This window comes from Sturnus vulgaris, chromosome 3, assembly GCF_052056855.1.
Source record: "Sturnus vulgaris isolate bStuVul1 chromosome 3, bStuVul1.hap1, whole genome shotgun sequence".
Lineage (NCBI taxonomy): Eukaryota > Metazoa > Chordata > Aves > Passeriformes > Sturnidae > Sturnus > Sturnus vulgaris.
The window spans coordinates 71,080,236-71,506,715 of NC_142245.1; the positions used below are offsets into that span (position 1 = coordinate 71,080,236).

Here is a 426,480-nt window from a genome sequence, read left to right on the forward strand (position 1 = left end):
GAAGAGGGTCCAGCAGAGATTATGAGGGGTTTGGAGCATCTCTCTTATGAGGAGAGACTGAGTGAGCTGGGCCTGTTTAGCCTGGAGAAGACTGAGAGTGGATCTCATCCATGCATATACGTTTCTCAATGGCATTTGTCAAGAGGATGGTGCGAGACTCTTTTCCGTGGTGCCCTGTGACGGACAGAGGATAGCCCTACTAAAACACAAGAAGTTCTACCTCATCATGAGGAATAACTTAACACGGAGGGTCGCAGAGCACTGGAACAGGCTCTGGTCGTGGATTCTCCCGCTCTGGAGACATTCTAAACCCGCGCGCGCAGGTTCCGGTGTCACCTGCTCCTTGGCAGGGGGGTTTGGACGAGATCCAGAAATCTCCCCCAACCTTAAGGAACCTGTGATTCTGTGGCACGTGCCCTGAGACAACCCTGCTTTAGCAGGGAAATCAGACCACGTAGCCAAAGCCTCCCATACCAGCCCGGCGCACGCTGCGATCCGGCGGATCCGCGGTCCCGGGATTTAGTGATTCCTGAGGGGCGGGGCTTTGGGCCGAGCCAATCGGCGGCCGGGCGGGCCCGTGACGCCACACGGGCTATGGTGGCTGAACAGTGACACGTCTTGCGAGGCCTGGGAAGGGGCGGGCGGCCGAGCGAGCCTGCGATCTCGCGGGATCCCGGGGCGGCGACACCGGGGGGCCGCCGGCGGCAGCGGCGGCGGGGACGGGCGGTCGGCTCGGCCATGGCGGGGCAGCAGTTCCAGTACGACGACAGCGGCAACACGTTCTTCTACTTCCTCACCAGCTTCGTGGGGCTCATCGTCATCCCCGCCACCTACTACCTGTGGCCGCGGGACCAGCACGCCGGTGAGCGGCCCAACCCTGGGCACGGCCGGCTCCTGCGCCGCGGCACAGCGGGGCCAGGCCGGGCCCGCCGCGGTCGGAGCGCCCGTCCGGCCCTGCCCGCTCCCCCGGGGGCCGCCTGGAGGGGCGGCGGCCCCGCGCTGCGCTCGCCGGCGGCCATTTAGCGGTACCTGGGCCGGAGGAAGGGTCCCGGGGCCGCCGCCCCCGGAGCGCGCCCGGCTCCGCGCCGCGGCTCCTGCAGAGTCATCGCTGCGCCGGGCTCCGGGGCTTTGTTTGGGGTTCGGGTTTTCCCTTGTCTTCTCGGAGTGTTTGGGGGTGGATGACCTAAATTTTGTTCGTGAAGAAAGAACAAGCTATTGAGTTGGGGGCAAAGAGGAAAAGTTACCGGGCTCAGCTTTCATGTGCCATAAGGTCACGGCGAGTGCGAAAATGGGGAATTATTTTTTTCCCACTGCGAATCACAGTTAAATGTCCAAAGGGCTACATTTCTGTTTCACCCTTCGGGGTGATGCTTTGTATCCCTGAACAGTGTTATAAAGTTTCTTTGACTAGTTCAGACTCTCATTTCCAAAGTAATTTTCCCTTTGTCTTTCCTGCATCCCTCTATTCTTGGAAAGAGAAGGCGTTTTGGTATACAGGCTGCACAGGAACACATTTTTAACAGCGGTTCTGAGATTAAAAAGGCTGTAGAAATTGTGTTCAACGGCTGGGTGGTAAGTGCTGAGTAAAACAGGGATGCTTGTTACTGGTTCCCATTGCAGAAACCTACTGACCTCTTAAGAACGCTTGTGCTTTGCAATCTGAGAAGAATCCCTTTTGTTCCTTGCATCTTTTTACATTCCGTGTCTGGTGGTTACTTAGTGGCTTTGATGCCATTTTAAAGGCTTGCCGGGTTCTGCTTACACTTAGTTTTATATGTAGAAGAAATACCTAGCAATGAAATCTCAATTCTGTACCTTCTAGTGAGGAGTAGGATAGAACAAATGTTGTTTTGGTGCTAAATCATGGCTGTTCACAGTCTTGGCTGCTGCCAGACATGCCTATGGCTTCTGGCCAGGGCCTTGGCTGGAGAACCTCCTTGGAGGATTGGTCTCTGCCCTCCAGGTAGTTCCTACCTGTTGTACAGCTGAGGACTTAGTTCTCTCTGCTGAAAGGAAAGGTTTCTCTGCCTCCTCTTTCTGCCTCCTGACTGTTGCAAGAGGGAGGCGTCACTTGTTGAAGATGATTTGTAATCTTTGGGTTGTTCTTGAGGAGCGGGGGATCAGAGAGAGACTATTACTTCTGTAACCTTTTTCCAAACCTCAGGATCTTTGTTTTATTTTTGTTCTGGTGAAGGGTGGGAGGCAGTGGGGAAGAAAATCTGTTTTTCTCTTGAAAAATGCTTTACTTCCTCCGTAGTTCTTAGAAGCTGCTTCTTGGGAAAATGATTGTGACTTGCCTGAGATGCTGTGCAGAACGGTATGGCCAGAAGGACACTCTGTGATGTTAACATCAGTTTCAGGGGGCTGACATAAGCAGGAAAAGCTGTAGAAATGCTGTCAAACTTGAAAGCACTTTACTAGCCTTACATAGTTGATCCTTAGCTATCCTTACAGAATGACAGAAAATGAAAACCTGACTTTGGAGTATGCTGTATGGATTTCTGAAGAGGCCTGCCATTAAATATATTACCAATTTCTTTTTGTCTTTCTTTCTGTCCACCAGCGCTGTCCAGTATATGGAGGGCCTGCTGCATATTATTCTGCATTCAGTGCTAGATTCTTAAAAAACTGTGTTAATCCACATTTTCCAAAGCAAAAGGTAGATTTTGTTATGCTGGTGGTGCAAATAAATGAGTCAACTAAGTGGAAATCACCAGTGGAAATGAAAGGAGATGGAAAATTGATTTCTGCCTCAGAATTGTCTTAATGTATTTTAAAATATGAATGTAGTCCAGTTTTTAGCATATGCCTACAGTCTCTTAATTGAGTTCTGTTCTGCAGGCTCTGTTTAAACAATGAGTTGAGGTGTCATGCAGATCATCATTTGGGACTAATGTTGATCTACTATGTAAGTTCTTATGAAGTAAATCTGCTAAGTAGTAGAACGTTGTGATGTTCAAGTTGTTTAAGTGTATGGCTCTTAGGCAAGTAATTTCCAGCAAAATCCTCTCAGTATTTTTCTCACACCTTTTTGTGTGTATTCAACCGTACCCGTTCCAGCATTTTCACAAGATTTCGGGAATAAATTAAAACCTTGTGATGATGAAAAATACTAATTGTTTAGCCACCACTTCTTGTTTTCAGAGTAATTCACTGGTTTAAAAAACCAGCAAAACCACTTATTTCAGAAGCTAAGAGAAAGCCTCTGTCTTCAGAAGAGAAATCTTCCAACACTAATAACTCCTGCTTCCTCTAATGAGCAGAAGTATCTGGATGTTGTTATGAGATGTTATTTTGATGCTAGTTTAGAGTGGAGTTTCCAGTACTGAGGCACAGTATTGGGCCAAAGAGAATAAGCTCTACCAAGACCTCTGCCCTCTTTGTGTAGGACCAAGTAACATTTTTGCTCTGGAATTGTATTTTGCTCTACCTGTGCTAGAGACCTCAGCCTTTGTCACCCGTAGTGGCCTTGGCGAGGTGTGGTTGTACTGGTGAGCTCTTTCAGCTCCAGCTACAGGGCTGAGGACCTAACCAGGGGGAGTTTTGAAGCAAATCAGGTGCTTGTCCTCCTCCCTTCAAGACCCCTTTGCAATGCAATGCAAACCAGAGCATCCAAAAGACACAGAGCAGACTCCTTTTTTGGTAAAAACTGGGTTGGAAGAACTTCAGCCACATTGTGTTGTAAGAGCAGACTAGAGTTAGTGTGACGCAAGGGTGAAATGCTCATTGCAGGAAGGTCATGCCATTGGTGCCTGCTGCTTCCATCTACAAATATGCTGCCATGGATTGCTGATATGTGATACAGTACAGAGTGCCAGCAGAGGGAGAAGTACAGCAAAAATCTGGGAATTGCTTGTAATATTTTAGGATTTGTTCTGTTCTGTAGTTTTGTAGTAAATGCTCATAGAATAAATAAAAGCCCCCAAAACTCAGTGTTTGTTTTTGCCATAGTGAAGATTGGAAAGTAAGACTGGATCTATATTGCTTTACTACTTCGAGGAAACTCAAAATGTGTTACCTAATGTCAGATTTGTAGTAGAAGAGATTTTGGCAAGCCATTAACATTTTGCTTTTAGTTCTTATAATAAACTTTTGGAAAGCCTTTCCAATACTACTGTCTGGAAGAACAGCATGAGGTAACTTATGTCTCTAAAGTGCTGAGAAAAAATTGAGCTGCTTTTTTTTTCCTGAGTGTTTTTTCCAGGCATTCTGAAACGTTGCTGCAGCCTGCAGTAGGTGTTGATGCTAATATTTGGGAGGGTTTTGCTGTGGTATGCTAGACACTCTGTGAACGATCCCATAATTTTATTACCTCAGCTTTGATAAACAAACAAGCAGGTAATTGACTTTGTAAACTGGATTTGTCCAAATGACTTCACCTCCTTGGTGTTCACTCTAGAGCTAATAAGGCCTTTATAAAAGATTAATTGTTTAGCTTTGTGTCCTGGACTGAAGTTTCATAATTGCATCAAGGTAGCAGTGCTCTAGCAGAGTTAAGTCTCGTATTTCTCCCCATCCCTTGTGCCAAGTAGAGCACCAGTGTATGGGAGTGGAAGAAAGTAATTTTAGCTAAAATTAGTTTTTGGCCTTTTTTTCTCTTTCTTCTGTCTAACTTTTAATGTGTATTCGTTTCTGTGTAAGACTTTGTGGATGCCTGGGGTGGTACAGGATGTGACTGAGGGAAAGAAGACTGATTCTTTCAGCGTTGGTGATGGCTTCAGGTGATGGTGAACATGGCTTCAGGCTATATTGTTTATTCTTGACTTGTCTCTTTAAAGCATGTATGTGTATATATATGTTTTATTACTTAAAAAAAGTCATACTTTTTCTCGATTACTTTTGTTTTGGGAAAATACTGGTATAAATTTAGCCTAATTACTGTGAGTAAAACTATTGCAAGGACTGCTCTTGGAACAGAAAATGTGGTTGCTAAAAAGTTACTCTGGTGCAGATTCATTCTTAACTAAAAGGTATTTTCTGCAATGGGAATTTAAGTCTTTTTTTCAAAATGTAAATTGTGAGAGTTGAAGAAAAATGTTTTTGTTTTTTTTTTTTTTCCTCTGCAGTTAGGGGTAGAGGAGTGTCCATCAAAGTATCTTCCTGTTGTTGGACTTGCTTTGAAGTTTCAGTGTAAGCTTGTGTAGATTAGATGTCACCCTCTAGAAAGGAAATGGAGAGCAAGGGCTGAATTAATTTAGTTGAATAATATGGCAGTTGTTGCACAATGCTGATGTGTTTGCTGAACTTTGTGTACTCTTTGACTTATACCTGTGCTGCTGGATTGAGACACATAATTATAAAGCTGTGCTGAAACAGGTGGTCATGGATTGTGATGTACTTTGTAGTTAAGTATGTATCTGGAAGCTTGCTGTTTCATCTTTTTTAGTCTATTTAGGTCTACATTAAAACAATTATCCTGTTTCAGGACATTGGGTATTCATAATTTGTTACAAAGTTGATGGACAGAATAGAAGTATCTATCCTGAACCTTTTACAGTAACTTGAACAAAACAAGATGTTAACAACATTTTGAAAAAAAATAACAGCTGTGAATGCAAGGATAATGCTAATAGAAGTTTGCAGTCTCTTCTCTGAGAGAAAAGAGGCTGTAGGAGTTATTCTGTTTGGAATGTAGATCTTTCTTCTTGAAGTTTAAGAACATAAAAACCTACTATAGGCAAGAGAAAAAAACCAGATGAATGGTTGCATTTTTGTATCTAGAAAAAAGTATTGATATGAAATGGATAAAAGCTATTTAATTTACTTTCATTATAGTAGAAATCCATACAAAGTCTATGGTGTTTTGTTGTTTTGTTTATTTTTAAATGTATTTGTTTGGCTTTTGTTTGTTGGTTGTTTTTGTTGCTGCTCCCCAGCCCTGCTGTATGTTGTCCTGGTGCTCACTACTAACGCTTTTCCTCTCAAATGTTTCTGTGTGAGATACAGCTAAAGTTTTCTTGAAGAACATTGAGCTAATACAAAAAAAACTTCTAAAAATCTGGTTAAAGAAGGCAATTTCCAGCTAATTGTTGAAGTTGCCATGCGTGTAGGAAGTAGCATAATCAATTAATACTATTCCAGCCTTTTTTGTATTGAGGCTGGGCAAAGTACAGAAATACTTAAAAAACACAGCTTACTTGGTGACTATTAGAAGAGAGAATATAATATCATGTTGATACCTAATATTATTTTGTTAATTTTCTGCTGTGTTCCTATTTTGAAGCAGTAGGGCTTTTTCTATGCTTCTGTAGATAGTAGTTGGCACATTCAAAACCTTGATCAGAAGTCCTGAGAAAGTTGTTCTGAAAAGGTTCGCTGTCTTAGGAACCATACTTCTCAGTATATCTGCCCACTATACTGGATATCTCTGTGTAGTAGTGTCAATAATGAAGGTTTCCCTGTAATTTTTTAGTGTATTTTTAATCTGTGTGTGTTAAGGCTGACCTCAGAGATTCTCTTATTAATCCCCTGCTTTAAGATTGCAGGTAGGGGAACTGAGGCTGGGAAGTTTATTTGGCTGAGGACAAACAGTGAGTGTGCAACTTGGATGTGACTCAAGCCATCATAGAGAATGCAGGCAGTACTTCTTTAGTTTTATCTGTAGTGGAGTGATGAGCACTTGTACCTCACAGCAACTAGGGGAGAAGAAGCAGCATTGCAGCTGCTCCCACTCTGGGTAAAATTCTTCTGTGATGCTTCTAATCATCTGGTGTGAGATAAGATTGGTTGGAGTGGGTTAACTGTGGTGCCTGTCCTTGGCCACAGCTCACTGAAATCTCATTAACCTTACTCCAAAGTATTTCACAGCATTTTGGTATTTGGTAATGCAGGATAAAGTACAGGATAAAGCTGCAGGATGCTATGCTCATTGCTAATGTGGTAGATAAGCATGGATGTGAAAACTTGATATCTGTGAATATAAGCATTTTGTGCCCATATGTTTGTGCTTATCCTTTCCTGTTAATATAACCTTTCATCATTGTGTCAGGAAGTAGGAGGAGAGTCAGGGAAACTCAGTTATGCATTTAAGGACTGTTGACTCAAACCATTTCAAGTTCAGAAACACACAGTTTATTAGGTGGCTGTTTAAAGGCAGACTATAATGTAATGGTGATACTTAACTTTTTTGTTAATTTTTTTCACTATATTGCTGTTTTGAAGCAGTAGGGGTTTTTTTAGAAACATTTGAAAAAGGGGCAAACATCATGAGATACCACTATAAATGCCTAGCAAATATCTCTAAATATATTTTTCAAAACAAAGCATTTGCACAGAATTATCCAGACTACTCTGTTATTTGGAAAAAAATGCCTATCTTTTGTTGGATTTTTAAAAAAATAATTGTAATCTTACTATAACCACTATAGCTTCCTAGCAGTAAAATAAAATTAATTGCCCTCTATTAGAGATTAGTTGAGTAGCTTCAAGACTGTCCAGAATACAAAATGCTGAAAAGCTTTTTTGTGGCAAGTTAAAGATCAAGCCATTACAAGAACTTTATCTTTCATTATGTGTACGTAAAAATAAAGTAGTTTCTATTTTTAAAAATTCATCCTATATTATGGAGGCTTATGAAAACAGTGTACTGAAGGTTTTATTACACAAATAATAGTTGTTCCTTTAGTAGTTGCTGTAAGGTTATCTTGACTACTCACAGACATGAGACCAAACTACCAGGATATACAGGCTATGTATTAGAGAATTAGATTCAGTTATGGTTTCATGGGCAGCTAAGCTGTTCCTGGAGAAGGAGCAGGTATTTCGAGAGAGAAGCAAAGTAAATGACAAGGAGTGGAATCAATAGTGATTCCATAGTTTGGAGTTTTTTTGGTTTGTTGGTTGTGGTTTCTTTTTGGTTTTAAAATTTAATTTGTGTTTCAAATTCATGCCTGTGAAGAAGGGTTCAGATCTGTAGCAATTTGAACACGTTTTAACTGGGGCTGATGCTGCATCCTTGCCCCCTGTTGCTGCTTTCTCCCATTGTGAGGTTTATAGGCCTTTCCCTCAGTTACTAGCCAGGACCTGACATGTATTTCCATTTCATGATGAGGAGGGTTGTGCTGGATAGAAATACCAAGAGCAGGGTACAGGTACAAGAGCACAAAGCAGGTACCTAATTTCTTTCCTGAGCAAAAAGATAAGTGTCTGCACCAGTTTTTAAATAAGTATACAGTTAAGAAGATTTCAGAGGTGTTTTCATGTTTTCACCTATTATTTATCTTTTACAGGGAATTGCTTACAGGCATTTTAAATTCAGAAGATTCCTTTATCGTGGTTGGCTGGATGAACTGTTTGCAACTAGGATATTTATAAGAATTGTGGCTTCTACAAAGGCTTACCTTACCAATAAAGTTTCAAATCCTTTTTTCTTTGGAAACAAAATAACGGACATACTGGGTCAGATCAGGTGGGGTTTTTTATGTAGTATTATAGAAGTGAATGCCTTAAGGAAGGAATAACAGGACAAGCATAAATTGTGCTTTCTTTGCATATTCTCTGTTTCCAGTGGTTTTGAGTTCAGTAACTTTTGGTATAGCATCTATACTATCCTGTGTGGGGGAGGTCACTGTATTTGCTATGCACGCCACAAATAATCACCTTTTGTTTTGCAGCTGCTTCTAATGTTGCTTAACAATCCTTATTTGCTCTGCTGGAAGAGGCAGTAAACGTTCAGTCCTGGCTGTCACTTATGTTTTTTACAGTCTTCCATTACCTATCCTTGCACTTATACTCTACAAATCTTCCAGCTGAGAAAGTAATTTTGGACATAAATCTCTGTATACATTTGATGGTCCTTGTTCATCTTAATTGTGTGTTTTTTGGTTGCACTTCTTTAAGAGGTGGGGACTAGGACTGTGCATCATACTTAAGGTATGTACAGCCTCAAGGTTGGACATACCTCCGGCTTATGTGGTAGAGTAATAATCCCTTCCTTTTCTTGTAGGAATGCTCTAAACACATGCTCTGATTTTTATTAGTAATAAGCATTCTGCTGAGGTTTACACAGAAAAGTTTCTCACAACACCAAGATTGCGTTTGTGAGAGGTAATGATCAGCCTTGAGCTCATCCTTGTATACGTAGAATTAGGACAACCCCCATTGTGCTTTACATTGTCATACTTTCAATTTCATGTGCCATGCAGGAGTGCACTTGATTTATCTTTACAATTCTTCAGGATGCCCTTGTCCTTGTTACCCAGAATAAGTTAATATCTAGAAGCTTTATTTTACTGCTGACCCTTTTTGTCAGGTTACTTATTAATGAAATGTGTTGTAGTTCCAACATAGATTCCTGCAGAGCTCCTGGAGATTTCCTTCTGCGGGGAGAATTGGCAATTCACTCTATCTTCAGTCACATTTTTTTTTTTTTTGCAGTAGTTAGATGGTTGTCCTGAAAGACTTATAAGAGGAACCTTTCAAAAGTCTTTTGGAAACCACAGACTGTATCAGCAGGATCTATTCCATATTTTTGCTTCCTAGAGAGGACTTAATGAAACACTCTACTGATGATAGATGGATGTATGGTGCTTATCCTTATGTCCACTAATTCTATCCTTTATTAGAGTTTCTTCAGGGAGTGCATCAGAATAATACTGACTACAAGCATTTTTAATTATTGGTGATATGCTAAGTGACTTTTGTTCACATTTGTTTTGGGTTGAATGTGTTCTGGTTTTCTCCCCACACCAAACTGATAAAATTAAGCTAATAGTTAAGAGTGTGTAATCTTGGAGCCCAGCATTGTTGTCAGCTTCATCTGAAATTGTTGACCTTGACTCGTGTGGGTGTTGTTCCATAGTAAAACGTCCAGTCTTCTGATTCCTCTCAGATTCTATGAAAGTTTTGCAATGCATCTATAGGTCCAGCCCTACTATAAATTTGATAGTGATAATTTAGGTGATAGAGCTTAAAGGTTATTATAGTTCGTTCCACTGACAATTTTGTCAGTGCAAATGAGACAGTACACTAATAGGAAGGACAAGGTTTGGAAGTGACTTGATTAGCAGTAGTGAAATGTGGCTCTGTGCCCAGCTGACTGTAAACAGAAAGCTTCAGTAAGTAAATTCTTAAAGAAGTTAACTTTCAAGGTACTGAATCATTTTGTACTGCTGTTTTTAAAGCTGTTAGTAGCAAATGCTATCTATTGGTCAGCAAATATGTGTGGAATGGAAATGGAATGTGTGAATGGAATGGAAATGGAAAGTTAGGTTACTTTTTGTTCCTTTTATGCTTTATCTAGTTGCTGCAAAACATGCTCTGGAAAAAAGTAGCCTTGCTGTTAAGTTTTTCATAGATCTCTTTGTAGTTAATGAAGTGCTCGGGGTTTTAATACTTAATGTGTTACTCAAAACACACGATTTTTTGGGCTTACTTCTATGAATATTTACTAGAGAGAAAAATCTCTTTGAAAGCAACTACGGTGAGATTATTCAGCTATAAATGTTTTAGTTAAGAGGCTAACCTGGACATGACCTCTTTATAGATGGGTAATGAGGACAATTATTATAATGATAGACATCAAAGTTAGAAAGCATCTATCAGATGGTTTAATTCTTTGTTGCTATGGTCCGTTCAAAATCCTGAAACTTTTTTTTTTTTTTTTTTTAAAAGTAATCCTATTGGGAACACTAGTGCTTCTTTGAAGGCTTTTGCATTTAAGCAACAGTGTTTTAGAACACTTTAAAATCAATTTAATTTGCTTCATGCCTCTTTATTTGGGGTTTTACAGTAGAAGTCAATCCTATTATAATAAAGTTGAAATTGCTCGGTACTTCAGAGAAGTTGCTGACTTTGTGGGTTTGCTGCAAGTTTCAATCCTGCCTCTTAGTTGCTGGCAAAGATGGGTTACTGCTTTTACAACATAGTTATAAGTGTTTGTCAGTGTCTTTTTTTGCAAGTAAGTGTGTGGGATTTTTCCTCATCCTGTGACTTTTTAAAGTATTCTCAGATAGCATACTATATCCATGTGGAGTCTTTTTTTTATAATAATTATCAAGGAAAATGTCAACAGAGTTAAGCATAGATGGCCTAGTGAAACAGTAGGGTAGCCTTTCCTACTTCATCTGTTATCTGAGAATTGGTTAGGTGCTTAAGAAAATAAATTTGTTCAGAGAGCCTCAGTTCAAGACCTCAGTAAATAAGTTGTTCATACAATTATTTAGTTTCTGTTTTTGTTGAAGTAGAAAAAAGGAGTTCAGGTTTTGCATGTGTGTGTGTGTGTATGTATGTATATATATATATATATATATATATATACACACACACACACACATAACTGCTGAAAGTAAATAGGAGCCTCCTTAAGTGTACAATTTAGAGGATTAAAACTGTAGTATCCTGAATAAAATCCAGCACGCACAGAAACTCTCGAGAGTATTTCGACTGAGCCTGTTGCCCTCAGTTTTAAGGGAACAGATGTAATGCTTAGAGCCATGGTATCCTTGGGCTGTAACCTTTACTCAAGACTTGCATGCTGTGTGTATTTACTTGCACCTCTTGATGCTTTCCACAGGTACAAGTTTTCTATTCACATTTGGAGAGAGGATGACACTACAAATGAGTTTTGTGAAGGTCTGATTTTAAAGTGATCTTGGCATTTCCTAGGGTTGCAGAACTGTGTTGCTCTGTGTTCCTTGCTGAAAGAAGCAATTTTCTTTCAAAATCATCTTCTTTGGTTGAATTGTCTGCAACTGGTAGGCAGAATATTTCATGTGCACCTCCTCCTATTTCTTTTTCTGACAAAGTCCACTGGAGCTGTATTTTAGACTATGTGACTTTGCTTTTCCTAGTAGCCTGAAGGTAGAAAGAACACAAGAGGCTGGGACGTTATTTCTCTTCTTTCCTGCAGTTTGAGGTAGAATAATGGAAAACTGGTGGCTTCCATGTGTTCTGGATATTAGCTTTTTGCTTGCTTTTGGCTGTTGTAAAAATTGACTATACTTTAAAACTTTTATGTGCCTTATATATAAATACTGATGCCAGTAGTCTTATTAGTGGTATTTTTTTTCCTAAAACTGACCTTTGTCTGTTGCAGCTGAAACAAGATTCTGGAGATGAAAACTTCTCAGTATAATTGCAGCTGTACCTCTTTCCGTTCTCTCTCTTCTAGAATTGCCTCTCTTCAATAACAATAAATATGTAATCTCTTTTTTCTCAAAAGGATGAAAAAGAATTGCCCCTTAGGGCTTTTTTTTTTTTTTTCAAAGCACTTTTCGGAACCTCCAGAACCAAAACGATTAAGTCTAGGTAGGGATCATTTGTCAAGCATTCCTGAGGACTGGATGTATCCTACTGTTTCTTTGGAAACAAGTATGTAAGATGGATGAACCTCAAAACCAAACTTCAACCAGGCATGGCTGAGTTGTAAACATAGGTTGAATGTAATCTCTGGAAATGGGAAATCCAGCCTGTAATTAGCTTCCTTCAGTGTCTGTATATCCTGTGTCCTCACACATTGTGAGATTGGTGAATTAGAACAGAGGTTGAGACAAACATGAGAAATCGTTGCTCCATGTGGATGGTTAAAATGTAGAATAGATTGTTCATAGGCACAGTGAGCTCTGTCTTTGAAACTACTCCAAAGGCTTACAGCCAGACCTTGAGCAGCTGCCTTTTTGACTCTCCTCTTAGCAGCAGGGTTGGATTAGGTGATCTCCTGGGGTCTCTTCCACCCTTTTCAGCCTGTTAGGTTGTTCTGTTTTACCCAAGAACTGTGTGGTCTGCCTTATCCACATGAAAAAAGCAGATGCCTCTGGCTTAAAGAATGGATATTCAAGAGGTTTGCATAAGTTCACGAGAAGTTGACTGTGTACTTAAACATTCTCTACTTATACCTATTTTGATGCCTGAAATACAAAAGAAGTGACTGCACCAGTCAACAAGGGACTCTAAGGTCTCTGACAAAGTCGTTGAAGAGATGGCACTCAGGTTTTCTCTTGTGTCGGTACTAGTTATATTTCTTAAACTTGAAAAGTATATTAAGATGTAGTTTTGGATGGATATTCACATACATTGTTTAACTTACTGTAATATATACTTGTGACAACCCTTGTGAGTAAGAATTGCATTGGGGAAGATCTGCTTGTGAATCTTGGATGCATCAAGAACAATATGGAGGGAAATAAAGCAAGCATGGGATGCTTCCCCAGATTATTTACAGGAGTAAAGTGGCAGTCTACATCCTCATGTGAGAGAGGTGCTTTAACAGTACCTTGATGCATGGGTTAGTGTTACTGAGATTAACTTAAAAAGCCCACAGGTGCATTATGCCTTTGCTTTCCAAGGCTCTTTAATACCTATTCCCAAAATCGTAGGAGAGATTCACGATTGGGAAGGATTTTGCCCATTGAACAAGAAGTGGTTTTGACTGGAGGAAAATCATTTCCTCCCACCCTACACACACTTGTTTCCCTATAATCCCATATCAAAGGATGTTGTCTGAAGTGCTCTTACACTGTAATGGTAAGCCATGATCTGGACTGAGAAGAAACAAGAGAACTCTACTTGTCTGCTTTTAAAACTCTGAACCTCTTTCCCTGACAGAATATGGATTCCAGAGCTAAGATCCAGAGAATGTACAATTCCTATTTCACGGCAGAGCTTTATCTTGAGGAATGTGTAAGGTATTCACTCCAGTGTGATCAGGGTCTGCAGGATATTGCAGGGCAGTGTGCCAGGTCCGTGGCATGGTAAATTCACTTGTGTAAGAAGGAAGCTCCTTTTGTCAAACAAAGGCAAAGCAAAAAAGATCTGATTTTTCCACAACTTGCTAATTAGTAATAAGTTGCTGCTTTTGTAAAGTACTGGAATTATCTGGTATTCTGGTCTTTGCAAGCCTTTTTGTTTTTCTGTTTGTCTTTTTAGTTTTTTAATTTTTTTCTCTTTATAATTTTCTTTAAATTTTCTTTTCTTATTTTCTTTAATTTTTTTTTTATTTTGCTGTCTCATTTTTCTCTTTCTCTTTTTTCTTTTTTCCACAACCATTGTGTTCCTACTATATGTATTTTCTCTGGTGCAGTTGCAGGCTTTATCTGTAAATAAACAGGAAGCCTGTTTTTCCTGGATACAGTAAGAATATAGGTTTCTTATTATGGTATTTTGCCAGTGGCTTTCTGTCTAAACTGGGAGTTATGCTCTCTGTATTGCTCCTTCTTTTTCCCAAGTAGGTGCCTGTTTTTGAATTCCATAAATTAACATGTGTTAATGATAACATGTGACAGAGGAAGTGCCTCAGGATAGCTCCAAATAATTTGAATAGTCTCAACTTCAGCCTCAATTTGGGTAGGATTTGATTATTTCTTATGTTCTGAACAGATAACTGTAAACAATCATCTTTTTAGTGCTCTGTTTCCTTTTTGGGGTTGTTAGTCAAATGAGACCACTGCCATCTCAAGATCAGAAAGAGATTAATAAGATGCTTTTGCTTTGATATTGTCTGATCAACTGTAATTAAATTTGGTCCAGAGTTGTTCAGATACATGTGTAAAAATGCAATGGCTACTTACATTGTGCCTTACTTTAGTGCTTGGCTGAAGAGGTCCCCTTGTGCAGCATAGCAGTTCCAGGGATCCATTTGCCAAGTATTCAAATGGCTTAATTTTTGCTCATACTGCATGGCTCAGGTTGCTTTTTTTTCTTTTGATGCCATTGTCAGACTGGTCACAAAATGTATCTTCTGCAGCTGTTACTGGAAAGCCATTTCAACACCTCAATTCAGTGATTATTGTAAACCACATTTAGTGTTCAATTTTTACTTGACTTTCTGCCAGCTCTTCAGTTTATCTTGTTCAAGTGTGTTTCATTTCTCCAAGGTGCCTTCCTCTAAAGTGTTTTTTGAAGGTTTTTGGCATGGTAAGGTAGAAGGTGCTGGCAATTCTTGCAGGGAGGATGCAGAGTAGGGAAAAGAGAGTGTCATCTAGTTTTTGGAAGGCGGGACATTTGGCAGGTTTGAGAAGTGGGGCATTGTGGCATAGGTCTTTGAAGTCAAGGCGCAGCAGCTTATTAAAACATCAAAATCCTAGCAAAAACACGAACAGGCTCAGGTGCTGATCTGGGTCCATGTGGTTGAACTGATGAACAGTTGTTTGCATCTTGCTTCAGCACCAAATAACTGAATTGATTGACAGTATTTGAAATAAATGATTTGCACATGCGTCTTCTGTGAGTCTTCTGATGCCTGATTTATTCAAGTATAACCAGTAACTTTTTCACAAATGCATCACAGTATGGCTGATAGCTGTCCAGTGACCATTTAAAACCTTCAGAGCACTTTCTTCCTTGTAGCTGTTGCAAAGCTTTTTTGTCCTCATGACTGTTGTCAGTGTAGTCTTTAATGGCATCAAGTTTGGTTGGTTTTGTTTTTTTTTTTTTCAGTTCTGTCTCTTTAGTTTTGCTTTAAGTTGGTAATTTAATTTTCAGTAACAATTAGCTTCTGGTTGCAGTGAATCCAGTTTCGAACCAAGAGAGATCTCCTACAATTGTTGTCTTAAAATAAAAAAAGCAAACACAAAATACCAAATTAAATAAAAAAAGCAAAGACAAAATGCCAAATTAATTTACATTCTCTACCGGTAGGGAGCAAGTGTTGCATTTTCAATGTTTCCATTGTCTGCTGAATTTTTCCCTCACAACGCTTTCTAAAGCCTTACATAAGTGAAACTAAGTGGGGGATTGATTAACCAAATTTTAGTCATGTTCTTTTTTGTTTAGAAAGTTTTGTGTTTTAGGTTTGGGAACAATCTTTGCAGATCAGGAGAGCTGCAAAATACTTGTGTGTTTTATCTGTTGCACAAACAGTGGGAGAAGTTTAGAAGCTTATTTTGAAGTATGGCAGGAGCTGAATGGCAGAGGATTGAATTATCTTTGATTATCTCTCTCTGTCTTTGGGGGTGATGGGACTACTAATATTATCTTCACAGGAATTGCATCAAACTGTTTAATGTCATATCCAGTTTTGGGGAAGCTATACTCTATAGAATTACATAGTTCAGAATAAGCTGATACACTTTTTTTTTTCTGGTTCTGGTACCTTGTCTGTACAGGCTTTCATAACTTGTCTGCTTTACTAGTTTGTGGGTGGCCACATGTCATCTATGCTCCCACTCTATCTCTGCCAAATCAGCCAGAGTTTGAAATACCATCCAGTGCTCACATCTAATCTGCCTTAAATCTGAACTCATGGGTTGATGTGGAGCACAGTGGTCACGTTTCTCTGGCCTCAGAGTTTGGTGAATACTAATTGAATTCTGCGTGTTTCATCTGAATTGTGTGCTTGCTTAGAAATTTGAGTAGATCAACACCATATCCCACCTTCCAACACCTTCAGAATAACTGAACAGAGGTTGTCACTGTCTTCCACTATTACCTTTTAGAAATCAGCCAAATAAAGATAGCTTCAGATAAAATATGTATCATAACTGTAATTTTTATTAAGATGAGTTCAACTCCAGGCTGGATGGGTCTCCGAGCAACCTGGTCTAGTGGGTGGCATCCCTGCTCATAGCTGGGTGGTTGGAGCTAGATGATATTTAAAATCCCTTCCAACCCAAACCATCCTGTGATTCCATGAGGGTATCACCTGGTTAAAAGTGCTAAGCTGAGATTTAAGACTTAGTAGGATATGACTGACATGTGCTTTGGATCAAAGTTGTTAATATAATCCCTGTATTTATGTAATTTATGATTGTATTTTAAATTTTATTCACCAGCAATATCGAAGTGTATTGACACAGGAAGAATTTTCTTTTGTCTTGATTCTTTTTCCTTTAGTCTGAAAAGGTGTGAGTGGTCTTATTCTTTTGCAAGTAAGGTAATTACAGTGGCATTCTAACTTCAAAAGTGTTGCAGGTCAGACTGCATAGTTTATGGATAGACAAGTTATTTAAACAGGAGTTTAATTATAACATGTAATTTCAGTATGTGGAGAAATTCTGTCCAAGTTATTTGCTTTCCACTGTACTTTTTGTAGTATAAAATAATTCCTTGGCCAAGACTAAATTGGTCCTGATTAGCTCTGCAATACAATTAAAACTCTTAACAGAGCTTTCATGCTTCATTGTGATGAGTTTGACAGTATAAGTGCAATTTCCTTCCAGCCCTATCCTGTCCTAAAAGGATCATGGGAGGAAATAGGCCCTTGCTAAAGGCATGTATTATTGAGATGCATGGCTTACAAGTCGCTGTTATCTAATCTTCCTTCCTTTTACCCTTCAGCGGAAAAACCTAAATGAAGGCAACTTACAAAAGCAGACGTCACAAAGAGGAAGAAAATGTATCATATTTTGCATTGAGGAAGGAGCTGTTGCTCCTGCTGTACTCTTTATTTGTATACAAACACCAGTTTGCCTGTAGGTTGCATTCTGTTTGTTTGTTTTTCCTGCATGCGGTAGCTGGCATACTGAAATGGGAAACTTTTGGAGTTGAGTGGCAGAAGCAAAGTTTACAGGTGCACCTTAGGCAAAGGCTGGGTTCACGTGTGATGGTTACTATGTGGCATATAAAAAATAGAATGGATTCCTTTTAGGTAGAGAGAGTAATCTGACCAGCTTCTTATGTTTATGCATGTACAGCATCACTTAAATGGATAAAAAGAATTCTTTCCTCTCGTAATGCTGGACCTTATGTTAGTCCTCCAACTTGCCTTGTACTTCCTGCTCGGGGTGAGGTGAGCATGTTTGTTGTTCTGTGTTTTGTCAGCTTGGTTAATCACAGTCTCTCTATTTTTATAGAACAAATTCGATTAAAGAATATAAGGAACGTATATGGAAGGTGTTTGTGGTACCGCTTGCGACTGCTAAAACCACAGCAGAACATAATTCCTACAGTGAAGTACGTACGTTTCATTTGCATGACTTTCATTAATGCAATTCTTACGTTTTTTAAATAGAAATACATTGGTTTGTAATCAAAGCAGCAGTTAGTTACTTTTGCATCACTAAAAAGACATTTGCAATCTGCTATATTTGAATAATTAATAGGTAATCATTATTGTCTGGTAGGACTTGAAATCAAGGTGCATGCTGTTTGTCCTGTATAAAATATCTGAGAAATGAGACCAGTGAGCCTCAGCTGTAAAAAAAGTAAACAATGCATTTATTTGTTAAAAAAAACTCTCTCTTACTGAAATTAGTAGCACTAGGGCAATCTTTTAATTTAAATATTTAGTATATAAATAAATATACTCAAATATAAAAGAATAATAACTTTGTATATTGGAAAGTGAAAGCTTTATATCCATAATTTCCTTTTTGCTCCCACCCTCAAAATATTTTGCTGTCTGTTATGCACCTGTGTCAGCTTTTTGTGGTTTGTTTTTTTTCTTTTTAACACATTGTCTAGGATCTAGTTAAAATCATCCTTTAAAAATAGAAATAATAATGTGTACCTGCTGAGGACAGACAATTAAAGAATAGAAAGAGACTTTGTGGTAGTGGATTGTCCTTGTTAAAAACTAGGAGGAAAAAGTGGTATTAAAATGAAGTACTAATACCTGCTTTAGTGTTTCTTGCTGTTTTAATACCGTTTCTTTAAGAGTGAAATAAGATGGCTTCTAATGTTATTAGAATAGTGCTAGAGCTAGTAGATTTGTGTATTTAAAAAAATTCTTTTCTTCCAAACAGGAAAATAGTCCTCCTTGCTGGATGGGCATTATTTTTGTTCCTTGCATACAAAGTTTCCAAAACAGACAGAGAGTATCAAGAATACAACCCTTATGAAGTGTTACACTTGGATCCTGTAAGTAATAACATCTTTCATAGTCTGTACTACTGTAACTGTGGATTTTGTGTGTAGACGTCCAGTCTTAGACTTGTTTTTTCAAAGAAAGTTTACCAAATCTATCTAGTGTTTTTGTTCTTTTTTGGCATGTGAAAGTTGCTGCTGCATGTTATGAAGTCAGTTGTTATGTGTTTCTTGCCTATATCTGTACCAATTTATAACTTTTCTATCCTTCAAAATTCTAGTAATATAGTGAAGTGGTTTTTTAAAAATCTTACTCTGATGTTTTCCTCTCTGTGTACAGGAAAACAAAAAAAAAGCTGCTTTGTATGCCCTGTGTAAATCTTTTCAATAGGCACTTTTAGGGATGCTGAAGAAACTGTATAAACAAGAATGTGAATTCATTTGATTTACAGTTTTTGTACAGAGCAATATTTATAAATTAAGTATTTCACTGAAGGGTGAAATTGGTGATGCACATTATGACGTAGGGCAGGCTAGCTTGAATCTTGGTTGTGTCTGTGAATTCAAACTACAAATTCTAAACAGTGATCCCAGCCAATAGGTTTATTAAACTGGGATAAAAAAAGATGTAATGCTTATCTAGAAAATAGATGCAGTGTTTATACTGAAGGACTGATACAAAATGGATGTAAAAAATTACATATCCCAAGGATAGACCTTCTGAACTTCTTTTAAAGTCTTCTCTTCATCTTAACCACAATACCTCAAGCAGATTCTCTGCTTAAGTTAATTACTTCCTGATCCAAGGCTCCTCTTGGATTAACAGTAGAGTCATCTTTCCAGTTCTGGAGTCTGAGGTATGTTTCACTCTCAAGTCTGAAGAAGTACGCTGTGGATCCAGCTCAGCACAAGAAGATGAATGAGCTTTGAATGCACATGTTTTGATTAAACATGATGTATATTGTTAGTGTGAGAGAGCTTAATACGTATGTGAACATTAGCAAATATATCTTGTGCCTTTAAATGATGTTGACTTGTCAGCAGAGAAAAGCAGCACCTTGTGCTAAGAAAGCCGTTTATAGCAGGTGAGCAGTCTGTAGCCTATTTCTAGCTAGACAGGTAGAACACCTGCCTGTCATGTCTAGAGCCAAGTTACTGCAATTCAGCCCCTGCTCAGCTCCTCTGTGGCTCACTGATTGCTGACTTGAGTTCTCTCACTGATGCACAGGAAGGAGCAATACAAGCTTTTTCTGTTGAGTGGTGTCTGTTGGACCCATGTAGTTTAAATATTCATATAACTGGGTTAACTTTGATTAAACAAATCAGGCTAGGGATTAGGTCATCAGAGTATTTTCCTTTGTCATCTTTGGGAAATTTCTACAAGTAACAACCGAGAGGGGAAGAAAGGAATGCATGTAGTGAATTATAGCTTTGTGTTTGTTGATGGAAACTTGTACACATGCTCAAGACACATGCAACTTACTCAGGCAAAGAAACCAATTCTGGGCTGACTCAAAAACTGAGGAATGGAGCTCGTCATAAGGACAAGCTGAATGAAAGCCAGAGATTTTAAAACGGGGATGAAAAGATGGTTGTGAAGATAGATAGCTGAAGTAGGGCTCAAGATAAGAGTTCAAAATCTCAGAGTGTGTTTCTTGCTAGCAGGCAATTTCTGTTAAATCTTTTGAAAGACTTTCTGTTCGTTCTATGTGAAAAATTAACAGATTTCTTCTGTTCAAGTGGAACCTTGAGAGTTGTAGCCAGTCCCGCTGATGAAGTGATACAGATACTGAAGTGTAGTTAGATAATGGAACTGTTGTTAAAAAAACCCCAGAATACCAGCCACCCCATCAAACTTTAAAAAATTAAAATGGTTGCGGATGTAAACATTTTAAAGTTTTGATGCACAGTAATTCACTTCTTTGCATTCATACTCTAGTCAAGATTATATTTTTTATTTTATGTTAGCATATCCGTTTATAGCAAGAGGCTTTTTTTCTCCAGAGAAGAGCCACAGCACTAACAAGTCCAGATAATGTACTTACACCAGATTTTATATGTAATATCAGCACTGTGTTTTGAACATAGAATAGCTCTTCTTGAAGCACACCACTTAATTCACTAACACATAAGATGCTCATATATTAATGATTTATTTAAGAAGTATCTGTACTGCATCTGTGCATAAGTATCTGTGTTTTAGGGATGGGATCCAAGTCATAAAGATTGACTCTAAAAAGGGATTATATATAGGCATGCTCTGTGTTCCAAGCAGACTGACACCAGCTGTCCAAGGCTACTAAGCATTTCTGTAAGTCAGGCCTAACCTCTGTAGCCTAGCTTTGGAAAATGAGGAGTAAGCAATTAATGTAGATGGAAGGCTTGTCAGGGATTTTGTGGACCCTCTCTGTTGGAGAGAAAAAAATTAGTTTTGTTTTTTACAGGCAACATTCATGTGAGCCATGAAAAGACATCTCTACTCAAACAGCTCGGGGTTTTTTCCTTCCCTTTGTTCTTTTCCCCCTACTTTCTAGCTTCTCCTCCATATCTGGCATTCTTCATCTAGTCTTGAAACATCTGCTTTTCGTTGAAGTCTCATTTATAATGGAGTAAATTCATCCTGTGCATTAAATGAGGCAGGCATGCTGTTGAAAAATAGTGTTGGAATATGGCAGAGTGTATAAAGTGAGATAAAGTAACAGCAAGTGAAGCCTCAGGGTAGTTTAATTTCTAGTTTAAATTTATTGAAACACTACCATAATCTGTAAATAAATTCTTGTGTGTTTATTATGCAGTTAAGGTCAGTGTGCTAGGCTTCTCTAGCACAAAATATTGAAAAGTCTTGTGGCAATTGTTGTGCGAGACATAGCAGATAACATACAGAAAAAAATTAGCTGAACTTACTATAAAGTTTTGTTGATTTTCTTGAGTAGTGAAGTTCACAGTCCAAGCTGGAAGTTAATGTGCAGGGGATTGTGTTGGTGGCATTTAACAACATGCTGGAGTAGAATAAAAATTGATCTTTCTCAGGTATATGTAATGTAGTCCCTTTGTTCAAGAAATCTAATTTATGGGTAGGATGATTCTAGTCAAAGGCATTTCTAAATGGCAGGGAAATCTGCTGTTCCCGGTGACTGACAGGTTTATTTCTGCATACAGACTGCAAGTGGATCATTGTACTTGATTTATGAACTACTCTTAAATAGAAAAATACTGCAAGTGAGAATTCCTTGTATTCATGAATATGTTTTAAGATTTGCCAAACAGATAAGAAATCCTTCCTTTTTTTTCATTCCTATGGATAGATAAGCAAAATAATCCAGAAAAACCCCAGTATTCAGTCATCTGAGTGTCTTTTAGTTAGACTGTGAGTTCTGTCTTCATTTAGAAACATAATGGTTGTAAGAATGTTGTCAGAAAAGTAATGTTTTCATGAAATATGTATATAGTTTCCTGATCCTATGTTAGAATATAATTCTTTAGTGAATGGTTCAGAAAAATACTGTGCAATGTGTGTTAGGATTATATATAAGAATGAATTTCATTTATTAATAAATGCAAACCTTTCCTTTTGAAGGGAGCAAGTATATCGGAAATAAAGAAACAGTACCGCGCACTATCCCTAAAATACCATCCAGATAAAGGAGGAGATGAGGTTATGTTCATGAGGATTGCTAAGGCCTATGCAGCGTAAGTTCCTTTTTTGCCTATGAAGAGGGAATCATAATCTTATGGGGAGGACAGCCTTTACAGTAAGAACAAGGATGGCCTAAGCAGGCATATCTGTGTTGAGACATGTTACAAAAGTCAAAACATGTCTTCCTGCAGTGTGTATTTGTTTTGTACAAGTTAGGAAGGATAATTTGTTTTGCACCTGTCAGAATACTGTAAGGTGTTAGTTCTTTGTGCTAACTTTCATGTAATTTAGGAAAAGTGTTTCCAGTATAATGTGTTAAATCTTAAAAATGACAAAGAGCAAAACGGGTGTTGTGGTTTTTAACCAACTGACTCTGTTACAGTTTTGAAGTGAGGCTTAGAAAATACATATACTGTTCATTTCACTTGGTGGTAAAGCCAAAGAGTAAAAGAGAGTACTTCAGCTGTTCTGTCCAGTGAAAAGGATGTTTCATTCTGGATCTGTTTTCTCTCAGCTTGCCCCCATTACTTTTCAGTTATGCTTGCCATGCAGTCCTGATTTTTTTACTTGGTGACTGTTTCATAGTACCTGTGTAGTTCTTAAAAGCTGAGTGCCTTAATCTGTTTTTCCTCTAGAGTATTTTTTGGTCTTACCTCTTACAGCATTTTTATATTTTTAGTATCTGAGAGATGTCTAATATGAGCATTTGGTGTAAAGGAAATCAAAACACAGGAATTCCAATACACAGTTCAGTCACAATACCAGTGGGATTCCCGTTACTGGTGTCTCTAATACACTTATTGTTGTGATGCTGATGGGAAGGCATATGTGGCTTGAAGCCAGCTGGAGCCTATTGTTCTGTACAGAATTCTAGTTGTCTGGTTTTTATACTCTGATAGACTGAGCCAGGTATTTACTCCCCCCACGCTGGTGTCTCAAACTTGAGATATTCATGCTTTTTTGATGCACTCGAAGAGAAATGTTTATACCACCAGTTGATCCTCTCAGCTGTTGATAGGTTTTTTTATGTAAAACAAAGGCCACCTTCATGTCTCCTTTGTGCTGAGGTGGAGTCAGCTTTTTTGCAGCAGCTGTGCTGAGTCACTGTGGTCACTCAGAGCTCCACAGCATGTCACTCTTGCCCATCACCTCTGAGACTTCTTCGGAGGGGTTATTGGGGTTTATTGGGTCAGTCACATCATGAGAGAACCTAGGAAACTGGTGATTTCTGCCTTGAATTCAGTTGACTGTGTGGTTAACCTTACTGATGAAGAGTCCTTCACTGTGCTCACTTGAACAATTTGGAAATAATACCTTTTGCTTAAATACATCTGTATCACTCTGAAATTCTCTCCAGTAGGAAATTCTGGTATACTTTTTTGAACTCCTGAAACATGCAAATCACTTGCTTTGCAAGCCGGTATTCAAACACTTGGTGGTACAGTTTGATCCTGCAAACACTAGTGCGTGGGCTGTGGTAGAGGTATATTGTGAGGTAAATGATAGTGAAGTTCCTTAGCCATGCTGTCTTGAAAGAATATAAAAGCTGCCCATTTAGTGAGTCTGCTTGTCAGCAAATGGGGGGAGACTTAGAAATGATCAGGAGAGGCTTGACTTCTTCACTGGGTTTCTTATGTGAGACAAAATCTTTCATACAGTGAAAGCCAGGTATTCTGTTTTCTAAAGCAGTATTCTTCCTTCTAGTAACGGATTCTGTTGAGGTGGCATACAGTTGCCAAAAAGCTGTCATTGCTGATCAGGCACAGAAGCTGTAAGATTTAGGAGGTGGTGTCTTATTTAATAAGAGAGTATTAAATTGTGAAACTTGGGAGTTCCATGGAAAAATCCCAACAACAACTGAACACAGGATGTCAAAAGCTAAAGGTCTAGAGCAACATAAACGTCCATATGGACTACTTCTGATCAATCAACTCATCTTCCATATATACTTTCCTTGCAAAAAAAAAAAAAATTTCAACCACTGTCTTTCAGAATTTACTGTGCTGTAACCTGGCATCAAAAAATATTGTGTACTGATGGATATGTAGTCACTGTCATGAAAGGGAGATGTGATTGTGCCATCTCCTGCTTGTGCATCTTCTGATTTCCTGTCAGAGTCCTTAAAGAATTTGCTCATGTATCAAGAAGGAATACACCAGTATTGTTTCCTATTAGATTTCATTCAAGAAAATACCAGAAGCTGTTTAGCTCTTCAAACCACCTCTAAAGGATAGTGTGACTGCCACATTTTAAAGTTTCTGTTTAATGATTTAGATAAATGTCTTCTGTATTAACTTAATATCTCTTCTTGTAACTAGCTTAACTGATGAAGAGTCACGAAAAAACTGGGAAGAATTTGGTAATCCAGATGGACCACAAGGTAACAATTATATGTGACAGAGGTCCTGTAATTGCTGTACAGTGAGATGTGTAATACCTGATCAATTAAGAAGCACTTAGAGCTTTATATAATAACCTTCTCCTGTGATTAAAGCAACACATCTGGCCAATTCTTTGCTTGTGGAACTGGCTCTGAGGGTGGTGGCAGGGAAAGGAAAGAAGGAGTTTGCTTTACACTTCTCAAACTTTTTATTATGGTAAAAAGAGAATTTTTTTTAAATTAGTCAGCTTCAGTAAGTATCTAGGGAGACTTGACAATATTAATGGAGGTATAAGCAAAAAACAGAATACTGCTTATCAGAAACTTGTCGATTTTAAACATTTCTTGGTATTTATCAAATACTAGAGATGTATATTGAAAATTAACAACTAGCCATAATGCAATAAACACACTTTGAAAGGATGTACATGGGGATATTGTTTCTGGTCAGGTTGCTACATGAAAATAGTCCTGGTGATGGTGTGTCAAAGTTTTACAGTAGGTGATCCAAACTAAATGAATTTAAGACAGAAAGTGAATAATTTTTTCCCTATTTGCAGCTGTGTGAATTGCTTGTAAAACACCTTTGTGATTGTTTAAGTGGCCTACTAAAGAAAAATGTGGCGTGTTTCTAGCTGATACTCATTACAGGAAAAATGGAAACCTGCCATTTGTTAAGGCAAATTATACAGCTTATCTGTGTGGAATGAGTTACAGCCAGCTTGGAAATAATAAATGGAATTTGTAACTTAATTCTGAAGTTACAGGATGATATGAGGGTATTCTGTGATCTGTGCTGTAAATTCTTCTTCTGAGTTATATCCACCCAACATAGGACATTAATTTTTAAAGTTAAAAAAAACCAACCCCGGCCCTTGAACTGGTGTTTCAAAGAAATAACAAAATCTTCCCTCTTCCTTCAAAAAAACAGCTTTGCCAACTGTGTCACAGTCTGACAGAGGCTTTTCTGATGGACTAAGGAGGTGCATCAGCTTCTTTAACGCTGTGTTTTGTAGCATAACAGGTTTCTATCAGCTCCTAGCTCCTAGTGCTTCTTTTGCTTGGCAAATAAGAGAAGCCTCTTGCTACAAAATACAGATAAAATCTTTCTTCAGAAATGCTGTCATAATATCAGCAAAATGGTACCATAAATTTTAATGGCTTTCCTAGGATCGTTCTGGATGCTAAATTGTTTTTCACATCCATAAGCTACTCACTTGGTGTTGACAAGGCATAGGATTTGAAGTTAGGCAGTTGAGTCACTGTCCTTGAATGGACCTGAAGCTGTGACTTCAAAAGAAAACTCGGCCAAAACTTGAGAAGACACAAAGATCCTTGGTTGGCTTAGTGATTGTTTTCATAAACCTAAGAGACTTTGGATTCCCAGAGGAGAAAATGAAATTATTTTTGACAGGCTAGCAGTTCATATTGTGAGCGTTAAGCCTCCTGCTCCTCTGAAAACTCTTCCTCGGACTCCAGTGGAATTAGAATTCTCTGGTTTATTTCTAGACCTCTCATTATTGTTTGAGACATCTGAAGGGTGGAAGAAGTCCATGAAATTTTCTCTCTTCTTTAGTCTCTAACCTTGTTCCACATTAAAATGTTCCACATTTTAATTTAGTGAAATTCATCTCTTTATTTATACATCTGTGGTGTAAAAACATGTACCCAAACTATGTACTCTAGTGTTCTAGTTCTGTATAGACAAAGGATGGATACAGTCCCTCATACAGGTATTTTCTGGACTGGGATGAAGCACATCTGGGGTTAGACATGCCCAACCGAGCTTGATGGGGTACATCCCACCCCCTGTGCCCAGCACAGAGGAACAGGGAGCAACATTTCTCTATCCAGCTGAGGCAATATGAGGCCAGAGGCAGGCAAACAAGGGGTTTTTGATTTGCATGACTTGCTCCTTTACTAAAAGTATATGCAAAATCATTCAAAGAGTGTTTGCAAGCAGGTGAGGAGGGTCTGAAGAGTATAAAGGTAGTCTACTAGAGTGCCTTATCATTAAAGCCTATTTCCCCTTGGTATTTGCTGGTGCTTCAGCTCAGTGAACATGAGTGGGGGCAAGGAAATGCTCAGACCAGAAGAAAAAGAGCTTTTTACTGAACTACTTCTGTTCTTCGAACAGTTTGAGACTGCAATACCAAAGGTCCAAAACATTGTAGTAAACTGAAATTTATTCCATCAGTAAAAGACAGATTTTTAGTAGATTCTTCTAAAAATCTGTAATCATTAACAGATTAGAGTCTGGAGATCTTCCTTCTCCAGAGAAATGCATTTCCTGTAATTTAATGTGGTAAATTCACTGTGTATCATCTGGTTGAACTCCTAAGGCTGAGGTGAGGTCAGGCTTGTCAGACGTTTGATTGGGGGCTCAAGGAATAGCAATTTTCAGCTTAGGGAAGTCACATTAGGCTTGTGCATAACAACTGTTTATCTGAATTGATGGCTGTCACAATCTGTTGGGGATGACATCAGTGCATAACTAAATAGGGATCCTAGCCCATCCTCATTTAAGGTTCCTTATGGATAACTGCTAGTATTAAGGAAAGCATGTTTTTCTTTTAAGCAGGTCCTAGAGATCTGTAAGGTCTTTATTTTCTTCCCTGTGTTGGCTTCATAGAACTCTTAGTATTGGAATAGATAGTGTTTGCAAAATTTAATTTATTACCACCTGTGTCTGAAAAGCTATTTTATGCTACTCTCTATTCAAATCTGTATGCTGGAGATATTAGAGAATCATATCTTCTATTTTCTGTAGCCTAATTTCTTTTGAATTTAAAAGTGTTCCTCTTTCTTTCTTGCCAATCACACAGAAATTTGAACTGACAGAGGGTTTTGTGTTTACAGTTTACAGCTTAGAATATTTTCTTAGCAGGATAAACCAATAGAACTTCCCATAGAAATAATTTGCTCAGACCATTTTTTTGCAGTTCATTTGCTTACTTAACTATATGTATTTAAACTGCTGAAAACTCTGCAATGCTAAAACTCATAAATCTTCCAATCAGTGAAATTTTAATAGGCAAGATTTTTATATTTATATATATGTACATATGTATATCTATTTCACTGCAATACATTAAGCTAAAATACTTGATATTTCAGGTGTTGGATTTAAGTCCTATTATTGCTACTTGGTGTATTTCTAATTTGTTGCTTGATTTTGCTATATTTGTTAAAATTTTGCTTATTGAAGTAACAAACACAAGTGGGTTTGTTGTGAGTTGGTGGTTTTTGGTGGGTTGGTTTCTTTGTTGGACATAATGTGACTTTAAAAACATTTCTCAATATTTTATAGTGAATTTCTTTTCTTTCATCCTACAGCTACAAGCTTTGGTATAGCTTTGCCAGCTTGGATCGTGGATCAGAAAAATTCAATTTTGGTGAGTCAGCTTACTTAGCTCAAAATTTTAAGGTGAACTTTCAAGTTTTTTGAAAACAAAAATTTTTTTTAATTCTGCACATTTTTAGTCAAAACACATGAATACTTTGGTCCAAGTGCACATCTTTGAAACAAATTTAAGGAGTCATAAGTGTTAGAGTAGCTTAAATCTAACCTTTGAAAGTAAAGTTGTGTTTGGATGGATCTCATTCCAATGACAATGAGGTTCTACTGTGGTCACTCTTGCTACAAAGTATGTGTTTGCTTTAGCACATTTAGAGCTGTGTGCTGGGTTTCTCTAGTTCCATTTGATTTGCTAGTGATGCTCTAATCATACAGTATCTAAATGCTCTTCCTGTTGTATTTGTTGCTGCAAGGTATTTTTCTTGACCACTTGGTTTCTTTTGATCATCTGTCCACTGCATCACAGTTTAGCTGACAACTTTTAGTTGTTAAAGAAACTGACCTGTGAGAGTGTGTGAATAATTTAAACTGATTAATATGTGAATCACACTAAACTGACACTCCTTATTTAAGCCATACCTAGTTACATTACTTCTAAGTTCCTCTTCAGAAATAATGTCAGATATTATGCAATAAGCTTGTGATAATTTTTACTGCCTGACTGTATTTTAGAATACAGATTAAACAGGAGTGATATTAAGTAGCCACAGTGTCTAATACAGTATGTTTTGTATTTTTTCTGTAGGTGTTGTTTGTATATGGATTAGCATTTATGGTTATTCTTCCAGTTGTTGTGGTAAGTAGTATCTGATATTCTACTCCTTGTAACCAAGTTGTAAACAAAGCTGTCTTACACAGAGAGTTCTCATTCTTGCCTTTCAGAGAGAGCACAAGTGAGCTGTTTTTTAAAAGGTGATGTTTTCTTTTATTGTGAAAAAAGTGCAGCCGCTGTAGAGTTTCCAGAAAAATGCGGTGCCATATTAGAGAGGGGACTCCAGGGAAAATACTTGATATCATAAGAATTATTAAGTTCTGTAATTTGTCTTGTAGCTTCTTTCTCAATAAAATTAATGAGGTGATGAGCTCAAGAGGATATTAAGTGGTGTTAAAGACTGAGATGTTTCTAGCTGGTGGTGCTAGAATGATAACTGCAGTTGGAGCAGGTGATTGGTTTGGTTTTTCCTAGCTGCCTTTGTTATCATAACTTCAGTTTTTATTGATCTTCTGTACACCATGAGTTGACATTGCTTTGTGTGAGGAATCAATTGGTAGGTATTATTTCAGGACGTGGGCTTGCCCTACACTATTGCTTTTGAACAATGTCCCTTACCCAGTGATTGTGCATTTGGGGCGTGGTATGAAGCAAAACTCAGAAAACTGACACCAGAAACTCCTCATGTTCTTGAGAAGAATTTCATTTGAAAAAGTGTCCCGAGGTATTGGCAGCTGCTTGCATCAGTGTGTGCAGAGACTCAGAGAGACATTACCTCTTCCCTTTGAATATTTCTGTGTAATTGAAAATATATTTTAGAAGATTAAATGTGCTGACTTCAACAAAGGGTTGAATAAAAAGTCTAAAATCTAGGATGCAAAAATTTTTCATGCCTTTCCTTTTAGGATTCAGTTGATGCTTTTTTGTATACACATATTTTTAGTGTTTTACACCGGGTTTATCATAGCTCGAGTGCAAGGAAAACAACCTTGCTGTTGGTACAAAGAAAAAATATTCTGCCTCTTCTTGCCCCATACCAGATGTAGACTTGTATGTTCAGACTTGTCACTGTAAATTTCTTTTATAAGTCAGTGAAGAGGAAGAGTAATTTTTTATGGAGCGAGTTATTTTATGATTTCGTTTTAAAGTAGACATACAAGATATTTCATGCCTCTAATGGGTCTTTCTCGTGAATCAATAAAGAAGGCGAATTTAAGAACAGTGTAGTCATCCTATGTTTGATGGGCATCTAAAATAAAGTAAGGCTACTTCTACCCTTTGAATCCAGATTAATGAAAAAGGACAATACTGATAAGTAGTTCTTTCCAGACTTCCACTGACCTAAATAATGTCCTGTACATGAGACAAGAGATGGGAGCTGTATCTGCAGCAGCAGTTAGGGCAGCCTTATTCATGTAGACTTGGACTGACTAGTTACATTTTTCTTCCAGTACATGTACTCTTACAAATATTTGATAACTGTGGGATTATAATCAGTGTTTTTCTGCATAAAAAATTATAGAAAGTTGTGTACTATTTTGTGTCAGTATTTATCTATTCATGGGGGAATCAAACCTAATTTATTAAAAAAGATTTTGGAGCCAGTCCTTGAGTATTTCCCAAATAATTAAGTAGATTGCAGAATTATTTCAATAGTGGAGAAATTCACTATTATTAAACTAATAGTAGTAAGCATCACATACTACTTTACTGTTTGTTGCTCTTCACTGATAGTAAATTTCACAGTAGATTGAGGAGTATCTTTGAAATGTTTTCTTCTGTTAAATGAGCTTTGCTTACAGGGAAGAGTTTAATGAACAGATTGCAGTTTATAACCCAGTACATCATTTTTCTGAAAATATATTAGAGAGCACAACCACTGTAGAGTGAGTTCTGTAATCTGAGTCGCTGGTGTAATGCTAATTAGGCGATTATCAGAGTCTTGGCTCTTCTTCTGTCAACCTGAAGGTGTATGGCTTAATTCTGAAAATTTATAGTGAGGGCCCCATGTCACCTCCAGATTCCCCTTCTGAAAAGCATTTTGTGGTCAGGTGACTTAAATAACAGTTTTTCAAATTTTCTTGTAGTGAAAGAAATCTTTCTTCTTAGGTCTTGGCCTAACTAAACTAGATTTGAATGCTGAGTTGCACTATAAGAAGTTACCACATCACATATAGAAAGTGGTAAATTAGGTGAATTTACTGTCTAGTGGATTTATTAGAACAACTCCAGAAATAAACCGAGCAGTGTATATGTGTACAGCTGTATGTGCAGGAGAAAATTTCTCAAGGCTAGAGGTCATTTTAAAAATGTTAGATTCTCTCAGATGAGTTTATCAGTGTGCTTTTAAAGTTTGTGTCAGCAAATATATGTTGTTTCCCTCTTCTTTCTGGAATTCAGTTCACCTTAACATAGATAATCTCAGTTGGGCTGAGTTATCTGGTTGACAGACATAAGGTCATGCAGTATGACTGTTTTGGTGCTTCCCTGTAGCTGACATTAGTTTGTTCTTGTTGAATATTTCAGGGTTCCTGGTGGTACCGATCAATACGATACAGTGGAGATCAGATTCTCATCCGAACAACTCAAATATATACATATTTTGTCTATAAAACCCGGAACATGGACATGAAACGTAAGTAAAAGGCATCTTGAACTGTAGACATGTTCATCGGGGGTGTCAGTCTGCTGACATTCAAACACTTCTATTTTATAGGCCTTAATTAGATTAAAGTAATGCTTCTGGATCCTTTAAAGTGTTTTTAAAAGTTAATTCTGTTGCAGGTGAAGAATACTCTGTAAGAAGACTTAAATGTTTGGGAGAGGGAATTGTATAGATCTATATTTATGTCTATCTATACATAAAAAAAAAAAAGAAAAAGGGGTGTATTGTATGTTGGGAAAAACATACCTACCTGTAGCCCTCAGTTGCCAGTAGGAGCCAACCTCTGTGTGTTTTCTTCTGTTAGTGTAAAAAAAACAGGCTTTGGAATTTTTTAAGAGGCTTCATAAAATTTTAATATGCATAAAGAATGAAATAGCATGTATTGTTTTTAGATGTTAGAATAGAAAGCAAAATTTCTGTTAAAAAATTGCTATCAATTTTATGTTATTTTGTAACTTGTTTGTACCTTTCAATATATTTAGTTTTCTTGTCTACTCCCTGATTTTAAAGGAATAAATCTCCCATTTATCTGGGAAAATTGTAGATGTATTTTGTTGGTGCAAAACTGTATCTTTCAGTTTGGGGGCTGGAATGAGCCTGAAGAATTAGCACAGTACTACTTAGTTCTAGATTGGATTTAACTACTTACTTATAGATTGTATGCTCAGAGCAACTGAAAAGCAGAACAGAAGAACTCCCTAAACCTTCTAAAAAAGGGGTTCACACGTATATTTCCTTACTCCTTGAATTGCACTGGTTTTTAGCTTTAAATTTGCTGGAAGATTGTTGAAATCTGCTCTTGATCCATCCTTTTCCTACAGAGCAGAAATGCTTTATAGATGATCCACGTGGTGTAGGGAATAAGAGTATGGAAAGATGCCATCCTTTTATTCACAAGACACATGGGTTTGTGTGTGGGATTAGTTCAGACTGGTTTATACTCTCTTTTGTCATACTCTTATGCTTTTTCCTATCTCCAGCTAGGTGAGAAAAGAGAGAGAAGGTGAGACTTTAGGGAAATCACTTCCTTCTTCAGACTTGTTCTTAATAGTAGTTTGTTTCATATTGAACCTTGCTCAGAACTTTGAGCAACATATCAACTTTGAGGCTTGCCTTGTCCCTCCTAAAGATTAAAAGTTAACTCTAGGCTTAAGTGGCCTTATTTAAGGACTTTACACGTTTAGGTAGTTCCATGATCAGAGGCTGGTCAGTTTGTTTATTTTACTGAGGTCTGTTGTGCAGTCTGAATGAAGACTGAGGTGCAGCTGAGGTAGCTTAGATAAACCACACGGTGATCAGGCAAGGCTTTTGCTTCGTTGTGAAATTCCACTGTAGTGTGATGTATCAGTGTACCAAATGTAATCAAACCAGGCTGGGGAAATGAGACAAATCTGCATAACTTGCCTTGTTTTAAGGTATTTTTTTCAAGCTTCAGGACAAATAAACTTTCAGAATCTCCTTTCCTGGAGATTTACAGTTGTTGATCTTAAATAATGGGAAGATATTTATAGTCAACTGAAAGTCTTCAATATGCTGTGCTGAGGAAGTGAATAGATAATCGAGCATGGAAATGAAAATTGATGCTCAGGGAACTTGACTCATTGTTAGTAGTTTGAATTCACTGCAGGTAGGCAAAAATAACTTTGACTTACTCATAAGAGCTCTTGCTCAAAATACAAGAAGGAAGCTTGAGTAACTACTGCTGGAGAAGTTATTTTAACTGGAGCAAATGATTCTGTGAGCTCTCTATGATTGTCTATGGCTGAGGGGGCTGGTATGTTCATGAGCAGGAAGCTCACAATGGGACTAAAATATCCAGTTGTCTAGGGCTTTCATTTCAATTATACTCACTACAGAATGTTTTGTGGTAATATGGATTTTCATAATCATATTAAGAAGAGAGCAATCCATCATTTTTGTGCAATTTATTTGCAGGGTTGTTTATTGAATGGCTTTTCTAATAATTACAAGAATTTTCTTGGTGACTTTTCAATGCTGATGGAGCAGAAAATGGAACTGAAATTTTGTGCTTCCTGCCTCCCTCTTCCATACACATTGTGGTGCTGCTGCAGGCACATGGGTTGCTGAGAGGAATAGTTCTGTGAGCATGCAGAAGTAGTCAAACTGCTATGCAGTGATGTCTGCTAGTCTTAATGAAGTCTAATTATATTTTTTCCAAGACATTAAGTGTCAAATGCTGGACTTGATACCATACAAAATTGAGCCTTGAATCATCTCTTCTGTTTTGTGCCAGACATTGATTCCTGCCTCTTTTGCCCTGTGGCAGTAGTAACTGATCCATTAAGTAGAAAACATGGATATTCATGGCTGTTGGGGAGGAATTGGGAGCAAGTTTTATAGCTGAAGGTTCTGAAGAAATCAGTTGGTGGCTTAAGATGTTGACATTTTCTTTGTCTGACTCCAATTATCTTTGCAGGGCTTATCATGGTTTTAGCAGGGGCATCTGAATTTGATCCTCAGTACAATAAAGACGCAACGAGCAGACCAGCAGACAACATCCAGATACCTCAGGTCAGTTGTGTCAAGAGATGTTTTAATCGACCCCAGGGAAGAGGGAGGTGGTGCTTCTGGGTGACCAACTGACAGAAATAAAATTCTTCAGGCATTAACTTTGTAGAGAGGCTACTGTATTCCTTCAGAAATAGGAGTTAGAAGCTAGACTTGATTTAAACTTCTGTGAAAGAAAAAATAGCATTAATAGTGCCAATGCTTATTTTAAATGGAATTGGTTTGGTATATAGGCTGCTGCATTGGGCTTTTGGGGAGGCATAAAGTAAATAGGAAATTAGACTGTTAATCCTTAAAAATGTTGAGTATTCACATAAGGAGGTGATCACTATTTCATTTTCTTTTAAATCATTAACACAAATCTGGTTGAGTGCATTAATAGTAAAATAAAATTATTACCTGATGCCTGAATTAGTAATGTCTTTAAATATCCTAAAGATTCCTCCTTTAATATCTATTCCCCTCTGACTGCCTTTTATATTCAATTCCATTCAGTGTTTCCAATGGCATCAGAGATGCCATAAATGCATACTGTGGAAAATAATTTTTACCAGCATAGTTTTAGAAACTCTTATTTATCAGAAACTAATACTTGGATTTAAGAAGTTTAAAGCACAATATACAAAATGCTCCAATGAAAATGTTTTGAGTTGGCGAAAAGAGGGGGAAATAATCTCACAGATTTAACCTTTGCATGCACACAATTGAATTTTCATATTTTAAATGTGACCTAATCATAGGAGGTATCTCAGTCTATTTTATTTTACTTAATTGTCTTTGTCTTCTTTTCAAATTCTTTATCATGTTGTGGACTTTGAGTAGAAAAAGGAATTCCAGTAAAGTAGGGTTTTTCAGCAATGGCAGCAAAAGGTTGGAAAAGATCACCCTGATCAATGGTTCTTCACCCATGCTGTTGCCAGTGCTGGCATTCTGCAAGGCCTTTTACATTTAATCATTTACATTCATTATTTAAAAGGCAGTCAAGCCTTCTGTAAGCATATCCTGCTGAGAAGCTGTTCCAGAACTAGCTGTTCTAGTGATTAGGAGTCTTGTTTGTGACCAATTTATATCCTTGGTTTTTATCATCATGATTCTGGAGTCTAAACAATTCTTGCTGTATATATTCTTATGCATCTGTAGACAGAAGCAATAGCCCATTAGTTATCTTTTTGTCTTTATTTTGCTAAATTAGAGAAGCTGCTGTCTTTCAATCTTCTCTTTTCCAAAAGGCTCATTTTGCTCCTCCTGCTGTGTGCTGAACAGAGTACTATTCCCAGTTGATAGATTTCTAAATTTTACATTTTTTTATCTGCTTAGAATTATCTACAGTATTCTGTGTTAAGTCTTAACAGTGCCTTAGTTGGTGGCCTTAGTTGGTTGTTCATATATTTCTGCAGGGAATTGCTTTCAGCATACTCTTTTCCACAGCTGTTTTATATGTTTAGTACCACTAGAGTGGGATCAGTAAGTTTTCAGAATTTCCCCATCTTAGGTATTTCTGTTTTCCAGCTACCGGTTTCCATCTTTGACCTGCAGTTCTTGTTAGTATGCAAGTGCATGACTTTGCCTTTCATGATAGATTTTGTTCTCTTTCTAAAGGTCCTGTACTCAGTGTCATCTGTGGTTTTATCTGACTATATGGCAGAACAATTCACTGAAGCATCAGTATAGAAGGATATTGCTTATAACTTCTGCTGCTGTATCCTGCTTTTGGGGCCATGATCAATGTTCCCATTTTTCACAAAATTCTCTTTTCTAAGTTTTACTGCTCTTCATCTGGCGTTACACCAGGATGTGCTTATAAGAAACTTCTTGTCAAAAGATCTTTTTTCAAGTGTAGGAAGAGATTGGTCAAAGGTTGGTGTAGCTTAGCTGTTGATATCCAAAGTTCTCTTTTTGTCTTGAGATTTTGAAATTTTTCTCTCTCTTCAGGTAACTTTCTGCACTAAAAAAGTGAAGCTTCTGGGCCATGTACTAGTGCTGCTTTATCTGAGCTACTGTTAGTCAGACCTGTTTGAACCATGGGGCTTGGTCTTGTGGGGATTGGGAAAGGTCATCCTGAGTAAAGAACGCCACGCTTTTTTCAATTGGTCTGATGTATAAAGTTAAAATACTTGATCTTCAGCCTACCAGGGATTTCAGGCTTGTAAACCTCCTTCCTGTTTTACCTGAAATTATTCCTAGGGAAGTTTTCTGTATCTTACATGGGTGAAAGGTCGTGAGGTGATGCTGTTGCTTGTGCATATTAAGTTCAATGTAAATGCCTTAGACATATGGTTGAATCTAATAAACCATGCCTATAAAATCAGATATTAAAAATATTTATCTGTCAATACAAATTTACTTAACACTACATAAGACAAGTTTCTTGCATGCAAATCTTTATGACCCCCTCATTCACACATTGAAGAAAGGCATATAAAGCACTTTTAAACTTTTTGGAGCCGAGTTTTGAATAAAACGGGCTAATGCTCATCTCTACAGAAATTTCCAAGGAAAAGTTATTTTTGTGAACATACTTTCTTTTTCCTTGTGAACTGTTTTCCTGTATTTGCTTGTCCTTAGCAATAAAATAGCTATTTGTGTTTAACTATTTTATTTTAGCTAATCAGAGAAATTGGTGGCATAAATTTAAAGAAGAATGAGCCTCCTCTCACCTACCCTTACAGTCTGAAAGCCAGAGTTCTGCTGTTGTCTCATCTTGCCCGGATGCAAGTTCCTGAGGTCCTTGAGGAAGGTAATGGCTTCTCCCCTAATTGGATACTACTGGAAACAGAGCAAGATGCTGCATGCTACAGTACTTTGGATTCTTGTGCTATAAAGAGTTGAATGGATCTCTGCTCAATAGTCTATATGCAGGCTGCTTAGTTTTTCAACTTTAATGACCCTTTAGAGCATTTACTTGCTCTCCTGACAGCCCTGCAATACTGACTGATATTTTACTTTTTAATGCTTTTGGCTGCAAATATGGCTTAGAGAAATTGTTTTTGATTTTTGTAATAGAATAAAAAGTTAAACGTGAAGTATATTTGCTTTTCAGAGCGAAGGAATCCAAGATCAGCATAATGTTGCTCTCAATAGCATTTCCCTGTATATTTCTTTCTGGAGGTTTTTAGCCCACTGTGAAATAAAGATGACAGGATTAGAACATTTAAATATCAGTTACCTGTGAGTTTCAGTTTTTGTTTTGAAATTTTTAATACTTGCAAATATTCAAACTGAAATGTTTCTAAATGCATTTCTTTATTTTCAGCCATGAAAGCCATAGTTTTAGGCTGGCTGGCAAAGTTGAGATGTGCTACATTTTAATGGAAATAAAAAAAACAAACCAGGGAAAATGCTTTCCTTAAAAGTTTTCAGTTCCTTTCAAAAGAAAAATAATCAGTTTTAAAAAGTAATGAAAAATCTCTCATCTTTCCTTTACTTAATTACTGTTTGTACTTAGAACTTCACAGAACTGCATTCAAAAGAAGTTGATACCGTGCAAATAATGTTTTTTTGCAAAATTGTATTTCACTCAAAATTAAAAATCCTGTTTTTAACCTGTGATTACCTAAAGAATTAATGTGATTTTAATATGACTGGTAAATTGTCTGTGCCATCTTGTTGCTTCTTTTTAGATGGATCTAATAAATATTATTTCATTTGGTATGGAAGCTCATATACAAAATTTGTTTCCTCTTAGCACTTGCATTTTCCTGGTTTTTTTTTTTTAAGGAATGTTACAGATGGATATGTCAGTGAGAATAAAGTGACATTTTTGGTAATACAAGAATGAATAGAAGTGAAGACCATGCCATGAAATGGTCCAGTTCATGTGAACCAATTGTTTTTCCTAAAACTAGTACAGCATAATTGCAGCCAGTTATATCTTGCAGATCAGCAGTTTATCCTTAAGAAGAGTCCTGCACTACTTCAAGAGATGATTAATGTGATCTGCCAGCTAATAATAATGGCTCGAAGCAGGGAAGGTAAGAAAAGAAACTGAATAATTAAACCTAGCAAATCTGTTTCTTCATTGTGATACTTCATAAAGTCTTTGGTTCCTGTGGGAAACTTAACCTGTGATATTTAGAAATGCCTAAAATGTGCTTTTACTCTTTTTACTGTAATGAGAGAGTTCTCTGTTTTGAGGATTGAAATGCTGCTGCTGCTGCCAAGCTCTGCTCTGAAATCCTGAGTATGTGTCCCCTGCTTGTAATTTTTGCAATTAAAGTTTCTCCTTAACTGCAATTGAAAACCTTTTCTTGAGGATGCAGTTCATTTTTAGTAGCAAAGCATTTAGTATGAGACTTGTGTTCTTTTCATTTGCACTTCTACAGTTTTTTCTCTCATTTAATGAGTGCCTCTTGTTTTTTTTATATAATTTCTTTGCCATTATGTCTTTGTATGTTGTTCATATTTCTTCATATCAGAATTCTATGCTCTTTAGCCTGCTATGTAGTTTCAGTCTGAACTTGTAGGGGCAGGTGCTTAGCTGTAATTGCCATAGAAATTGTAATATAATTGAAATAGAATGTTTAAGCATTTTTCTTTCCAAAAGAAAACTGTAAAAAGGCAGTTACTCAGAAGATGGTTCCTGGCAGTGTAAGGACTTGGATATCATTCCTTTATTGCACCAAACATAGTCAAGGCATTTTTAATGTCAAACTGGTGACCATTTTTTTGCTATCAAACAATACTTAATGGTTGATCTGGTTCAGTCAGATCTGATCAACACTTACTGGTTTTACTAGAGCAAAACTCCTTTAATAAGCATTGATAGCCTTCTAGTAAGAATAGTTGTGGGAAAGATATTTCTAGAACTATTGCAAGTGGTACTGGATATTTTGTTACGGAGCACAATTAAGTGTGAGGAGGGATGTGAGCAGATTAGGATGTTGTGTGCTGGCTTAGATTTTTTTTTTCTTTTGTAATTTGGATATTGTTTTATAAAAAACACTTGAACCTCCAAGATACTGTAAAATACTTCAAGGCTCTGAAAAATACCTTTCAAGATAGCCTATGTATACATTAGTCACCTAGCAAATAGTTGTTTTCTTTTGTGCAAAATGAAACCAAAATAACACAGGCAGAAGCTTTTTTTATGCAACAGAGCTAGAAGTCTTTGAAAACTGAGAAACACCTATAGTTGTTCTTGTAAAAGCTGAAATAAGATACTGAACAGAGTGCCTGATATACTTTGCAACTTAAATGACCTTCAGGTAGCTGTGTTCTTTTCCTCTAGTTCTGAATCTGACACAGAGATACTTTCTTAATTTGACAGTAAAAGAAATATTTATAGATGCATTTTTCTTAATAAATTGCTTTGAAGTTCCCAGAACTTAAGATTTTAACTTAAATTAAAATAAAAGGAGACAGTATTTTGAAATACAGTGGTGTAAACCAATTTTCTATTAGCATGTGAAATGGTTATCTATAAACCAAATCTTAACAACCTCTACCACTAAAAATTTCCAGATATTCATTATCTCTTCCAGCCTCAATAATTTTGTGAAAGCGGAAGAGAATTTATAGCTGTCATTATGTATGGTACAAATTACTTCCCTAGATTTGGAAAAAAAAAGGTATGTATCATAGGTATGGTTGAGGACTTGTCTGGTATTACTCTAACAGTTTTTCTCAAGTTATTTCCAATTCTTGGAAGTGGCAGTAGCCAGAAATTTGTAACAACAACCAGACATTCCTCTTGCTTTCATGCCAGTGCTCTCAGCACATGATGTTAAAGAGAAGGTGGTACCCAACAGTTGCCCATTAACAGCCAACAATAATGAAATTGGGAATTTCAAGGTAAACAGGTTCAGAATTTTGGTCTTTGGTCTAAAGTGAAGCCACTGCTTTTATTACTTACTATTTATTTAGCAAATGTAATGCATTGACCCTGTTTTTGATGACTGTGCATGTAGAGAGAACTGTGTTGCCCTCGGAACCAGCTGGAAATTGTAAAGGTGGCATTGGTTTGGTTTTGTGTGGTTTGTGTTTAAGATTAATAAAATTGAAGTTAGGTATTGAAATTTTTAAGAGACTGCTTTGCTTAAGTTTGTATTTGTCACCATAATTTTAAGTGTCTTAAAACTTAACTGCAGTTGGTTTTGGGGTTAGTTCTAATTTTCACCTAAATCAACCTTGACACAGTACATAAAAGATCTCATGCTACAATTAGTCATAGACTTTCAGCAGTTCTGGCTCTATGAAAGTATAAAGGTAATGGCATGTGTTAATACTATCTAAAGAAATATTTTGGGTACAAATCATACTTTGTGAAACCTAAATTGATAGTGGGATGAGAAGTCTTATTTTGTACTGCATTACTGTCTTTCAAGTATTCTGAAATGCTTTTCTTACTCTTAGAAGCTTAATAATGTCTGCAGCAATTTATGCTTACCAGGTCTTTTGAAGAAAGGCACTTGATATGAATCTTCTCTGTCTTGGCACTTAGCTTTGCTTTGTGGCTTCCCTTGCTTGCATCCATTGTTCTCTGGCAATTTAACAGATACCTGAGAACCAGCAGGTGTAAATTATTTTCATGGCTTCCTTGAGATCATCCTTAAGTAAATAGCTGCCTTGCCAAGTGAGGTGTTTGCTGCCAAAAACATGGGATGTGCTCCAGGAAGTTTCTGCAGAAGTTAGGCATCCATTCAGTGGTCCAGCCAAAGCACATTCCTTAATTCAGGTTGGAAGATGCAGCATAATGAAGAGGCTGTGGCTTGACCCAGGTTTAAGCCAGCCCTTGACAAGCAACTAAAATTTGTATTTAAATTTAAGATTGACTACTTTAATGCCATATGTTGGGTTTAGACTGAAAGAGAGTGGTTTTAGATAAGAAATTCTTTGTTGGTGAGGGTGGGGAGGCACTGGCATGGGTTACCAGAGAAACTGTGGATGCCCCATCCTTGGAAATGTTCAGGCTAGGTTGGATGAGACTTTAAGCAACTTGGTCTAGTGAAAGGTGTTCCTACCCAAGGCACGGGGTTGGAACTAGATGAGGTCTATGCAACCTATTCTATGATTCTGTATTTCTGATCAATTTAATAACCTTACATTAAAGGTCATCTTGTATTGTGCAATTTGACAATCAGAAGCTGTCAAAATAGGTAGAGCAATGACATTGATTTTATGGTAGGGGCATTTGGGGGATGTTAAAAGCTATGCTGTCCTCAGGTCCACTCTCAGGGAATATAAAGACCTGTGTTCTTTTTGGGAAACCTTGATAATACTTTCCAACTTTAAAATATTTTTCTACTGTTACATGGACGATGAGTCAATCCTTTAAGAAAGAGAATATTTTTTACTGACTAGTGCTCTGTGGTCTCAAAGCTCTAGGTGAATTTCCTGCAAAAGACAGTTTGTCAGAAATTATTTAGGATTCTTTTATTGACTTGGTTTGCAGTGTGTTTTTTTAACTTAAAAAAAAAAATCCTGTGACTTTCCTTAGCAGCAGCAGCCAAAAATATTATAGGAGAGGTGGAAGCTGAATAAGATGGGAAGTAAATGTAGTGTTACTTGGTTGGGACATTAATCTTTCTATTACTACTTTTTTTTTTTTTTTTTAAAGGTTGAAGTTACATTTTTCTTAGTTACCTGTGTGTCTAGCCAGGTAGTTGCATTTGTGTGTTACATTTCTCTTTGCATTGCATATAATTGTCACACGTCTTTCCATATAATTTGATTTTTATAGCTTGGTAATTAGTGAAGAAACAGACAATTTGAAGAAGAGAGGGGCAGCTGAAGCAGAGGCAGCAGTGATCTTTCATGTGCATGCCCTCATAGCTGCTTAGAAATTTGCAGCGAGATAATAAATGGTCTGAAATGAGTTCTCTAAACAGTTTTTATGAGAAGTTTTGTTTATGAATGAATGATTGTCAAAGTTATGTTGCAGTTTGTGTCTGCTTTGCTTTTTCATTTCTTTGCAGATGTGATGAGATTAATAATTGTTAAGTGGGTTTCTTTTGCTTTTTTTTTTTTCTTTTGCTCTGTTGTGGCTAAGACTTTCTCCTTGTCTACTTTATAATAATTTTAATTATGAGTGTAGGCCTTTTTGTAGAGTAAAATATGAAAAGTATTATAGGTAGTTTCTAAAAGAAAAGCCAAATAGATGTTTGTTCAGACACCCCTTTTAACCAATAAGTTTATTTATAAAAGTAATGCATTTGATATTTTACAGCTCTTCTTACTGCCTTCTCACATAATATGCTCTGCTTAACTTCAATTATAAATATATTTTTCTTCTTGTATGTGATAGGTTGCTACCTATATGTTCCTCAAGGTGAAAATATTATAAATAATGCATTTTATTGTAAAAGATTAATGTTTAATGATAAATTAAATTATTACTAAACACATTATACACACACGTACATAAAACATACAAATATAAAGTAAGTTTCTTTTGATGCTGCATTTTTTAATTGAATTGGTGAAATTTTAGTCTATAATAATTACATAGATACATTTGTTGCAGTTTTGATGCAGTTGTTCCGTGAGACAATGTTAGATGGAAGTCTTTTCCTTCCTTAGTGTTCAGCTGTAGCATCTTAAATAGAGGGAAGAAAATGTCTGCTGGTCTGCATGGCTGGAGTGAGAGTAAAAAGGCTGCCTAGTTAATTATACTGAACATTTAAAGATGTCTCTTACTTTTGCTTGGTGGACTGGAATTAAAGTTTTCTCCAATACAGTTATACATTGGAAAAGTATAAGAAGAAAAAAAATTAAAAATGTTGTCGTTTGTTTCATTCTCCCCAAGAAAGGGAGTTCCGTGCTCCATCTTTGGGATCTTTGGAAAATTGCATGAAGCTTTCCCAGATGACAGTCCAGGGACTTCAGCAGTTCAAGTCTCCCCTTTTACAGCTGCCTCACATTGAAGAGGACAATCTGAGGAGAGTTTCCAATCATAAAAAGGTATAAAAATACAAATGTTACTTGGTAAACTCTTAAAATGCTATCTGCTACTTCTTTTACCTATTTGTGGCTAAGGAAGCAAGGTCATGATTTAACTAAGAGAATGAAAATATATTTATATTTAGGGAACTCGATGTTCTTTCTGCTTTTGGTTTCTTTAAAGTCCATCTCAGTTAGGAGGTAGGAATTAGGATTGGAGATCTGTTAAATGTAAATAAGTGTAAAAAATTACTGTGTTGATGTAACAATTTATTTCTTATTAAAATGTACTATCTCCTATTTAATGTTATTCCAGAATGTGTCTGGAATATCCTACTGGCACTGTTTTTTTTTCTGGGGATGGGTGGGGGGAGGACTTGATTGGCTTTACTTTGGCTTTGGGGCATTGTTCTTACATAGTTCTATGTACTTCGATAGAAAATATATAGGGAAGTTTACACAGAGGAGTTAATAAAAGAAAAAAAATCAGTTTCTGTGGGAAGCATTTCAGGTTTTGTGATACTTTGTGTGAAAGAGTGTGTCTTATAAAGCTTTTGCTACATAACTGTAGTTGATTAAGTGCTGGTATTTATAGAATTTAAGGATGAAAAAGAACAGTCTTGTCTTAATACCTGCATATGTTTCTTCACTCTGTTTCACCAACTGTGTCTGCATTTAAACTTGTTTGTTTGAGTCTAGTGTATCTTCTGGGAATGCCTGGTTAGAAACAGCCCTTTGCTTCTACTAGAAGCTGTTGACTTTTCTGATAGTTTTATTGCAGTGGTTAATTTAAGTGAATCTTGAAAATATACTTTTTATCTGATGAAAATTTTATTTAGCTTTAACTGTAGCCTTAAGGGGTGTTTAAATGCTTCTGTGTCACTGTGAAGACTAAGAATTCTTAGGTACTGCATTTTTTTAATCCTCTCTGAAGATGCTTATTCATGAAATATGCAAATAGTCATATCCTTTGGATAAAGTAAAAGATTCTCTTACAGGTATCATTAAAGACTTTTAATCCAGTCTTAAACTACAGGGAACATATGAGAAAATAAGCAATTTTAGATGTATTCTTTGACATGTCTATTGTAACTAAGAAAAAATCCAAATAATTTGGCTATATTATAATCCCACCTCTGTTTGCCATGAAAGAGAGGAAAAAACTCAGTTTTTTAGGCTTGTTCGTACAGGATCACATGCATTGAGTTCTTCAGAAACAATGCCTAGTTAGGCAGTATGATGAGTCTACCTGGATGCATGAAATTGTTTTAAATAAAGTACATGCATTTATAGTGGTGAGGTAATCAAGTATTCAAATCTGTGTTTGTTTTCTCCTTTTAGCTCTGCTCTGCAAATCTTAGGAGGAGTGGATTTAGATTTGTTTGCAGTTCAGTACAAAAAAACCCTCTAAACTTGTATTTGGTTGTTTCTGCTAATGTAAATCTGAAAGCACTGAAGTATTCTATCTAAATAAAACCCCCTATTAGTAGGACTTCTTAGCCCAATTTTCTGAAAAACCTGGCTGAAGTAACAGTTTTATGAGAAACTATAAAGAGCCATTTCTAAGGGGTGGCATACTAAGGAACACACCAATGTTCAAAGCAGTTCTGTTTAGTAGATTTAAGTGCAACCTTTTTGGTTTATTGTTTCTCAAAGCATACACTTGCTAGTTTCCTAAAGTGTGAGGGTTTTTTATAGGAACAAATGTAATGCTCTGCATGTATTGGTAATGTGGGGACACCAGTGATGTATTTTCGAGAGTTTGTGTTCTGTGCTGCTATGGGTCTTCATTTCTTATTTTTCTATTTCAGTATAAAATCAAAAGTATTCAGGATTTGGTGAGTTTGAAAGGCTCAGATCGTCGCAATTTACTGCACTTCCTAGAAGATAAGAAATATGAAGAAGTTATGGCCGTCCTTGGCAGCTTTCCATATGTCACTATGGATATAAAACCACAGGGTGAGTGGGAGGTCCTTTTGTTCTGTGTATGTCACTCTTCTGACATTTTGATAGTCTGCTGGCAGTAAGCTTTTGGAGGATGCTGAAACACAACTCACTGCTATTTATGTGACCTGGAAATTACATACTTTTTTGCAGTGGTGGGTTCTTGTACATGAGAGTTACAGTCTGAGGAGATAAAGTACATTGAAATATTCCATGTGTTCCCAAGGCAGCAGTAGTTTCTCATACAGGAGCTTATCTGAAATTTTGCCTTTTGATTTTAATATATCATGAGCAATGTGGAATTCTGGTAGAAATACCACTTTTATTAGCTATCTTAAACAGTTACACTTACTCCAGAATTTATGCTCGGCTTTCTTCAGCATGCAGAGTCATTTGTGAAGTTTTTGAATTGGAGACTCTGACTAAATATTCATGGGTTCCTTTGTGGTAATTCTGGTATAGTTTTTGTATCTGGCAGAATTTGTCCAAGCTATGCTTTAGCTACGTTTTGTGTGCACTATTTCAGTGAATGTGTAATGCTCTTCCTTTCTGAAGATTAGGTATATTGTAAGCAGTTCCTGTTAGACAGCTTTGCAGTGGGAAGTGAATTGGTTCAGTGGTCTCCTTTTCTTTGTACAAGATCAGTGCTGGTATATTAGTGATATTTGAAAGGTTGTTCTAATTCTTGATTCTAGTTTATATTTTCATTGTGATATGCTTTGTTTGGGGAGCCTGATTGTAATTTGGCTTATGTGTAGTCCCCTGTGAGAAGCAAATGGTAGAAGTAATAACTGTTAAGGAAGCAAATGTCTGCTAATTTTGGTGTTTATGGATGTTATTTGTGTTGTTTTGTTGGGGTTTTTTTAAACAAATAAATAGAAAACTTAGTAGCATAGGATTGTATACAGTCTTATTAATCTGCTTAAAATTCAATCTGGAAGTACCTCCCCATCTTTTGATAGACAGAGTTTTCCTGCCTGTAGTCTTCGTTTGTCACATAGCTGCACTCAAGTGTGGTGTGGAGGATTAAACCATGCAGATGCTTTTCTGTTTAGCTGAGTATTGCCATTATATAAAATATATATGTAAGACTAGTGAACAGTAAAACTGCTTTCTCAGGGAGGGACTGGAGGGGAATAAATAAAATGTCTGCACTGGGATATAACTATTCCTCTCCTACCTGAGACATTCTCCAGTTTATAGGTTGGAGGTATAAATTCAGTGGCTCCCCTGTGGGGTTTGTTTGATGTTTTAGTTAAACTAATCATTGCTGTTCTTTTATTTTCCTTTGCCTTCTCCTTAAAAAATAATTAAATGCATGATTGTTAATGTGCCATTGAAATTGAGTTGTTAATCATATGAAAGTCAGGAAAATGAAAATTATGATTCCCACAACAAATATAACGGGGTCTCTCTGGTCATGTGTGATATTTCGTGTTTCTGAAGTTTTATGCTTTAATATATAATGCACAGTATTACAGGGTTATGGTTCCCACAGCAGCTATAACTTTGAATTTTCTAACTTCTATGCAATCAAAATTTCAAACTCATTACTGCAGTTTTATTGGTTGCTGAATTACCAGCTCTCATTCTGATAGTATATTCGAAGTTGTACGAGACTTATTAAATAATACTTTGAAATTATTTTTTGTTAAAAATTCTGGAATTGGAATGCTTACATTTAGAAGTAGCAGAAGCAATGTTTAATGGAGAAGCAGGCTTTAAAGAAGTCTAACAGATGTGTTGCTTTTCTTTTTGCACTAGTTTTGGATGATGAAGACAGCAACAACATCACAGTAGGTTCTCTTGTCACTGTTCTGGTCACACTAACAAGACAGACCATGGCAGTAAGTATTCAGAATTTTTATTCTTTCTTGGTAACTGTGCATGTATGGTAGTAAAAAGGCATTTCTGTTTGTTATGTAAACACAACTGTGAGGTTAAGATTTGAAATTGAGAACTTGTGCTCTTAATCTGTCCTTATGGTTTTGTTTCTGAATGAGAAAGTTTTCCTGGAATAAAATCAAAGTTCAGTCTGACCCATTGCAGTTGTCTAGGGAACGGTAAAAGAATATGGCAAGTGATACTGCTCTGAGGTTTGTAAACAACAAGAAAAGAGACGTTCAGAAACTTGGTTCTTGAACTGAAATAAAATATTCACTCAAGTCCTCAGGACAGTGTTTGATTTTGCTTTATGTGGACTCCTAATGTTACAAATCTCTTGGGTGTTTTAGACATTTTTATGAAAGAAACATAGTCCAGCAGAATGCTGAATATGCATTACTTATATATTCTTATATCTATTACTTATACGTAAGTTATATATATATATAATATATATATATTACTTAATATAAAGGAGGTACACGAGTGTCACATGAAAAAAGTGGACTGCTGTGTAGGAAACAGTGAGGCATAACCAAAACAGTAATATACCCTAGTAGTTAAACTTGTGACTTGTGCTTATTTTCTAGCTTAAAATGCAGTAATGGCTTTCTTTGAACAAAAATCTTTAATACACAGAACCTAAACAAACTTTGACATGTCAAGGACTACAATGTCAATTTTTGCATCTGTACTAATGACATAATTGTCTAAGTAAGCAGAAGGTCTGAGTTACAGCTCAAAGGTAAGGCACACAAGCCTGAGTATTACAGACTATTGAAGCCAGTTCAGCAGAAAGTATGTATATAAAAGCTCCAGGTCCTCATACTGTGGTAGCCAAGGGTGCAGTAGGTAGAAAGTGAAAGCACTGTATCACTGCTGGAATTGCACAATGAAGGAAACTGAAAATTATGAGGATATTGAACTGCACTTAGAAACTAAAATGTCTAACAGAATATAGAAAGTTCAGTTAAGATGTTTCCTATGTGACCTCCACTAGGCAATCTGGCATACAAACACAGCCTTTTGTATGATGCATGTTTTTTGTGGTGGCATATCCTATTTACCATCTTTATATATGACAGCTCCTTGTCACTATTTTGTTTGGGTGCATTTTTTTTAATGGCTTATACTTAATGTAGAGTATATTTTGAAGAAAGAAATGCATTAAAAAAAAAACCCTTTTACATAGAGGTGTCCCAGTCTACAGAATACTAACAATGTGTTGTCTTAACGTTTCTTGTTTGATTTGTTGTTCTGTGTCCCCAAGTAGCAGAGCAGCTGTTAAAGTTTTTAATGCTCTGACAACTGGAGCAGAATTAGCATTTTAGTACTGCTAGCTTTTGTGATATAGGATTTCTGTGCCTTATAAAACAAGTATATTCTTTGGAACAAGATGGCATGTTGCTATTAAATTTCTTTATAATATTAGTGATGGAAAAATCTGAAACCAAATGTTTGAAATAGTATTTAATTTTGATCTGTTAATCCCCTGTTGTGTCTGTCACTGATAAACGAATTTGCCATGAGTAAAATACTCAGACCAGATTAAGGTGATTTAGTTTAAGTTCAAATATGAAATAATAATTTGCTTTTGGTGCAGAGAGGCATTACTAGTTTTCACATCTTTCTCTCACTTTTCTCACACCAGGAAGTGTTTGAAAAGGAGCAGTCTATATGTGCAGCAGAAGAGCAACCAACAGAAGATGGGGTAAGTGAAGAGTGAATGTTCCTCTTGTTGATTAAAGAGAACTTTCTTCCAGATCTTGAATTGCTAATTGTGCACTTCTCAGGCATTTTTTTCAGAAATGCCTACTGAAGTGTCCTTTGAGCTGTGCTTTCTAATTTTGGTTCTCAGCTTAAAACGTTTAAAGTACAGTTGAATGACTGAAATTTTATGAACAGAATAAATATTTTAATACTGCTTTCCTGCAGCAAGGAGATGCCAGCAAAGTTAAGAGCAAAGGATGGCAACAAAAGAATAAAGGAACCAAGAAAGCTTCAAAATCAAAGAAAAAGAAGCCATTGAAAAAGAAACCTGTGCCACCTTCATTGCAACCACAGAAACAGCAGAAGCAAAAACAAGCTAATGGGGTAGCTCATAGATTCAATGATACTTATAATTTTATTCGTTTATCACATGTGATCTGATGGGGGGGGTTGTATGTGTCTCTTATGTTTCAGTTTATGCTTTTGTGAAGTGTGTTTTCTAAAATAGCATTTGTTTTCTCTACATTTAACAATTACTAGTGAAGTAATCGGGGAACCACTATGGTAATGTGTGCAGTGGCCTGCTGAAAGTTCTGCTCAACTATTTTAAAAATTTGGCTTCATAGTCCCTTCTTACTATTAGTTCTTGTTATGCTACCTTCTTGGAGGTGAATTGTTCTGTAAGTTCTCGTTTTCCTTTAAAGATAAAAACCAAATTGAGACTTGCTTCTGATAAATTAAGTTGTTTCAGTAATTTTATGCTCCCACTGCATGGTGTTTTCCTCACCTCATGGGCTATGTTGTAGGTACTTTCTTAAGTTCTCTGTAATAAGACTTTATGAAATGCAGTCCTGGAGTCATAGAATGATTTGGATTGAAAGAGTTCCAACCCCTCTGCCATGGGCAGGGGTACCACTCACTAGACAAGTTTGCCCCATCCAGTCTGGCCTTGAACACTTGCAGGGATGGGACATCCAATCTGGGAATCAAACACTGTTTTTTCCTACTCCTGTTGCGAGTCCCATATGGAGAAGGAAAATGGCTTCTGTCCTTCTCTTAGCAAATGAGGTGAAAAGGATTAATCTTCACTGTAGACATAACTATGACACAAGAAGAGCATAGATGATGTGACCCGACCTTAAGGCAGGTGATGTGAATTCTGTGGACTACAGTAATGCAGACAAACTAAGTTAGAGGTGTTGGGTTTTTGTTTTCTTTCCCATTAGGAAGTCGTTGTGAAGGAAGAGGAGGAGGAGGTCTCTGATAAAGGAAGTGAATCTGAAGAAGAAGAAACAAACAGAGACTCTCAAAGTGAAAAAGATGATGGAAGTGACAGAGACTCTGACAGAGAGCAAGATGAGAAGCAAAACAAAGATGATGAAGCTGTAAGCCTTACTTTTTCTTGAAGGGTAATGTTGCCTCTGGGTTGAGAGAAAATGCATTTTAATCCTCTAGCAACCCCTCAGGCTAGGCAACACTAGGATGAAGGAGTAATATTGGTTTTGCAGAGGTTTTCAGACCTCATTCTGGTAATTCTTTGTCATTACAAGTTTGTTTCAGAGTGAGTAGCGAGGAGTCTTTTCAGCATGGTCAGAAAACTTAGAAATGACATGAGAAAAATGGCTAAATTTTAGGAGAAAAAATATTTCTTCCAGCTTAATTTGATTACTTTCTGCTGCAGATTTGTGACTTTAAGTCTCTCCTTTGAAATGTGTTCTTTACAGGCAGTGGCTGTTGCATGTTGCAAAGTGCATACTAAACATGCAGTAGTTGAACAAACTTGTACAGATGCTCACTAAACTGTAGTAACTGTCAGGTTATTTGTTTGAAACTGTAACAGTGTAAAAGGGAGTGAAACATTGTGGTGGTAGATGATTTCTGCACCACTGGTCTTACAGTATAAGATTTGAGTGACAGCTGAATGTCCCATACAGGGTGAGATTAAGCTTCTGATGGGAAAGGAATCATCAAACTCATAATCAGGACTCTTATGGCTGAGGTAGAGAGTGTTTATAGATTGTGTTGTAGAATTGAGTTTTGAAGAATGTGTGCAAACCCTGCACATCTGCTTTTTCCTTTTATAACGTTTAGTGTTGCATGAGAACTAGTCACATGGACCATTTTCTGTCTTTTTAATGCAAAAGATTGTTAGTGCACAGTAATTCTTTAACCTTATCTTTGACAGGAATGGCAAGAATTACAGCAAAGTATACAGAGAAAGGAGAGAGCCCTTCTTGAAACGAAGTCAAAGATAACACATCCTGTTTACAGTCTTTTTTTTCCTGAGGTCAGTAATAAAAAACATTACAGTTGTGAAATGTGAAAATTAATAATCATATAAATTTATTGATCCTTTTATATTTTTACTGTGAATATTGGGCTTTTAAAAAAGTTTATTGCCTGGGAAAAAATTTAGTATTAATTTTATAAAGTCTTAACTTTTAAAATGGAACACTTTCAGTTACTTTTCTAAAACCTTTTGCTTCATTATTCTTTCTACCCAGTTCCCAGAGACTTGCAAACCTGTGTAAAACTTAAGGTGAAATTTTGGGGTGCCTGTGACTGGGAGAGGTTCTGACCCCGCCCCCCCCCCCCCCCCCGCCCATGTTATGAGGAATCACAGGAGAGTTTTGGAGTCATTTGGATCAGCAGATAGTTTTGGCTTACTGGTTGACTTCCAGTCTCAATGCAGCAATGTGGTGGCAGCACAGTGTGCAGCTGTGGAAGATGGGGTTGGTTGGCAAAGCTGTCTCTTTCCACCACAGCATAGTCTGGAAGTGGCATAAGCTGACTGTGGACCAGTCTTTCCTATAGAGCTCAAAAATACAAGTTCAAGAGTGGATGAGTGTCAGAGGAAATTAAATATTTGAGAGTGGTGACTCAGTATAGGCTGAGGTGTGTTTTCAGCAGCCTTTGGTGTTGAAAGTATATCTGATGTATCAGTTGTTACTTGCACTGACAGCTAGTCACTCAGTAGTTGTCTGAGAAACCCTTAACAGCAGTGGAACCTTGAAAAAGTTTTTCCACCTTTTTCCAACTGGAAGTTTTGTGTTCTGAGCAGATAAGTTAGGTCCTTGGAGTGACCTGATTGGAACCAGGAGGAAGGAGTATTTGGCCACATTTTCTTTCTGGCCAGTGGTTCAGAGTTTCCTTTGCTTCCTTGCAGTCTGACTAAGAAACTAGGATCTCTTCTCTGTTGTGCAGTCTCCAGTAATGGGGGTGGAAGGCAAGGCTTATGCTTCCTCTTATGGTTTAAAGAAGACAACCAAGAGGGGAAAGAAGACTAAAACATGAAATGAAGACACTGTATATTTGCTCCCTCTCCTCAGTCCCCAGGGCTCTTTATGTCTATACCCTGTACAGCTTGTTGCATGTGCAAACATATGCCGTTGTCCACATGATTATGATCACATTGTTCCTGCTGGTTTTACCTGCTAGCAGCATTAAAGAGCAAATCGTGGGAAGCAAGACTTGTTGCTAAAGACCCACAGAGGACATAAAGCGAATAAATTGTCTTCCTGAAGGCCTTAGCTGACATGGAGTTTTATCATGGCTAAACTTGAAGCTGTATTTTCCTGACAGTTGGGTGCACTCCCATCTCTCAGTACAGCTTCCACCAGTACACCAGCATAATGTAAAAAGGTGTACTGGCATTTTGTTCTTCTGGCTGCCTTATATCATGTCAAATGTGCTACAGTCTTAATACCTCCTTGCTGCCTTTGGTCATCAGTTGAAGCTCACAGACAGTAAGTGTCATGCCCAGTGCCTCAGGGGGGCTGAATATTTGTATTTCTTTTACTGAAGCGAGGGTCCTTTCAGAGACTTTCCTTATACTTTGTATAAAGCTGCATAAGCTTCAGCTGTGTGTAACCAAGTTACATATGGGTTTTGTGATAAAAAAACTAAATACAGCTTGCTGCTAAAATGAAATCTAGGGCTGATCTGAATGCTTGAACTTGAAAGATACACACGTATCCTCTCATGGTACTGCAGTTGTAAATTTTCCAACTTCACTGATTTCATGAAAGTTGAATGCAGCTGTACTTTGTGCTGTAGCTGCAGTTGGAGCATATTCAGATAGAGTTGATCTATAACTTCTGAAAAACAAAACCCATCATATTCTGGGTTTTTTTTTTTTTCGTCTATTATTTAGAGTATTATTTGTACTGTGGTCATGGCCAGTTCAGAGATAAAAAATTAAAGATAAAATGCTGTAGCTGAGCATAATAATACCTGTTCTCAGGAGGCACCCTTAATGCTGTTTCATCCAAGTTTTGGGGCAGTTGATTATTCTGCCAGAGATGTCTTTAATCTATGGAGGTTCCTAAATAATTATCTTCTGCTCCTGCATCCATGGGTCCAGAAACTGCACAGATTGTAGTTTTGACATTTTGTAGGTAGAAACTGGCCTTGGTGTTCCAATTTCATGAACATACTGGTTCCCTGGCATGCCAAACCTTGCACCCATCTGTTAAAGGGCTTTTTGCCCACTTGCCTGTTAGTTTGCCAGATTCTCACAGGCATAAATTTTAAATTCCACCCAATAAGCACAAGGAAAATCACAGTCCTGCACAGTTGTCCTTTCTGTAAAAAAGTGATGGCACTTCGAGGTCAGGAATTTTACTTCCAAGAAATTTACTCTATAGGAGTCCTTTGAGCTTTAGATCGGTGATTGTTGTTTGCACTGGTAATTTTTTCCTCTCTTGGCTTTGTGAAAAGTTTTTATGAAAAGCCATTTGATTATTTTGGTCTTTGTTTCCATCGCTCTCAAAGGCAAGGAGTTTTTTTTTTTTTTTAAGAACAATGTATATATACTAAGTCAGCACAGTGTTTTGGTAAAATCAAAAATGACATATTGTTGCAACTTGCAGGTCTTTTTTATTATGGTCATAGTTCTCATAGGCCCAAAATGGTGATTAGCCATTTCTGTAATGGATCTTGCTTCTGTAGCTCTTGTTCATCTGTACTATTTATACTGTTCATCTTTCTATTCCTAGAGGCCTCTTGGCTAGGAAATAAACACTTTGACTGCATAAGAGTCTTTCTTCTTTGCTACAGCTGTCAAGAAGATTGACAATATATTTACTGTTGAAACTTACAGATAAAATAACTTATGCCTTGTAATCACATGGGATGGTTTTTCTTAAAGAAAATCACTTGGAATAGTTGTAAGAAGGATTTAGAATTCTACACATTCTGGTCTTAAATAATATACGAATAGGTTTTTGTCATGTTCTCTGTGTGTGTTCCAAAAGCACGAGGGAATGCTGATGCTTCACTGTGATGCTTTTGCTTTTATGCACTTCAAAATGGGCATTTAACATACTGATTTAGTTTTATATTTCTCTGTTCTGGGACTCAGGAGTGCTAATCGGTGTGTTTGGTTGTTGTGAGCATCTTGCTGTTGTAAATTGTTGAATATTTCAATGAGATTGGGATAGTATAACAATTAGTCACTTCAGAACAAAAAAAGGAGTTAACTTGGCTTTTGTAATTTTTCAACATGCATGATTTAAATCTCAGATCCCCAAACACTGGCTTCTTAAAGTGTTAAAAAGTTCTAAAACTACAGAACTTTTAACTCTTCCAGTAGAGACAAAAATTCTTCAAATTCTACATACTAACAGCATTTGCTTCCCAAGTGTGGAATTCAGAAGTTGCTCACTAGTGGTGTTGAGAAGTCCACTGCATCCTTTCATTTGGTCCTTCTAATGCTGTTAGATTGAAAATGAAACAAAACAACCACTTTTTATGGGACACTGAAGCAACTGCCTCTTTTTTTGGGGGTAAACTTGTAAAAATTGGCTTCCTGATTTGGAGCTTTGACTTTGTAATAAGAACAGGAACTTGCTTTACAGTACTAAAGTATTGTTTTTTTACAATAAAATGGTTTCCACTTATATTAAAACAAAGTAAATTTTGCCTAAAATGAGTGCTGGAGGGTTAACCAGAAAGGTGTAGCATTTAAATGAAGAACAGTTGATGTTAAAGAACTGTATTTACCATTTGAGGAGGGTTGTGTCTGTGCTACTGAACTGTACCACAGTCTTAAAATTCCGACTTCAGTTGAAGGAATATTTTTTGTATAGTGTTGCTGTCTTGTGTGAAGGACCACACTAATTTAATTTAATTTAATTTAGGAACTCTGCTTTAGCATCTGCGATGGCAAAACCTTAAGACCTGCAGCTATTTAGAAACCTGTGTGTGATAGGGAGCAGTTATTTGTTGTTTTTGTTTGGGCATCCTTTACAAGTATACATCAATATTGACTGATACTGAGTTACTTCCTTGAAGTGACATCTCAGTATGTTCAAAAGTCATTTTGCTTTTTGGAGGGGGAAGCAGTGGGACAGAGCACAGTTGCCTGAAAAAGACTTTTCTGTGAAGAGTTCTTTATCTGTCTTTCCACTTTCCTTTCTTTATGTGCTCAGCTTTTTATCCAGGTTGGATTTCTGTTGGAGGACCTGAAGTTGTTTTGTATTGCATGAAGTTGCTCGTTAATCCTCAGTGGATACAATTCTTCAGGGTGGTTCCATGTCCCACATGGTAGCTGAAGTTGAATACATGGAATGAAGCCTTTGGAAACCAGCAGTTACTTGTGATAACCTGTTTGCTTTCAGTGTGCAGTGTACACCATGTATATTATTCATGCACATTCAAGAGTTTAAAAAAGCCATCAGACACAAACCTTTCCTTTCTGTCTGTATTACAAAGACCAGTGAATCCTAATTTCCTGTTAAAAAGTGTAGAGGCATCTTTTTCTATGACTTCAATAATCCTGGTAGTTTTTTACTTTGGTTTTCTTTCCTCTTTCTGAAAGGAAAAACAAGAATGGTGGTGGCTGTATATTGCAGATCGGAAGGAGCAGATGTTAATATGTATGCCATATCACGTTTGTACACTAAAAGATAAAGAAGAGGTAAAGTACTTGGAGAGTTTTCTTTCTGGGGTATTACAAAACTCTGTTGAAAGTGTCTGTGGTATGTAAATACATGTAGATTTTAATTTTTTTATACTTATCCTTTAAGATGGAAAACAAATTTTACTCTCTTGATAAAATGAGAGAAGTGCCTTTTAACTATGAAAATTGATAGTGGAGAAAGAAAAAGCAATTTAAGATGACTTTGAAGTTTCTTTATGGAATATGTTGGGTTTTTTTTCCCTGATATCAAAAGATGATGAAACGTAGTGTTCATACACAATGAAATTCCTAAATTTATTCAAATTGTTAGAAATATTAAGTGTTCTCTTTCTGTACAGCAGAGACTGTGACAAATTAATTAGCTTTGGCTCATATGAACTTTACTGAACCTGTAACCTTTGGCAGTGTTCTTCTTGCCACTTTTTTGAAAAATGAAGACCCTAATATGTTTGTTCTTCCAAATTAGATGTTATATTCAATTTCAAATAACAGCAGAGTTAAGATAAAACTTTCAGCAGACTAAATATTTTAACCCGTTTGGGTTTTTGAGGTTTATCATACAGCGGGGAGAAATTGTGTACTTAATGTAGTTACTTGGCCTAATTCAGAAAAAAAATCAATGATTGAGTGACTCAATGATTATTCAGCTTTTGTGGCGAGTATTGTGTTTGGGTATTATGACTCTTTTCTGCAGATATTTTATTAGAGATATTCAAAGAAGTGTCCCTAGTAAGAAACTAAAACTTTCTATTATTCTGTAGTAGTGCTCACTGTTCATTGGAGGACTCATGTACTTGTTTCATTTGATAGCAGTAAGAACTTAATGGTATTAAATCTCTTTTGTAGGTAGAGCTGAAGTTCCCAGCACCAGGCAAGCCTGGAAACTATCAATACACAGTTTATTTAAGATCAGACTCATATATGGGATTGGACCAGATTAAACCATTGAAGGTGATGTTTGACTGTGTTATATACTTGTATTACATCAAAAGCTGCTTCATATGGTCATTAAAACACCAGAAGTCCTATTAATAAGAATTCAACCTGTCCTAATTTTAAAACAAGTGGGGAGAATCAACTGGTTTCTGCCTAATGTACAGTAGTAGTTTTATCATGGATCAAACAGGACTAAAATTCAAGATGCTTTCCCATGCATGTGTATTTTAATTAATGTTTTTCTAATGTTTATGCTGTTTCTGCAGTGTAGGTTGACTGTGGCTTTTTATACCTTGAGGTTTGCCATTTCATTTCCCTGCCCTTCCTTAGTCCTGGATTCATCCAGTTAATGGGAAAAATCTGGCATGCCTTATTTCTGGAAGCAGTTCTTGGTTTTGTTATTTGTTTGGGGAGTTGGATGGGATTTGTTTTGTTATTCTGTTGGTTTTTTTAACTGTTCTTTTGTGGGTTGCTTGTTTGTTTTGTGTGTGTGGATTTGTTTGTTTTCCCAACTTGCTGTTTATTGTTTGTAACATTTTTTTTCCCCCTCTCTTCTCTTTCCTTATCCCATTACAGCTGGAAGTTCACGAAGCAAAACCAGTGCCAGAAAATCACCCACAATGGGATACAGCAATAGAAGGTGATGAGGACCAGGAAGACAGTGAGGGCTTTGAAGACAGTTTTGAGGAGGAAGAGGAAGAGGAGGAAGATGATGATTAAACACACTATTGATTGACTACAATATCTGCACACAGTGCAAACACTTGGTCTGACTGTGGAACTTGTACAATTAACCAAGAAACACAGTACAGAAGCTTTGAGAAGGCTGAGTTTAAATTTTCTTTACCAATTAAGAGTGCATTATGTAACTTCTCAGTGGAGGTGAAACAAATCTGTTGCCATTGATACACCTTGGAATATGCTTATGGCTCATTATAGCCTTCAAAGTGCAGGATGGTGCATTTGTTTCAATTGAAAATAAAAGCTTTTTTATTATAAATGTCCGAAAGTGTGGGCTATGTATTGTCTTATCAGTTTAGGGTCCAATTTAAATAAAAGGTACTATTAGCTAGGAGCAAACTTTCAATCAATTTTTCTGCATTAGGAATTTATTTTAGAAAATGTTTTGGTATATTTGACATTACAAATCTCTGTTGATTGAAGCAACATTTGCTCAACTTTCAAACTTGATTGGTTCTGTGGTATTCATTAACTATTTTGCTGTGATACTGCTCACATCATTCATAGCTTTAAGAATCTGTTTTACTTAACTTGATTGTTACAAATTGGCATCATATCCATTGCCACATTCCATATATTCCAGAGGGCTGCTTTTTTAGGACTGTTGCCTTTTTATGCCCGAGATTATAATGGAAATCATAAACTTTCTTGACTCTGCCATAGGATACTTACTAATGGCTTAAAACATTTTTAAGCCTTTATTTCATCAGATCAGCAGGAGATCTGAGTCTTTTGATAAACAGAATGTCTGTAAGTAATTTTGGGACCACATGTTATGTAAGTTAGTGGCTTTTGTGTAATACCTTTATAAAAGGTACATGCTGAAAGCCGAAGTATATTCTTAATTCTGAATCTACCTGACACCGTCAGAAACATTTTAAGGGTAAAATACAACATGCAGAGAAGGCATGTTTTGTATCAGTTTTGAATTCCCATCAATAAACTGGACAATTTGATGGCTGTTTGCATTTGTAATAGTGTGCATCTTTGTCTGAGGTTGTTGGTTTGTTGTTTTCATTTGGGTTTTTTTCCCTACCCTAGTTTTCTGCAAGGTTGTAAATAAGACAGCGATTCTGTTCCTACCTCTTTTAAAGAAAAAAAAATCAAGTCTAATTAGAGAATAAATTCAGAGAGGAGAGCATCAGGGCTATTAGTGTATTCTATGAGACTTGACAAAAGCCATGGATGGAGTCTTCCTTTTCTTCTTCTCAAAACAACAAATGAAATGTTGCATTTCTGTACTTCAGAAATACTTATGAGTGTTCTGCAAGTAGGAATAGCTGTATTTCTGTTCCTGTATATTAAACTATGAAAATACAATGCTGTAAAATGTGACAAATTCTCATGCAGGAAAATTTCCATCCTGTAAAAATTGCCCAAAGCCAGAATAGGTGCACACTAATTTGTGACCTTGTTTGTTAGAGAGGGTTGTCACTTTAAATGAAAATTTATATTGTTATATTCTTTGTTATTACAATAGATGCAAATAAAATTTGGAGGTGTTGTAATGAGATTATGGTATTTTTCGAAGTAGTTCTGAAGTGCACATTGTGCAGGAAAAACTTGAAAACCATAAGCAGTGTCAGGTGTTCAAACTCAAGAATGAAGGCTAGGTTTGAATTAAAAGGCTTGTACACGTGATGCCTTTTAACTCCAGTTCTAACTTGCGAAATGAAGCAGAGAAATAGCAGCACAAAAGCTCTAGTTGTATTCCATAGGCTTTTGAGCCAAATACTGCACTGGTGAGAGATAAGAAAGAGTCTGATGATTCTTCCTCAATCAAGTAGGCAAGGTGAATGCTAAGATGAATGACTCATAGTGAAAGTCTGCAGTTGTTAGAAGTAGGAGAGTGGTGAGTCAGGAGGTAGAGTTGATAATGAGAGCATTCTGGATGGGTTGGACATTCTGAACACTGATCCCTAAATTTTGCTGTTAACAGTCAAGGTATACAGTGACAAGATCTGAATACATTGAAATGATTTTAAAAACAGAAAAGAAAAAAGAATCATGTCCCTGGTCTGAATATTGAACTGGTTTCTTTTTGAAGATTGAAGGTTACAGCTGGGATAGCACTTTAAGTCTGCAAACTGGGGATAATTTTGTTGAGCCAACAAAAGCTAAATCTCATACTTCAAAGGTGTGTCTCTTGTATAGTCAGGATAACTTAGTAAAAAATGTGAGGAGAAAAATTGTGGTGTTATTGGAAATCTCACATTATCATGTGAGAAGGGCATGCTGATACTTTTTCCTCATGGAAATACCAGCTATATGTGCATGGTTTATATTTGTGCATGGTTTTACACCACCTTCCAAGAGAGATGCAGAAGGGGGCCAAGGAGATATTGAAGAGCTTCACACAATTAAAACCACCCAATTACAGCTGCCCAGCATTACTGAATTCTTGGTCTTCTGTTGTGTGGTGTGTCCATTAATTACTATTTTTTATTAACAATATGAATTGTCATTCAAACATTCATCAACTCCCTCCTGAATAGCAGTTACCAGGATGGGTAAAACTTTACAGGAAGAAGCAACATCTTGCATTCAAAATTGCACAAGCATCACTTTTTGATGGATTCCTAAATCCTATCTGGCCAATTTTCTACCTAAGTGTTTTGAAACTCTGGGCTAGTAACTGAAGAACAGAAAAAAAGTTCTAGAAATAAAATCTGCTTTCCTACTGCACTCCCTGGGCAATAGTGACTCAGGCATAACTGAGAAGCAGCTCCTGTTCTTTCAGCCTGAACAGATTTGTTTCTGTCCTTTCACTGTCGTGCTCCTTGTTTATTTAGCCCCTTGTTCTAGGCCAGAAGAGGCAACTGTGCAGAGCCTGACTGTCCTTCCAGCCACAGACACTGCAAATACCTTCAGGGCTTGTGGCACTTCCGAGGGGTAAACATGGGGCTTGGCTGGGCCAGCAGGAGGGTAATGCAGTGCGACTGGTCCTGCTCCTCTGATCCAGCTCCAGGATGGGTGCAGGGTGCTGTGACTGCAGTTAGGAGAGGGAGGCACCACGAGTTAGATTTAGGCTGCTAAATGCTGCTTGTTGAAGCAGGTAAGTGTAGCTAAAAGGAAGAAGTTATTGAAATGAGGTTTTCCTCTTGGGTATTTTATGTAATATGATTTAAACTTCTGCCTCCCCCTCCCACCAAGCGTTGACAATGTTTGATTAATATTAAATTAAGTAGTTTAATAACTGGCAAGTGTCTGTGAGTGGGAAAACCCTTGAGCTGTAATGGAAGAGAAGGTGCTTTTCTCAAGGAGCAGGCGCAGTTCCTGGCCGCGCTCAGCAGGGGGAGGCAGGGGCATGGATTTCTTCAGGAAACCTCAGGATTTTTCCAGGGGATACCTGTCATATTTGAGCTGTAGGTTTAGTTTTGTGCTCCCCCTTTCTGGAGGGGAAGAGGGCTTAGATGAAAAATTTCTTTGATCTATATTTTTTTCTTTTCAAGAAACTACTGATTTCTCTATGTTTTTCTGTGATTTGTTTTCCCCCAACCCCCTTGCTGACCATTTAAAAACTGCTGAAAGTAACCCATTTTAATATTGGGATAAGTGTATTATTGTTACTGATTTTTTTAAAATAAAAACCTGAGCAAGGCAGAGCTTCTTTTCTTAGCAGTAATTGGGGCGTTAATGAGTCCATTTTGAGCTTTAAACATTGCTTTGCATTAGTTTTTGGGAAAGTGTGTGCAGAGATGATCCTTGTGAAAGTATCTGCCCTTCGGCTGTGTTTTAAGCTCTGCAAAGGGAGGTACATGAGGTGGTTCCACCATGGGGGTGCCCCTCCCTTGAAGAGCTGATTTATGGGGTACACAGCACACCATGATCGCTCGAGTTTTAAATGACGTGCAGAGAAACACCTAAAAATGCCCCTGGCAACAGCATCTTTAAAATCTCTTTTCTTAGGGTTTGTTGAGGGCTTGGCTGAGCACCCAAGTGCTGCATAAAAGCAGGTGCTTGTTTGGAATGCCAAGAAGAGGGAACTGGGTGGTTTGTGTTCTGTATTGAATTCTAGCTGAGATATCGAATTTGTTCACACTACAGCTATTGATATTCATGGTTTCACCTAATTTCTTTTATGCAATGATATTTTGTTTTAAGATGTAGTTTGAGCCAGCAGACATTATTGAGTTAGTAGAAATAATTTTGTGCCAAAGTTGTTTATATTTTTCATTCAGTTCAATAATAGAACTATCATTGGCAATGAAACCTATTAATAAATCTAATTAGCACGATGGATTGTAAAGCTAATGATAATATTTTAAAGCCAAATTGTGTACATTCTACCTAGAATTTAATTTCTAATGTGTGCTGAATCAGGAAGCACTGAATAATTTTCAACCTTTCACTGTGTGTAAGCCTTCCACATACATACTCTAATCATTAAACAGGGAAGATGTTACATTTACATTGCATTTGTGGAATTTAGCAGCACAAAGGAAGCTGCATGGACCACCTTGAGCAGCTGTTTTTAGTTCGTCCAGCTTTACTTTAAAATAAGGTGTGAGTGCTTTTCTTCTTATGCAAGCAACATAGCTAGATGCTTCATGCCATGGAGGCATTCAGGGGAGAGCACCTGGAAGAGCTGGACATCTTGTACCTCCTGCAGGGTAGTCCCTGAGCTGGAAGAGCCCCAATCCTTCTGAGGCTTTCCTGGTCCCTCATGGGCCAGTGAGGATCACCCAGGCATTGCTTTTGGCTTTGCTGGGGTGTGGTTTGGGTGCTCCAAAGTCCAGGCTGATGTGAGGACACCTTTAACTTAAGGTACCTGAAAATGTAATGCTGCCTTTGCTGTGAAAGTTTGTATACTTTTTAGGCATGGTTTTCCTGCACTGTTCAGGTGTATGCCACAGACACAGCATTTTTTTGTGGCCTTTTATACCCTGTACCATTGAACTCCATCAACCCACTCTGCCCTCTCTGATGGAAGCACACCCAAACATAAGCAGGGAACAAAATGAGGCCATACTCACCAATATGCCAGGGTGATGCTTCCTGCAGCTGGGAAATGTGATAGCAGTGACAGTGAGACTTTGCCTTCCACCTCCAAGCATCCAAACTGAGATGTCCAGGTTTATTTGTGTGTCATGCTCCCATCGATGAGAGACTTGCAGAGCAGGAGGTATGAAAGGCCAGTGGTGAATTGTTTACTGGGTGTTTTATATTTTCCTTCCCAGCACACAACCCTTTCTCTGTGCCCACATCACAGCTATGGAATTTGTGCTTCCTAATGTATGCACACGCAGTAAATTAAACTCAAATTGAATGACCAATTTCCTCACCACTGAAGCTCCATTAATTACTATGTGTAAATCACACTGGCTGAGATTAGGTTATAATGGCTGTAAAATAGACACAGACCGTGACAGGGTGGTAAGATTTGGAGGCCCAAATGACAATCAGTTTGGTCCCTTGAAATGAGACAGCTCTTGCTTCATTTTGCAGCCAGCTGTTGATCCACCCATATGGCCCAGCTGTGCAGGTCCCTCTGGATCAATTCAGGCTCTGGAGAGCCTGTTGCTCTCTTGGTCTCATGTACAAGGCAATGGGTGTCAGCCTCCCATTGCAAGGCAGTTTGAGCAACCTCATTTACATCATTAGCTCTCCTCAACATCCTGGGGCAGAAGGGGCTGCTGCATACAGGTTCTTCTTCCTGAAGTTATGAGGATTTACTCTTCGCAGTTAACTTCCCCACATAAGGTTTTATCTTGGTTGTATCTTTTTATGGTTCCCTCCTGATGTAGATTTGTTAGGTGTATTTGATCTCTTTTTTATTTTTTTTTACCTCCTTCATTCAATCGAGACTGAGGAGTTCATTCAAAAGATGAAAAGCTGCCCCATTATATTTTACATTCAAATTCGTATTTCATCTATAGTATGTACACTAAGAGTTACTGGTTTTTTGAAATATGGAGATGACTGTACACGGGCCCTTCATTTTTCTTCTGTCCCACCCGTCAGCAAGCTTTAAGACTTGGAGGTGATCAGGCAGGGAGGCTGGGGCTGGACTTCACAGTGGGCTGCAAGTAATCTGTGTCACCTGCTTGTCCCCCAGCCCGTCCCCATCCTGAGAACCAGTCTCAGGAGGGGTCAGGCTCTTAGATGAGTGAAGAACCTCTTCTTCCCATTGTTGTTCTTGCCTGGTAGCCATGAAAGTCAGGATGGTGGCCCCCACCATGTGAAGGATTGTCTTTTGGAAAGGGGGTGTTGGACGGGGGTGCTGCTGCAATGATGTTGTGCTCCTTGCAGTGACACTGGAGCTGGCTCAGCCGGGCACCCAGCAACAGGCAGGGTGCTGCACTGAGCACTGTGGGAGCAATGAGACAAGCAGAGAGTGGAATGGGTGGCAAGGTCAGGGGGATCATCTTTGTTATGAGCTCGGAGAAGGAGAAGGCTTAAAAGAGAAATAATTGGGATGAAAGCAGCTTAGTTTGTCCAGTCCATTGCCTCCTTGCAACATCAGTGCTGACATTATCCCTGCATAGTGTGCCTCTAACCTCTTCTTCCAAGCCTGATGCCTTGAGTGGTGCCTATGGGATGTCACTGGGGTGTCAGTGCCTGGCAGCAGCTGTGGGTCAGCTCCAGCTGGCCACACACCCCCGGGAACCAGAGCCCAGTGCAGCATCTTCTGCACTCACTGCTAAAAGCCCATTAAAACAAAAAATAGAGCAATATTCTTCAAACCACACTGTGTCTTAAAAGGGAAGCATAGACCTCTTGGTCAAATGTGAGCCTGGGAGACTCGCAGGAGTGACAGCAATTAATCACCACCCTGCTTTGAATCTTTATGTTAGTGCTCAGTGTTAAACATTACAACGGCACTGATGTGGAAGCTGACACCAGCCTTTGTAAGCCAGGTCTCTGTAGATGCGAGGTTGCAGGCTAGGCAATAATAAAATAGTTCAGCTTGTTAGACACAGGCAAGGCTTTTTGGTATGCACATCATGCCAGCCTCAAAAATGATGTACGTGTCAAAATAGCAGAGGGAAAATAGGAGAAAAACCTTAAAATTAAGCCTTTTATTTGAAAGGTATCACTACTAAAATTAGATTAGTTTTATAATCACATTATGATTTCTGAAGTTTAGCATGCAAGCAATTAATCAGCTAGCTCAGAACACAACTGGGAAGTATGTTTCAGCTCTGAGAGGGTTTTCCCCCCTTTTTTTTCTATTCCACATTAGAAAAAAAGCCTTCTCTGGCATACAGCAGAGGTCACTTGAGAAGTTCAAATCACCTTTGCTAGTTCAGCTATCTGCTCACCTGTGACAGGATCCAGCAAGTCTTTGCAGAGGTAATGTGGATGGAGGACAATAGAGTCTGTCCTGGGATTCTGAATTTCATGCGATTTTGAGGTGATTTAGGGCTAAACTATACTAAGGTACTTCCCCACCACCCATTAAAATAAAGTCCAGACAGAGATTATCCTCTGAAGCTGAGTGCTGAAATTTGGTATATTTCTGATCTCTGCTAGTATTATTTTTTGTTAAAGGAAGTTAGTGTATGGCTAAGAGATGGTGTCGTTTTCCTTAGTGAGGCATCTGTGGGCACCAGAGCTGCCTGGGCAGCTGCACAGCTGCATTTCAGCCAGGCTGCAGGACAGCCCTGCTGCCTGGCTCTACTCACAGCTATCACACCCCTTGTTCTAGGGCACCCTGTGCCTCTCCCCACCACCACTGACCTGCAGTGTGTTTATGCAGAGGAACCTCTGTATTCCCTCCCGGGGACAGGCAGATATACCCTGAGCAGAAAATGGCCTTTGTGACTGGTGTCGGGGGCGGTGCTTTCACCTGTCCCGTGTGCCCATCTGTCAGGTTTTTGGCAATTGTAGCGCTGCATTTCTGTTGCTAAATCCATGCTCATCACTGATGTACCCTCTTCTACCGAGGCTCCCCTTCCCTCCTCCAAGAGCTGTGGAATTTGAGCCCTTGGTTGGACAGGCTCTAAGCTGTCCTGAGGTTTGGCTCCCGGGGAGGGTCTGCCCCTCCTCAGTTGTACAAGCAGATGCTGTGTGGGGAAGTTCCTCAACTGAGTTTGTATGCAAACAACATACAGCTCCTGACTGCTGATGGCTATCCAACTCCCTGGCAAATTAAAATCTATAAACTATGCTGGCATATGTAATTTAAAAAATAGCTATGCTATAGTATGGCTATGCATGAGTATTGACTAAAAATAGCACTTGCCAAGAGAAAAACAGAGATAATTACAGTGAATTTGGATTGCAACTGATTTTATTTTTTTATTGAATTAGGAAAAGGAGTATGCAAACATAGCTTAGATAGAGACATATATCTTTACTGCTCTTTTTGCTATGGAACAAAAGAAAACCTACTGGACTTGGACGTTTGATAAAATTTTATTATATGGAATTGCTACTAATGTCTTTCTCTGTGATGAGCTTTGCTGGAAGGTGGCAGCTGAGCCCATGCTGCTAATGAGATGCAGTGCTCCTCTGGCAGGAGGCAGGAGATGGCACCATCACACCTTGTCTTTCCCGTCTCTCTGGTGTGTGAGCAAGTGTTCAGTCTGGGGAAGAGCAGCTTTTCCTGGGACATGGCTGGGCAGTGGCTGCTGCAGAGGATTCTGGTGGAAGCATCGTTTCCTCCTTGCAGGAATCTTAATGACTACTAAACGACAGATTTTGGGACTGAATCCCTGGGTGACAATGGTTTTCTCGGCCTTCAATCCCCTCAGGTGTGACATGCATTGCCCATTAACATTACCTGCCTCTATCTTTGACACTATTGCTTTCAGAATATCTGTGCTAACTTGCTGCTCTCAGAAGTGTCTTTTTTTTTGGGGGGGGGGAGGAGGGCGGGGAATAACATCTGCTTTTCTAGTGCCAGACCAGTTTTCCAAGCCTAAAGGAAGGGAGGAGGCTGGAGGGGGTGTGATCCTGCCCTAAGAACTCACACAAGGGCATGGCATGCACTGTGGCAGCTGCCAGGGAGGGAGAAAACACCCCTCTCCCCCCACTCCTCTGCTGAACAACAGCCTGCCATTTCTTCTATTCTCATCCATGCAGCAAGGGCATCCCAGCATCTGGGGCTTTGCATGTGTAAGGCAGGGCCAGGCACACAGGGAAGCAGAGCACAGGTATCTGTGCTGCTCTGCTGCTGAAATGGGGCTGATAAAAGAAATCCAGTGGTACTTCACACAGGAATGCTCCTTGCTGGCCTGGGTCTCTCACTGCAGAGCAGGGAGCTGCCAGCAGCTGCCAGGCTGCAGGTGTTTAATTGGTTAAGTGCCTGGGGAGGCTCTGGGATGGAAATGACTGCAGAAACAGAAGAGTAATTCAAGGAACAAAACCCCTCACCTGGAGGTTGTTTTTTTTTAATTACTGCTCAGACCCAGTTATCTCTTCTGCAGAAACTGAGGCTGTTTGAGACAAATTATTTGAGAAAGATGCTCAAAGATGGGTCCATGAGGCGCCATCCCTCTGCCCCTTCTGCCCCTCCACAGAGGGGTTTGCTAGGTTGCCCATAGCACAGAGGGAAGCTGCGTCCAGGTGCTGGATGGCTGATCCCCCAGGGTGACATATATAAGGGGGAAAGTTGGTCTGAGGTTGGAGGGGAGAGCAGAGCTCCTAAATATTTGCAGATAAGCAAGTTAGTGTTTTACACGTAGCAAGCATTGATGGGAGCTCCTTGCTCTGGACCTAGAGGCTCACCTCTTGTAGCATCACTGCTGACACTGGCCCGAGAGAGGTGGTCCGTGGGAAGTCACCTCGGTTGTATAAACAAACATTTAACAAATGGCCACGTCTGTCAAGCACCTTACACTCGGGGATTAATAAGGTTTCTTTGTTTTTTTCCTGCAGCAGGTTGCTGTTTTGGCTACAGCTTATTTTACTTTGTTCTACCGACCCACTCTGGGTGCATGGGATTTTGCCCAGGCACTTGCCCTTTTGGTTGCAATTCCTCTCAGGGTTTTTTTTTTTGCTTTAAAGAGGCTCAGAAGGGAAGGAGAAGGCACCATTCTGGCAGCTCAAGGGATTATTTCTTTTATCACTAAGGATGCTGTGTGACTTTATTGCCTTTCTGAGCTCTTTAACACAGCAATAAACGAACCGTTAAAATATTTTAAAATCAATAAATGTAATAAAGAACCAAGCAAATTACAAAGCTGCTCCTGATGTTTAGCGATTTGGGAAATAATCATGTCCTCAAGTGAGCAGTGAGTTGGGGTAGGGAGGCAGCCGGGTGACCTTGCAGGGGCTGCTGCAAGGAGGAGGCAGAGGCTGCCCGGAGCCCGTCCCGGGGCAAAGGGGGCTGTGGGGTGGTCAGTGGGCACGGGCTGGGCTGGCTGGGGGTCTGAGCAGGATGGCACTCCTGTTCCCTGCCACCCCTTGCCCATCTCGGCTGCTGCCAGGCTTAAATCTGGTGTTTCTCTTGGCCTCAGGCATGTGCTTTATTTTCGGCTCATCCTCCCGAGCTGGCTGCTGGAGCGCATCTCGAGTCTCTGCGGCCTCACTCCCGTAGCAGCGAGCCCAAAGAAAAGGTGACCTGCCCGACCGGGCTGGGCAGGGCGTGACTGTGGCTGCTCCGGGGTCCTGGCAGCCTGGGGGTGTCTGCATTGCCCCAGCGCTGCCATCCCACAGCGCCTCCCTCGCTGGGCAGCTTGGAAAGAGCTGGGGTGGGAGCAGGGAGCGATTGCAGCCGAGGCCAGGAGTCGCAGCTCCTCTCACCGCTGTTCTCAAAGGTTCATGCGTCTAAATGACTTCTCAGCAGCTGTCCTCCCTGGAGACACTCTTTCTTGAAAGATGATACCGCTCTTGTAATTAAGGTAATTGTTTAAATTCATTCCCTTAAACCGGACTCCATCATAATTTAACCAACGGTGTCTGTGCAAGCGTGGCAGGGTTGAAGAGGGTCAGGGCGGGTGTCACGGGATTGATTCATCATCCGGAAAGATTTATAGGTAAAAACCTTGTTAAACTGAAATGCCTAATAAAGATGCAGGGAAAAAAATCACATACAGGGCATCACCTGGGCAGGCAGCTGCCCCAAAAGACCTGCTGATATCTTCTGTGCTGCAGTGACTGCCAGGGTGAATGTCACTCCTGCAGCCAGGTGGAAAGACATGCTCCAAGCCCTACACCCACCCCAATCATCTGCCCAACTAACAGGCTGCCCTGCACACATTTCTCTTGTTTTGAGATATTTAATTTCCTTTCTCACGTACTCTGAATGCTTTCCGATTTCATGGAAGTCTGAAGGTATTTGAATGTAATTGTTTAAAGAATCAAATTATTTAAATTATGGGGTAATGTTTGAAATACAATGACAATCTGTAGGAGTTTATTAATATTGGTGGTGGATGGAGAGCAGCAGAGTGATGTGTGCCACCATGCCCAGCACAGGGCTACTGGGCTGGCTGTGCCAGGGAGCCCCAGACTGGGAAGGGGCAATGGCTCAAGGCCAGGATCCAGCATGGTCCTGAGTGGGTGGCAATTCTCTGTGATACTCATCCCTCCCTGGCAGGAGCCAGACTGTTTGTCTTCCATCTGAAATGACTTGGGCAAGAGCTGGTGGCTCAGTCCCTGTTTCAAGGTAACAAGTGGCAGAGATTACCCTGGGGATAAGGGCTTTTCCTCATTGCCACATGGATTGCCTCGTGTCCAAACCCTGGATGTCAGCCTGCCTCCTGGCTGGTCATTAAAGCCCTGGTCCTTTGTCCCTCACCATTCCGTCATCTGCCCCAAAAGCTTCACTTCCACATCAGGGATCTCTTCCTCCTCAGAGGAGGCTGTGAAGACAAGCAGTGGAAGGAAGGGTTGAACTAGAATCAGTACAAAATAGGCAAAATACAAATATCAGGACACTGGTGAAAAGAGCATGAATAGGATTTGCATTAAAAATAATGATAATTTTGGAGATTGATGGTGGCCTGTGGCTCAAATAGCTGGGGAAGCAGTAACAGGAGACAGGAGGTTTCAGCTGTGCTCCTTGCTCTGCTACTGCTTGCCTCTCTGTACAGAGTTCTTTGATATTTCTCTGCAGTGCCATCTTCATCTGAAAACCTTATGCCTACAGAAGAAAGTGTTTCAATGGTTTATAGGCTGGGTGACAATCAGTGCCTCATATAAACACGACATTTTCTTTTCCCCACCACCACTTGATCATCTTATTCACTAATATTTGGAAACGAGGCAAGTGACTACACTGCCCAACCACCTTTCTGGTGTTTGGTAAGCAGATTTACTTGGGCAGCAATTTAAAGCTCCCCTGCCTCCTCCATCCACTCTTCCCCTCTCCTCACAGTCAGGTGTGTCCCTCTGCAGGTGGGAGGGTGGTGTGAGCCAGCTTTCTGTGGAAGGGCCAGCTTTGGGTTGAAGCCACCAGTGGGTGGCTGTGGCTACTCAGGTGGCCATGACATTTGTGTGAACATGCCACAGGAGCACAGACAGGGAGTTCCCCTGGACCACTTTCCCCTCAGCTCCATCTCTGGCTTATCTCTCTTTACCCCTCTTGGGGAGCCTGAGATCAGGGAATGAACCTTGCATTTGACTCCACAGCAGATGTAAACTCTTCAAAACATTCCCCCAACACTATCTCATCCACCCTTGCTTTTAGCTGTGATTTAAGCTTCTCTCCAGACCAGATGTATGTTTGAAAACAAAATTCAAGTCTCTAAATTAAACTTTAAATTCAAGGCTGTCAAACAAGCCCTGCAAAGAGCATATTCCAAGGAACACTGAAATCCTTCACCATGCAACATTTGCTCCTAAAGCAGTGGAGAATTGGCTGGTTTGAGGTCTGGTTTGGTTTTTGGCTGCAAAATTGTACACAGCATTAATAGCAGCAGTGATGAGAAAGCAAAATTCCCAATCGCCTGCCCAAAATTTTGCTCTTGTGTTGCATTGTATTAAGATTATATTTTTTGTGAGAGGCCACAGCTGATGCCTCCATGCTGTGAGGTTGTGCCAGCCTGCCCGTGCTAGATGACATTGGTAACGTGGTGTGACACAAACAACAGCACCGGGTGTGACAAGCCACAGCAGCAATGGATCTGCAGAGGCAATGTGAAATGACAGGGATGGCTAAGACTCATGCTCGAAATTTTAAATGGCTTACAGGAGAAGAGAGGCTTTTTAAAGGATTTTGTCACAATTTTTTGTAATTACTAGTACTTTTCCCCATTTATCCCATTAGAGGACTTAAAACAGGAATTTGCATGGTGGTTCAATTCCCTCCATTTTACTCTGGTAAGGGAATCCACGTGTACTGGCCCACCCTGATTTTGTCCAAAAAAAAAAAGGAAAAAAAAGAAAAGAGGGAAAACGAGGGATTTACAGGTCTTTACCAGGATGAAGGCTGGGATGAAAAACATTTGTGTGCTTTGTTATTAATGTGTTTGTGAGCACCAAGGTTTTCATACAACAGTTACAGAAGACAGAAAACAGTTGTTCCAATTCTGTGCTGATAAAATATTTTTCACACCTACAGTATCTGTCAAGCCTGTAGCAATGCAAGCAAAAAAAACCAAAAAAAACAAAAAAGAGACTTAATGCCACCTTGTTTCTCCTGGATCTACTAAACTTAATTTTTTTTCTTTAACTGCAGAGAGTTTTTCTCTAACCATGACTCCTAGAAACAAACCATACCACAGCCATCCTCCTGATCTGGTGCTTGCAAGGGACTGTTGGAATGAGCTTGAGCATCTCACTTTGCTCACAGTCACTAGTGGACAGGTGCTTGTTCTTCTCCCCACTGACAGGGAAGCGAACCAGCAAAGCCCTGGCTCTTATTGGTACAAATAGCCCAGGATCTCTGCTTTCCTGCTTTTCCTCTTTTCCCTTGATAAATAAAACAGGCTTAATGTTTATCTCATCTTTTGTGGTGGCAAGTCAGAAGTAACTCCCCTAAACCCCAGAAAGTACAACTATCACAAAACTAATGTGCAGGGCCCACAAAACCAGCAGAAACAAAGGCCACGACTGCAAGCCTGTCTGGTGAGGCATTCATGGGACTGGAAAGAAATAGAGGTGGGGAGCACATTTGGCTTGCCATGAATTCTGAGTAAAAATATGTGTAAGCATGTGAAGTAGGCAGTGGGGAGCTGTGCAATACTCACAAACAACTGTGACAAACCCCTTTACTGGGATAATTTCATCTGGCAAAGTCAATGGAGCATGGGAAGATTATTACGACCCTTATTTATCATATGTACTACAGAATTTTGTTGTTGGTGGGGCTTTTTTGTTGGCTTTTTTTTTCTTTCCTTTCTTTTTCTTTTTTTTTTTTTTTTTTTTAGGTGATAAGAGCTGCTAATGCTATGCTAAACAAGGGAAGAACTGGTACTTTCTGTGATGCGTTACTGGAAATTCAGTGAAAAGCCACTCCTGCATTTTGCCCAAGTGGCTTGGCATGGCAGCCATAACTGGTTATATCATTTCTAAATATTATGGGTATCTTTGCCTGGCCATATCTGCAAGATTCTCCACAGAGCTGAGTCTGCGAGTTTGTGTACAGGTGCATGTGTGTGTGTGTGAGCAACACTATGCACACACCCTCGGTGTTACTGCAGAAAGATGCCAGGCACTATTCCCCCAGTTTCCATGTAAATTATCACACCCAAAGTGCCTGGTCCTTCCCATCCGTGGCACATCACGTAAGCACAGCATCGGGCCAGGCTGCTGCAGGAGTGGGACAAAGGGCTGATGCTACAGTCCGGTTTCCATGGCAACAGAGGAGGGGTAGTGAGACCAGAAATATTGCAAACACCCCTTCTTCTCACTGCAGCCCAAAGCACTGTATTGCAAAAGACAGTGCTGTTTGGAGGGGGGGAGAGGGGGCAGGAAGGGTCCAAATGTCTTTACCTTTCAGGTTGCAGAGTTTCCAAAACAAAAAGAAATGGCAATTTTCCTTCTCGGTGTAGTTGCAAAGGGAAAGGAAACCCGCCACGCAGGCCTCGTTCTCTGCGTGTAAAACGCGTGTGTTCTTTAAAAGGCAGTGGTTGGCTGCTTATCCGGACATGATGTGGTTGAAGCTGTCATCGTAATGGAAATTCATTGCTGTAGCTATGGTAAATTGAGTTTTCTGCCTGTGCTGAATGCATTAGTCTAATGAGATGTTTGCAGCTGGAGAGCTGAGCTGCTGGAGACTTACACTACGCTAAAAGACAGGGAGAAGATGGCTTTTGCTGGGTCCTTGTGACTGTGCTGAAAGTCCTCTGTCCTTTGGGTCCTAATGCCCAGGCTCTCTAAAGACTCTGCTTAGAGTCTTAGCCTAAGCAATAGGTAAGGGGAAAGCATGCTTCTTCTTCTTCCTTCTTCCTCTTCTTCTTCTCTTCTTCTTCCTCCTCTTCTTCTTCTTCTTCTTCTTCTTCTTCTTCTTCTTCTTCTTCTTCTTCGCCCGGTGTTTGTCGCTGAGCCTTGTCAGAGCAGTTCTTGTTCTGCTTGTCTGTATGTGATAACTTTGCAGCTCCTCAGTTGCAGACTCTCTTCCCCAAAGCACATCTTTCCAGAGCCCTGGGAGCAGTTCCTGTGGGGAGAGAGGCAGAGATCAGCCGGTGCTGCCGGCGTGCACAGTGTGGCAGCGGCAGCGTGTCTCTGTGTCTGTGTCTGTGTCGGGGGGTGTGTGAGTTAGTGAAGACTTCTGACTACAGAGCACTCTGCATGCAGTGTGGCTTCGGGCTCTTCTAAACCTGAATCTAAGTGGACTTTTTTCTTTTTTTTTCTTTTTTTTTTTTTTTCCTTTTTCTGCCAAGGTAAATGTCTCTTCCATTTAAAAAGCAACTTCTATTGCAATACATGTAGCAGACAGTATATATGTCACGTGTTCTGGGGTTTTAGTATAGTTCATAGAGCAATGAGTTTAATTATAATCTGCTCATACCTTCAAACCAGATGTTAAGGTGAGTTTTTATGCCTAACTGAAAACTGGAGGGAGCAATGCTGTTTGCAGTGTGGGTTTTTCCTGCGAGACCAACAGGCTTCCAGCTTCTGAGAGGCACTGAGGAGCACTCTTGAGCAGAGTTGTTGGTGTTTGTCGTTTCAGGTGTTGTGAAGGTAACTTTGAGGGAGGACGGAGCGCGGGGATGCGATGCCTGCGGGCACCTGGCTAGCCCCGCTGGTCCCTCCCTAGCCCTCCAGCCCCCGCTGCCGCCCCAGCCCGCACCCACCGCTTGCTGACAGAGGGTGAAGCCCGGCGTGTTTCAGTGAGTAATTCCACCTTTCCATCGCTGCTGAATGGCTGTGGGGGTTGCTTGCTCTGCCTGGGGCTCGTCTGGCAGGAAGAAGTTGCTTTTGGGTTTGGTGCATGCGGGGCTCGTGGCAGGAATAAAGTTAACCCGGTGAGCTGCAGAAGGAAAGTTGCTCGAATGCTCTGCTTGGAGGGGGATTGCTGCTTAATCCTGGGTTTATTTCAAAGAGGCTTCTGAAGACGTTTTTCTCAAGGACAGACCAAGGGCTTTTCAAATTGAATAAAAGCACAATGGGAGAAGTAAAGCAAAGAAAGGGATGTTGTTTTTTGTGGGAGTAGGGCTTGAATCTAAAGAGTGTCTTTGTGCTACAGGGGTACTTAGAGCATCCTCCACCCCACTGTGCTGCCGGTCCCTGGTGCAGCTCAGCACACCAGGTTCAATCAGCTACTGGTGTAAAGCAGCATAACTTCCCTGGCTCCAGACTCACCCGACACCAGATGAGGACACGGCTTGGAGATTTGCAAGTTCAGGTTTTGTAATGTTATTTAGATGAGGTGCCTCCCAGTTCTCTCTGTCTGCAGGTGACTTTGTGTTTTAATTCCGATGTCACACTGATTTTCCCGGCCAGGCAGAGCCCCTCTGCCCCATCATAAAAGTTAGTTAGCTGATGCACCTGTTCTTTAGATTAGAAAGACTGCCAGGAGCACGAGTTTTTCAGTGGTTGAGTGTGAAAGAGGGACTGGGAAAAAAATCTACCAACAGGAAAAGTACATGTATTGAATTAAATCAGAACACTGCAGAAGGTATACCTTGAGAAACGCTTTGTTGGTGAGTACAGTAACTCTGTTGTTTCTGTTATTCTGTCTATTGGAAATGTTTGGGTAGAAAGCGGCAATTTTCTTTCTTGGGCATTCAGTGACTTGCCATGAGGTTTCTCACCTGCAGTGTTGAGCCATGACTGCACAGGTTCTTGACAGTGGCTATGGGACCTAGAAAGCAGAAATTGCAATAGGATGCTTTTCCATCAGATATTTCCTTAGTTCCATGCACAACACAAAGATTTGGGGTTTTGTTAAACATAAAATTTTTTTTTTTTAAAGAGGAACATGGTGTAGCACCTGATCATGGTACCAGAGGTTCAGTAGCCTGAGATGTGACCTTAGACAGATGTCTCCTCAACATCTTTCCCTCCCTCAAATTTAGGTAATATTAAAGAAAAGGAAAAAAGCAAGAGAGGTCAGGTTGTGGGGTGAACAAGGAAGTGGGGTGTGGGACAGTTGTCCATTCACATCCCAGTAACAGGAGACAGGCAAGGCCTGCCAGCTGGGCTCCTGCCCCCTCCCCCAGCCAGCCCTGCTGCAGGGAGGCACTTGGGCAAGGGCCTCTCTGCTGGCACATGGGCTGGCCTCGGTGGGGATGCATCCATCCTCCTCATCCTGGCTGTGCTGGTGCCTGTCAACATCCTTGGCTCTCCCAGTACCCAGCTCTGGTGGCAGCCAGCTCAAACCCAATAGTAAAATATGGGAAAATTTAACTCATTTAAGTTAAATCTGGACTTCAGTGATATTGTGGGTCCCTTCCAGCTCAGGTTATTGCATGATTCTATGATTCGAATTCCCCAGCAACACCACTTCTTGGTGGGCTCCTTCCCTGCTGTGAACTGAACTCACATCACTAAGGCTAGCCCATATTCCTGGCTCTACTTTGGAAACACCCAGGGCACTTCCAGCTGGAGGTGGAGGCATGCTCTCCTCCTGCAAATGTCAGGGACTCCACACACACCTGGCAAATAAAAATAAGGGATAAAAGCACATTTTGGTGTAAGGAAGACCTTCAGGAAATAGTTGATGAGAGCAAGACAGCAATGATTTCTGTAGAAAATTGAAAGAAATGAATTGTTTATATTTGGTAATACTGAAGTCAGCAAAGCCCTGTTTTCTTCAGGGTATTTAGTTCACTTCCAGAAACTATACTAAATGGCCACATGGCATCTCTAAAAAAAAAAAAAAAAAGATAAAATATACTCTAAAATCCTACCCTACTTCTTTCTCTACAGCTTTAAAATGGTGCAAAGGAGGAGTCAGCTTTATTTATATAAAACACTCCCAGCTGAGTTCTCCAGCTGACCATTAAAAGCAGGTACAGTGTTTAACAGGTGATGGCTCTCCACATTGAGAATGAACAGTAATTGCTTTCTTTATGCAAAGAAAAATATTTCAGGCTCACCTTAGAAGGAAGAATTAATTACATGTATTAATTCTGTCATAACAAGTTGCCTCTTGAGGAATTGGTTTCCTGTACAAAGGAAGCACAAATTTCTCTTTATTTTGCTGTATATTAGAAAAGAAACTTGATTCAAAATTGTGTGTCAGGAGATTACAACACTGCCCTGCTGAACACAATCATGATATATTGGTGCACTAAAGGTACTGGCTAATTTGCTATTAACTAATAAAATTGAAAAGAATTTATAAACTAAGTTAGCATCTTTGCACCAAGTTCTTCTATTGATGAGAATGAAGAAGCTAACAAAATAAAAGGTGATGTGAAGTGAAGGTAGAGTTAAAATTTATTAAACTTCTAAACTTCTGACGTTATTTTTTTAATAAAGCCTAATTAAAGATGATGGACCTGTAAGTCACTCATTAAGATTGACTGTTCCCTTTAGGAAATAGCGTAAATTTGGCTTGAATAAAGGATTGCCCAGAGAGAGTCTGGATGTGTAATTATATTCCACTGAAGGATGAATAATTCCTCTTGAACTGAACAGTTTGCTGTAGCCCTGCAGTTTATACTGACCTCATCTTTATGGGTGATTTTCATTGTGCAGAAGAAACGGTGCCATAAATTTCTAGGTGCTAGCCTTTCCCTTTCCCCCTGTAAGAGTTTGTTACTCTGCTCACTTTGGGTGTGAGACACAAAGGGTGGGGTTTCCTCTCCCACATCAGTTGGCAGTGCAGCCAGGAAGATGCATCTGGTTTCTGCTCCTCTTCCCTGGCATGTGCACTGATGCCGGTGTGCTCAGCATCCGAAATGTCAGACTGACAAAAGCTTTTGCAGGGCCAGCTGTTGCTCTCGTTTCTTCAAGTATTTTTATACATAGGGCTCCCAGGAGTATTCGCTGGCATTTTCTTTATTTACAACAGGTGTGACTGAACTGGAGCATTCAGAGCTGTGCCTTAAATTGCTCGGAGTGCTTTGGTTACCCTGCTCCTCACAGAGGGTAACCAAACCTGCCCACAGACGCTCTGGGTGCCCTCACAGCTCTGCAGCAGCAGGGAAGGGGCTGCACTTGGCACAGGAGGGGAGGCCCAAGGTTTCACTCCTCTGTCAACCCTGCCCTGGCACGCAGGCAGTGCCCACCTTCCTGCCACCACGCTGCAGCTCCGAGCTCCTGGCTCAGGACACGGGCAGCTGGCTAAGGCCACTTGCAGCTCTGCCCCAGACACATGCTGGTAAATATATACTTGCCTCGATAGCTGGCACTGGTGCTGCACCTGAAGCAGTGTCTGGCTCTGTACACTGCTCCCACCTCAGCACAGGGTGCCAGGGAGTAGCAGCTGCTCAATTGCTGGACTTCTGCTGGCACCTGTGCAAGTCTTGCTTTCTAGGGGAGAACTACAAAAAGTTAATCTCACATCATGTGCAATGATAGGCGATTCCTTGTGGCATTCCCTGTGATCTCAAGTAGTTTGAAAAACTCAGCTCTTTCTCTGTGACACTCCTTGGACATGAGCAGTATGTGTGCACATGCTGCCTTTTGCTGAAGGATGAGTCCCTGAGAGCTGCCCTGCCTCTCTGTTGTGTAAAAACCTTTTCATGGTGCTTGCCTCCATCTCTCCATGCTTCCACTTGTGTGTCAATAGCGTGAGGGGGGTACCACAAGAGATACTGTGTTTTACTTGGTGGCAGGGTGCAGGGAAGGTGTGAGATGCTTTCTTGTTTCAGCCCATCTTCCTGCAGGGGCCACACTCCTGAGGCTTCAATGAAAGAGCTAACTGTGAGTAACATGTAAACCACCATGTCCCCAAAATGCAGGATAAGTCCTTGTTGACTTGAAAGCCTGTAAGCAGCATTGGCCCCCTATGATTTCTTCCTGCCTGCCTGCCAGGAAAGACACCACAGACAGATAGGTTCTTAACCCAAGACCTTGTCTTGCATCACAGACAGATTTAATGAGAATTATGCTAGTTGTCATCCTGAGAGGATTTAGGCACTCTTATAAACTCACAGTCAGAGGGAATGTGTCACTCAAACACTCAGTTTGAGTGTTCAGCAAGAGACAAGAAAGATGGGAGTGAGTGATCACCTCTAGTCTTGTTTGCTGGGTGTCCTATAGCCACCTCCTGTCCCCTTGCCACAGTCATCTCTTGGGTACCTGCTGCTCCCTGGCCCCACAGAGCAGCCTGAATTTGGGGCAGACCTGAGCCATGAGACCAGCATTGCACCTTGCAAGCAGCTGTGGAGACTCTCCTGGGGAGGCAGCAGGGGGGCACAAGCTGCTTTCTGATGGAACCTCTGTTTTACAGCATCAGTGTGTAAAATTATCTGATTTCCAAAGTACACATTGGTGGTTTGCAGCCATTGAGACCTGTGGACACTCTGGCCACAGACTGAAGGCAGGAGTAAAGGTTTGAGAGAGGTCTTCAAACCTGGCCAGAGATGGTGCTCAGAAGAGATCTTGAAAGGAGAAACAGGCACTGAACAGGGCAAAAGAGAGCTCTGGGGTTTTAGCTAAGGACAAATCCAAAGGGCAACATTACAGTTATGGGTTCCATATTAAAGAACCTGAGAGACTGCAAGATTTTCTTTTGTCTCTGTAATTTCTGTTTGGGCTGAGCTGCCACTGTGCCTGGCTCTGGCTCTGCAGGGAAATGCCTGCACACACTCAATGTTGTGCTCTAAAGCCTGGACAGATGAACCAGCCCAGAGCCAGCACATGGATTCCAGGATCACTTCAGGAGTTTGTTGGTGTCTCCCATAAAAAAACCCACAGCATCAATAGCCCAGAAGATGCTGTGGAGTCTAATGGTAGATAAGGCCTTTTAGTAATGTTTCTGCATATTTCCATGAGCTTGTATGTGCACAGGAACTATCCTATTGAACTAGAGATAGAGAATTTTTCCTTGTTCTCCATCAGAAAGAATAAAGTTAATCAGTGTTACTTCATCCATTACCCCTACGAAGAATATCTTGTGGAGGACACATCCATTTGGCATGGCATCTTAAAAATCATGCAGAGGGAACTGAAGGAGGACTTCAGAAATACTGTATCTGATGCATTTTTAAGATCTGTTTCCCACAGAAGTTTTCCACCTCAGAAAAGCACAGACTTCGTGAGGGCTCTTGTTTTGCAAATACCCAGAGCAGATTCTTGAGAGAACATCTGTGAGAAGAAACGCACAAAAAGTCTCACCTCTCTTTCTGGCACCAGGTGCCGGTAAAGGAAGGGCTCACGCTTTGGTGCTGAGAAAAAGGGAGTTGTAGTGGGTGGCCCATCTTTTCAAGGTGAGAATGCTCCCTTCCTGCAGCTTGTGCAGCTGCCAAGGACGTGGTGAGTGAGTGAGCAGGGATGGGGCATGGCCCTCCCTTGAGGGACAGAAGGGACTCCAGTGCCACTGTCAGGCAACAGCAATGCAACAAATAGTGCTTCAGTGCAGATGTGTGGTAAAGACACTCACAGAGTAAAAACAAATAGAAGAGGGGATGTCTTCAAGAAACTGTTTATGATCATTATTTATGTATATGTGGAGACTCAGTACCCTGTTGCCTTAAAAAAATGTTCGCAGCATTTGTCTCCCGATTTAATCTGGCAGCCTCCATCTATTTCCCTGTAAACGATGAATGAGATGTGCCTAGTAACTACCTCTTATGGCTCAGTAAATACTTGAATTTATTTGCATATTAAGTTGGCCACGTTTACATGGCGCTCGCTAAATGCAGCAACACGAACTACCACACAGAGGAGGCACACGGGCCATTAATGTGCTGAGGATTTATGTGAATGACTCCCTTTAACATTAATGGAAGTTATCTGCACAAATCGCCTTCCACTGGGGGAATAGACCATAATGTATGTAAATACGTATTACTCACTGCTGTTTAGTTATTCAAGAGGACGCTTGGCAATCTGAAACACTGCTCGGGTGCTGATATATGAGCAGTATACCTTAAAATGTGGGAAGAAAGGGTGCTGCTTGGTGTGTAGCTTGTTGTGTCACCTCTGAGCTGGCACACATCTGGACGTGGTTGCAGTCCCTCAGGCTCCAGTGGGACACAGAGGAGGGAAGTTTTTCAGGGTTAAGTCCTGGCTGAACTGGTGTTTCACATGGAAGTGAGGGCAGTTCTGCTGGGTGGGATACTAGGAGAAGATGGGTTCCTCTGTCCCTGTTAAGCTCCCAGTGTGGCTGGGAGTGCTCCCTGTTTCCCAACCAAAGGTTCTGCTGTGTGTCTCAATGCTGCTACCTTTCAGGAGGGGCTGCAGTGACCCTTCTGGTTTTGTCAGGCTTGGCTCTCCTGCTTTCACTCCCTCACCTGGGAAGTCCCATTCGTGCAGGTGATTGAGCAGCACGGCTGGGTACAGTGTGTACCCACGTGTGTGGTGTAGTATGTCTCCCATCCCACAAAAATAGATGTCTCCCTGCACACTGGGAGCTTTCCTGCTGCCTGCCTGGAGACCCCAGGGCTACTGGACTGGTCCTGCCTCACTGTGGAGGCTGCAGGCATGGGCAGGGTGTGCTCTGGGAAAAAAACCTGTTGTTTTTCCCCCTCTGCGTGGCTTTTTTCTGCCTTTTCCATACGTGCGAAAGTGCCTGGGGGTGCAAGTCCTGCTGCGCCCTCAGCTGAGCTCAGCTCAGAAACCTTTGGACACACATTAACGTGTTGTGCTCCTCTTGGAGATTGCTGTTGTGGTATCAGGTCACTGAAGTTAAGACTGTGCAAATATCCTTGCCTCCTGAACTTGGGTTTCTTGGGTTATGCTAAAAAAACAGAAAATGTAGCTCCTCTCTTATTCACAGCTGGCTAGATGAAATTTGCTCTGGAACGAAAAAGAATCAAGTGATTAGATTGATGGAACTGCCCACGGTGTCACTATTTCAGCTTGCTCCTAACCCTCTATGACCACAGGTTTGTGTGCTTTCTACACCTGCACTTGTGAGCTTGGGTGTGTCAGGACACCCTGCAGAAGACATGAAAATGTGCTGGTGGCCCGTGCCAGTCCTCTGGGATTATTAGTTTGGGATGGAGCTGTGTGGTATGGGGACACCTGGGAGAAACCTGCAACTTCAGGGACATTATTCCTAACAAGATTATTAGAGATAGTGAAATTCCTTCAATCTCAGATGTTTTGGAATTTATATTAAATTTACCTGCCATTGTTGTTACCTCTGATTTCTAATTAAATGAGTTTATTAAACTGGGAGACAGTACTGCAAAAATCATGAGTGTTTTTTTTCCCTTACATATTATTTTTACACGTCTAGCAGTGGCAGACTCTACCGACAGCAGGGACTGACACTGAGATGGCAGAGAAACTCAAGGATCTGTCTTTGTCAAAAAGAAAGATCTGCTCAGGCGAGCTACCCTTAGCCTTGTGCCAGGGCTTTTGTCTCTCAGTGAACTTAGGGTCTGTCCAGGGAAGGGCTGATGTTCAGTGGTGGAGCTGGCAGTGCTGGGTTAGTGGCTGGATGAACGCTATGAAAGACCTCGATGATCTTTGAGGTCTTTTCCAGCATAAATGTTTCTATGATTCTATGCTGTAGCATTTATTCACCTGGATAGGCAGGAGGCTGCCATATGACAAGGAGACAATGGAGGGAGGTTGGGGTATGTGATGTGGAGGTAGGCATGCAGGAACATCCTCCTCTGTGAAATGGGAAGAGCAGGACTGATTGAGACTTCTGGTGGGTGATTTATTCTAATTAATTTGGAAGCTGGTGTGCTCTCTCGAGCTCATTAATATCTAGCTCCGCAGATATAGAGGTCTCATGCAGGGGGACATACGTGAGGGGATGAAGAGCACACAGAAGCCCATCCTCCTGCCTGGGTGAAAGCTTCAGAGCAGGCAGGGAGCTGGGAGAAGAAAGAAGTGAGGAGGCTCCAGCCCCTCTCAAATATACCTGGGGGAGATACAGAGCACGACTCTGAGAGCTGACAGTGATCCCTGAGGGAGGCTGTGCCAAGGGAAATGGTCCCTGAGGCCAACGAGGGAGAGAGCTTCCCAGAGCCTGCAAATATTGCCATGCATGCCCATCTGTGTGCTTTCAGACCTCACATGAGCTGGTTTCCCCCAAAATAATATGAAGTTATAGAAACACGGGATGTACAGGTCCAATGGCAAACGGGGCTGTGTGTGCCACTCAGTTATTTCTCCCATCAGTGCCAGCATGCAGGAGCATGTACAACCACAGGGACACTCGTGTCTGGCACTTTACCAGCTAAATGAAAGTGCAGAGCAACTGGAAATGCTAACGATGGTCTTGCTGTGTACTCAGCCTGTGTCCCAGGCTGTGACTGCAATCTTAATTACTGTTCAATGAAGAAGTGTTGCTAGTCAGAGGTATTTTAATTATTTATTGTTAGTAGGTCCAGGAGACAGTGCACTACCATCCCTGATTTTTTTTGTTTGGTTTTAACACAGAAATAAATGGCAGCAGAATAAATAAATAAAGTCAGCCTCTGAAAAGGTCACATTTGCCTACAGTCACAGTCCATATGCCAATTTCTAATGCTAATTTTGGGACAGTGAAAAATGTGACACTCTGGTCATGCTGCCTGTGATTGCTGGAGGGGCAGCTCAGGTTGGTTAACACAGATGCCTTTAAGCATCAGAAGAGAAAAGATAGGCTGGGAAGGCCAGAAGACTGCTTCATAAGGGAATGTAAAATTAGAGGAAAGTGAGAGGAAAATGAAACAAATAAAGTCTGAAATTTTTCCAGGTACTCAGGAGGCTTCAGTCATCATGTGCTATGGATGGCACTGTGCCACAGCCCCCTGATAAGGGAGAAGAGAAACTTGCAGGGAAAATAGGATAAACTCTGAGTAGAGAAAATGGCTTCTGCCAAATAATTTGAGGGATGATGGCACTGATTGTATTGGATCATGTGTGAGTTACATCACAAGAGAGTAAATCTGATTTTGGACTTTAAGGTGCAGAGGGAGGAGTTTGCAGTGGGCCACTTTGCCTGTTCTACTCTGGGCATGTGAACCACACACGATCCGCATTTAGAGACCGGTTTGGATTTTCAAGAGAGGGACAAGAAGCTTTTCAATCTGCTTTTCATTTTCTTTGCAATATCACAGAGATTTCATTAAGAGACACATACTAGTTGTCTCAAACACTGCCACAAAGAGCTTATAATCTGTGCATAAATGATGTGGTCACACACACAAATAATAAAACATGATGACTTACCTCCATCCAATGTGACCATCCCCTACAGAGAGGCAGGCAGAATGAACTGTGACCTGCAGATATTTTATGTGTCTCATAATCATTTGTGCTTTCTCACTGGCAGAAGAAAGAGGTTAAAAGCTGAAATGTTTTATTGAACAATTTTGAAATGACTTTGCAGGGAAGCAGTGTGCCTGGGGCATGGAGGGGCTTTATGAAAGCTTTGGATTAAGGGGATTCAGGTGATGGGGGAGAAGAACTGTCCACCCTTCTGGCCGGGGCTTGTGCAGGCACCCTGAGTCCTTCTCACCAAGTGCTCACTGTGCCTGGCAGGTGTTGGAGGGAGGTGTCCCTGGGGGAAGGCAGGTGCCACCAATCATTCTGTGTGCTGCTCCTCTGGTGATTCATACAGTGGGAGAGCCCTCAGACACTGAGCAGCTCCCAGAGCCCACTGAGCACAAAAACCTCAGTGGTACAGCAGAATATGCTGCCCTGGGTGGCTGCTGCCAGTCCTAGGCTGCTGTGTGCCTCAATGCCCGAAGGCATTTCTTTCTTGGCAGCCCCTGGTATCTCCATGGAGCTGTGAGGAGTTGTCTTTGCTTCCTGAGTTGTCCCAATTAGTTAGAAGAAACGTAGCCAGAAATGGAAGACATTGCAGTTCTCAAAATCTCTTGCCAATTCTGTGATACAGACACAGAAAATATGAAAACAGTGACACCTTGAGAACCAGTAAACAACTCAGTGCGTGGTGGGGAAAAATCCCTGTGTGCAAGGACTGAGTATGCAATGCAAGTTCTTCTCTGGTCCCACAGAGCCCTGTTGCAGAGGTTTAAGCTGTACTGCAAGAGCACACACGCCTTCTGCTAGTCCTCTGTGTTTGCTCTCACCAGCCACTGTCACAATTACACAGGGACCAAACTCTGCTTCCATAAAATGTCTGAAAGCTTTCTGTTAGTTGCCCTTGGACCAGGTTTGGAAGTGTGCCTTCTACTGACAGGCCCTTGTAAACACAAAGCAACTGAAAATTCATTCAGAGGGACCTTTCATCTGGCTTGTGTTTTTTAAAATAGCAGCGAAAACAGGCATTGAATCAGTGCAATTTTGGAGATTCTATTGCTGAAGGTATGCAGACTCTGACACACGAGCCAGCTGGAGAGGTTTTGCTCTGAATATTGAGTTTCTAGGTGATGAAAACAGGATTGTTGCCAAACACAATGTAAAAATCATTGAGAAAACAGAAAATGGTGGTTAGATGGAGGAGGAAATGGATCAAAACAGTTCTGAAAAGTGAAGGTTATATATTTATTTAGAAAATTAATTACAGATAGTCAAACAGGGGTGAACTTTACTCTAGAGTGCTGTGTCCTTTAATAATCAGCCCCAGTTAGCAAAGTTTTGCTCCCCAGTCACAGTGAGCTGCTCCTTGCTAACTTGCTATGTGTTATACCCATGTCTTAGATCCGGAACATTTTGCAGTTTCCCAGCACGCTTTTATTCCAGATGTATCTAATCTGCATTTTGAGAGGCACCTGCAGCCTTCCCCAAAGACAGATCCAGTGTTCAGGCAGACATCAAGCCTGTGAGAGGCCAGAACTCACCTTCCCAAGAGAGGTATGCCAGAAAAAGCCCTCAGTTGATGGTCTGAAACTTCCCCACTACCCTCTGCCAGCCTGCCTAGTGATCACTGGGGCACCAGAGTTTTTCTGCTGGAGTGGAAGCAGTAGCACTGGGATGACCATCTGGTTCCCAAACATCCCAGGTTAACCCAGCAGGCTTTAGTTAGTAATGCACATGCTTTTCTTATTCCTGAACTTAATTATTAAATTAATATCCTTTTATTCATGCTCTCCAATTAAAATGTTAAAGTGTGATTTGAATATAAATTTATCTCTCATGCGTGGAAGCGGAAGCTTTCAGCATCTTCAGAATCCATGGTCCCTGAAATCTCTAAAGACAGAAACATAAGAGCTACTCCAGTTTATGCCAGAAAAGGATGAATCTTTTATAAGTATTATTTCTCAAAATGTAATATAAAAGTGCACCAGATCCCTAAGGAATAAAGTTAACTTTATGTGAGAAATGTGTGAAATTTATGCCCTCTGTCCAAAAAAAGTTATTTCCCTACTGACTTTTGTAATATCAGTTCTTCAGATTTGGGGGGCTAATTCATTTCTTGGGACAGATATCTGTGGTAGGCACATCAGCTCTGGCATGCACGATCCAGTCAGGTGCACTGGTGAGAAATCCTCATGGAGTCAGAGGCTGGCTATTACTGGTGGGGAATGGGAGGCAGCACATGGGAGCACATGGGAGGCTGGTGCAGGAGCAGGGAGGCTGGACATGGCTGCCAAGCACCCCAGGGCTCCCCAGCACGCTGCTGGGATATCATTTGTGTGCAATTGGAGAAGCAGGGAACTGCTTCTGCAGTGCTCAGACTGCCTGCAAAGCACATTTCCATGGGAAAGCAGGGAGAGTTCCACATCTTTCTCCCAAAACAGGCACATTCGCCCTGGTGATTTCATGTAGCAGATATAATCTGGAAGGAAAGGAAAAATGGAAATTTTATCCCATATTATGGGTTCAAGAAAGGTGGGGAATGATGGCAACTGTACTCAGGACAGGGGCTGCCTCTGCAATAGAAACTAATTTACTTGGAAAGGAACTCAGGATGGCAGTGTGTAAGCCATAATGAAACACTGAGAGTGGCACAGGAGGCAATAAATACCAGCAAAAAACATCCAGACCACCTCGAGCTGTTCATCATGACAATTTTCTCTTTTACCATATAAAGTTTGCTTATATTTCTTATTAAACTGAATCTAGGGAAGACAGGGAGTTTTTCAACTTAACTCCAGTTTCTGTTCTAGGGATTCTTTCTGTTAATTACAGATGATTTCAGGGATCAGACCAATTTAAATTAAAATACTGGTTCAGAATCAGAGCCTCAGTGCCATATACTTAATAAATTAATTAATTAATGTCAGACTGTCAGACATACTGGAAATCTTTGTATCTCCAGCACTTGAGGTTTGAGTTGGGGAAACTGAAACCTGAGGATCTTGGTGTTGGAAATCACACTTGGTAGGTCAGGGAGAGAAGAATGATGTGCTCTGTGTTACAGTCCTCCCAGTCACTGGAAAATTCACTCAGTCCCAGACTGCAGATGGTCAAAGGCAGGGTGGCAGAGAAGAAAGTAGATTGCAGCCCGGAAAGGGAGCAGCCCTCCAGTACACATCCTTTTATCCAGAGGGATGCTGGGGAAGGATCAGGGTCTCATGAGCCTCCTAAGCTGGAGTATAATGGCTGTGGAGGCAGAGGGGGAGAGGACCTATTTCCTTTGGAGACTTTTCAGCGTATCAGCACCAAGGTGAAGATGCTCAGAAGAGGCAGGGGAGGTGAGGAAATGCAGTGGAGGTAGGCTGATAGTAAGGCCTGGCAAGCAGAGCTTGGAAGTCTGCAGGAGCATCTACTTGTATGATAAATACCAAACTTATAATATTCAGCCCTCAGCCTTAGCTCTCCATCCTGCCTCTCCAAGGTCCCAGAGGGAGTTTTGCACAGCACCTGGACAGGTCCCCCCCAGCAGTCCATTTTACCACCTGCAGGATTTCAGGACAGGGGATTTTAAGAGGGTCTTTTAAGCAAAACAAAATGGCACTGTGCATACACAGAAGCTGAGGCAGGAGGTCTCAGGACAGTGAGGGGAGGGATCCAAGTTTTTTTTCTGGGACCTTGTCTTGCAAATGGTAAACCACAGCCTGAGGCAAACATCTTCAAGTGGAACCCCACCCACGCCTGCAGCTCACCAAGGCTGCACACTAAATCCACTGTATTTCTTCTTGCTTCTCTGCAATATCAGAAGTGGGGCTACTAGCTCCATATGAGATGGAGAGAGAAGGAAGGAATTGCCTTTGCTTTGTCCCTTCTTTGTGCACATTTGCCTTGACCACCTCCACAGAGTGACCCTTGCCGCTCATGGCCTTGCTCATCCATTTTTCACATCTTTCCTTTGGTGCTCTGCCTGTGCTCACTCACTCTCCATAAAGTTTCATTCCCCCAACTCCCTGCTACAGGCAGCATATCTGCAACAAAAACGTCAGGCCAAATGAAGAAAGGTAAGATCAGGAGGCGAGGCTGGCCTCGGCTGTTCCTGGGGGTCCCATTCTCACCAGGGTTTTCAAGTTCTTCTGGTTCATTAAGCAAACCTGAGTGAGAAGGGGCAAGCAGCTACTGCTCTACCTGCTGTCACCAGGGTGCTATCCTTCAAAAGAACACCTCCTCAAGGACAGCACTGTCACTGCTGATGAATTTAACTTAAAAAAAATAATCGGGCTCTAAGAAGACACTGGGAACCATTTTTCCTTTCTTTTGCTCTTAGTAACAACAAAAGGTGCAAACACTGTCTGGATTTTGTCTGGATTTTGAAGAATCCTGTGATTTTTTCTACCACGTTCCTATCTCTTCATTAAGCCTCCCAGATGGTGAGAGGGAGAAGGGGGCAGGATACAGCACAGACACTGCTTGCATGATGCCCAGTCCTTTCCCACCCCAGTACAGCGACTGAAAATACCAGGATCTGCTCTCAGCACCTGAAGAGCAAGCCTGCTGCAGGACCCCTTCTGCCACTCCTGAGCCTGGAGCAGCCAGCAAAGCACCTGTGGCAGACACATTTATGGGTTTCTGCTGCACTGAGACACGTTTGCAAGTGTAAAAGGGTGTTTCCTTGCTTTAACTGTTTGATTTGGATCCTCTGGCAAATTATTTAATGAAGCGCTATACAATTGCTATTGCGGGGTAACCTTCAGCACAGGCTGGAGACATGCAGGTGGAAAGGTCTGAAACCACCTGCAAAGAGAAATGTGCCACTTTCCAAGATGTGAAAGCCACCCAGCAGAGTGCTACCCATGCCCAGACTGGCTGCTGCATCTCTTTCAGCTCCCATGGGGCAGGGCACGAAGTCAATCACAGAATTATAGGAGCAGCCTCAGGTATTTTCCTGAGAAGACAGGTGACATTGGTGACCTGTAACTGCCTGATTCTGGTGTCTGAGAGGGTGTCAGGTTTCACAAGATTTTTTCCAGCATCAAAACTTTTATATTGTGTATTGTGCTCTCATTTTCTCGTAAGAGCCCAACTGGGGTCTCACATCTCTGTCTTTTCCACATTTCCACTATACCTGCAAGCCTTTGCACCTCTTGCTCTTGTGCTCCATCAGGTGTGTTTGAAACAAATCAACAAGTTCAAAAGTCATATGAGAAGTGAAGGAGAGCATAAGTCTGTGAATACCTGAACTCTTACTCTGCCGGAAAGTAGACTAAATAAATGAAGCAACTTTTTTTGCCACACATATCTCAGGTACAAAGTGATGTCATTGAAGGAAAACTGTCGTCTCCCACAGTGTCCCTGGCTGACATGCTCCAGGGCAAGGTACACAAAGTCTATGCAGTGACAGGTGCCACTAAAAGTTATTTTGGATGCTGCAACTACTTTCAGTTCTATCAAGGAGAGTTAAATTTCTTCTGTGCTGCAAGGAGATGATGATATGGGGCTACCACCTCCGACAAGAGACTACAGCTCATTAGAAATCCATGAGTCCAGAACATAAACACATTCACCCCTCTTGTATCTGTGTACACTCTTCACTGTAGCACTGCTCCACGTAGGGAAAATTCACAAATGCCTCTTTGAATACCTCAGGATCAATCCTCTTGGGAGTGCCTTCAAGCAGAAAATGTGTTTGCATTTTCTTCAGCTTTTCCAAACTCCTTCTGAAAATGTCTAAAACATAAAATAGCTGGCAAAAGTAAACCACTCAAGGAGCTATGGGGGGGTAACATATTGATTTATTCAAATGAGAGGTACTGAAATATTTTGCTAACTTTTCCTTGAGAAACAAGATGTGGCAGTGGTTGGGTATGGGTAATGGGAGTGTGAGGAGCCTGGATCCCACCATCAGCTGGCCTCATCCCAGGAAAGTTGCTTTGCATTGTCTGGTTGTCTTCCGCCCCTGGAGGGGATGCTGTGGGACATGTGGGAGAAGTGAGACACTGAAAGGATAGTAAGTTCCTAACTTGGAACCTGACAAGGAGGCTGAAACAAGCCCAGGAATCTCATCTTCCTTACCCAGGAAGCTTGAGTTTTCACTTTCAAAAAGGCAATTCTTTCCTCTGCAATGTAATGTACCATTAACCAGGAACACAGGACAACACAGAACTGGCCACTGCACATAGGTATGAGCAACCAAGTGTGGGATTCACAAGGGCATTGTAGACATCTAGACATGAGTTTGTTTTTCTGGACTCATTTTATAATCAGAAGAAGCAAGTACACACAGGACATGATAAACTTTACCCTAGTGACAAGTCAAACCTAACTTTCAGAAACGAGATAAATTTTGGTTTAAGACACCTAAATGCACATGTCTACAATGAAGGGACAAACTGGACCTGATCAGTGGACCCTAGAGCCACTGAAGCCACCACAAACATTTATATCTGGACACCTTCAACCATTTATATCTGGACACATCTCCACACCTTCAACCATGCTGGCCACATCTCTCCTGACACCATGAGACATCAGACATCCAGCACCCACAGACACCTGTGTCTAAGTGTTTGAATGTAGACATTTAAGTGTCTTCATCTGTTACTGAATTACTCCCCACACTGGAGTTTGGTTGTTTAAAATAGTTATCTAGTGCCACCTTCGATGACCCAAAATGTGTGAGATATTTCAGTAGATGTGATGCAAGGTATCACATTAAAATGACCAGAAGCACCTACAATGAGGTGAAGATAAACTGTGGTTTGAAATTAGGTGGGATGGATCCTGCTTTTGGTTTCCACAGTTAGCACAGATGTTTCTGTTGGGGCTTTTTCTTGAAGGATTGATTTGGAAAAATAGGCCTGTCTATTCATACATACCCTGTTGGCTAGACAGTCTCAAGAGTTTCATATAGTAATACTCTTCCTGGGGTCAAAATGGGCAAAAGAGTCCCTCAGAGAAGCAGCTTCTCATTTCAATCCCCAAAGCAATAGGCAAAAAAAGAGAAGAAGTTTGCAAATCACTGTAAAAGAACTTTGTGCCACAGATAAAAATTATCCTGACCTTTCTTTGAGCAACGGTGAAATGGGCGTTCACCATGAGAGGTCATTAGGCAATCCCATACAGACATGCAGAGAATATTGGCTCAATGCTTTTATTAGCAAAAATTCCTACTGTCTGCTTCACTAAACTCTTACCTTTCATGTACTCTGCAGTGCTGCTTTGGTATTCACAATGAAGAGATGTGTCATGTCTCATGTCCCTGAATACTCCCCAGGAGGAGCAGGCAGGTTTAAAGCTTGGCTTCCAGATCTGACAGTGCTTTTCTTTTTGCTCACCTACTCCTCAGACCATCATCTCTGAGCGGTCACAGTCAAAGGGCTGCCCTGCTGTGCTCAGAGAAAGAGGGGGAAATAGTCATGTTACTGACTGAAAGGTATCCCCTCCCTCTTGTTTAACAATGTGATATCCCCCCACAAACGTGCTTTCCTGAACAACATCTGGAGAAAAGACAGGCAAGATCACAAGAAGTTTATCTGTTTTCCATATTCAGCTGTTGGGTATGTAGATCAGTGAGACACAAAGCTCTGCAGGAGTCAAGAGTTGGAGGCAGGGCTGCAAATGCTGACAGGTCAGAGTCTTTCTACAGCTGGGAGCAATGGATGTAGGGGAGGGAAGGGCAATCTCCTTCAGCTGCTGAGGAACGGGCACATTTTCTACTTGACTGCACCCCTGCACATTCCTTTGGCTTACAGCAGGAATTGTCTGTTCCTTCCCTATGTGTCATCCCTGTGCCTGTCCAGGCACAGGTTTGCATGAGACCTGGTATAAACCAAGTTTAAATGATCATCCTGTGGAATTACCGATATAAAATTTAATGTGGTATTTTTACCTTTGGTCCTTGCAGTTACTGAGTGCAGGTTAAAAGCTGCATTTATTGCAGACATTTATTTTTATTAAGAATGGATCTTTGCAGTCCATCAAAAACACTCAGCTTGGGAGGAAATGCACCGTAGCTCTCTCTGCTCTCAGCTGTAGCTTCCAGCATGGTAGTCTGTGTTGCTAATTGTACAGCATACACACTAACACATGGTGCAAGGCACGGATGGGGCAAACCATGGGCTGTTAGAAACATCCTAGAGCTCACCAGTGTTGGTCTAGGGAATGTTTTCTCCCCGCTCCTGGCATCCCACAGGGCAGACTGCTGTGCATAGGGTGCTCCTCAGGATCCTCTGAAGTCACAGCTAAACCTCTGCTGCCGGAGGGGATGAGACTTCACCCCTCCTGCAGTGCTTGCCCAGGTGTCAAGGTGGGGAGAGGGGTTTCCCTACTGCCTCCTCTCTGGGATCTGATGGGGCAATGTGGAAGGCAGTGTTAGAAATTGTATTTCCAAATGACAATGCTTGAGAATCAAGTCAGGAGAGGTTGCCCTGTGTCTAGCCCCGCATTAAATGATGAGAAGCCATAAATGTAGTTTCCTGCTGGTATTTTTAAACTAAGAATACAAAAGTGATCAGGTCAGACTGAAGCTGCACCATCCTTGGCCATCCAAAGCTAGTGCCTTTGGAAAAGTACAAGGACAGGGCAAACACATAGTGATTTCCCTGCTATAGCATTCTCCCGAGCTATTTGTACTACAGTGATTTCCTGAACTGAGGCAATGCCTTTGCTAGTAGCCTGTAATTTCCTTCCTTGAATTTGCCCTTAAATTTCATCAAACTCTCATAACTTGCCTTGAACCCACCAGGCTTTCCAGCACTGAGCTGTGGGTCAAGCCCAGGCTGTGGCAGCAGTCAGAGCTGCCCTAGGAAAGGCATTCCAAGGTAACACCCTGACTTTGTTGGGGGGCAGTCAGACAAGCCTCTATGTCCCTCTGACCTCTCTGGCCAACCTGCAATTTCACTGTGTGTTTTTCCAGCCTGCCCAAGAGCTCCCTGCTGGCTGTCAGGGAAGGTCGTGCTGTGACCCCTCACTGTCAGGCAGAAGCAGTTTTTGCCTGCCTGCTGCCCTCCCCTGCTGCTGGGGAGCACCTTTGCCTCGCAGGATCTGCAGCAGCCTGACAATAAATGCCACCAAAAGCACTCACATTTCCCTCAGCACACAAGAAAGGAGAATCAAGTCACGGCTGGGCTTGTAATAAAATGTAATTACAACAGCTTGTATACTGAAGCTGACAATGTCTTTGCTGTATCAAATCAAGTATGTTACACTGAGATCCTTTTGTGCACACTTCATCTGGGTCTTGTGTGTCAGCACATGCGGTGAGGAGCTCTAAGAGGTTTTGCCAAAGCACAATGTCACAAGTATTGGGAGTGCAGAAGCAGCACAAAAACTCTGGTTGTTAAAATTTAGTGTGTTTCCTGACCACCACGTGTTTAATACGTCACCAGCTGGAAAGAAAGCAACATTTCAGACAAAGAAGTGCTCTGGGTCAGTACCTTTGTTTTGGGAGTTGGTAACTCAGAGTTTCTGAGTTGCTGTCAGCTACTTTTATCAGATGAGAACATGATACAGACAATGCAGTGTGGTGTTCCATGCAGGTGCACAGCCTCTCTCCCACAGCCCCATGGTCAACATGGCCCTTTCTGTAGGAACCACTCCCTTCCTCAAGCAGAGAGCAAACCTGGGCTGGATTTGCCTTCCTCAGCCTCTGCCAAGCTCCTCTGCAAAGGCTGATCTTGCCAGGTTTTGTTTAAAGCAGACCAAAATGCAGAGCCTGCAGCACTGGGCTTTCAGTGTGTTTTGGAGCCAAATCCAGTGTAATTGTTGCATTTCCTTTCCCTGCTGAATTCCCTGCCGACACACAGCCTGTAATGTAAGATCCTGGGAATGTTTTGTTTTGGGAGGTGGAAGAGGCACCGAGGGTGTCCGTCAGAAAGCACTGCAGGGAGGAAAATAAACACTGCTGAAGACAGAAGGAAAGCAGTGATGCTCAGGAGAAGCTGGGCCTTTCCATTTAACTCCTGCTGTGGCAAGCCTGATGATTTTAACCCTGGAAGGACACTCTCTGCAGTCACTTGAGACTTTTCTTTGGTAAAAATCAGAGCCCCAGGGAGGTTTCCATGGGGTTCCCAAGCTGGCTGAGAGTGCCTGGAGAGTGAGCACAACTACAGTGGCTCTGGGCAATGCAGTAAATCAGGCACTGCAAGTTTGCTCTGCTCTGATGTTTGACATTCAGTATGAGAGTTTTAGGCATCATATATAGTAAGAGAGTTTTCCCATCATGTATAGTGGAACTATCTGAACAGAGCAGATACCCCAAGCGTTACTGAAAGCATGCAGGTTTTAACACATTGCAAATAAATGCATTTACTGGAGGGTAGGGCTCTATTTTTCTATCATACAGGAGATTGTGTAAACTACAGAGTGGATAATACCATAAAAGCAGGTTTCTTTTTGGTTAGTCACATTTGCAGAGCTTTAACTAGGCATAACATACTTGCCCTTGAAACAAAGAAGCCCCCAGCTGCAGATACTTGTCACCAGAGGCCCCTATCAAGTGATACCCTTCCCACTATGTGACTGAGCAATCCTGATTTCATTCCCAGCAACATCAGGCTCTGATCACACTGAGTTTTGAAACTGTGAAATTTGAAGTGCTCTGAAAAATGTGTAGATTTTATAGTTTATAGATTTTTTTAAATTGTAGTTGTTTGTAGTAATAAACAAACCTTAATTTGCTTTATATAGAGGATGCTCTTGAACCACATCTTTAGGTTTTCTCTGAAGCTGAGAGAGCTGTGAGCCTGCTCTGTGAAAAAACCCCAGAAAACAGGGAGTCTTCCATTATCACTGGCCTGAGGGAGCACAATTTTAACAACATTGGCTTATCATAAAAGTATGAGAATTGCTTAGACCTTTGTGTCTACCAATGTATGCAGGCAGGACTGGGACTACTATTCTGCCCATATGCAGGAAATAAAATGCCTGGACAAAACAACATTTGAAAACAAACATATTTCTACTGCAGGTTTTTTTTTAAATTAACCTTTGTTTGTAGGTGACCCTTACTAGAAGCTGTGAAGGATGCTATATATTCCCTTGGTATTGTGTGTATGGTTGTACATTTGTTTTCTTTATTAAAATCTGGGCAGAGGAAAAATGGACCAGATTCCACTCCATTACCCCTGCTCAACTTCAGCAGCTGCATGGAGTTGTGGTGAAGTAACTGCGTTCATGGAGTGCATCCAAAAGCTCACTACTAACATGCGTGGTAACAGATGTTATAAAATTGCAGAGAGGAAATGTTTGGCAATCACCCTCTATCATGGCTACCTTGTGCTGGCAGCCTCGTGGCCCAGCCCAGCCTCCTCACTCAGGACTGCTGTGGGTGAAGAGAAGTCCATTCCAGTACTGGTAGTACTTCTGAGGTGAAGCAGGATTTGCAGAACCAAATTTCTGGGAAAAAAACAGGTTGGCAGGAACTTTAGAAGATCATCTACTCCAAACCCCACCTCTGACCGATGGCTGCAAACTCGAGCTTTCATCACACTCATCTGCAAGATGCAGGGTTGAGGTGGTATTCCCAAGGCTGTGGAATTCACCTATTGGATATCTGCAACAGAAGCCTCACCAGCTGAGCAACTCCCTCTACTGTACTCATGGTCAGGAGAGAGAAACAGGAAGGATAAGGGTTTTGTGGTCAGGTGAAGATAAGGCTGTGGCCAGGTGAATCCCACCCAAGGTCATACATCCACTGTGTGTTTCTTGCTTCTTTGTGAGCAACAGTAAGGTGGAAAATGACAGCATTGAGAGAACTGCCTTCAGATTAAAAAGACCCTAAAATGAAAATTAAATAAAGAGCTGGTTTGCTTGGTTTTTTTGTCTCCTTAGGGCAGATGAGCCACCCACCGTGCCTGGACCCTAGCCTGGCTGCTGGGGAGATGCAGTCCCCCAGGATGGCAGGGAAGAAGCGAGGGAGACCCCCACTGCAGCCAGCCCCCATCAAAATGGCTGTTCACAACCTCTTCTCAGCACCAGCTGGTGCTCTGCCAGTCGTGAAGATCCCAAAGAAGAGAGGGAGAAAACCTGGGCACAAGGTAGATGCATGACTTTTACACCTCCTGTTGGTCTTCATACATTTTCTTCTAGAATTTCAGCTGAAATGCAGGAACAGAGGAAAAATTTTGCAAGTATGGGGCAGAGCAATGCAAAGCAAAAGAAAAAAAAACAAGAGGAGATGGTTTCTCTTCTACCTGAGTTGGTGAAAAAAAAAATCACGGAATCATAGAGTATTCTAAGTTGAAGGGGACCCATCAGGATCATTGAGTCCAGGTCAGGACACTTCAAGAACCACACCATGTATATTTTCCCAAAGGTTAAAGTTATTTTAATTTGGTCTGTTTGAAAATGTTTTCCACAATGTTGTGTGGGATGGCTGCACATCTTTTGTCACTTTCTTCTCTCTCACTAACAGTGATTAGAAATTGAACAAACTGAACAGAGAAGGAAAGGAATACAGGAGAGTGGAGATAAACAGAGGTGGGGGGAAAGCTGCTTTCCAAAGGAAAAAAGAAAAATGGGGCATTTGAGAAAAATAATTTGATTTCCCTTTATTTGCCTGCTCACTGCCCAGCTCTCTGTGCAACCCTGGGACAAAGGCAGAACTAAAGAAAGACAGGAACCCCCGGTGCCTCAAGCCCTTCCAATGCTGCTGCCAGGCTGGGTCTCTCCCACCACACCACTCCAGTGGGCTCAGCACCAGTGGGAGCAGTGCCACTGGAATGCCTCACACCTGGCAAAAAGGGGACTGTGGTCCTGAGGGAAGGAGAATTTGTTCTGGGGAGTGAAATCAGGCTACAGCTTAGTAAGGGGTCTTGTGTTCAGCAGATTGCTCTGTAAATGCCTCTGTCTCTGTCCCCAGCCAGCTCAGGGCACTGTGCATGTTTGCTATTCCTGTTCCTTGTTTTGAATGGGCACTGGTACAGCATGCAGGAGGGCAAATTGCTGACTGTTCAAAAATCAGAGATGCTTGAGTTCATGGTGTCAAGACAGAAAAGTGAATAAAACAATCAGGGTTTGCATAAGGCTGACCCAGCCTTCCCTGGAGAAGGTCTTGTCTGGGATGTTGCCTGGCTCTTCCATAGATCCCTCCTGGTTCATAGGAGACAGCAACATTCCATGCATGGCTGAGCTCTGGACACAGGGACCAGTTGTTTGATTCTTGTAATCCTTGGATTTGAGCTTAATCTAGGGCAGCCTACCCTCATCTTTACCTTTCTCTCCTTTTCACCTCCTGCCAGACCTTCTTCCTCCCTTCCCCTAACCTCTGTCTAACAGTAGTGCTAAATAGAGCTCCAATATTTTCAAGTGTTTTGTAAAATGTGGGATATGGAAATACTTTTAATTTTTTCACTTCCATATCAGGATAAAACTCCAGGACGGAAACATCTGAATTGCTTTACTTGAGGTATTTCTTATTTAAAGTTTATTATTTATTATATTTATTTATTTCAAGTAATTTAGTTCATCAGTAAGGCTGGGTGACTTGTAGACTCTTCAGATCAAAACCATCCAGTCTGGACAATAATACTTTGGAGATGTGCTGAATTTGGGTTTGAGGTTTGAGATCGAGTGATTTGCCAAATACCACAATGACCTTGTATGCAACGTTTTTCAGATCCCATCCCTTCTTGCCTTGGTGACCTCCATTTCTTGCCCATGCATTTACATTTGATTTGTAATTTGACCAAAAAAAAAAAAAAAAAAAAAAGGCTGGGGAATATGTTCTGTTCTGTCCCACATGCACCCATCCACCTGGAAAAAGTCTCTCACCAACCACCACATATAAATGGGAGAAGTGGTAGACAAATTCCTGGAAATGATGTAGTAAAACTGAGCTTTGGATCTGCGTGGCTAAGCATTTGATTGCTCTGTCCCCCTCCTTTTCCAAAGGGAAGATTTCTCCCTGACTGGGTACCACACACTCCTCCTTGCCCCAGGCACATAGCAAGGAAGCAACAGCGTCCCTCCTTCGGCAGTGGGTCTAAGATGAGGTTCTTGGTGAATGTGGCACATAAAAGGGCATTCTTTTATTGCCAGTGGCTTAGGTGGATGGAGCTGACACTCCTGAGCTGCAGCACCTGTGGCATCTGGCCTGGTGCTGTGGATTTGCACTGTAGGATTTGTACACCACAGCAACGTTTTCCATGAGGCGCCTCTGTACGCTCTGTGCTCAGCTGAAGTGAACCCCTCTCCACCCAAAGCACCTCCCCAGCGTGAGTCAAAGATTGCATTTTTTGATGGGGAACTCTAGCTTGATTTAATTAGCTCCATAATTGTATGACTTTCAGATACCACGAGACTTAAATGCATTTTAAAAAATGACTCCCTGCCCAAATGGCAGACGACCAAATTCTTTATAGCAACCAGAGAGCTGAATTATTACAGAACAGATGGAAAAATACTTCTGAATTTTTAAGAAACTAGGAATTTACGGCCTAGATTTAAATTTATTTTGACCGAGATGTGAATAACAGACATTTTCAATCACATGGTCTTTATAGACAGGTGACCCATTGCCTGTTTTCATTGATATTAAAGCAAATATCTGTGTCTTCCTGAAATGACATTTCATCACACTTCATCACCAAGAAAAGTCTTTTCCTTGCTATCCTGTTTATTTTTTCACAGCTTTGGCTATAAAATTTCATCAGCTGTTTTTCCAAAAACTGTTTTGTACCTTATGTAGAGCTATTTGCCATAAAACGTTACATTTCCCCAAAATCCAATATTCTCTCTGATTGTCTAAATCTCTGGGAAAAAGCCTATTCTGGCAGCCGGGGGGGAGGTTAGTAGATGGATGGGTTTTATTTCTCTGGCTGTGAGTGAGAGCAGCCCAGAAGAGCTGCCTAGAAAGCCTGTACAAGGGAAGGGTTTGTTAGCATCCTGCAGGGATTTGCCGTGTTAGAGGACATTGGAGGGACACGTGCCTGGGGCAGCTCTGCAGCAGGGACCATCCCAGACAGCAACAAAGCCATGGCCCCCTTTGAGCAGCTCGAGGGCCATTTGTCCCTCTGTGCACCCAGAGCAGCTCCCACCCGGGGAAGTGACCCCAGCCCAGATCAGCCAGGACCTTGCAAGTTCCTGCCAGGTGGGGTGGGCAGCCAGAGCCACCCGTGTGGAGTGACAGATTCCATTACGGGGTGTAGGTTCCCCTGCTGCCCTAGAAGTCAATACTAATGATGACAAATAAGCAGTCAGGATCTGTACACATTGGGAATGACATTGCACAGACAACCTTAAAGAGTCCTGTTTATTCACCTGTCCTATGATACAGCCTTGAATTTCAAGGTTGTATGCACTCCTGCCAAGGTTACCTGCCTCATTCACTGTGAAATGCTGATGGGGTGTAGGAGGCTGTGTGCAGACTCGTTTGCATCATTTGCTGTGCAGAAGAAAGCTATTGCATGACACAAGAAGAAAAGGTGGGAAAGACCTTGGGCTGTGTTTCCCTTTGCCATCTGACCTCCCCTCTCACCCTTAGTGACTGGGCTTGTGTTATTCTGAGTCTCCTCACTCACAGCCAAATGCATGGAGCCACGGACCCCAAAACCTGTGCTCAGAAGCTCTGTGCTTCCCTGGTGTAAGTTTAATGGCAACCATTTGTCCAGCCATCAGAAGTCCACAGGGCAGGACCAGGCTGGCTCAGACACCCACCTTACTGCACATTTGCAGGGGCTGGAGATGGTTCTCTCTCCAGCAGCAAAAGCTCTCATTGCCAGGAGGTGCCTCTGCCTTCCTCTCTGGAAGGACAAAGGCTCATGGGAATGGGGTGAATCCCAGCCTTTTTTAGCAATTGTTTTTTCAGGACAAGGGACAACTGGTACAGGGAAACAGGGAGCCATAAAAATGAGAGCCTGCATCTAAGTGGTTTGAGAAAACTGCAGGGAGAGATTATATTGTGGTTCATCGTGTTTCTTTCCCATGTATTTTATTATACAAGCTGGCAGAGATATTTTTCAGAAATGAAAAAAAAAAGTTGCCTGGCAAATGTTCTTCACCATCTTCCATTTTTTTGGTGGGAATGACATAAATACCAAATGAATCCTGACTTCTCTGGAGAGGTGTGCAAATTGTAATGAAAACTCCAGGACTCAGCAGAATCCTCCCCATCCCCAGCCACTGCATACTCAAACAAACTTGTAGCCAGCATGATGGCACAAAAGCCCACTCTTTCTGCATCTAATGCATGGTGACTTTGATGAAGTAGACACAGTTATTTCCTACCCAAAATCCCCGATCAGCTTTCTCTGATTTCAATTCCATGGTAGAAAGTCCATAAGAGTGGAGAGTTTTTTTTGTAGACCTTGTTTTAAAGCAACCACATTTACATCTCACACTGCACATATTAAAACTTATGACATTTGATAGTCAAAAGCTGATTCAAATGCCTTACCACAAGGATTTCCCAATGTGCTCTGACAGATTTCCTCTGTCTCCTTTTCTCTTTCTCCTTCCCTCTTCTTCACTGCTTTTTTTGTCTCTCACACATATGTGATTTCTACTGGCAAGCTCTCAGTCAGTCAGCTGGTTGTTGGGTTGGCTTTTCAATAGAGAAGATACAATCCAAGAAAAGATATCTTTAAATGGAATCCTTTGAGATTTACACTTCATTATATTCAGGGACTACTCAGGGTTTCAGTGGCCAGGAGGTAACTAAGCTGCTGTTTGCTTAGTGTACTGTCTCTTGCACTAATCAAGCATTGTTTTATTTTGATCTAACAAAGGCCAGTTCTCTATTACCCCTAATAAAATTTATCTGTATCCAGAGGCTGTAGAGCACATTTTGTTGCAATTAATTTTGCAGTAAATTGTTCACTAAAACGGGAAACTGCCAAGAAGGGGCTTCCACACTACAGAGTTTACACAAGCCTTGCCCTCTGTTTGCTCTTGAATGTAAGCCTGCCTGGGTCTCCAAGATCTAGGAGGAGAAAAAGGTCTAATGGTGCTGGTGAGGCAGTGCACAGTGTTGGTAGAGCAGCACACACTCAGGAGGCTCAGGGGCTGAAGAGGGGAATTTTGTGCCTCTGTTTGGGACACCAGGAATGTGAGCTAGTAAAGATATTAAGGAGCCAACACACAAGTGAAGCAGAATTTTTCAGGGGTACTGTCTGAAAAATAATATCTTTGTAGAGAAGTGTAAGTGTGACAACACGAGCTGCTAGAGCCTGTCCAGAGAAGGACAACAAAGCTAGTGAAGGGTCTGGACCATCAGTCTTAGGAGGAGCAGCTGAGGGGGCTGGGGCTGTTGAGCCTGGAGAAAAGGAGGCTCGGGGCTGACCTTATTGCTCTCTACAGCCACATGACAGGAGGGCATAGCCAGGTGGGGTCAGTTTCTTCTCCCAGACAACCAGCAACAGAGAAAAGGGAAATGGCCTCAAGGTGTGCTAGGAGGGGTTTAGATGGCATGTTTGGAAAAATTTCTTTACTAAAAGGATGTTCAAGCATTGGAACAAGAAAAGTAGTGGAAGCACTGTCCCTGGAAGTGTTCAAGTGCAGGTGTTTAGGGACATGGTGTAGTAGTGGTCCTGGCAATGTTAGGGAATGATTGGATTCGATGATCTTAGAGGTCTTTTCCAACCTGAATGATTTTGTGATTCTATACATACAAGTATATATGCACATCTCTCTCTCTTTATATATTTATTTTATATAAATGTAGAGTATGTAGAAATGCACATATGTATATATATATTCTTTGTATATTTATATATGTGTGTGTGATCAAAAAAGAGCCCAGAAGCCATAGGGGCTACCCAAAGTTTCACTTTGCCAGCTCACTTTGCAATGGAAAAGTGAATAATTTACATATTTCTACAGAACGTAGTAAATCATGCTGCTTCTTACCTTTGTACATGGAATAAATCCTGGACTGGATAGAGACCTTGATTTTTTAAACTCTGTTCTCTTCCCAGTCAGTAAAGCTTTCAATACTCTCTCTCACAGTATCCTTCTGGACAAAATGTCAGGCACACAGCTGGATAAACACATCATGCCATGGGTGAGCAACTGGCTCACCAGTCAGACACAAAGGGTTACAGGGAGTGGGGTGACATTGGCCTGGTGACCTGTCACTGATAGGTTTCTCCCAGGGCTCCATCCTCAGCCCTGTGCTCTTCAATATCTTCATAAATTACTTGGATGCAGGACTGGAAGGGATACTAAGCAAGGTCACAGATGACACAAAACTGGAAGGAGCTGTTGACACTCTCCAGGGCAGGGAGGCCCAGCAGAGAGACCTTGGCAAACGAGAGGACTGGGCAATCACCAACCATATGAGGTTAAATGAGGGAAAGTGCTGGAATCTGCATCTGGGATGGGACAACTCTGGATGTACAGACAGACTGGGGACTGAGAGGCTGGAAAGCAGCACCTTGGAAAGGGACCTGGGAATCCTGGTTGATGGCAAGTGGAACATGAGTCAGCAGTGCCCTGGCAGCCAGGAGGGCCAGTGGTGTCCTGGGGTGCATCAAACACAGCAACACCAGCCAGGCAAGGGAGGAGATTGTCCTGCTCTACTCTGCACTGGGGCAGCCTCACCTCGAGTGCTGGGGGCAGTTTTGGGGTGCCGCAGTATAGAGAGATATTAAACTATTGGAGAGCATCTAAAGGAGGACAACAAAGATGGTGAAGGGCCTTGAGGGGAAGCTGGATGAGGAATGCCTGAGGTCACTTGGTCTGTTCAGTCTGGTGGAGACTGAGGGAAGAGCTCATGGCAGTCTACAACTTCCTCATGATGGGAAAAGGAGGGGCAGACACTGATCTCTTCTCTCTGGTGAGCAGCAACAGAACCTAAGGGAATGGCAGGAAGTTGTGCCAGGGGAAGTTTAGGTTTGATATCAGGAAATGGTTCTCTCCCCAGAGGATGGCTGGGCACAGGAACAGTCTCCTCAGGGAAGTGGTCACAGCACCAAGCCTGACAGAGTTCAAAAGGATTTGGACAATGCTCTCAGGCACATGATGTGACTGTAGGGGATGGTCCTGTGCAGGGCCTTGATGATCCTTGTGGGTCCCTTCCAAGTCAGCATAGTCAGTGATTCTGTGAAAACAAACTGACAGCACTTTGTCACTGGTCATTCTTGATCCCAATCTGAAGGCAAAGCTCTACAAAAACAGGACAACACAGGCAAGTGAGAAATGGCACTAGCCAGGGGCCAGCTCAGGGTCCTCATACTCTACAACTGCCATATAGCAGGATGACAAATGCAAAGCTTGTCTCAGATACACCTATTGAATATTTTTTCCCTCTTTCAGACAGGAAATAAAAGAATTTGGCCTGCCCCAGGGGAGGTGGTGGTAAAAACTCTCTTAGAGGTCCCTAAATCCTACATACTTCCCTCTCCTTTCCCCAGGTATCTGGTTTTACCGTTATACTGAAACAGCGACCATTATTTTAGAAATTTGTAATTCATAGTCATAGAAAACAAAAATCTCCATCCAAAACAACTTCTACTCTCCACCAGGGATTGCTCACGGTTTGGTTTGCAGGCAGTGGTCTGACTTCATTTCTGCTTTATACTTTATATATTGTCCACTGAAAAACAACAACAGGAAAGAAATACCTGTCAGAAGAACACTTTGGTGTAGGACATGTAAATATAGAAACCAGCAAGCTGTGTGCTTGGCTCTCTGCTTTCCCCCTACTTCCCTTCCTAGCAAAAGGAAAAACAAGAGTGGTACCTTCAGGTCACATCCATCACATCAATCTTTTTAAAATATGGGGACTTGATCATCAGGTGAGATGTTGCCAGGTACTGGCAGCATAAAGACATAGTGATATTGTACCATAAATTCACATCATGTTTCTCTTCTCCAAGCTGGGCTGCAGGTCAGAAAGAACACTGGGTGCAACAGTGCAGCAGTTTGTATTTACTAGCGGGTAATAACACAATCTGGACCACAGTGTGAGCTTATTTACATGGGTGTCAGCCCAGAGTAGCCTCTTGGTGCCACTGGATTTATACAAGATTTACACCCCTGCAACTAAGAGCAGAATTTGGCCCTAAATTATTGCAGTTAAAGACCCCATGTTTCTGAGTTGTGGAGCATTGTTTACACCCACATGAAATGGGTCGTAAAATGCCATTGCGCTGATTTGTTGGAGTGTTAGGCTCAATTTGCTCAGGTGTAAATAACTACCCGGTGGGTGGCATAATATTTGCATCCTGTAGCTTAAGGCGTTGCTGCCTGCTGCAAATCAGTCAGGCTTCAGGCTGCAGCATCCTCCTGGGAGCAGGATGGGTCTTCTGGCCTGGAGAAAGTGATGCAATAGCAGATTGCTAATGAGTGCAAGTTCATGGGGCGTGACATACATAGAATAAAATTGGAATATCTTGTGTATACTTCCATTATTTTTTTTCAGCTGAAATCTCGTGTGCTGATGACTCCTTTAGCAATCTCTCCGCCGAGAAGCACGCCGGAGCCCGATATTAGTTCAATCCCCCAGGATGCAGCTACGGTTCCCGACTCGGACACCCCACAGGCTCTCACAGGTACTCAGCTTCAAGTGCTCCTTGACCACGGGGTGAGCAGGAGCCGCGGGCTGACAGCCAGATGTCACAGCCAGATGCTGGGCTTTCCAGAAGGGGGGAGCTCATGAAAATTGGGTGCTTGCAGATTAGTCTAGGGACCAGTGACAAGGAGCAGAGTTATCCTGCAACATTGTATTTTGACTGCCATGTGTTGAGTTTAGTGGAGATGTCAGTTCCATTCCTCTCGAAATGTGAACATCAAAAACCCATGAATGGTCCATTTTATACTTAACCTTCTTACCCCATCTAATATGCTGCAATGACCACCCTAAATCCCCGTGTGAACATGAAGCATCTGTTACAGCTGTGGTGAGAGGAACGGAGGAGCCATGGTCTGACTGTAGGCAGGGCTACCAGCACAAAAATCCCAGTGCCTTATCACAGCAGCAGGGGTGGTCATTTCCAAATGTAATCGGAAGACACAGCCTTACTCTTTATTTTTGTTTGTATTGTCAGAAGTGACATAGGTCAAGTCTTTTAAAGTGTTGTAAATGAGAAGAAAATCAACAAGACAGCTGATTTACCCTGAGATTTCAGCAGAGGAATGGATTAGATAACATTTGAATCTAAACACAACACATAAATCCCATTATTTCTTAGCTGGGATGCACAGAGGAGAAGTTTTCCATCTGCTCTGGTGGCAGAATGATACTAAACCTAGAGACAATGACAATAATATATTTTATTCTCATTTATCCCTTCACATGCAAAGTCTGCAAAGCACTTGGCAAACACCAGCTGAGTGGATGGAAGTGCCCTGAGAGGTGTGCCCAGGGCTGATTTTGGAGCAGGATAGGGGGGCATAGTCCACCAGCCCTGCCAGACCATTAGGGTGGCTGCAAAGGCAGGAGGTCCATGGGTCATTTCAGGCTCAGTGGTTTACTCAGGCAGTGCCCCATGCCTGTGCCCATCCTCATTCCACTGGCACCTTCCCTCCCAGCATCCTCCCAACAGTGCATGCAGGTCCCCATCAGAGCAGGGCTGGCAGGAGATGAAGGGAAGCTCAACTCAGCTTTTACCTCCCTCTCTGCTTTGCAAGGACTGTAGGGACCCTGGCTCCTCATTGGGGGACTCAGCACATTGCCTGCAAGCTGCAGAGTCCCTCCCACAGCTGAGCCCTGACAAAAGCAGTGGATTGTCACGCAAAAACTACATTCTGCAGATTTGTCAAGGTGTGGCAGTCTGGGAAAGCTGCGCTCTGACATCCCCCTGCAATTCCTGCATGCTGCTGCTGTATTTTCAGTGCACTATCCCTTTGTTTGTTTGGCATTTGGAAGGTGTGAAGTGGTATAATGATAAGTATGTTTGCTATTATCCTCCTGTTTACCCAGGATGTAGTGCTTGAGCCCCTTCTGCTGGTCCCTGCGAGATGGGGGAGCAGAGTGCACTGTGACAGTTGCACTAGATTTTCATTATGGTGATGCAAACTGTAAATTATTTCCAACTTTACACAGCTGTCATCATGTCCTCCACTCTGCTTGATGGCGTTTTTTTGTCACATATCTGATTTCTGTCAGAAGATAATGTTATATTGTTTGAGAGATGACAGCTCGAGCACACTCAGCCAGCTATTATAATATGTCTCACTTTAGCCTGACTTTAGGCTGTGTCTTAGTCGCCCTTAGTTACCACAGCGCTATCCCTGCTTCCCCTGAGATGCAGTTAGCCTCAGCCAAGCTTAGAATAAGTTCATGGTAGTGAGGAGAGCACTCATTTTTTTGGCTATTGCTTTGGCTGTTGTAGAAAAACTGCCTTTGCAGCTTATGAGAGTAGGCATGCAGGGCTTGGCTGTGGAGAGGCTGGGGCAGACTCGCTCACAGACCCCTGTGTGGCACAGTCATGTTGCTGCAGCCCCAAAATGCAGCACTGCACACCATGTACAGTTTCCCTCAACTTGATGCAGTTTGTAGAGTGTTAGGTTGGACGTGGAGGGTTAGGAAGCTCACAGAGGCCAGATTCTCTGCCATGGCACTGTGCAACACAACCCTCCAGAAATTACAGCTGCATCAGAGTCAGAAGAAGCAAGGATCCAAAGCCTTTCCAAAAGTCATCTTAGAGCAGTGCTTCTCACAGCAGGTCTCAATGAACCAGTCTAAAAACAGAGGAAAATAAATAAACAACCTGAAAACACACCTCAGGCTGGCATTCCCTCCTTGCTGCTTAAGTCACCACTGGTAGTCAGTGTTCTGAACTCTCACCACATTTTTCTGGTCACAAGTTGCACGGACAAGGTAGACTCAAGAGAGCAAACCCCAGGCACGACACTGAGCTAGACCTAAATTCAGTTTCCTTTGCACTGGCAGTGAGTCATTAGCACAAGAAAGCCTGGCTCTGCCATCACAAATGGCAACAATTCACCAGCGAAGGAAGAACTTGGGAAATTAATAGAAATGTAGAATGCTAGCATTTCCTAGGATGCTCTCAGGACCATTTTGTAATAACCTTGTTGGGATTTCATGTCTACAGTCTGCATTTATGTCAACAAACAAGCGAACCTGGGGCCGTACCTCGACAGAAAAAAGGTGCAGCAGCTGCCAGAGCACTTTGGCCCGGAGCGGCCGGCGGTGGCCCTGCAGCAAGCAGTGCAAGCCTGCATCGACTGTGCACTGCAGCAGAAGGTGGTCTTCTCCCTCATCAGGCAGGGCTATGGAGGCGAGATGGTGTCAGGTAAAGCACGTTTGTAAGGGGCTTGTGGCCAGTAGAGGAGTGCTTGAAGTCTTAACATGTTCCCCAATCCTGACTGCCCTGGATGTCCTGTTCCCATCAGTGGGATGGCAACCAGCTTTGAATATCACTTATGTCTTTAAAATGAGCTGCTGCAGGAATCACCTTGGTGTCAGATGAAAGAATTACCCACTGTAATGGGTATTGCAGTGGTGCTTCAGGTGAGGAACATGCACTGCAGAGTCTGCCTCTTGTCACTCTTTGGAGCAGTGCTGGGGCCAGGGCTGGGAGCTGCTTTCATGCAGCTGTTCAAGGATGGGCAGCAATGCCAGCCCACTTCATGGCACACATTGCACCACAAGTACACATGCATGCCTCGTGTGATGAGGGTGGCAAAACTGTGGAACAGGTTGCCTAGAGAGGTGGTGGATGCCCCAAACTCAGAGATATTCAAGGTCAGGTTGGATGGGTCTTGGAGCAGCCTGTGCTAGCTGAAGATGTCCCTGCTCATTGCAGGAGGGTTGGACGAAGTGACCTGTAAATGTCCCTTCCAGCCAAAATCTTTCTAATTCTATGATTTTGTGTTTCTTGAAAGGACAGCTTTTATGGAGTTTAGCTGCTGGTGCGTCCCCTGCCCGCAGTTCATGAGCCAAACCTGCTCTCCACTGCAGGAATTGCAGAAGTCCCCAGCAATTCCCCATGCAGCAGGACTGCACACAGTCTACACCAATATTTCAGAGAGAATCAAAGGGGAGCTTTCCAGCAGCTCCTCATCTTCCCGCAGTGGCACTTCTTGCTGTGTCCTGATGAAACTCCCGTGTCCCACGATGAATCCCCTGGCCTGGTTCTCAGCGTGAACATGAACTTTTCTTCTATCACAGCAAGAGTTTTGTGTCACAACATTCTTTTGGCATATGGGATGCAGTGGGAACGAAACAATGATGGGAATATGGGAACAGCACTCTCCAATGAGCTGCTGCAGATGAGTCAGGCACGAACACAAAGCCAAGGATTGCAAGTCCAATCAGTTTCGCAGGGACTGCAGATGCTCAGCTGTGCCACTGGGACCTTCTTGTGTGGGAGCCTAGGCTCTGGCCCTCTGTGCAGCATATAAATCATGCTGCTTCCCTCTCCTCGAGTTCTCTGTAATCACAGGTGTGCCTTCCCTAAGGGACATCAGAAATACTCTGAAAATGATCCAGACTTGTTCACAGAAACACAAGACTGAAGCAATTCAGTGCAAAGCTTCATTTTTGCCTAGTTCTGTGCTACATATATGATTTTCATTACAATCAGGAGAGTCATATTATGCACCAAGCCTGCCAAACTCCTTGGTCTCAGTTCCTCTGAGCTGGCTCAGCTTCAGCTTCAGCTTCACCTGAACTAAAAGCACCTGGTTAACATTTCTCCCAATTTCATGCTTCTTCTAGTCATCAAAGAGGGGTGAATGGCCTCCTAGTCGTGGTGTGGCTCTGCAATTGCACCTCACTCCCAGCAGCACAGATGAGTTTTGTCATTTTCCAGTCTTCCCATGGCTTGGCTCACAGATGCTCAACCAGCTGTGGAGCATGATCCCTCACAGCAGCTCAGGCCAACAGGAAATCTGGGAAGTTATCCCCAGAATTATAAGTTTAATGTTGCAATTTTTTCTTGTTAGTAGTGATAGGACACTGTAAGATTGGGAAAGAACCTTCCAGGTGGAAGTGTTCAGGCAGCCATATCATGTTGTCCTCCCTGCAAACCTGTAGAAATTGAATGTGTCTTGCTACAACTGATCCCGGTGGGTCTGTGTTGACCCCTTCCCCCCTCCCATGGCTGAGACTTTATGCCCTTTTTGATTCCTGGCTAAATATATCCCCTGATAGGTTTATGCAGGAATTTTAATTGCTCTGTTCTTACCCTTAGATGTGTTTCGAACAGAGCCAGCCTCATCCTGCTAGGCTGAAATACACAGTTCCTTTCAGGTGAGGAAGATCACTGGGTCAGTGAAAGGAGTGCAGGTGGTTTGCCATGGTCCCACATAGCAGGATGGTGATGGCTGCAGTGCCACAGGGAAAATTTCTGTTCCCCAAACATCAGTGCGGTCTGCCTCTGCAATTCTGCAAGTGTGAATTCACCCTTCTTCGGCCTTGGTGACCAAAATGATGCCCATCAATCCATCTCAGGTTTCTCCAGAACTTTGTTTAGTGCCTTTAACTGTCCATTTTCTCTCTTGGAAATGTTTTGTTCCACACCTTCTGGAAATACATCTGAGTTTTTCATGACTGTGTCACCTTGGTGTTTTATAGGCATCTAGTAAGCCTGCATTATCATTTCTTTTCCCATCAGTTTTTTTTTGAGCCTCTTCAATGAACTATGAATTTCTGTTTATTTTCCAGATTTGTTTTTTTAATCATTTTTACTATCACAGAAGTCAAAATCAGTCAATCTCCCAGTCCTTTTCTCCACTGATGATGTTTGCCAGCTTACAGCCTCCACAAAATTTTTTTGTGCCAGCACAGACTGTTGCTGGTTTCTCTCTGGGACTTGTGGTCTCCTGCCAGTAAACCCTCTTGTCATTTCTTGACCCACTTCTTGTATGCAATCATTTCCAATTTAATGAAAGATTTTTCATTCTTTACTGAATTCTGGATAGACCACAACTGCCAACATTCAACTGCCTATAAATGCAGTTAACTCAGTAAATAAAGATCAGTGATTCAGCTGTTACCTCTCTCTTCAGTACAATCCTGGTACTTTTCATTCATTCACAACCATGCCTTTAATTCTTATCTCCCCATTATCTTTTAAAACCTTGGGTACTGCTGAAGTCAGCCTAACAGCCCATCATTATTGGTGATCACTGCAGATCACTGTCTTTCTCCTTCCTTAGACCAAGGTATCATAATTGCCTCCTTCTTATCACACGATACAATTTTCAGATGGATGCATATATTAGAAAACCTTGTACTGCTGGCCATGCCAGTCAGCATCTTTCAGCTCTCCAGGGGGAAGGTGATCTAGATCACACAAACTCAGCTCCTTAAGCTCCTCTATTTTGATGTGTGCCTCAGGTAGGGTAATTTTCCAAAATATTTTAAGACATGCAAATACTTGAATAAAATTATTTCCCCTGCTCTCATTCTCCCTTGTGCCACGCATCCACAGGTATTGAATAGCTCCTGTTTTTCTTTCCAGTTTCAGCTTCTTTTGAGGGGAAGCAGCATTTCCAGAGCCTGCTGGTGGTGAACAGCATCGGGTATGTCCTGCGCTTCCTGAAGAAGCTGTGTCGCAGCCTGCTGTGTGACAATCTCTTCAGCAACCAGCCTTTCCAGCAGCACAGTGCTGTGACAGACAGCCCAGAGGGGTATGAAAACAGACAGATGGAGGCAGGTAGGCTGCTTGATCATCTCAGACTCAGAATCTAATACAGCTGAAGAAATTACTATCTGGTTTTTTTTGGTGCTCTGCTGTGTGTCACGGGGAACTGCAGGGCTCTGTGGGACCTTTCCAGAGGGAGGCAGTGAGCTTACTTGTGGGGTTTTCCCAGTGGCTGTAGAGGAGGTGCTCAGGTGAGAACCACCACGTTGAGAGAAGTTTTGGACCAGCATGTTATGTTAGCACAAACCTAAGGCACATATTAATATCTGTAGCACAGACAGCGTGGATCCCGATCTGCCACCTCCATCTGTGAGTATAAACCTAAATGAGCTGTAACTGCTAAGTGGTTTGCTTTGCTACTTGCAGGGATGTTTCTCCTAGCTTAAAACCTTCTGGGACCAGCAAGATCCCTGTCTTAGTGCTTGACCATGTGGGGCAAAGGCTGGAGGAGCTGTGGCATGAGGCAGATGCATCCAAGGATGGTGGTGGTCCTGAGGGGCACCTGGTCTCCCATATGGAAGCACTCCTGAGCTTCCTTCTTGCTCACGTTCTGGGACAGGGTGCTGGCCCCACACAGCCCCCATGGAGCTGGAACATGCCTGTAGCCCCATCTGCAATCAGAGGCTGGAAAGCTGCACTGGGGTCTTACCATGGCATTGCAAAACTAGTTTAGAAAAAAAGAAAGATGTAAATTATGGGCATGAGCCTTCATTTCACCTGCAGGCTTCCTCCTGACTTAAATTATTTTTCATTTTCTTTTATTAACAACACTGTAGGTGTTTGGGGAGAACACTATCTCTCATTCAGTTTAATGGCAGATCCATGCTGGCAGATGAGAGAAAAGAGTTTTAGTGTCCACAATCATGACTTTTGAATTACTTGTTCACCAAGAATACCCTCAGTGTGCGCTTTGCTCACTAAAGCAGGGAGAAGGCTGTGCACACGGTGCAGAAATCATCTTTTTGTACAAAGAAATCCAGCTGCCACTGTTACACATAGGGGAAGAAAGGCAGGAGCCTTTCTGGAAAGCAGTATTTTTCTTTCCTCTCTGCTAGGACATTTGCAGCCAGCTGAATGCTTCTGAGAGGTCAAGGGATTTCTGTAGCACCGAGCGAGTCCAGCCCAGGAGGCCTGGCATTTGCGTTTTCATTTGCATTTTAATTTGCATGTACATTTGCATTTACTTTCTCACGGCAGGGCTATGTGTGAGAGAAGGCAATTCCACAACCAGAGTTTTTACGGTTGCTGTGACACTAAGCATCTCCCTTCCCACAAAATTCCAATGCAGATGTCCCTGACACCATCCTCACTTGATGTCCCCAAACACTGATGAGCAAAACACTATTTTTCCCTCAAACTAGACAAGAGATGTGGGTGTAGGCAAGGCTTCTTTCCTGGGTCTCCCACTGTGGGGTGGGGGGTGTGTGTGTGCAGTCAATAGCCTCCCAGAAGCAGCATGGGCTGGGCAGCCTGGGCTAGTCAGGTAGGTTTAGATTAGCTATGAGGAAGAAATTCTTTACTGTAAGAGTGGTGAGGGACTGAAATAGGTTGCCAGGAGAAGCCGTGGGTGCTCCACCCCTGGAAGGCCAGGTTGGATTGAGGCACTGAGTCTGTGTTTAATGCTGCATTGCCTAAATCTCCTTCCAGCATCTCTCTGCAGCAAGGTCAGCACGAAGGCTCCTCTGCTACACAGAGCAGAGACAGTTTCCCACAGTGCAATGAAAAGGAGGAGCTGTGCTGCAGATGAGTCTGTGGGGGCACCTGTTGGGATAAAACTCACATGAAAGGAGCAGGACCATAAAAAAGAACGACAGGAAGCCATGCAAAGCAGCCACACTTTTCATTGCTTCTGTTCCCCATCTTATGATTGAGATGTCCTTTCTTTTAAAATCATGTGCTTTTCAGCCCCTTTGCACCGATGAATCTAATCCATGTATTGACTTTGGTGCAGTTACTCTTGATTTACACTGGCAGAAGGGAGAGGAGAAGCCAGCATCGTGTCCAGTCATATTAATCCACCTACCCCATACAGGAGCCACCTTTTAACCTTGCCCCAAAGCACATGCCCCTAAGCCATAATTCACCTGTGCTCACAGCAAGCTGCCAGATGCTAATGGCTGTGTACAGGCCAGGTGGGATTTGTTGACATATGCATCTATCACCTACAACTGTGTTTTACATGCCTAGGAAGTGCACACTCATCAGGCTGTGCCTAGAGCTGGCCTCTGCAAAGAGCCTTGCTGGCTGTGAATTACTCTCCCTGCACCTGAGCCCCATGCTCTGCCTGCCTTGCCAAGGCCTCTCACCTGTCTCATGGCTCACATGGGACATTCCCCAGGGCTCTTTATCAGCTGTGAAGGGACTTTCTGGCTCATGGGAGTGATCTGTGGGGAGCAGCTGTGGGACGACTCCCAAGCCTTCATCTGGGAAATGCCCAGCTTCTGGTCTGCATTACAGCAAATCCTGAGATGTTACCTGTCACCACAGCACCTGGGTTCAAAGCACCTCTGGACCTGCACCCCAAAATTTTACACGGGAACAGCAGAGCAACTGGAGCTAAGATGATGGCAAGACTTGGGGGACCTGTGCAGAAAACTCTGTGAAGTGAGGCAGGGGCACTTAGGCACTTCCCTAAGCGATGGGAAGCCAACAGAGATTCTGTGAAGTGCCTCCACTCTGCATTCAGATTTCATGATTTATCTCATGCTCAGCTAATGGAGGCTTGGATGGGAGCATATGAAAGGTACATTTCTAGGACACCTACATGCTGTTGACATTCACCTATGAGATACTAGATTATTCTTCAAAGGAAACTATGTTTGCTAAAAAACTTCTGGCAAATCTCGTGTTCAGTACAAGAAAGCAAGAAGTTTCTCTTATGTGGGAAGCATGAAGTTTGATAAACATCTACTTTCCCTTTCAGTCAATCCTTTTCTTGCTCTTTCTGTCCCAAACCTTGGGGTTTGGCTGTTTTGTGCTGTTAGACAATTGATGTCTCCGTATAGAGCATGGCTGCATGTGGCTGCAGCAAAACTTTATGCAAGAACTTCGGTGGTATTTTTATCATGGGGGAAGATAGGAAGGTTTGTGAATAAGGTCCCCAGCCTTGCTGATCTTCACATGGCCAAGACAAATTTGGAAACATATATACCATATGGAGTTCCCTACCACTATCCATGGGAGAACAGCTTCTCTTCTCGTGACACTGACTGGAAGTAGGGATCTATATGGAGCAGAAGCACAGCAGGACACCTAGTGCCTCTGTAGGAAGGTGGGCTCTTCCTATCCACAAGCCCTTGAAAAGCTGGTATGGCAAGCACAATAACAATGCACAATAGGAGTGTGACTAAGTAGGCAAGACACTGGCCTGGGAACTGCATTTTTATAAGACACTTTCCCACTGACTATGTGGGCGAGCCACTCTTCCCTGCTGTGCCTTTATTTATGTGTCGAAGGAGAGCAATAATTCTTCCCAACATGTGCAAAGCCCTTCAAAACCAGCTAGGAAAAAAAGAATAATATGATAGAAAACCACATATTATTACAATCAATATTTTCTGTTGCAAGCACCAAATAAACAGCAGCTCAGAAGTTTGAAGCCCTCAGAGGATAAGAAAAATGTTGTCTTTCCCCTTTCTAGTACTATGACTTGTTTAATCTTGTCTTGTTGCATGCTATGAGGAACAGTGCTCCTGGCTTCTCAGCACACTCAGAATAAATGGCTTTTATGGCTATCAATAGCTTCAGAGGTCCTCAGCATTTAATTACCTGCAAAGGCCATTTATTGCCTCATATATTCCTCTACCATGATCATTATCCTTTAAACAATAAATAAAACATTAAGGTCACTCTTAAAGAGGGAGCAGAGACATCCAGCCACAACAAAGTATAATATAAAAAGTTTATATTGTCTTTGAGGCTTTTGGATTGATGGCAGAGCCTGCAGTACAGTTGATAAAGGCTGGGATAATTTCCTTCCTTCCTTCCTTCCTTCCTTCCTTCCTTCCTTCCTTCCTTCCTTCCTTCCTTCCTTCCTTCCTTCCTTCCTTCCTTCCTTCCTTCCTTCCTTCCTTCCTTCCTTCCTTCCTTCCTTCCTTCCTTCCTTCCTTCCTTCCTTCCTTCCTTCCTTCCTTCCTTCCTTCCTTCCTTCCTTCCTTCCTTCCTTCCTTCCTTCCTTCCTTCCTTCTCTCCTTCCCACCATTCCAAGGACTGGCTTCCTGAAACGATGTTTTTGGGGTGGTAACTCTGTGGCAGAGCTGAAGGAGGGGCAGCTGGAGCTGGAGCTGCATGTTGCAACCCAGCAGAGGGACAGGAACAGTTCAGGATGGTCCAAAGGACAGGAAGTAAAGGCAGGGGGTTGAAAGAAAATAGTCAGCCTAGTGCTCCTGTGGGGGGGTTTCATAAGGGTGGTAGCAGAGACTTTACCATTCAGACCCTTTAAGGCTAGATCAGAAGAAACTAATAAAATGTACACTAATCCTGGCAGGAAGAAAAATAAGGGATGGATGGAAGAGAGAAAATTCAGCTGTGATGTATTTTGCCTGGACTATATAGAATTGGCAAAATTTATTAAATTGAACTTTCTGACCTTTAAGTTGTGAGATTACTGTTTGCTAACTCACAAATGAAGATTCTCTTTCTCTTCCTTTAAGTTTATGAAATCGTATCTCTTTGTGGATGCTAAGCAATGAAGCTGTAAGCAGACATCCCTTCAGCAGCCAGCCCAAGGGAAATCCTCCTTCCCACATTCTGCTGGGCTGTTTTACCTTCACTGACTTGAGGGGGTGCAAGAAAGTTCATCCCTTTTCAAAAGTTACCCCTGGAGGGGTAGGCACTCTGCTCTCAGCAGTGAATAAGGAAAAGCCAAAGGCTCTTTTGTCCTTCAGCCCAAGATGTGCTCAGTGCCACGGCACAGACACCAGCAGTGCTGGATATTGCCTGGGCTGCAGCCATGGACATTAGAAAAGAGCCAAGCTATGAAATAGAATTTAAGGATGCTTTATTTCTCCATATCAAAGAGTATGCATAAGGAAAGTGGATGAAATGATGGGCATAAATGCATAAAACATGATGGATGAGATCATATCCACTATAGAAAAGAATACCTCTGGGTATATGCATTTAATTCAAGCTTTACAAGCAGAGTTATGTGGATTAAGCATGGACGCTTTCAGGGCCCTACTCAGGTAAATCATGTGATTGTTACTCTGTTTTAGCTCCAGGTTTAGCTTTAACTTTGTTTCAGCTGGGTAAAACCTTTCCCTAGAGCTATAATATGGAGATATCTGAAGTTAGTAGTCTAGGCTTTTATTTTAAATAGCTTAAATTAAAGTTGAAAAAGGAATTTATATTCTTAAACTTTTAAAATATTGATCCAAATACCTGTGATCCAATATATCAGTATTTCAAGCAGTCAGATGAGCAGGCCACAAACCACAACTGGTGATGGGAAACCTATGCAAGTGCTGCAAGCATAAGCCAATAGGACTCACTTGGTTTTTCAAAGATGTGAGTGGGAAAAAAGGTGAACCTCAAGATCCAGCACTCATTAAGTAAAAGATAAAACAAGAGAGGTTTTGGAAGAAAGGGGAACTTCTGCTTGTGAATCTGGGTGAGAGGGCCCTTGCTTCTGGGAGTGCCTGGTACGTGGTGCCTATGGCCAGGCCTGGGCTTGCACCTCCATGGCAGAAAGCAGAGACAGCTGAGAGTGGGGAAAGGGAATCTGGTGTTTAGGTTGCTTCAATGTGACAGGCTTCAAACAAGATTCAGAATTTTTTTAATGAGAAATTATTGATTTTTGCTTGGATGTTCTTCAGTTTTCCATCTCAGTTTTTTACCTTCCTCATGTTGCTCTCTTTTTTAGCCTTTTATTGTCTTCCCTCCCTTATCTGTCTTTATCTACCTTCTGTTTCTTTCTATCCTTTCCCTGTTCACTACAAAACAAATGGAAACCCACACACAGTGGCATTTCCATTTCCATGGAAATAAAACATCCACTGTTTTTTCTTGAAAAGTCTTGGCCACTGTTTAATCAACAGCGCTCCCCAGTTCCTTAGGATTTATTTGTTTGCAGTAATTATACAGAATACATCAAAATGCCTTTCATAAAGTAGTAACACACAGCATCTGCCTGAAGAACATTAATCTGTTGGCAAAATGAGTGCAAAGCAGGGGATTAAAGCAATTAAGAGAGCACCAGAAGCAAATTGTTGGTGGTGACGTGCAGTTTGGTGTTTGTGCTGGCCATGGTTAGCAGTGGGCAAGGTAAGGGTGCAAGGCAAGGAGTTGCACCTCCAGCAGCTGGGCAAGTGATGTACATCCTCTGACTGAAAATAAGCTGCAAATTGTGACTTGGGAAATCAGGTGCTTTATGGTGGGTTCCTCCAGGAAGAGAAAAGGTTACAGAAGTGACTTAAACAAAATGGTGGCAGTGGCTTGATGGAGAAGACAGATGTAAGGAAAATGAAATGAGGCTGGGGATGAGTCCTAGGATGGGGTCCCAGGGTAAGCCCTGCTCCTCAGCAGCATGGCACAGTGCAGCACAATGATGTGGAGGGAAACTGGCTCTGTAGGATCATGGAAAGAGGAGGGGATAAAAAGGCTCAACAAAGGGGAATTGGTGAGTTCCTAGGTGCTGGGATTGAGGTCAGCCAGGGATGTCAGAAGTAGAAGCAGAGAAGACAGAAAAATAAAGGTTTTGTGAAGGGGAACTAAGACTTCAGGGCTCATACATGTTGTACTTATATAGCACAAGAAATATGAGAAAGTTCAGCAGAGCAGGAGCACTGGGCAGGGAGAAATGAAGCAAAGACTTTATAAAAGATCTTAAAGCTGCATGCAAACACATGCACAGGCTCATGCTTTATATGTACTATTCTACCTAATTTCTGGATGAGATTATTATATTTAATAATGAGCAAACAGCTTATTTTGCAGTCACTGCATTTTGCTGTAGACATCTCACTTCTTGTATCTCAAATTATTTGTTTTTCAAACAATAAAAAAATTACTGTTAAATATTTTAAGCCACTACTAAGCAGTATGATTCAGGGATATTCATCATGGTGGTAGCAAAACAGAAATGCACTAAGTACTTCACCTGCAGAGAATCACAGTACAGAATACCTTGAAATTTTCAAATAACACAGTAATTTTCATCTAGTCTATTCTGTATACAGCTTTTTTGTGACTTCTATCAATGCTGATTTATAGGGATGCAGAGTGCATTATGAACTACCTTGACAAAAAAACCCTCTAGCTACTGCTGGAAGCTGGAAACTGAAAAGATCGATCACAGCCTCTCCCATCTCCTTCTGCCATTGCAGAACCATTGCTGTGCTAAGACACAAAACTATACAACCCTGATAAATCTTCTTTTCATGATGTACACTTTGGTATAACATAAAGGCAAGGAAGAAGGGAAGAGAAAGGAGGAGCAGGTCTGAAATCAGGTGGAAGAAGTTTTCTACAACCTAGATCCCTGTGTCATTGAAATCCCTTTGCCTTCACTCGTGCATGTGCCTAAACAATTTCTCTGTGCTGTAACATAGGACTAAAGCCTCTCTATTGAAACAAAATACATTTACTCAATCCTCCCCAAGCACTTTAAAAATGGAAAAAATTCCTCAATGGGTTATTTATTCACACGATCACCTTTTATTATTAAATCTAATATATTTGTCAGCAGCTAGCTTTTGAATTTACTCTACCTTTTTATTCAGTTTGGACAATAAAACCATGTTGATCTGTTCCCAGCTGGTTTCATTCCCTGGTTCTACTGCATTAAACACAATGTGGCTGTTGTCTGGGCTGCAAACACTCAAGGGAAATTGTTTAAATAATGAAAAAAAATTGCTTATGCTGAAGACCTAATCAGGACAACATTGGATTTTGGAAAATTCTATAAAAAAAATTTAGATTCTTGATCTTAACTGACTGGCAGCTTCTCCTTGGGGGACTCAGCATTTCAGCTACTGCAAAATATTTTCTAGCAGCTAGGACACAGCTAGAAAATAGCTAGATGATACATGGTGCAGTAAAGCCTCAGACTAAACCCTGGAGAATTCATTTCAGGTTTTATCTCCACAGTGTGACCATAGTTTCAGTGTTCATAATATCTGCATTCACAAATGAATGAGGCATATTTACATTTTCCTGTTCTGACTGACTACTAAGCCCCCCTTTTTTTTCCCTGTGGATGCAACTGTGTGTTCCTATAAGCCATGCAAATGTTCTCCCATAGACTAAAAACCAGAGGCGTGACAGTCCTGGCGGCTGCCCTGGGCTGCCTGCTCGCTCGCTGCCTCAGGGATGCTGTGACTCCCTGGGGAGGTGTGTCCATGCCACTCCGCCACTCTCTGCTGCCACAAACCAGATGGCACGCCCCGGAATGTTTTCCGCGTCCAGCCAAACCGTGGCAGCCACACCACACGAGTTGTTGTGGAAAAGGACTGGTCCTTGCCCAGCTGTGTAGGGGGCAGATGCGTGCACCAGAGAGTGATGTTGACACGGTGCAGAACACATCTGCTAAGGGGTGACATCATATTTGCATTGTGCTGCCTGTCTGGATGGGCAGTGGAGCTAAAAGGAATGGGCTGGTGCTGTAATCCCAGAGTAAATCACAGCAGCCAGAGCTGGAAAGTCTTAATCTATCACAGGAGACTCTTATCTTTAGATAGCTGCATGCAGGCTCAAACTGCAGGGAAGATAAGGGCCGTGGTACATTCCTGACTGGACAGAAATGTGTGAGGCTGTTTGGAAGGAACAGAAAAAATTCTTTTTAAATCTTTTAAGAGTTGATGTTTAAAACAGAAGATGGCATTTCAGAGCCAAGGCATATCTTTCAAAATCTTAAATACTGTTTATACCTTTTTGCTCTCTCCCTCTCTGGCTTAAGCTAGACTGAACTGATGGTTAAATTCACTCATCTGAAGGATTTCCTCCTGCATTTCAGCATTTGTTTTTTTGTGTTTCCCCACTTTTATTTTTCCTTTTAGGAAGGCTGAGATGCAGGGTTTCTAAACTGCAGCTTAAAATTGTCCCCTCCCCTCTCACCTCCCGACAGGGCAAATGCCATCCTTGTGCAGGGAGCAGGAGCCAGGCTCAGGAGCTATGAAATACAGGCAAAGATGAAACCATACAAAGAAGGAGCCTCTCGATAGGATTTTGACACTGTGGCTGGCTCCTCTCAAAATGACTGGGAGATGAAAAAAGGCTGTCCCTGGCTGGGAGAAAGGAGAAGTCTGAGGAAGCTATGATATCATGCTGCTTAAAATATGGAGTTCACATCTGGTCAACCCATTATAGACAATATATGGTAGCACTTTAAAAGGTACAGGGAAGGGTCAGAGGGCAAAGCCCATCACTAAATGATATGAAGAATAGGAGATGACACAAAAAAGGAATAGTGGGGGCAGAGAAAAGAGAGACAGAAATAAATCTGTATTGACTGTGAGGAAAAGAAGTTAATGGGAAATTTAATTAAAGAAAATACAAATGATTGAGCATTGCAGGTGGTAAAGTAAAAGGTTATGAAATGGCATTAAAGTATTGTCCTAAAAGGAAGGGTAGTCGTCCTGGGAAGCTACTGGTGTGTAAAAAAGGAGCTCTCTGGCTTGGGGATCAGTGTCCAGCATGGTCAGAGCGGGGGCTGTGGGTTTCCTAGCAGTGCCCCATGCAGCCTTCAACCAGATGCAGCCACTTCATGGCTGCTCAGGATATGCCTGTTAGCTGGGAAAAGGGACTCTGGTCCCACCTCACTGCCCTGGCCTTGGGCTCTGCTGTCCAAGCAGCAGTCTGGGGATGAAGTCAGAAAAAGACATGGGGCTGGATCAATGAAAGTGTGAGATGGGTGGAAGGGGAACAGCCTGGGGAGAAAATGGCTGTGAAAATCGTATGTGTGGGAGGAGAGAAAATAAAAAAGAGAGATAGGGAAATAACTAACAAAATGGGAAAAGGGTGATGTTGTAGGTGCAGGAAAGCAGAACAAAGTCAAGATAGTGGTAATATGATGGAAGAAGAAGTAGGAAGAGGTGACAGGGAAGAACAAAGTGAGAGGCACGTAGAGGGTATAAGGGAAGAGAGCCTGAGAGAGGTAAAGGCAGACACAGATGTAACATGAGCAGTGATGTGGGAGCAGCAGCAGGTGAGGAAAGCGGTGCAAGAAATGTTTGGCCTGTGAGCAGAGAAGGCAGGATAGAGTGTCTCTGGAGTGTACAAAGAGATTTTGCCTATAGGAGAGATTCTAACAAACTAAGTTTGGGCTTTTTTTAAGATGTAGAAGAAAAAGTAAGAGATTAGATCTTCTCAGGAAAAGGTCAGCTAGGGATCATCTTTCCTGTGTATATACTATTCTTCATTTCCTGCTTGACTTAAAATTGATTTTCATTTGCTTTCCTGATGTACAATAAGAGTCAATTCTTTTGTCTTTCTGGAGTGTGTCTATTCCCAGATGCTACCAAAGGCCCAGTGTTTGTGTTCTGCATTCACGTGTGCAGTATGTATCCATGTGGCACTCTGCAATGGCAAATGAGCACTGCTGGGGCAAAGAACTCAACGTGTTGCAGGAGGGAGACCAAACAAGTGTTTTCCTTAATTCTAACATAGAACTGAGGTCCAGAGATGGCAGATAACCTGACCAAGGTCACTCCAGAGGTTTGCAGCAGAGCTGGGATGTTAGCTGCAGATTCTCAGACTCTTAACTTTCAGCTGACCTACTATCAGGAATTTGGCTAGGAATCTTACAGACTGCTACTTATAAGAAGTTCAGCTAAAGAAATGTGCATTTTTAAATTGGGAAGGCAACTGTGGCTTTTTTCTCTCCTTCTTTGTTGCATTTTAAGGTGTGCTGGATGTAACAGCCTTGGGCTTTTCAATCCTGCTACCTGTGGACCATTCATGAAAAGGAAAACTGTGCCAAAATGGCTTAAGCATCTCAGGGTGGTGAGCAGTTGTAATGGAGACTACTGTGCTCAGAGCAAAAGCTCGAAGCAGCTTTCTCATAAATCCTGCTTTAAAACATCGTGTACTACTTTCTCACTAATATGTGGAACTGACTACCTACAAAATAAAATATGAAAGTATGTCAGAATACAGAAGGGCTAAGCTACAGATTTATTAACTGTTGCATTTTCAACCCCAATAGAGACTTATATTTTCTTCTATTGTCTCAGGGAAAATGTGTTTTTTCCTAATTGGCCAAAGTGAGATTAGAAGCTGTGATGGCTGTACACTTCACAAAATCTTCTGGGAGCTTACAAAATGCAGATATTTTTGTGCACATAATCAGTGGAACCTCAACTCATGCAGATTCTCTGTGGTGCAAACTAATAGAGCTGGAAAAATAGGAAAACAAAGAGCTACCACAGGGTTTTTTAGTTTTTGGGCAGTGGGCTGCTTGAGCCCTGCTCCCCCTGGTCATGAAGACATACAATGAAGACATTAATATGACTTCAGATTCCCAGAGCACCTTCCACTGGGGAATGTTTCATACAGTAATGAACGGAGGCTCTGGCTTGTTCCATGGCAATAGGCATCATTACTCCCATTTTGCAGCCCAAAGCAGAGATGTGGAATAAATTGATCTAGATCAAGAAAAGAGTTTTAGGCAGGGCTAGGGACAGAACTGACAGAGGTTGGCTCCTTGTTGTAGTCTTGTACACAATTCATGGGTGTCCTTCCACAGGGAGATTATATCTGTACATGTCTTATTTCACACAGACTGTTGAGACAGTCTGACATCCATCAAAAAATCCCTGGTGTCTGCTCAAAAATTTTGGAGTAATTTACATCCATGGCAGTAAAAGCTGTATGCTGTTTATTTAGCAGGGCTCTTTTAATGTGCTGTTTGTTGTTTTCATAGTCTATGTCTTCTTCATATTGTAATCATATTAAAAGAGCATTCTTTTCCTGGAATAAAGAGGTAATGATTCACAAGAGGCATAATTATTCCATGCAGTGCAGGCAGGATGCTGCAGAAAGAGTCATCTTCTTTATGCATAAGAGGCTTTTATTGCAAGTGTTCTACACAGTAATTAAATTCCTTTGAATGAGGAGGCTTGATTGGATTTTCTTTGGTTTATTGGGAGGAGTTTGAAAAGCAAGGTATTTAGCTCAATCGCTATATAATTTTGGCATCTGTTAGAGGTTAGGTAGAAAGGTTCAGAATGTCTGATTCCCATTTCTCTTACATGTTACTTTACCTGAACTCCCTTGAATTCAATTGAATTGCACCCTATCTGTATTTGTATGAGAATCAAGCTCAGAAATTCCTGGCAGAAAGCAGCAGGACACCTGAATGTATGCTGTAAGAATCCAAATCATCTAAAGGAAAAAAGCCTTGCTAAAGAAAAGTTACTTGCAGTTGCAAAGGCAAATGCCCAAAAGTGAGGAAATTTCACATTTGCAGCTTTCCTTCAAATCTGATATTTGCCTTATGGTGAGTCCAGCCTTGATCCAGAATGCGACGAAATCTTAAAAGACAGAAACAATGAAATAGAACAATTTAACAAGAATCTGTGCTGTGGCCTGACACACAAGCCAAGATGAGGGCATGGCACAACTCCTGAGTATTTGAGTTGTCAAAATAAATCATGTTCATTTAACATCAACTACTGTACACAGCTGCCAAGTAATGTTTGCTTTTGGGTTTTTTTAAGGAAAAGAGTGAAAATGTAACTTAAAAGGAATACTCTGTTATATAGAGCCTCAACATCTATTAGCAATGGAGTTTGTATCTTATGGAATAAATTACAGTATAAATTCTTCTTGTAACTCAATAAGGCTGCACAATACATCAGGAGGAGAGTGTTGCTCTGGCCAGGAAGTTGATGTGTGACACCATGGGGGAAATTTCACCCTACTCAGATGTCTCTGGAGGGAGATACACATGATGAGGAAAGTGGCCTTTTCAACAGCTCAGAAAAATGTCATGGGGCAATGGAAGGCACTTCCCTAATCTAGGGGCTCTCTGTCTGCCGGGTGTTAACACCCAGTGGGAGTGGGAATCTCTAAAGTGCAGGTTGCCAGCAGGGTCCTGTGAAGGTTGGGATCTCATAGAGGTTTCCAAGGGCTCTGCTTGTATCCCAGTAGTGATACTGGGGCCGGGTGACAGGAGGGCTCGTTTTGCAGGGAGAAAGGCAGTGGGAAAAAGGAGGGGGAAGACCTATGGCCATCTTTTGTCAAGATAAAAAAAGGCAAATAAGAAAGATTTGGAGATGGGCAGACTGGAGGAGGAAGACAGTGACACAGGCATGGAAGTGCCAGTCCAGATAGTGACAAACTGGGGCCTAAGTCTCAGGGGGAAACGGCAGAACAAATCTGCATTCTGCAAACCTGGAGCTCTATCTGCCTCATGCCTGTGCATGAGACCCTCCCAAGCATAGGGGAGTGTAAGTCTCCAAAATAGGTCTTGAAGTGCAAAATTTGGTTTATTGCCAGGAACCTGAAAAGCAAGGTATTTAGCTCCTACGTAGTGTGAAAATTGCAGTGGAGAGGACAGGAACCATCACAGCAATGGTTTGCAGTTGTCTGTGATGTTGGCACGTTTGAACCTGGCTCAGGTCCAAGTTACACATAACTGTCCATGATAAACCTTGGGTGTGCTCATCAGTCATGATGAGCCTGTATCCTTGCGGGATACTGGGCCTGATGGATGTCTGCAGCTGAGGATGCTTCTGATTAATTTTGGTAATTGCAGCCAGAATGCTTTGGTTTATTACCTTCACTCCTTCCTACTGGCTGCCAGGCATTTTGAACCTAACAAACTGCCTGTCCTGTTGTCCTCCTCTGCCTCCTTCCTTTCAATCCTCTAGTCTCGGTGTATTTGAGGAGCACTATGAGTCCAATTGAACCTGGATCAAGTGGCCCAGGACCTTACAGAAGATAATCTTGTAAGCCAACATGGATGACTCATATCAAGCCATGGTTTCCCTCTTGTGACTCTACTGACTTTGAATGGTTGTGTTTCCCTTCACTGTTTATTAATTCTCAGCAAGGATCTCTCCTGAGGAAAGCTATCTGTACAGAAATTCGAAAACAGAGTGAAAACACTTTGTGACAAAAAAAAAAGGGAATTTTGGCCCCCAAAAAAATTTTTAAGGGTTGATTTTAAAAGTTTCTGTTTTGCTGATGTTTATTTTGTGTCTGGGCTTCCTGAGCAGAGACAGTTATACCTGAGGACTACCTGGCTGATGCTCCAAACAGGAAGCAGTACAGTGTGGATCCTGCCGACGCTGCCTTGGGCTCCATGGGCTCCGTGTGCACCGTGAGGCAGAGTCCTGCAGATGGACACCCTGCTGGAGGCTCCTCTTCCTCCTGCAGCCATCGTCCTGCCCAGGTGTCTTCAGGGGGGTCCTCATCTACTGCCCTGCGGCATCACACCTCCAGCCCAACAAGGAATGGGGCCTATCTTGAAGGAAACACAAGTGGTAATGTAACATCTTCCGTTCAGCAATGTGTGCTGCTATGCTGGTGCTGGGCTGGAGTCATTACTCATTCCCAAATTCCCAAAAAAATTAGTAAAGTGGTTCTGTGATGGAATGCATCCAGATCACTCCTGCTTCCACTTAGAAGGGGTAATAATAACCTGTGTAAACACAGAATCAGTCTGTTCACCATTAAGTAAAAAGGTGAAGGTTTTCTAATGCTGTTGTTATGTAAACATACGTATTATGTATAATTGTGTGACAATGACACCTGCTATAACCAGCTCAGACATACTGACATTAATATATAAGGCATTCCTCCCAAAGATTTATACTGCCTACAGGCAGGTACCTGTTATTTGTGTGACACCAGCTGTGTACAAGATGTGATGCAGAGCAAACCCAAATATTAGTGCCTACCTCAAAGCATTTTAGCCAAATGTTTAGCTTCCTAGCCATCCTGCCCCTTTAATTACATACCAAGCCAGATTTTACTTGAAAAAGACTCCCCAGCAAAACATATGTTTTTAAAAATCATCAGCTCACTGCTCAAGGTTCTTTTATTCTTCAGGAAGCCAAGTCACAAGAAGTTTATCTGCAAATTCAAGAAATGCCATGGGAACCACTGCGTTCAATGATTCTTCTTCCCTTTCTTTGTATTTTTTGTTCAGTTACCATTTGCTGGGGCAGTTGCTCTACACATCCTCTACAGTTCCTATTGGCCATGATTTTTTCCTCTAGAAATTCCCAAGTTCATCAGATGGGTTAGCTATTTCACTGAATTTCAGTTAACTTTGTTTGCATTTTCCAAATTCTCAGTCAACAGATCTTTATCAGTAGTGATGCCAATAGTGTTTTCACCCCTTACTAATTATTCAAACTTCATGTATGCATTTTTCATTCTGATGATAGATCTAACAAAGGAGTTGAATGTCTAAGCCATTGTAAAGTCATTAGTTTTTTTTCCTTCCTCATTTATTAATGGAATCTATTGCCACTCAAGTACTATTTTTTAAAAATCTTGATATATTTGCAGAAGATTACTGGTTCCCCTAGCCCCTTTGTCTACTATTAGCTCATTACACTGTCTTTTTGCCCTTGGAAACTTTAATTGATTCAGCGTATTCTTACTTGGAAGCCATTCCAGAGCTTCTTTCCAGTATCCTTTGCTTAATCTTTGCTTAATTTCTTCATATTCCTCGCCTCCCCAACACCTCTATTATTTCTTGTTCCTGAACTTTCAGTATTTAATATTTTAGAACATTATTCTTCTAAAATATATATTACAAGTATTTTTCTCTCTGTATTTATTTGTTTATCAAAGTTTGCCTTCTTAGATATTCAATACCAACCCAAAACTGTCACTGACTTTGCTATTATTTTCACACACTTGCTTCCCTGGTTTAGCCCCGTGTTACTCTATTATAGAGACCACCGATAAGTGTTTGGTTCTCATAATTCTCTCATTCTTTACTTGCAGAATCTTTTTCAGTGCCTCTCAAGCTGACATAATCAGGTGCTGGGAGGACAAGAGGCTCACTCTCTTCTCAGTCTGCAGAAGATTAATTTACCCCTCTCCCACCATTTCCCTAGAGCCTCCTAGCAGAACTGGGACCCCTTCATCAAGCTTGATAGTTGGCAGCTGTGAGGAGCCAAGATTTAACAATGTTGTTACTTACTTGCCTTAAAAATCTTGGTCGTTTTTCTTGGGATCTGTCATTGTCTCTTTGAAGCACATATGAAGAGCCAGGGCAGTTCAGAGCAAAGGTCTGTCTAGCCACACATCTTGTCTCCAGCATAAAACAGCAGCATGCCCCAAGGAAAAGGATAAATGCAGGGGTGGTGGTGCCTCCCCACTACTCTCTTTGCCTTCATAAATTTGTGGCTCAAAGACTTCCTCAACCAGAGGTGGCAGATTCATACTTAGTAACCCTTCACAGATTTTTCTTCTCTGAATCACTTAGTGGCTTACTGAATACTTTGTGCATTTTCAGATATACAAAACTTCCGTGCATAAGAATGTGTTGTGTGGAGAAAACCTTTGGTATCAGGGGACAGAAACTGTGTTCAAGGGACTGAAGCTTAAAATCAGAGCTCCTTAAGCTCGTTCAGCTGCATTGTTTTCCCTTTTTGTTTTTGACTTTGTATGTCACTGTTTCTCAGTCTTGGCCAATGTTTTGTGAAACCTCCATGTAATCCCAAGCGGGAAGCTAAGCTTCAGGAGACACCTCTATCTCTCTTTTCATGACTTCACACAAAATCTGCAGTCTTTACAAAATGAAAGGCTGAAATATGGCTCACGGTTTTTCCAGAACTGAATCAACAAAAAAAGTCATCGAGTGGTCATGCAATAGGCTTTACAGATTCCTCTATTTTTCTGGTTTAAAACCATTAAAAGCCCTTTGAGGAGTAAAGAGGTAGAGATTGCTTTTACACCAGGCATCCATGACATAGGCGCCTCTGAAGCAGTAACAAGTGACTTGAAACTGCTACATATAATACCTGGGGTTAACAGAACTCATCCCAGAACAGCTTAGTAATTTTTTATGTAACAATCGTTTGACACTTGCATAGCTTCTGAGTTCTTCTGAGGTCTCTGAGTCATTTGGCCAGCTCAACAGTAAAGGCTTCCTAAAACAGAAATGTATGTAGTGCCATCATTAAAATGGTCATGGATTCATTGGTATTGTTGGGCTTTTCCTAATTTTCAGGCATTTATTACTCCTGGTATCACCCATTGTAGATTAGTGTCTACCACAGAGGCACATGCAAACCCACACAGGGTTTGCTGCCAAGGTGCCTAACAATCAATCCCTTGTGCTCCACCAGTGTATGGCAGCACAGACAGCCAGTGCACCTTTGTGCCACCACCATCCATTACACTGCTCCTAATCCTCTCAGCTGCTTTCTGGAGACTCCAGCAGTCTCTCTCTCCCACAGTCCATAGCACAAGCTGGGTCCTTTGAGGCACAGGAGAGGCATTTGCTCTCAGACATGGCCAGGCAGTTTTCTGTGGCTGTGGTGGGTAATACAGTGACATCCATGAAGTCAAGGTGCCCACACATTCATTACAATATCACTTCAAGCATTAAGACACTGTGATGTTTCCAGTCACAGCCTGGTTTCATCTTTCACTATTTCCCATAGTATCAACTCTGTAACACTGGAATTCTCACCAGAGTCCTACAAAGCATTACCCCGTCCTCCTTAAAATTAGAGATTGTATTACTTCATAGAAAGAAATAATATTTTCACCCACCATGCTTCCACTTCTACTGGCAATCCCAGGCTTTTAGAATACATATTTCTGCAATTGCCCTAGGGCAGCCACACTGGAGTTTTAATGCTGTCTTCACAAATTCTCTCTTGCAAAGGTCTTTGGAATCTGTGCATGTGTTTTGCTCCTTTCTAGGCATAATTTATATGTTGCTGAATCATAAGTAAGCAAAGATGAGTAAGTGGTGCATGTCTCTGCTCTTATCCTCTTCAGTTTGTATACTTATGAGGCAGAGATGGGCTCATTAAAAAGAGGAAGAATTTATCGCTGAAAACTCAAACCAATCCTGTTTATTTATGGATAGTTTTGAAAAATAGCTTGCCTTATTTATCATGGTGGGCAAATATCATGGAAAAAGCCATAATCATAAAACATATCTCAGTGCATAGCAGAACATGTCTTTCAAGCGGAATGGATGAGATTAAACCTCAAAGCTCTCATTAATGCGATCGGAAGCTTGATGCCTAATTCTCCTTGATTATGCTAAAAAATTCTGAAAAAAAAAAAGAAGGATGTAAAAAAATCTCATTTCAGAAAGCCAGTTGGGGCTGCAAACAGATAAACATGCACTTTCCTGTCATCATTTGCCAAATTGAAGCTTTTAAATTAGGGAAGGAATAGTCAAGGACATCATAAACCTTTCCAAGCCTGCTTACATAACAGACAAAGCCTTTATCCCAAGTATGAAGAATTGTGTGTTCAGCCACAATATAATAACCTTAACCTTGCCCTGTAGCTTGTTATTTTTATGGAGATTTTATTATCTAGTATTAGCAGTTAATTATTATCACCTGAGGGTCTTTGTTAAAGAGGTAGTCCTGCTTATTAATACATGTATTTTCTGAAAACATTTGTGGGCATGGGGGTTGAAATTTCTCTTTTTCCAGAATAATGCTGCAAGCGGCTCATGGGGGGCAGATCCAGCACCTCCCCAAGGCAGAGGAGCTGCCGATGGCATTGTGAGCCTCAGCACTGTATTCAGCAAACACAGCCTGCCTGCTAATTTTTGAGGACATTTCAGTCTGAACGTTTCAGTGCTTCCAGCGAGCTGCCCTTTTGTTTCCCTTACAAAGGAGAGGCAAAGCAAGAAAAGCCCGGATAAACATTCAGTGTTTGGATGCTGGGCTGCTTCTGCAGCGGGTGGAGGAGCACCTGCGATGCTGCATCCCATCCCATCCCATCCCATCCCATCCCATCCCATCCCATCCCATCCCATCCCATCCCATCCCATCCCATCCCATCCCATCCCATCCCATCCCAGTGTGCCATGTTGCCAGCGGGAGCAGCTGCCACACTGGTAGGACAGGGACTCTCCTGTGATGCCTTGCAAGGCAGAGGACACCAGCCAGGTGTGCCCGACGTGTCCTGCCAGCGCCAGCCACTGCAAACAGATGTGCTAAGCCTGGTCTTCTTTGCAGAGCTCTCTGCTGATCACGGCCTGTCAACACCCTGCCCCACCCCAAACATCCTGTAATTGTGTTCTCCCAGACGCCTGCTTGTCTGATGCATCTCTTCTTCTCCTGCTTGGTGTGCCGTAGATTTTTAGAAAAATATCTTAAAGCCTTACTCCTTTCCTTGTTTATAGTGGGGGGTGGTTTGGTTTTTAAAATAATTCCAATTTCTGTGCACCTTTGAGGGTCTGCTACTTCTGCTTAGTTTCAGTAGATCTGCTGCTCCTTATTATCTGCTCCAGTGCAATCAGAGAGAACCTTTTAAAATTTCATTCCCACCCCCTTCCCCTGAGGCAAAGAAATCATTTAGGCCTGCAGCAATATTAAAGTTCATCTGTCACTCCCTTTCCACTCTTATCTATCAATGACTGTACTCCCTCTGGGCTCTGTTTGTTTGCCAAGAACATATTTAGGGAGTCTGTTATTTGTCTTTCCTTCTTTTGCAGGTTTAACTCCATTTTAGCATTTTATTTCCTTGTCATGCCTCTGCAGCCATTTGGCTGTTGGCTCTGTCTCCATTCTCCTTCTCAGGAAGGTCCAGAGGTTAGAGATGAGTGGCAGAGAAAAGTGTGGGGTGAAAACTCAGACTGAGCCAAACCACCTCTTTCCCTCATCTTCACTCATCTTTTACCACTGACCTGGCAATTCCAGCTGTTTCTGTGTGGAAAATGGTCTTGACCAGGATGCCTGGAGACATTCCCCTGCAGAGGAACCTCTTCACTGTCCTTCCCCAACATCGTTTGAGGCAGGAGGGGAAAGTGCTTCCCTCTGATTACCCAAACCTCCATATCTCATTCCATTAATTTGACAAATTTTTGCCACCTGTCAAAAACAGGAAATTGGATTTGACCTAGATTATGATCTCTAAAAATAATTATTGGTCGCAAGCACTCCCATCTCTTTGTAATCTGCGTATTCATTATCATTTGATTAATTCTGATGACAGGATGGCATAGGATACCCAGGAGACATGAGACTTCCTCATTTATCTAATTCTTAGGTTAAGTGTGAATACCTTCAGATATGAAAAAAATGTATAGTACTTGCCCTGCTGCCATCAAACACTTTTGTGCTTAATATAATCTTTCACCAAAGTGATGCTATTGAAAGAAACCCTATGTCTTTGTACAGACACAAAATGATCTATTTTCTTTTGTAAAATGAGAAATTACACTCAGATGGCTAAATGACAATGTTAAAAAGCCAAAGAAATTAATCAACAAAATAAATTATAAAATATATGAAAAAACAGCTTGTTTCCAGACTCATCAGCTAAAACCTGATATTTTGCTGCAAACTGGGGGTATCTCAGTTTTATTAATGACATTTAAAGGTAGCTTCTTTCACACAAGTAAATTAGCACACCTTAATTAATGAAAAGTGGCAAAGAATCCAAAACTTGATAATAATTGGGTCAATAAAGACAAAAAAAGTATTTGAAGAATTAGAATTGACACATAATTCTTGTTTATATATTATGCTATTACACTATCTCCCAGGCATGTATTTGAAAGGGTTGTCTTCACCTGCTAGGGTCTGGAAGAGTTCTAGCCATGCAGTCTCTTCAGAAAGGTCATTTATATATTTGTCTTTCAGAAATCACATTTATGCTATTGATTGCTAGATTGCAAAGGAGTGAATAGATTCCCCCTGTCATTTCAACCTTTTCTTCTCACCCCCCTTCCTTTTATTACAGATACTTCCAATACCTGTGAGGGCTCCCAGCTGCACTTGGGGATCTCTTCTCCCCTTTGCCCTTTCCTGGGAACGTTTCAGGCAGGAGTCAGTGGACTGCAGGCTGCCCTTTCTCTTCCAGGTGTAAATCCCAGGCTAAGTCCTCTGGACTTTCCTTACATTTATACAAATTTAAGGGAAAAAGCGTGCTCCTTGCTAGTGGCACATCTTCCCCTGACCACGTTATGGCAGTAGCAGAGAAACTTCTGCAGTCTTTTGGTCACAGCCAAACCTTTCTCTCCTCCCTCTATTTTCTGGTTATTTACAAAAGCCTGGTCTTTTTCCAGACCTTTGGTTTGAGGTGGTGTAGCACATCAACTCTCATCCAAACCATCGACAGACCATGAAGGGGAGAAATACCCCTCTGTCTCCAAGACAAGTCTCAGCTCTCCCACTTGTCCCTAACAGAGTTCCTCAATGCTACTGATGATCCAGGGGTTGGCCAAGATTACCCCGTTCGTTTTGAACTCTCTGTCTTCATTGTTTCATGCCAAAGGCTCCAGATGGTGCCTGTATAGTTGTGCATTGCATTTATTCTGTGAGCAGAGCCCAGGGTCACCTAAGTTCGTACGAACACCAGTCCTTGCTGTTTAATTAAAAGGACCTGCGGCTGTTCCTTGTCCTTTGTATCCAGAACAGTGACTTAGCAAATGAGAGTGCAATTATCATGATATTTACATCTCATCTCATTATGAAAACCATCGACCAGATTTGCACATTCATAGCACTGCTGCTTTCTGGAGCTCATTCTGAGTAACTGCAAATACACCTTGTTACATTATACTGTAAGATGAGCATGGTGGCAAGGAAAAAAGGACAAATATGCACATAAACCCATTATTGTGTGTATATGGACAGAGTGTCAGCTAGTATAAATCACCAGAGCTCTATTGAAGTCAACGGAATGACAACCTACATAAGCCCCAAACCTACCCAGCACATTTACTCATGTGCATTAGGATGGTGTTTTGAGCGATGCACGGGGATTCTCACACATCTCATCTGTCTTTATAAGCTCAATATTTCTCTGGAGAGCTCATCTCTTCTCTCCTCAGCAGTTCTGATTGCCTCTTGGCTACTTGGGGCATTTCCAGTCTCCAGTTTAGGTATCTGTGATCTCCCTCTATACACATTCTTCTGTTTGATTTCTGGTATTCTGTAGTGTATACTTGCTTTCCATTTCCACTTCTCTCATTAAAAACCGGGCCTTAACAGAAAGAGATGAGCAGATGTGAGCAAGTAACATTTAATGCATCTGTGTGCTGCTGCATGCTAATGCAAAGTTTGCTTGGTGTGGATATAAACAAATGGAAACAGCTTTCCTGTAACCTAGCATAATACAATTCTTGTCGTAAAGAAGCAGCATAAGTGGAGGTACAAATTATATTCAGGTGGAGATTGAGATTTATAATTCTGCAGAGACTAAGAATAAAAACATAAATGCACTTTCATTCCAATGTGCCTTTATTCATTTGATTTAAAGCTACAGCAAGCTGAAGTCACCTTAAATCATCGAGGGGTTATACCATTAAAAAGTCACATGTGCAATGTTCATCTTCACATGTTTTAGTAACTTTCCAAATTGTCATTCACTGGGGACCATCAGCTTTGTAAGAGACTAAGATTAGGAAGATACGGACTGAAAACCTTCTGCTAAGCTCTAAAACAAGTATGAATATCTGAATGCAAATTAAAAAAACCTATTTTTTAAATCTTGATTTTATCCCCTAGCCTTCACACTCAATGGAAAACTCCTTTGTTTAGTGCTGGAGAACTTTCTCTCCAGGTGTGAGGGCAGCGTCTTCTTGAGCCAAGATCCTTGCTGCTGTAGATCAGACAGCACGAGCAACTTGGTTTAAGAGCCTGGCAGGCGGCCCCCTTTTCCTTCCCCAGCAGGGACCAAAGGATTTCATGTTTTTTAACACAATTCACCAGCTGGGATCATGTCTTCCAATAAGCATTCTGATTGGAAACTTCTGCAAGTCCCCTTTTTTCCCTATGCTGCCATCTCATGCCAGTACTTTCATGCACAGATCCAATGTCCAGTGCTGCAGTGAGGCTGGCAAAGCCCTGCACACTCACAATCACAAACCAAGGAAACCTCTGCATGCCATTGTAATGCACTGTTGTGGGCTTTTTTGTACCAATAGCCTCAAGTCCTTCACCTGAACGACAAGATGCAGCTCGGCCATCAAGCAAGAATCCTTTGACCTGGACGGTGGATGATGTGGTTTGGTTTGTGAAGGATGCAGACCCTCAAGCTTTAGGCCCTCACGTGGAGCTCTTCAGAAAACATGTATGTAGAAGGTTACCCTTACCACCTCTAGGTAATTTAAGTCACAAGAGACAGCCAGCACATGTCACACATATCCCCTTAGCAGCCTTGGGCTTGCTCAACCAGGCTGAATGCAGAGCCTGGCAGGAGTTCAGCACCTCTGGATGGTTTGGGCTAAAGAAATTTCACTTATCCCTTGAGATGGAGGTTAAACACCAGGACAGGCTTTGTGAAAAGGTGGGAGATGCCCCAAGCTTGTCAGTGTTAAAGAGGCCTTTGGAAAGTGCCCCTAATAATAAGTGTAATTTGGTCAGCCCTGAATTGCTCTGGCAGTTGGACTAGATCATTGTAAATCCCTTCCAACTGAAACAGTTCTATTCTATTCTATTCTATTCTATTCTATTCTATTCTATTCTATTCTATTCTATTCTATTCTATTCTATTCTATTCTATTCTATTCTATTCCATTCCATTCCATTCCATTCCATTCCATTCCATTCCATTCCATTTTGTGCTATATTATGCTACTCTATTCATTTATACTTCAATGGGAAAACCGTAGTACTGTCTTTAGAAAACACTCACAGTTTGTTCCCAGCTACTCCAGCATAAATTGTTTCTATGCCAAGCTTAAGAGAAAGCACTGAGGATATGGTGCTCATTTTTCATTGTCAGATTGCCACAAAAAAATCCTCGTTTCAATGACTTTTTTTTCACAGGATGTATATGATTCTTCTCTGAAGAGCATTTTTTATGTGTCTCTAGATATTTAGCAGAAGAAACCCAAACCAGCCAATATGTTAATACTTTTCCCCTCAGTGTTATGTAACTACATGATGAAATTTAACAGACCTGCTGACTCTCTAGAGGATATGATAGTTGTTTTTGTGAGGATAACCTCCAGTGATGGAAATTATATTATCCTTAATTAGTAAAGGGGAAGACAGTAAACTTGTCTGATCTGAAGTTTCTTGCTCTGTTGCTTTATGTGGAGTTTGCACTAATCTATCTATTAGAATTTTTTGCCATCTCCATCTTTCCCTGATCAATTCAGTCTGGCTATGAAAAATGGATTTTACTCGAAAAGTGACTCATTTGTGTTCAGCTGGATGTCATAAGTTTTCATGTAAATGCCTGGACCTAGGTCTAAATGAGAATTGCTCCCCAGCCCTGAGTCCTGAGCAGCATTCCCAGTGCTGCAAAGACAGCCAGAGGGCTTGATCACTGCTTGCCCCTATGTCAGCAGAGACAAGTGGGGCTGTGGAGCTGCAGATGAGACCTGAGAGAGGTAAAAGGACTTCCAGCTACACTCTGCCTCCAGGGTTTCCAGATCCAGGAGAGGAGGGCTGAGAAGCAGCTGAAAATGAAGATGAACACAGGCCTTGGTGTCTGCTCACCCTAAGAAGGTATTGAGGCCATCTGCCATTCTGCAGACAGGTCTGTGGGATGAGAACAACAGCAGGCACAGCAGTGTAGGGCCAAATCTGTGAGTACAGGTCAGGTGCTGGCCTCCTTTTCCTGTCTTCTGCCTTATAAGCTGATAATGAAAGCATGGCCTGTACTGGTCATGTGGGCAACCAGGCAGATAAACAAGCCACCCTCAGGTTTGAAGGAACTTGCTTATAGAATGAGTTTATGACAATATCAGATGGGGCTGTGAATCAAGAAAAAAATCTTCATGCAAGGGAGTGAGAATTGACATGGTCTGAGGAATACAGGTATGTTACCCAAAGGGAAAAAAACCCTGCTTTTAAAGTTTATCTTGTAAATATGGAGAGTACAAAACTAACTTTGCCTAGTTTTCATTTGTAGCAAAGTATACTTTTATGCAGCAGCAGGGCCTGGGAACCCTCCAGGCAGTCATGGGCCAGCTGCACTGAAAATGCCATGATACTGCAGCTGCTCTGCGACCAAAGAGATCAAGCTAAATTGTCACTAAAGACTGTCCCTGTCATCCTTTGTTGCACACCCAGCACCCATGGGCTCTACTTATCATTGCTTTTCTTGTAAAATATGCCATAGGTGTGAGAACCTGGGTGTGATTGCCACACAACTCAATTCAATTGCACCTTTGAGTTATATATATCCTTGCAATTTTTCAGCCTTCAAACCTCATCTGGATTAGCACAAAGACCCCAGGGGTGAGAGACAAGTGATTAGTCCATTAACCTCAGCCATATCTTCCTGTATGTTCAATCTTTCTGCGGAGCAGGTGCATAATTTACTTAGAAGCACTTACTGTCATTGACAAGGCCCAGCTATCGCCTGAAATAGTTGCTTTGGCAATCGGCTCTTCTGAGCTGGAAGAGAGAGGATGTTGGGACCAGCAGGAAGAAAGCAGCTGGGGGATGTATCCTGGACGTGGGCAGTGTGCTTTCCTACTGATCTACCAGGCCATTTGGGTGTTGACCTCAGTCCCCAGAGCCAGCTCTTCCAGCCTGCAGCCCAAATCCTCTACTGCCCCAAAGGGCACTGCAGGATGTCCTGGCTCTGTCTGCTCTTCCCAGCAGCAGCAGAAGCTTTGCTTCTTGCCAAGATACCCAAGGAGCTCTCTCACAGGCAGCTCCTGAGGGGGTCCACCAAAGACTGAGAAAATTCCTACCAGCTCCCCTCAGCTGTTCCCTGCTCCCTCAGCATGCCTGTGTGCCAAGGACAGCTGAGCTCAGCACTGACAGAGCTTTTGGGCTCATAGAAAGGAGCCACTGCCCTGGCCAGGGACCTTGTAGCAGCACTGTGTGAGATCCCGTGGAGACTCCATTGGCAGGAAAGGCTTCTTAGAAAGAGAGGGGGAAGGGAAAATAGGAGGAGGGGAAAGGTGGCCCTGATGCCACTGAACATTTCCCATTCCAGACCTGGCTCAAAATCTTCTGCTGGGGCTAACGTACATGTGGGAACCACGTTATCAAAATCTTCTTTTTTAAAATATATTTTTAAAAGGGCTGACACAGTAATACTGTAAAGAAGTCAAGCCAAGAATCTGCACAGGGAAACGGCTAATCTGGGATATTTAATTGGATATGAATACTCCCTCTGGCATACTATTGTCATGGAGTTTAATCTTGACCCCTACACAGTAATAATAATGGAAATAATAAAATGCTGAACTCAACATTTAGAAACAGCTGCCTCCAAACCTGACCCTTGACAGTGTTTTTACCCTATGGCACCACAGTTAAAGGAGTTCTTATTTTATTTCTTAAGTAAATAGCAATTATATGTAACACGTATTTTTACTTTACATTAGCTTCCTTAAAATAATGGCAAGGAGAGCAGGGAGGTGGAGAGAGTTTCTATTATGGATAGAGTGGGGGTTGCAAAATGAGGAGCATTAATTGATTGAGTTAATCAGAAAGTGACCTTAACTGCTCAACAGATAAATCACCTAGTGAATGGAATAATAATGATCAGGGCAAATTAGGATCCATAGCGTTGCTTAATAAGTAGGCAATGGATCACAGTGGAAAGATCTGACCATCAAATCCACAGAAGCCGATGCAGACAGCATTGATGTGGGTGTATCTGTGTGCGTGTACACACACACACATAGCACTTGGGATGTTTTAGCTCTGACACTCCAAGTGTATAAAAGTGCTGGAAGCTGTGGGGATGGGTAGTATTTTTTGGTGGATACACTAATGCAATCAGATAAGCTTTTAGGTCCAAGGAAGGACAGTACAGCTGAAAGCTTCTGTGTTTTACAGCCCATAGTAAAGGAAAGTCTGTTTCTCTGTGGGCTTAAGCTATTTTCACAGTAGTACCTCGTAATTTTAAAAGGTTTTCAAGCCAACAGTTCTAGGATAAACAGCTGAGCTTGGTGGCAATTTCCTCCACTTATATGAGGGTTAAATTAAAATTTAGCAGATTTAATAATAAATGCAATTAAATAAGCAAGTTACTACTGTCTTCAATTTGAGAAAAAAACATATACATATATATATATATATATATACACATACACACACACACATATATACCATATACTTGCATCACTGGGTATAAGTGTACTGGAAATATGTGAAGCACACATAGCTGGGGACAAAGCTGAAACTGAGATCCAGAGGTGTTCTATTAGCAGTTTAATGTGACTACATCCTTTCCTGTCTCTCTCACTGATATCTTTCTCTCAAGGCTGTCTGGCTTTTCTCAGAATTGCACTTAGAGCAACCTTGATATTTAAAAAATTCTACTTTTAATTGCAAAATAAATTGAAAACCTAAACTAATCTTATAGTTCCTTGAAGAATAAAAAGGAGTATTTAATTAAACCTTCTTTTACAGCTTCCTTCTATCATACCTCAGATTTCAATTTTTTAAATTAAATTGCAAAATGCATGACATTTCAGGTAGCTCTACCCTAAATGACATGCTGCTTCTAATTCACCTTGTTTAATGTGTCAGGACATAGCACTTAAATGGGGGGTTAACGTATTTTGATTGTCTTCCTCTCTTTTGAAACCAGGAAATTGATGGCAATGCTTTGTTACTGCTGAAAAGCGACATGATCATGAAATACCTGGGGCTGAAGTTGGGACCGGCACTGAAACTGTGTTACCACATTGATAAGCTCAAGCAAGCCAAGTTCTAATAATTTCTTGAACCACAGAATCTGAGATGGAAGACTAAAGGTAACATGTTGCCTTACAGAAATGCATTCATTTGCAGATTGCTTTTTCTTCTTTTTTATCAAAGACTTTGTCTTTTTTAACATTTGTGCATTGTCACCTTTTTTTAATCCAATGGGATCTTTTGGGCTGCTTTGTGTTAATAATTTGCCAAGAGGTATATAATTACAATGATTATTTTGTATCATTAATATTATTATTATTATAGTAAGTCCTATTTTTGTAACCAGAAGTGGGAAATCAAAACCAAACACAGCTACAGCATATGCCTAGGACTGCTAGAAGACAAACCAAGAGTCCCTCACTTGCCACGGGTCCGCCTGGGAGGAGTAATCGCTGTCCTGCATTGCCTGGGCACCAGCTCCACTCTCCGTGCTCAGGGGCTGGAAAAGCGCAGCCTTTGGTCACCTTTGGCTGATGGAAACTGCACCGTGTCTTGCACTATCCGAAAACTTGAATTATTCACTTAAACAAATAAACAAAAAAAACCCAAAACAAAACAAAGCAAAAAAACCCCAAACCAAAACAAAAAACCCCACACACAAACAAAAAGAACAAAGGAAAGAAAAAATAATACTAAGAAGACATAATAATTTTAAAAAGAGGGAGGGGAAGGTTTTTTCCCCAGCTGAAGTACTTTTTCCCGCTAGAGGGAGCAGCCCTAGCAGACCCGCGGCGGGAGCTCTGGTGCTGCGGCGCTTTCAGCCTGATGAGCTTTGACCATCGCGACTCTCCGATGGAACACGTCCATAAATGCGGCCAAGGAATCGCAGGCTCCCAGCAGGATGCGCCCGTCAGCGCTCACAGCCAGTGAATCCAAGAAGAGCCCGAAGGCAGCGGGTGTTTGTGCCAGGATGTTTCCCGGCGCTCCCAGCAGGGCTGGATGGCTCCCACCGTGTGTGGCGCTCACAGCTGTCACCTCCAGCCCCCGGGGCGCAGCCTGGCGCACACTGCGTGGCGCTCCAAGGAAAACCTGAATTGCTGCGGTTGCTTTAAAAAACGAGGAAGCCGGCTGGGATTGTCCCTCACAAGGACCTGGGCAGGTCTCTGCGCTTTGCACAGGCCCAGGACAAATGCGGTAGGGTCGGTTCCTGATTGCGCTGTGGCTCTCAGTACGCAGACAGATGTGTTGGACTTTCTGTCTCGAGTGAATTAAAAATTCACTTCTGCCTCTTACACAAATCGAAAAGGTGCTTATTGACACTCCATGTAACTGAGGGGGACAAAACAGAAGTAATCTGTGAAATGAGTATGTCCTTGTCTTCATCCACAAAGGATGACTATGAAGGGACACATCCATATATTTCAAACCCCTAGTGCATGACAAGGAGAGGTAGCAAGTGTTTGTAAGTCATGCAGGTGATTTTAGAGCTAGTTATCTCAACTGGATTGAGAAACAGGGTCCTGATAATATGCAAGATTGTTTGACCCTGTTTATATAGAAAAGAATGTTACCAAAAATACCTCATGAAATAAAATTCAACTTGATGCATGTTGCTAGACTAGAACTCCTACAAAAAGACACCCATTCCTGGGCCTACTCCTGGAAATCCTTAAGAAATAGGAGAAACCATATCCTACAAGACTTTCCCTAAGCTCCTGGGGCTACTCTCCTAATTTAAAAAGCTTATCATAAATTTGCAGGATTGGATCTTTACAGGACTGATCAGCTTCCAGCAAATCCTGTCTGCATGCTGAAACACCCTAAATAGGAATAGCTGGACAACTGTATTAAACGAAAAGTCATATATGTCATTGAGTGACATAATACAGGGACCCCTAAATGTGCCAATGCTTGTAACACAACACTGACTCATATCACTTTGTGTCTGTGGTATAAAGAATGCAAATGTCTTTGGTCAGTTGTCTGGTTGAGGCAGAGGTGACTTTCAACAGCAAACCTGTGCAGTTAATTTTTCACTCTTACATTCCCAAAATGTGTAAAACTCTTGCTGTATTAGTAATACCTCCTTCAGAGAGTCCTCAAACGGACTTTTTTTCCCGCCTCATAATTACAAACGTAGTTAATCTCTCTTCCCTTTTCAAAGTGGGATTTTAATTCCTTCACTTAAATCCCCACCTTGCTGTAATAGATCAGTAATCAGAGCTGGTTAGACTTTATCAGATGGCTTCAATGCTGGAAAATCCCACTTTGTCAAAATCAAAACTCTTCATAAAAGCATGTCACTTTCTAACATTAAATTCTATTTAACTGAAACTACAGCTTTCAGTAGTGTCAAAACATCATTTTGACATTTTGGAAGTGGAACATTTTTGTTCCAAGAATATTTTTGCATTTTATTGTATTTTCCTGGAGGATCTGTAGCTTCACACTTTGTTCTGAGAGTGGGTGAAAAAAATCACGGCCCAGAACTAGACTTTCCTGACCAAGAAGCCTTCCAATTCTGTTCTATGTTTCACCCCTGTTCTGTGTCTCAATCCTTCCTTCCACTCCCTGCCCTTACTCTGGATGTTACAGCCAAGGGGGCTGATCATACCAACACAGTGTGAAGAGACTCCATGGTGGAAATGATGTTCATACACATGATTTAACATGCTGAAGTAGTTTCCATATATGTATCTGATGGACACAGATGGTGTGGTACCATCCATTTGATATCACCCTTGTAGGTAGATCAGGACCATCTAGGCCATGATATTTAATGTTCTGTTTTTCACAGGGGAGGCAGTCAGTGGAGTCCTTTTACATGTAAGTAATGCTTATGACAAAAATTCCTCATTGCACGGTATTGTTTTGTTTTATTTCACTTGAGAGGCAATTAGGAGACAAACATTATTGCGATTGCTGTACTATAGAAATTGTACCTAATTTTTATCTTTCAAGTCTGTCAGTGAAGGTAGTTAAGCAGCTCTGCTCTGCTGAGGGTGTCAGGTTGTTTCCTCAGAACAGGCACTAAAGAACCAGAGTATCCATGTCAGCTGCTTCTCCATTGGCTGCTGCTTTAAGCATCGCCTGTAGAAATTATTTCTCTTGCTGTTCCTTTCACAGCTCTCCCTTCAGACTGTAGCCAACCCAGTTGTATTTTTTAACTGTTCCCAGCAGGTGGGTGGATGTGTGATACCTTTAAAAGCAACACATGTGCCTCTTTTCTTCTTCTAAACACTTGTATTTGGATCAAAAGGCACTTTGGTTGCTCCAGGCAGTTTCAATTCCTAGTGAGTTTTACTATTTTCATTATTTAAAGCAAGCAAAATCCAAGGACTTGGGGACCATTCCTCTTTTGCCTGAGTGGTGTTGGGAGCGCAGAGCCAGTGCTCCCTGGCAGACCATCTTCTGGGATCTCACGTGGCTGACCAACTCAGCCTCAGCTGCCAGCACAGGCCAGCCTCGCTGCCTTCCCATCCACCTGCCATCACAGCCTCTTCTCTCGCACCAGCAAATGCCTCCTTCCCCAGCCAGACCAAATTGCATTTCAAGAAAAGCCTCTGGGAATGCCTCCACCTCTCTGAGCCCACTGTCTTGCTTGTCAGGCTGAGGAGTGCAGCAGCCTTTGCAGCGTCAGCAGCTTCACAGTGTGATTCATGCAGGCAGGCACCCTTGGGACCGGCACGTAAAGCATCACTCTGGGCTGTTATTGGCCTTAAACTGATGGCTGAATTGCCATAGGTTGTCAGCAGCAGAGTTACACTTCCTTTGTAGAGAACGGATGGCTGTGGGAGATTAAATGGACCATTATTAGCAAAACCAGCAATAATTAGTAAAACAACAAGAAAATGGCTGATAAAATTTTTGTGTGGAAAGAACGCTGCTGGATCAGCAGCAGGAGCACACACCATCCTTTGAAGCCTAGTCCTGACTGCAGCAACCCTGGGTGGCCACTCCTCTTGCCCTGGCACAGCCACCCTATGGTTCATTCCTGCCCATGGGATGCAGCACACCCTCATCATTGACTGCGCAGTTTGAGGGCTGTGCAATCTCAGGGAGGAATCTGTCAGCTCTTACTGCCCCAAAACCTATTCAAACCTCTCAGTTAATTAGTTAGTGCCTTCTTTATTTGCCTGCCTACTTTCTCTTTTCATTTAAGTATCTTCTGTTTGAAAGAAAGCCATCATGAGGGAGATCCCCCAGGTCCTTCAAGCAGCCTGTTAATGACCCCTCAGGTCACCCCACAGAGGAGCCTCTCCAGGGTCAGACATCTGCCTGGATACAACTGATCCTCCCTCAGCACCAGAAAGGCAATCAAGAATTAAATGCCCCCTTTTTATTAACTAACATTAAATGCTTTTCAGGCCCTTCCCCTCTCTGAGCTACAGCCTCCCTCCACAGGGCCAGTTACTCACTTCTTCCCAAAGCAGCAAGGAGGAAGAGAGAGGAGGTGCCCAAAAGGACTGCCTGCTGGCTGATCCAGCAGGGCAGCAGGTATGGAAGGACCGAAACCAGCTGCTCCCCTGGTTTGAAACTGGTTTGGCTGGAGAGAGGTGTCATGCCCAGGGATTTGGTCTGGGGGATTTTCCTGTCAAACACATGCAGGTTGCACCCCAGTGTTTCAGTCTGCACCTTCAGTTAGTTGCAGTTAGTTCAGTCTGTTGCGGTGTGGATCTTGTCTCCAAATCCACCTTCCTGAGCTTGTGTTATGGAACTGCTCTGCTGGCACAGGCTGCTTCCACATCAGCAGGCTTGGGGTTGCTAGGGAAGTAAGTCATAACAAGCATACTGAGGGTAAAAATTCAGGGAAAGAGCAGGTCAGCAAGATCCTCTCTCCCTTTCCAGGCACTTCTATGTTCAGAACTTTACTCAGCAGCTCCATAATGGGGCAGAATGTGCTGATTTTTGGCTGAGGTGGAGTTAGAATACACACCATTACACCTCGCCGCTGGCAACTGGGTCATATGGAGCCATAGGGATTTTCCTTCTCTCACTAAGAAATATGGTCCTAAATTCACACACCTTTACCACAGAAGACAAGCATGTAGCTGCACACATTGCCTCTGATGCCTTGAAGTAGTTGCATGCTGTTTTCCAATCCATACTCCTTTCATGGACAATTGGAATTCGATTCCCTTGGAAATCTAAAATTTTGCTTGAAAAAGAATTACTTTTATTCACTGCCATGAGTTAAGTATCATGGAAACATGACTGCTAACAATTTACTTCACGTAATTTGTACTAATGCTAATAAGCAACAGCTGCAACACTTCCTGTTGTAAATTCTTTTGTGGTTGCAGCGGAATTATCACATCTGTACTTCACAAATCTGATTGACTTGAGCACAGCTTGCTCATTCTGGCCCCGGCTCCAGCAAATCCCTGTGCCTCAGAAGTACAGCAACAGAAAGATGTATTTACAGTCTCTGTCTCCCTTCGTTCCCAAAGCCTCTGGTCCCCACCAGGTACCCGGAGTAAGAGAGACTGGGGCTGGGGGGGATGTGGCAACCTGGGGGTCAGCTGGTGCATGCAGGGTGTGATTGGAGCAGATTGCTTTCATCAAAGATATAATTGACCAGCCAGGTTTATTGCAATTCAAGCAGAGAGGTTTTGGTCAGAGGCTAAGTATAGGAGAAAAGTGATCTATTAAAGAAAAAGAAAGAAATATGAGTGTGCAATACACTGCCACCATAAGACTTAAGCTGAAACCCAAGAATCCTTCAACTGTAATCTAAAGAAAAATGTTTCCCTCACTCAAGACTCTAAATAAGGCATGTTAGGCCAAACCCAGGTCCCACTGAGGTCTGCATAAGTTTTTCTGTTGAATTCATATGACTGGGGCTTGGCTCATAAACCAGGTCAAGCTTCAGCCACGTCCCATAGTAACCAGAGCCTAATAAGCTATTCCATCCTCTCTTATAAAGAGTGGAGACAGCCGCTGCTGGCCAGCCCCCTCTCCCCTGCTCCCAGGAGAGCTGCTAGCTTACTGGAAGAGAGTTCTTCCAGCTGCACCTCTACCTGACCCCAACACCTTCTCCTGTTAGCTTTCTTTTAGCTATGAGTTTCATGGAAGGTGGTTTGGGTTTTCCACTTTGGAGCAAACCAAAGTCCATGCCCTGAGGATTTCAGCCGTGCTACCAGGCAGAAACTTACACTGATTTGAACATGACTGTGCTGGGAGATTTCCACATGTCCCTGAGGCGAAGGCTGAGGTGGAATTTAAAAATAAAACTTTTCAAAATTAGTCTCAGTGACCCACAACTTTTGGCTCCTTCAGCATTCACCACACTTCATCATACTTCAAATGGTCAAGTCTCTTGGTAGTGCCATAATCGGACAGGAATAGCTCACAGAACTTCAGATGAGACTACATCTCTGACTACAGAATCTTGCTCCTCTTGGTCTATGGGCAGCTGCCAAAAAGCAGCATTTAGGGAGAATGTGTGAGTGTATGTTGCTCAGAGAGGCTTGCCTGGCTGCACAGACATGCTGTGAAGTGAGTGAAATAATAGAAGGACAAAGCAGCTAGGAAGGAGGGGCTTTAAAAATGGGAAAGTCCCCAGCTTCACTGGAGTTCCCATGGAGTTTTTGCCCTGTCTCCAGGTCTGTATTGAATTTGCCCTGCATAGCACAGTATGTCTTTATTGCCTAGAGTCATCCCTTAGTGTTGTATAAAACTAGGATCATGCTGCCCTTTGTGGACGTGAAATATGTGCAACCAACTCCATTTTGTCAGACATCTCTAGAAGAGTGGGGAATAGCAAAAACCTGAAGTCCAAGTGGTACAGGAGTGAGGACATTTCAGAGTGGAGCAATTTCATAGGTTTCAGTGTTTTCCAGCTAAAACATAGAAAGAGAGAAAACTTCTGAATTGAAGTGAATGCAAGCCAGTGAAAGACTAGGGATTAATATTATCCCTCACTTTGATGGTTTCCTGATCTGTAGTGTGTTTTATGGCCCCGAGCATTTGCTGTAGTGGCAGTGCAGTGAATTGATCTGTGTCCGGGTTCCACTTAAACCAAATGTCTGTCTCTAAAAACTATCTGTCTTCTTCATGGCTTTTCTAATATACTGTAGCAACCAGAAAGCTTCTGATCAGCTTGGTAAGAGTCAGTACTTAAAGAAAAACTTCTCTTTTTTTCCTTTTACTTTTTTTTTAATCTTGTGGCATAAAATTCCAGAAAGCAGCTATAGTCACAGCTGTGTAGCAGGTCAACATACCCTGCATTGCATTTCATTCCTCTCAGAAATCTAGTAGTAAAAAATATTTTGTTTACCCGGTCTATGTGCATTCAAGAAGCCAACCTAGATTCCAGTCTTCCACTGACCCTGTAAATGGAAGTGTTAAATAGAATAGAGTTATTGACACTGTAAATTTAGGAGAGTTGTTACACCTTTTTACCAGTGTAAACAAAATCCGTATCTCATTTTATAGACTTGTCCTCTGACAATACTGAAATTTAAATGCAAGCTTGTTTGGCTGCTTTATCAAAACTCACTATCAGTATTTTTGTCCCAATGACATGTAAATATTGTGTCCAGTGCTGTGCAGGGATACTGTGAGATGCTCAGCCTGCCTTGAAGACTTGACAGCTTCATAAGGCAAAAAAGACAACCTAAGAAGGGTTTCCTAGAGACAGTTTTCCTTTCCTATTGTAGATAAATGCTGAAAACAAATAGAAGTAAATGGCGTGAATTTCCCACAGTGATGTGAGTGGAAAATAGCAGAACATTGAGAAAAATGAAGTAAAACTTCCATGAAGGTGAACAACATTGCCTCCTACCAATACTCTTAAACCTGGCCTTTGGTGAAGCCAGGGATCTGAACCCAAACCTCCTGGCTGAATCCAGTTGCCCTACCCACAAGACCCTTTACTCTCACTGTATTCTGGCTTTTCTCCCAGTGCTGTCTACATCTGTGTCCTCACACAGCCCTTAACTACATCCTTATGAACCTGAAAAATAGCACCCAAATGGGCCTTTAAAAGTCAGTTAGTCCTTTGCCCTGCACTCATTCTTCTTCACCTCATTGTCCTTCTTTTATCTAGTCTTTTCCCCTAGAACTTCCCCACCCCTTTCTGTTCCTCTCCTCCCACTGTAGTCTCATTTTTTCTCCCCAGTCCCATTCCTGCAGCATTGCTTCTTTTCCTTCCTTTCCCTCTCTCAGTTACCATGTATGTGCCTCCTTCACTCTTGCCACAACTCCTTCTCTAGCTTTAGGCTCCTCCCTGTTCTTCCATTTCCCCTCTCTCTTTGTCTAGTTTTCTGCAACCCTTTCTTTCTTTTCAATCAAGTGCCCTTTACAGGACAATCTTGTACCAGTTCTGCTGTGACAGAGACTACCATGCACTAGCATCTTTGAATTAGGTTGTCCGTATTTTTTGACACATTCTTTATCTCATACAAAATCTCTTCCACTGCTTTAATTCGCCTGCATGAAAGGCATTTTTTGAGAATGGTCTTTAACTAGTTGGCTGATGACTATCTGCAATAAATATCTCATTAAAGGCTCAGCAATTTTATGAAGGATAAATGCAGTTTCCCCCTCTAGCTTCCATCTTTTTCTGTGCTGCCTATTGATACTCAAGCTGCTAAAATTCTCCTTGTTCTGAAGTGTCCCTGTTACACTGCTCACTGGGATGAATCCTTGGCTCCCACCCTGTTGCTGGTGGCCACATGGACCAGGCTTGGACCTGTGAATGGTACACCATTAGGCAGGTGTGAGCACTGATGTGTATAGAGCCACCAGCATTGCTTCCTCAGGCTTGGAGAAAGCCCAGCTTGCTTTCAGCCAGCATCAGAAAGTTGGTTGGAAAGAAGAGGTGCCCATTGCCAATGATAAGGACAACAGAAGGCAGGAAAGAGCCATCCAGTTGGAGGAAGAAGAGAAGTGATGTTGGCCATCTGGAAGGTGGTGGTGGGATAGAAAAAATCAGCAGTGAGGAAAGGCCATGCTTGTAAGCCTATATTAAAGAATGGGAGAAAAATCTGTGTGGCAACTGGCATTTCAATATTTACAGCATCATCCTTCATACTGAAATACGTGCAATAATGCAAGGCAGAGTGTGCACAAGTGTGAGTTTAGAGTAATGACTGTAGCTTCTGTGGGGCTACTGCATACTTCTACCAGTAGGAATGAGATCAGGTCTTGGCTCTGGGTCTCTGTTTCCAAACAGTGTGAAGGGTGAGAGCAGAACAGTTTCTATCCAGCTGGAGAAGTAGCAGCCCTAAATCAGGCCACAAAATACAGCAACTCCTGCTCACACTTTTTAATTTTTGTCTTTAAATGCTGCACTGAGCTCTCTTCCAACTCCTCAGCATCAGCTTCCAGGGCTAGTGAAGCATGTACAGGGCTTTTTTGATGTATGTACAGCTATCAGTTTTTGTATTGCTAATTGGGCTCAAAGACTGTTAGCTTTGACTTTTAATGTTCTGATATTTGCTAGATAAGCTTCAGTTTCTGCAGCACCTATATAGGTAGGTTATCTTTCATCACATCTTGCAGATATTTTATAACACTGAAATTTTTTGTAAATCTAGGAACCTTGAAAGGTGAATGACAGCTCTTTCTTTCCTGGTACTATACAGCCTTAGGAGTAGATATTTTGCAACAGGCATCAGATATCAAGGGATGATACAGTTATTTTAATTTTTTTCAAACGTATATGATATCTGCTAGAGAGAGTAAAAGCTGACTAGACAAGCAATTTGGTTACAATCAAGAGTTCAAACTCCCAGTCTTGCATTCTGACACTCCCAAATTTATTACAACCTAGACCATTTATTGTTGATAGGCACAACATCTCCACATCTCATAATATTAGAAAAACGCATTTGTGACTGCTCTCAGCCAAATTCCATAGATAACAGGTGCTTGTCCAGCACACTGCACAGGTTTCTCCTCAGTGACTGCTCTCAAAACAGAGAAATCAGTTCATATACAGTAGTTCACCAGCCAGACTGTATTTTAAAAGCAGAATGTAGATAATTAGATTTCCTATTTACTAAAAATGTGCTGTCATGATAAGACTATGGGCATGAATGATGCTGACGACTCGATCAAACTATTCTATGATTCTGTTCTATGATTCTATGACCCGATGTGAGGCGTGTAGATGGCTGAGGACTTCTGAAAGTCCTTGGCTCAGATTGTCCCTCTCCTTTCACTGTCCTCTGTGGTTTTACTTGGCACTGCCACACTGGTGTCACCAGGCTCCTACTCTATTCCTGCTGGCAAAAGGCAGCAGGGTTTGTTTGTCTGTTTATTTATTTATTTATTTATTTGTCTGTACTGGCAGTGCAGCATTGCAAACAGCAGCCCCATGGGCTGTGATAGGAGTGATGCTGCCTGAGTACCCCCTTGGAAAGAAAAGACCACATTGACTCCTCTCAGTGCTCTCCCACCCCTGTCCCCAGTCAATAGCACCACACAGCTTTACAAGGTGTTTGAGCATGTCCTGCTTCTTTCCTGATGCTGGAATAAATCCAGATCATCCCCACCAGCATCAGTGTGAGGCTACCCATGGCACACTCACTGATGGGAGAACAGTCAGGGTTTCTGCATTCATCTTTTACACATCTTTGCCTCAGCACTGTTTTGTTTTGCTTTCTTCAATGAGGAACAAGAAAGCATCTTAGCCTGTGAGCAGTTTCAAGGCCCCCATGCAGCAATGCAGTTCTGTGCCAGTCAATGCCAAGCCTGAGCATTTGTATCATTGCCATAAGTCTTGAGCTTTGTCTCAAGCTGAATGCTCGACATGCTGAATATAAGTAATTTCTGATTCTGGAAAGCCTAATGTTCTCTCTGCTGTCCATTCATTTTACTTAGCACCGTATTTTAACATTATTTTTCTTTTATTGTCAAGAGATAATAAACAATTTGTGTTGCTTAGATGCCTACATAGATTTAGATGCCTACATAGATTTAGATGCCTACAACTCTTCTTAACACAAGCCTTCTCCATTTTTGACCAAGAAGTCTTTCTAAAGGTGATATACAGGATATATTGTTAATTATGCCAGGATTAGCATATGATGCTAATAATTGTCAAGTAAAAGACATCTGCCCCTTAGTTCCACTTATTGGAAAAACAGTGCAAACCCTTTCATACTTTACTGTTTCTCAGATATCAAACCCTCCCTCAGTAAATCATCTCTAACAGTGAACATTGCATTATATTGAATAGTTTTGTATTCACTTTGCCAATATGCAAACATGAGAGAGCTGAGGTAAAATGAATGTGAAACTTACAAGTGGGGATAACGTGAATAAAATGCCTGGAGTCCCAGGAGTGTCTCGATTATGACAAACAGTATATTAGTATTACTCTCACCCTGCCTCAAAGGGTTTCATTGAAATGATTTATCTTCAGCTGTGGAGGTGTGTGCCTTCCTATGTGTATGTACACACTGGTCTAATGTATGTACACAGATATGCACCTGCCTACCATATGTACACCTGGTACATATTCATGCACCTGAGCCAAATAATAACTCATTTTAGCACGTTCTGTATGAGTGGGTCCAATATATTAATTCTTCATATGTACAGTGTTTCAATACATGTGCAGCCATTTATCAAATACAGTGTCAAACTGTGATTCTTTTTTTATTTCTTCAGACATTGTTCTGTATTAACTGCAACTTATTCCTTCCAGTGGATTCTCTGTTACTATTTAGAGGCATGTTTTAATGTATAGCTGTATATTGCCTGTTCTGTGTGCTATATGATACTGTTTGCATCTTAAATAAGCTGAGTATTACTGGTCTAAATGTTCTTAATTTTGTACAGCAGACTTTTGCTTGGGTTTCACAATTTGATGGAGTATGTTTAAGGATGTAGTATGGAAGGGGACCAGCTGTGATAAAGTAAAAAGGTCCTCAAACTTCATATTTATGTTTCATAGAAAAAGCCAGTACTTTCTTTTACTATTGCAAAATTATTTCTGTATTTTTTAATAAAGAATTGGATTTACTTGGTTCTACGTATGTTTTCTCTAATAAACCTTATTTTTAAAATAAGGATCTGGGCTCAGTCTTTATGCATCTGCAGTGTTCATTGTGTCCAACACACAAAGCACTTTTACCTACCACACTCCCTGAGGCTGAGCCTGCAGCTCTCCTAACGCCAGAATTACCTTCTATCCTGCCCAGTGCAGAACTAATCTCATGTATTTATTCACCTTTCCCTGCTATGCAAATAAGAGATGGATACCGAGGTGCCAGCCTCTTGATAAATCCCCACTGCGATACATTAGCATCAATGCTCATTTGCAGGGCAAGCAGATTCTTTGGTTCTCCACTGAATTAAGGCTGGGGTGTCAATTTGAGGCAAGGGTACAACACACAGGCAGACGCCTAATCCCTCAGGCTGCCTCTGCATGGGCAGGCCCTGCTCTCATTTGTGTTGATATAAATCGGAGGTGGCTCAGCTGAAGTCATTACTGTTATTCTGGATTTACACTAGGGAGAAAACAAGAGCAAGAGTTGTCCCAAGACCATAATATTTCAAGGTTGATCTGCCCCTTTTGTACTCTGGCAGCTAGTGGAATACTCTAGCAATGTCTTAATAAAAAGCCTGAAAACAGCCCAAAAAATCTCAGCTCAAATACAGTTAAAAATCATCCCCTAGAAAATAAGAAATGCTTTCCTTGTTATATCATTTCTAGCTATCCAAGAAATACATTGATGATTCCCCTCTTTTCTGCCCTATAATTACACTTTCCTCCATGATGCTATCAAATCTACAGCCTGATGAAGTTTCTCTTGAAGTCAATTTGCCATCCATGTCAGTGAAAGTGAGTACAGACCCTGGATAATAGTCTTTGGGTCCTATCTTCTTATTGCTCTCCCTAATCAGATAGAAATCAGGTGCAAAATCTAATGTTACAGAAAAAGTAAATGCATCAGGACACCTCATGATTTCATTGATCCTGGACTTCCTTTATGAGTCCTGAATTTAAGGCAAACTTAAAAAAAACCCCACGTTTTAAAGCTTTTTCTTCTTTTGCTATGCCTTTGCACACTAAGATCAAAAATGAAGGCTTGTGAGACATACAGCAACCCAGCTGCTGCTCATCCTCAGCTGTGGCTTGTCACTGTGCCTCTATTACAGGGACAGGAGAAAAAGCAGGAAAGTGCATATCACAGTTCTGAGAGGTCAAAGGCCTTGGCAGAGTTGACAGGAGGCCCTGGGCCAGCTCCTGCTGATGGCTGGAGGTTCCTCTGCCTGGTATGGATGCTCATATTCTGAGTCACAGAAGAAGGTCCCAGTTCATGCAACAAGCCTGACTTAAGCCATACATTTCCCTTGTGCCCTTAAACAATCAAGTGCAGCATTTTGACTATTCTGACGAGGAGAAATTTGCCTTTTTTTTTCACCAGACAGTTGTTTTATCTCCAGGCTTTAAAGCCAGAAGAAAGTTTTCCTTCAGACTGAATATATTTAGAAGCTGTCTGAAGTCATTTAGAGACTGGTTTCTGAGGTGAAGCAATTCAACTTCATCGCTGGTTTATGTGTCTGCAAAGGGCTCTGTGGCCTCAGTTTGAAGCTAGACATTGTCTGTAATAAATAGTGAGGGGAGGGAGAAAGCTCCTTCCTTTGATTATATGAAGTGCATAGAGTAGACTGGACTTAAGAAAGCCAGCATTGATCTTGAAGATCACTGAATAACATGGGCCATGAGGCACTTTCATTTACTATTCTGTCTAAAGATCCCAGCTGGGCCTCACATCCCAGCTCCATAAGGAATCACACAAGGAAATAAGACATCAGCATTCCTGTCTTGCACAGCAAACAGACTATGATTTAGATTTTGGGCAATGGATGAATATGTGTGAGTGTGCGTGTGTGTGTGTGTCTATATACATATAGAGATGTGTTTATAAAAATATATGCATGCACTATATGGAGAGAGTAAAAGACCATTTAACAAAACCGGTAGTAAAAAGCAAACAGAAGATGCCTTCTAGAACTATTATGTAAATTTTTATTTTGTTTTTCTTCCCCTGATTAGCTGGTGCGATGGCAACAGGGGCTTGGCTGTCCTTCCCCATATAAGAACTGTCCCCATACAAGACCATATGAATCGCTTGCTCATGCAGCTGTCTGCCTCTTGCACATCTGTCAGGAACCTGTGGTCCAAGAGCTGTGGTATGGAAAGTGATGATGTTTTACACAGCCCTCTGCACAAACTGTTTATTTGGTAATACCAGACAAAAGGAGAATGTAATATGCCAGGGTGGTTCCAAGTTTTTCAGAGCTCTGGAAGGAAAGCCTGCTCACCTTTGCCGTGGTAATCTGCAATGAACACAACTGGAAAGATTCTCATATACTGCTATTTTGAGGAAAACTTCTGGTTAAAAATTATGTCCAGACAAGATGAGTTACTAAGCTGGAAAAACTGTCGGGAGATGGGGGCTGCTTCCCATGCCCTTGCCTCACTCTGCACATCCAGGAGAAGGATCAGAGAGCTCCAGTTCAGCAGAGATTTACTCTGGAGGCAATGTTGTGCACTTTTGCAACACTGTAAATAATTAACTCTCATACAGATCTGTCTATATGAGAGCTCTGGGAGGAAAAACCCCTGTTCATGCCCCAGCAACGAGACTCATTCTGATGAACACATTTATCTGCCAATGCCTTCTTGATTGCACTCATGCCACCGACAGCTGAGCAGGACTTCCCTTCCCAGCTGTGCCAGGCCACTTTGACATCTGGCACAGAAGCAAAGGGGAGCAAGAGCATACATGTCCTTTGAAGACTTGCTCAGTGCCCTGTTAATGCCTGGAGAGCATGAAGGAGAAAGAAGTGTCCTGATAAGGGTTGCAGAGCTGGGTCTGAGGGTCAGGCTAGTAGGAGAATGGACAAAAGCCTGAACATAAATGAGAGACTAAGAACTGGTGGTATTGCTTAGGACTGGGAGAAAATAGGAAAGACAAGAATTGTAAGTAAAATGGGAATATGCTGAAATATGTGAAGGAGCTATGGACAAAGAAGGAACTATGTCAAAGAAGACAGTGCAGGTTTCTAGGGTTGTCTGAACCTGGGAATCACTACAGGGACCTGGAGCACCCATGAAGAGCTGCAAACAGCAGCAGCTGAATCTACATAAGCTTGCCCCAGTAGCATTTCAGGAGTAGCTGCAGCAGGGATTGAAGCCTTGCCAGCCCACAAACACACACTCCCTGTGACACCATGCCAGCCACTGAGGAGCACAGGGTACCCTGGTGCACCTCCACCCCCCACCCAGTAGCCCTGGCATCCCTCTCCTGGTCCCACTCAGATCCCTGGCTTTTCCTCCCCAGTGCTGATTTTTCCATTTCTCTCTTGCATTCATTTTTATCTCTCTGGTTTTTATACTGATGGGAGCTCTTTGTTCAAAAATAATCCCTCTTCTGAAATAGTGTTACTTCTCTCCTTGAACTTTTCCCTGTGAATGACTTGACATTAAGCTGATAGTTGCTCTTAACCAATTGTTAACCTATTAGTGGAGACCATAAAAATCACCAAAAGGCCAAGGCTAAAGCTGTTTAAATGAGAAATATTTCTACAGAACTCCCCTGAGACGAAATAAAAAAGCTCCTGCCGACAGAGCGGCTGCTAGTTTGAGACTAACGGGTTTGAAGATGATGTTTTGCTAACAGCAGTTAATCAGTAAATTCCCATTACTAATAAGGCCATCACTCTTGGTTGAAGCCGCAAATTACACGTTATGTTTCTCGGCGCTGAAGATAAAGTGTTCTTTAAATTCTGCATCTGCAAATGTAATGTTTAGCACAAAACACCATCAGGAAAACAAGAGGAAAATTGAAAAAATGTCACACACATTCTGCATCAATTTGCTTCACTGTCACTAAAATTACATATCTTTTTTGTTTTGGTATTTATTGCCACCTTGAAATTTATATTTAGGAGGGGAATGGGAACCATAGATGCTTAGTTTTGATTTCAGGCATGCCGCTGCTGCATGAGAGGCATCCTAAAGTCAGACATAGCCTGATGTAAGTGAAATCAGAACTGGCTCCTGCCACAAGACAAAATTAAAAAGAAAACAACCTGAAAAGTTTCATTATAATGCTGCATCTTGATTGTCATCCAGATCTTTTGCTCGCTTACAGCATTGCAAGTCTGGCTTCCTTCCACTGATGCAATCATCATTCCAGATTTCAACTCTTACTAAGAGAGTAGGATTTTTGCCATCAGTGTCCAAAGAAGAGTACAAAAATTAGTTTTATTATGGTTAGAGAGCTGGAGGCACTCCTTGATTACCAGTCCCTTTTGTACTGCTTTCCCCATCCCAGACACAGGCAAATTTAGAATCCATCCAATTGCTTGGAAATGGAAGATGAAGAGTGCCAATAGCTAACTCGACAGCAGGGCTTTTTTCCAGCATGAAATGTTCTTTATCTACATTTCCAGAGACAGTCATGCAAAAGTCAGCTGCTTTAGGCAAAACTCCTCCCTCCAGTGCCAAATGAGGTTTGCAGGGACACAGCAGCCTCTCTTCTGCTGTCCACTTACTTCGTAAGAAAGTGTCTACAAGCCTGACACCCCTCCATAACTTTCAGCAGCAACTTCAGATTTACTGGGCTGTTGGTAAGAGTGGGATTTTGCCCTGCACTCTTAACTCTGCCTAGAACTGGGTGCACACATACAGACAGACCCATGCCAACCCCGCAGCTGTGACCATGGTCTCACGCAGGGTCGGTGGATGTTGGCTGGCCTGAGGAGCACATTGTTCAGCCTCTGCACTTGGGTGGCTGCAGGCAGGAGGCCCTCGATGTTGGTGCTGATGGGGGTGTTTCCCTATTCTCCTCTCTTTACCCATTAGTGTTATGTTTGGAACCAAACTCCTTTTTTTCCAATGCTGCTGGGCAGCCACTTTCTGGAGCATGCAAAAAGCCATGATCCCCTGAAGAAGGAGGGGTGGTGTAATGGTGTACAGGCAGCAGACAGGAAATATTGTGCTTTGATTCAAGGAAAGTTTTTCCTCCACAGGGAAAAAGCTGAAAGACAACAGTTGTTTTGGAGGAGAAGCATATGTGGCCCAGGAAAACATAAAATATGTTGTGCAGTCCATGATATCCTCACTGGAGCAAGCAGTGCCTGTCAGAAGTCAGGAAGGGCTCAAGACAAGAGGGTCAGACCCTGATACCAAAGTGCCTTTTGAATCCCTGGCTCTGTGTTTTCTTGGCACTGAAAAACTTGCCTGTGAATTTCTCAGTCAAGATGATGCTGGCTGGTGATGTCTGGTGTTTTCTTCTTCACTTTCATTTCTGTTAACACATCTTCTGCTTTCTCTCAGAGCTATGTACAGCTTCCTTTTGGGTGGAATTCTGTATTTTTTGTCTGTGCTCTACTTTCTGTATTTTCTGAACGTACTCTCCCACTTTTCCTTGCACCTCTGTATCCTTCCTTCACTTAGCAGGTAACCTTGTATTAATCATTGCTTCCTTGTCCCTTGCTCTCCTCACTTAGAACAGCTTGGTTCTTCTCTTACAACTCTGTATTTTCCACCAGAAAATTCACTTCAAAGTGAATCCCTCCTTCAAGATCACTGTCTAGGAAACAAAATGTCAGCTAGAAGTGTTCTGCCTTGAACCAGGAAATGATGAAATTCAAGTTCCAGGGAACAGGTCTAGAAAGCTGGGAAATCATTTTCTGTTGCAGCTGTACAATATGAAAGTTGTAAGTGGCCTCAGAGCAGGCCAGTGACCTCCACTGCAATTCCCAGTTTTTCTCTTCCTATTGCTAAGGATGCTCAATGTTAACTCTGTCAAGTTACCTCAGCTTTACCTCGGTCCAGCTACCTGCACATAGCACTTAATAACAATTCTTCTCTGAATGCATATTTTTAGACAGTATTTCTCAGGTGCTGGCATCCACCTGGACTTTTAGCTGCCACAAGCTTAAAATTAGGCACAGTGAAGTAGGATAAGTTGTCTTATACAGAGACACATATACATAATTTATACACTCATGCACACACACACACATATATGCATGAATGCAGTGATCACCACGTAGAGTAAACTGCACATCCCAGAGATAGGAGAGGAACCTGGTTTCTATTTGAAGTCTCTCCCAAGCACCCTGATTGACAAAGTGTTCAGCTTTCCCAAACTGCTGCCTCCATGTGTCACACTGAAAGAGCTGCAGTTGGACCCATGCCATTGAAATTCTTTCCAGCTTCTGAATATTTCCTGAATATTTCCCTATGTCCTTTTGACTTTCTACCTGCTAGCCCTTTGACCAGTTTGCACAGCTCAGCCAGAGGGTAAAGGCTCAGGGATGCTGAGATCCTTCAAGTTTTTTACTGATGAAGTCCCTACACTGACACAAAACCCTTTCTCTGTGAAGCAGCCAGCCTCACTGTTACTGTGACTGGTGTGTCCATTGCCATGAGCAGCTACTTCTACTTCAGGAACAAATATCCCAAACTGTGATCCTCAGGCCTATTTTTTAATGTCACTTCCACCAAAAGGTGCCAAAGGACCACATCCTTTGCCAGGGTAGGGTACTGGAGACCCTAAGAACTTGATTTTGAGCATGGGCAGTGGTTTCTAACCCCCCCACTAAAATAAGAATCTCCACCTTACTTGTACTTTCAAAGTACACAAAACAAACATCCTTCTGCCTTATGTCACCTGGCAGGGGTTTTTAAAGCTTTCTCCTGGGAGATGCAGATTCTAATCACCTCACTGGTTAGCATGCAAAACAGAGAAATCATAACACCCCTCACTGGGGCTGTAAATTTATGATGGTATATTCCACACCTCAATAAGCCATCTAGTCACCAAGTTGCCAAATAAAAGACATGTCACCAGGTTGTCTTTTGGAAGGACTGGGCACTTCTGAGTTTCTGAACAAAAATGCTTTGGCCTCTAGCTCCAGGAGGTTTAAGGCTATGAATCCTAATTGAAATAAAGTACCTCCTTCAGCAAATAGAGCACATCCACTCTGGGATGAGGGCATAAATTTGAAGATAAGCTGTTGTCTGTAATTCTTCTTCTCAGCAAGCTTCATGAAGATCTCAACCTTCGTACACTCACAAATGAAGGGACATCTTGTGCAGGGACAGAAACATAAGTCAGATAACAGAGTTTTGAGCACTGTTATGAAATGAATGGTTTACAAATCTCCTCCTGCATATTTAAGTGTCAGATAGTCCAGCTGAGTTGCAAGAAAACCTTCATCTGAAAACAACAAATTCAGAGTTGACTGCAGGAATGGGGGAGGCAGGAAAAGCGTGTTTTTTCTCTAAATTTCCAGGTTTTAATTTTCCATTTCCACATATGAAGCTGTCTCCTGTGTTTTATTTATCCAGTTTGAAGTATTTCGACTTGGTCTTGATTTTATTGACTTGGGTATTTTTGTTGGCTCTGCCATCCCTCATCAGCAGATGGGTCCTTCACAGCCAAACCCATGTCCTGTTACTGCCTGTGAACAAGAAGCATCAACAGTAGTCATGGGCAGCAGTGGTCTTCCACCTTCTCCAGAGAAAAACTACCCAAAAGAGTATGCAAACCTCCAAGGCACTCTGTTACATTAGAAGAAAAAGCTCTCCATTAGAACAAATGGAGCACTCTGGTTTTCTTTTGGTGGTTAATGAGGTGACTGATTGCTTCTTTCACAGAGAACTGTGAAGTAGGGGTTTTCAAATGTGAATGGTTCATTTGAAGCCAAATGTATAGTTCCACACACCAGCTGCAAGGACCTAGAACTGCAACTCTTGTTTAGCTCAGAACCAATTTCAAATGAGCAATCCAAGTAAGAGATTCCAGTTTAAGAAGTAAACAGAATTAGAAAGCATAATTAATTGCGACAGCTTCCTTAGCTTCAGATTTCTCTGCTTTGCACGCTTACCAGAGAAATCCCGGCACCTACATTTTCTGCAAATAAAAACACCATTCGTGTTAATTGAATTTTATATTGTAGATTTATTACCTAGAGTTTCATGCTACATGGCCATGTGGTTTAACAGTCTGCAGCCCACCTATGGCTCAGAGATGAACAGATGCTTGCATTAAAGCTCCACATGGAGAATTCTGCAAGTTCAAGACTCATCACAACACCGAGACCAGCACAACAGAGGTTTCCCAAATTCACCAGACCTATCCTCAGGCTAAAAGTAAATGTGCACAGAGGGAAGAGCCCTGCTGGTCACAGGAATCCTCCAGGATCCGACTCAGGGATTTGAGGGGGGCTTCAAGTCACAGAGCCTATGTCAAGCCTGGAACTGTGCACAGAGAGAAGAGGGAGCTGGAGGCTGAGCAACACAAGGCAGGCAGCACTGCTTAAAGATGCCTTGAGCTAAAAGGAAAGGATGCAGAAAAAAAGGAAAGTAAAAATTAGTTATGTCTTCTAATATTAAAAAAATTTGTGGAGATTCATCCAAAATTCACAGTGTCAGTAATTTCTGAAGGCACTGTTTGCTTTTATTAAATTTTGTTCTCTTAAATTATGACCTTTGCCTGGATGTTGCAGTTTCAGAAAGAGCAGAACCATTTTTTCCCTCTCTTTTTATTTTTTTCCAACTTTCCACAAAACCCTTCACCTCCAGCTAGAGAAGAGGCCTGGAAAATTTCAACCTTCTAGGTGAAACTTTTGGAGAGTTGCAAGAAAGTGAAAACAGAGAGATATAACATAATGGAAACACTTTGGCAGCCTTAGTTATAGCTGTCACCAACGTTCCAGCCTTAATGAAAACTTTCCTGAAGTGAGGCTGGGGTAGACGAATTAACCCAAAGAGGGCCTTTTCTGACCTCACTGTGGTTTTCAGGCAGGCAGAGCCCCCTGAGACACAGAGAGCTGCTCAAGCTGCCATGTTCCATATTGGAAGGGCTTGCATCTGTAAATCAGAATGTTATTTCTGCCCAGGATTTATTTCCCTTCACCTTGGGGTGAGAGGCCACAATGACTTGCCCAGGACAAGAGCTTTCTGCATTCCTGGTTTGCAAAAAATCCTGTCTGGTAATCCCTGAGCACCAGCAGTGCAGTTCTGGCCAGCTTCCCTGGACCTGCCATCCCACCACCCGCCAAGTTTCCATGGAAAGGACACTCAGCCTTGCCTGACAGGAGACAGAGATGTTGTGTGCTAAACTGCTGGACTCCCAGCAGACTCAAACAAACAGACCTTGGCTCCTGGCTCACCTTCCCTCACAGGGCACCCCTGACCCTGCAAGGTCAAGAGTGTGAGCTTCAGTGCAGCGCCCCAGCCAAGCGGGAAAGGGGGCACCAAGACTTCTCCCACCACAGCTCTGTCCACAGCAGTCCCAAACAAAGAAACAGAGCTCCTCCATGTCCAGCCAATCCAATTCAGAGAGTAGGCACCCCTGGCCCCCAAAAGCTTTGCTCTAGATAAACAACTGGCATTTCTGAGAAAGGTTCGTGGTGTGTTCTGCATTGTTGGCTGGTTTGCAACATACAGGAGTAAAACGTGCTATAACTTACAGAGACATAGAATATCCTGAGTTAGAAGGTTTGATGACCCACAAAGATCATCCAAGTCCAACTCCCATTATACCCCAATGGCAATCCACACAAACTGTATGGTCTTGAAACCCCACAGCACTATCCCAGTGGCTTCCAGAGACAGAAAAACCCAACCAGCCCTTTACTCATAAAAATTTGTAACTCTGTTACCTGAGAATTTCATTAAAATAAAACCTAGATATTGATTTAGTATTTGTCACTTAAAATAATTAATTTTTGGCCCAGACTTTTACAGTGCTGCTCAACTTCAAGAATTCAAATAAAAGAATTTTCCTCATTACTTTGCAAGGTCCTGCACCTGGGCTGGGAAAACTCCCAGTGTCAATACAGGCTGAAGGACGAAAGGACTGAGAGCAGTCCTGTGGTGAAGGACTTGGGGTTTCTGGTGGCTGAGAAGCTGTACATGAGCACTCACAGCCCAGAAACCCAGCTGTGTTCTGAGCTGCATCAAAGGAGTTGTGACCAGGAGGTTGGGGGAGAGGATTCTGCCCCTCTGCTATGTTCTTGTGAGACCCCACCTGGAGTAATGCATCCAGGTCTCCAAAGGAAAGACATAGAATTGTTGGAGCAAGTCCAGAGTAGGACCACAAAAACTATCAGAGTGCTGGAGCACCCTCCCTATGAAGACTAAGAGGATGGAGATAGTTGGGTTTGCTCAGCCAGAGAAGAAAAGGCTCCAGGGAGACCTTAGAGGACGTTCCAGTACCGAAAGGGCTTATAAGAAAGGTAGGGACAAACTTTGTTTAGCAGGATCTGTAGCAATAAGGCAAGGAGCAATGGTTTTTAACTAAATGGGACTAGATTTAGATGAGATATAAGGAAAAACTGTTTCAGTGGGACTGGTGAGACAGTCTGGTGAAATATTGGAACAGGTTGCCCAGAGAGGTAGTGAGTGCCCCACACCTGCAATCATACAAGGCCAGGCTGGCTGGTGACAGATGAGTATTGGTTTATATTGATATACACAGTGTCTGTCAGGAGTAAGTTGGACTTGTGTTGACAGCCGCCAATTTTGCTCTGTAAATGCAATTGACCATTGATTTGGAATAATACAGTAAAAAACAATGATCGCTTGTGTGTTGTTCCTCTTATCCCCTTAAAAAAGGGAAGTTTCTGGCTCTGCAGCTTGAGGATTGCCAGAAAAACAGTTGATTTTGCATCCAGCATAACTGAGGTATGGGAAAGAAAGGGTAAAGGATCTTCTAACAGCAAATCTACTACGGGTGGAAAAAGTTTCTGTTGTGTCAGAAGCTGCTTGAGACAAGGCTGCTGCCTCCCCTGCTTCACTGCTCATTTCTGTCCCCCCTCCCCTCCTCCTCCTCCTCCAAATCCCTTCCTCCCCCAGGATAAACCAAACAGCAACAGTGATTTTTGCAGAGCTAATCCAAGTCCGGGCTAAAAGCTTCCAGAGGAGGTTTGGAACAAACAGCTGGGGCTGCTGGCAGAGGTTAGAGGAAAATGTAAAATAATACTAAAAAGCAGTTATCATTTGTAAAAGGCAGACTGGCTACTGTTTAATAACCCTACCTGTGACCAGGATGATACTAATATTAAAACCAGGGATATCAGTGGTGCCAAGTGCTTAGAAAACATTACATTTAAGCACAAAGGCTCTTAGAGGATCAGTTCACATCTCGCTGACATACAGCAATCAGGCCACTCAGAGTCTCTAAGATATATGAAGCAATTGAAAGGACACATACTGTAATTACAGGGATATACAGATATGCGTGTTTCAACCTTAGCTTCAGAGCAATAAATCCTTGCGAGGTAGATAAATCTTTGGTTGGTAAGAGAGGACTCTTGCTGCTGGTTCCTGTAAAGTAAACGTGCTCTCACATTAATAAGCTTTTAAAGTGAATAGTTTCATTGATTTTGGTGGGGTTCCTTGCATAAGTGAGGATTGTAATGTTTCTTCCAAAGAAATCTGACTGGGACACATTTTTTGCAATGTATTTCAGGCACATCTGCAGTAAAATGTAGTAACTTTTCTAAACTGAGAGTCAATGTGTTTCTTTTTCATTATTCAGCCAGTGATCTACAACAGACAGCATTTTCCTACAGAGTAGTCCTTGATACATTTCCTGCAGCAGGTAAGAAGTGACAATTTCCCTACCACACAAGGGAATAACCATGCCAGTATTTTTCTATCTTGCACCCCGCATTTACTGCACCAATGGCTGAAAAATAAGGGCACAAGGCTCAAAAAATGCCAACAACTGAGTGTGTGTATCTTCAGGGTTTACCATTGAATCGTCAAAGGATTAACTTGGTCTGGTTTTTATGGGTGCAAGTGGTTGCCTGAGCCATGACAGAATTGCCTAGAAGCTCCAAGTACATTTAAGAGTGTAGCATCTCTCTGACTGGCACTCAACGGAAGCATCAGAAGAAGATGCAAAAACCACAGATATACCCAGGTGTTTTGCCAGTCCCTGTCAGCTAACAGCTGGCTTGTGCTCTGGAAAACCTAACTCTGTTTGTCTTTCTGTACACATGTTATCCTTTTAAAAGTTCCTCTGCCTCCAAAGTACTGTGGCAGTGGTATCCTCAGATTAATATGCAATGCTAAGAAATCCTCATACTGACTTGATTTCTTTCCAGGCTGTGAAAGGTAAGTCGCACTATTTAACCTACCCCTCCTTTGCCATTATTCTGTGATTCTCTCCTTGCAAGGATAGATGTATCCACTTACCTGTCCTTTGCATGTAAAACTTTTCACACTTCCAACTGTTTTTGCTGCCCATCCTCAGTGCCCATTTATTTTCCCCAGGAAAATGTTATGTCCAGATAAGCAGGTCCAGTTCAATCACAGTGTGGACTATTTCATAGTATTCCTGTGCCAGTCTGTATGTAGGGGCTGGCATTCATCTTATCTGTGCCAAAAAGGTCTTTGGATTGTTTTTTCTTATTTTCTAGATAGTCTGTGACCCTGAGGGGCTCAGTCACTGGCAAGGACTATTTAGACAACACAAATAATTAACTAGCTGAAACCTCCAAGTCTAGCCGAACCTTTAAGCAAGGTTTAAGTTAAGCTCAGTGAGATTCAGGAAACTCGGTGGCTTGCAGGATTGTCCCTTTTTTTTCTCTGAAGTACTTTCCAAATTAAGCAGTAGTTCAGAAGAGGCTGTGGAATTTGAATCGTTATAGGTGACAGTCCTTGGGAGCTCTGAGGAAAGGGCCGGAGGGAATAGTCCCCTCTTTCACTTGAGCAATGAGGTGACTGCCCTGGAAATCACTTCTTTTAGTGCCTTATTAGTATTCTGACACACTGCTCATCCTATTAAAAATTACCTTGTCACCAGTGCCTTTACTAACTGTCATAAGCATGGATAGAGGCATTAATAGGCAATTCATTAGCTGTGCTCTGTTCCAATGCTCTGAGGCTATCCACAGCTGCTGAGGAAGGGTTTCATCTGTAGGGGATGGAGCCTGCCCTAGGAGCCATAAAGATGCACACATCTGTAAGTAGGTGGTCTGGGGTCACAGCATTATTTTCCCCAGTGTTGCCTGCTGAACAAGATCAAGTCTCTTTCTCCTCTGAGTCAGAAAAAGCAGGGAAAGATATATAAATAAAAGGATTATCAAGGACATAGGCAGGACAGGGGCAGAAAAGTATTTCAAAGAAACAACATCAGTGCTCTTCACCCCAAATCTTTCTTGTACTTTTTCAAAAAGGATTTCTAGACAAAAAAAAGGTGCAGACAAGTATTCCATTTGGCTTGGGAATCCCATTTCAAGAATTAATTTTTCTTTTCTTTTAAAGATAGTGATTATTGGTATTTTGTTAATTAATTTTAATGATGGGGATTAGTAGTACAGCTAAAGATACAGAAAGTTTACAGAACTTTTTACAGATAAAACCCCAAAGGAGTATGTGGGAACTACTGTTTAAAGACCTACGCCTTTGTAATTTTATTAGAACTGTGGAAATAACTTTTTGTTCACATTTACAATAATAACACTTTGGACATGAAGAAATGCGAATGTTTTGTTTCTTTTTATCTTTGAATTTGCTTTCTGCATCCATTTTAGGTTAATTTTGATCCTCAAATGAAATTTCTTCTATTAGTTTCTCTTTTTAAGGTTGTGGTGCCTTGCACATCCCCCTGACTCAGGGCATCCTACAAGAAGGCGTATTTTTATGTATCTTATTTGTTTTTGTTTTTGTTTCTATGAAACATAATCTGCAGGAAATCTGCATGTGCCTTTTTATTTGAGAAGAAGAAACTCCTTCAGTGAGGTATTCTCTGTGCTTAAATACTTTAGAGAACAGAGTATAAAAGCAGTTACATGGAAGCACAATCCAGAGTTATCCTCTGCCAAAAACACCATCTCAGCGCTCTAGCTGTAACAGACCATGCATGGGGGAGCAGCCTTCAGCCTCTGCCCTACAAGCATAACTCAAAAGGAGAGCCATGGAGAAATCATCCTGACATCATGTGGGATTAACAGAGCTAATCCAAGAAATCGTCACGCGTAAAGGATTCTTTGGATCAGATACATTCACAGAATGGGACCGTTTCCTTTTGAATGTACTCTGCTTTCCCTTCCAGGGTTTGCATTTCCAGGTGCAGACAAAGCATTTTCTGAGACATCATTGAACTGCTCACAGTCCTGCAAAGGGGTAGCTGTAAGTTTATGCACAGTAAAGGCCAGTGTCAATCTGCAAGGAACTCTAGGGTTCATAATGAAGAACAGGTGAGAAATCAGTTTCCTGCTCTTTACCTGGGGGACAAGGAACACTGTTTTGGGACCTGGCTGCTTAGTAGACATCATAAATAACTACACACAAAGTAGAAAAAAAACAAAAAAGAGCTTCTCTGTTTCCATGAGTTAAGCACATACTTTAGGAATAAGTTAATCACTCTGTTGTGCCCTGTCTCCTCCCAATAAAAGGAGACTTATTTTATCAATTTTTACAAAGAACTGTTGGATCATGTTGGCAAAATCCACCAGCTCACTGACTCCAGGTTTATTGGAGCTGCCAGATCCTACGTGATGGCTTCCCAGCAGGGAATCAAGGCCTGAAGAAGGGAAGCCTGCAGGACTGCCTATAGGAATGAGAGGGATCCCATGCAGGGACCTTGGCAAAGTCATTTCTTTGTGGACCCAGTGTGCCATTAGAGCAGCCCTGCAGGAGATGCACCTGCCTGCAGTGGCTGTAAAACCCTGAAGCCCCACAGACCTTGGTGTGATGATGTTTCAGGGCCAGTGGAATTGCGCTGCCGAATCAAAACACGGCACTGCTGGTCCCAGAGATCTGCGGTGGTACTTCTGCCCCTGAACCACACACACACTATGACAACATTTGGGTCTCTAATTCCCGCTGAAGCGCTTAGATTCCTTGAAACCTCTCCGAGATCTCAGTGCCTTTGACGCAAGTAGCTTCTTCCGCAGCATCGATGGATCTACCTCGCCATCCATCACTCCACGGGGAGCGGCGGCGGAGGGGGTGCCGGTCCCGGACCGCCGGCCGTGTCCCCGCGGGGCCGCGCGCGGCGCAGCCAGCGGCGGGCCCAGCCCGGAGCGCGGCTGACACCTGGCGGCTGCCAGCCCGCACATCGGCCCCGCCGCGGCAGCACCGGCGGCTCCGCGGGTCCCTCGGCACCGGGAGGAGGCGGCGGCGGCGGGATGGGCGAGGGGGGATCCCGGTCCGCAGCCGCCTCCCGGCCCATCCCGCCGGGAGCCCGCGGAGCCCCGGGCGCGGCCGGCAGGTGGCGGTGGAGGCGGCGGGCGGGGCGGGCGGGGACGAGCCGCGCTCGCTTGGACACCGTCCATTCATTCATTCGCTCCTCGAGGAGCATCCCTGCCGCCGGCCGCCCCCTCAGCCCCGCTCCGTGCGGGCTCAGATCGTCAGAAGCGGGCTGTGGGGAGAGGCCTGCTGCGGCAGCAGGACACGGGCTCGGGTCTCTCTCTGCCTGGCAGGGCGTTCTCAATGCTGCTCTTCCCCTACCTTCTCTTTGATTCACACCTTCCCGGTGTTCCAGCGGCAATCTGCACCGCAAAGCACCTCCGAGAGCTAATATTTCGGGAGATAATATTAACCACAAAGATCGTTTGTGTCTGTCTTGTCAGAAAGCACAAGAATGTGCCGTGGCTTTTTCATCAGAGAAACAGCACGTGCTTTGCACAAAAGAGGCTGGTAGAACATGGGCTGTGCCATCCTCCATCTCTTTGGGGTCCTGCTGAGAGCTACTGGTCTTTCTTTTCCTCAGTAATTACCAGCAGAGTCTGTAACTTAAAAAAAATTTAAAAACCCCTCGACATACATGTTTTCTCGGAGGTGTCATAGTTCTGTGTCCCCACTTCGCATTTGGAGTACAGGAGCAGTGCAGACTGTGGTAATGAGGCTGGCTGGCCATCCCCAGCCCAGCTGGGGTGAGTGGCAGAGCCTGGCAGGGCTGGCTGGCACATTCTGGGGACATCATGAACTCAGGTGATTGCCAGACTCCGAGGTGAAGTTACAGAGGGGCCTCATCTGACTTCACTCATGTGGCATTTCATTAAAGGACTTTGTGCCGATCAGAATGATGGAGCATAGGCCAGCGTGTTGGCTCTGCAGGCTAATTAGTCTCTCAGACCTTCTGCTCCTCTGCAAGTCCCAGCCCGGCTGGGCAGGACTGAGCTTTGTGTTGGTCGTGTCGAGTGGCCAGGTTCCACATCTGTGGTGCTGGTATTTCACTGGTCTGCAGGGCTCTCATTTGGCCTATAAACCACAAACATCTGCTGAGGTTATGGTCGGCTTGTTGGCTGATTTCAGCAGGGGTGGTGACCTGCTGTACTAGTCAATCAGTTCTGGAAGAGCAAACTGGATGCAATGCAGAGGAGTTTGAGAGAGCAGGAAAAGCACTCAGGCAGTTAAAAACAAAAGCTAGGTTAAAAAAAGAGCTGTGAAAATGGTAAAATACTGCCGCTTAATAGCCTGGGCATAGCACATATTTGTGCCCCGGTGCCCTTGGTCTTTTCCACACATTCTCTCCCTCAACAGCGAGATATTATTTTTAATGCATGTTGACAACAGAGTATTGTCAACAATAAGACAATAAGATAAGCAAAAGTCTAGAGTCACTTAAGAGGAAGGAAATTACAAGAAGAAAATGTGCCTCACACCCACACTGATAAAGTACTCTTAATTTTATTTAGTAAGGGAATAGTTTATTTTAAAGTGATATAACAGGGATAAATTCACTGTAATAGCTCAGATTGCAATGATATCTTCAGCTGTTAATATGTCATGTGTGTCTCTGAGAAATGTCATCATAGTTTGGCAGTCTGGGGAATGACGTATAAGAGACTAACTCTGCTCTCCATCACAGCAGTGCTGCCCTGGAAGAATTTCACTGACCCTTCCCTCTGCTTTCTTTGGATTGACACAGATGGACACTAAAACTCTCAGTGTTCAGCCTCATTTCTTTAAAAAAGAAGTCCCTGCTGCTGGTCTAATTCACCTCTCTCCTGTGCCAGGATAGATCCAGACTGATTCTGGAGGATTTGTACTGGCAGACAACAGAGATGTCCTTTCTTAAGTGAAACACATAAGGTTCTTCCCATGTAAATTCAGTTTAGATGCAGGAGTTTGGGTGAAGGACTGTTGAAGCTACTTATCCCACCAGTTATTTTATAGTCTCACTGAGAATTTATTTCCAGGTCAAGCAGGGCAGTACATGCTGAGAAGGCAAGGATGGAGCACAACTCTGTGTAAATAATACATTAGGCCTGCAATGGACCAATTTCTACTGACAAAACAGACTCTTCTTTCAGGAAACTGGTCCAATTGAGACTTACAGCAAATGAAAATATTTTACAGTGCAACCTTGTAAACTACTTAGGGATTTTGAAAATAGACAAATAAAAGCAAAGATACTGTTCCTGTTCTTCAATGTCTGATAATTTCCCAGGAGCATGGATGGCTGAAAAAAGATCCCTTTTCTCGTGGTTACATACCCTGCTATTTTGGGGATGTCACTCACTGGACTGCATTATCAGAAATATTTGATGAATCTCTTGGGTTTGCATTCCCAAAGAAAGCCACAGCAGCCCAGATTGCAACTTGTGGCAGCCTAACTGCTCCTCGAGGCCATTTTTACCCTGCTGGGCAACCTCCTTATGTCTCCCCAAAAATGCACAGGGGTTCTTGATCTCCTTAGGAGTCTTTAAAAAGCCTGGTCAGGGTATCCACCAGCACGTATCCCTGTGGTCTAAAAGACCAGGGCTGGACAGGAGTAATGTGAGGTGACTTCTGTAAAAAGCAGTCTACAAACCTGTGAGCTTAATGGACAGTGAAATACAGGATACTTTTTTTTTAATCAACTGCTGTAAGTATTAGAGTAGGGAATAAAAATTTCCATTAGATTCTATATGGTGGGAAGATTATCTCTTTCTTTTGAATTCTCCTGGATTTTCCTGTGAGAGCAAATGTGTCTGACTGATAGTGTGTGGCTATCAGACACAAGGAAAATTATCTAATTTATAGCCTGTACCGAGAAAGCTACCAGCAGCAGAATAAAATAGTTCTCCATATGGCACCATAAAGGTTCCAAAAACTATAGTTAAAGAAAACAACAATGCTCATAGAGAAATTCTCCTTCCATGTATCAAGGAAGGGGTTACAGCAGCACGGCTGGTAAAGACTCACAAGAAGAAACAATGTCTTTGATCGTCTTAGATGAATTTATAGCTTTTATGTACAGGATTACAAGTATTAGATGCATCTTTGTGCTAACAGGGCTCATGTTTTGAAGTACAAGAAAACTCTACAGTTACATTCTGTGGAGGCTTCCACAGTTTGCCAAATGGAAAAACATTTGGAGGTTTGGAAAAATCTTGCACATAAATTACTAAAGGCACGAAGCGCCTGAAAGATGGATGAAATCAGAAGCCAAGGAAAAGCAGCGCGTGTGCCAAGGAACAAAAAAAAACATGTAATGATTTCTTTTAATGACTCTCCTGCAAAATGGAGAGCAAGCTTCCAGGGCATGTCATATTCTCATAAAAGCAGCTTGCCTGGGTGATGAGAAATACCCTGTAAGTGGTCAGACCGAGACCAAATTTTTCATCCTTTCTGCACGTAGCTCTCCATTGATTATGTTAAGTGCTACCCACTGGTTAAAAACACAGCAAGCTCATTGTCTCTGCCTGTGGCAAAGGGCAGCTACACACTTGCTAATTTCCTGATTTATGACACCCTATAGAAGGAATTGAAAATGGGCACAAGGCGGGGGGACACACACACGCACTATTAGAACAGAGGGAGATCAGGAAGTTTGTGATAAAGAAAAGGCAGGCTCTCGTCTGACATGTAATCTCTCTTCTGGCTTGAAGTAAACCTGCTCCTTCAAGGCTATGCCATCAACAGGGCCGGGCTCAAGTTTCACCACTAAATCTGAGTCAACAATCTCTAATCTGGACACTGGGCTCAGGATTCAGGCTCAGGTTGCAGTTGGAAGCAGACAACAGGGACACAGGGAGGTGGGGGTCAGGGGGAATGTGGAGAGGAGGAAAAAGACAATCTTTGTTTCTCACTTGACTCTCTGCATAAGGCTGAATTGAGGCAATTTTTTTTTCCCTGTCATCTCCGAGATAAAACTTTGCACCTCTCTGGCCTTGAAGTTGCCTTCCTGACACTTATATTAAGTACAGAAGATATATGTCCGAGAATGGGGGACATAAGTTTGCGGAGCAGCTCAGATTTGGAGTTCTTTTCATCTTTCTGACATGTGATACCGTGACATAAGCTGCCTGCAGTGGGGTTGCTATGCAGATATACAGTTTCTGAAAAGTTACACCAGGAAAACTAAAACCTACCGATGGATTTAGCATTTCACAAAGAAGCGGGATAAAATGTGTGGTAGTTAGACTCAAAAGCTAGAAAAGGTGAATTAAACTTTCATGAAAACAATCTCCCTAAAAAAACCAAAAAGGATCAATAAGTATAAAAGTATCTTGTTGCATTCCTAGCCTTTGGGCTTCTAACTTAATCCTGCTACTGTATATAATAAAGGACACCCTGTGTGTTTAATAGCGGGGACAGAAAGAAGTGGGAAATACTTGGGTCCTGTTCCTCCTAATTTCACTCTCTTCCCCCCTCTTTGTTGCTGCTTTGCCATAATTTTATTTTGAAAAATAAAGACTAGAATAAAAAATATGTTGTCTGAGGCTTCAAGCCAAAAATATGCCAGCACTTTCCCTTCCCACCGCCCCCCCAATCCTCCTCAAACTCCTTAGGCCAAAAGCCTTAACAAAAGCTGTTTTCTGTTTGGAAGATCTCTGAGTCCTGCGCTCTCTTTCCTAACCCCTAACACAGGAAATGATTTTATAATTCACGTTATTAAGGAATTTGACTCATGCTCCCCCCTCTTCCCACCTCGTTCCCTCGATGCCGACCAACAATAAGCCTGTGGGCTGGCACCCATCCTCTCTGACCCGTCTGTGTCAGCTCCTCTACCTGACCCTGCCCATAAATCATCCTGCTGGACCTCTAGTGAGGGTGTGCAGGCAGCAGGGAGCTTTCCCCAGCACCCAGCCATGCCTCAGCACTCGGGCCCCTGCTCAGCCATGTGTTTTGGGAGATACCTGGAAGTTATGCAGCGGGCAGCTCCGGGGTCCTCTGTGTGTGTGTGTGTGCGTGTCCCAAACACTGTGCTTCACATAACTCCTGTCATGCCAAAGGCCATGCTAGCAACTGGGATACAGTGAGTCAATCTGCCTTGGCAAGAATTAGAAAGCACATCTCTGTCCTGAGGTGCTCAGGAGAGGGCAGGTAATGCATAGGGCCAGCATCACCCTGCACATGTGGGTCAGACGTGTCAGGGCAGCCCTGCCAGCCTGGCACACTCCCCTGCTCCAAAGCTGCCTGGGTGATGCTGCCAGTGCTGCTTCCCTAGGGAGCTCTTTGGCTGCCTGCCCTCCCTGTCCTGCTGTGCCGAGGGCCCGGGAAGCGTGCAGGACAGCGGGGCTGCAGCACACTGAAGTGAGCATCTGGAGCTGGCTTAGGAGGGACTTCCTCTGCTTCAGAAGTGGGCTCTGTAATGGGTCAGTAAATGCAGCAACTCTAAAGCCCTTTTGGGAGAAGAAGCAGATGCCCTTGTTCCAGGAGAGAGCCTCAACCCCTAACTGGAGCACTGTGCTTCCTCTTCCTGGCACTGTGTATGACATCTTCACGTCTCTTCCCTGCAAAATGAAGAGAACCTCTGCTGCCTTTCTTGGCATAGCTTGTGCCCCAGTAGACCAGCCAGGACAGATTGTATCACATTGATTCTGGCTTGGGACATGGAAAGGGATAACAGCCTCTCTCAACAACTTGTTTTGCATGTGTCTTTGTGGGCTCGTTTCCTTCAGCTGAAGAAGAGGAGTGAAGCTGAGTCTCTTGGTCCTTCAGCAAACCCCCAGAGTAAAATTCTTTTCTGGGAAAGAAGGCAGCATTCCTTCTTCCTCAAGCCTTTTTCTTTTACTAAATAGGTCCAGCAAGGTCCTTCAAAAGTAGGCCTGCTAAGAGCTGGGAATCACAACGCATCTCTGTCCTCATCTGTCTTATCAGCAAACAATAATCACACTTTCCTCCACATCTAGGGGGCAGGATCCCACCTGCAGCATGGGCTGCCCACATGCCAGAGAGCTCCAAGAGGGAGCCGGTGAGGCCGCCTCTTCTCCAGTGATAATCATGTGCCTGGACTGTTGATGTAGGGACACACAACTTTTAGATGTTTGCATCATTTGTAAGGAAAGGTCGTGGACATTTGGCAGTTGGCTGCCTCTCTGTGTCTTGAGTATCCCTGGAAAATTTATTTCAGTAGGGCAGTGGGTGAAGTGGCTGAGACATGACTGCTCCAGCAGATAGGCAATACTCTAGAGACCAGGGAACAGCTTGGAGAAAAGAGTGTCAGTGGCCTAAGTTACGCTTTTCTTCTTTCTTGTGGCCGAGTCAGTTCCTCACATTGCCACAGAACTTCAAGTCCCAGCAGGTCTTGATTGGTCAACATGTCAGGCTGAGGGACACTTCTCTATCAGACACCCTGTCCCCCTTGGGGGTGCTGCAGGGCCCTGCAGTCAGCATCCATGGCACCTCTGACGAGCCATGCTCCCACCATGCCTGGAAGCAAACAGCCAGAAGCTGCTGTTCTGCTGTGTTTTTCACAGCTCTCTGTGTTTTGCTGGTGCTTCCCATGTTTCGTGCAAAATGTCCCTGTATTGCTCAAGGTAGCAATGCATTTCTTTGCCCAGTACCACATAAATGACAACTAAAATGTGTGTAAGCCTATGTAAAGCTGTTCTCCCTATTTCAAAACGTTTGAGTTGTTATGTTCACTATGAAGCAAGTTCAGCTCTGTTCCGGATTATCTCTCCCCATGCTGCACGTTATGTGTGGATACTGCCTGGGTGCCACCTTTCCTTACTCACAGATCCCAAATATCAAGTCAAGCCTCAATATCAAGTGAGAGTTGAAGGCAAAACAACTTAAGAGACTGCTTCTTTTCTGAGTTACACCTCCGTAAATCCAGAGCAATTCTAGGGGAATCAACCTGAACCAGCATCAGCAAATTTGCTCTTAGTTTGCACACAGAATGTTTGTCATAGTTGTTATTATTAAATGATGTCTTTATATTCCAGGTCTATTTTTAAAACAAAGGCAATGAAGTTTGGACATCCAGTTCTATATATGGACACTCCAAATGGCATTGAAATGCCTCATGCATGTGTTTGGCTGAGTGTTGATTTGAGTGTCCAAATATGGACCTCAGAATGAGATATCTCACTTGGATAAGCATCCTTGCAAATTTGGCTCACAGCACTTATTTGAACAAAGCAAATTTATTTCTATCATTTAGCACAGAAAAAGCACGAATTGTTTTAATTTTGAGGGACATCCTTATTCACAGAATTGGGCCACTCAAAAAACTGTCATGTGTAGTAGTTCTAAAAAAATAAAGCTCTCAAAATCATCTAAGACAACAGGGGAGGAAATTAATGCAGAGTGCCTGCAGTACGCAGACCCCCTTTTATCACAAGGGCAAAATTCTCGCTGACAGCAAGAATTCAGTGCTAGCAGAAGGGCCCATGCAGCTTGATCACAGCAAGCTCTCCCTCTGCCCCAGCAGTGTGAAGGGATGCAGGCACGGCCAGCTGCTCTGAGACCCGAGGCAAAACTGCCTCTCTCTGCTGATGGAGACAGTCTCTGCATCCCAAAACCGCCTATGAGCAAGAGCTGGAGCGATGGCTGTTGCAGGCAGGAACCTTCCCCTGTATCTCCCAGTGCACAGGATTTTCTTTGTCGGGCTCCTTGATGGTGAGTTCTCCAGGAAAGAGCTTGGCTTGGCTATTAGGTCTTAACGCTTAATAAATAATGTCAGCAGCAAATGAGCACCGATCTGCAAGTGTTTGCTGGGCTCTCGTTAATTGCAAAGGACCTTTACATCCTTTGTGTAATTCCATTCATTTTGCTGGCATCGTACAAGGGATGGATTTGGCCTCAGAAATAAAGCAGGTTTCTCTTGAATAATGTATTGTACCATTTGGTCTGCATTTTCCTCAAGGTTTATGTATACTTGGATATTTCTCCCCATATATGCAGCTGGAGATATTTTTTCAATAGCAAACAATGAACTGATTCAGCTGTCCAAAGCAGTTGTTCACATTCTGAATTTTGGGTAAGATGTTAAGAAAGTATAAGGTGAGTAAATTCTCAGGAAAGCTAGGGTGATTTTGTGATCACTGGGAACATGTGAAGCCAGCTCTAGCCTAGATCTCTTTCTCTACCTCTGTTGTCCCGATGATTTTTGACAAGCTGATTCCATTTCTGGAAAAGAAAACCAGTTCACCAGAGAGAAAGATTTCTCTAAAGAGTCTGTTGTTTTTCAGAAGAGTGAAAATGTGTGCTAACAATTCTGGACCACTGACAAAAGCAAAATCAATACACACGGCCTTCGTTTTACAGCCAAGTTCAGATGAATAAATAGAGATGCAGCAAGCTGTTTACTAGGGAGACAAGCTTTACTCTACATGCCCTTCCAAGCAGGCACGCTTAGGCTGTTGTTGTTTGCCTTACATGGCTGGTTAATGAAATCAGTCAAATAGTTCCAGAGCTCACTGGACATTTCCAAGACCTCCATCAGCAGCACTGGTTGTGCTGGCCAAGATCTGGAAAGCAAATGCTATTGTGTGAAATAGCTGTGGCAGAGGTCTGGGGGCTTGGGAGGAGTTTGGTTCTTTGAAGAACCTCTGATTTCAGGGGGAGTTTATGCACAGAAAAGCCCCATCCTCACAAAAGGCAAGCAGAATACTCTCTGTACACTGCCACAGAGGCAACATGAGAAAACTGTGCTTGCACAGATCCCCTCTAAATCAATAAAGCTACAGCCACTGCATCTATCCAGGGATTTTCTTCAAGATCAGGACCTAAATCTGCACTGTGCTAAGTGCAGAGTATTTTCTCCCCATGCCTTAAACACAGCAGAAACTGAGAAGTGTTGAGGGATGCACGAAGATGGAAGGGACATTGATACAGCTTTCAAGAACACCTTACACATATTTTTCTGTGGCTTCAGACTCAGGGGTCTTTTTGTCTGTGACCAGGCAGGTAGAGGAATGAATAAATGCATGCACAAAGAGCGGGGGAAAAAAGAAAAATAAAACAACAGCACATTTAAGTGCATTTTTTTTTCTTGGAGATTTATTTTGTTTTAATAAATCTGACACCAGTCAGGGAGAGAGAAAAGTGTTGCAAGACCGAAAGGAAAGCAGAGCACACTGAGGGTGCTTCAGATTCTTGCTCTCATGAAGATGTTTCATCAAAATGTCTTTGAGCTCTCCCCCTAGACTCAGGAGTTGTTGGATTCCCCCCCACCCACCCCTTTTTTTTTTTTGTTGATTTTTTGTTTGTTTGTTTGTTTTTTTAAAAAGCGAGCTTACTCGCCCGGTGTGATTTCCAAGCTTTCACAGCTCTAATAAATAAGGAGCACCTGTAAAACAGTAGCTTGACTTAAGTGAATCTGTACAAAGGAAAATATAGAAATACAGTATATACATAGTGCTCATAGTGCACCATCACTACAAGGCTCTGGTTCAACTGACTCTGCTGCCCTGCTCCCAACACCACTGACACAGAGACTCTCTGCTCCTGCAAACTGCTCCTCTCTTCCCCACAGCAGCCTTATAGAAAAGGTGTACTCTGAACACTCAAGAGTGAACAATTGCTTTATTCGAGTTAGTAAACAGTTACACTGAATCACAAGGTGATCTGAATTTTTTTTTTTAGTTTTTTTCTTTCTTTTTGATTTTTTGTGGGGTTTTTATGGGTTTTTGTATTTTTTTTCTTTTATTTTCTTTTTTTTTTTCTTTTTTATTTGTCAGAATGGGATACTCCACAACTCTCTTACCAATTCAGTGCCAGTATAACATGCTCTAGTGTACTTTTGGACTCTTGGCTACAACTGTACAAGTGCACACAAGTAAATTCTACCCTGTTATCCTCCACCCACTGATTGAGGATCAAATTGCACATTTCTCTTAACCATGACAGGAGAAAGCAAACAGTGAAACAGAATCATGGGGGATCTTTCTCACTTTACCCTTGTTTTCATTGGTTTGTCCATACCATTCTAATTATCATGAAAGGGCTATGCATATGGAGAGATTGTCTCACTGCCTTCCTGGATCACTGAAAACCATCAGGGTTGAAATTTCATCCAAGTCTTTCGTGACGCCCAGCAAATATTCCCCTCAGATTATTTTACACCTTGAGGGAATTTTGGTCTTTAGTTCAACACTCTTGCTCTGTTCCCAAATGGGGCGCTATTTAGGGGAATTTAAAGAGAAAGCTGAGAAGAATAAACATTTACTGAGTTCTCTTGGCATTCAGTCTCTGAAAAACCACAGTATAAACTATTCATGCTGCTTCTTACATCTGTCAAATCAAAAATTAAAAGCCATAAAAGTGTAACACTGAAAATATGGCATTAGAAAGGATAAAGGTGGCCTTTGTAAAAATAACAAGGAAAGTATATTAGCCAATAAAATATTCTAACTCTTCATTTAAAAGTGCATCATGGGTAGGAACAGAGATGACTCTGAAGCGTTGCTACTCCAGTATTACCCCTTTCCCCCATCAAAACTTGAATAGGTCCAAAACCATACAATGCAAATCACGATTATTAGTGTAGCAGCAAAACCACAGCAGTTTTTCAAAGGAAAAAAAATTAAAAAAAAATCCGTATCATTGTCCAGTCTCAAATATCTGAACTTTGAAGTCAGTGAGGGAAAAGTACCTATGTTGGTCCGTGTGGTTTTTGAAACCTGGGTGAAAAATCCCCCCCAGCAAGAAACCAAGAGGAAAAAGCGTTCCGAGAGGAGAAGAGGGGTGGTCGCAGGAATGCTGAGCACACTGTGGATCTATGATGTGCTGTCTTCTGGGTCAAAGGCACCCGTGGGACCGAGACTTCCTCGGAGGGGCTTCATGACAGGAAGCTGCTTTCTCTGCTGGACTTTCAGCCAGAGGGGGTGGTGAGAGGACCGGCTGGTGTCGTTCGGTGGAGTGACGTGGTTTGCTCTGCTCCCTTTCTCCATGCAAGGTACCCTGTCAGCGAGCGCTCCTGCAAAGCAGACAAGCAGAGGGGATCAGGGTGAGCAGCAGGATGCTCATTGCAGGCAGGCTGGGCACTGCCTGAGTTCATGTCCCACTCAGCCTCACGCTGGGCAAGCAGCCAGGCCGAGGCGCAAGCCCAATGCTCCCTCCTCGCCTGCCCCTCGTGCCTCAAAGGCCATCGGGACACACAGCCTACAGGGTTGCAGCTGGAAGATGGAGGAATTCCTGTGATAAAAAGCTGGAAACTGATATCATTCGTTCTCAACAACACCCTGGCAGTTATAAGCTCCTGAGCCTTAGTGTTTCTAGGGGCTACTGGGAGATACATCATTGCTTCGTGTGCTTCTACTTCCATTGTCAGCTGGCCATGTAAGCTACCTAGCAGGGATTGTCACGTCTGTCTCCCTACACAGTGAGCTTTGGACTTTATCTCCTTGGATGGGATCTGCTGTCCCCTACATTTTTGGACTGAAACTCTGCAGTACTCATCAGCCTTAGTTGTGCTGGGGCACATTTTCCTTCTCGGTCTGCTCCACTATCTCCCTTCACACTGGCTTCACTGCAATCCCTCTCAACAATGTGTTAGTATCCCCTTGCTGAACCTCCAGACTCCTTAGAGTATTGACTGGAAGGCACATGGAACACATCGACCAGCATGAGCTTCCATGGCATGGAGACCATGATATCTAGGTTAGGGAGTAACGTTTGTGCTTTCAGGCAATGTGCCCAGTGAGATGAACTTCTTTGTGTGCACAGAGAGCTGTGAACAAGAACTAGACTGAGAATTGGGATGTATCCACCTGCTAAGGTGAAGTACACGACTGCTTTCTGACACATTTTTTGGCTTGAAGTCTTGGTGTAAAAAGGGAAGCAGAGAAAATTAAACCTGTAATGTCTGTATGAAGCCTCATGCTGGTCTCCCTTTCCATACATCAATGGAAATGAATTTCAATCCCTCACTAACCAATCTCATGGTACATGGTACAGCACAGACCAATAAGGGATTTGGGAGGGAAGGCATAAAGAAGTTCAGTGGCTGTTGGTGCTTTCTGCCTGGAGCATCTAGCTGTGTAATTCTGTCTATTTTCTCCTGGTGCAGATGGACTCAGTGTAACAGGGTGTGCAGAAGGGCGAGAAGGACCTTCCCTGTTGACTGGCTCATATGGCAGTAATCACGTTTGATGAATGTATCTTTGTAGCAATCAAGTTACAAAATAAAAATCCATATCAGGCATAGCATGCAAAGCTCTATAAAGAAATGAGAACACACTAGTCATCACTGCTTCAGAGTTCAATGCTATGCACCTCGTGCCAGCACTAGCGTGCATGACCAGCACAATAAAGTCAGCTATTTATATCTCCCCAAAAAAACCCCAAATTACTTTTTAGGAGAGGGACATATGCTCTTCACCCTAGCTGAACCTGCCTTCAACACACATCAAATACTGCTGATCAGATAGAAAAATTGCATCAACCACAAAAGAATTTTCATCACGGTAAAGCCATGGAGTTAAGCTTATGTGGGTTGTGCTGAGGTAAGCACACTGGGTTTTGCTTGCTTTCCAAAGTCAAGTAGGGCCAGGCTGATCCTGGGTTGGAAGACCACCTAGAAGTTAGAGGCTGTAGTTCAAACCTAGGAAGCAGCACGGAAAAGATGAGGGAAAGAGAACAAGTAAGAAGGCTCATTTCTGCCCTATTGTTAATGTAGGGGGAAGAAGAATAACTCAACTGGATGATGACCCATCTCAAGCAGGTGGCTTGGAGGTTCATCTGTGTGGGCTTAGATAGTGATGCAGTGCTTCCATGCAACAGGTGAGAGCTGCACTGGTGCCCTGTGGGGCTGTTAGCCAAAACCTGAGCACTGGCTGCACCCACCCACACAGAGCTTCCTGTTGGCTGATGCCCAACACGTGAGGATTTAAATCCTTGCTCAGAGCAGCCCAGAATTAGAGCATGGCAGGTCAATTTGGCAGCTCAGGCAAAGCCTTCCCCACCCTTTGCTCTGTCTCTGCAGTCACCCAGCTCTTTCCAGGTGCTGTTGCAGAGCTACAGCCCTTTGTCCTGTGGTGGGAAGCTTGGTCCTGCTTGGTAGAGCCAAATGCTGGAAGTGTTCCTCGCTTCCCTGCCCCTCCATACTGAGGAGCTTGGTGGCTCAGCTGTGGGGACATGTCCTTCTGCTCCCCCACACCCAAGCACTGATCCCTGTGTATTTGCTCCCAGCACTGCCCCAGGAGCCAAGCATGGCAGCATGCTCCTGATGGCCACCAGAAACAGCTGTTTTTATACAGTGTCCTTCCCAGCCATGTCCTGCTCCCCCAGAGGGGCCATGCCATTGACATGGCTTTGGACTCATACACACATCCAGACACACACACAGTTTTTTCCATGGTTGCTTCCCTGCCATTCTATGCCCCATTGAACATTTCTGTCTCCAGATTCACATCTTATTGTTCAGGAAAAATTAAAGACTGGGTGGGGAGGGCTGAAACAACGGTTGATGTGGACTGGCATGGCAGAGTTTCCATAATTTAGCACAGTACTTAATTCACTCAGACAATGAATACTGATGTGCTAAAAGAGGCCTGGTTCATCTGGGACATGCATGGCCCTAGAGTAAAGGCACTGCAATTATTTTCTCAGGGAAACTGCTCTGAAAATAAACCACAAGAGTGCAGCTAAAGTCAGCATGGGAGCAAGCTCAGCCCTGGAAACACTCGGGAATCATCTGTTACTTGTAACAGTTCTGTAATTTTTAATTTTTTTTTTCTTTTTTACAATTCTTAAAGCAGTTCAAGTTTCTTCATTAAAGCCTTCCCCTTTGAATACTCTATGATTTATCTTTCCATGAGCTAAAGGAAGGGATGCCACATAGCAAGACAGGGAGGACTTTTAGCACGAATGGGAAAACAAGCTGAGTCCTTAAGCAACAATTCTGGATTTCAAAGATAGTGATTTCCTTCTGCTTTGACCTTGTAAGCTAAAGATCTTCCTCAGCTTTGGGTCACCTGTGGAACTCAGGCTCTCCCTTCTACTGAAACATGAGCTGGAATCTGAGCAAACATTGTGACTTTAGGGAATGCATTGGGGAAGAGCTTTGGGATTTGCCTTTTATGCCTAGGCAGAAGTGGTAAGGACACCCCCAGCTCTATGAATTGTTGCACCATTTCCTCCAGGCCATCACTGTCAGAGGGGTCTCTGGTTTATATTTTGGAGCATTCTGAGGTATGTACACAGATCATGCAAAGAGGAAAATGCCATCACTGTTCTGGACTTCTAAGCTCTACATTGGAAGTGACCCCTATGGCAGACCACAGAGCCTGCCAGGCCTCTGATTTACACTGGGGCAATTGGATATATCTCCACAACAACAAGACAGCCCAATCTCCCCAGTTAGTGCAGCACCAGTGTTTGCCAGCCTTGTAAGTAGTGTGCTTTGCCCCACTGGTGTGCAGATGTGGAAGAAGATATAGTTAAAAAAAAAAAAAACAGCCAAATTTCCAACAAATTCTCCCGTTCTAAGCTGGGATAAAGTTGAAATTTTGCAATGTATTTAAAAAAACAAACAAACAAACAAACAAAAAAAACCCCACAAACAAACAAATTAAAAAAAACACCCAAACCAAAAAAACCCCCAAAACAACCCCCCCCCCACACACACACAAAAAAACCCCAGCCCCCCAAAAAACCCCAATCACGACAACACCCTCTCAAAAAAACCTGAAAAACCAAAAAACTGAACTGAACCAAAAAAAAAAAATAAATAAAAATAAAGTTAAAAATTAAGAAGTTAAAACAAATCCAGACAGCTTCTACTCTCTTTTCCTGAAAACCACTGTGATGTGATAACCCTTTTTTAAACCTCTGATTTTGTCTGAATCAGAATAGGAACTTCAACTTGTGTTTCAGCAGTCTCATGTGGGCCTAAACTACTATTCCAAGATGCTTCTCAATTTTCTTATTCAACCTGATCCCTCCAGTAAAACCAGTTAAATAGCCAGAGAAAGGCAGTTTAACTGTTGGTAGTGTGGATGGGTGTCTTGCAGAGCCACAGCCTGTACCTCCCTGGGAGAGTCCTCCTCTTCACCTGCACTACACCTGCGCCTGGCTTTTTAACATGAAATGTTACTTTGGGCCTCAAAATTATAACAATCATTATAACAATAATAATTAATAATTATTAGAACTGTCTGAAGCAGCAATGAACCTTCATAGTGAAAAGTTTCAGCATCCTGTAACAGGAAGCAATCAATATTTTACCATTTTCCCATGAACAACTCCACTGTCCACAACCATCCAGGACTGCATGCCTGGCACTGTCCTCATGGGGTTTCTCCCTGGTTTTCCCAGCTCTTGTTCTGGTTCTTTTTAAGTCTAAGCAAGAGCAGATGGAGACTCATCTGAAAGCAAGGGGTCATGCTCAGGTGGCAAAAATGTCATGTGGATTATCTTGTGGGAGAAAGAAGAGGAAAAACTCATCCAGAACACATAAGGAGCAAGTGGGTGAGACCTCGCATAGACATCAGTGCAGTGCCAGGCACCTTAGAGCATCTCCCTTACACTCAGCACTGAACTGGGCACTGAAAATACTGCATTGGGCCCAAACACTGCTTTAGATTTTCTCTATTTCTCATCCCAAGAAGACAGGAACAATGTTTTTACCACCAAGGCAAACATTTCAGCAATAATTGATAAACTGCTTCAAATAAAACTGAATTGGCATTTAACTGATCTTTGAAATTCAGGGTCAGAATTCAAATTTTCAGTGACTTTATCATGTATCCTTTCTATTTGCGTTCAAGATTCTCTCAGTAGGAGAATTCCTGTGGGAAAGGGCTTTTTTTCCTCCTCTTTTTGGATAAGGAACTTAGAAGTGGCAGCACAAGTGGTTCATGAAAGCTTATAAATATTTGGAGCATAAGCAGGCGACACAAAGTTTTACATTTAACCACGTGGGCTCCGAATAAATGGCTGAAAATTGCTCTAACCATAGGTTTCAATATCAATCACCTGATGATGGGATGCAGATCTTTCCAGAGAGGTCAGAACTCCATAGTTATTTCACTCAACACTACCCAATCCCAAAACCCCCTATTTCTTAATTTTTTTTTATTTTTTTTTAAATATCTGCCTTCATAGAAGATGATTACATTACACAGCATCAAAGTCCAAAACTGGGACTGGAAGATGGAGCACAGCAGGGAGTACGGGTGTCCTCTCAGCAAACGCAGCTCAGCCTCTTTGCCTTCAGATAATTTGTTATTGAAGGTTGGCTCGAATTTAAGGCAGCGATGTTTCAGAAACCCTTGGAAAAGCAAGCCAGCTGCAGAGCGGATATCATTACAAATTGAGACACATGTTGTACAGGAATACCATTCTTTTCAAATACCAAAGTTGTGTCTGGGGAAGTAAAGCCACGCAAAGGAATTGGAGGCAGGACCTCGATCTGTAATGTGCCGAGGGCCTTCAACTTGTATTAGAGGCACCAAGCACTGAGTGCACACAGTACTGAGCAGGATCAAGCCCAGATATTTAATCAGCTGTAATTTTCATGGTAGAAGCAAACATTAAATAGTTGAGGGTTCTGCAGAATGTTAGAGGTTACTTCGATTCACGGCTCTCACGAGATGATCGCACACATTTCCAAAGATAACTTTCAGTCCTGTGAGTGCACTGCAGCTGATTATCAAAATAATGCAAATAAGGTCATGATTAGTAGGTCTCAGCTGTGAGGCTTTGGCTGGTGGAGGCACCCAGAAACATGCTTACCTTTATGGGACCTAAAAATAGGCAGGAGAGACTCAGCAGGTAATCTGGAAAAAAATTGCTTCAGAAAGTCTTGTTTGCTGCTGTCTGATTTCCTCCTAACTTCTTGCTCAAAGAGCTTTGTTGCTACTTTTCTTCAATCTTCCACTGTGTTTTTTTAAACAATAATCTAATTTTATGTTAAAGTCTATGGCTCACTGCTTGAGTATGTCCAACTTTTTCACAACCACAGTCCTCAAAAGTGTTTTACTCCTTTCTCTCCCACTTTCAGGTATTGCTCACAATACTGTTAGATAGTTTATAAGCTCCTCACAGTTGTTTGGAGCTCACTGCCCTGCACTGAAGTTGGCCATGGTGTTTCAGGGTCAAGCTTCACAAAGGCTGTGAGGTGCTTAGCTCCTCATCAGATTTCAGTGGCAATCAGACACATGCCATCTAGCATCTTGGCCCCTGCACGTCAAGGCAATCGATGTCTAGATGATGTTTTTACAAGAGTCTGTTTTACTATGGTCTTTGTTGTTAGGGACTCTGTATTTAATTATGAGTTGTGCTTTCCTCCCCACCCCCATAAAATTCCCCTGCACCACTGACTTCGGTAGCTCAACAGCACAAGGACAGGCTGATGAGGACCTCGAGTCTCTCCATAGGGCTGTTTCACACATTTTAACACTTTTCAGTGCAGCCAAACCTGCTTTGAACCAACTTAAATAAGAGGAGCATTTTAGACCTTATACTTAATGGAAGTGCCTGATCAGTCTTTAAAGCCTGGCAAAGGATTATGAGCAACTCATTGTTTCAACATGAATGTGGGTTGTACCAACTTAGGGAATGGCATGGTGCTTATTTCAGTTCAAATTATTTTAATTTCATAAGACAATTAAAACTAAAAATGGCAAGTAAGCACCAAAATTATCTCTGAAATCACTGGTCTGAGGTCCTGAGAGCTGTCAGGTAGACTTCAGTCTGCAGGTGTCATAGGTTCTTCAGATTTCTGTGGGTCTGTCAATTGAGCTATGTCTTTTTTTGCTGTCAAGTTCTGGCTGTGTGTTTTGTTTGCCAACAGCCCTGGATGCTTATTACCTTTACAAATCAGACCATGTGTAGTTATTTTCTAAACTGAGTTCAAGAATCAGATTTCATATTTGAAACATGTGCCCTAGGAGGTTTTATAGAAAAGCAGGAGGAGCCCATCAGAAATCAGCACTTGCTCCTCTGATTCAAAGAGTGTGCAGTGATCTGTGGCAGTGTACCACGAGCCTGCTATTTACTGCCACTGAGACGGAAGTTAGCACTCCCACACCCCGGCAGCAAGATGTGGGAGCTGAAAGCTACCCTGGAAGTATGTCATCTTATACTTCACTATTTTGAGAGCCCTTTTTTTCTTTCCTTTTTTTTTTTTTTTCCTTGGGAAATCCTTTTTCTGATTTAATGTACCTGAGAAGGTATACAGGAAATTTTGAAACATAAGATCACACTGCTAGAGTCAGGCAGCTCTCAAGGGCAAAGCTTCAGTTCCAAGCAAATGTGTTTAAGACTTTATGGTGTTAAAAGTCTTTCCTCTCCCCCTTTGGATAAATGGAAAATTTCTGCAGGCTCATAAGAAGCCAGGTGAAGGAAAATTTCTGAAGCAGAAGAGTAGGTGTTAAGTGTATGAGTCCAATTACTCTGCTGATTTAAATTAGTCTGGCATCAGTGGAACTATATCCAGTTAATATTAGCTAAGGCTTTGGCCGTAGTACCGTGTCAACAAAGATGACTAGCATAGAAATGTGTTCAAATATAGAAAAAACTGTTTTCAAGTATACCTTTAAGGTCAAATTTTATCCTGATCATAGCAAGCTGGGCAGAGGTAAGAAAGATGTTGGTAGATAGATACCACAGTGAGAGAGGAGAGAGAAAATCTCTTAGACTAAAAAAAAATGAGGTTGATATCTATGCCCCTTGCCTCAGGAATCCAGACTAGAGCAGAAAATCTTGTGCTGGACGATTATGGGCAGAGGAGCTCCAAGTGAGATATATATTACTTCTGCTCTGGACTGAGTGTTCTGCATGCTGTGTATTTTCACAATGCATGGATGACCAGGCAGCTGAAGGTTTGGGACTTTCACTCAGCAGATGCCGACCCTGGGACATATAGGTTGGCTCTGTAGGTAGCCATACACCAAGCAGAAAAACTCCTTCCATCCCTGACCCCTCTGTCCTCAACACAGGATTACTCAACACAAACACACATATGCACACACAGAAGCTGGTTGTGAGTTTTGCATGTGCCACTTCATTTTCTCATTTAGTTTAACATAACTATCATGTTAAATCCAAGCAGACCTCAGTATTTTCATTTCTTTGCTTTAGGAAACGTTGACATCAAAGCTGACGGGTTAAAACTGATCCCGCCAGGGCATAAAGCATGTAGGCAGGCAACACTAACACTGCTAATTTTAGAAACTCACATTGCTGAAACTTGAAAATGTAACACTCAACAGAATATTCTTCCTAGCTTCATTCCCTTATCATAGCAGGACTTTGGCACTGAGACATCTTTTGATAGTTTTTCAAATTGCATCAAGCTAGAACAGCTTGACAGTCCACGTCCTGATGGAGAAACTAAACTTTAACATCAAGGATTATGTTGCTGATTAGCACTTTCAATAATCAAGTAATTGGTACATTAAATAATCCAGAGATTGGAAACTTGCCCAAAAAGGTTACGCTTGCACTGATTCCTTTTTAGAGAGTTAGTGTTGCTGTTACATGAATTCAATCTGGCTGTCCAGAACTCTAGCGTAAAAATATTTGGCTAATTTCCCTCTTGTCACACAATTTGATGGGAAATAAAATCCAGGAGAAGTTGCACATTAGGGCAATATGTTCTGATTTTCTGATTCGGGTAGGTAAGAATCAAGACAGGAAAAGACAACTGGCTGGACTTTTTTTCTCCCAGGTTAGTGTGGCCAGTGCTATCAGTACAAATCTCCAAGGGCCCACATTAACACATATGTTAGTGCAGCTTCTATCCTCTTTGTAATTTATTAGAATTTTTATGAGGTTGGAGTCTCTCTTGAGGTATTCTCCCCACAACTGGATTGCAGAAGAAGGGTTTGATCTCCCTGCTTCCCAAAGCCTGTGCAGGAGAAACTAACCCATGGGGATGGCAGAGGTCAGGGCTGCAGTGCAAGAGGCTACACTGATATTTTCTCCCCTGTTGCCTCCTCTGCATAGACACCGACAGGCTCTGAGCCCTGCTCAGTCCTCACAGGCAGGGAGGGCAGAAATCTAAGGCAGAGCCCTTTTTGCTCCCCCAGACTAGCTATGACCAGCAATGCTGAAATAGCGAAAGAAGGACTCTGTGAAACCACAGAGTCCTCACCTCAAATCAATCACCAGAGCTGCACAAATCACTTGTGCGTGCCTTGAGACGCTCAAAACCCACCCGCATTTCACTGAGGTACCCACTGGAATGAGATGGTTACCACGCTGTTTACTTCTGCTGAGTATTTGGAGTATCCTCTTTCCCTTGGAGCACATAAGGACCCTGGTCTCCCATATCCTCTGCACAGAGGCTACTTCTTTTCTTTTACGGGAGGAACAAGGGGATGAACACAGTCTAATAACCATCACCATGCTGTGCTATGCTACTAAGCTGGGCTTCTTAACTTCCAGCATCCATGTGGACATCTATGTCTGTGCCAGTCACTCTAAGTTTCCCTCACTGCAGGCAGAAATAGGCACTCTTAGGGCACAATTCATCTGAGCTGTCTTAGTTGTTGACTCTGGGATGAGCTCAGCTGTCTCTTTGAAGTGCTTCCTTCTCTAGATTGATTTTAAAGAGAGTTTAGACAATTAGCTCAGCTTCATCTTTGTTACAGATGTCTGTATTGGGTCAGATTAATCTTGCCTGGCAACCTGAAAACTTCCCTGTAAGACAACCCTTACACTGAGGCAAAGAAATATGTAAAACTTAGGATGAAAGGGAAAATGGTTATTCCTGAGGATAATCACAGTGGCAGTTATTGACATTTAGAGAATACAAAGGGCTGAGGACTGTAACAGAATGATAAAATATCCTTGTCTTTCCAATGCAGCTTGTTCAGTTTGCCCACTTTCTCTCTCAAATACTATCTGTGAAGTGATGTCATGAATAATCACGTCAACAGGCAAAAATACACAATTCAGTGAAGCCAGAACTCTCTCTGAAGGTTTAAGCTATGGCTTTGAATGATACTAAACTCCTCTTGGGACTGGGACCTTGAAGAGGCAGCAGTGCTGCAGCCTGGATGGTGCAGGCAAGCAGAAATAGATGCTAAGAACCAGCCTGTCTTTGACTACAGAATAAGGACATAAATGTGCAAATCTTCCAGCACTGTCTTGAAATAAGCAGCTATGAGGAGCTTCAACGAGGTGGGAAAGGAAGGGTTAACCATGGCTCTCCTAAAATTTAATAAAAAGGATACAGCCAAATAGCAGCCTTCTCACTAGATCAAATCACTACCCCTAGGTAGAAGCATGCATACATTTATGAAGGGAATCTTTCAAGCTCCAGAGGTAACACTGGGGTTTGCAACAAAGATACTGGTTCTAAGGGACATACATTCCATACCTCAGGGGTAGGTAGGGGGACCTCCACTAATAGGACCTACGAGTGTTTAAAGATTTTAAATTTTCATTTGAACTCCAAGTAATTGTATATGCTGATTACTAGTCCAAGAATGTGATAGTTGTCCTCTATTCTTATTAGTGTATCTTTTAAACGTGTCAGCACATGCTGAGAACAAAGAATAATGGTTGTGTTTCACTGAGGAAAGTAAATAAATACTGTTGGTGATGAAAAAAGGGAAGTAATGTTTCCAGCCCTGCAACCAGCACAGGGAATGCAGTGCTAACAAATGAGAAGGGAGTCCTGACTATACTATATATCTTTGATGGTGTAATTAGCCCACACTGATGGAGCAGGGAGATACTGCAATGGCCCAGATTACACAGCCTGCTGCTGCTGCTGCTATCTGTGGCTGTAGGTGCCAAACACCACTGCAGTCACTATTTGTGCTACCAGGGACAGGGATTTACTGGAGGCTAGAGAATATTCCACGGACTGTAATGAAATCTGGCATGTCACCAAGCCACATCCGGTGAACCATCAGTATTTTACTGCTGAACAGATTTCTTGCAACACCCACCATTTCCCTTTTTCCTGAAAGAAGCTCTCCGTGCTTGTGGATCTAAATAAATTCCATTACATTTGTTTTGTTAAGGAATATATTCAGTGCAGGTAGCTCAGTGTGCAGCTGCAGTGCCAGCTGCAGGTTGAGCTCTGGGGAGGGCAGAAGCCCAAGCCTGAGCACTAGGCAAGAGGATGGGAATGGACACTTTCCATAACAAAGGACACAGGGTAACCTGAAACTCAACCCCAACAACCCCCAGATTCTCCTGTGCTTAGACTGTGAGGGTATAGAAGGTACAAAAGCCCAGGGGTTCCTTTGTTCTGGATCCCTACTCAAAGGCATCAGCTTGAGTTGTGGTTTTGTTATTTATTTATTGCACCATGATGAAATTATTTTAAGGATTGGGATATCTGAGAACTCTGCTATGGAAAACCTAGGGTCGAGCCAGTGAGGGAACCTGGTCTGATTGTGTGAGTGTGGGGTGTGTAGCTGTGGAGGGGCTTCTGTCCCAGCTCAGGTGGTACGAGGGTGACTGCCAGAGCCGTTTTTGGATGGTAGACACAGAAGATTCATTAGATAGTTACTCGCTCACAAGTTTGAAGCATCTGACACATACTAAACTAAGAGTTTTACAAAGATCAGAGAGATTCAATAGGCTGGATATTGGAAATTAAGGATGAGAGGTTTCTGCATCTGGAGCACTGTCCTTGGACAAGGCATGAGGGTTGGTTGAGTTACCCATATCTCTACCTTGCTCTGCAACCCTACCAGGAGCCACAAACCAAGCGCAGGGCTGGGGCAAATCTCAGCTGCTTTTCTAAGGTGGGAGACTTGAACCAAAGGCAGATACCTCAGGTAAGGCAGTAAAGCCTCATGGCAGAGGTTTTCCTGCAATAAATCATAGTGGGCAGGTCCCAAACAGCGGGCAGGTCCCAAACAGCAGTCAGTCCCTAAGCACCAATACATGAGAAAGGAAAGCTCATGGAGATGAGTTCAGTCTCTAGAGAACAGCTAATAGGAAAGCCAAAGTAAGATGTTTGGAGGTGACCATTTCCTAATAAGTCCATTGGATCTGAGCTAACAGGAAGCTGCTGGGTCATCCAGCTCTATGCTACACTGCAGGGCAATTTCAGTCATTGTGAAGTCTTGAGTTGCTGTGTAACTCAGCTGGAATAAGTAAGCAGATTAATGGCCCAGACCTGTACAATATTCTAGGCAGAAAACCACTGACTTTGACATACACAGCACAATAACTTCACAGCCAGAATCACCACGATATGTTCTTTGAGCAAAAGTGTAATGAGGCTGCTGATGAATGGAGTACTGACAAGTACAGATGCAATACAACACAAAAAACAATACTAAAACACAAATACCAATAGTTTTCTGAAAGTGCTTATAAATTGGAATTTGTATATTTTTGTTTCATAAAGGCCACATCCACATGAGTTTGACCTCATACCCGATAATATTGAATTCTATTCACACAGAAGGCAGTAGTGATTACACAAACCTTTACTTATTCTGATTTCGAATTCGGAGACACCTCCTTTTCAATGGTGGCTCCAGATCCTCTGGCCCTGTGCTGAGTATTGGCGTTGAGATAATGCATGGTGCAATAGCAGTCTTTTCTGCTGGTTTTGGCACAGGCTGGATCACGCAACCTGTCTTGGGCAGCATCCTCAAAGCATATGCATGGTCCTCATCTGCTGGATTGTTAAGGTTCGGGTCCTGTTTGTCTCCCCCAGCCAGGGGCTCTTCCCCAGTCTTCTTGCCAGCATCTCCCTCCAGGTGGCAGTTTGAAGCACAGTTGTTCTCCTTAACAGACTCCAGCTCGCTCACCGCCAGCTCCTCCGGGGGCTGCGGCTTCTTCGGCTCCTGGGGCGGCTCCGGGTTCTTGGAACCCTCTGTGCTCTTTGTGCCATTCACAATGACGTTGCACACCGCTGCGCCAGCTTCCAGTCCTGGCGTGCCAGAGGCCAAGGAGACGGGACAGCAGTGAGCTCCGTCACTGCAGGGTAACGTTTTTGAGTCAACTGGGCTGCAGTTGTCCCTGCAGTCACTGCAGTTCCTTTTGTCTGAGCTACCAAAAGCCAAATTTACAACACTGTTAGGTTCACGTTCAACTTTCACTTGGGTGTGCAGAGCCCTGTGGATGACATTGTGCAGCCTAGACCGGTGGCCTACTGTTAGGTCTATCACACCATCCTGTGGACCCTGTAGCACACTGGGGAAACCAAATTTACTGTTCACTGGACTACTAGGTCTGACAGTCAAATCAACAACTTCATTTTTACTGTGCTCCTGAAGCACTTTAGCTTGATTAAGGGACTGGCCTGAGCAGCTCGGTGATGAGTCAGAGGATTTGGATGATCCTTGCTTTGACTCTCGAGGGGATGAAGAGCTATTGGTTGGCTTTGCCCCAGGCGTCTCGCTGGAGGTACTCGGAATGAAGCTTTCACCATTGCTGGAGAAGCCATTGGGGGGCTTGGAGTCATTGATGTGAGGGATGGGGATGGGAATGGGGATGGGAACGGGCAAAGGGACAATGACAGGATATGGCACTAGTAGAGTTGGGGGTGGCACCAGGGGGGCAAGGGATGGCAATCCAAAGTTCATCATCTGTGGCATAGGCATAGGACCATTTGGCATCATGCTGACCGGGGGGAAGGGAAGACTGGGCAAAGGAGCTCCGGGAGGGGGAGGTGGCAACAAGCCGGGAGGATTTCCAGGCATGGTAGGTGTTGTGGGGGGATGGATATGGGGGGAAAGCATTGGCCTGTGCATGGGACTAGAGGTGGGACCCATATTTCTGGGGCCTCCTGGTGGGGGACCAATTCCAGGAATCATTGGATTTGACAGAGGGCTGTTAGGATTTGAGGCATGGTGAGGCGGCCCACGAATAAACGGTGGACGGATTTGCTGCATAATTTGCTGTTCCATGAATATGGGCAGAGGAACTGGCCCACGGTTTGTCATCACCATGGGAGGACTGCGAGGTGGGACACCAATTGGAGGCACAATGCTAGCAGGTGGCTGGACAGAAACTGGTGGAATATTTGGATTCTCACTGATGGGAATAGGTTTGGGAACTGGCGTGGGGATTTTAGTGACAGAGCAGTTGGCAGTGTCAGACGGAGAGGCAGTGGTAGACGCTGATGGTCCAGGGCCTTGAATTTGGCCAGCTGCAGACGCTGGGGATGGGGCTTTTCTCCGAGCATCTGCTAGCGGTATATTCCAAGAATCTGGAGTCAGCAGCTGCACCCCAGTGCCTTCTGCTTTATTTTCAACTGGAGGATGTAATGTACTGCACAGTCCAGCTGGAAGATTGGCCTGTGTCTCTTTGTAGAAAATGTCCATTTTGTACTGATTGAGACATTTTGCACTGCAGAACTGAAGCCTTCTTTCCCCGTCCCCAAAATCCAGATACTCTTTTGTGTGTCTTATGTGCTTACACCAGTCACATACCTACAACACAGTAATAAAATCAAATCAGGTAAGAAAAGCAATCTTCTCTTCATAGTGTTATTTTTAAAGTAATTTTTCAGTTGCTAAATACATTATTTTTCTAACAGGAAAAAAGAGAAGTTACATTTGTGAAAACTGCACCTTTTTTTTCCCTCCAACATATTAATGAATTGTATGCCACTCACTTTTCTGGCTCCCATGATCTCAGTTCTACCTTATACCATGCATTATATGCCTTAAATCCATAGCACAGAGAAGAATCCTCAGCTGGCATAAACTGTTATAACACGCATATGTAAGTATGCAGAGTCCATATGAGTATGGCTGTGATTACTCCTTGGTGGTAATCTAAGCACGCCTGTGCCATCTGAGATGCCATACTACACAAGGAGTGTGAGAACTGGAAAAGGACTCAGAAAATTGCTGGAAATGAATGCAAACCATTTTCTGCTAAACTGCAGCCCACAGTAACATTTAGTATTCTACTAAGGGTATCAAATAATAAGTTGGAAAGAGTGTGGTATTTCAAAATGGCATCACAAAGCAAAAAGCATCATTGATTCTTTGCCCTTCGTTCCAAGGAGAAACTTGGAAAAAGTCAGGATATTTGTGTAAGGTTCGAATAGTCCCAATTTGTGATGTTTCAGCAAGCTGGAATTATTTTCTGAGCTGTTTGCCCACTCTTGTGTACAAGTCACTTTGAGTAAAACTTCTTGGCAAGCAAGGACCTGTTTAGCAACTTCTCAAATACTACGGCAAAAAGTTTGCATTGCAAGCTCAATTTTGTTTTGTTTCTCTGCTTTCCATTTAATCCTTTTTTGTGTTGCTGTTGGTGTGGTGAAGGCACAGCCAATTTTTTTTTAAATAATGCTGCAGAACTAATTAAGCTGTGAAAGGTTTTCCCAGTTGTAAACCACTAGACACCAAAGTTCAAAAAATAGTCATTCTAGGCTTCAGAATCCATTACTTCAGAGAAATTATTGTGATTTCATTAACACATTAATTTTGCAACACCAACAGCTCTCACAGATGGTGAAGACATGATCTACAATTCAAATATGACTCTTGTTTGCACAAATGCCTTTCCTTCATATGGCATTTTAAACAAGAATTAATATGAGTAATCTTGCCATAGCTATAAACAGATAAACAGATGTCAGATTTTTCAGTGCCTCACTTTTTTGACAGAATTTTACACACACAAAACCCCCCCATTTTTGTCATTTACATTACTTCTCAAAATACTCCACTGACAGAGATTTTTGGTGCTTTCTATCAGCATGTTGAGCCTATGACCATGTCATAATATATCCTGGTATTGTTTGTTCTGCCTTTTCCAAATAGCCCATGTTAACTTGTTTTGAAATTACTCTATCTTTTGTACAAAGGAAAAAAATACACTAAAAACCCCAAAGAAGGCATGATTGTGAAAAGACTGCATTAAAAGGATAATTAATTTTAATAACTATTGGCCATATAAACAATTCAAAACAACATATGCTGGGCATCTGATTACCCATCTCATTTAACTCTCAGCTTTCCTTTAATATAAACAGTGGCGACATTCTTGAGTTTTCAGTAATGTATCTTTAATGTATATAGACACATACACATACACACACACACACACACACACACACACTATATGCTATGGCTATTAGCCCATTTAACTCCTTGATTTTTTGGCTATCCTGTCAGGTTGCTGTTTGTTTCCCTCCTGCTCCCCTCGCCATTCACACACACATGCACACACTCCCTTTCTTTTATCCCAACATTTAAATCAAGCTGAATAATCAATTGAGAAATAGAAACTCCTAAGTCAGCCCTGAAGTTTAGGAATGCGGGACCCGGATTTTTAGCTTGAGCATACAGACACTGTGTCCCACGAGATAAAGCAGAGGAGGTGCTGGTGTTGCTCGGTGCAAGTGGCATCAGCAAGGATGTATTTCCAGCATGGTGCCCCATTGCAAAAAAGGAAATTTCCTGGTGCAAGCAAGTCCAGCCCTGCATTGAACACACAGTGATGGTGTCACACCCTAAAATATGCGGACAGAAAGGCTGTCAAATGCACAGAACTGTTGAGATAAATGCCTGCAGTGCCATGGTGCATGCATCCCCCCAAGCGTGGGGCAGATGGGAAAACGGGAGTGCAGCAAGCAGGGCAGAGGGGGCAATCCCACTTCCAACAGCTCCTGGATTTTATCAGGTAACAGCCCTCTGTCTGCTCCCCACAGGAAGGCTCAGTGGCCATCACAGACGGCCTTGGAGCTTGTGCTGCAAATAGTGCAAACTCTTGGGCAGTGGGCACCAAACCATCCTGCATATTTGGCATGGGTGTGGGTCTTGCCACCCACCTGGCAAGTCAGCACACATGATGGAACCATCCTATAATCAACCTCCTGAAATCTTCTGGCTTGCCACTGTTTTCAAAGCAGACAAAAGGGGAATTTGTGAGTCTACACCATGAGGTAATAGGATACTACTTAACTCAGTGGAGCTGATGAATTTACCTTAAAGTAATTTCTGAGCAAGAGCTCACTGCTGTAGCCACAAAATGCTATCTATTTTGCATGTATGGAATCAGGATGCACTCCACCACACTCCTCCTGCTGCTTGCAGAGCATGCTCTTGCCCCCAGGGCTGGCAAGGATGCAGAGGGTCTCCCCATGTTCTGCAGGTGTACAAATTGGTGCTAGGAGCTCCCAGACAGCTCCTGAGGCAGGCAGGGGCAGGATGAAGCCCATCCTGGCCCATCACCATCTATTTGCAGTGGAAAGACAAGGAGGACAGTGGCCTCAGAGGTGTCTGCAGTGAGGGATGGAGCAGGACTTCAGGCGCAGCTGCAGTGAAGACTCGCCTTTCCTTTGGGACAAGGAAGCAAACGACCTTGTAAGCCCACTGCCAAAGAAGCACCTGAGAAATACGAGAGAGTAAGCCCAGCCTCCTCTAGGAAGAGCCCCATCCGTGACCTTAATTAAAGGGACTGAAAGAGAAATACATCCCCACAAAAAATTGTGGCATCTTTTCTAATAATTTAATTTTATTAGTTAGGATTTGAAAAATTCACTGAAACACTTCACTGTATTATTGCTATATTGATTTGTTTATCTCCAGTGGGCTCCTGTGTCTCTCCTGGCTAAACAAATATTTTCTCTTCCTTGGTAAAATATTTAGAAATCCTCCTTACAAATTCTCTACTGATTTCTCCAGTTTTCAATAATTCACTGAAGAAGAAGAAACTCTGAAGCACTCCTGCCTCACTCACATATTGATCACAGACCCTTCTGTATATTTTATCACTAGATAAAATTAATTAAAGCCAGAGAAATTAAAGGCAGCAAATCTGTTCCTTTGAATACCCTGCGTAGACCAAATATTCAATAATTATCTCATTGATTCCATGCAATATCTCAAAGTGTTGAAGCTACAACATCAGTGAAAACTATCCATCTTCTACATTCACGTATTTCATAATTTTATTTTGTTTTTCTCTCATTCTTTTTATTTACATAAGCAATCAGTCTGTGCTGCTTAGTTAAGATAAAAGGTATAAAAATGTGGGACCCATATGCAGGTAATGCGCAGGTAATATGATGCCTCACAATACCATACAAAAAGGCAGAAAAACAGTCTCTACAACAACGAGGAAAATTACTGGAGGAGAAAAAAATGTCACTTAGGAATTAATGAATCAAGTCTGTCTTGCAGAATTGATCATTTACGATGAGGTCAATGAATTTATGATACAAATGGCTATTTCACTAGAGGTAATAAAATGGAGCAATATCATTCATTTTACATCTAACTAATGACATGTTCAGAGTAATTACAGATTTCTTCTAAAAGCCTACACTGATTAGTTCAGATGTGATAGGTGAAACATATATATCTCTCCATTCAATAAAACAACATTTTCTTATCTATAGAACACACAGCTGATGTCTTATTTTTTTAAGTACTTGCATTCTGTACAGAACATCACTGCTCTCCACAACCAGCTCAGAATTTCTCTGCTCATGTATTCCCTTTCCTTCCCTTTTCCTGCCTCATCCCTTCCCTTCATTGTACAACCATGAGAAGAGCTAAACTCTTGCAGAGTGCTTGTTAACACTGCACACTGGATTTGGTAGTGCTTACACATGGGAGCAGCTCCCTGGGTTTCAGTGGGATTAGTCACAAGCATTAATGCTGTAGGATCACATTTGGAGGGCCTGACCCAGCACCAGTGGGAAACAACGAAGAGACTCCTCTTTAATGCAGTCCATCAGCTTTGGGTCTGTTGCTTAACACTGGCCCCTGCTCACCCCAGAGTCATCAAGAGCTTTGTTCCTAACCTCAGCAGCAGCAGAGGCACAGACAGTGATTTTGGAAGGAGCTGCAGAAGAAATACACAGGAAAAAAATAAATGCTGTGAGACTGAGTTACAGACATTTCCTAGCAAACACAGGCAAAGCCACCATTTCGTGCATTTCTACCAACAGGAGGTTGGACCAGAAGTGGCATCACTGACAATGAGCATGAACATTTCCAAGATAGAGGGTCAAAACTTGCAAGATGCTAACAGATCCTCTATGCACCTTCATCTCCCTTGGAAAACACTTCTAGGACCGCCCTGGGGCAAGCACACTTCACACTATGAACGCCAGAACATGAATCCTGAATGACAGAAAGATCAGTAATAAGATAATGGCCTATCTCATTCAGCTGTAACACAACAACCCTCAAGAAGATTAAATTTACCTAACTGGGGCATATCCAAGGCTAAACAACAGAATGAACATTCCTTCAGTACATTTAATGTATTTATATTTTGGTGGCGGGTTGCCAGTGTGCTACTTATAAGCTCAATGACTCGGTATCGTTTATCCTCTTTCCTGTGAAACACACGGCAATCTACACCAGGAGACAACTCAGAAGACACTGCATCAGCAGAAACACAACTTGTGCCTGATATGGGAACACCGAGGAAGCCAGGACTGAGGGATCCTGTAATGCTCAGATGTCTCTAACACAGAGAGCGGGAATAAAGCCATTCCTGTTGGCACCCATATCTTTATTTTGATAGAAACATCCAAAGTGGAGTCCAGGCATGGCTACGAGGCTGCCTCGCAGGCACAACACAGGGTCCTGCTGTGCCTAAAAGGGCTGCACTTGGACTTCAGGCACCAGGTAATTAATACTCAATTCAACTGGCTGTCAAATGCAGGCACAAAGTTCACACTTTGGTGTAGGCCTCCACTAACCTTTGAAGAATAATGTAGTATCAGACGCTACTTCATTAAGAAATACACTTGGCAAAACCTGTTTGCAGTGGTATTTACATCAGCCCTAGAGAAACTAGGAAAAAGTGTCAATGGAAAAAACCCTGCTGTGATGAAAGAGACCCTGTGCCTCCTACACAATGCTTTGGACGATTACCAGCTCCATGGCAAAGCTAAGCAAGAGGACAGGAAGTGGTCACTAGGGCAAAGAAATGCCTTTTTCATCTTCTCCAGAACCAGAGGGTGACTGACAAAGCTCCTCTCCTTGCACAGGACAATGCCACTGGGGTCTGCCTTGCATGAGGGAGGGCTGAATCACATCTGACGACCAGGCTTTTATCAAGGATGCTGAACAGATGCTGAAGATTATCAAAGACTCACTTCTTGGCATAAACTCCATGTATTCGACTTTGTTGAGTAGTTCCTACTTCCTTTTCTCACTGTGGTATCCAAGTGCTGTCTCTTTATATACGTTCAGGCATATGTTCTGACTTCATGAACACCACTGCACATTTCCTATATCCTGTTCTGGCCCTGGTTGTCTTTCCTTTTAGCCCAGACTGGTCCTGGAAGGGTCTGGGAAGTTCCCTGAAGTTTCCAATACTGCCATCCAGACAGGGTGTGTGAGGCATGGAGGCAGAGGCTCCCACCCCATCCCAAAAGCCACAAGGTGAGGACACAATGCCTCTCCCTGGCACACCCTCCTGCCTTGCAGCCCAGTGAGAACCTGACATACCAGCCGTATGTTTTTCAGCAAGGGATCAAGTTTTTTGAAGTCTGCCAGACATTGGACACGGCAAAAATCTAGAAATTAGGAAGTGGCTAGAAATACACATACAGAGGTTTCTAGTACACAGCCAAATGAGTCACAACTAGTGTTCTAATACAAAGCTCAGTCACATCCCTTGCAGAACACCCAGCAGCCACCACAGCAGGGACACCAAGGCACCTTGAGACCCAGGCTCCCTTGCAAGGCTGTGAGCACTCCTGGCAGGACACTAGGGGAAAATTCAGTCAATCAGAAGGAAAGAAACGTAGATCTGTGTGTCCTCCAGGACTATGTACCTAACTGTCTCTAAAGGAGTATGAAACCTCTCTCTGCTGTCCTCAACAGCTCCCCAAGCTTATTGGGCAAGGTGACTATCTTCACCCTCCCTTCTTTTCTCCATTTATCCATTAACAAGACTTATCTTCAGAGCAGGTAATCTAAAAGGTAATTCCCTCATAGATCCCACCTGCAATGCTAATCCTGCAAATGGCCCTGTTTCTGCAGTCTGTTGCCTAATTAAGAACAGAGAAACTTTGGGGCCAGAGCTGTACCTCAAGCATTAATGTATCCAACACTTGTGAGCACAGAGAAGCTGTGGCCCCAGTGGAGCTCTGGGTCAGACTGAGACTTCCTGCAAACATCAGTCTGGGTCTGAATCAATCTTCACCTCCTCTTCTGCTCACCTTCTGAGGGTAACCTGCCATGGAACAGCCCCTCAGGAGCCAAAGTCCCCACTGGGCTCTGAGGGCACCACTCAGTTCTTAGCACACACACCGATTTGTTTGACACAAGGATTTGATCCAAGGCGTTAAAGTTCCCTTTTAGCATTTCCTGACTCAGAAAAAGACAAATATGAAGCAGAGCAAGGTAGGCACACTGCTGTGCCAGTTGAGAAGATGGGCAGGTGAAGATCTGCAGCAGGACACGGCTATGCTGAGAAGAATGGGGTCAGAGTGAGGAAGAGAGGGGTAATGCGTTCCACCCACAGATGATGGAAAATGACAAACTCCTTTGAGCAGTAAGCAATAATCAGCATAATATCCTAATGCTGTTGTGCTTTTTTCACAGCTAATTGAGTTATCACAAAAGGTATTCAGCTGCCAGCACCCAGTGCCAAGAGATAGAGTGGGTGCAGCCTTGCCAGAAGCTGCTGTCGCTCACCAGTGTGTCCCACATTTTGCTACTTGATCCCCCTCCAAAATGCCCACGCTCAGGCTTCCTCCTGAGATGGACCAGCTAGCCTGGGGCACAGCCAGTGCCTGAGCATGGTGTGCAAGGTCTGCTTGTCCAGCACTGCAGCTGCCACGTGCTGGCCCATGGGGCTGGGGGCTCTGTCTGGGGGTCCCCAGCAGGCATGCAGACTGTCCCTGAAGCGGGAGGGCAGCTCACAGTGTCTGCTTGGAAGACAACTATGACTAAGTCCCTTCCTCAGCTGTCATGACTGGGAACTGATGCTCTTTCACTAGCAAATGTCAAACAATACTGTAACAGGCATAATCCTAAGTGTGGCTCTAAGCAGTTATTCAGCCTCGATCACCATTTTTGATGTCTTATTGTAAAACATTCAGCATGTTTCTTGTGGCAAGATTTTTCTATCCAAGATGGCTTGTGATAATTTTTTTATACTGATTGTTCCATTTGAATGGAGTGATTATTATAAAAAACAAAAAGAATCATTCCAGCTGAAACCTGCTGCGAAGGAACCCCGAGGCAGGCTCTAACACACTGTGAATGTGGTTACAATATAGCTCATAGCAATGCTAGGTGTGAAGAAAAACAGATTTTTACAATGTTTGGAGCTTTGTGTAAAAACAGTTGACAAAACAGAACACTGCAGTTGCCTACAACTTAAAACTGTCCTGTGACAAGTTTCTCTCTGTTAAAAAGATACCAAAGCTTGCCTGCCTGATTGTTTTTTCTTTCCCTGATATTACCTTCCTAAATGTCTTGTCCTTTCAAAAATCTTTACCAGTTTTCTGAGTGAATACTGACTTTATGTCATTTAAATGCAAGACTCACTCTGTCTCCATTTTTCATCCTAATTATGCAAAAGTCTAAGCTACATGAAGCATAAGGAGAAAATAGAGTTATTTGGTAATTAATGGCTAATGATAAATTGATTCCATTTTTTGAATCATTGCAGTTGTCATCTGTGGTATTTAAAACATAGGGCTTTTCAAAGCCCTTGGGTTCCTTTGTGTTGGGGGGCTTTTTAATGTTCCCAGTCAAAAAGAACGAATGTGAGTTATGCTAATGCCCAGTAGAAATCCAGGTTGGGTCTTGTTTCATCAGAGTGGCTACATATTTGATTTTGTACATAAACAGCTGAGCTCTGTGTTTTCACCTTCAGTCTGAGGCTTTGAAACCACGGAAGGAACTTTGGATCTAAAACCACTGGTGAAGCCCAAAATATGGTGGGTGAAACTTCAAGGAAGATGAATGTAGTGTGAGGTGGGGCTGGCCAAGAGGGAAGTTCTTCTCCCCAGAAATGTTCCTGGCTAAAATAGCACAGAATGGGACAATAACAGCATTCAAATCTAAAATCTTTAATGTAAGGTTTTTACAGGGGTACTATACAAGAGTGGATTGAAGAGCATGTCCACATGCCTGTTTCAGTACTGGCTAAGTCCACCACTGCATCAGTGACAGAAGTCCTAAACAAAATTGATGTGATGCATAAGATAAATGGAGGGTAAGAACAGGAGAGAGAGCTGGGGGTTAAATGCCTTCAGTAGGTCAGACAGTCTGTCTCACCAAGACTCACATTTCAGAAACATCTAAAGAACACCTCAGTCTGAATGCCCTTTCCAAAAGGGCATGCCATGGGTTTCCCATGCCTGGGAAACCTCATCCCACACCAAGTGCATTCGCCTTTGAGCATGCAACAGTCTGTGGGGCAGAGCAAACCACACCTCAAGCCATCAAGTCCTACACTCAGATCCTGAACATCCATCAAGCCTCATCACACAAAAAGGCCAAGAAACAGTTCCTCTTCCAGACTTAACCTAGTCTGGCAGGAGACCATTCATCTGTGTCTGTAGCCATCTTCCTTGTGAGCATTATTTGAGGGATCTGTGGAGTCAACTGAGTGTCTCCACCATGCTCCTCATGGCCCTTAGCTCATGGGTAAGCATGAGAAGCCAGCTTGGCAGAGCAGTGGTGCAAACATCTGCTGGCCACTCAAGCAGTTTGATTTGGATTATGTAGGCATTGGTCTCCTTGATGTTCAACACTTGATTTCCAGGCCAACACCTCTCAAGATGTGCATTCCCAAATCCCTGCTCCTGAGATGATGGTGGGAAACAACTCAGCAGCCAGAAACAAGAATTACATTGAGTAGGTGAAGCTGGGAGTCTTGGTGAACTACAGTCTATGCCTTTCCACAACAAGACGTTCTGCTTTATGATCCTTAAGCTGTTAGTGCCCCAGCGGGAGCTTCGCTTCTTCTAAAGAGGACACAAATTAACTTCATCAAACTGCTGTCACTAGGGCTGTGCAAAGTATCAGCAGCAGGGAAGCATTGCAAACACCTTGAGAACAGGACAAGAAATGTTGGCTTTGAATATTCAGGAAGTCATAAGAAAAAAATTAAAGCTAGCATCTGAAAAACATTTCTGGGGCTTAGAAATACTTCCTCAGAATGTCCAGCCCTGTTGTCTCTTTGGGGCAGCAGTGGAAGGTTACTCTAGGAAATACCCTCTTTCCTCTTCCTCAAAGAGTGGAAATGCATTTCTTTCCTCAGGAGGACATTCTCCTCCATGTCCTTGGAGAACTTTGTCTATAATCTATATTACCACATGTTCAGCTACAGGAGGCAGCAGAGCAGCTTCTCCATCCTTGGGGCAGACAAGCTGCAGAGTCCCATGAGTGCCCAGGCTTGACAACAGGGCCAGCAGTTCTGCCATGCCAGGAACTCCTCACTCCTACACAGGGGCTGCTCCCTTCAAGAGCTGCACTAAACATCAGCCACAGAAGGTTTCTTCTGCAGAGCAGCTGCCAACAAGTGCAGTGAGAAAGAGAGCCTGTATGAACTAGGCATTGCAGTATTCCCTGCATCCAGTCCCAGCAACTGGGAAAAGAAAGGGAGCAACTGACACTGCAAATTCTTCTATCAAATTATTTTAAGAAATACAGATGCTCTTAAGCAGAGAAAAGCTTAAGAGCAAAAATGAACAGGGCACTTTACTAGGCTCAATCAGTATCTCACTGATTGACCAAAATCTTTCCAAATTGCATCCTTAGGAAACTCGTGCAACTAAGTCTGCAGATGACTTCAGAAGCTAGATGAAGATTTACATTCTCTAATTAATTCACTTTTTTCTTCAGTATCTGAATAAACATGTTTGCTCCTCTTGTTTTCTGATCAAAACTTTATTCTGGTAATAGGGCAGACATTGTGAGGTGGAAAATTACCCATCTGGCTAGAATTTATATCTAATAATATATGTATTTTTTCTCAGTATATTTTCTTTTTAATATTCAAGAGAATACAAAAATAACAATAAAACCTCCTCTGTTACTACTCCAGTTGCTCACAGATTGGTTGACAGAACTGTAAGTGTAATAATGAGGAGGTTTGAGGGGCAAGTTAATGTTTTTTGCTAACATATGATGCTTTTAGCCTAAGGCATTGCTGGAGGCCAATACCACTTCACCTGAAACCAAAATCACCACTGAACAGTCATTAAATCACTCAGAGTTAAATGTAATATTACTGGGTCTAGAGAATAGCACTGTAATCCAGATTTGAAATTTCATTAGTCCATAGAATAGGAAGCAGGAAGGCAATCTGAAACCTTGGGAAATCTTTATTTACCTGTAATGAAGGGTTCTAAGTCCAATTTCTCCCTCACACCTACTGCTATTTTACAGTGATGTAACTCTCTCTGACTGGTGTGCTGTTGCTTCTGATTTACGCCTGTACAAGCAAGAAGCTTATAGAATTCAAGTGTCTGGGTGCTTTGAAAAAAAAAAGTGTGTGAGTGTGTGTGTGTGTGTGTGTGTGTGTGTGTGTGTGTGTGTGTGTGTTTCTTTTCCCCCATCAATATAGCTCAGGGATCTTCAATTTTTATTATTACATGGTAATCTTTATCATGCAATAATTTTTACAGGCCAGTACCCAGTACACTAGGTGCTGTAACATATACATAACCACAGCATGGGCTGCAGCAGAACTGGCTGGGTCTCACAGTCTGCCTGACACAGATTCCCTGCATGTTTTCCCACCTTCCCAAACATATACAAATCCTAGAGGGACTGCATCAGCCACTGACTTGAAAAAACAATGTTAGGGAAAGACTGACTTGACCATTAGTAAAAATGGATGAAAAAAACCTGCAAAACTTCCCAAGAGAGGCGTTGCTGGGTTTTAGGCTACAGAACTGTTGGAGATTTGAATGTACGTGATTCCCACTTTGAGCACTGCTGGTTTCACTGCTGGTAATGGTACACACCACCCTGCGTCCCAGAGTATGCTCAGTTTAAAAAGCAGCCCCTCTCTCTGGAAACCACATGTGATTAGAACAGCCCTGGGCCAGATCCAAAATCTGCCTGGATCAGGGAAACATGTGTCACATCAGTTTCAGTCCAGGACTGAGACATGTCACATCTCTTGCAGATTGGGCACGGAGAGTGGAATTCATTTTCCCATTTCCTCTGGAGTTGGGGGCTGAAGAAGATGAAGCCAAGTAAGGGAAATTGCTCTGCCGCACACAGAGGAAACATTCTGAGTCCTCCACTTTCTCTTGCTGCAAGGCACTGATCCTGGCTCAAACCCAGAGCCCATTGGTACAGACCCAGCTCCCCTTCCCCCTCCTAATTAGCACAAAATCACCAGTGGAGAGAGGCTTATTCTGAGCAACTGTTAGAATTACTCTTGGTCACTCCCATATGGAGCAAGGAAGAATGAAATAATGGCCAGGGAATAGAAGAGACGGGGATTGTAACAGTCTGCACATCCTTCAAACAGGGAAAAAGAGGAGAGGAGAGGAGAGGAGAGGAGAGGAGAGGAGAGGAGAGGAGAGGAGAGGAGAGGAGAGGAGAGGAGAGGAGAGGAGAGGAGAGGAGAGGAGAGGAGAGGAGAGGAGAGGAGAGGAGAGGAGAGGAGAGGAGAGGAGAGGAGAGGAGAGGAGAGGAGAGGAGAGGAGAGGAGAGGAGAATAAAAATATTATTCTGTTTATGGTAGGTAGGATTTGCCATGAATATTATGGTCCCTAGATATCTGAAACCACGTTTTTTTCAGGATTTTAACCTTGAAAATAATAAATGAGGAGTTACAAAGGTCTGAAACTGCAGCCTAGAGCCAAACATATGGTGAACTAATGTGTGTGAAAACTTCCTTGTCGTCTTCTTCTGCTAATGCCTCTCTTGTTTAACCAAGAACATTCCTGCAGAGAAGCCAGGCTTCCTTTGACAGGAGCCAAGGCCTGTGAGGGTGATGGGCAGCAACCAGCTTTACTCACGTGCAACACCTGAGGGAGGGAGTGCCAGCCCTACACACACCCTGCTTGCCCACTATGATGCTTTTCTCAGGCCCAAAACATTTGCTGGATCTCAAGAAATGCAAAATGTATCTTCTTCATGCTGATTGATACCTCTTTCTTTCTAAGGCATGGAAGTGAAAAAATGACCTTTCCTATTCAGATGAAAAGGTCTTACTTATCCCTCTGTTTAGAAAGTGTTTAGCACTAGAACATACCTGTCACTAAGCAATTTACAAAAATCAAATCTATTCTTAGTAATCCTGGGATCAATCTGGGATAACTCCACTGAAGCCAGTGTTGTTTTTTCAATTTGAATCATGTAACTGAGAGTTGAATTTGGCACAAAGGATTAATTTATCACCAAGGAGGGTACATTACAGCAGAAGGCATCAGATGCACTGCTCAGTAAAGAACACAATCACAGAGGACCCTTTAGCAGTGCATTGTGTTACTGTAGATGGCACTCCTTCCTTGCCTGGGTGCAAGATGCACACTGCGACTGCACAGATTCTATTATGTAAATGCATCATGCCAAAGCCTTTCATAGTTACAAGACCATGCAGATGATTTTCTCCTTGCATGACATGCATGACAAAGCAGCTATGTGGAAACAGCACACCAGGACAAAAGAAATCAACATATTTAAACCATCACCCTGCAAAGCTCTCAAGAATGCTTTTCTCTTTAGATTCCTCCTTAAAGAAGACCATCTCTGTCTTGCTTTCTCCAGCCTTTTTCCTCCCCTAGGTCTTCCCACAAACTACTTCAGACAACAATTTCACAGGGTAGAGCACCACTCAAAATATTCCTCATCAGACCAGCTGAGATCTGGCTGGCAAATGAAGACCTGCAGCCATCTCATACAGAGACTCCTAACTGTGCATTTGTTTAATGCAACTGGAGTGTTTGTTTTTCTTTAAAGAGCTTTCCTTTACATTTATTTTAACACCTATCCTGGGTCAAGTGCTCCTCATCCACTGACTTAGAGAAGTAGGAGAAGGAAGGTTACATAGCTACAGCACTGAGATAGGACTTGCCAGGTTGGCATTAATCATTCTCTGCAAAGACAAAACTGCTCAGTAACTTTGGACAAGGAAAAGTGAAATACTCCAACAGCACAATTTTAAATATTAACTTTGATTGCCCAGCTCAGGTCTGTGAATAGAGGTAGGCATCTCAGGAGTCTGGATCACAGCAGGAACCTGCTTAAAGCTCTGAACTGGTCCCAGCAGAACTCTCTGTCCATCCATTGTCAGAGCAATGAAGGGAGACCAAGCAAGTCTCTAAAGCTGGGAGGCTCCCATGTTCTTTATTTTCAGTATGTATCTTTGATCCTCCTTTTAAAACCAGGAGAAGGCTTTCCCAGATCTGACTAACCTGCTTGGAGCATAAGGTTTTGAAATGGGAATCAGGTCCTGTCACATGTGTTACAACGTCCAGTACAGTCACTCACACAGAGCTGGTGCCTTGATCCACCACCATCAAACAACCAAAGTGCAGCATCTCTGCGAGGCTCTTTCCACCCTTTGAGATCAGAAATCACACTCTGACTTTAGAATTTGGTTCTCTGTGGCTCAGTACCATTGCACATTCATACACATCCTGTTATATGGAATGGTGTGTGGAATGGCTTATGGCAGGATGCAGCACAGTAGCGGGGAAAGGAAGATGGAGTGAAGTATCGTGTATTTACTATTAGACATGACTGAGAATATTGGCTGGTCTTCACATGTACCAGGCACATTTATCACCCTGTGCTATAGGAGGGGGATGTGACTACGAGGTGGGGACATGCCAGTTAACCTCAGGCACTTGTCCAAGCACAGCGAGAGATCTGAGGTATGCACGAGGGTTGAAATTCCATTACAGGCTTTAAATAATTAAATGTTACATGTTTGGAGCTCATTCATTCCTATTACTTTTTAAATAATTAATCTGTATTTACATCTAGTGAACTTCACGGAGCTATACACATAACAAATTTGAGTCAAGTTGCAGAAGAGAGATTGCTCCTGTCTGACAGCATTACAAATGTTTTTGTTGTATACAGTAACTTCTGCTACTAGGGATCAGTCAAAAACCAAATCCAACCTAGATGCTGTACACCACTGGGGTTTTTAATCAAATTATTCACAAGTAATCAAAACACTAAGAGAAACTGTAAATCCCCAGAGGAAAAAATGTGCTTTTTATATCTTAGAATAGCAAAAACTGATTCAAATTGGAAGACAGTGAAATGAAAAACTGCATATATTTTTCTTATTGAACATTATCATTATGTTCAAGATAATGCTGTCAGTTCCATGTAACCTGTAATACAGTCTGATTAAAAAATACTAATCTCAAAGACTAGGATAACACATGTAACAGGGTAACAGACTCTAGAACAGAAAAAAAAAAATCTTTATCTAGTGCTTGTCTTCCTCAACACATTATTTCCTTCTATTTGCTTCTAGTTCAAGCTGAACAAGACATTAAATACCCAGCAGGTTTCACCTAACTGGAACTACATGTGATGCACCAAAATGAATAACCAACACTGCTGAAACCTCCAAAACAATCGAGCACTGAAATAGGTGCTTGAAACCATAGCTCTGCTGTGGGAAATTAATTTGTAGCAATGGCATCAGGATTACATGTTTATTATACGTGTGATTTCCAGCTCCAATTATGCTCTATTTGCAAGTAAGCAGATATATATGCATTCACTTACCCAATTCTAGCTGGTATTCCTACAAATTCAGCCCAAAACTAAGTTATTTCCTTTTCAAATAGCATTACTACTAATAGAAACGCTGCTGGCCAAACAGTTCCTTCAATTATAGTAAGTGGAGCAAAGCTGCCTTCAAACTGAAATCTCTGTTACACCTGCACAGTTATTCTGTAACTTAATTAGATTGCACAGGGGTAAATATGGACTTAATGTGCTCTTCAGAGGCCTCATAATGGCAGAAGACATATTAGGGAGAGAAGAAAGAAACCAACTTGACTTTCAAATCCCAGGCTGGCTTTGCAAAGAAGGGAGCAAAAACATCTGTACTGTAGGTGAAGCAGTCATGCATTAGAGATCACGGAAAGCCAGTGTCACCTTGGAGAGGAAAAGTTTGCTTAAAAAATACCTTGCAACGTTCTTATTTAGTAATTGTTATTAAAAAATAAAAAACCAATGCAAGGACACCTAAATCAAGGGCAGGCATTGGATCCAATAATGACAAGTCTCCTGTTTGCTCCTTTGACCTGTGCAGCTCTAATTCAGAGTCCTGAGGACAGAAGCTGCACATTTCTGAATGGCAGAAGACAAACAGGGCTGCAGAAGAAGGGACCACGAGGTCAGGTTTCAGTGAAAGCCAGGCTTGCATGCCAGGCACAGAGATCAAGGAGTGACTAACTCAAAGCACAGGAAGAATCAGTGCTTCAGATGTCAGCTGTTTCAAGGATTACAAGTCCTCCTGTTTCTAGTGTCAAGGTAATAATCAGAGCAGCGGATGCGTGAGGCTCCTCGCAGTGATAGCTGAATGTGCAGCCCTCGATTTGGATTCAGTTTGGGGGATTTTGTTTCGTTTTTAGACAAAGCCAACAGCGCCAAGTATTCATATTTCAAGGCTGTTTTAAGGATCAAAACCCATCTTACTTATTAAAAAGATGAGGAAGATTCAAAGCAGAAAATTATATGGGAGCTTCACATACAGTAGGTGGAGAGGCAGGATTCTGTGACTTTTTGTCAGGGGTATTCATGTAAAGATTGGTGCTAACAACAGCTTCTTAAAAATGTTGTTGTGTGTGTGTCTTCCTGTCCCCCCCCAATATTCATGTTTTCACATAAATCCTGATTTTGGCATATTACTTTATTGTGGAGACATGTTCTGTGTACTGGATGGCTTATGCAAATTAGCCAAATGTCCTATAAATTAGTCTTGAAGTGCCTGGGATAATGAGCTGCTTGCATGGTGAGCAGTGCACGCTATTCAAAGAAGGACTTCACAGGCCGGGAGAGTAGGAAAACATGATAAATGTGTCCAGACTGCACAGCAAGGCAGGATGCCTCCCTGGCACTGTGCTGCTCACCTCAAAATGCAAGGCTGACTGACTGGAACTGAAAAATCCAGTACTAGGAAGTAACCAAAAATTGGAACACCCCACCCTCAATTATTACCTGGCAGGCAGGTGTGCCCCCAACTACTGAAGCCTAAACTTGCAGATCTTCTTACTTGACCTGGCCAACATATTTAAACTGCTTGCAAGCTAGGTTTTCTTCCCTGCCTAGTTTGGATTCTCATTGAAGGCCTTTTGACATATGTTATGTATGTGAATTGTATTGCATGCAGTGCTTGCTTTTGGAGATATGTATCTGTCTACCAAAAGTCATACCTCCCTTGTGTTCCTTGCCTGAGATGGAGAGAATGCTTCAAAATTACACTCCCAGCTGTATTTTAAAAACAGACGTTTTATGTCACTGCTATATTGTGAAGTGTAGATTTAAGAGCAAGCTTTGTGCACAAAGGGCTGATTCTCTGCTCCTGACTCAGGTGGTGCTCTCTGAGGCATGTGAGGTAAATGGCAATAAATCAGATAACAAATCCAAAAACACCACTTGCTTTTGGTGTGTGTTTAATTGGCATTCCATATTGAATTTGTGTGTGGGCACCTTCATTTGCAACATCACAATAATTAAATGATATTTGCATTCAAAGGCAGGTGGATGAGAGAAAGTGCTGTTAGGATTACTTGGTAAAAATGAGAGCCTTAAGGCTACCTTTACCTTGCATTCCTTTATTTTATTATTGTCACAGAACTAAACGAGGGAGGGTAAGGGAAAGAGGATGGACAGCAGGGAAGAAAACCAGAATGAGTTTTACAAATGGAGCGTTCACCTTGCCTCCCTCCCTCGCCTTCTGGTTCTTCTAAGACCCCATGTTTTCTGCTAAGGATCCTGTGGAGCTAGCCCTCAAAGGGAGCCATTTTATCCCTTTGTCCTGCAGCAACCACTGTGCACTCCTGGGCACCCTGCCTTGGAAATGTCTCTTTTTGCTATTCAGAGAGAGCATAGGAAGCTCCTGAAAGCACACAAGCCTGCAGTAACAAATCTGGCTCTCTGCTGTCAGCGCTATTGGGATATGGCCAGTGGCTGGGCCAGCTGCTTGGAGCTTTGTGCTAACTACAGCTAACCCTGATTCCGTGGCGTTTTATCCCCTCTGACAATTGTGCACACAAAAGGGATGAGGTAAAGGCAAAGCAAGCAGGAGGAATTCATCGTCGCAATTCCACATGAGCTTCAGAAGTGCAATTATGTCCATTTTATGAATGGAAGCAGAGACAAAGAGAGATAAAGTGACTTGGCCAGGGTCACAGGGAATATCTGGAACAGAGCTGAGAAAAGAACAGGCACCTCATTAAGGACTGATCTAATACCATGCACTGGGGCAATCTTCCTTGCAAAATACTCAGGGCTTGCATTCAGAGACCTACCTAGTTTGGTCATACTGAGAAATCAAGCTGTGAGCTGTGGCAGGTAACTGACAGGCTTTTAGATGGAAAGGCTCACATTTAGTAACATCTGGGCCTTACAACATTTAGGGAAGAACTTTCCACAGCTAGCAGCACTTACAAGCCAAAGACTAGAGGAACGAGTGGGGGCTGTAAAAAAAGTTCCATGATTTATCATGGAACTGGGGAAGAAGACAGCTAAATTGAAAGAAACATAGTAATGGAGAAAGAGAGATATTCAGAAGAGAAAGAAAAGCCTAAGAAAAAAATTGCAAGTAGCAGGAAACAAAAAACAAAGGTCAAAAATAATTTTAAATGGAAAAATAGCAGATATACTTAGGTGAGAACAGCCCAGCCAAGAGGGATGATCCCTGCCTCACTGCACTTCTAATAAAAATGTACCAGCTTGTGTGAGCCTTGGGCAGAGGAGGTGTTTGTGCTGAAGACAGTCACAAGAGGTGCTGCCCAGGAGGCAGAATCCCAGTGCAAGGGTACCAAGGCAGGTGAGGGGCAGCAGCCATGCCCACTGATGGCTCCACCTGCTCCCTGCTCAGCATCTGCACTGAGTGTAACATCAGCAGCAACTGTTTCAATAATGTTTTAAACCTTCCTGCCCTCCTTTTCAGAGCTCCGACATGTAGATTCAAATCCCTGGACATTCACAAGCAATTATTTTCTAACAATGCTAGGAGAAAAGCTTCCAGCTCTACAGCTTCAAAAACCCCTGCCCAGACATGCTCTGTGGCTGACCTTTTTCAAGACCTAAATATATACGAGATACCTAAATAAGATAATTGGCCAAGTATAATGCTGGTGTGAGCTGGAGGCCTTATACCAGAGGTGACAGAGGCCCCCTCTAAGCAGGAGAGACACTGCTGCAACTCCATCCTTGCTGGTTTGCCCCCTACGTTCAAAAGCTTCTCTGATGCTTGCTCCTCTCCTGATTTTGTGTGACTTTATTCATGTGCATCCCAGTGTTAGGTTTCACAGTGGATGTACTTAGCTGTACAAACTGTGCCAAGTGAGCTTACCAGAATGGCAGTGCTGTGCAGGCGATGGTGCTTTTGCAAGGGCAGCCCCAAATTTCTATTTTCCACTGCTGCATGAGAACAGCCTATCATGCCATAAAAGATATAAATGTTTTGTGGCCTTGCAGATAAGCTAGACAGATGATCCATCATCATTGGCTCTGCATCACCACCATGGTGAAGGGATAAAGAGTGAAAGCTGATGGCTTCTGCACAACAAACAAGCACAGAGACAGTGTTTGCTCATTTCAATGTGCAAAGCTGACTTGTTTAAATATGAATATGTTGCTTATAGACAAATTTTAGTGACAGAAGCCCCATGGCATCTATCACTGTTTGCACTTCTGCTAAAAATAGTTGTGTTGTCTTTGGATTTATTTAGATGCCACATCTGCAGGTAGTTCTCACTCCTTCCACCACATCTCTACCTGTTACCATTTCCTCCACCCTCCAGGGTATATCACTCTGAGGAAGAGGCTAATCTACACAAGGTTCATTTGGTGTCACAAACACATTAAATCGTTTCCCTGTCCTCACCAAAAGGCTGTGCCCTTTTCTCTCTCTTCTCTAAGTTGTTCTCTTTCTCTGTCATGTCTACAGGCAAGGGGAACCAGGCACAGCTTCAAAATGCCCCCAGTGCCTTCACTGAAGAGTGAAGTTGTCTAAAAGGCAGCACAAACTATGGAGGCTGCAGAGTGGTTTCTCTCAGACCAGATCATCATAATCATTGCTTCTCCATTTACAGAAAAATGAGTGATTTTTCTCTTCCCCCTGTTCTAGCCTATAGCATGATACAGATGTGCTTTAGAATCAAAGCATCATCTGGAGGAACTAAGAGAACCTTTCCATTCCTAGCTTTTCACTGTATATATATTCACATGAAACACACTGTATACATATTCAGATGAGGCACCTGTCTCAAATTCAGGGTGATCTGCCTTAAGTCAGGCTCCTCCCAGAGCTCATTTGGGCACGGTGTTAACACCTATAAAAAGGAGCAAATCCCACTCAGGAAACAAACAGCAGTGAGAAAACATAAAACGTGAAGTCTAAACACTACTTGTTTCCTCCAAGAGCCACAATCCAGGCACTCTCCAAACCCCTCTTTTAAGACATGGAGTTCCTGAAGGTTCAGCAAGGTATAGGCTATTTTTGATTTGCCCTCTTTGCAGTTTTTGAACCCCAAGGCCACTGGGAGATCCCCAAGCCCACAGCACCTTATCCCTCTGCCATGAGTACCTGCAGTCATCCAGATGGATTTTGGTGCAGGACCAGGACTTTGTGGTACCTCCTGCTGTGTCATGCACATATCATGCACCATGGTATCTTTGTGCTGTCACTAAGCCACTCAGAAAGGTGCTCTGAAAATAAAAAGTGTGTTCCCCACTCCATGAACAATTTTGCTAGCTCAGCACCTAGGAACCTACAAACAGCCAGCAAAGACCATGAACTGTAGCTCATATTAGTCCACAAACCTTTAAAAAGGCATTTCATCTTCTGCACACAACTTCCCTGCACTAGTGGCAATCTTCAATATTTTACAGCTGAACTATTTTCTCCGCTGTGTTAATCAGATTTGTTTCCAGCAGATTTTTCTAACAGCACAGGGGGGAAATGGGGCCAAACAACAGGGGGTTCAACATAGGGGCTTCTCCCAAAACTCACACTGACACAGCTGAACTAGAGGAAAAGAGTGGTGGGATTATAATAAATTCTATGGAGACAAGCACAGCCTGCTTTCCAAATACATGAGCAAGGTACTGCAGCTCTCCCAAGTAGGCTGCTGTGGTCTTCTCAGTCCCCACCAGCAGTTCAGAGATACCAACGTCACCAGGGTGGCATTAGAGAGAAAAGCCATCAGAGGTCACTGCAGCTGTATGGTGATTTAGGGCAATTGTGATTTCAGCAAGATCCCAGCAGAAGGATTTTGATAACCAATACAGACAAAGATCTCAATTTATGCAAGGAGTACAACTGCAGCCTTTGCTTTCACTGACCACAGTGATCTTGAGCTAATCTCATTTGAACTTTGGACAGCTTGCACTCATCTAGTCCTTGGCCATGCCCTTCTGCTGGGGAGAATTTCAGCCCTTGTTTGTGCTGAAGGAAAAAGAGAACTGAAGCTGGACTGCTGGACTGTGCAAGCACATGAGCTATAACCCCTCATTAACTGTGCATGACGTGGTGACAAAGGGACACAGCGCAGTGGCAATTGCCAGAGCCCTGTGGCAATACAGCGAGCTTACCCACTGGGGAGAGCAGCACTTGCTCAACACAGTCCCCTGCAATCTCTCAGAAAGGAAGAAATAGGATATGCATAAGATAAAACTGAACATAATTTCCAGGCCCTGTGAAACCCTGTGTCTGTAAGGGTGTGCCTGTCCCTGCCGAGGACCCCATCTCTCCCTGGGCACACGCTCTGGGAAACGCCCTGTGTGCTGCAGGTGCAAGCACACCTGAGAATCTCACCTGCTTGCTTTGTTCATGGCATAGATGCTTCCAGTTTAAGGAAGACACTGGATCCTGAAGGATCCAGTGATTTTACATGAAATACCATCCCAGAGATTTATTAACACAAAGTGAAAAATAACTGATAAGAGAAGCATTTACCATTTCATTTTATTATCTATGGAGTCAATCTCTTAGCTCTTCAAGATTTCAGTTTCCAGCATCCTTTGGCCCTTATGGCTATGGTAAAATGATACACCAGCACAATGTCCCTAGTACTATCTTCCAGCACTACATAATCCTTTGTTTGGAACAGATTCTCATCTACTTTGAGAATTCATTACACCACTCTGGCAGCTGAAAGGGGCCACCTAAGTACATTTCATACACACCAACTTTTGAGGCTTCTTTCTATTGCCAGAGTGATGAAAAGGCATCCCTAGCTAGGGCCAGAACCTGGTCCTTTGCTTAGTGTTTTGAACAAATGAAGCTGCTGTTTGAACACCAAAGATGAGGGGGGCCGGGGGGGCAGTAGCCAGGTGAGCACCAAGTGCTTCTACCCTTGGCAGTCAGGAATCTATGTTGTTATGAAGCAGAAATGTACTGGGATGTGTTACCTTCCCAACCACTAAAAAACTCTCAGAAAATGACTGCTTGGCATCTCGACTAAAGAGGCATTAATTTCAGTGTCATGTGCAGTAATGTTCATTTGGGACAGGCCACAGGTGGTCAATTATTCCTCTGCCTGTCTAGAAGAGGTATGTTTATTCCTCATAATAAAATGTATTAGTACAATATAGAGTTTATAGCTCAATTAGGAAAGTGACATGCAAAGAGTTACAGCTTCTTGTGGAGAATACAGCTAAAACAAATTCTTAAAACTGAGTGAAATACTACCCTCCTCCCCATCAGACATACAGAAAATACACTGCTGGAGAGGCAACTGACAGGTATTTTAGGTTCCATACTTAACCAGCCTGTACAATTGAATATTGTATTGTATATTAAAGCTCTAGACTATAACTGGGTTCCTTTATCTGTTTAAAACATTTTAGCTGATTATTCAGATGCTGGTTAAAAAAAAATAAAAAGGAACAAAATGTAATTTTGGTCCCAAGCATAAACAAAGTTGTGCATTGAGCAGAATTTGAGAACACTGTGCACACACACACACTTAGATCACTTTGTGGAATCCACACACAGCTCTGCTTACTTCAGTTACCATGTCTGTGCAGTCAAATTGTTTTTAAATGCCTATAAGTAAATCTTGGAATCTGTTTTCTCCTGCATCAGATAATAATTCATAATAAATACCAAGTATGCCGTTGTTTACTATTTGGAGTATAACACAACATTAAATAAGAGATACCATTTTGCGCTTCCAGAGTTTTAATCTCAAACTCAAATTGCAAGCAAAGGCAATTAAATAACAGCATCCCCATTTCAAAGCTGGAGACTAGACATCTAAACATAAAGCTAGCAGATACCTAACTTCAAGCAGTCCCTCTGAATGGCTCTACCTGCAAGACTGATGTTGGACACATGCAGGAATATGCAGTTCAGCCATTGACTGTAGTAACTAAAATGTAGGTATCATATGGAAGGTATTTATCCAGTTAATGAGCAGATACAGGCACGTCTAAACTTTGGTTTAACCAATCTTAAATCAACACCTAATTATTTTGAGTAAATCCCACTCTACAAGTGCTTGCCTTCCTCTGTTCACTACAGGATCTAGAGAGAGAATCCAGCCTGGATGCCAAATACTGAGATGCCACAGCCAGACATATGAATGGTGTGCACCAAAGGGTGCTGTGGAACTGGGAAGAAATGTGGCACTGGTGAAAACCAGAGTGAAATGTAGACCTAGCTGAAGTTCAGACTGAAACATTCATCACCTTACTGTGAATGCAACTGAGAAAAAACATCTGATCACCTGAATCCCACAGGATTATCCTGTTATCCTGCAAGACATCAAGCACAAAGAGATGTGCATCGTTTTCAGACAGAGAAGAAACCTCGGGCGTGATGAAGATTTCACTGCAATTGTTAGGGCTAGACTGGTGAAAGGTGTATAGCATAGGAATATTTCAGATTACTACAAGCAAAAAGCTGTGCTGAAAATACTGATGTGCTTTTATCTGCATGTATACCCATCTGAAAGACCTCAGTCTGCAAATGAAAGCAAGAACAAGAAAACTTCTTGGAGGGAAACAGACACTTCTTCCCAGGGTGAGAGACAACAGCACATCAAAATCACACTGTGCAAGAAAACATTTATAAAAACACTGATAGATATCAACCCCCATTTGACTTATGGAGCTATCAAAAGCTCGCTTCCACAGAGCATTTTCGAACCCTTTAGTTGACTGAATCACCAATTTAGAATCTGTCAGCGTCCATTATGCAGATTAAGAGTCTCTCCTTGTTTTCATTTGTTATGCATTAATAAGAGAGCACTGGTGCCCATATCCTCTCACACAACCAAAGCTTTTCTGCCATTACATAGTAAATTTTGTTCTTTCTCGCATTCAGAGAAAAACCCAACACAACAGCAACACGGCTTAGTTGCTATGCAAAGACTTAAGACCCACTGCATAGGGATCAGTTCCAGAGTTTGGCTTGATTCAAACCAAGAGAGGTAAATTAATTATGCCTGGATGTGATCTGATGAGACCTCCCTGTTTGCCTGTTTCTCTTGTCTACAGGTGTAGCATGTGCTCAGAATGAACCTGGGATCCCCAAAACCCTTTACAATCCTGATACACATTTGCTGCCTTCCAGCCTGATGCCTGGTACAGTTAAAATTCTGAGTACCAACAGACGGATTTATTATGAATGCTGGTAGGGATCTTTTTTTCTCTCTCATTGACTAGATGTGACTCAAAAAGTTAATGGTAATTGCTCTCATCTTCATTTAGCAACGAGAGAGAGAGAGAGAGAGAGAAATGGGAGCAATTTGCAGATATGAGAACAGGTCATTACAGGTGTGTTATATTAGTGTATTCATGAGCCCCCTGGGACAGCCATGCTGTGATATCCAATAACTTTTTTAATGTGTAATTACACACCATTGGACTATAATTGATTAATTGAAAAGAGAATGTAGGCAGATGCTAGGCCAAGGCTGCTGCTGCTTGTTAAATGAATATGTCCTTGCTTCTTTATAATAAGTTAAGTGAACTACTCAGAAGCAATTAAGTGAGAACTGAAATTCATTAGATTTTATGTAATTGTTGGTATTAACTCTATAATAAAATGCAGGATTTATATTTTGGGTTTTTCTTCCCATCCCAAAAGCAATATAATACATGTCACTGCTGAGATGTAAAAAAAAGTGTCTGCCACAGACAGCGAGCTGTGAGATATGTGCTCCTAGCATTCAGATCTTCAGATAACTGTGTGGCACTAATCTTCCTTCTTGGGATGTCATTCCTGGAAGCTCTGCGCAGTCCCAGGGATTCCCAACGAGATGGAATCAGACAATTAATATCCCAGAGCACCCCCAAACCTCCCTGCAGTCTAATTGAATGGTGGCCAAGCTTTTCTCAACCCTCCTTCCCACTGGCTGGATCTTAACTGACAAATAAAAAGAGTACCATCTCCTGATTTTCAAAACCCTACTCTCTTACTGCTGTATGTTGGCTCTACAAGGGATCAAAGCCTTCAAACGCTTTTCAATGGGGAAGAAAACACATGCTCCAAGATGAGACATAAACCAACTGCACCATTACAAAAAGTCACACTCGTTAATGTAGGCACCTGTTGAGACCTGATAAAACCTATCCTAATTAACACCTTGCATGACTGAGAGGTCAGAGGAGAAAAAGGACCTGAGTCCCTGGGCACCAAAGGCAGTTTTATGGCCTGACCCTGTACTGCAGGTGTGGTGGTGGTGAGATGTGTTGCAAGGGATGGTTCCCCCCAGGTAGCTGCCAGGGTATCCCACAGTACCCTACTGAGTCATCTGCATCTCCTGCACAGAGTCCAGGAAGAAAATATTTATAGCTTTGGGTGACGACTTGGGAAATTTTATTTCCAATTTATATGGAAGGAATTCCAGTGAAATTTAATTTATCACACTTCACTTCCTTAGGAACAAGATATATCTTTATTCTTTAACATTCTATAAAACTGTCTGAATTTTATTTCACAGAATCACAGAATAAGATGAGTTGTAAAGGCCCACAAGGAACATCAAGTCCAACTCGGGTCCTGCACAGGACCACTCCAGAAAACACAGAGAGCATTGTCCAAATGGTTCTTGGTCTCTGCCAGGCTGGTGCTGTGACTACTTTCTTGGGGAGACTGTTCCTGTGCCCAGCCATCCTCTGGGGGGGTGAACCTTTTCCTGATATCAAACCTAAACCTCCCCTGGCACGACTTCAGGCCATTCCTTCAGGTCCTGTCACTGGTCACCACAGAGGGATCAGTGTCTGCCCCTCCTCTTCCCATCACGAGGATGTTGTAGACTGCAATGAGATTTCTCCTCAGTCTCCTCCAGGCTGAACAGACCAAGTGACCTCAGCTGCTCCTCACACAGCTTCCCCCCAAGGCCATTCACCATCTTTGCTGCTCTCCTTTAAGCAAATCTCCCACAGTTTAATGTCTTCCTTATACTGTGGTGCCCAAAACTGCACACAGGACTCGAGAGACTGCACCAAAGCAGAGCAGAGTGGGACAATCCCTTCCTTTGCCTGGCTGGAGATGCTGTGCCTGACACAGGTTATGAACACCAGTTTCCTAAAGCTAAGCCACAATTCTTACCTGGTTTTCTTTCCAAGAGACATGAATCTCTTTTTTTTTTTTTTTTTTTTTTTTTTTTTTTTTTTTTTTTTAGATTTATAGAGATTTAGGTAGGGGAATGGCTGACAATTTTTTCAAGGCTTTTTCACTTCAACATTTTTTTAAATCGTTATTAAGACGTAGTCTGCTAATAAACAAATGCATTTTCATCTAGTAGTTTCTTAACTTTTTACATGGTTAAATTTGTGGTAAATAAAAAGATTGTGGGGCACCTTTTTTTAATACTAAAGAAAAATCAATTTTTCAATGACAACATGTTTAATATGAAAATTATAACTTCAGTAAACATATCAAATAAGGAAAGTAAAGAGTAAAACCAGAGTAATACAACACAGTATTGCAGTAAGGAGAAATTAAGGTTAGAGAAATTATTCAGAGGTCATCACTAAGTGCAGATTTATTAATGAAAATTTTAATGCTTGTCCTGGGAAGGAAGATGACAGATTTGGAGCTGTAATGGGATTTTAATGATTTTCCTTTTTAACAAATGCATTTTGCTTCTCTTCCAAAATAATAATAACAGTCATATTAAAAACTAAAAAACATGCCTCCTTTTGAGGAAAGGCAGGCTTGTGCTCACACAGTATCAAATGCCTCATCCTAAAATAATGCTCCTGTATTGGGATAAAGGAAAATGCTAAATTAGAGGCACTAGGGCAAAGTTGTCACCTATATGTAACTGGGTGTAGTGGCAAAGGAGATATGACTCACTCTTGGCTCCAGGAGGCCAAACACTCACTGCCTGTAGCCATGGTTTCCCAAATTTGTCCCATTCCCATTGCCCCTCTTCCCATGCTGCCCACCCCTCTCAGTGTCACACTTTTTAGTCCCTCTCTTTAGGGCCCTGAATCATCCTCTTTAATTCAAATCATCCTCCTTAATTTGGCTCACTGGATTGAAAAAAAGGGGATTATGTAGAGCTCCTGGTGGTACCAGCCTGCTTGAGGAGGAAGCCACATCCCTGGTCATGGGGAAGATTTTTTTCCTTTTATTCCCTTCCTTGCCTTCCTTCTTCCCATTCCTCATGCTCTTGTGAATTTTATACCTTGTATTTTTTATGTTGCTGGGAACTGGCCGAGCCTTGCCCTCCTTAGTGCTGCAAGTCCTGGTCACTCCCTAACCCTGGGTGTAAAACGAGTGAGGTTTGGGTCTTATTTCCAGTAGAAAGTCTGCTACCTCAGACTTGCCAAGACAGGGCTTTGTTTTCCATTAGCTCCTACAATAGCTCTCTGATGTCAGCCTTCAGCTTAGATATTATTAATAAAAATCATGTTTTCTACACTGTAAATTAGCTGTTAGCTGGCCTACTGCAGTTTTTGGTCAGACAGGAGGAAGATGTCTCAAAGCAGTCATTCATCTGTTTTTGTTTACAGAACATAAAGTGTCATTCAGAATCCACCTCAAGTGAACAGGAGGGATCCTACTGATTTCACTGGGCTTTGGATTAGAGGTTGTGGAGTCTTAAACATGGTGTGAGTTAAGAAATAAAAGTTTAATACCTTAACAGCATGTCCAGCATGATAGTGCAGGACAGGAGAAGGGGAGCAGAAGGCTGAAAGACCAAGGAAATCTCTCAAGACCCCTTAGAAGGTCTCTTGCAGCCCAGAAAACCTCCCAGATCCAGTCCATGCTGTCATACCATGAGGAATGGCTTCACTTCCATTGTGGGATAGAAAAACATATTATTAAAAAGCAGGGCCAAGAAGGACACAGCCTGTGTGCCGGGCAAGACAGTGGCTGCATTTGTTCTAAGCCAGTAAATAGATCTGTGCAGACAGGCACAGAGACTGTCATTTCCTGGGGACAGCGTGTGGCGGCGTGGCTGGCAGGCTGCAGCTCTGTGTTATCCTGTTATCCCTGTGTTATCCCAACGAGATCCCAATCGCGGCACAGATGCCAAGGCACTGGTGCCCCATGTGCTACCTGTGCTGGCAGGGAGGATCAGCTGGAGCTGGGTGTCAGGGCTCTCTCTCCCCAGGGCAGCACATCCCCGGGGACTCAGTGCTGCCCTTTTTCTGTGCATTTACGCAGCACTCCTGTGCTTCAACAGGAACATGCACAGAAGTCGAGCACCACTCAGCCCTTCATTCAGCCTGGCGGCAATCAAGGACAAAAAGCCATTCAGAATAATTTTTCCTGGTTTGTTGCCCTTACTTGAAAAGAAACAGAGTGCAAGGTTTTCAGTGGGGTTTTGGGGAGTTTCATTTCAAAATATTCTGCCATTGCTCATGGACAATTTAGTTTTTAAAAATGAAACACTACAAGCGATTAATCTGCCATATGACCTAAGCGTCTTTGTTATTTCAGTCACAAGAAAGGTTGAATTTCATGTGGCCAAGATTACTGAGGTTTTAAGAGCATCAGTATCAATTCACTGCTACAATTGCTTTTCTCCATATTTTTGTTCCAGGGCCATAACCACCACTCTGACAGCTCTCTGTGCCAGATTCAAAGTCCCTGACACCAGCAGTGGGCTCTCTGATGGCTCCTAGGGGTTTTGCACAGTCATCTGCTTGAATCACTGTGTATGCCACAGGCAACTGATGCAGTAGTACCAGTTGCCCTCAGATTGTGATGGCAAACTGAGCAAGGAACTGATGAAATCCATCAGAAAACCACCAAAAAACTGCACCAGCAGTGAGACAAACATCGACTGACGCTGAAACAGCATTTAAACATGGCTGTGGAGGTTTTAGACTCTCATCAGGCTCAGTAGCTCTACAATCTGGAACTCCACAAGGTGTCACGGGTCTCTTCCCCCTCTCCCTTCCTGCCTCTCCAAGGTGGCAGAGTCGCCTCCTGACCATAGGATTGTACCTGACAGGCTAGATGTGGCCCTGCACCCCTCAGAGCTGCTGGGCAGCACTCCTGCTCCAGCCTTCAGGCTGAAAGCCCCGTGCCTCCCCAGTCTGTGGCCAGAATGAAGGAAGTGCTCTCCCTCTCCCTCTGCTGCTTTGCATCCACAAGGGTGAAGGAAGAGCCAGGAAAAGCACAAGGAGAAGTGCACTTCTTCCTCTCTCTCCACTCTGCTAGGAATAAGGAGACAGCAGGGGAGACAAAGAGGGTGGAAAGGCAAGAGACCGAATGAGCAAAGCTATTTCTCCCTAATTCAGTCCTTTTTCGAAGGCACTGGAATTTTAAACGAACTGAGAGTTATTTTCTTCTACTGCTGAGAAGAAGTATTTTCTTCTACTCCCACTAACAGGGAATGGTTTTGCTTGACACTGGGGCACAGTAAGCAGGTCAGGCACCTTAAAAAAATGAATTTAAGCCTCATTTTCTGAAACCAAAACTCTCATGGCCTTCAAAGGATAGCAATATGCATATTTACATTTAACTCATCTACAACAGCAAAACCTATAGGCCTCATCTGATCACAAACACTCTCAGTACTTTTTAATGTCAGTCTAGTAGGTATGAAATCTTTCCCACACTCCAGTGCCATAATTCTGAAGTTAACCTGCCTGCACCCCCACTGCCCTGTCTGGGTGCCCCACAGGTGCCATTTGTCCTGACTCTGCCTCTAGTGCTGGAACAGCAGAGCACAGTGACAAGACTTCAAGCAAAGCATTAGCTGTAGCTCTGGCTCACCACAGCTTTGCCATAGCCTCCCCAAAGGCCTTTTGCTCATAAGAGAACATTTTGCATTTCATGTTTCCATTGTAGATGTGTTTTCAGAGTTTCCTCTGCCTCTTTTTGTCAATGATTAAAGATAACTGGCCGTAGGTGAGTTTGCATTAAATCCAATAGCAAGCATGTTTTATTTTGAGTCTTTTACATAATAGCTTCCAAGCACCAGGACTTATAATTCATCTCATACTGCATTAACAAATTTATCCTCTCAGAGCAGAACTACTAGGAACAGACTTTTTGATTTTCAAGATGAAAAGATCATTATTTTACTGCAGGAAAAGCATGGATTCAACCAGGTGTAGGACTGGAAATGAATTTTTTTTCAGGATATTTATGTTTTGTTTGGTTATTTGCTTGCTTTGCATATAATCCCATAGCAGTGGGTGGTACTCACATCATCTCCATAAACAAATGATCTGGAAAGCAACCTGATGTTTAATTTCCTTAACCCATCAAACCCTCCTTACCTCATACAGCAGCATGCCAATCTGAAACCTTGACACAATATTCTGAGCAAATGGGGGGAGGAAGGACGAACTGCTGGTTTTTCTTTCCCACTTTTGTTAAAAGGCAACCAAGCATGACTCTTCCTACCCTGACTAACCTGGGTAGGTGCCAGATGGATTTTTCCTTTCTCTAGGCAATGGCTCAGGAATTTCATCCGGCTAGAGCTGGGGCTGTGGGCTTCTTGCTGGCCTTTTCACTCCAGCCTCCCCTTTCTCGGCACTTAATCCCATCTTTCTCCCCACATCCACTATTAGCTGGACTGTACTGTTTCGTGACAATCAGCTTACAGCAGGGACTAAATTCTGCCTTTTCCTTCTGGAAACAAAGAGATGTGCCTGAAAGAAAAGCTTCCAGCCACTCATGGAATAAGAAATTAAAATCCCAAGGCAGTGCCTATGGGAGAAGAATGGATGGCTGGCCAAGACAGCATGCTGATCTGGCTCTTTAAAAATAGATTTCTTTTATGTAGTTCCCAATATTTATCATGGATAGTTAAACTTTACTAAACATGATTCTTAAAAATACTGTAGAGTCCACAAGGAAAATCTGATGTGCACATTGATTAGAGCATCTTAACCACTTTGGTTTTTGTGCCCTACAACAAATCCTGGGACGCAACACATACGGATTTAGCTTGGGAAATGAGTACCCTGTTCTAATCCTATAACTGCAAAATGGCTTTCTATACTAACCAAAATATTGAATTGCCACTGCTTTTCTTAATGACCAGAACTACTGAACATACTTCAGGGGTTTCCTCTGCCTAAATTATACCTTTCTTCCTTCTATTTCCAATCAAACTTGCTCGCATTCAAAAAAGACAAAAAACAAACAGAAAACCTGAGTTGTACTTCATCAAATTATCTGCTCTTGTGGTGTGTAAGCAATGAAGAAAGAATACAATTTTTAATACTCCATGTTACTTTTGTAATACTCCATGTCACCATGCTTTAAAATCTCTCCAAGTATCGAAGAGTTAAAGCTTGCTGTGTGTGCCTGTGACCTGGGATGTTAACATTCAGCCAGTGTAGCCTGGCTCCTGCGGGAGAGCCCTGGCACGCAGACCCAGCAGCAGCAGCCCAGCCCTGGATCCTGGCTGGCAGCACTCTCCCAGCATGAGCATTTCCCAAACAGAGGAGCCTGCCCTTGCCGAAACAAACCTCACTGGAAAATGGCAGCTAAACCCTAAAGCAAAGAAAGCGTTTTTGAGCTGAAGCCTCCAATTTCACCTGACAGACTATTACTCTATTTACTCTGAACTACCTTCAGAAAACTCCAAGGATTCCCTCATTCTCAAAAGCATAAACAAGTTTCAGTTTCTCTTTTGTTTAAAAAAAATCTCATCTTTTCACTCAGCCAGCATCTGACTTGTGCTGTTAGATTCTGGGTAAGTTTTCACCATTGGAAAAATACTTCTTTAGAGGATCAGCTATCCCCACTTCTTTCTTTCATGTTTGTATTTTTTTTCTGTCTCTCAAGGAATACTGACTAGCCTGTAAGAGAAAGAAGGTTTCTTGATGGCCAGTTCCAGTGAAATTAGCCTTTGAAATATGAGCCCATTTTAATATAGCATTGTTTCCATAAAGTAAAATATAGAAGGAATAACACTACCTCTCCATGAAACACATAGAATCTTCAACAAATAACACTAGTTCCCCCACCACCCACACCTAGGCTCAACATCATATTTTCACTGCAAGTTCCTAAAACACATATTTAAAGATAGTAGAGGTACATATTCATTATTTGCCTACTATTTTTTTCCACATACAAATTGAGTACAGATTATATCCCTGCCAATTTTGTTTCCAATAGCATAGGAAAAATAAAACTATAACAAATTGCTTTTATTACTTCCTTAAACAAGAATTGAAACTTGTCCAAAAAAGCACATGAAAGACTAACTTTGATGACTTGAGCTTTTGCCAGACACAGTGGTGATATAATAAAGCAAAAACTTAAATGTGTATTAATAGAGGAATAAGCAACTGGGCATTAAAGGAATGCTTGATTTTAATAGCACAAAGTGGGTTAATTGGTTCGTTGATGGCTTGCACTAAATATAAAACAGATTTTCAATGGAAATATTACATGACTTATATAATGTTGTCTCTATTACTAAGTTTCTCCAGCACCAAGAAGCCCTACTGACTTTGGGAGCATCTTGGTGTGCTGTGATGGTTTGTCAGGCCTGATTAGCAGCACAGTAATTAATCATGGCCTTGAAGAAAGAGCTTCATTTATTTGGCACAGGAATTAAGAGTACACCAGGGAACTGCTTTTTGTGTTTGTCTAGTTTCCTCTCCTTAGGATGTAACACTGCTATCCCTGAAACCACCAGGAACTTCACAAAGGGTTTAAGAGGGACCGAGAGCAGATCTCACAGGTCACCTTGCTTTCGGTGGAGAGAATTACACTGGTAACAAACCAAACCTTCTAAGTGACACCTGTGGCTGTAAAAAGCATTGTCTTTACTAACCAAGGGCTGGCTCAGCACACCTGTGGGGTAGGAGAGTGCAGGCCCAGTAGTGCAGGTGTGGCCAAGATGCTCTGTGCTCTGGCCAGTGCGGGGAGCAGGGATGAGCCACCAGCCCTGGGCTGCTGCTTCCTGGTGTGGGCTCCTGTGGCCAGCAGACTGAACCTGGAGGCCAACTCCAGCCCTGGGTTATCAGCCCATCAGCTCGGCTTTCACTGCCTGCTGCACCTGGGGCACCAAGGGCAGCGCTTGGCCTCGAATCCTGGGGGGGCAGGCACGGGCTTTAATGCAGATAAAACACAGCTTGCTCCTCCGCTTGCCACCCGCCTCTTCTCTGGTTACAGCCACAAAAAAAGAAATGTTGTTTCAAAGTAAAACCCCGTGTACTGACTCTCCATAAACACTTCCATTTAGCCAAATGATACATTTTACTTAAGCACAGATGAGAAGAAAGGCAAATGCAAGGGAGAGATCTACCCGTGTATCTAAACCTCCCTTTTCAAAAGCCATGCATGAATCTCCTTTAAATGTATGACAATTCATCCTCTGTTTACTTTAGGCAAACAGAAAAACTCATGGTGGAGCACTCATTTTCACAAGCTAATCAAGAACATTAGGTCCCAACAGATTCATTTAATAGAAATATAATAGGCATTCCTGCTTGCTTTTAATCTTGTCTAGCTGCAAATGCTAAAATGAACAGCGAATTAACCCTGCCTTGGAACAGAGATTCTTTCACAGCTGATATCATCTCTCTTATGGCTTGTAAACACTCCAGGCTCCCTGTATGTGCTTTCCTGGCTTTTGCTCTTTCCCTGCAGCAGAGGAGAGGAATGGAGAGGAGGGGAATGGAGAGGAAAGGAGAGGTTGCTTTGGATCGCATGCAGCTATGAAGGGGAGCAATAGGTGAGCTCTGGAAGGAGGATTGCCTGTTAGCAGAACAAAATGCAGCGCCGCCACCCGAAAACAAGGCAGAGCTGAAAGGTGGATGGGAGAGTGAGCTTTGGGGTGCTTTGGGGAAAAGGGGGGGAGCTTTCCATGCATCACCAGCCACTCCCTGCAGGGCTCTCCCTGATTTACCAGGGCAAGACAAGGTAGTAAGACAAGGCCATTCACGTGCTGACATCAAATATATGATATTTTTCAAGCAATTTGAGATCTTAAACTGTTCACGGATAGCAGAACTAGCATTAGAACGCTAAAACAGTAAAAAAAAAAAAAAAAAAGAAAAAGAAAAAAACAAACCCTAGCATATTTCATAATGTATGTCATAATGAACAAAAGCCTTTAAAAAAAACGGTTTTCACTGTGCTAAAGTAACAATCTAGACTTGTTGTAAGTATGTTATTCTTACAAGTAGTTCGCAGTTATTCTTGAAGGCAAGTCTTGGAGTTTCCTTAGCATAGTGCTGCTGGGGAAAATTTTCAGCATGTCCATCTTCATCTCTAGCCTGAAGGGAAATATAATGGCCTATTTAGGGACTTACAAATAATGGAAGGAAAAAAATAGCTAAAAGCATAACAGCTCAGATCATTAAAACAGACGGGAATCCCAAAATACAACATTATTAAAAAGTTTCTTTAAATAGTCAGTACACCTTTTAGATATGAGAACTTGGGATGCCGTTTTCTTACATAGCTTAGATTGAACATGCAAATCCATTGTGGAGTAATAATTAAAACAACAAAAGACAAAACCAAAATGAAATATTTGAGCTGGAAACTGAGTAACTCAGGGTTTCAATTTACTCCATTGCATTTTTCAGGATTACATTACATATGTACTTGTTTAAACTTTTAGACATGCTTCAGCAATCCCTAGATAATGTACTTGTATTTTCAGTTTAACAGTAAGGCCAAAAAAAAAAAAAAAAGTTTTCATACTCATAATCTACATGTAATACTATTACAAATAAATGGATTCCCCCTCCATGTTTAAGTAAAGCTTTGAAAGGAGCAATCATCTAGTGAGAACAATGATCCTTCAGTCAAATGCGGTCAAAATATTTAATGACGAAGATGCATTAAAAGTTACTGGTTATTTGTTACTACACTGTTAATTAAGAAAGCTGAGTTTTAAATGGAGACATTACCAGAGCCCATTAGCAATCCTGCTTGCATATAGTATTTTTCCCTTCTCATCTCGAGCGTTTTCTGCTTTTGAGTTAAAGCAAAAGGGAGAAGCAGGTGAAAGGAGGAGTGTCAGCAATACGCTCATTACACTGTTCATTTGAGTGACACTTGCACTCCGTTCCGCTCCATCTCATCTGATTCCTGACTGTTCACTCTCTCCCTCTCACAGCCTCCCAAAATTCACAGCTGAGCTGTCTCCCTCACATATGGCTTGCATATAATTATGCACATTCCATTTTACACTGCATTAAAATGATGAGCTCCTGGCTCCCTGCCAACCTATTTAAATCAGCCCCTGCCCAAAGAAGCCGGGGAGAGGAGGAGGAGGGCAGGGGCAGGGTGACCGCAGCGGGGGCGAGGGCTGCGGGCAGGGGCAGCGGGGTGAGGAGCAGGCAGCCCTGCCGCCCATCCCTCCTGTGCCTTCCCGGGGCAGGTGTCCAGGGATGCGCAGGTGCCACCCCAAGGGCACACCTTGGTGCTGCGGCAGGGCTGGCACAGCGCTCGCCAGAGCTGCCCGGAGTGGCAGCGCCCGGCACCCAGCCCTCCAGCACTGGCATTTCTGAAAGATATTTACACCTTGCAGGCTCTGCCATGCGTTTGTCCTCAAACAGGCTCCTGCCTCGCCCCGAGGACACGGGCTGGGAAAGGGGAGACGTGGGCTAACAGCACTGTGGATTTTTAGGAAAACACGCAGGGTCTGCCCCTCGGCGAAAGCTCCATGTTTGACTCGGGTCTCTGCTTGTCAGCATGGGGCATGAACACAGTTTGCCCAACAGAAAATGCCATTTTTAACAGTACAAAATTTGCCCAAAGGTGTTTTTTGGGAAGTACCTAAAATTGATGATTATTACAAGAACTGGGAAGTAGGAAAGAATTTTATTCTGTATGTTTCCTAGCAGTTTATAGTATTTTCTCTCAATGCTCTCAATAGTTGTGGGGTAAAAAAATATTTAAAATTTTGCTTTAAAACCAGAAGAGGATTCCTGAACATCTGAAGTCATTTCTATATTGACAAAGGTTTAAATGTATTCTTCTAATTATTAATTTGAAACTGAAACCTCTCTTACACAATAGATCTACCTCCATGCTGCATGGAATACAATGTTCAAACCTGACCGGGTTTTCTAAAAAAAAAAACACCTCAAAATTCTCATTTTGAAAACAAGCTTTGTCCTTTCCTCCTTGAAGGAATATGGGCAACCCACTGAAGCTCTCCCAGGTCATCTAGAAGACAATCAGGGCATGAATGCCTTAAAAATGCCTTGCACAAATAGAAACAGACCTGTCAGCTCGGGGAAACAGATGCCAATGGGATGCTCAGTGATGGACAGCTAGGGAGACACTGGTGGGGCACAGGTGTTGTGTGGGGCTCTGGACACTGTTGGTGCCCCCAGACCCCTGAAATTTTATCTTGGCACCATGAAATGCATTGTGCGTGTGACGGCTGGCACATTGTAACCTGCCAGTGACCCTCTGGAGCGTTATCCTGGTGCACGCACACACCTTGTAAAATGAAATGGATATCAGGGTGCTTGGAGTGCATCTGTCAAAATACAGAGACAAACCCCACTGACCTTGACCTGCTTACCACAATTGTCAGTTACACCAAGGTTATTCACTCCTGCTGATAGCTACATGCTCCTGCTCCTACTGATCCAAATCTTGCTTTATTTAATTTTGGATGTCACTAAAATTTCCTAGTCTCAAAACCTGTTTAGCTACATACTGCCATAATTTGCTCAGGCAGGAGCAAAACACCTAATTTAGCTGGCTGGTTTTCATTGTAAAATACACTTATTAGTCAGGACTAATTCTCCAGTATCTTTACATTAATTCATTACTACCCTCTTCTAACTGTAAATAATTTGCAGAAGGAAACAGTCTTACAACGTTCATCACTGTTCTAAGCATATTAAAAAATAGCTCTGAATTTATCTTGCAGTGGCAATATTGCGATGCATCTGTGCCTACACTGACCCACTCTCAATCACTGCTGCACACCTCGTGACTGCCTCGGTTCCCCAGCATCTCTCTCACAGCAAGCTGGCATCTACAGCTCTGCCATCAGGCCTGGCTGCCATGGGATGCTATTGTTCAGATGAAAACAACTGCAAAAAAAAAACCCCAAGCCAAATCTGTGATTGCTCTGATTTTTTTATTAAAAAATGCTTTAATATTGCTAAAATCATTATAGGAATGCTCTCATCAAAAAATGTAAGTACTAACTGCGAGATGTGATTGCATACATGTAATATATGGGACAACTGCTCTCACAGCACATTTTATTCCAGGACAAAAAAAAAGGCATCAGCTCATGTTCTGAGGCCTGGAACCATGGTTAGCAGTGCTAGTTTTTTCAGTGCAAAACTGCTGCAACTTCACTGTGGCAGTGCCTCTCCTGGGATTCACTGCATCTCCTAACTCAACACCCTCTCCTGGCAGATAGCCACCTTCCCGTCAGCTGCATGGGATCCGAGAGGGAAAGCAGCCCCTGGGGACACCGGGCTGGACCCCTGACAAGAGCAGTGCCACCCACTGCCAGAGCAGAGCACACTGCCCAAGGAGCAGCGCTGGCCAAGGTGATCTAGTGAGGAAACTGCAGCTGACTCGGTGCAGGTGGTTTGGCTGTAAGGTCAGCCTGATGATGGGCTGCGTGGGAAATCATGGCCTTTAATTGCAGGTTGGATATCAGGAAGCTCTTCTTAATGACAGGTACAGCAAAGCACTGGAGCAGATTGCCTAAGGAGACTGTCAAAGCCCCATCACTGGAGTTTTTTAAGAGAAGATTAGGCAAACATCTGCCAGGAATGACACGCATGGAGTAGCTCCTGATGTGGGGAAGCTGGACAGATGAGTGCACCTCCTTTCCTAGGTCCCTTTTTTCTCTGCTTTCTACTGCTGAGCTTTGAAATAAAATGGCAGGACGCTAAGGGAAAAAAAAATTAAAAATAAAGCAAACAAAAATAACCCAACCCCAAACTAAAAAACAAAAAATATAAAAAAAATAAAAATAAAAATAAAAAAAACAGGATCTGAAAGGATCTCTCTGAAAATAGCACAGTATTTGATGTTCAGAGATATGTGTACTCATTAATAAGTGCATGATGACAAATATCTTTGGCTACAGAAACTGTGCTATTTGTTCATAAGCCAGCCAGCCTATATTGGTGAAAGATGCCAATAGTTTGGAAACAGACTATATATTCAAGTCAAGATTCCTTTTTTAACACAACAGAGGAAGAACAATCTACAGCAGAATTTCCTCCTCTCCAAAGAGCGTGGATATTTGTTTCTCCTTATTCTCAGACAAAAAATTATCTTGATCCAGACAGAGGATTTCTTAGCTTCAGTGTAAGTCTTTTTATGCAGCTTTAGCCATGGGAGAGGAAATCTGTGCTTACATTTTAATATTAAGGGCAGGATCTTATGATAGTGTAAGTCACAAGGCAGGTTGAACCAAATAATTTATTAAGATGGAACTTGTTAATGCAAAGCTTCCATTAAAATGGGACAATGCATTTGCAACAAAATCCTACTGCTTAGTCCACAAAACTCTAATGCCACTTAACCAAAAGCACCTAACATTAAGAGCAACAGTCACTTGAGTAAGGCAGAGTGACAGAATATTAGTCTGCATACTCGGGATAAAACTGCCACCTAATTTCCATAAATGTCCTTTGAAACAGATGAAACACAGGAATGTTACCCCCAGATATGTTAAAGGCAGCAGGCATTAGCTGAATGTCTCTGGTAGGACAGAGAATAAGCTGCAAGGAGCTGAATAGCTACAGAAGTGCAGATAATTGCATCGAGGCTCCTGTCCCGTGGCGATGAACAGAGGAAATTCACATCACCCTTAATACCATTGTCTCCAGAGGCTGGCTGCAGATGGGAACTGAAAGCTCTGTTTCCGTTTCCACCACAAAGGTTATCTCTCCTTTCACTGAAACTCGAAGGAAGTCCTTGGGGAGACCCTAATCCTTGAAATTCTAGTTCCTGTGCATTTCTGTTGTCCCAGATAATCAATTATCATGCTCTCTACATTCACTGTACCAGCAATAGCAAAAATAGTACTAAACTTCCACCTGCCGGGTTTATTTTTCCCAGAAATATGAACATGCCTGCTGTGGGCTGGGTGGTGGGGGAGCCCATCAGGGTCCTGGGTGGGGGTGCTGTGCTGGGAATGGAACAGGGCCAGAGAAGATGGTCCAGAGAGGATGTTCCCTGGTTCAGCAACCACGCAGATACAGGAATGAGCAAGCCCTCAGCTCAGAGAAAGTCTTCCCTCAGGAAAAGCTCCCACTAATGTTTGATGAGAGGTTTTCTCTTCATAAGGATTTCAAGATCTTCCTGAATCACAGAGTGATGGAATAAGGGGTATTTATTTGCTTGTTGCCTCTCTCAGCTCTACCCTATTCGTTAATCTCTACAGTTGTAATATTTCACCACTCCAAACCTCTAAAATCTTCTCAAGGTTTTTGAAGAAGTACCAGGTATTTTGAAAACATGTCCAAACGAGGTTTCATAAAATCTCCCAAGACTCAGATCAGTGAAAAGAAAGGACGTAAAGGCTGGTTGCTTATCAAGTTGTTATCATTTATATCCCACAAAAATTGAGGTTATCCCTTTAGCCTGACCTCTGGTGGTGACCAGTACAGGTTAGAGGTGACCACCCTACTGAACATTTTCCAGCCTGGGGTCTCTTTACCAGCAGTGACTCTCTGCACACTTGGTGGTGGTCTATGGAGAGCTTGCAGGTCACGTGCTACTAAGTCCCCTTGTTTCCAGCTGCTAAAATGCATTTAAAGACAGCTAAAAATACATTAAATACTTTCCTAATGTTATTTTTCCATGTAAGCAACTGCTGTAGTCACCACAGGAATGTTATTTGATCGCCAAGGGGAGGGGAAGTGGTCTGCGAGACAATCTGTCTACTGGAGGTGATCTACAAAGTTAAAAAGAAACTGGGAATATGCCCTCTTGTAACTTCTTTAGTAAGTATGCAAAGGAAAACCAGAAGGGCTTTTGCTGACTTTGTTGCCTCCTCTCCCCAAACATGCCACACGAACACATGTACCCACACACACGTGCACATCTCCACCCATTACTTAAGCTAGGAAGTGAGACCTTGTTTATGCTGGAGGAAGGCACCAGTGGATACAAACCAGCAGAACAACATCACTGTGACAAGCCAAACCTTGGGACTGGGCATGCAGCTCTTTCCAGGTGCTGAGAAGAGGGCATACTGCAAGGAGACAGGTTTTGTTGCCATTTTGTTGCCTGAGGTCTCTCCATAGACTTCCTTGAAATCTCTCCCTGGCACTCAGCTGCTCCTGGCTCCTATACATTACAATACAGACTCCACAACTGCGGAGTCCCTTTCCCAGAAGGAGGTTATATGGTCCCCAAGAAGGAGCAAAGATGTCCCTGCAAAGTCCCTGAGCAGAGCCTGAGGTTCAATCCCCTGCAGGTATCCTCAGCAAGACAAGGGTCCCTGTTGTCATAGCTCTTGCTCAGAGCTGATCCTGCCTTACTGTGACATGTCCAGTACAGACAGTGATCAATCTAGACCCAAACTCCAAACTTTGTTCAAATTTTAGTTGTCATTTCAAAAGCAAATACAAAACCTGAATGCAAAACCACTAATGGCAGACCAGATTAGAAAATCATCTCGAGTCCTGATGTTAAGGAGAAGGTTTGGTGTGGAAGCGACTTCAGGAGCCAGCCACCCGGCCAGTGTGATTAAGCCCTGAGAAAATATCTAATTCTGAATATCCTGCAAACTTCTCCACTGTGCTGACAGACAAAATACTCCCTGACTTCAAAAACAAATAGTCATCAGGTCAAACCTGCTATTCTAACCAACCCAAGCCCACACCACTTCATCATCCCTTTCTGAACACATGTAAAATCTCCTGACAAACAGTCAGTTTTGCTGAGAAAAGCCAACCCAGAAAAAATGCATTACAACAAAGAAGGAGAAGGTGCCAAACTGTGGAATGATAGGGCAGTGTTTCTGAAATTATCCTTGTCAAAGCAACTGAGGACTGTCACGTTCATTTTCTTGCATAACTGAAGCACACTAAAAAATCCAAACAAATGTGCCTGCAAATCTGAAAAACAGTTATTTAAGGATTTTTTTTTCTGATTTTTTTAATGCTTGTCTTCCACAGGCTATGGCTCTGAATGGTCCAGGTTTATGTATTAAATTTTTCACTTAGGATTTCATGCTATAAAATTCTCCACAGTTTATGTTTAAAACGCAAGCTGCAAACTCTATTATAATGTAAGGAATATTATAAGTGGATCAAAAGGAAATACTAATGACAGTACTACTCTAGTGCCTGCTAAAGTAATAACTTCCATCCTACTGCACTTGAAACTTACACCAAAAAATTGATTCAGCTTTCTGGATTCTATAAAACTTTTCCTCCCCTTCCGCCAGTTTTGTTTCATACACTTTGTAGAAGAACCCTGATTTCCTGCTGGACTTCTCATCCTTCCAGGCAAAATCAAGATTTTCTTTTTATACCATATATTTCTTTATATAGTTTGCAATGCTGTACATTGATGGCCCTTCCTACCAGGGTCATAAAATACCTAGAAAAAACTGGTGATCACTTTCAGTCTCGCAGTATATCCAGAAAGAGAAACTGAATTAAAAATAGCAGTGTCTACTGCCCTGGATCACTTCTCTAATTTTTGTAGGAAGAGTAGAAGGTTTGAGACGCTAAGTGACTCAGGACAAGCAAGCCAAGGTGGTCCGGCCCCAATCCACTTGCTCAAGCAGGGAACTAATGCTCTCAAGTGAAAACTCTGCATTAAACCTCATATTCCAGACTTGGAGACTTCTCCTTTCTCTATCAGCCAATACCCACGCAGTTTCTGCAGCGTTCCCGCCTTCCACAGGACTGTGCTACCCTCTCCCTGACAGCTCATGCCGTGGTGATATGTGAAAAGTGTTCAGGTGGCTGCCTCAAAAGCCAGTTTTTCAAACTGCACAAACCTTTAACCATAATTTTTTATAACCACTTCCAAATTGTCAAAGAATAAATATAATAACAAACACATAACGTTGAAACAATTTGAAATAAATTTTGTTTATTGCCCCTTTTAACGTTTTTTCAACAAGTCACTGCTGTGCAGGATCTTCCTAAATGTGAGCCTATCCTGCTAATCTCCCTCCTGATTCATGACAGGCTTGATCCAGAGACACTAATGGACCGTGCCTGACAGTTATTGCAACATATTCAATACTCAGCCTAAAATACAGCCAGGAAAGAAATGAAAATATACTACACACTTGCCGGTAGCTTCCATTTTTGTAGCTCACACCAGCACAGTTGATAAGCTTTCCCTCTCCCTTCACATGCCCTGATTATTATCATTTTTGAGATAAAATCAATTTCCAAAGTATTCTGTGTGTTTCACTGTCAGGTAGCTCAAGTATTCCTTGTCACTGCTGCCATTTCTACAAGGGTTCCCCTGCCCAGGTGACAGATTTGGGCACAGGGCAAGCACACATTTCCAGTGAGCCTGCCAGAGAAGCAAGGAGACAAAACACAACACCGAGGAGGAAAAAAAAAAAAAGAAAAAACCCCAAAACAAACATCAGAAAAAACCCCATCAGATGTTATTAAGGGTTACCTAAAGCTCACAGATCAAACGGATAGCTGTCCCTAGTGAATTTGTTTCAATGCATTTGCGTATTTCAAGCGTTTGCATTGTAAATACCAGAGAAACAATGCGGATTTTCTCTGATTGCAGTGTCACATATATGATTAATCATCTTGACTCAGAGCATATTTTTTTAAAGCAATTGCAGGCTGGTTTAATGAACTCCTCTCCCACTGGCTTTTATAGACTAGTCATGATCAACATACCATTAAGATAAACCTCGTGCCCATCCCTCCCCCCTCTGACAGCTTGCCTTATTTGCCTCACAACAGTCAATATCCAATTAAGAGGCAAGGGATTTGATCGATACAGAAGGTAACAATAAGACTTAAACAGCTGCTAAATTCTACATATACTCTTTTTCTTCAATTCTCATCTTTGTGGTATATAAACGGTTCTGAGCTTTGAACAAATGCAGAGAAGGTAAAACAATGGCCAGGTCTGGCTGGTAAAGCTTTCTCTCAAATGGGCTGTGTTTGGAAGCTACTGCACAGCTATAAATGCTTTTCTGGGGCCACTGCAAGACAGGCAGGATCCTATTCTCTGTATTTTCTGTGGCCTTTTAAAGGGTGAAAATAGAAATCTCTTCCTAGTCTGGTTACAAGCCACATGTCACTTGGGTCATTCACACATGAAAATGGAGGGGCTGTAATACTATTAAAGCAAGCATTTATGAGCTGGGACAAGGGATTACTGGTCTGGAGAGAGGGGCTAAACCCAGCAGGAATGGAATGTAGGCAGGAGAACAGGCAAATAGAGGGTGAAAAGAAATGAGGGGAAGGTTTGGTACAAATGACATATTCTACAACCTTAATATCATCTCCCAGTCTTTCTGCCAATGATGAATGGCTGCAATAAAAGGTGGGATAGTGGCACATACAAGCAGGAAAAAAGCAAAACCTGCCTGGTGGTGAGGATCATTCATTTTAATTCCCAGCAGCCCAGGTAGAGGTCAGTGTCTGAGGTCACAATATCACCACTGCCTTTGGGTCTAGCACCAGGTACAGTATTTCTTCCTTGTCTCCTGCCACCTTTTTTTTGAGGCTTTTATTCCAAGTTTTACTTTCAAAGATGTTTCACAGAGTACTAGGCAGATATAGTCCAAATGAAGTACCCTTCCTTTTCCAGGATTCCCACTCTATTTTAAATAAGAAATCATGACCATGTGGGATGCTCTCACTGACAAATGGGATCTAATCCAAACACCTCTGAGCTTGCTCCCAACACTGGCAGAAAGTTATTCCTAAATCACAGCAGCATGCCTGTGTTCTCTACTGCCCACTGCAACCCTCTGTCATTTGGAGGGATTCCAATAACATATATCATGTCTAAAACCAGGGAACTGTCTGTTCAAACTCATAAGAAAGCTCAGAGCACACAGATCTTTTCAGGCAATGGGAGGCAACCGACTACAATTTATCTTCCAAACTTGCCTTGGGATTTGAGAAGTCCAATTCTGAGTTCTCCTTTCTGCCACAATAAGATAAAATGTGCTGAAAAACACCTCTGTCCTCCCAGCTCCCTTCACTATCATCTTCCACAGGGAGCAGTTGAAAGTAGATCTTTGGCCAGGTATCTGAGAATCTAAATAATCCACTTCTAAGTGTTTCCAGCAGTTTACTTCAGGCCCCAAGTTTTATCAGACTACACCTTTTTTTCAACTCTGTGCATTGCTATTACAGAAAAAAACAAAATTATACTACTTTAGCTCTTAAAGAGAGACTTAAAAAATGGAGGTGCTTCCACTCAGAAAAGGAACAGAAAGAAACACATTTTTCTGTCTTTTGCATTCAGTCATGTGGCTCTGCCCCTGACTCACCTGGCCCCTTAGCACACAGCAAAAGTCTGTATGCTTTGCCATGTAATCCTGTAATCCTGATTTTGATGCTTGGACTTGATAACATTAAGGGTCTTTTCCAACCTTAATGATTCTGTGATTCTCTTTTCAACTTCTCACTCACAGCTCCTGTCTTGAAAAGCATCCCTTAGGGCTTCACCAGACTCTGCAAACTCCCAGTTAGCACTGATGTCTCGTCAGGCATATGTACAAGCATTTACATGCCACCCCTACCATTTCATGGTGGCACTGTCAGCTTTTCAAAACTTCCATGTGTTTATTCCAGGCTCTTATGTGTTTGCCCCTTAGATAGCTCCTGCTTGCCAATATATATTTCAAACACTTAGCTAATAACCTTGCTTACATCCCTGACCTTCTTTAATGTTTCCTCTATTCTGTGGACTACTCAGTGTCACCTCAAATGTGCCACCCACTGTGTTGCTGGTCCTGCTGAAATCCAGCTGTTGGCCTATGCAATAGGTCAGCTGCCACAGGTCTGTCTCCTCTTCCTCAAAAATGGAGGTACTGCTTCAACAGGGAAGATAAAAGGTGCAGATAGGACACTCCTCTGTAAAACTGGTACCACAGCTGAAGAGCTGGGAGCTGCCAAATCACACCCCTGCACCGTGAGTGCCCCTGGTCCCCCATTCAAGAGCTGGACATTAAGCAGCCTGGGAGGCTTTACAATATTCAGAGAGCAAAGTACTCCTGATGTTTCTCCACTCCCGGGTGTAAATTGAATACTTGTCTCTCCTGACTCTGGCACAGGGACTTATCTATCTTAGTTTAGGGCTCAGTTGAAAGGATGTTCCTGTCTAATAAGAGTTTGGAGAAACATGCAGAAATGTGGCCTTTGGTCTACCATCCACTGTGCACAGCTCCACCAGTTCCCCACTGTTTGACTGAGATGTAGAGTCTCTGCCTTGGTCATAGTGTATATTGCAGCAGGAGGCAGCAAGGTTTGGAGGAAACTGGTGCTGTAATTATTACCACTATACAGAACTACAAATGCATCAAGCAAAGAACCAGCTCCAAATAAACACTTTAAGCAGAGTCTTACTCTACTAAATATTGCTGCTATCTGAAAAACTTCACATAATTTTCTATTCCCTAATTTATTCCATCAAAATTCAAGGCCCACTTCTCTTGCCTGCATCCAGAGCAATTTGCATTTGCTTTGTAAAGCACAGGAATGGTCTTGACCTCTGCTGTTCTTAGTGCACTTTTTCCCTCTGTGCCTACAGATACTCTAAAGTGAAGAATGCACCTACTTGCCCCTCACACAATCATGAGTGAAGTTAAGCTTAGGCAAAGGCCAGAGCTAGCAAGATAACCACTGGGGTAGTGACAGATGTTCAGCCTAACATAAGATTGAGGCCAGTAGACAGGAAAATCCGTCTGTGTTTCCCAGTACTACTAGCAGGAGGAGGACTGTAGTGGTAGCCATCACCTTTTCATTAGCAACAGCCTGGTCAGAGAAAAAAGAAGCCAAGGAATCGTTTTTCATATTCAGAATGTGAGTTCTAGGAACAGATTTATCATTTAAATCACTTACATCTAACTATGTAATTAATGTCCGTGTCAGTTTATTACAGGCATCTTCACCATCAATGCTGTGAAATGCAACTTAGTGACTTTTTTTGTGGGGAACGAGCTGGAACAACCATTTGTCTCCCTTCCATTGTTTATTTATTAATCATTAAATTGTTACTAATATTATTAATCTCATTATCCTAATTACATGTGTTCTGTCTTTTTAGAGTAGCATTCCTTCCAGAATTAGAGTGTTTCACACATCTCCATTGTTCCCTTCTCTCAGTTTAGAAACTTGATGGGGAATCGCCAGCATCGAAGGAAGGTGAAATGAGTATTGAGCACAAGAAGCCTCAACATCAGCTACTTAGCAGGGAGGGGAAATCTGTGAGTGCTCTTTAGCAACCGGCACACTTCACAGCATCCACTGGCAGAACATTCCCCACGGTGGGAGGTGAGGCTTAAAAAATTGGTCCACTATAATCCTTTAAAAGCAGCCTGGGTGTCTTTCTGGAAGTCTAGGTCATGTGCCTGGCACTGCCTCATATGGTGTCTCTCTTCCGCCATTTGTTTATTTGCTTCTGGCAGTTTTGGCAGTGAGGTATCGGAGTGAAATGCACACCACTCCATACATATGGTGGGAAGAATCTAGTGCATCAGTTGAATGCATACTGTACTGTATACACATTCTGTTTTATCTCTGAGCACAGCTGTGCTGTAAAAGCTTACAAAATGTGAAGCCTTCTGTGCAGCAAAAACATCGACAGGAGAAGCTGGCCTATAACTTATTAGGTTGTGACACAAGCCAAAAAAAGACGGAGTTACAGCTGACAACTCCTGGCATCGTGATGAAAAGCACAATGGCTCAAGTTAGAGAGGGAGTGTCAGCCCTAACTTCGTGTTTTGGACTTTCACTGCCACGGGTCACAAATAGCATCGCTTGTTTGTTCTAGGACAATGATTCCCAATCTCAGCACACAGCTTCCAGCTAGTGACTGCAGCAAACAGGCAAATCATCCCCCTGGTGCCCCACTGTGCTCGCAGGCAGCCTGTGCTATGAAGGGATTCAAGGAGGGGGTGGGCAGGAGCCAAAAAGCAATTGTGCCTCTTTTCCTCACCCAGCACAGCAGCCTTCAAGCTGGGATCAGTACTGCATTCCCTACTCCCCCTGCAAACTGGGATGAAGGTAGTGGAAACACATGGCAGGAAACTCAGGTGCTGGTTGAAGCAGATGTCTGGTAGGCCTTTTTTTCACCACAACCTTGAAACAGGGACTCTAAATCTGAGTAAGAATGGCCACCCTGGTCAAACGTAAGGTACCTTAGCTCAGGCTTGTCTCCAGCAGCAACCAGTATCACTCTCTAGAGGAGAATCTGAGGAGCATTGGGCTACCAGTCCTTCCAGAGGTATACACCTGCCCTGAGGGCAGTGGGAATGGGTGTGCAAAAGGTTTTTTTAAGTGAGTTTGGCCTCTGTATCCATGGTTCCTGCATTTTTTTACATATATCTCTGTGAAATGCTGAATTAGGTGAGACTGTAGTACATCTCCTTCCCTACCTACTGATGCACTCCATATGTGCATGCATGTGTAGGCAGAGGAAGTGTGGTGAGTAAGCAAAACAGAGGAGGGGAATGCAGGTGAGATGGCATTTTTAGGACACAGAGGAACTGCCCTGATAAGAAAGCCATGACTGGAGACATCACACTTGCTTCCTGATCCCATAGGAATGAATTCCTTACACAGCTGAGTGCTGGACTTCTCAGGGCTGACCTGTGTTGCTTCCCACGGATGCTGTGAGGGCTCCCCAGCTAGAGACAAAAATCCCTCCTGTCCAGCCTCTCCACTGCCTGAGGTGACATCAGCTCTCAAGGTGGGGCTGTGGCTCCAGCAGCTCCCTTGACAGACACAGGCTGTGGAGAGCACCTTATGGTGGGGCAGCTCACTGGCATCCCACAGGCACTCACCAGGGGAATCATACCCTTTTCTGCTCCTCACAGAAAATTATTTTCCTCAGGCATGACCCCGCCTGATTCCAAGGGAAAAGGGGAGTTTAATCCTCCTATCAACAGGAGCTGAAGGAGAAAGTCATCCCACAAGGAAGCTTTCATGTCATGCTGCCATGTCCCTCAGCTGTGAGGAGACTTCCTCTAGCACAGTCATGATGGCACCTCCAAAGTCAGCAGCCCCTGGGGGCTGCCCAAATGCCATTGCAGGAGTCCTGCAGCCAGGCACTGGCCCTGCAGGGGATGAAATACAACCCCAGCCATGTTCAGTCTGTCTGCCTCATCTCATGGGAGCACAGCTGCAAGGCTTTTACATTGCACGGGGTCCATTGCCTTCTTCCCTAGCCCTGAGAGTGACACCCTGGTTACTCCATAGCAAAGGGGAACGGGGACAGGACTGTCACATCTGGGGGGCAGACCACAAAAAAGCAATTTAAGGCCCAGTTAGACATTTTGTCACCTCTCCTACCAAATACATGAAAATAAAAGAGAAGCAAGGGAAAGGGAAAATAACAAGTTCTTGCCTCAAGCTCTAATTGCTGCTGATGTTAGTTCATTTTCAACAATTGACTTTAATTGCATCTCCACACTGGGTAAACTTTCTTTTTCAAAAATTATTTTAAATACATGGCAGACTGCTCCTTAAAAACCTGGCCATGGTCTGCACCAGAGGAAATAGTATCAGTGAAAGGCAATCAGAGTTTTGGAACAGCTCTTACATAAGATATTCAATAACAAGGACTTATCCACTTAAAAAAAAGAGACAGTGGATGTGATAGTAGTCTGTGTAGTATGCTGTATTTTTATGATACAAAAAAAACCCTCCAATATTTTTCTTACCCAAACAAAAGTAGCTAGTAGCTATCCATTAACTATCCACTGTCTCTCATAATGTAAAAAGCTAGAGGTTCGATAAATGTGCAAATAAAATGTGCAAAAAAATAACTCTTTGCAGAACAAGTCACCAGGCTGGGTGGTGTACAGGTCAAAACCAGGCACTATTCCAGGAGAAGTGTAATGCCTTTTGGAAGGACAGCTACTAACAACAGCACAAGTAGGAACCAGCAGACGTGGCCTCGATGCAAGGAGCCGTGAGTCTGACCTGTAGGGTGACCTCAGCTGGAGCTTTCAGACACTCAGGGCTCCCTGCAGTCAAACTCTAAGAACTGATTTTGGAAATGGGAACTCTGGATTTGTTTTCAAACCTTGAAAGTAACCCATGGGAATTAATTTGGGCTATCATTTTTGCCTCCAGAAAAGGGTAATTAAATTGTTTCTGAGACTAGTAAGAGACTTCAGAAATGAGAGCTAATTTAACTTTTACAGCAAACACAACTACATGCACTTTGGCTGAGAGGTGGAAAGGTAAAACACAGGTGTGTATCTCCTGATGGTAGTGGACACAGACTAGCTTTTCTTCTTATACATGCTCTAGGAAAGGTTTGTCATTGAAGGGCTTTTGAAAACCAGGAGGTCACAGCTTTTCTGGCCTTCCAGCTGTCTGTTCATACCACAAAAAAAATTCTAGGAATCTACTCCTGATGTGAGAAAGTTCAGCACTCTTGAAATTCAACAACTTTGAGTATCCTGACTTGAGCCAAAAAGAGACAAGTAGATTTGAAACACATAAATATCCACAGGAAAACATGCACATATAATGAGAACAAGAGAAATAAATTTCACTCTGACTCCTAGTTTTCTTTTCTTCAGTTTTACCTGCATTTCTGAGTACAATTACATGGTCATCTAGGAAATCAACTTCAATTGCACTCCTAGAGATACATGAAGCAACCAGAAATGTCATCACTCTTGTGATGGCTTTCAGCAGGGGTTTAAATCTTTCTCTCTCAATCTAAGGAATGTAGTGTTGCTCAGAGGAATTCAGACAATTACAAATGAGCATCCTAGAAAACACCACTTCTGTAATGAGAGCTTGCTAGAATATTACCAACTACTCAGAGACTTTCCCTAAAACATATGAACAGGAAGAGAAAGGGCAATTGGAGATACTAGGAAATTAATTTGTCTAGACCCCCAGCAGAACCTTTAACACATGCTTCACTAAAAATTGAATAAAAAAATAAATATTAGCATTGTACACATTTTTTATAAACTCTAAAACTACAGTTCTTCTAGTTGTAAAGGACTTTCAAAATTTCCTCCATTAGTTTCTATTCCCAAGTCTACAGTCTCTTGCTACTGTCAGTCACTTGCTTGGTAATAGTTGGAAGGTGGCAACATTTATGTAGTTCTGGGACATGGAAAGTAGAATGTAATAATGGAAAAGAAGAAAAGCCCTTAGCTGTGCCAAGAGATGCCATTTCTTTTTAGCTGTTTCTGAGGAAAAGATACAATGGCCTCACTATGTGCATAAATGCATGTATGAACATGAATCTCTAAGTTTAGTTCCATCACTCACAGGAAATAATTAGAAACTTCAAAGTTAACATCCTAAACATCCTACAATTACAACTGTTTTGAAGCAGCTTCAACAGTTACTTCACAAAAAGGTGGAGCTGCTACATGTAGCTGTGGCTGGTCAAATGCTGTGAGAGATCAGAGAAACCTATGTGGTTTTTATTTCCTTTTTCTATCATTTTTCATCCCTCTTGCTCACCAGGTCCTTGTTGCTGTAGACAGATCACTGCAGGAAGCAGAAGTTCTACAGAAAAGGAGTTTCTAAACCACCCTTGTCAGATCAACTAGATCAGACGAACTTGGGGGTTTTTTTGCTTTTTTTTTCCTACATCCTTGCTCATCCCCACACCCACCAGGAAAATCTATGTTATTCTAGATTGACTTAAATGCAAAATAGACTAATAGGAGACCCATATCTAGGCCATGGCAGGGAATAGACCTGGAATACTCACAATAAAATTGACAGGCTTGATGGCTGAATGGATTTAAGCAACAGCTGGAATCTGATGAGTCTAAAATCACAAGTAAGCTGATAAGGAGGATAAATCTTTCATGGATTACATTCAATTAAGTGTTCTCACATCATTGAGAGGCAGCTAGACATCCATACACAATATATGCTAAAACTAACTGGGTTCCAGATTCACCCACTGAGGCTGACACCACAGAAATCCGGAGTTTGTCTGCCAGGCTGGGTATTGGACAGTGGCAATTAATGTGAAAAAGTGACCAACACTTTTGTAAACTGTAAACATCCCTCCAAGGGTATCCACTCACCACAAGCAAAGAGGGATTGTGTTTAAACTGAAAGAGAGTAGGTTTATATTGGATATTATGAAGAAATTCTTCACTATTAGAGTGATGAGACATTGGCACAGGTTTCCCAGAGAAGCTATGGATGCCCCATCCCTGTAAGTGTTCAAGGCCAGGATGGAGTTGGACCCTGAGCAACCTGGTCTAATAGGAAGTGTCTCTGCCTATGGCAGGGGAGTTGGAACTGAATGCTCTTGAAATTTCTGTCCAAAACAAACAATTCTCTGATAACAAAGCACCCAGCTCCTTCATGTTTGTTGCATGTAGCATGCAGGAGATGGGCTGATTTCTAAAAGCTGCCACTCAATAAGAAAGGAAGCAAATTTTTATGCCAGCTACTTTTAGCCACGGAGCAGAGCCAAGCCCATCACACACTCAAAGGCTTTCATTCCACAGGCTCCCAGGGCACAGAAGCTGTGGGGTTCTTAGCAAATCTGAAATAGCTTTCATGGTTGGAGATCAAGTCTCTGCAGTAAAACGTCATGAAACTGTAAAGGCAGAGAGGCAAAGAACTGAGCTGAAGCAAAACAAACCAACAACTGACTAGAAATACAGCATGTCTCGTGGGAAAAGTGTTTAATTGTAACTGATTTTATGATGCTGATATTTTTCATTCATTCCTTTCATTTATTTCTCATTTTTTATTAGAGGAAAGTTTTAAGGGGAACTGATTTCTTGCTGAAATTTCCCATACTGTATGTCACAACAGTAATTAAGACATGACAGAAGGAGATTAAGGTGTGGGATTTATACAATAGTGTTGGAGTCAAGACTCCATGCAATTCCCTCTAAGAAAGTCATTTGGGTTTAGATTTTCAGAAGACCTGGTATAAGTTAAGCAAACAAGGTTCATTTTTGTTTTTTTTTTTCAGGGAAATCAGTTGCTTAATTTTGTCCTGTGCTTTCAGAAATTTCAGGCTTGGCAAAAGGAGCAAAGGAAACACTTCTCCTCATTCCAGAGCTGTGATGATGACAGGTTACAAAAGCCCAGCTGCATCAGGGCTGCCCAGATGTGGTGCTGCTGTGGGGTGGCTCCCTTCACGGGTGCTCCATGGAAGAAGGGGCTCATGAGGTGCAGGACCACCCACCTGGCTTTCATGTGGCTTTTTGGGTGTCTTTCCTCTCCTGATGAAAGCATGCACCTCTCTGACTGCTACAGCTGTTGATCAGAGAGGAAAAAAATGTGGCAGAAGCCCACCTTTGCTTGATATGTTGGAGGGAGAGGCTCATCCCTGTCAAACTGTCCAAGCTGCAAATTCACTGCAGATCTTCAGCTGTCAGCTGGCCAGTTCACAATTACCTTAAACACTTTGACCCCTACTGTGTCCTGAGTATCCATCAGGCAATGACTGCTGTCTCACACCAGCTCCAAAAGACTCCCCCTGTGACAGTTACTACATCAGATACGCTTGGCTTTGTTTTCCATTATAGCAGTGGCTTTCTGAGGCCAGACAGGGTTGTGCTTTGCTGTCCATCTTATAAAATCAACCTGTAACTCAAAAATTAAGCTGTGTTCTTTCAAGGATTTTCACTCCTGGTGATAAAAAATCTGCATGTAAGGCTTTCTTGACCATTACCCTGATGATTCTTACTGAGGTGGGAAGGCATCTGGTCATTCTCCAGGCACACTGACAGCGACAAGATCCATCTGGGTCAACACAGGAAGCACATAGAGCATGCAGAATTTCATTGTTAAACAAGAAGGTGCTGTTTTTCTAAATAACCACTTTCTTAACTACAATCTCATTTTAACCAGAGGTCACTTGCCTCTATTCTTCAAGCAATAAGAGTAGTGTGATAAAATCAGCACCAGGAAGGACAGAGGATTAGAAACCGGGGTCAGGGAACAAGGATTTAGGAAGTTGAGAAGGTGTCCCTAAATCTCAGAATATGCTCACTTTCCCCAAACAAAAATCTACTATTTGGGTCTTGAAATCTGAGACTCACAATAGGAACACAAGCTCCGTCAAACCAGCCGGGTTTTCTGCAACTCTGACAAGGAATTTGGTGCAACAGCTCATGAAAACAGGTGGTGAGTGTCCAGTTCAGACTGGGAAGTAATGTACTACTGTAAAATTCCCATCTTCCCACCCCTTGATTTAAGAATTTCCGTGTCAAAAAAAAATTGGTCAGCTCAGCAAAGAGACTGAACTATCCTGTGAAAGCCTTGTCTTTTTAATTTGCAGTAGCCGTGAAATACACAACGCATTTTAAAGATTTTACTGTGCTGGCAATATAAAAGAACTGAAATATTGGTCATTATCTTATCAAAATATCAGGCCTGCAACTTATAGGAATATTTTATGAATGGTAAGCCAGAAAGACTTACTTTTTCTTTCTTTCTTGGGTCACATTCACAGCAATGCGAGAGCAAAGAATAAGCCCTTCTCTCTTTTGCAGAATTGATTTGCTTCATTAAAAGCCAAAACCCTCTTTCTCTTGCCAGCTGAAATAGCTGCCTTTGTATCCTTAAGTGAAATCATTAAGAAACATGTCAGACAGAGAGAGATGTGTTTTTCCCAGGTATTCCTAAAGCCATTGAATACTACAAGTCAGAGCTATGAAATTATACTGCACCACTCCAAGCATTTGTTCCTCTTCCCAAACAGAGCATCATTGTTCTTATTTAAAGAAATAATCCTCACAAAGCTGAAATAATTATTCAGCCCAAACAGCCCATAGCAAGTGAAACAGTCTTTAGACAGCTGTCATGGCTCAGTCTTCCGGAAGCTTTGATTTTAATGAAACTCATTAAGGAAAGAAATTAACAAAAATTAACAGGAAAATATCATAATTTGTCTTGTTTCAGAAAGCTTGAATGGAGACAAAAGGCTCTTTAACATGACACGTAATGTGACCAGTCAAAACTCTCTGTGTTGCTGAGTCTCACAGGCTGAGTAAGTCCAAAGCTGCTTATGCTGCAGCTCCACAGCTTGGTGCAGTGAATGAAAACAGTAAATGAGAATACCCTGTCTTTGGGCACTAAGGAGCCTGTCTCCTAAGCATCTGTGCACTGTGTGCCTGTACAAGCATGCAGGCATGTTCGAGGTAATGAAGATGCTACCTGTAAATATCTTAGGATAATGAAAGATGAAGGGTAATAAACTCTCGTGAGAAGGAAACAATTTTACAGATACTGTAAAAAAAACCTGTTTCTTTTTGCAATACTCTTCAAAGGAGGGGAGGAAAAAAACCACTTATTTTTTCACATACATATTAGGTATCTAAGTAATCTCTGATTTCCCATTCAGCAGCACAAAAAGGAACATTCCATCATGGCTTTTAATCTGAGTAGAATTGACAGAGGAGCATGCAGTGCTGTAAGCAGCTCAGAAAGGCAGCAATAACAACATTGACACGTCTTGGTTTAGCGTCCTCAGCCTTTCCTCTGGCTCTTGCTGGCACGCTCTCCCTTAACTCAGCCTGCTAGGCTGCTGCCTCATCCCAGGAGAGAGCCACACACACCCATGAATGTGACACTGGCATCTGCTCATGGGCTAAAATCCTGCCCTTCTGCAACCGAGTTTTTACCTTTGATTTCAAAGGGGCCAGGATTTAGACTGGAGAAGTTGTGAAAAGGACTGCCATGGTGCTTGGGACCAGAAGGAAGCAAAAGGGACAGCTGAAGAGCAAAAGGGGCATGACAATCTACAGACCACATTCATAAAACAGAATTTTCCTGCAGAAAACAATAACATCACTAAGAATCTGTTGAAAGCACATGCACAAAAGCATTACCTATTTGGCACTTGCCCTTTGTCACCTGCAGTGGCAGTCAGCTCCTGAGGCAGAGCCATGTTGTGCTGCCATCATATCATGAATCTACTGGCAATACCAGGGCAATAATAGGTACACACTTACTATAACTTCCCAGGAATTTGTATAAATATAGTTTAAAATACAAGGTAGTGCTTCCAGGGGGGAAAAAAGCCTTAGTTATATGGAATTTAGAAACAGTTTTCCTGTGATTTCCTGTGGAATTCACAGTGGGTGTTAGTGGCATGTAGGAAGTGCTGGAGTCCATGAGGGCAGATGCAGAGAGCAAGCATGACAGACAGGGAAAGTCAGGAGAGTAATCAGAAGCTGTTGGCAGGAGGGAGACAAGGATGGGCACAGGAAATCAAGACTAATGGAAATGCTTCTGAGAAAAGTAAAAAGAGTTGGGCCTTTAGACATAGCAATTCTTGAGAAACAGACAACAGCAGAATGACTCCTCCTCCAGTTCACATAAAGCCTGAATGATAATACAAGCCATAGAGGATATGAAAACTGGATCCCATCCAAAGAGCCTCAGAACAAGCTGAATATTTCTAAACTGGAATCACCTGGACCTTCCTTTATCCCAGCTGACTAGGAATCTGTTCCCAGCTTTGAGTTAGATAGTTCTCACCTGACATTCATCCAAAATTGTATGCTGTTTCTAATCAAGAATACCATCAGTGTCCTTCATACGAAAACATGCTTAAAGCAATTGTCCACTTGTGAATACAGCTGTTCCAAAAAGAAACCCCAAACTTACTCTATTGAAATCACTCGAGACAAACTGATTTGAATGACCAGAATTCAACCCCACAATTCTATACACAGTTTGGGAACTTTTATTCTTTTAAACTTTCTGAAGTTCAAGGAGTGAGGAAAGCTATTGAAATATATCAAAGGAGAAAGTACCTCCTTACAGCCCCTCAGACTATTTTTTATATGCTTTTATCTAGTAACACTATGATGACAGCCTACAATTAAATTAAACAAACCCTCTTGCATCGTAGGGGAATGCCTGGATGACCTCCAGGAGGTTATTTCTGCCCTAACTAGTTCTATGTCAGAGCCATTTTAGGAATACAAATAAGTGGAGAAATTAGGAATAGATGAATCCTGGATATCGGACTGCTGTGGGTTCACCAGCTCTTTCTGAACTAGCAGTAGTGATTTCTTTCAAAAAGGAATCCCCCAAAATTAACCTCCTATCACCTAGATTACCTTCTTCCTGACTGAGAGAGTACTGAATTTCTCTTTCACTGGCACTCCTTCTCATGCAATGCATTAGCCTATTTACTTAGGCTCTGAAGACTACCTTACGTGTCCTCTACCACACAAAAAAATTCATACATAAATTATTCAGGAGTACACGCTTTATCCATTCCTCCTGTTTAAAAACATGTAAGCCAAATGCTTATCACTTACTGCCACTCAGCTCAAGCTTCCTACTGGCTTTAGCTTGCCTTCAAACTAAAGGCTAAAGATGACCTGACTTTCCCAGATGTGGATGTCTAGCTGTAAGCCCCATAACACTTCCTCGAAGATGAGGTGCTTACAACATCTAGGAAAATCAAATTGTTATGATACAGCTCATTATTCTTTATTTTGCTTATTGTGGTAAGCAGAAAATATTCCTCCAAAATTCTTTTGCTATCTTGATTTGTTCTCATTTATTTTCACATGCAATTCACTGTGTGTTTGGGCCATTCATTCACAAGTCATTTCAAAATCGCTTGGACTTTATCAAGTTTCCTTTTATATCCTCCCTTTTTCTTATTTCAAGGAGACCAAATACAATTTTTTCACCTTTTTACAAAGTAAGCCTGGAATCCTGCTGATCCTGTCCGATACCTCCACAATCAAAACATTATGTCCTTTAGTCTCCAGTGCTTCTGTTTTTCTGCAATCCCTACCTCTACTCTGTCTGCTCTAGCAGCAGTGACCGTACCTCAGAAGGGTCCCTATGAGCTGCTCCATCTCCTGGTTCGAAAAGAGGTTGGCACATCCCTCCCAAAGGCAGCTATGGCACAGAGATGTGGACAGACCCACTTCAGCCCTGCTCTCTCATCTATGAACCCCACTCCAAGGACAAATGGGAGAGGGACCCATATTTCTATCACTTCAGGTAAGGAGGCCTCTCTGTTCCCTGAGAAAAGCCAGAAACCATACCAAGAAAATTGTATTAAGAACACAGAGCTCCTGCACATCAAAGAAAACCCCTTCCCTTCTTATTTATATTGGAGACTTCAGAACAGCCACATCAGCCTTTGCTGTCATTTTAGCTGTTAGAGAAGAGCCTGTTCTCTGCTTTCAGACACATGCATTTTATGTAGGATGACAAGAAAACACAGTCAAAACTTTTCCTCCCTCTAGTCTGAAATAAAACAAACTTTTCTTCTGTATTATATAGGAAGAATAGCTTTGAGAAAGTTTCGCAGGCAGGTTTGTTGAAACTACTTCAAATACAGAGCAGAAAGCTTTCTTATCATGATTCTTTTCTTGAGTTTCTTTATGGGACTTTTTTTAATTCTGGAAACAAGAGCACATGGCTGCTGCACCTACAATCTTTCAACCAGATTTGCCTCTAGTTAACCTCCGTTTTATGGAAACGTAATTAAACCAATTTCTATGGGACTACTAGAGTGTAGAACAGGGTGATCCCATGGAGAATTTCTTTCCCAGTGTTCCTATTATCACTTATTTCAAAAATTGCAGGATGAAACACAGCGAGAGAGTCAACTTTTCCAGAGGTATTGTACACACTGCAGCAACCCATGATGTAAAGTAAACGATAACAAGCAAAACACAAGAACAATGGAAACACTCAGAGCACTGGTGTCACTTATGTCTGGTAATTTGTGTATGTGCATGCATGTGTCCTGGATGCAGAGGATGTTGGCCAGCTGGGGATAATGTCTGTAAACCCACAGACTCACACTACACCTGGCACAAGGCTTGTTTCACCTCGGGAAATGTGCTGTGACTTAGTGGAGGCTCACTTTTGCCACTGACATTACTCTGGTAGACAGAGACCTCATCTCACAACCAGGCCCTATCTCATATCGGAGCATCTGTGCCTGAGCACTGCCAAACATGTACATCCTTCCTGTCAGGCTACTCAGAGCCAGTTCAGCCTGGCAAATGTGTTTGTGCACGGCACTTCAGCAATACAGCACACGCAAAACCTGCTAGTTTTCTTCCATAATATTTGCAAAATCCGTAACAGTTGATTATTTATACATTAACCCACAGACTTCATTTCTTCCATCTTATACCCACCCATTGTAGATGTAGTGTTGTTGCCACTTGCTCTGTTAAGCACGAATTAATGCATCAGAGCCATGTAATTTATGCATGCTATTTTGTCAAGTCTGTTTGTATGGAATCTGCTTTGGAGAGGCAAGCTGCTCTCTACTCTGGGGCCAGAAATACTATTAATTTTTCTTTTTTTTTGGTGCTATGGATCAAGGTAACTTCAGAGCAGTCACCAGCAAATCTCTGACGAGATGGAAATTGCAATGTTCTGTGTTTTATGCCGCCTCAGGTAGAGATGATTTGTGTGCATGCAGAAGTATGACACTGACATAATAGAATAAAACCCTAGCTGACATGGATATTCAGGAGATGCCATTATCAGGGCAGCAAAACGACCAAGGATAAAGCACTGATTTACTAAGTTAGAATATGACTGTGCACTTCTAGGTTTCAAAACCGAGGGAGGAAACCAAACTGCCTGCCTTTCCCAGGAAGCAGTATTACAAGGCAGACAGCTTGTTCCACTTAAATGCACCCCACTGCAGTAACAGTATTACTTGTGAAATGAAGACACAACATACAGTCTTTTCTTAGTGCTTTACAATTCTCAGGTCAAGTGCTAATACATATTACAGAGCTCTCCCTGGCAAGTATTGTTAGAGCTGTCATTAAAGACCTCCAAAAGTCTTAGCCATGCAATTGAAAATGTTTCCAAATCCTCTTATCCCAAACATAACAAATCTTGCTGTTGTTAAATCTGATGTTTTGTAAATTCGATACTACTTGGCTTATTGAGGGGGCTGGAGAATTTTTTTTGTGAAATAGCACAGATCTCCAGAAAACGAATAAAGCGTCTCTGCAGCAAGGGAATAAGACGGATCTCTGGGAAGGGATTTATGTAGACCCGTGGAAAAGGAAAAATCAAAGACCACCTACAGTACAGTATGAAGATGATTCTAGGATTAAAAGGCACAATAATGCTACCCAATTACATCTCTGCCTGGGTCATGTGCTATGCATAGCAGAAAGAAGCAAGATGGCAGATACCCTGGGTTATTTTAATTAATTTAATCATGTGACTAATTGGTCTCTGCTGGGTTTCTGTGGTAACTGCTTCCTAAGTGCTGATGGGCAATTGTGTTAAATGTAGCTTGGAAACTGCACGTAGGGTGCAGTGCCTTCTAGGGAGCAAAGGGAATTGTACAGCTGTGTGGGGAAGGTGCTCCTGCTGGGGCACTGATTATCTCCGTGCAGAATGTCTACAGCTGTACCGTCCTCTCTGCTCGTCTGCTTCCCGAAGGAACATGCAGAAAACGTGCTAGACTTTCTCCCTCCTGGGCGTGAAAGTAGATTTCCTGGAGGAATATGCGAGGGCACATGTATGCGGCAGAGCACGCGCGATTTGGGAACAAAGGGAGAGCAGCCAGAGCGCCGCGCGTGCAAAGCTGAAACGACTCCGGCGTGCACAGTGAGAGGCCCTGCAAAGCAGAATGTCTGCTCAGTGCTCACCGTGTTCGAGGGTAAATCCATTACTGAGCCCTGACACAAACAACGGGTGAAACCGGGTGGGTTGTTTTTGGTTTTTTTCCCAACTGCTCCTGCTTCTCTTGTATTATTCATGAAATCCCTAAATCCACACGGGTCATAATTAGCATGGAGTACTGCAAAATGGCACAGAGCTGTCTTCAAAATTGGCAAACATGAAAATGACTTGTAAAAGCCATTCTTTGCTTCACGGGTTGAATTTCAGATCACCACGAACAAGAAGTTGTCATCCTGTTGGATCCAAACTTACACTCATGTCTCCTCACATGATTAATGTAACAGCAAGAATGGAAAGATGATTAATAATAGCAACCTGCATTCCAGCAATCACAATTGCACATAAGAAATGACTGTTTAATGGGGTGGTAAGTTAAACCCCATTAAGGGCACAGAGAAAAAACAACTGAGAATCTCCTCTCCTCAGTACCTTTCAATGAAAGAAAGCAACCTAAGGAAATATCCTAAAGACAATACAAGACATGCTGCAAATACAGAACACAACAGGGTACAGAAAATGCCATATCCTAACCTCGCCAGTGGAAATGCAGGAAGAAGATAGGAAATGTAGGAACACATAGCCAGAGAGAGGTTAAAAGTTTGGTGGCTGTATTGTGAAGGCTAGGAAGGCTCCATTTAAAGCAAGGGAAAGGATAAGGCAGAATGGTGAAGGAGGAAAAACGTGCATTACCTCTGTGCCCCTGGGCTACTGGAGGATAAAGAGCTATCCAGCCTAACTGTGGCACACCTGAGCTTTATTTTATTTAATACGAATTAGGTTAAATTTAAAATACCTTATACAACTTTATCAGCAAAAAGTTACAGCTGTAGAGCACAAATATCAAATTCCTCGTTTTTCCCGTTGTAATGCCACCAGTGGCTTGAAGTTTGTGATTCAGTTCTCATCCTACTGACATCAGTGGAAATACTGCCCCTGACACTCACAAGACCAAAATACTTTCTTTTTTTTTAAACTGGTGGTCACTATGGTATTGCATATTCTATTCTGCAATTTGTATTGAGTTACTCACACCTAAGTTCAAGGCTGAAGAAATAAAAAGCTCAAAAAAACCACATTTGCTGTAAGCTGTCTTTAGGAAATAAATTTTAGGATACAACTTAAAACCTAAGGGATATGCTGTAATATCTCTATTGTGTTCTTTGGAAAAGTTAGGCATAGTGAAGCTGCTACACATTACATTTTATGCTGAAATGTCCAGATATTATGAATTAGAGCTCTACATGACCCTTCTTTATAAACAGCCCTTATTGTGTGAGATTGAAAACAACCTCACATACTGCTTTAGTCTTTTTATAAGTCTTTTACAGTTTCCATATTTTCACCAACAGCAAATACTAGAAAATATTGACATTTTCAAAATACTCCAAAAGAGCAGTGTGGTGACCCTGACAACTGCATTATGAAGGCTGAAAATTTTTAAGAGAGACTTGAGAACAACTGAAAGTGAGACAAAACATTTTCATTTGAGTGATATTAACAAAAAACTCCCCAGTAAGACTATACCAAATCTATTGCTCCTGCAGACCCAGTAAGAACTAAATGGAGATATTACAACTCCTACATTGGACCACAATTACTGCTGATCCAAGTAGCCCCCCCTTCTTTTAATGAAGCCACACCTGCTTACACCAGCTATGTATTTGCACAACCAAATGGGACACGTCAATTTGGACCTGGATTATGTCACAGAGCCCTTCATGCTTGCTATGCCAGCAGTGCAACCACTCTGATAAGGAAGATGGGTCTTGCCATAGTGATCAGCCCATTTGTTCATCTCATCTGGCAAATTGCAGCTGACAATAGCCAATACCTGAAGGAAGGAATGAAAAATATCCTATAATCTACACTGTTGCAGGAGGCATCTGGGGCTGACACAGCGGGCAAAATCTCTCAAAAATGAGATTTAGTTTCTGTTGCTCTTTCACTTGGTTTAACTATACACTTTGCTAATTATAATCAGCTTTATCAAACCTCTGCAACTACACCATTTAATTTCAGTACCAGTTCAACTGCTACTCCAAACAGAGCTTTCCTGTTTATTTCAACAGCTTGTGGCTCAGGCTTTTAACTATTTGTAACAGTTGCATCTAAAAATGGGCGGTGTAATTTTGGGAAGTAATAACTCCTGATGAATCTGAGCATGCTATCCTTTCATTTCTGAGGGAGACAGAAAATACAGAGGATGGTGCATTCTCCCTGCCAGTGCCAGCCACAGTGTTTATTAGTGTTTGATTTTCCCAGCTTAGTCGGCTCATTTCAGGTCCCAGTTACAAGTGCTAACACCTCAAAGTATTTTACATCAAAATTGCAAAAGATGGATGCAAAAAAAGATGCAAAATTGCAAAACCTCTGGTCCAGCCCTCTCCTCCTTCTCCACAGGCTTAACATTTTTGTGTTCCCTAAAGCATCTTTGATTCTTCTGATCACTGAATTCTGCATATCCAAATTCTCCAAATCCTGCCACTTCTTGCTCTATCCACATTACAGCAACCACCCAACTATCCTCCTCAACACTCCACTCCAGCCCAGACCCTTGCCCATTTAACTACCATAATATCTGCATCATCAAACTTACTGCCCTTCTATCCTCAGCTTCAGGCTGTTGCCTAGCTTCACTCATTCCTCTAAGATATTTTTTCCAGGTTTATTTTTTTGCCCCCCTAGACTCACTAACTCACTTTTGTGAAAGTACAGGTTTTTTTTTTCACTATTTCTAATTCCTCCAGAGAATTATTTTCTGTCCTGTTTGGTATCTGCAACTCCTCCTAGCTCAGTATCAGCTGCAGAGTTTGTGAACTTGTTCTCTGTTCTCTCCAGGAGATCATTAATGAAATATGAAACAAGACCAACCTCACGAAAGTCCCCCTGGCACTTCTCTATCCACAACCTGATATGCTGCTCTTTATCACCACCCTTTACTTTATTCCTTGAGCCTGTTTTCAGGCCACTTGACAGTGTTCATATCCAAAGTAATTTGAATTAATCTGAGGGTAAGATTTCATGAGATGCTATTTCAAGTGCTTTACTAAATTTCAAATCCATTAGAACTTCTAATTTGCCTCCCTCAGCTGATTTCCGTGCGTGTGTACATACTGGCCGTGTGTGCTTGGCAAAACCTCTGTTCTCATCTCTTACTCCTCGCCCACATGGTGTAACTGCAGAAAATGGGAAGGTGGTTGAGTGGGTTTGTGCATTGAATATCTGCCTTTTGTTGGAAAATCCATTTTTTTCCTAAAAAAAAATCAGTTTTTCTCAAGAATATTGAATTAAAAATTTGTGTAGCATGTATAAAAACATTCCTCAGCATTATAAAGTAATTTCTCTTTTGGCAGGAAACCTGAGTCCTTTTCAATGCAATCAGTTTCTTATTTAAATGTCCAGCTTCCTATGAAAACGTGGACTGAGGTATGCTGCATTCACTGCTTCTATGGAGGGCATCAAACTATCCACAGACATCAAAACCAATTAATCTTCTCCAGGAAACATGATCCTGAGTCCAAATAACTACCTAAACATCTCCATCTAAAAGCTGTTTTGTATAAAAAATATATCCCAGCTGTTCTTTACAGTGTTACTACCTGCCAGGTCATACCTAACTGAAGTTTATTCTGCTGTTAAGTAAATTAGATAAAAATTACTTAGGAACTCTAATTTCCTGTGCTCGAGAAGAAAGTAGTCTTTTTATGTCTCCTTTTCTTTTTTTGTTTCTTTTTTTTTTTTTTTTAAGGACCATACAAAAGACTTCCAAATTTTCAGGAACAGTTGCTGATTTTAATGATATATTGCAGATCCTTGTCAATATCTCTGCTGCTTCACACTTTTATTTCCTTAGGAACACTCGGCTGAGTACCATCTGCTCCTGGTGATTTACTGCTCTCGAGCTGCTGAAGTTGGTCCATAACTTCATCCTAAGAGACTTCAATTTCTGTTATAAGGCCACACTCTGATTTCCTGTGGATAGTGTCCTTGGGACAGGAATTTCCTCATCATCCTCTGTGGTGAAGATGGACAGAGGAAATTTAATTTAGTTTCTCTGCTGTTCCACTTTTTCAGAAGAGGTCAGAGCCATGGCTGGGTGGCCTACTGGCACACGGGACTTACAGGTGGCTTTTTGTTTCCTACAGAGCCACTTTTTCTATACTTCCTACACTGCCTGGTACCTGCACCTTTCAGATAATTTCTGCACTTCACCTCAGCAACCTTTAGCTATAACTGATTAATCTTGCTTTCAATTTTTTTTGAGGCAGTGTTTTGTCTTAAAAAGGCAAAATATTTGGTATTTCTGCTACATATATGCCTAGGACGCTGGTGGCATTTACATCATTTAACAACCCTACTTCCAATGTGGAAAAAATGGTTTTTCCTCTCTTGCTGCGTGAAAAACCACAGAAACAATAGGAAAACAGACCAGATGCAAAATAATTTAATTGCATGCATACAATGTACAGAGCAAATATGCACAGGGCCTGATCTAAAGCTAATTACAAGCAATGGGATGTCATCCAGTGATGCCAATGGAATCTGGATCAGGCCCAAAGAAAGTACACAAAAATCAGAGGGAGTTTTTTGTCTCATCTTTCAGTTACAGTAATCATAGGTGTTGTTTGTAACAGTAGTAGGTAACAAATTTTCCACTAAAAGTGTGATTATTAAGTTGACAGTGTCCCTTTAAGCTTATGCACTTCTTCACTTAACTATGCCAGATTTACTCTCCCCTTTCTACTTTTCTTTGCTCAGAGGTATACATACCATCTGTGCATCTAATATGGTGTTCTTAAATAGCCTCCAGAGAGATTCAATGCTTCTTTTTCCCCCCCTTTTTTAAACTTTCTCTTGTTTAACCCTTTTCTTTGGTATTTTAGAACCTCCTCTTTGAGAGCCCCTGGTCCTTCTTTAGGATGAAATTACCACCTTCACACACTGAAGTCAGAAGTACACCTACATGGTTTTTTAATGGTTTTACATTAGTCAAAACTCATAGAGAGTTGCCTTATCAAGGCAGTGATATTGATAAATTACTTCTGCAAAAAGAGGTATGAGACTGAACGATTCAACAATAGTCAAAGTCGACCATTATTTTAATACTACACAAGGAAATAATTCAAACCTTTCTCCCCATAAATATTTAAGTGTCGGTGCACTGTTTTAATCTCTAGATTAATCTTTTAAGATTTACATTTAGTTCTAGGAGCTCTTTTCCACCTGATTTTTAGTAGCACTGTGCACCACAACTGTGAAAGCCTGGGGGTTAAATCAAAAATAATAGGAGTTATTGAGACTGAGTTAATGTTTGATTTCTAACTCAAGAGGTTTCCCTTTTCATTTGAGACTCTGAATTTCAAGGGAAAGAAGGGCCACAAGCATACAGGACACTGCAGTGCTCATCCATCTGTGTGGTAAGAGGAGAATTACTGCACTTGGTCAGTCTAATGGAGATGCTGAGTCCTCGGTGGTTTCCCAACTCCCCAGGAAAGCTGCACCAGGCCACCATGTCCCACTAAAAGACCCTTTCCTTCACAAAGCCCAGAGAAGGGCTGGAGAGATGCTCTGCTCCTGAAGTAAAAGGACAGCAACAGAGCCACGTCTCCCCCTTATCCTGTGTGTGACAGCCAAAGGACTGGCACCTGCCTGAGCATCTCTGCCAGCCCCTCTGTGTGACACAGGCAGGGTCTGGCCTCTTGCTTCTTAGGCTGGAGAGTAAATAAACCAAAAACATCTGAAGACACATGCTCCTCACCTCCAAACCCATCAAATGGCAGTTTCTAAATATTGCTAAACAGATGAGTACATTTATTTTAGATACAAAATTGCATCAAGGCTGACAACTCACAACATATGTTTACTTTCAGCTTAAATTCAAATAGGTGAGTTATAAATGCTTGGGGTTTTGATAGAGCACAGCCAGTCACTGAAATTATCTGGCCACCAAGTTATCAAATATTATTGGAGAAACGATTTTCTACTGGAAAGACATTTTACATTTTCAGACTTTTGCTCTACAAAACCCACCTCATTCTCCTATCAAGTTTAATGCTTGCACAGTGCACATGGCTTGATTTATGGCAAGAAACTGACTTCAACTAACAATCCCCAGTAGTACATTTTCCTGTTCATCCAGCAGATTATAAGTTATATCCATTTGGCCTCTCCCAGCCTCATTTAAACTCACAAGGCCAGACTCAAGGTTAATGGGTGTAAGAGTTTCTTCAGTCTTCCCATAAACCAGCAGACATCTGCAAACAAACTTAAAAGGGATGAAACTTTCCCGGCTAGAAGGGGCCAAAAAGACAGACAATGTGATTTACTCCCTTGGTCTGACTCAGTTTCATCCCTGAATTTATTGCAAGATTTGTATGGCTGATGGAGAGGAAAGTCACCACACTGGGAGTGTAATAGAGTGATTAAATGCAGACTGTCAGCTGACAAGGAATGTCGCAACACCACTGAACTGCTGCCTCACCTGCACAAATTACTTTGCCACTTGTGAAATGTGACAGCAATGTCATCTCCTGAGACACTTTAGGACTAGAAATTACCTTCCATCTTCAGCTGGGCCTCTCAGGTTTTTTACTTCTGCCCACTGTGCTGGATGGAATTTTGCCCCATTAAACTACGCTGTTAATTCCAATTTCTGTATTCCACACACCCTTTCAGAAGTGTGTACTAATGGTGTTGCTTACAACATTGTTCCTAATCCAAACACATTTTTGAAAACCATATTTGCTTAATTTTGGTTTTCAAATAAAAATATATAGAGTGAAAAAAATACTCAACCTCCTTTTCAATATTTCCCTAAGTTAATGAGCTGACTGATAAATGAACAGATGCCATTAAGGCAATAATTTATTCAAATGTCATGATATTTTTGAACAAACATTTAATATGCATTTCTTTATTTGCCCAGCTCACATTAGTATTAATGATTGATGTGTTCATTAGGAAAGGGAAGAGTGGCATCAAATATAGTCTGTGCAAATTAGATTCACTTTGGAGATCTACCCTAAGCTTTTGTTGGAATAAAGACTCTTCTTTATGCTAAAGACTGTTCTTGATGCTCATTCTGTGTTGAGCATGTGAAAACAAAGCTGGAAGATGCCAAATTTCATACAAAGCCAAGGTTAATCTAAGACAACCTGAGCTAAGACATGAAATAGAGGAGAGCAATACTTTTTTGAGCAATTGGCTAGCTCACATAAGTTGAAACTAAAGAGGGTCAGAGGTAAAGTAAGCACCAGTGTGTATTATATCTGCTCATTTTCTGAATGCATCGTTGTTACTCATTTAAACTCTTTAATCAAAATCCCCTTGGTGATGTAAAAATGTCGTGGATGCAGACCAAGAAGTCCACCTTGCCAAAATTTTTAAAGGGGCAAAATGCCTGTTATCCTCTAGTGTCCTCCTCTCCCCTTCAAAAATTCATCCTAAGTGATTTAAGACCTCAGTAAAGCTCCTTAGTAACCTCCAGAAAAATGGCTATTGGCCATATTTCTCCTTCAGTCACTCTGCAGGTAGCAACTTCTTTCACTTCTCCAATACCAAGGTGTCAGAACATCTATTTAAATCCAAATCATTGCTCTAAACTGCTTTCACCCAGTGTGCAAAAAAACTTAAAAGCATTTCCAGTCAAGTCCTAACACAATTAGTGGTTTTTGTTGTACCATCTGTATGTAAACAAACCCTGCTTCTGGGAAAAAGGAAGAGCGCAATCATTGAAGCTGTCCAAAACTGATGTGAGGACACCTCACATAAACTGGTAGCTTTGTTTGAAACAAATGCCTGCCCCCCAAGAGGCAGCTGTAATTAGCATATTCATCTTGATATAACCAAAGCAGCCAGAATGCAACATGACTGATGTAATGTGACACGGTGGTTAAAATTAAAAGTGAACACGCCTTTTAATTGGATTGGATACCTGCTAGTAATTCAGACAATGGGAATTTGATTCAAATTTATAGTATTAAATGGCAGCAGATGGACATTAAAATGTCCATTGAGTTTGCAAACTGACAAGCACGCTGGGTCTGCCAGATCCCTTCATTAAGTCACTGGTGGCATCAGTCAGGTGCTGCTGCCCATTTCATTGTTAGCAATGGCAATACATTTTGCTTTGCTGTGGATGAGCAGTGAGATATTCTGACTGATGGCCTCAGCAGGTTAATTTGGAATTTCATTTGCCTCTTCTAATCATGAAAAATCCTAGCTCTGGTTTAGAGAAGCAATTCTATGAGATCTCTGGGCTTAGCATCCTGTAAATAACAAGGCCAGTTAATGACAGCAAGACAATGATGCCAATCTTCTTTCTGACCAACGCCACCCATTTCTTTCACAGCTCAGGATTCTCTTAATATTTCAGTCTCTGATCCAGATTCTTGGTCACTCACTATCCGCAACCTTCAACCCTCCACAAACTTTAAAAACATCTCCTGAACAAGGTTATTTTCCTTATCCCTCCTTCTCCAGCCAGTTCCTCAAAGAAGTTTGCAATTGTGCCCCACACTCAAGCTGCTTCCCCTGCAGACTCAGCGTCTCATCTGCATTCACTCATCAGCGCTCATTTATATCTCAACAAAGCAATCACAGCTATGGAGATGTTTGTTGTCTTTTCCCCCTCTACCTTCAAGCATTTGCAAGAAACCTTTTTAATTGGCTGCCGTGGCAAGTACACGCACACACACACGCAGATGTGCACACGCAGATACACGCACGCTCTAAGCAAACCCACAGCAGCAGAAACCACTCTGTGAACCATTTATTAAATCCTGCTTTTCTCTACAGCTCCACAGAACCAAATATGGACAACTGCATGCAAAGACGGTGGGACACCTGCTCTGCACTGACCTTTCTGAACACCTGATTAATGAAAGTTAAATCTCTAGGAGAAAGATTTTCTATTCAGATTCCCAAGGGAGTCTAAAGGAACTGCTAAGCTTTTTTTTTTTTTGGTCAGGGAATTATTTGCATCAAGTTGCTTTAAGCAATTTTCCGAATTTCAATGAATAATGATCACTTTACAAATTAAATTTTGTATATGCATAAGAAAGAGATGAAAGTAGCTTTTTTCTTGCCATTACTCATTGACTTAACAGTGAGATTGTTAAATGTCTCTCATGCACTGTTAGGACGCACAATTAAGCTTGAAATCAAGAGAACTTTCTCTGACAATACTCAGTAATAATTCCGGGGAATGATAGCTGCTGTTTACTCCCAGTTTATAGTACATGTTTGCATATAAATGTCCATATTATCACTTAGTGATAGATATTAATTAACCAAAAAATTATGCAGGCAAGAGCCAAAAGCTATATGATGTTGCATGCTCTTTATCATCTTTAAATACAGCTTGAAAATGTGAGTTGTCGTCTAATGCAACAGAACTCAGAACTAAATAAGTGTGCAAGACTTCTTACAGCTCCATTTGATAATTCACATTCATTTTTGCCACGCAGATGAGAGCTAAAGGACCCTAAACCACACTCCCTGTCTGCACTACTAACACACACTATTGCCCATCACTATACTTTACAGGGACAATGGGTCATCTTTGTTTACATCTTCATGGTGCTAAAGAGTAGCTTACTTTTACTTTTTGATTTATGCCTTTTTGTTTATTAGTATGAATGAAATTGGACTGCACTGTAAACAAAAACATCTATCTTTCTTCCTAATTGGGAGGCAGTGCAAAGCAGGGACAAGGTTAAGTATAAAATGCTGCCTGAGAACCTTGCAGTCACTATGTCTCCAAAGTCTTAGTCAAATTAAGTAAATTATTCTTTAATATATGTGTGAAGAGAGTTTATAACCTCTGTGAAGTCAGTCCTAGTTCCACATTTGATTATTTCTTATAAATTTGTTTTCTGACCCATTGAGTCAACTTAATTTCAAAATTAATCTCTTCAAGCTTCAGACTCCTTGGATCCAATTATGAGTCCAACTGTTCCCTTTAAATTTCATATTCTGAAACTTGGTGGTCTAGTGCTTTTTGCCCTCACATGACTCTTTGGTACTTAACTTTGTATTAGTTGGCCTATAAAATTAAATCTAAGAAGGGAGCATCCAAATCTTCTATCTTTGGTTACTAATATTAGTCCCAAATGCTTGCTTTTCCAGCAATGGTTCCTTTTAATCAGTATTATTATACTCAACAGCTTGTCATTATATAGTATTCATTATGTGTATTTGACTGGGCAAACTGGACAAAACAGGAGCAGGAATGCAGATTTGGGTTATTTTTGTTTGGGAGTGGCAGTCGTGGCATTTTTAGGTTTCTTTATAAATTGGATCTTGTCGAAATACTTTGGGTTTTGCTTAATGGGGTAAAAGCCTCAATTTTTTGTAAAATTATATCTGATAATTTAGATAAATTTACTCTGTTGGAAGAGCCTTTATAATTTCAAAACATATATATTTCTATTCTTGCAAGGCATGGCTGCTGGCTGATATAATTTTAAACCGTCATGACTTCAAAATACCTGGAGCAAAATTTGCATTTCTTATAAGGAAAGCAACTTAAGGTTGCACCAGTCTCTTTCCTTACAAACTTCCCATCGCAGGCATGAAGCTCCCTGATGCCCTAGCTATGCATGGATGCAGTGGATACAGGGACACAGCTTGTGGAGCACAATTAGACAGGACTCCAGCAGGACAAAAGGCAGGAAAGCCTGACAGGCACCTCTGACTCAATTCCTTGGGGTCAAAGCTCCCAAGGCCAGGAAGGTACCAGCTTATTGCAGTGTGTTGCTACTCTTGCTAAACCTAGCGCAGGGAAGGGCTGGGAAGAAGTTAGAAATTGGGAGCAGACAGTGCCCAGCTGACCTGGGGCTTTGTGGAGCAGTTTCAGGGCACTCCAGTATGGGATCATGCCAAGCCTTCTCCCAGTTGGGAATCCGTGGCATGCAGTGTGCATTTGCCCTATGTATGGGAAAAGACTTTTTCATTAGGGTGATTACAAAAGTCCTCATTCTGAACACAGACATTGTCATTCAGGGATGGATAATTCACAGCATTACTCAGTGCTGTTTTGAGGCATTAGTGATAACTAATTCTTTACTGCTTAAACAGTGCTATCATCTGAGGCAAGCACTTACTACAGCGCTTCTTATCCAGGGAAGAGAGGGAAGACTGCTTAACGTGATCCATTAGGAAACTCAAGCTTTATATAAAGTGACCACAAAGTCCTATCAGCTCCCAGAAATGCAGCAGCTGTACATATTTAATGTAATACAACACTATATTGTGGCAGAGATCCACTGTTTAAAACATGCATAAGGCAGGTGAAACGTGACTGTTTTGCTCCTCTGTTTGAAAAATGAGAAAGTGTAGAGTGGCATAATTCCTTAAAATACATAAATATGCATTAGAGTAATGGAGAAGACAGGTACGCTGTTGGAATAGCAGTAACAGAGCAAAGGTCAGCAGTTAAATCTGAAACTATTGCATCCTGGATCTTTTAATCTTATTCCTCAAGATTCCACTCTGTTACTAACAGTGTAGTGCAAAACCAGAAGCATGAGGGTCTGCTGAGTTCTACTGTGTTTGTCTTAATTTAACAGCAGCACTTCCTAAATATTCTGTCCTCAGATCATCTAATGCCATAAACATACACGTAAGGGGCAGCTACAGATTTCCTCTGCTCAGTCAGATCCTGTGAAATTCCAGGTTCCACAGGTCCAAAGAGAAAGAAAATTTAACTCATTGGCTTAGCTTTGAAGCAGAGCCAATCAACATGATAATGTTTTCTCACCATGCTTTGCCAAGTCCTCCCACATGACATTTTGCTAGTTTGAAACTTCTTTAGCGAATAATAGGACATTTCACTGGGATATGCTGGTATATGGAAATATTAGGAACATCTATCTTGTCTATATATACGTGTGTGTGTTTGTGTTTGTACATACACACACACAAAAATAATGAATATAGAGAGCTTTCTGGATGGAAATATTCAGCATCTTCCAGAAGAAGATAGCAGAGGTGTAGGAAAGGGAATCAAAGAGAATGTGAAGCTCTAATTCATTCTTTCTTTCTCATAATATAAGGACAAGAAAGCCTCCAATAAAACACAAGGGTAATAAATAGTAAGTCAGGTAAAAGGGAACTTTTTCATATACTGCTTCACTGATTGAATTCGTGGTCATAAACTATTACTGAATACTAATAGGTTACTAGAAGGTTGAAGTACACCTATGCATTATGTTAACATGCATTTATTTTCATTTAGTGGAGATCTAAATCTCTTATTTCAGGATCTAAGCGGTAAGTGAGAAAGAATACACCAAGTTCTTTCATCTGCCTCTCCGAGGTTTCCCAAATTGTCTGGTACTCATCAGTTCTGGACACACAGGACCACCTAACCAGGATCACTGACAATGCCTCCATTTCTAGGAAGTGTCTTATCCAGGTAAATTTGTGACTGGAAGTCACAGGAGCATTAGACGACAGAGTCCAGGGTGTCTGGACTGTGTCTTGCACATTGTAAGGCACCCTGAACTGCATGTGATAAAAATGCGAGTGTGCACATGCATATACATCCATGTGAATTTATTCTCAAATTAGGAGCATCTAAGGAGCATGTATTTCCCTCTGCTACACCTTTTCTAGATAAAAAGAATGTAAACAACACTCTTCACAGAATACTCATGTGACTTATACTTGCCTGTATGCTCCAGTAGACACTATGAGCTTGATTCTCCAAGACTGCCACTAAAATTCCACTCCACTGATTTTTGCAACCTAATTCTTCAGGCTTTTTTTTTTTTTTTTTTTTGGCAGGATGATGTGACCCAAATTTATAAAGGAGGTTAATTTGCTATAACATTGCATCTTGAGTCTAGAATCCATATGTACTTATTTGTTATTATGACAGATGCAAAAGACTAGATTTAGAGATCTGAAGTCAGTTTGAACTTGACAGGCTTGGAATGTTCTGAAGCATGAGGGTAAATGGCATCATTTAGGAAAATGTAAAGTGTTTTATGAATGATTAACACTTCTAAGACAATAAAGTTACCTAACGGCTCACACTGATCACCAAAAGGACACAGTTACTCTTTCAACAACTAAAAATTTGAGGTGTTTCTTCTCTATTTTTCTTTAAATGACATGTTACGAATTCCGCTGCAGAAAAACAGCTGTTGAAGTAACCTAGAGGGCATTTTCAGGCACTGTGCTTCAGCGATTACAGCAATTTTTGTAGACATTCAATATTAGGATTGCTTTCTAATTTTAGACGGAGTTAAATTTATATTGAGTAGGAGGGGCTTTCACACTACTCTAGATGTTCTAACATTGCTTACCCCAACCCAAAAACTGTATATTGTCTGAATTTTGTAGCAATGATAAGTTATTAAAAATTATACACTTTTAAAGAATGAAACTAGAGTTCACTAGCAGCAGTGAAAAGATGTCCAATATTGTGATGGGACTGAGACTTGGGCCCTGAAAGCATTTACCCACTGGCCATAATCCCAATGCCAGGTGGCACTGTCATACACAACCTTTCTCTACTCTATTTCTTTGATACTTCCTCCTAGCTGTGTATGTGCAGGAAGTATCCAGAGACTCTAAGGCCAAATTCAGAGTCTTATGTTAATGTTTATTAAATTCCCTGACTCTCACAAAACCCAAGTTTCAAGCTGAGAGAAACTGAAAGAAAGAAGGTTAGTAAAGGGCTGACAGTCCAACAGACAATACAGATGGAAAGTGGTGGGACTAGGTGAAACAGAGAAAACAAAAGAAAGGAGTTTCTATTAGATGCTAAATGAGACTCAGGCTGGGCCTGAATAAAGCCATGTCCATGTAGGTTACATCTTTCCTTATTTCTCTTACCTTGTTTCTCTTGAAATATGCTCTTCGGCAAGCTGCAAAGCACTTCTCGCTGCAGAAGCATTTCACTTCACTTCCCATACTCAGGGAATAGCGCTTGATTCCAACTTTCTGGCACCAGGCACACATTATTTGTACATTTGACACATCATCTTCTACAACAAAAATATAAGAACAATGTTTACATGAGATGCAAACACCTTCCTCAGACATCTGCACACTTACTCTTAGATACAAGCAGCACCAGCTCATCTTATTTCTAACTCCCATACTGTCAGAGAGCAGAATTGTGTCTGCCTGTGATCACCAGCTTCATCCTCAGGCAGGCAGTGACCTGTGCCAGCCAGACTCAGCAGACTGGCAAAGCTTCTAAAATGGCTGGAAAAGATGATTAGCTCCAAAAATTGTGCACTGCTGAAAATGTCTGGAAATCTCGAGAACTTTTTAGCATGCTTAAGAGCGTACAACTCTTTATTAAATGAGTAGCCAAGGCTGAAGGTTTAGTGAGCATTGCTGCTTTGTTCTTGTTACTTACAGTCTGCTGTAGTGAGTCCCTGAGATGCTCTGCTCAGCAAGCTGGCGATAAAACACAGCCAGAAGGTGCTGCACCAAGGCAGGTCTCTAACACGGGCCCTCTTCTAAATAAGAAGGAACATAAAACACCCCTTCTCTGTATTATTTTGAAATTACTAGCATACAAAACAGGGAGCTTTTGTGTGAATTCAGCAGTCACAGAAATACAGACTTAAGCAAGGCAGAAGTGGCAGCACTGTGGCAAAATCTGCCAGGTTACTTTTCAGTCATTATGCTCATTGGTCAAATTTTAATTCAGGCAAAGTTCCTGAGTCTCTTTCAAGTTCTTCTCTAACATGTGTTACAAATGTGGCATGTGTACCTTCTGCCATGTAAAAATACCCCAGAGCTTATTTACTGATGTGCAGCAATATCCTTGTGATCATCATTCCTACCTCAGTGTCACAGACAACAGCAGTGAATACTTAAGCCTACTGAACAGATCAAGTCAATAAGTTAGCAGAACTCTCTGACTTAAAATTCAGAATTCTTCAGTTCTTATGTCCAGTTTATGATACTGAATGACCTTTCAGTTACAGACAGCAGCCATTGTCTAACTTCTGGGAAAAAATATCCCTGGAGACTAATTGTTAAAGCAGTTCCTGGTCCATGAGCTGTGGAGAATTCATAGCTTAGAGATTCTGTCATGCAGCCATCCTATTTCCCTATAAAGGATTTGTTTTTGAAGCTACGCTGTCATCGTTCTGTAAAATTATTGGCAAACTAATTTTTAGCAGAGTGATTTGGCTCCTTTCCCTGACTATCATAACTCAGAACTACGTGCTGCATTTTACTCACCTTATTGGAATAAATATTGCCAGTTTAATAACTTTTTTTCCTTCCACAAATTGTGTTATGATTTACAGCTACAAATAAAATTCTACAATGTAAAATAATGACCTTTTAGTTTTAATCAGACTGTCTACCTTTAAACCTATATTTAAGGCCAAGTTATAGCTCAGATTCTTGTTTAACGTATTGTATCACTTACCCTTTGGAGAGGGATTTGCTAGTATTAGAAGCGCCTTCATATACTGAACACGAAGGGAAATCATAACAATTTGGCCAAAATTATCACTAGCCATCTCTAGGGTCAAAAAGCCTGCCCTGAGCTGGCTGTAACATCAGCCAGGCACACAGGGTGCTGGTGTGGTGGTTTTGCACAGGGTCATTGCCGCTTTCTCTACAGGCTGATCTTGTCCAGGATGCCAACCACTCCAGCACAGACCAAGAGCTCTTCCCCCCACTCTTATCCTGAGCCATTTGAAGTAGTTATCTTTTACAAAGGCACCCTGATTCAGCTACCTTTGCACCATAATAAACCGATTCCTTAGAGACTGAACCTGCCCCTTTGAATGTACCAGGACAACAGAAGATCCCTGAATCAAAGGAACCAGACAGCAGACTCTTGTTTCAGATAACAGTAACATATATTCCCCTACTGATAAGAAGCATTTTATCTCTGGAAAAGAGAAGATCTACCAGTGATACCTTTCTAATAGTCTTCATTTCTGGTGAGAGGAACTCATAAATGAAAAAAAGAATATTACAGAGCTGAAAGAGAGTTCACTGGCAAAGTAGGCGCTGAAGTAGGTATTTTTGAAGTTGGTTAGCATGTCTGGGGCACAGTTTTTAAAGGGAAACGCAGAGGTGCACTACTGGGATTCTCAGGGGCTTTCATGAGTGATTTGATAGGGGGAACACCTCAGCTGTCACTCAATTTCTGTTCACTGATTCACATGAACTGTCTCCCATAGATGATGAGAAAGACCCACACAATTGTTCATTTCTAATTACACAGGCTCCCAGCAGCAGCTGTTTACATGGAAAAGCCACATCATTCACTTCTCTGCAGGCTGTTATGCAGGACAGTCAGGTCCAGCCCACCTCCTTCTACCAAAGACCCTCTAAGATATATCCTGGCAAGGGGAGAAGAGGAGAGGGAGAGAGACCTTCTGTGTCAAGTTGCTGTCCTGCCATGCCCTGTCCAGAACTTCACCACCACCTCACAGAGAATCCTCTGAAGCAGCATGGCTTCACCTGTGGTCCATGGATCTGACGGTCAAAAAAAAATAGCAGAGAATGGTCTATAAACTACTACTTCCAGCCACTGTATGCACTTCCAGGAAGTGATACGCAATATCCAGGAGGCATCACCAACATTAGTCAAAATGGTCATCATTTCGAAAGAAGAAAGGGGGAAAGGGAAGGAAATAGTCTAGCTATATACAAAGAACTCAAACTATTTCTCTGTTCTACTCCTTTCTCATCCTACTCATCAAAAAATGCAATCCTTTTCACTTTATGGTAACAGCAATAATAGAACTAGATGCCTCTTCAATTTAATAGACTCAGGAACACTGCTACAGAAGGATTAACTGAGTATGGCCATGTGAAGCAGCCAGGGAATAGCAGTACTTCAGAAGGGGGTTGAGAGTACACACTTCCTGTAACAGGACACTAATACATCACTTTTCAAGTCATCTCTGCTCCCTCAAGCTTAGATTTACCCAAGTCAATTTTTGATGCAAATCTAACTTTTTATAGTGCAGTTCATCAAATGAAATAGAAAACATCCAACCTTCAACTGGGTCCAACCCAGCAGGAGCAAAAACTTGGTCTAAAATCAAATCCTTTCTTTCAGCTACAAGTGATGCTGAGAACAGCAGAGAAAGGAAGTCATGCTTGGTACCTGGGAGAGTACAGAGGTGTGCCCTATGAGTATGGATGACAGCTGGGGACGATGATAAAGGTCCAAACCTGACTATGTGCTTTCCTTCTTCACACCAGTTGTGGCAGAGATCTGAGCAGACCTTGTGAAAAGAACTAATAGGCATGTTTTGTTACAGTGTATTAAGCTTAGAGACCAAAAACCAGGACTGCAACATCGGCAGAAAGTCTTACTTCATGTATTTCTACCAGCAGTGAGAAGCAATAATGTAGCCTCAAAACGTTAAGACTGTGTGAAATAAGAAAAGAGACTCTTGGGATTTAAGTGCTGTCATCTGCTAAACATAGGTTGGAATAATCTGAAACCAGAAATTTGTATCTTGCATTCCATTCAAGATAAAATTCCTCTCACTTTTTCACAGACCTTCATTTTTCAAGGCCAAATTCTTCGAAAATCACTTTACCAGATTCCTGCCTTGCTTTCAGGAAAATGTATCAAATCTCTGTTCCTAGAGCACTCAGCTAGAAGAACTTGCTGCTAAGAGATCACAGGGAAGCAGGAAATTTCAAATCCAGTAATTTAAGACCTGTTATCTGTCTTCAATCTTTATTCTAATCTTTTCTTGATTAGAACTGCACTAAGAAAGCTTCTCCACAATAATTATACCAGTTTATTACATCAGCAATGGTCTCCTTTGCTCATAGTCAGACTTTTGCTGGTAGTCTAGCTTAGCATACCCGCTTAAAGTAACATGAGCTCATCCTGACACCATGCCTACATCCATCATGTGAGCTCTCACTGGAGCAGCTCTTCTGAAGAAGATCATTCACCATCACTTTTAGGGCTCATATAGCTATGCTGAGACATGTTTGTAAAATACAAAAATACCATTTGCAAGTCCTGGCACAGAGAATTTTGAAGTGAAAGAAAATACTTCTTAATAACTGCTTATTTTTTCCCCCCTCCATCTGGGCCTGCAACTTTATGACCTGTTTTTGCAAAGTACTCTCCGAGCACTGAGAGCATAAATCTGTCACATTTATGACAGGTAGCATGGGCACTCTTACAGGTGAGACAAAGAGGAGGTGTGACTGACACAACTGAATAGTAAAAGGAGGACATTCAGCAGAACATACATATTGTTGTCCTCTGTAATTAGACCAGGTAATAGAAGGATAAATTCTTTCTACATACTGCACAAGATTTAAATTTCCAGCCTCTGCTCTTCTGAGTTCTCAGCTCTTCACAGGGAGAGATATTGTGGGAGTTACAATATTGTGTTTTTCAGCCTCTGGGTTGTGTCATTACAGGTGGAAGAAGTACTCCCTGCACCCACCACACAGATACTGTTCAGTTACATCTCCTTGTGGTTTTTATCCTGTGTATTTTTCATAATGAACAATGCAATAAACACGGAGTGTTTGCAGTGTTAAATCATGTTCCCAAAGGGAGTAGTTTGTATAACAAGATAAAATTATCACATTATAATAACTAAATATGCATCAGTCTAAAGCATGCTTCAATTAATCATCAAAAGTTTGCACCGCCTCTTTAGGTCTTAATTAAGCAGAATGTTTGGTATTTTTTTCCTTTCAAACCCGTGTGAAGGAGCTGCAGAAAATTGTTCCTCTTAAACCCAATGAGCAGCAGTTTACACTAATCGATCTTATACGGAGCCATAATTTAAAGAGGTGGGGGAAGTGGAGGAAAGCAATGAGTACAATGGAGTAAATCCATCATGAACAGCCCGGTCTCTTTATCTAAGCAAACCAGCACAATCTAAGGTGTTTGGTGCAATGTTCCTAAAATCTCTACAATTCTGGAGTTAAATCCTGATCAGTTTACTAAGTTTTAGGTTGCAACACTCTACTAATACTTTTGGAACTGAGATGTATTTCAATTTTAACTCCAGCTTCAAAAAATTGGGTGAAACTAAATGCAGCTCTAATCCTGCATATTATGATGACTCAAGGGCAGGTACTTCAAAAACTTGCTTTCAGTATTTCCTTGCAAGAAATTTGGCAGGAGATACTCAATTCTTCTGACAAGAAGATAACATCTCTCCCAAAGGTGCCCAACCACAGCACTTCTATGCAGAAGGAAGACCAGGAGGACAAAATGTTTGGCATTGAGATCTCAAGTACAGCACCGGGACTGAGTGAGTCTTTGTGAAACCTGTACCTTGACTGTGGTTGTATCTATGATCTGATACAAAAAATATCTTGGCATCTCATGTCTCCCAACCAACCAACACATCTCTGGCATGAGTTTCCTTCCATCACACTGTCAAGCCATGTCTCTCCATTACTACTTTCATCTACTTCCCTCTCTTATTGCTGCATCTCACCCCCTCACACAGGTAGTTTGGATCCCAGGTTTTTTGGGGTAGGGAGCTATAATAGCCCTTTTACTTTGAGCTGGGAACTGGGCTCAATCCACTGGTGTATATATATCTTTAAATATTTTAGCTGCTTTCACTATTACTTTGTAATGAAAAGCTCCAAAACTTCCTTTTTAAAGACTTTAGATCTTGACTTGAGCATCTGCAGCAATAACAGTAAGGGCTCACTGTTTCCACTGGGACCTGCCAGGATTTCAGAATTGGATAATTCCAAGTTACTTGCCTGCTGCTTCTGAAATCCCAGATCGCCATTGAAGAAAACCAAGTAACATGTATTCAGATTTTTCATCCCCAAGTAGTTCTCGAGGCTGTTGATCCCAAGCAAGGCAGAAGCACCATTACAGCCAATTTTCTTACACCCAAAATACTTTACCAAATTGATCACAAACTAAAAACGGTGAAGGATCAAAACTCCCGAGACATTGCTGCACATCCCCTTGTGATATCAGCTTAAGCACCGGTCCTCTGAACAGATGGGGCACTTGACAAACTTAAGGTACAAAAAGTACCTTAAAAAAGTAATTACCAGAAGAAGATTAAAATATAGGGCTGACAATAGAAAGCTTGCTGCAGCCATCGCTATGGAAATATCAGAGCCTCTACAATGCATTTCCTTTTAAGGACCAGTCTCTTCAAGTTCACTACTCTGCCAATAAAGCAAAATGTCCCAGCCCCTTTTGAAAAAATCATTTTGGGGAACCATGGCCTGCTTATGTTTTCTATGCATCTGCGAGGAACATTCTTATGCATAGTTCTGTAGGGACTGAATGCACAACACAAAAGCTGGCATTTAGGCAGGTTTTAAACATGCAAACAAAAAAAGCACCTATTTCTGTTAATAGAGGGAGAACTCCCTGTGTACTTTGAATATATGCTATTAAGGTGCATACATGGACTTAATGATTTTCTTTTTAGCACAAAGGAAACACTTGGCCCTCTGCAGAGAGCAAAAGACATCAACAGTGGGCTAGATGGGGCAGGCATCCTGGCAACCACTGGCATTTAAAAACCCAGGCAGTAATAACCCTACGTGTAAATAGGATGATGTTTCAAACTGAAAACAAGAGAAATAATTTGAAGAGTAGTGACTATAGGATTTGTTGCAGTGGTCTTTATCAGGGGACAAAACCTACAGTTAGAGAAATGTAACACTGTTCAGCAACCAGAAGATATTTGTGAAATACTGAAGAGGGATCCAGAGCACAGTAAAATGAAAGTGTCCTCCAAATACAGACTTAACTAGATCTGACAATCTGGTAATGTGGTCTTTACTTAAGGAAAACTGCCACTCTATTCTGCCTGGAATCAAACTTCTTGCTACTGTAGTCATAGATCCAATTCCTCAGTGAATTTTGACAGATGATCTTGGAATTCATTGTTAGTGGCCTGCTAAATACCATTTAAAACATCATTTATGCTTTCAGGTTCCTCCAATGCAATTTAAATATTGAGAGAGGTTACAGCAGGCTGTTCCAGAATGTTTGTAGGGCAGGAACTCTGCTTATTTCCTATATGTTGCACAAAGTTACTCATCTGCACTTGTATTTACAAAATCTCCTATAAACTTTAATTCTAAAGTGATGCTAAACCATAATACAGAAAATCACTAATTTCTTTCCATAAAGTAACTAAACACTTACTTCAGTATTTGGATCTGATATTTGCCAGCCTAGGTCACAGGCTGATTTTACAAGTCAGCACTGGAAATGCTTCTCCTTTAAGACATTTTGCCTCATCAGATTCCTCCAGCCCAGTCCTCCTTCACCTTCAGAAGTTTCTGATAACTTCTGGTACAACTCCAGTCATTACAATCTGGAACCCAACATTATGTCGAGACACTCATCTGTGCATTGCAGGATTTACATCCCCTTTCTCCAAAGGTACTCGGTATCTTGTGAAAACCTTGGGAAGGAGCATTATTTTTCCCTTGTACTTTTTTCCTCTGTGGAAAGCTCAGTCAACTGCATGACATCACGCTTTTTGCCTCCCCTTCTCCTGTGTCCCTTGGCAGTGACCTCCCCTCCCAGCACAGCATCACAGGAAGCCGTTCTTGTTTGGGATGCTCAGAGCAGTCGGCGCACTCTGTGCCTCACTTGTACACAGAAGAGGGCAGGAAAGGGAGGGATTTTGTTGACCCTCATTGCTCAAAGGACAGAACAACCAGCAGTTGTGCCCCTCTACCAAGGCACTGCTGTGGGGATCACAAGATAAAATAAATCAAAGAGCACTCAAAGGAATGGGAAATCTGAGACAACATAGCCTCCAGCAGGTGCCAGGGGAAGGAGGCAGCTTGTTCTCACCCGCATTGAAAGAATTTTTTGCATTCTTCTTTGACTACTCTTGATTTCAGCCTTCCTTCATCCCAGGTAACAAGAGTTGTCCAAACTTGCCTAAGCAAAAGGGCAGAATCACCCTAAGTGCCCTCTCAAATTTACTGTATCATTAAAGGCTGCAGAACAACAAAATGTTTGCATACATTCTACATACTAAGGCCATATACTCTGCACAACTGTGGTGAGATTTTTAGTTCTGGCTCATTTCAGTCTATTGCATTTCTGTTCCTCGCTATTTCTATGCAATGTTTAAATTGGAAAAACCAAACAAACAAACAATTTAAAAAAACCACCAGCCTTCTTTACATTGCTATGCAGAAAATAAGAACCTTCTAGCATCAAGCAGAACTAATCTTAGGATCACTTTGTTGCAATAGGCTATACTCAAGACTAACCTTGAAGATCACTCAGAATCTGCTGCCGGGTCTAAACGTAGTTACCAGCCAGCTGGGCAAGATGGACTCTTACTAGCCACAAGGAGACTCTTACAGCAGCTTTCTGGAGGCTGCATTGACTACTTATATGCTTCCAGATGCAGGTTGGATGGCTGATGCTGACTTAAAAAGTCGTGTTTGATTTGGGCACTGCTCCAGTGTGGTCTATCTGCCGGGTGTTGCAGATCAGGGCAGTTCTCTTGCAGACAGCCTCCACGTCTGAGTAACCTGCAGTCTCCTGGCAGAGGCTTCCCATGGCTGGATTTAGCATCCCCCACTGACACACCATAACCTGAGTCTGTAGACACTCAGTGCACCACATAGAGCTCATGCATTTAACTCGGCCTTTTTTGGGTTTAATTATGAGGTACAGCAAGGAGAGATTGTCTTTACTGGAGCTGTTTATATTTGGTTAGTACCACCCTAATGTCTTCCAGAATCATATAAGCAAATTGGAACCTAACATTGCATTTGACTAAAACAGAAATCTGAACAGCTTGTGAAGACAAAATTTTAGTCAGACTGCTCAAAATTATTTGGTTTTCAAATTTAAAAAAAACAACCAAACAAAAAAAATCCCATCAAAACAAAAACCACCTTACTGCAAAATAGGCATGAGAGGAAAAAGAGTAATTTTGTTAACTCTTGAAGGTTTTAGCCTGGTCATACAAAATATGAATGCAAACAGGACACTTGTTCAAAGCTTTCCAGCATGCTCAAGGAAAACCTAGTCTGCTGAAATCTTCAATGACAGCTTCCTAGGCAGTTTAATATCAGCACTCCTTCCTCCTCTTTTTCAAACTGATAGCTGTTTCTGATAAAGAATCATATTAACCTTCCTAGAAATCCTGTTTCCCTTGGCTTCCTGACTTTGTCTTTTCTACCTCTGCAATTGCTGTGAGTGCACATTGCAGAGTACCCTTATTTCTCTTCAGGTTTGTGAGCATCCCCCATGCTCTGCTCTCCTTCCTCTTACCTGTATTGAATCTTATCAGCAAAATTATTCACCTAATAATTTAATGGATCTGCTTATCCTCTTCAGACCATTACACTCCTGTCCAAATGAATACCTCAGCCTGCCTCTCTGACACTTCTTTATTCATGCTGACCCTTCTGTTCAAGATCAATACAGCAAGAATTAAAGTCTTAATAATTTCTCCCTGAGTGCTCACTCCATATTATTTGCTCAATAAGGATGGACTGCACCATTTTTCCTGTCCTTCAGGTTCATGATTTAGGTATCATTTTCACCTGTGGGCACTCCCTTTCGAGTTATATTGAAGTCTTGTAGATTTTTCTCCTGTGCAGTATCTAAAAGCTTTTCTCATCCATTCAAAAACTCTGGACATATCCTAATTCTTAGTCTCCCAGTCACTACAGTGCATTGCTACCTGGTGCTCTCTCTGGCCTGTAATGTAACTTTGCCCTCTGTGTGTCCACACAAAACATGCTGCAAACACCCCTTTTTCTGCCCAGCATTTTAACCTTGAAACTTTCTCTTGGCCTCTTGCTGCCTCTCTCTCTCGTCCCCATACTTCATTTATCCACTCAACTGTGGATAAATGCTTTAGTGTTTGTGGTGGGTCAGTCATAGCCTGTCTGTCCCCCATGCTCAAGATGTAAACCTTCTCCTTATTAATTAATGAGGTGAGTCTAATCATTTGCCTGCTCAAGTCAAAGAAGCACCTTTGTGCTGTTTCCAAAGTCATCCCCTGTGCTTGTGAGGGACTCCAAGAAAACATCCCCAGAGTTACTCTTGTCTGGCTTTGTATCACTCTGAAGTTTTCTGCTTTGAAGTTGTGCCCACAAAGCGGTGTCAAAGTGCAGTGCCAAGACCACTGCCTCACACACTGGCTCTCCTGGTGCCTTTGTACTCCCTTTCCTACCAGTTGTTTCTTGCCAGGCTCTTTGGGGTGATCACGGCTAGGGCACCTACGCCCTAAGATAAAACAAAACCATTATTACCCATGCTTGTTGCAAATCCCACAAAGGAGGTGATTCTCCTCCCCCTCCAATCCCAAGCTTTGGTCTCTAAAACAAAGGTGAGATAAATAAGTTGATCTGCTCAGAAGTCATGGTAATCTACTGCTCATTACCGACCATGGGATAAAGTGAGAGGAGGCAGAGATTATGCATTCGTTATCTCCTGTGCAGGTACAACGATATTTGTTGTTAATGAATTAATTAAAAACCTAAAGGTAGAAAACACTTAGGAAAAGCTCTCTCTCCACATTACCCTTAGAGGTACATTTGAACACAGGATCATATGTTGTAGGTGGACAGGCAAAGAACAGAAGGCAGTTGACTTGGCCAGGATTCCCTTGTGTCCACTTAACTACTGTTGCAGTAATTTGTTTTTCTACTTCATAGTTCAATCTCCTCCTGCCTATTTAGTGTCATAAAATTCCAGCAACTGTGGCAATTTGCACAATGCATGCTATAGCCTTGTGTTCACATACCACAAATTCAGCATTCTGGATTCATTCGTGACTCGGATTGGAGGGGAAAATAGCTTGGGATGGCACAAGCCCTTGATTAAAGCTTTAGGGCCAAATCAACAGCAGCTGAGGATCCAGCCCATATGGCCTGAGATCTTTAGCTGTGTAAAGGCTGCAGGAATGGGCCCAAATAGCTTTGGTAATTAGCAAATATCGTATAAAATAGATTGAAAGTCTTTGGCAAGGAGCATGTATTGAGTAACATTTGAAAATTATTCATAGCATATTATATACTTCTTTAGAGATAAAATTCAATGGCATAACAATAATTTAGGAGGGGCAATTGTACTCTGTTACAAGACCAACAATAGGCAAACACTTTCTTGGATCAATCACCATTTTACAGCTACCTTTAGACAATGTTAAGAAGGCAGAGGTGACCATCCAACATCTGGGCCCGATCCTACAAGCAGTTCTGCCTCTGCAGAGGCACCCTGGCACTTGCTGGCATTTCTTTAGCCCTGTGTGTGGAGAGCTGATGTTCTTGGGTAGGAGTTGCATGTCACCCTATAGTCCTCTGTGCCTTTGTCACTCGAGAACAACCACAACAACAGCCAGGAAAGTCCACGGAAGTAGGACTCAGCCTGCTCCTATCTGGATTCACTAATTTTCACATCGTGTGGAGCAGTAAACAATAGCACAACAATTAATCACCCTGGTGTAGCCGTAAGAGAGCCTTTCACAGATTACAGTAAGCAGCATGCAGAGGGGAATAAATCATTTTTCATGCAAACTCTGAGGAATGGCATGTTAGAAAACCACTCCTGATAAAAATCTAATGAAAATGTAAAATCTCAGTGCAGTCTCCTGGGTAGAGTCAAGATCATATTAAACCCTTGAGAGACAGCAGTCAGGGATTTCAATGGGAATCAAGAGACAGTTTTCCCAGTATGAGCCTGTTAACCTGATATAAAGACATGATATTGATTTGATGGCTTTGTCTCTTTCACAGTTTCCTTCATGCAGCCTATTTTTAATTTAATAATCTTCCATTAATTTAGTTAAAGGCTTTATTCACCAGAACATTTTTTTTCCTAAAAGCAAATGTTGTTGAGGTGCTGAGAGAACAATGAGAAGTGTCACAAGCAATGCAAGTTTGTTGTCGTTGCATTAGGGGGAGATTTTCAAGAATACTAAAGTGATTAAAACCACTCCCCCACTCATTTTTAAAGCTCCCTGTGACTGGATTTGAATCATTTTGAAATCAGCCCTCTTGCTAAGACACTGTGATCCTGTGATCTCAGGACATTGTCAATAACAGTAACCATTTTTACATGTTCATTAGGAATTACCTGCTGGTGGCTTTATGAAAGGTGGTGGAATTAATGGGACAATAATAGGTACATTCCCATGATCCTTTGACCCTGCTGGTGAGTCTGATAGTCCATTTCCTGTGGCAAGCCCTGGGTAGCTTGGGTTTATATTGTACGGTGAAATAACACTGTCCTCAGGTAATTTTGGTTTTGGCAAAGAATTTTCTGTAAAACACAAAGAACACATTGTACAGTATGACACATAAATTTATTAAATGGCCCTACATACTTTCACCAATCTCTTCATTACATTACTTACCCTAATAAAAGAATGGTGCCCAAAAACCCAGGTATTTTCCCTTTTAAAGCAATTTATACTTTCCAGTAATCTTCAGGACTGCTCCATTTTTTTTCAAAATCAAACTCACACTTTCTTTTTGCAGAAGGTAAAAGGTGGGATTATTTTGTCATGCATAGCCTTAGTATGTCTGATTTAGTCAATGGTATCCTATTCTTGTACTTCATTTCTACTGCTTTCATGGTGATCACAGCTGGTGTGCTGTGACTTCACCAGCACAAGGAGCATGAACTGAAGAATAAAAGAATTCCTATTCTCTATAAATAATACGAGTAGTAATAATGAAAGGAATATAAAGAAAGGAACAAAATATTGAAATCACAGCAAAGTGTACATAAAATGATGACAGTTATTATTCTAATTCTTTAATCCCAAATCACCTCAGGATTCTTATTTGTAGGAATTTCTCTAATATTTCTCAGCCATGGGATTCCCTCTTATCCCATCTCTCAGAACAAGAAATGTGCTTTTTCCCCTCCCAAAAACTGCATACACCAAAAATTTCTACCTGTCACAGGCATTCGACACCTATGGTACTTAAAACATATGATTTCTATCATGTGCCTATGAAAACGTATGTCATAAATTTCATCAAGCATAGACTGGAGCCAGTAATCATTCAGTAAAAGATGCATTTATTAAAACAGAAATAAATTAAGTGCATTACTACACAGGCACAAGTTTCTTCAAAGATAGCTTAATGACATTACATTTTCAATGAAAAATAAATATTGATCACCAATGCTGTTACAGAGCTAACAAGCTGCAAATATTCAATTTTAACATAATTAGGTTGTTTCACCTTACCTCTAATTTTTTCCCTTTTTTTCTAGTCATCTGTCCCTCTGCACGGGTCTCTCTGTTGCCAGTACCCATTGCAATACTCACTGAATACAGTGCTGCTGCTGGCTACCAGAAAGAAAAGCCAAACACTGCTGTCCACAAACACAGTGAAAGTAGTACTCCAAGTGCATAAAAACTGCTGGAATTTCCTCTCTTTACCTCACCTTTGAGAAACTCCTGTTGGGCAGCAATTTTCTACTCTTCTCCTTACTCTGATAACAAGCCCCTATCCATTCCCTGAGACTGAGGAGTCAGAAGGCAAAAACTGAATGACTGAACAAACCAACAGGCTCTCATCCTTCACATTTTGAATCACAAAGATTCATCCGGGTCTCAAACAAATTCCATCCATGGAAAATTTCAACCACAGTGCAGAAGACAGTATAGTACAAACATGGATGAGAAGCCTTTTGTGAACACTCACACTTGTTCCTACATGTGTGAATATTCTGGTTTAAAATCTTTCAATATTTTAAAAAGCTGTAGGCCAACCAGCCTTAGTATGGGAAGCAAAAGGGTTCCTGAAGGCCCCCCTGCTAAGAAAGTACTCCCTCCTTTCTCCAGTTGTGAGTAGTTTATTGATACCACAGGCACGTGGCTTTCAATTGAAACACAAAAGGTATTATTTGTGAAGATATATATCAATATATAACAATATATCAATACACCAACAGCAGATTTGTTAAGTGACTTTCTTCATAGCCTATTAGCTTCCCTGTACCACTAGGTATCTCAGATATTTTTATGTAAAGCAACCAAGAAACAAATAGCAGAACATGCTTCACAATCAACACCAATCAGACAGGTTGAGCTATTAATCCTCCTTTATATGAGCACAGAAACATGAAGTCTGGTTACCTTTGAGAACAGAAATGTGCTGGCGGCTTTCCCCATCTGCTGAGTAGTTCCTGAATTCAATATCTTCTCCATCTTTCAGTTCAACCTTATCATAACCATACCAGCCAAGGAGCTCATTCATAGTGTTTTCAGCAAAGTTCTGAAAGAGAAAAATTACCTACTTATTTATTTAATCAATAACCATTTAGAAGGAAGGGAAGACTGCATAAATCGAACCATATCTGTGCTACATGAGGAAGTGTCAGGTTTGGCCCACCTCCTTAAAGACTAATGTTCATTTCATAACTCAAGTGCATAAAGTGAAATGCATTTAAATCTCCAACTGGCACATGTAATTATGACAGAGACTCATATGTCTGTAATTTAAAGAAAATGAAAAGGAGAGTTATTTATGACTTTTGCTCTGACATTCAATGTCAGAAATATTTTAACATACATTCCTCACACAAACTTGTCTATGTTGCCATAAAATATTTAAGACTGCAGCAAGAGAATAACAGAAAACCAGGGGTTTTTTTTCAACCAGCAGTTAATCAATCTTACTGCGTTACAGTCTTTTCAGCTGGAGCAGGTCACTGACACAATTACAGTTCCTTGAGGTGCCCATGAACCAAATCAAATAAAATCACAGCAGACGTTTTTTCTCAGTTATAAGCCCTTGCATAGTCAAAGCACTTAAAGATTCTTCACTGTGAAAGCATTCTACCATCGTTTTTCATACAAACATTTCTTATATTTGTTTAAGAAAACCTTCCTCAATTTTGCCATACTTATTTTCAAACCAATTTCCAGGCGGTTGAGTGGTTACATTTTATGTTTGTATGGAAATGCAAAGTATGGAACATGACTGTCATAACCCTCAATTTCTATTAAAAATATGTCCTCTAGGTCATGAGGCAAAAATATTTCTGTAGAAAATGCTCATTATTGGGCCAGCAGATTTAGTGGAGTAAGTAAAGAAATCTGCAGCCAGGCAACAAAGCTTTCTGAAACCAAATAGTGCCACAGAGCTCTACAGCTTACGGATTTAGGAAACTACCACAGGAAACCAGCCAATGAATTATTGCAATGGCAAAGATCAGTTTAAAGTAGTATGACAACTATAAGTTGAAACAAAAAAAGCCACACACAGAGCCTTTCTATTTGGTTTTTGCTATTTTTTTTATTAACACTCTTCTAAAACAAATTCCAAACTTCATATTCCTCCAAGACCTTGACTTCTAAAATAATGCTTCTGATAAGCACTGTCTCCCAGGACTCAGGCAAAGGAATAAGGAGAATACAATACCAATTCAAAACAAATGGTAAATGTCAAATTTGCAGGTTGCCAGATTTTGTCTAGTAACTACTCTAGCTTAATTTTTGAGTGGGAGAAAGTCTAATGATAGAACACAGCAATGCTCCAGTCATTTAAACAAATAAATAAAATTAATCAGATGATAATTGCTTTTGAATTCAAAGCTACAGCAGGCGCTGTGCCCCAGAACCTCGGAGCGCTGCACTGCTCCTGGCTCATTCATCACACCAGATTACATAGGTGTTCCTGTCACTCAAGGAGCTCTGTAAAGCAGCTATAAGCAATAAACACAAGCAATTTGTACTCTTCCAAGAGAATCATCTCTGCAATTATGCTACAAACACATTTCAGGAAAAGAAAACCCAAAACAAAACCCCAGAGCAGACCCCTCTAAAGCACGCATTTCCTTTTGGTTTTCCCTTTCTGCATTTTCACCTTACCATCCGATGGAAGTCACAATTCTGTGGCTGTCCTGTGCAGCCCCAAATTGCTGGAAAATATTCCATCATCCCACCTCTGCTTCTAGACTCAGCATTATAAGTATGATATCTGAATTCTGAACCACTACTACAGTTTTCAATGAGCACCATGCAGTGTAAATGTGGCTAACAATTACCTACATCACTCGAATGATGCAGATGTTCGTAACCCATGGGAACCCAATAACAGAATGACCTGGGAGTCAAATCTCCACTGCAGCTCACCCAAAATGATGTGAAAGAGCTCGTGGAGGCCCAAAGGCAAGGTCTGCCAGCTTCCCTTGCTTTGCTGAATTTCAACTATGGAGACACAGCCCTAGAGACTAATCTAGCAAGGTAGAGACCAATTGACAAAGTCTTACCGATTTAAACCCCATGCAACCAAATTAATTGAGTAGCTCTAAATTTGCCTCCTGTGGATGCTTTGTGTTTTATTTGCACTGCTGATCAACTCAGACAATGAATAATTTCTAATTACTGTCATGGAATACATAAGCAAGGTTGTATATATGTTTGTTTTTTCCTGAAAATTCATACATGTATCTGTCCCTTCAAAATGTACTCAAAATGATGGTTGGGTTTGTAATGGCACCAAATTTAAGTACCTTTCACATCTCATTTAAACTATCCATGATAAGTGATGCACCAAAATGAACACTCACACTGACAAAAAATAAATTGCATTTCAAAATCACTCATCATAGAGATCTGACTCTTTTATAAAATAGTAAATGAATGGGGTCTTTTCTACCAATTTCAATTAGAGTACAATGAGGTTGCATGCCAGCAATAACAGAAGTAAGCACCTTTTAAACACTGATTTCCCAAAAAGAGTGGCTTGGATTGTTACAAAAAAAAAAAAAATGAAAACATTCTGCTTCATAATTTATCTTACCTACTGCAACGCTCCAAGTCACCCTTAATACCATTCTCTCAGTGACTAACAGCCAGAGCTCCATTACACCACACTTTGTTCACAGTAAATGGAAAGCATGACCCCATCCTCAGCAAGCTGAGTGTCAAACCTGAGAAATGTTTTTTTCCACACTGACTCTCTTGCATAGATTGGTATCCAAAGAACACCACCACCTTCCCTCAGACTCCTGACTACAACACCCATTAGCAGAGATGTCTAATGCCCTGACAGTTGAGACCATGCTGAAGCTGCTGTCCTGAAGCTGACCACTATTAATCCATTGTTTTAATGTATTTTCCCTTCTTCCACTTCAATGATAGACACAATACACATGGATACAAGACATGGTAACAAGATGGGATTTGTAAAGACCAGTGTGGTGGCAATAGTCAAAACACAAATGAGGAGATAATTTTTCTCTGTGTGAATGCAGTGGAGGGGGGAAAGAAGAAAAAGAAAAAATAAGAGAGACAAAGATCAGTTCTTAGTGAAGCTAAGGAAAGGAAGAAAGCATATTAATATAATACACAACCTGTACAAAAGCAGAAAGAAACCTGTGCAAAGCAGAAAGTCACTGAAAGATACACAAGTTTCAAAGGCTTAGTGAAAGAAAGGGTGATGATTATAACATTGAGGCTTGAGAAAAGCAGGAATGTGGACTCAACACCGGAGCAGGAAAGCAGAAGCAGCAGTGATCAAGCAGGCTAGACAGGAGCCAGAGGAATTGCAAGGTAATAGACCTGCCAAAGACCAGGGAGGAGATGTGAAGGCAAGTGTGGATGACCAGATGGAGGATGTGAAGGAGCCACAATTCAAAGCTTCGGCAGGAACAGGACAGCAGAGGCATTAAGGTAGTCCATGCCTACTTTCAGACTCATTCTCCAAAAGGATATGGAGTGTCTGCAGAATGAGGCTGCAATCCCACAGCAATGCCATAGGGCTGGGATGATGCGAAAGACTAGCACAGAGAGAAAACCTTGCTCATAATCAATAAAATCTCAGGTCAGCAATCGCACTGCTAAGCTGGGACCCTTACATCCACTCAGCCCAAAGGGAGCCCCCCCTGCAGGGAGGCACCGATTTCACTGCAAATGTAGAGCACGGAGCCTAACTTCAGCCAGGTGTGGAGGCAATGTCCAGTCCCCCATGGAAAAACAGAGACCAAGCCCTGGTGCCACACACAGTGTGACCAGAGCGGAGAATAAAACCACAGAAATCCTGTCCCACATCCTTCCACACTCATTCTGCCATGCCATGCACCAAGCAGACAAGCTTTCGAGACCACAGTGGAAACACCAGTCCCCTCTGCAGCTGCCAGCGCACCCAGGCAGTTGGTTGACATCCCACAGGAGCCAAACCTCCTGCTCTTCTCTAGCTGACAGAGCATTACAGCTGCTGAGTGCCCAAGAATTCACTACAGCTGTGGTACAACCAGTTCACGCCTGCCAAAGAAACTGGCCCAAAAACGCTCCAGTGCCCCAGTCTCACACCACAGCCAAAGCCTTTCCTTCTCAATAGGTGGCAATTCAGCTTTTGCCCACTGCTAAGTCCCAAACCACTTATCACCACTGTGGGGCAATGTGTAATTTGCGTGTTTTAGCTGTATGATTTCTCTGTTCTTGTACTACACAGAAATATCTTCCCTCCTGGAAGAGCCAGGATAACTAACTGTTATGCTCATTGATATTTCTACTTGAATTTGCTCCCTATTCCCCTGAAAGATGAAGAAGAGCGTGTTGACTCACTAGACTGCAGTTTCCTTCCTTTCTGAATCTGACTTACATGCTAGGCAGTAAAAATATAACCACATTTATTCTCACTTTAGGATTCATTTCATCATAACAGTATACCTACAGTTTGATTTTTTACATTATAATGCACCATTTCCCCAAATCTTTGCTAATTAATACATTCTCAAGCTATGTCATGTGTGTCTTTCCATCTTAGATCTCTTGACTTCCCTTCTCTATGAACCTTATTCACAGGGGGCAAGGCCTGGCTTCATCGAATGAGGCCTGGCAAACACGGAGGCAGGAAACACAGGGGAGAATGAGTCTGTCAGACTAATTTTCTTCTAGATTTTACTGCTGAATGTTTATTTCAGATCTGGGAGGAAGCATAGTGGCTCCACTCCACTTCCTTGCCTTCAAAACCCACTCAATGCAGAGCCCCACAAATTCACTTTTCACTTTCACTGCATCAAGGAAATAAAAATATTTCTAGAGGCACTATACAAACCTGGATCTTTTTTTCCAGCCCTCACATTCTTTGCTTGTTTATGTTGTTGCCATACTGAATTCTATGATTAGACCTTTATGCTATCAGAAAGCAAAATTCCATGATGCTTTACTTTCCTTTGTCCTCTCACGTACCTTTGGTTCTGTACAACCCACTTTGTCTGGGGAAGCACTATTCCTGCAGTGCCCTGCCAGGTGAGGCTCCCTGTGCACACAGGCAACCCATCTGCAGCCATCCCACAAAACTTCCATGCACACTCCACAGAAAAACCTTGGTCTCCTGAAACAATACAATTGATAAAGTCTGTCTGCTTTTCCACTTTCCCAAAGATATTTTTTGCTTTTCAGGAGAGAAGGGAGGAGTTTCCTTGGAATCTTCCGAGCGCTCGGAGCAAACTGGCTCGCTCCAGGCATAGGGCTGCTACGCCTGCTTCACCACTTTCCTCCTTCTGACAGTAAGACTTTCAAATGCCAAACAGGGACTATTTAAACACTAAACTGAAAGATATTCTGATGAGCTTACTATTAAATGATAACAGATGGGGCTGCCTAAGCTTTAGGCACCAGGAACAAAGCCCAATTTTATATACAAATTAGTTTCTGAGAATATTTATGGACAGCAAACTCCTTGGGCACATGGAGCAGCCCTGTGAAATTACACCACAAATTAACTGCTTACCTTTCAACTGCTAGAGATACATGGATACATTGCCTCATCTGTGCAAGAGAACTTCCAGTGCAATTCAGTATTGGATGCAACCTCACTTCACATTGCAGAGCACCTAGCTATTCCTCCTGAGCAGCACTGCTACCTAGCAGCAGGATGGCAAATGGAAATAAACTGAGGAGAGATGGATGAGGGATCCACCACTGTGCCTAGACAAGCGCTTTCATCAATTAAACTTTAACAAATATTTTAGTCTTAAAATAGTAGTGGGTTCCCTGATGACAATAGATTTGGATCTGAAGAGGACCTTCTGTTATTCACCAGCAAGTAAAAAATGGCACCAAACTGATTTTCAGAATAACTATCTGCTTTTCCTCCAAGGTGCGAGGTGAATGCTACCTCTGGAAGAAAAACTGGAAAGTCTCATCTGAAGGAGGAAGGAGGACAAAAGAAAAAACAAGAAAATATGAAAGAGTGGCTATAAAGGTCACAGTGTAACAAAACAGTTCCTCGTGAATATATTTTTCATGGAAACGTAATATCAGAAAACTGTGCAGAGTCATGTACTTTTTGCACACAACATTGTATCAAATTAAAATTTGTAATAACCATCATGTACATTAGGTTAGCGATAACAAAAACGTAACTCAATATCTGGCATAAGGAAAGAGCGAGCAACCTGAATATCCATCCAGTCATATTAAAACCAAGCTGTGACACTACTGTTGGAAAACACTAAAGCAAGCACTTAGGTGTTGTGATCCTCCTCAAGTAAATGCCTGACTGTATCAAACAGCAAATCTCGAAGGAAGTATCTGTGATGAGGTAATATTATTGCTCATTCATAGTACCTTGAATTTACTGTACTTAAAATAGACACTTGTACCAATGGCCTTTTTATTATCCAAAGGGGGGGACAAAAAGAAATCGCATATACACCAGTCCTTTTTCTTTCTGCTTGCAAAGGGAGGCAATTCGATCCAACGTGGGCTGAAACCTGAGTAGGTCACTGTACACCATGATAAAATTCCCTAACCCCTGAGCCAAATTTCCCTGAGGGGGCCCTCCTACTTCTCCTTTACTTTCCAAGCTGACTTTTCCATTCCCTCTCTCGTCTTTTCCTCCCCTTCATCTCTTTCATTTCCCCTACCTTAAAGCCTTGATATCTGATCTGCTGCTGATACTCAGGTTACAGTTTTTACAGCTTAGGCTGTCTATTGCTGTATACATTCCTTTCTTTCTACTCTGCTGTGATTACTTACCAGAGCTTATTTTACACTGGTCCAGATGAAAGCAGTTCAGATGAAGGGAAACAGTCAGTCTGTTTGAACATTACAGATACAAACCTACACAAGGGCACATTGTGCTCCCTCTGTCATTTCACTGCATTTTGCACACTGTAACCAATTTGTCACATTATTGTATTCTCCGGGTTTATTAAGAACAACTAGACGTCTTAATTCATCAGTAAAGAAAAAGGGTAAACGATTGCCACAGGATTTTAACTTTCTCAACCAGTCAAAAATTCAAACTACTTCTTTTTTCTCCCCTCTTTTTCCCTTCTTAGAAGATAGCAGCCAACTGTTCTACTGAAAATGCATAGCATATATAGCATAGTTTATGCTCAAAGGTGGGCTATGGAAGGTTTTGCCACCAGCTGTCTCACTCTCAACCAGAAATTACATGGGTTCAAAATGTCCTTTCTACACACATTTAGTTTTCAAGTCAGCTGAAATCTTGAGGTTCCTAACTTTAAGCAGTTAGTCATGATTAAAAAAGAGAAGCTCTCTACACGAAGGTTAATGCCAGTGCTTAATACCAAAGCATTAGTTTAAAATTGTGTAATTTTTCTCCTTCACACAATGTTGTTTTTGTTTCTTCCTCACCCTTTCAGACAAACATCTGTTATACTGTAGAAGAACAACTATCTCCCAAACCGCTGAGTGTGCCTGCAGCCAAAGTAAACAAAACAAACCCAGAGGATCCAGCACAGTCAGCCTTTATATCCAGCCAGGATAACATTTCACATGTTTTGATTAAAATTAGCTAATTTGTAATTCTAGAACCTATGAAACTTAAAAGCTGCAATCCATATAGATCGCATTAGGCGATGCTCTGAGGGGCCAATGCCCTGTACTACAGACCTCTGCAGTCCTCAAAACTATGTGGGATTACAGTGAGCAATGACTCGCCGGTGGCTGCACAGAGCCCTCTCCGAAAATAGGATGTGTCACATATCTCATAAAGAAAGGTCCTACTCCTCTGGACTTGAAGCTACTACAGTTTGTTTCCAAAGAGATGCACCAACACGTTATTTTGTTTGTGCCCCTAATACTACTCCTGTCCACATTTACATTTGAAGTGCACACAAAACCATGAACACGCTCATTACACAGGCAGCAAGAACAAGAACGCCTGCCTTGGGCAGGAAAGGGCACCTAAGCGAAATCAGTGGTGTGCAAAAGAGGGGAGAGGGGAGGGGACGGCGCATTCCCGTTTAATTTTATATAGGGAGATCAATGTTCCGGAAAGCAAAGATATTTTCACTAGGCATCATGCATATTTATACACTCGCCCATATAGTATACATACTATGTGAACGACTGACATTTTCCAGGCAGTCTTCCACTTACAATCAGCCTTTTAATAAATGACATATTCATATTAAATCTCGGCAGCTTTATCTCGTAGCCAGACTATGCTGTTTTAGTCACTTTATCTGCGCATTTAACAACAACATGTTCAGCTGAAGTCTAGCAATACAGTGTTACCAACTTTGGGGAATTAGAGACACCAAACAAACAGGCGCAAAAAATAGGACCGGTCCAGCTTTGAAACAGCGACCTAATGATAAAAGAAGTTCCAAAATAGCGGGTTTGTGCCATCGCAGCCATCCCAACATCTGGAGCGGCCGCCAGAGCACAGCTGGAGTGGCACCGGTTCCTATCAGGCAGGACAGCCCTCCGCGCGGTAAACACACTTCCATCAAAAGCAGCCCTCGGACAAGCCACCTTCCAGCGACACCTCCGCGCTGCCGTGAGCCGCGGAGCGGAGCGGTGCGGCACAGGAGGAGGCGAGAGGGACAAGGAGAGAAAAGGGGTCTCCGCGCTCAAGTGCGAGACAGACGCACGGCACAGACCGCAACGTTTCACTTTGACAATTTAATTACACAGTTGCAGCTGGCTACTGAAAAAGGGACAGAAATACAGTGTTTAAAAGAGATCCCTTTCTTTCCTAACTTTAAGGGCTTCGCAGCTACCTGAGGGGGTGGCTACAGAAAGAAAGAAAAAAAAAAAAAGAAAAATAAAGGCTCATCATTGGCACCCGAGGAGCTTAAAAGCCCAACGAGAGAGTTATTTTTAAAAAATAAATAAAGCTGGTCAATGAACAGGATTTGCAGCCTGTGAATTCGTCTCTGTTTGCAGCCCAGGAGGCGGAGTTGAGACACATTCAGTGCATCCTACAAAAAAAAAAAAATGACAAGAGATCCTTTCTTATTTCATCTCCATGCTCGGAGGCGGGGGGTGCGGGGGGGGACCCCGCTCCCGTCCCCATCACAGGCACCTACCTTCATCTCCTCGTTGATCTCCCGCTTCACCGGGTGAGCCGGCTTCCTGCTCCTTTTATTTTCGGGAGGTCTCCCTTCTTTCTCCATTTCTGCCATTTTTTGCGCCTACTTGGTGGTGGTGGTGGTGGAGATGAAATGGCTGCTGGTGCTCTGGGGGGGCCGGGAGGGGCGCGGGGGGCGGCGGCGGCTCTCAGTGGTGGCAGGCGGCGCCGCGGAGGGCCCGGGGGGAGCGCGGCGGCGGCGGCGGCGGGCGGGCGGGGGGCGCGGGCGGGCAGGGGCGCGGGTGCCCCGGCGAGTCAGCCATCTTCTGCCTCGCCGCCGGCCCGCATGGGAGCGGCGGGGCGGGCGGGCGGGAGGCAGCGCGGAGCGAGCCGGCCCCGCGCCTGCTGTGGCGCTGCTGGCGGGCTGCCGCGGAGGGGGCGGCGGAGGGAAGGGGGAGGCCGGCCCCGGACCGCCGGCGGGCGGGGCTTGCCGGCACCGAATCGGCCGCCGCTGCCCGCCATGGGAGCCGGGGAGGGGGGAGGCGCCGAGCACCGGGCGGAGCGGAGCGCGGCGGAGAGGAGGGGGCGGTGCGCACACGCCCCCGCCCCCAGCCCGGGATGGGGATGGAGATGGGGATGGGGATGGAGAGGGGGCCCGGTGCTCCCCAGGAACACCGAGGGATCCGCCCGGCCTGTGACCCTCTGCGCAGCCGACCCGACCCAACCCGACCCGTCCCGTCCCGTCCCGTCCCGTCCCGTCCCGTCCCGTCCCCGCCGCTTTCAGCCGAGGCTCTCCCCCGATCACTCCTGTTTTTCCGTTTATCCGCGGCGGGGAGGTGCGGATGAATGGTTTGGTGGGACGCGCTTCGGCGAGGAGGTGCCGGATTACAGCACATACTGTGGGCGATACGTTGATTATTCCTAGGCTCTGCTTTCCCGCTTTCCCTGGCAGTCCCTGATTACCCGATAAAACACATTACGGCACGGGGGTGTCCATTGTTCCGATAGTCAAAATTGTAATCGTAGGGGTTTCTCATTGCGACTGCGGTACACCTTAAAATGATACATTTTTTTTTATAAAAACACCCAAGCCCACGGTCGAAAGATAAACTGTGTTCCGTGTGGGCATGAGTAGGCTCCCCATAAAATCTCTGTTTAGCCTGTCAAAGAAAAGTTCGATTTGCTTGCAACAATGTCTAATTTACATTCTCTGTTTCCGAAGCTTTAAATCACTGGCACTTTTTAGCATGAAAAGTTGAGCACAACTTTGTTCGTTTCGTTACTAAAATGAGCCTTGCCTGCCTGCCTGTCAGAGCGATTAGAGACACGGGGTACATTTTCCCCCGTGACTTTGAGAATAAGAAGAAATGGGGATTTTGCACAGTATCAGCTGATAGAGCATCGAGCATCAAAAGATGAGATAGCTACCAGATCGAGTCCATAAAATCCTAGAGCACATCCGCGGTGGTAAGGTCACGGCCGCTGCGAGGCGAAGGTGCTGCCACTCCCCGCGCTGCCTGAAGGAATCAGGCAAATGTTGGACAACACCCAGCCCTGATCGTTTGTTTTTCACAGAGCAGCAGGACCTCGCAGAGACCCTCGAGAAGGCTCTGCTGACACCAAGGAGTTGCAGGAGTTCAGCCTCAGCAGGATTCATGCTGTGGGCTTTGTCCATTCTGCACCCTTCCAGGAGCACAAGGTCTGGGCTCAAACCCGCCAAGCAGCAAGTATGAGAAGAAATCAAGGTTAATTTTTTTTCTTGCTTATAGTGTTTTAAAATACAACGATTTCTCAAACTTGTGGAAACTAACTTGTGACTAGAGGCAACCTTCAAAGGATGATGTTTAGTAGGGAGGTTTTCCTCCTTCTGCGCCACACGGCCACCAGCAGCAACCTCACCTCTATGTTTTGCTTACCTTATTCTATTACAAACAAATCGGTACAGTTGAGCTGTCATTAAGTACAGGAGATATTCCCAGAATCCCAGTTTATTCTTTCACACAATAAGAATAAGATACACAGCACAAGGGGAAGTTGCTTTTAAACACAACCTCATATGGCTCTTTGAAACCTTTGGCTGGAAAAAGCCAGCCAATCTCAGACAACTATTCTGCTTTGAACAGCCAGCACTTTGCTGATACATTAAGTCATTCTAATGAAAAAGACAAAACTAGTTCTTATATTAGATATATCACTAATTTCTCTGCAGAGTGGATGGAAGAGTTTTAAGGAAAACATTAAAACTGCTAAACAGAGTATTGCCTCAAATGGTTCTTCTTCAATGAAACATCACAGGACTACTTCTCAACACTTACTGTGTGTATTGTAATAAAGCACTGGCACTGTTTCATTAAGCACTGCATAAATTTAACAGGTTTGAGTTAACAATCTGACAAAAAGATTAATCTCAAATTCCCAGCATAAACAGAACTTTCTTTAATGTTGGAAGATACTTAGGAGAAGGTATTTGCAAGCCTAGGTGATGTGAATTGACTACAGCAGGTTACGGTGAGTAGACCAGAATGAATTTTCTTCAGGATAAAGTCTGTCATTCTGGTTTTCCTGACTAGCATCTGAAGGTTTGGCTGCAAATTGAAGTTCTTCCCACCCCTCTTGCTACCAGTTCTGAATGCTGATTCTCACTTCTTGATCACCAAAAGTAACGGCATTCATGGGTTTTTTTCACAGTATTTTTCTGAATGCTTTTGAATGGAGATGTGAACTTATTTCTCCTGACAGTAGGCTCATTTTCTCAGCTACTTCTGGTAAGCTCTTTAAAAAGAGCCTCCAGTCCCCCAGTACCTTGTCAAACACCAGATGAAAGCCACAGTCTTAAAACATACCCTGTTTTTCTCAGTATTTAATGTAGGACTGGGACAGATACAAAAGTTCTACCTCTCTGTCTCCTAATATCTCCATCTGACAGCAAGTTATTTCTGCAACTGTCATGATTCCTACATCTCTAGAGCTGTTATTACCTTTCTATATTGCACATTATTACACTGCATATTCTTGGGAAGTTGTTCTTCTAGTTACAGCATATGGAGGACCATCAACTGACAACACAGAAGTTCATGCATTTAGAATGCTCAGACGTTATGTGACACACATCGAAGGTACTGAAATAAGTTTTGGAAACCTAATTATTCTACTTGTTACTAAGGGGGAGGGAATGACTAACAAAAAGGAATGCTTTCAGGTTTTAGTGATAACTCATGAATTCATAAGGGGAGGCAGAATATCAGAATCTATGGAAGCCACACTTTTGTCAGCCATACAACGGCATTGATCTGAACACCTCCAAAAACGTTATGAGGAAATAAATCTGCTATTTACATTACAGGCACCCTAACATTAAACACATCTACTGAACTGTGGCAGCACCACATATTTTTTTGTATAAAAACCTGTATTTTTGGTAAAGAATCCTGATTCTCTAGTTCTCAATATGGATTCTGCAAACATCTTAAACAGGTGAATAAAGGTGACTGATTGGATCAATAGAACTGCTCAGATTTATTCTATGAGACAGAGATATCGGGGTATGTGGCATCAGTATGCAGTTTGCAGCCAAAGATGAAACCTTGATCCTGTGGGAATCAGCGAAGATTTTACTCCTGAGTTTAATGAGACCGAATTCTCTGTGAAATTTCCAAGGTGATTTAAAATCAATCTATTAAAGTGTGTACTCTAACTACAGTGCAGTCTCTCACTGTCATGATGGTTCAGGGGTTTGAAGCTGGTTGGTTTTTGGTCACTTTTAAAATTTGCAAGAAACTATGGGATTCCACCTTTTGTTGGTCTCTAAGTCATGGCAAGAACCTGAGCTTTTCCTTCCACTGCCCAAGCACATGCTCTACGCCCAAGGCTCCATTTTTACCAAGCTCCATATTTTTGTTCTATCACAAATTTGTTTCCAGCTCTGAATTTGCACTTAGGTTTTTGCAAGCACAGTAATTTGGAGTTCTGAAAAGTAAGTGTCGTTCATAAAAGTACATGTGCAAATGAGTTGCCTAGAATAAATCACCCCAGGTTAAATTTATATTCTAATGTTCATAGTCCTATTTATTAGTGTTTAAATGTTTTAAAAAGGGATCTATCCACATACCAGAGCTGCATTTTAGGTAACACAAAAGAAACACTTTCCTCCAAGTTCTTCATTTTGGCCTTTATTAATGCATAAGTCTCTTTAATGTTATTAATGAGGTATTTCTTCTAGGCTTTTTCCTGCTGGGGAGGACGAGATAAACAAGGAGGCCTGATTTTTCCAGCTGCTAAATATGTAAGCAGCACGACGGCTTCAAAGCGAAAGGTTTTAGAAGGCAGCAGCAACAAGCGAACGGTGCTCTGGGGGCACTCTGGAAACAACAACGTGCCGGTTTTCGGAGGCCGGGTCGGGACAAGCGGGGTCATTCCCGGAGCCATCCGCGGTGCTGCCCGGCGGGAGGCGGGGGCTGCGGGCGGAGGGACCGCGGCTCCACCGCCCCCGGCCCGAGGAGCATCCCCGGCATCCCCGCCCGGCGGCCGCGCCGACAGCTCCCCCTCCTGTCCCGCTCCTTCCCAGCACGGTGGGAAACGCATCATGGAGCCTCGGACACCGAAACGTGTTTAAGCACCAGTCTGCGTGCGATTATGCACGTATAAAGCCACACGTCCACCCACACACGCAGGGAGAAAGCTGAAGGTAAAAAGGGAGGCTGTTTTCTCTTTTTTTTTTTCCCCCCCAAGTAACAGCCCCAGACGTCGCAGGCCAAAGTAAAGGTGAGGCTCACAACTAGGTTTTCTTAATATTGATGATAATTTGCCTTATTATTCCCTGCTTGCCAAGGTGTTGTCAGCTCTCCATCAGGTTTCTTGGTAATGCCAGTCACCGTGGAAAACATATGTCTATGCAGTCTTTCACCTGTATCCGAGGGGAAGCCATAATAAACAGCAATTTAAATTCAGGTATTTGGTTTGCTGAAGTGTTTAATTAAACAAAGAAATTCATTATGTGAGTTCACAGAAAAGTTCCATTACGTTGATTTTTTTTTTTTCGTTTGACTTGAAGTGGAAATGTTCCTCTGACTTTTTGTTTGGCACACTAAGATGATAGATTATTTATGCCATCAGAAGTAAATAAATGCAGAGAATAATTAAAATATTGGCTCCCAATCTATTTTTTTAATAAGTAGACAGCCATTTTCATACACATGGAAAACATATATATGAGCTTCTCTCTTGCTTCAGTTCCACCCAAACCCCACTTCCACTTCGGTGATGTTTTTTCACCCATACCTTGGAGAAGGGGTACATTCCACTCGTTCCTGAGCTTGGAAGAGTGCCCACAGCATTACTTGCACACAGTAGTGTCTGTAGATTCCTTTCTGCTGTGGATACTAATCTCAATCCAGAGTTTCCTTAGACGATTAGAGGCTGTTCTGCAAAATGTCAAGAGGTAGCCTTTCCAAAGCAGACTCAGTATTGCAGTTGAAATGGGAGTAGTGGCGGCTTTCCAAATACAAAGGTCTGGAAATGTTTTGAGATATTTTAATATTGATGAATATTTCTTTTTTTTTTTCTTTTTTTTCTTTTTTTTCTTTTTTTTTTTTTGTGCTGCTTTAGGGTATCAGTGTCAAATCTGTACGAATTAACAGCAAAACAGTGCCTTAACACTGTTAACACTTTCTGAAACTTGTGGCAAAAGGGAGAAACTTTATTTAACTTTTTAAATTATTAAAAACAATTTCTCTTTTGGCCTGAATCCTCAGTAATTTGATAAACAGAAAGAAAAGTTAACTTGTTTTTATGATTCTTTGTTAAATACTTCCAAGTCTCCTGTTAAAACGCCTTTGCGTTTTTTGTTTATTTTCTCATGTTCCTTACAACAAAAGTAAGCAAGAAGTCTTTAGCATGAGAGAACACCCACGCTATTAAAAATCAATCAATATTAAACCCTTTTAAAAGGTTTAATGCAATGCATTAAAAAACAAATTAGTAAAAATATGTCCCGGACACCAGTATTGACTTCGGGGAAAAACCTTTATCATCTGTATACTGCTACACTCTATCTATCCACTCTGGTTATTCAGTGACTCTTCTGTGATGATTTCATATTGAATACCATGCCAAAAATCAGGTAGAGAAAAATAAAGGACCTATGGATGAGCAAGAAAATTAGACACATTATACCAGACTTGAACTTGGATGTAACAAATTATCAGTTTGCAACTTCATTACAACTAAGGTCTGTACCTCAGAATAAAATCAATCTTTTAAAAAGAGATTTTGTGAACCCTGAAGCTTCATTTGGTCCAAAATGGTGCTCTACTTGCTCTGTCACACATGTTGGTAAGAGCATATACTAAGCCTTACTTTATCAAGGGTTTCTTCTTTCATTGGGGCTGATACCCAAAATGCTGATCCCCAAAGGCTGCTTTGGAGAAGGTCTGAGGTACTGAAGCACCCTCCTAACTCTGAGTGTGCTGTGCACCTGTTTCTTACACATATCAAAAGCAGGGAACTGTCAAAGTCGGAAGCAAAACCGCTGGGATGTGAAGACTTGTGCTCTCTGCAACAGTACTAAGCTGTAAAACCTCCCCCTGAGGTGAAATGAGAATGTTTACAGCCAAGGCATACTCATTTCTTCACCTACCATTTCTTGACAATGACTGTTTCCTCCCCTTCCAATTATTTTGCCTCTCTATACAGAAGAAGTCAGGAGAGAGTCTTCTTGGTTTTACTTTAATAAAGAGGTAAGTCTCCCAGGTGCTACAATGGCAGGAGAAGAGGGGGAAAGATTGTGTGGGATTGGGATACAGCAGAAAGTTCTCCCTTCTTTTTAACTTCACTCTTTTTTAAAAATAGATTAATTTTGCTGATTCCTGAAAATACTGGTACAGTATTCTACATCAAGTTCTTCCTAAAAAGTATCCCTCCTCTTTTTGTCTCTCTATGTAGAATAAAAGAATTTTCTGCAATAATGATAGTGGTTTATACATTTTCTCATAATCCTGTATTTCCCCTGTAAGCTTTGTTGCATGATATAGTATGTCAGTTTAAGTAACATCTGTCAAGGGATGGAAAGCAATTGCAGGTTCTTTTCATTCAAAAAGTCATTCTGGAGTTTCTTGATCCTTAATTTTCTTGTCATGCTTTCAAAAACATTAGATAATTTTGTCCAAATTACCCCCTGCATTGCATATACAAGATACAGTGAGTTATTCATTCCTTTCCTGGACCCAAAGAAACATGTCAAGGTATCTACACTGATATATACTAAATGATTAAGAGTTGGTAAAAGTTGAGCTTTGACATATCATTATTTGACAATTACTCTTCTACTGCAATGGTTGTTTTCCTGCCAGCATCTCCCCAGAATCCTACATGACATGTGATTCAATCTCTTGATCTTCTCAGTTATATTTTCATTAATTTTACACATCCTAATATATAATGGCAATGCCTTCACATTGATGTGGTGAAAAGTCTGTCAAAAAATCCAAATCTATCTTGGGCATGCATAACAGACATATATTCAGGACTAGAATGGGGCACGTATTTAGCAAATCAAAGAACAGCTGGGATTGGAAGGGACCTCTGGAGATCGTACAGCCCAACCTCCCTGCTCAAAACAGAGCAGTGTCCAGTCATGTCTTGAATAAATATGAAGGCTCCATAACATCTCCAGGCTGCCTTTTCCAGTGTTTGACCACATTCATAGTTAAAAAAAGCTTTTTCTTATGTTTACATAGAATTTGGTGTACTTCAATTTGAGCCCATGTGCCTCTTGTCCTATCACTGAAAGAAGCCTGGTTCTGTCTTTTCTACTTGCCTCCCCCCATTCAGGTATTTATACACATTGATCATACCTTCCCTAGGCCTTCTCCTTGCTAAACAATCCCAAATATCAGATGCTTCAGTCCCTTTATCATCTCCATGGCCTCCCACTGTCCTTGTTCCAGTGTCCGTGGCTCTCTTATACTGTGGAGCTCAGATCTTGACCCAGGAGTCCAGGTGTGTCTCCCTAGAGCTGAGTAGAGAGGAAGGATCACATCGAGCATTGCTCTCCCTAATGCACCCCAGCCATCTTTGCTGCAAGGCTGCACTGCTGGCTCACGTTCAGATTGTTGAATACCAGGGTCCCCAGGGTCTTCTCTGCAAAGCTGCTTTTTAGCTGCTTCCCCAGCTTTGTTACTACAAATATTGTTCTGGTCTGTGTGAAGGATTTCACATTTTGCTGCTGATTCTTGTCAGCCTTTTCTCCTGTTCTTATTAAATTTGTTTTGATTTATGATCTTTTAGGTAATTAGTAATACTATTAACTGGAAATATTTTGTTTTCATGAACCGTATGGCTTTTCCTAATTAAATCACACATGTAACATTAATGATAATAATCTACGTCTCTTACCATAAGTAGATATTGCTTAAAGACAGACCTGAGAATCCTTCTCTACACAGGCAGGATCTTTTACCTTAAAATATGGTCAGTATTTGTATCCAAGATTCTTGAAGTCAAGTGAGGTTATCAATTTCTTTTGACAATGCTACTTGTTAAAGCAGAATTGACATGTTCTGAGCACTAATTTTCAGGTCACCAGAGGGTGCAGATGGGAGAGTCACATACAGCTTCCATGCCCCCCAGATGGCTCAGCAAAGGCTTGCCTTTGAGAAAAAGCTGAGACTTCAGCTTTGGACAGCTTCTGGGAGTAGAGGGTCAGGAACGCCATGCTTATTTTCCTTAGCATGCACTGAAATCCTGCTCACGCACATGGCAAACCCTGCCATGTTGGTGTTTATTCCGAGTATCACTAGAGGTCCCCAGGTGCACCACTATTCCTGCAAGCTCGGGCAGCAGTGGCTTGCAAAGCCAAGGCTCTGTATTATTTCTTCCTCTCAGCCCTAAGGACAACGAGAGAAGTTGCCTGCTGCACAATGTGTGTCACAGCTGGTGTCTCTTGAGCCCTGGTGAAAGAGCTGAAGGCTGAGGTTCACTGGCTTTGCCCAAACTGCCAACACTAAAACCAGGTCCAAGGCCAACTCCAAAACCTTGCCACCCATGTGATTATTTAGGGTCGTCTTGTCGGTTGTTAACTAATATTCCAACTACCAGTTAGTATTACAGCTATTTCACAGATGAGAAATTATCAGGAGAGAGATAAAGTGACAAAACATATGTACTGGAAGAGACTCATGGCCTCAACTAGAACTCAGCTCTTATGTCTTGTAAGACAGTCCTGTCACCATTAGAACATGTAAGCTAACCTTCCTGGAAAAAAATGAAATGTGAGCCTCCCTTTGAACTAGTTTGACTTTGAGCTCCCTCATGAAACACCAACAACCTTTGAAAGAACACGGGGATGGCACCACTGACAGATTTTACCTCAGCTGGCTGCAAATAAAATTATTTGAAATAACTGCCAAAGCTGTAATTTACCAGACTTTTTACAGATTCCACAAAAGCAAGGAAATTCAAAGTTGAAAGGCTTTCTCCAGGCAGCACATGCCAGGCATTTGTGCATGAATTGCAGGAAGGGAAACGATATGTTTCTTTTAGAGCTGTTGTTGCCATCACGGAAAGCGAACAAGCATCTGTGCTTTGGAAATCAGTGGATGGAAGGTGTTCCATGAAAGGCAGCATGTGGGAAAGCAGCTTAAAGTGGTGAGAGTGTACGAAAGTAGCAGGAGTTCTGAATGCCACCAGGGAGAAGAAGTGGAACAAGGCTGACACATAGAAAGGTGGCGAGAAAGCAAAAAGAAATGCAAAGAGGAGTACACTGAAGGGAAAAATACCCACCCACTTTTGGCTAGAGAATAGGTCTGAACAAGTTCCAAGAGAGGAACAGAGAAAGAGAAAAAATTATAGGGTAGATGGAAAGTGTATCTATTAGATGATTGTGCAGGTGAAAATGTAAGTCAAAGTTTTGGTGTTTTACTGTGGAAACAGCTACAAAGCTGAAAATCAGATGTTCCAGCAGGACTCCTGATATAGCAAATCTGTACATTTTTAGTATGTGAAACCTGCAGGATGATTCTCCTCTGTAGCATTTGCCACTGATCCTGAAAAAAAAAATGGGAAAATTCACATTCAGTTATATTTAATTAAAGAGTACTACCTACCTTAAACCACCATAAGTAAGGGTTGTACTGCCAGTCCTAAGGCTCTTAATTTCACTCCAGGGCTGACAATTTCCTGTGTCACTACACTGTGAAGCTGAATCCAGAGTAACAATTTAATACTTGAGTGCCCAGAGTCAGGCAGATGCTTTGCATAAAAGTGTTCTCTTGTGCTTGTGGAGTGCCTGCAGCTCCCCTGGAGAGCTGGTGGGTGCTAAGGACCTCTTAAAATCAGGTCACTGTCACTCAAGAGCTCAGAAAGCAACTGAGGTGCCAAAGTTTAAGACTAAACTTACAAGTAAGTGACATAAATGCGGAAGACACTGTCTCCGAAGGACTACTGTGCTTTCAGTCATTTGAATTTTGGTATGTGATAGGCATGCATTTGTAAACTGCCTTTACAATCTAAATTGTAGACGCCTTTATAGCTTGTAACACGCTCCAGAAATTAGGATAAAAGAAAGAAGGCATTAGAGAGGGAAGAAGGAAGATGAGGGGAATTAGTAAAACAGAAATGGATGGAGATGTTGTTCAAGATTATTTTAGACCAGTCTGGGCATGCCTCATTGGTTCTGAATGCAGATAGGAAGCATAAAATAAATTAAATGAAGCGGGGTTCTTCCACATAACACATAAAAAAACCTGGGGAACACAGTGTCCACAGGATGTTAGGAGGGAAAAAGGTCCAAAGAGCTTCAAAGAGGAGCTTGGAAAAGCCAGACTTGGAAGATCTGAGAAATCGCTCCATTTTAATTTATTAAACATGATAGACTTGACAGAGCATCTGGCTCAAGAACATTCCAAAGTGCAGTCAGGTGGGAGCTGGGTGGACATACCATAGAACTTATTTCTCCATATTTGCATCATTTCTCATTCTATTGGTTTAATGATTTCATTCTGTCTCTTATGGGAGACAGGCTGTACTACTTTAAATGTTCCATTCATCTGACTCAGTGCTCTCATACACTATTTTGCATTAGTAGCTTATGTTTTCCCTCCTAGAGGTTACTTAACTGTGCTGGCCTAAGTCAATTGTTCTTCCTCTTGTCCTTCTGCAGCAGTAACTATGATTGCTGTGATGTCCAAACAGGAACTATTTTAGAGCACGTACTGAAGAGGCAGGCAGGCATTTTAATTACAGGGATTAAAAGGAGAACAGATGCAAGTGAGTCGAGTGCTAGGTAAATATAAATGCATCACCCCTTGTACCCTCAGAGTCAATTAGTGTTGTCTCTCTTTGTCTCCAACAGACTGACATCAGGATAAATTCAAAAGCAGAGGGAATAGTCCTGGAAAATACCTATTTTTAACAGAAGCCTTTACCTCGACTGGGGTAAAGTGTATAGACAGCACAGTATATTATAGATTGATATATTTTTAATTTCCTCAAAGCCATTTAGTCAGTGCTACTTAAAATACATTATTTTGTTCAGATACAGAATTACAAGGATGGATTCAAATGGTTTTAACTTGAGTTTTCCAACTGAAATTGAAAAAATATTTTCTGTATCATCCATGTTCACTGTCATGTACAGAGCTCGGTTCTCAGACTGGCATTAGTCTCCACCTGGTAGCAGGCAGTGAGTGGGCGCAGAGGTAGAGAAGGCCCTAAAAAACCCTGTTTACTCCAGTGCTCTGGGCTTTAAAGTTGATCAGTAAACAGCAAGCCAGTGCTGAGTCTCTGGTGCAGAGTGCTAGCACCGTGCAGCTCTGCTCAGGGAGTGGGTAGTGGCTTTCTTGGGAATTGGATCTTTCAGGCATGTTTCAAAGGGGACTCATAAATAGAAAGGTACAGAAACCCAGGTGGAAGCAACAAAGACACCGGTGACTTCTACAAAGTTTACTTCAGAGGAAATGTGCAGCCAGCCTTAGCTTCCAGTCTAAGTAATACAAAGAGAAAGACAGAAAATGGTGTCCAAACCCAGGACTAACAGGAGAAAAAAAAAATAGAATTGTATCTATGTTATGATTATGCATGTGCATAGGAAACAGCAAAATATAAATTACACTTCATGAATTACATATATTTAATCCCCAAGAAGTAAGCATTTTAACTGAGAAATCAATTTCTAATTATTTATTTAAGTCCACATAAAATGTGCATGTTGTGTATGTTTGCCAGTTTCCTGGCCATACTATGACTATAATCCCTGGTTTCTATCACTACCTGACAACTGTTTCATGATTTAGATAGTTTTTTAAAAATCCTTTTTTATTCTTTTTTCCCCCCTGTAAGACCCTCTCAAATCACATCATCTTCTTTGATTTTGAGGGATACTGAGATGGAACTCATTGAAAAAAAAAATACATAGAAAATCTAGAAATTTGTGGAGTGGGGAATTTAAGAGAGGGTACAAGGGTAAGCCTTTGTTCAGCATGGCTGTCATTTCCTCTTTGCTGCATTTCACTCTTGTCCAAACCATGAATTCCTTAGGCAGGGGACCATCTCCTTTGTTCTGGTTTTGAAATGTGTCTGGTAGGACTTTTCTACTGCTACTGATGTTCAATTAAATACAAATAATAAATAGTTAATGGTTTGCTGAGCTGCAGAGGTGGGGCTAATCAGCTGAGACTTCATGGGGTGGTTAATGATGGATTAGGAATGGGGGAACTGATAAAGCTGAATATTTAAAGACTAATATTGTATAGGATGATGGATGTTTTGTCTGCTTTGATTGCATATGAGCAGAAACTAACAATGTGCTTATCTTTCTCCTCCTTCTATTGTAGATTACTCGGCTCCAAAACGTTGCTGTTCTGAGTCTCTGTCCAAATTCCCCTGAGTGGAGCACTGCCCATCAGAGGAGATGGCCTGAGAGGCTCTTACAGTGGAAATTGGGTGGGGAGGTGAACAAGCAGTGACTCTACGAAGGGGGCACGTTATCAGCTGCACACTCGTCTACTCCTGTTCACACTCAGCTTGCTGAAATGGAGGGATTTCAATTGATTTTGCTTTCTTTTGCAGTGCTGACTGATGAGGCAGTGAGGAGGCAGCTGCATTCTGAGGGCATGTGGCACAGGAGGGGTTTGCCCCACTGCCTGTGCCGTGCTGCTGAGACACACTGGGATCTTTGGCTTCCCATCTGTGCCACATACTGATGAGCTACTGTATCCCCGATGAGCTACTGTATCCCTGGTGTGCAGAATGAAAAGAGTTACATACACCTTCTCTGTCAAAGGATCCCTATGTATCATAGCTGTATTTATTTGTTTTGAAAAAATCCTTTGCATTAGTTATAATTTATTAATCAGCAAAATAACAAGTTCTGATATTGGTAGCACAGTAAGTAGAATTAGGCTTAAAAATTAATACTTCTAAGTGTCAAATTCTGTGCAAGGGACGTGACTCCTACTGAAACCAACTGATGCTAAATGATGGTGTTTTTTCAGTGCCTAACTATAGGATCAATACGGCCTTCGCCCTTGTCAGTGGTTCTGTCAGCTGCTAGGAAGACAGGCAGCCTTGCAGACAAGACACAGACAAGGAGGTCAACAGAAGTGGATTCTTTTCTCAGTTTGCCTTAGGGCTTTTGCAAAGCCTTGGACAAATCACACAACCTCTCCATTAAACCTCCTGATTTCCAAAATAGAAATGATCATAACTCTCTGCTATCCCAGGATGCCATGGAATAAATCAATTCTTGGGAGGAGGGAAAGGGAGGGTGAATAGGTATGTGTGGGAACAACAAATATATGGGTGCTTTGGAAGGAACAGACATATTTCTCTTCACTTTTATTTTTGTAAACAGTCTTAGAGTGCACCTGGGATTTAACATATTAAAAAATTAAGTGACATCTAGAAAATTTAGTCATGTAGACAGGTTAAGTTACTACAATATATAACATCACTAGTCACATTCTCCTGTAGACATTTATTTTGGATAAAGCCAGGGTAACTATGAAAAATTGAAAGTTCAAATGTTCCCGGTCAAACAGGAGAGCTTTGTATTGTTTTACATTAGATGGCTGGCAGGAAAATATTTCCATGTTTCATCTGCTAAAAAAGAGATCCAGAGTTGGCATTAGTAGTGGCTTTCATGTATTCTCTGGTTCATTGGTCCAGAGCATGCTGATGTAAACAGAAGTGTCTCTTGACCTGTCATCTTTGTTCTTCAACTTTGACATTGGCCCCCTTCCAGTGGCTTCTTTCTCCTCCTGGGGGGGCTTTAAAAAGTCACTTGATACAGAAAATAAAAAGTTTCAGTTCTCTTCTCTGCTTAAGACTCTAAAGAAATAGATACGTCTATTGTACAGTCACTGCAGCTCTTGAAATAGTGCGGGTTTTTCTCTCCAATCCTGCAGAGAAATGAGCAAAGAAGGGGGGGGGGAAAGCATGTGGTTTTGTCCACAACTTATGATATGGTAAGCACATCGTACTTTTGCTTCTGATGGGTTTTTTTTTAGAGGAAAACTGAGAATATCTGTTTGAGAAACAGGCAGTGCAAACAGCAATGCCTATAGGTAAGTTGGTCCATCATTGCCTATTATAGAACCCTGGCTTTTGATGCCTGTAACTGTCAAATATTAGCTAATTTGTAATGATTTTTTCCTGTGATTGGTGTGCCAGCCTGAAGCTGATTTTAAAATAGTTCACTCAGTTTGAAAAATGAGGTTAGCAAAGAAATACATTCTCCCTGTGTTAAAGGATATCATTGGGTTGCATGACTGATAAACTCTCCATGCTCTAAACCTGAAATGTGGCAAAGGATCGGCCAAGGATTTGGAGGGTCCCACCCATAAACACGTATGATAAGAAGAGCCTATGATTAGGATGCAGGCTATGAGACAAGAGGGTTATTGAGGGTGGAACAAAAAGGCTGTGACAAGATTGAAAGAACAGTAGCATGTAGGGATGGCGTGTGGGACTGAAGCAAAGAAGTGAGGAGATGGAGAGAAAGAAACTATGAACTTGGACCAGAAGTCAAAAATTAACTACTGAAGTAAGACTCTTAGGTTGCTAAGAGAAGAGAAAGGGATGAAGACATTGTGCTGAGAGACAGCAAGCCCTTAGGTATTACAGTACAATCTTCTCAAAGAGTCTCTGTGGTCAAGAAATAATAATTTAAAAAAAAAGCTGGAAAATGACTGACAAAATATTTGCTTTATTCCTCTAGTGATTGCTGCTTTTAAAGAACATCAACCTACTGATGGTGAATCCTGAGGAAGCCCTAGTGATAGTGTGCTTGTCAATATCAAGGGTCTTGCCCGAGTTCTAAACCATTTGGACTTAGAAGAATTCTACATAAAGAGTGCAGAGGCATTCAGGTTTTTAGAATAACATAAATAATAACAATTTTAAAAAGTTAAAGTCTCACACATTAGGAGATGGTAGGTTTACTGCCCATAGAAACCTAATTCTCCCCAGTTTATATGTATTATTTTAAGCAGACTTGTAATTGTATAATCATGTTAAGCTTTTCACAGAACACTAACCACATTAAGTGCAAGAATGGATACGGCTCAGGAAATAAATCAAGGAACTTGTCACTGTTACAGGATGAGGTGCCTTGGTAGCTCTTCTTAAGTGCATCCCTCTGGCAATTTTCATTAACTTAGGCTTTCTGCATAGAAACATGCCATTGCATTCTGTCATTTCTAAACTGTGTTTATGAGCTGAAACTCCCTATTTAGCAACAGTTTGTTCTGTGACACCAGCTAACTAAACTGCCTCAGTGGCAGCTCCTTCAAAGCAAAGCTGTATTCTCTCAGAGACAGGCAGCACAGAAAGCAAAGATTTGACACCAGAAACTTAACTCTTAAGTTACCTTTCCAGTTCTCACAGGTTTTCTCTATTCTAGTTTCTCCCCTCTCCATTGGGAAAGGCCACTTATAAGATGCCATAGGCATGTCCAGGTGTTGTTGACTACACAGTCAAAGCCCCTCCTTGGGATAGCACCTTTTAGAGCTTTTGTCTCAGGTGTCAAAACAACAAACATCTTGTTGTTTTTATGGAAAAATAGGTAAGGGTGTTCCTTTTTAGCAGCTTCTCCCTTGCAAATGCAAGAATTACATTGTGCTTTCTTGAATATTTTTCTTTGTGATGGGATTTTCTATTTGCATCTTCTTTTACAGTACTATCCTTCAATGTAACTCTCTTTAAATAATGCAAACAAAATAAAGTGACCTGTATCTTCTATTTCCAAAGATAACCCTCATTTTCAACATGAATGTAGTCAACAAGACAGTTTTCTCATCAGAACTTTGCCTGATTTGTTGAAACAAAGCCTTGAAGATATAGAAGGAATGGATGTCAGTGATTGTAAAGACAGAACAGATCATATCCTTGCTGAATCATCTGTGAGTGTGAAGAAGTCACTTAAACCAAATTTCTGAAGATGGCCAGTGAATTTTTCTCCTCTGGAAACTCTGTTCTCTGAAATAGAATATCTATTCTCTGAATTCACAAAAGTTTTGGTGGCAGGTACCTGCAAAGAGGCATCAGTGATGACTGTGCTCAGAATTATGTGTAGTCACACAATATAAAGCAGACCACACCGTAGAATTGCAGGACCCTGAAGTCTTTATTTGGGCACTCCAAAACTAGTGTCCCTTTTAATGTTCACTGTTTGGTTTTAAGTACCTCCTCAGCTCACGAGGAGGCTGTTCATAATCCCCTCGGCTGGCTCACAGCAGAGCACCATACAGCACAGCTAAGTGCAAGGCAGAGCACACAGTAAATAAAGGCTGTTGATGCCATGCCCCAGACAACTCCGAGAAGAGAGAAAAAAGAATGCCATATACTGCAATTATAGAAGTACGGGACCATCAGGGCTGGAAAAGACCATCAAGACCAGAACATCAGCCGTCAGTCCGAGCGTCAGACCAGCACTGTCACCACTACACCACATCATCCACCTCCAGGTGCAGGAGCCTCCTGAACACCTCCACGGCCGGTGATTCCACCACCTCCCTGGGCAACCTATTCCAATACCTGACCACTCCAAAAGCGAAAAAAGTGCACAGAAATCATGACAGTGCAGCTAAACGCTACAGGCCGAACACTTTAGGTGGGACCCTGACGTCTTTTCCCCGCTGGTCCTTGTAGCAGACGGGGCCGCAGGCGGAACGTATCCCGTTCTGTGGGGCACCCCCAGCCAGCCGGGAGCCCGGACCAGGAACAGGGAACGCTCCCCGTCCAGCTCGACTGGGAGGCGGCAAGCCCAGAGCGGGGAAGAGAAGCGGCGCCGCTTTACCCGGACCCGCGCGGTCTGAGGGCGAAGGCCAGCAGCACCACTCGCCATCTGCGGGCACCGGGGCGCCCGTCCGCCCCGCCGCCCTCGCTTTACGGCGCGCCGCGCTTTGCGACGCCCAAGATGGCCGCCCCCAGGGCACAATGAGCCCGCTCCGGCCGCTGCCGCCGCAGGGGACGTGGGGCACGGACAGGGCCGGCCGGGGCACAGCCGGGGAGCCACTCCGGCAGGGGGACGCGTCCGCGACTGCTCGGTGTGTGGGGCCCCGCCGGGGCTCGTAGCGGGAGAGCAGAGCGTCCCCGGGGAGGCGGCATGTGGGGTGCCCTGCTGCAGCGCGGGGTCCGCGGCGCCGGCGGGCTCCGGTGCCTGTCCTCAGGCGGCCCGCCCTGGAGCCAGGTGGTGTCGGAGGCCGAGAAGATCGTGGGGTACCCGACGTCCTTCATGAGCCTGCGGTGCCTGCTGAGCGACGAGCTCAGCAACATCGCCATGCAGGTCCGCAAGCTGGTGGGCACCAAGCACCCGCTGCTCGACACCGCCCGGTAAGCGCTGGCGGGAGCTGCGGGGACACGGCGGGGCTGGGGCAGCCCTCGGGAGCCTTGGCAGAGCTCCTGGGAAGTTTTGGGCTTCGTGCCGTGAGTGGGGCTGCCCCGGGGGCGGGAGGTTTTGCCTCCGCTCCGGGATCCTCGTTTCCTTGCCGCAACAGGTTTTCCCTGCGGTTATCCGCTGTGGTTCGGAAGTTGCTTCCTTGTGACGCCACGTGCGGCGTTTCCCCCGTGCTGTGCGGAGGGGGAGAAAACTAAAAAATCCCTTGAAAAGTGTGGCTGCCTCTCTAACAGTTATGTATTCTTTTATAATTAGGAACTATATTGTAAGGAAAACAAGAAAAAAAAAACAGAGAGGCTACTCAGTTTAAAAGCTCGAAATGACACTGCTCGAAACTGTGTATTTTGTTACCAAGTGTTTTGGAATATCCAGCTGGGAGTTGCGAGTTTTTGTGTATTGTTGAGAATTTTAGGGTTGCTAAGCTGTTTATCTACTCTTTCATTCTTAAGGCAAACTAATGGAAGTCTTGCGTCCCTGCCAATAAGCAGAAATTAGGATTGTTAGGCAAGGTTTCCTTTGTCTGTAAAACAAGAACTGATTTGCAGTAGGTTTTTTATGCAATAAAACTCCAGACACTTACCAAAATGAGGGAAAAAATAAAAGTATAATTTTCCGAATTTTGGTTGTGAATTTGAGTGTTTTGGTTTTGTTTTTTGTTTGATACATCTGTGTTTGCTATAACTGCAGCTATAGCAACGTTAATAGAATCTAAGTTTGGTATGCACAGTATTTTGTAACAGGTGTAAGATAAAAATGAGCATTTGTTTAAAGTGGATGCTCAGCTTTTCTTTTAAGGAACAGAAAGTGTAGCTCTTTAGTGGTCCTTGGCAAATCCACAGTGTTGTAATGAAACAAAAACAAAATTTGTTTTTCAAGCTCTTTGTCTCTAAATCTGGTTGTCTTGAGTGAACAAAATGAGTACAGGGGACAAATAGCTTTTTTAAAGAAACATGATTTTCAGGAAGGGGGATTTAGACACTGGCCTTAAGTAGACTTTTCTGGAAGAAACAAATGAAATTGTTAATAAATGGGAAAATACCTGATTTGGTGGTGGAGAGGATTTTGTTGAACTTTTTATAACTGAAGATTGTGATATTATGATAAAGAGGAGGGATGAGAAGAAAATGCTCTTCTGTTGATGGAATGGAGGGAATAGAGGAGCGAAGCATGGATGTATTTGGGCTCTTAAGTTTGCACTGCAGCCACAGAAGTGTCACAGAGACCTACAGTGCTAAAGTGGAACTTTAGAGTGCCTGTTCAATGTGTGGTAGTTGCTAGTTTATTTGTGAATTCAATTTAAAGGCAGTATTTTGGGGCATGGTTGGAAGTTTTGTGGTGGTGCTGTGATGTAAGGGTTCGTTGGGGTTTTTTATTATTTTAAGTGGGCTGCTTCAGGCTTAATTCTGTAAGCCTGTGGCTTGTGGAACACCAGTAGGAATATAGTCATGCCCAGGCTCAGCAGGATTAAATACATTAATTTTTAAAATTCATATATGTTTCAGAGTACACTACTAAACTGATACGTTGTGCTGGAAAGAAAAAGTATTTACTCACATAAAACTGAAACCCTGTGCCCTTACTTTGGATCTTCTTTTTTGGTTTCACTGGTATTTCCAAGGACTTTGTTGCAGATGGATTTCTTATGGCCTTGACCTTTGTGTTATAAGAAGAGTTAATATCCTGCTGACAAGTTTTAGTACACCTGCACAGATTTCATGCACAGATTGTACCTCGCTCAACTTGTTCTATGGTAACAAAGGTTATAATGGTGATATTGCAATAAGGTGAAATTGGACCATGTTCTTTCTCAATAATCTTGATTATTTATTTCTGAAATTTAAGTGTTGTATATTTCAATGTAGATGTGAGTGATTTTAGTTTTGGGTCTGAGATCTGTGCCCTGACTTATCATAGCAATTTAGGAAACGCATCATGATTTTTCAATACTAGGATTTTTTTGGAATACTTTTAAATCTGTCTCATTACTCATTCTTAAAAAATAACAAATGTTTCCTGTTGTGTGTTCAGTCAAATGTTTTAGAGCATGGATATATAAAACATTTTATTTGGTGATTTTTTTTAAATACTTAAATGATTGATATGTTCTGGAACTCTAATCTTTGAGATTCTGAGTGAGTAAATGCTATATATATAACTGAGAAGTACTCCAGCATTTAAGGAGATTTTTGTATTTGTGGAAAAACTGAAAAATATGTGCTATAAAATTGATCAGTTGCATGTGCTATTTCTCAAGTTTCTACTCATTTATTTTTGAGGTTATAAGTGGTGACAATCAAATTGATTGCTTGCTGTCAGGTCTGAACAGTTTTCTTCAACTTTCATTGACTGGTGGCATTTTATCATCAGTGGTTTTGTGCCTACCCTCCCTTCCTGCCTAAAGGCTTTGCCAGCTTTTGAAGTCTTCCTGAGACCATTGGAGGTTTCTTAAAGCAGAGGGTTCTCTACCAATGCTTGTCTGCATGGAATGGGTTCTGAGCTGAGACAGCTTAGGACATAATTGCCACCATACTGAAAGCCTTTAGTGTAACCAGAGTGTTGATGAGTGTTTTTAACATTTTGCCAAGCTTTGGCTCACTAGGCTGTTGCAATGCAATGCCTGTGCTGAGAGCCTTGAAGAAGGCAGCTGAAAGGTATCAGTGCACTTGAGGCAGGACATGTGGAGAAACAGCTGTTGGGCCAGAACACGTTTCCCTGATGATCCCATCCATTTCTTCCTCTTGTTTGGATGCAGCACTGGCAGCTCCTGGTTGTAAGTGCCTGCTGTGTATCAGGACTGCAGCAGGTGTTCTTTTGGGATGATGTGTGACCCTGATACCTCCTACCAAGCTTGTGCCTGGCCAGCAGCTCTAAATCTGAGAGCTATTGCTGACTCTCCTCTTGGGAAGGCAGAGACGGGTAACTGAGCCCTACAGTGACAGATTTGGGAGTTCTGTAATCTGTGCGGTAAAGTTGAGTTTATATTTTATGAATTTTTGTTTTACTTCTAAGATTTTGGTTTCTTAAAAGTCAGCCGCGTGGAATGAACAGCCCCCTGTATTAGCTTTGCCAGACTTGTTAAAAGGAGGGCAAAATGTGAGGAAAAGGTTGCATTTCATTTTAGAAAGGCTAATGTCTAGTGGTTAATGGATCATTGGAAGCTGGGGTATCTGGATTAGATTCACAGCTGTGCTCTTGGCTCTCTGACTAAAGCAAGTCACTTAATTTTTCATACTTGCATTTACTTATCTGTGAAATGAATAATGTAGCATCTGTTTTCTGGAGATGTTGCACTTCATTCATTGCAGCCTGTATTGATCACTGATCTTTCAGTGGAAAATGATGTATAAGCAATATTTACAAAGAATACTTTAAAGAAATGCTATCATTAAAAAAAAATATTTTCCTCTCATGGATACTCTGGAAACAAAATTGCAATCTGACTACTTCTGGATCTTTCTGTTTGTAGTCCTGTGAGTCACCGTATGGTTTTTCAGAGCTTTAAGATTTGCTATAATGAAGTGTCTTCAGCAACTACTCAAAACTAGCATTTCTTGGGGTTTTTTTCTTCAGGCTTTGCTGGACTAAAGCAAGACTTTTTCAATGCATGATTGAATGACCTCCTTTTCACTTGAGAAGCAAGCAAATCTCCTGTCTTTTCTCTTTCCTGTCTCCTTTCTAGGCTACCATACATCCTTCTTAGGAAAGAGTCTGTAATTGGCACAGTGATCTATTTTTCTCAAACACATAGTGTGAATAACATTTTCTTGATTACTTAATCTCCCTTGAGAAGGGTATAGCTTGCTGCAGATTGTAAACAGTAAATGTTATGGCCAATGCATCACTTTTATAATATCACTAAATGAAATGGAACACTTCATACACGTAAAATTATTATGGGATACCATTTAGTTCCAGCCATTCTCTCATTAGCCTGCGGGAGGAATGATTATATTTTAGTTCTGTCAGAATTGTTTGTTGGTGATAAATGCTTAAGTAGACATGGTTACAGTTTTCCTGGATTATTACAGAAATAAAAAGACTGGCTAGACCGGGTTTTGTTGATCTCAAAACATTTTAACGCCCAAGAATGTGATCCAGAGTACTTTCAAGATGACTTGCTTTTTGTTTAAAATGTCTGATAACATTGGCTTCCTGATAGTTCTGTTTCTTTATCAGCTTGAGATGGCTGAGTTCGGTAACACATCTTGTAACTCCAGGTGGGGCATGCATCTGCCTTCCCATGCAGGTGACCAATTTCAGGGTAGAGGACGCATTTGTTCCATTCCGTTGTTGATGGAATTGTTATTCCCAATTTATGTTTTGTCTTAACAGAATGGTGACCTTAAAATTGTCCTTTTTTTATAATTGAAGGTGGTGTGAGTGACTATCAGCAGCTTTTTAGCAACTTGTTTCAAATGTTAAGTAATTTTTATTTTCTGAGCCAGAAAAATGATAGCATCTATTTACTTGACAGTGGCTAATGAGGTACCTTTCTCTGAAAACAGCAGGCAGCTGGACACTCAAAGTGATGAGCAGAAGGTCTGGCCAAAGTTGAGTTTCTACTACAATCTTTTAAGTTTTACTGAGTTGCTTAATCTATTACGGGCGTGGGGTCATAAAGTCCTTCTCCTGCAATTGAAGTTAAAAGTATTAGAAGTTAAAAACATTGGCTTTCACTAAATTTTATTCTATTTTCAGCCTACTATAGCACTTCGTAAAAATTTTTTTTTGCAGTTGAGAGATGTGATTTTTATAATTGTGGCCAGAATGCCTGTGAAGTTAGCTATGATATGGCAGCAGTGTCGTTTCCTATGTTCACTGCAGGAATCTGACTTCCTGGAAGCACTGACCACCACAGCTGGCATTCAGGACACTTGTGCAGAAAGTATTAGTAGTGATGTTAGAAATGCAGAAATATTTTTCCTGCTTGATATGTTTGATAGTATTTGCAAAATATACTGTTAGTTTTAGGAAACCTGTCCAGGAAGACTGTTTGCCAAAGCATTGTGTGTAGCTGATGGAAACAGAGGTTTTTCCAGGACAGCTTCAGCTGATGGAAGCACAAGAGTTAAATTCTTGGTTTGACTCACCCCAGAAATGTTTGTCTTTCAAGGAGTGTTGGCCTCTCTTAGCTAAGTTAGGTTTTGTGAGTATCTCCCAGTCAGTTGTGATAGACTTGAAAAACCTTCATCATGTTGCATAACTTAGAAATGTTGGTACTCTCTAGGGTTTTCTGTTACCATACTTACCATCAAGTAAACCTTTCTTAGGCACCAAAACTAGTTTATTGTGTATTTTGGCTGAATGAACTCAGAGCTATTATGGTAAAGTTAACTTTGGAAGGTAAAAAGACATTAAAGAAATTAAACCACTGTAGGTTCATATATGGACTGAAATTTCCTTCTGATTACTTCCATATTATGCCTTGTTCCTGTGGCCTTCAGTATGATTCTCAGCCATCCACCACTTAACACTGTCTAGTACAGTTCAGAGGAAAAGAGAATTCATTTTTGTAGGTCCCGCTCTTCCTTTATGCCGTAATCAGGTAGAATGGGAGGAATAGATATGTGCTGTTTGTTCTCTCTTCCAACTGTTGTGTTTCATTTCTCATCCTGCATTGCTTTCACTAGTGTATGTTTTTTATGAGTTTTCTCCACCAGCAATAAATATTGCACTCATATTAAATGCTCATGTCTGTCAGTTATTGCTGATCTTTTGAAGAGCTGTCCATAGATGAGAGTTGCATCAATATTTGTACACTTGTCAGGTTCACAGTTCATGTTTAAGGGATCTTAACTTTTTTTTTCTTCTTTTTTTCTTTTTTCTTTCTTTTAAACATTGTGCTTTGTTGGGTTTAGCAGTGATAATCTCATTCTGGAAGGTAAAACATAACCCATTGTATTAGTAAATCCTAACTCAAGAAATCAGGGTAGCCATTGTCAGGATCATGGGGTTTCAGCTGTAGCTATGCTGAGTACTTGTTCTTGTCATTCATTCATAGTATTTGTGTGGAAAAATTTATGTAAAGGATGTTTAATTGTATGTTACAACACTTAGTTTTGCTGAATATTTTGCCACCATGAGCAAAGTAGGATTGAATAGGAAATCTACAGTATGAAGGTGCAAAAACTAGACTTCTATTTAAATTCTCTTCCACTTGAATAATTGTGTTTTTTGCAGTGATTCTCATATAAATATCTATGTTGAATTCAGGTTTCTGTGCTTATGAAGAATGTGTTATTTCAACATGTAGGGTGGTCTTTGTAAACAAAGTATACTCAGTAGGTGGTGATTCTGTTTAGGATTTTTCTGATGGAATTATTTACAGTGAAATCTAAGATGGTGTTGTGATATTGATAATTTCTGGTATTTTGCATAGGGAGTCCGAAGGTTTCAGCAGAATTTCCAGTACTCAGTCTGATTGAATAAAATACTGTGGTTGTTCTCAAGCATGTGACAAAGAAACTGAATATATGATGCCCAGATCCAAGTGCCTATCAGTCTTGAAAGGATGTAGTATGCCACACCTAGAGAAAACTTTGCTTCTCTTTGGACATGCAGTAGCCTAAAATGAAGGTAATTTTAAAAGTTCACTTCTGTTCTTTCCTGCTTTCAAGTACAATTGATTTATAATGCATGTGAATATTGAATACCAAGTTTAATGTACTAGTGGATGACTGTTAGGTCAATGTTTGCTCAGCGCAGGAAACGAGTACTGAATAAGTGGAAATAGTTTCAAAATAATTCCTTCTGGAACACTGAAGAGAGTTGCCAAATATGCCTTTCTGTAAAATGAAAATGAGAACCAATGTCAAAGAGTAATCAAAATGAATATTTGGGTTACTGAAAGAGGTTTTCACTCAGTGAATCTTCTATTTGGCAATGGTGCATTAACCTCCTTACCTTACAGGAATAACGGAGAAAGTATTTTACCCAGAGCTTTTTCTCTCTCTGAGGTCTGTGTTTCCTAGCTTACAAATAGTGTTCTTCCCTGCTGTGCTGCCTCTTTTGTTGAGGCAGCCTCCAAGTTGACTTCTTTCCTTGCTTTGGAGGTCCTGGCAGTGGTGGAAAGTACCATTAACCATGAGCATTTTCAGAGCTCCTCCAAAAAACATGGGTAACACTGTATCCTCTGCAGCACTTTGTAAGTCTATTGAGGAAAATAAAAATTCAGGGAGGACAAATGTAAGCTTGGGAGTTAGATGTTTCCATACTTACACTATTGCTTTGTCCTAGGGGTGGCAGACCACTGTCTTAAATTATTAATATCTTTCCTTTACCCCACATCTGAGTGTCTTAGTTTCCCTCAGGGTAGGCAGACTGTCTGCAGTGCTTGCCCTAAAGGAACTCCTGCTAGAGACAAACTTGACAGACTATAAAGGAACACTATGAATTTAAAAATTAGATCTATTACAAAAAATAAGTTTAAAATCTGTAGCAGCTGCTTTGCTGTCCTTGAATTGTCCCTGCCAATTGTCTGACATTGACAATCACTTTAACTTGATTTTTTTTATTTCTTCTCTGTTGCTCTATGAAAGAATTTAGTTTAAGGAAAGAAAAGCCAGTCATATAGGAAAACTGTTAAGACTCATTATATATGTGAGCTTTTATCAAACACATGCTGTGAGCTACCTAGATTTTACTTATAATGATAGATAAGGCTTAGAAATTTGCCTCAATACTTTATTCTACTGAGAAATTCTAGGACCTTTTCAGCCTGGTGGTGGTTCTTCAGGTGAACCATAGTCATCTTTTCTTCAGTCTTCAGATATTCCTAAAGAAACATCAGGAGCGCCAGCTTTTGCATTCATCTTTCTCATTTCTTTTCCACATAAATTACAAGTGATGGTTGTTCTCATTTCCTTTCTCATTCCCCCAATTCCTTTCTTCAAAATAGCAGTAGTTGTTTCTATTCTATGGCAGCTCTTCCATTTTGAGGAAAAGCAAATAAAGTTCTAGAGGTAATCCTCTGTTTCTTAATAAAATGAAAGTTTATACTTTGCTACATCTAGGTTTTTTTTTTTTTTTTTTTTTGTTCCCTTCCTTTTTCTCAGCTAGGGAAGGAAGCCATACACCTTGGCATCATTGATTCAGGTTTATTTTTCTAGTTAAAAATATGAACAGGCAAATCCTTTAGTCTTTGTCTCCAATTTGTTTCTAAAAGTACTGCCTTTAGAAGTAGATTTCTTCAAGATCAAGTGGAAATTATTTTTTATTATTTGTTGGTTAAATGATCCTATAAATGTGAATTGATTGACTTGATAGCTGCCACTAAACATGTACAATTAAATAGTTTTATAGAATCTGAACTCTTTAAAGAAAAAAAACATTCTCCCTAACAGCTCCCATTATTTCTTTTCTAGATCTTCACACTCATGGTACAAAATTAATTGTATGACACCGATCTTTTTCATAAACTGCCTGCTCAGCACTGTCCATGAAATAATCATTATCAAAAGGTCGATACATCTGTATGTTGTCATTGCTTCTGGAAATAGCTTACCTATTGCACCTTAAAAAAAATATATATAGAAAGAAAGATTCTGTGTTTCAGTCATAAAGTAGGACTGGGCTTGTAGCAGGCTGTGTTGTGTAGTCCAGATTAAGGCAATTTGAGGGTAAATGGTCCGTGCCAATACTCTTGGTAGCTGGTTGTCATATGAATGATTAGCCAGTAGTAGAAGCACCATAATTAGCTGATTTGGTAAGATTGCTTTTAATCAGACTTAACAGAAAGTTCAACTTATTAAGAGCTAAATGAAAATTGTTAGGCCAAATATACAAGCAAAGCGACAAGTGGAAAAATTGCCTCTTTTGCACATTTGAAAAATGACTGTGCTAGCACGTTTGTTAGTGGGTGGTTTTTTTTTCCTAAAATTCCATTGTTTTCCTGTTAAATTAGTGTTGAGCTTTGAATATGACAGAGCCACTGTGTTCTTCTGTTATGGATATTAATATATTTTCATAAGCTAGAAATTAAAGGCTCCTTTGATATATTGGTGCATCTTACCTTCATGTTTGTTATAAAAGGGTGAAGTTTTTACCCCTGTGACCTTCCAGTCTCTGATTCCCAAATGCTTTCTATTTAATCTGGTTTGTGAAGATGAAAGTATACTGTGTGCATATTTTAAATGAATCTTGGTGATGTTAATGGTGCATTATGAAGTTCATATTTGGTTTTCTTTTAGAAATTGGCTTCTGAATGCGATCTGTCTGGTAAAACTATATTTCAGTAATTAAAAATTAATCTACGGGAAAAACAAGTCTTCTCCAAACTGTGTTGCCTCATGGAAGTGAAGCTGAAGCATTAATGGGCCCAGAGGTCAAGTCATCATTTGTTCTTCATCCCCAGCTGTTAAAACCAGAAATACCAGGGAGGATTTGTATTCCATGTTTTACTGTCCACTGGAAGAACTTGTCACTTTCTGAATATTAGTAAGTTTACATAATATGGGAATCATTGACAGGCTCTGAAAGAAATCAGGTATCATCTCTCAGTAGGAGTAACAATATGAAAAGACCATTTTCAGAAATAAGGCTCGGAAAACTTGAGAAAGCTGGAAGTATGGAGACCTTTAGGGTAATCATGGGGGGAAGCTGTCCTTCCAATTCACATTTATTCTAGGAATGGAAGGCATTAAAGGAGTTTCTACTATTAGAATTGACTGTGTATTTTATGTGTCTTTTGTCCATGATATAACTTCATAAAACTGAAACAAGTAGCCTTGCCAGTTGGAAAGTAGGAAATGAATCCATGTAATGACTATAACGTGTTGTAGCAACCAAGTTTTAAAATAGTCAGATTCCAAAATAATGTTATAGAAATTACATCAGAGGGAAAAAAAAGTACTGTGTGTTGTGTTGTGTTATGTTATAGCAACAGAAACATGGCCTTATTTGTTTGTTTGTGAATCACTTGGGATCACATTTCTTCCTGTGGTTTTTTGGGGGGAGCAGGGCTGGAGTTTATGTCCTAACATACAGTGTTTGTTTGAAGGATGTGTGAGGTTTTACTTTTTTTTTGTCATCCTCATTCCTGTGACAGTTTGAGAGGGCTGAAGTTAATTTTTCCTGCTTTGAATTTATTTTTGAATAAAGCAGCAACTGAAAATTCACCTTCTTGATTGCTTTTCTACTTCTAAGATTTTTAAGAGTTCCCTTGAATCTCTCCGAGTCTTTTACCAGAGCTTCTCAGGGAGTGATAAAATTTTAATAGCTGAAAATCATGAATGAAACCTCAAGAGGTTGGGTTTTTTTCCTAATTAATGCAAACATAGCACTGTTGGTGGATGCCATCCTGCAGCACAATATTGTGATGCTTCCCAGAGCAGCAGAGGTTCCCAGTGGGAATATGTGTCCCTTATCCCTCCACTTCCTTGCATGTGTATGGTGATCCAAGCTTGGAGGAGCTGCTCCTCGGGTTATTCTTTTAATAAGCCAGGCTTGTTCTCTTAAGCAGGCAGCTCACAATCACAGTGCACGTCCATAATTCTGTCAATGCAAGCGGTCGGCAGCAGAGCTCTGTGTCGGATTCAAAGTGTGGATGCAGAAATGGGATGGGCTGTCTTGCTCTGCCTGCACAGATGTTCTGCAGTTAGCTCCTTTGAATATGCTTTCATTTGAAGGCTTTAATTTCTAATTTTCACAGGTTTCCTCCTCAGTCCCCAGTATTCTTTCATATATACCATCTTCCTAATAGTTAATTTAGAAAAAAACTTTCTCAGGTAGCTGCTAAGATGTAAATATGCATTGCAACTAGGAGTCTTCATGACTATAATTGTTCCCTCTCTTTCCTTCTTCTGTTATAATTGCTAGGTGATTTACTTCCTGGAAATACCAAGTTTGGATTAATCTATTGTCCTTGGGTGGTACCAGTGCTTCAGATTACCTTGGTGTGCATGTAGGTATTAAATATTGAAAGCTGTTTTCATGTTCTCATGTGATGGAACTCTGTGTAAACAAGTCTTACTGAGCGGTTTGGGAAGCATGTACACACTGGTTTGCCTTAGGAAATCTGCCATTTAAGCCTTTGTCCTGATTTTTGATGGCTATAGTAAAAGGAGGGGTAGACAAGGAGCCGTTACAGTAAATGTTACTGAGAGAAAAAACCATTGTCCTGACATTGTGAAGAAAATCTGTTTAAGCTCATTAATAACTGAAATGCTTACCAGCTACTGTCACTAATCCTCATGAAACAATTTTCAATCTTTTTTTTTTTTTTCCAAAAGCATTCAAAAGCAAAAGCCTCTGATGTTGTATAGTATCTTTACTCCCTATATGTTCAATCTGGAGACAAATATAAGCCCTTCTTATAAACGTAAATATTAGGGAAACAAGGAAGTACTTTTGAAGAAGTTTGAAGACAAATTAGTACTTTAAATCAACATGGAATTACTGTTGCAATGCTATGGAGTGAAATGTAAACGTGAAATCTGTGAAGGTGTTGCTAGTGTCTGGGAGAGTGTAGCTGTATGGTTTAAAAAACCCAAACAACCAAAAATAACTCCACTTCAGAAGGTGATGTTGTGCAAGTTTTATCTGTTTTATAATCTCAAATGTGCATTGTTAAAGACAGGAGATACTCAGACCTTGGACATGTTTAGTTGTAGCTTTATTATGAGTAATTTGGAGATATTTTTTTACACTTCCATATCAAGAATGAAAACTCGTTTCCTAATTTGTGTCCTAAATAAACATTTCACAGCTAGCTTAGCTCTAGACAGAGTAAAAGAAAGAGTGAGCTAAATCTCTTTTAGCTTTAAATTTCCCTTTTAGGATTTTTATGAATTCACAAGACATTGAATATTTATTTATTTTTGCTACTGGGACACAAAAAGCAGAAGCCTGCAGGCTTGTTATGGCGTGGGTAGCCTATTGTGTTTCCATACCTGATGTAATTTTATTTAAAAATTGAATTTTGCATTAGATTACCTCAAAAACTTCATCATTTGTTGATGTGAAGAATTTTAAATTCTTCCCCTGTGAATGATGAATTATTCTTTCACAAGAGATCTAAATTATTTTAATTAATTACTTTAGGCTTTAAATCTTTAAATTTTAAATTAAGTTACAGGTGAGTTAAGCTGTTCCCTGAGGAGCTTTTACTATGTTAGCAGTGGAGAGGGATAATATTTGCTGCATAATTCTCTAATAGGCTGTTGTATGCTGCTCCATTGAAACAAGTCTGCTATTTTGCTCTTGATTTCTAGTTTGTGTCCAGCATTTCAGGGATCAGCTTGGACAGTTGGAAGATATCACCAGAAACATATTTTCCTGTCTGCTATGGAAGAGAATGATTAGGAGCCATTGAAATACATTGCTTTCTGAAGTTGTTGAGGACCACAGAAATTTAATGTGAAAGCATTACACTTTTTCTTTTTTTACACATTAAATGAGGCACTGATAAGTGGATGTATGAAATTTTGTAGAAAATATACAAAATACAGAGACAGGTTTATTGGTGTTAATTTCATATTCTGATCTCAGTACATATTCCCTTTGCTTAAACTATTTCTCATGTATGTATATTACTAGATACAATTACAAGAAGGTAACCTAATCTTTGGCTTGTGGGCTGTGGGGATTGAACCAATGCTTATTTTCCTCTTCTCGTGTATGATTACTTGTTGAAGATGTGATACATTTAGGTCATATTTGGCACGTGTTTAAACTGAGCCCGGGACTGATTTATGAAAAAGAGGGAATAACAAACCTAAATTGTGTTTTCCCATGTGTGCCTGTTGTAGCCAAGCTGCAATTTATTTTGTAGTGTCTTAAGTTACAATAAAAGATACATTCACGAAATAAAGTAGGGTAAAGAGTTCAGCCATTAAACCTTTTTTCTTTTCTTTTTTTTTTTTTTTTAAGTTAGCTTTCATCATTGTGCCTTTAATTGTGTTAATTACTTGAAAGAATTTTTTGGGAGGCTAGTTGAAGAACAAGAGGGAGGAGAAATTGCCTCTAGCAAAGACTTTTTTGTGAGAACATTCTTGCAATATCTTATGGGAGAGATATCACTAAAAAAGTCTCTTTTAAAATCCCCATCTTCATACTTTTTTTTTAATATGCAAGTATTTTTAGTTTCCTAATAATCTTCCAGAATGCCTTCTAGATTTCAATGCCTGCAGCCAATGGGAGAGAGCAAAATTATCCTGTAATTAAAATTTTATCATATATTTTCATTTTTTTTCATCTTTTGAAGGTGGGATGCTAAGTTAGATGAGTTCAGTTGGTGAACCTGGTGTGCTCTCCCAGCATTCAGTGGTTCAAGTGCTGGCTGCTCACATGAGAGGCCCAGGCCGGGCTCTTCGTTCTGTCTGCATGGCTGTTGGCAAGTCTTTTTCCTGGGCACATTGTGGCAGCTTGATGTGCACAGCACCACGAAGGGGTATGGACTCAGAACATGGCAGGAGCATAGTGCCCCAGACACCTTGAGAACAGAACAGGTGTCCACGTTCTGCTTCCCAGTCCATGTATTGTGGAAATCCCCCTGGGGAGCCAAAAAAAGTCAGTGTCCTAGCCTGAAGCCTCTGCTTACCAGAGTGCAAGAGCCGAAATATTAACTGAAAAGATAATGACAAATTTAAATATGGGTAATTGCATGTGATTAGAACTTAATCATGCTGTTGTACAACTGATAAACTTCAGTTTTGCTGTGATGTTTTGGATTTTTTTTTACATTTTTACTGTCTGCTCTCGTGAATGCCTCTGTTGAAACACTACTGGCAGTTAACTCAGAAAATGCTTCATTTTTTCACTACAAATTATATAAGATTGTTTTGGCTGTCACAAACTCTATTACTACGTTATTAACATAAATGCAGTTTGGGATGTAAAACAGTGGCAACATTATTTATGGAGATGTTCGAAGTCATAATGCTAAGTAAATGGGAACTTTTTATTGACATCCCATGCTATTAGAAAAAAAGTATTTGTTTGTTTCATATGTAAAGAAAGTTTCATCCAACCTGATGTATATTTTTTTGCTTCATGCACAAGTGGTCCTAACACATTTTCAGACTGAGGCAGAAAGGTAATCTCCAGGTAACAATATTCTATGCTATTTTAAGGATGCATGCCCCACTGATGGTTTTTAAAGCACAAAATAATGATGACATACCATGCAGAGGTCTTGCTTGCCTGAGGCAAATAGTCTGAATGCACTAGATGGAGACTTCTGTTTGCTGATGAAAGTGTTGAAAAGGTGCTTGGTTTTATTTTTGGTTGGTTGGTTTTCTTTGTGTTGTTTAGTTTTTTTAAGTGACAGGTATCTATTTTGCTATTAATTATATTGCATTCAATTAACAGCTGAAATATATTACACAGAATAAGAAAAAATGTTTAAGGTCCCTTGGGAAAGAAGTTTGATGCTCAATTTTGGCAAAAGTTGATTCAGTTGATTGCTTGATAATGGCAAAAAGAGCACCAGGCAGTTTGGATGAAATGTGCCAAGCCAGGGGCAAGGTAGATTTTTAAGCAAAAGAAAAGCCTCCTGACAGATTTCCTAGCAAGTGGGGAATTGGAGTGTTACCACTAAATTATTAGAGAAACAGTTAATGAGGGAGGAAGGAGTCAAGGAGGCTAAGAAACCCACAGATTTCAGAAGGAAAAGGAAGAGGTGTATGTTACAGAAGCCAGATTGAAGAGGAGTCAGGGTGGAGTGTGTGCACACTGAGGGCTCATCACAGTGGGGTTGTTAAAGACGCATGAAACAATTCCAGTTTGCGTCCAGAGCGTTCCAGTGGTTCCAAGAGGTTTTTGGCCGTGTAGTGCTTTTGAAAGCTAAGAGCCATACATGCGCTTTTTAGAAGTTTAAATTGAAAACAACAGAAAGATGTAGTTCAGTGGACAAGCAGCTCCCCTTATGGACAGCAGTTCACGAACTTCATTTGTCTTGCAGTGCATGTCTGAATTGTGTATACAGTCTGACAGCCTTTCTTCAGCATCAGCGTGTACCTGTCAAGTAAAGTTGGAAATATATAGTGCTTTTCATACTAATCTTCAGAGAACATATGATACATAAAGGAATGCAATGTAACTTTTCTTAATTCAAAAGGAATATGACTAATATGCTAGAAGAACTATCGGGAAGAAGAACCTTTTAATTAAAAATGCAGAAGTCCTGGTAGTGTCTGAATGTGCAAATGACCAAATCTTAACACGTTGCATATACACTTTTATGCAGGAATTGGAAGTGCTTTCTTAGTTGGTTTGGACTTAAAAATATTTGATGTATTAGCTTTCTATTTTGTAGTGAAACGATTTCAATTTTAGACTCATGATTTGCTGAGGGATTTAATACTTCATCTGAAATCTTGTATTGGCTTTTGTAACAATTCTGTCACTTAAAACTTTTGCAAATCTTTTCCTTTGGCAAGAGAAGTTCTTGGTTATAGTGGGCTCTGATAAGTTTTATTCCTTTTTATTTTTGCCTTAGTTATTACATTCTTGACTATCAGTTTTCTGGTTCTAAAGAACTCTGTGGAAGAGGAGAAATGGAAGAGAGCAAAAAAGCCAAAAAGAAATGTGATTCTTGTGAAAAACAAATGAAAGCTGTACTGAAATGGAGGATTATTATGGAAAACGTTTGTGTCAGGCCATTGTGTCTATCACTGTGTCAATGACCCATATAGACACTAGAGTTCAGAAATAAACTATTTGTCTTCTTTTCTCAGTTTAGTATCAAAGCCGTTTGTTCTGTATAGGATTAATACATAAGATATAGTTATTATTGCTGTATTACTGTTGTTTGAGTTTTAATTGCCTCTTTTGGGAAGAAAATTTAAGGCAGAATTAAAAAAAAATCTTTGCATCTACAAGAACATGAGTAATACGTCTGTGAGCTTTTTTTTAATGATTCAGGAGAAACTTGTAGATAAATAGTTTTATTAACTCAAAATCTTTCTGGATATACTGCATAGAAAGCATGCAAGTGATCTTTTTGTTTTGATTGGCTCTTAAGTGACACAGGATAGTTTTAACAAGAGGCTTAAGGCTCATTGTGTTGAGTGCAAGAAGCAGACAGAGCTGGCCAGAGAGGTCTTGGATTGTCATTTCACAAGCAGCTGAGTTGGTCTGCCGGCCATTGCTGCTGGAAGGGAGAGGTGCTCTTTTCTTGCCTGTCCCTCCTGTGCTTTGGCTATGCATGATGTTGGTCTGACCTTTCTGTGAACTACTGTAACTCCCTAATCCAGGAGAAGAAAAAAACAGGTGTTTTCTTCATTTTGGGCATGTTTTCTGTTTGATCTAATTCACTGATGGAGGTGGTTTATTGTGCACTCTCAGTGCATGATGTTTAGGTTCCTTAGCGAGGCCGCCTTGTTCTGGAGAAGTGACTGCTTCCCTTTGTGTTGGCAGTTTGTAAGGACACTCCTGTCTCGGCAGCTGAGCTTCTAAACTCTGCAGCACCATCTGAGGTTCCTCCAAGTCTCTGCTAGTTTCTCTTTTAGCCGAAATGAAAAAAACTTAAACAGTTCTCTGTTTCTCTCCTTGATTCCAAACTATGGGTGAACGGCCTTGCATATTGTAGTTGTCCTTCTTTGCTGTTACTATGCATTGGTTTCGTTCATGAATGCAGTTCTACAGTCAGTGAAGAGAACTTCTAAATAAAAACCTCAGGTTTCTGTCTAGATTTTCTCTGTTCACACCCTCAGTCGATGATTGAGACAGTAGGGGAGCTCATCTGTTGGCATCTGGCAGAAGCAATCCTTCTTATTTCATGATCATTTCGTGTTAATGTAGAGATCAGTGTAAGAAGGTCTGTATTTGTCTTTCACTGGCTGTCTAGCCTTGTGAGGTGAATAGTGTCAAGTATGCCTTGAATATTTTAGCAACTTTTGTCTTGGCCATAAAAAGAGAAGATTACAGATGTATTTTCTTTTTAAGGATAGCCAGGTCAGGCTCAGTCACCTCTACATGTTTTCTGAAATTTAATTTGCCTTAGGAATTGAACACATTTCAATGCTCTTTTTGAAGTACCTTGTCTGAAGAATCTCAAATAAGCTGAGATGAGAATGGCTGCCCTCCCAGACAGGATAAGTGGGATGCTTAAAATCTTACAGCTGTTTGTCAGATACTTAACTTTCTGCTCTGAAACTGCTGTACCATCTGTCTAGCTGAAAAAGGTGCACTGAGCAAGAAGAAAAGTATCTTTCCAATTCAGATGAGTCTGCTGCACCCTGTGACATAATCAAGCCACAGATGATTATGGGAACAGTGAATTTTAAATTTTATAGGAATAGCTTCATAGAAAGCATGAAAGATGAAATTTGAATTAATTCATCTTCTGAGTATCTCAAAGGAAAAACAGGGCACCATTCTAAATTTAAAGTGATGTTTCTGTCTGCTATGTGAGTTTATTTGTTATTCAGTCTTATATGTAGATAATAGGTTTTGTTTCCTCTGTTAAATATGCCATTTTACTTAAATTACTGGTCTTATCCATCCATTATTTTATACTATCTATTACAGTTGTCTAATATTTTGTGAATAAAGGTTTTTTTTTTTGGAAATTTCTGAAGAGATCTTAAAGGTGCAGCAGGAGGACAGGGTAATTTTGATGTAATCCATATGCTTTAAAGATGAGTTCTATGGCACGTTGAACAGGAAGTGAATACAGAGTAAAAGACCTCCGACAAGAAAAATATGAAAGAAATTCTTAGTCCCTAGTGCCATCTGCAGGATTACTACTGGAACAGGGCAGGGAGAGCAGAGGAACAAAAATTCGAGTGACAGTTTGCAGTGTTTGGTAAGAAAAGAAGAAAGTGTCACTTCCAACAAAATCTGAAGAAATACAATTTGTCATGCTGAGTTACATAACAATCTATGCATCAATTCTTTTTCAGCTTGTGGAGCAGCATTTGGTTTGGTGGGAATACCAGGTGTCATGAGGTTTGTCCACACATTTTGTTTTCTGCTTCTGCAGTAGCAGGTGGCTCAACCAGGCTTTCTTTCATTGCACTTCTTAAAAGAAACATCAGTCATGTAAAAACACACATCCATTAGGAACCATTTTTGGGATGACTGGCACTGCTTCCTTTTTGAAAGCTTTCTCTTCAGAGAGGAGTGATAGACCCTCAATATCTTCCTAATATTCCTTCCATCAGCATTTGTGTAAAGGTGCATAACAGAAATAAAGATGTAAATCTGCAGCTCCTCTACCAGGTCTCTGGTACTAGGGAATTCTTTTCTCTACAGATCAGTAGGCAAGCTGACCATAGATGTGTGTGTTGGCAGTGGGCAAATGATGTATACGTGAAAGGATAGGATATAAATAACAACCAGGAAGAATCAAAGTTGAGGTTTTGGGGAAGAGGTAGTGTAAGCTGAAACTAAATGTGGGGTAAGATGGAGGTGATAATGGTGATAGTATCTAGAAAATTGTTAAGCCCTACAAAGTTGCCGTGTGTTTGGCATGTGGCTTTGTCGAGTGTCCCCATCTGCTCTACAAGAGCTTAGCATTCACAAGGAGTGTTTTCTCTTTCCTCTCACTGACAGAAAGCTCTCCCTTGTCAGAGGCTGACCTGACCTCAATTACTTATCTATTCATCACTTTTCTCCTAACTATTGTAATGTGATACTCCTGGGCACAAAGCCTGCAGTTCCTCTGGAGCACCAGCTGGTTTAGGGTCTTGTTGTGTGTCATGCTGGTAGCACTGGCTGCCACAAGTTGATTCTGATCTTTCTTACTATGTTGGCTTTCTGCAACACACCAAGCTGAGGTGTCTGTTCTTAATCTTCAGAGCGCTTGCCATTTGGGGTTCAGCATGTGTGAAAGGCTGCAGGAAGATGCAGAGGGAGAGCTGTGGCTGCTTGCTGTGCATTCTTGCATACTGGAGCCCTTTGAAGTGAAAGTCATTTCTAGCAGAATGTCCTCCAGGACTGGTGTCACCAGAGAGGTGACACCCTTTGGGCCTAAGTACTTCTTAAGCCTTTACTGGCACTTTTCTGGTAGGTGTCTGTTGTATACAGGAAACGAATCATGTAGATTTTTGGAGTATCATGGACTTCAGAACAAAAGCTTCAGCCTGTGCGTTTATATGTCTGACACCAGTTAGTTTTTATGATGTAAATGTCTGTATCAGAGCTTGGTGCTGTGGACAGCCTTTCTAATGAGCATAGGGAAATGAATGCTTCGGAAAGCACCATCTGTGGCATCCTGTGCTATGTAAGTTCGATGGTTGCCTTTTTGAGGAGCTATGCAGGAGGGAGATGAATGATGCATGCTGACAGTGTTTCAGGTCTGCAGGCATCATTACTGAATCTTAAGTTCAGCAGTCACTTAATTTGTATGAGTGGATCATTTTGGATCAGTGTAGGGAAGCAGATGTGGGAGGGAAATACCAGAATTCCACTGAAGACTCTGCTGCCATGGAAGTTGAGATCAGACATAAGTCAAGCATACAGTGTTGGTCTTGTGAGAACTTGGATTGAGGGATTCTCTCAATCTTTCTCTTAAAAAAAGAGAGTACATTTTTTCCCAGATGTGTGCATCACCAGGAAAGGGACACCAAGACCTGCACAACAGAAGCTGGGTTAGTAAAGTGGTTTCAGCACTGAAAGAGTATCTTTACTCTGTTCTGATGATGAAAGCCAGAAAGGTAGCAGGACCAGGGAGAGGGAAAGGCCTTACTTTGTAAGGGCTTTCTTCTGGAGTAAGCTTTTACTTGTTTAGAAGAAAGAAAAAGGCTGTAGTAGAACTACATGTGCATGTTATTGAAAAACTATGCTTCTCTGGCCTGATTAACCCAGTATTATGTTTCATAATTCTAAGAATTTTGCAATTCTGCAGCAGTTCTTTTGCTTGGACCAGACTAAAATTAAGTTCTGAAGTGAATTATTGCTCCTACAAGCCAACAGAAGAAAGTAAACAAATAGCAATCCTAGCTGTATTGTACATGCAGCCTTTGTACATAATGCATATTGAAGTAGTATGCTCCTGGCTTTGAGTTTTCCAAGGAATGCTATGCCTTTTTATTTTGCCCTTTTTTAGATAAAGAATACAATATGATAAAATGTGAAAGTGAACTTCTGATGCAGAATCGGGCATTATCTCAAAGCAAGGGTGTGTAGAAATGGTGCCGATGCTAAATGGACAAATTACAGGTATGTTGTGATTGGGCACTTTGTCCTTCTTCACATTTGAAAGGCAGAAGTCTGCTTATATGAGAGCAGGTGTGATGAGATGGTTCTGCACGGAAGCACAACTCCATTGCTTATGACTGTATATTTTAATCTGCAGGATAATGCTGACTCTCATTGGCACTTGTGTCCTGTTGGTTTAGATTCCATCTTTGTTTAGACTTATTGGTGTTTAGAGAGCATGGAGGGATAAAGAACATTCTCAAAGAGCAGGTTGTAGTATGTGACATCTGTTCTGCTTTATTATAGAAAGAAAATCCTTTCAAATATTTTGGAAGTCTAAAAGAAATCAGTGTGTATCTGCTGCTGCTTATTAGATCTATGTAGAAATCATAAATGGTTTGAGATCAGTTAAGCAGTTTGGGCATAGCAGAAGGTGTTGCACTGTTTAAGGATATGTGTGCTGTTCTTTTCTGTTCTTTAGCTTTATGTATGTATATAAGCCCTCAATTAATTTCCAAGGGCTTGCAGAGAAGAGAATAATTCCATTAGGCAAGTTCTTGTAATGAAAACAGATGTACTTTTGGCCCAAGTTCTCCTCTAATTTGAATGATTTTCTTTGAAAAGAATTTGCCATGAATGTATGCGTACTGAAAAGTGAGGTTAGTACGAACGTAAAAGCAGATGCCAAAGTTGATCCTTGATTAGAAGAGTTTTCCTCTCAATTTTAAGTGATGTAATTAGTCCTTCATAATGACAAGGTGGGGAAGCTTTTCAGTTCAGCCTGCAAGAGTGCAACAGCGAGTTAGTGTTCACAATGGGAATGGTGTAGTTAAATCCTCACGTGTTGTGCTGAATGTCACATCATGTCAGTTATTAAGGGATGAACCTACTGGGCAAACTGCGAGAATTTCAGAGGGTTGCTCTAGACATTATTAGGACCAATAATTAGTTTTGTGAGTGAGCTATATGTGTATAGTCATTACTTGTCCTGTGCTGTGCTTGGATTGCAATGAATGAAATGACGTTTTAGAAAATCCATGCAATAGAGTCCTGTGGAGGCTTAGGAACTTAAATAGTCAACATTTTGATACTTTTCTTCCAAAGCAAGAGCATAGAGGGAGATAAAAGATTTTTCTCTTCAACTCTGGTAAGATAATTTGACAAAAAAGAATTCTTCTTTTCATAACTATGAAAGAGACTAGCTGGACTGAGTTCTGGGTTTTGATTTCATCTCCTAGCTTCTTTGTGTCTTTACTCTGCTCTTTGTCTTTTCTTGTAAAAGAAAGAAGTAACTAGTTGAAGTACCTTTTTTATTATCTTGCTATACAAATATATTTTTTAATCATTATTTTAACTCTATTCATGTCTGTGGGAATCCTGCTAGTAGCGAATGTCCTAAAATTTAATTTTTTTTTCTAGTAGAGGGCCACTCTTCTGACACACAGCTTTCACTCAGCCAAAGAGAGAAGCACCAGATGATAAAAGTAGAAGATTGCTCTGTGGCCAGGAGTCAAGAAAGCCCTGGAGCCAGAGAGGCAGGGAGCTTTCCCTGTGTGGATTCCAAGTTAAAATGTAAATTGAGCCACTCTCATTTCCTCTTACTTTCTCTAGAACCCTCCAAGAGACCCTGTATACAGAATTGTGGCCTGATGGGGTGGTGTTTTGATGCATTTTTGTAAAAAGAGATATTTCATTTGGAGACAAAGAACCAGCTCCCTTAAGACACTTTTTACTCCTCACTTTTTTTTTCTCCCCTCCCATTCTGTCTTCTTTTTTTTTCTGCAGCACCTTCTGCTGTTCAACAGTTGCATATTGTTCAAAGGGTTTCTGCAACGGCTTTCCAGAATGAAAAAATGAAGACCTCTGACCAGGAGCAGAGGAGATTTTTCCTGGTTGTGGACTACTGAGCTTATCTTGGGACCTCCAAAGACATGTGTGGGTTCATATTAGAATAAAATACTTATAATATGGCCATTTGAATCTGGTAGAGTTGAAGGATGCTTTAATGGAAAAAAGTTTGTTCTCTCTAAGTAAGTGGAACTTTCCAAGCTGTCGTGAAATTAATTTCAGTGTTCATTTGGGTGCAGGTTGTAGGAGTATCTCACTTGAAATTATAATCTACACTTAGAAAAACAGTGTCATTTTTCTACCAATTCAACAACAAAGTAAATTTAAATCCTACATGAGAAGAGATGGGCAGATTTTAAACAGTCTCCCAGGGGCGCTTACAGTAGAAATTCTGTTAATTCCTTCCATGGTTTTAGCATGTATTTAGCTGCACAATAATGGCTTTTTTTTTTTTTTTTTTAACCAGGAAAGCAAAACTGCCTGCTAAATTTTCAGGTTCTTGCCATTGTATTGCCAGTAGTAGTGTACTGTAACTGTATTTTATCTCAACACGTGGGACTGAGTCTTAAAACCAGAAATATTTATAAAAGGTGTGCAGTGAGGTTGCTGCTCATAAGATGAGCTGTGAACACTGAATAATGTGCATTCACATAGCCCAAAGCAAATGCAAAATAATCCAATGTAGCTTGACCTTTTCTCATTGCAGGTTAACCTGAGTCTAATTACCCTAAGTTTGCCTCAGGCTAAAAGTGGACAGGAATCACAGCTTGGCTGAGTAATAACTTTTTAACTCTTTGTAACTTGCTTTTGTGTTTACATCTTGTGCTATTGAGGAGAAGCAAGGAACTGGGGGTAGAACAAAGGGTGACAAACCAAAAAGTGCTTGTTGCAGCCGTGGTAGTCAGCTGCTAGAAATTTAAACTGATGTCCAGCACTGAACATCTGCTGGGTGTTGTGCAGAGGCTTCAGTAACCTACAGTCCAGACAGTTTTAGGAACAAGCCCCAAAATAAAAAGGGATCAGTAACTTTGTATCAACAGCACTGGGGGCTTTTTTGCTTTTTTCCCTTGTTGACATTGTGAGAAAATGAAACTGAATTGTAAATGTGCAGGGTCAAAGCTTACACTAGTGTCTAAAATTAAGTTCTTAAGTTTTAATTTTGTTTGCCTTTGTGGTATTGTGTGAACTACATCTTAAATATCACATCTATTTCTTTAAACTTGTGTAATTTTTGTTAGCCATTATGAAAGTGATTTCAATTCATGTTTCCTTCACTGACTCCAAATAAGGTCACTGAATTGGGGAGTCAGTACTCCAGGCTTAAAGTTAAGAATAAAGAAATACCCAGTTTTGAGACACTTCTTTTTTCTGTGCTCTGTAAATTTATAGATTTGTTAATTTGCTCTGAAAGTACTCTAGATAGGCTTAAGAAATAAACTGTCTGTTTGTATGCTGAGATACTTATTGTGGCAATGCACTTTTGGAACTTTCCCTTTCAAAATGTGAGTAGCAGCTTTTTGGGGGGGGGGTTGCCTTTTTTTTTCTTTTTCATGGTATGTGCTTTCTTTACTGTGTGTTCTGCAGGAGAGGTCATTGCAGCTTGAGATACCAGTTGAAAAATTTGTAGCTTATATTGTCACATCACATCCAGAAGTTCATGCAAATTTTTGAAGTTCATTTTTTCACCAGTGTAGCTGAAAAGCAGGAATTTCACTACCTTGTTTTAATTAATGTGTAACATAATGAAACTAAGAATTATACAGCTATATTCTAAATTTGCAAAATGATATGTAGCTAGCATGAAATTTGGTTTCACAAGTTATTAAAAATTCCTTGTGTGAAGCTTTAAACTCCACACTTGCAAATAACTTAGTTTAGCTAACAGTGGTATGTGCCAGGTAGTCTCAGTGTGTTTATGCCTTTGAGTGCGGTTCAAAATCTCCAACACTTCAGTCTAGTTTTTGTAGCTAGGAATAAATATACCAAGTATACTGCTTTCAAATGGGAATGGATTTATGCCATAGCTTTTCGTGCAGCCATGACAAAGTGAAAAGTGAGGCAAGAAAGTCTTCACTGGTAACTGGACTTCAAAACTATGTTGGCAAGTTAGCCCTAAATTATTTGAAAATTCTTTATATCTCTGGACATATGAGATATTTCATAATGTGTTATGGATGATTTAATGATACACTTGCTGTGTGTGCAGCGTCCCTGGGGAATTATTGAAAAGATTCAGAAAAACATTCTAGCTTTACTGTGAAGAAACAGTAGTTTTTGTTTTGGTTTTTTTTTCTTGTTAACCTTATGGCCAGCATCCCATCCATGTTCTCCTGTTCCTTGACTTTGCTTTGAAAACATAGTTTTGGTCTGGAAAATAACCAGTTTTACTCTGAAGAAACATGTTTCTGTGAAAATGTAGGTGAAGTCTGAACTACAGAACACTTGTAGTTTTGTTGCAGTTCTTTTTCCTTTTAACTCAAAAAAAAGCCTTCTGTTTTCACCTGAAACAGCTTTACTTGAAAGTATTTTCAACACTTCTTGAGATTTATGTAGGGTCTATAGCTGAAGAAAACACAGTGTAAGCCCATTCACAGAACAACAGAATCAACCAGGTTGGAAAATACCTTTGAGATGGATTCTAACCTATGACTGAGCACTCCCATGTGAACTAGACCATGGCACTGAGTGCCACATCCAGTCTTTTCAACACTGCCAGGGACAGTGACTCCATGACCTCCTTGGGCAGCCCATTCCAGTGCCAAATCACTCTTTCTGTGAAGAACTTGTTCCTAATGTCTGGTCTAAACCTCCCCTGGTGCAGCTTAAGTCCGTGTCCTCTTGTCTTGTCACTGGCTGCCTGGGAGAAGAGACTGACCCCACCTGGCTAAACCTTCCTTTTGGGTGGTTGTAGAGCTTGATAAGGTCACCCCTGAAACCTCCTTTTCTCCAGGTTCAACAACCCCAAGCTCCCTCAGCCACTCCTCACAGGACTTGTGCTCCAGATCTTTCCACCAGCCTTGTTGCCCTTCTTTGGACACACTCCAGGACCTCAACGTCCTTCCTAAACTGAGGGGCCCAGAACTGGACACAGCACTCAAGGCGTGACTCAGCAGTGCCGAGTACAGGGAAAGAATGACCTCCCAAGAATGACCTCCATGCTCCTGCTGGCCACACTATGCTGATACAGGCCAGGATGCCACTGGCCTTCTTGGCCACCAGGGCACACCCTGGCTCGTGCTCAGTCTGCTGTCAGTCAGCGCCCCCAGGTCCCTTTCTGCCTGGGCACTGTCCAGCCACTCTGTCCCCAGCCTGTACAGCTACAGGGGCGTTGTAGTGGCCAAAGTGCAGGACCTTGCACTTGGTGGTGTTAAACTTCATGTTGTTGGATTTGGCCCATCTAGGCTTGTCCAGGCCCCTCTGCAGAGCCCACCTATCCAGCAAATTGACAGTCAAACCCAATTTGGTGTCACTTGATCCCCTCATCCAGATCATCAGTAGAGGTATTAAACAAGGAGGGCCCAACACAGATCCTTGGGGACACCACTGGTGACTGATCCCCAGCTGGATGCAGCACCAGTCACCAACACTCTTCTGGCCCAGCCATCCAGCCAGTTCTTAACCTAGCAAAGAGTGCTCCTGTCCAAGCCGTGGGCTGACAGCTTTTCCAGGAGTGTGCTGTGGGAGACTGTGTCAAAGGCCTTGCTGAAGTCCAGGTACACAACATCCACAGCCTTCCTTCCTCCACCACAGGGTCACCTGGTCATAAAAGGAGACCAGGTTGCTCAGGCATGACCTGCCCCTCCAAAATCCATGCTGGCTGGGCCTGATCCCACAGCTGTCCCGTAGGTCCTGTCCGTTTGATCACACTCACGATGATACATACATTCCATAACCTTGCTGGGCACCGAGGACAGGCTGACAGGTCTCTAGTTTTCCTAAATCCCCCTTCTGGCTCTTGTTATGGATGGACATCACACTGAACAGCTTCCAGTCATCTGGGACCTCTCCAGTCCTGAGCCAGGACTGGTGATAAATGACAGATAGCAGCTTGGTGAGCTCTCTCATCACCCTAGGATGGATCCCATCTGGTCCTATAGACTTGTGACCGTCCAGGTGGCTCAGAAGATTATTAACTGCTTCCTCCTGGATTACAGGGGGGCTATTCTGCTCTCTATCCCCATCTACCAGCTCAGGAGGCCAATTGTCCTGAGGATGATCTGGCTTATTGTTGAAAACTGAGGCAAAGGTGTTACATACCTCGGCCTTTTCCTCATCCTTGATAACTATGCTCCCCACTGTATCCAATAAAGAATAGAAGTTTTCCTTGCCCCTCCTTTTGCTATAAATGCATTTATAAAACCATTTTTTATTATCTTTTACAGTTTAAAAGCTCAATTTTGAGCTTTTGCCTCTCTGTTATATTCATTAATACTTCCAATAGTAATTTTTAACCCAAATTCTCCTCATTGTTTTTTACATCAGGAAAAAGGTCTGTTGTACTTTGTAGCTGACATAGCAGTGTACAGTACATCTAGTAATACACAGTATTTTGCCCTTGGTCTAGGAGACAGAAGGATCAGTCTATCCATTGCTTAAATGAAAAACCTGTTCAAAACCCTCACTCCCCACATAAAACTAACACACAGGATCTTGAGCATGTTTTGCTGGCAGTAGAATTTTGTGGGTTTCTAATAGGAATCTCCATAGCAGTGGTGCTTTATCTAGGCACAGCAATTGATTGGCATAACTATAGTGCAAGCAGCTATTTTGGAGTAGAGTGTAGATTCTCTTACAGAATAAAAGTGCTTTCATTCTAGACCAATTCTGGTCCTTTCTGAACAGACCAGTTATTTAAAATTACTCTCTTAAGTGGTGTTTGCCTATAGCTGCAGACGTGAGTAGTTTAAAGACCTATAGTTATGGTCTCCAAAGCAGCATCTTGTGAACATCTTGCCTTTGTGATTCTTTGTAGCCCTGGCAAAGGAAAAGTCAAAACTGATGCTGCCACTGCTATACTGACATGGAGAGCAAGTTACTGTGATAACACGTTGCAGGCCAGCTTGCTGAACATTTTTCCTGGGTCAGCAAATGTTTTGTATCACTGCTCTTTAGCTATTGGTGATAAACTTCATCTTTCAATTTACTCCATTTTTTTTTGTAAGAGAAAACAGTTGTCATTTTTTTCAGTTCATGCCTGATGATAATCAGGATGTGGTGTGTAGTTCCCTATTCCTAACTGGATTAATTCATTCTTTATATGTTCCAGTATAAGAAGCCCTGATGAACAGAGAATTCTGTGAATAGGGTTCAGGAGGAAAGCAAGGAAAGCCAGTGGAACATCAGCTATGCCTATGTGTAATGGACGTTTTGGTCCCCTTGAAAAACAAAATCTCTTTGCCTGATAATTTAGTGTGGATGGTGACATCCCACATCACCAGTAGGGCTTAAGAGCACACTTGCTGCCCATCACTGCACAGAAACGAGATTGCTAATCACTGACCTGCAGTGGCTTGTAACATTAGCCAACGTCTTTGGATATTCATAACCCTTGGTTGTAAAAGGCACTTTCCTAAAGGCAGGAAAGAGATTGTGTTGGGAAAGATCTAATTTGAGTTGCTATGTGCTTTACTACATGTTATTTACAAGAACAGTGTCGTGTTGATGTGTAGTTAAATAAGGCTTTCCTTTCTCTTTCTCTCTATCTTTACCACTCAGGAAAATTCTGTGTGAATTTTTTTTTGTTTAAAAATAAGAGTAAGTAGTAAGATACACGACTTCAAGATTCAGGAGCTGCTGATGTTGTGCTTGTAGTCCTGTACATATTCTTGGAATAGGCACGCTGCTCTCTTAGAACAGAGCGCAACAAATGTTTTTGGTGTCCTTTTTAGCTGCAGACTAACAATAGGATTGTAGCAGATCCCCAAGAACAAGAAAGTGTACCAGAAACACCGAGTCCTTGCTGTTTGAGGAAAGAGCTAATTTTCTTTCATTAATGGAATTTCATCCTTTAGCTGTATGAGTCCTGTAAAGAAGCAAAACCATGTAGGTTTCATCACTCCGTTAGAGTTACAGGATGCAGCTACTGTCTCTGAAAAATTGGAAGAAAATACAGGGTTAGCAAGGGAATATTTGTTCCTGTTTCTGCTCATCTCATAAGTTACATTGAAAACTTCCCTAAAGAGAGAATTCTAAGAGACTGTCATAAGCACTTCAGCCTAAAACTGGAAAGCTAGTATCACTATGAACCATTTTTCATGTTAAATTGATAGAAGATCATTGACTCAAAGGAAGAATTAAAGTCCCAAGATCAATTATTTTTGCATTAGCACACTGTATATTTACTACAGTGCTTTTAATAACAGAATATAGGGTAAGAGTAAAATTCTATTCTATGTGTCTATGTTCATGGCTACTATTATATTTGAATATAATAAGTATAGTCTATGTAGATATAAAAATACTACATAATTTCTAGATGATGAAAAAGGGAAATTATGTAAAAAGAAAGACTTTATGCTGTTTTAGAAATTGTTTAGTTGAAGTAATTTAAGTCATCAGAGTCTGACATTTTGATGACTCTGGATATACCTAGAATTACATATTATGTATGTTACTTGTCATTTATACCAACTCATTTGAATTTTCTGCTTGATGTGCTGTCTCAAATGCTCCTCTGCTTCAGAGTGAACTCAAAGTGTTACAAATTCTAAAGTCTTTGTTTTTATGGATTTTGAAGATGTGTGTAGTAAATTTCATGCAGCATTATTGACTGACAAGAAAGAATTGAGATGTTCCATATTTAGATGTTATCATATAAATGCTGTCATACGCTTCTTGCATTATTTTACAGAAAGAATATTTTAAAATTTTGTGGTTCTGGTGCTGCTGCAAGTATTATAGACCTAATAAGATTGGAACACCAGTTCTACAGAATCATTGTCACTCATAGTATTTCCAAAGATAGTTGAAATGGTGGGCTATTTGGCTTATCTTAATATGAAGTCTTGGAAAAAGAGCTTGTCCTAATGCATGAAGGTGCACCGTAACTGGTCGAGGGCAGTATATTTTAGTCAATTTTGCTTTAGAATTAGCAGGTGTAACACACCAAGAATTAGCATGTCCTCTCTTGTTGCCTGGAAGAAGAATTTACATTATCAGGACATTGTCATTCGAGTCTCTAGATAGCATTGGAAATTTCCTCTTAACACAGGTACCCAATTTCTGTCTGATATGAAGAATGAATATACTGCTTTTATTCTTTTATCAAAAGATAGGCTCTGTGGAGTCAGTTCTAAGAAGGTCAATAAGGGGAGCTAATTAAACTTTACTTGTTGAGAGTTTGCACCAGGATTGACATTTTCTATACACAGTCTATTAACATTTGCAAGTTCTTATTTTTAGATGGCTGACTTACCTATAGCTGTCAGATGCACCCTTGACAATTGAATTTTCATTTGCAGTCATTAAGTCCAGAGCAAGAATCTGATTACTTAAAGACTACACATTTTAATTTGATCCCTGCTCAGTGAATGTAACTAGCAACCACTGTTGTCCTAAAATTTAGTTAGTATTTAGTGTCGTTCTAGACCATACTATAGTTTTTGTTTTGATTTGTTTTTGTTTTTTGGGGTTTTTTTGCCTTGTGGCTTGCTACTAAAAGCCTGCTCTTCAGTATTTTATTATGTGGTGAAAGAGGAAATAAGCTGAGGAGCTTGCAGAAGCTGAGGAGACAATGCCTGGCCTCTGGTCTGCTGACACAACAAAGCTCTTGTAAATTTGCTTTGGAAGTGGAGACCATTTGAAGTGAACATATGTGCAAAGAACTAGGTTTGTTCTTTGAATTTGTAAATTTTGGAAGGTTAAGGAGGATGGTTATAATGAAATCTGGAATAAAGTTTGCAGTGGTGTAATCAGCCTTTCATTAAAGTTGCACTAAGGTACTTTTAGAGTGTTGGGGTTGAACTGAAAGCTCGCCTTTCTGGTCACACAGAAAAGTCAGGCTAAGCCTCAATATATAGGGAATAGCCTTTTTTTATCTCTGACTTTTCCCTGTGTATCTAAAGGATTATCTGTGTCATAGAAAGCAGTTATCTGTGTGTGTTCTTGGGTGTTTTTACCTTCTGAGAGACTGAATAATGTTTGTGGCAGGACGCTGTTGATCCACACTTGTCTTTCCACATAAGCACCTCTCCAGAGGCTCAGGTGTTAAGGAAGAATGTAGAGGGGTAGAAGTGCATATGCAGACATTTTTGTGAATTATATCTTGCTCTGGGTCTGATTGTTCATTGTGTCTGGAGATTTTTAATTTTTTTTTTACAGTTTCTACTTTCTTCAGTGAAGTAAAAATGTTTTCAGTTTCCTCACAGCAGGCTTGCATGTCTCTGCAGAGGTTTGTTGTGAAATGAAGGACATTTATAAGAGGAATGAGTAGCCAAAATACAATAAAGCAAAGAAACAGATACTGGGCTTTAGTGGAGAATTTAATATCTTCGTTTTCTGCCTATTCTTTATTTCTGATCACTCATACTTCACCACAAAATACAAATCACATTTCATTTTAGAAACCTCAGGATCCGCTGTGGCTGACCTCATCGGCAGGAAGGAGATGTCTGAGCACAGACCTAGAGGCACTGAAAGGTTCTAGCATTCTAGCTGGCTACCTCCTAGTCTGGTGAGGAGAGAAAATGAAATCTCTGAGTTTTTTTTGGACTGGCATCTAACAATGCTAAAAAGCAGTATTTGCCAACTAGCAAAAGCAAAGTTGATAGGCAAAGAAAATTGTGGAGAGCACTGTATGTTATAATGGTAGTGGTACTGAGGTAGGGGTTTTTTTAAAAAAGCTCTGTATAATTCCAGTGGCATGCTTCTTGGATATCTGTACATTTTTCATTTACATTTTGACATTTAAATTTACGATCCTGTAATTTTGCAGCTCATCTTACATACGCTTTTTTCAATGGCAAATTGAAATCACAGATGAAGTGCGCTTGAGTATGGGAAAAAAATGTTTAGTGGGTTGGGGGAAAAAATGTTGTAGCACACAAACATATTCCTTGGCTGCAAGCTTGTATGTGCAAATTAGGCTCACTTAAGAGAACGACCTTTTTCATTTTTTCTTGTGCTAACATATCCCAAGGAAAGTGCATATGGTTCCTCAAAGTATTAAAATGTATCCCGCTGTTGGCATGGTAGGGAACACAGTTACCATACTCAAGAATTTGCCAGCAAACTGCAGTGAAGATATAACTGGACTATTGGATTTGTGGTGAAAGCTTAGCAACTTTGCTAGAAGTTCTTTGGCTATGATTCAAAGTTATGTTTTGTCCTTCAGATGTAAGGTAACATAGAATGAAAAATGTTCTTCACCACTTTTGTCATGCTCTCTCTCTTAATTTTTAAAAAGTATATTATTTTTAAAAGTCACATGTATGAAAAGTATTTTCTGCTGAAGTATTTGCCCTTATGTTTGTGTTGTAAAAGAAAATTAGTAATTACACATCTACACGTTGGAGCTAATAAACAGTACTATTGCAAGAAGTGTAGTTCTAAGAAAATTTTATTTGAAGGCATGATATGTTTTGACCAAGGATAGCCAAATAGAACAGGCTGGCACCCATGATAAATTTAAAATCTTGAGTATGCAATCAGTGTTTTTTCCCCAGACTGAAATTATGTATAGAGGTTTTCATTCATCATATCAAGCGTAAACGCAATCAAATTATTTTATGTGTAAGCAGCACAAAATGGCTGTTGCTGAAATCTTATAGAATGATGTAGAAATTGAAGCAAGGGTTTCACGGCTGTCTGGTTGTGCTGAGATGGTAGTTCTCTCAAATTCATTCATATTTACTTACGGGAACATTTGTAGTTGCATGTCATAAGCAGAATGTCATTAGCATCATTGTGATTGATCAAGTCACGGCACATCAGGCAATGTGTATGTTGGATCTGGTCCTCTTTTCCATGATCTCATGTGAGCTAACTGACATCAGGCATAGTTGGTGTTTAGCTGAAGGAACAGCTGGAAAACTGGTGGAGGAAAAACCCATTTTAACAGGTAACTTGTTAACTCGTCAAGTCAGCACCCTATTAATATTGACAAAGTATCATTTGGGAAAAACTGTTTCATAGTACCTGATAAATTTGGGGTGGAAGTTTTAAAAAGATACTGAAATCTGACATATGTGTAATTTTTTCCTCAGATGAGATGTAGCACTGCCAGATCTGTGCCATAGTTGTTACGGGTTTTTTTGGAACACTTCTGGTTTTTCAGAAGGTGATGGTGATTTATCTGAACCACTTTTTATTTATTTTTATTTTAAGTTCTGCTTTAATTTTTGATAGTATTGCAAATGGTGGTTATAAAAAAGCATTTGTGTTTCATTCCAGAGGTGGCTTCTATAACTGGAAAACTAAAAGATAAAATAATGGAACACTGGAAATCATTGTCTCTTTTTTTTAATAATTGCATTTGTAAATTTTTTTCTTGAACTGTCAGTACACCCAGGAAAACAAAAAGCCTGGGAATTGTCATAGTTTCAAGTGAGTTATAGCTTTACATGGATGCCTTTTGCCATTGACAATAATAACAGTGTGCTTTTGGTATAAAGAATATGTAAAATACATACAGAATTACTTTCAGAAGATTTGTTTTCTTTTGTTGGTAGGGTGTTTGGTTTGGATAATATTACATTGCATGACTGAAAGCAGCATTTTGTTGATCTTCATTCCAGAAAAATTAGAAGTCTTTTAAGATTTCAGATTCTAAGAGTTGAGATTATTAATACAAAGCATAAAGATGCTTTTAGGTCTTTAAAGAAGAAATAGATACTCATCAAAATAAGATGGACTTCACGTAGCAATTTGAGTTGACGTTTTTCATGTAACAAATTCTATCATCATTTAAGATTTATTTAAACTACTGCTGAAAATGCAGGTCCTATTCTGAGTTATTGTCTGCAGACACTGTTACTGTTGTGAGCTATATGGCAAGATCTGTGCCAGGTTAGAGTAAAATACCTGGATAATCTATGTAATAATAAAAATCCCACATGTAAACAATGTAAAAACAGTTACTTATCTTCGTGCATGTCTAAGGTTTCTCTCTCCTTACTCTCATTGAACTTTGTCTTAGCAAATGTTTAATATCAGTTCTATATTCCTTTGTCAGAACCTGGCAGTTCATTTTTATTTATTTCTGTAACTCTTGGAGGCAGGATCAGGTATGTGACTTAAATTTCCTTCCTTGTGGCTCTTAATTCTGGGACAGTTTTGCTTCTGGCAATTTCACCTTGGGCTCTCCAGTGGTGGACCTTGGAAAATCATTATTTTCAGATTACCTAAAGAAGATTCCTCTATTTTCACCTCTCCTATTACAACGGTTACTTGGAGGTTTTTCCAAGGTCGCCTGACATGTATAGGGAATAACAATTTTCCTTTAACTGCAGGTACCTGAAGTGTTAGATTTGCTTCTTCAAAGCAAATTGAGAAAGGATGGGGCATGGCATCCATTTCTCATTTTTCTTTTCACTCTTGCTTCCACTCCAAGAATGACATTTTAGTAAGGTGTTCTCTTTTGGCAGTTCTAGACTGGTTCTTTTTACGCCTCTGCTAGCAGTGCTGCCTTCTACTTGTTTGCCATGCTGTCAAAATCGTTGGGAGTTGTGGGGGGAAATTAGGTTCCTGCTTCACATTCCAGCACTACTTCCTCTTGCCAGCTTTTTTCTCGTGGACTCCAGATATTCTTACAGACTTAAGTTTCTTAACTTGCCTTCCAGACTCTGGCACCAGGCAGTCTAGGAAAAACTGGGGTGGTCAGTACCACCACCACCTTTCCTGAATAACTTCCTAGCTTAGGTAAAGCATCTCCCTCTCTTTCTTTGTGTCGGTATTCTGTCTTGAAATTGGGACCCATCTTTTTGTGTTATGTCCAATGCAAATAAAGCAGTCAGTGTGAGGGCCAAGTTGTCTTGTGTTACAGGTGAAACCAGTGGTCCTTTTGAGTGATGAAAACACATGGTTTTGCCTTTCACTCCCCACCCCATTCTGAATTTAGTGCTCTTCCATATACTTGCTAAACTGAAGTTCAAATCCTTTACACAATGCTTGTTCTGCACTGCAACCCCTTTTAAAAGGGCTCTGTTAAATTGTAGCCTGATTAATTTGGAATACTAGTTAAAGGTTTTACCCTACCTGTGTACTTTCAACTGTCTTTGTAGCTTTTCCGCTTCTTTCTTGCCCTTCTTGAATGTAGGAGCAATGCTTTCTTCCAGTCCTTGGGAACCTCACCTGATTACCATGGCTTTTTAAAGGTCGTGGAGTGACCTGGCAATAATTTTAGGTAGTTTCTTCAGTACTTGTGCGTGCACATCTGACTTGTTTAAAAGTTCCCTAACCTTACCCACATTCACCTGCTATTGACCAAGTTTATATATCAAAGATCAAACTTGATTTATGTTTCATGATGCTAAATCACGTGGAGCATGGAAGTGGTGAGTTTTGAGGTAGCCAGCAGGTGAACAACAGTATCCTAAAATGATAAAGGTGTATTGGGATTGCTGGAAAGTTGACCACGGCAATGGCCAGTGGATTGATCCTTGAAGATGTAGACAACAGCAGGGACTTCTTGTCATCTGAATGTGTACTTCTGAACATGCTCTGCAACCAAACCACCCTAGGAATTTTATGCTTAGTAGTGTTAGATATTCACAGTTTAAGCACTGTAAGAAACTCTTGGGATTTTGGTGGAATGGACCCCACAGTTAGACTGTATTTGTATATAATTTGCCTGGTACTGAACAGAAAAAGATACAACTACCAACACAAAAATTGCATGTGATTATCTGTCTGTAGAACTTGTTGCTTAATGCAGTCTCATTTGATGTGCAGGAAGACTTCTCATCCATACCCTAGCACATTTCTGGCTTCTCTGTGCATACTGAATGCTTGTTATCCTCTTGATCTTTGCCAAATATATTCACATCTTTAGTAGTTCACACATTTCCAAAATGTATTATTGGTTGTTTTATGAAGTTGAGTGGGTTTTGAGAACTTAGGGTTGTGTGGTTGTTTTTTTGTCTCGCTTATTAACGATAACTGGTGTGATATTGGGAGCAGATTGGATAGGAGTGGGCCTGGAAATTTGTACTTGCTATAAAGACAAGTTTTTAGATACTACATTTGTCCTTGAGATGCTGCTGTTCAGTGAAGAAAACCCCATAAAACCACAGTTCTCACAAAGTAGTTAACAAAAATAAGCAACAGAGAATTTATGTGCCGGTCCTCATTGAAAGGGCATGAATTTCAGTGGAAGTTGGATTAGAAACACTGTTATTTTTATAGAATTTTGATAATAAATAATTTCTAATCTGGTTAGAATGCAGGGGATACTTTGATCTGAAATGTATGATTTGGGCTCCTGACATGCAGTCAAAAACCTGATGTGAATTCTGCTTCTACCTTTCCTCTACTTTTTTCTTTTTCCCCTCATTTTTGGCATAAAACATATTAAACAGCTAAACCACTGGAGGAATCAGCTGAATTCAGTAGCAAAAATCTATGTTAGCTTGCACTGCCAGGAGCTGGTACTTCAGACTTTTCCAGAAAGGTACCAAACTGAATGCTGTACCAAATCAAATCCTCTTGATGCTACCAACTATCTGTGGAAAAGAAACCACTTGTATATTGTGTGCCATGGCTATAATGGAAAGATTTAAATGCAAAGAGGTTTTCTTTCATTTAAAAATCACCTGCAAGAATAACCTCTGCTTGTGACATAATGAGTTTACAGTTCACTATATTTTCTCTGAATAATTCCAAATGCAATACAACAATTCTGAAGTACACTTTAATACCAGTCAGATTTCTATTTCTTGTTGGAATTCATTATTTTCGTCCCTGTCAGATTCATATTTGTGGTAGTAATGTACCCGACGTGGCGAGTGCTGAGAAAACATTTATAAAAGCTTTGCCAAAGAAATCTGCCTATATAGACTACAGTGACTCTACTGTTGAGAATCTTCATGTGTTTATGGAAAAAACCCATACTAGTTGAACAAGTCTGATTTGTAGATTTTGTTGCTCAAATACCCAAGTTACTTAATAACTCTAATACAAGAGATGGAGTATTACAGCAGTTCTATTGATATGTTGGCAAAGAAGCAAACATGACCGGTCTTTACCATCTGTTTATAATGCTATATAAAGAAGACCTTACTGGTTGCCGTGGAAACCAGCATTTCCAAAACCACAAGTGTTTGCTTAAAATCTCAGGCCTTCTAAAGTCTTGCAGTTTCTGAGGAAAAAAACAATTGAAAATATCTAAAGTTTTCCAGTGATTTATATTTCCTAATAGTTGTTTTGCTGTAAAATACTTCCTGTATTTTTGTGCTGTATCGTCTTCCAAGACTTGAGAAATTTAAAGCATGCTGCTGGTAACTTAATGAGCTTATTTGGTGCTTAGCAATCATCCACGAAAAGGTAACAGCTACTTGTTGGGTTTTAAGTTGATCTTTGTAAAAGGAGGGGTTTTAGTTCAGATGAAGAAGCCCAATTATGTTACTGACACAGTGGAATAACAAATACGGAATTTGGGTGGAGGTCGCGCTGTAAATACTTCTTAACCTACGTAAAAACCCCGATTCATCTCAGTTATCAGAGTTGGTCACTTGAGTCTCACTGAAAAAAGAAAAAAGAAGTCTCTCTAGAAGCAGAAATCTAGAGAAAAACAGCAAAGGAGGATAATACTATTAAGAGTTACAGTCTAAGTATGTATGTGATCTCCACTCTTGGCTTGAATTTTTTTTTTTTTTAAGTTTGCTTTGATTACTTGTAACTATTGAAAAGCCTTCAGGTATAGTATTTAGAAGTATATACATTTGTCATAGAATCTGGAGTATTTGGGTTTTTTCCTCATTTGAGACTGTATGTTCATATCGCTGCCTTGCACTTTGTGCTAATCACCTACTATGTTTTAAGGTGTTTTCCCCCCGCTGGCTTCTGCTTTATATAACCACCTAACTCTACCAGGTAGTGACACTGTAAAGGTGCTGTATTTGGAGTAATGCTGTTGATTGGGTTTCAGCCACCTAATTTCTATTTCTATCTAGGTGAAAGCTTTTTGTTTATGGCACTCTTGGCATGTATTTGGCTTGAGCTACTTAAAGGGGGAGCAATCTAATCAAGCATAAAATTTGGGACCTCTTTGTCACTACTAGTAAAGAGCCTTCAGTGTTTTTAGGGAATAAATATTTGTAATTAATTCATCTGAATAATGCTGAAAAGCAGTGAAGTTGTTATCTAGAAATCTTATTCAGTACGGAAGGTTAAAAGAACTTTTTATATCATTCTGTCATGGCAGTACATAACCTAACATTTTTGCCTTTTTGTGTTTCATCCATTTGTAAAACATGCGCTGAGCATTTTCAGTCTGAGATAATGGCCCAGAGTTGACCTATTTCATTGTTACATTTTCCTAGTAAAGTTTATTTAATGCAAAATACATTTTTATGACAGACTCTACAATTATAATATTGCTGAAGTGACACTGGACCTCCAGAGGTGTCTGAATTCATTAGCCTTCTGAAGCTAATCATCTTTCTGTCATTCACTGATCTCTTCCAAAATATTTTTATTCTTTTCACTTAGCAGATTATTCCTGCATCTGAGAGAGCCTGTTCCCAGAAAAGTAGTCTTGTGCTTGAGTCCACCTGTTGATACTGGTTGGCAGTGGGGTTTTAGACCTCCCACAAAGTTTAAATAAAGCAAATATTGATGGAGAAATCAGACACACAAAATTTAGGCTTCTGTCTAAGTATTTGTGGTTAGAAAAATAAGGGTGCCAGACCTGCAAGCTGCTCCTGGTCAAAGTAATTGCACTAAGATACTAACTGCATTTTTTGATATTAGCTTGCCTGCTGTCCACATCACATTCCAAATCAAGTCCAGGAAAAACAGCAGAGACTGGCAGTTAGTTTAAAAATACATTTTGGTGGTTTGTTTCCTGTGTGGTGCCTTTATTGTCATTCTTAAAGTGGTCCTTTTTGCCCTGCCTTTACCACTCATAGGATCTCATGGGTAGAGGGTAGAATTACTCAAACTAATAATAGTAGTAAATATTTTTTTTTACTGAATAATCAATTTCTTTGAGACATACGTCTGATTATAGCTGCCTTTTAATTTTACAGTGCGGTTTTTGCAGTGTCCATAGTAGGTATTTTTCAGATCTTAGATGGCTATGCAATCTCAAAACAGCCTTTTTCACACTTAAGTATCAAACTTTTCCTGTGCATTTGGTTCTCTTCTTCTCACCAAGCAAATATTTTTCCTCTTTGTCTTCATCTGGTCATAAGTTTTGCAGAAAAATGGGAGTTATTAAAGTGTAGGCTTTTTTGTTGTTATTGAGATTTTTTTGTGGTTTTTTTGGCTTTTTTATGTTTAGTTTGGGTTTTTTAGTTGATTGGTTTTGTTTCTTTGTTTGTTTATTGTTTTTGTTTTTAAAAGTAACTCCTCCCGTTGATCCTAGGGAATATCCTACCCTAAAGGAAATAAATGCATCAAAACCCTTGAAAATAATATGCACCTATGTAGCTGATCTTCATGGGGGAATGATTCAAATAACCTCTGCCTTTTTGAGAAATCAAATAAAATTGTAGCACTCACTGGTAGACTGATCCTAGTGTCTAAATAGGGTTCTACGGACTCCAGGGGAAACTTTGTGGTTTTTTATTTCAAGAATTTGAAGCCTGTATTGATTTCTAGGAGCTACAAGTGCTCAGTTACAATTAACTCCAAGTTACCGTGGCTGTGTATCTGTTGGGGTTTTTTTTCTGTGTCTGATCAAAAACCTGTAGTTTCTTAAACTTAAGAATAAGATTTGAGTTTTGTAGGATCTTGCCCATTTGAATCTCCACAATTTTATTTAACCTTCTGACTTTTATATTTTCCTGGAAGGCTCCATATTTTGTGATCATTGTTTTGTTTTAGAAACTGTTGGAATTTTCTTCTCGAAAGCAGTGCAATATATGGGATAGTTACTAAAGCCTTAAGAAATGAGTGCATGTAGCAGCTCCAGAAAGAGATCAGTCTCTCTTCCAATCTTGAAGGGTGCTATGGCTTTTCCTTAAGATTCTTGAAAAAGTTATGTGCAAGACTGTCCTGTGATAAATTACTTCTGGGGAATGATTCAATTGACCCCAAATTCTGTACACCTCCTGCCTCCTACCTGGGACTGCAGTTTTCTGCACTCCCAGTCCCTGTGAAGATCACATTTAATAAACAATAGAGTGATGAAACTTTGGATGGAATTTTTCACCATTAGTTAAGAAATATTTCTCCTTATAAACAATATCCCATGAAAATTGAGCAGTTGGACTCACTTGAGTTGGAAAGGACCCTACAAGTTTTCTTCTAGGAGCTTTCTATTCTAGAAACTGCTTTTGCAACTGTCTTCCAAGATAAAGCAACAAAGATCATCTTTGTTATGTTTCTGTTCAGTTTGTGAAAAATATATTTAATATTTTAAAGACACGCTTTATATGGATTTCTGGGACTCTTGAACACCTGAATTTTGTACAAGCTGTATGTTAAATGAACTTTAGTCACTCTTTCCAGCCGAGTAGGTGTCTGAGACTTCCTAAATGGAAGAAAAGGTACCCAAATTTATACAGTTCTTTGCATCCCCCCAAAATACTGCAACTTTTGTGGTACTGCATATTTTGAGGCCTGTTTTCTACTGAAGACCTTGGTTGCAATTCATTCCCAAGTACCTCTAAATCTAAAGAGTAGCCAAGTGAAAGCACAGATACAACGTGTTAGTTTTTCAGTAATTCTGCCTGTAGATGTGTAGCTATGAGCCCATAAATTTCGGGCAAGTACTTCCTTGCTGGACCACAACCATTCTTGTTTTGCATATGACTAAGTTACTGTTTTGGCCTACTTTTAACTCTCTCTCTCTTTTAGCATAACGGTTGAAGTTATTAAAAAGTTTCCTTGTGTCATAAGTGAAAGCCACACTTCTAAATTACCTTTTGAATTTTTTTGCCTTCGGATGAAAAGCTAGTGCAGAGACAGGCCTGTCTTCTTCACACCAGAGTTTTGTTTGCTGTTTTATCTGTAAAATCTTATGTTTCTTTGTGATTGGCTTCACAAAGCTAATGGGGTGAGACCCTGTATTTCTCAAATGCGGGTGGTGCAGGAGGGCTGTTAAAGGCTCCCTTGTAACCTGGTCTAAGAGCATATTCCTGCCAAGTGGGACAGGAACATCAATTCCTCCAAGCCTGGCATGACTCATTGCACGAGTCTGCCCTTACTGGATGAACCCTTTAATTACCAGGCAGTTACATAATGATGATGACCCCCATCCCATTTTTCACAAGCCTGTTTATCAGGTAAGGAAATTCCCCAAATCTCAATACTCACTTTCCATATGCAAAGAGATATTTAGTTGTCCAAATCCAAGAATAAGTTTCTAAAGCAAACATTCTCATCTGCAGCCTCTAGTGGGCTTTTGAGTTGAGATGGCATGTTGGTTGCAAAGCATCCCCTCTTCTATAGTTTCCTGTCAGCTGTGTATTTAATTTGAATCCCATTTTTAAATTCGCTTCTCTCCATGTGAAGTAAGTTTTTCTGCTCTGCCCCTCTGAATCATGCTCAAAGCACATGCCATGACAAGGCTGATTCTCGTCTACAGATCTGGCTGTGGAAGTTGCAATGGGCCAGGGTTTTTAATGTGTTCTGGAGAGATATGCAGAAGGATAGTTAATAAATACTTGAAACCTGAGTAGCAGGTGAAAACAAGTTGCTATAGATTGCTGTTAGCATATACCAAATGTATAACTTTGAATGCTCTCAGTATTTAAATATATTCATGTTTGAGTGTGATCAGATGGTCAGATGGTGAATCCCATGATTCAGATATGCACATCAATAATACAGTGGTTTAACATCCATTTAAAAAATGAGTATGTCAGAGAGTTTTCTCTTATTTACTTCTGACAAGTCATTAATAAAGCAAATTGGATAAAAGCCCTGAGGCTGGTACTTCTTGCATTTCTAATAAGGAAGCCAAGAATCTTGCCAAGTAGCTCCATGTCTTGCTTCTAGTTATAGCTATAGAATTGTCTGTTATAATTAATTTCAAAAAAATGGGTTGTGTTATTTTTAAAATGTACCTGCACCTGTAACTATGAGTGCATCCTGATAACCCCTCTATATTGAGCGAAATGGAAGGTACTTTCCCGAGATGTTGCAGGCTGAAAACTATTTATATTGTCACGTCTGGGATTGTCAGTTTGAATTGAGGGGTTTCTTTTTCAGAATAGTTTCTAATTTAGCCTAAAACTAGCCTGGGCTTCCAATGACACTATACTATGCTTATAAATCTTCTTCATCAGTGTAATTGATTTTGGTTGTGTTAGAGACTTTCCCAGCTGCTTTTTATTAGAGCTGTGTGAACAGATCATTTTTTTCCCCCTCCTTTTGTCTGACAGCTGAAGAGGGAATGTAGAGGAATGGAATTCCTCTCTGTTTTCCTTCCCCTTGTTAACTACATGGGGCTTGTGTATGGCCTGAAACAAAACGATTGATCTTGTCAGTGGGACACCTTCAATAGAATGCATGGAAAGGAAGGGTAAAAGTCACCAGAGGAGATGAGGAGTGACCTGTCCGCTTCAGCCCCTACCAGCAGTCCTGTGGCCACCAAACACGCCTGGGTGGGGTGGAGGGGCTCCTGTGGGGTAACTGATGAGAGGGCTACAAGCCCCACAGCTCCTGCTTGCTTGGGTCATGAGCAGAACATTTGGGAAATGCTAACAACGTTTATCTAAACATTTAACAACCCCTTTTTGTCCCTCCCAAAGTGCCTTATCACATCAGTTTTGTTGGGAAATTTATTCTGCATTCTTCACAATTACATTTGAATTAGCACTAGTACCCATGAGTATGGTCTCTTCTGCTACACCCACGTACAGTCAGTTGACTTTACAGTTGCCTGTGCAGGGGTTTTTTTGCTGTGTTTTGGTACCATGAAATTACCCCTATGTCCAGCTCATCCTTACACAGTAACTCTTATAGTTGCTATGTTTCCTCTCTGTTGTTGAAATTCACAGTTTAATATAATGAAAAAAAGTGCTAGGAAGGTGGCTTTGTCTCATGCAAATAATTTGTAAATCTTTGTGGTATTTAAATATTTAAATACAAATGACACTTGCAATGAATAGCAGTTTTTTGTTTTAATAAAAGTGTAAATTTCTGATGGAGTTAAACCTGACCGTTATCGGAGGTTAAAATTCCCCTGCAATAGCTGCTTTGTGTGGAGCAACACACAAAGCACTAAGTGAAATGTTTGCTTGATTTATTCTGTGCAGCAGACGGACCCTGGTAGTAGGAGGTGTAATTTGCAGCGCATTAGCTATTAGCCAGTGTCACTGCCTGCGTGGGTGGTGTGAGTCTCTTGTGCGTGTGCGCTGTCACACCGCGCATGTGTTTGAGCCAGGCGCTTCTCCCCTCTGCTGTGGGATGCTTTTTTTTTTTTTCTTTCTTTTTTTTTCCGTGAACACTGTGCTGTATTTAAAACTGCGAATCTGCCAGTTTTCAACTGGGTTACTCTGTCACACGGATGATATCTAGAGTAAATGCCTTTCCCTCCCCCATATTATGAATTCCGAAACGGAATCTTAGAGGTGTTTGACTTCGCTACCTTTTTCTGGTATGCAGTCCCCCGAGGATGAAGTATGGCATTTGCAGATGCCCAGCCTGTAAAGTTAAGAGGAAGCAAAATTGTGCTAATGATTGAGGGGTGTTTTTTTGGGTACCCTATGCATGCGCTTGTGTTGTTCAGCAGAGGTTTTCCAAAAGAGTGTCAGCTTGATGTATCTTTTTCTGTGTGCGCAATTTCACTTGGGTTGCTTTTAGTTCACTTTTTTCCCTGGAGGCACCTGTCTCCTGCCACATACCCATCAAGACTAATTGCACCATCTGGAAGACTTTCCTGTTGCTGTTACTTGTGCAGGGTATCTCTGGGGAGCTTAATTCAGAATGTGAATGTGACCCCTGAAGCCATGTCAAGTAGCCGCAGTAGTTCCTAGTGTCTAAAGGATGATCACCGGAGGCTTTATTTGTTTCAAGTCTAATGCGGTTTGCCTTAGTGTGGATATGTTACATGTCAGTAACACAACATGTTTTGAAAATGGAGTTAAACTTTGACTACTGGTTTGGTAATTCATAGAAAATCCTGTCTAAAATTACATCCAAACCATATGTAACGTAGAGGCTGTATGATTAGGTGTAGCAATGATAGACATATTGCTCCTTATTACTTGATTTTTCTGTTCTGTTCTTCCCCCCACTCACAGCTGCACTTTTCATTAAGAGTTTCCTGCTAAGAATGTAAGGTATTCATTGCTAGTGGTGTTGCAACCCCCCTGAACAACCCATAGCACTTGCTATTGCTATTGCTACAGACTGAGTATTTCTTCTCTTCCTCACCTAGTCTGAATCAGGTAAAAGTGCTTCACTTCTAGCATGTGTCTAGGCAGTGGTTTATTTAAAGTCCAGTGCTCCATGTTCCTGTTATGAACACTTTTTATGTCTACTTTTGTAACATCTTGTCATTTGACAAGCTGAAGAGCACTGGGCATGAAAAGGCAAAGTGTTCTGATTGTTCAGAGTATCACTATAATTTGCTACTTTTTAAAGCGTTATTCATTTCTCACAATACCTCTGCCTTTAGTAACACACTCTGATTTTATCACATACATATGTGGAAAAAATAAACTTTTTCCCTAAAACCGCTTTTCTTTAAAAATTACAGAGTTTTAAATAGTGTTGAGAAAATATATTTTAATTCAGTTGCATCATCTGTATAACTTCTGTGGTTGTGTGTAATGTGGTCAACTGAAGTTCAAGCCAGAGAAGTACTTACACCACCACAAACAATTTTGAATTCTGTGTACAGGATGCATACACACTTTGTATTATTCATTATATGTACTTTCTGTCTTTTTCCTGGGTAGTTTAATGTTCATTGTGGCTCTGACTTTGGAATTCTATAGTTTTAAGTGTATCACTGCCTCGGCTGCGTTCTGTTAACTCTATATTGGAGCATGGTAAGAAACAAATTATATATTTGTGTGTTTGGTGAGAATAGGAATATGCAAGTTACAAATTCTCAGAATGCTGAAGGCAAGCAACTGTCCCCCTCCTCCTTAAAATCCATCGCTACATGTACCCAGTAAACAAAATAAAGGTGCATGTCACATGTTCACAGTGCTCGTACCCTTGAGCAGAGATCTGAGCAATGCAATCTTTCGTGGGTTTGAGTGTCTGGGAAGTAGTGGGGGACTGAACTAAATAAAAAGAATTTCTGCTTTGGGAAGTTATACAGAATCTTCCTTCTACTGCTTTTTATGTTGTTCTAGTCAGGGTTGCTGTGAGCATGGGGTGTGCCGAGCTGCCAGGCTCACTGGGTACAGGTGACTTGTGCAGGGTGGGCCAGCCTGCAGGTGAAGCAAATAGGATGTGGGCAGATTATAAAGGCACAGAAGTCATGGCCTCATTTGGCTAGTTAGATCTCACCAGAGCTAGAAGTGTTGTGGCTTGTGGTAAAAAGCCATACTGGCCTCCTCTTATCTTAATTGATCATGGCATTTGTAGAGTGTAGCTTTTGTAGCACTTGTAGCTGCACTGAGTGGGAGCTTGGGCATGTCTGGAGGGAGGAGTATTAGCCTGGAATCGGGTGTGTGAATGTGGATGTGCAGATCAATCCCAGAAGTTGATTAGCACCAGCTACCTGGGTGGTCCTGCTCATTCTTCTCTGAGCCTAGTTCAGACCATTTCCTCATCAGTGTAAAACAGAATTTAAAGACTCAAGAAGTCATTCTATTTGCAGTAGCACAGGAACTTTCACAGAGAAAGGTGCTGTTTAAATTATTCTTCTTCGTGTTTATGTGTCTGTGTTAATTCAGTAGTGTACAGAAGGTACATTTGCACTGTGAAGTGTACACGTAATGACAAAAGCCCAAATGAAACTTTAGATTGCATCCACTGTTTTGTTTTTTTATTCAAACATACTTGCAAGATCAGCGTCTTGAATTTTTTTCATTCAGCTGATGTAAAGACAGTTCTGTGTTGACTTCCTTCAGTTATTAGGGTAAAATTATACTCTGTGATAAAATGAGTTAAAGTGCTTAGCAATTTGTGATGTAGTTCTTCATGTGATTTATTTAACAAATGTTTAGATGATATCAGAGATGTTGGCTTTTATTTATCAGAAATTAGTTTACAAATTTAATAACATCTGGAGTGTATTATCCTTCTGTCTAGCTATTTAGCTGTATTGATGAATGTAGGAAGTAGAAAGCAAGTTTGACAAGGACAGGAAGAATACAATTGGAGATACTGCAGTCAAAAAGGAAAGCTAAGCTCACTATAAAACAAATTAGCTTCTGAGATGTTATATCTAAATGGTCATTTGGATTTGCTCTCAACTAATATGATTTTGAGGGCAGTTTCCTTCTGACCCCAAATTTAAAGTTGTAGCATTTGAAACCAGCTCATCTCTACTTTATATATCTCTAATTATTATTGTACATATTCCATCACTTTCTGCATTTTCATTATTTTCCTACTATAGTTAGACCTGATTTATGTACTCTGCCCCCTGTTCACAACAACTAAACAATTTCTTTTCACCAGGCTATAGATTTGGGCTGTACCTTTTCTCCTTTACTTTTCTTCTCATGAAGTAAGAGGCTTCTTTTGGCTTTTTTTTTTTTGCACATCAGACAAGAAACTGAAAGCTCTTACATTCCTATTACAGTACAGTACATTGAATTATTCTGAAATACTTCTGTCATGACATGACGTGAAATTCAAGAGACATGCTGCTCCTTGAAAATAATCAAGATTTAATTCAATCCTGAATACTTGTTTTTCTCTGCAATACTAAGATTTCATTGTAAGTGTCAGGTAAAGGATGACAAAAGATCATGATTCATAATTGCAACATATTTCCCTTCTAACATGAATATTAAAGACATGATGAATGGTTGGCAGCCTGAGGTCTAAGTCTTTTTTTTTTCCACTCTGGTACAACCAGTGAACATGAACTATGAAAATATGCCTTTTTTTTTTCTTTTTCCTGTTTTAGGGGTTTTGTGTACGATAGCCGAAACAATTTACAGATGCGAGGTTTGGTTGTACTGCTGATTTCCAAAGCTGCTGGACCCAGCACAGCAGAACTCTCTTTCCAGCACGACATGGTCAGTGGAATTTATTCCAGGTATGTATGATATGCTAAGGTGTATTTAATGGGCAATTTCTTGGTGGTATCAAAGCATTCTAAGTGGCCTGTTCACCTGTAAAGGAAAATCAGTACTTACCTGATCACAAAGCTTTGTTCCTCAGGTTTATTATAAGCTTTACACAGTGAAAACCATATCCTACTCTTTGTATATTGTATTTTAATTGTGGGTTTTGAGCACAACCAAATGAGAAACATTTGGATCAAGATAGTTAGTTGAAAGGTTACATTAAGAGGTTTACATTAAGTTTACATTAAAAAAATCCTTATGCTAGAAAATATTTTTAAATAGAGTATTTTCATTTTGATTTCCTCCAATGTTGTTTGGGTACACCTGTTTACTAGAAATTTCAGAGTGAGATGCCAGCCCTGTGGGACTCAGTTGGTCTCACTGAGCACAGAAGTTTTTGTATAGAAGGGTGTTCTGTTTGAAGGGTGTTCTCCCATGCAGCAGCAGTGTAGAATAAAGTTTTTACCTCCCACATGTCACAGCAGATTTTCTGAGCCTACCATTATGGTTCTGTAGGGTCTTACTGAGATATTTCAGCTCCACTGAGAGTTCCCAAATACTTTTTAAGTTTTTAAACTGAATTTCTTAATACTAGTAGCAGCAGTAATGACAATCAGTGGTTGCTCTCCTTTGTATATTCGATAGTGAACTATTCCATTGAAGTAAGTAATGAAATCTGTTGAAAAACTGTAAAATATGAAGTTTATAAAATCTTTTTGAAAAATTGTGTGTTACATGGTTGAGGAAACGAAACTGTTGTATGTTTTGTTAATTGTGTTTCTGACCTCTGTAATATACTAAATGAAGATGCAAGGCTTAGTAACGTGTTTGCATCCTGATTTGTTTCAAAATGCAGAGGTCGTATCATAGAATTGGAAAGACCAAACAAAAATTTTTAAATCTATGTAATAGCTTAAAATATCAGAGAAGGAAAATATATATGAATTAGTACAGGCAGAAATAGCAATAAGTAAAAAAAAGGACAAGGCTGTAAAGCAGGCTTGTTATGGAGAGCTGTGCTGTCCCTTTAGCTGTTTAATTCCATTCCTATTTTGTTTCATCCATAATGTCCCCTTAGGGTTGTAAAATTTTTATATTTATATGCAAATGGTGCTGTATGAAAGCATAATTCTAGTTAGTTAATTATGGCACAGGAGGTATTTTAGTTTGTTTTGTAAATGATTTTAAAAGTTTACCTTAAGTAGGCCTCATAAAAGGAGAGAAAAAGCATTATTTTTTTATAACTAAGTTCTTGAGTATGATGATTCTGATCATGGAGGTAAAGTTTGAGTATTTAAAGCTGCCGTTGGGAAGGTGACTAGTGGAAGTATTCATTAAGGAGCAAATAAGACCTTGAATTAATAATGAGCCATTTGGTGTAAATGGACATCATTGGAATGATGCCAGTTCAACCAGCTGAAAATCTAGCCTAATAATCTAAGTTTGAGCAAGTCAATAGCCATTAGAATATCTCGTTCAGAGTTACAAAGGTACGCCAAAAATTAAGCGGTTTCGAATACGCCCACACAGGTTCACTTAAGGTTCATTACTGTCTGCAAAAGCGATGACTGTGGAGTTGTTAATTTAAATGGATTTTCAATGACACTTTAAGTCCTGCAGCATGGTGTAAATACAAGCAAATATGCCACTGCACAGTTTCATTTTGTGTCGTAATGGTCAGTTCTTGCCCTCTACTGAAGTCACTGTGGGCTTTAGCTTTGAAGTTCTTTCTTTATTTCAGGTACTTTTCCAACTACACTTATTTAAATGTGAGTCTAATTTCTGATTTCCATTTCTCCATTGTATTTAGCTAAGAGAATAGGCAGCTTGTAATGTTGTGATGTTAAAGGGTTTTTGTGATATTTTTTAACATGTATTGCAAGTAGTGTTTTACAAACTGCCTTCTCCTGAAGACGAACAAAAGGATGTTGTTTTCCATTAGTGCATTTTTGTCTGCTGTCTTGATTACAGTATAATTATATATGGTTTGTGTATATTGGACATTTGTACCAAAGGCAAGGTATATCCCTCAGTGATATGAAGTGAAGAAATATGCTTAATCCTTTATTGCTTATATGTCTCCAGCTTTGCATAGTATTTTTTGGAAATAGATTCTTACAGATTTTCAGCTCAGCTGTAATCTATACAGCTCTTATTGTTGCTATGCCATATAATTACTTCATCTTTATATATAATGTTTTGCTGGAAATATTATTTCTGGCACTGTAATGAGCATCTTCACTGCCTGATACTTATGTGCTGTGAACATTATATTGTGGACTATTAGCTGGGATATGGCTCACTTGATTTTAGGATACTTAGTAGTGATTAATTAATTGCATTTCTGAAATCCGAGCATGAGCTAAGTTGTTCCAGTACTTGTCAGCGACTGCACCAGCCCAGTCTTTCTTTTCCCAGTGTTTGTGTTGGAACCAGTTCTTGTGCTGTATTTAAATATTCAGTCCTGCAGTAGATAGCCAGGTTACATTCTCTGTAACTGCTACTACACTAAATGTACGTTCTGTAACCAGGAAGATGTAACACTGTGACAATTATTTATCTTTAAAAAACCACAGAAAAACATGGTGGACTTTTTCATCCTGGAATTTGGCACATTCTGCATAACATCTTCTCACAATTTCATATTCTTAAATCACAATAAAGCAATACAAAAATTAAAATTAAAAGAGAAATCTACTGAGAGCTGAATTTGGAATAGAAAAAAAAATTATCCTGTTCTCTTGCTCTTTAGATATGTCAATTCAAGGGACAATTGACCTAAATGTATAAAAATAGATAATTTAGCTTCCTAGCTGGCATCTGTTTTTCACTGGTACACAATGGAACAAAACCAATGCCTGCTACCAGAGAACAATCTTTTTCAGAATAATGAGGATCACAATTTAGGTAGTTACAGGAGCAGGGCTAGTGTAGTTAAATGGTGCTGCCTCTGGCCAGCATTGCCTTCAGCTTTAGCACTTCATAATTTGCAAGAGTCGTGATCTGCCTGCATTAATTTGGGGCCGTGGGGGTCATTGTGTGCAAGGGTATCATAGTCACTGCTGGTTGCTTTATGAGCCATGCTGAAGATAAGGGAGGAAGTGTTATAAAAGCCTGCCTGGCATGCTTTACACTGTACAGCCACCTCCCTGTCGTGTTGGCAGCAACCTCACTTTATTCCTATTGGCGGGGAAAAGAACCTGGCTTTACTTCCAGCTCAGCGCCAGTGATCCCAAAAAAGGATGAAGAGAAGTAGCAGCATGATAAACAGCTCGATTTCAGCTGCTGGACAGATTTCCTAAATTAAAACTTTCTGCTGTTTTCTTAGAATTAAAGAAAATATTTCCTTGGCTACAGAAGCATTGCAAATATAAGGATCAGTTGCAGTGCTCACTACAGAGTATGCAGACAGTATCATGTAAGAGTTGCTGTCATTGCCTGTGCTCAAGGAAAGCATGCATCCCATACTCCCTTGAAACTCCTTACTCCTGTGCTAAAGAGAAAGCAGAACTCACATTTGGGTATACACAGAATCAAATTAACGATAATTTATCATGCTAATAGTATCAGAGAGTAGCTCAGATGTGACACAGGAGGCTAGAGCTTCATAAGGGCTTTGAGATCCATTTCCTAACTGGTGATTATACTAGAGTCTGACACTGCATTGCCTTCTCTCAGAGCAAAACTCACTTGGATAGTGAAGTATGCAGCTTGCTGTTATTTTACTTTGCTGCTGGAAGTGAGGTTTGTAATTGAAACTCCAAGATCGTGTGGTTTCTGAACACTGACAGCTTTATGCTTCATGGTGGTGCTACATTCTCACAGTTGAAGATACCAAGACTGGCTTGGGTCCTCTCTCAAAGTACCCAAAGGGGTATCTTTCACTGCTCACGTCTGGCATGGCCAGACACTACTGCCTGGGGACTGAGGGATCTCCTTGGCTTTATACCGGGTAATGAATGCCTGACGTAGCCTCTGTATTGCAGCTTAAAATGCAAGTGACACCAAAGAGCAAACTTGGGCCATCTCTGCAGCCCTCGGTATCCTTGGCTCTAACACAGCAAGTTATTTTCTTCTCTCTGTTTTGCCTTTTTTTTTTTTTCCTATTAGTGCTGATTTTAAAAATACCCTCTAGTATTGACATCCATTGAGTCAGTTCTGCAGATTTCCTTGGATGCTTGTCAGAGGTTTAAAACAATCCTTTTTTCAGTCAAATCTGCCTGTGCATTCATACTGGTGGATCCTATGGTCATTGACAAGCAAAGACCTTTTAATCAATATGGAATATTGAAATAGGAACATAGAAAGTACTATTTCAGTTCTGTACTAAAACCTGCTTGGAAGAGTGGTGGCAATGCTGTAGTGACAAGTATCATGAACATAGATTCCTTTTTCTGAGTCTTTCAGTAATTATTTTGTAACCAGCATTGATGCTGCTTCCAATAAAAGCCCAGCATAAGAGTAAGTTGGCAGCAGATGCCAATTCCTTGCTATGGTGGTGGGTATTTTGCTTGATATGTTCCAATACTGAGTTGTCCTGAGTACCCTTTTTGGAGGCACACACACATGCACAGGGGTCACAGAGTGATTTCACATGCTCTTTGTCATTGTGGCCATGTCACAGTCATCTTGTTCTAACCTACTCTAAGGAATACTTAAATCCAGGTCTTAACCAGACAATTCATTCACCCTTAGGTTTCTTTTTCTCTGCATATTTCTTTGATTGCATAGAAGTAAGGGGTAGATGTCTTTCTAAGGACTGTAAGGGCAGAGGACATACTCTGTCCCTTTGCAGTTCTATCTAGCTTTCTCCCAGCTTCTTGCTAAATATGAAAACAAAGCTTTGCCTTAACTTTATTTCCTTTCTCTATATTCCAAAGAGCTTTATGCCATCTTCAAAGAAAGTTTGACCTTCCATTAACATCATTTAGGGTTATACAGATGATGCTGATAGTACATCTAGGTTCACAGGATAATTCAATTTAGAAGGGATATCATGAGGTCTGTTGACCAACTCCTTCAGAAAGTGGAGTCAGGCAATGAGGTCAGACTCACCTAGTTTTCTTCGTGAAGGTCAGGTCTTTCAAGAACAGAGTCTTCTTCACAAGGTGATAATCAAGATGGGTTTTAAACAGATGATTTTACCCCTGGCCTGTAGCCTAAGCTCTGTCTAATGCTGTCATTGGTGTGCATTCATGACTATGGAGCTCACAAGTGCTACGCTGATGATGGCATTATTTGGCCTATTAGATGTCTTTATGGTCATTTGACAGCTGAAGTATCCAAAGAACTTTCCATCCCATGATTTTCAGAATTAGGAATGGCAACTGTGTCAAGGCCTGCTTTAAGAATGCAAGTGTAAAGGTCTTGTCTGTCCTAGGGATATGCCACTGTGTATTAGGGACAAATTGCTGTGTATTAATGGGGACACTAAGAATCTTTTCTATTTCTCACAGATGACAACTCACCATCTGCAGCTCTATCTGTTGTTCTCCAAAACCCATGCCATGGCAGCCATAACAGAGATGATGCTGTGCTTGTTAGAGCAGCCTTTAATTGCTGTATGCATGAGGAGCACTCAGGCTGCCTGCAGGGAATCCAAGCTTATGTGAATGATGATCCTTGGACAACTTCAGTCTACAAAGATAAATATGGACTAGTGTAGTCAAAAGCTCAGAGGTAATACACTGACTATAGTATGCTTTTGAGACTTACAGTCTGCAAAAATATGCACAAATGAACATTGACTGTTTGGCTTTACTTATGCCTGTGGCCTGGACTGCTGTAGGACTGGGATTTTATGGGTGAGAACGATCTGAAATGGCAATACTCTGCTTTATGTATTTAGTGTAACAGCATATGAGGTGTGAGCACACCGTATCTGGAAATTGAGAAAATGTAAGAAGTGTTCCACATTGAGTGAAAACAGAATAAATACTGCATGAGGATATGTACCTTTGGCTCTGCATTCCCCAAGAGCTCCAGTTATTGGCAGGTAGCTTCTGTCCTGTTCTTGTCTCTTCTCAGCCAAAGAGCTGAGAGATGCTAATGCTCAGGTGGCTGTTACATCTCCAGTCAGAGTAGATGGTTACAGTAGGACAGGGCTGCCTTCTGCTTTAGGAACAGGTCAATACTCTCTGGCAAAACAGGTCTTTTACTGTGTAAGCTATATCTTCACTTGCTCAGCTCACCAGTACAGATTCTACTGTAGACAAGTTTAAGGATGTTTGTTATTTTAAATAGTTGTTTAAATGCTTTCCAACTGGAATGTGTCTCCTCATTAATCTATATTTGATTATCTGTGGGATCTGTGGAAAGAAATTAAATAGTCCTTTAAAGGAAAGCAAGGAAAAAGCAAATTCATTACAAAACCTCCTGGCTAATTAAATGTTGCCCGGGGGAGGCTTCCAAATGTCCATCGGTGGGACCTCCAAATGTAGCCGTGGAAAGGGGTTTTAACCCTTTAAATGCGGCAGAAATAAGATGTACACATACATGGTCGTCTTTCATGACAGGAAGAGACAAGTTTATTCAGGAACACACTTGGTTTTATAGCATGACTTGCAACTCCAAGAGTAGAGAAGAGGTGATTGGTTCAGAGAGAAGACACCCCATTCGCAGGGCCTGGTCACATACTACAACAAGTGTTCTATCTTGTTATTAATTGCTTTTTATTTTGACCAAATTATCACCCTGGGAGGAATTCTCCCTAGCCTTAAGCTGGGCCAGCTTATCATCTGGGAACAGAGCTGAAAAACTCCAGCCTGGAATATTTTTCAGGCTGTAATTTTCTTACTTTCTCAATATGTGTCCCACATCAACCATGGGAAACACAAGTAAATTTTGGTGAAAGTGGTGATGTTTATTGTATTGCTGGAGTGTAAATGACACTTAGAGGTTGCTTTGACCAGTTTGCTATTAAATTTTACAAAGGCCTTCTTTTTACCCTGCATGGTGTAGGTATATGTGTGGACAAATTCTCTTTGAGCGTTATTGTAAAAGGTAAAACACAAATGAAATAATACCAAAGAAAGATGATACAAATTATTATTTCCGTACCTACAAAAATACAAAGAGCACAAGTGTGTGACTCTTCACCTTATTTCAGATCTTGCTCTTCTTTCAATTTCTGTACTCTGAACTGCATAGGGTGTTAACTTTAGAGACTGGATTTGACTGTTTCTTACCTTCATATTTTCAAGTAAAAAAATGATTCCTAACTCAACAACGGACTTCTATCATGTGAGGAGTACTTTCATATTTGTAAGAAGTTGGGTTTTTTTTTCCCATTACTACTTTTCTGGGTTTAGTAATGGAAACTAAATTAAATTTTCCTTGACCTAATGCAATGCACAGGGAGTGGCTGTGAACCAAAGTTTGTGAGACCTCATGCTCCATTGCACCTAGCCCCATCAATGACTGCTGAATCGTGGTAGAACATGTTTAAACAAAAGGAAAAGTAATACATGAGAAAAAGGTAGTAAGACCAGTAGTGTATGCAGTGTAGTGTATGGAACTCAAAACTCGAAGAAAGCAGCAGTGTTATCATTTGTGTGATGTAAGTATTCAGCCGGGAAGTTTTAGTACAGTGTAGCTGTTGCACTTTAAATTCACACTGGCTTATTGCACACAAGCCCTGGGTCTCAGCTGCAGATATTGCGGAGATTAATCTTATTAATGGAACTGCTAATTGGTGTTTGACTTCTAATTATAGTAACAATAGGCCATAACAATCAATCCTCACCTTTACTGGGGCACATTAGGACTCGTTATCATAAAAATTATTTCCTTTGGGACTTACTGTTCTTATTTCTATCTTCTGGAAGGCTGGCTTTCAGCAAAGGTACAGTATCCCAACTAGCAAGTACTTTGGAAGCTTAGCTAATTAACTGGTAGAGAAAATGCATGGTCCTAAAATATTCAATGTCTAAGTACATTAAGGAGTACAATGCTCTTGACAAAATTGTTTGAAAGATAATGGGAAAAGTATGTCAAAATATGAGCAGTGATGTCTTTTATAATCTTCAAGAAATATATAATTTTGTCTCTCAGTCCTTGGTAGCTTTCCCATAGCTTTTAGTAAGAGGAAATCCAAGCAGTTATTCTAAATTATTTTATTTCTTTTTTTCTCTCCAGGATAAATCCTGTGAGATTCATCATCTCATTTACAAGATGAGTCTCAGGAGATGAAAAGCACATACAACTTGATTACATATTCCTATTGATCATCTTCCATCCACAACAATAAAAATCAACTCCAAATACAAATCTAACAATATTACTAATTCATTACAACCAGTACTTTTCTTCATTAACTTTTATTGTTTTCAACATACTTAGCATGTGCAAATACAGCAATTATATGCTGAATAAGAAAAGGTCTTCTCCTTACATTGTAGAATAAATTAAAAGGCACTGCATTAGAGCTGATCAAAGACTGTTCAGAGATATAAGCTCAAGTCTTGTTCAAAATAAGTCTTTATAGCACTAGGTAGCTGAGCAAGGTAAACTCAGCATGTACAACACAAACTGGTTTGGTTTCCATTTTAAAAAGGAAGTAATTTTCAGTACCAGAGAAAGTATGGTAGGGATGGCTTACCCTGGAGAAACTGTAATGTCACCTCTGTCTGTCTTGCACTCCCTTTTCTTGGAGCTTCTTCCTCCCACTGCTTGTGAAGTGAGAACTGGACTGCCACGATGTGCAGCGTAGCATAGAAAGCCAGAGCAGCACTGGTGGAATTCTGCAGTGGGTCACGAGCAGCTGTGGGATCAACAAAGCCCTGCTTTCACCCCAGTGGGAGCTGTTCAAAGAAAGGCCAGGTGACTTGTGGTAACAAGGTCTGGCACAGCCTTCCTGGGACATGGCATGGCCATGGCCACACACCAGAGCACTTCACCAGAACTGTGTTTGCTGTAAAACCTTTCCCTTGCAACAATTTTCTACTTAAGAACTTTCGCATTTCCTTTACAAAAAGTATAATAGTATTTGTGAAGAGAAATTTCCGACCATCACCTAAGTACCATCCAGTGCTGTGATGAAAGCACACAACAGCTTTGGGGGACTGCTTATCCATCAGAACTATGACATCAGTGTGACCAATTGCTTCACTCCAAGTTCTTAAATAACTGTATCTATACAATTTATTTGTCCTACAGTCCCAAAATATTTTTCTTTCTTTTCTACCTGCTGAAGTACCACCTATCCGCTTTCTGTCCTATTAATGTCTCCCTTGACAAATTTTGCAATTCAGTTATCCAGTTTCAATACAAATTTCTGCAATTCTTGGAAAATTGTAGCAATATGAAGTTAAACATTACAAGGCATACTGCACCAATTAATTTATTTTCTTAGTAAGATTCAGTCAGTACTCTGATATAATGTAACTGAAAATATTGCAACATTTTTCATCTGCTGGGGTGGAGCTGAGAACTCCACGAGTATATGTATATGAAAATATGAGACTGTATAAAGATTATGCAGTGTTCTTTCTCTTCCATTTGAAATAATGGCATGTTCTGGACCCTGATCACATTACATGAATGAATATTTCTTGTGGCTTCATTGGTATCTGGCCTTTAACCTTTAGTAGATTTTCATGTGCAGTTTGACAGCTCTGAGATGCTTGTAGAGCAAACAATAATAAAAAAGAAAGGCAGTAATAATATGCTGGTGGTGTAGACAGGGCACTGTGTTCCTGGACAGCTATTGGTTATTTTTAATATATTCCAGTATAAAGGTGGGTGTATGAGTACATAGATGAGAGTGATTGATGATTTGAGAGGAGGAGTCAGGAGTTGGAGAACTAGGGATAAAGATTTCAAGAATGTGAATGCAGCATGGTATTCTTACTGTGTTGTATTTGAGAAGGTGCTTATGCAGTCAAAAGAGAAATCAGAAAGATGGGTTTTTTAATAGGGTTTGCAGCAATTGAAAACTTACGATAAGCAGTGCCAGCATGATTACAGAGCGTGTTTGGTACATGTGAGATTTCGTGAGCTTGATTGCCTGGTTCCTGAAGTCCATTTAAGTATTTGGAGTTGTAGTTTTTAATTTTTCATAAAACTTGGCCAAATTTGTGTACATTTTCGTGGAAAGAGAAGATGCAGCCAAATAAATTATGCATCTATTATTGCCAGAGAGGGAAGAAACATAAGCAAGTTCTATTTTATACTGTCTAGTATTTCTGATTTCTTTCTCATAATTGCTGTGTTTCACCTAGACACTGTTGCGTGGAGAGCTTGCTTCAGTCTCTTATAGCTGAAATTTCATTCTGGCTTTTGATGTCCATGCAACAAAAACAGTGCCAAAAGTTCAGCTACATTCATAGCTGTTCCAGTAGGAAAATTAAATTTTAGCAAGGCTCCAGTATTTGCTGCAGTCCGGAAAGGATCCTGTTTTGTGAACTCAGGTAGGAATTCTGCAAAAATAAAGTTTGTTCTCGAAGGTGGCTTGTTAGCATATAGCTGTCTCTCCCTCGTCACTTGCTTGGGGTTAATGCTGCTTGAATTGTTTGATGTCATTTTATCCCTTCTTAAAGTGTATAGATTGAATCATTCTGGGATGAAAGAACCGAAAAATAAAAGCATTAAATTTTCAGATACCTTATATTTTAATAAAGTAAAAATAGATGGAAATTGTGCCAATCGAATAATAGTAAGTCATTTTTTTAATCAATGGACACATTTTTCTCAATATCACACCTTATACCATTTGCATCAAGTATACACGAATAATAATGACAAAACTTTGCAGACCTCAACAGCACCAAATGCTTGTTACTATGCTGATAGGGTCCCAGAAGCAGCAGTCGTTGCCTTGCTCCAAAAGGTTTATTATCCTTTCCCTGCTGGCAATTCTGTCAACACACCTGGTGTATGGGGCAAGGTCTCTGAGAAGTCTGCTGTCTCCCTTTAGCTAGTAGTCTCTTTCCTTGTACATGGCAGGCAATACCCATCTGCTGCATACTTCTGCTTTGTGAAAAGCAAAAGTATTCCTATAAAAACCCATTTTAATGTACGGTGTTAATGTCCCTATCCAATTCTGAGCATTGAAGGTTCAGGAGGGGAGAGGAGAGCCCCTGTGATAATCATACTTTTAATTGCTGACTAACAGGAATGTTTTTACAGCTGTTCAGAATATGACAGGTTTACTTCATAGTATGAACTATCTGTGGTTGTGCAACTGGTATGTTTGGATTTTTTTTATCCCCTCTATACCTTGGATATTTATGGGTATTTCAGAGTACACAGTAATTGTTATATAAGCATGATAAAAATATATATATAGCTATAAAATAAACCCCAACCCTATCTGGTACACTGTATTCTGGTAATTCACATTTTATTTTTTAATGCTTTTTTCTTGTGCAGTTAGACTTATGAACAATCTATTCTCTTAATAGGACTGCTCATTTATCAAGTGTTCATTCTTCATGGCATAAGAAAGGTTACCTTCCTTTTGCTCTCACATAAAAAGGTTCCATGTATTTCAGGTGTCATTAGTACTAGAGATTTAATGTCAAGGTTAGTGCACCTTATCTTTCAGCTACATTGAATACAATTACAGACAAACTCTTCAGAGAGATTTCAGAGAAAAACTGGGAGTAATAAGTCAAGTTGGCTGTCTCAGAATAGCTGACAATGCACAGGAATGGGAATTTCTGTTAATAGTGGTTCGAACTGTCTCCCATACTCATTGCAAATAAAATTATAGTCATGCTTCAGCCTTGCAAGGCTGAGAAAAAATGAATAAAATGTCGGAAAAAGTATGTTCACAAAATTAATTGTTAGTAGCCTGTTTCTTGCATTTACCTGTGAGACTTATTTCCCTTCATATCTTTTTAGCTGTTTTTAGTGCAAGTATTTAAATATTTTGACTAAACCACAGAGTAGTCAGAACTATTTTTAAACCATGATGTGAAATTTCTTATGGAATAGATGCATGAGATGTAATTGGAGGATACATGTTGTTGAGGGGCTATAGAGTAAATGGATAATCCTGGATGGATGGGTGCCCTGGGTGTTGCCCACAAGCAGTCTGGCTAACACATGCTGCCATCATATGGGAATGAAAGTTGGCCATTTCCGTAACAAAATACATGATTTTCTCAATTATCATGTTCCTTTTGATTTCTGCTGTGGTGATAGCAAGGTCATCCACTCTACAAATGAATCCTTTGGCTCATACCTCATCTTTTGAGGGTTTTGGTCAACATACATTATTCAGTTCGGAATCTATCTTTGCATCATGTACTCTACTATGACATTTTCCCAAACCATGCTATAGCAACTGTTGCCAAAGCTTTTGATCACCTTCTGTCTTGCCATTATTTTAACTCTTGTTTACAATACCTAAAACTTGCTCACTTCAGTAAGCCAAAAGGAAGGCCTTCATGCTAACTCCATTGTAAACTCTTCTCTTGGCTTGCTCTTCTTTCACCCCATCCGTTTTAAATGTCTTATTTTTATCTTTGACTATTAGAAATATCATACTTTTTTTAAGGAAACAGTGGTTTTTGTTGTTTCTAAACCAGTTGCAGTTGTACAGAGGTGGTCTTTCTTGTGAGCAGTTTTTTTGGAGTTGGCTGCTGGTTTTCATTTTTGAATTAGCATTGCAGAATTTAAACTTAGTCTGACTTGTCTGGAAACTTAGCATGGAAATAACTCTATAAAACTTCTATATGGTGTTTGCTATGTTCTGTTTAGACCTTTAAATTAGCCTCACTCCCTTTGGGTCATATAATGAATCAGGGCTTGCATTTGTTTCACATGGCACAGGTTTCATATTTGCTTCATATTTGCTGGTGTCTGTCTGCAGAAGTGCCACCTTGTTAGGGTAAGTGGTTTTGTTAGTAATAAAATGAGTTGTACAAAGGGCAGGTATTAGGATGACCTTTTTGGAAAATATTGTTGTTAACTAAATGCAGTGAACAGTGTTTTTACCAGAGTACCTGTTCAGTTGTCATAAGACTGGCATTGCCTGGAATTAATGGAATTCTTCTTAATTTTGTAAACATTTTTTCTAAGACCCTATTAAATAAGACGTTTTTTGTCTTTTAAATAATTTTGAAAAACATAAAATTCGTTGGTCAGTTTAACTAGGGAATTTTATAAGTGGATTGTCAGACTGGAAATGTGCTGTTAACATTGGTTTATGTTCTTTAGCCACTGGATAAGCATTCACTGAGGATGCAAGAAGTCCAGTTTTGGCTTTCTCGAGAATTTGAAAAGATGCAAAAGTACTCCTCTGTCTGAATTTTCAGAAGATTTCTTTAAACAGAGAGATATAGGACATCTAGGTTAGGAATGCCTGAGTTTGTAATGTTGTTTCCCTCCCAGTAACTTACTTAGTGGAGCAGGATCAGGAGTCCAGGTGTCCCGCCTTTCTCTCCCATAATTTCCTCAATATTGACTTTTTTCACTCTTTTGCCATCTGGCTGAATGAATAATTCAAGGTTTTGTGTAATGGCAGAGTAACTCGGCAGAAGTGGCCGAGGAAGGAGGTGTGAGGATGCCCTGGCCTTGAGAGCTGGATGGGAGACCCAGATTCCCCAGTGATGCACTGCATGCTTCAAAAGAGGAGCTTGCACTGGAAAGACAATTCTCTGCAGTCAGGTTGTCAGGTGGCACGTCCAGTACTTCAGTTCTTCCTCTCTTTCACAGTTTGATGGCTTTCAAATGCTGGCTGTCAGTTGGAGTTTGGGGGACATTGGCTTGTTTTTAAGCAATATGCATATCCTTGCTTATGCTGACAAATTTTCACTTTTGCCTCATTACATCTTTTCACCCACATACCATCTATAAACACAAAAAGGCAGGAAAATAAATGTCTCCAACAGTAATTTTCTAACTGGAAGTCAACATATGCAGCTGATTAGAAAGGTACTTTAAATCATTTTATAGGTGTTTTCTCAGAGATGACACTCTGGTTATTTGAGACAACTGTTTTTTCCACCTGCTGTGAAGGATTAGTTGCCTTTTGGACACTTAAGTATTTCTGTGCTGTTAAAGCAGCAGATTGAAAAGCAGATGAGAAAGCCAAGGCTGAAAGTTCAGTTTCAACTTTTAGTTTTCTGACTTTTTTTCACATTGTGTCACAACCTAACTGTTGTTTTCACTTAGAGTTATTAATTAAGAAATACAAAGTTTACCCATTTAAAATTGGTTGCCTTCACAGCAAATGACAGTGAATTTCATTCCTTTTAGTATCCTGTGTTAGATAATAGTAGAGAGAATAATAGATTCCAGGGACCTTTGATCTACCATTACTGTAAAATAAAAATAAAACTTAATTGTTTTTTTCCCACTGACCGTAATGATTTTAACCTTGTGTACTAATTTGAATGGGCTTGTGGGGGCAGAGTCTTAAATGAGACACAAATGAAGGAAAAATTGCTAATGCTGCCACTGTATATCTAATGAGCACTGTGTAATAAACCATAACCTCTTCAACATTTCTGTGGAAAATGGTGTGATTATTTTGGATGGCTGGCCCTCTGTGTAAGGCTCATTACCATCTGGCATAATGTGTATTGATATAGCCTGTAATTGTCAACTCTTATTTGACATGCTGGCTTTAATAAATGTGACTTGCATGGCTAGAACCTCCTAATGGTTATATGGAAAACCGTAATTAAATAAAATATGTATACTTATGTAAAATACACACCCTTATATCCATAAAATAATTTTGTAGAAGGTCCCTGTTTTCTTTATCTCCTATTCTTAGTGGGAATAATTGTATGTATTCCCAGGTTGGTACTGCATTACCAGTGTGGATACCTAAATATGTGAAGACAAACATGAATCTTGAATGTAGGTTGTTTCCTCTTGCAGAACTTGCTTCAAATATATTTTGAAATATTTATTTTCTATGCACTGAAAGACAGAATTGATATACCTGCCATAAAAGGAGAGGTTCCCTGCCTGATGGTGGCTTTGTGTCCTCCTGCACTGGGAATGGGAAGTAACTCTAATAGGCTGAATGGTTCTGGTTTTGGTGTTTCTCCTGAAGAAGGTGGCTGAAATAAATGCATTTGTAAGACTCAGTGCTGAAAGTATTTATACCTCCTTAAAGAAAAATGGGCTTCTGGCCAATGATAAGTTTTCAGGTAGAAGGACCAACATATGCTGCTTAATCCAGTCATCTTCTGTTTATTATCTGAAAAATTTCCTTTCCTTTACTGTTCATTCATATATGATTAACTAAGAGATATCATTGTGGTAGACATATTGGCTCCTTTAAAAAACATAGGATTTCCCCAACTTTAATCAGTTTTAATATTTGTGCAATGGGTCTTCATTAAGTGTTACTTTCAATGGCATTGTTGATGGAGAGTCCATTGTTGCTCTTTTTGATTACCCTAGGGTCAGACTACTGCATGTTATTTTATGTTTGTTTGATAATCAGCATATTCTGTTGAATTTGTTTTCTGTACTATAGATGCTTAAACTTTCTTTAAATATCTGTGACCAAATCTACTGTTCAATATCAGCCTTCTCCGTGCATTAGCTTTTGATCCTCACTTCGTCTGTTTTCTTTGCTTTGATTGTTAGGACAAAAATGTTGAGAAAAGTCATACTTTCTCAAATTGTTCTTGGCTGAAGTTTTCAAGTGATAATTTTTGCTAGTATCAGAAACTTGGGGTTAACAGAAACACTACTTTTGCTAATATTCTTCCCTTAAATCATCTGTGGATCCTACTGGTCTATTTGACCACAGTCACATTCTGTATCTTAGCTGATTATCTCGGATGACCTGTTCCTTTACCCTCCTTCCACCCTTTCCAAATTTTGGGTGCTTTCTTCTTGAAAGAGTCTCTAGTCCTGTATGCATGTGGTCTGCACTGAGATATTTTGATTGATTTTTTTTTTTTTGCATTGCATATTTTAACTTGAGTAAAGCATATTGAACCAGCTCAGTTGGCTCCATATAGAGGATGATTCACTCTCTTTGCTGTTTATTAGCTCTGTTATTCCTTTTCTGTTGCCTTCTCTCCTGAGTGTGAGTTCTCTGGACCTGCTAACTGTAAAATCTTAACCACTGCTGCTGTTCATGACCAATATTCACTTCTGGGCTAAGAGCTATAAACACCTGCTTGTGTAAATATGTTCCTTAAAATATAATAGGCTTTCTACAGTGCCTTGCCTTTATGTGGTTTTGTTTCTGCCTAACATAATGGACCAATGCAGTTCTTAAAGTTGTTATTGGGCTTTTTTAGTATACCCATTTTTAAATTGCCTTTGCTCAGCTCCCTGTCCATCTCTGCATTTTCTTATCCAATCCTTTATTAATATTCTTCCTTGCCTAGTTTCTCTGGTCTGTATTTGTTCCTATCAGTTTTTAATTTTGTCTAAGTTAGACAGGGAAGGAATTTTAGCTGATTCAACTTTGTCTAAACCACTTTTTATTTTCTTTTTTTTCTATTTGTTTAATCAGCTTAGTCTTTTTAATTGGGGATTTGTGGCTTTTTGGTCATATAGCGAAATATTCATAAGGAGTTTCCAAAAAGTATTCACAATTTTAATTTTTCTAAGTAATTCAGCTTGTTTTATCTTTGAAAATATTGCTTATGTATAATATATGCCTGTGAATATTATCTGTCATATTTATAAAGAATGTTTGTATACTGGTTGGGATTGTATTGTTTTCATATAACAAACGTGTTGACCTCACATTCACTTTTACATAAATTTTTCTGATATGAGGTCTTTGTAGCAAATTGAGTCTTTAATATAGAGAATTCAGGTTAAGTGCAACATTTCTTGAGTTAGCAAAATTCCTTTTAGAAATTCAACGTAGCATCAATACATTGTCAATATACCTACATATTGCCAATATACATTATTGCATGAGCATACTGAACACTGAATATCTGCATCATTATTTACAAAATAAAATAAATAGGTCTTTGAAGAAGTAAACATCTTAGCTCGTGCTATTACTTGATTAAGTACTTAATGTAGTCTAAGTAGCTGTTCATATAGTCTGTAGCAGATACTAACTGGAATTTCAACCTGCCTTTTATTAAAAGTTTAAATCTTGATAATTGCCTTATAAAAACACAATATTGCATTTGTCAGCTTTACTTCATTTTGGAAATGTGAATCTTCCCATAGGGATAACCAGTGATTTTTAAATGTGATTATGATGTGTGATTTTATAAATTTGACAATATGCTTATAAATTAGTAGCTCTAAATTCTATTATTGATTTTTGGCATCAGTGTTCAAGTAATCCAAGAAGTCTTTTTCCAGATAACTTATTAATTTTTTCTTTCTATCTTTAGGTGAATACTCTTGATTTTTCCTTTGGTTTGATCAGTTAGGTTAAGCTAGCCATCCTTCCTTTAAAAAATAAAAAAGCCATAAAACCTAAGCTATAAAGCTCTTTTTTTCTTTTTAACAATACTTACATAAGTACTGGCTCATGTCTCAAATCTGTTTCTTCTCTAGCAGTGTAGGAAGGATCTCTGAGAACAGGAAAAGTAATTGATATCTCCCTTTTTAACGGTTTCTAGTGCTTATGAAATCTGTAATAACTGAAATAAGATGCAAAGCTATTTAAGTTTCACATATCCTGGTTTGTGGGGATTAAAAAACATACCTAGGCCTGCCACCACATATTACTGTCCTTGTAATACCTCCCCCTTCCAAAATGTCCTTTGTATTCTTGCAAATAAAGTCCCAACATGACAAGATTTTTCTGTACAGCAAATGTATCTGGATTCTTACCATGTCAGCCCAGCCCACCTGCTCCTCATTGTTCACACAGCTGCATTGTCAATGGTTTCTGGATCTTACAGTAGCTAGGTAGTTCTTACTGAGCAGGTTTCCTCTTGATATTCCCTTCTTTATATGTCCCAGCCTGTGTGCCTGCCTCTGGGAACTGGAAAGCATCAGTTTGACTTAGCAATTCTGCTGGTATTTTCCTTCTGGCTTTTCAGATTAACACTTCTTCCTTTTAAACCAAGCTTGACGTAGTGATCTCTACCAGGTCTTTGTCTAGATTCTCTCACATATTTTCCATAATTGATGCTTTTGTTTCCAGGATGGGATTATTTTATTTTAGACTTGAAAGGGAATTGCCGTGGTGAGGCCATCTAACGAAGGAAACTGTTCTATAGGTTGTGATCACTGTTCTTTGGCCACTGCTGCTGGTTACAGGAGTAAGCCAGACACAAGTTCAACAGTTAGGGCTTGGTTTTGCTGGGGATGACGGTGCAAATGTGGATTCTTGCAGTCTGGTATGGGTAGCTGGCTCCCAGGCTGGAAGGCTTCTGCCTCTGCTGTGGTGACACTAGTCGGAAACTGATAAAAGATGGTTCACTTGCGTGTTGCTGTCTGGAGTACAAAGTGGGAATTGGTTGTTCTGTGGCAGCCCTAACAATGAAGCCAAGACCTGTGTAAACTCTTCAAAATTCCTGCACTAGGGAAGGGAACAGGACCCTGACTTCAAGTCAGGCTTCTCAGTCTTCACTGCCAACCGCCTACTATGCATAGGGAAACTGGCTTGCCAAGTTCAAGTGAATGTCTGCCCACTAAAAATCAGAAGACATTTTCAAATCCTATAATAGGCGGAGTAGTAGTAAAGAACCTAAGCAGTAATCAATGGTGGGGGCGACAGAGAGTGAAAATGTAAGAGCTTTTAAAAAATGAATAGAGAAAAATACATGAAGGAGCACTGGTAGAAATTTTACTTCAAAAACTTTGTGATACTAGGAAGGGAGAGAGATGAAAGAAGTAGAATATGTAGCCAGTTTAAAAATAAACTGGTTGTTAGGAATGCAATTAAGCAGCATAATCAACAAACTTCATAGACCTGATGTCTTTCGACTTGATTTATCCCTCAGGTGGAAGATGTTCCTATGTCTTAGGATCAAGATAGAAGGAACCACAGAAATCTTGGTCTCTAACCTTGTTAAGGGATAGGAGTGGGTAGATGTTTTCTGCTGGTTAACAGATACATGAATCATGCTAATGCAGTGAATATTTGGTGCTCTGCTCAAATCTGTGCTTTACCCTGAAAATTTTTCCTGTTAGTGAAATAACAGCATCTACCACACATGTTGACTGGCTTAAACACCTGCCCCCTGCCATTTAATTTCTTATAAAAGAGACTATACGCAGAAAATGGGAATGAGATTTTCCATCGCTATGATGCTGTTTGTTACTCACTATGAATTGTTCCTCTAATCATGGTTCATTAACCATGGCATTGACTTTGACAGGTGAATGGGTAAAAGAACTGTAAAAATCACTGCCCTTTCTTGCTGTGGGACTAAGTGAACTATCTTGGTACAGCACCAGCACCAGAGCATACAGGATCAATCTGAACTTAGTTTAAGCACCTTCTTGTCTTCTAGAACTTTTCTTTCTGTTCACTGTTCACAAAAAAAATAAGATACCAAGTGCTACTCAAATACATAGTCAGTACTTGAAATAATTACTTTAATTCTTTAGTTAATGTTTTTTCATATGTAATTTTCCATTAAAGACACTATTTCTTTTTATTTCAAATTCATAGGTGTGTGTATATAAAGATTATTATAGTTGTCACTGAAATGGAATGGATGATGGTATTTTAATTTTTTTTTAATCCTGAATGTAAGGCTTTTCATCCGAATTAATACTTTTTGTATTGAAGGGAAACTATTGAATTGACAATCACAAAGAAAATATTCAAATCTTGGGTGTGTACTGTTAGTCACTTTAATTCAAAGCTTCAATGATAAGAGTTCTTAAAGAATTTTTGATCTATCAGTTTCATTATCTTTGTTCATTGTAGTTGCTTCAAAAATTTTCAAATATGATTTTTAGTGGCTAATTTAAGTCTTTGGCCCATTTTTGTGAAATATCATGCTTAAAACTAACATTTTAAATTATTAAATATTTCTTTGCATAGCCTGTCATCCCTTGAGAAGTCCAGTGTTGTTCTGATGGTTAGCTGATACTGAAAGGTAAACTAGCTCAAGTTCAATACAACTGTATTATTTAATATGTCTCTTTTATCATATGTTTTAGAGAATCCTATTATTTCTTTTTAGAGTAGAACTTGAAATTAGGAACTTCGGTGGTGGTTTGCAGGGAGTTCTTGCTTCAGAGGTGAAAGGTGTGGAAGTATGTTAGCATTTGGTAATAAAGCTTTCCTGATTCGTAGCATGCTTCCATTTAGGAGCTTTGTGTGTTCAGAAATGTTGACTGTTTTCTCAGTACTACCTTGTACCAAGGTAAGTACAGATAATTCTTGCAGCAGCCGCTTCTTTTGTTTGTTACTGTGGGCTCTGGAGCAAAAACCAGATGGAAGCAGTCAGAGTTTGTCATCCCATTGCCGTGTTTCTAAATCCAGTATTGTTAAAACATTTTTTTTTTATTTTCGGGTCGGCTTTCAAATACAAAATTATTTAATCACTAAACTGTATTGCAGAAGGAGAAAGCTATGTGTAGTATTTCTTCAGCCATTTAGCAGCAGCTTCATTACAGCAGTATTTATTTGTTGGATACTGGTTTTTACAAAGTCGTGTGTCAAGGATCCTCCTGTATCTGCCGCACTGTGGACTTGGTATTGTGCCTGGGTATTCTAGAGATTCTCACAAAAAGCATTAAAAAATGCATTGCCTGGGATTTCTGCAATAGCATTGATTCTTGTATTTTTAGTCTGCTAGGCAGACAGAGTGGAAGAGTAGTATGTAAGATCAGAATTAGACATAGATTATCTGCCTAATGTGGTTCTTGTTAGCACAAATAATGTGAATACTATTTGAAGAACAAACGGATTATAGAAAAAGAAATGAAAACATCCAGATCCTGAGCATTTGGAAAGCATGACACTGATGTATTTGTGTAACCTTTTCATGAAGAGCGATGCTGAAGTCAAAAAGGGGATTTTGATTTCCTTCATTAAAAGCTTATTAAACGAAGAAATAGGACAGTCGTTGTTTTGCTTCAATAGTTGGGGGTCACAGAGGCGGGCCTGGTCTCCTCAGGATATTAATGCCTGCTTTCAGCCGGGGGAAATGAGCCGTCGCCGGAGTTAGCTGCAGCTTTACGTGCTCGTCACTAGGGATCCCCATATGTCCTGGGATCTGCGGCAGTCGGAAATGGCAGAGCTCGGCAGCAGGGAGCAGAGGGCTCTCATTGCTATTCATAACAGGTAGCTCGTCTCAATCTGCCCAGAGCAAGTCTGTTTAATGTTGATCAGCTGTCCATCTGATAAACCGAATTGATTCGGACATTTCCTCCAAGGGCTGCCCTGACAATGACAGCAGGAGCATCGGGATGTCTTGTTAGTCTTTTTCTCCGAGCTTGAAAATTTATTAACCCTTTGTTAGAGCCGAACCAAGCATGATTACAATACTGTGACTAGGCTGCGCGAGTTTCTCCTCCACATCTTTGAAAAGCAGCCTCAGCCTTCAGATTTACTGTCTACATGGAGAATGACTGTTTGGTTTTTTAATTGTTTTTGTCTGCATGGAGCCAACAATTTGTGAACTGTAAAAGCTTAGGGTTTTTTGTCCATGGCAAAATACACGGGGAACCTCTATTTATCCTCTCCCTCCGAGTCATCTACCTTCTGTGTGCAGCCCAGGCTGTGTGACTGCCCCATCTCTTCTTTCTTGCTAATTGCCACTGACCACTGCCCTGAACCAGTTGCTGCTGGGACTGTTCACAGGTCACATATATTTGGGGCAGAAGGTTACTTCAGATTAATATGGTCTCAGGCAGTTGGAACACATGTGCACTGTCCAGAGGAAACAGAATTCATTTGCTCAGCACTGTGCTAGTACTGAGATAGAATCTAACCTGAGCGTGTACCAGCAGGTATCCTTGTACATGAAGGTACGGAACAGTTTGCTTACTCAATGAATCAGTGCTTGGCCACTTCTGAATGAGCACAGAGAGCATAACACGCCTTTGTACTATGTTGTAATTAATTAGAACTTCAAGGCCTTTAGTCATCTGTTTAGTTGAGGGCATGGATTGCATTTTTGCTCATATGTGAAATCTCCATGGCATAAAGGGAACTGCTTGAGTCAGAAAAGATGTGAATGTGCTGAAGATTTTGTAAGAATGAGTCTTGTATGTATCTAGCATTAAAAGGATGCTCCAGTGCATTGCTCTGTTTCCCCCTCCCCTTGCTCCTGCTCAGTTATTATGTAGGTTCAACACCCCATTGTCGTTCTGAGCTGTGGTGACATCTCTGGGCACCTTGGAGTGACAGTCACTGTTGAGGGGTACAGGGTTGGATTGTGGGAGGAGAGGGCTGTGCTAATGACTCTTTTCTTGTCTTTTCCAAAAAATTAAAATAGAGTGCAAGCCTCTATGGAACAACTTCTGTGGCAAGCCTCTCATAGGAGTTTGTAACCCCTAAACCCAGAATGTATCACACTACGTGTTGGAGTAAGAAGCGATTTGTAAACCTGTCCAATAAAATTGGCCCCCTTGCTAGATAGTCACCTTTGCTGCTTCTGACTAAAACCATCCGTGAAATACCATTAGCACACAGTTCTAAAATGTTCAACTGTTTTTCCTCTCCTGCCTGAACCCTTCCATTTTGATACCATTGAACTACAAGGTATTCTGTTATTAATTTAACTCTAATTTGAGTAGTCATTTACTGCAGCATTCTTACGTTGTTTGAATTGGCTCACTCAGAACTCCTCTGGTGATATGTCCTTTGTTTCTTTCCATCATTACTTTCTGCTTGGCATTTTCTTCATGTCAGTGTCCTTCAAGCCTCTGTTAGACAAAACAGAAAAAGAAAGCACCATGAGGACTATATTGATTATTTTGCTTTATTTTGTGATAGAATTCAAACAAAGGACAGCATTCTCCCCAGTGGAACCTGTGGTACCTGTGGCTTGCCTGGAAATACTTAGCAACAATTCTCTGTGTTTAACACCTCCTGGTTGTGGCTTCAGAAGTACATAGAAGAGCTACATGATAATTAATAAAATACTTGTTTAGCGCATGTGGTTGTTTGTTTATTTTCACTAAGAATCTCTGTTCTATTCATAGCATCAAACATAATTGTGCTTTTCTTTCTTTCAGTCAAAGAAGTCTGGCTGAGATTACAGAGCTGATCCATACTGCCTTTCTGGTGCATCGTGGCATAGTAAACATTGGTGAGCTCAAGTCCTGTGATGGGCCACTGAAGGATATGCAGTTTGGGAATAAAATGGCTGTTTTGAGTGGAGATTTTCTTCTAGCAAATGCTTGCACAAGCCTTGCACAGTTGCAGAATACCAAGGTAAAAAGAAAAAAATTCCTCTACTGCCAAAGCAAGTAAATATTAGCAAGTATTTTGAAAGAGAGGCCCCCTAAAAAAATCTGTAGTTATGTATGTATATATGGAGCATCATTTAAAAATCAGCATGCTTACCGTTATAGCTGTAAATTTGACAGGCTGCTGCTGCTGTGAACGTGTTTACCATTCTCCTGTGGAATTACTGTGATGAGGTCTTTAGTAGACATTCTGAAGCACTGTAGTAACGGATGGGTGGTTAATTTGATGAATTTAAGGCATATGCAGTGGCATGTTCATGACATGTCAGGCTACAACACCTCTGGTAAAGTGCCAGCTGAAGACATGTTTGGTCTGTTATTTTCTTTTACTTTGTGCTTTGTGAAAGGTTTTGTGTCTTAGATAATTTAGGGAGCAAAAGGCTTTACTGCTTTGTCTCAGGTGACTTTTTGTTCTTAATATTGTTAGGGATTTGGATGTACTGAATATTGGATTGCCCTGCTAATGTGGATGTACTGGCTTCTAAAGAGCAGCTGCAATCCAACTGCTTAGCCAAACTGAAACTTTACAGGGAGATGTTTTTAATGAGAAACAAGTTGTGTATTATCTTAGAAAATGAGACTCATGGAGACATTAAGAGATCCTCTCTCTAGCTGGTTCTTCTTCTTGCCAGATAGGATCAGCTGCACAAAATCATTCTTGACCCACATTTGTCTGACTGGTTCTTAAAACCTCCTGTGGTGGAGAGAGATTCCTGGGCATCCCTGTGCCATCCTGGTGTAACACCCAACTGCCTGTCTGGCTGAAGAGCTAAGTGTGCCATTCCAATGGAAACAGGAGACAGTACTTTTTTGCAGAGGTGCTTTTCATATATTTGAATATTGCTGCCATGATGTAATGTAAAATAAATGTTCGTCTTGTGCAATTGTCAACAACCAGCATAGTTGTAATTGTGAGCCTAAGGAGTCTAATTTTTTTAGATCTCATGCTAAGTTTCCTTGTGGTAGTTGAGTATTTCTGTACTACTTTGATCATGAGTATGACAGTTTCTCTCAGAAGTGGTGTCATTTGCTAACACAGAGCTGAGATTCAAGAGAAGAGACAGAAAATTAGATGTCAGTCTACTGAAATAGTGGGTTAAGCCATTATGGTGCTAACTTGCAGGAAGTATTTGAAAAAAAATTTAAATAGTGCATACCATAACCAAAACGAGGTGTAATTGATTTTAGTAATTATTATTAATTTGTATCAGTTCATTTTTTCTTAGTACTCTGTAAGTTTCTCAAGATAGGCCAAAGGATTTAACCCTACATCAATTTTCTGTTTCAACATAAGAGGAAACTTTTATAAAATGTAGCAACTATTACTTTGCATTTAGTACATCATTAAGTATTGCAGCAGGAATGTATAATCCCTGAAGACTTGCCAGGAAACAAGCCTACAGTGAAATGAAGCACAAGTGCAAAGAAATACTTTTTTTTTTTTTTTAAAGCAATCATTATACTGCATGTTGGAAAATTCTGCCAAAACATTTTAGCACTTTTTTTCATTTTTTTGACATCTAAATACTTTCATAGCTTCTACATACGATAAGTGGGATGCCATTATGGAAACTGATTGACTTAGTAAATTATTCTTTTTCATACGTCTAACCCTTCTAGCAAAGTTAGAAAAATTGAAGTACAAGCTATAGAAATCTCTTGACAGGTGCAATGATTTAAACATACTGTATTTATTCTTTTGTAAATGATGAATTTTCAAATCTGGCATCTGTTTTTTAGCAGTGTGAAATAACTGTGACTTTTTTCCTTCATAATGTTTTGTGTTCTTTGATGTAAAAAGTAAAAAAACCCACAGTACTGCTTTTTTTGCTGGCATTTAGGAAATTGGCTAATGAAATGAGCAGCATTTTATCATGCATGGTACTGACCATGGTAGCTATAACCTCCATAGACATGCATAGCTATTGTATAGACAAGAATTTAAATTAAAGGGGGCTTTAACATAACTGAACTCACTGCTACCAGGATAATTTTATTGTGCTGTTAAATTCTTGTCTGAGTTTGTATATGATGCATTTATCTCTCTGCTTCTCTCGGGGCTGACAATTAGATGTGAAATTCTGTAGTCGTAATGAAATGCAGAGCTATTTTATAATTGCCAAGGGTAAAATTAGCAAAGTCAATTATTTTCCCTTAGGCTTTTCCCTGTAGATATTAAAAGGCTGCAAGGTAATTGCCTTAGGTAACACTTTGATTTTTAAATAACATTAAATATAGGAATTGTTGTTGTTAATTTGTAGTAATTTTCCTCTTCTTGCTACTGTTACAGAATATAACTGTAATGATGTAAACAAGAATCAAGGCTCAGGGTTTGTGTTTTTGGTGTTTTCTTTTAAACTAGTGCTCATACTTCTCATAAGTTTGCTAAAGTTATGCCAAATAAGGTTTTGGGGTGGTGTTTTGGGTTTTACAGTTTTTGATCTCTGAGGTACAAGGACTCTAGATGTCTTGAAATGTCAGTTAGAAAGTCTCCTGTAAGGTAAACTCTGCTGTTGTACTATTACAAAATCATTGCAGATTTTGTTTTTTGAACATATAACAATTCAGAAGAAAGCATTTTCATTTTCTGCTTTGTGAAATCATGATGCATTAATTATGAATACAAACTTGGTATCAACTGAAGCTTAAAATATTGAAGGGCATATGCGTGTGTGTGCTAGGTTTTTGTGATCATGGCAAAGTTCTACATCTTTCAAGATAATAAAAACTGTTGAAAATGAGCACTAATTTCTTCAAAAGCCTTTACAGTACAAAGCAATAGATTGATCAGATCACATGTGTTAACAATTCTTTTGTACATTCATGTTCACGTTTTGATCACCTTACTTAAACTAACCTTTTGGATGATGGCTCTTCTTGGCCAGCTGATTGCAGTGATAAATTATGTTGTTTATAGAAAATTATATGGATAAAACCTTACTTCATAACTGCATCCTGTAGCAGATTGCTTATTGCTAAACCATGGATTTTAGAACAGAATTGAGCCTAAAGATGAATTGGTTTGGGATATTTTAGTAGTTTTTATATTAGCAGTGGAATGGTTGGCAAGGAAGGGCATGTTTGTGTTTTGCTGCTTAACTAACAATGCAGTAATGTGCTGACTTATTGGATTGGGGTGCATTTATATGAGATGATGGGGTTATTTTGATAGGTTTTCTCATTTTGACTCTGCAATGCTCCAATACTAGGATTGTGATAAGATATACACATATATATGTCATTGTAAACTTGTAGGTGTGGGAGTGATGGCAAAGCAAATTATGTTTGCCTAACAAAATAGGTTATTTCCCAGCTATCCTGTGGGATATGTGGCCATAAGCAGTTGTAAATAAGTGTGCTAATAAATTATTAAGAAGTATAAAACTATCTGTTTAACGGGTGATTCTTTGTTGCTGTCTGAAGACAGCATGTCTTTAACATTCGTTATCTTGCTTTGCCTAGCCAAGGATGTGGGGATGAAACTGCTAAAAGCAAATCTTTTGAATGAAAGTCCTTCTTTGACTCTGGTAGCAAAAAGTGTTCGTTTTGTCTTTGATTTCTGCCTGAGTAACCTGCCCTTCCTATAATGTTTTTAGGCTGGCATTCAGATGCAAACGTAGCAAAAGTAACAAACATCAAATGGCATTTTCATCACCTGTCATGTGGATGTGGGATATGGGCATTTTACCACATGATGTGTAGATACTGACCATGATACTATCAAATAATGTGCTTTTTCAGTGTTTATTACAGAGAATGGAAGAGTTGGAAGTCTGTCACAGCATTAAAGCTGGTGTTTCCTTGAGCATCTAAATCATCAGTTTTCTTACAAAACTATAAAGGAGGTGCTTAAAAGACATAATTATAACCAGTTTTGATGCTTTTACTCTAACGAGAGTTATGCATAGAACTTCAGAAGGCTGAAATGATACATTTTAGTGCTTAGAAAATTATAATCTGCAAATGCATTTCTTGCAACTTTATAAACTGATAAGAAGGCATCCTTTTGTAATTAAAGGAAGAAAAACCACAAATCAGCCAAACAACCAAAACAAATCCACCAAAACCCAACATATAAAAAACAGAAAACAAACCTCCCCAAAAGAAGAAAAAGCCTGTCCCAAAAACCTAAAGTACATCTTACAGTAGTGTCCTCTGCAGTTCTTATTGAAATCTTAAGAACTGACTCAATTTTTCCCACTATAATTCAGTAAATTCTTCTTGAAATTATTAAACTCTTCACAGAAACACTTTCCAATCTGCAGGCTGAAAGCTTGGAATTGAGTTTAAGAATCTTGTCTGTCAATGCAGATCCCTGCCAGAAGACCACATTATAGAGCATTGTTTTATTAAGTTATTTTTTCATAAATAAACAGTAGCACAGATGTAGTACTTATACAGTGGATCCATTTCCTTATGTTAAGTTTATGTATTTCTAAAGGCATAAGTGTGTTGTTTATAAATAAACCTTGTGTTTACATAAACATCAATAAGTTACTCATTTAAGTCCTCCTATGTCTTCCTGTTGCAACCACCTGAAGGTGCCCTGCACTTCAAATAACAACTTTTTATCAGGAACTATGGTTTCTCCTTCTGTAGCATCAGTTGTGGTCCTATGGGGAAGGCTTAGTTTGGAACTTAAGTGACTTGGTTCCTTGGTTCCAGTGAAGGATACAGAGAATATCCTCTTTCTGAAATTACACCAGTTGCTCTTTTGATGTAAATTGATATTATTGAGCATTAACAAACAAGCCAGGTAGAATCTACAATTTTAATTTTTACATGTCATTTTACAAAGCTGTTACTTGTATCAGACTTTTTCTTTCCCTGAACAATTTCAGGAGAAGAACATAAACATGTAATAAAGACCCATCACAAATCTGCCAAAAACTACCCTTTTTTAATGGAAACTAAATGTTAATAGTTGCCAGTGTAAAGGCAACCATTAGCAGCTACTGACTTATAATAGATTCAAATTACCATCCCTCAGAACAGTGGCTCATTTTGTTAGAGGTAAGTCAAAGGTCCTCCCTCATAAATGAAGTTGAGATGGGTTATTTTCAGAGCAATGAACGTTATTTTGAAAGAGATTCTTCTTTGTTATCTCTGTTGGAAGATATGAAATGTAAATATCTGTAAATAAAAAAAAGTATATTTGCAGCATATATTTTTATTAGATTTTACATAAAATAAACAGACACCTTTATAATCTGAATTTTCCTACTGGGATTCGGTAACTTTATTGATCGAAGAAGGCAGGATGAAAATATCATGGAGAAACATTGAGAACCAGAAGTAATGTGTTTGTTCCCAGTTACAGTGTTCATATAGAAAACTGAAGCTGGTGATAAAACCAATTTCGAATCTTTTATATATTTTTAATTTTTTTACTCTTTGCTCACATATCGACTTTCTTCCCTAGTACAAGCTGCTGTTGGAGATGAGTATCTTTAAAATGATCAGCTTACAGAGCAGCTAGGTTACAGGAATTTGGTGAGAAGCAGAGATCAGATTAGATCAAATTAGATTAAGAGACAGTTTATAAAGTTTGATAATCATGTCTTCTTGAGGGAAAAAAAAGCAGAAAAACAACCCATCAAATTTATATGTAGAGAGCTGATTAAAGAGTTTTTCTGAAGCACTTTGTCATGTCTGTCTTGGTGTACCTTCCCCTGAGGCACTATTTGATGATGATGTACTGGACAAGATAGGGAGTGGGATAGTGTCTATATTGTTGAGTATTTTTGTTTTAATTTAGTATTTTAGAGTGCCACAGGGGCGTGTCTCAAAACTAGACACTACTGAAAAATATAGATAAGTTTAAAAAGTTCTGATTTATAGAAAAGTATGCTTAAGAAAGACTGCTTTGTCTGGATACTGGGGGAGAAGAAAACCAAGAAAGAAGTCTAATGTTTTTGAACCTTTAAACTAATGGGAGGTGACACAGGGCAACATAGCCAACATGACTGAATTATTACATAACAAAGCTCTTCCTTAGGCAACCCTAAATAAGCAGTTCTGTATCCTAAAATATTGAGATACATACTGAATATTGTTATACAACTTAGAATAGCTCTTACTGGAGAATGCAAACACACTCTAAAGTACAGAGAAATACATAATAATTGATAATTATGTATGAAGCATAATGAAGAAAAGTGTTATTTATTTTAATTATTATATTTAGATGACACAAAATGTACTAATTTACATTAGCCTTTAGAGGTAAAATTAGATTTCATGTACTGTAAAGCAAAAGATAAAAGAGATGGTAGTTGAAACAAACTTTATGTTCATTTAGTGGACATGTATTGCTTTTTTTTCCAAACACTCAGTGTTCTCAAACACTGGATTTTTAATAAGACTTATTTTCTGAAGTTTTGTTGAGAATCATGTGAGATTCTTTTGGTAGGAAAAAGGCAATTTTTGTGATAGTTGGTAAAAGTATTGAAGCATTAGGGGGGAAAAGTCTTATCTGTTAGAGATAAAACGTTAAAATCCATTGGAATCAGTACCTGGTAATCAAATTTTTCCCACACTACTGCTGTAAAACTTGTCTAGCATTTCTGCTGTCATTCGAGGCAAGAGCTTTTATGATATTGATGATGACTATGAAACTGAAGAATGATGCTAGATGATTACTGCATTGTACTGTTCCCATTGTCTCTTTTGATGCTTGTGTCTGTGGAACAGTTTCTTAGCAAGTGCATCTTTTGCCATTGTTCTCAATAAGTAGCCCCTGAAATAACACTTGAACAAATGAAGCATTCAGTTTTCTGAATATTTCACAGGATTTTTTCTATTTCATTTTTGCTATGTATAACCAGTAATATAATAGAATATTTATAAAATTTCCTTACCTTAATGGCTGTGGTTACATGTTTGAAAAGTAATCTTTTAGAGAAGTTAAATTATAGGATTAGGTGATACAGCTTATTAACTTATTAATTCAATTAGAATTCTAAAAATTACACTTAATTGGTAATTGTGATGATGTTAGAAACAGTCTCATTTTAGATCAGTATGAGTCCTGTTGCATTGCAATGAATGTCAGTTTTGAGATTAAAACCGCTTAACTTTGCCTTCATTCCTAATCAGTACATTCCTCAAATAGGTTTCTCCTTTGACTTAGTGGCCTTTTGCACCTGTACTGGTTTTTAAAGCTAATGCTTATGTTAAGCTTTCCCAAAGTTAAACTCCACGGGGGTTAGTATGTGTCTGCATGGAAAGAGTATCTTTTTCTGTGATTCTTGGCCATGGCACTACTGGAAAATTTTATGTTTAGATTTCAATCTGTTTTCTGTCCTCCCACTTGTGCATGAAAAAATACTTCTAGAAAGAAAGAGTGATTTCTGCCACTTCCCTTATGGACGTCTGTGACTTATAAACAGTGCCTTGTAGCAGAATGATTGCTGCAGAACATGGAAAGACTGGAACTGTGACTGATAGCAGAATATGTCATCATAGGTATGGTTGTATCATCAAGTCTAGATTAAAGTTTTTCCCAAAAATACACTGCAAGAATATTTTTAAAGTGTCAAGGCTTGGTGCTGTTGAGACAGAGTTGTGACTTCTTGAGAGGCTGCCTCAATGTCACATTGACCAAGCAGCTGACAGTCTCAGGAAGTTTTCTATTCAATTCTGATGGATTTTCGTGGCCTACCAAAGATGTTTACACCCATTTGCACAAAGTCCATGCAATATTCTTGTCTCTGAATCATCCCACTAACAATTTCCTTGACTTATATTGAATTCACCTTCCCCAGAGAGGCAATCAGATATGTCTTTCTGCTTCTCTGGTCTGCCCAGCAGATCAAAGTCTGTGTTTGCTACTTGAGTTCATGAACCAAATACCTGTCATTATTCTAGGTAAATATTGTCTTCCTCAGAGGTAAACTGCACAGCTGCTTCTAACACCTGGTTTAGTAATTCTTTTACTTATAGAACTGCTGTTTGCCTCGTAATTAACAGAATGGTCTGGAAAATATGATATGCGATCTGCGTGAAAGAGAGAGATTTTCAGAGATGACTAAACATCAACAAAGAAGATAGAAACTAAAGAAACTGAAGAAGGGCTGAATCTGATGAAAGTCAAAGGTCATCATAAGACAATAACTGTACCTGGCAAATGAGTTCTGGGTAGTTGAGGTCTGTTCCTCTTATGTTCCTCGCTTAATGTACAGAACTGAATTGGCAGTCATCTAGTGGTGAACACAAATACTTCAAGAGTCAAAAAATATTTACAGGCTTTGAGATATATACGTGCATATTGCATAGATGTATGTATGTATATGTGATACAAGAATTTAATTGAAAGCCAAATTTTGGAAGAAAGGTTTTTTCTTTTTTTTTAAAGTCAAACCCCCTCACTTTTCAGAGAAATTGCCTTTGAAAGATTTAAGACAAACATTTTAAAGTGTCTGGATTTAATATTTCTCTGACAGTTAGCAAGAATATGTATCCAAGATGAATGCCAGAATATGTAGCAAATAGATATTCAAAATAAAACAAAATTTATTCTAAGAAATTGATGGAAACTTTTGGGTACATGATGTTTTATTCTGCGTGAGATGCATATTGTGGGAAAGGGCTCTCAAGAGGCAGCAGTTCTGCTACTTCATTCACCACTAAATTACAATAGGTCTGCATTTCTTTAACAGAGATGTTCATTACAGCTTTTTCTTTTGCAACTGTGAATAATCATCATGGAGGAATTCGTTGCTAAATAGCTTTAGCCCTCACACAAATTATAAAATGAAAATTAATTTTCACAGAACAGGTACATGAAATGAGAATACTAGTGAAATTTCTTCAACAAAAACACTGGAAGAGCTTGCACAGGGAAGTGGTTGAGTCACCACGCATGGAGGTCTTTAAAAGATTTGTAAATGTGACACTTAAAGACGTGGTTTAGCAGTGGACTTGACAGTGCTGGGCTTAGTTTGGACTTGGTGATCTTAAAGGTCTTTTCTAACCTAATGATTCTATAATTCTAAGGTGATGTCCTCCAGAAATTATATTCACAATGCCAGCTTCATTCTCTTTATAGCTGAAGGAGTGGAACAAGTTTTGTTTTCATGGCTTTATTTGAAATTTGTTTCACAAACATAGTAAGATTCCTATTGAGAGTGCATAGAAGGATAAAAAGCAAGCAGATTTATATTGGGTGAAATGCTGTCCCAATATTACCTGAAACAGACCTTTTTTTTGTGTGAGCATTTAACATATACTGACTTCCATCTTTGGATGTGTGGGGTATTTGGTTCTAGAGGCAGATTTTCATGACAAGGCAGTTAACATACAGTTTTGCAGAACTGGAGGTTATAGTGGCTAATATGTAGTCAGCTATTCACCTGGAGTATGGCTTCAACAGACACTTTTTAAAAGTGAAAATATACTTTTGTGATGATTTAGTTGGAATTCAAAGCTGTTAGCAATAGCAGTAACAGTCTAAGATTAGTCTGCATGGCCTTTCTTAGTCTCCCAAGACAGTAACTGTTTATAATAGGGAAATCTATTCCTAGTACAATCAGTAAACTCTTACCTAAGAGAGTATTTGTCACCAGCTCTGTAACCTTGATTGTATTATTTTAAGGATGAGGAAAGTTGTTATTGGTGCTGCAAATGTAAATATGTAAAATCAGCTGTGGTCCTCCTCTAGCAGCTGCTGGTATCACAGAATGGTTGAGATTGACAAGGATTTCTGGAGATCATGTAATCCTAAGCAAGTCCTGTTCAAGCAGGGTCAGATGGAGACAGTTGCCCAGGGCAGTGTGCAGACAGATTTTAAATATCTCCAAAAAGGAGATTTTGCAACACCTTTGGGCAATCTGATCCATCGTGGGATGTCCTCACAATAGACTGTTTTCCTGGATCCAGATTGCATTTCATATTTTCATTTGTGCTTGTTGCCTCATCCTGTCAGTAGGCACTGTTGAGGAGAATTTGGCTCCCTCTTCTGCATTCCTTCCCATCAGGTGTTCCTACCCATTGTACTCTAGGAGAGGCTAAAATAGATGCCTTGTAAATAGGGTGCAATAGATTATATATCTTCCCCTCTCTTTTCACTGCTGTGAAGCTTGTCCTTAAAAGGAACTTCTCCATGGTAAAAGTTCTTGTAAAAGTGCCTTAACATCTGGAGTAGTTTCAGTGTAATGATACAGTAAAATGCATAAAATTGTAGCAGTAATATAAATGAATTAATTGTATTTTTAATCAAAATGGTGATGTATTTGGCTTCTTGTTGGCTAGCAAGAATATAGAATTTCTGGATGGACGGTAACTGCTTGTTAATATTAGTGTTTTAAAATTCAGCAGCATTTCACTTGGAGTCTAGAATCTGATTGCTCTACCCCTGGTAGAGGAGGTTGTTGATTTGTTAGTTTAACAAACATCTGCAGCTTCATTGATTCCATCTGTCAGATGCTAAATGGTCTTACTTCTGATTCACATGTGTTCGGGGACAGACTGTTCAAAGTAGTAAATGCTGCTTGCAGGTACAGTTTGTGTTATCCGCTTTAATCCTCAATTCATTTCGGAACATATCCCAGTTTAATGGTTGCTCCCAGTCACTCTGCTGCAGTGTTTTATAACCATGCTCTCCTATATCACTTATGGATGGGGAGGGGTTTATATCTACAGAATCCTGTAGTCACGATACCTTCTTTGTTCACTGTTTTATATAGAAGAAAGTTGTAATAAAATTACCATCCAAAAGGGCCAAGCTAAGCAATCAGCTTTTTCTCTAAGCTGAGTCACTCAGCAACAGTTGTTGAGAACTTTACTGCAAGGATCTGCTGCCATGGATCTGCAAAGGCACTAAGAAACTGTGTAAGGTATCATGTGGAAGTAGACAAAGAAAATTATATTTCTTCTGTTGGTTATGTTTTCCTTAAGCAAAATTACTGAATTCTGCACTAAAAGTCTTTCCACTGATGAAATCCAATTCTGTAAATAGTGCTGCATCAGCATAAAAAGGTAACTTAAAACTGGTAGAAATCCCTAAAGCAGACTGGCCTTAAGGTAGGTGTTTAACAGTATTAGCAATTTTCAAATCGACAGCTGCTGATTGTTTTTTATGTCTTAGAAGCACCTTTTTAACAACTAGTGGGATTGAGTTATGTGTTTACACTGTATTGTTATATTGTAGTTTGCTACTAATTCATCATTAACAGAATGAAGAAAACCATAACTGTTTTTTCCAAGACCCCTTAAAGCATGCTAGAAAGGCAAATTGCTGTCCTTCCTGTGCCTTTACTGTGAAAAGAGAATCAAATCCAGAAAAGAGTAAATTTCAAGATGATTTCAAACAATAAATCCAATAGGACTCAATAAACATTGGATGAAAAATAACATTCTGTAGGCTGGCACACTTGGTTACCTGTATGACTAATAATGCTTGAGGAGATTACCAGGAAGGAAAATTGAATTTCACTGTTCTTGGAACTCCTTACAGTTTTCACTCCCCCCCCCCCCCCCCTTTATTTTTTTGTTAGGCATTATTGAACAATCAAAATCCAAAATCAACTCTTTTGTCTTTTGCTTCCTAGTGTTGCAAAGTTGCTGGGTCAAATGCAGGAGAATATTTAAGGGCTTTCGGTGGAATTTTTGAGCGTTGGAGTATTTCCCAAATCAGTGCTTTTTGGGGGAGGGAAGTGCAAGCTGAAGGAATTTTTATCTGTATATTTAATGGTTCCTTACCATCTAATTTTCTTCTTTATTTGTGTGGAGAAGTCCTGCTACATTTTCAAATCTACAATCAGCAGCAAGGATTAGGGCCTGTCATAGCAGATGTGTGAGGAAAGGATATTGTTTCAACATAAGGATGGAAGGAATTACTTGTGGTCCTTCTCGGAAGGAATTTGGCAAAGCTAAGGAAGTTTGTCAGATAGAAATTGTGAGGGATGAAGAACAAAGATATACCCATTGTTATGTTCTTCCTAGTGCTGTTTCCTGTCTTCCCACAAAAGCTTCATCCTTTCTGTGATGTTTCCATTGGAAATATCCAATAGAGTCTGGAGAGGCACCACATTACTACTCTGAAACAGAGTAGTCTGTGTAATCAATTCCATTTCATCTGTTGAATTTAAAATAAGATTACCATTCTTTGAATGAAGCTCAGATTCATTCCTTTTGTAAACTAGAAGGAAAACCAGGGGAAAAAATGGAAGTGATGTTATGTTGCAGTAAACTTTAAACAAAGTGTTTTGAAGACAAATGAAGAGAGCAAAGTGCTTGAGTTGCTGAATTGATGACACCATTGTTATATTTTCATCCAGGTTGTTTAAAAACTTTGTGAAGGATGAGTGGGGCTTGGATCCATTCTTTTTACTGTGCTTGATAGAGTCTGAATCATATCTTTTAACCCTGGAGAAAGTATTCTACCAAAATGTCTTCTATTCTGTGATTTCCTTGCATTCCTTCTAGCATAGAGTTTCACTTCGATTAAAATACACATCTTTTTCTATAGACAGAGTTGAATCTTCCACGACAGTCAACTACAGTCATGAACTGGGCTGCTGTACTTGCACAGTGAACATGTGGCCCAATTCTCTGACACCATGTATCTTGCTTTGGGAATTCTGAGCTCTTATTGATATGTCCTCAGGAAACTTCATGAAACTCTGATTTCAGGAAAGTGAAGGAGGACCTTCATTAAGTGATTGGTTGGATGTCCTGAGTAATTTTATGAACTAAGTGAATTACCAGCATTTCTTTTTATTTCTTCAAATAATATATGGAAATTTTGAGCTGGAGTAATTAGTCTCAAAGTAAATCTAAAGAGTCTGGAAGGGCTGAATCTGGGCCTTTTTGATAAACAAGTTATTACACTGGAAAAGGGTAAATTAAATTTCACCAAATTTCTGATATTTAACCCTACAGAACTCTTCTGGGACTGAAACACAGCATAATCTTTTGTACAATTTCATATTTGAATGAATTGGAGAGGTCAGATCATGTGTTCTACCTTGATGAGTAATCAAATGACTATGTCCAGAATTTACATCATGTTATACACTTAATAGCCTAAATAGTAGGAGAGATTTTGGCTTTAACAATCCATCTCTTTTCCCTGTAGTCATCCTAAACTGATGGCCTTTATGTTGACTTTTTAAAAGCAGAAGAGATCACATTCCTACAAAAAGTATTGAAGTAATACCTCCATAGGAAAAAAAACCCCAAAGACACTGGCAGGACTATTGCAAAATGTGTTTAAAGGGTGTGAAATCACTTGCATGTGTATTTGTCACGTGCAAGTAGTGGGTCACCCCCTGTACCCAGTCATGGGGATACAGAAGAAGCAGAAAACAGCACTTTGGAAGATGCTGATGCAAAGTGGAAAATGCAAAATGAAGTGGAAGTTTGTTTTCTCTCAATGTGTGGTTGCTCCTGCTCATCCCGAGCACCTATGAGGAACCATGCTTCTCAAAAACATGTTGAAGAGTGGAAAACAGTGGGGAGAGAGGTTATGAATAGGCTGCCTTTGGTCTCTTTTGATATGCTGTTTTCAAGCACTAATTCTGGCAATCCTTTCTACTCTTTCCTCATCTCTGAACCTTTTTAAAATGGAGCTCAGCTGTCAAATGAGAAGAGAAGCAGTTGAGAGCACTTCATTTTTCATCTTTCTTTCTCCTCAGACTTGCATCTCAGAAATGTCAGCACTGGTCAGGCAGAGAGGCAGCAATGAGAATGAAGACAGCTCAGACACTGTTTTCTGCTCTTACACTGGCATACTGGATGATTTTCTGGAAAATCAGTTCGCTGTTGCCATTCTCCCCTTATATAAAACAGTAGGGAATAAATTTAACAGGAGATGTTGATTGCTTTCAAATTTTCTGATGAAAAGTGCTACATAAGAGCTAGACAGTGTATCATTTCATGAATACCACTGAATCTGTAATAATTTTTCTTCCTCTGTCGTTTTGGGATGCAGAGGAAAATTGCCTGGTTTCCTCATTTCTCATTTCTTTCCCCAGTACTCAGGACCCCAGACCACTGATGTTAAGCAGGAGATGCTTTCCATGGATCAGATTAAGGGTTGGTGAGGTAACAGAGCTTCATGCAGGCATCCCACTGTGCTCTTGAAACTGGAATTTCATTCCTGGTAGTGATCTGTATAGCCTTACATTACCTTAAAAGTATTCTTTACATATATATATTTGGAAAAAAGGGGGGTAATATTAGTACTAAATTCTCACTACATATAGTGCTCAATATGTCACCAAATAGTATTTAATATAATAAGGATTCTTCTAAATAGTTGTGTGTAATTCTCCTAAGATGTTTTATAAACTCTAAGAGGAAGAGGTACAATTGTTCACAAATGTTTCACCAAGATTGTTTTAAGTCAGTTAAGATTGCCTTTGAGAGTAGAGTTGCACTAAAAAGAGGGAGGAGAGATGGAAAAAAGAAACCCCAAAACAGGGTCCTGCTCAGTCTAGAGTTTCAGGCAAGAGAGGAAAAGGTCTAGTTATCCAGAGCCAGCTGCATTGTTAAAAGTTCATACTATCACTTTGACATTTAGAGTAGGACTCTGTGTCTTTGTAAATTCCTCTTCGTATTACCAGTGTAGGTCTCTGAGCTCAGACCATTTCACAAACCATAACATTTTTGAGTGAGTGATTGATCTGTATTATGTGTCCTAGCCATCAGAAGAATCTTGGGATGTTGCTTGTATAAACTGTAATACAATCTGATCCTGGGCATTTAGTTACAGACTTTCATAGACCTATTGGCGATACTCAGTCCTCCTGGATTTGGGAATAAGGCTTATCTGATACCTTAAAAAAAAAGGAGGGGGGGGGGGGGGGAGGGTTGTTGTTTAAAAAAAAAAAGAGCCCCTCATTTTCTCTGTTTCCCCCTTAAATAACTCAACACATCTGGTAACACTGTAGGATCATTGTCCTTTCAGTTCCTTCAAAGCTCGTATTGCTACAATATTTCTTTGGTGTCTAGTTTCCTAAAGGGCAATGTAATTTTTTTTTTCAGGCTGTTTTTGTAGGTCTTGCAAATTAACCCATATGCATTGCAAGAAAAAAACATGACTTTTAATCAGCACCATTTCTAAAGTTAGCACTTGCTCTGTGTATATGAATATGTATATGAAACAGTGTTTAAAAAAAAAAACACACAACCTTTCTGTTAGTACTCAAAACTAGCATACAAATGTGGTTTTATTATCAAATAAAGCACACCTAAATGTTAGAATTTCTTTCTGTTAGGGCTTTTATCATTTGACTTCTTGTCTTCAGTTACAAGAATGATAACAATTGAAATTAAATCTTTTAATTCAATAAGAACTACATTGAATTTTAGGAAGCAAAAAGAGGAATCAGATACTGACTCATATACATAGGAAATTAAACATTCAAGAAATAAAAACTTTGCAACCAAAGAGGTAGCCTTAAGGTGTGCTTATTTGAAATGCCTGCATTTAATTCTACAATAAATCTGAGTATTTTGTTCCAATTAAGACAGTTCATGTGCACAGCTTCAAATTTTACAGTAGTTCCAGGGAGACCATGGACTACTTGTTTTACATTCTGGATCAAATTCAGATTTTTAGGCTTCGCTTGAATAAAATAAAAAGCCTGAACCCTGAAGATAATACAGATTGATAAATCTGATTTAAACATTCCCGTGTTGCAGACTTTCAGTGTATGTGCTACAGCTGAGCCTCAGGCCATGCACTAAATACATCCACAGTGCATTCCCAGGGCACCCGAATACCAAATGATCACGTTTGAAAGGTTACCTTTCTATGGATTCTGACTTTTCTGTATTAGCCACGAAGATTAGAATTTTAACAGCTCCCAAGGAGAGGTATTGTGAAGTATTTACTTGGCAGGAAAAAAACAAAACAAAACAAAGCCCAGATGAGGTACTGTCTCATATTCATGAACTGGGATTTATTAGTTCTATGAACGTCCTTGTGAGAATACACTCTATAGTTCACACTGTAGGAAAAACAAGTCTTGTTTTTCATTTATATTAACTTAAAACTTTGATAGAAGAGTTACTCTAGTGGAGGTTTTAGCAGAGACATATCACAGAATATATCTCAGTAAATCCTGAAGTCTTTCACTGTTAAGTTTTCTTCGTGGTTTATCTCTCTGGAAATCTGGCAATAGCTTTGTTAGTAGATTTGGTGATAATTAAAGATGTAAGACTTTTTCTTCTTTTCTTTTTCAGGTTGTGGAACTCATTTCAAGTGCTATTGGTGACTTAGTTCAAGGGATATATTATGAAAACTCAAAATCATCTGAGGTAAGAATTTTACTAGATCTATGTACCCAAGACACTTGGTGATATTAATGTGTGACTACTGTAAATACAATTACTTTCTCACCTGTTTAAAAGGAGAGAGAGGGCAGAAGAGTTGTTAGTCCTAGTGGGTTTCAGCAGTAACATCATCATGACACCTGTAAGCTCTGATAGACGTTTCTAGAAACGCTCAGAAATGAAGGAACTATTTTGATTTTGTGAGTGCTTAATAAAATATTATCATGTGTCATTACCAGGAGCTCTAGGCACATCTTAGTACAGGCTTTCCAAATGCTTCCAGAGTTCCTAGTCAAGGTTCTGTTAGAGGCATTCATTACAATGTTGTCAACATCATTAATATTTTCATGTCAAACCTGTTGTTTCCAAACCCAAAGAGGTTTGCAGAATGCTTCTTCCTGAACTTATAACATGTCCTTTCTTCTGTGCTTTGTCCTGGAGTAGTAGGAGTGTAGCGCTGTGTTCTTCTCCATCAGAAGTCACTGTGCACATATTTCAGAAGTCAGCATGGGCCAAGATAATACCTGCCAGCACTTGACAATAAATAATCTTGTATTTCGTCAAAGGCAATTGCAGATATTTTGTGTTATTGTTTAGCAAGAACAGTAATGAAAATTGGTCAAATTAGATGTAGGTATTTTCCATCTTTACTAGAATATTTAAGGAAATTTCTAGAGGCCATTCTTGAAGTAGGCTTACATGTTGGAGCAAAAAAGTTTTCTTCATTTACTATATCTGTGTCTTAACACATGCAATAAAATCAGTAATATAAAATTGCCGTGGCCTCTACAGGTTTTATCATAGCGAGTTTTCAATCACTGATGAGCACTGTATATATGGGAGTATTGATCTTGAAATCCACTGAGGCAGATAGATTCACTTCTAGTGCCATTGTCTCACATCCCTTGGATACGTGAATCTTGTGGTTCACCAGGTGTTGTGTGCTGAAATTGCAGCTCTGGTTTACTATTGCTGTGTTGTCATATGTAACAAAATTGATACCATGGTAAAATTCTGTTCTCATAGGCTGCTGCTACAGATGCCTGCCCTGATGCCTCTGCAGCAAGCAAATCACAGTGGGCAAGTGGAGAGTGCCCCTGGATAACAGCACTGTGTTCTGGAGGGTACTGCTCCCTTGGACACTCTGCCTCTCCTGCTCTGCAGCAGCACAGTCACGTCACTAAAACTAACCTCACTGAGGTGTATCGCTGTCATTTTGACTGAAACCAGTTAGGAAGGGAATGATCACACTGCCAGCTGACTGAGAGCCTCCAGCGGGACAGCAGTCATGGCACACTCAGGAGCTGCCTGGGGCCCAGAGCTCCCTGGGATGCACAGAAAGGATGGCATGCCTGGAGTGTCCTCTGGCACCTCTCAGGAGTGGATCCCGGGTGGAAGCATGGCAGGAGGGAAGCACTGGGAACTTGGCGGTGCTTCTGCAGCTGCTGTGTTTAACCAGTGTATAAACTGACCTCAGCCTTCAGTGTTGCTCCCAAGGACTGTGCTCCTCAGGGTTATATGTTAAAATAGATGGTATCTTTGAGATTTTTGCCAAGAATAGTTGAAATGTTGTTTTCCATATTCCAGCAAGTTCATAAATAAAAGTAGATCGAAGGAATATTTTAAAAACACTCATCTACTTTCTACTTTTTCGCGTGTAGATGTAAAGCTCTACAGGTTCAACTCAGCAATGAAATTGCATTTTATTGAAACTATAGCCCCTCTGTAAATGAGAAATCTTGTGGACTCATTTGGGTTCCTGCCACTGCAGAAGATCTTAATCTTTTCTTTCTTAGTCACTCTTTTTCGATTTTCTGTTGCCTTACTGAAGCCCTCCACATGTGTGGATTGCAAGGGGAAGTGCGAGATAAACTAAATGCAGCTGCATGACATTTTACCCTGCCCTGGCCCAGTTACAAATAGCAAAGACTTATTTTGTTTCAGTGACTATTTCTGTCTAAGGAGAGTTGAAAGTACACTGTACCCTTCCTAAGGGGAACCCAGTTAACTCAAAACACAATTAGTGTGGTGGTGTAATAGAGACATGACAGTGTCTGAAGTTCAGCCTTTATGATGAGTAGTGTGTGGGTTCTCATGAGACCTACAGCAAGGTGTGGCATCTGCCTAAATTTTTTCTGTCTAGTTCCATGTTCTACTGAGACATATCTCTGCTGCTCTCCTTGCACTGTTCTGCCGAGGCAGTGTCCCATTCATGTCCTGAACATTTCTTCAGCAAAAACTGGCAAATAGACTCGTTCAGTTGTTAGTCTGTCTTATTTGTGTCCTTTGTGCATCTTTTCTCCTTCCCTAATTGCAATTTGATTGAAACAAAATTGTGAACTACATTTCCCAAAGGTAAGACAAATGCTTGAATCTGCTCCACAACTAAATCTCAAATGTCAAACTTATTTTTCTTTTTAGGAATAGGGCATAAGAATGCTAGTAATGGCATTTTCATTGTTGGGAATGTCTTAAATTTGGAAAAGCAGAAGGATATCTTCTCACCTTGTTTTTTTTTACCCTGAGGCAAGAAAACTGTACTGTATATGTTAAATATGTTAAATGTTAATGCAGTTGTTTTAAAGCTCTTTAGTACCACAAAATAAAGTAACTTAGCACCAAGTTGTTTTGAACTTTGCTGAACGTCTGCCGTTCAGGTAGACAAAAATACAAAAATATCTCTGCAAAGTTAACCTTTTTTGTCTGAGACCTTGAGTTCATGTTTACAAAAAAGTTTCAGTCTTCTTCATTTGGATAATCCAGTAAGAAAGTGCAAAAAATCATTTGACCTCACAGGACTGACCTGATTTACTCCTGAATACATATAATGGATATAATTATTTGACAGCTCCATTACCACTTTTTTTCCTCTGCACAGCCACATGCAATCCTACAGCTATCCTATTTTAGTACATTCTGTTTGATCATTCTTCATCTTTTCTGCATAGGTAAGTCATTAGATCTGTGTGAAACCAGGAAAGAAAAAAACTAGTATTTAACTTTTCATCATTATTTGAAGTGACAATCCAAACTGTGAAGTGTAGGCTTTGACACAGCCTGAAGGTTAAGGCTTGTCACTCATGTTCAAAGTAACAAACAGCTACTGTGGTTTAAGATATTGCATTAGCAATATTAAGCTTATATATTGGACTATAACCTGAAGCTGAAAGGGGTGATATGGTAAACTATTGCAGTTTTCTTTGCTAAATCCCCTCTCAGCCCAAAATTCTACAAGTAAAGGACATTCTTCTCAGTTCCTATTTGCCTTCCCTAAATCTAGATCTAATTTGGGAGTAAATATTTTGCCTTAGTGAGTGCAAAGAAAATTGTCTAGTGTGGCCTTCAATTGTTATCATGGTTATCTATTTTTAACAGAAAAAACACATTGCTCTGAGTCTCTGTTTCCAACTTTTAGGAGGCTGAAGGCTTCTAAAATATTTGTTAACTCAGAGAATAGTGTCGTATTTATAACCTCCCACTGTTTTAATAATCCAGATCATTTAACAAATACTAAGGGAGGTTACTTTAATATTCCTGTTAATTCACTGAACAGAGATAAGAGATACAAGGAAGCTCAAGATCAAACAGCAGAATCAAGAGAGGGACTTCAGTGTGTTGGCTCTTGTGCTCAGCCTTCCAAGAATGCTCTGGTAATCTTAAAGCATGAGGGGCTTTGAGGGGAAATAACTTAGTTGGGTTTTGGCGATTTTTTTTTGTCTTCAGAATATCTAGCTGATGATAAATGTGCATTAGCAAAGCTCATTGTAGTGTCAAAGTGGGACTATTATGTAAGACAGGACCATTCCCAGCATGTTCCACTGGTGGCCAGAAGAGCTGTTAGGAATTTTTGAAGCAGTTTTGTGAAAGTTGTGCATAACTAATAGGTAAAACAAGTTTAAAAAATAAAAGCATTAGTAGCAAGTACTCATTGTATCAAACAGTGAATTAACAGGTATTTATTTCAGACCACTCTAGGGGTTTTTAATGAAAATTAGTTTATTTTCTGGGAAAGGATGGGCTACATGCAGTGAGCTGTGCCAATACTTCTTTGATATTTGGTCCCTGCCCCTGCTTTGAGGAGTAATGTTTTGGAATACTGCACATGTCCATCAACTGGACTGCTATGAGTCTGTATTATAAGTAAGGGACTAATTTATAATTTTACTGTAGGAGGTAAATCTAATACATTTTGAGTCATGTAAACCCCCTTTTAGCAGGGCAGCAGAGCCAGAGCTTTCATTTTTTTTAAACAAATATTTTTGTTACAAGACTAAAGAAAAGCATAAAATATGGAATTTGAGTAAAGAGCGTCTGTAGAAAGAGTAGGAAAATGTGTTGGGGGGAAAAAGAGCATAGCTAGAAAGAAGGCCAGTTTTATTTATTTACTGCTTTTGTTCTTTTAAATACTAAGTTTTTCCAGAGAGATTTGAAAGTAGCAGATGTGAAGAGATACTTATCTTTATGATAAGTTTACAAACTTTTCTTTTAAAATCCGGTGGTTTTTTTACAGTGTCATGATAAAAGTAGTCAGTAGCTTGCTTTATTGACCCATTTGCAGACACCCTTGTTCCTCCAAAAGCAGTGAAGACAGGTATTAATAGACCAATAAAACATGCCCTGTCATGTTCAGCAAGCATGAATACATCAGCTGAAAGCTTATGTGAACCATGTGTGAAATGTTTTACAGGGTCTTGCTGCTGGTAGAATGATTAATAGTTGCACTGGATTTTATTTATGTAAAATAGAAGTTCTTGAACTACCTAATTTAAAACATTGAATATGCAATGTAAAATTATTTCTGTGTGTTTCCGTGGATTATTTGCCCACTGAGAACTGAACTAATGTTTGATATAAATGATTCAGACATTTGGATCATTTTGTGCAACAGCAGATGGTTAAGAAAGAGCTGCCATGGTATGGAAATAAATGAAAGGCTCTGTTGCGAACTACAGTTGAAGTTTAAAGTCTTCAACTTCTGCTCCTTCTTGATTTTGCAAATGGGTTTGTGCACTTTTAACACATGTTTTTCATTCATAATTCCTTAATAGTTTTTCAGCTGAGCCTCACATAAGAGTCTTCTTTGGTTAGATCAAACTGTGCTATTGTAAGTGTTGCTTTTTTCCTGGGGATCCTTGGTATTGTCACTAAGAGCTGCCCTTCCTGATGGTTATGATTGCATATTTTGTCCTTCACTTTAATTTTCTAAAAGTTTTTTGTTTTCTGAGGTGACTGTTTTAAACACAGTCTAAATTATGGAAGCAGTTTAATTAAAAAAACTCAACTAGACTATTTCTAACAAAGCAATAACTGACTTTGCCAATAGTAAAACAGGAGCACCCCCAGCTGTTCTTCATTTCCCATTGGAAATGATGATAGACAGAGCTGGATTTGCATATTTTCCCTGTGCTCTTGTGCTGACATTGTGCAAACTCTCTCTGGAGTTGGCTGTTTTCTTCCAGGGATGGTGAGGGGTTGAGCTCTCTTCATCCACAACCTACTGTCACCCCAACAGCATCAGAGGTCCTTGTGATCTGGATCTGTTTCTTGATGACAGAATTTGTGAATGAGCTCAGTCCACAGGCATTAGTTAATCAAATGTCTGAGCACTGTCAACTGCAACTAGAATTCATTTGACTTTAGAGAGGTTTTTATAAGAAAGTCTTAGGAGTCTTCTGGGCCAGCTAATGTCCACTGCTGACAAAACAAAACAAAGCTTACAAAGCAGTGAAAATTTCTCTACAAGTAGTAAGAGCTGTCGTGGTATCAGATTTTACAGCCTTTGCAATATAGAACTAGTTTGAGTTTTCCCTTGATGCTTTTAAAATAGTGTTTAGATATTGTCCTACACACCCTTTTAAGAATGTGGTGTGGTTGGCAGACACTTTATGTATAACATGAGAGTTAAGCTTGGGAAAAAATGGCATTGTTGGAAAATTTGCTGAAGAAAGGATGTGTCTGCCTCTGTCTTAAGCAGCAGAAGCTGTGGTCATAAGGATATGATAGGGATATGTGGTCATAAGAAGTTCTGTGATTAAAATCAGCTAAATTCGGACATGCGAGTTCATATGGTAAAGCACATCCATATGGACATAATGCCTTTTTACAACTGGCTTGTTTCTGTAGCCAGAGATTTACAATACTTATGTTTTTAAGATTTCAGTCTTTGAATATGTGTTCAATTCTTGTGGGTTTTTTGAAGTTAGGGTCTCATTTTAGGTAAGCTTTTACACAATATTCAAATAGTGGAGAGTAACTTTTTCTGCCATCATTTTCAATCCTGTTAATGAAATTCAAACTTTTTTAGGAATATAATTTTGTAACAAATCATAGAGTAATTTCCATGTATACATTGAGTTGCAATGACTGTTTAAGCTTCTTCGGTTCCTTCCGTTGATCTTGGATAATGTCTGCATTTCTCTTGGTGCTCAAAGGCTCCAGAAAGCAATCATTTTCAACTTATGGGTCTTCTGAAAGATTTCATTAACTTGTTGTTTCAGGATAACTTTTTAGAGTATTTTATTCTTATTTGGATGTAAAACAAACGATTAGAAAAATCACTGCCAATTTTCAGTATCATCCAGCGAATTTTAGTAAATACTGTTTTTCACTGAGCAGATTGGTTGTTAAGGAAAAGATTGTGTTTCATCTTCCAACAGCTCCTGATTTTAAATTTAAAATAAATTGACCTATATCTAAATTGAAAAAAAGAGACTTGATATATGGGAAACTACTTGAATTAAATGCTCATTTTGACATTTTGCCAGTCATGGGAATTTGCACATGCTCTGGGCTGAGTTAAGATATTAAAACAAAAATACAGAAACAGAGGAAAGTTTAGGCTTGGCTTTGTAAGTTGTCATATGCATAATAGCAAACATGTGGTTTCTCTGTTCTTCACTTTCCTTGTATAACTTAATAGTATGTCTGAAAGCAAAGGCATTTTGATACAGCTCTGTGTTACTTGGCATTGCAGAATTCTCCTACTTTTTCCATTAGTCTCAAATTATCCTCTCCCTTGTAACACAGCACTTCTGGGTGATATCCATAAGGGAGGAAAATTAGAGCTGAACGGATGGATTCTATTTCATTTGTTACTGATTTCATGACAGATAATACCTTGCTGGAAAACTATAGGGTCACACAAAATTACTTCTTGCTCATTTCTAAGTAATTTAATTGACATCACTTCGAGGGAAAAGGTTTGTTGTATAAGGGGGGTTTTTATATTACTCTTTTAAAGAATATCTTTTGGCTTAGTGTATGTTGTAGATTTAGCTGAACTGAGAAATTACAAAATTCTTCACATTTTTGTGCTTTAAAATTTTTCTTTAGCTTCTCATTACTGATTTTATATTTTCCAAACAAAACAGCTGTAATCTTTTCTGATTTTGGGGTCTTTTTCCCCCCCCTCCTTAGAGAGTACCTAAAGGCATGACAATATGTGAGACAGATTAAAGTGATGTCTAGCTTTGAAGACATGAGTGAATTAGTAGCGTATTAACACCTTCTGAGTCAAAGGAATGGCAGCTGAATTTGGATTTTGGGAGAAAGTATTTGTTTTGTGATAATTAAAATATTGTGGAAAGTAATCTAAATAAATACTTTGGATACAAAAGATTTTGAGACGGGTTGAGCATCTCTGACCTTGCAGTCAAGGTGGTAAAGTTCAGTAGAGGCATAACTGAGATGCCTCTGTCAGCCCCTGAGAAAGTTAATTAATCCCTGACACTTCTAAATTGTAACTTTATTTATTTTTTATTATATTCAGTTGCTCTTCACTCTTAATATGGGAGCAGAAGAGGTACGAGTCCTCTCACAGCCCTTCATTTTTTCAGTGCAGTCTATAAGAATTTTCAACACCTGTTATAATTAGGTTTCTTCTTGGCTACAGAGGAGAAATTGTAGGGACTTCTCAGGTTTGTTTGGGATTGTTGGTTCTTGGTAACAGGGAAGGGGCTAAAGTGCAGGTGTAGTCCAGGGGAGGTTTGCTTTTTGGGTTTGTTTTGGAGTTTTGGTTGAGGGGTTTTCTTTCTTCCCAGTCCCCTATGAGGGCTATAGTTGGCTGTTAATGTTCAGTGTGATGATACAGTAACGAAAAAAAGATTTATACTGAATCTGTTGACAGCTCCCCATATTTTGCGTTGTACTTTTTGAGAAGAGAATGGGAAAAGTTTTTGTTTGAAGCTGCCAATATATTTATTCTGATACTTTCCTTTATTCATCCCTAAAAGAATTTATTTGCCACTCAGAGTTTTGTTTGTTTTGTTACTGATCACACATTACTCACCCATGCCACACTATTAACTTTTGTGAGCTGACATGTGCAGTTTTGGTGTTTTCATGTTAACCTTTGTTTCATTTTCAGGAGAACTGCCTCACAGATGATATTGGCATATCTAGGTGGAAGGAGCAGGTTTTCCTGTCACACAGTGCCTTGCTGGCAAAGAGCTGCCAGGCTGCAATGGAACTAGCAAAGCACAGCGCTGAGATCCAGGACATGGCATTCCAGTATGGGAAGCATATGTCTATGAGTCATAAGGTACACTTTTTCCTTTTGTTCTGGGAGCTTAAATATAGAAAGAAAGGCTTGTAAGATACGTTGCTCGTGAGCTCTGTGCAGTAGCATGACTTATGCTGTAAACTTTGGCCAGTAGGTGAGTGTTGAGAAAATTCACTGCTATATGGAGTGAGATGTTTGCAAAAAGTGTTGGTATGAACAGTGCTTGTGAACTACCCAAATCACACTCCTGGCAATGAAGCTCATTACATTAAAGGCTCTGTTAACTTCCTTCTAGCACATCTTTCTGCAGCAGCTTAAAAGTTTACCTTCTCTACTCCTACATTATTCCTAAACCCAGTGTCCCATTAACAGGAATTGCAGGAGGAACTATGTCATAGAATATGTTGAATTGGAAGGGATCCACAGGGATCATCAAGTCCAACTCCCAGCCCTGCACTGGACCATCCCCAGCAATCACACCATGTGCCTGAGAGTAATATCCAAACACTTCTGACCTCTCAGGCTTGGTGCTGTGACAGCTTTCCTGGAGAGCCTGTTCCAGTGCCAAACCACTCTCTGGGTGAAGAACCTTTTTCTAATATCCAACCTAAACCTCCCCTGTCTTCAGGCTTGGGTCCTGTCACTGGGCACCACAGAGAAAATAGATCAGTGCCTGCTTCTCCTCCTCACAAGGAAGCTGTAACTGCAATGAGGTCTCCCCTCAGTCTCCTCCAGGCTGAACAGACCAAGTGACCTCAGCTGCTCCTCACACAGCTTCCCCTCAAAGCCCTTCATCATTTTTGTAGCCCCATTTGGACACTAATATTTTAATGCCTTTCTTACATTGTGGCGCCTGAAACTGCCCCCAGCACACGAGGTGAGGCTGCCCCAGTGCAGAGTAGAGCAGGACAATCTCCTCCCTTGCCTGGCTGGTGATGCTGTGTTTGATGCACCCCAGGACACCACTGGCCCTCCTGGCTGCCAGGGCACTGCTGACTCATGTTCCACTTGCCATCGACCAGGACCTCCAGGTCTCTTTCCACAGCACTGCTTTCCAGCCTCTCATTCCCCAGTCTGTACATAATGTGTTGAGTCTTGGCTGCTGCCATGCAGAGATTTGTACTGAGAGGCTCAATTGTCTGCAGCAGCATGGGCTGAGCCATATCCCCTCTGAACAACCTGCTGTGGAGGGAACTTCCATAGAGGGCAGCTAGCACCGTATCTGGACAGGAGCATCCTACACCTCTACAGCAGTAGGATTTCCTGGACAAGGTCTCTGACCTACACTAGAACACATTGAGTTTGCAGCTAGAGTTAGTCCAGAGGAAAACACAGATCTGCTTCTGCTGTATTGCATCACTTGCGAGGTTAGATATAGCTTGAGACAGGCAGACAGACCTCCCATCTGCTTCAGCTGAGTTGATTTATGCAGTTTCTAGTTCCTACAGGAGAAGGAAGTGGTTTTATAAAGCACAGTTTTACTACCACAGAAATGCACTATATGCTATTACTAGGTACAATTCTACCAGTAAATTACTTCAAGTGCAGTTATATCCTTAATATTTTGTATATGCTTTAATATTAATATATTCACTATTGACATATAGTTGTGTATTAAGGATTGCATAATTTTCATAGAAAGCTTCTAGCTAGGTAGCATTTGCTCTGTCAGAAGGAAGGTCATACTGTATCTGCTTCCTCAGGTACTCAAAAGTAGAATGTAGTATGCTGCAGAGATTAAAACCTGATCCTCTTCCCACCAAAGACTGGATCATTCTCTCCTTTTTATTTTTTAATATTTTTTGCCACTCCACAGTCTCCTGCCTGGCTGTGTCCCATGACTTGCCCAGCCCAGCAAGCTATCCTTTATCTATATCTTTGCAGACTCTCTACTTGCTTCTCTTTACCACATCTTTCCACCACTGCAAGGCTTTCAACATCTTTCTATCCCTCCCCCATACTCGAAAAAGTGCAACTAGAGTACAAGTGTCAAAGTAGGAAGTGGTGGGTAGGTGTAGAGTCAGGATGTGGACCTCAATTTGAGGAGTGGGTGGATATGTATAGACTGTTCCTGGGAACCCAGTGTGTGTGTTCTTCTTTTTCAGCTACATTCAGACCTGCAGCCCTTTGTTAAAGAAAGTTCTAGTGACACCATGGCCTTCAGTTTGAATTCTGCACCTGCAATCCTTCATCAGGAATTCCGTGGAAGGGAGGAATGGCTTAAACAGATTAAAGAGGTAAAATAAAGCACTGTTTAGAATTTCCTGGTTTTGCCATTTTAATTTTTTCCTATCTATGCTTTCAGTCTGCAAAGGAACTTAGAAATTAACAAGAGGTTTCCCTATGCTCTCCAGTGCCTAATGCCTTTCTCATCCACACTTTAAACAAGGGGAAATTTAGGGACCTGACAGTCAAGCTCTGTCAGACTTTTGTATATCAGTGTAACAGGCAGATTCATTTGCGTGGAGCATATGTGTATTCCTCTGCACTGCTTGTGCAGTCCCATGTCTTAGTAAAGCTACTTTCACTGGCAGCTTAAAGCAGAGAACTTCAGCCATCACAGTGGTTGAAAGGTAGGCATGCATTTCCTTCTGCCAACGTGACACTGGAAGTAGTAATTTTCAGTGGAAGGGGAAAGATCTGTGGGGCTTGGCTTTCTAACCACCACAAAATAGTTTTAAGATCTAGCTGTCTAATACCCTTGTTCTTAATTCTCTTATTTACCTATTTTTTTCTCTAATTTTTACATGAGGAAGGCAAGAAGAATAAAACAGCTATGTGGTAACTGTCATGTACCACAGCAGGATTCACGTCCATGAATAGCTTCCTGGATGTTGCTGAAGCAAAAATAGATAACTGTAGAAAGCAGAAAGAAGGGAAAAGAGGAGGGGGAAGCACCAAAATGGCCAAAATTAAGCATTCTGTTGAGTTCCTGCATCAGTTGGACATGTTTTGTCTGTCTAAACAACAGTGATGACTGCCATTTGGAAATTCATGCTTGTTTTTATACAGTTTGCTAGAAAGGCTGCTGATTTCAATAAGAAGCTGGCTCTGTGCAAGCATACTCATTCAAGATGTGCTTGCTGATGGCTCCTTTCTCTGCTGGTTTAAAAGCAGGAGTTGGGTACAGGATGTGGAGTCTAAACCTCTGCCTAACTCTGCGTTCTAACCTGCCTTCACATACTGCAAGCAAGAGGCATGGTCTCTTCAGCTGTGAAATTTTGGGAGGTGTATGCAGAATCTAGTGTCCTATGGTGATATAGAGTGGGGGGATCTTAAAATGAAGCAAACCTATTGTCAGTTTGAAATTAGGAATTGGTAGTTCATAGAGCATGATGAGGATTCTTGGAACTCAACAGTCACAACACAAGGCTCATATGCAAGCTGAATGTAAATGGATGTGGATTATTGCAGTTGGAGAATAATGGCATTTCCGTAGCACAGTGTATAAAAGCTTTGAAACAATTTCCCATCTGCAGAATCTAGAGGAGGTTGCAGGACTCCAGGAGTGCCGTCTGTCTGCTTACTAAGTTTTCATACCAAAAATGGGCATTATAGAAACAATGAAGCAGTTCTGTGTGAAAAGGAAGGGGGCGCCGAGTGACATGTACTGTGCAAAAGCATTTGCTATCTACTAGTACTGTTGTACTTCATACATTTATTTATTATCCAAATACTTTATACATGGTATGTACTATGCTACCACTACTACCAAGTACAATATAGAAGACCTAGTCCAGGAGCTTTTCTTGACTGGTGTTGGTTTAGAGAGGAATGTTATCTTTGATTAACTACAGGCTTTTTGAGATATCATCCACAATCACATTCACTATGTGACATTCAGTGTAGGCCAAGCACTCAAACCAGAGACTTCCTCATGCTGGCAGTGCTTGTAAGGGTACCCTCATAAGCCAGCCTCTCGTGCAATGTCATTTGTATGGTTTTAATAGGTAAAGCACGTGCAGTGCACTCAGGCCCTTAGAGGGCCTGAGTCAGAAGCTTAAGCAGTTGAGCAAGTCTGATGTAAAAGGTAAAAAAGCCATCTGTGTGTCTGAGATGAGGGTCAGAAAAAGAGAGTCGAAGTACTACTGTGAGGATAAAAAAAGAAATAAAAGCAATGGTGCAGTTGTAGTAAAGAAGGCTTAGGAGACAGATTGGATGAGGTTGCTGCCTGGAGGAGCACAGCCATTGACTTGAATGCCTGACAGGAACAGATCATGAGAAAATATTCTTGCTGTTGGTCATGAGAATAAGCACAGGAGGAGGCACACTGAGCACACCTTTCCTGGTATTGCTGCAGCTGAAAAGCATCTTCCTCAAACACGCTGTCAGATTCTCTGCTGCAGTGTGAATCTGCATATAGGTAAATCACTTGTTAAGGAAAATGTTTCTGGTGTTCTAGTATACAGTATTACTACTAGGTATATTTTGAAGAAGCTGTAAGGTCCAATCAGGTGAATAAAAGTTGACAAATGAAAGAAGATGGAAATGTACAAATAAGGAAGCAGTAATTGGCAGTGGTTTTACTACTCCCAAATGCTATCAGACTGTCTTCTTAACATGCATTCCAGAAAAGCTGGCTCTTGAGAAGACAAAAGAGAGAAGCAAAGGGATCAATCCCTTTTCTTCTGTTATCTACTGTTCTCCTTCATGTTCAGTTTGTTTAGTCTCTCATCAGTTCTTTTTTCTGTTTCGTTTTTCCTCCTTTACAAAAATTAACTCATTTTTCAAGTCTGGAGTCATTTGCAGTTAGATCCTATCAGTGATCTCTCTCTATTGGTGGAGTACACTGCTAAAAGTAAGTCCTGTTATTGCTAATATGAAGTATAGTTTATTTCAGAATCTCATGGGAGAGATTAATTAATGCAAACAGCAAGATTTCTTCAGAGCAAAACATTTTGGATTCACCAAATGTTTAACTACAAGTCATAATAAAAAAGCCTAAAAATTACACTGAGTTTCTGCAGCTCTCATCTGAAACAGCACCATGTTGTGTAAGCTGGTAACACATTTAGTTGTATTTTAGGGTTTTCTCTATCAGATTCCTAAAGAAAGTAAGTTGTGTTTAAAGTAGTAGCTCATTAAACTGCATTCTTTATTCTTGCAACTTTAGTTTGTAGTGTCTGATATAAAATCTTTCTTTTTAAGGCACAAGGAAAAGGAAACATTGTGGACTACAAGAAGGTTGGTAAATTACATTTATATCTCATTTTAAATTTTTTTTTTCAATTTTCAACAATATTCTTGACAACTGAGAGAAACTTCCTTATTAAAGCTAGGTTGTAAGTTGTGTGTGGGTATATGAAGGGAGGGAGAATGGCTCATGCAATTTCTTGATTTAAAAAAGCCACTAATAGATGTGTACTGTAACTATAGAATGTAGCTATTTAATAATAGTATTTTAATAATGTATCTAATAATAGTAATTTAATAATGTAGCTATTGAATAATCATTTTTACTGACATTTCTCCCATTTATTTCCCCAAACTCAATTTTCAAACCAGGCTTCTGATGGCTTTTGCTGTCTTTTTTTTTCTGGAGCCATTTACAGGTTAGATCCTATCAGTCGTCCCTCTGTATTGGTAGAGTATACTGCTAATTTTTTTTTTTAATCTCTTCTTAGTTCCTAACCATCTATTAAAAAATAAATACATACAATAATTTGGTTTCTTCTAGCCCCCTTTACAACTTTCAGCTTTACAGCACCATATTTGCTACTTCTCTATAATAAAGGCAGACCTGAACTAAGTAGCTTTACTGGAAGTAGCTGAGACACCTTAATGCTCTTAAAGGGATGCAGGGGATGGCTGAAAAGGTTCCTCTGGTTAAATCAGCACAATTGTGGTGGAGAGAGATGACACTGTGTCCCCAGCTCACTGAGCATGAGCCTGACTTTTTCTGAGTCTTAAGCAGATCATGAAGTCCAGTCAGTTATCTCCAGCATCAGTGGGAAATAATATATAAATTACAGAGCCACATGCCTGATTGAGAATTGCTTCTTGAAGTGAGGCCTGAAGAGTGTTACAGCTCTGACTGATTGCTGCTCCTAAGGAAAGCTAACAGACAAGTACAAGTCAGATTATTGTAATTATTCTGTATTAAGAAAAATTTGGATTATTAAAAAACCTCTCTGCCCTTCCTGCCTCTTAGAACATCAGAAGGATCTCAACTTACTTTGCTGTTTACAATCATTGTGCTTTTAGGTTGTTCTTTACACGAGTCACAGTTGTATCAGTTTTCTTTCTTCTAAATCACCACTGAAAGCACGAAATTTATTCTTCAGGTGTGTCTTGGGGACAATCCTGTGAATGTTTAAGCTGGGTTACTTACTTCTGCAAATCCAGAATGAGTTTTCTCCTTTTAACTGTTATAATTGTGATCCACAGTGTCATTTCCGTACTTCAAAAGAAAAGGCAAAGGGGAAAGAAAATTTGTTTTACTAAATCAAATATTTGTTAGAGTAGTTTGACTGAAATTATTTCAGATCTTGGATCTTTGACATGAAATTTAAAAACTTACATTATGCTTAGGCAACTTGGACAATTGGATAAAAGGTAAAGAAGGAGAGAAAGCCCTTCAAGTTTTGCATTTGGAGCAACTGACTTTTGCAGAAGGCACATGGCTTTTGCTGGCTTTGGGTAATTATCTCTTGCACAGCACAGATATTATGAGGTGAATGATAGTGAAAAATTCTGTATGATTTTTGTGAGTTTGAACAAAAATCAGCTTTTTTTTTTTTCTTTTTTAGAAGTCAGTTTAAAAAACCTAGGCTATCGTGTCCCTCTTTTCTGTGTTTGTTGGTTTAAAGTAAAAGTGGTCATTAGTTATATCTATGCTAAATTAACTCAGAAACCTGTAGCTCTGCCCACCAGAATAACATGACCAGCACGTGCACACAGCCAATTAAAGGCCATGTTGTGCTGTACAAATCAGTTGGGTTTTTAGGTTTTTTGGGGTTTTTTTTGCTTTTTGCTGTGTCATCTTCTCTCTTGCATCATCAGACTCAGTGCTTTGCACATTGCTCAGTAGTTTCTTCTCAGCATCACAGTCCCTTCTCATCTTTCTATTCAGTTGATACAGTTACTTTAACATTCCTAATCAAATCTGGGAACTTCTTTCTCTTTGAGCCTTCAAAATATCTCCTCTTCAATTTTGTAAAAGCAAAGATCACCAAAACTAGCTGTAGAACTTTGAAAATTTCTATTGTTTTTCTTCTCTTAGTTTTTATTATGCCACTTCATTGAGATAAAATGTCTTCAGTGGGCCACTTCATTGAGATAAAAATATTATTCCTTTAGTTAAACTCATAAATATACATATACAAAATTATTAGCCTACTTAAGAAAGTTTTACCTTTCTTGCTGCACTTTCAATTAAAATAATGAAGGAAAATTTGAGGAATTGAGATCTACACATTTAACATGCCTCCTTAAAAGGCAAGTCTCATTTCAATTCTGAGACTGCTTAAGAATTTTGAATAGTTTTTTTGATGCATGTTATCTTAAAATGGTACCCCTGATTTTTTTCACTGACAAAAAAGTACCTGCATTATACTAGCAAGTTTCATGAGGTCTCTGACACAAATATCGATGTGAAATGCTTTCTATTAATTTGATTAGGTCTGAGACTATCATGTCAATAAGGTCAGAATGTTCTGCAAACTTTTTTAGGGATTTTTCATCACAGCTTTGCTCAATCTTTTTATCAGAGGGATTTTGATATCACAAAAGCATTAAGGTCTGTGTTCTGAATATATTTTCTTACATTAGTATGTGAGTGTTTCACTCTTTTTTCTTATGCTATCACACCACATCCAGACAAATTATCAATCCAGCACTGTGGTGTTTCAAAGTCTCTTCCGGAGATGAAAAAATTGTTTCAGCTCTTTTTGTGGTGTTTCTCAGATAACAAAAGGGAAACTACCAATACATGTGAGGGACAAATTTCATGTATATCATTGAAAGAAACAGCAACTTTCCTGTCCCCCTCATTTGTATGTGGCAAAAATCTCAGACTTCTTAAAGTCAAGAAGCTTTTATCTGTGTTATATATACCTTGCATGCAAGGTAAGCCATGAAATTCTCAAACAACAAATTGAGATTCTTCAGTTGTTGCCACTTGATAATATTGATTAAAAACTCTCTGCTAAAGTCGAGGCCTCAGTGGTGCTTGGCATTATACAGGCTTGTTAAAGGAATGTAACAAAGGCCCAACTAGTAGCAGGAATGAGAAAGCTAGGAATAATTCTTGTTTTCTGGCCAAGGATCTTGAAAAATTATAATACTTAATAAAGAAATAAATCTTGTATTTTGCAGCCAATGACTGTGCTGTACAATGATTTGTTACTTTTCTAAATGCAATATTCGGAAAAGATAAATTAAGTCAAATGAGAGGGGACGTAGCAAAGCTTTTTTTTTTTTTGGTGGCCCTGTCCATTTGCTCTTCTCTCTGTTATAGAGGCCTTTCATCCAGATTGGCATGGAAAGTATGGCTTTCATAGTCTGGCTGTGACATACTTTCTTGGTTTGTATATGAAATACTGTGCACTACATCAACACTGGGAGCTGAGTTTGTCCAGTGCTGGAAGGCATGAGTCAGAATGGGGTAGATCCAGCTGTTCATACACTGCATGGCACTGAAATCTTGACTTCCCATATGGTAGGAAAGAGAGAAGAAAAATGAGAAAGGTCACATTTGGTTACAAGGAGGTTTCTCAGTGGTAGGCTACTGCCATGCTATTAATAAATAACAATAACACCTTGCCAGCCAGAGGCTGCCCTGCCCACCCCACTGCTGGCTGCTGTCCTGTGCAGTGCTGGCTGCAGGTCTGCAGCCCCATGGTGTAAGGGACAGTCGTGGTGTAAGGGCTGTGCTAACGTGCTAGGGAGTCATCCTGAGGTGTGTCACGGGACTTCAGGCCACAGGCTGTTCACCCTCTTGCTCCTGAAATGCAGCAGAGAGTTAAAAACAGAGGCTTGTTGTTTGAAGATGCTTATAACCCATGTTGGTTTTGCATGAAGATTTGTCTTGTTTGTTTTGGAGCAACCACTGCCATTAGTTCCTTTTGTTACATATAATAAAAAACACAGCATAAGCAATGATTCGATGAAGATGGGGCTTTTGAGATGTGTTAGTAGTATTACAAAAGCATCCAAAACCATTCAGATAAAGCAATTTTCTTATTTTTTGGAATTAATATCTGAATTATCAAGGTGTACATCCAGTACCAACAATCAGTTGCATCTTTGTTTTTAATCAGTGGGTATTTTCCCACTTCTTTGGGGTGAGAATCCAACATAACTTTTATTTCATTAAAGCAAATAATCATCACATGTTTTAGCATAAATACGAAGTTGATTGCTTGTGCCTGCTAAGATGACAATTAACAATCACTGTTTGCATTAATGGGATTTAAGAAAATTATGCTTTTGGGTAGAGTCTCCACAACTGCCATTGTTTAGATTTAAAAGCTAGTGGGTCTTGTTAAGTTCGTTGTGAAATACATAGAAAGGCTTTGGTGTCCCTTCTAAAATAGTAAAGAATCTGTACAATCATTCAGTGTCTCAGGATGGCTTGTAATTTTTTGGCAGAGTATTATAAGAGCTGTGTAACAGGACTGTTCCCTTCAAGCAGGCCATCTTTCCTCTCCTGTTGGGGACGACCCTCCCCACATTTGGTCTCATCCTATATATAGTGTGGGTTTCGGTTTGAAGGAAAAAGAAAATTTTTCTGTTTGTCAGATGAATGAAGAAAATAAATTCTACTCTACTAATGGAGGCTTCTGCAGGGCATTTGGGTCCTTTGAAAATGCATTTTTTTACCTTTTGTACAGAAAAAGTTTCTCAGAAAATATTTGATAAAGACTGCCCCAGTTTCAGCTGGCATATCATGCTGCATATAGCCAAGAAAAACTTATTAAAAATAAATTTAAATCCTATGATGTTAAGAAGTGATGCAAATAAGTGATTGTCCAGGGTTTTTTTGAGAAGGAAGAGCTCTACCCTATGTCCAGCCACAAGAATGGATGCTGAAGCATTCCAAAGTACTTCTTTAAAAAACAAAGGAAAAAATTGACAAAATTGATCTACCACCTATGAAATATGTTGATACTTTTTTAAGGTTAACATTTCAGCAGTCTCAAAAGGGAAAAAAATTTTAGGAAAGCCAGCGCGGAACACTGCAGACATTTTGAGCATTATTCCATCACTCAGCCACAGATCAATTTAGATTTTGGGTTTTGGGGTTTCTTATTGTTTCAGCAAGTACTGTGCACTTCAGAAATGTCGAATGTTTTAGCTCATTTCAGGATCAGATACAATACATGATATTCAAAGATTTCAGTAGATAACAAATTACTTGATTTAGGATCATCCTTCTAAAACAAAATAAAAATCTGAAATTACTTTTGGTATTTTGCCACTGAAATAATTAATCCTAGGTTGGACTATGGAAAAAAATCAGGAATTTCAGTGCTCTCTTTCTGCCATTGCTTGTAAAGTCCATTACAGCCAAAATATACACCACGTATTCAGTGAGTCTTCCCACCCTGCCCCTGATTTGTTGCTCCCTACAGGTAGCACTGTGTGAAAGGAATCTTCTTTCCTTTGGTTCATGAAGCAGAAATGTCCCAGCAGGGAAGATTTGAAATGAGTTGACTTTGTACTTGAACACCTGCTTAGTTTTTGACTCCTTTAGTTCTTCAGTCTCCAAAATCCAGCAGTTCTTAGCTTTCGTCTTTGACCTCTTGCTGCCCTCAGACCAGCTCTTCTGTCCAACAGCAATCCAGAGCAGTTGGTCTAAAAGGCAAATCCTTCACTTCTGTGGTATGGATGAGAAATCCTCTCTTTGCCTTTTTAAAACAAACAGACTGAGAAACATGGTACCCTGAACTCTATTTACAGAATCATACAGCATTGGAAGTTGGAAGGGACCTCTGGGGCATGTCTGGTCCAGCCTCTCCCTCAAAGCAGAGCCAGTATGGGTTTGCTCAGTTAAGTTTTGAGTATCTACAAGGGCACAGATTGCAAAACAGTGCAGATAAGTTGTGGAGGAGATCACATCTCATCTGAGCCTCAACTTGGCTGTGCTACTGCAAGACTATTCTTTAAGCTGAATTTAAATAACCAAAACCCAGTTGGTGATTTTTTCAGTGTCTTGGCACTTCTAGAATGAAGTAAGGCTTTAATGCCAATGGTCTGAACAAAAGCTTAAAAGTAAAAATGCAGTATTCCAGCATATCTAGCAGTTCAACTGGAGAAAAGTGTAGCTAAGCAATCTGTGTTTTGACTTGTATTCAGTTTTAATTACTGAATATCATTCTGAAGAAGGTTGTGTGGATTAAATTGTTCCGACGAGTGGAAGTATGCACAAAATTAAATATGCCATATAAGTAGAGACTAAAAGAGCAGATTCTTATATTTGGAAGAAATTAATGAGGCAGCTTAAATAAAGTTTATAAAGTAAAAAATAAAAGCAGTTAATTTTTCTTTTCTGATCATTTGCTGCAAAAATTAGCTGCTCCTATCCAAATTTTAAAATTAAAGCATCTAGACTGGATGCATTGATTTTTTTGTTCTGTGTCCTTAGTTTGTGAAGTTCATTACATAAAATTATTGAAGCTTGAAATTTGAGAGAGTCTGAAAACCTAACTGTAATATAACCAAGACTACAATTAAAGTCTTAAATTAGGGGGCTTTTGCATACAGCAGGGCTGCTGAAGCCTGCTTTGTTACAGTTATTTCCTGTATTTCTTTAAGAACTATCCCACTACAAAAAGCCAGATTTGTACTTCTTTTTTCCCTTTTACAACCCCAGCTGAGATAGAGCTAGTGTGCAGTCTGGTTAGCTCTGACTGCTTTGCCTCTGTGTATGCTTATACATTTTGGAGGGCTATAAATTGTTCATTACGTAGGATGATCTCTAGCTGAAAAGCTTGCCATATAAGCAGGTATTTTCCATTTTTGACGTTCCTTAACTTCACTGGGAAACATTCAACAGCGGATTAGTCTGATTTTTGTGTAGTGATTCCTCTGCCTTTAGTTTGACACGAGCTTTGCGATTGTGTTGGCTTCAAAGCAGTGCATGTGTCTGAGGGCTTACACAAGACAGGCGTGTAAATGGATTGTGTCCTTGTGTTAAGATTCTCCCCCTTTCCAGACTCTGCTCTTTCAACATAAGTCATGGTACATATATGTGAGCATATATATGCCTAAGCTAAGCTTCTCTGGCTTTTGACCAATTTGAAGACTTTCTAGGAGCTATTTTCTTTCCTGTGTACATCCCAGTATATGCTTCCATGAGTATTAGAAGTTTTGCTAATCCTTTTTAATAAGCTTTAGCAAATCAGCAGAGCTTGCTTCAAGATATCCATGTGGGTTCTACTGTCCCACAAGATTGGGCCTCAAAGAAGAGGAAGGGACACCTTTGCACACTGCTAGAGCACCTCATCTCACCTATCCTCACCTTTGCTGCAGAGCCCTCGAAATACAGCTGATTCCCACTCATTAGAAGACATGTTGAATTAGCTGTGTGATGCATTTATGCCTTGGGGCAAGTTCCTTTCCAGCATATAGTGCAGGAAGATTCCAACTGAAGAGGGGAATAAAATTTTTATGAACTGGGACTTGAGCATTCAAGTGCTGTAATATGCTTTCAGCTAATTTCATCTTTAAATACAGATAATGAATCCACTTTCAGATAAGAAGCATCATTCATTCTGTATGAATGCAAGTATCTGTAGAAAGTGAGTGACTTACAATTTGGTCATATCTAGGATTTTTTTTAAGATATGTATATATATGATTTAAACTGGATGGGTAAAGTCATGCTGATGTATTTTTTAAATAATTTAGGCACAGGGCTGTGTATTGATGAAAAACATGACAGGAAACCCTGGATAGTTTGCTACTGTAGGTACCTGTATCCAAGAAAAGCCATTTTTTTAAAAAGCTGGTGCGGTGATACAACACAGTTGTGAAAGCCATGTAGGACATGTTAAAGATCATGAAATGCTGTAAAGCTTTTGGAAAGATCAAATCCTGTGTTGTCCTATGCTGTTTTCCAAAAGCAAGGGATGGAATGGGTGTTCATAAAATGCAGGTTTTCACTGCAGAAGACGGGAGTGTGAGCAAATGGCTGGTTTGCCAGCTCTGAACAAAAGCTGTCAGGCAGCGGCTGAGATATGAAATGTTCAGATATTTAAAAATGTAAATTTTTAAGTTTAAGTGTGCCCTTTGTAGAGACAGCATCTTTCAGGTGATGAAGTAACGAGTGGTGTAGTTCACATTACACACAGTTTCTCTGCAGTGGGGAGCTAAACAGAGCAGCTGAGAGGATTTAAGGGCTTTGTCTGATGGCTTTGGCTTTGCCTTACCCCGGGAAGAGGCGGTAGAAGCCCTGTGCTCCCAGAGATAATTGTGTACGGCTGAAACCCCCCCTCACACCGATGTGCCTGTGTTTTCCAACAGCTGCAGGAAGCGATCAAGGCTGGCAAAGGTGTGACTTCTGCCATCGACCTCTGCCGCTGCCACGGAAACAGAGCGCTGGCAGCGCTGGAGCGATTCCCTCCCTCGGAGGCCAGGGACGCCTTGGCCAACATTGTCTACGCCGTGACCAGGTTTCCCTGAGCTGCCCCTCCGGGAGGAGCACCTCTCCCTCCACAGGTGGGAGCAACCTGGCAGGGACACCAGTGCCGCCTCACACCTCTGATCACCTCATCCCATCCCGGCAGAGGAACGCGCGCTCGCTGCCGCCGCCACCAGCAAAATTCGGGAGAGGAAAGAAAAAAGGTCACAGACGGTTTTCACTTGTCGTGCCAGAAGCGCACTTGAGGCTGCACCGGTAGAAATAATTAATGAGTCCCGTTTCCGTGACCTCAGCAAATGGACAGGAAATAAGTCGGTATTGATTGGGCACCAGCGGGGACGGCGCCAGGGCGGAGGCCGGTGGTTTTCCTGCCAGAGGGAGGGATACAGGGAGGGAGGGATGGAAGGGCGTGAAGATCCAGGTGTCACAAGAAAGCTGCTCAAACCTGCCCAGAGAGAGCGAGCTCCGAAGCTGAGAATTCGCATACCCTTATCCAAGGGGAAGGGCAGTTTGGGGGATTAGTGGGGGAAAATCCCTCTCTGCACACAGTTATGTCTCCTCACATTTTTTTAATGTATTCAAATGTAAAATTACCCTGTGCCTAATGAGTTCTGTATTTGAGAAACTTGCTGAGAAAATGTGTCCAGCACGGTAAGTAGGAGCTTTAAAATATTTAATCAAATAATAATTTGGCTCTGTTAAGGGAACTGAGTGCCTGGAGTTTATACTGTGCCTGAGTAGAGTGTTGCTCTGGGTCAAAGAACGAGATTTTTCCAGCTCTTCTGGGGGAAGGAATATCCCTCCCTCAGATCCAGCAATTTGTTTCAACAGTCTTACACAAAAGAATTTCCTATGTTTGTGACACTTGTGTTAATTTAAGCCAAATAAATGTTAATTTGTAAGGCTAGACATCAGTCTTTGGCAGAAAGGAAGCAGGAATGCTCCTCTGTGAGTAGTCACTGCACTGAATCAAATGCAGAAAATACTGGAGAAGTTTTGAACCTCAGTGTGTTGGATTTTCAAGTCCAATTACAGACAGCTTATAAGGTGTATCAGAAGCCTGCAATTTGAGACCGTCTCTGTTTTGTTCATAGGAGATGATTTTTGTGGTTTGCGCGCGTGCAATCTGAGAATGCCGTTGACAAGAAGGCTGAGTTTACATAAATGATCTAGATTGAGACTCAGCTACCTTTCTTCCTTCTGTGGTGTAATTACAGCCCAATCTGGAGACAGCTAGCACAGCAAACAGATTTCATTACATCCCTCACTCAAACACTAAGTGGAGTTATTTCTGTTAAATTCTCTCCTCCCTCCTTTCCCCCCTGCACTCCCTCCCCGTCGCACAGCTTGTTTGTCATAGATCAGCGTGTTGCATTCCACCAAATGCAAAATATAAATAAAAACTTTATCCTCTAAAAGTATACTGAAAATACGTCCTGTGTAATGTACATAATATTCTGTGTACATTCTGTCCACGTTATACCATGATATTTTATGTATAATAAGCAACCTTGAGTCACAATCTTTGTTTAGGAGCAGCATCCAGAACTCAGGACTCACTTTGTTTGGAGAACGGCTTCAACACCAGATCCCTTCTTACTTGCACTTTCTCCCTTGCCGACCTGGCATTTTCTCTCTTCCCAAGACTCTGGCACTTCTCCCTGAGTTACTGCACCAGGAAAGCTGAAGACAGAAGAAAAGCACTGAGAAGCTTGGTTTATTCCAAACAGTTACCCATGAAGTTCCCTGAAGTTCTCCTAATAAAAAATGTGCTTGAAAGAACTACCTAAGTTCAACCAGAGTCATATTTCAGCTTTCTTTGGCTCTTGTTTTTACATATTACATAAAGTAAGAGCCATTCATCATCTTTTCTTTTTCTTGCATCTATGTTAATTGGTTTATAATGATTTAGGGCTGCAAAAAGCTTGGGTTGCTGGAGATATTCTGAGTCACTTCACCTCAGCTGTTTGAAAAAATTACCAAACATACTGCAAAACTATGTACACCTCGTTTATTTTTTCACACAAGTTTTTATTTGTACTTGTTGCCAATAAAGGGGAATCCCCAAAAATTAATTACTTTTTTTTTGTATTTTTATCACCAGAATGTTCTGATTGCTCCTAAACAATTCAACCTTAATTTTAAAAAATACCAAACAAACAATGTGAATTGTCCCTTATCAATATTATCAAGTAATCTTATATTTAAGGTATTTGCCTGTATTCTTCGGAAATTTTTGCTGTTTTGTTTCCTCCAGGTAAACTACGAGCAAAGTATTGTCTGTCAGGCTCCAGGTGAATTAGTCATTGCTATGTACTAATGTACTCCTCACACCTCATACAGTTTCTGAGCAATGTGTAACCTTAGGGCTGTTCTGGTCTGGTCATGGTCTTATTTTTGTCTCCTTGGTTCCTTGTCCCCACCTACCTCTAAAGCAGGTCAGGGAGAGGGACGCCTGTGGTCTGAGGAAGGTATTTGCACTGTTTACTTCAGTCACCCAGCTACTCAACCAGACATTCCTAGTGGCTACTCCTCCAAACTTATCACCAGTATGGAATTGCTGCACTATTCCACAGATGCACAAAATATAGGACAAGGTCTCAGCTTCTTTTTAAACCAAATTAAAATAAAAAATTTGTCCTGATCTACTGCATCCCACTTGTGATGGAGTTAATTTTCTTCATAGTATCCTACACAGTCCCATTTTTTGGATGTGTAGCTGAACTAGTGTTGCTCACCCACTGTGCTCAGCAGTGCTTGCACGGTGCCAAGGCTTTCTCTGATCCTCACTCTGACAGCCAGGAAGGGGTTGGTTGTGGGCAAGGGGCAGGAGGGGGCACGGCTGGGACAGCTGACCTCAGAGATAGTCCCTGCTGTACAAGATCATTCTCAGCAATAAAAACTGGGGGTAGGGAGGGGGAATGTTCCAGGAGTTCGTTGCTTGGGGACTGTCTGGGCATCAATTGACTGGTAGTGATTGCTTTTTCCTTGCTTGTTTTTTCATGGTTTTGTTTTAATTTTTTCCCCTTTTATCTATTAAACTTTCTTAAACTCAACCCACGGATTTTCTCACTGTTGCTCTTCTCTGGGGTAGAGTGTGGAAACACTTCTCTATCTGTTAGTGGTTAGGGATTTTTAGAAAAATCTACTAAAATTGTGTCTTTTATTGGTGGCATCAGTTTCCCACAATATTTTTGACCTTTAGGATTGTAGTCTCAAATTGTTTCAGGAACAGAAATAGTTCAGTAAAAAGCTCTTTCTTTTCTGGTTTGAGAGTTTCCTTGCCCCTACTCAGGCTCACTGAGCTGAAGCACCAGCAAATACCAAGGGGAAATAGGCTTTAATCATAAGGCACTCTGGTAGACTACCTTTATACTCTTTATACTCTTTATACTCTTCAGACCCCCCTCAAAGTGCTTGCAAACACTCTTTGAATGATTTTGCATTTACTTTTAGTAAAGGAGCAAGTCATGCAAATACAAAACCCCCTTTTTTGCCTGCCTCTGGCCTCATATTGCCTCAGCTGGATAGAGAAATGCTGCTCCCTGTTCCTCTGTGCTGGGCACAGGGGATGGGATGTACCCCATCAAGCTCGGTTGGGCATGTCTAACCCCAGATGTGCTTCATCCCAGCCCAGAAAATACCTGTATGAGGGACTGTATCCATCCTTTGTCTATACAGAACTAAAACCCCACAGTACATCCCATGGTGGGGGGCACTTACTGAGCAGCTCTGAGGTGCTTAGCTGCCATCCAACACAATTCTTTTTGGTACCCAGGAAGGAACACATAGGGTTCAAGTAATAAAATGTTATACCAGAGTGTGCTAGAGGGAACCTTTTATGCCTGCTTAGCTTTTGCTGGTCGTGATGTTGACTTACTGTCAATGCAGGTTTATTTGTTCACTTACCCACTCCCTGTCATGCTCAAGAGTAAACACAATGATTTGAGAGCTTGTTGAAGGCTGCGTTTGTCTTCTGCAGTTTGCTGTGCTGTGTAGCACTTGGTTGTGTTTTCCCTTGGAGAACTATGATGAAAGCACTGGCCCTGAGCCTAATCTGGTATTTGGGCTCTGCATTGCTGCTGCTGTCCCAGTACTTTGGGAACCATCTCGTGGAGATAATTAACAATTACACCTTTTCTCTCTTTTCCTCTGAGAGACAGTTTGTGGAGGAAACAACAGCACCTTCCCCTTTGTCTCCTGCAAGGTAGTTGTTTTCCACCTTGTTACAAAGACTGTTCAGTATTTTGAACACTCCTGGGCAATCAGAATGTTCACATCAGTGTGTCTCAAGAATCTGTATGAAGCTTTTCCTAGGATTGACTGAATATTTAGGAATATCACACAGGGATGTGCCCTGAGGTTGTGTGGTCGTGGGTGGCAAGGTATCTAGAACAGTTTTTACCTCTGATGGTGTGGGACCTGACTGCCAAACAAGTGCAGGATCCTGAAAAAATGACAGTACACTTGAGGAAAGGATACCGTGGCTGTGCTAAAGGGATGCAACTTCTCATGCTGTGCTGGGTCTGGCCTAACACTGCCAAGAACTCTTCAGCACTCTTAGAGGGCAGAGATGGTCTCTGTGTCTGAAGTGCACAAAAAGCACCATGGCTAAGCCAGGCACATCTCTATGTTACCCCTATAGTAATGAAGAAACATTGGAGGCAGTCAGGGAGAAATCTCCCAAGAGGGAGCAGGAGGAAGATTTGGAGAGGCAGCCTTTGTGCAGCAGAACAGTCACAAGAACGGGAGGGGAAAGAGACAGAAATCACATGAACAAGGCAGAAATCATCAAGTCCTTATCCCTGAGTAAGCTGCAAGATACACATAAATATTATAGCCATCAACCTGGTGAGCTAATTATCAGCTGGCTGCTGCAGTGCTGTGGTACTGGAGCCAACAGTCAGGAATTAGAAAACAAGAAAGCCCAGCAGCTGGGATCCCTCACAAGGGAATGGGGCATCAACAAAAGGATTGGAAAAGGAGCAAAAATCAGTAGCCTCTGGAGGCAGCTTGTGTTGAGTGTGAAGTATCCCCTTGAAGAAGGTCTTGTAAACTATTAAAGCAAGAATGGACAACCACTGAGAGTATCCAGTCTCTGAGGGAATTAGCAGTGGTAGAGGTGATCTACAGCAGCCTGGGTGACAACCAAGCATCTAAAGGCCCAGATGAAATCCAGTGCCTGTGGTCCATGTCGTGGAAGTTTGTATGGAGCGCAGTCATTGTATGCCAGCACCTGGTGCTCGTGATTTGGCCAGACATCAAGGCCCCAGCTGTGGGTAGATTGGCCAGTCTGCTCCAGCAATTCAAAGAGAGTCTCCCTCCCACTCACCCCTGCAGGCCTGTGCCTCAGCTGGGGAGAGACTGTCCCAACAGTTCCAGCTATTCAAAAACCATGTCTTCCTCCTCCTCTTCCCTGCCAGCCACCATCTAGGTTGACAAAGGAGCTGTTTGCTGCTCAGGGGGGAGGGTACCATGTGCACATTTCTATGCCATCCTCTGGTTCTGTCTGCATTACCATGAGGAGAGCATGAGGCAGTGGGATGCCTCAAATGTGGAAGCTGGGGTATGTGAACTGTGACCTTCTTGGTGGCCAAAAAGGGCCCATATGGGAGAATTACCACTCTGGTTGCTATTGAGCAGTTCCCTAGATAGTGCAGAAGGACTGATACTGCCTTTGACCCCAGTGTGAAACTTCTGGTTAGCAGAAAGAGGATCAGGTAATGAATATCCCATCCAGGAATTGAGGGGCCCTGCCTCTGGCCAGGAGAAGGAAAGGGATTACCAGGTTTATTTGACTGCATGGATTTGCTTCTCTTAATGTAACCCTCTTTTAATGTAACCCTCTCTTAACGTAACCGTGTGCCTTGTCTTATCGGCAAGAAAGAATGCACACGTTGCCCATATTTGACTTAGTGTTGAACCTGACAGAAGTTGCTAGAAGACTGAAAAGCTCCTTTTGGCCTAATGGAAACATTAAGGAAGCATTCGCTGGAGCTGCTGAGGAGTGCTTCTTGCCCCAAGCAGTGCTAAGGATGCCAAACCAGTGTTTTCAGGGATACACCTGCTGGTGAGATCTCCCTGTGGCTTTTTCTTCTGAGAATATTTGAATTTTCATTAGCACAAAAGGCTAACTCAGGCAACTGTGCCATGCTGCAGATTTGTCAAGGAAGTGGCTTCTGGGTCAGAGCACTGGCTGTCACTACTCTCGTCAGCTACTTCAATCTCACAGAAGAGTGAGGTATCAAACTTTTTTTATTCTTTGTAGTCTTCAAAGTCTTTTACCTGCACAGTGTCTTACAAAATATAAAGAGCTAAAGCTTTTCAGTCTCTCAAAGAAGTTCAAAGAAAGAATATTTCCAGTTCTGAAAGTCATCTGTTCTGATGGTCTTTGAATTAAATTATCCTCTTTTTCTTTCACCTTTCAGAAACAAATCCCTAAAATGCATTAATTATTTACATAATTAGCATTCACGTGTTTCTCTTTTAGGCTGAGCCTGGTTTTCTAAAGCTAAGAGAAAGTGGCCATTAAGCTAAAATTCTTACAGCAAACGCCTTTAAAATAACCAAAAAGATAAAGTACAGAGGTTGCTCTGAGTTGTGAAGGGGAGAAGAGGGTGACAAACAAATTGGCATCGGTACACCAAAGCCTCCTGAAGTCACCTTTGTCCAGCCCTTCATGCACTCGCACTTGTGCGTGACTCTGCCCGCAGCTCCCGGCGATGCTGCCGTATTCCCAGCCCCCGACAGCAGCCGGAGAATGCTCGGGCTCCCCCCTGTGTAGGAGATTCCTTCCCTGCAGTGCGTGAAGTTGACTTGCAAAATGCCTTAGTCAGTGTGCATCCCTTGAGGAAAGGCAGCCTTTTCCTCCAAAATGGAAAGAGCAACAAGACGGTTTACCTACTAAACTGGAAAGCAGTGTTCTACCGACTTCACATGGTGAAATTGCAATTCTGTCTGCAGGAGAAAAGAGGGATCGCATCATACAAGAACATTCCTCTTGGCTAATAGTGACAGGCAGGTCCCACTGATAACTAAAACAGCCGTTCTCTGATTTATCTGGTTTTTAAGAAAATTCCATATTAAATTCCATTTGAGGCATATTTTGATATATTGTGTAGGAGAACTGCAATTTTGCAGCAACATTATAAAAAATCTTACTTTGACATTTCCTTGTTTACCCTATTCCACTTTTTCTTCCTCCCATCACCCCTTGCCCCAAATATCAAAGACTGAAAATACTCTGCTTTATTATTAGAACAATGCTCATCATTTTTAGTTTTAAAATTGTATACAAAAGTGAGTGTTTTATTTGCAACAAAAACAGTATCTTGAAACTAGACTTTTCTATGCCTTCAATGACTATAGCAAATGACTAGCCTCAATTGCAAGGTTCAAATCTTAGCAGTTATTAAATGTCAAATTATAGAAATTAAATGTTATGCAGAAACCATTAGAAAAATCTCAACAAGTACCAATAGACTAGATTAATTTTTTTCCCCAGAAAAAAAATATGAACCCTTAATTTAAAAAGCTTTACTCTCTGCAGAGGAGCATGATGGTTTTTCTATGTGACCAGCTTATCCGAAACACAGCATAGTTAGGAAATGAGGCATTTTTCCCTCTTGGCTAGTTTTGATGAAAGCTCTCCAAGTTGCACATTGTGTCTGAACATTTCTTCATTCATAGCATGTGCCCATCGAAAACTGTTTTCTGTTTGCAGCATTTCAGCTGTACTATTTATAAGCTCATTGAACAATGCTACTAGAGGCTGTAAAAGGTGTGTATTTCATATGCAAATCACTAGCAATAATTTTCTACAATTACACTTAGTTGCTTGCATCATTATTTTCATAAAAATGGGTTTAGCGGGAGAACATTACAGAAAAAATGTCTGTATTAGTAAGATTTATTTTTAATCAAACAATTTTATTTATATCCAGAGTATAAAAACTGTGAATGTCCCTACCTCTGCTTGCATCATGTAAGACCACAAACAATATACATGTCTTTTAGATGGAATATGCCAAGATATCTTTGCAGAAAAATAAGCAGGGTTTAAATATCTAGTACTTCTTAAAGATGACTACAGCTGCTAAAGGTGGTCACATTACTAATGATTAGAAGTATTTCTTACATCAACTTTTATGAAAAGTAATTGCTTTCAATCACATTCTATTGTAGTAATAACCACTAAGCAAGTGTTTTTTTCATTTTTGTATACCCAGGTCCCCACTCCTACAGTTTTTATTAAAAATTCAATCCAGATTGAATTTTCACCAATATCAAAGGGAAATTCCTGTTGGATAAAATGCGTTCACCTTTTTAATTCGTGATTGTTCTCAAAGGCACTGCTCCAGGGTATGACTAGGTTATACTAGATGGTTGGTTATAACTAGGTGGATGAGGGCATTGAGTAGCAATGAGCCAGAGATCCATGTTAATGCAAATTCAGAAGGGAAGATTCCTATCCACTCAAAGAGCAAGGTTCCCAACAGTAGGGAGGGTAAAGACGGAGAAGAGAGGATCCCTAGCTGCTTCTAAGACAGTGACTTATTTTTTTGTGAAAAGGACTGTATAACACGTTGGCCATGATGGAAGCAGCTGGACCTCAAGAAACCTAGAAAGGCTGTTTCAGTTTCAGGACCTGAAACAAAGAGGATTCCTACAATCTGAATATTGCTTCTTTGATTTAAGAAAAAACAGGTGTTTACAGACCAGAAAAAAAAAAGAAAAAAAAAAAAAAGAAAAAGAAAAAGAAAAGGAAAAAAGAAAAACTAAATCATCCAGCTGAGTTTTCAGAGAAACCTAGTTTTCTACATTGCTTCACAATTATTTTTGTCTAATATTCTTGCTAGCATTTGAACGTACATGTCTAAATGAGGTATGAAATGATGCAACTGGTCCAAAATACTCTTTCTCCATATAATGGTCCAGATACGGAACTGAGTGTTAAGGACACAAAGGAGAGTGTGCTGTTTGCACTTGATTGGGAGATGTGGACATCTCTGGGAGAAAGGACTTTCCAGGCTGTATTTACCTCTTCTGGATGTAAAACAGAACTTGGCAAACAGACCATTATGGGATAAATGTTTGATCGTTCAAGGTTAGTTATGGTGCCGATAATAGGATGACTGTGCATTAAGTGAGCATTGCTTCTTTTTAAATGCAAAGCTGTGAAATAGCACACAATGGCGCAGTTCTTGGCTGAACTAACATAGAGTAAAGAGAACTGCGTTTTCATTGCCAAGAGATTAAAAGAGGCTTATGCTTCCAAGAGTGAAGTTGCTCAGATTTGTCAGTTTTTAAACAGTTATGGATGCAACTGATGTCTAAGTAAACTGCTGCAGCACAGAAGGAGAATTTAGGTTGCTCACTGGGTTGAGTTACTCTATTCTTGAAGCTCCTTTATATTTCTGTTCTACTCTTCCACTTCGGCTTTGATCTGATTTTTATTTTAAGCTTTTATATAAAATTCGTCTTCCTTTGGTGCTCAAGTGTTACATATCTGCTGTCTTGCCAGCACACTGGTGCTAGTTCAGGCTAGAAAAGGGTTTTCTTATAATGAGTGTTCATTTTTGAAACTTTTTCTCTGTGAGCTAAACTTCTAAGATTTCCAACTCACATGCACTTGGAGATGAACCGGCTTGTTTTGAAAATCCAAAGATACCATTTATATTCTCTGTTTTGATATCTTTGATTCAGCAAGCAACACAATTACACATCTTGCCCGTCTCTGTGAAGTCTAGCTAAACAGCAAATTTTGAAGTTTCCAGTGGCATCTATCATTGTATCTAAGAACAAGAAGCAGTGTTGCTATAAAATTAAAAAGCCACAAAGTATCATGTAACAATTCTGTTTATAAAGTTCAGATGTCTGCCACTGTTCGTCTCTGCCTGGGTTACAGCAATGTATGGATATTGCCCGCAGCATGTTACTTGTTCGGTACTGTTGCCTGTGAGCCAACAGAGGTTCCAAATATTCCTGTACAATGTGTCCATACATGTCCTTTCAGTCGGACTGGCTGTGAAGAGCATGAGGGTATGCAAAGTTTATTATCAAGTTGCCATTAAATGTTTTCGTTTTAAAAACTTTGAATTGCAGCACACATTTTACTGCAAATCAGATGAGTTAATTGGACCGATGTTTTAATGGTGCCTTTCAGACCCTTTTAATTCAAGGCAGAAGATTTTGGAACCTGATTTTTTTTTTGTTTGTTTGTTTTTTTTTTCTCCTTACATATTCAGTCTCTTTGAAGTTTATTTATGTCAAATACATGCCTAAATAATTTAAGGTGAATTGCAAGCTGCCTGATTTAAGCATCTGCCCGATTTGGGTGAGTCAGTGCCTGGCTCCTGGCACCGCAGGAGCTCCGAGTCCAGCAGGACAGCCGCGGAGCCCCTGACGTCCCTCTAGAGGGCAATCCTGCCTGTTCCATCCAGCCCGGCGGAGCCCGAGCCAGCCCGGAGGAACCCGCAGTAAACATGAGACTCCATCCACTTGGCTGTCGCCAGGGACAAGCACCCTTCCAGCAAAGGCTGGAACCACATTCAGGTTAAGAAATTGCACTGTATTGCAGAAAACAGCCGCATGGCTCTGGGCTGCCTTGCAAGAAAGGGCACCTCCCCTGCCTGCTGCACACGCAGTGTGACCACAGCGCAGGAATCCCTGAAAGTCAGCCCAAGAGCAGCAGAAAGAAGTCGATTTGCCATTGTGGGCTTGTCTTTTTGCACAGGGGGCTTGTTTTCCGACTAGAGTTTTAACATAAAATGTCTATAAGTTTCAAGGAACTGGCTCCACACCCCACTGTTTCTCATCTCCTTTCTTTCCGGGCTCCATGACTCTGGTGTCTGGCTGCACGGTGGCCTAGTTTCAAGATGTGGTGAAGTGATAGACGATGTACTAGTACCATGGCAATACTTTTTACAGAATGAAACTGCCAAAATTAGTTCCTGCTGAAAGTGCTTTTGACATGTCATGCCACATCTCTGCCTACTGAGTGCTGTAGGTTATTGCAAAGAAAGAAAGAAGCCTTGCTGAAGGTTTCAAGTTGGATTCTTGCGTATCCCAAATGTTTGCAGCACAGGAAGCAAAAAGACTTCTAAATTTAGGTTCATTCTTCTGCTCCTTGTAGTCATACCAAGCACCAGCACACTGAGCTGTTCTGAGTCCCAGCTCAGGGACAAGCACTGCCAGCTCTGTGACCTCCCTGCCAGCCACCGTGGTTCCTCACCCCTACCCAGGGGAAATCTCTAGCCCGCTAGATCTTCTGAACTAACTCAGAGAAGGCATTTTCCGGGGAGGGCTGGCACCTTAAGAGTTTCTACAAGAAAAGGTCTAAAGAGTTGCCATAGTCCACTCTTAGAGAACTCCATACAAGTGCATTCAGTGCTTTCAGCTTCCCTGGGGTTCTGAGTTGGTGGCATGACTGAAGTCTTGCTGCAGTTCGGTCAAGTCAGCAATGGCCCATTGTATTCGAGAGCAGTGGTGATTATTTTTTTACTGAAGAGTTCTCTTGCTAGAGCACCACTACTCCCCTCCCCAGTGACCTGGAATTTTTCAGAGATTGCTGCAGTGTCACAGAGTGGCTTTTGAGCCAAAGGCACAAAGTGGGGGGAAAATGAACATTTGAATAAATGACGTGTATAGAACAAGTTCAAATGGTGAAAAGAAATGGGACTTGTCTGGCTGGAAAGCCAATCTAAGCTTGCTACCTGCATTGCCTGGAGACAACTTGGCTCGCTCCCTTTCCATTGAATACTGTTATTGCAACAATATGCTCGTGCTACTTTATGCTTAGCTGAGGCCCTTCAGGTCTCCTCCTGGGCTTGAGTCCCTAGTAGCTACAATGCCTCAGGCCAGCACTATAGAGCAGAAATGAGGTGGAGTTCAAACTGGCAAGGTATTTTCTCAAGGGCTCTGAAATTGAGTTTGGGATTCCACTGGCTTGCTCTTGCCTTATGGTTGCCTTTCCTTAGTCCCACTAAGTAAAGAATTCAAGTAAAATCCAACCGAGATCTAATTAGCAGCTGGGCCAGGTGCTAAAACACGGTACCCTTTCTAGAAAAGCCTCAATTAGCCTTACAATAAAGGGAGGGGGCAAACCATACTGTAAACTTCCGTGTTCATAGCGCTAACAGGCTCAGAAAAGTTCGGGAAGTGCTCTTTTACCTCCAAAGATAATGATGCGCTAACTGCAGAACACTTGTCTTGGTAACAAATGTATCCTTCGTTGGAGTGATTCATCCGAGGAGTTATAATGCTGGTAGTTCCCGCTTTTAAGGGCTCCTTTTAACAGCTGTCTATCAACAGCAATAATGAAAGGAGCAGTCAAAGTTAAAATCAACAAACTATTATCTGTTGGGATTATTCATGGAATATGACACTGTAAACATACCAAAAGTCCCAAATGCTAAATTTAGAAGAGCGACATAAGTGGAAGAACAAAATTTTAGAGAACTGCTTCTAAAGAAAGCGCCAAAAATCTGAAATGGTGAGGATTTTTTATTTTAAGAGGCAGTCTTTGTATTGTTCAGTTCGGAGGAAACAACATGTGACTAGGAAAGTGCTGCGCTATTTGTGGGGCAGAAGATTAAGCTGAGATTTTTTCCCAGTTATTTCTCAGTTGACTTACATGTCATTGTATTGCTTTGTATTGCTTTTGAATTTAAAAAAAAGAAGTTTGAATTGTAAACTTAAGGTTTATTTATCTGTTACATTCACAGCACTGCTCAGAGCTCACGAGTTCTACCTTCACATTTACTTGCCACTTACACGGTGTGTATTTGCCTTGTAACTTCTATCGGATACATCCTCCACGCTGCACAGAATCCATCACCCTTCATGGCAGTTATCAGCCTTCACCTAATTATTTTATAATAAACACCTTTTATAAACATCTTTAGATTAAACTTCTTTTATTCTGGAGGGGGAAAAAAAGTAAAGCAATTACAGTATAATTAGAGCATTCGGCTGTGTATTTTTATTAACAGCAAAATTAATCTATTTATTACGAACGGCAGCACTGGCCGAGTTCATTGTGTAAGTAAAACATTTCACGCAAAGCTGCCAAGTTCCAAAGGTATGTTCCATATAGCCAAAAAATGTAACTGCCAGAACTGGCCATAGGTTACAAAACCACACTTCGCTCTCCCACTTTTTTTTTTTTTCTTTTTTTTTTTTTTTTTTTTTTTTTTATTATTAGCATTTTTTAATCTTTGGGAAACAGTTTGGTTTACTGCAAGCTGTTAGTCGAAAGGGCACGTATGATTTGGCAGACTAATGTAATGTCTTACGTGCTCCTGTCAATTTCAGGGAAGATAAAATCTACAAGGATACTTAATTAAAAAAGAATGCAATGTCTGTTTTATAAATCACTGCTGCCATCTGCCCCCCAAACGCGGAGCATGGAAGCGGTCTTGTGTTTAACCAGCGTGGGAAAAACCCTGGATCAGAATTAAACTAACTTACTGAAACAACTTTTTTTTTTTTTTTTTTTAAAGTACAGGCTTAAGCCTAACGCGGCACCAAACACCGGCGTTTCCTACTTGGCGCTATGCACAGAACCCGCGTTAAGGTCACATAAAGGCGGGCGGGCAGCGCTCCCACGGGTGCCGCCAGCTCCGGGCAGCGCCGGGGGCCGGAGCCTGCCGGGCCGGGCAGGGGCTGCGCGCGGGTGTCACAGTGTCACAGCCCGTGTGTGCGAGGAGCGCTCGGCGCGTCCCCCGGCTCCGCCCGCAGCGCTGCCCCGGGCTGACCCGCGGGCACGCCGGAGTGGGGACGGAATTGCAGGATCGGTGCGGCCGGGGTCTTGGGAACTGCCGGGCGGTCCCTCCGCCGGCGCGGCCGGAGCGCGGCTCTGCCCGGGGATGACCCGGATCCCCCCGGTTTTGTCGCAGCCTGGCGGTGGCGGGACGCGAGTGGCGGGTGGGTGTTGGGAAGGCGCGCGGGGGGGGATGCGGGACCGTGTGCCCGCGCGCGGCCACGTGCTCGCCGCCACCTGCCGTGGGCACGCGCCCCCCCCCCGCGCGCACGTGCGCGGCCCGCCGCCCGACTCTGCGGGGCGCGCGGACGCCGCGTCCACGCGAGACCGCGCGGAGCGGCCCGGCCGGGGAGGGCGGAGGGGGGGAGCGCGTTTTCCACGCGGAGGTGGCCGCCGGCAGCGAGCGCGCTCCGGCCCCGCCGGTTCCTGGCCCCGGCCCCGTCACGCGGGGCCGTGTCCCTGAGCGGCGGCGGCCCCACGTGCGGGCGCGGGGTCCCGGGGAAGGCGTGTCGCGGGGCGGGCGCGCGGTCCCCCCGGCGGCGGGGCCTCTGCCCGCGCGGCACCGAGTGGGCGGCAGGGCGCGCGCGGCGCGGGGGCGCGCGGGGTCTCCAGTGGGAACC

At 41.1% G+C, this 426,480-nt stretch overlaps 4 protein-coding genes and 3 long non-coding RNA genes across 11 annotated transcripts; 5 read left to right on the forward strand and 2 right to left on the reverse strand.

Moving 5' to 3' along the window:
* The first annotated feature begins 582 nt into the window (after positions 1–582).
* On the forward strand, positions 583–57,929 carry SEC63 (SEC63 protein translocation regulator). The gene is made up of 21 exons (XM_014887891.2): positions 583–862; positions 17,727–17,826; positions 18,618–18,732; positions 22,256–22,368; positions 24,634–24,695; positions 28,032–28,090; positions 28,799–28,849; positions 31,292–31,400; positions 33,868–33,962; positions 36,564–36,696; positions 37,838–37,930; positions 42,703–42,857; positions 44,648–44,795; positions 46,545–46,627; positions 48,316–48,375; positions 48,600–48,758; positions 49,601–49,759; positions 50,560–50,661; positions 55,195–55,293; positions 56,143–56,247; positions 56,809–57,929. The coding sequence occupies exons 1-21, from the start codon at positions 739–741 to the stop codon at positions 56,950–56,952; spliced, it is 2,268 nt and encodes a 755-aa protein (XP_014743377.1). The 5' UTR covers positions 583–738; the 3' UTR covers positions 56,953–57,929.
* Positions 57,930–94,403: 36,474 nt separating this feature from the next.
* SCML4 (Scm polycomb group protein like 4) lies at positions 94,404–136,892 on the forward strand. 2 transcript variants are annotated; one of them, XM_088162840.1, is made up of 7 exons: positions 94,404–94,604; positions 102,929–103,058; positions 105,564–105,764; positions 108,939–109,133; positions 123,278–123,547; positions 132,157–132,302; positions 136,740–136,892. In XM_088162840.1, the coding sequence occupies exons 1-7, from the start codon at positions 94,404–94,406 to the stop codon at positions 136,863–136,865; spliced, it is 1,269 nt and encodes a 422-aa protein (XP_088018966.1). In that variant the 3' UTR covers positions 136,866–136,892. The 2 variants fall into 2 exon arrangements, with proteins under 2 accessions (XP_088018966.1, XP_014743361.2); XM_014887875.2 differs by having other exon boundaries at positions 123,281–123,547.
* A 36,035-nt stretch (positions 136,893–172,927) lies between these two features.
* On the reverse strand, positions 172,928–286,521 carry SOBP (sine oculis binding protein homolog). Of its 2 annotated transcripts, XM_088161940.1 has the most exons (7): positions 286,341–286,521; positions 277,177–277,315; positions 275,157–275,342; positions 262,958–263,109; positions 223,499–223,594; positions 187,296–189,250; positions 172,928–174,867 (listed from the first exon to the last, which is right to left on the reverse strand). In XM_088161940.1, exons 1-6 carry the CDS (start codon positions 286,434–286,436, stop codon positions 187,298–187,300), a joined length of 2,622 nt encoding a protein of 873 aa, XP_088018066.1. In that variant the 5' UTR covers positions 286,437–286,521; the 3' UTR covers positions 172,928–174,867; positions 187,296–187,297. The 2 variants fall into 2 exon arrangements, with proteins under 2 accessions (XP_088018066.1, XP_014743360.1); XM_014887874.2 differs by lacking the exon at positions 223,499–223,594.
* Positions 286,251–292,582, forward strand: LOC148224409 (uncharacterized). Of its 2 annotated transcripts, none has more exons than XR_015802525.1 (2): positions 286,251–286,373; positions 287,897–292,582. It is a non-coding gene; the product is annotated as an uncharacterized LOC148224409 (long non-coding RNA). The 2 variants fall into 2 exon arrangements; XR_015802526.1 differs by having other exon boundaries at positions 287,902–292,582.
* Positions 290,866–294,540, reverse strand: LOC148224410 (uncharacterized). The gene is made up of 3 exons (XR_015802527.1): positions 294,172–294,540; positions 292,956–293,071; positions 290,866–291,829 (listed from the first exon to the last, which is right to left on the reverse strand). It is a non-coding gene; the product is annotated as an uncharacterized LOC148224410 (long non-coding RNA).
* Positions 294,541–303,724: 9,184 nt separating this feature from the next.
* On the forward strand, positions 303,725–414,751 carry PDSS2 (decaprenyl diphosphate synthase subunit 2). Of its 2 annotated transcripts, XM_014887893.2 has the most exons (8): positions 303,725–304,147; positions 350,287–350,418; positions 373,499–373,697; positions 389,924–389,998; positions 398,379–398,552; positions 400,619–400,750; positions 403,662–403,697; positions 411,981–414,751. In XM_014887893.2, exons 1-8 carry the CDS (start codon positions 303,921–303,923, stop codon positions 412,137–412,139), a joined length of 1,134 nt encoding a protein of 377 aa, XP_014743379.1. In that variant the 5' UTR covers positions 303,725–303,920; the 3' UTR covers positions 412,140–414,751. The 2 variants fall into 2 exon arrangements, with proteins under 2 accessions (XP_014743379.1, XP_088018067.1); XM_088161941.1 differs by lacking the exon at positions 350,287–350,418 and having other exon boundaries at positions 303,906–304,147.
* On the forward strand, positions 310,067–315,078 carry LOC148224411 (uncharacterized). The gene is made up of 3 exons (XR_015802528.1): positions 310,067–310,787; positions 313,400–313,646; positions 315,027–315,078. It is a non-coding gene; the product is annotated as an uncharacterized LOC148224411 (long non-coding RNA).
* Positions 414,752–426,480: the final 11,729 nt, after the last annotated feature.

Excerpts from the sequence above, each read along its gene's own strand:
- SEC63 (XM_014887891.2), top strand. The coding sequence starts at position 739 with ATGGCGGGGCAGCAGTTCCAGTACGACGACAGCGGCAACACGTTCTTC. Across the intron at positions 28,091-28,798 it reads ATCAGAAAAATTCAATTTTG|GTGTTGTTTGTATATGGATT; the intron begins GTGAGTCAGCTT and ends TTTTTTCTGTAG. Across the intron at positions 56,248-56,808 it reads ACCAGATTAAACCATTGAAG|CTGGAAGTTCACGAAGCAAA; the intron begins GTGATGTTTGAC and ends ATCCCATTACAG.
- SOBP (XM_088161940.1), bottom strand. The coding sequence starts at position 286,436 with ATGGCAGAAATGGAGAAAGAAGGGAGACCTCCCGAAAATAAAAGGAGC. Across the intron at positions 277,316-286,340 it reads AGATCAACGAGGAGATGAAG|AACTTTGCTGAAAACACTAT; the intron begins GTAGGTGCCTGT and ends TTTCTCTTTCAG. Across the intron at positions 223,595-262,957 it reads CATATTTCAAGAGAAACAAG|GCTAGAGATGAAGATGGACA; the intron begins GTAAGAGAAATA and ends ATTTCCCTTCAG.
- SCML4 (XM_088162840.1), top strand. The coding sequence starts at position 94,404 with ATGAGCCACCCACCGTGCCTGGACCCTAGCCTGGCTGCTGGGGAGATG. Across the intron at positions 103,059-105,563 it reads CACCCCACAGGCTCTCACAG|TCTGCATTTATGTCAACAAA; the intron begins GTACTCAGCTTC and ends TCATGTCTACAG. Across the intron at positions 132,303-136,739 it reads TGGAGCTCTTCAGAAAACAT|GAAATTGATGGCAATGCTTT; the intron begins GTATGTAGAAGG and ends TTTTGAAACCAG.
- PDSS2 (XM_014887893.2), top strand. The coding sequence starts at position 303,921 with ATGTGGGGTGCCCTGCTGCAGCGCGGGGTCCGCGGCGCCGGCGGGCTC. Across the intron at positions 373,698-389,923 it reads CACAGTTGCAGAATACCAAG|GTTGTGGAACTCATTTCAAG; the intron begins GTAAAAAGAAAA and ends TTTCTTTTTCAG. Across the intron at positions 400,751-403,661 it reads GGCTTAAACAGATTAAAGAG|GCACAAGGAAAAGGAAACAT; the intron begins GTAAAATAAAGC and ends TTTCTTTTTAAG.